Source organism: Barbus barbus (assembly GCF_936440315.1).
Source record: "Barbus barbus genome assembly, chromosome: 42".
Classification (NCBI taxonomy): Eukaryota; Metazoa; Chordata; class Actinopteri; order Cypriniformes; family Cyprinidae; genus Barbus; species Barbus barbus.
In genome coordinates this window covers 23,806,427-24,378,926 of record NC_136720.1, presented here as the reverse complement: position 1 = coordinate 24,378,926, position 572,500 = coordinate 23,806,427, and the positions used below count along the sequence as shown (strand labels likewise).

At 36.7% G+C, this 572,500-nt stretch overlaps 17 protein-coding genes across 24 annotated transcripts in view; 12 read left to right on the top strand and 5 right to left on the bottom strand.

The window, feature by feature from the left end:
• Positions 1-11,206: 11,206 nt before the first annotated feature.
• LOC306861201 (protein bicaudal D homolog 1-like) lies at positions 11,207-30,127 on the top strand (the record flags this gene model as incomplete). The annotated part of the gene is made up of 7 exons (XM_079403340.1): positions 11,207-11,731; positions 21,417-21,629; positions 21,761-21,913; positions 22,947-23,420; positions 24,586-25,707; positions 28,021-28,172; positions 29,419-30,127. Exons 1-7 carry the CDS (start codon positions 11,507-11,509, stop codon positions 30,125-30,127), a joined length of 3,048 nt encoding a protein of 1,015 aa, XP_079259466.1. The 5' UTR covers positions 11,207-11,506.
• A 13,657-nt stretch (positions 30,128-43,784) lies between these two features.
• Positions 43,785-61,199, top strand: LOC306861812 (FYVE, RhoGEF and PH domain-containing protein 4-like). 2 transcript variants are annotated; one of them, XR_013783510.1, is made up of 17 exons: positions 43,785-43,918; positions 46,268-46,374; positions 47,521-47,656; positions 49,082-49,376; positions 50,629-50,721; positions 51,834-51,979; positions 52,050-52,206; positions 53,694-53,832; positions 54,049-54,107; positions 54,874-55,020; positions 55,262-55,434; positions 55,515-55,545; positions 56,048-56,131; positions 56,226-56,351; positions 56,465-56,934; positions 58,576-58,719; positions 59,925-60,586. XR_013783510.1 is itself a non-coding variant. In XM_079404300.1 (17 exons), the coding sequence occupies exons 2-17, from the start codon at positions 46,359-46,361 to the stop codon at positions 60,183-60,185; spliced, it is 2,157 nt and encodes a 718-aa protein (XP_079260426.1). In that variant the 5' UTR covers positions 43,785-43,918; positions 46,268-46,358; the 3' UTR covers positions 60,186-61,199. The 2 variants fall into 2 exon arrangements, 1 of the variants encoding a protein (XP_079260426.1); XM_079404300.1 differs by having other exon boundaries at positions 56,465-56,614; positions 59,925-61,199.
• Positions 61,200-61,592: 393 nt separating this feature from the next.
• On the bottom strand, positions 61,593-69,451 carry LOC306861560 (phosphatidylinositol 4,5-bisphosphate 3-kinase catalytic subunit gamma isoform-like). Its single transcript, XM_079403908.1, has 11 exons — positions 69,220-69,451; positions 66,409-68,402; positions 65,963-66,028; positions 65,654-65,879; positions 65,467-65,570; positions 65,029-65,175; positions 64,856-64,946; positions 64,615-64,745; positions 64,201-64,312; positions 62,902-63,059; positions 61,593-62,825 (listed from the first exon to the last, which is right to left on the bottom strand). The coding sequence occupies exons 2-11, from the start codon at positions 68,392-68,394 to the stop codon at positions 62,544-62,546; spliced, it is 3,303 nt and encodes a 1,100-aa protein (XP_079260034.1). The 5' UTR covers positions 68,395-68,402; positions 69,220-69,451; the 3' UTR covers positions 61,593-62,543.
• A 4,791-nt stretch (positions 69,452-74,242) lies between these two features.
• On the top strand, positions 74,243-94,470 carry LOC306861760 (nicotinamide phosphoribosyltransferase-like). The gene is made up of 11 exons (XM_079404224.1): positions 74,243-74,368; positions 80,146-80,302; positions 82,745-82,848; positions 82,946-83,074; positions 88,578-88,736; positions 89,025-89,161; positions 90,219-90,444; positions 90,578-90,697; positions 90,788-90,928; positions 91,051-91,185; positions 92,467-94,470. Exons 1-11 carry the CDS (start codon positions 74,309-74,311, stop codon positions 92,578-92,580), a joined length of 1,482 nt encoding a protein of 493 aa, XP_079260350.1. The 5' UTR covers positions 74,243-74,308; the 3' UTR covers positions 92,581-94,470.
• Positions 94,471-99,167: 4,697 nt separating this feature from the next.
• LOC306861761 (synaptophysin-like protein 1) lies at positions 99,168-103,639 on the top strand. Its single transcript, XM_079404225.1, has 5 exons — positions 99,168-99,676; positions 100,632-100,750; positions 101,711-101,915; positions 102,034-102,225; positions 102,807-103,639. The coding sequence occupies exons 1-5, from the start codon at positions 99,605-99,607 to the stop codon at positions 102,936-102,938; spliced, it is 720 nt and encodes a 239-aa protein (XP_079260351.1). The 5' UTR covers positions 99,168-99,604; the 3' UTR covers positions 102,939-103,639.
• Positions 103,640-105,853: 2,214 nt separating this feature from the next.
• LOC306861759 (ataxin-7-like protein 1) lies at positions 105,854-130,800 on the top strand. 3 transcript variants are annotated; one of them, XM_079404221.1, is made up of 13 exons: positions 105,857-105,947; positions 106,368-106,436; positions 108,500-108,669; positions 108,959-109,063; positions 116,605-116,684; positions 117,747-117,930; positions 119,099-119,538; positions 120,505-120,587; positions 120,681-120,925; positions 123,799-123,985; positions 124,103-124,224; positions 125,259-125,904; positions 128,234-130,800. In XM_079404221.1, the coding sequence occupies exons 5-13, from the start codon at positions 116,669-116,671 to the stop codon at positions 128,249-128,251; spliced, it is 1,941 nt and encodes a 646-aa protein (XP_079260347.1). In that variant the 5' UTR covers positions 105,857-105,947; positions 106,368-106,436; positions 108,500-108,669; positions 108,959-109,063; positions 116,605-116,668; the 3' UTR covers positions 128,252-130,800. The 3 variants fall into 3 exon arrangements, with proteins under 3 accessions (XP_079260348.1, XP_079260347.1, XP_079260349.1); XM_079404222.1 differs by lacking the exon at positions 108,500-108,669 and having other exon boundaries at positions 105,854-105,947; XM_079404223.1 differs by lacking the exons at positions 105,857-105,947; positions 106,368-106,436; positions 108,500-108,669 and having other exon boundaries at positions 108,968-109,063; positions 116,609-116,684.
• A 2,339-nt stretch (positions 130,801-133,139) lies between these two features.
• Positions 133,140-149,164, top strand: LOC306861758 (zinc finger protein 800-like). Of its 2 annotated transcripts, none has more exons than XM_079404220.1 (6): positions 133,140-133,267; positions 136,363-136,438; positions 142,554-142,649; positions 142,816-142,959; positions 144,232-145,492; positions 148,177-149,164. In XM_079404220.1, coding segments are annotated over exons 2-6 (1,554 nt in total). In that variant the 5' UTR covers positions 133,140-133,267; positions 136,363-136,386; the 3' UTR covers positions 148,178-149,164. The 2 variants fall into 2 exon arrangements, with proteins under 2 accessions (XP_079260346.1, XP_079260345.1); XM_079404219.1 differs by having other exon boundaries at positions 133,145-133,267; positions 136,363-136,483.
• A 3,425-nt stretch (positions 149,165-152,589) lies between these two features.
• Positions 152,590-345,577, top strand: LOC306861319 (metabotropic glutamate receptor 8-like; the record flags this gene model as incomplete). Of its 2 annotated transcripts, none has more annotated exons than XM_079403522.1 (10): positions 152,590-153,096; positions 231,207-231,423; positions 284,950-285,085; positions 288,197-288,351; positions 289,326-289,463; positions 303,941-304,141; positions 322,395-322,534; positions 326,234-327,169; positions 343,456-343,702; positions 345,528-345,577. In XM_079403522.1, 10 exons carry the CDS (start codon positions 152,590-152,592, stop codon positions 345,575-345,577), a joined length of 2,727 nt encoding a protein of 908 aa, XP_079259648.1. The 2 variants fall into 2 exon arrangements, with proteins under 2 accessions (XP_079259648.1, XP_079259649.1); XM_079403523.1 differs by having other exon boundaries at positions 152,695-153,096; positions 303,941-304,145; positions 322,330-322,534.
• Positions 345,578-362,950: 17,373 nt separating this feature from the next.
• Positions 362,951-365,056, bottom strand: LOC306861387 (macrophage mannose receptor 1-like). The gene is made up of 4 exons (XM_079403612.1): positions 365,031-365,056; positions 364,599-364,688; positions 363,692-364,339; positions 362,951-363,593 (listed from the first exon to the last, which is right to left on the bottom strand). The coding sequence occupies exons 2-4, from the start codon at positions 364,630-364,632 to the stop codon at positions 363,238-363,240; spliced, it is 1,038 nt and encodes a 345-aa protein (XP_079259738.1). The 5' UTR covers positions 364,633-364,688; positions 365,031-365,056; the 3' UTR covers positions 362,951-363,237.
• A 116,475-nt stretch (positions 365,057-481,531) lies between these two features.
• On the top strand, positions 481,532-490,197 carry LOC306861349 (prosaposin receptor GPR37-like; the record flags this gene model as incomplete). Its single annotated transcript, XM_079403564.1, has 2 exons — positions 481,532-482,545; positions 489,367-490,197. 2 exons carry the CDS (start codon positions 481,532-481,534, stop codon positions 490,195-490,197), a joined length of 1,845 nt encoding a protein of 614 aa, XP_079259690.1.
• An 11,329-nt stretch (positions 490,198-501,526) lies between these two features.
• Positions 501,527-503,903, top strand: LOC306861386 (uncharacterized protein). The gene is made up of 3 exons (XM_079403611.1): positions 501,527-501,569; positions 502,112-502,204; positions 502,631-503,903. The coding sequence occupies exons 1-3, from the start codon at positions 501,552-501,554 to the stop codon at positions 502,925-502,927; spliced, it is 408 nt and encodes a 135-aa protein (XP_079259737.1). The 5' UTR covers positions 501,527-501,551; the 3' UTR covers positions 502,928-503,903.
• Positions 503,904-523,731: 19,828 nt separating this feature from the next.
• Positions 523,732-524,739, top strand: LOC306861892 (transmembrane protein 229A-like; the record flags this gene model as incomplete). The annotated part of the gene is made up of 1 exon (XM_079404375.1): positions 523,732-524,739. The coding sequence occupies one exon, from the start codon at positions 523,732-523,734 to the stop codon at positions 524,737-524,739; it is 1,008 nt and encodes a 335-aa protein (XP_079260501.1).
• A 10,495-nt stretch (positions 524,740-535,234) lies between these two features.
• LOC306861530 (actin nucleation-promoting factor WASL-like) lies at positions 535,235-552,668 on the top strand. 3 transcript variants are annotated; one of them, XM_079403834.1, is made up of 11 exons: positions 535,235-535,665; positions 541,183-541,317; positions 542,026-542,112; positions 542,569-542,665; positions 543,161-543,184; positions 545,039-545,243; positions 545,617-545,659; positions 546,906-547,059; positions 549,246-549,766; positions 550,730-550,838; positions 551,350-552,668. In XM_079403834.1, the coding sequence occupies exons 1-11, from the start codon at positions 535,558-535,560 to the stop codon at positions 551,409-551,411; spliced, it is 1,545 nt and encodes a 514-aa protein (XP_079259960.1). In that variant the 5' UTR covers positions 535,235-535,557; the 3' UTR covers positions 551,412-552,668. The 3 variants fall into 3 exon arrangements, with proteins under 3 accessions (XP_079259960.1, XP_079259961.1, XP_079259962.1); XM_079403835.1 differs by lacking the exon at positions 543,161-543,184 and having other exon boundaries at positions 535,254-535,665; XM_079403836.1 differs by lacking the exons at positions 535,235-535,665; positions 541,183-541,317; positions 542,026-542,112; positions 542,569-542,665; positions 543,161-543,184 and adding an exon at positions 543,960-544,355.
• On the bottom strand, positions 552,615-559,100 carry LOC306861529 (leiomodin-2-like). Its single transcript, XM_079403833.1, has 3 exons — positions 558,492-559,100; positions 556,586-558,004; positions 552,615-555,142 (listed from the first exon to the last, which is right to left on the bottom strand). Exons 1-3 carry the CDS (start codon positions 558,768-558,770, stop codon positions 555,116-555,118), a joined length of 1,725 nt encoding a protein of 574 aa, XP_079259959.1. The 5' UTR covers positions 558,771-559,100; the 3' UTR covers positions 552,615-555,115.
• A 995-nt stretch (positions 559,101-560,095) lies between these two features.
• LOC306861528 (ankyrin repeat and SOCS box protein 15-like) lies at positions 560,096-565,441 on the bottom strand. The gene is made up of 9 exons (XM_079403832.1): positions 565,173-565,441; positions 565,044-565,099; positions 564,824-564,955; positions 564,561-564,719; positions 563,456-563,701; positions 562,314-562,485; positions 561,671-562,232; positions 560,708-560,861; positions 560,096-560,621 (listed from the first exon to the last, which is right to left on the bottom strand). Exons 1-9 carry the CDS (start codon positions 565,265-565,267, stop codon positions 560,452-560,454), a joined length of 1,746 nt encoding a protein of 581 aa, XP_079259958.1. The 5' UTR covers positions 565,268-565,441; the 3' UTR covers positions 560,096-560,451.
• Positions 565,442-568,225: 2,784 nt separating this feature from the next.
• LOC306861904 (NADH dehydrogenase [ubiquinone] 1 alpha subcomplex subunit 5-like) lies at positions 568,226-571,085 on the top strand. The gene is made up of 5 exons (XM_079404386.1): positions 568,226-568,286; positions 569,074-569,118; positions 569,260-569,376; positions 569,494-569,559; positions 569,663-571,085. Exons 1-5 carry the CDS (start codon positions 568,266-568,268, stop codon positions 569,762-569,764), a joined length of 351 nt encoding a protein of 116 aa, XP_079260512.1. The 5' UTR covers positions 568,226-568,265; the 3' UTR covers positions 569,765-571,085.
• LOC306861903 (receptor-type tyrosine-protein phosphatase gamma-like) overlaps positions 570,986-572,500 on the bottom strand; it is a 41,203-nt gene continuing 39,688 nt past the window's right edge. The window contains exon 29 of the mRNA XM_079404385.1: positions 570,986-571,892. Coding sequence (XP_079260511.1) covers positions 571,758-571,892 — 135 coding nt within the window. The 3' untranslated portion in view covers positions 570,986-571,757. The remainder of the gene's footprint in view (positions 571,893-572,500) is intronic.

Sequence of the window (572,500 nt, the reverse complement as noted above, 5' to 3'; positions counted from 1 at the left end):
TTTAAATGGTTCCTGAGATTGATTTACATAAAATACACTCTTCTTTTAATGTCTTAGGATGCCATCTAGTGTCTGTGGGGGTAAAAGACTTTCAAGTGCTTCCAGTAACGTGAAACGGATAAACAGAGGCACAGATTCAGCCAGAGACACGTCAGTCACGGACATGATAAAATATAGATGAATGTTTCTTTCTCTGCATATGTGGCCTTGCTCCTGTGTTTCCACGGAAGGACTTTTAGAAGTGTGTGGATAAATAGTTTGTGGTAGTGAATTATTCAGCTCAGGCTCGATGAGGATTTATGACTTTCACTCTACTGTACTCTGCTCTTGCAACGTCTGCTAGAGAGGGTGGTATATACACCACACACACACACACACACACACACACACACACACACACAGAGAGAGAGAGAGAGAGAGAGAGAGAGAGACTAAAGCAACAATCTTCTACTATATGAGCACTTTTAACTATCATCACCAGCTTTCAGTATTATATAAATTCCTGTTTATAGTCATATCTGCAGGAAATAAAGTGACTGTCAAATGGCATGACGTATGATGAGTTAAAAAGGTCATATCACAGAAAACAGCGTTTATATTTATGTATTATTTACTGTGTTATTGTATTAGTGTTATTGAGATACTATTATAGTTTTTATTATATATTATATATTTTTTTTCCATTTCCATTTCGGTTGTAGTTAAAATTTGAATAGTTTTTGTTAGTTTTAGTAGCTTATATATATATATTTTGCTTCAGTTTTATATAAATGAGAAATGGTTCCTTAGCAACTAGCTGAGACAAACAAATATATATTTATTTTATTTCAGTTAATATTTTTTTTTTTTTTTTCTATGGCTTTAGTTGTAATTAACTATAATAATCCTAATGTAGATATCCAATACTAAATTATACAATATTTAATTTACTATACAGTTTTTTTGTATTTGTCCAATAATGCAATTTAACTATATGCCTGTTATATATTTAATGGATGTATTTAAATATGTATTCTTTATACTAGCAATATAGCTGACCTGAAAGCTAACATGCATGGACTAAAAGTCATGCGATTTCTATTTTCATCATAACATACAGCAACTTTAATAAAAGTGTAATTCTAGAGCTGACCACATGATGTCACCGTCGTCTAAAGAAGCGTCACTAGGTGCAGCATAAACAGCTACTGTTCTCACACACATCTGTGCACTACAATCTATTAATGCAGCTTTGCCACACTTCTTAATTAAAACTGTTGTCATAATTGACATAAAATGGTCTTTTAATAAACTTAACAAGAAGTTATAATGATTGCTATGCTTGTGTTTAGTAACCAATCCCACTAGTGTCAATAGTGCAAACCTTGTTACATTGCTACAAGTGTCAATAGATGCTAGACAATCTATAAACCGAAATCTCAAGTCTTTGGTGATTTGGCTAGAGATGTAAAATGTGCACCAGTTCATGATGAGGTAGAGCATTTATGACTGAGGTTTGTTACACAGTAAACCTGCTGCTCCTCCTATGAATGCTTCAGTCATATCAACACACACAGACTCGCTGCGTACTATTACAAACAGCTGGAGAGCTTCAAGACATTCAGGGATAGTATCCTGAACTTTTGACACATTGAAGAAGATTCAAAGACAATGCAATTAGTTGATGCAGAGTTAGAGAAACACGTGGAGACGTCATCCCGTGAGAGCAGGACGGCCACAAACAGCCCAAAACTTCTGTCACACTCTATAGAAAAAATACTGAAAAAACCTTTGGGTGTCCGACCGGACAGAACAGACAAGAAACTTAAAACATCTGGATGTACACAGGCCAAGATACAGACGGACACTCCAAAAATCAGTCCATACACAGGTGTGTTCTTTTTAGTTTTCTCTCTCATTGTATTTCTGAATAGGTTTTACAGCGTAAAAATAGACTATTTCTTATCTTTTGAACCTATTTGAATGTATTTACAGAAGTATATATATTGAATGTATCTCTGACAGTAGCTCGCCGGTCCGGTCGCAGGCGGGTACGGACCACGTTCACCGTGAGCCAGCTGGAGGAGCTGGAAAGAGTTTTTCAGGAAACACACTATCCTGACATTCACACCAGAGACCAGCTCGCCTGTCGAACGCAGCTGTCTGAGGGAAGAGTTCAGGTACTATACACTGTCTGCTGAAAACACACGACTTCAAATATATGAACTGGCACTGGATAATCTTGTTTTCGATGACCAGGGTATCATTTCATAAAATATGGGTAGTTGAAATTTTATTATGCAGGCATGTAAGGAAAAAGTGTATAATTAATGAGTTGAAACTGAAAAGGATTATTCTTGATTTTAATATCTTTTAACTTTTTGGATTTGTTTAAATATTTCTGAATTTAATAATGAATTTACATGAAGGTACAAATTTTGACAAAATATAATATATGAAAATATTTATAATATTATTAATTAATATTATATATATATATATATATATATATATATACACACAGTATATATATATATCAACTTTTTTTTTTTTTAGTTTTAAGAAACTTTATGAAATGTTTTCTTCACAAAGTATGCCTCAATATTTGGGCTATTTAAGCAAAAAGGTAATAATAAAAGGTGCGAAAAAGAAAAGAAATAGATAAAAGACAGAAAAACATAAATGATCTATCTATTGTATACATAATGAAAGTTTACGAAACTTTTGTGTGCTTTATAAAGTTTGCCTACAAGTCCAGTTGTGTATCACATTTGTTTAGATCTGGTTCCAGAACCGGCGGGCGAAGTGGAGGCGCAGTGAAGCTAAAGCAGCACACAGACCGCTAACATTACTGAGAGACGCCAAACACACTCACCTCCTGACTCCTGTCCTCTGTGTCCCGGTAAATACTTTCATTCACCTCCATCACAATCACTGCATCCTCTGCTGAGATCTTGAGCCCAGTGACTTGGACTAATCTTCCCAAAAACACTGTGATGAAAAAAGACAAAGAAAATATGATAGCATATATATATATATACAGTGGGGATCGAAAGTTTGGGAACCCCTTGCAGAATCTGTGAAAATGTGGATAATTTTACCAAAATAAGAGAGATCATACAAAATGCATGTTATTTTTTATTTAGTACTGTCCTGAGTAAGATATTTTTCATAAAAGATGTTTACATATAGTCCACAAGACAAAAAAATAGCTGAAATTATTAAAATAACCACATTCAAAAGTTTGGGAACCCTTGGTTCTTAATACTGTGTGTGGTTACCTGGATGATCTACGGCTGTTTTTTTGTTTTTTGATGGTTGTTCATGAGTCCCTTGTTTGTTCTGAACAGTTCAACTGAGCACTGTTCTTCAGAAAAATCCTCCAGGTCCTGCAGAATCTTCAGTATTAAGAACCAAGGGTTCTTAATACTGTGTGTTAACTTTGGGTTGTGTGCAGAACCAAGGGTTCTGCACACAGTATTAAGAACCAAGGGTTCCCAAACTTTTGAATGTGGTTATTTTAATAATTTCAGCTATTTTTTTGTCTTGTGGACTATATGTAAACATCTTTTATGAAAAATATCTTACTCAGGACAGTACTAAATAAAAAATAACATGCATTTTGTATGATCTCTCTTATTTTGGTAAAATTATCCACATTTTCACAGATTCTGCAAGGGGTTCCCAAACTTTCGCATGCCACTGTATATTTTGCATTTAGATATTTTTTTTTTAAACCAGATACAAACTAAACACAAATTACTCTTTATTTGAATCACATTTCAGTTTTTTGGAATGGTTTAAATAGTTCTGTGGTGTGATAAATGAATTTATAAAGACACACATTGACAAGTTAATATAATATAATATAATATATAACACTTAAAAAGACTTGCTAATATAATATAATATAAAAAAGACTTGCTAAATCATTCATGCTGTGTATTAATAAAGCCGGTATAAAATGAAGATTTTATTTTATTTTATTTTTATTTTGTAAATGCATGCTATGGATCTTATTGGCAACAATTCAGTTTTCTTCATTTTATTTTGTTATTTTTTTAATGACCTCATAATGTTTAATCAGACAACTGGATCTTCTGGTGAAAACATCAGATGTATAAACTGTAAAAAATTATATGACCAATAAATTATGACATTTCATATTTTTTACATTACTTTATCTCATCAAAATAAGTTAAGCAATTTTCAACTTTAATTTGCATGTACATGGTTCGACTCATTTTTCTAAGCCAGTTACAGAAATGACTTAAACAGCTAAGTTGACTGTACTTAAAAATTCTCCAATCATTTAGTGTGCTTAAACCCATGCAAGCCATGCCTACATCTCAACGCCCAATCAGCAACCACTTCATAGAACCAAGTCCCACCCTCCAATTCTTCTTTTCCGCTAATCTTTTACACTCAAATGTATATCACAATACGGAAGAAAAGATTTCTATTGCATCACGAAAAATGAATTTAAAAGTGTCTGAATTTAAACAACCTGTTTCTGATTGGCTGTTTTCAATTCCAGTACCTGAGTTTCCACCAGAAGCTCTGGCTGCCGGAGTCAACCTGTCCTCCCATTGGTTCTCCTGAATGCACCACACTTCAACACCGTTCATACTTCTGACCTCAGCGCTTTCATGGGCCGCTGCAAAAGACACATTTTCAGCTTCAGTCTAATGAAGCTCAAGGATCTATTCTAAGAATAAAAGGACATATCATGTATTGTATTATATTGATTGCTAACAGCTTTTCCACACTGGTGTACATGAGCATCACTCTATCATGTGTTTTGTATTTACAGTTTTTCTCGATTGCTTAAACACATTCATTTGAAACTATGCCTCGTATTCTCAAAACAGTAAACACGAATCCATAACTTCTAACTCCATTCCCCAAACGTCCTATATTCAGGTCAAAATGAAGCTCTCCACTCAAAACAACTCAAGCTTGCTGAAAAACCAAACTTTGCTCTCAGACATGACACACAAACCCTCAAAAACACACACACACTACAGAACAGTTTTACACACCGATGAGATAAATTCAAAGCAATACTACAAAAAACGGTAATAAGTGTTGCTTGTGGTACTCCCCAAATGTTTTATTCCTCAATTTAATGTACTGTAGAGTACAGTACAATACAGCAAACAACAAAAATAATTATTCTGCCCCAGCATCCCGTCTTTGGTCTGGGACGGGCCAAAGAACCTCTTCACAGGCTATACTGGCCCTGGCCTGGCAGCGGGGGTAAAATCCTCTCGCATGCCTGATCTCCTTGTGTCATTGTTCACAAACAAGATAGGGAAAATGCTTAGTCATGTTGTCAATATAACAGTGCACTCTGTTAGTATTTGAATTTATGTGTAGAGGTTTGCTGTAACAGTTCACCAAATGTGACTCATGTGTTAAAAAGCAGGGAATAGTGTTTATAGTTCAGCAAAATAGGGGTGCTTTTTGAAAAATGGCGTTATGTTTTTGAAATTTTAGTTCAAAAGCCTGGTTATAGTGTTTTAGCAGTCGAGAAAAACTGTAAGAACTGCCTTCTTTTTATTTTAAAACAGAAATACGTGACGTGATGAATGTGTGGCAAGTTGTAAATCAATTTCCTTATCTCATCACAATAAAACCCTGATAAAACCAGTAAGTGAATACAGTCATTTGTGACACAGCACTCACCGACTGAACTGATGGATTCCCAGAATCATACAAGACAAATGATGAAATACCATTTACAGTCCTTTGAAGATGATATTTTCATCTTAAAAAAAGAAGAGAAAAATAGTAAATGCAGGATCATATATGACAAATATGATATCTATAATTCAATTTCACATCCAGTGGCATGAAATTGTAGATTATATATGTGTGCATGTGTCTGTGGTTAATTAAGCAACCTAAATATATATTTAACTAATTGTTTAGAACAAGTGTTCTATTAAGAGGCATCATGATGTTATCCAAGAGATGAACTTGTAAACTTGAATGGATATGGTGCCATAAATGAATTTTGTTGTCGAAATTTCTAATTATCACTGAATTAGTTTATTGGCTCTTAAGCCATAAAGTTCGGTCTTATCTTAATTTGGCTGAGTTCACAGGCAGGTCAGGACGGGTGGAGAGGGCAAACGCAAGGGTGACTGCATGGTGAATACTGAAGGAAAACAGACGACAGATAACAGCAAAAATCAAACTCTAATCTCGAGTTATCTGAGGGCAATGGGGCCGATTCATGAAATAAATCCACGTGTTTTCAGGATAGAAATCACAAAATGTTTTGCTTGAAACCAACATAGAAAACCGCTCCTAGTGAAAACAAGCTTTTGTGAATAAGATTTTTTAAAACTGTTCTGACTTGGTTCCATGTAAAGTTCATTTGTATTATGTATATCAGCTCATTTTTTGACACATAAATCCAAAATGTGATGAAACAGTGAACTTGGGCACACGCATGCCTCATAAAATGATCGAATAAACAGTGGTAAATGAGATGGATGTAATGTGTGTCATCATGACATGTTGATTCAAAGTGATTTTGCACTAAACGGTGAACACGAAAATCTGTCTGAGCTAAACACATGTATTTTTATACATTACTTGAATTTTGTGGGAGTCTGACGGTAAAGATGACATTTATCCCAGTAAATCAACAAAGCTGTCAGAACTAGCATACTACTCTTACTATATATGCCACAGAAAGATAGTGGCAATTATCTGCACCTCAGTATTGTAGTACATTATAAAACAGTACACAATAATATCGTATTGAGTGTAAATTATAATTTTACTTCAAATTATTAAATGGATGCCATCTTATTGGGACAATAATACTTTTATTTTAAACTTTTTGATTATTTCCTTCATTTTTATTGTAAATAAATGCCTTTCTGATGCGATATGAGATTTAAAAAGGGAGAAAAAAAGGTCGGCAAAAGGCGGATTCGAACTCGGGACAATCGTGTCAAATAGCACGTGCCTTACCATCGCCATCACTGAAAGTGTGATACAAAACTGATACAAAACGAGTGTCTTTTCTTAAGTGTTGAATAACCCAATCACGTGTTGGTGGGTGGAGTTAGTGTAAATAGTCTTTGCCAACAAGTTGGGTTTTTTTTTCTGCACCTTCACACACTTGTGTTTATTTTACTGCTGTGGCCTTACCTTGACATCCTCTTCCAAATGTTCAACTTTTCACCTTCGTGTTTATCTGTGTTTACAGCCTCTAAGCAATGAAGCGAAATCCTACTATCTTGGTGTTATCAGGGCACCCTTCTGACTATGGCAGAAAATCCGGTATTTAATTGGTCAATAGATGAGGATTAATCAATATTTGCTGAGTGATACGCAAATGTTGGATCAGGGATTTCTGTGGAGTAAAACACGTTCACATGCTGAACTTACATAAGACAAGCATGTACGTGAATGCATATAATCAAAGTTCCTTTCAAGGATTTGTATATAGGCTATAGTCTTATAATTAGCGTGCAGTCTTATTGACATTATCATCAATATTCGGTAGAATCACTCCTCAAACAGACTGCAATACGCATCGTTTACATCTGTCACGGTGCACACACGAGGAGGACACAGGAACACGCAGACGAGGATGTAAACTCAAATATATGTCTTTAATGAAGACATCAAGACATGGCAAGGCTGACACAGACAGGAACACCGGGGAGTAACGAGTAGACCAGACGAAATCAAACTGAACAGACAGGACTATAAATACACATAGATAACGAGACAAACACAGCTGGACAAGAATTAACTAATGATCACACTAACAAGGACAGGAAACGAACCAAATATGGACACAAGAGGCAGGAACATATGACACACGACAGAGGACTGACAACATCAAACCAAATGACCTATTGATGATTATAACCAGTTTTGGGAAGTAGTTACATGTAATCAGCTACAGTTACTGAGAAAAAAATGTGTAACCTAATTAAATTACAGTTATTTCTGAAAATGTTAACGATTACAGTTTTTCTCGATTGCTAAAACACCATAACCAGGCTTTTGAACTAAAATTTCAAAACCATAACGTAATTTTTAATAAAGCACACCCATTTCCCTAAACTATAAACACTATTCCCCTGCTTTGACACAGATTTGGTGAACCGTTACTGCAAAACTCTACACACAAATCCCTACATTTCTCAGTGCTTACACCATGTGGTCTTTTAGAAAGCATAGCATTCAATATTGTTCACTCAAGTCTGCACAGTTTGAGCTCAATAAGCACACAATTACCAAAGTGGAAACACTAGGAGTCAAAATTTATCACACGCCAATCAGAACCTTCGACTGACAGATAAAAGCGCCAAAGTCAGCTTACAGTTTTTCTCAGTCGCTTTGGTGCATTTCTCAGATCAGAAATTAAATTCTCAAAACCACTTTTTCAACCTCCACATCATAAGAAGTTTCTCATTCTTTTGAAGAAGTTGCGATTGCTTTGGTACATTCATGCAATTGATTATGTACGTTTGTCTGTGGTTTCCTACATCATCAGTTACTATTGCCATGTTGCTGAAAATGGGTTATATAGTTCTCTGTGCTATAGTCTTACCCCTCAAAACATCTAGTCATTAGTTCATCGTAGAAGTCATTACGGTAAATGCAGTTTATCTAAAATTGATCTAGTTGTCATAAACTGTGAAGCATATTTTCTACATATTTCTCCACTTTTATAAATTTGCCATGAATTGTTCAAGTGAATCTTGACTTTCATTACAGTTTTTCTCAATAGCTTTGGTGCATTTCTCGAATCGTACTTAATATTTGCAAAGAAGTATGCGCATTTCTCAAAGCAATTCATACAAACAGCACCACACAATGGATTTCCTGCAAAAGCCTGTAACTTACTCAAAATCTTTAGTTCATCTCTCAAAAGAAAGTATTTATGCTAATGAACATATCAGTGCCATCAGAATGAAAAGTCCTTGTGTCATTGTTCACTTACAAGATAGTCAAAATGCTTAGTCATGTTGTCAATATAACAGTGCTCTCTGTTTAGTATAACCTGATGTAAACTATGGCAACAGTTTGGATGAGAGTTACTGTACTAAAATGCAGAAGGCTGCACTTCTTATGTATGCATATATCCATTTCAAAAGAACAAACTTACACATTACTGTATGTGAGATATTGATTGAAAGACACTGTTTCGAAACTTTTGAATTATTGAGGATATGGTCGATCTCCCAATATTTAGCTGCACCCTTCAGTCATTGTAAGGCCATGATTGACAACATGGTCCACAATAGTGGCTCTTATTTGATATGAGCCTCTGTCCTTGGCCTCTTCCTCCTCTTCCTCTGTTTTGCTTCTGTTCCCTTCCATCATGCATCCTTACTCCTCTTCTTCCTCTCGGCTGTTGACCCTGATGGTTTTCTGGATGTTCATGCATCGTCAGAATTTGTAGCTCTTGTGTTGTTCTCTGTCTATATATGCTTTCCAATTGAAGGTTCAAGGGATGCACCTTTGAGCTATTTCAGAGAACTGGTTTATAATTGCTTGATCTATATTCTTATCATTAGTGAGAGTCAAGATTCACTTGCACAATTCATGGCAAATTTACAAAAAATCTAATAGAAATATGCTTGACAGTTTATGACAACTAGATCAACCAATTTGCATTTAATTGCTTATACGATGAACTAATGACTAGATGTTTTGAGGGGTAAGAATATTGCACAGAGAACTATACAATAGATTTTGAGCAACATGGTAATAGCAACTGATAATGTTGGAAACCGTGGACGAATGTACATAATCAGTTGCATGAATGTACCAAAGCAATCGCAATTTGTTCAAAAGAATGATAAACTGCTTTTATGATGTGCACAAGTGACTATGATATGGAGGTTGAACAAGTAGTTTTGAAAATGTCATTTCTGATCTGAGAAATGCACCAAAGCAACTGAGAAAAACTGTAATGAAGAGACTATAGATCAACCAATGACAAACCAGTTCTCTGAAATAGCTCAAAGGTACATCTCATGAACCCTCATTTGGAAAGCAATTCTGACAAATTCTGACTTTCTCATTTTTATTTTCGCCTTTGTGCGCATATTTCTTATTCTTTTCTATGTCACAATGACATTGTAATTTTTTTTTTTTTTTTGTCAGACCACTAGTAAAAGTGTAACAGTGAATCATATCCAGTATTTTTCAATCAATATCCCACATAGAGTAATGTGAAAATTTGTACTTTTGAAATGGATATATGCCATAGATAAGAAGTGCAGCCTTCTGCATTTCAGTACAGTGACTGTCATCCAAACTGTTGCCAGTTTATAGCAGGTAATACTAACAGAGTGCACTGTTATATTGATAACATGACTAAGCGTTTTGACTATCTTGTTTGTGAACAATGACACAATGACTTTTCATTCTAATGGCACTGATATGTTCATTGACAAATACGTTTGAGAGATGAGCTAAAGATTTTGAGTAAGTTACAGGCTTTTGCAGGAAATACATTGTGTGGTGCTGTTTGTACAAATTGTTTTGAGAAATGCACATACTTCTTTGCAAATATTTTATTAAGGATGATTTGAGAAATGCACCAAAGCGACAGAGAAAAACTGTATTCAGGTTTGAAACAATGGATCCAGAGAGATGTGAAGGAAGAGGCCAAAGACACCACAGAGGAGGGGGAGAAGGAGTAGCGAGTAGAGAAAGATATAGCATGTGATGTTGACGAGGTTCTTTGGCCTGTCCCAGACCAAAGACGGGATGCTGGGGCAGAATAATTGTTTTTGTTGTTGTTTGCTGTATTGTCTTGTACCCTACAGTGCATTAAATAAAGGAATAAAACACATGGGGAGTACCACAAGTGACACGTATTACTGGTTTTTGTAGTATTGTTTTGAATTTATCTCATCAGTGTGTAAGACAGTGTGTTGTAGTGTGTGTGTTATGTTTGTAGTGTGTGTAGTGTGTGTTATGTTTTATTTTGATAAAAAAGAAGATATGGATAAAACATTATTATTTATTTTTTCCTTTTTCTTTCATAAAATGTGATTGTCCTGTTTGCAATATTTAATTATGGCTTGAATGTTAATTGTTCAGCATATGTATGCAGGCGCGGGTGATATCACTATTGAGGAAGTGATATTATGAATATTAATTAAGTCACGTGACTGGGCGCGCCTTGATTCATATGCATGAGCTCAGGGCTGCAGCAAGATGCGCTGACGTCACAGCTGGAGGAGAGCCGAAGTGAGTCGGGCCACCTCTCTCCATCCTAGCGATGATGGCGTCCCGACACCAATGAGCAAGCAGAAAAAGAATAGGAAGAAAGAAAGAAAGAAAGAAAGTGAGGCCCCTTTCAGGATCGCGATGATTAATTTTTGCTTCGGACTTCAATTCGTTCGTCTTTTGTTGTTGATATGTCTGGATCATCATTGACTTTGTATTGGAGGTTGGGGTAAGGCGCAGGTGCCTCCATCCATCCGTTCATCTATCCGTCCATCCAGCGCAGTGGAGGGGCCGGGCCGGCCCGATGGCTGCTGGGGGAGGTGGAGGAGGATGCGGGGAGTCGGTGGATCATTACCGGGCGGAGGTGGAGCGGCTGACCCGCGAGCTCGCGGAGGCGAACCGGGAGAAGGTCCGGGCGGCGGAGTGCGGGCTGGCGGTGCTGGAGGAGAACCAGAGCCTCAAACAGCAGTATGCGGAGCTCGAGGCCGAGCAGGAGACCCTCAGACAGGAGCTGGAGCAGCTGCACGAGGTACAGCTCATTCTCCTCTTGTAATCACCAAAGATGCTATTCAAACAAAAGGCCTGTTGTGCTTTTATGTTATAGAACAGAACAGAATTAAATGGAAAACAACAAAGTAGAATAGAGTGTTGCCAAAAATCTGGTCATGTCATGTTATGGAATTGAATATTGGCGAGAAATAATGTTATGTTATGTTGTGGAAAAGAATAGAAAACAATAAAACAGATTATTGGCAAAAATCAGTTCATGTCATGGAATAGAACATTGCCAACAAATGTTATGTTATATTATGTTATGTTATGTGAAATAATAGAAAACAATAGAATATGCTTATGTTAATATCAAAAAGAGTATAGAATAGGCTATTGCAAAAATCTGATTATGTCATGTTTTGTTTGGAATAGAATATTTACTACATATGTTATGTTGTGCTATGCTACTGAAAAGAATAATAATAAAAAGAGTATAGAATATTGTCAAAAATCTTATGTTATTATTGAGTAGAGTAGAATCAAATAGACTTTTGCAAAGGCTGTTCATGTCATGTTTTGGATAGAATATTGACAATATATATGTTACATTATTTTGTGTTATGTTATTAAAAGAATATAAATCAATAGAATAGAATATTGCCAGAAATCCGGCAATCTTATTATTGAAAAGAGTAGAATAAATGAGACTATTGCAAATTATTAAATGAATGCATAAAAATTAATGAATAAATCTGTTCGTGCTATGTTATGTTTTGGAAAATAATACTAACAACATATATTTTATATTGTGTTTTTGAAAAGGAAAGAATAGAATGTTAGAGTGGAATGAACAATAGAATAGAATTTTGCCAAAAATCTCAAAGATAGTTTGACATGCAATGTGTGTAGAACAGAAAACAGTAGAAATAACTGTAGAACAGAACAGATTATAGTAGGAAACAATTTTTTTTCCATGTCCACTATTTTTAACTACATGAATCTTAAAAAAGCAAAGCAAGTGTAATTCATGTGGTGTAACTCATACACACTAGAGACTATACTGTGCTATACTGAAACGGCAGTTGTGGTGAACCAGAGACTATAACAGCAGAAATAAAGCAGCCAGTGCTAGAACAAGAAATATCATACACAAAAGACAATCCTCCGTGTTCAATGGAGTCTGTTCTCTGAGCTGAATAATGTTGTTTTGTGCCTGTCTAGTGTGCTCAGAGATTGTGTGTCTGCTCATTTATTTACAAAGTTGCAACATTATTTAGTTCTAATTATCTAGTTTTAAATTCTGAGCAGCTATCTCAAAAGGTCTAAGTAAGCAATAATAGTTTTGCAGCATGTTAACGTTACAGATTCGCAGAGTAAATGATGTTCTTGACTGATGCATTTCATTGTTCCTCGTCTATATTCCCACAGTTTGAGTTTATTCATAGCTTCATTAGTAGAGGTAGTGTACTCTTGCTGACTGCAGTGGACTGCGCTGAAGGCTGCCAGCAAACACGCTCTCGGATAATAAGATTAACAGTCACATAGAAACGCGTCTGCTTCAGGAGTCCTTCATATGCACTTGAGTACAAAGACTGTCACTGAAACCACCTAAAAATCCAAATCGAAACGAAAGGAAACTCCAGAGTGGATTGATTTACAGTGATATGTCTGGCTTGATTTATAACTGTTTTAAAGAATCATATTATAATCTTATGTGGTGATTAAGGTTATAATAAGAATATGTGATTAAAAATGAGAACTGCACACAGTACATCTTTAATTGGCTGCTTCGGTTCTTCATTAAATCTCATTGAACTCTATAGATCGTTGACTAACAGATCAGAGCTCTGCGCTAGAAATTGGTCACAAATTTGGCATTGAGCGATATTCTTCAGTGCCTTCAGATAATAAGAGGCCTGGGATGAAAGCCATCAATATTGCATGTCATAATCACAAAAATACACAACTATTGGGTAAAATATTTCATTTTTATTCAGGTCGAACTGCATTTTATTGGTTATTTTTTAGCATCGAATGAATTATAAGTAAATTGTAAGCATATTTTGAAATTTATAGTCAGTATTTCTATCTTTATCCATTGTATAAGATGGATTGTTTTTGTTGCAAGTGTATAGGAAGGTATCTTAGAAGGTAGTGCAAGTCAGTCTGTGATGCCTTAAAATAAAATTGATTTTTTTTTTACTGTCATTCATGAATATTGCTCATATAATTTCTTGTAATATGCATTTTATTGGTAATTATCTGTATTTCCCGGTGTATGCAATAGTAATGGTAATCTGAGACATACCAGATGATGAAGGCATCTGCTTATTTATTATTCATAAATGTCTATTTCTGACATTCCAGACTCCCCATTGGCTGCTACTATAACCTGAAACTGGAAAAGAGCAATAATATGCTTAAATATGTAAAATAAGAAATATATATCATATTATATTGCCAATGTTTTTTTGTGTGTAATTTATTTTATTTATTTTTTAATTAATTAATACAAATGTTATTGTTGTTACAAAAGCATGTTTCCCAGAGTTCTTTGTGTTTCCTTGGCAAAACCACATCCCCGTGAGCTCAGATGCCTCCAGGAGCCTCATGTGTCCTTCCCAAGAATTCTCATTACAAACGGCCATTCATACTGCTGTTAGTGCACAATTGAGTATTTCCCTTCATTCAAAAGCTGCTTTATAGTTGTTTACTTGGATTCCACCTAGCACATGCATCATTCAGAGCGAATCTCCCAATCACGTTTCCCACAGTCTTTCATAATGAACAAGAAGAGCTGACAGTTTATTGGCTGATGCCGGTTTACCTCCATTTGCAATATTGGCAGAATATAGCAGTGCCTGTTGTGGCTTGTAAGCTACCAATCAAACACAACGTCAACAGTTGTTCCTTTAATATCACAAATACAAGCAAAACACACTCAGATGTCATCTTACGTCTCTGATATACAGCCAATCCTCAGTATGGCTTGTGAGACCGTTTTTACTCTGCCTGAGAGTCTTCTGAAGGCTTTGAGGATTGAATCTGTCTCAGAACAATAACGCCTAGGGATATTTTGAGACTGTGCCTTATTCTAGTGGAAAAAAAGGAGAGCTTTTCAACAAATCTAGATCTGAGAAATATTGGGTTCTTGTGATCCTCTTGTGCATTTCTATGTTTTCGGAGCATTATATAATTAATTTGATAGCTGTAATAGCTTATTATTAGGGCCATTTACACATTAACTGTAAAATGTTTACTTATTCACTGTTGATGAGATGTTTAGACTCATAGGACTGCGTTTGCTAATTGCTGATCGGTGGTAATATGCTTTAAGAGCATGCTGAACTGGTTTCCAGATGAGAAAATCACTCCTGGGTTGGTGTTTCTGGCGGTGCATCATGTGTGCATCACCCTGGTAACCGTCTATTCACTTTGCTTCCATCTGGTAAGCGCTTCCGTAGCCTGATGGCAAAAACTGAGAGACTTAGGAGGAGCTTCTTCCCCCAGGCCATCTCTTATATTACTATTTAAGTCAACAACATACTGACCTGCACATTTATATATTTTTTTATTTTATTCTTTTATTTTTTCTACTTTTCTTTTTCTTAATATTTGTATTCTATATAATTGCACTGTCCTTGGAGCGGACTTGACTTACATTTCACTGCTGGTTATACTCTGTATAATTGTGTATGTGACGAATAAAAAATCTTGAATCTTGTGGCTGGTAATGTACGTCAGATGAAAAATGCAGAGGTGCATTAGTTGCTGCAGCTCAGAGCTAAAAGCATGTCTCATATGCAGAGATGCTTTAATGCAGCTCAAGTATGAATGTGTGCAGATTTCAGAATATGTATCCAAAATAACCTGGGCAAACCATGATGGACATGTGGGTTTGAGGTGATGAAACAATAGATATAGTGTTGAGAATGAAGACAAAAAAGCACTTTGTGACCTTTAAAACAAAGGCTTGTGCTTTATCTTTTTGAAATAATTCAGTGAAGGATTTCTTCAGAGTTCATGCCGAGTTCCTGATGTGCTCGGGCCGAAGCTTGGAGACATTGAGTTATGAATTATGGATGGGACAGATCCAGGCACTTAGGTGGAGACATGTGAACGTCAGGTTGTATAATACACACAGAGAAAACATTCACTGCATAATTCATGTGATGAGTGATGTCATGCACTTGACTTCATTAAAACACCCAGGTCAGATGTAGGCAAAAAATCATAAGGGGGAAAAATGTCTAATTAATTTGCATAAAGAAAATGAATGACCTATTTTAGGTACATTATTTTTTTTTTTATTGCAGTATTTAAATTTGACATTATTTTCAAGAGACTTAATCACATTTAAACTCTCCATTTTGTATTTTATGTTTTGTATATTTTTGTATTATCTTTATGCGTCTCATTACTGTAATACAATGCTAAAATCTTTAACAATATATTTAAATAATATATCTTTATTGTATTTTAAAATATATGAAATTGATATTTTGTATACATTTTTTATAATTTTATTAAATTTTTTAATATTTGTCAAATATGCTTATGCTTCATGAATAGCATACTGTATAAAAATATGCTTCATTTTCTTGCATCAATACATTTTTTTTTGTTTTTTTAGATGAATTGTAGCCTAACTTGGCATGTTTTTGTCACGCATAACTTCTTATTTTATTGGTTCGATCAGATTCAGAGTTATGTTGATATATACCAGTAAATATATACAGTATATATCTCTCAAGCACACCTTTACAAACTCAGGCAAGGGCAAAGCTGTCAGTAGCTGATTAATGATGAATATTTAGTATTATGCAACAAGAAACTCCATGTCAGACATGGAAGTGTCGTTTTCACCAGCGCTGTCTCTCACAAACACTGTGCAACATGCATCTAACAGACACGCATCTCATCATGTTTCTGTTGCAGCACCATCTGATCTGATTCCTGTACAGAAATAAACTGACTTTGAGCTGCTTTGGAGCTCTGCTGCTGCTGCAGAACGGGTCACATTTAAAGGTTCACTGCGGCCCACGGGCCTTCACATCGATCCGTGTGTCTGTGTGGAGCTCTCTCCAAAAATTATAAGGCTCAGCTTACCGCCTGTGGCTCTCACAGCACCAGCAGACATCAAAAACACACTGACACTGTAGATAGATAGATAGATAGATAGATAGATAGATAGATAGATAGATAGATAGATAGGATCATGGGAAATATGTTGTGGGAGTGAGATCGTCTGAGGGGTGTGAATGTGGAGAGAGAGAGAGACAGACGGAGGGCTGCTGTGCTTCAGCTTGTCTTTGTGAAGAAATAGAATCTCCTGGGTGATTTTCACAGTCTGTGTGTGTGTGTGTGTGTGTGTGTGTGTTTTGGGCGTGTTTGGGTCTTATGCAGTCAGTCGGAGAGATCTGTGGAAGTTTCACTTCACTTGAAACAATTTGTTCTTTTGGAATGTTTCGAAACGTCATCAAACAAAGTTGACATGTCGATGGATAATAGCTCTGATTTAAATATATATATAAAATATTTATTTATATTATACATTTAAATTCATTTAAATATAACTATAATTCATCGTGCAGTAGATACATTTGAATTCTAGATCTGTCGAAGTTCACTTGACACAATGAACTCGTTTAGAATGTCTGGCCACATCAAACAAAGACGATGACATCATACTCATGAAAACAAATACAAATATGATTGTATTTAAATATAATTAATATATAAATAAGACGTATTTATATAACTATTATGCATTAAATTAACTTAAATATAATTAAGTCAAAATGCTTGAAACGCACACATTTAGTGATAAATAACTATTGTGATGTTTTATATGAAAATAAATATGATCATTTATATTATTATGTATGTGTTTTTTTAAACTGGTTTATAAGCCATTGCCACATATCTGCCTCAAACTTGTCTAATAAACACTACTGAGGTAAACCATGTATATTTTATCCTAAATTTGTGTGAATCACAATGACTCAGGGCTAAATCTCTCCAGTCTGCTTCCTGTCATGTGATACATGAATGCACAACTGTTCCGCATGCCGTTTACATCTAATACTCCCTATAATTGATCGCATACTGCGCAGTGTTATGTTAGTATTATTTATAGAATTAATATTTTTAGTATTTTTATGTGCTTTTGCCATTTACATTATCTGTTTAGCTTATATTTGTTTTATCATTATTTCAATTAACTGTTTCAATTTAATGAATAGTTTCACATTGTTAACACTGGTAAAGCGTGCCCTCACTTTCAGTTAATAATAACTTAAAAACATAATACATTTAAAAGTTTTTTTTTTAAATCCAGTCAAAAGAGCTCAGATTGTGACTGTGATGATATTGACGCATCAGTATATCATTAAGAAATATTATCGACAGAATGTTGTTGGAATATGTAAAGAATAACTGGATGATTAATTTCTTCTAAGACAAAAGAACATGATATTGTGATTAGACATGCTGGTTGTGATATCATGTATGTTATTATGTAACAAATGCTTTTGGCAAGAGCCAAAACTGGTCTCGGATCAGCTGAAACATTTAACCTTTCAGCAGACTACTGACCCGCTGCCATGCTTTTATAATACATCTATTTAATTTGTGTTTATTCCACATCACAAGGTCTCAATCAAGTCACAATCAAGTTACTGATTTGTGGGATATTAAGTGTGATAAGAGTCCTGTGATAAAGGCCCAGTGCGTCACTCATTATATCTCATGAGGGAAGAGTCACACCATATTACTGAACTGACTAAATATAGTCTCAGGACGTCTTGAGGCACGTCACAGAAATGCCCGCTCAGCACAGTCTATATTTTGTCTTCTGTGTCCTTGTCCCAATCGCATATGGTGGTGAGCCTTCCCAAAATAGTTTGTCTGTATAAAACAGGCTGCCATGATGCAATGGTTGCCATGGTGTTGTTATTTGGTTGCTAAGGTGTTCTGGATGGTTGCTAGGGTGTTAAATGTGGTTGCTAGGTGGTTACGTTCTAGCCCAAGTCAAAAAGCTCTCTACCTCCTCAAATATGATTTTCTGGTAACACTTTAAAAAAAGGTTTCCTTTGTTAACATTATTTAACTACATTAGTTAACATGAGCTTACAATAAATAATATTTTCCTAATCCTAATGTAAATGTCCAAAAGTAATAATACATTTAAAAAATAGTTTCAGTTACAGTGTTCTTTTGAACTAACAATAAATAATATTTTCCTAATTCTAATATACATTTAAAAATTTAATAATACATTTAAAATATAGTTTCAGTGTTATTTTGAACTAATAATAAATCTAATGTAAATTAAAAAATGTACTAATACATTTACATTTTTCAGTTTAGTATCATTGATATACTATTATAGTTTTTGTTAATATTAGGAATTTTATTTTATTGTTACATTTTATAATATTGTGAATTATATTTCTAATTTTCATTGTAAAGTTTTAGCAGTTTTCTTGTGTTTTTGTCATTTTTTTATTATTTCATTGATTTTATTTTATTTCAATGCATTACATTTTATTTAATGTATTTTTGTATTTTGTATTTTATGTTAGTAATTTTTTATTTTTTTTATTTATATATATTTTTCGAAGTAATGAGATTTCTTTATGGTTTTAGTTTTCATTTTAACTAATGATAATATCCCTGATCTGTTGACATTAATTAATGCATTGTGAACTACCACGAACACACAATTAACAGTTCTATTTTTTATTTAATTTGAAAAAATATATATTTTATTATTATTAAATAATAAAGCTGTAGTCCGTTCGTTTTGCCTCTTTGTCGCCATCTCTGTTGAAAACCTGGTATTGCAGCCAGGTGCGGAATTATCTTTACTCGGATGAGATCAGAGTTGTGGTTGAACTCTTTAAGTATTTTGTAGGGTTTGTTAAATCAAGACTCACTATTACTATTGCTCAAATCATTTTAACAAACATCTAATTCTGTTTAACTTTGGGTTCAAATTTAAAGCTAGTTATTTCAAGAGTTCAACCACATCTCTGATCTCATCCGAGTTCTCCCTGCAGCACAGCAGGACTGACTGATGTGAGGGAGAGTTTGATTAAATTTCCAGCTAATGGAAAACCCCAGTGGCGTCTGCTTGAAAGGCTCCATCGCTCTCCATCCATGCAGGGAGAACATGCTTCCTCTGAGCGCATATAAGACTCATTGGGCTTTCTTTCCATTACAGTGACGCTCTCTCACACAGTAAAACGGGCATTCAGCAAATACTACGGTCATGCTATTGAATACTGTTATCAGTTCTGTCCCATGATGCACTGTTCCATAAGTCTATTATTTCTCATGTCATTCCTCATACCTGGAGCATTGAGCTCCTCTACACCTCCTAATTGATTTTTCACACTATGAGCTTCTGCTTCTCTTGGCTGAGCGCTGCATTGATTTTCTCAGTGTCTTATGCGAGACCACCGTTTTAATCTATTCCCCTCACGTCTTCCAGATTATGGACAATATTGCCTGAACTTCACCTCGCATTGTGAGGTCACCGAAAAAAATAGTTTACAGCTTTGCTGTTTTAGGATCTTTGTCTTAATTGTCTGTTTTTCTGATATTAAATCCATGGTTATTATCATTAAATAGAACTAAAAAATAAAATAAAAGCAGAAATAAATTTAAAAATAAAGGCTAAGATAAATAATAAAATAAAATATTAGATGGAAAAACTCAAATTAAATGAAAATTCGAAATGTTGCAATGGAAACAACCTGAAATAAGTTTAAACTGAAGCAATAAAATTATTAACTGGGAATAAATAACAACTATAACTGAGCTAAAGCTAAAATTAAAAATATATATTAAACATATATAGTAATATTTATATAAACAAATTCTAACTAAATTAAATACTAAAAACTATATAAATTATATAAATAATACTAAAATGACATTGATTAAACTGTGTGTAAATTGATTAATCTGTTTTAACTCTAGTATTTTTACTCTCAGATCACACTAATGTACTTTTTAAGTGAGGAAACTTTTATATTTGACTTTGTCTACTACCTCAAGTACAGACTTGCAAAAACTTTTGGTAAAAATGGCAAAATAATTTATTTCCCTTTCAAACCTGGGTTTCAAGCACTTACATGCATGTATTACAATTAAAAGTATGTGCTTCACTATTGATTAAAAAGTACTACTTCGTAAATACTTTAGATTGTGATAGTATACAATACTATTTCATAAAACTACAATGGCCTTGCTTACCATGAGGAATTATAGGGAATACAAAGCATACTTGGATGCACACTTCAAAAATCCACTTTTTATAATAGTATTTTCCAGGCACTTTTGTTGTACTATAAGCACAAATCTAAATCACAGATCGCTTTGTCAGATACTGTTTGTGTTTACATGAAAAGTGTTGGCATCTAGCTAAATTCATTGCCTTAAATTAATTCATATTTCACTTCTAGATTAAAAACTGTTGGCATTGCATTCCTCCCCAATATGTTACAACTGAGTAACTTAGCCCGAAATAACATGCACAGATGCAAACTTTTTATATGCATTCTATTTTAAATGTACTGCTATTTGGGAAGCACTAATCTTAATATTGCACCCTATTTACTATGTTTAAGTTACAAATTGTGATGCATCCAAAAATGTTTGTTGCATGCATTTTTATGCATGAATGTATTCCTTAATTTTTTTCTCTTCCTCAGGCCTTCAGCCAGGCGTACACCACCCAAAGGAAGGTGGCTGAAGACGGGGAGACCAACGAGGAGACGCTGCTGCAGGAGTCGGCCACTAAGGAAGCATACTACATGGGCCGCCTACTCGAGCAGCAGGCCGAGCTGAAGAGCAGCAGATCACAGGCGTCCTGCACGCAGGCCGAGAACGAGAGACTAAGCACCATCCTACAGGAGCTGAGAGAGGTCAGAAACTCTCTTCTAATAAACAGCATAAATCCATTATTGGTTTAACATCGTAAATGTATCCCTGTATTCACGGTTTGGACAGGTCTGGTGTTTAAATCTTTCTCTGTTTCTCCCTCTGTGTCTCTCAGAGTAATGAGATGTTGGAGTTGCAGAGAAGCCGGATGAGAGAGGAGATCAGGGAGTATAAATTTAGAGAGGCCAGATTACTGCAAGACTACACCGAACTGGAGGATGAGAACATCTCGCTGCAGAAACTGGTGTCCATGCTCAAGCAGAACCAGGTACCCACACACTCACAGTTACTCCCTTTACACCGACACAGTTCTGATGAGCAATCTAGAACCATCCACACATTTCCACTAAAGAAAAGAAGGTTCTAGGCCAGATAAAAATGTCTTTGCACTGGCCTTTCTGGAATTATTATTATTTTTTTAAATAACATAAATTGATAATGTTGTCACCAAATACATTTTTCAAAACAACAACAGAAAACTAGCTGAAACAAAACTAGATCGCTTCCATAATATGCAACATGCATTCAGTAGACAGATAAAAAGTTACTATTTTTGACTTAATTTTTCACATCCATCTGTAATTCTGTTATAAGTATTAATATTAAAATGATAAATATTACGTGTGATTTGATTACCTAATACTGTATTTCTTTTTATATAAATTTATTAACCTATAAATATAAGTATTAGTATTTTTGACTTTAGTAAAAGTATTTTTTATATTAGTATTAATATTACATTACATATTTTTATATTATATTTTACATATATTAAATTGATATATAAATAGTTAATATATACATTGATGAACTATTTATGAAATTATTTATATATATATTTGTTACATTATATTATACTTATTTTTTAATTTATATTTAAATAACTTCTGACAAATTGATTACTCTACATTTTAATTTTAAATAAATGTATGAACTTATAATTATAAGTATTTATTTACATATATTTTAAATTATACTTATATTTAAGTTGATATTAAAATATCTTGTGACTAATTAATTATTATAAAATTTAATTTATTTTTATACATATTTATAAACCTTATATGTATTTAGATTTTTATTTTACATTACACATTTTTAAATTGATATTAAAAAACTTTAAATATCATTAAGTCACAGATGGCATACATACACTAAATTATATTTCTTTAAATGTTAAAAGAAATTCTCAAAACTAGGCGTAAAACCTTTATGCATCATATTTGTTTGTGGCAGGTTACGTAGAAACAGTCTCGGATATTTCCAGATTTAAAACAAATGGCTATTCTCTGCTCTATCAGGTGGAGTATGAGGGCTTGAAGCATGAAATCAAAGTTCTGGAGGAGGAAACAGCCCTGCTTAACAGCCAATTAGAAGATGCACTGCGCCTGAAGGACATCTCTGAGACCCAACTGGAGGAGGCTTTGGATTCTCTGAAAAGCGAGCGAGAACAGAAGTATGCTTTGCGCAAGGAATTAGCACATCATCTAACCGTGTGTGACGGGGGTTTCAGCTCAGGCTGTGCCCATCTGATCGCTCTGACCTCAGCGCCACCTAGTGGTAGTGCCACCCCGACAGCCGCCACATCGCCCAGCAGCGAGGACGGTGGCAAGTGCAACGGGCATCTGCTTCAAGGCGCGGCGGGATCAGTTTTGAGCCGACTGAACGGAGACTTCAGGCCGTCGAGTTTGAGGAAAACTGAAATTCTGACCCCTGACCTCTTTAGTGAGCTCAATGGCCCTGAAATCCTGAAACTAAGACAACAGCTTCAGCAGGTCAGTATGAAGGGGTGGGGCCTATGTTAGCCACACCCATATAATGAACATATAAACAGCATCAACCTATATAAACATTTCTATCAGCATGCATTCATTTTTATACAGCAAAGCTTTATGTTGCCAGCTAAGAGGTATAATAAATTGACCTCTTCAATATTTCTTTCATATATCCTTTGGTTGTATTTTGAAGCTTTTTAAACTCATCTTTCATGCTCAAGATCCTAAATAGTGACAAACGACTGCTGCATTGGTTTAGGCGTTGTTCTGTTTACAACGGGATGCTGCAGTGTCGTGGGATGAAATATGAGACCATCATACACACTAATGGGCCATGCTACTGGTTTATTTATATCCTTCCTGTCAAAAGAGATCACTGTTCCTACAGTGCAAGTTCATTTGAGTCATATACATATGAATCTATGTATTATATCTGTGTGTTAACATTGATCATGCATTAACTGTGCAAAATGCCCCGACAATGTCTGACCTACTTGTAAATTCATTCAGAAGAAACATATGAGACAGAGTTGACTAAATTAAGCATAACTCCATTAAGTCTCCTGAGCAATAAGATGCTCCTTTACATGCATTAGATTCAAGTCAGGACACTACAGGCAAAACCATTCAGCTATTTTGTCTTCTTTTTCAGATTAGTGCAAGAAAACATCCAAAATACACATTTAAGTGTTTGTTTTATTGCACTTTATCTATTTGCATCTGTAGATTTCTCAATTACAGTATATATCTTTAAAAGGCATTGTCTGTGAGAAAAGAGAATTCCGATGTAAAAACCATTAACTGTAATATGTCAACAAAATGAAACAAGAATTTTGAATCTGGCTTCATCCAATGTTCAGATTTCTATTCTGAAAGGTATGCAAATTAGTGCATATTTAATTGCATAATGCTTAATTTGCATATTTAGACAACATTTAAGAAAACATGTAATACAAAACAGTTGTCTTAATGTACTGTGATTAATCAACTGAGGAAAGTATGGGGATATCTATTAGTTAAATAAGACCTTGTTGGTTGACCTGCCTCACCAGCTAGATTTCATTCATGTTTTTCATGGCTATGATGGTTCATCATCTAGACCAGCATCAGGACTAACCAGTATGCACCATATAAAGTCATTAGTTGACTTGTTTATTTGCCGCAGGTGGAACGTGAAAAAGCATCTTTGCTCAACAGCTTACAGGAATCACAAGCTTTGCTCCGTCACACACAGGGGGCGCTGACGGAGCAGCACGAGAAGGCCAGTCGCTTGGGCGAGCGTTTCCGAAAACTCCGCCGCCAGCGCAGCAGCAAGGAAACCAAGGGGGAAGAGGAGGAAGAAGAAAAGGAGACAACATGCGTCCTTAGCGGCCAGGAAGGGCCGAATCTGGAATTGCTGCAATGTAAATACAGGGTGGCTGTGACGGAGGTGGTTGGACTGAAGGCAGAGCTTAAGGAGGTGAAGGATAGATATAATGAGTGTGTGGAGGCAAGAGCACGGGTGGAGGAGCAGGGCAAGGCGCAGCTGCAAGCTTTGGAGACACAAGTGGTGCAGCTGGAGCGCAGCTGCAGGGAAAGCCAGGAGAAGGCGGTAAATCTGGAACGCGAGCTGCGGGGAGCCAATAACACGACCTTGGAGACGCAGGGAATCCTGGGAACTGCCCAAGAAGAGCTGGCGACATTTAGCGAGGAGTTAGCGCAACTTTACCACCACGTCTGCCTGTGCAACAATGAGACACCCAACCGCGTTACGCTGGACTACTACCGGCAGGGCCGAATGCTAACACGCATTTCAACCCCTGGCCACAAGGGGCAGGATGATCACCGTGTGCTGTTGACCCCGCGTCTCGCACGTCGTTTGGCAGCGATTAACGCCGCAATGTCCGCTGAGTATCGTAGCCCGTCGGACTCACCATCCAAAGAACCTCTCACTGCTGAGCAGAGCCCAGTCCGTACACCACTGGGTTCACCCATCGTTAGTGCCTCTTCCTCGTCTTCATCATCATCCCCAGCAACCGAGTCAGCCACGGGGTCCGACCTCCGCCGCGAACCCACCAACATCCACCACCTCAACGCCATCATCCGCGACCAGATCAAGCACTTGCAGAAGGCGGTGGACCGCTCGCTCCAGCTGTCCCGCCAGAGAGCGGCTGCTAGCGAACTCGCCCCACTGATGGACAAGGACAAGGAGGCCTGCATGGAGGAGATTCTCAAGCTCAAGTCCCTCCTGAGCACAAAGAGGGAGCAGATCGCAACCTTGCGCCTTGTGCTCAAAGCCAACAAGCAGGTAGACTAATCAGCTCTATTTATTACCCAGCAGCCTATTGATTGCCATGAGGCCTGAGAGTATTGAACCATGGGAGTGCTTACATTGACTGAGACTCTCTGACTTCTCATTAATGTTAAAAAATAACTCTGTAGCTTCTACATTTCTTGGTAGAACTGTTACGTTTCCACATTTTGCGCCTATAGTAGTTTTGAGTACCAAGACTATTAACCATTGGCATTAAATCTTTGTCCACTTTGCCACTTACTCTGACATCTCATTTCTTGGTAAAATTTAAATTTTCACATGAGTTGCCATCTTTCGCCTACAATAGTCTTGAGTTCCAATATTTTGAACTTTTGTCATCATGTCTGGTCCACTTTGCAACTTATTCTGACGTCTCATTAACGCTGCTCTATAACTTCTATGTTTTCTTTTTAAAACTGTTAAGTTTCCATATACTGTAAGTTGCTATCTTTCGCCTACAGCAGTCTTGCGTACCAAGATTTTATACTATCGGCTTAAAATTTAGTCCACTTTGCAGCTAATTCCAGTCAACTTATTCTGACGTCTCATTAACATTGATTTATAGATTCGTAGCTTGGTAAAAAGGTTATCACTATGTTTTGCTTACAGTAGTCTTGCGTATCAAGATTTTTCATTAACATTGCTCTGTAACTTTTACATTTCTTGGTAAAACTGTTACGTTTCCACATGGGTTGCTATCTTTCGCTCACAGTAGTTTTGAGTACCAAGATTATTAATCATCGACATTAAGCTTGGTCCACTTTTAAATTTATTCTTACATCTCATTTCTTGGTAAAACTGTTATGTTTCCACATGAATTGCTATCTTTCGCCTACAATAGCCTTGTGTATTAAGATTAGTCCACAGCCTAAAGTTTAGTCCACTTTGCAGCTAATTAAAGCCAACTTATTCTGACATCTCATTAACATTGATTTGTAACTTGGTAAAACCGTTACCTTTCCATATGAGTTGGTATATTTTGCATACAGTAGTCTTGCAAACCAAGATTTTCAACTATTGGCATTAAGTCTGGTCCACTTTACAACTTATTCCTAACTTATTCTAATGTCTCATTAATGTTGCATTAATTAAAGTTACGTTTTCGCATGAGTTGCTATCTTTTGCCTACAGTAGTCTTGCATACACTTATTTTTTTATACTATCAGTATATAGTCTAATCTAACCATAATTTGTTTTTAAGGGTGTTTTTATACCCCTTTTTGTTGGCTCAAAACATGAAGAGGTGTAAAAAAGGGGTCTAAAACACCCTTAAAACAATAGGTTTAGTCATTTAACAGTCTGATCAGACGGTCTATTCTTGTCTGTGGACATTTCTTGGCTAGAATAAATAGTAAAGTGGATTAGACTATATATCAATAGTATTAAAAAAATAATTGTATGCAAGACTACGGTAGGCGAAAGATAGCAACTCATGTGAACACCCCAAATGATCTCAGTCTACCCTAAAAGGACCCACAAATGAACCAGACTCAATATTTGTGGTTTGATTAATTCATGCAATGCTCCCTTTTAAGTCCACTTACTTTAAGTGCCTTAAACGAAACAGAGTAAAAGTCAAAGATCTGATGTCGCTAATCTGGCAAACATTGGCAAATCTAGCATTTAGTTCTTTTTAAAAGCTCCAGTACCTTGTAAACATGGCATTTCAGGCAGAGCAGTGCACCCCAACAGAGGCGTTTGATCTATAGCCAGTAAAAAGAAATGTTGATGAAAAGGGACCATTATATCCGGCACATCATTTCTTTCTCTTTGTTGGCCACCATGTGATATAAAGCATGTTGCATGACCCTTCCAGGCCAGAGATGATTAATGGACATTACGATTTATAGATCCCACACCAGAGAGAAAGTGTTGTGCTCTATGGGCCACAAAGTAATTACTACATCCATTAATACGTGCAAACACACACAAAAGGAGTTCTTAGTTACTGCTACGACAAGCATTCAGTTGAATGAACAGTTCACTGAATGAAATTAGATTATGAATTCAATAAGGTATTCTGAAAGTAGGCCTATAAACCAGAGCAATTATTTGGTAAATATTTCCCATATATCAAAACAAACATGATATTGAGCAGGGCTGCTATTATAATCCATGTGAAACCATCTTAACAGTGGTTTTTGATTTAGAAAAATCAAACTGCATTCTTTTCAGAAAACACCTTGAGTGGTCATAATGAATCAGTGCTTTCTTATGTGGTCTATATTCTATCAGCTGTGCTTAATTAACTTATTGTTGGCAGAACTAGTTGTTTATTTGAGACAATGTTGGTTGTAATTCTCACAGACGGCTGAGGTGGCTCTGGCCAACCTGAAGAGTAAATACGAGAATGAGAAGACAATGGTGACGGAGACCATGATGAAACTGAGGAACGAGCTAAAAGCATTGAAAGAGGACGCGGCTACCTTCTCTTCTCTCAGAGCCATGTTCGCCACACGGTGAGAAATACACAACGTAAAGCCCCGTTCACACCTATAAAGATAACTATAAAGATAACTATATTAGCGTCCACACCAGCGAACAATATCGTCTGTTTATTCTAAGCGCACGCTTTAAATTCTCAAGCTCGTTATATTAGGATTGATTCTGATTGTGTGTCAATGTTTTTATCGTTCATCAGGTGGAAAAAAAATCGTTCTGAAAGTGATTCCAATAATATCGTTTCTCTGGGCCTTTATCCTTATAGCTGTGGTGTGGACACTGCTATTCTTTAATATTGAGAGCAATTTTTAGAACTAAATCTTTATCGTTATCTTTATAGTTATCGTCCTTGGTGTGAACGGGCCTTAACACTATACTCAAATTTAATTTGTTTGCAGATCATTTCAGTGAACCATACAAATTAACCAATACTCCAGAATAAATCATTATTTATATAGAAGCACATATTAGGAGAGAGTGTACAATCCAAAGTGAGAAAAATAGCATTTTGTTGCACTACACAAGTACTCGTTGGGAAAAGTAGCTTGTTACTGGAAAAGCTGTAGTATTTTCCAGTTCTCATACTGCTAAGATTCTGTTTAAGTTAGTTCCTTCTCCAACATTGCTTTGCAACGTCCACTGGTGCAGGATGCTGACAGCATCGTATACGAGCTTAGAGACTGCAGCCGAAGCAATATCTGACAAGATGAGCATTTTTTTCCATCTGTGATTTAGATTATGTTTGCTGCCGAGGGCAAAATCAGATGGACAGATGACTGAATAATGAGCCAACCAGAGCTCTCACAGCACATCAGAGTGGATGTGTACTAATTAGGGATGTATGATGCAGAAAAATGTAATTGCTATTTTTAGATTTTCTTGGGGGGGGGGGGGGGGGGGGGGTAATTATTATTATTACTACTACTACTACTACTACTACTATAAAAAAAATAAAAAAAAGCAAGAAATATTCCTATTGTAATATTTCACTGTAAAATAAACACTATTTAATTAAAAAAATATTATTATTATTTTATGTTGAACTATCAACTCTTTACATGCAGGCAGTTTATAAGCGCTTCTAATTACAACTTTGGAAAGATGGTTGTCACATATTGCATTCCCAAATGCACATTATATGCAACATTTACTGTCAACTGAGACACTGAAAACACCAGATTATAATTATTTATTTAAATAATCAGTTTTGTTTTCGATTAATTGTGCAGCCCAAATACTAATTTCTCCTTTCTCTCTGATCAGGTGTGATGAATACATGTCTCAGCTGGACGAGATGCAGAGGCAACTCGCAGCGGCGGAGGACGAGAAAAAGACGCTCAACTCTCTCCTCCGCATGGCCATCCAGCAAAAACTCGCCCTCACGCAGAAACTGGAAGACCTGGAGTTCGATGAAGAGCAAACGCACCGGACCCGCGTGGGAAAAACGTCCCGGCTGAGGACCAGCACACCTAAAGTAAGTCGAATGCCAGTCCCGCCCCTTCCCGACACACCTTTGACAATTACCGAGATCCTTACGGCAGCAGCCGCCATCACCTCGCCCACCACACCCACCCAACCGTCCGCCCCCAACAGCCCACCCTCCCTGGAGGCCCCTTCGTCTCCCGCATTGTCTTCTTCATCCTCCTGGATGTCCCCAACCACGCAGTACCGCCATTGGACGACGGCCGTCCGGGCGTACGTCGTCGAACCGCACATTTACACCAACCTGCCTACTCATACCTCCATCCTGGCCCGTCGCTATGCAACTGAGTCGCACTATTCCCCAGGCTCCGCCCCTTCCTCGCCCTACCGCTCGCCCCTATTGGCCAGTCGCCGCTCCATGTGGAGCTCGTCCCAATCCCGCCCCCTTCCCAGCCACTTCCAGCGTTCTACGTCCCGCTACACGCCCCCTTCGTCCAGCTACACCCCTTTGTATCCCAGAAACTACAGCTCCCAGCATCCCCGCTACTGACGGGTGCCGCAGAGAGGAAGACACACACTGGTTTCTGTGTTTGAATATTTCGGGGAGGGTTTTGGTTTTTTTTAACTCAGGGATTTAATGGAGCACAAGTGGCCCGGCCTTCTTCAAAAGAGACTGTTGATCAGTTCTCAGGACACTGTGTTCTCTGTCCCGATCTGAGCGCATGTGGACTGTTCAATTACACAAATGAGGGACTTTAAGACAGATTCAACAGGATGTAACATTAGCAGAATCGGATTGGTCATGGGTTGTTGGTGTATATGAAGGTGAATGTGTGATTGTCATGATCTGAAGACTAAGAGTCAATTAAGTGATTGATTTGTAACAACAAAATTTTATATGAAATGGCGATTGCAGTATCAGTCTCTGAGAATGTTGGCTATGTTTGGAATAGAATACTAGTGTAGTATAATTCACATTGCATACCGTTTTCAAATAATACACTGAAATTGCAGACAGTTTATTCAGTATACCCTTAGGCCATCCAAGATGTAGATGAGTTTGTTTCTTAATCAGATTTGGAGAAATGTAGCATTATATATCTTGCTCACCAATGGATGCTCTGCATTGAATGGGTGCCGTCAGAATGAGAGTCCAAACGGCTGATAAAAACATCACAATAATCCACACCACTCCAGTCCACCAGTTAAAAGACTTGTGAAGCAAAAGGCTGCATGTTTGTAAGAAACAAATCCATCATTAAGGCATTAAAGACTCTAAACTATCACTTACGGCCAAAATACAAGTCCATAATCCATAATACTATACCCAGTTTTCATTTTTGGTTGAACTATTCCTTTAAAATCTTATGAAATAAGTAAAAAAGTTGCACTAGGACATCAACGTTTTTGTGTTACATACTGTGTACTGCATGCATACTGCAGTATGCTATTCCAAACATAGCCATAGTCACAGTGCCATCCAGTGGATAAACAGCATAAAAGTGGCACACCCCATGTAATGGTGAGTGTGCAAAAATTGTTGAAAAACGTTTATAAGACACCATTTTAATTTGCAGTTAAGATCAGACTGGGTCAGATGTGAACTCATTAATGTTGTGAATGCTTACAGGAACGCGATAGTGACGCTGCATTGAATGTATGTTAATGATAAAGTGATGCAATTGTCTAGTTGACTAAATTCTCAGGGAGTATCATTCATTGTCAGCTGTCGAAAGGTGGCCAATAACATTGCAACTTTTTTTTTTACAGCACATATTATCTGCAGTAGTGATATTTACAATATAACAGATGCAGTGTTCATGTCCTGTCTAGTCAGTGTTCTTCCGTTTGTTGCCATTTTATCAGTTGCATTGATGTTTTTGTTGTTGTTTTTCCGCTTACACATTCACATTTTGGCAAGACACCATACTCCAAAACTCACAGCCAAGTAACAAGCTGCCAAATAGCGCAGAAAGTGTCACTTAGAAAGGGATGTGCATGGGCCCTAACATCTGTTTTAAACGTCTTTTCTGTCCAAAAATTGCTGTATTTCATGAGAGGTGCCTGTGTCCTCCCATTAAACGTCTTGTGTGACACTGACGGGCTGCACACTGGCCTTCTAGAGCCATATCAGACCCACACCAACCTACACCTCATCACACAGCACTTGAAGCATTTGACAGGTATCAAACCCTCAACCCGAGCCTGCCATGATTTCCCTGCATGCGTTTTTTAAAACTGCTGTTTTTTGCTAAATACCAAATATTTATTTTTAAATAAATGGGTCCTTCTGCAATTGCTGTGATTTTTCCTATATAAAATAATATTTAATTGAAGTATAAAATATAAATAATAAATAAAAATATAATATATATACAGTATATATATATATATACATACATATAGTTATACATATATGAAATACATTCTAATTATATACAGTATAATTACAATTTATTTCATATTTTAACAATTAGCTATTTTACTATCGGATTTGTTTTTTGAGTTTCAGTAAATCACGAGTTTAAAAAAAAAGAGAAAAAATAATAATTTTAATGGAAACGTCACTGCTATTGTAGAAAGACTTGATTCTGATCCCAATTCATTATTGCTCACACAGGCCTCAGTATTGCATGAAATTGAAGTGTACATTTTAGTTTAGCGCTCTGTTTGTGACTTGTAGATCTAATATTACAACTATAAGTAGGTGGTGATCTTTAAAAAGTATTAAAGAGGTTCTTTTCTCTTGCTGTTTTCTGCTGGTTTTCTGCACTCAAGTCAAATCTGGGACTGATAAACGGGTGAAACTGATCGTTTGTTTTGGTTCATACAGAGGGCTTTATGTAATTATCTGTGATCAGATGAAGCAGTTTTAGGGGTGTTGTTTTCAAATCAGGACAGAAGCCATGTGAGACCTCCTCTCTGTCGCACCCGTGCACCTGAGGCCTGAAACACACAAACAAGCACGTTTGAACATGATCACATGATCATGACATCCCAGTGTGTCGCCATCTCATTCAGACAGACGTCCAGTTTGAGGGAACCTGTCAAATGCTTCTTGCTTCCCGCATCACTTTCTCTTAGATTTTCTCTCATTCATGTCGCGCTGCGACGTCTGCACTAGCTGGAGTCGTAGATGAATGTGTTTTCTACTGTGTCTTACTGTAAAAAGCCACTTTGTGCAAATGCAAAACACTTTTTGAGGGCAGACTGTTATTCATGTCCCTGTCTGCTGTCATATGCATGTGTATACAGTACACGGCCTACAGCAAAACACTATATGTCTGTTGTGAACTGCAATGTTGTATATTCTTCATATATACTGTAAATAACAGGTATAAATGCATTGATTGAGTCTGCGTCCTTACTGTTTTTATCAATAGTCAAAGCATCAAGCAACATTAAATCTTAATGTTTTAAAAGAATCTACTGGGAAATGCACCTGTTTAAGTTGTGTTTTGGAACAAGGTAGCTAGTTTCTAGCTGTTCCAAACTGGTTTAAATGGTTGACAAGGAAGAATACCAGCTCATTGGGACCTGACTGGGCTAGTAGACCATTTTGGATCAGCAATAAACCTCAAATAAATCTCAGAAACCGGTTTGACATTGATGCTAAAGCTGTAATGTCACAATAGTGAGGTAAGTAAAAGCTGTGTCCCAATCTCTTGAATTATAATACTGGGATTAAAACATTTCTATTTCAAATAAATGCTGTTATTTTGAACTCTATATTCATCAAGGAATGCTGTAAATAAGATTTATGATGGTATCCACAAAAACTATTAAGCAGCACAGTTGTTGACTGGAGTAATGATGCTGAAAATTCAGTTCTGAATTAATTACAATAAATTAAATTCACAGAAAATATATTCACATTGAAAACAGTTATTTTAAACTGTAATAATATTTCACTATATTATTGTTTCTACTGTATTTTTAATTAAATAAATGCAGCCTTGGAGAGCAGAAAAGACTTCTTTCATAACTCTTTTGAGCAGTCAACTCATGGATATTATTTTCAATAATAAATAGAATCATTGTAGGTTTTAATTATAAATAGATCATAGTATGATAAAAAAATTGTATTCCAAAGGTGGCTGGATGTTATTTTTTTTGTGTGTGTATTATTTTGTGTGTAATACACAATATTATACACAAAATAATAATCGTCACCACCTTTCACCCCACTAGCGACGGCCCTGACTGTAAAAGTATACACAGATAGGGACTCAGCCTATGTTTAATGCCTGTGCTGCTCTTGTCTCAATGCTCTATTCTGCCCCCTAGCTGTGTGAGAACTAATCTGTCAGTCTCTTCTAGATAGTCAGCAGCCTCCTCCTGCCTCAGTGCCACAGTGCTACCAAGAACTGAACACATCGGACCCTGTTAACCTACAGGTAACCAAGTATGGAGTTGCTTTTTATTAAGTATAACCTATTTTTTTATACACTACTGTTCCAAAGTTTAGAGTCAGTATTTTTTTTTTATTCATTTTTTTAAAGAAAATTAATTAAATGAATATGTTTCTTCAGCAAGGATGCATTAAATTGATCAAAAGATTTTTAAAAATCTATTTTATTGAGCAGCAAATGAGCATATTGTATTAGAATGATTGACTGGAGTAAATGAAAACTTTGATCACAACAATAAATTACATTTTAAAATATATATTCGAATAGAAAATTGCAGTTGTAAAAATATTTCACAATTTTACAGTTTTTACTGTACACTGTAAAAAATGTCTGTGATTTTAACGGTAAAAAACTGTGAAAATGCTACGGTAAAAACCTGTTACATGGTTAACGGAAAGTTCCTGTAAAATGTACAGGGAAAAACCGTAAACTGACGTTCCCAGAATTCCCTGCATTCCATTTCAAATTCTGTTTGAATTTGACGTTTTTTTCTTTGAAATAACTGTTTCTTCTTAGTTTTTTCTTATCGGTTATGTTTATTAGGGTTGTATGTTACATCTAATGTTGTTAAATTAATGTTTATTGCATATTTCAGTTTAATGAGTCTCACCATGATGGTGTTTAGTGCTTCTGTGAATGACACTGTGCACCTTCTGTATATGCTATTGTTTAAAAGTTGCTTGTGATGGGCTTTGGCTTATCATGTGACTTTCTCATCATCACCTGCATTTGGTGGATATCAGTGTATTTCAAAGGAACAAAACAGATTTCAGTACTTTAATAGGTTGGTATATTAAGATTATATCATTTAAAGAAATTACGGTTCTTAATTGTAAATTTAAGTTAAAACCGTAAAATCTAAATCGTTGCTACCGTATTTTTTATGGTAGAATTCTGGTAACTACAGCTGCCAGTTTTTTACCGTAAATTTTACGGAATTTTTTTTTACAGTGTATTTTTGATTAGATATATGCAGCCTTGGTGACCAGAATTATTATTCTTTCTAAAACATCTTTTGAACTGTGCATATTGTACTTATTTAGAACGACATTTTAAATTATTGATTAAATTCATTATGAATTATATTTTATAATGTAGGCTTTTACTAGCTGTACATATATATTTTCTCTTAAAAAATTTTTTTTTTCTCCAATCTGTTTTTATCTCAGTTTGTTTTTCAGTAGGTTACATCAGTTATGATCTGGGTCCGGCAGCAGATGGACTGTAACGGCGATTCTCCTGGATTCAACAACATCAGAAGGAGTCTGATTATTCTTCCCTCCTAACTGCCCAGGTCTCTGGACCCTGAAGCTTTTCCCCTGCATTCCTGCCTCCCCTAGCGTAGATCTAAGGCACTGCTTGGAGCTTAAACACCACAGGAGTGCCTCACGCCCGTGACCTTACCGCACCATGAGCCGAGTTCACTGGCCCATGTGAGATAAAGACACACTACGGTGATGGCAGAGAGACACAAACCAAAGTAAAACACAGGCCCTGAATGCCTAGCTGATCACATGATGCTCTGACATCATGGTCATGTGATCTCTTTGGTCTTTGGATCATTTGTATCCTTGTCCAGCAGCTTTTTGCCTATGATACTTTTTTACACGCTGATGCTGAGTTCACACTGCACAATTTTAGCCCTGATTTTCACTCGCTGACAGGTTTAGCGAAATCTCCGACAAATGCCCGAAATCAGAGGCAAATCGGTGCTTGTTCATGCGAGTGACAATCACGCAGTGTGAATTATCAAAGACGCCATCTGAGAGAATCGCCGTGAAATATTTGGCATGCTAAATATCTGATTACTTATTATTATCATCTGATTAACTTGATTTGAAATGAGTTCTGACTGAAAAATACATCGGCAATGACCTACAGCCAATGAGAGAGCAAGATGCAGGGCAGCAGGAAGTTTGGGGAGGACTTTTTATAATTATTATTATTAAGCAATTAGACATGTACAAACAACATGGCAATATCAATGCATTTTTACATTAGAATATACAGAACAGGTGCATGAAGAAATATATATATAGTATATCTAGATAGATGTAGATATAGATAGATATACGTATATATATACATACAATAAAAATAAAAGGAGGCTGTTTTTTTTTTTTTCCTGTAAATCATATTCTTCTATAAAGGACAAAAGATTAATTGCATTTTTCTTTTTCATCACTTTGAGGGCTTTTGTAGACAAGCTCATTATAAAATGCACAAAACGTTGGTTTCACTTTCAAGTACTTAGATATGTGTATATAACATTTTCCCAGCAGAATTAGGCTGTTACGAAGTCATCTTTGTTATTGTTTGTTCAGGGAGGACTTATTATAGACCACAATATCAGCGTGATCTTCTCGCGTGCGTTTGGTTATGAAATGTAGTTTGCGGACCAGACAGAGTTGTCGGCGATTCTTCTTTTGTAAAGTCATGCAGTGTTTAACCTCCTGTCAACAATGTATCATGCAATGTGAACACAGCAGCAACTGAACGCTACCCCAGATAATCGTGCAGTGTGAACTCGGCATAACTTGAAAGTGATCATGGTTCACAGTTTTGTCAGCTGAATGTGATGATGTACAATCACTGATGGATGCTACAGAATGTGACCTCTTGAATATTGAGGGAGAAGTTTAAAAATATATATTAAACCTTATGAATACTTATACTAGCACTGTTATGATGGAATAATCACTGGAATGGTAGAGTAGTTAACAGTAAGTTACAAAGTTAAATGAATCCCTTACAGACCAAACATGAATGTTCAAGGTTAAAAACAAGTTAAGATCTAAAAACAACATCATGCTGCCACTTACTTAGAGAATAATTTCAACTATGTATGTATGTGTGTGTGTGTGTGTGTGTGTGTGTGTATATATATATATATATATATATATACGTGTGTGTGTGTATACACACACACACACACACACACACAGATCTTGATAAACATTTTAAAGTAAACGCTGTTCTATAAAATTTACATAAAATATGAACTAATCTAATACAATTTTACTTTAATATTCAATTAATACAATTTTAGTTTAGAATATATAATTTTGTAATATTTTTAAATTATTATAATTATTCTCTCTAATTTAAAGCTAAATATAAATATTTAAAAAATATTAATTTTAAACAAATTAAAATTTTTAAATTAGTTTTAAATAAAACTTATTTCAAATTAATCATTGTTATTTTTCATATTTCTATTTAGCTTTAAATTTACATTTATTATTTTTTTTTTAACTTTAATTTGAATTTGGTTTATTAGTATAAAAAGTGAGCTTCCAAGGAAACATTTCTATTTTTTTTTTTTATCTATTACCATTTTTTTTTTTTTATTTAACCTTATATTATGTAGAAATTTAGATCACCTTATTTCATATCTGTTAGTGCATTACTCTAAATGCAATTTTTGGTTGTTTTTAACTAGTATTAACTAGTATTTAAGCTAAAACATTCAGGCTAAACTTACCAAAGCCTTTAAAATCCCCTGAAACTAAGGGAACAACATTACTGAAGACTGGACTTTGGAAGACGCAGTAAGCTTATGAATCCTATTTTAAACCTATACTCTTCAAAAACATAGTCATTCAACGCCATCAATGCCTACCTCTCTGTACATTTGTTTCAGATTATCACAGTCCATCCGATGAGAATGCTGCATGCGTGATTTTGTTCATGAGATATCATCACTGTTTAATCGTCTCTGTCTATTTGCACTGCTATTGAAGTGTGTGTAACCATAGTCTTCTGCAACTCAGCAGCCATTTGAGCTGCAAGCACAAACACACACACACACACACACACACACACACAGACACACACACACACACACACACAAAACCAGAACATTCCAGCACTGTCAGTTTTCAGTATGACTGTTAACCAAGACTAATGCTGCAGATGGATCACTAAAATGTCTTAACCTGCTGTTTCACTCACACTGGATCTCCTGACAAATGGTCCAAAGGTCTGGACAATCCCATCATGCACATTCGGAGACTCAAACTTACAACTTGAAGCCATCTAAAGTATTAACCATGTGGTGTAATGTTTTTAAAATAATTTATATGCATTTTTGACCATTTATGTATGGCTCAGTAGTCTCAATCTCATGTATTTAACTAATTAACTAATAATAATAAATAAAAGACAAAATACAATAAAAAAAATTATGATTAATAAGTAGCTGATTAGTGTCTTCCTGGCAAACAGCAATACAGCTTTACTGCATTTATCTATTACTAGATGCTATTATATGGTGTAACATTTTCCTGTTTACTGAATATAAAAATAAATTGATTTAATAAAACACTAGAAAAGTCTCTAGAAGGTGCTGTCTAACAAATCATGTTCATGTAGCCTAAATAAATAGCAAAAAAGGCCAAATATATGTTGTAAGATTTCCTCTTAATTTTAGGGAGGAATCATAATGTTGAATGATGCTTAAATGAAAAGCTATTCACAGGGACATAACCTCTTCTGCGAATCGGCTCTTTCAGATGGTTCGTACTGCAATTCTGAAATCGCGTCTATAATTGCATACACGGTTTAAGTTCTTTCAAATTTTGATTTTTGTAAAAAGTTGAGAGAACTTAAACGTTTAAGGCAACCAGCTTCAGCAGATTTTTGAGTTTTTTTAAGAAAACTCAAAAATCCGCTGAAGCTGGTTGCCTTAAACTTTTAAAGGGATCCCCAGGTATTAAGACATGTATAGCTTAAACACTATTTGAATAAAATAACAATAAGAAGAAATTTGCAACAACTGTTGGAGCGCTGAATGCTGCACGCACGCGCAGCGTTGTCAAGGTAACATTTTGCCTTTCCCTTCACCAAACGCTTATACGTGACAGTAATGCCCTACACCCTTCAAAGAACACAAGGGAGTAGGCCATAGGGATGCTCACTTCTGTTTGGAATTCGACCCAATAGCGCCCCCATACTCCAAAAACAATGTCCATTTTTTTTTAAATAACATACATTTTCATGGGTTTTCTACTTCATATTTAAATAAGAGACATAATTTACGTTATATTAATTGTGTTTTATTTACTATTAAACTTTTTCAAATTAAACTTGCTTACAGTAGTCTTAAATCATATTTCTTTCACTGACGAAAATATTTTGTATTACATGAAAATAAAGACAAATTTAATTAGCTTATTCGACTTCCGTTTGTATGTAAAGTCAAAATAAACCCCAACTTTGCTTTAAAATGCATCGCAAGATCTCCTAAGTGAAGATCACATGATCACAAACGGAAATCATGTTCGCATCGCATGTTCCCTTCGCTAACGGACTTCTGGAAGGGTCCTTCGTGAAGGGATTAACTTGTTCACTTTCGTTTGGAACGTCCCAAAAAATGGCGCCATCTTGGAACGGTCTACTTGATGTCATTCACCATACTGTAGGTTCACACAGAGCCATTGGGTTCGCAGACCGTCGGCTGTGCAGGATTGTGGCATCTTTCGAATATTCAGTGATTGACGACAAGTGGACCGCTACAATATGGCGGACTGCTTACGTATAGCGGCCCATAGAAAAAGTCGCTAATGAGGCATCTACGTATATATATCTACGGTAGGCCTGCTCTCTGAGTTGGTACTTCTTTTTTAATAAGTAATTAGCAACTGTTAAAAAAGTATGTTTAATATAGTATGTACTACATTCTTCATGTTGCCATAGTCATGTGACCTGCCTGCGTCAGTTGTGTTGCTTCAATGCCATTTGCTGCATCCGAAATAGCATACTCTCTGAGTATGTACTAGTATAGAGTATGTTTTATATAGGCTAGTATGAAGATAATCCAAACATACTGTACTACATTCATCATGTTATCATTGTAAGGTGACTTACCTGCATCAGTTGTGTTGCTTCACTGCCTTTCATAAATCCTCCTCTGTGGCCTCATGGGATAGTAAAGTGTCAAGACTTTTTGCCTTTTTTGTGATTTCACTCGGTGGCCATCTTTGAAACACCCTATATCTTTTGAATGGGGAAGCATCAAATTAACTCTCCTCAAATACCTTAAAAACCTTTATTTTTTAATCTAGCACCAGTGACGCAATGACTTTGCCATTTAGCCATTAGCTGTTTATTTGAGAAGGCGGGAGACATATCAGTGGACGGGACTGTTTTTTTTTTACTATATATATATTTTTTTATTATATTATATATATATATATATATATATATAATTTTATATAATCAGGTATTTATTTTTTTATTTTATTTTTTACTTATATATATATATATATATATATATATACATACAGACATAATTTTATATAATCGGGTATTTATTTTTTATTTAATTTTTTACATATATATATATATATATATATATATATATATATATACATAATTTTATATAATTGGGTATTTATTTTTTATTTTATTTTTTACTTATATATATATATATATATATATACACATAATTTTATATAATCGGGTATTTATTTTTTATTTAATTTTTTACATATATATATATATATATATATATATATAATTTTATATAATCGGGTATTTATTTTTTATTTTATTTTTTACTTATATATATATATATATATATATATAATTGGGTATTTATTTTTTATTTTATTTTTTACTTATATATATATATATATATATATATATATCATTTTATATAATCGGGTATTTATTTTTTATTGCAAATTGGAAAGTAATAACTAAAAGTAATTAAATGTGACGTTTGTGTCCAGGTACGTTATTTTCTATGAAATATTTTTAGTTGTTTGTTGTTTGTTGTATTCAGTGGGCTAATTATGGTAAGTATATTAAATAGCAATTCAATTAATCTATATTGTCATTTTACTCATACTTAAGTGTGCATATTCACTGTCTTGAGCCGCATTCATTCTACAGATTTTGAAGGGTGGAGTTGTGTAGTGATTGTTGAACTCTTTCTGGTGAAGGTTGGTTAAAGTGTGCTGCAATACAACACGAGAACTTTACAGCTTTACTGAGGATTAAAGGTGATTGTTTGTCTGACGCCTGAGGATCTGAGATGTTTGAGAAGGTGCGGAGGAGCGCGTATGATCTGAAGGAGTTCAGGAGAAGATCTGCACCCAATAGAGAGAAGAAGGTCAGACTGGGACCAGTTCCTGGTGAGACATCTTTACCGTCTTTCACACGGTCTGTGGTTTGACATTTCCTTCAGTTTGGAAACAGCATGAGAGTTTGCATTGTCCATGAAGACGACTCAGTGATTAAATATCATGTTTCCTGTTTTTTTTTTTCTTTACTTTTGCATCAGCAAATCTGTTTATCTGCAATTTTTATTAACACATTTAGCTATTTTTAAATATCTATTATGTTATATAAATGAGGAAAATATGTTGTATTATTTTTATATGTATTATTGTATACATAATTACAAAGGTTTCTAATTTATATTTTATGTAGGCTAAGTAATGCAGGGATATTATAGTTAACTAAAAAATTAAAACTATAAACAAAACACGTTTTTGTTACCTGAAGTACCTATTAAATATAACATATAATATAATAAAAATAAACTTATTTTATTTCAGTTAGTTTCCAAGGAAACGTTTATCATTTTCATTTAGTTGAACTAAAATAACTAAAACTACAACAGCTGTATAGACACACAAAATATAATAATAAAAATGACAAAAACACAACAAAATTTCTAAAACTAACAAAACTTAAAACAGAAAATATAATAATAAAAACTAATTCAAACTATAAATAATAACTTTATTAGTATCTCAATGATAATGGCACTGATGTAATCGTGTTTTCTTAGTTACTGAGAATTGCACTATTAATATTACAATTTGTGTAAATTTTGTAGTACACTTGTGCCATAAAAGTCCAGGCTAAAGGCAAGATAGACCTATTACTAGTTTATTTGGTTTCTGCAATCACTTTTGCACAACGTTCTGCCAGCAGAGGACAGTATAAACGTATAAAAACTTGTACATATATATACAGGTGCATCTCAATAAATTAGAATATCGTGGAAAAGTTCATTTATTTCAGTAATTCAACTCAAATTGTGAAATTAAATAAATTCAATGCACACAGACTGAAGTAGTTTAAGTCTTTGGTTCTTTTAATTGTGATGATTTAGGCTCACATTTAACAAAAACCCACCAATTCATCTCAACAAATTAGAATACTTCATAAGACCAATAAAAAAAACATTTTTAGTGAATTGTTGGCCTTCTGGAAAGTATGTTCATTTACTGTATATGTACTCAATACTTGGTAGGGGCTCCTTTTGCTTTAATTGCTGCATCAATGTGGCGTGGCATGGATTTGATCAGCCTGTGGCACTGCTCAGGTGGTATGGAAGCCTAGGTTGCTTTTATAGCGGCCTTCAGGTCATCTGCATTGTTGGGTCTGGTGTCTCTCATCTTCCTCATGACAATATCCCATAGATTCTCAATGGGGTTCAGATCAGGCGAGTTTGCTGGCCAATCAAGCACAGTAACACCATGGTCATTGAACCAGCTTTTGGTACCTTTGGCAGTGTGGGCAGGTGCCAAGTCCTGCTGGAAAATGAAATCAGCATCTCCATAAAGCTTGTCAGCAGAAGGAAGCATGAAGTGCTCTAAAATTTCTTGGTAGATGGCTGCGTTGACTGTGGACTTCAGAAAACACAGTGGACCAACACCAGCAGATGACATGGCAGCCCAAATCATCACTGACTGTAGAAACTTCACACTGGACTTCAAGCAACATGGATTCTGTGCCTCTCCACTCTTCCTCCAGACTCTGGGACCTTGATTTCCAAATGAAATGCAAATTTTACTTTCATCTGAAAAGAGGACTTTGAGCAACAGTCCAGTTCTTTTTCTCCACAGCCCAGGTAAGATGCTTCTGACGTTGTCTCTGGTTCAGAAGTGGCTTGATAGCCCTTTTCCTGAAGACGTCTGAGCGTGGAGACTCTTGATGCACTGACTCCAGCTTCAGTCCACTCCTTGTGAAGCTCTCCCAAGTGTTTGAATCAGCTTTGCTTGACAGTATTCTCAAGCTTGCGGTCATTCCTGTTGCTTGTGCACTTTTTCCTACCCAAATTCTTCCTTCCAGTCAACTTTGTATTTAATATGCTTTGATACAGCACTCTGTAAACAGCCACCCCTTTCAGTAATGACCCTCTGTGACTTACCCTCTTTATGGAGGGCGTCAATGTTCATCTTCTGGATCATTGCCAAGTCAGCAGTCTTCTCCATTATTGTGGTTTCAAAGAACAAGAGATACCTGGAATGTATACTGTAGGGATGGTCATTAATTGAAACTCAAATGTAAATATTCTAATATTTTGAGATACCATTTTTGACTTTCATGAGCTGTAAGCTCTAATCATCAAAATCAAAACAAAAAAACTTTTGAAATGTTTTACTTTACATGCAATGAATCTAAAATATATGACATTTTCACTTTTTGAAATAAGTTACAAGAAAAAATGAACTTTTTAACGACATTCTAATTTGAGATGCACCTATATATTTGACTTGTACTTAATCAAAACAACAGCTCATGTAGTCCTGAAACATGCTTTATTATTTGACACGGAATCTCATAAAACACGTGATTTCAAAAGATAATTAAAAGGGGAATTCATATACAGTAGAATCTCAAATGACATATCAATACGAGGAACTAACTCATTCGCTCTAATCTTCACTAATGATATTTGATCCGAGTAAAAACAGGTGTGTGGGGAATTACAATGTTTATTTTCCAGTTGAAACAAGTTAGTGAACTTAATCAAACTAACTGGATGAGGCTTGACACTCAATGTCAGCAGTTTCTTGTAAATGTCACACACATGGATTCATGCAGAAAAAAGGGAAATGCAGTGAAGAGGCGTCATGTGCACTGTCAACATACGTGATTTAGGAGAGCAGTGTGTGACTGGAGATCAGGTCAGTGTGTGTGCTTTCGTTTATTTGTTTTTCATATGTCATGTTTAGGCTTTGCAGTTTATGAATTCCATCTGCAAAACACACACACACACACACACATATATATATATATATATATATATATATATATATATATATATATATATATTCTTTGCAGATGAAATTCATAAACTGAAATTTATATCATAATCTTTTTTTATTATTTATTTAAAATGAAATAATATAATTAAAATATAATCAAGTAATTCATTTCATTTGCATTTTTGATATTGGGTTAGGGCTACATTTGATTTTTATAGATTTCTTATATCGTATAAAATTTTATTTCTTTATTTAAAATATAATTTATATTAAATTTGTATTTTTTATAATTAAGGTTATATTTTATATTTATATTTTATTTAATATTTATATATATTATTACATTTATATTTATTTATATAATTAAAATTTAATTATTTTTTATGTATATTTATATAGGATTAGGGTTATATATATTTTTATTTAGATCATTTTTGTTTATTTATTCTTTTAAAATATGACATTTAGTGTGTGATTTAAAAATCTTAGTCATGAAAATTTGTCAAGTGATTTTTGTGCAAACCGTTCACGTTGTTTAGGTTTTTCTTTGTTCTCATGACACTGAGAGCTCGTGGATGCAGCACTTCTCCTTATGAGGGTCTGTCGTTGAAAGCATCGCAGTGAGTGAGTCTTTGTCATGGACTCAGAGCGTGAGGAACTGAGATAGCAGACTGAGGAAGCACAGGCCTCCACAAACTCCCATTTCTTGAGAGAGATTGTCAACCCCAGTCAAATGTGCTGCCTTTATTTCAGCATAATTAGTCTTTTATTTATTAAGGGGGAAAAGGAATACAGTGGCAACGATAAAACAGCAAATAGACATATTTTTAAAGTTAGGAGAAACTAGAAGTTGGCAAAGTTTAGACTGTTAAAAAGTCTTAACTTTAAAAAAAAAAACAATATATCTGATTTAATGCACACTGATCTTATAGCGGGGCATGTTGTCAGTCAACAATAACGGCAATGAATCCAGATACTATTATAATGATTGAATAAAAAATTAATCAAATATTAGATGGAAAAACATCAACTTAAACTGACATAAATAATATAAAGCTAAATAGAAATATAAAAATAAATAAAACCCTAGTAAAAATGTAAAAAATCAAATGAAAATATAAAAATGAAAGGTAATTAAAAATATGATCTTGGATTCTGCTGTTTATTGCAGTGTTGTTAACTAAAACTAAAAATATTAAAAAAATATTTCTAGTAAAAAAAAAAAAAAAAAATTGTACTTTTTGTAACACGATAAATCAATGATTTCGCTATTAAAATCTAATAAAAATTTACTAAATTACAAATCACAGGAGAGAATTAAATTAAAACAAACTAAAATTAAAGTCAAAACTGAAAATATAAAAATAAAAGCAACAGTGTAATGCCAAATATGATCTTATAGCAGGGCATGTTGGGCAACTAAAAATATAACTTGTTTGTTTTTTTGCTGGTTTTTATTGTATTTGTTATGCTTGTATTTTTTTAATTGTTTTTGCCATGAACAGCCTACGATGCTGACATGGCATTAAATAAATATATGCTACGACTACTACTACTGGTAACTAAAACTATAAAAAAATATGTTAGATAATTAAAATAAAATATTAATATAAATATTACACGGAAAAAAACTTGAACTGAATAAAAAAGAAAGCTGACTAAAAGAATAACTAATAAAAATGACAAAAAGCACATAACCTAATTATGTCATATTTCATAAATGATATGTATTTTGTTGTATTTGATGCTATACTGTACGTAAAACAGTAAAACACAACTTTTTGTGACACAATAAATCTATGATTTGGCTGACAAATATTGTAACAAATATAAAACGATTGTGACAACCTGCCTCTACCCAAAAAGCACACAAATCCGCATTTAATGAATTTTAAGTTAAATATATGCCACCATACCACCACAAAAAATGCAGCAGTGTGTTTTCATAAATCTATAATCACAGAATGGTGTTCAAGAGGATGTGTGTTCAAGTGCACAGGAAGCGGCGCGTTTCACTAAATGCATCCTTCAGATGGCGCTTTCAGTTAAACTCTCATTCAAATGAGTAAATGGTGACACTTTTAAAACAAGTTCAAAATTTAAAAACATAATCCATACATTTTACTGCATAAAATGAAACCTAACAGTCTGTGCTGGCAAAAAAATGTGCTCAAAAACATCTCAAATCACTTCAGGTCAAGTTAATTGGTTTGCCTGGCTTTGCAGAAGTGTGTGTTGTGTGAACTTCTGTTCTGTGTGTGTGGACAGGAGATGTTGGATGCGGCGGCCAGTGTGACGTTACGGACGAGAGTTTGCTGAATAACCCGAGCTCAGTGTTGAGAAGGTCTACACCGTCTCAATGCCTCCTCCGCCAGGTACAGCAGCATCAGACCAGTTACTAACCACATATCTGAAACACCTCACCTTTTCTCATTACAATGTGTAAGACTCCTTTTAATAACTGGAATTCAGAGGTTTTCTCTGTAGTGCTGTTTGACTGTAAAGCAGCTAGGAGCACAGGAAGTGATGTTGGAGATAATGTAGGTTGTTTAACATGAGCTCGGCACTGTGGGCTTTACCCACAAACTCAACCTCCTGTAATAAAAATGAAAAAAATACTAGTATTCATGTATGTAGTTATAAGTGAAATGGCAAATACTTAAAGCAGAGTGTCATGCTTTACATCTAGAACTGTTTTCCCACATTTATTTTTGTGTAAATATAATAAATATGGTTTTATTAGCTCATTTTCATTGAGACAACATTTGTACTTTTAAGACTTAGAAATGAAAATGAAAAAAGTGTAAATATAAGAGTAAATTAAAATGTATGTATAAGAGGTTTTATGTAGGTTTCTCATAATTTATCCTTAGATCTTAAATATTGAGGTAGAAATCATTTTTTTAAAATGATTTATATAAAATGATTTAATTTTTAATTATTAATTTAAAAAAATATATGAAATTATTTAAATGCTCAATTTAAAAAAATGTTTATTAAAAACATCAATAATGTTTATTAATTAATATTAATAAATATTTAAATTAAATATTTTAAATTATTCAAATTAATTATTAATTAATTATTATTTATTCCTTTTGTAAGACAATAAAATGGGTGAAAATTCTATTTAAAATTTTATTTTATATTATAATGTTTTATTTTTTAATAATATAAATTACATTGTTGTAAAAAGTATTATTAAAAATAACACATTATTTAAAATGATTAACAATTATTTATTTTACAATGATTGAACTTATTAATTATCACATGTGTGGGTTTGATTACTGACCCATACTTGAGTTTGATTATTGCAAAAAGCATAATGAAAAATAAAAATACATTATTTAAAAGATTACTTTTAAAATTATTAAAATGGTTGTATCGTTAATTTAGAAATGAGAAATATCACATGGGTTTAATTACACTGACCTCTGCTGTTTGTTTTGGAAAAAAATACTTCCTAGTCACAGATGATCACAAAATACCTGTTATAAAGCGTCTATTTTCCACTATAGTTCTTCCGAAAGCAAAATTTCAGTGTCCAGTGAAGGTTTCAGCTGGAAACATCATGGACGAGGAGGAGATGATGACAAACATAACCCGAGGAAGAACCACAGTGATCTCAAAATACCACAGAAACATTGACAAGAGGTGTGGAGGGTTTTATTTGTGTGTGCATAAGAAACTATACGCTTTTATGTATTAGCACTAATAAAAATTTAAATTTAATCATTTAAATTATTCATTTGAAATGCAAACATTTTTACATGGGGATTTTCACCAAAAAAAAAATTAAAAATAAAATAAAAAAAATAGTCAAGCAAACAACTTATAACTTACAATTTTTTTAACTACTTGTAATGTAATGACCCTAAACCAGCTTCATGAGGTGCATCCTGGGTTGGGTTTTTTATTTTTATTTTTTTCAAGTAAATAAGAAAAAATAAATACATTTATTTTAATAAAAATATATATTTTTTGTCATTTTTTTAACCTTTTAAGTTGTAAATAAAACAAAGATTATTGGAATTTGTTTTAAAACAAAATAATATTACAGTCTTTACTATTACAATCCTTAAAAATGTCATGTTTTAATTTTTAGTTTAGTTTGTTTGCACAAGAATAAATATAGACAATAAAAACAAAACAGTACAATCTCTATGTTGTGCAGATAGAGGCAGAAAACCCAAAAGGGATTATTTAAAGCCTCAACCTAAACAATAAAGAAAACAAAAACAACTTATGAAATTAAGGAAAGAGCTAAATTATAATAACAAATATGTAATTGTAAATGACTGCAAATTAATTACAACATATGTGACCCTGGAGCACAAAAGCAGTCTTAAGGCGCTGGGGTATATTTGTAGAAATAGCCAAAAAACATATGTATGGATATGCATACACATATGCATATAACGTGTGTATGGGTCACAATGATAGATTTTTCTTTTATGCCAAAAATCAGTAGGATATTAAGTAAAGATCACGTTCCATGAAGATATGTTGTAAATTGAATACCCTAAATATATAAAAACTTCATTTTAGATTAGTAATATGCATTACTAAGAACTTCATTTGGACAACTTTAAAGGCGATTTTCTCAATATTTCGATTTTTTTGCACCCTCAGATTCCAGATTTTCAAATATTTGTATCTTAACCAAACATGGTCCTATCATAACAAACCTACATCAATGGAAAGCTAATTTATTCAATCTCAATTTAAAAAAATGGACCCTTATGACTGCTTTTGTGGTCCAGGGTCACATATGTCAAAAACCCAGAAATATTGTACTCCAAAAACAAACCTTACATGGTCCATAAAATGCATAAAGAACAAAAAACAAAAAGTAATGAAATGTGAAAACTGTTTCTGTTGATCCTACACCTGATGTATCGGTGTTTAAGATGACGAGAAACATTGTTGACTAGTATCATACGTTCACACTTCATAAATAGGACAGTGAAGGGAAACTCACCCCCTCATTTTCTCTCTGTAACCCTCTGCTCTGCCTTTGAGACTTTCACTTCCTGTTGAAATGACACGCTATTTGTCACCTAATACTCTCTCTTCCAGCGTCACCAAAGCTTCATCAGACAGTTCTCCACCGGAGCGCCTCGTCGAAGCCCCCGTCTGCACTCAGTCGTCCTCGCAGGACTCCGGCTGGCACGTCTGGTCCGGCTGGTGGTCAGAAGAGGTCAAAGGCCACACTGAGTTTGGAGAGCAAGAGACGGACACCAAACATCTCCCGGCTCCCTCAGTAGGCAGCATCAGCAGGAGTAAAAGAGCTCTACAGGACCACGAGGACGAGACTCAGGAGAACGTCCTAAATGAAGAGACGCAGGACATGGAGAAATATGAAGACAAACAAGTGAGACGTCACCAGCATCACTATCACTAGTGCTTACACTTTGTATTAGTGATTTGAATAAAGGCTGAAGCCTAATTATTAAGCATTGGTACGACCTGTGGTACAAACATAAATGGTAAGCGATTAGATCTGCATTTTTGGACTGTATATAATAATATGAGTGAATATTATTATCATTAAGATAATATAAATAGCATTTATCTGAATTATTGCAAAATGTGTTTAGTAAAAAAAAGAGAATACATTGTTTAAATAATTACTTTTAAAATGATTATAGTTATTAAATTATATTTGTAACTCATTAAAATTATTAAAATTATTTTTTAATTATTAAAATGTACATTATTTGTTTTTAACATTATTAAATTGTTTGTTTTAAAATGACTGAAAATGCATAAATTATTAAACATTTACCTGTGAGATGAAAATTCATAGATTATTTTATTAAACATGCTATCTGAGATGATAAAATGGGTGAAAATGTATATGTATTATTATTGTTTTTAAATAATATAAATTGTATTTGTCCTAATTTTTAAAAAATATATATTTTTATTAATTCCTTATTTAAATTATTACTATCGGGCAATAAAATTGGTGAAAATGTATTATTATTATTAATTATGTAACATAATTAGCATTGTATTAATGTATACATTATTTAATTTATTACTTTTAAAATGATTGCAACGATTAATTTAATTAAAAAAATATATAAAAAAATTATAAATTATTATAATTATTAAAAATGTAAAATTATTCAAAGTAATTTGTCGTAAAGGCTTTAGATAAAAGCGTCTGCTAAATTAATGGACGTAAATGTAATGTGCACTGTGCAGTCCCTTGAAAAAGGGATGCAAGCCGTATCTAGAGACCAAAATATCCCAGAGATTTGGGATGTGGACTCTTTTGACCAAAAACTGTATCTTGGGAAGCACAAAACAGCATCCTGACAGCCAATTACATTACCCTAGCATCTTTGAGAAATGTGAAAATCTTATTAAATGCTAGCAAAAATGTTCATTATATTGCACATCATAATGTCAGACTAAAGCAGTCTTTGTGTGACTGGTATCAGATATTTTTATCAGAAGTGGCCCACATGACCCTGTTTTTTCCACTCAGATAGTGTCGTTTTACTCTGAATGTTAGTGGCTTTCCAGCAGCAGACATTACCTAAGTTACATTACCACAGAGACGTGTCATGCTTTCAGATTTAATAACAGAGGAAATAACAGGCTGTTTTCAACAGGAGCAGATCAAAGAGCTCAAGCTCTATAAGATAGCCAATGAGCTCCTGCAGACGGAGAGAGCGTACGTGACCCGGCTGCATTTGCTCGACCAGGTCAGTCCATGCTCTTCACTCACTTTCAGCTCTTTAAAATCTGTCTTCTCTGCTTAAACTCTTAAAAAAGTTTTTTTTTTTTTTTATTGGCATCGATGGAATCCATGGAACCTTTGTAGAATTATTTAAAATGATTACATTATTTAGATTATTAATTTGAAAATTATAAAATTACTCTCATTATTAATTTTACAGTTATTAAAATATTTAATTGGTTAAATTATTATTTTAAAAATGACCATCTATGGTTCCATGAAGAACTTAAAACTTTAACATCCATTTTTAAAGTTATTAAAATGATTGAATTAGTGATTTTAAAATGATCAAATGACTTGCATTATTAATTTTACAATTATTTCAAAAAGAATTATTACTTAAATTATAATTTAAAAAAAATATAATCTATGGTTCCATTAAGAATTATAAATTATATAATTATTTAAATTAAGTTACCTAAATTATAAAATTTAAAATGAGCATTTAAATGATTAATAAATGTTTAATTGTTTGTTATTAATTTTAAATACATTTTAAATTCATGATTATGATTTAAAAAATTTAATAAAAAAATTAAATGATTAATTTAACATTATTAAATCACTTGCATGATTAATTTTAAAATGATCATGTATGGCTCCATGAACATTTAACATCGCTGAAGCCTTTTTAAAATTATTACAAATCATTACATGAATTAAATTATTAATTTTAAAATGTATTTATTTAAATGGTTAATTTTGATCATAAATGGTTCCATGAAGAACCTTTAATATCCATGAAACCCTTTTAAAAATTTAATTGCTAAATTGTTATTTGCTTATTCAAATTATTAATTTGAAAATGATTAAATTAAAATATTAAATTTAAATGCAATTTAATTGTTTTTAAAATAAATTATAATTTTTTTTACTTTGTATTGTATACAAGTTCTTTATAATGGAATGTTTTTTTACATTAATAAAATGTTCTTCACACTAATAAAAATGGTTCTTTTTAAGAAATGATCACTGAAAGGCTCTTTGGAGAACCAAAAATGCATTGCTACAAAAAGCCATTTAGAAAAGCTTTATTTTTAAGAGTGTGCATGTGAAGTGTGTACTGCGTTTCTGCAGGTGTTCTGCGCTAAACTCACAGAGGAAGCTGGGAAGGGGACGTTTCCTGTTGAGGTGGTGAAGGGCATCTTCTCTAATGTGGGATCCATCTACACCTTCCACAGCCAGTTCCTCCTGCCGGATCTGGAGACGCGGATGAGCCAGTGGTGAGCGCCGATTCATCTTCACGCTTCTCAGATCTCACACTCACTCGCTCACATCTGCGTCCTCCTGCAGGGACTCCACGCCCCGCATCGGGGACATCTTAGCACAGCTCGCACCCTTTCTCAGGATGTACGCCGAGTACGTGAAGAACTTCGACAGCGCTATGGACCTGCTCAAACAGTGGACGGAGCGATCGGCGCAGTTTAACACCATCATTCAGGACATACAGGTCTGTGCGTGCATGTTTATGTGGTTTATGAGGACACAAATTTGTATAATGACATGGGTATGACAGAGGTATTACAATATGAAGGTGGTTTATGAGGACACTGCCTATGTCCCCGTAATTCAAAAGGCTTAAAAAACATACTAAATGGTGTTTTTTTGAAAATCTAAAAGTGCACAAAGTCTCCTGTGAGGGCTAAGTTTAGGTGTAGGGTTGGTGTAGGGCAATAGCACACACAGTTTGTTCAGTATAAAAACCATTACGCCTATGGAGAGTCCCCATAAACCACAAAAACCAACATGTGTGTGTGTGTGCTTTTACCTGAAAATAACAAAATAAATAAACTTCTACAACCAAGTACTCATCACTGCCTGAACTCTTATTCTACCACTTTTAAAAGCATTTTAGTCTGATTTTCCAGTTAAATAGCTAATATATCAAATAATTTAATTTCAGATTTTTCCAGTTCTATATCTATCAAAATAATATAAATTAATTTGGAGATTTTCCAGTTAAATAGCTAAAAATCTATACAAATATAAAAATAATTTGGTGTGATTTTTCATTTAAATAGCTGCAAATATATACAAATATTATAAAATAATTAGGTCTGACTGGCTAGTTAAATGGCAAAAAAATAAAAAAAATAAAAATATATATATATAAATCTAAAGGACTAATTTTCCAGTTAAATAGCTAAAAATCTATACCAATATCAAAATTATTTGGTGTGATATTTCATTTAAATAGCTGCAAATATATACAAATATTATAAAATAATTAGGTCTGACTGGCTTGTTAAATGGCAAAAAAATAAATAAAAATAATATATATATATATATATATAAATCTAAGACTGATTTTCCAGTTAAATAGCAAAAAATATATACAAATATCAAAATAATTTGGTATGATTTTTTTTATTAAATAGCTAGAAATATATAAAAATAATTTTAAATAATTTGGTTTGGTTTTCCAGTTAAATACCTCAAAATATATAAAATAATATAAAAGTACTCATCACTACCCAAACTTGTATACATTTTTTTTTTAATCTGATTTTCCAATTAAATAACTAAAAATATAGAAAAATTATCTAAAATAATTTGTCAGTATTTTCCAATTAAATCGCTGAAAATATATAAAATAAAATAATATAGAAGTGGTTATCACTACCTAAACTCGTGTGTGTATATATATATATATATATATATATACTGTATATATATAGAGAGAGAGAGAGAGAGAAAAGTATAGCTATACATTTATCATAATATTTAAATTTATCATAATATTTCAAATTAATTTAAGCTTAATAAAAAGTTTATTTTTTTCCCCCCAATAATTTTCTGTATGAAAATCCAAGATGGCATTCCACATTTTTCAAAATGGCATGACCTTCAAAAACTAGATTGAATATTACAATATCGAGAGACGTTTCATTGTTTCATAGTTTGAGATGCTGCTAACGATGAGCTGTTTTTGTGTAGAGTCAGGAGGTGTGTGGGAATCTGACTCTGCAGCATCACATGCTGGAGCCGGTGCAGCGGGTTCCTCGCTACGAGATGCTACTCAAAGACTATCTGAAGAAACTCCCGGAGGACGACCCCGACCGCAGCCAGGCCGAGAGTGAGAGATACACGCGTTTGGTTTTGCTTTTCTCACAATTCAAGCAACTGATATGTTTACAAGGACGTTTTTTATGTTTCAAGCACAGTAAACGTATTTTGCACTGTTCTGTGAGCAATTGAACGTGATCGTTTGAGTGTTGTTTAGTTCCCAACTGCTTTCAGTTCCATAACTGGATGAGTCAGCTGAGATATCACTTCTCCTTCTCGTTTCCAGAGTCTCTGAACATCATCTCAATGGCTGCCACACACTCCAACATGGCCATCCGCAAGATGGTGAGAGACACTTTCACTTGACCTCCTAGATTAGTCAGACCAAGATGGCCTGTTTCCTGACTCCGTTTATGATTTTCATATCGTGGTTGTAAATGTGATTCGATTGCCACTTTCTCTATTCAAACTATTTTTTACATACATTTTTTAAGAGTCAGTCCTGAATTCATTTGAAAGTTTTTATCCTTATATGTGACCCTGGACCACAAAACCATAATAAGGGTCAATTTTCCGAAGTTGAGATTTATACATGATCTGAAAGCTGAATAAATTGGGATTGGACAGTATTTGGCCGAGATACAACTATTTGAAAATCTGGAATCTGAGGGTGCAAAAAAATCTAAATATTGAGAAACTTGCCTTTAAAGTTGTTCAAATGAAGTTCTTAGCAATGCATATTACTAATCAAAAATGAAGTTTTGATATATTTACTAGGAAATTTACAAAATATCTTCATGCAACATGATCATTACTTAATGTCGTAATGATTTTTATAAAAGAAAAATCAATCATTTTGACCCATACAATGTATTTTTGGCTATTACAAACATACCCCAGCGACTTAAGACTGCTTTTGTGCTCCAGGGTCACATATAGGCTTTTAAATTGCTTTTATATAGTATTTCAACTTGTTATTCACCCTGAAAATGCATTGCATTGCATTGAAATACCAACCAACCAACAATCTGACCCTACAAGTAATTAGTGTTTTGCTCTCTATAAAGTCTTCATTGGTTTTACATGCAAAATCTCTCTGCGTGTTTTCCAGGAGAACCTGAAGAAGCTCATGGAGATCTATGAGATGCTGGGAGGTGAGGAGGACATCGTTAACCCATCCAACGAGCTCATTAAAGAAGGACAAATCCTAAAGCTGGCCGCCAGAAACACCTCGTCCATGGAGAGATACCTTTTCCTGGTTAGATGCTTCTTACTCCGTATTTTTGGCTTGTTTTCCATCTAAACATTGTTAAATCAAAATACATTTACTTGCAGCAAAACAAAGCAGAAATCACTTAATTTAGATGTTTTGTCATTATGCTTCTCAAGTAAATGTATCGTGATTTAAGAATGTTTAGCTGAAAAACATGACAAATTTTTATTTTTTTGGCAGTGTGTGCCGTCATTTGGGAGTTTAAACCATCCTTTTCTTTTTACAGTTTAACAACATGTTGCTGTACTGTGTGCCCAAGTTCAGTCTGGTGGGCCAGCGGTTCACTGTGCGCACGCGGGTCGGCGTTGAGGGCATGAAGGTGCTTGAGACCTCCAATGAAGACTATCCTCACACTTTTCAGGTGTCGGGTAAGGAGCGAACGCTGGAGCTGCAGGCCAGGTGAGGGCAGATCCATGCAGATATAGAGAGCAACATGTCTGTTTTAGCTCATAATGACTGTAGCTTTCCATTGTTCACAGCTCAGAGCAAGACAAAGAGGACTGGATCAAGGTATCAGTGTCGTTCAGTTGCTCAAAGCTGCTTTAAATCTGAATTATATGAATGTAAGAATCAGGAGAGACTGGTTTCCGCCACAGAATATAAAAATAAAAAAGGTAATTGGGGCTTTTTATCTTACAATTCAGTCTCCTTTTCTTGCAATTCTGAGAACAAGAAGTCTGAATTGTGAGATTAAAATTCGCAATTACCTTTATTTTATTATTTTGTGGCAGAAATTTGTGACTTTCTGTCTCACAATTCTGACTTTTTTCTCAGAATTGCAAATTGATATCTCATATTTCTGTTTTTATCTTGTATTTTGAGCTTTTATCAGAACTGTTAGGGGAAAAAAGTCCAGAGCTGTGAGGAAATGTCCAAATTGTGAGAGAAAAAGTTGAAATTACCTTTTTATTTTTATTAAATGGCAGAAATAAACTTGTGACTTTTCAGACAGAATTGTGAGAACAGAATTGTGATATTTAAAAATTTTCAATGTAGGCTGTTTGCTTTCTAGGCATTCCAGGAGACCATTGAAATCTTTCAGCAGAAGAACGAAACATTCAAATCAGCCTCTAAAGAAGTGGCGGATGAGGTTTCTGTAAGTAGAAAGAGCAGACTGGTCATGCATAAAGACGACTGTGGTGGGGGTCGAGGGGGAAATCTTCCCTTATCTGTGCTCATGTGTTTTCCAGAAAGAGGAGTTGGGGAAGAGAGCCCCGCGCTGGATTCGGGACAATGAAGTGACCATGTGCATGAAGTGCAAGGAGCCCTTCAACCCTCTGACCCGCAGGAGACACCACTGCAGGGCATGTGGATACGTGAGTTTGCATGTACACGTTTATCAGGAAATCTAAACGAGCACTTCCTGTTCGAAACTCAGACCGTTTTATTGCGCTCCAAAGATGAGGTAATGTTTTGAAATGTGTCTTAGGTTGTGTGTTATAAATGTTCAGACTACAAGGCATCGCTGAGGTACGACGGCAACAAATTAAACAAGGTTTGTAAAGACTGTTACTTCATTCTGACTGGAAGAGCAGATGCTGAGGAACCAGTCAGCGGGAAGAAAAGAGGAATTCTTGAGGTATGTCTTATTGATGTTTTTTTTTTTTTTTCTGTTTGCATGAACCATTTTTGAAATAATCTTGATTTCAGAGGTGCAATGAGTACCTGAAAACCATATTTGAGTCAAAGTACTTTACAGTGAAAATTACTCCACTACAAGTTACAAGCCACTAATTCCAAAACAACTTGAGTAAAAGTCTGATTTTAACAGTACTTAAGTATTTTACTTATACTAAATATAGGCTTGAAGAAGCTCTAATCAAAGAGACAAGGCAGTGAAAAACTGTAATGTTGTGGAGAAGCTGGGGAAAACAGGCAGAGGCAAAGATCTATGTGCAGGTATTTAATGGAAAAACTAGAACAAACAATAAACCAAAAACCAAAGGGAGCATAGAACAGAATGAGAGGCAAACAGACAACCATTACATTCAACAACTCACAAGTAACTAAAGAAACACTAGAGCTGTATATACACAAGGGGCTAACAAGCTTAACAAATCAACAAGACACACCTGGGGGCTTCATAAAACAAGTTTACCAAACAAGCCAGGCTTATTTCAGTTAAGGTCATTGCACACTGAGTCCGAAATTTTTACACGTTACACACTGCCTTCTAAACTTTCGTCCGTCATAAAAAATTCGGATCGGGTTCGATTTTCTGCGTTTTTCGCATCCGTAGCAAGCAATTTGAGGTGTTTTGACAATTCAGAGCCACCGTACAAGCGAAGGCCAAAATCCAGAATGGCGATTGTCAAGTTCATCCACTTCGTCTCTCAGGACAAATCACTGTAAAGAACCTTGCACACCGAGTTCACTTTAGCACTAGCAACGCATCAAACTGAGCCCCTGACATCCTGAAGCAAATTTGGAATCATCCGTGATAATCCCCCTGCTCCTTAATAAGGGGGGGGGGGGGGGGGGGGGGGGGGGGGGGAATCTCAGGATTGGATGGACCCAATATTTCCTTTCTTTTTCTCTTTTTAAGAAGCGAGAGGACAACAAAATCATCCTCACTGCTTTGAAGACTCCATTTAGTACTGTTTTGCGAATTTTTTCGCAACGGATTAATACGCATCGGACTCAGTGTGCAAGGTTTCTGTCCATGACGAATTTTTAGGATAACAAATATGAAAAAACGCATATGAAAATTTCGGACTCAGAGTGCAATGACCTTCAGTCTGACTTATTTTGAACCAAATAAACTGACAATAAGTCAGACTAACTGAAATAAACCTGGCTTATTTGGTAAACCTGTTTTATGAAACAGGCCCCTGGGGAGACTAATCAAGGGGAACCAATGACCAAACTGGCTACAAAAACCGTGGGAGACAGGAAGTGACATAAAAGTCCAAGAGAAGGCACAGAGAACATGTAACAAAAACAAGAAAGAGTTGATTTATGAAGAGAGCAATCACATTTATTTTCTAAACCCACAAAAAAAACCTATATCCCTCAAAAAGGTCTCTTCAGTATAATGAATACATAAAATAATGTTAAGTACAATTAAAAAGTGAAAGCCTTCTTGCACTGGATGTGCTGGTTTGGGCCTCGTTGCCAGCTGCAGTCATGTCCTCATCTCATTTATAAAACACCTATAAATCACAAATACTTGCTAAGGAACTCACATTCACATAAAGTAGCCTTTTTGACAAGTTAATGGCAAAATGCACGATATAGTACTTTCAGTGCGCTGCAATTGGTAATATCACTTCTTTTGTATCAGAAAAAAAAACAGCTACAGAAAAAGGTAGGTGCCATGAAAAATGTAATGTGTAACTGCAACACTCATTGCTAATGTAGTGGAGTAAAGAGTACAGTGCTTATTCAAAAATGTAGTGAAATAGAGAGTAAAACTAGCTAATATCTTTGATACTCAGTAAAACTACAGTATCCAAGAAGATACTCAGTAATTAATTACATTTACTCAAATACTTTACACCTCTGCTTGATTTTTCGTTTTCTCCTCTTGACCTTTACCAGATTGAAGCAGCTCAGGTCTCAGGAAACAGTTTCCTTTGTGGCTTCCTGCAGTACAGTACAGACCGCACTAAACCGTGTCAGAGGGTCTGGTGTGTGATTCCGCAGCACGACGCGCTTGTGCTTTACCTATATGGCGCTCCACAGGTGAGAGATGCAGTCGATGTAGTCGAGCTCACATGCATCAGCCTTCAATGAAATGGAAATGACTACAAAGTAATAATAATAAATGCTTCTAAAAAACACATTTTGTGTAGCTTGCTTCACATTATGTTAGCTTGATAAAGCAATGCCCTAGCAAACACTCAGATCACCTTAGTAACCACTTAGCAACACCCTAGCAACCACTTAGAAATCACTTAACAACATCCTAGCCACCATCTGAAACATTAGCAGTCATTTAGAACACCTTAGCAACACCCTAGCTTTATTAACTTATCTAGTCTACTTTTAAATATTAAAGGGGTAGTTCACCCAAAAATTAAAATTACCCCATGATTTACTCACCCTCAAGGCATCCTAGGTGTATATGACTTTCTTCTTTCAAATGAATACAATTGGAGTTATATTAAAAAAATAAAAAACTTTATAATGGCAGTGAATGGGTGTTGAGATTTTGAAGCCCAAAAAAGTACATCCATCCATCATAAAAATTACTCCACACGGTTCCGGGGGGTTAATAAAGGCCTTCTGAAGTGCGTTTGTGTAAGAAAAATATCCATATTTAAGACTTTAGAAACCATAATCTATAGCTTCTGCTAACTGTTGCACACGCGTTCACGAGTGAGTGGCGTTCCAGCAGATGCTGTAGGACATAGTTGTGTAAGCTCCGGTGAGAAGTGACAAATGCAGAAGTCAAGAGGAGAGAGCAAAACAAAACACTGGTCATGAATTATAAGTACAGAATGAGGATTTGTAGAGACAAATGTCAGAGGATTTCAAAATGAGCCAAGAGGAAACTTTGCTGTTAAACAAAACGTGGTTCTCGTGAGACTATAGCATATTCACACCGGAGCTTACACTAAATCTACGTCCTACATCATCCGCTGGAAAACCACTCTCTTGTGAACATGCATACGATAGTTAACATTAAGAAATTTTTTTACACAAATGCAGAAGGGCTTTATTAACCCATGGTGCCGTGTGGTACACTTTTTTTGAGCTTCAAACTCTCAACCCACATTCACTGCCATTATAAAGCTTGGAAGAGCTAGGACATTTTTAATATAACTCTGATTGTATTTGTCTGAAAGAAGAAAGTAATATACACCTTGGATGCCTTGAGGGTGGGTAAATCATGGGGTAATTTTTGGCCTTAAATTATTCCGGTTTCTCTTGGACTTTGTTCTCAGGATGTCAAAGCCCAGTGTACCATCCCGCTCCTGGGTTACCAGGTTGAGGACGTCCAAAGGTCTGTGGATCATCCTCCCACCAGCTTCCGTCTGTGCCAGTCCAAATCTGTCCACTGCTTCACTGCCGACACGGAGGAAGTGAAACTGCGCTGGCTAAAAGTGATACGCAAAGCTGTGGTCGGGGAGATGCCAGAATGCCAAACACCAGTCGATGACGACCTTGCCAACGGTTGCCATGAAGGCGTGCCTGATGGCACCTGAAAAGACAATTTTCCAGCTTTTGCACTGTTACATGTGTAACTCAGCAGAATAGAATGTATGGATTATATTACTATATGCAGTCAGTTGAATAATATCAGATATTTTAATGCATTATAATGTCGATCTCAATCAGACTGGCAAAAACATTCAGTGTGTGATTATTTAAATCATTATATTGTCTTAGTTTACAAAAGTTTGTTTGCAGACCAATCTCGGCAAAGTCCAAATTATGCTTTGAGATGTATTAGTCTTTCTGTGACATCATATTTTATGTATATTTTAAATTTGTAATGTTAATATGCTGTTTGTCATTGTCACTGTCCCTAAGATTTAAGCACTTTATTGCTTTTTGTAAACTAGGACATTAAAATTAATTAATAAAGGTTAAGCTCCATCGCCTTAATCCTTAGCCCTCTCTGTATAGCTACCATCTGAAACCCTAGAGACCAATTTCAACACCTAAACAACACCCTAGCAACCAGTAAAAATATTGTAGCAACAACCTAGGTAATATTTGAAACCTTAGAAACCATTTGAACACTTGAAGCAACAATTTAGCAACCACTCAGTACTTCCATAGCAACACAACAACCATTTGAAACACTTGAAACCACCTTAATGCAACCAATTAGAACACCCTAGCAACCACTTAGAGCAACATCCTAGCTACCATCTGAAATCCTACAAACCAATTTGAATAAAGCAAACACGCTAGCAACCACTCCAAGCCTAGCAACATCCTAGCTACCATCTGAAACTGTAGAAACCATGGTGACCAACTAAGCAACAACCTGGCAACCATTCTGAACACCTTAGCAACCACTCAAAACACCTTTGCAAATCCAGCAACCAGTCTTCAGTTTCCACGCGTAAAATAGAGCAACTCACAAGAAATTACACCATCAGAAACCCAAGAAAAGCCATAACAACATAAATGGTCCTTTTCAACGGTCTTCATGTCAGTATGACGTTGTAAAAATATGAATATACAATAAAGCACACAGAGAAAATGTTAATGTGAATCCTTCTGTTTGAATACTGTGTCAAAATTTAAGTCTAACCAACCAGTCTTCAAGCATTTCACATTTCTCCCGACATAAACTGAGGCAACGGGAGGAATACGGCTGCTTTCCAACACTACTGTCCTGGAGCAGATTAAACATTTACCTCTCTCTGGTAGGTAATACATTGAAGCGGAAAGGAAATTCCTATTAGCAATGAATGGCTTTAAGCTGTCCTCATTTACTACATTGCTGCTTTCCTGGAATTACTACATTGAACAAAGACTTAACTCAACTCTGCTAACTGTTATTCTCACTTCCATGTTCAGTGATGTAGAAGTAACCAAGTAATCGGCAAAATCTCTGAAAACCTCAAAATCGCCAAAAATGACCATTATGCCATTTATACTCGTCTTAATTGCAAACCTGCATGACTTTCTTTATTATCTTTGGAAGACAAAAATAATAGTTTTTGATAATGAAAGTCGATAGGATAGAAAAACATTTGGACCCCATTGACTTTGTTCCACAGCAGAAAGAATACATTGAATGCATGCAAAAAAAAAATTATTAAATGAAAATAATTGCAAATTGAGATTAATAACTTATACTGACACATTGACAGTTAACTTACAAAGAATTTTAATATAAAGTAATTACATATTTTTTAAAAATCATTTCATGTTGACGTGGGACATAGGTAATGTAAAATAATTAATCTACCTGATGAAATATAAAACTAAAGACTTCAGTTAATAATTATTGTATTCAATATTTCCATATTCTTAAAAATAAAAATCTAGAAAAGGGGGTTTCATTGTACAACCCAGGTGGTCCCCATGTTTACATCACATGACCATGTTAGAAACTCACCTTATTATCATTATTAGACACTTGCAATTACAGAATAAATTAATAAAGGGTGACAAATAAATGTGAATAGGGCATTTCAACCAAGACATCTGTAAATAAATTTTTTTGCATGATGCTGCATCCATGCTAATAGGTCCAAGTCATATCAGAGACAGAAATAAAATGACTTGGTAATCCATCTCGAAATGTACACAGATGATCTATGCAAAACTAATCAAATACAAGCTCTTCTCCTGACTTTTGCTATTTGTAGCTTTATTATGGGCATTTAAAATGACCCAATTCTTAAAACTTGTAAAAATATATTTCATTACAGTGCATACTGAAAGTATTAAAAACAACACAATGCATGATATACATGCATTAAATAATAGAATTTAGGTCTATAAAAAGCTTTTTGGTAAAATTAAAACACTTGAAAAAGCTTAACTTTTTTCAAATGAAAACACTAACGTACTTCATTGAGGAAATGTAATGTTTGTCTTCAAGCTGAACGTTTCTCCACACCCTGTTTAATGCCCAGTACCAAGTGTAGGAACCAGTTGAACTGCACCGTCCAACCCTTGTCCCGGCAGATCTCGATTTGGTCCAAGAAGTGTTGTTTGGCCTCATCCTCCGAGCGTCCGACCGTCAGAGCTTCCCTTATGTACTCGATGTCCTCCTTGCTGGTCAGCTGAGGCATGCCGGTCATCAGCATCATGGAGAACAGGATGATCAGCAGGTTGGTGTGGTGCCTCAGAGCCAGGTAGGCCTTCAGGCAAACGTTCTGCGATTATGAGGTAGATTACGTTTAGTCACAGCACATGAGTCTGTTGCAAACAGGTGAAATTGTAAGAACGTACCTGAAACTGGAGGAAATAAGGGCTGCTTTTTTTCCCCGTTGTGCTCATCACATAGAGAAAATCAGGAGTGAGCACAAAAGGAACTCGCTCCTTGCTGATCCCCATGAAACTCTTGTAGTTTCCAAGTATGTGACCGAAATCAATGTGGAATAGGTTACCTAGTTGAAAACATATACATTTTGTTATTGTTCCTTGAACTGGTTAACTAATGAAAGATTCAGGTTTTAATACAAGTTGAGCTCAAACATTAACAGTTTTAATGAGAATAATTTTTTTATTTTATTTTATGAAGCGGATATCAAGGGTGCACAATAGGGCCAAATTATGAGTTTCTAAATTATATAAAAGCACTTAATTCATCTGTTAAAACTTGTATTATTTGAGCTGTAACGCTTTTTAAAATCAGCATTTTTACAGTTGTTTGGGAATTTTAGGGTTTATAGCGTTGAAAGGCTTTAGACTGGTTATAAGAAAAAAAGTTTATAAAATTTAAAGTTAGTAAATTATTTTCTTTCCACACCAAAGCCATATTAACACATCTTGTGGCTATATATTTATATATATTAGTGCTGTCAATCGATAAAAAAAAAAACGAATTAATCGCACATTTTCTCTGAAATTAATCGCGATTAATCCCACCTAACATTAAAGCTTTTAAATATTATTTTATATTGCAATAATACCACATTCAATCTTCAAATTAAAGTACAAACAACATTTTGAAATATTTGTTTAATGCCATCTTTTTTATGACTGAAGGCCAGTATCACTGATACCAATTAATACTGATTTCCCTATAAACAAATGTTCCCCGAATATGTAACCATTGACTATAGCCAATAAACATTACATTATAATTAAAAGCTATCAATTTCAACATTTATTAGACTTTAAAAATAACTTCTAATTTAAGTGAACTTAAAACAATCTTCACATAAACCCATTATAATAAATGTTATATTTAGCTAGGCTACCTGAGCCCCTCAGCAGAAATATACAGAAATTGAATAAAGTTATCAAACACTAAATTCTAAACTAAATACAGATAAATACTTACAACTATATAAAAGTTATTGATTTCCTCTTTTTTCTTTTGTTCTTTGATGAACAGACATCACAGCAGCTGGTTATTAGGTTGTTTGGCTGCTATATATATATATTTTTTTTTTTTTTTTTTTGTAATTTACATTATGCCCCAAATGCTGTCGACTGAGCTTAACTTGAACATAACCTGGAATCTGGAATATTCCTTTAACAGCCATTTTCTAGCAGAGAGGTTCCTGTAATAACAATAATTACCTGTCTCTGTAATCATTATGTTGTCATTGTGACGATCACCGATGCCCAAGACATAAGTTGCCACGCAATACCCTCCACAGGAGAACACGAAGCGTTCAACAGCCTGCTGGTGCTGAAGAGGTGGTGTGGGATGGAAAAATGCACAAACATATCACAAATGCATGACCTTTTTCACATTTGCATCACAGACATGCAAACAAGCAAACATCTGACGTATGACCTAACCCCTTATCAGAAGCTGAACTTGACCAAACCCGCCAACGATGGTACGCAAGTGTTTAAAAATAGTACCTACACACATACAGTGTACTGTGTTTGGTCTCCACTCCCTCAAACAAAGACTCTAATGCACCAGGAAGTGAGAGGTTTCCTTCCTCTTTAGCACATACAACAGTAATAATGGAAATAACATACCTTGTCCTCATTCACACACTTTTCACAAAGCCACTGGCTGAGGATCTCATCTTTAAAAGCTCCGGTGTTCCCGACAGTACTTTGCTGAATGTTAGCAATAGTAGTGGCATCCTTCACTATTTCAATCATTCCTAGCAGAGGAACATGAGGAATTCACCATGTTATTTGACTCAAAGCAGTGTGCTATTCATTTACTTTTTTATTGCTTAATAACTTTAAGAAACACATCAACCACCATTACCAATTTTATTTCCAGTGGAAATACAGCCGTATGGTAACAAGGAAAGATCCAAGGACTCCAGTTCCCAGATAGACTCCATTATCAGTAAAATCTGAGAGAAACAATGGTCTTCTTGAGAGACAGCACTGATAATGTTGGTAATGACTGCTAGCTTGCATTTAAATGATGTCTACCTGTAATATCAGCATGTCCTGACGAAGGTCATCCCCATCTTTAAAGATGATCCCAATTGTGTCACTCGACAAGGTGGTGGGGTCGGCTCGTTTGAACTCCAGCCACAAGGGTTTCTTCTTGGATGCCATCACTTTGCATTGTTCAATCTACAATTAATAATATGTTGCAATAAATAATGGATGCATTGTTTATTAATTTTAAAAAGTGTCTTAGAGGATTCTTTTAGAGGATATTCAAGGAATATTCATGGTTATGCTCAACTGACAACACTAGTGTTGATTACCACAATTATTAATTTCCCCTCATCCCAGTAAGACACAGTGAAAGTCAATGGGGCCAATTAGTACACATAGAACTTAGTGAATTATTATTAGAAATTATAAGCACTGCAGCTCAGCAGCAACTGAAATGGAAGAGATCCATATGGTTTTACGTACCACAAGCGCCCCTGCCCGTAGGCCTGGGTCGTAAGGCACTCTAAAGCTGTCTGGTAACCCTGACGTCTGCAGACCTTCCAGTTTCTGCCGCAGCTGAAAAACAACTACATTGTTCCCACAACATTAGATATGTATTGCATTTGCCTATTGCAATAGGCTAGGGACAAACACTGGCTGTAGTTATCACCTTGTGCTGACACGTCATACTTTTCAGCAGACATTTGCTTAATCTCACGAGTGACTTTTTGCAAGGCCTCTGTCATCTCCACCTGCTTCCTGAAGTCCTGCAGCATTGCTTCACCACAGCCACGGAGGTAAGCTTCAAGTATTACAGCATACCTCTGCTGATAGTGCATGGATTGAGCAATTTCGCTACGCAGGAACCAGAACAAGAAATGGCCGATCCGCTTGCTCTGTGAAGGAGTCACAGGAGTTAAACCCGAAAACTCTTTAAAAATATAAAAACTGATTGTAGACGGATGAGGTTCTGACTTACTCTAAGCGCACGTTTGAGAAGAAATCTGGCGAGTGCGCTGTCATGGTACGGTTCAAATTTTACAGCCTGCAAAACAAATAAGCAGCAACAAAGATTAAGATTCTTTGGCTGATGATACACGGGGCAACTTTTTTTATCAATATTTCTTGTGCACTTTTCCATTGAGAATGGGTAACAAATTTCTTTCTGGATATTTTAGATCAGTCGTGGGCCTTGTGTCTCACCTGGCCTGCCTGGCAGCATTATACCTCAAAAACTTGCCCCGAGTATCATCAGCCAAATTGAGTTGCACAGGAATGTCACATTACATGGTTCATTTTATGTAAATGTTTACTTTGCATGCTGATTTTAATAGCCAGCTGAAGTCTCTTTGTTAGTGTTGAGTTGTTATGTCTGATCAGTTATGCAAAAGCAACCACAGTGTGTTGTAAATTCCCAAGCCTCACCTGAACAAGCTGAAGGAGGTACCGCAGGACATCGTCATCTTCCAGAGTCTCCAACTTCCGGACGGCCATAGTGCGCACATTTTCATCAGAGAAGTGGCAGTCCAGTAACTGTAAAGCCAAACCCACATCTAGCGAGCTTCGGTCCCATATGGTGCTCCTTTCAAGAAGATGGTGCGTTATCATTACAGCCTCTTGTTTGCCCCACTTAACCGAGGAAAGAAACTTTGGATAGGCTTTGGGATCCTTCATGCACTCTTGCCGGAAGTGCCAAAGCAATTCTTTATCTTCGGAGCTGAGCGGATGCAAAGGGTCGGTAGCAATTATCTGCTCGAACTGTTTGCGCAGATGGTTGGGCATCTCTCTTTGCCCTCGCTCCCCTTCCATTTCCGAATCTGGAGAATCCTTGCTTTTGGGAAGAGCCACAGGGTAGCAGTACTTGTCCAGGAGAATGGCAACAGCCATGGAGCTGTTCTTGTCCGGGTTGGTTGCGGACGTGAGTTTGTCTGCGTTAACGCTGCTGTGGTCTTCACTCTTCTCAGGCATCTTCCACATGTGCAAGATGAACTCTCCTTGTCTGAGCAGGGAGCGGTGGTTCACCAGTAAAAGGTTGACATAATACAGCAAGCGGCTCTTGTTTTTGCATTCGTTTTCCTTGGACGTTTGAGTCTGGGCTTTTCCACATGACACCTGCAGGCTAAGTCGGGCACCTTTGGGTAAGTCCTTGATCTTTATGTTGAACTCCAACCAGGTGTTCCAGAGCACCTCCTCTGTGAAGGGTTTGGAGGTTGTCCTTTCTTGGGCCAGCAGCTGTTGTCCGTGGAAAATACTGGCTTCTACAAACACAATCAACTCGGAATTGCGTGGCAGCACTGGTATGTCAATCCCCAAGATCTTCACCCTGAATTTACGATTGCAGTCCCAAAGGGAGATGGTAAACACCTTCTCATGGTCTTTCTCAGAGATGGTCAGTTGTTCATGAGTACCAGCGACACCGGTGCAGTCATCGACCTGACACCATTCCTCTTTTTGGACCACATCTTGCTCTGGGTCTGGAGGATGCTCTAAAACCAGATGGATCTCTTCACCATTTTTAAGACACTGTCTGATCCAGTGGAAATCTTTGATGGCGCAGTTGCCATATAGGTATTCCTCTCTTCCACAAACCCTCAAGACAAAATCGGATTCGCTTACGTCTTCCGAAATGCCTAAAATTGCTCGCTTTTTTGTTATCTTGGTAAAGAAGCTCTGAAGAACCTGGACAGGTGTGTCATCTATAGACACCTTAATAGTCTGGCTTGTTGTGTCCTTGTGTATCACTACCAGGATGTGATTGTTGCTTATTTTGCTCAGCAGGTATTCAGGGAGAGACTTTGTGGTTATCAATGGATCCATTGAGTAGAGTTTGGGATCTCGATCAGACAGCTCAATTTTCCGAGGGGTAAGTAGCTTTCTTCGCGTGAACTCCAGTTCGTCGTCATGGACGTTGCTGACATCTGTAACATCATATCCGATTAGGTGGTTCAGGAACCGTTGGTATTGAAGCGAATCCTCATTAGGCTGCGTTCTAACAACCAGGTGAATCTTCCCGACCTCTTTTCTCAGTGCTTTCCAATATTTAATACAGTCAAGGGTTTGGAATACCTGCTGCTTGTCGTAGATCTCATACCAGTTGCCTTTCTTCTGGTAGAGCAGCATGCAGTGGTCCGGAGAGTATTTTTGGTAAAATTCAGGGCACAACCTAGTGGTTACCGCTCTGTGCCAAATCTGAACTTTTACCTGCTCTACCGTCCAATTGCCAGTCACGTCTATTTGCAATGTGTCTGGGTTCCTGCTGTTTTTGTTGGTGGTGGGAAGTACAAACTCTACAGCTATTTGATCCGTCGATACAGCTGAGGCAGATGTAAATGCTTTCATCTTTCTTCTTCTCCTCTTGTTTTCTTCTATACGAACTACTGGTGGTTCATCATCACTGGCTTGGTGTTCCATAACCAATGCTAAATTTGCAAAAAAAAAAGGACTAGGGCTGGTTATTTTCATGCACATATATGAAAAACCCCCACAGAACACCATCACTATATTTTGACAAATTATTTTTATTTCAATTATTAACCCCGCCCCCATCCTGAATATTTGGAAATGAATGAGCTAATAAATAATTTAAAAAAATCTATAAATATTACAATTCAATGATTAGACCTGAAGTCTCTTCCTAAAAAAAAATAAAAAATAAAAATCCATAATTGCACGGGACTCTATCAACACTTTTAAAATAGCTGTATAGGAGGTGAACATGTGAAAAAATATGCTTCTGAAGAAATAGATGCACACCAAATATTACTTTTTATTTACTGAGACATTTCCAGATAGTTTATAGAGACATTTCTAGATATATTCTAGTTGCTAAGGGGTTACATTATGCACGAGTTCACTTCATGCAAAGGAAGTCACCAAAGCAGGAAGCAAAAAAACTGCTAAGCCCTTCAAACAACAACAATATTTTAAAAAAGCAGAAAAGTTCGCAAATAACTCAAACCGAATGTCACTGCAATCAATTTGTTTCCTAAACTGACCAGTTTACTCTGAAAGGAACATTTCCATGTTGTAGAAACACACATCAAATGCGGAAGTTTCTTAAAATAATAACACTGATAAGTGTGATATTTACAGTAAAAACACAAGTTATTTATCTATGGTGCAACGTCACTGTTGCACAAATTAATAAAACAAACTGATTATAACACTAACAGATCAGAAGTAACGGGTTTGCCGGAAGATTGCCGTAAAAAAAGCAGAAAAAATAATAAAACTCACCGTTCAACAAACGCAGAGCCAATCACCCTGAAGGCGGTCGGGTAAATACTTATACATGGATGCAGTGAAACTCAGTACAGACCACATGAAAGCAAAACTCTCTTATTCCAGCAGTTATTACTCCAAAATAAAGGCGATCAGTCACAGAAGCACGTTTCTCCTCCTCTCATCTGATCACACGCTGCTGCTCCCATTGGCCTGACACACTGGGTCACTCTCTACACTGAACAATACCTTGTAGGATATATATATATATATATATATATATTAAATAATATGCAAATATGTTTTGCATAGACAATAGTCTACTCCAGCAAGCTACTGTTATAAACATGAGCCCCCGTCAGACTGGTCGTGGTAACAATATATAGTGATATTCTCAATGTTACTCAGAAAACAGGATACAGGAGGTTTAACTCATTCGAAATACTTCTGCTTAATGTTACACTGTTAGATATGCAAAAGAAATCTCTCCTGTCTCTTGCTCTGGCTACTGTGTATAGACCGCCAGGGCCATACAGATTACCTAAAAGAATTTGTAGATTTACTCTCAGATCTGTTGGTTAATGTTGATAAAGTGATAATTGTTGGAGATTTTAACATTCACGTTGATAATACAAATGATGCGTTAGGACTTGTGTTTACTGACCTAATAAACTCTCTTTTTGAGTCAAGCAAAACATCACCGGGCCCACTCATCGTTTTAGTCATACGCTAGATTAAATTATATCGCATGGAATTGATCTTACCGATATAGATATGGTACCTCAAAGTGATGATGTTACTGATCATTTCCTTGTATCGTGCATGAGTGCGTATTACTGATATTAATTATATGGCTCCGCGTTATCGACCGGGCAGAACTATTGTTCCAGCCACCAAAGACAGATTCACAAATAACCTGCCTGATTTATCTCAACTGCTCTGTGTACCCATAAATACACATGAACTAGACGAAATGACTAGCAACATGGGCGCCATCTTCTCTAATACGTCCCAAAACCATTGAGGCTGGCGGTTATTAAGCCTCTTAGTAAGAAACCACAACTAGATTCTAATGAACTGGCAAATTACAGACCCATTTCAAATCTTCCGTTTATGTATAACATTTTTGAGAAAGTTGTGTCTGCTCAGTTGTGCTCCTTCTTGCAAAACAATTATCTCAGGATTCAGTCAGGTTTCAGGCCTCACCATAGTACAGAAACTTCACTTGTTAAAATTACAAATGACTTGCTTCTTGCTTCTTCAGACCAAGGCTGCATCTCATTGCTAGTATTACTTGATCTTAGTGCTGCGTTCGACACTATAGACCATGACATACTCATAGATCAATTACAAAACTATACTGGTATTCAAGGGTAGGCTTTAAGATGGTTTACATCCTACCGGTCCGATCGCTACCACTTTGTTCATTTAAATGGGGAGTCATCTCAGTTATCACCAGTAAAGTATGGAGTACCACAAGGATCTGTCCTAGGTCCTCTGCTATTTTCAATGTACATGTTGCCTCTTGGTAATATTATTAGAAAATACAGGATTAGTTTTCATTGTTATGCTGATGATACTCAACTATATATCTCAACAAGACCAGATGAAACTTCTAAACTATCTAAGCTAATAGATTGTGTAAAAAATTTAAAAGATTGTATGACCACTAATTTCCTCCTATTCAATTCAGATAAGACAGAGATATTACTTATTGGACCAAAAAAACGTACACAGAATCTCGTGGATTATGATTTGCAACTAGACAGATGTACTGTTATGTCCTCTAAAGTAAAAAAATCTGGGTGTTATATTAGACAGCAACTTGTCCTTTGAAAATCATATTTCCCATGTTACAAAAACAGCATTCTTCCATCTTAGAAACATTGCCAAGCTTCGAAACATGCTACCCGTTTCTGATGCAGAAAAGCTAGTTCATGCATTCATGACCTCTAGACTGGACTATTGTAATGCACTGCTAGGTGGTTGTCCTGCATCTTCAATAAACAAGCTACAGATAGTCCAAAATGCAGCGGCTAGAGTTCTTACCAGGTCAAGAAAATATGATCATATTACCCCAATTTTACAGTCTCTGCACTGGCTACCTATTAAGTTCTGTATAATTTACAAAATATTATTACTTGTCTATAAGGCCCTAAATGGTTTAGCTCCTGCGTACCTAACTTGTCTTCTACCACGCTACAATCCAACCCGCTCCCTAAGGTCGCAAAACTCTGGACTTTTTGTAGTACCTAGGATAGCAAAGTCCACTAAAGGAGGTAGTGCTTTTTCACATTTGGCTCCCAAACTCTTGAATAGCCTTCCTGATAACGTTCAGGGTTCAGACACACTTTCTCTGTTTAAATCTAGATTAAAGATACATCTCTTTAGCCAAGCATTCACATAATGCATCTTATAATCTTGTACTGCAGTTATATCTGATCAAATGTACATTATTATTATTCTTTAGCTTGGGTTGAACCAATCATTTTCGCTTAGATGGTACAGCAGCTATGCTAATTATGTCTCTATTTGTTTCTCTGTTGATTAACATCCCGTGGTAAATACAGAAGCTTCAGTCTGGATCCAACCCTTAAATGATCTGAGATGACCGAACACCTGAGAAAAGATAATGCCAACCCCTCAGAGGACCTCAGAGGATGCCAACCCTCAGACAACATACAGAATTACCTAATTTTGCCACAAGTTAAATATATTAAGGTTCTGCAATATATAAATATATTGTGGAAACTTAAATTCCTGTAGAGCTGCTTTGCAACGATTTGTATCGTAAAAAGCGCTATACAAATAAACTTGAACTTGAACAATACGGGTTTTATATTGTATAATGATACGGATTTAAAATGCAAAGTTTATTATGAATTTTAAATCAGGTATTTTCCAGTTCACGCACTCAAGAATCGAGGCACTGTTCTTTGCCCTGACCTTTTTCTAATGCACTGACTCATTATTTGGACTGGATTTGCAATAACAACCCCATACATTTTATAATATATTCTTATTAGTCAAATTGCAAAAGGATATATATATATATATATATATATATATATATATATATATATATATATATATATATATATATATATATAAATATATATATAAGGGATAATATTTAGTTGTTTACTTGTCAACAACGCAAAGACTGATGCAAGCAAAGTTTTGAGATCTAATTAAAGTTTTAAAATCCATGTTTTTCGCCCAGTATGTCAAACTTTCACTATGTTACTTGTGCAATGGTGTCCTCTAGTGGTGTGTTAGAGGCACGCATTAACAATCTAATAATTTAGATTTATTCACTTTAATTTTAACATCTCATCTACATTTTTAAACCCTCCATTGGTTATATATATATATATATATATATATATATATATATATATATATATATATATATATGTATATATATATATATATATATATATATATATATGTGTGTGTGTGTGTGTGTGTGTGTGTGTGTGTGTGTGTATAATAAATTAATTATAAATATATATAATTTCTATCTTAATTTAATATTATTTATTTATTTATTTATATAATGTAAATAAAGGTTATTTAAAATAAAGTTGCTTTAAAGCCTCTGACCGTCCAATCGGCTGTAAATATCAGCTCAGCAACTGTTTAGTAAGCATGACATTGTAAGATTTCAAAATCATTGCATAACACTCCATATGCATTTCCTTGCTATTACCTCGCATGACAGAAGTTCCTAAACGTATTACTTTATGTAACCAACAAAAACAGCAGACTGTTAATGGCTAATGGGTTAATGGCCCCTTCTGGCTCCTGCTCTGTCCATTATAAGTAACTGCACTCACTGATCTGTAGAACAGACGTCACTTACAGTGCCTTTCTCACAGCCAATCAGAGGGCGACTTCAACAGCCCTGTGATTGGCTGAGTTTTAGGCGGTGGGCCTTGCCTTGACGTCATTGTCAGCTCAGCCAGAGATTGGTCAGACCTTCCCATTAAAGAATTACACAGTCATGCATATATAATAAACCTTGACAAATCATTTTATTTACGAAATTTAAAGTTTTGAAAAAAAAAAAAAACTTCTAAGAACTTAATTTGGACAACTTAAAAAGGCGATTTTCTCAATATTTAGATTTTTTTGCATCCTCAGATTCCAGATATTCAAATAGTTGTATCTCAGACAAATATTATCCTATCATAACAAACCATACATCAGTGGAAAGCTTATTTATTCAGCTTTTCAGATTATGTATATATCAATAATAATAAAAAAGACCCTTATGACCGGATTGTGGTCCATGGTCACATATGTCTATAGGTTTAGCTTTATAGATAAACCAAGACTATCCCACTGAAACGACAGTCACTAAAACAAACTTAAAATTAAATTGCATTGGGTGAGCAACAGTCCAGAGAATGTTTTATTGTATTTGACCATCTATATTTATTAATGTAATATTTATTAAATATTAAATAAGTAAAAATTATAAAATCATAAAATGACATACTCTTGAAAGAGGATTATTGTCATAAAATTATAAATTTAATCTTCTCCTACCTTACTACCTCAACAATGGTAGTGTCCTGAAAAGAAATTCTCAAATAAAACATAAAAAAAAAAAAAAAAAAAGTTAAAATACAATCAAAAATAAAAACATCATAAACTGCATTACAGGATAAATACAATTAAGAATTTATATGGCACCCCTTTTTAAATAAAATGCAAACTAAAGGGCTTAAATAAGAAAAAAAAACACTATCCATTCATAATGATATAATATACAATTATATTCTTTAAAAAATAGTAAAGCAAAACATAAAATTAAGAACTTTCTAATAAAAACAAATGATTAGTATAATTTAATACATTTCTCTTATAATACTTTCGGTTTCATCCATTCACTTTCCCGTAAGCGCCACACCTCGCCCCCTGCAATGACGCCTAAGTCACCTTATCCCCTGATTGGCCAGTCACTGCGTTCGGTCCCGCCCATTCTGATTCCGTCACGCACCCTCCTCAGCGACGGGGGTTGGTTGAGAGTCCGCGCGGCGGAGAGGGAACAACAGAGCTGACAGCAGCGCGCGACTCCAGTCACGTCAAGGAGAAGATGGAGCAGCACACAGGCGCCGCGGAGTTCAACTTCTTGTTAGCTACTGACTCCTACAAGGTGAGCAGAGAGCCACAGCCCGGGCCCGGTGTGCTGTTATATACCGGCGAACCTGTGAGTGAGAGGAAAATGAGCGAAAGAGAACGAGAAATGAAGGTGGTTTCATCCTTCAGGCCGTTAACGGTTGAGTCAGAGTCAGTCAGGTCGGTAGGCCGAGTGTGTGTGAGGAGAAACGACAGCTACATCTTCATCTGTGTTCCTCTTTAGTAGATTATGTGTGTTTATGTCGGAAATAACGGATTACGAGCAGATACGAGTGTGAATTACACCTAAAGGGCAAGAGGCGCGGGTCCTGAGGGGGATTTCTCTTCAGAATCAAAACTGAAAGCACTTGCTTACTCAGGAACTGAATGTAATGCTCAACGGAATCGGATAAAGTTAATCAGCATTATTTAAGCGATGTAATATAACGGTGAGATATGATTTTGACCGATAACGCTGCTACTAACCTACAGCTAGACCTAGCCTATAGGTTGTTTGCAGTCACGTGGTTCTGAGGGTGCAAAAAAAATCAAAATATTGAGAAAATCGCCTTTAAATCTGTTCTTAACACTGCATATTACTAATCAAAAATAAAGTTTTGATATTTAAAGTAGAAAATTTACAAAATATCTTCATGGAACATAATCTTTACTTAATATCCTAATGATTTTTGGCATAAAAGAAAAATCTACCCATACAGTGTATTGTTGGCTATTGCTACAAATATACCCCAGTGACTTAAGACTGGTTTTGTGCTCCAGGGTCACATATAATATGTTCTCAGTGTAGTGCATACATAGGTCTTTGTTATTATAAGCCAAAATTAATCATTAGAAAAACTGAAATACAGCTACGATAGAATTGGTTGTAAAAGGATTTTATATCTCACATTCTGTAAGCTGCCTGGAGACTGATGTTGTAAAACATTTAAATGACATCAGTTTAAACATTAACTTTGCAAGCCCTAAAATACTAAAACTGAAATCGAAACGGAATATACTGTTAAAAAAAGATTAAGCATTAAACTGGAAGATAAGTCATTTAGTGAAACTAAAATACTAAATTGAAATTTAAAAACTAATAATTCTATAGTGCAGCTGTCTAAATAAATTTTACAAAAGAATATTACACAGTAAAATCTCAAGCGATCTCTTTTAGTCTTCCCTGAAATGAAGTGAGAGAGTCCACTAGCATTCATATCTTTAAAAAGCGTCTTAAGACATACCTTTTTAAAGTTGCTTATGAGCATAATAATGTGCTTTATATGACGTCTTTTTAATGTACTTCCTTATTTGCTTATACTTTTTTTTGTGTGTGTATTTTTTTTTATTATCTTATGTTGACCCTGTTTTTAATATTTGTTTTATGCTTGTGAAGCACTTTGAGTTGCATTTTATGTATGAAAAGTGCTATACAATAAATTATTATATTATTATAAAAGTAAAACAGAAATTAAAGGTTAAATTCAGGTTAACAAAATGACTCGCACTTAGTATTTTACAATGTAAGTGGTGCTGCTGACGTTCATGCATGCAGCATATCTGCCGAGTCTTGCCAACATGTGAGGCAACCAACATTTTTGATCTTTCCCTTTAAGAAATTATCAAAAGCAAGTATGTTATAACCTTTGTATCTGTATTAATCTTAAAATATCCGTTGTAGGCAGGTTTTACTTTGCTGTCCTGAAGTTGTTGCTCACTTTTCACCTCAACTCTGCTCTCTGTCCTTGGGTCCAGAGTGGCGACATTGACTGCAGTTGTGTCTGTTATGTTGTGGATATGGTCTCATCTATGTTTAATCAGTGTTTTCTTTCGTTAGTATTGGTAGAGGACGGGAGTGGATGCCTTTGTCTTTTATCCTCCCACCATGGATGTAATGGGATTCTCGTGTTTCGCGTTGAGGCTGATGATACGTTCATTTAGCCTTTTAAAGGGACGCTTCATTACTTAAGGATCCTGCAGAGGTCATTGCAGGGTCAGAGATCACGTGTGGAAAATAGCTGGTTGTTCCTTATTTATTCAGTCAACACTACAGTCTGCTTTCTGGTTTGTTGTTTTTCCTACTCTTTTGTTTCAGGAGTCAGTTCATTAGCTTTGACCTTATGATGCTTCTCTTGATGTTTAACGTTCAGTGTTTACTCTCCATTCAAGGTTTTGGCTCTGATGGAAACAGGGCGAAACTGTAGAAGCAAGTGACATTTAGAATAAGAGACGATGAGAAGGAAGTAAAGATGACACCAGGAATGAGAAAGGGGTGTGGTTAAGATTTTATGGTCGAATATATATGGAGTAATATACAGTACTGAGCAATAGAGAGCATGAGATCGTTCAGTGATCATGTAGAAACCTGAAGAATGTGTTCAGATTTCAACAGCAACCATCCACTCCCATGAAGCATTGCAAATGACAGAATGAATGGGTGACACTTTCAAACTAATTTGGGTAACACTTGATTTTGCGGTGTCGTTGTTACACAAGTTACATGTACTTACTATTATAAGCAAATTATGCATAATTACATGCAAGTAACCCTAAGCAAAACCCTAATCCTAAACCTAACCATATAGTAAGTACATGTCATGTACTTAATTAATATTACTCCGTAATTAAATATATAATTTCACTGTAACAAGGACACCTTAAAATAAAGTGTAACCCTATTTTGTAAATAAAATAAACATAATTCAAGAAAAAATACTATTTCAATTTCTCTACTTAAAAATTTCAGGTTTAATTCAATACGTTGCTTTACATTTATTTGTAATTGCAGGGTAAAAATTCAGCTCAAACTGAAACAAAGTTAAAATAGAAGCCCAAACTTACCTGTTTTCTATAAATATATAAAATATAAAGATGAGTGTTGAATAGTTTTTGATGCACAGTATTGTGAAGGATTCAGATTTTGTACTGTACTCTGCATTAATTAAAGCATAAAAATGTCACCAGTCAGCAGTAAAACATACTTAATATTAGTTTGCTTTACGGAAACTTTTTTCAGTTTACTCAGTTATTTGCACAGTTACTTTTCAGTTACATTTCAGTTACTTTACCGAAAGTAGAAAAAATACAATGGCCCATTAGTAAAAACAAAAACTAAATTGAAATTTCACACTGTGCAGTGTGCACTACTTGGTATAATTTTCTATAAAGTCATAGTTTTTGATTCGACTGCATCATTTGTAATTCTTGTTAAACTTGTACCCTCAAATAGTTTTGTTGCACATCACAGTTTGTAATGTGATTCATCTCAGAGCTTGATGGTTCATGGCTTGAACTCTTTATTGAGGAATTGTTTGAAATCCCTGTGGAGAAAATGAATCTGTAAAGTCCTTGACTGCATATGCACGCTCTGTTGTATGTGTAATGTTGATTGATCAATTGATGAGCACATGAACTGTGGCATCGTAAATGGCATTCACTGGGTTTGTGTTAACAATTCCATCTGGTGTTGCATCTTTCCCCTTTTATCCTCAGTTGTCTACATCACAATCACATGTTTGTGTAGTCCAGGAGATTTCAGGCCTTTATTGACTAATTGCTCAGCTTGGGAACATCAGATCAGGTCAACGTACCTGCACGTACCTGGATTGCTCAGTTTTACAACTTGTTTACAGTGTTTCACTTTCATTTGAGTTTGCCACACCTTAACATAGCTTCTTATACAACCTCCGTGGCTGTTTGCCTTGATCTGAAGCCTATTCTGTGGCATTGCCGTATCCTCCATGCACACAGCCAGTTGTAGCGCATGCCTGGACCGCATGCAGCTGTTCACATGAATGGGCTATTCCAGAAGGGAGAGTGCCTCCAGACCCTAGCAGGACCTCCTCGGCTGCTGATCCACAAGGACTTCTGCCCTTTGGGAACGCTGGAGGGGAAAAAGCTGCATGAAATTTGCTCTTGGAGTGCAGGGAGCAACCACAGTAGCTGTCAGGCATAACCATGAGGGTGTAACCTTTCCCAGGCTGGGCCGTACACAAGAGAGCAGCCAAAAAGTGCCAGGGAAAGGTCAGCATGCACAAAATATCAGAAGGGAGCTTAGTAGGTTGCCTGTTTGATATCTAGTGTAACTGTAGTTACATTCTCAGCATATAATGTATTTATATCACAAGTCTTTGAAGAGCAAGAGGGCAAACAGGATTTTGTTTTTCTTTTTTTAAGAAAATGTTGCTTGTGCAAGAACAAGTAAATAATCTAAATAACTAGAACCTTTTGTTGCACAAAACTAGTTATTGTGTTAGAAAGGCTAAAAAAAAGAGCATTTACGCACATCCCAGACATCCCAGAATGATGTGCTTCAGTAGTGTAATCTGAGTGCACTCCCCATTCACAAGTTCATAAGTGTTTGATTAGAAATAGTGCAGGGTCTTTTTACTTTTGCAACTTTTAAAGGTGAGGTATGTAGTTTCTGTGCTTCTGGTGAGAACTAGTGGAAAAATAAAACAAACAACCATTGCAAATGCTCCTTACACTTTTACGATTGTTCTTATCCTTACAATATCTTACCATTTTATCTGGGGCTTGACAGTACAGAGCTAACATGCATGGCAAAAAAAAAATTTAGTTTACCTTACCTGTCGAGGAGAAATCTTGATTGAAACCCAAACCCAAATTCCATCAGTTGTCCATCTTGTAAAAGCGTTGTACAATACGCAATATTTCTGACTAAAATATATATTTTGCTGGAATTTTAAACCTACAAGTAAGTGCATTTTTTATGATAAAACTACAGTAAATGTAAAGTGACTGTAATGGGGTAAACAAAATAGCCTAATACAAGTCTGTGCTTTTGTTCTTATTTTCATTTTTAGTTTATTGAATTTAACTTCTGCTTTAAAAGCATTATTTTTGTTTTTAGGTTGTAATATTACAATGTTAGAATGAAATGTGGTATTGACCCTTTGTCGCACATAATAATATAGGCTTTGTTTTATTAGTTTTCCTAGTCTTTAATATGTATTGTTTTGTTGGAATACATTGGGCAATATGTAAGATATATATTAAATACAGATAAAAAAAATAAAAATAAAACAAATTCCAGATTCAAAAATTAAAATACCGAGATATAGACCGTGTATCGCAAATCAGCCAAAAAAACAGAGATAAGAATTGTGTCTGGAATGCTCAATGTTTCCTCTTTTGGCAGAGATAAACTAACGATTGGCAATACTTATAATAGTCAGTGCACAATAAACTGGGTTAAGAGATTTTATTTTGACAAAAAAAGAAATTACAAACTTAAACTTTAAAACATATGGTGCATTAAAAAATAATGAATTGAGAGATAAAACTTCCTGGAGAGACACTAACCAGCTAAAACGCTCTTTGAGCTGCACCTCCGCCACCCAAGTGATCATTTTAAAGGCACCACCACTTAAAAAAAAAACATTGTATAAGCAATTTTCACTCAGACATTGCTAGTAAATTTCACAAATAAATGGCTAATAGCTTTTTTGAGGTGCATGATTTGATGTATCATTCTTTTGCCATATCAATAATGGTGCAGTACGAGCTATGTGTCAATGCGTAATACTTAGCGTCAGTTAGAATAATAGTAGTAGTAATGTCCACCAAAAAATGTGTGTAATATGTTGCTGGTGGTCTTGAATTGCTGGCAGACGAGCTAGAATCAAACCCAACAGCTGTCTAAATTACAGGAAACTGTGGGGATACAGACGCACCCAGGCTTGTTGACATCCGTTACTATATTTGCAATTTTAACACAGCCGTGTTATTTTTTATGTATGGTTCTTTGAGTTTATGATTTGTATGTAACATGTTGTAATTTCTTTCTTGCAGGTCACACATTACAAACAGTATCCACCCAACACCAGCAAGGTGTACTCTTACTTTGAGTGCCGCGAGAAGAAGACAGACCCTACCAAGCTCAGAAAAGTCAAATATGACAAAACGGTCTTCTATGGGCTTCAGTACATTCTCCAAAGATATTTAAAAGGTACGTTTGACACGGCTGTCAGAACTACTTTAAGTTGCAAATGGAAAAAGCAGCCTTGCTGATAATTTTGGGTTGTGTTCACGGCACGCTCAAGAATGCAGCCTGCCCTTCAAACTTAGATAATAAAAATAATAACATTGTTTTTTCCAACGGGAAAAAAATGACTTTCTTGTGATGGAGCCAGTGTTAAATGACCAAACTGGATGGTAGAGTTATGGGCTAAGAATATAGCGGTTTGAGTTTAAGATGTGTGACTAGCAGTTAGGGGTGGGCGATATGGAAAAAATATCATGTCACGATTTTTGTTAGAAATATCACGATTTTATCACGATTCTTTGTCATGTTGGTTTTACTATTTTGGTTTTACAAGTTATCTGAGCATTACAGTCAAACTAGAAAGACAAAGCCTTTCAAGGTAACAAAACAAGACATGGCGGATATTTAGGTCAAAGTGGGCGAAGATAAAAATCTTTGTCATTATTTTATCTTTCTTATTAAAAAATAAGAACAAAGATACACATTACAAATACACATAATATACAAATAAAACAAACAGTGCTCTATTTTCAGGTGCAATAGATGTATTTAGCAGGAGCATTCAATGAAATTGAATGAACAAATATAAAAATTAACAATACATACAATAACAATACAAGTCAATGTGGACCAGCAGCTGTTTGGTTACCCTCATTCTTCAAAATATCTTATTTTGGGTTCAGCACAAGAAATTAATAGAGGTTTGGGACAACATGTGAGTGAGTAAATAATGACAGAAATTACATTTTATGGTGAACTATCCCTTTAATGACAGTCGACAGCATGTTTAGTGTCCTGTCCCTTTAAGACCTGCACGCATCTAATATACAGGCACGCATCCGTTTCTCTCTTAACTATTTACTTTCAGTTTAGAGATAACCAACTGAGTCTGTATGTAAACCTTGTGTGTTTTGACAGTATTAGCGCAAAAGATAACTTAGTTGAGTAATCAGGCGCTGTTAGACAGGCTTTTTAGTGCGCGTGCTTCAGGTGTATGCGCTCAGAAAAAGCGCACGTCAGATCAGCGCGCGAATGAAACAATTAACCAGCTTGTATGTGAATAATGTACTTTTGCGATCGCGAATAAGTGCAGTGTCCTGTCAGAATAACTCTACTGCTGTTTGTCGTGTTGTACAGTATATAGAGACGGAGTCGCCAGAACTGTATTTGACATAATGTGTGCTGTAGCACGATACTACGATATTTCTTCAAAAGCAGATCGTGGAGACATTTTAATCGTCCACGATCAAAAATCGTCATATCGCACACCTCTACTAGCAGTCTGTTTTGAGGTTGTTGTATTCGCATGCCGCTCAAATGTGGTAAATTTATAAAGGAATTTTGTCTATTTTTACATTGAAAAGGATTTCATGGTTCGCTGGGGTGAAGGCTTTAGAAATTATGTGATAGAATGAAACAAGACAATTGAACATCTGCTCTTTCACCCAAAAGACAAAAGACACCTGCCCGACGCAGCCCTGGTCACAGTTTCAGTCTGGATTCTGCATAAATACTCAAGTTGCATTACTTCTGTTTCTGTTGTTGTCTTGCTTTGATCCATTTCAATCAGCGATTGTCATCATAGTATTTCCATACTTCAATTATGTGAAGTAATTTTTAAACCAGTGTTATTTTAGCATTATTGAGATGCTTTTATAGTTATTATTAATATTTTGTATCAATCAATTTTTATATTTTAAAAATTATCAGTTTTAATTTTAAATTTGGTTGAAGTTTTGGTAATTTTGTTGTGTGATTTTTGTCATTTTTAGTATGTTTTTTTTATTTTATGCATTTTGTACTTTTTGGTTATTTTACTTTTAATTTTAGTTATTTTAGTACATCAAGTTACCAAATCAAAACTAAATTTCTCATTGATAAAACGGCAAAATGTTGCTTTGGCAACTAGCTGAAATAATTTTTTATGATCATCATTTTATTTTATTTCAATTAATGTTTATTTTGCTTCAATAATATGTAACGAAAATGTATTTTTAATGGTTTTAGTTTCATTTACATTTACATTTACATGTAAATGTAATGTTTTAGTTTCACTGTTAGTTAACTATAATAACCCTATTTACACAAAAAATGTTTTAAAGTCTCAGTATCTGCTTTAATAATACATTAAAATGTATTAAAACACAAGTAGAGCTGCAGTTTTATTTTTGAGGATACTGTGCCTTTAAGACAGTACTGGTGGGACAAAGCTACACTGTGAGCAAGGAAGAGTCCCTTAATGCAATAAAGCAAGGATGTAGGAAAATGTGCAATTAAACACACACACAGGGACACACCAACCTCTCTATTGAGCAGTGTCTTTTTATTCCTGTATTGTTTAGCCACTACCTTGAAGTGTGTGATACTATCGTCTCACTGTTGTCCCGTCTCTTTTTGCGCTCACAGGACAGGTCGTCACACGAGAGAAGATTCAGGAAGCAAAAGAGGTGTACCGGGAACACTTTCAGGATGATGTGTTCAATGAAAAAGGATGGAATTACATTTTGGAGGTATGGAGAAGCTCACCTCTGTGACATTTCTGTCTGTGCTGAATGTTTTGTCCCATCAGGGATGTTCAGTCATGTCTTTTATGTTACATCACTGCAGAAATACAAGGGTCACCTGCCCATCGAGATCAAGGCTGTGCCGGAGGGAAGCGTTATCCCACGTGGGAATGTGCTGTTTACCGTAGAAAGCACAGATCCGGAGTGCTACTGGCTCACTAACTGGGTAGAGGTGAGGCACGACCCTGAACTGATCCCTACAGTGTATTTATATTCATTTAACACTAATCTAAAGTGACTTACTTTTCTTTCTAGGTTTACATTTTTTCTGTATATGAGTTTGATTTTCATAGGAATACATATCTATGGCTTCACTTCCCATTCTCTACCAGTTAGTATGGATCGGGCCAATATAAAGGAGTTTAGGTCCATTTGACTGATCTTTTTGATTACACGACCACGACTTTCGCACTGTAACTTTCAGACCCTTTTAGTGGCTTTTTCCCATAGAATATACATACTGACAAACCTAGTGACTTTTTGGATAAACCTTAGCTATCGTTCAGTTGGAAGATGTCGCAGTGCTGACTTTTTGGTTATACCGCCCAGCACTAGGTATAATTACATTTTAATGATAAAAAATCATGTCTAGTCAAACAAATTTATAAAATGAATTATTAGATTATTATTCCTGAATCCTTGAAATTGCATTACCATTTTAACTATTTTATGTTTTTATATAGAATACACACTTATGAACTAATCATCTGTTTTGCATTGACCCAAAAATATAAATCCGAAATATAATTCATGCAGATCCAAACAGGAATGATTCAGTCACGATACTCTAAATTCATTAGGCACTGTATATTAGCCACAGAACACACAGATTTCATGATTCACTAGTGGAGAAAACCGTAAGGTGCCTGTTTTGGCAGCAGGATCCTCCTTTGGTTCATAATTCAGAGGAATTATATATAATTAGGCTTGCAGTTTACATTTCTCACTGTAATGACTACAGTGTTTTCCAAACTTTCCATATGACAGATCGGACGATTTGTCAAACTTGCTGTAACAGACTGTGCAAAACGAGACAGGTCATACCACACGACTTTCTTATTAGGATTTAGTGTTAAACCTGCTGAGTCATGCTGACAGTGTGACATCCAGCCACACCTGTACAGTCGTCACGAAATACTACACTTGTCACCAAGGGAACAATCGCTTGGTTTCTTTTACTCTTGGCATTTTGAGTCATTTGTGTAGTTAAATCAGCTTTTTTTTTAATTCTTTTACAGATGACTCAGAAGGTTTTGAATGTATGGCAAATATGTTGTCATGCTTAGCTGGTAAATTAAGTCTCTCTCTGTTTGTGTGTGTATGCCCTTGGCTCTCAGTACACACTGTCACCACCTATCTATTCTCCAGTGATTGCAAACAAGCGTCTACTTCCTTTATGATGACCATGAGAAGGCACTGATGCTTACGAATAACTGAATTGTTTGGAGATTTTTCAGACTCACAAAGTGACATTTAACTGATAATTAAAATATTTAGTGTAAGCTTCTCTTAAACCTTCATCCTTTGTGTTGTGAGGGTGGAGAGAGTCACATGCTGGCACATTTGGCTTTACAGTCATTTTTTATTTTTATTTTTTTTCTTCAAAAAACATGTTTTTATTGTGTTTTATTGTGTTAGTTAGCTTTTTTTTTTAGTTATTTTTTAAACTAGTCAAAATAACCCAACTGCAGTTTGATTGAGATTAATTGAAATGCACAATGAAAAAACATGATTTCTGAGAATTGTTAAAAACGGAGTTATGTTTTTGCAAATTAACTCTTCAATGATAAAATCAAAAAGGCTGTTTTAATTATATGAATATGTAGTCTGACTAGCTGCTGTGATTTTGGGTCACTTGTAAACGCAACATGTACCACTTTTCCAAATTTGTAATGAGAATCGTTTATAAATATGTTGCCAACCAAAGAAAAACTTTAAGGGCTCCATGTGGTTTTCTGCCAAAATAAAAGCTCCTTTCGTTTAATGTTTGAAAACAAAGAAATTAAGGCACCATAAATATTGTATGTCATTTAAATAATATATTGTCATTTAAATAATATATATGTAAATTATGTAATTTTACTATATTTTCTAAAGTTATTTACATATATTTATTATTAGTAATGTAATAGTTATTACTCTTTATTATAATTAATAATAGTTATTGTTTTATTAATAATTTATTAAGTACTCGTTCAAGTAATGAAAAAAAATTATTGTAATTTATATATGTAAATTAGATATCATTTTACTGTATTTTCTTAAATATATATATATACATTTCCATTTGTAAGTCGCTTTGGATAAAAGCATCTGCTAAATGATTAAATGTAAGTGTGTGTGTGTATATATATATATATATATATATATATATTTGAGGTGTCAAAATTAGCGCGTTAACACAGGCGATTACTTTTTTCAGATTAACGCGTTAAAAATATTTAATGCAATTAATGCAGGATTGGCTCGTCAACTCGTCAGTTCATTAGTAGAGACTTTAAGACCTGAAGTGGGTCAGAAAAGGTAAAGAGAGTTGTGAAAAAATAAGATGCATGTCAGATCAAATAGGCTAATAACCAGCTGCTGTGATGTCTATTAATCCAAGAACAAAAGATAAAAAGAGGAAGTCAATAACTTTTATCGTTTTAAGGGGTTCATCTACAGTGCCCTCCAAAAGTATTGGAACAGTAAAGACAAAATTGCTCTGTTGGCTGTGGAGTCAAGGCATTTACAAATATGATTAAAAGATGAATATGAGACAAAACTACAGAATTGCATTCGATGATGACACACACAAACCAGGATGAAGATGAGGGAGCTGACTTTGAGAGAAAAGCAAGCAATTTGGATGCTAAAAGAAAAGAGGAAGTCGGTTAGAGGTCTAGCAAAAACAAAGGGCATGGAGAAATCAAGAGTTTGGAAACCACCAGCGACACCAGCAGCCAACAACGACCTGATCGGCTGAGAAAACAACAGTAGTTGATGACAGACAAATCATAAAAGCTGTGAAAATGAACCCTAAAAGACGTGTCTGTAAAATCACCAACAACTTCCAGAAAGCTGGGGTGATGCTCTGACAATCTACTGTCCTCAGGAGACTTTGACACAGAATTACAGATGCTACACAGCAAGATGCAAACCTCTGACCAGCACCAAAAATAGAAAGACAAGATTAGAGTTTGCAAAAAAGTTTTGGAACTGTGTTTATGGACCGATGAGACAAAGATGAACCTTTATCTAAGTGATGGGAAAGCAAAAATGTGAAGGAAAAAAAGGGAACTACAATGATCCCAAGCATATAGCCTCATCTGTAAAGCATGGTGGAGGTGGTGTCATGGCATGGGCATGCATGGCTGCCTCTGGAACAGGCCCTCTCAACTTTACTGATGACTTAATGTATGATGACAGTAGCAGAATGAATTTGGAAGGGTACAAAACCATCTTGCCAATATTCAAGAAAATGCCACCAGATTCATTGGGAAGTGCTTCATATTGCATCAGGACAATGACCCAAAACACCCTGCCAGTTCAGTCAAGGAATTTATAAGAGCAAAGAAATAGAAAGTCTTAGATTGCCCAAGTCAGTCTCCAGATTTAAATCTGATTGAACATGAATTTCACCAGCTGGAGAGGAGAGTAAAGGCAGAAACTCCCCAAAACAAGCAACAATTGAAGTTGGCTGCATTAAAGGCTGGGAAAAGTATTTCAAAGGATGAGACTAAGAGTCTGGTGATGTCTATGGGTCCCAGACTCACTGCTGTGATTGTGTGCAAGGGATCTGCAACTAAATAATAGCTTTTAATCTTTTATATCTGCCTTATGTTCAACTGTCCCAATACTTATGCTCACATCAATGAGTGGGATGAACTCTAAAAGTGTTGTTCTTTTTATTTGGTAAAACATGTATGTGTTGAAACGGCTAAAAATAAAATATGACATTCTGTAGTTTTGTCTCATATTCATCTTTGATATTTGCAATATTCATCTTTTAATCATATTTGCAAATGTCTTGACTCCACAGCCAACAGAGCAATTTTGTCTTTACTGTTCCAATACTTATGGAGGGCACTGTATATTTAATTTAGAATTTAGTTTTTGGTAACTATTCATTTTATGTATATTTCTGCTGAAGGGCACAGGTAGATAAATATGTAATTTATTATAATGGGTTCATGTGAAGATTGTTTTAAGTTCACTTAAATTAGAAGTTAAGTCTAATAATTGTTCAGATTGATAGCTCTCAATCGTACTGTAATGCTGAATGGCTACAGTCAATGGTTAAATATTAAGGGGAAAAAACTATTTCATAGAGACATATTGATTTCAGTGATGCTGGCCTTCAATCATAAAAAATATGCCATTAAAAAAATATTAAAAATATACTGTCTTTTAGGGATGCACGATATTGGATTTTTGACGATATCCGATATGCCGATATTTTTCGTCTAATTTTGGCCGATACGATGCGGCATATATATATATATATATATATATATATATATATATATATATATATATATATATATATATATATATATATATATAAACATTTATTATTATTACATATATTATTACATTTATATATATATATATATATATATATAAATGTAATAATTATTACTATGTATTATAATATTTTTTTAATAGTTACTGTTATTACTAATTTGTTAAATACTCATTATTTTATAATAATAATAATGATAATAATAAGGGGTGGTTCAGGTTTTCCTTCCTTGTTGTCCTTAGCTGTTTACATGCCTGATGTTCCTGATCTTATTTATTTTATTTTTTTAAATCTTATGTTTCATTAGGGCATTTTTTTATTTGAAAAGACTTTAATTTTTGTTTGACATAATTTTATTAGGTTAGAAAGCTGTTGATTAATGTTAACCAGTAGCCAAACAGCTATTTAAGCATAAGCATGTTTTAAGAAATTAGAGACGTAATGCCCACTTTTCATGATCCATTCAGTTCCTGATGGATAAAATCAAATCCCATCCAACATTTTTCTCACTGAATATCCTGTTTCAGGATAAGGTTATTGAAGTAAAATGGGTTGCGACTTAGATTTTTTGAGACTACAATGAGAAATGAATGACATCATTATGAAATGAGGATTGTGTGGGTTTAGCCATGGTTTGGGGCAAAAAAATCATCCAAAAGTGACCAAACTACCACAGTGATTGCATTACAAATCACTGTCCTAGAATCTCAGATGTTTAGATGAGTTGAATCGGGTTCATGTGATTGGGACACCAAGATGTTTTTGTGCCCAAAAGCTTGTGTCCATGGCTTATCAGGGTATGTGTGCAGTATATTGACTTGACTGGCTGGTCTTTAACAAAGCATTTCTGCCTGGCGTCCCCTTGTATGTGTCCAGCAAACCCTCTGTGCAGTCGCTGTGTTGACTCTGTGACACATTCCCAAGCATTTGGGTCGCATCAAGCTTTAGGTTGTTTTTGGATTCAGGTTCCAGCTGACTTCACGTTTGTTTTCGCGTTTCAAGAAATTCGCAACTTTCAGATGTGACGATACATGATATATAAGGTGCATTAATTGGGAGGAAACTCACATGACGTGTTTATTAATTGTGCAGAAATGCTAACAAAACAACACGTTTCTGATAGTTTAATGTAATGAACTGTTACAGTGATGCAAAATTGTCTCCTCAACAGACTATCCTGGTTCAGACCTGGTATCCCATCACCGTTGCGACGAACTCACGAGAACAGAAGAAGATTTTGGCCAAATATCTCATGGAAACGTCAGGAAGCCTGGAAAGACTTGAATATAAACTGCATGACTTTGGCTACAGAGGGGTTTCATCTCAAGAGGTGATGTTTATGTGTTGCTACACTTCATTTGAAGTGCTAAAAGCTTGGAGAGACTGTTTACTGTTACCCAAACCCAACAACTCTGATTTAAGTACATGCATGAAATGTCTAAGATGAGACTCTATCCAAGTCAGAAGTGTCTTCTTACTCATATTCATAACATTCAACTGTAAATGCCAAGCATTTTATTCATACAGTAGTACATATCAAACATCCTCCACCCTGTAATTTTCTCTTGATGGTTTAGTTTCTGGACTAGCTGTGTTTATACTTATGTTTTGGTTTCAGACGGCTGGTATCGGCGCATCTGCACACTTGGTGAACTTCAAAGGAACAGACACCGTGGCCGGGATCGGTGTTATCAAGAAGTACTACGGCACCAAGGACCCGGTTCCTGGCTTCTCAGTTCCAGCTGCAGAACACAGGTGGAACAAGTTGAAGCTAAGAGCTTGATGATAGTAAATTGCATTGCAAAGCAATGTGAATTTGCCTGAAGAGTTTCCTCTTACTGTGTCGTAAGCGAGGTATAAGATAATGTGGCCCAATGCATTCTGGTTAGTTAGTGCTGCATCGTTACACTTCTCATTTTCTGCCCTGTACCAGGAGCTGACAGCGCCCTGTTACATAATTACCAAAGACCAGTGTTTCTTCACACTCCAGCGATTTGTAGTGCAATTTTTTTATGTCGTAAACGGAAAATGAATTTTGCACCAGTTTCAGTAGTGCTTTTGAAATTTAGTCTCGTTTTGACACACAACATGTTCTGTACAGTGCTGCTTCCTAGTGGTAGATATCATAACTTGAGTACAATCAGTACAGTGGTTTAGGAGTGATGTTTTTGCAATTTTACAATATTTATAATATATAGTTTTATAGTTTGTATAATTTTAGTTAAAATTCAAGTGAAAAGTAAAAAAAAAATTTATCCATAATGCTAGAAAATTGCAGAAAATCACATAATATTAAGAATGTTATTTAATAATCATAGTAATAGTAATAATAATATAACATTATAATAATAATAAAACAATTCTGAAATAATTTAGCAATTTTACACAAACACACAAAATATATATGTGTCTATGCTTGGATGTTTTATAGTGTAGTTGTAAAAAGTATAATTAATATAAAAATAAATAAAGCCTATAATGCTAACACACACTATGCATATGCAAGTATTACAGACTTGACAGATGAAAAAAATAAAACTTTGAATTAATATTGTTTAAAAGTATAAAACTTATATGCACTGTATACAATTTTAATTAAAAAGTTGTATTTTTTCGTCTTTAAAGTCTGTAATGCTAACAAATAAGTGAATTGCTGGGAAAAAGGTATAATTTTAAGGATAGGTAATAGCATTAGTAGTAATAATAATAAAAGAACAGAGTAGTAGTAGTAATAAACTTAGTTGTTCTTAAATAATTTAGCTTCTCTGTCTTGATGTTGCCTGGTCTCACTGACTGTGTCTTTGTATTGCAGCACAATCACTGCCTGGGGAAAGGACCATGAGAAGGATGCTTTTGAACACATCATCAAGCAGTTCCCTTCTGTCCCGGTGTCAATCGTCAGCGACAGCTACGACATCTACAACGCCTGCGAGAAGATCTGGGGGGAGGACCTGAGGAGTCTGGTCGAGATGAGGAGCGCAGACGCCCCGCTGGTGGTCCGACCGGATTCAGGAAACCCTCTAGACACGGTGCTAAAGGTAGACATTATCACATCAAAAATCATCTTAACTATGGCTGGCAACTGATGAATTATTCTATAATTTGTAAATTTCATGTTTTTATTTTTTATGCATAGCATGTCCATTAAGTCAATTAAATCTTATTTTCCAGGTCCTAGAAATTTTAGGAAGGAAATTTCCTCTGATTGAGAACTCTAAAGGCTATAAGGTGCTTCCGCCCTACATCCGAGTCATTCAGGGTGACGGTGTGGACATCAATACTTTACAGGAGGTGTGTATGTTGTCCAGCTCACGTCAGAACCATGACTGTATGCTATATGTATTTAAACTCATTCTGTGCCTGATTTGTTATGTTACACAGATTGTGGAGGGCATGAAAGAGCACAGATGGAGCATCGAGAACATCTCGTTTGGCTCAGGAGGAGCACTGCTGCAGAAACTGACCCGAGATCTGCTCAACTGCTCTTTTAAGTGCAGTTATGTGGTGACGAACGGACTGGGTGTAAGTGTCGAGCGATGGCAGATTTAGCTGTTCCATTCGCTGACTTCAGTCTACAATGTATTATTCAAATCAATAATATTAAGAAAATAAATTATTCATTAATAAGATGTTGTTAATTACAGGTCAACGTCTTCAAAGACCCTGTTGCAGACCCCAACAAAAGGTCAAAGAAGGGTCGGCTTTCTCTTCACAGGACGCCAAATGGAGATTTTGTTACTCTGGAAGAGGGGAAGGGTGATCTGGAGGAATACGGAGAGGTACGTGACTAAAAATGAATCAATAAAATCAACTACAGTAATTAAACGCATTTGACTTAATACTAATGAAGAAGAATGTTTATTCACTCCCAAGTCCTTAAACAGTATTAAATCAAGTTTAAGGCTATAAAAGTTTTGGTAACACTTTACAATAAGGTTCATTAGTTAATATTTGTAAACATGAACAATACTTCTACAGCATTTATTAATCTGAGTGTTAATATCAGCTTTTACTAATGCACTGTTAAAATCTCAAGTTGTGTTTGTTAACATTAGTTAATGCACTGTGAACTAACATGAATAAGCAATGAACAACTGTATTTTCATGAACTAATAGTAACAAAGATTAATAAATAGTGTAATAAATGCATTGTTCATGTTAATTAATACATTAATGTTAACAAATTACATCTTATTGTAGTGTTACTAAAGTTTTAAATATCTTAAATGGTATAACAAAAGTCTTCATTATCATTTTAAGAGGTCTTAAATTTGGAGAAAGAATTGGGATACGGCCTAATGTGATTAATAAATGTGAAAAGGCTATGATTTAATTACATTTTCAAACATTCTGCAGCTTCAGAGCAGTTCGCAATCAATGAATTATATGCATTTATGCCAAACAATTGCTCATGATTTACTCTTGATCATTTATTGAAGTGTTTGCTTTATGGTGTTTTTATTGTGTAATATGTTACAGATGGTTGTAAGATTGTATATTTTTATCGCCCTAATTTCAGCTGGAAGTAGTAAAGCATTGACATTTCAAAATAAAAGTCCCAGAGTAGTTTGAGCTTGTTCATAATTAAAAGTCCTGCATTAATGCATAAAACCTTTTGTTGTTGTTGTTGTTGTTTCCTTTTCTAATTACTACTGATATTCAGGTTATATAATAAACTGTATCTGATTTAAGATTAATGCAAATTCTTGAATCTCTGAAATAACATTATTTAACACATTTCATATTTAGATGTTACTTATTGCTTTTCATTTATATAATTTGCACGTATGGATATATAAGTGCATAAACCAGTTTAAATACACATGCATGTATTGAATAAAACATGTCTTGAGTATTTTAAACTTGCATTTACCCTGTTTTGCAATTGAATGCATACCTGATTAATGAATTAAATCATATATTTTGACATTGTGAGACATACCCGTATTAATTTTGTTGTAGTCAAATATTACATTTGATTTTAAAAACTCCCTAAAACCCTGATAATTGCATACGTCATCTTGTCAGTTCATTTTGACCGTTTCCTCGCCTCCTCGCAGGATTTGCTGCACACTGTGTTCAGGAACGGGAAGATTGTAAAGACGTACACCTTCGATGACGTCAGAGACAATGCCAAGCTGAAGGAGAGCGAATTGGAGGAACTGCTGCTCTGAGAGCGTCTCCCATCAGCCCTCCTCCCACCCGAGAGAACCTGCGTCCCGACAGACGTGAGGACACACAGTTACCCCACGCTCAGTGTACAGAGCTGTTCTATGTTTCTGTCTACTGACTCTGCTATGCTTCAGTGTCTCTTTAACACGGCGGATGAGAGCAGTTCATGCTATTCATGCTATTTAAATCATTTAACTGTGTATTTGACCAAGCGTGCTATTGATCACACGTCTTTGCAGGAATGGAGACGTTTATGTGTACGTATACCGCGAGAAGATTTCGCTTTGCTTGACTGTAGGACTGAAAGATAATCGTTCCGTGTTTGTTAAATGTGAATGTTGTGTGTAGGGTTTATCACTTTATCCAAGGATTGATCTATTCCTTTATGCAAAGGAGTCGGCTGAACTAGAGGAATACTTTCATTCTCTTTTGTTGGCCTTGTTTATTTGCTGTCATTTCTGGTTTTATTTGAAAGATGAAACCTAAAAGAGCATGTTTAGGTTGCATTTCACCGTAAAATCAAGAGGAAGAAATTAGAAACTTAATTTTGCATAAAGAAATGAGCATTTTTGCATTATTTCCATGACATTTAAGCATATTTTATCACAAATTCCCACTATACTGTGTCCAGATGTTTTACTTTCATTTTTACTGTAATTCTTGACATTCTCATTGGTGATTCTCAGTAATCATTCTTTGAAAATGTTAAATGTTGTTACTGTTATGCAGTATTTTTTTTTTTATTTCAATAAAAGGATTTATTTATTTATTTTAATTAGCATAAATTAAAGCACACATGCTGTATAAATTCTGTATATTTAAGTATGTGTGTGTATATATATATTCTTTATGCAAAATATAATATCTTAATACTTTCTTTTGATTTTTGGGGTGAAATATGATCTGGACTTGTTCTTGACAGGATTCATCCAAATATAATACACCCTTTCCTTTTTGCAGAGTACATTATCCTGATTTTGCCAACATGTTAAATGCTACATTAAGATCATATCTGACATATTTAAGTCAATGAAAAAAAAAAGTTTTTTTTTTTTTAAATATTACTCACTACGTTTTATTATAGAGCGGCAATCACTTTAGAAAAGCTTGGTTTTACTATTTTCTATACTTACTGTTTCAAACTCCAGAATCATCATTTTTTATGACAGACGTAAATACCGCCAGAGTTAAATATCCCTAGTCCGAATAATGTGGCCAAACTGCCTCCTCTCTTGTATATATCGGCGTGTGTGTTTGTTTTGAGAGAGCTGGCTTCTTATTAGTGCAAACAGAGATCTGTTCTTATTTTTGTCTAATGCCCATTTTGTACCAAAAGAAAATTCACGTATCTGTTAAGTTCTGTAGGACTGATGTCGCTCAGTCAGTCTCTGGCACGTGTGTTGATATGCATATGTGTGTGGTGCGAGTGTGTGTGTACATACTTGTTTAATTGACAACACTTGCTAATTATAATTTCATTGATGTTTTTATGTATATGTTGGGTCTCCCTTTTTATTTCAACCGTTGGGATATTTTAAAACTAACATGACCGATGCCATTTTGACAGCATATTAAAACAACAATGACAACAGTCCATCATTTTTGCTAAAATGTTATTATTTCTTTTCCTTTTTTATGGAATAGTGAAAAAGATGAAAGCATTCCCTTTTATAGTTGCTGTAAGGACAGTAAACTTTCTCAATGCACTAGCCTTCAATCTAATTATGAAATCACTTCATTTTGATGACGAGTTTAAAACTGTGTTAAGGAAAATTAGTGTGAAAGTTTAAATAAAAAGCAATATCATACCAATTCGGGTTTGAGTTGTATATCTCTGGATGCAACACATGGTCATTTGATTTAAAAAATACAAATAAAATCTTTTACTGGTCTATTTGGCAGCAGCCATTCATTGCACAATGTACATACAGTATACTTTGCTATTTTCTATTTTCAACTACAAGCATTACAAACTGATCATTATTAGACTTATTCATTCATAATTTTGTTCAGTTGCGGTGTCTGCAGATACCCAAATGATACTTTTCTGCCCCAGAACAGTTAGCTAAAAGTTAAAAAAATGTTTTCAACAAAACACCAACATCCTTTTATTATTTACATGTAATTAATCTATAATATATACTCTGAAAATATTTTAAAATAATTATTAAAGTATAATGAATATGAAATATATAATAACTGCAAATACATATAATAAACATAAGTGGTTAAAAATATTTATACAGTACTTGTTTTGTCATGTAGTGTCCGATAACAATACTAAAATCGCTCCAGCAGCAAGCTGTTGCTATAGTAACTTTTCACATTGTTATCTAACTTTCTAACTTTTGCAGTCATTTTGTGGAACTAAAAATACCGTTAAATATATATATATATATACACACACACACACACACACACACTTAAATGTGAAAAGAATACTTATTTTTAGACCATAATACTTTATATGTAAAATAATCACTACATTTGAAAGACAAATATTGTACTTTTCACGCCACTACATTTCTATCAAGGTCTTTAAAGCATATATATATATATATATATATATATATATATATACGTACACTAGGGATGTGCATCTCCATAACTGAGGCCGATGCGATATGCATCTCGATGCATAGCCAACGATACGATACATTTAGGATCCATATGAAGCAGCTATCGATGCGATGCGATACGATTCATCCCTATTATGATGCAGTGCGATTCGACTTTGATTCTATTCAACTTCGATGCAATACGATGCAAAGGAAAAAATATGATCGCTTTTATTTCTTTAAGACATCATAAATTAACTTGTGTCTTCTGACTTCTAACGCCTCGAGGCCTGTTTCATAAAACAAGTTTACCAAATAGGCCAGGCTTATTTCAGTTAGTCTGACTCACAAATGATTTGGTTCCATAAAGCAAATTTAACAAAGATCAACCTCAGTCACATTGGCTACTTATGCTGGAAAGCTAACCTGGTTCAGGGCAGGCTAACTGTCAGGCTAAGCTGAGCTCCTCTAACACTGACCAACAGGAATGCAATGATATTTAATGCATTTAAGGCGCATTAAATATCCACTAGTATATATATATATATATTTCGATGTTGCACCTGAAAGTGGAAGTCCTGGAGTGCGAGGAATCACTGAGTCACCCGACGTTCGTGTCCTTTGCCTTGGATATCCATTGGAGTGGCGCATGATCCGTGACGAGGGTGAAACAGTGGCCCCAGAGGTAGTATTTCAACTCCAGGACTGCCCACTTTATGGCCAGGGCCTCTTTCTCCAGTGCCGCGTACCTGGTTTCCGCAGGGGAGAGTTTCCTGCTTATATAGACCACGGGGTGTTCCTCTCCATCCTGCTCCTGCTCCTAAGACGGTGCCAGAGGCATCGGTATACAACGTGAAGGGGCAGCTGAAGTCTGGTGCATGCAGGACCGGGGAGGACGTGAGGGCTGTCTTGAGGGCCTGGAAGGCGGCTTCCGTTTCCAGAGTCCAGACTATCTTCTCTGGCTGCCCCTTAGTTGTAAGGTCTGACAGGGGGCAGGCTATAGAGGAGAAGTTAGGGATGAAGCATCTGTAGTAGCCCGCCAACCCCAAAAATGCTTGTGCCTGCATCTTATTGGCGGGACGTGGGAACTTCTTCACCGCTTCGACCTTCCTTTCCTGGGGCATGATGAGCCCTCTTCCGATCTTGTATCAACACTCTCCGTAGACGCTCTAGGTGAGTCTCCCAGCACTCCGAGTGTATGATGACATCATCCAGGTAAGCCGCGACGTAGGCTTAGTGTGGCCGGAGCAATATGTCCATCAACTGGTGGAACGTGGCAGGTGCCCCGTGCAGGCCGACGGGTAGCACCCGGTAATGCCAGTGGCCGTTGGGGGTGCTAAAGGCTGTCTTCTCCCGGGAGCTCTGGGACAGGGGCACCTGCCAATACCCTTTGGTGAGGTCTAAGGTACTGATTTATCGAGCTTTGCCCAGCCGGTCCAAGAGCTCATCCACCCGCGGCATGAGATATCCATCGAAGGCGGAGACTTCGTTGAGCTTCCTGAAGTCGTTACAAAACCTGAGGGTGTTGTCCGGCTTTGGTACCATCACTATTGGGCTGGCCCAGGGGCTACGGGAGGGCTCAATGACTCCCAGATGGAGCATCATCTTTATTTTATCCTCTATAGCCAGCCGGCGAGCTTCTGGTACCCGGTAGGGCCGCTAACGTACTACGACTCGTGGTGGTGTGCGGATTTCGTGCTCGATGACTGTGGTTAAGGTCTCACTGAACACATCCTTAAACTGACTGACCAGGGCCTAGAGTTCCGTCTTCTGGGTCACCGACAGCTGCGGATCCATGTCTACTATTGAATCAGAATGAGCTTTATTGGCCAAGTATGTTTACACATACAAGGAATTTGTTGTAGTGACAGAAGCTCCACAGTGCAACAGAAAGACAGTAACAGGACAGGACACAGGTAATAAACACTAAATAACAAGAAATAGCCAATAACCAATGTACAAAGCAGCAAAAAAGAAAAAAAAAACACAATATATAATATAAACAACTATGTATATACAGGTCAAGTATGTGCAAATTAGAAATGCTAAAAATAAAATGAATGGGCTGTTTGGGCGAGCGCGGCGAGTTGCTCGGGCCGGGGAACCCACTTCTTGAGCAAGTTAACTTGATAAATTTGTTCCGTTCGCCGTCGGCCGGGTTGCCGCACTCGGTACATGACCGGACCCACTCGTTCTAGCACTGTGTAGGGCCCTTGCCAGGTCGCCAGGAACTTACAGGCAGCTGTCGGGACCAGAACCACCACACAATCTCCCGGCTGGAACAGAAACAGCTCTGTTCTTTGCGTTTGCTGCATGAAGAGGAACGGCTTCTGGGTAGTCCAGGATGTGCTCATGACCCCGGGCAGACTTCGGCAGTGGTCCCACCAGATCCATCCCGATCCGCTCGAAGGGCACATCGATAACGGGTAGCGGAATGAGAGGGCAGGGGGAAGGACGACGAGGAGACATCTGCTGGCAGATGGGGCAACTACGGCAGAACTGTTTCACTTCTGCATCCAGTCCTGGCCAGTGGAAATGGTCCCGGATGCTTGAATGGTGTTTTCAATCCCGAGGTGCCCCGCCATCGGATGGGCATGTGCCAGCTCCATGACTGTCTCCGTCTTGGTTTTAGGCACGACCAAGAGGAACTTTTCCTCCCCCAGCCTATGGGCGACACAGTACAGCAGACCGTTTTTTATTTCAAAATGAGGAAGGGGGTGTGGGCCCGGGAGCCTGTCTACCTCATCGACTCGGCGCACTTGTTCCCAACAGTTGCGCAGGCGGTCGTCCTCTCGTTGTTCCCTGCCGAACCCCCAGCCGTGACCTAGTGAAACACATCGAGGTAGACAGACGGAATGTTAACTGGTTGACACTCACCCTCCCTCTCGCTATCTGTTGCCAGGCAGGCCGGTCTCTTGCTGGGCGGTCCCCGGCGTTTTCTCCGTGGTCGGTCCCAGGCGGAAGCGGCAGGTTTTCTGGGGGTGAGGAGGAGCTTCTCGAACCCCGGCCAGTCACGTCCCAGGAGCAAAGGTATAGGTAGGTCTCGCACAATGCCCACATTGACGGCCCAGGTCCCGGGCTTTGCTGAAATCTGAACCGTAAGGGCCTTAATGTAGCGGGTGTCTCCGTGCACACACGTAAGTGGTAGCTCTGACTTCTGTTCGGGCCTCGGCTTTACCAGTGTAGGTTGCTACACATTAACAAGGGTGACTGAACTGCCGGAATCTAACAAGGCCTGGACTGGTTTCCCATCCAGCTTCACCATCCTGCTGGGGCCAGGAGATGGTCCTGCTTTATGCAGAAAGCACCCAGCCATCCAGGCTCGGGCCGTCGGCGCTGGAGGTTCGGTGGGCATTGGCTCATCGATGAGGATGGGGTTCCATCACCCTACGGGGCACCAGGCCCGCTCTCTCTCCGGCGTTGCGGGCGATCGTTGCCTCAGCCAGCTCGACAGCTTCAACGAGACTGGACATGTCACATGGATTCTTCATACTGACTGGGCGTCTCAGCGGACGGGGCAGCGCCGCAACAGTCGATCGACGACTTTATCGGTTTTCGCATATGAACTCTTCATATACTCTTAAAATAATAATTATAAAATAGAATACTTATTTTTTTAGACAGCCATATTTTGCAATACTGAACTTGCGAATTGTTGCTATAGTAACAATGTTCTTTAGGGAAGTTTTAACACTTTGTAATATAACTTTTGTGGGTAATGCAGTGATTGAAAATGCTGCTTGTACCCTTTAATAAAAAAAAAGAATACTTATTTTTTAGATATTTACCATATCTATACCATATTTCGCTATACTGAACTGAAATGGCTCCAGCAGAACTGTTGTTACCATAACTTCCTTATGGACTTACCGCACTTTGTAATAAAACTCGTGGTTACTGAAGTGTTTACAAATGCTGCTTAAATGTGTATGTGTACACTAAATTATAAAAAGAATACTTATTTTTAGACCACCATAATTCGAAAGTCATTCAAATGACAAGCTTAATTTTCGGGTGAACTGTTCCTTTAAGAGACTTGAGTTTATAACGGAGCACAGGAATGTTGAGGATCCATCTCTAGAGTCTCTCTGAATCATATGACTGAAATATTGTTCAGCTGGACTCCTGAACGCGCTTCATTCAATTATTAGAGAAGAAACTTTCGAAACTATCGCCTTGTGATGATGACATATACTGGACACACGCGCCAGATGCATATAAATCAAATCTATTACGAAATACCCTTTATTGTCGGATAGGATCAAATCAAATCTCCCGTGCAAATCATAAACTCCGTTTCTATCCTCATCTGGTTTTACTCTGGTTTCCTTGCGGGGGAGGAGCAGCATCATTTACCACAGAACCACGTCACTCTGTCAAAGTTGCAGTTTTCTATGAAAACTTGAGCCAGCGAGACTCAAGCCCCTTCCGTTTTCTTCCTGGAGGATATCTGGGTCGGTGGGGAGAGATGCAGACGGGATTTAGATTAAATTTGACCCCCGTTAAAGAGCCTCTGGGTTTTGTGAAAGTCGTGGAGTGGGTAAGTAAGAAAATCCAAATCTGTTGAGCACGTTTTCAAGCTTTACTTCATAAGGAGGGCAAAGGCCTGGTTGAAAACGCATTTACAACAATGCTTTATTCCATGAACGTATAGAAAAATCCATCTAGATTAAACATTTTTAGTCCCAAATATTAGTAGGTTTACTACTTAATGCAAAACACCGAGTATATTTACTGAGTAATGCAGGCTGCATATTTATAACATATTTTTCAGTAATTTATTAGATTTTTTTCTTTTAAACATTAGTATTCCTCATGCATGCTCGAGTGCATACTAAGAAATATTGAAATGTGTGTTCATTTTACAATTTAAATTGTTAACCTGATAATATATAATGATAAAGTCTTAAATGCAATAATGACAAAATATGCAAAAAGAAGCATTCACTTGCATGTATTTATTTTTTCTGCATAAAATGCACATTCCCTTCACTAGCAACTCAGCATGCCTTAAGTTTTCTTTAGCCACCTACTTACATGAAGTTCCTCCCTTCTTTATTTCCTCAAAGGAATTTGTTATTGGCTGGGAAAATGGAGTTACTGACTCAGCTGTTGTTGTCTATAAAGCATAAATCCAAAAGTGGACAGATGAGAAGTTTCTGTGTTTTGTTTAAATTGCTTCTTGAGAATGAGTTGGCAAACAGGATGTATCATGCAGTGAAACTAAACATCTGGTTTTGGAAAATGAGCTTGATGTTGGCCGTGAACAGCAGGTCTTCATTTAGCTTCCCTAAACACAAACCATGAAGGAATCAAGGTTAAAACTGAGCACAAGATCAGATTAGTATGTCAGATGATTCATGAACGCGGGTGGTGAAGAAAGCTTGTTTCGTGGTGCATCTTCAGGTTTGTGCATGTAGGAAACTGAAGACGTGTCTGCATGCTTCTGTTGTTTGCATGGAGCGTTTCATACATAACGCTCTGGTTTTCTCCAGCTCACGGCTGTGCTTGCATTCGGGACCTGTGGAGGATATACTGGCAGAAATGTGGTTTCCATCTTTTGCGGCGGAAGCAACAATGAAACCCTCAGTGCCACTTTCACCTACCCATTCAGGTTTGGCCCAGTTACACTCTGAAATTGACGAGTAAAACACTGAATGAAATGTGAAATTGTGGAGTAGAAAGACTAGGTAACATACTCCAATACTCTTTTTGTTTACAACTATTTACAATGAAATATAAACTCTTTCCAGGGTTATTTTTATTTACTAAAACTATCAAAAATGTTGGATGATTGAAATAAAGCTGAATTATCAAGTAAATAAGTGAATTGTCAGGTTCACTTAACTTATTTTTTAAAATTATTATTTACTTGATCATTTTAAGGCAACGGGTTTCCTCAATTTTTTTAAGTTAAGTCAACTTATCACTTTTTACAGTGCAATGGATCCTCTGCAGTGAATGGGTGCCGTCAGAATGACAGCCCAAACATCTGATAAAAACATCACAATAATCCACACCACTTCAGTCCACCAATTAATGTCTTGTGAAGTGAAACGCTGTGTTTTTGTAAGAAACAAACCCATCATTAAGACGATTTTAACTTCAATCCATTGCTTCCAGCTAAAATATGAGTCCTCTATTGATAAAATTGCCTTTTCCAGTGAAAAAAAATGTTTAATCTGAATCAGGAGAGAAATCTGCACAGATCAAGCGAAAAACAGTCCAAAACTGTTCTAAACAAATATGTGGGTGGATTTTGATGTTGGAGGAAAATAGGAGATGGATTTTTTCACTGGAGGAGCATTATGATGAATTATGGACTTTGGCCGGAAGCAACGGTTTGAAGTTAAAACGTCTTAATGATGGATTTGTTTCTTACAAACATTCAGCTTTTTTGCTTCTCAAAATGTTAATTGATGAACTGGAGGGGTGTGGATTATTGTGCTGTTTTTATCAGCTGTTTGGACTCTCATTCTGACGGCACCCATTCACTGCAATGCATCCATTGGTGAGCAAGTGATGGAATGCTACATTTCTCCAAATCTCTGTGTTTTTATACGTTCATTTGCAGGTTAAACCAGGAGCTGCTGGTGGAGAACAACACCGCTCTTTGCAACCGCACAGTTCCTGCAACCCATCTCGTAGGAGACTCCTCGTCCTCGGTGGAGTTTTTCGTGGCTGTGGCCGTCTTGGCTTTCCTCTATTCAATGGTGGCTCTGCTGGTCTATCTGGGCTACATGCATGTGTACAGAGACTCAGACTTCGGCCCTATGTTTGTGAGTATGCAACTGGCAGATGAGCTTGAAGATTGCATGCAATATGCATTTGAATATCATGACGCAGATGGTTTTAAGGGAAAATTCTGTTTCTAATATTTGTGTCTTTTTCTGGTAGGATTTTGTGCTGACAGCAGTCTTTGCGTTCCTGTGGCTGGTGTGCTCGTCTGCGTGGGCTCGAGGTCTGCAGACGGTGAAGGACGCCACCAGTACGGCTGGCATTGAATCCACTCTGGCGCTCTGTACGGACAGCGATGTCAAATGTGAAGTCACTGATTACGCCAGCATGCGCTCGCTCAATATATCTGTGGTAAGAAGTTACACTAACCAGTCAACTGTATTTTTTTCACTATTTATTATCATGCTGATTATCAATTTCCTAACATCCCCAAAAAAGGTACATAGCCCTAACATAGCGATGCAATCTTAAAGACAATGTTAAACTGAATTTGCAATGTATTTAACTTCCTTAATGTCTAATTAAAATGAAAAGGAACTTTATTCCCTGGTATTTGATGGTTTTTAAGTATGTACTGAACACTGGACCAACAGTTTGGAATAATAAAGATTTCTCTTCTGCTCAACAAGGCTGCATTTATTTGATCAAAAATACAGTAAAAATATGAAATATTATTACAATTTAAAACAACTGTTTTCAGTTTGAATATATTGTATTCAGCTTTGCATCACAGGAAACAATTGCATTTTAAAACATATTCAAATTGAAAACAGGTATTTTTAGATTGTAATTTTATTTCACAATTTTACTGTTTCACTGTATTTTTTCATCATTTAGATGCAGCCTTGGTGAGCAAAAGAGATTTTCCAATTATTCCAAACTTTTGACCCTGAGTGTATATTATAAATAACTGACTCCAGACTTCATTTCAGATATTTGGTTTCTTGAATCTCATCATATGGGTTGGGAATGCCTGGTTTGTGTATAAGGAGACGCGCTGGCACTCTCAGAAGGTCAATGCTCAACAAGTGGCGGGACGGGGTCCAAATCCAGTACCCATCTAAACAATTACCCCACAGCATAACAATGCCCACCGTAGCCTTTATGAAAACACACAGTAACAGTTTATGCTTTATGCAGTTTGTCTGTAAGAACAATAATCATTTGACTGTTAATTTGTGACATTTCTCTCTTCTCCTTTTCTGTTTTATATCTTTTGATTTCTTGTGTTCTTAAAGAAAATAACTTTTTTTTACCCTTGGTTATATTTTATCAGCATGCTTTTTTGAACTTTTAATGGAAATGCAACACGTTTTGAATGTACTATTACAGTATATTTTACTTTTATCTATTTTTTGTCAAATCAAGTATAAAAATCTTAAACTATTTTGTCAACCTCTATACGTTTAAGTGTGACACGGCATAATTTCTCTGTATTTTTGCATTTAAAAATAGCAGTTTATTCTTTCTTACCAAATTCCTTGTTGCGTTTATATTGTTATCTATGCCATTTTTATGCAGTATTAAGCTTCAGTCGCATTTTTAATGGTGCTGGAGTTTTGTTTAGGAAGGTGTTCTCTGTTTTCTTGTTCGTTCTTCTGTTTCTTTAGGGAAGCATTGTTCTCCTGCCACTGAAATGTCATTTTTTGATGAATAAATCTGACTGTGAAGTGCACTTGGTAGTGTTTGTATACATGCAGGACTTAATGCTTCTGGGGAGAAAGTGTGATTTCTTACCCAAATAAATCCTGGCTTTCTTCTGGTATAATGGTGCTTTTGTTTGCCGGCTCATCCTGTGACTTCACTGATCAGCATTTGTCAAAAGAACAAACAAAACATTATCTGGAGCGAAAGCCTCGATCTGGTAGTTGACAGCATTAGGCTGAACGCATTCAAATGTTGTGTGTTTTTTTTTTAAATGTCCTACAGGTGATCAGACACTCAGTGCATTGATATTTAGTATCATCTAACTTTTCTGTCTTGAGTCTCCTGGCTGTAGTGTGCATGTATTTATTGTTATAGCGCCACCTGCTGGCGATGATGAGACGATGACTTTCTCATGATAGCTGCTCCTGTAACGAAACGTGAAATTAAATTATTAGGGGCCAAGCCCCAAAGGAGCTGTAGCCTCTATTGTAATTGTATGTCTTCTTATTAGGGGCCAAGCCCGAAGGGCTGTAGCCCCTATTGTATCTGTATGTTTTATTATTATTATTATTCTTCTCGTCCAACGGGAGTCTATGGCAGCCCTATGAAGGGAACATTGGAAAATGATGAAAATTGGCACACTTGTAGTGATGGCCATGAATAGGGATCTGACCAACTTTGGGATCTCTAGGACCAACTCTATAGCGCCACCGCCAGTTCAAAAATTCAACATTGAAATGGTAATAACTCCTGAAGATTCAAGATTTTTATTTGTCACATACACAATTATACAGAGTATAACCAGCAATGAAATGTAGGTCAGGTCCGCTCCAAGGACAGTGCAATTGAATACAAATATTAAGAAAATGAAAAGTAGAAAAAAATATAAATGTGCAGGTCAGTATGTTGTTGACTTAAATAGTAATATAACAGGAATGTGCAAAAAAGTTGTACAGGGTATTTAAATAGCAGCAATATGAGGTAGAGAAAAATTATGAATATCTTATTGATATAGTGATATTTACATGGAGTCAAGTGATGTTATGACAATAATTGAAGCCCTAATTCTAGAAAAATAAAACCGATTACTCTCTTCACACTGATCACATTCAATAGCTTACATTAAGACTCCACCCGTTTTGGAAAGTACAGCATTCTGTCTTTTCGCTCCTGGGCCATTCCACCGAATGGATGGCATTCACTTCTAAAACTCTTCCACAAAAAAGTCATTTTCTATCTTTTTTAAAGATTGAATCTAGTAATATACACATTTAACTATTCAAAATATGTACTGGTCCATTTCAGGTAACTTTATTTATTTTTTTACACAATTTTTCTCCTGTTACCAAAACTCTAATGTCTTTTAAAAAGCATGTGTAAAAATATGTCAACAAATTCCTTCATTTCTCCCTCAGGCAGGTGTTTATTTTAAAGAAATTGTTGGTTTCATGGTCAAAAAATATTATTTTTATCATAAAAAATCCCTAATTATCTAAACAAGGTGTACACAAACCAATTTTTTCATTTTAAAAGCGACTCAAACCTCAAGTTGATCAATTTTCTATGATGAAATGTATTAAACAATGGGATGAATTATGAACCAAACTTAATAAAAAAAAAAATGGTTTAACTTTATTATTTAAAGAAAAAACTATTCAGGAACAGGAATGAAATGAGTAACAGGAAGGAGTATCCATTATATTAGTATACAGGTTTGACTACACATGAGGTAGCCTACGGAGACACTACTCACTCCTCACATTTAATGACTTCTACGATGAACTAATGACTAGATGTTTTGAGGGGTAAGAATATTGCACAGAGAACTATACAATAGATTTTGAGCAACATGGCAATAGCAACTGATAATGTAGGAAACCGTGGACGAATGTTCATAATCAGTTGCATGAATGTACCAAAGCAATCGCAATTTGTTCAAAAGAATGATAAACTGCTTTTATGATGTGCACAAGTGACTATTATGTGGCGGTTGAACAAGTAGTTTTGAAAATTTAATTTCTGATCTGAGAAATGCACCAAAGCAACTGAGAAAAACTGTAATTTTGAAGTTAACAAACAAACAGTTATATAAACAAAAATATGTAATTAATGCATAATTATTATGTAATTAAATTGTAGAAATGAAAGTAAACTATCATTACTACCACTACTACTACTAATAAGAATAGTAAAATAGCGTACGGACGATTAGAAAACAAGAATAATTGAGTACTAGAAGAATGCACGATGCGTTCAACCTTTCACCTTTCCGTCTCTGAAGCCGAGCGCAGCCGAACTTTGGCGAAGGTTGCGTCATATGTTTCTCTCGCTCGCTCCTCTCGCTGTTTGTGAAGGAAGAAGGAAGACCAATGGCGACGCTGTACCGCCGCGCGCTCACACTGCACACTGGAGCCACAACACACACTGTAAGTTACATTAACGCCCTCAGGCACTCGCGCGACTGCAGTACGACACTCGATTATGTCAGGGTTTAGCGGGAGATCGCGCGTGCATCAGCGCTGCTGCATAAACAACGCTCTGTAAACGCGCGTGCATTCATTTCGTCATCTGTCATGAGTGATTGACAGGTGTCGCGCACTTCTGTACTTTACGCGTGAACGCGTCAATGTTAGTGGCTCAGGAGAAGGAGTGTGTATAAGTTTAGACACTGTGTGCGTATTTGTGTGCGTGCATGCGTGTGTGTGTGTGTGTGTGTGTGCGTGCGCGCGCGTTGCTTTGCTGGATCAAGACAGCCATCTAGCTACCAGTATCTGTAACTGTGCATGCTCGTTAACTGTTTGTTACAGTATCAGTCTAATGCATGCGGCGATATTGAATATTTTCAGATCTTTACTCTGATACTGCTGGGAAGAAGCTCTTGAAGGGTTCAGAGGTGATCAAACTCAGTAAAGCAGGTGAGTGTGTGTGTGTGTGTGTGTGTCTGATGGTGGGCGTTTCTTCTCGTGTCATCATGTTGTTATTGCTGTCAGAGCTCATATAGGCTTAGGGTAATACTGTACATTCACAGCATGCATTATCACTGTTTGCACCTTCAATAGTTTTCAATTGTTGTCACCATACCAGAATTTCATAAGTTCATACAACATGCTAATAAAACAATCTATAATAATAATGACTATCTCATGCTACCAGGAAACTATTTATTTTTTTGTGCCTGCTTGAACAATTCCTTTGAGTATTTACAGGAATAAAAATAGCATTTTAATGTTTTGTATTTATCAGTTTTATATTAATAATAATATTAATGTTATTGGTATTATATTAAAATAAATATCTAAATTATATTTAACATATTTTATATTTCACATTTCAATTCTAATAATGTCTTTACTGTATTTTATTGAAATATTTTAATAAATAATATTAATATATTATATTATTGTAACTATATTAAAATAAAAAACAATTTAAATGGTTTTAATATTGCATATTTTTATTTTATTTAAATTGTTTTTATTTTATTACAATATACATTTAAATTAATATTTTATAGTTTTATCTTAATTAATAATATTTAATGTAATTGTATTAAAATGTATATTTTAATATTTTAGATGATCAAATAAATTTTTTATTAACATGTAAAAGAACCATTACTTCCGTACCTCGTTGTGCTAAAATAAAAAGTAACAACAACAACAACAAATAATTTTATTTTAGTATCAACTTGGTACAAAAATACTAGTTCTTTTGCATTTAAAATAATCATAAAAAAATGATGTTGTGTAAAAATCATTAACAAACATTGTATTATATAAGCTAAATTAGGACGGGATCTGTTTCACATACTAATTTAAAAATAAAACAGTCGGTGGTATTTAGTACTTCACAGTAGTCATAACAGTACCAGTTGTACTACATTCTGAACGTAACCATAATGTACCATTTAAGTGTCTGACTACGACACACAAGCAGCTGGTGTTAATGAAGTTCGGCTCTGTTTTTCTCATTTTTAAGATCAGCACTAGCTCTCTTTGTGAGCGTGTGTGTGTTCTCAGTGTGTACTAGCGGAAGTGCGCAGTGATTCTGCATGGACGGTGAAAGAAAGCTCAGCGGATCTGACTAGCTCCTCTGAACGCTTACGTCACTGTTCTCCACTGATCATCAGCTTTAGCCGCGAGTGATTAAATACTTCACTAAACGTGAAGTATAATGGGTCACTAGTCCGTCCTGCTTTAAAACACGAGCTGAGTGACATAAAACCGTGGTTTAAACATGTTCAAATTAAATACATACTGAATGTGAAATAATTAGTCATAATCAAATTTTTAAATATGGTTCCCATCTCAAAATGTTACTTTTGGTGGGTTATACATGTTATCAAGTCAGCTCTCATTGGCAACCTTGGTTAATAATTTAATGGGTCAGATGTGGAAAAAACTCACATGCACCCAGAATAATTTTCATGTCTCTCACTGCTGTAAAATGTTTTACATTAATGGAATAGTTCACCCAAAAATTTAGATTTGCTGACAATTTACTCACTCTCAGGCCATCCAAGATGTAGATGAGGTTGTTTCTTAATCAGATTTGGAGAAATGTAGCATTCCATCACTTGTTCACCAATGGATCCTCTGCAGTGAATGGGTGCCGTCAGAATGAGAGTCCAAACAGCTGATAAAAACATCACAATAATCCACACCACTCCTGTCCATCAGTTAACATCTTATGAAGTGAAAAGCTGTGTGTTAGTAAGAAACAAATCCATCATTAAGGCATTTTTAACTTAAAACCGTTGCAACTGATCTGCACAGATCAAGCACCGTTTACAAGTGGAAATGGTTCAAAACAGCTCTAAACAAATATGTGGTTGGATTTTGATGTGAGAGACAGCAGGAGATGGACTTCTTCACTGGAGGAAGCGTTATTATGGATTACGGACTCATATTTCAGCTGGAAGCAACTGTTTGAAGTTAAAAATGCCTTAATCATTCATTTGTGTCTTACAAACTTGCAGCTTTTTCACTTCACAAGATGGACTGGAGTGGTGTGGATTACTTGTGGATTATTGCGATGTTTCTATCAGCTGTTTGGATAGAGGATCCATTGGTGAGCAAGTGACGTGATGCTAAATTTCTCCAAATTTGATAAAGAAGCAAACTCATCTACATCTTGGATGACCTGAGGGTGAGTGAGTTTTCAGCAAGTTTTCATTTTTGGGTGAACTGTTCCTTTAAGAGAGTGTTTTCAGAAAGCTGTGATAAGCAACACTTTTCTCAAGTTTGCATTGGAAGAAAAAGAGGACAATGTTTGTTACACCACAGGGCCATTTTGAAAAAAAAATATATATATATTTTCTTCCAGTCAAGCTTTTAATCATTTTGTCAAAAACCTAGACCACACTATTGCCAGATGATATTCATGCTAATATGTGAAGTTGTCATATTTACTCACTGTCTTTCTCTCTCGGCTGTAGATATGCTTTTGTATGGTCACGTCCCAACCCATCAGGATTTCAGACCAGTCATTTGCGATGCCTGCGACAAAGTCGTTAAGCCTCAGGACGTCCTGACTCATTACGGTAAGTGAGTGTTGGCCAGACCGTGACTCGCTGACAGTCATCGCTTGTAATGATACCGATTTATGAGCAGGATTTTATTTGAACTTAATGGTCTCGTTGAGTTCTCATTTTCTTGACATTAGTGCACTGAAGTGTGTCTTAAAGGCTGATATTTCCGATATTCAGTTCAGAAACTCATTATGTGCTTTTGATTAATATTTTGGGTCTGTTTTGGGTTTATTGTGCAGTTTTCAATACATTTATCTCATCATTTTCATTTTGAGAGAAATAAATGGGATGAATGAGTTTTAGATCTGATCTTAATGATCTAGAAAATTTGAATTCAGAAAAGTCTGATTGCTTCATTCACGTCTGTAGTGTTGTGAACGTCTGTTCAGATCACTAACCTTAAGTATGAGCAGTAATAATAGTTATGCTTGCATTAGTAGACGATTCTAATCAAATCAAAACCTTAATTATATGGCTAGAGCTTAATATGTAGATATGCAAAAGTAACCTGTGTAAGATAATAATAGAGGTTTTTACTGCTGTAAAGCAAGAATCATAGAGTCATTTGCTGTTTACATTATTATACGTGTTGCAGACCACAGTCTTAGACCTGAGGTGTGTTAAAACTGTTTAATTTAACACACGTCATCAACATAACCTTCTATTAGATCTGGGCACTGAGTGATAAAAACTGACTGGTTTAACAGTATTCAGATTGTTTGGCTAAGTTGTTGTAAAGTTGAAAGAAGTCTCTTTATGCTCACCAAGACTGCATGTATTTGACCATATAATACAGTCAAAAAACAAAACGTTAAATCAAATAAAAGACAATTGTTCAATATAAAACTATTCACTTTGTAGTTAATTATAAAATGTTCAGAGATACACCACCATTCCAAAGTTTAAAGTCAGTAGGATTGAAGAGTTTTAATTCACAAGGATGCATGAAATTGATTGAAAGTGACATTAAAGACATTTATGAAAAGACAAAATATTCATATAAAAATGCTTTCTATTTACAGTCATGGCCAAAAATACCGGCACGCTTGGTAAATATGATCAGAGAAGGCTGTGAAAATTAATCTGCAATGTTAATCCCTTTGATCTTTTATTTAAAAAATTCACAAAAATCTAACCTTTCATTGGATATTAAGAATTTAAAATGGGGGGGGGGATAGCATTATGAAATATATGTTTTTCTCTAATACATGTTGGACACAATTATTGGCACCCCTAGAAATTCTCTGAAGTATATTCCCATTCATAGTCACAATTTTGAGGTGATTATGAACATGAAATTATCCAGCCATGGCTTCCTGTTTCACAGAAATATAAATAGGAGGGAAAACAAAGCCCAAATTCCCTTAATCATCCATCACGGTGGGGAAGTCGTGGCCTAATGGTTAGAGAGTCGGACTTGTAATCCAAAGGTTGCGGGTTCGAGTCCCCGGCCGGCAGGGATTGTAGGTGGGGGGAGTGAATGTCCAGCGCGCTCTCCACCCTCAATACCACGACTGAGGTGCCCTTGAGCAAGGCACCGAACCCCCAACTGCTCCCCGGGCGCCGCAGCATAAATGGCTGCCCACTGCTCCGGGTGTGTGTTCACGGTGTGTGTGTTCACTGCTGTATGTGTGCACGTTGGATGGGTTAAATGCAGATTCCGAGTATGGGTCACCATACTTGGCAGTATGTCACTTCACTTCAAAATGAGAAAAAACAAAGAATATATTTCTGATGTGCAGCAAAAGATAATTGAGCTCCATAAATTAGTGATCTAGCTTAAGAAAAGAGCTAGAGCAGTGAAAATTTCCAATCAATATAAAATGTTACGGAATGTGTCTATATTGTCCTAATGCACGGTGAGAAGGAGAGTTTGAGTGGCTAAAGACTCTCCAAGGACCACAGCTGGAGAATTACAGAAAATAGTTGAGTCTCGGGGTCAGAAAACCTTTAAAAAATGGTCAAACAGCACCTACATCACCATATGTTGCTTGGGAGGGTGTCAAGAAAAATTCTCCTCACTCATCCAAAAACAATCTCCAACATACGACTGGAGCTTCAAATGAGACTGGCTTCTATGGTCAGATGAAACTAAAAAATGTTTTTTTAGCAGCAAACACTCAAGATGGGTTTGGTGAACACAGGGTTAAAAAGTACCCCATGTGTACAATGAAATATACTGCTGTATTTGTGATGTTGTGGGCCTATATTTCTGCTGGAGGTCCTGGACATCTTGTTTAGACACATGGCATCATGGATTCAAAATACCAGCAGATAAAAAAGTGACTGATTCTGTTAGAAATCTTATAATGGGCCATGTTTGGATCTTCTAACCGTACAATAATCCAAACACAAACCTCAAAAACAACACAAAAATGGGTCACTGAGCACAAAACCAAGCTTCTGCTGGCCATTCCAGTCCTCTGACCTGAACCCTGTAGAAAATGAGTGAGGTGAACTGAAGAGAAGAAGCACCGTCATGGAGCTGGGAATCTAAAGGATCTGGAGAGATTCTGGATGAAGCAATGGTCTCTGATCTCTTGTCAGGTGTTCTCTAACCTCATCAGGCATTATAGGAGAAAATGTTGAGCTGTTAAACTGACAAATGGAGGTTTCAAAAAGTATTGAATAAAAGGATGCCAGTAATTGTGGCCAGTGTGTATTAGAGGAAAACATTTATTTCATAATGATATTTCCTCCCATTTTAAATTATTATTATCAAATGAAAGATTCGATTTTTGTGAATTTTTTAAATAAAAGATCAAAAGAATTAACAATGCAGATTAATTTTCACAGCCTTCTTTGACCATATTTACAAAGGGTGCCGATATTTTTGGCCATGACTGTATAAAAAAAATTAATTATGGTTTTCACAAAAATATGAAGCACAGCTATTTCAATAATGATAATAATAATAAATGGTTCTTGAGCAGCAAATCAGCATATTAAATGATTACAGGAATAAATTACATTTGAACATATATTCAAATAGAAAATAGTTATTTTAAAATTGTAATAACATTTTACAACATTACTGTTTTTACTGCATTTTTATCTTAGTGTTTGTGGCTTTAAAGGTACAGTTCACCCAAAAATAAAAAATTATAATTTACTCACCCTCAAGTTGCTCCAAACCTCCGAGTTTCTTTCTTCTGTTGAACAAAAGAAAGAAACTCATTCAACTTAAGGGTGAGTAAAGGATGACAGAATTTTAATTTTTGGGTGAACTATCCCTTTAAAAATGAGTTTGTATTGCATTGTTGTGCTGAACACCATTGTGGCGAATGTTAAAAACCAAAAGAGGTCTCTTTGAAAAAGCATCCTGTCCCGGGGCAGAATGGCTCCACCAGTCCATCATCACTGGTTTTCCAGCTTGTCTTGTTTACTTTCATTTAAGCCTCACCGCACTCGTCTCGTCTCGTCTGCTCGGCTCACATCTGTCTTTGGTCTTGTGCCCAGAACACGTGCGATTGTGGAACAGAGAGGTGTCTCGTGCGGCGGGAGGCGGCGGTAATGCACGGAAGGCCCATTGGCAGCTCGCCCTCGTCCCCTTCCGACAGCGATTTCACATAGCTGCCTTTCTCTCTCGTCCCCTGCCGCCCCCCTTTGAGAGCGGAGAGCTGCGCGGCAGCTGCAGGGGTTCAGCGCAGGGGTCAACGACTTGCAGCTATTCAACTCAATACACCGCGGCCCAGAAAGAGAAGGCGGGATGCCTTCAGCCACACAGGAGGCATGCTATTCTCTCGTCTCTTTCTCTTTCGCTTTCTGTTTTTTTCTTCCATCCTCTCAACCGCCGCTGAGCAGACAGGCTGGGTAAGTGTGTCTCCTCGACCAACGTGTGAGTGTTATTCACAGCGGACGTTTTTGGACGCTCATGTGTTTGCTTAGCTTTCAGTTGGCACGGTTTTGGGCTCTGTTTGTGAGCTCGCTAGTGGTCATCTTCCTGCAGTCACGGACCGGATGTAAACAAACGTAGCTCAGCTGGTGCCTGTGTCTTCCTGTGGCCTGTCAGATAGAGAGACGCTAATAGCAGACCACACACACACTGAGTGATGTCAATACTACACAAGTCGTACCTTATTTATTTGTTTTGAAATGTTGGGACAATGTTACGAAACTGTGAAGTTTTATCCTGGGTGTTTTTCGTAAGGTAATTATCACTGTTGCTTAGATTTGTTACAACTTGTCGGGGAGAGGTGCGCTAACGCTTTTCTGAGCATTCTGACTTGAGATTTATAAAACTGATGAAGAAATCCCACAGAATCGTATTGGAGGAGGGACCTGAGTCATATCTAGAGATCAGAATATCACAGAGACTTGAAGCTGCAGGACTCTTTTCACTTGGGCCAGTAAAAAAAAACACCTAGCAACCGCATAGCAACACACTGAAAACCCTCAGAACACTTTAGAAACTGCACAGCAACAACGCTACAGCAAATGGATAGAAACTAGGGGTGTAACGGTACACAAACATGACAGTTCGGTACATACCTTTTTTGACGGCACGGTTAGGTATGTTTTCGGTACAGCAGGGGGAAAAGCTAAACATAAAATTGCTTTTTTTATTAACGAATGGCCCTTTCTTTAAATTCAATTATAATTTTGATTTTCTTAGGAAAAACAGCTTATGCTCTAAACTATAGGGAGCCCGTTTACATTAGTATAAGGTTACATTTAACAACAGAGCCTAAACCTAAATTTAATTACTATTATTTGTAAAAAATAATAATCAACACTCAATTAAAAAAAAAATTGTATGCAAACATGTAAATTGCACATAATGCTGTTTTTAAATTAACTTCTAGATTATAAAATTTATTTGTTGTTGAAATATATTCATTTACACAGTGGCTGTCATAACTTGTTTCATAACAGATTTATTAAACATACATTAAATGATTAAGACATCACTAACAGGCAAAGTAAAATATAATGCGTATATCGTCAAATTATTTGGGAAATGCTCTTCTTTAGACTTCACTTCTCTAGCGAACTAACAAGCTGTGACGTGTCTGAGGTAAATGAAATGCTTTGTGACATTTTGTTTACAAGCTGTTTTATTGACGACTTTCCGTCAATTTATTATATTTTTTTTTTTCACGGGGCAGTCATGGCCTAATGGTTAGCGAGTTGGACTTGTAACCTGAAGGTCGTGGGTTTGAGTCTCAGGTCCGGCAGGGATTGTAGGTGGGGGAGTGAATAATCAACACTCTCTCCACCCTCAATACCACGACTGAGGTGAGACCCTTGAGCAAGGCACCGAACCCCCATCTGCTCCCCGGGCGCCGCAGCATTGGCTGCCCACTGCTCCGGGTGTATGTTCACTACTGAGTGTACACTTGGATGGGTTAAATGCAGAGCACAAATTCCGAGTATGGGTCACCATACTTCCCTTTCCCTTTTATTTTTCCCTTTCTTTCCAATGGTTGAAACACTGATGGAGCGATTACATGAGGTATGAGATGTTCATTCATGTTCATTTTGCGTTAAAACTAGTAGTAAAAAGGAAGGGATAATAGTGCTCACTCACACTCCGTACAGCTGTTTGAACTGAGCCGTTTATACAGCGATCTGTCATGCCACATCAGAGAGCGCCAAAACAGCATTTATTGCTTGAATTTCTTGAAAAAAATTGACATAATTTGAAAGATGAGACTTTGTTTCTTATTAAAAGTAACATGCGTACCGAACCGAAAGACATTTTACGTGTACTGTTACACCCCTAATAGAAACGCACTTAAAACATTTAGAACTCTCTAGAAACCTCATAGCAATGCAATAAAAACAATCAGAACACCATAGCAACTGCGTAGCAACACATTTAAAACATTTAGAACACTCTGTCGACCACATAGCAACAAACTAAAACACTCAGAACACCATAGCAACTGCATAGCAACACACTTAAAACATTTAGAACTCTCTAGAAACCTCACAGCAACACACTAAAAACAATCAGAACACCATAGCAACTGCGTAGCAACACACTTAAAACATTTAGAACTCTCTAGAAACCTCACAGCAACACACTAAAAACAATCAGAACACCATAGCAACTGCATAGCAATGCAATTAAAACCATTTATAACTCTCTAGAAACCTCATAGCAATGCACTAACAACAATCCGAACACCATAGCAACTGCGTAGCAACACACTTAAAACATTTAGAACTCTCTAGAAACCTCATAGCAACACACTAAAAACAATCAGAACACCATAGCAACTGCGTTGCAACACACTTAAAACATTTAGAACACTATCGACCACATAGCAACAAACTAAAACACTCAGAACACCATAGCAACTGCATAGCAACCATTTAGAACTCTATAAATCTCGTAGCAATGCACTGAAAACAACTGCATTGCAAACACACACATAAAACTCTGAAATGCCTAGCGACCACGTAGATGCGCACTTATTTAAGGTAACTATGACTTTTTATCTCACAAATCTGACTTTTGTTCTCGTAATTGTGAAGTTTAAATGTTGCTATTCTGACTTTTATCCTCAGAATTGTGTGATTATAAACTCGCAACTGAGAGTTATAAAGTTAGTCTTTCTTTACTCAGAATTAGGCTTTATAACTCGCAGTTACATGTTTACATCTCACAGTTCTGAGGAAAGTAGTCAGAATTGTGAGGTATAAACTTACAATTGTGAGAAATAAGTCAGAATTGCAAGATATTAACTGGCAATTGCAAGTTGCACAATTCTGACTTGATTTCTTGCAATTACAGGATATATACTTGCAATTCTGAGGAAAAAAGTAACATTGCGAAATTGTGAGGAAAAAAGTCCGAATTGTGATATAAAAAGTCATAATTACTGCCATCACATCAGTTGAGCTGAAGGAGAAAACCAACCACAGAAGAAGACCGTTTACGCTAATGTCTGCTGTAGTAACAACACGCTTCTGAACACATCAAATCAAACTAAAAGTGTTAGTGTTCACTTCTTTTTTGTATTTTGTGCATCTCAACATCCTTTTAAAGACACACCGACTGTAACTGATTGTCTTCAGATGATTTTAGCAGCATCAGAACGTCAGCATACCTGTGAACACGATGGACTTTGGCTTTTTTTTTTTTTTTTGTCTCAGTGCAGCTGCTCAGGATATACACCTACAGGCGTATTTACACACCTGCCTCGTATTCAGACCAACCCGTTGCTGAATTTCCCCCTGTGGTCAGGCTATTGTTTCTCTCTTTTGGTCGGCGGTCAGACTTTGTTATGAGCGAGGGGTTCTCCCCGTCCAAACAGAGCCTCTGAAATCAGCTCTTTTGAGTCCTCACGAACGGTGTTGTGGCTCTTGGCTGAGATTCGCTGGCAGACGAGACACGATGCGAAGGCCAAGGCCGGTTAGTGAGCTGCCAGATCGAGCCAGGAGCTTTATTATTATTCACTTTGAAAATAAACAAGGGCTTTTTTTGTTTTTTAGTACAGTATTCTGGCCCAGTGTAGTGTTTTGAAACCCCATACATCAATTATATGTTGTAGGCCCCTAATTCGTGTTGTGTCGTGTGTGATAATGAGTGTTTGTAATTGCAGATAGTTGGGGAATAGTTGAACAGTGAGTAGAGAGGACCGCGTCCACCTCGAGCCCTCCAGAGCCATGCATAGCAAGAACCGTAAGTGTATTAAAGATTGTTTAATAGTATTTCTTGTTTAAACAGCAGCAAAAATAGTGTTAGTGTTTGATTCATTTCTGTGAATTAGTTCAAAACTCTTTATGTGGGTAAATAGTGCATAATAATAATAATAATAATAATAATAATAATTTAATGAAAATGTAACTAAATATTAATATTTTTTATTATTTTATTTATGACTTATGTATTGTTTATTGGTGCATAGAAATGCAATTATTTATTTGAAAACCAATATTAAATTAAACTAGTGTGGGCAAAATTTTACTGTAGTACACTTTTTTTCTATTTAAGTATATAGTATATTAATAATAATAATAATAATAATTTATTTTACTACACACATGTAAGCATGACTTTGTAGCTTATAAATAATATGATTATTTAAATGAAATAACATATGTTATTTTTTCATTACATTATGATTTATGTACTGTTATATTGGTGCAAATAAATAAGGATTTATATGCCCCAATATAAGAATGAAAATATTATATTGCAATAGTGAAAACAGTGTGGAAAACATGTATTGATTATTTTTAAGTTTTTGTATTTTTCCTATTGATTTTTTTTAAAAATAAATAACTAAATACAAGAAGAAAAATAATTGTTTTATTATTATTATATATTTTACATATTAGTTTATTTGTGCTACACCCCTTAATCACATACTGTTTTCATTTACTTGTAAGCATGACTTAATATTGGTTAACTTTTAGTTTCATAATTTTAAAACTGCAGTTTTGTTTTCAGCCCCAGATTCCTCAACATATGTCTTACTAAAACTGAAAAAGTCAATCGAAAACCTCTCAAACTCTTGAATGTTGTAAGTGGGTTGTGTGGAATATTTACAGCTCAGCATAAGTGTGCACAATCTGCACATATTATTTTAAATGCATTATGATTTGGGACGCACTTACGTTAATCTTTCATGTTGTATAGGATAGATAGTATATTAACTGGGACTCAGTCCAGTAGTTTATCTGCCTCAGCACTTCCTGTACAGAGTCTTATGATATTCTGACGGCTGTATTCGTTTGTCAGAGAGGAGACACTGCTCGCCCAGCAGCTCCAGGACCCCTCTGGTTCCTGTCAAGGCCAAGATGTCGGTGGGCCAGAGCGAGGTGGAGCCCCTTCCCTTCCGGGTTCCTCGTGATTACCCACACTCACGCTTCAGCAAGGCTCCGCTGGCCGTCTATCCGCCCAAAGGAGCCCGAGCCAAGGCCTGGTGGGTAACCCTTTCTCCATCAACTCATAAATGCTTCCTCAGACAAACACTGGATAATGGGTTAAATTAACTGTAAGAGTAAGAAAGCAAAGTGTCTGTAAACATCATCTAATGCTTCAATGTGACTGTCATATTTGAATCAATGTTAGAGTTTCCTGACATATTTCAAATTAAACACAATTTATATTTTTAATAATTTATTTTCCTGCACAAGTTACCCATAAAGATGTCACCATGTAACTTACAAAATTATTTCCATAAATGCTAGATGATATTAATAATTAGTGTTAGAAATGCCACCTATACATATAATAGATTAGAACAGAAATTTCATTATTATTACTTATACCTATTATTATTATTGACCATGAAAGAAGAACACTTAACTTCCCAGAAAGCTCTTGATTTACCCCAAATTTTTATGTAAATATTTTTTGTAATAAAGTAAGCATTCGTGAACATTTAAATGTCAACATTAATATTTGTTTGGCTGTGTTCATTATGTGCAGGTATTGAATTTTAGAGAAATATGTGCAATATGAAAACATTTATTGTGCAATCTGAAATATGTATTGTTAGTCATCATAATTATATTTTTAGGCATAATTGATCAAAATGAATGATGTAATATATAAATTAATGGTGATAATATTTACACTACTGTTCAAATGTTTGGGGTCAGTAAGAGTTTAATGTTTTTGAAAGAAGTCAGTTCTGCTCACCAATGTTGCATTTATTTGATAAAAAAACAACAATAAAAGCAAAGTAAAAATGTGAAATATTATTACAATTGAAAATAACTGTTTTCTATGTGAATATATTGTAAAATATAATTTATTCTTGTGATGCGCAGCTGAATTTTCAGCATCATTACTGCAGTCTTCAGTGTCACATGATCCTTCAGAAATCAGTCTAATATGCAGATTTGCTGCTCCAGAAACATTTTTGATTATTATCTCATTATTTGTGGAAAGCATGATGCATTTTCTCAGGATTCTTTGATGAATAGAAAACGTTTTATGTCAATTCAAATTACAATTCGACTTCCTGTGGTTGTGACCAATTTTTTTAAATTCAAATTCTCATAAATTAAAAGAGAGTTGAATTTATGTTTGGAAATTGTACTCTGTGCAAGTTCAAGTTCAAATATGCAATCTCTTTTCTCTAGCGTGTCTTTACCTGTGGTGAGTCTGGAGAAGATGCCGTGTTTCAACCGATCGGAGGGAGCGCACATCAAAGTCAACTCCACGTCTCCCACGCCGGGTTCTTCTCTTTCTTTCTCCTCCACGTCTTCCTCTCCATCTTCTGCTCCTCTCATGTCCTCCTTGACGTCACCAGCATCTCACAAGAACCAGGAGAAGTTCCTGAACGGTCGCGCTCCTGTGACGCCTCGCTCCACCACGCCCCCCTCGCTGATTGACAGGCGGCCCAGCCCGTCACGGTCGCCCTTGGAGAAACGGCACGCCTCCTCGCCCTCCCCACAGGACAGGAGACCCGCGGCCTCCACGTCTCCATCCCTAATGGACCGGAGACCGATAGTCCCTCCTTCTCCACCAGACAAGAAGCATCAGAACGGAGCCAAAGGCGGGCGGCACCGAAGAGTGTCGGGTGAGTAGCAAATGCTTGTTTAATATACAGTCAAACCAAAAATTATTCAGACACCAGATATCATTTTTGAGATTTTTTTTTACTAGTGGGTGCAGGATACTGTAGTTCATTTATGTAAGTGAGGTAAACCGTGACATATCATACCCCAAAATTCTTCATACAGTGAACTACCAGTTAAATTGATACAAAATTTGGAACCAAAAATTATTCCAACACTTTGACCTGATCATGTTTTGCTTAAGTGTTTTTTTCCTTACTTGCTAATGCGACCTTTTTCCACCACAGACTGAACAAAATTAAGCATCGGTTCGTAATCGGTTGACCTAAATTGGTATATTCAACCGAATTCATTACATATTTTCTGTCAAAGATAAGTTATATCACATTATCAAGATGAATTTGTTCTGACACAGTTTAACTCTGAGTTCTTGTCATATTTTATTACCAGTTTCTAAACTATAGCGAATGAGTATAATGTGAGAAATGTTGAAGGTGTCTGAATAAATTTTGGTTTGGCTGTAACGCTTGCTCTGAGGTTTGTTTTGAAACCAGAAGAAATGCATTTGCAGCACATTTAACTTCTGTTTTTTAGCAAAACTAACTGCCCACTGCTCCGGGTGTATGTTCACTACTGTGTGTGTACACTTGGATGGGTTAAATACAGAGCACAAATTCTGAGTATGGGTCACCATACTTGGCCACACACCACTTCCTCCCCCTTCCCCCTTCACACACATTTTAATTGACTAAAAGCACATAATAAATGTTTTTTTATATATGTAGCATTTTAATAAACATGATATAGTAATAAAACATTATATGCTATGTATATAAATCTATTAAATCTATTTTCTTACACACACACAAGTACATACTAATAAGATTAGTAATATATACATACATTATAATACATAATTAATTAATAAATAAATAAATAATATTGTTATTTTGTTATTTGCTGTACAGGGAGAGTGTTTGATCCTAATAAACACTGTGGGGTTTTGGACCCAGAGACAAAGCGGCCTTGCACTCGATCTTTAACCTGCAAGGTTGGTATCGTCACTCATTAGTGTGTAATTTAATCATCTCTGTCCACTGAGGATTGTGGTGGAGTTTAAAGTGTTTGTTTGTGTATGTTGTAGACTCACTCTCTAACCCATCGGCGAGCCGTCCCGGGGCGGAGGAAAGACTTCGACATCCTTCTAGCGGAGCATAAGGGACGGGCGAAGGAGAAGGAGACGGGGCAAAAAAAGGAAGTTCAAGCAGGCAGCCAATCAGTGCAGGTCACACAGTCACATGACTCAGCAACCAGCCTATCCACAAGCTGTACCAATGCCAAAACCACGCCCACTCTCAAACTGCAGCTGGCCAGTTCACACTTACACAGGTATATACTGCTGACTACAAGACTGTGCAATTATTTTAATGTCTAGGTATCTTATCATCTATTTTTTTTTAAGTAAGTCTTCTTTACGTGCATTATTTAGGATAATACATATCAATAAACAGTAATATTTTCCTACATAATTTTCCTACAACATTTTATATTAAATATTAGATATTTAACATAAATATTTCTCATATTAAATAATATTAATATTTAAAAAATATGACATTTTTAAGTGATGGTGCACTTTGAATTGTTGAATCAGTTCTGAATTAATTTATTGAACTGAACTGTATAAACTGATTCACAGATTTTAGTTAGTTAAAATAATGCTGAAATAAAATAAAATATAAATATTATCACTATCATGTATTAAATATTGTCATATTATCACTATTGTAGTATGATGGTGAACAATTATTAGAAGGACAACTTTAAATAAAAATGAGAAATGTTGCCTTGGCAACTAACTGAAATAAAATTAGTTTAAAGCCTCGTTCAGACTGTCAGCCCAAACCCGATTTTGTGCATATCCGGGTGGAATAAGATTTGAATATTCGAATTTGAATATACTGACTGCTCATATCCGATTTGTGGGTCCATAAGTGCTCTTTTGTTTTTTACTGAATGTGCATTGGTTTCTATGGTAATGCCGTTGCGTTGTTATGCCTACGCTAAAAAAACAGTAACAGCATTACAGTTTGCAATACAGATGTCTTAACGTCGCGGTTGCGCTGTAGTATTATATTTTGTCTTGTGAGGCAGCGGCAGAAATGCAGGAAGCTGTGCGGCTTTATTCCGTGCTGCTGTCTTCGCTATTTTCCCTTTTTTTTTTTTTTTTGTCTCCGCTACTTTCAAAACACAAAGAGGTGCGTGTACTAGCGGTATATGTTTTTCCCGCTTGACTTGCACTTCGCAACGACACAAGCTTGTTTCTCCAAAGATGTTCAGCATGTTTTCTGCAAAAACGTCTGATGTGTTTATGTTTTACGTGGCGTGAGGACGTGAAAAAGCTATGCTAAATCCGATCTGACCGGTCAGACTGAAACAGATTTCCAGAAATGCGATTTGAATAGGATTCCAAACCACATACGAATGTAGGATTTGCACAAATCGGATTTGGGCTGACTGTCTGAACGAGGCTTAAGTAGAAGTACTACAATTACTGAAACTGAAAAATATAAATAATATAGCTGCAAGCAGCAATTACGGGGCCAAGCACTCCAGCGGCAAAATGTGGAGCTAAGCATAGCATGGAGCATCAGACCAAATGCAACAATGAGTACTAAAAGCAATTTTAGGAGGATTTCAATTGAAATGGCTGAAAAATCATAAAAATAACCTCTAATAATATGATTAAATGGCTTATCATTAACAGGTGGCGCTGCAATCAAATCATTTTGGTGTACATACAAAGTTTCATAGTAGTACACCAGTGCATTCGTAAAATATACTCTATTATAGTCAATGGCAATAAACACAAACTCTAGTAATATAATTAAATGGTTTATCACTTTTGACCACCAGGTAGCGCTGTAATCAAATCATATGAGTGTGTTCTGTGTGAGGTGACAATGGCACACACAAAGTTTGTTGTCATTATGTCAAAGCTTTGCAGAGATGTAGCCTCAGAGTCATTTTGGCACCATGCCTAAAATTTGTAGTGGCGCTGTACGAAAACGGTTTTGTCTATCGACACGAAATCCATAACGTTTTGTCAGCACGGTCTGAAGATGATCTGACTCAATTTTAGTTAAAATCGGACAAACGATTGAGGAGGAGTTCGAAAAAGTAGGTTTTCAACATAAATCCAAATGGTGAACAGGAAGTTTGTCTATGGTATCACAACATTGGTATCACTGTTCTCAGCATGACCCAAGGAATCTATTAATACCAGTCTCATTACAATAGGCAAATTTCACAGAAAGCTGTTAGCATTTTATTTTATTTATTTTGTTTTATAACCTTTGACCACAAGGTGGCACTCTCTCTAAACGTTTTCAGTACTTTCAGGTCATGGCCTCAATGGTACATACAAAGTTTCGTAATGGTACACTGATGCATTTGAAAAATATAGCATTTTATATCATAATACTCTATTGTAGTCAATGGCAATTTCGTATTTTGTTCAATTATAGCTCATTCATCTCAATTCATCTCGTAAAGACATAAATACCTGAGACCAGCAATATTAACTTCTCTATTGTTTAGTCATAGGACAAGCAGGATGTGACAGTTGTTCGGTATTAGTCCTGCCCCTCCTCCAGTGTGATTGGTTAGCTCACTAGAAAGTGACAGTGATGAGCGCAGCATTTTGCCCAAAGTTGAACAGTCTTCAATTCTCGTCGCCGAGGAAAAAACGCCCGAACGCTCAGCTCTCAGCACGAAAAAGACACTCAGCGCTCGGCACGCTCCTGGCGTTTTAAAAAACGCGACACTCCCATTGAGAACTATTGAAAAAGTATGCCAGACTTGGGAAAAAACACTTTGGTGGACACGCGGCCTTAGAATCAAACTACATTTATTTCTGTATATTCAAAATATAATTTTTTTTCTGCCAAAGTTTAAAATGGGATAAGAAAAGATTGTGTAACTAGCATATAATGACATGTTTTATAGGAAACTTAATGGGCAAATAAAAAGCGCATTTAAAATCATTGCAATATTCACATCTTACCCGATTTTTTAATTGGCAGAAAAAATGTTGAACAGCTAAACAGAATAATAAAAAAAATGACAAACAATTACCAAAACAAATACAAATTTAAATAAATAAATAGCATAATAGTACAGTATATAATAAAACTAAAATATAGCTTAAATGATTTTTAAAAAATGTTCTTCCTCGAGTTTCATCAGTCTTTTATTTGCAGAGCGTCTAGCGGCGGCGGTGCAGTCGTGTTCAGCTCTGCACCCGTTCCTCCTCCTGAACCTGTGCTCGGCTGGCAGCAGTGCAGCGGAGACGCACGTCTGTCCAGTGATGAAGGAGAAACTGACCTCCTCGAGGAGTCTGAGAAGCCACTGTGCCACTATTCTCCACAGCACCCGCGACCCATGAGCGTGAGCTGCACCAAACCACTACATTACAACATTTGGGACCCTGTATATTGCTGTATATGCGTAAAGCATTTAAAAATGGAGTAATATAACGTGAAAACTCATTCTCTCCTGTCTTAGAGCTGTGCGTTCAGCAGTCGGTTGATGGGACGGGGGCACTACGTGTTCGACCGGCGGTGGGACCGGGTGCGGCTGGCGCTCCACTGCATGGTGGAAAAACACGTCAACTCTCTCATGTGGAGGTGAGCGTCCTGCATGACCCACAGTTACACGCTTGTCCATCCGCTCGCAAAATTATTGCTTATGAATTATGTATTTATGGGTGCATACATTGTTCACTTTTCCCATGATAGGGTGAATCTATATATAATAGGGGTTGTATTTCACCCCAAAATCACAAGAAAAAATTATTTTGCACCCAGAAAATAAGGACTTGTCTGTTAATTATTTTCATTAACAGTTATTCTATTATTATTATTAATATAATATAACAATTTATATTTTCTAATGTCATAAAAATATAGCCAGCTTAAAATGTTGCAATGCAAAAATCTTACTGATCTTCAAAATAGGCTTCATTTTCTACATTCATTTTCTAGGCTTCATCTGCTAAATATTATTTTCACCCAAATATCATAAGAAATTGTATATATATATATAAAAATTATATGTTTTATATTTTGAATACCTGATCAAGATTTTTTTTCTGCATTCTGACATTTATTGTCATGTTGTTTTTAAACATCATTAAACTGAATAATGTCATTAAATATGATTGTTGAATGATAGTAAATAATAATTATTTTGTAAACATGTTTATGGCAGTGAAGTATATTTACAAATAACTTTTTATTTATTTAATATTAATTAAATTAATATTTTTTCCAGGCTACAAAAATTATAATTTGATTTATTATTCTGTAATATCTGACACGATTCCTGTTTAATAATGTATATTAAATAATAATACAGATATAAATAATAAATATAAATATATAAAAAAATTACCTCATTAAAATAAAATTGCAATGAAAAAAATACTTAATTTTCTTTCTGCAAAATATAATTTTTCTTTTTTATTTAGGGGTGAAACATGACCCAGATGTTTTTTGATGAATTAAATGTGTTAACTGCTTCAGTTCAGCTGTGTAGTTGTACTCGAATGACTTAAAGGCTCAAATCGTCTTCTTTCACACAGTGAACACACGATATTGAGGTTAACGTGCCATATGGCTTCCTACCACGCACTGGTGATGTCATATCCTGTTTGTCATAGGAAAGTCCCCCTAGCGGTGGAGAGCATGACGAGCCCGACTGAAGTTTCTCCCCTCGGCTCTCCGTTCGTTCCCAACCACGCGCTGGCAGCTCCTCTGGACGGCGTCTCCATGGTCTCGTACTCCACCTCTTTCTCTCATAACGGCGCCGGGGTTTTCTGCATCCGGGACCCTGGACCCGGACCCAGACCACAGCGGAATAAACAGGCCAAGCCGCCCAAAGCCTCAGGGGACGGAACGGGACCTAAAAAGAGGAAAGCGCCTCCAGCTTCTGAGTCACGAAAGAGCGGGAACAGCTACCATCTGCCACTGGGTGCGGCGCACATCAGTAACGGGACGGCGGCCCTCAGCGTGCGGGCCAAGCCGCGGCCGGGGGCCCCGGGGCCGAGAGAGCAGGACAGGTACGGGAGCGTGGAGCTGTCCCTCCCGCAGGCGCTCACTGGGGATCACGGGGGCGTCTCATCCCACAGCCCGCTGCCCTACGGATCCTCCGATGGGAGGAAGAGGAAGAGCTCTGGATCGAGCACCAGCAGCGACAAACCCAGCAAAAGCACCAAATCCACAGCACTGGACGGGATTTTCAGGAAGAGCAGCAGCGGTTTGCTGTCGTCTGTCGCCGATTTGCCCCACAGCGCCCTCCCCAGACAGGTAAGACATGTTACAAAGCAGTAATGTTTCTTTATAGACATAAGCCGATTTTTGTGTGTGTGTGTTGATTTCAATTTATTAACACTCAGTATGACATAAGATATATTAAAGAATAAATTATTATAAAAATAAATAAGAAAAAACATAAAATGTTAAGGAATTTCAATATTGTGATTTGCAGGCCTGGAAAAGATTTATAATTTTTTAATAGTATTTAATTTTTTATAATATATTTTTTTGAAAATAAATTAATATAAAAATGTTTTAAAGTAGAAAATGTGTATATATATGTGTGTATATATATATATGTGTGTGTGTGTGTGTATATATATATATATATATATATACATATTTTTTTAAAGTAACAGTATTATATAATTATTCTATTTATATTTGTTATATTTTTATATTAATATTATATAAATAATAAGTCGTTTAAAATCATGCAATTTTTCTAGTGTCTGTATTTTTTTCTCATGTACTTTATTATACATTTTTTTCTAGCCCATAAAAGATAGTATTTAAAAAAAAACAGATTGTAATATTTAAAACAATATTTTTTATTGTTTTTTAAAGTTTAGAAGATTTTTTTTCTAGTATGAATATATATTTTTATTATTATTTTTTTTTTAAAAGTTATTTAAATTCAAGGAGTTTTAGTAGTGTGTATATATATGCAGTCGTGGTCAGAATTATTGGCACCCTTGGTAAATAAGAAATTCTTATGCGTAAAATATCTCTGAAGTATATTCCCATTCATATTTACAATTTTGAGCACTCCATGGTGATTATGAACATGAAATTATCCAGCCATGGCTTCCTGTTTCACAGAAATATAAATAGGAGGGAAAACAAAGCCCAAATTCCCTTAATCATCCATCACAATGAGAAAAAACAAAGAATATATTTCTGATGTGCAGCAAAAGATAAGATAAAGCTTCACAAATTAGTGAAGTGGCTTTAAGAAAAGAGCTAGAGCAGTGAAAATTCCCATTTCCGCCATCAGGGCAATAATTAAGAATTTCCAATCATCATAAAATGTTATGAATCTGCCTGGAAGAGGATGTGTGTCTATATCGTCCTAATGCACGGTGAGGAGAGTTTGAGAGGATAAAGACTCTCCAAGGACCACAGCTGGAGAACTGCAGAAAATAGTTGAGTCCCGGGGTCAGAAAACCTAAACAAATTTGTCAAACAGCACCTACATCACCACATGTTGCTTGGGAGGGTGTCAAGAAAAATGATCCTAGCTCATCCAAAAACAATCTCCAGCATATTCAGTTATCAGACACGACTGGAGCTTCAAATGGGACTGGCTTCTATGGTCAGATGAAACTAAAAAATGTTTTTTTAGCAGCAAACACTCAAGATGGGTTTGGTGAACACAGGGATAAAAAGTACCCCATGTGTACAATGAAATATACTGCTGTATTTTTGATGTTGTGGCCCTATATTTCTGCTGGAGGTCCTGGACATCTTGTTTAGACACATGGCATCATGGATTCTATCAAATACCAACAGATAAAAAAATTAGCAAGTGACTGAAATCTTATAATGGACCATGTTTGGATCTTCTAACCGTACAATAATCCAAACACAAACCTTAAAAACAACACAAAAATGGGTCACTGAGCACAAAACCAAGCTTCTGCTGGCCATTCCAGTCCTCTGACCTGAACCCTGTAGAAAATGAGTGAGGTGAACTGAAGAGAAGAAGCACCAACATGGAGCTGTGAATCTAAAGGATCTGGAGAGATTCTGGAAATTTAAAGCTGTTAAACTGACAAATGGAGGTTTCAAAAAGTATTGAATAAAAGGGTGCCGTTAATTGTGGCCAATGTGTATTAGAGAAAAAAAATATTTCATAATGATATTTCCCCCCATTTTAAATTCCTATTATCCAATGAAAGGTTAGACGTTTGTGAATTTTTAAAATAAAAGATCAAAAGGATTACTTATTATTTACCAAGGGTGCCAATAATTCTGACCACGACTGTGTGTATAATTTATTTATTTATTTTTACTAGTGTTTTCTTATTTTTTTTATAATTTTTATAATCTATTTAAAATAAAACATATACATTTTTTGTTCAGAATCCTAAATTACTAGAACACATATGAAAATTCATAGTTCCACAGGAACCTTGGATACTATGGTGTATTCCTAAATTATTTTCATACCATTTTTGCATTTTACTTCCATCTCATGAATGACACTGAGGTTTTTGCTGGCAATTCTCTTTGTTTTTTGTTGTTGTTATTTTTTTTTAAACTGTACATTCAGATTTCTTGCATATGCAAACATACTAACCACCGACATATTTTGTAGCCCAAGGTCCCTCACTGATGCAGTGTGAGTTTGAGAAGAGCTCGGGACGTCCCGTGAGCGCTGTAGACGCGGGATGCCAGCACTGTGTCCGTTCTGCCTTGATCCCACCGCTGCCTGTTATCCCGCTACGGTTGAGTCGCATCCTTCGCGTCCTCCTTTCCTACAGGGCTTCTTCCGTTCTGTTCCCATTAGGAATAAACGCTTCATCTGCCAGTTTATCGAAGAATGATTTCTCACATTTCCTTCAGTATCATGCAGATTCAGATTTTGATTTGACCAGTACACAACACGTTTCAGACATTCAGCGATATGGAGTTTTATTTTTATTTTCACATAGATGGGGACAACATGAAGGAAAACCCTTCGGACTCAACCGTGTCGATCTAAAGTGCACTTAATTTCAAGTCTGAACTACGTAAAAAGGAGAGGAAAAATGTTTCAAACAAGGGAATATTTTACAGACGCTTTTTTTGGCAAGTTGTATTTTTCTAAATTGGATGAATTCAGGTTTTTGAGTATTTGTTTTTGACACACGATTTAAAAACAAAACAAAAAGAAGCCAGGACTCACACCCCTGTGGTAAAGGAACTTTAACCGGTGATGAATTTTGTATGATAATTTATCCTTTATTAATTTTCTAACTGACCTGATTAGTGCTTCACACGTTGAGCAGAAGTATATTTGTATGCCATTTTAAAGGTTCAAAGTATTATAGAGACCCTATTGTTGGAAATGTGTGTACATATCTTTTATTATAATTGTTTTGTTTTGTATTTATTGTTAGTATCTCTCAGAGGTTCAAGGATTTAGTGGTTTCTTTCTTCCTCAGTCATATGTATCTTCATAGACCTAGAGATGGTTGGTTATGAAAGAGCCTTGCATCATTCGCATTTTCCATTTATACTCTGATTATGTTTTTAAGGAATACTAACTGAAATGATAATGTAATGATCCCAGTCTTTCAAGACTTTTCTAGAGCAAAGGTACATTGCTGTGAGCCTGTATTGGCAGTCGGCTGAGGTCTGTTGCCAATTTAGTTTTTTTAAAGATGTTGTTAGGTCATATGTGCACCTTTTAGTGTTTGACCATCAGAAATGAAGACCTTCTCAAAGAGTTAACGGAGAAATGTTTGCTGTTTACTCTCTATTTACACTAACGTTTTATTTTTAATTCTTTAAATTGATCAAAAGCTACATTTTTATGTGACAAAAATAAACTTAATATTCCTCAAAGAATCTCAGTTTGCACAAACATATGAAGCAACACAACTGTTTTCAACATTGATAATAATCAGAAATTTTCAGCATATTAGAATGATATTTGAAGGATCATGTGACACTGAAGACTGGAGTAATGATGCTGAAAATTCAACTTTGATCACAGAAATAAATTAGATTTTAAAATATATTCAAATAGAATTTTTTTTTTTAAGTTGCAATAATATTTCACAATTTTTCTGTTTTAACTGTTTTTTTTTAGTAAATAAATGCAGCCTTGCTGAACAGAAGAGACACAGGTCAGAGATATTACATATCCCAAATTTTTGAACGGCAGTGTAAGTGTACCTGGCCTAATTTTGCAAGCATTATAATAAATTATATGGCAATAATGTGTCACCATGATAACTTTTAAACAAGAAAGTCCCACTGAATCTCACTAAATATTAAATTTTACGCTGATATTGCAACAGTAAAATGGATTGTAAATGGAATTTCATGTTGAATCAAAGGTGAAGTGCAAAGAATTACACAGAATTGCAAAATGATTGTTTCCAAACAGGTTTTCAGATCATTGTGGTTTTGCATTGAGACATGTTTCAGAATTTACAATTCAGCTCCATTTCCCCTCTGAGAAGCTCTTCATCATTCAAGCATAAGAATCTTAATATTTAAAGGAACAGTTCACCCAAAAATGAACATTTTCTGAAAATGTACTCACCCTCAGGCCATCCAAGATGTACATGAAGTTGTTTCTTCATCAGATTTGGAGAAATTACATCGCATTACATCACTTGCTCAGCAATGGATGCTCTGCAGTGAATGGGTGCCGTCAGAATGAGAGTCGAAACAGCTGATAAAAACATCTCAGTAATCCATGATGGATTATGGACTTGTATTTCCATCGAAGCAATGGTTGCAAGTTAAACATTTCTTGGATTTGTTTCTTACAAACATGCAGCTTTTCACAAGATGTTAACTGATGGACAGGAGTGGTCTGGATTACTCGTGGATTATTGTGATGTTTTTATCAGCTCTTAGGACTCATTCTGACGGCACCCATTCACTGCAGAGGATCCATTGGTGAACAAGTGATGGAATGCTACATTTCTCCAAATCAGATGATGATGAAACTCATCTACATCTCAGATGGCCTGAGGGTTTTCAGCAAAGTTTTGTCTGAACTATTCCTTTGAGGAGCCACAACTCCTGTAAAGGTCACTTTGTGTTTTGTTTTTTTGGATTTAAGTACCACTTTATTTATAAAAAGTATTGATATATGAATTTCTAAGGAGAAATAATCATGTATAGTTGTTCTGACTGTGCAAAGGCAATACACTCTGTGAACCCAGCTTGTGTTTGCTGTGATGGCTCTTTACCCCTGATTATTACCGTGTTGCCTTGCTGCCAATGCGAAACTGTCCATAGGTCAGCTACCAGAGCTAGAAACCAACCCCGGATCCCTTCCACACCATCTTTTATGCGTGAAGTGCTTCCATATGGATTTGGCGCTGTAATGTTTTGAGGTCAAGCGGCGGTGAAGGTCCCTAATCCACACCGTGTCTTTATCATCACAAAGAAGAAAACTTCCTGGATGAGGATGTTCGGTTACATGTTTTGCCTTTTCCCTATGGAATTATTGACATAATAATAGTATATATATATATATATATTTTTTAATAGCGTAAAGGACCACTTAAGTAAACCGAATGAATCAGAATGAAATTGTAATGCGGTCAAGATCAGATCATGGTACCCCTTTTGACCTTATGGCTCTTTCTTTTGGTCCAATAGTGCCACAAATCTCTGTGTACTACAGTTCATCGACAGGAAATGTTGAACTGTAACTAAGCTATGAAGTATTATTATTATACAGTAGGTCCTAAACACATCCCTCTTATAGAAATGAATGAATGTCACCATGGCATAGCAGTGCAATTTTATTTATATATTTTTATTTCTTTTTATTTTCTTTCTTAATTTAAATTTTTTACATTTTTTTATTATGATGGAAGCCCATTTCCTTCACGGAATTAAAAAAAAGAAAGAAAGGCGATTGTGTGTTTTTTTTTTTTTTTTTGCATTTTATTTTATATATATTATTATTCTAACTTTTTTTCAGTAGTTTAATGGCCGATTTCACAAAGAATGGCGTGAGATTCTAATCCTCATTGGTTTGAATAGTTGTATATTGTAAGCTACATTTTCGGTTACACATTGAACTCAAAATCACATGCAGAGATTTCTGCGAAAGACACACGGCTTGCTTCCACGTCAAGGAAAATGCCTGAAGCAATATGAATTAATTCAGCAATGTTCTCTATTCTGTTCAGTTCGTCTACTGATATGTATTGTTGCATGTGTGCATACTACTACTTTGCCATTATTAGTGAATGTCATTGCTAACTAGATGGTTTGTCATAACACTGCTTATTCCCAACCACATCACCTCTCCACCTTTCCTCTCACAGATGCTTAGATGTATTATAGCCACACCTTCAGTGCTTCGACGTGACCCAGCCATAAAGACTTCGAAGGCCTTATTTTTATACCTGGACTCTTAGAATCTCTAAATCTGACTTAAGAGGTGTTAATAGGCATTTCTCTCATTCCTAAGACGAGCTCCTGTGTCCTTTATACAGTTTGTGTCCAGTTGGCCCATGTGTTCTCAATGATATAGATGTGTATTTTCAGGCTTGATGATATTTTGCATTTCAGCAGAAATACATTTTTCTTACCTGCTTACTTGTGTTTGTGATTTGTTTTCAAGTGTTTATTCTTACAGATGAATAGAACTCCATCCATCTACATATTGGTCACTGATATCCGTTTTATCTGTAAGAAGTTCGTTTCATTAAATAGCCTAACATTAATATTATAAATATTACTACAGTACCTTAATTAGCTTATATGTTATAGCAGTCATATAATCTTACCGAAATCATTTATAGCTTCAAATTTCGGAGGATATAGCCTACAGAAAAATCTTAATGTAAACAACATAAATTTACATCCATATGCTTTAAAACTTACAACCATTAAAACTAAACAATTTTAAAAAATATAATGTAATACAATGAGCCCTGCGTGTGCTAATAATAATAATCACTGTTGTCAGAAATGTACTTTTTTTATTCTTTCAAACTAATTTAGCCTAAAGTAAATTTATTTGCACTGGCATTTGCGTGATAGTGATTAATTGTAGGTATATTGATTAGGCTATATAGTAGGTAATGATACATTGTTATTATATCGATACTTATTAATGAGTTTAGATCATATCATCTTATTGAAATAGTTTCTGGAAGAAATACATTTTTTTAAATGTATTTACATACATAAACACTATAGTATGCACTTTAATTAGCCTAAATTATATTTTTATAGGAATTAACTATTATAATCATTAGAATTACAAATTTAATAAAATTGTAATTTTTTAAAACATGGAAAGAACGTACTTTTTTTTGTTAATAAATATTTAACTACTGTCAAAAATGTCCTTTTTTTAGAAACTTTGACGTTTTAAGTGCATTTATTTGCATGATGATAGTCAAAGCTATTTACTGTACACGTAGATTTTAGTCCCCTGGATGGACTTGAGGTTAAACGTGTTCTTTGGCGACAGTTCGCGACTCGAACGCGTAACCTCTCAGACCGGCTCGGATCTCGAAGCACTAGGTCACGGCACCCTGATAGATCTCCAGTGTTTGCTCAGTAGGACACGTGCATGTGGTGGAGGCGTCACGCACCTTCCAAGAGCTCTTAAAGTCAAAGTCGAAGTAGCCAATCTTCCGGGAATCCGCGGATTATATCGGTAAGAACAACCAGAAGCTTCGTTTAAGACGCACAACCTTTGATGAAGCGAATTGCAAGCGTTTTAAACACGCAAAAGCGTCGCGTTTCCTCCCAGAACGCGGTCGTTTTACAGAAAATGGCGTCATGGTTTTGTTGTTGAGTCTGGATGGCGAAGAGACGGCTCGGTTTTGATTCCGCGCATCATTAGGCAGGCTTTGGATAGCTTATTAGATGCAGATGACTGTTGTTAACTACATTATGTGTGTTTTGTGGTCATTTTCAGTATGTGTGAGGCAGGAGAGAGCGCGCAATGGCGCAAGGCTCTCCAGCGCTGCGCGCAACGACGAGCGAAGCGCAGCAGTTCGTAACTCGCGCAGGTTCGGGTTTGGTTTGGCTTGTTTGTTGGTCGATGGGCTGTAAAGTTTGTTTTGCGTGTTTGATGACGTATTTAAAGCTTTTCCTTATGCGTCATCATCGCCCTTTGTGGTTTTAAAACGCATTGCGAGCGGTTCTTCCTTGTCTGGTTCGTTCGCGCTAACTTTGGTAGTTTCAAACGCGTTTGTGGACGAAGTGGAAAAAATCAGGCTCAAGTGAAGGGTTGGACATCGTGACAACATTGTAATCATTCAAAGGTCAGAGTATCGAGCGAGAACATACTTGAGTGGAAGTAATAAAAAGTTTCCACGTGAAATGACGGGTTTAGTAAGTTTACTGCTTTGTAAAGTCACAATTTCTCTGTCATCACTATGTAGAGTTCTAGGACAAACCGGATGCCAAACTGAAATTGGAAAATGAAACCATCAGCAGCTGATATGATGGGTGTTTGGCATTTGAATACAGTTGTTTATAGACTGATTGTCAGCTGTGTTCACTTAAGATCTTCAGCAATGTGTCCTCAAGTGTTGTCATTTAAATATTCTACAAAATAATACTTAAGTACAGTAATGAAGAACAACTTTTATTAATTTACACTTATGAATTGTGGGACTGACAGTATGTACGTTTTCAGGAGATTTTGGTTTGTTTACAAGTTAGTAAAGTGATGTAATGACTCTTCATGTGCTCTGTGTGATGTCATAATCATGTAACTCGTATGATATTATAGTAAAATATGTCAAAATGGGTTTTGCAAATCTATCAAGTTGGACTTGATGAGGTAGCTGCCAATGAAGTTTTTAACTAATTATATTGACTTTTTATAACAAAATTATTTCATCCAAGTTATGAGCAGAATTCTCTGACAGTGTTTTTGATAGATGCTGTTGGGATGTTCAGAGCTCTTGATTATGATGATAATTTCAGTTCAGACTCTAAAGGCTCATGAAGTGGATTGTTCTACTTCTGATAGTTTATATACCATAACCACCAGAACACACCAAAGTATTCAGATTACTGTTTTTTTTTTCAGTGACGGATGATTGACATTTTATTATTGATTCTTCCCAATATTTAAATCTTTATTACATTTTTGCCTCTAGAAAGTAAGCAATGACACCACCTGAGAATCACTGTTTGGAAAAAGACCGTGAAAATGTGAGGCGAACCATCACCTATTTTCTATGATAAAGCATAATGCATACATCATATTTAGAGGCTGTTGTTAACAAGAAGCAAACACATCCTCTTTCTTATTTTATGTCATGAAAAATTATTTAGGGTTGGGTTGTAAGTAAAAACAAAAAATGCATGCATTTTGGATTATGTCAAGAGAGTGCGAGAGATATATATATATATAGACAGACTGATCTTCAATTAATTTTTCAAAGGGCTTGTCATGTAGAAACCTTCAGTGATTGTCAAGATTAAGAGCATATGTTGTTGTTTTTCAACCAAACTCCAGCAGAGGGCGACTCTAAGAGATCTCGCTTAAAGAGAAAATGAATTTTCTGTCATCATTTACTCACCCTCATGTCATTTCAAACCTGTGTGACGTTTGTTCTTATGTAGATCACGAAAGCAGATGTTTAGCAGAATGTTCATGCTGCTCTTTTGCATTCAGGAAAGGTTGATGGTGACCAGAGCTTAGACATGATTTGTCCTTTTGTTTTCAGAAGAAAAAATAAATATGTTGCATTTAGTTGGTTTAATTAGGCCAGCAGTTTATCAGAAAGCTGCTAGCCATGAAAAAGCACTCATCTTATTGCATAACAGTGTCACTTGCTGCTGCATTTGAATAGCATTGTGTCAGTGAGTGGCGTTTCATGGCTCTCTTTACATGTGTGCTTTAGTGTGAGTGTTGAGTGTGTAGGGTCTTTTACATTTACTGGGTGAAAGACATCTGAAGTATGATCTTAAACAACCAGTATGTTTCTATTCAAGGGCAAAGGAAGGACAAGGATGGAGAGAAAGAGACCGACACATACGCATACAGCAGATGCATTTTCAATGCATTAAAAGCAAAGTTATAATGGACAAACAAACTGACAGATACAACCAAAAGCTACAGTAACTGCATTTCAAGTACAAAATTACATGCATCATATTTTCCGGAAAATAAGCCTCACTGGGTCAAAATTGCATTGTTAAGAGAAAAAAACACACAAATTTGCATCAGTCACATTTCATTATTACATTCAGAAGAGAGTAAAATACCAGCGAAAATGAAATGTTTTTTAACACTATAAATGTATTGTATTTTCCTGTCACTCCACAAGTTCTTTAAATTGAATGGTATTCACAATCGAAAAAAATAATAAAAAAATGTATATAGCAAACATAAATGATACAATTTTATTTAAATGCACCATACAATTAACCTTGCTTTGCACATTTTTTTGTGTGTGTGTTTTGATGTTAATTGCAGTATTATAACTCTGGGGTAAAAGCGGCTTCATGTTTTAGATATAAAAATAAACAATCTGACAATCTGGAAAATTTGGGGGAATAAAGTGTAGTTTAAAAGACATGATGTCTGACACTGCATCTACACTGATAAACAATTACATTTAATAATCACACATATTATACATTTCTAAATTCAGTTTAGTAATTTAATAATTATAGTACCATAAAATAAGCTAGATTTAAAGGGTTTTGTCAATATATCATGCTATAAAAGCTCTCCACAGTACCTTTTAGGGTTTGATGTCACTGTTGTTCTCTTTTTCTCCACAGAGACACATTTGAGGTGGTTTAGAGATGGAGGAAACCCCAGCCAATGAGAAGTCTTGTCAGACGGATGAGATCACAGGTGAGGCCGCTGTGCCCGGGCCTGACCATGCGAGCAAGACGCTAGGTGAACTTCCGCTTTCTGCCTGTTTATTGAATCTTAAATGAGTACTACATGCAATACATACTACACGCTGCTGACCATAGGGATCCGTTCTGACCGGTCCACATGAATGGATATAATCCGAACAAGAGTAAATGCATTTTAAAAGCGGCCCATCGGCTCTGATCCTTCCCTATTAGAGGATTACAGCAAATTCCCCCATGGCCTGCTATTGTCCCTCACTCAGTAGGGGTCACTAGAGTTTGTGACCCTTGCAGAGGAGAGGTCATGCCCCTCCCCCTCAGCCTATTCCTATAATGGAAGATACATTTACACACACATACATAAACTAGTGTGAACTTACACTTCAGGTAACTGAATCAAGCAAAGTGCAATTGTCAAAGGTTTTTTTTTATCAAGTAATGATCAGCTCCTTATAATTAGGGCCCAAGCCAGTAAGGCGCAGGGCCCTATTGTTCTTCTAAGGATTATTATTTTTTTTTTTTTTTATTTTTTTTTTTTTTTTTTTTATTTCAATCATCCGGGCACTTTTGGGGGCCTTAACGTGCCCGAAAACTCTCGAAAATTGGCACGCACATTGGAACCTGCGGCCATTAGGACGCCGCTGAGGCTGGGACCCGGGCGTGGCACAGGGGCTCTACGGCGCCCCCTGGAAAATTGTCAGAAAACTTGATGTATAGCTCACACATACTTGCACGTATTCATATGAAACTCGGTACACATATAGAACTCATTGAGCTGAACAACTTCCGCGCAGCATGTCATAGGCTCCGCCCAACAGGAAGTCGGCTATTCAGGGCTGTTTAAAAAGCGCATGCTCTGGAATTTGATATACTCCTCTGAGGATTTCCATACGATTGCCACCAAACTCGGTGAACATGATCTCAAGACATTGGGGACGCTAAATTGCGAAGATATTTTTGATATGTCGAACGGTTTGCCCGTGGCGAGGCGATGAAGTTATGGCGAAAAATGAGACCCAGGAAATGCCTAATAACGTCCACATACATTGTATGATGTAGATCAAACTTCAGTGATTTGTTCTTTGTATGATGCCGATCGGATAGATGTGACTATTATGACTGAAAGTTATAGCGCCACCAACTGGCTGCAGGAAGTGTGTCGTTTTCAAAATGCTTTGAATTCAGCATCTTCTTTTTACTCGATTTGCTTCAAACTTCACCAGAATAATGTCAAAACACGGCCGATGTAAAACTGTGAAGGGAAGATTGATATCTAAAATTATGTTGCCATGGCAACGTGTCAAAGTTGAAAATTCGTTTCTGGTGATTTTGAGGCAGATAACATGTTTAGAATGTCATGAAACTCAACACACATATGAGTATTAATGATAGTTAGACACTGGAAAAAGCTCATATACGGGCGTGGAAGAGGCACTCTATAGCGCCACCTTTTGTCAAAAATGAGGGGGTTAGTTTTAGCTACAGACCCCAAACTCGGTACATAAATTGTTCTAATTAATCCGGACAACTTTCTAATTTACAGTCATTAGCTACGACCAACAGGAAGTCGGCTATATTTATTTTAATGTGGGTTTTTTTTAAAAACGGGCTGTAAACAAATTAATACTCCTCCAAGCAGAAACACGGAAATCACACCAAACATTTTTTATCATGATGCCAAAATACTGAAGATGCTAAATTGCGGACAGATTTAGGATATCTTGAACGATGATTTAATGGCAATTTATTAAAGTTACAGTAAAAAAGATCATTTCTTTTTTTTTTTTATCTTTTAAGAGCAGCTTCCAAACACTTCATAAAAAATTACATACACAGAACAATACAGTCTGAGGATATGTGATTAATTTTATGAATTTACAATACACTATGCAGAGGAGAAAATTTGAAAACTATCAGAGAGTTAGACTTAGACTGCTTCTGAGTGAGAGGTCCTGTCAGCCTGCAGCTGAGTGAGGGGTGGGGGTGGGGTGGGGTGTGAGTGACTGTGTGAGTGACTGTGTGGATTGAGCCAGTGGGTGAGAGAGAGAAAGAGAGAGAGAGGGTCTGTTTTTTTAAATCTTTAAAAAATGCTTATAAATCATTAAAGATTTTGATAACACTTTATAATAAGGTCTCAATTCTTAACATTAGGAAATGCATTAATTAACGTGAACTAACAATGAAAAATATATTTTTACAGCATGTTAATTCTTCCATGATAGTATGAACTAACAAAGAACAATTTTTTTAAAGCATTTATTAATCTTTTTAATGTTAGAAAATTAGTCATGTTCAAAAGATAAACTTTAAAATGTAATAATATATAAACACATTTTGGAATTAATATTGATCAACATTAAATGGTATATAATTATTAATGATTATATATATATATATATATATATATATATATATATATATATATATATATAATGATAGCTACAGACACCAAACTCGGTACATAAATTGTTCTTATTAATCCGGACAACTTTCTAATTTACAGTCATTAGCTACGACCAACAGGAAATCGGCTATTTTTTTTTTTTATGTGTTTTTTTTTTTTTTAAACGGGCTGTAAACAAATTCATACTCCTTCAAGCAGAAACCAAAAATTCACACCAAACATTTTTTCACATGCTTCCAAGATACTGAAGATGCTACATTGCGGACTGATTTAGGATATCTTGAACGGTGATTTAATGGCAATTTATTAAAGTTACAGTAAAAAAGAACACTTTTTTTTTTTATCTTTAAAGAGCAGCTTCCAAACACTTCATAAAAAATTACATACACAGAACAAGACAGTCTGAGATATGTGATTAATTTCATGAATTTACAATACACTATGGAGAGCAGAAAATTAAAACTATCAGAGTTCTCCTGTCTCTGTGCTTCTAATGTGTGCGGTGGGTGACTGGGTGGGTGACTGACTGTGTGAGTTCAGTGAGTGTGGAGGGGGAGAGAGAGAGAGAGAGAGAGAGAGGGTCTGTTTAAACTTCTCAATAAAATCCTTAAAAAATGCTTATAAAGCATTAAAGGTTTTGATAACACTTTATAATTAAGTCTCTTTTGTTAACAGTAGGGAATGCATTAATTAACATGAACTAACAATGAAAAATATATTTTTTACAGCATGTTAATTCTTCATTGATAGTATGAACTTACAATGAACAAAATATTTTTAATATTAGAAAAATAGTCATGTTCAAAAGATAAAACTTTAAAATGTAATAATATATTAACACATTTTGGAATTGATTTTGATAAACATTAAATGGTATATATTTATTAATGATGTAAATTAACAACAGTTAAATAATGTTGTTTTTAACATTGGTTAATTCACAAATAACATTAAATATTAACAATATATGTTTTACTTTATTCATTTGTGTTAGAATAAATTATTCATGTTAGTTAATGGAAAAATAAATCATTAAAAAATGCTTATAAATCATTAAAACCTTTGGTAACTATAATAATTTCTCATTTGTTAGCATTAGTAAATGCATTAACTAACATCAACTACCAATGAAAAATATATTTTCACAGAATTTAAAGTTTTATATGTTGTTCTGTGTGTGTGTGTTTCACAGAGTTGATGGTTTGGAATAACCCTTTAATTGCCGTATCCCTTAAAACCAAACTGCCAGAGGGTTACTGTAATGTGTGTGCTCGCTGGGCACCGTTTTATCGATGCCACCGGGATGGCGTATGCTGACGGCTTGGGCCCGTCATCGCTGCTCGCAGCTATATTTTAGTTTGTCCTTTATAATATTTCTATCATGTTTATAATTGTAGTATGATGCTGAAATGAAAGTGTTTGTGTGGGGATTGTGAATGAAGAATTGATTAAGCTGCTCTTTGCCCCGTTGTACTGGGAAGTCAATAGGCCACGCCCCCTGTGATGAGGGGTGGGTTCAGGGGAGGGGCTTGAGGCTTGTGTGAAAGTGATAGGATGATAAGAAATTTCCATATTATAATGAAATGAATATAAACGTGTTTTCCCCTTTTTCCTATTCTATTTGCATATTTTTCCTTTCATATTTGCAGATTTTCCTTGTATGATCTCAGCAGTGTTATTTTAGTATTATTTAGATTCTATTATTGTGTTTATAAATATTTTAATAAGTTTTTATTTTTACATTTGCAGTTTTATTTTAGTAAATTTCATGTGCTTTTGACTTTTTTAAAAAAACATTTCATTTTAGTTTTAGTAATTTAGTATGTACTTTTGTCATGTTTATTATCTTTTGATTTTTTGAATATTTTGAATTGGATTTTATATTTTAATTTTTAATTTAAATTTTCGTTTGTTTTAGTCAATTGTTAGTTTTTTAATATTTTGAATTAACTTTGGTTTTATAGTTTGTTTTCATTTCAGTTTTAGTCATTTTTATGTGATTTTGTCATTTTTATTAGACTTAATTGTTCTGAATTCTGATTTTTATTTTATTTCTAATATTAATTTTAGCCTAGGTTTTAGTCTTTTTTGTGTGGAATATTTTGAATTAGCCTTTGTTTTTATAATTTCAGTTTTCATTTTAATAATGTGTGTGTAATAGGTTTTTAAAAATTATTTTTAGTATTTTAAACTAGATTTTATTAAGCTTAATTTGAGATTTGGTAGTTTTTCTTATTTGCTTTTGTCATTTTTATTAGTTTTATTCATATATCTATATAGCTTTTTTATTCCAGCTTTGGTTTTTATTTATTTTATTTTTAAGTTCAAGTTCATCAGCTTTTAAATGTATATTATTTCTGATAAATTTACCATGAACTTACCAAATAATTAAAATAATTGTTAGCGCTTTTATGTAATATTATCTGCAAACTAGTGAGTAAATCAAGCTTTATTTACCAGAAAAAAAATTCTCTCATCTGGCACTTGGCTCTTGTGTACAGACAGAACTGTTACGTGGAAACTGACACATAGATCATCACACCGACCCTTTATAGCACAAACATCAGTCAGCTGTGTTCAACCGCAGAGCCCTAGATTGATTCTGAGTGTGTGTAGGTGTGTGTTGACTGCCACCTCCTCACCTATCCGTCCTGACATTGGCAAATTTCCGGCCGTTCCTCAAGGAAATTCCCTCAAACAGTCATAAAACACCTCCAATATAAGGCGAGTCTCTGAGGGCCGCTGTAAACACACCGCTGGGCTCTGCTGGCTGGTCCAGCCATAAATTCACCAACATCCCCATCATCAATCTCCGACTGATTTGGTCGCTTTATCCACAGCTGTGTTCATGCCCTGTATCTTCACACACGATTGATTTTTCACCTCCTCACGTAGTGAAGAGTTATTGTCTCCCACTGTGTATCTGTTCCCACGTAGCTCTGGTGATGGAAAATGTTTTTTTAGAGTCGTTTAAGATAATCTGTTCTTTAACATCTCTAGATTTGAAAGAAAATGTGCTTGTGCAAACTCGCCAGCATGATGCTATAGTGATTGTTCAGATCCATAACCTTGAGCAATAATAATATTAGTAATATTTGCTATTGCAAACTTTCTGTAATAGTCTTCACAAACTAGAGCTTCATTAATCACCACCTTGAAGTATTGGCATACGTAACCCAAACAGAAGAGATATCCGATTTATCCAGTGGAAAAATGGATATGTGTGTTAAATCAAAGCTTTTGTTTCAGAGCCAGACGTTTTCGCAAATACTCATTTAGACAGTCGCAGGCAGCGGCCATCAATAATGCAAACTTTAATAAAGTCTCATTTAGAAAGCACAAGCTGAACCTCTGAATGGATATGACTCATATCGGCGAGATCTGCCATCCAAAACATACTGGCATGAGCTCAGCAAACTAGACTTCAGATCATCATTTCTGTATAATGAGTTTGTCTGGAGAGGATTATTCAAAGACCTTCAGCCTGATGGACTGTCATGGGTGTTAATAAGAGAGATAAGCAGCATTATAACTGAGGTGCATGATTAATTGGATGAGTTTTCTGTGATGCAAAGGAAAAACCTTCACTATGAGACTGATGGTTTATGCCTTTTCTGTGTTTACAGCAGCAAATCTATGAAGACGACAAACGTCTAGTGTGCATATTGGAAATAATTAATGGATATACACTGTTTTTCTATTGCAGTCTATTCCACAGAACCTGGAGATCCTCCTCTGCTACAAACACCGCTGCTAACCTCCAAATCTGGCATCCAGCAGATCATTGAATGTTTCCGCACAGGTGCTGTTTCTGTTCACAATGTGTTGCCTAACCTCTGTTTCCTCTCTTTATGATCATAGTAGACCAAACAGTTAGAATGAAATGGAAACTATGTGGAGAATTTAAGCCCAGCGCCAACACAGAATCCCATTAAGTCTAATCACTGCCCTCTTGCGCTTACTTGCAGGTACTGCACAGCTGAAACACATTCTCCTCAAAGAGGTGGACACAATCTTTGAATGTAAACTCTGCCGCAGTCTCTTCCGTGGCCTTCCCAATTTGATCAAACACAAGGAAATTTATTGTTTCACTCGAATGCCTGAACCTGATGGTTAGTATAGCACTGCATTTCTACTTTTCATTCTCTCCTAAAAGACCAGTTTTGAGTTAACCCTGAGTATTTTTCATTGACATGGCAATAAAGCACAATTGATGATTGGTGATTGCAGTTCTGCCTGTTCATAGAGTTGTTCATTCCACAAGCTGTCGTTGTGGCAGATTTGCTTCAATATAAGCTGTTTTTAGACTAGCGAGAAAGTTTTGAGTTCTGAAACTTACAGAATGTTTTATAGCACAATGACCTCTTTTATATCAAAAGATCAAGGGAATTTTGATTTCTCAGTTCATGACCCCTTTAATAAACACAGAGCATTTATGCTACTGTACCTTTAAAAGCCGCGTCTGTCCAATAGCATCGTCTGGCTAGTCTGTTTGGTGTGTTCCACACATCGGCTCTCGTCAGGCTCGGCATCGGGACCGTTCGGGCCGTCGGGGAAAGTGAGAACTCTGATTGGATGCCTAGTTTCGCGCACGAGTCAGCGCCGGAGAATTAAAGTGAAAGTGATGAAAACGAGCAAGTAAATGAAGGTGGCACAAACAGAAGGCTGTTCTCGTGTTACGTGATCTTACCCAAGCATTCCAATATGTGAATATTATCATAACAAAATGAGCCGCTTAAAATGAAGAAACTTATCAACATAACTGATATTCAAAATGGTATGCAAGAGCTGCTTTGTTTACGTTTCGTATATGCATGCGTTTATCTCGTATATCCTTGTTTCGATTTCTCCTTTTGAATGATGAATATATACTATTAAAATCTGCTGATATAGACAGGTAAATGTTCTCACGCAGGCGCAGAACGCACGTGTTAGTTTGCAGTCGGATGTAGTCTGTGCGGTGTGTTAAAGCACAGCTTTTTGTCCAGACGCTGCTGACGCGAGGCGACAACACCATCGGCTTTCGTCGCCGTTAGTTTTTTGAAAGTCGACTTGGTGTGTCCCCATCCCGGCCTTGAGACTTCTATATGTAAATTTGATTGGTTAAACTTTGCATGCTAACATATTTCACACTGCCATTAATCAGGGTTTGTCAACTTGTTGAATACTGTATGCCGATGACCTGCAAACATTGATAATTAGATTATGGTTGGGATGTCATAGCTGATTTATCAATGGCCCATTGTTTCATCAAATAGTCTGAGTGAAGTAGATGTAATAAATGTTATAGTGTATCTACATAGTACTCTTTAATATCCCCAAAAAAAGGAATACAATTTTTCTATAATATGGCCCCTTTAACTAAGGTCTACTTCTGGTTTCAGACCTTTCTGGAGATGGCAAGAAGAGCTTAAAAGAACTTCTTGAAGCTATTTATCCCCGATCTGATAAAGAGGAATATATACTGAAACTGGAGTCCATTGCTGGCAACCAGAATGCTGTGTACCAGTACCTGTCCAAAGAAGATAACCTGCCACCATCATCTCTGAGCCCAAACCACTCGACCACAGACAGCTGGAGACACTACCACTCCAACAGCCAGGAACCGTACACAGAGGAGGTCCAGTTGGAAGAAGAGGAGAACAATTTTATTGATGCGGAAGATGAGAGTGAGAACATAGAGAAGGGAGAGGAAGATGCAGAAAAGGGGCATCAGGATAGTGAAGAACCTGAGGAGCCAGCAGAAGAAGCATGTGACAAAGACCTGGCCCCCTGCAAATGCCTCATTTGCAACAGGACGTACAGGGTTCGAGGCCACCTTAGAAGACACCTATGGACTGTACACAAGATTGTATCTTCTGGCTCCACAACCAACTCCAGTGATTCCACATCAAGCTCCAAGAAAATGCCCAACAGTAAAGTTGTAGACAATCCTAACACTAGTCCCAGCTCTTCCTCTGACATCCAGAGCCAGAAGAGCCCCAAGGAGGACAAGGCCTCATCCAAGGCTCAATTCTCCATAGGCTTTGACTTTAAGGCACGCTTCTGCAAGCTCTGCAGGCGGACCTTCAGCTCCATGCAGAACCTGGAGAAACACATTGAGTTGCACACGGATAATGGAACGGACTTCTTTGTCAAGTTTTACTGCTGTCCGCTCTGCCGCTACAAGACACGCCGCAAGAGGGACGTATTACGCCATCTCTCAGAGTTCCACAAGAAGAAGTCCTCCTACCTGAGCAGGATCTCTGAGTCGCTGGAGAGCTATGCCGTCAAGAAGCCAGCAGAGGTCGTGTTGAACAAAAAAGAGGAGAAAGTTCAAGATCGACAAGAAGAAGTGAATGTCCACCACTACCACACTTCACCATATCCGACACGTAGGAACTTGCCTCCAAAAGCTTCTGGCATAGTGGGCAAAAAGACCTTGAAGACCAACAAAAAGAAGCGCCATAATGAGGAAGTGACCCATAACAAAAAATTAAAGCCTAGTAGCCCAAAAGGGAGTGCTACCAAGAAATCTCTGCACGTGTGCAACATCTGTGGGCAGAGCTTTAAAAAGACAAGATATCTAGGGTTGCACAAGAGAAGCCACCTGAAAACCTCAACCAGGAGCGCAGGTATCAGAACAAGATCCAAGGTCATGCTTTGGTGAGTGCCTCTGAATCAATGCGCTACACAAACTGTTCCAAACCTTTGTGAGCTACCTTGCTGTCTACTTCCTCCATAGGTACTGTAGTTCCTTATAGGGCAGGATACTAATTGGAACGAAGCCTCGTAAGTAAATAATATGGAATGCTCTACCTAGGGACCTGGCTAACAGGGAACATTCTCAGAACTTTTTGGCAAGGTTCTCCTAGGGTGACCATACGGGCCATTTTTACTGGATGTGTCCTTGCCAGGATTTCTATATGGCCTAAAATATCCAGGTTTTGGCTGTTTGCACTGTGCAGGTAGATCGTTGTGTGACATTCATGAGAGCTATAGAGAGCAGAGCAGATAGCTCCTTATGCTTTCGAATCGCTCTCGCGCCTACTTTGGTGTCTTTTTTTGATCGGTGCGCAGCGACGTTTTAAGTCAAATGAACGAACAAACACGTGCGCATATTTGCATCGCTTTGATTGTTCTCTGTAGATCTCACCTTCTAACGCGCAGCACCACGATTGGTCGATTAGGTTCAGTACCTGCATGTTATTGGTCAAACTACTTTGGATGTTTTAGGCAATATTATAATCCTGGCCAGGGCGTGTCCCGTATAAATGGCACATATTGCCACCCTAGGTTCTCCCCAAGTTATGAAAAAACGTTCTTGCAGTATCGTTAATGGAACATTCAAAGTTATCTGGCCTTTAATAATGTTCTCAAAATGTGTTCTCATCATAGAATGTTTTTTTTTAGATTTGTCTAACAGTCTTTAAATGTTATTACTTTCAGAGTTCAGAACATTCAGAGAACATTCAAAAGTAACATCCCCATAATGTTTGCTAAATAAAGTTGAATGTTTCCTTTACATTCCCAAAACCAAGAAAAAAACGTAAAAAAAAATGGATGATTTGAACATTCAGAGAGCATTAGAAGTAATGTTTTTATAACTCAATAGGAACGTTAACTCCTTGACTTAAAGTTGATCAAAGTAGAGTTGGACATTAGCAACTTGCTAAGCTAACAACTACGTTTTGGAGCAGTACATAGCATACACAAAGTATTATTCTCAACACTTTAAGGTATTGAATAAAATACTAGTATTTATTGTTGACATTTCTCCTGAATTGTTCACCAACTTTCCCTTTTCAGTTAGCTCATTGCAATGCATTCTGCAGTTGCTTTCTTAGCTAAAGATACATGTTCTGCCTTTGAATTTGATCAAAACATCTTAGAAGCCAGATTACATCATCACGGTGCATTCTGCAATTGCCGCCTTTGCAAAAACTGCATGCAATTCTGCCTGTTTATCTGGCCAAATCATTTTAGAAGTCAGCAGTGTGTAATGCTACCTACCTTTAGTTTAAATCCTGATGCTTAATTAGGAGTGAGCTTAATGCTTAATTAGGATGCCTTAAAAGACTGTCTAGGTAGGCAGCTCACTAGGTTGTGTGCAGCTGTTTCCTGTTCTCTGAACTTTGATGGTACAGCAGATGGTGTGTTGTAGCGGGAGAAAGGAATTGTGCTTTGGCTGGCGGATTGCTACCACAGCCTTGCTGTTAATGAATGAGAGAAATCCCCGGGTGGACTTCCTGCACGGAAGAATGAAGCATGGATGCCACAGCAAGGCCCCGGAAATTAGGCTGCCCTGGTCTCACCTCAAGGTTTAAAGAGCCCTTGGGGTGCCAGTTGAGTAGTGAGGGGGGCTTCTTTAAGAAGCAATTAAGATAACTCACCCGTGTCCTTGGAAACAGCGCTCGACTCAGCCGGGCCGTATTAATCACGCCGCTCTGTCACAGGACCGGAGAGACAAGAGAAGCTCTCTGATCTTCAAATAAGGGTGACAGAGTTGCCTTGGGTATACATGTCCATTTGACTTGCTTTTTTCCCCATTAATGCCGCATTTTCTCCCTGTGGATAGAAGTCGATATGTCAGTCTGACAGTTATCATTTCACTTGTTCCTCTGGGTCTGTCCTTGTGTTTGTCTCTGGGTTGCAGTAAAATATATGTAACATGAAAACACATGAAGGCTGGATTACCACCAACTCCCAGTCGACATGTGGCAGAGAGTTGCTTAAGTGATAATGTACTGGAGTCCATTCAGTGGAAACCATTCAGCTGCTCAGTTTCTTGCATTTTATTGTAGGGATGCACAATATATCGGTACCATATCGGACGGTTATTGACCGATATTATTTAATTATATATTTTTAAATGTTGAATTTTTACATTTAGATAAACTTAAAGTGAGATAAGGGGAAAGAAAACATTTAAAAATAATTGAAAAACACTATTAAATATCATCTTTAGCAAACCTCAAAATGAATATCGGTTTTTCATATTAATGTTGTAGTACCTAAATTTACTTGTAGAATTTAAAATGTTTAATTTTACTCTATAATGTTGGATTTTTTTATTCTTTCAGACAAAATAGCATAACATGAAAGTAATTACTGGCTTACTGGTATCAGCTAGAATTGTAACTTTGGTGCATCCTTACTATAAAATGGCTGATTTCACGGCTGAAGGGGTTGCAGGCATATGAACTTACTCTCCAAGACACTTGAAAGAATATCACGGTATATGGCACATAATATGGTATTACCGTATCTGAGACATCATGATAACTGTCTACAAATCCTTGATAATGTTATGATAGTGTTTTGTGTCTCCTTCTGTCTCTCTTTATTAGATATCTTCTGACAGCAAACTGGACTTGCAGCAACTGGGGAAAGACATGCTGGACAGTGAGAGTCACGAAGAAAATCAGAACCACTAAAAAAGTTAAAGTAACCGTGCTGTACTACAAGAAGTTAACAAAAAACTTTAAACAATAAGTGGGGTATAAGAAACCCTCAGAAATGTGTGTGGGCTTTTAGGAGCTTTTCCATCATGCATACAGGAACATGTATGTCAATGTAACGGTACAGTATTTTCAGCTGCACTCTGTTAACCATTTATGAGGGCTTTTGACCACTCTCAGATATGAGAGGAAATACATATGCTTTCCATTCCTCCGCTGCCATCAATAATATTTGACATTTCCATCCAAAACCAAGTAGACGATTGTTCCAGGATCCCGTGGTAGCAGGTTTAGCCTCAGGTGGAGCTTCAAGGCACACATGCTCTTGGTGAGAGGGCATTGAACTCCTGCAGACAGCAGCTGAACGTCCGCTATTGACACCTATCAGGCTCATTGGTATTCAGTGCAGTCGTATGGAGTATAATCTGGATGTCTTTCTTTTATTTTGCTGAGGAAATGGTGGACACTGAAGACCACTGGAATGTCATGAACTCAGTTATATTAAAGGAAAGGGATCTTTTATGTTTGAACAAGCTAATGCTCTGGGGAAGACAACCAGTTGTCCTTTTATAAACTGCAGGCCAATTAAGTGCTTTCTATGAAATCTTTTTAGTTGCCTTTCCGCTGCTGTTCTGCGATTAATTCTTATCCTATCAGTTTTAGATGCTTCTTTCATTATATTTTTCTCCTCATTTGTCTGTTAACATTTTACAGAAAGGTTAACAGGTCTTCTCAAAGCATTCACTGTGCAAATCTGTAGATCCAAGTTTCTTTTTTTAGCCTTCAGGAGGCTTGACGGATAAAAGTTGGTAGAAGTTTTATTTCTCATTGTTAAAATGAATGTATTGACTAACAATAAACAGAGAAATCGACTATGTGCATTTTATTTTTATTTTAAGTGACATATAAATGCATCTCGTGTTATCATATAACAGGATTTCCAAACCAGGAGTTTGTGATGGAACTAAAAGAGGTTTGTGAGTTTTCTTTTCCAGCAAAATATGGTGTTACACATCAAATTAGTCTGATTCCATATATGATATGAGACTTTACATGTATTATTGATTTTATATGTATAGAAAGGCTAAAGATGATTAAATCCCAAAGAGTGTAGTAAATAATTTGGGTTGTGCCGAGTAAGTTGGGAACTCGTGTCATAATTTGGTGAGTGATCGAGTATTTTTATGCCACTAGAGGGCAATAGTGCACTATTTATAAACCAGCTGTCCAAGTGGATTCCAGCCAAATCTGACATTCCCCAAAATCTGTTTTACTGTTTGGAATTACAAGTTCAATTTATTCAGATGTGACTTTGGTTAGTAGCAGATGGTGGATCTGAAATGGCTTAAATAATGACTGAATATATAAATAGTATTTACCATTACGCGCTGAAAATTGATAGGAACTATTAGTAAATGTTTGCATTCAGACTCGTTGAATTAAGAAATAGAATTGGATTTTGTCCATTGAGGTTTAGGATAATTTACAGTTCATCAAAAAAATTGTATGTAAAATGACAAGATATCATAATTCGGTAATATTTTACTGAATTAGCATTCAAAACCGTTAATGAGTTTTAATGCAGTTTCTAGAGGTATATAGTCTTTTTATTTTAATGCAAAATCCTAAATAATGATAGAATCTTCACATTTCTGCGTTTACCCTCTCATTTATTCCTGCATTTTTGTGCACAAGAAGGGGGTGTTCCCTTAATCATTCTGAGCAAACGTTCCTGAAAATTTTCCTTCTGAAATGAGAGCATGTTTCATTTAAGATTGCATGTGATGCACGGGAGGGAGAGAGAGTGTGTGTGTGAGTGAGTGTGTGTGTGAGAGAGAGCAATCACATTCACAGGGAGGATTTTGGTGATGCGCTGTTCATTTCAGCACCACAAACCTGCTTCAGAGCAGAAAGAAGGTAAGATCTCACATCTACTGCACTTTCATGTTAGTGTGCTTTAAAATGGTATTCTTATGCTGCAAGTATTATACTATCAAAGAACATACGGTTTAAAAAGCTGCTCATGAATCTCTTGAGTACGAAAAGAGATAAATTATTTTATTGTGAAACGCAAAGGAATGTCACGGTTGTTTCTTTAGAGCTTGTTTGTGTTTTATATGACAATAGTCACTTAAAAGCACTTTATTGCTTCAGAAACAATAGTTGCGCTTTTAATGAGAATTCTTGCGCATTCGTGATGAATATAAAGAATTGAAGGCGAATGCAGAGGCTGTGTTGATTAGACTGTGTGAATCATTGCAATGCATTGCATCAAAGGAATGTGCGTAAATGCACACGCATGCATGCATGCTGATTCATACACATGGACTTGGGTTCGTACAGTTTATTTCTCTCATAAATTGAGAATTATCAACCAGAAATGTACGTGATTAATGTATAGGCTGTGATTTTTTAAAGTCTCATGTCTTTCTCACGAGTTGCATTTACAGACTATAAACTCCACATTGCACGCGACTGTGTGTTTTTGGAGAAGCATACGCTTGTTTTTTTCCAACTACAGTTGTAAGAGAGATAGAAAGAGCTCTGGATTCCTATGAGACAGGTTCTCCTGGTGGAGATATAATGGGATCTCCAGTAGAAGATGGTTCTGCTTGACACATACTGATTCGTGTAAATCAAAAAGAGAGATGGGACACACTGCGTCTGCCAGGGTAATAACTCCATCTGTCTCTGATATAACGACAGAGGAGAGGGAAGACCCGAGCTCTCATATAAAGATTAATTCGTGCAAACGAGTAGAATATTAGGCTGAAACAAATCCAATTATGCATATGCACATATACTATTATATATTCAAATGCATTAGATTTAAACAAGCAGTCTCTGCACTCGAGAAACCAATGCGCACTGGTCTTCCCCGAAGATGTATGGAGTAGAAAAACGGAATAGTTATTAGAATAGATCCGTATAGAATATAACAGAACATAACGGAGTCATTTAGAATACCAAAGAGCAATATAGAATCATTAGGATAGAACAGAGCCGTTAGAATAGAAGGGAGTCATTGTTATAGAGCGGTGTTTTTAAGGTAGTATAAAGTTCACAGTTAGAGCCAGGGGAAATTTTTCCTGCGTAATCTATAGTGTCTGGGTTAGTGTGGGAATTTCAGTGGCATTTGTGGCTCACCAGGAGTGCAGAATCACACTCGGAAGTGTGCAATGGACTTCCTTTACGTTGTAGAGTGATTCTCTTGGCGCACGGAGGCGGCAGATTGCGCAGCATGTGTCTCTCGGAAGCGCAAGGCTGTGCGTAACTGCGCTCGTTGCGCGTAACGTAACGATGGCTCTCCAGTGGAGAGTGGGGATGTGGAGGTGTTTCACGAGAGGTTCTCTCTCTGTCTCGACTCTCTGAAATGTTTCAGGTGTTTGATGTGTGCCAACAACAGTGTAAATGAACAGTCTTCATTTTGGAGCTTAGTGTGGTTTGGCTAAAATTAAAGAAATGTGAATTGTTATAGGATAGCCCACAGGGAAAGACAGAGTGTTCATTTGAAAACCAGTTAATTTCAAATGATTTTGAATGGGAAAAAAAATGTTTTAGTGTATAATATCACCAAATATTAAAATAATTACTCTCTATTGTCCCAAATTTCCATACCTGTTCATCCTGACAAAAAACAAACAAAAAAACTGCTGAAAATCAATATGCCATAACTCCCCTTGATTACCTTCTGTCCCACTCCATTCCACAAAGCTGAACTGTAAAAATCAACCCGACAACTCTATTGTCCACAAATAGGCACATTTCCTCTCACTGTGAAATGTCTTTGATTGACTATGCAAATGTGAGAGAAGACGGCCTTGATTTTATATTTTTTCAGCGAAGCAGAAATGAAAGACCACACTGAGCTCCAAATGACTGTGATGTAATTTCCTCCCTGTCAAGATGTCCGTATGTTTGATGAATTTGCTTTGTTGCTTGCATATATTGTGCCTGATTCATGTTTGATTTTCTCTTTATGCAGCTACTCATAAAATGTTTTCTTTTCTATAGATGCTTCTGAAGATGTGAGAGTTTTGGAGTTTGATTTGGAAAGGCACTTGTTTGACATTTTTGCCTCTCCTCATATCACCTGTTACCAGTTACATGACATGTACGCCAGACGTTTTTGCCCTATGAGAAATTCCTGTGGCCACACTCTAAATGTTCAGAAGACACAACTTCAGCTTTGAAATGGACATGGATGTTACCGTCCGTCTGCTGCCCCATTAGTCCTCAATCCCACCACCCGGAATTTTTGGACCTACATTTCCTCACATTGTCCCCAACGTCCCTGTGGATATGGATCTTGCACGCGTAAGTCGGACTCAATACCAGCTCCTCCTCTTTCTTTGCTACTGGTTGCCAGTCTCCCTCCAGCGGGTTGAGACACCACCTGTTGAGTACGCCCACTCTATCCGTCTGGATGGTGACATCATCCTGGGTGGCCTGTTTCCAGTTCACGCCCGGGGTGAACGTGGAGTTCCCTGCGGGGAGTTAAAGAAGGAGAAGGGTATTCACAGACTGGAGGCAATGCTATTTGCCATCGACCTCATCAACAAAGACCCAGAGCTGCTGCCCAACGTGACGCTGGGGGCCCGTATCCTGGACACCTGCTCGCGGGACACCTATGCCCTGGAGCAGTCGCTTACCTTTGTACAAGCCCTCATTGAGCGTGACGGTTCGGATGTACGCTGTGCCAATGGAGACCAGCCCATATTTGCCAAGCCAGATAAAATCATTGGAGTCATTGGTGCAGCTGCAAGCTCTGTCTCCATCATGGTTGCCAACATCTTGAGGCTTTTTAAGGTAAGAAGGCTCAACTTGTCCTTCTTGGAGTGGGGTTCATAATCTGCTTCTTGTCAACAATGGATGTTGCGTAGTGTAGAGGACAATAGTCAGGGCTTGGTGTAGAAGGGTGCGGCCTGATTCCTAAAACCAAGACCAGCCCATAACTGCCAAGGATGTAACCTTCTGAGATGTGAGAGTGGGGAGTAGCCTGTTACTGTTGGTCAATTGAGACCAGCCCATATTTGCCAAGTTCAACAAAATTGCTGGGATCTTTTTGGCAAATGTGTCTCCATCATGTTTGCCAGCATTATGGGGCTGTTTGTGGTAAGCAAAGTTACAAAAGAGGTCTAGCAATGCCCTTCTGGGGACTGGAAATGGGGTAAAGTCTGCAGCCTTTGTGAATGGGGTTACAGTGTAGTGTAGTGCTTAACAATCTGGACTGGGCATTGAAAAGATGTAGAAACCAACAATCAAGACCAGCCCAAATTTGCCAAGTTTGTCGTGTAGTGATTGAATAGGATCCAAAAGATTGCAGGTAAAAATGGCACAAAAAGCAATTGATTGATTGGATCCTATCAATCCCCCCCCCCCCCCCCCCCCCCAAAAAAAAAAACAGTTAAGATAACTTCAGCGATGTCTGTTGTTGAGATATGTAATGGCTGAAGGAATCAGGCTTCTTCCAAAGTGGGCCCTCCTACACCTCATAGCCCTATACCCGCGCCCTGAGGGCAGTGGGACTAAATACTCATTAAGTGGGTGTGTGGAGTCCTGTTCTATTGACATTTCTATGTGTGTAGTAGCTCTGTTATTGAGTTCTGTGAGGTTGGGTGTTGAAAGACCGATAACTTTTGCAGCAATATTGGACACCTTTGTAAGTTTGGTCCGGTTTTTATCAGAAAGCAAGAAGAACAATACAACAGAATTGGCAGAATAATGCTTTGATAAAGTAGCAATAATAATCGTGGAGCAATATTAAGTCCTTCATGGATATTGTATCCATGACCAAAGAACTCTAGGTTGCCTGAGGATATTGTCCTCTTGTGCAAAGCAAGTCTCTTTGGATAAGTTTCTGCTAGCTTACTTTCTAAGTCTTTTCCAGTTGCTCCTTGAAGTAGACATCCACGGGTGACCTCACATAACTCAAACTACCGTTGTTTGAAATATGTTGTGACATGTTGGCCTGGAAGAATCTCAAGGCAGGATGATTTCGTAGAATGATGCCACCCAAAGTATATTAGAGTCTAAATGTACGTCTCCCAACCAGCAGGAAGATCACTGTTTCTGGGCAAATACGACATTGAAATGAACTCCGGTATTTTGCTATGCTTGTCAGGGGAAATTAAGGGAACCAGGGGGCTCTTTTTCTGCCGTTGTTTATGGATGTAAGTTCAGCAGTTGCAACCTGTTACAATGTAGTCTTTGCTAGAAGAACACCGCCTCCAGGAGATTCTAGGAATCCGATAGGAATGGGTTGCATACAGTATGTCCCATAAGGAGTTAAATCTATATCTGTAGACTGAAGTGGCCTCGTGACAACAATAGATTTTTACTCGTTTATGTTTAATAATAGCATTCTAAATAACACTTCTGGCCGACTGCTCATTGTAGTTGTTATAGGAATAACTCACAGCCGCCCTGTGCCAATTAACCACACAATGTTAATTAAACTCTCTGCTGTTTATACCACACTCATTAGCTGACCGCAATTTGACTGATTAATGTAGACACATTGCCGGGCGATCCATCCGCAGTAAATGACGCATGTCCCATACTGCAAGCACAGATTTTTTTCTGTAACACCATGTCAGCTGTCAGACTTTGATATCAGGAAGCAATCACGCTAAACATAATTAGAAGAGACATTGTCTTGGGTGTTGAGCAAGTAAATGTGCATGTGGCTGTGTATGTGCTTGGTCTCAACAGGAATGCCACTTAAAGGCCTATGAAATGCTATGGTACTAGAAACAAAAAGAGCACTAGAGTGAACGCTATTGAATGTGAAATGGCTGGCTGCTATAGTATTCCTATACATCAACAGTCCTTCATTATTATTTATGAGAATCTGTGGCTTTATCCCTTTGGCGTTTTTCAAATGTTCAGAAACTCTGGCTGCAAATGTATTTGCTAGACTAGAGAGTTTCTAAAGTTATGGACTGTGGCTCATTTGAAACTAGCTGCAGTCTGACACTTGGCATCGCAAACGGCATTCATTTCCTACTGTGAGTGTGTCAAAAGATCAGACCAATTATCTAAGGATCAATGCTCTATATTTGAAACGGTTCAAATGAAAATGGAGTTTTTTAGCACATTAAATTACAGATAAAAATGACCTTTTGCTTATTTGTGTATTGTTGCCGATTGAAATGTTGCGTTTTTTCTTCATTAGCAAGTCGATTTAGATAAAACAGTTTGCTAAATTGTTAACTGTAAATAAAAGCCAAACCAAAGAGCCTACTTTCCATGCCTATGCTCCAGAATTGTGTGGTGAAAACTGACTTGTGTTGAAATGGGGGTTTCATGACACTTAAAAAGGCACTTTTAAAACATGTTTCTCTTGATAAGCTTGCCTACAGTATGTTTAGCCGCTGTCATTCGTTTAGCCACTGAAAACACTTGTATGTATGTGAATGGCAGTGTATCTCGTCTACAGAGAGTGCCTGCATCACTGTGAACAGGGGCTCATGCCAACGCATAGTGATACTGAATGGGACAGATGGAGTTCCCCGGCAGAACTCCGGTTTAGGTAATCGCTACAGCATTAGCATGCCTAGCAAGAGGAGGGCCACAGGCTGTTAGTCCCCTGATTTCCATTCCTCTGACGGTCCCAGCACACTGCAGGTGCAATTCAGATGAAATTCATTGGGGAGGTGATTTATCAGGGTAACCCTGCAGGTGGGGTCTTACCACATGAGATTTCTGAGGGCTATGAAGTGCCTCCATTTGGTGTTTGGCAGAGTGAAAGAGGAAGGGCTCATACTAGCACACACATAATGCAGTTGTGTATTATATCGGCTGTAAAATGTAGTAAGCTCTACTGCCTGGCTGCCTTCGAAGGCAGCAACCTTGCACAGGCATCTGATCTGAAGTGCATTGGCACACAAATAGCTCTACTTTCTAGGATGCTAAACTAATAATGTGGTAACAAGCAAAATGGCTTATGCGTTAAATGCACAACACATGAAAATTGAGTAAAATTGTTGCATTTTGGGATTGCTTTATCAGCAAGTACTTATAAAGCTGCTTTTTAAATGAGCAAAAACAAGGTACATGAGAAGACTTACAATGCCTATAAGGGCGTTTCTTCAACTAGGGGCACTTTTAGGCTTGTGAAGTTGAATAAAAAAAACTTGTTCAAAAATCACGTAATACAATCTCATAAGTTTAAATAATTTGTCTAGTTTTAAGGTCTGTAAGAGGACAAACTTAGATTACAAGAGAAATTGTTAATATTTTACATTTTTTCCGACCTGCAATGAACAAATGTCATTTCCACCACATCTCAATATACAGCTGTTATTTAAAAACATAATAACTTATGCCACTCAAGAATTGTCTAAGATCATTTTTGTAACTAGTTTTTTTCAGTTTTTCCACAATGTACAATAATTATACATTTGTCAATGAGATAAATTAACTGCCCTAAGGACCAAATGCTGAACTGTACACCTGTCACACTCTGAAATTTAATATTGGTTTGGGCAAGAGCTTATTAGAAAATAAATAACTTGAATTTTTATATTAAGTAGAGCATGATCTCGTAAATTGTGGATACATTTTTAATGTGTGATGAGAACTTTTTAAATATTTTTAAAAAATGTGTGTGGTGATGGAAATGACAGGGTGGTGGTGGAAATGACAGGGTGGTGGTGGAAATGACAATGAATTAACGTGAATGTAGAGAAACAGTGATATTTATTAGAAAAACTCTTAAATCATTACACTCAGAAAAATCAATTCACAAAGTCATTAAACATAATCACAACTGTTTTTAGTGTAGTGCTGAGTTTGATGTATACAACTGATTTGTCTCACAGATGAACGGTTACAGTGCATACTGTAAATAACTGACACAACTGATGGCAAGGCAAAAATATAATGATGCAACAAAAAAATTAACACTCATCTTCTGTAAAGAGCAACTGTAAAGAACACCCGAGCATTTGGTAGGTCCTTCCCTCTAGCTATGATGTCATCAGCTCTTTTTTCACTGCTGCTCCTATCCCATCAGCAGGGCCTTTTCCGTGGCCAGCCTCCAGAAAGTTCCAAGTCCCGCTTTGACAGATCTGCAATTGCTTTTACTACTCCTTTTTCTTTTTTTCTCAGGTATCTCTCCCTGTCTCTTTTAAGTCTTTCTTCATATTTTATAGGGTCAGCTTTTATGTTGTCCCTATAGGCCTGTGACCTTTCTTTTGTTGTCTTAGGTGGCATCTAAATGAAATAAATTAATCTAAAAGTATAATTTAGAAAAAAATAATATCATAATACAAACCAGATTCCAAAAAAGTTGGGACACTGTACAAATTACGAATAAAAAAGGAATGCAATAATTTACAAATCTCATAAACTTATATTTTATTCACAATAGAATATAGATAACATATCAAATGTTGAAAGTGAGACATTTTGAAATGTCATGACAAATATTGGCTCATTTTGGATTTCATGAGAGCTACACATTCCAAAAAAGTTGGGACAGGTAGCAATAAGAGGTCAGAAAAGTTAAATGTACATATAAGGAACAGCTGGAGGACCAATTTGCAACTTATTAGGTCAATTGGCAACATGATTGGGTATAAAAAGAGCCTCTCAGAGTGGCAGTGTCTCTCAGAAGTCAAGATGGTAAGAGGATCACCAATTCCCCCAATGCTGCGGCGAAAAATAGTGGAGCAATATCAGAAAGGAGTTTCTCAGAGAAAAATTGCAAAGAGTTTGAAGTTATCATCATCTACAGTGCATAATATCATCCAAAGATTCAGAGAATCTGGAACAATCTCTGTGCGTAAAGGTCAAGGCCGGAAAACCATACTGGATGCCCGTGATCTTCGGGTCCTTAGACGGCACTGCATCACATACAGGAATGCTACTGTAATGGAAATCACAACATGGGCTCAGGAATACTTCCAGAAAACATTGTCGGTGAACACAATCCACCGTGCCATTCGCCGTTGCCGGCTAAAACTCTATAGGTCAAAAAAGAAGCCATATCTAAACATGATCCAGAAGCGCAGGCGTTTTCTCTGGGCCAAGGCTTATTTAAAATGGACTGTGACAAAGTGGAAAACTGTTCTGTGGTCAGACGAATCAAAATTTGAAGTTCTTTTTGGAAAATTGGGATGCCATGTCATCCGGACTAAAGAGGACTAGGACCCAAGTTGTTATCAGCGCTCAGTTCAGAAGCCTGCATCTCTGATGGTATGGGGTTGCATGAGTGCGTGTGGCATGGGCAGCTTACACATCTGGAAAGGCACCATCAATGCTGAAAGGTATATCCAAGTTCTAGAACAACATATGCTCCCATCCAGACGTTGTCTCTTTCAGGGAAGACCTTGCATTTTCCAACATGACAATGCCAGACCACATACTGCATCAATTACAACATCATGGCTGCGTAGAAGGAGGATCCGGGTACTGAAATGGCCAGCCTGCAGTCCAGATCTTTCACCCATAGAAAACATTTGGTGCATCATAAAGAGGAAGATGCGACAAAGAAGACCTAAGACAGTTGAGCAACTAGAACCCTGTATTAGACAAGAATGGGACAACATTCCTGTTCCTAAACTTGAGCAACTTGTCTCCTCAGTCCCCAGACGTTTGCAGACTGTTATAAAAAGAAGAGGGGATTCCACACAGTGGTAAACATGGCCTTGTCCCAACTTTTTTGAGATGTGTTGATGCCATGAAATTTAAAATAAACTTATTTTTCCCTTAAAATTATACATTTGCTCAGTTTAAACATTTGATATGTCATCTATGTTGTATTCTGAATAAAATATTGCAATTTGAAACTTCCACATCATTGCATTCTGTTTTTATTCACAATTTGTACAGTGTCCCAACTTTTTTGGAATCGGGTTTGTATAAATATAAAAATAAAAAGTATTGTAATTTATTATAATATAAAAAGTATTACACAAATCTACTCTTGCAATCTATATCAATTGTACTTTGTAACCATAAATGTCATTTCCACCACATGCTGTCATTTCCACCACAGAGGGCAGTGTGGTGGAAATGACTGTGGTGGAAATGACATTTCTGTAGTTTTTCATGACAAGATGGAAGATAGCTTCACTGATTAGCTTTGAATTAATACTTAGCATTTAATGTATGCAAAATACTCTTATTTAACTTAAAATTTTTAACTTTTTAAAAACACCCTTGAAGGTACAGCATGTTTGGAAATGACGTAGAATAAATATATTAACTGATCAAGCAATATTTACCTTGATTTTTCTTCTTTTGTTCTTGATGAAAATTTAAAATTGCCTCCCTGTCCAACATGTGCTCTGATGTCTCTGAACATTTCCATAGAAACCACCTAAACAATCTCTCACCCAAACTTTTTAAAGGGACATTACAGTGTTGTGGTGGAAATGACACCAATACTGTGCGACAGCTATATTTTGTATAAAAAGTAATATTGATAGTGGTTTCACATTAAATACTATAATGTATTTTAATTATTTTACTAGTGCTTAATTTAGGTATATTAATAGTTACCAGATAAGTCATATTTTTTAACTGTATTTTCATTGTTGAAGTTAAAAAGCCTGGGTGTGCGACAAGGAGAAAAGAGTGATTTTGATACCTATAAGGAGGTTGAAAAGTATGAAAAAATCATAATAGAGAGGTAGTAAAAAGTTTTTAAGGAGGTTTTATTGTTAGTTTGAAAAAGAAAGAGGAATTTGTCCAAAATTATATGTATTTTTAAAAATATGACCAAAGTACATAAAAGTGCCCATAGTCTAAGAATCACCCATAAATTCACTAGGTTCACTATGTTCTGGAACAGATCCCAACACTTCCATCAGTGCTGGTGGGACGGTGAGTTTGGTTGCTAATTAAGATGCTTGTTATGGCTTCGATGAACCTCAGGTGTGAGACAGTGTTTCGCTGCAGCCTGTTCTTATTTATTTAACAATTTTTAGCAATATTACATTCACTGCCAAACAATCGGCATGCATATTCATGAAGTCGGGCCCCAACACTCTGCATTCATTGTGCATTCAGATTGAACTCTTTCAAGATAGAATAAAATAATAATGATTTTGTTCTGACTGTAGCAATCATTTATTTGTAATACAAAAAGCTGCTGAGAATATGATTTGTGTTGTATGTGTTGTGTCTAATGTAAGTTCATGTAAACATTGAGGGAATTTAAATTTTATGAACTTATTTAATGTGCAACATGGCTGGTTTTTGTGTGGATTTTGAGAGAAAGAGGGAAAAACTTTATTGTTGGTTTATTCATTTACTTGCCAAGTACATTAATAAACCTCAAAAACCTAAAAAATTCCATTGTTCAGATTTTTGCAAATAGCACACTACTAGGACTCTATTATGACAGATGGATGACTTTTATGGCGGCTTTTAGCCAGACTCATTTCAGTGTTTTATCTTAGGTGTGAGTAAAAGGGGTCTGGATGGTTTTTGACGGTGATGTGCAAAATACGGCTGGATCAATAGAGCATCAGTCATAATTGTGTTGAAACACACCAACCTTTGCGCTTCTGAAAGCTTGATTCAATTACAAGCCACAGGCATTGAGATTACTTGTTTATCCAGTAGCAACATGTCGTCCTGTCCATTCAGCCACAGCGGCTTTTACTTGAGCTTTTGCCCAGATGTAAGAGAACAAAGGTAAAACCTCACCAGAGTCATGCTGAGAGCTAATTTAGCGAGTGTAAATGTTTTTTTATAAATTCGCTCTGCATCTCAGTTTGAAGTTAAAGAGAAATACTAATGCGTCACATTTCAACGAGAACAGCCTGTGAATTATGAATCGATTTTGTGCTTCATTACTCTAGAAAGACAACAATTAGATTAAAATGTAATTAACCAACAGATGCACATTATGTTGGGTTGAGTCAGCGAGACCGTTATCGTTAGTCTCTGTGTGTTTATACAAAGGTCAGAATGAACTGCGCTCTTCCGTGGCTTATTTAGACCACGAAATGCACCTTGGCATAAATCACTCGCCTGGCACTGCGCTATAATGGATTGTGTAATGAAGTTGGCATTTTCATAAAGTTTTTTTTTCTTCTCTTATTGAACCAGTGCTCTTAAGTTAATTTCAGCAGATGGGTTTTCTTGCAAGCTGAAAATCATTGGCATCGACGCATGAGGCCAATAAACCTTTGCACCTTCCTAAATCTATTAAATGGCATCTTCTTGGCTTGAACCATCTGTGCACGGCTGAATGCATGTTTTACACTATACATAGTGCTGGAAATTAAATGTGAAAATGCATTCATAAGCATGTGGTAATGCCTATTTTTGAATAATCCAGTGAACTTCAAAAATGAAATTTACTTTGTAGCATTATTTTCTCTCTATTTAAAACTATACACTCTTAAATATAAAGGTTTCTTATTGGCATCTATGGTTCCATGAAAAACCTTTAACATTCATGGATTAATTCCATAAAAGGTTCTTTGTAAATGGTTCTTAACTCTTAAAATAAAGGTCCAAAGATTGGAACTGAAGAACTTTTAACATGCATTGAAACTTTTCTTTGCACAAAAAGGTCTTCATAGTAAAAAAAAAAAAATGTCTTTAGATTATTAAAAAAGTGTTTTTGCAGTGATATCTGAAGTTTTTTAGTGTGAAGATCATTGTAATAATCTAAAGAACTTTTTTTTTCCATTATAAGAAACTTTTGTGGAATGGAGAGGTTCCATGGATGTTGAAGGTTCTTCATGGACCCATAAACGCAAATAAAGAGCCATTATGTTTAAAAGGTTCTTTATACTGGAAAATAGTTTATATTGTTAAATTATTCTTTGCACTAAGAAAAAAAAAAGGGATTCTTTTAAGAACTGTTCACTGAAATGTTTTTAGGGAACCCAAAATGGTTCTTCTATGTCATCTCGCTTTTGAAACTTCATTTTTAATGGTGTAAGAGCTGATATTTCTATTGTTGTGCAGCATTTAATGCCCTACTGCCTCGGTCTTATGGATAAACGTACTTGTGGGACCTCAGGGACTTATTCTCAGACGCAGCCTGCGGCACATGGGTTCAGGTTGAAGAGCGTCGGTTCTCAGATGCTGTGTTGGGGTGGAAACCTCGTGAGGATGAGAGCGAGGATGAGTGGGCGAGAGGCCACGGGTGCCACTTAGCGATTCCGCCCGATGATTTCCTCCATGAGGAGAATTAAGAGTTTGATAATGGAATCGAGCACAAAACCGACAGCGAGCTGGAGAGATCTCATTAGACACAACCACACACACAAATACGGGGTATAACACAGGTTTATTCAGCTAAAGTTCAGGCCCAGTCTCTAAATTTCCTTCCTAGTAAAGTTCAGAACAATAAAAGGTCCAGAAACAGCCGTTTCAAGAGTATGTTGTTTTTGGCTAAGGAATTAAATAATAAAACAAAAAGTGCATTTCAGGACAGCTCATTATATATATTTTTCAATCTGGCAGCTATAATACTTTGTAAAAGTAAGACATGAATAATGAAGAGTTCAAATAGTTTCTCCAAGACTGCAGATTTAATTGCAGATTATTTTTTAAACATTTTTTTAATGTAATATACTGTCAATTTAGGGTTTTGTATAGTATACAGTCTTTAAAAACGTGAAGTTTTTTGCTCATTTTTGTAAATGAGATTATATATATTTACATTTCTTTTGAATTATTTTTTGTACTTATAAAATAGGTTTTAAACATGAATGCATTTTGAAAATATTTATTTATTTTTATACATTTGAATGTTTTATTTTACTTTGTAGGAGTTAAACATGAATGTACATGAAAAAAAACTTTATCTTATTTGCATTTTTTATTTCATTTTGTATAAAATGGAGCCAAGCAATTATATAAAAAGTAGGCTTTTGGTCTGTTTGGTGGCCTCTTTCTTGGTGTGTCATGTGATTGGTCGATATCATATAATCCAATTTGTTAATACTCTGTGATTGGTTGATTGCAAGTTTGGATCTATTTTAAATTCATTTTCTCAATTGAACATAATATTTTTACAGTGAGAATCACAAAATACTGTTTCAATTCAATGCATATTTTGTAATAATTTTAACAACACAAATGTTGCCAAAGCAGTTTTTCCATTTCATAGCTTTTACAATCCTCCATTTCTTTCTCAGAGTGGACAAAATATTACTATTCCTTTAAAAAAAAACAAAAAACATTACAACATTGAGCAACAGATACAAGAATAAAATGGATGCACACAAACACACAAGTATTGAAGAAAGGGCTCCTATATTAGTTGGCATTTTTTGTACTTGGATGTCCATTTGGAGCAGTGAATCTGGAGCACTCTGGAGTCTGTTGTGACTGCTAGCGTAGCGTCTTAGCTGCCCACAGTAAAGCCCATTGGGACGAAGCAGATGAGTGTGAAATCTGGTGCCTGGCTGAAAATGATTCTGTGATGGAGAGTGCAGGAAGCTTCTTCTTCATGTCCTCAAGAGACTGCTGGTAAACAACACCTCTCCCATTGACAGAGTGGCGATTGGTAGACGGAGCAGGCTGGATCGCGCTCTCATTTCTGCTTTATGGGTCAGGCTAGACATCACGGCGTGCGAGATTGAAATCCGTGCACATCCTTTAGAAGGTTTAGAACTTTTTCCCTGTAAATTTTTTATTGCTTTTCTTGCTGTTGTGGGATTTCGGGTGATTTACAGCAGCGCTCATATCGAGTCGTGTGGCCGAGCGATTACAGATTTGGGCTGGGGTGCGATCCTCAAATCAACTTGCTTTTTTCCTTATAAATGTTTGCTTGGATTGCATACTTTTGCTGGCCAAAACCCTGAAAGGAGCATTTTAGCACTTCTTGTTCCTTCATCTTGAGGTAATGTTTTTTTTTTTTCAAATGGAATAAGGTCTGTGCGGAACACAAGCTCAATACATTTTCACATTTTGTCCAACAACCTAAAATACATCAGTAATACCTCCTTGTGTTTTTTAAGCTTTTACTTGTCTTGAAAAGGGTTGTCATGGACATTAAACGTCATCATGATGAACAGGTAAACTCATATACTCAAGCTTTCGTGTTTATAATTGCACTCTTGGTAACTATCCGAACTCAAGCTTTCAGTGAAAATGTTTTTAAATAAAGACTGAAAGAGTCGTTTAAGCTTAATGGTGGTGACGCTGAAGTCATGCCGTGTGTGATTCATTTGTAGCCTACGCATAGATTTGAATTTTAGCCCTTATACAGCAAAAAATACTTTCATACTCAGGTTTTTTTTTGTTTACTTGTTATACAGTTCAAGTAAACGTTCTTAAATCAAGATATATTTACTTGACAATCAAAATGATTTAAGATATCAAGTCTTTTGATTAAATGAACAAATTTGCCAGTTTATGCAAGGAACAAGAACAAAAATGTCATTGGGGTAAGAAAAATCAACTTAATTCAAAGGAAAATGACTTATGTATTTATTTTTTACTTCAATGGCAGATATTTGTTATTGTCTTATGCATAAAGTCACTTAACTATCATGATGTTTTGAGAAAACCAGACTTTTTACTTCAAGTAAATATATCTTGATTTAAGAATGCTTCGATTTTACTAAATAATTGTGTTATTTGAGTATAATTGTTTTTTATTAATATTTTGAATCAGTTTTTATTTTTATGTTTTTTTTTTCATTTTAGTTAAAGTTTTAGTGATTTTTATTTTTGTGTTTTTGTAATTTTTTGAATTTTTTCTGTCTTTATATTTTTTATTTCAGGTTTAGTTGTTTTAGTAGGTATGCCAAGTTAAACTAAATTAAAATAAGAAATGTTGCCTATATAGCTTCTTTTAGTTAGAGTTCATTTTATTTCAAGTAATGAAATGTTTTTAGTTTCAGTTTTATTTAACGATAATAACCCTGGGTTAGTTCATAAAATTTCAGGTTTATAAAAGTTGACCTCATTTGTGAAGATTATCATGATGAACAAAACGTGTAAGCATCATAAACTTTTGTCGGTCCCAGAGCTTATTTTCTGCAATAATCCAAAACCCAATGGAAAATCCTCTCTGGTTTTCATCAAGGGAACCGGGTGATGCAAACTTCCAAAAATACGTAATCACTGCAGTACTATTTTTTTTTTTACTTCCTCTCTGCCTCACCTGAATGCTAATGTGTGTTTCCCGCTCATTCTCTTTCCTCCTCCGTCTCTCTGTCAGCATCATTCGGGCTGGTAGGTGACAGCGACAGGCGTTTATGTGACCTGACAGTCGTGCAGTCTCTCTCTCTGATCAGCATGGGAGGAGGTGTCAGTCACCGATGGCTTGAACTCACACGGCCCTCCTTCCCGCCTCACAGGAAAGCCTCGCACGCTTTATCAGGCCGGTGACATTATTGATAAAAGACACAGAAAAAAAAAAACACATTAGCACGGAGGAGCGAGTCGACCACCTCCTTGGAGATGTGAGAATAGTTGATTTTCAGTTGTAGATTCAGTGCTGGGGTCCCTCGGGAGGCTTTTGGTGTCTAATTAAAGCATGAAATGTACACCAGAAGTGTCAATGCGCATTACAGATCTATAGACGTCAATGACAACCCACAGGCTAAAAGTTCTACTGCTTTCTGTCTGTCACATGAGTGAGTTGAGCTCGTCAGAAGCCATCTCTTGATTTTACAGTTCAAGTGCAGGTCTATTTGGTTATTTCGTGAATGTGAGGTATACATCTTTGTTTTATGAATTGTTTACGGTTCATTCTCAGGAAATGAAGCCATTTGTGTCACAATGGGTTTTACACGATTATACTGAATTTAGCAGTGTTAGGCCTGCTTTAGTAATAGCCTATTTATACACTATTGTCATAATTGTGAATATTTTGAATTATAAGGTCGACTTTATCTTTTTGCATACGAAAAAAAGAGAAAGCAGTATGTCAAAGAGATATGTAGTCGATCACTCTAAGAAAGAGGGCGAGAGCAGCTCACGTTTCAGATCATGTGTTCCTCCCTGCAGACGCTACATGGTCCCAGGTTATACACATGATCTGTGCGTGGTCTGCTTGTGCATTGCGAGCGTCTTCCGATGCATTTGCTCCACTCCCGGAAGGCTCTTTTTGACGAAAAAGGTTTTCACCAGCGTTTCCCGTGGTGCTGGTCCCGCTGCTGCCGAGGCGGAGCAGCGTCAGCACTCATGGGGATTGCAAGTGGATCTGTTGGAGGGAATGGAGACAGGCGAGTCCCTATCTCCTTCCCCACCCATCAGATTCGGCGGCCGTTCTCCGGGATCGGAAGCCTGCTCGTTGGTTACTTCTTCCCTGGGAACGGACACGGCGCTTCTCTTATCTTCCTCTGAGGAGGGTGAGTGCGAGAGCACCGAGGCTCCGCCCCCTGTGTCATCCCAGTATGAGGAGCTGTTGGAGGTGATGACTCCATGGTGGCAGTGGAGAGGCATCTCTGGTTGACCCTGTCTGACATTAAAGATAAAGACAGGTTCTTCCTATTGGAGGCCTCGCTTGCGCCTCTGGGTCTGTTCGGCGACGCCGTCGAGTCCTTCGTTGATAGACACTGGGAGGCTCGTAGACAATTGGGGGCGTTCCGGCGGTTCTTGCCTCGTCACCCTCCAGCTCAGGCGGCTGCTGGACGGGAGCAGCCCCAACCGCGTGCCAGCTCCTCGTACAGGGAGGCACAGAGACAGAGTCAGGTCCGAGGAGGCAAGCGGTGTTCTGCCCCGTGGCCTTCTAAGACGAAGACGGACCTACGGGCTGTGCTTCAGGCCAAGAAGGCTTCGAATACTGTAGAGAGAGGCTACAGAATCCAGTTCGGTTCTCCACCGCTTCGATTCAACAGGGTTATTCCCACTCTGGTGGGCCCCGAGCAGGCTCTGGTAATGGAACAAGAAGAAGACACTCTCTTGAGGAAGGAGGCCATCGAGGTGGTCCTTCTCCACGAAAGGGAGCCCGGGTTCTACAGCTGGTACTTCATAGTTCCAAAGAAGGATGTGTCCGATTTTAGATCTGTGTCAGCTGAACCGCTCAGTGATGCGAGTGGAGTTCAAGATGCTGACACTCAAACAGGTCGTGTCTCAGATCAGGTCCGAGGACGGGTTTGTCACGATCGATCTAAAGGACGCATATTTCCATGTCTCCATCCTTCCCACTCACAGGAAGTTCCTGAGGTTTGCTTTTGGGGGCGAAGCTTACCAGTATCTGGTTCTTCCGTTTGGCCTAGCACTCTCACCCCGCACTTTCACGAAGTGTGTGGATGCTGCGTTAGCTCTGTTGCGGCTACAGGGCATCCGCATGCTCAATTACATCGACGATTGGTTGATTCTCGCTCAATCAGAGCAGATGGCGGTTCGGCATCAAGATGTCGTTCTTGCCCACATGAAAGTGCTGGGGTTAAGACTGAACGCCAGGAAAAGTGTGCTTTCTCTGGCTCAGAGAACCACTTATCTTGGTGTGGTGTGGGATTCGCTCACAATGCAGGCTCGTATAACACCTGCTCGGATCGAGTCGATCCTCACCGCGGTCGCGAGGGTGAAAGAAGGCCGGTCACTCACTGTGAAGCAGTTTCAGAGACTGCTGAGTCTGATGGCAGCTGCGTCCAACATGATACCTATTAGCCTGCTGTACATGAGACCCCTACAGTGGTGGCTCAAGACCAGATCGCATGATCAAGGTCACGCAGCGATGCCTACGCGCCTTAGACATGTGGAGGAAGCCTTGGTTCTTGTATCAGGGCCCGGTGTTGGGAGCTCCTTGTCGCTGCGTAACGCTAGCGACGGATGCGTCCCTCACCGGTTGAGGAGCAGTCATGAGTGGCCACCCTGCCTGTGGTCTGTGGAGTGGTCACCATCTCACGTGGCATATCAGTCGCCTAGAGATGCTGGCCGTGCTGTGTGCACTGAAGTATTTCCTCCCAGACCTGAGATGTGTTGTCGGTGCTCACCGACAACACATCGGCGGTCGCTTATATCAACCACCAAGGAGGCCTGTGCTCGCGCCCCCTGTACAGGCTGGCGCGCTAGATCCTTGTGTGGGCCCAAGGGAGACTCTGCTCATTGAGAGCGGTATATATCCCTGGGCATCTCAATATGGGAGCAGATGTCCTGTCGAGACAGGGGCCGATGCCCGGGGAATGGATGCTTTACCCAGATGTGGTGAAGCAAATCTGGAGAGTGTTTGGCCAGGCTCAGGTGGACCTCTTCACTACTCAGGAGACAGCGCAATGTCCCCTCTGGTACTCTCTAGTTCATCCAGCTTCGTCTGTATGCCTTTCCCTGGCGAGAGTGCACCGGGACGAGGTCAGTCTACTTCTGGTAGAGTATGGTTCTCTGACCTGATTTCTCTCCTCAACGGCTCTGGGAGATTCCCGTCAGGAGGGAATCTTTCACCCCTGCCCGGAGTTATGGAAGCTGTGGGTGTGGCCTCTGAGGGGGCGCAGCTCATAGATTCCGGTCTCTCAACCAAGGTTGTTGAGACCATACTCCAGTCCAGAGCTCCCTCAACGAGGAAACTGTACGCCCTGAAGTGGAGACTCTTAAGTCGTGACGTATTGTCAAGTATGGTGACCCATACTCGAAATTGGTGCTCTGCGTTTAACCCATCCAAGTGCACACACACAGCAGTGAGTAGTGAACAAATGCACACACACACACACCCGGAGCAGTGTGCAGCCATGCTGCGGCGCCCGGGGAGCAATTGGGGGTTCGGTGCCTTGCTCAAGGGCACCTCAGTCGTGGTATTGAGGGTGGAGAGAGCGCTGTACATTCACTCCCCCCACCTACAATCCCTGCCGGCCGGGGACTCGAACCCGCAACCTTTCGATTACGAGTCCGACTCTCTAACCATTAGGCCACGAATTCCCCGACTCTTCACTTCATGGTGCGGAGACCGCCAGCTCAATCTAGTCAACTGCCCGATTGGAACAATGCTGGAGTTCCTGCAGGCCTGACTCTCCGCAGGGTTGACCCACTCCACCTTGAAGGTTTATGTGGCGGCAATATTGGCCTACCATGCCTCTCTTGGTGCACAGTCAGTGGGCAGAAACCCCCTGGTTACACGTTTCCTCCACCTTGGGACCTGGCTGTGGTGCTCGAGGCTCTCTGTAGTCCTCCCTTCGAGCCTATCGAGGAGATTTCTGATCGCCATCTCACTCTAAAGACTACATTTCTGTTGGCGATATCTTCTCTAAAGAGAGTGGGGGATCTTCAGGCCCTCTCAGTGGCCCCTACTCATTTGGACTTTGCGCCCGGCATGGCCAAAGCCTTTCTATACCCTAGAACAGGGTATGTTCCGAAGGTCCCCTCCTCAGCACCACAGCCTATAGTACTGCAGGCTTTCTGTCCTCCTCCCTTTCCCCTCGCCGATGGGAGTCAGAGCTCATTCAACTCAGAGTGTGGCGGCCTCCAAGGCCTTTCTTGCAGGTGTCCCAATTCAGGACATCTGCAACGCTGCGGGTTGATCCACGCCCCTGACCTTCGTCAGGTTTTATGGCCTCGATATGCGGGCCACTCCAGGCTCTTCCGTTCTCTCGCCCTCGTCGTGCTCCTGAGGGATACACTTGGAAGTCTTAGACTTGGAAGTCTGGCAGCGTGGGCATCTCGTTCCCCAAAGCATCTTACCGGATGCAGCTCGAGTTCCTGAAGAGGAACGCCTCAGGTTACGTATGTAACCCTAGTTCCCTAACCCTGGACTATTTAACTTACTTTGTTTCAAGACAACATTTATATTTATATTTTTTTCATTTAAGTTTTTAGAGTTTGTTTTTCTTCTAATATTACATTTTAATTAACACAAACATTTTTTTCTAGTTTTTCTGGTTAAATTAAATCAACACCTGAACTTAGTCACACCTTTTCAAAACATCCCACTCCCATGAACACCACCTGCCTCTGATTAGCAAAACATGCTTCTGCGACTAAAGACTATTGATCCTTCCACAAGTGTCCAGACACATCTTGTTTTCCTTTTATGGAGCCTTGAGGATATTTGACCTGTTTTTTCATCACTCAGAAATATTATAATGAGAACATTTTCCAATATGCAGAGAGACGACATCATGTCGTTTGCTAATGTGTAGAAGGGGTGAAGAAAACTCAAACAGACTGCTTTAATCGTGCAACTCAGAGCTACAGTACAGCGGGAAGAAAGGAAAGGTAGGAATATTTTATCTGCTTCTCCCCGTCCCCATGTAATTTTAATAGCTCTTCCTTTTGGAGTATCAGAGTGAATTATTCATGCGCAGGGACGAGATGAGAGTTTGTCACAGGAGGAGGAAGAAGTGTGCGGGTGTGTTTTATTTGCAGTTTGATGGAGGCACATAATCTCCATTCACTTGACCACTTGCGTCACCCCTTGACTTTAATTTCCACATTTCCCAAGGCTGCCCAGTGCCCACCGCAGCAGTGAAACCTTTCCGCTCCTCTTGAACACATGCACAATCCCGAAGTAAAAAAAAATAAATAAAAAAAATTCAGAAAGAGAGACTGAAAGAGTGTTGCGGGACTGGAATGTATTTTGTTTGTGCTGTTGCCATATAAGGCATATAAATTCACTTAATTTTGATGAATTTTTCAGAAAACAAGACTTTTGTCTTTTTCTGTCATTTTGCATCTCAAGTAAATGTATTTTGATTTTATGCATGACTAGATGTTTTCCTCAAAAACAAGGTAACTACTGTAGTTTTTTTTTTCACTGCATGAAGTAGGTTGCATATTCATTTGTATATTCAAATGAACATAAACTACTTAATGCATTGAAAAAAATAATACATACATTTTTGTTGGTCACAAAGATTTTTTATTTAAAGGCCAATGGAAAAATGCTATGTTATGCAAATTTCATCCCCACTGCATCACTGTATAATTTGGAAATAAAAAGAAATGTCATTTTTAGGGCAGTAGCCGGATAGAGAGTGTTGTGGCTGTTTAATCAATACTCCTTTCCCATCAGACAGTAGAAGCCTCATATTTGGCCCTATAATTAGAGCTCAGATGGCTGTGAAAGACTCTCGTCTACTAGTTTTAATTAGAGTTTGCCTTCACATGGGTCAGGAGGTTGTTTGAGGTGCTGCTGACAGCTAATGAGAGATGGAGGGTGGTTGTGGTGAATGGGTGAAGCACACTGCCTTTGCGTGTAATTAGCGGCATTGGAAATATGTCCTAATATCATCTAGATTTTATGTTTATTAAGCTAAAAGAGCTAGTGGATGCGTGTTTGGGAATAGCTTTTGGGAGTAGCTAGCTAAAATTAGACATGCTGCTTTGTTTAGTAGTGTAGCTGTTTTCCAAGTACTGTAGCTTTCCAGTAATAGGTCTCTTTTTTCCTTAACAAGTAAAGGTGTGGACATTGCTTTTTTGTATTGTAGTTTGTATTATATTTTTCAAATTGTATTAAGTTAGTTTTATAACTAAACATGCTGAGGCTGTAATCACATGCTAGCTTTGGAAAGTCATTTTAGCAAATCATTTTGTTCAAACAGTTAGTTTCAGTGACTGTAAAAATCAGAAGTAATATTTAGCTAGCTGTTTATCTTGCTAAGGCAACCAATGCTATTCGATTTGCTCATACAGTAGAAAAATACTTGCTGTTGGATTAACTTATGAAACAATTTTCACTCACCTACAAATAACTATAAAGCATAACGGGAAGTAAAACACGGAATTAAATGTGAAATTTTGAAGTAAAATAGTGCTGTCAAACAACTAATCGCATCCAAAAGAAAACTTTTTGTTTACATAATGTGTGTGTGTGTACTGTATATATTTATTAACTATAAGTACACATACAGTATATATTTTGAAAATATTTACGTGTACATGTGTGTATGTATATATATATATATATATATATATATATATATATATATATATATATATATATATATATATATATATATATATATATATATATATGTGTATATATATATATATATATATATATATATATATGTGTATATATATATATATATATATATATATATATTCATATAATTTATATTATGTATAAATATATTTAATATACAAGCATAACATATTTTTCTTAAATATACACATGCATGTGGGTGTATTTATGTATAGATAATAAATATATTACACACATTTATTATGTAAACAAAAACGTTTATTTTGGATGCGATTAATCGCGATTAATCATTTGACAGCACTAAAGAAGAAAGACTAATTTTTATTTTATTTTTTTAAATAAATGTAATCCAATAATCTTGAAAAATTCAAATTTAATTAAAAATCTTTATAAAGTTTAAAATTTAATTTTTGGAGTATTAGTTTAAAAAAATAACCACTGAAAAAAATATTAAAAAATTATGTAGAAAAATATTTTGCTGATTAAAAAAAACAAAAAAAAACAGAAAACAAAATTTTACAAACAATTACAAATAAACAGCAAGTAACACACTGAATTAAAAATGAAATGTTGAAGTAGAAAAACCAAAATGGTATTTTCTTGTAAAATATCTATTGCAGTCGCAATAGAAATTGCTAGTAAATTTCACAAATAAGTACAAATATGGAAAGTAACACTTGAATTAAATGTGAAATTTTGAAGTAGAACGTAAGAGAGATTTTTCAAAGTTATAAAACAATACAATAAAACAAAAATGCTGTTTTAGTCGTTCTGCTTCAAAATTTTTATGTTTAATTCAATTAAAAATCGCAAGTTAAATAGTTTTTTTGGGGGGGTATTGTCTTGTAAAATCTACTCCAGTAATCATTATTTTGTTTACAATATAATTATTCTGACCATTAAATGACTTTATCTTCATCTGTATTTCACGTCTGTGTTATGAAATTCAAGATTAGACACCACATATGAGACGATATTGTTTTATCGCTGCTGCAGTGAATATCGTAACTAATAATGTATGCATGGAAATCTCCCTTTCGCTCCCAAAGAATCAAAATTTTCTCATCTCAAGTCTTGCTGTGAAGAACACAGTGACGCTTCATGATAAAATTCCCTTTAATAAGAGACCTCTCCCTGTCATACGTAATTAACTGCAGGCCATTTTTCACCAGTCGCCGCTCTATTAGCAATTTGCTTAACCGAGAAATCAAGTGTCCATAAATCAAACCTGTGCCACGCTGAGAAGTAAACAGACACCTGTGATTGTTCTCAGCCTCTGCTGTTGGCTCTAGATGACTTTGTGTGTTTGTTAATTGACCTTATTAATTCGGTATGATGACCAGCAGCTCCTTACCAGGCGTAATATACAATCCCATCAGAGCCGCTAATACGGTCAGTACAGAAGTTCACATGACAGGATTTCACAAATGTACTTTCTGAACAGTATTCTTTTGAATTCTGGACATGCTTGGAGCAGAATACGTGGGAATTGTCTTGTGTGAAAAATGGCCCAAGCACAGATTTTGAAGATGGAGTCTTTGAAGAGAGCTGGAAAAAAGGCTTTGGTAATCTCTCTTTTAGGATGTTGCAACTTCCTCTCAGCAGGGACGTGAGCTCAGACCAGAAATGCGCACGATAATTCGCTGTGGGTTGGATCTTCTTCAAGAGAATTTAGAGGAACTTCCAAGAAAGGGAAAGTTTGAAATCCCTGGCCATCTTTTAGAGTGGGAATTGTGAAGAAAGCGGCAAGTGAATGAATGTTTTATATGTAAAAATGGTCATGTAACACATTGCTTCTGTAGTGTGTCCTGTTTCTGAGTAAAATGTGGTATGTACCAAGAAAATAATGTAGGGCAAGGTTTGAGTTTATCAATAGGGAATTTATATTTTGCATCAAGAAAAGCATTTAAGCAATAACATCTACTGAAAATGCGTTTCAGAGGTGGAGTGAGTTAAAAAAAAATTTTTTATTAAACATTAAAAACATAAAAGTAAACAACAGTTAAAAAATTGGATCTTTTTCATATTAAGATGGTAATAATGTTGTTTTTTTGAAAGACTTTTATGTTCACATTTATTTGAATAAATATACAGTAACGACAGCAATAATAGTGAAATACTTGAAAATGTGAAATAACTGTTTTCTGTGTGAATATATTGTAAAATGTAATTTATTCCTGTAATGCAAAGCTGAATTTTTAGCATCATTACTTCAGTGTCTTCAGTGTCACATGATCCTTTAGAAATCATTATGCTGATTTGCTGCTCAATCGACAATTCTGATTATTATCAGTGTTGATTATCAACAGTTGTTGCTTCATATTTTTTGTGAAAATTGTGATGAATATTTTTTCAGAATTCTTTGATAAATAGAAAGTTCAAGAGAACAGCATTTATTTGAATTAATCAAAAGATCATTAATTTAATGCATCCTTAATTAAAAAATAATCCTATAGTAGTACTGTGTAATCATATTTTTAAAAAAAATAAATTAAGGATGCATTCATGTAATGAGAAGATGTCTGAATTTTATAAATGTATATCTAGCTATTGTGCATGCATATTAAGCTTTTTCAAATTTTGATTTCATATAGGCTATATATTTTAATTATCTGCACTCTAATGTATAAAATCAAGCTGTAACGCCTTCTGCAAATTAAGAAAGCTGTACGAGTTGAACACAAATGTCATGGAGTATCAAGATGGCGATATCGTAAATCGAATCATATAAAATCGCTCTGTGTCGCACATTAGCCTGCTGGGGGTTGCATAGACACAGACAGTTACATCCATTCATCAATCTTTTTTACGAGGCAGGTCAGTAATAAAATGTAAAATCTACACAGGGACACAGATGGAAATAAAAAGTTTTACCAGCAAAGGGACCTGAGTGTTCATGATGCCCTCTGTCCCGTATATAGGCTCTGAAGGTCAGGCCTGAGTCTGGAGGGGGTCATTTTGAGCAGAACAGCCCTTGAGACAGTGGACAGGAGCACTGGTGGAGAAAGTCCATTAACACTGATGCAGAAACCATTGATGAGTGCATATAAATGGTCAGAGGCTGTTAGAAAATGGCATATAGCTTGTGAATGAGATGACCTGACCTATTGACATTTCACAGGCCTCTAGGGGATACATGTATGAATGTTGCTCACTGCTGTCAATGGTGCATGAAAACACTGTTTCTCTTTAAGGGAGAAGTCTAATTAAAAACAATAAATCTAAATTGATCATGTGCTTGTGCGTCATTCACCGCTGTATTGAGAATGCCCATAAAGATTCAGACTTCTGAGTTTATCTTGCAATTCTGAATTTATATCTCATGATGCTGAGTTTATATCTCACAATTCTGAGATACATATAAAATTTGGGTAACACTTTAGAATAGGGAACACTTATCCACTATTAACTACGGCTTTTCCCTCAATAAATTCCTAATTTGCTGCTTATTAATAGTTAGTAAGGTAGTTGTTAAGTTTAGGTATTGTGTAGGATTAGGGATGTAGAATAAGGCATTAATATGTGCTTAATTACTACTAATAAAAGGCTAATATTCTAGTAATATGCATGCTAATAAGCAACTAGTTAATTGCTTAAATAAAGTGTTACCAAAAAATGTATATTGAGATACAAACTCAGAATTGTGAGATATCAACTCCAAAGTATGAGATATAAACTCCAAGTATGAGATGATATAAACTCAGAATTGCGAGATGTAAACTCTTAATTATGAGATATAAACTCAGAATTATGAGATATAAACTCCAAGTATGAGATATAAACTCAGAATTGCGAGATGCAAACTCTTAATTATGAGATATAAACTCCAAGTATGAGATATAAACTCAGAATTGTGAGATGTAAACTCTGAATTTTTTTATGTATACTCTGAAGTATGCGATATAAACTATGCAATGTTATGAAAATGCGTAATGTAATCTCTGAATATAAACTAAATATATTCATTTGAGATATAAAATTGCAAAATGTACAATCTAGAGTTCTGAGTTTATATCTTGCAATTCTGAATTTATATTTCATAATGCTGTTTATGTCTCATAATTTTGAGATTTGTATAAAAAATTATATATAAAAAGTCTGAATTGTGAGAAATTCTCACAAACTTAGAATTGTGAGACATATATTCAGAACTGTGAGATATCAACTCTGAAGTATGAGATATATACTCTGAAGTATGAGATATATGTCAGAATTATGCAATCTAAACTTTTAATTATAAAATATTATGTCAGATCCGTGAGATATTAACTCAGATATAAAGATATAAAGTCACATTTGCATGAAAAAAATCTGAATTCAGAGTTTGTCTTTCTGAAATAGATTTTTTTTTTCTCTTAGAATTGTGAGAAACAAAGTCAGAATTGTAAGACTGTGTTACATCCCCTGATGTTATCAAGGGGTATGGGGAATAACAATAACTGTTGAGGTCTGGCTTCGGTCCGATAACAGTGCAAGCAATGAAAACCAAAGCGCTAAAGTCAACTAACAAGTGTTTATTTACAGTGTTACGGTGGGAAAAACTCTTATACCAACAGTTCACAGTTCTATTTACATAAACAACTAAGGAAATTAGGAGAAAAGGAAGAAGAGAATTTGGGCGGCAATCAAATAAAAGAAATAATCAAAACATAACCCTCTAACTCAATCAATTCTAAACTAATTAAAGAAAAATAAAAGAAAATCTTCAGTACCCGAAGATACCCTAAGCTGACTAATTTATAACAAAAATACAGCAGGTGATGCTCGCCCCTTACCTAGTGTATTTAACAATAATTCACTGCGAAGTGACGTCATCGCCTCCAATGATGATTGGCAGGAACAGAACCAATGGAGCAGCGCTAAGAAAGTGAAAGTAAAGGCGAACAAGAAATAAAAGAGAGGGAAAAAACAACAACAACAACACGAAACGGCACCAGCCGTAACACTCTCCCCCTTAAGAGTAAACATATTATAAAAACATACAAAATATGTTTACATTTCTAACCTTTCCTAGACATGCGACAAGGCATCTGCTACCACGTTCTCCTGTCCTCTTTTGTGACGAATCTCCAAATCATCACCGCATAAGCCGTTGATTCTGATTATACATATGGGACAAAAAAGTGAGAGGATTATGATCAGTAAAAACAACAATGGGTAGATTAGTACAGCCAACGTAAACCTCGAAGTGCTGCAATACAAGGAGAAGTGATAGAGCCTCCTTCTCAATAGTGGAATAATTAAGTTAATGTTTGTTAAATTTCAGAGAAAAATAACAAACTGGATGGTCAACCCCAGTTACATCCTACCGCACTGGCATCAACTTCCAATTTGAAAGGGCGTAATCGATCTGGGGCAGCCAAGACGGGTACACTGCACAAAAGCACCTTCACGCTATCAAAAGCATGTTTGGTCCATACAAATGGATTTGGTGTGCATCTTGAGACAAGACATGGCACTGACACATTTTAAGATATGTCATTACAAGGTATTTTCAGTTAAGACAGCATGCATTTTAGTCTAGGACTAGCTTTAAGCCTAGGGGGGATAATGTTAAAATAGCTGTGCTCTCTTTTAACAGTTATGAGGGCCATACTTACACTTCCAAAGCATCGCTTCCATTTCTTCTTCCTTCCAAAACAAGATAGTCGTTCAGATGGCTCTGAACCTAGACAGAACAGAAGTATATTCATCCGTTTTTGTATTTATACCGTTAATTAACTTAAACTTACTCTTTCAAACAAAAGCCATGTCTAAAAATAAACGTGGTAAATTATTGCACTCACCATATTAGCACATTGTCTCTCCTGTTAGACTAAAACTAAATTTACACTCCTCACAAACAACAGCTCCTCGAGTGAAAAAGAAATCATAGAAAGGAAAAGGCAAAAAATGTCAGTTGAACTCGCTGGTCCGGGGTTCAAGCGCGGTTATGTCCTGCAGGCGAGTGAGAAAGCAAACGTTAGCTAGCTAACGGATGAGAAATGTCCCGTCGTTTAGACAAACAACAATTCTCGCCGATCACAAACAGTTTCTCGAGTGAAAGAAAGACGATAAAAGGAAAATAGCGGAAAAGAACGTCCATAGAACTATCTAAAACAAAATTTCCACCTCCTCATCCGCAACTCCTCGAATTCACACACAATGTCACTGAAAACGGCGTCGTTAATGGACTCGCAGTTTGGGGGAGGCATGGTCAGGAGATAAACTTTATAATATGAGTTAATTTAACTTAAATTTATTCATAGGTTCAAATATCTCTACAAATTAATAGAATATACTTATATCTTATAAGTAATGCAGTAAAACTTAAACATTTAGATATATTGTAATATTGGGGGAAGTCGTGGCCTAATGGTTAGAGAGTCGGACTCGTAATCGAAAGGTTGCGGGTTCGAGTCCCCAGCCGGCAGGGATTGTAGGTGGGGGGAGTGAATGTACAGCGCTGTCTCCACCCTCAATACCACGACTGAGGTGCCCTTGAGCAAGGCACCGAACCCCCAATTGCTCCCCGGGCGCCGCAGCATGGCTGCCCACTGCTCCGGGTGTGTGTTCACGGTGTGTGTGTGTGTGTGTGTGTGTGTGTGCATTTGTTCACTACTCACTGCTGTGTGTGTGCACTTGGATGGGTTAAACGCAGAGCACCAATTTCGAGTATGGGTCACCATACTTGACAATACGTCACGACTTTTTTTTTTAATTAAATTGTTTAATTAGATACAAAATCCGGGCTTACAATGCAGAAACAGGATCCATAGCAAATGGAGTTCCGATTTGAATTCATAGAAATGTAAACTGTAATTTTTAACTTAGCAGACTGTCAAGGCAAAATTTATGCTGATGGATGAAAAGATAGATAGAACAACAACAGTAGATACCTAAGACTGACAGAGTTTCTGATGACCTTTCCTCATGAGTTACACACTACTGAACGAGTCTGTGCCAGACAGAGTGAGAACTGCAGCGTGACGGTATGAAACCGTTTAGTGTTTTTTCTGCATGCACACAGACTAAGCAGCCTCTACTACTCTATCTCCATCTCTCACTTCACTCAATCTCTTGTTAGTGGTGTTGTAAACAGCGTGCACTGGCTGGCGGTTGGCTGCCTGCCACGACGGCTGCGCTTATATCAGTTATCAGCGTAAATGCTTTGCCTTCAGTGTGATAAACTTGAAATCCCACTCAATTCCATTCACGGCATCAGCTTCACATACTGAAATGTACTAGACCGAGCTAGGTTGTTTCAGTATAAAACATCAAATTTCAGCTTTGGTGTCTTTTACACATCCTATCACTCTCTTACTACGAATTGGTACTATATATATATATATATATAGTGGATTTTTCACATTTCTTTTGAATTTCTTTCAGATGTTTTTCTTTTGAATTTCTTCAGTCATGTTACATATTTTTATTTGTTCGATTCTTTAAATATATTTTTTTTCATTTAATAATTTCATGTTTTTTGCACTAATAGCTGCAAATTCAACTATAGGTCTGTGAAAGATATTAATTCATGCACAGTTTTGTTGCCTTAAAATGGATATAAAAAAGCAACAACAACAAAAAAGCTTTACATAAAATGTTTCTTCGAATGCAGCAAATGATAATGAGCCATTTAATGAACCATAAAGGCCATCAGATACTTTTTGACACAGTAATAGTTGCTACTGTAGCTGAAAGACTATATTTATTAATAAATCACCTATTTTAATATAAGATTCAACTAGATTTAAAAACATGAGTTGAAATGTCATGCACAGCCAATTGGATTATCCTTAATTTAATGCAGAAAATTTTAGGTGGAATTGTTTGTAATACTTTATAGGTGAATTACCTTTATTTCTGACATATATCTCTTGTTGTTTGTCTGGATGAGTCTTGATCTTGTCATGCCGTTGACTGCGGCGCTCTCGACTGCAACCCTGTTGAATAGGTGCATCAGAAAGGGAGATTGTTTTCCCAGCGTGCTCCTCTGTTGACTACGGCGAGGGTAATGGACAGGGGCATTATTCTGAGTGCATAGTAATAGTTTTAAGCACATAGTAATTGGGTGTGTATTGAGGTCCTGGTGGGAGGCGTGCTGTGAGTATTGCCCCCAGGAACTATGGCCGTTCGGCAGAAGTCATGGCGCGCCGCTGCGGCTCTATAAATCCCATTTCCATTTCTGTAATGACACATCGTGACGGCGCACTGCCGCCTGCGCCCCATTCTCCTGTACTCACACCGTAAATTTCCTCACCTCACCGCCCTCGCGCTGTACACAAGTGAGAGAGCGGAGAGCATTTTTCTTTTAATGTTTTTTAATGTTTCCCCCATTTAACCCACTGACATGCTTTCCTGCGCTGTGCCATGTCGAGGTTTGTCGAATTTGTAGTTCACTAAATGACCCACATTGTGCTCGTGTATCACAGGAGGCTTCTCTTTCTGCTTCACATGTGGGCACCATGCTCGCTCATTTACAGCATCCTCTAGCATATTAGTTTGAGTCTGTAAAAATGTCAATTCTGTCATCATTTACTCACCCTCATGTCTCTCCAGTCCAAACCTACCTGACGTTTCTACCCATGCAACATTTGGAAAAAAATGTAGCGACGCTGCTCATTTCCATGCATTAGAAAAGTAAATGAGAGGGCTGTCAAGCTCAATAATTTAATTCACAACATTCAGAAAGAACTGAAAGATGCATAAAAACCAATGATGTTTGACATCAAACCTGGTGTGATGCATCTTGGGAGGCCAATTTTTCAGTGTGTGCAAATGACATTTGAGAGATTTATTTCAGTCAAATATTTATTTTACATATTGTTTGTATTTTTAATTTGTAATTTTTAGCACTTTTTTAATTTTTAATTTTTAATCGCTTCAAAACATACAAATGTGTTTAAAGATGCACAAAAACCTATGATAATTGAGGGTTTCTTCAGCTATAAACATCTCATTTTGTGGTTTGAAGGATGAGAACGTAATTTTCATTTCTGAGAGTAGTACAGTTGTATAAAAAAGCATTTAAAAAACTACTTGTGTGAAATTTTGATATCCATTGTGTCACTTAGATTTTTTTTTTTGAATTTCCTCTGTTTAGCATGCAGGCAGGCCTTCAGTATGAGTTTAAAAACATGAAATAGTGCATCAGTCAAGCAGACAGTCAAGTTATCGCCGCTGTGAGGAGACGAAGGAGATTCCAACAATTACAGTCTTTATTGATCCATACAGAAAACATATCAAGCGGGATGAAGACATAAGACCGGACACTACACTAAGGGAAACACAGGACTTATAAACACATGGAAACGACGAAGAACTGAAACAGGTGAGGAGTAATTAAACACAGACGGAGACAAATGAACTAATGATAAGGATCACAGGAGAAACCAATTATGGGCAGACAGGAACTAAGACATGTGACACAGACATCTATTACGGTGCTTTTATGTTGTTTGTTTTAGAGCTCGATAGCATCCGTTCCTCATTTGCTTTATTTGTATGGGAAAGGGCAGCATTAACATTATACAAAACATCTCCTTTTGTGATCCACAAATGAAAGAGTCAGGTTTGAAGGGTGATAACACATTTTTAATTTATAAAAGAACTTCAGCTGTGTGAAAATGCATTATAGCAAGTGAAAATTAAACTACTGTCCTTGACTACTGTTCTTGGACTGCAACTTCTAAAAGTGTGAAATACATTTGATATCTTTTGTGCCGCTTATAAAAAAATGATCAAGTCCCTCCATTTAGCATGCAGACTATGGCAAGCCTTCAGTATGAGTTTAAAGACTCGAGGTTGCCGGCCATCTGCCTCGGTTCCTCTGCTGCCCGACTCTCTCTCGTTACATGCCATCCGACGGCCCTCACATCAAGCAGGGTTCCCGTGGCAGGGTGCTATCAGCGTGCAGGACTAATTGTGCCCCCAGGATCCCTCTCCAGCCTGCACTTCACACGGAGTTACTAATGATTCGCTCTTGTTTGTGACCAGATAAGTGCACTATTAGAAGAAAGTATTAATCTTGCAACTGGGGAGCGGATAAGATCTCCTCCGCCTCCCAGGGGAGAAGTCTCAGTGCGAGCATGTGCGATTTTTCTCGAGCATGTGTGGGAAGGAGCGAGTGGGTGGCGGATGAGCCCCCAACCGGCTTCCGTGTAGTGGAGGTGACAGCTTTTTTTCCCCCATGTATAAAACCTGAAATTACCCATCTGCTGTTTGCCCAAGTGCACCCAAGACTCACGCACTCCTCTGTCAGAGCACCTGCTAATCAAAATCTGCAGTCGCAGCGAAAAGATAAATACCTGCTTGGCGCCCACTCCTGTAACTGTCTCTCTTTCCATTGTCCGTGAGCTTGCAGCTGCGTGCCTTTATGCAATAATGAAATGTTGTGATGGAGATTTTGGCGATGCATGCATTTTCGCAGTGTAGGTGTTGTGCATTAAATCTCATCTTTAGATGCCTGACATATGTGAGTTGTTTGGCGCCCTAGAGCGAGGCGATTAACCTTGCATCTCTTCTAATGTTATCTCTGCAGGAGCGCGTGCGGCACACAGAAAAGAGCGTGCATTTAAAGTTCACCTGACCACATCAAAACCTGCATGTAGGCATCAAAATAAAAAGTGGTTTGATTGGCTGTAGTTGTGTATTGAGGTTTGCAATTGAAAAAAATATAAATAATAATTTTAACCAGTTTACAACACATAGAAAACATATTTGCACTTGAACACCGCAGAGTGTTCCTTAAAGGGATAGTTCACCCAAAAATGAAAATGTTATGTTTATCTGCTTACCCCCAGGGCATCCAAGATGTAGGTGACTTTGTTTTTTTCAGTAGAACACAAACTAATATTTTTAACTCAAACCGTTGCAGTCTGTCAATCATATAATGAAAATCAATGGGCACCAAATCTTTGAGAGTAAAATTCATATCCTGAGAATGAATAAAAGTCAAAACGGCTTGCCATAGTCAATGGTCCATTTGAAAGATAAGATATAAGTCTGCGATCCGCCGTAAAGCATGAAGAAGAAGACGTGCAGGCTGTTGTGTGTACGAGCTCAGGACAGTTGGACATTGTGGTGTATCAGAGGTAAAAAAAAAATTATATAAATACTGTTCAGTTCCTCGCACAAACCGATCGTTTCATGTCTTTGGACATCAATGTATCGTCACGAGCTGCAGGGTTTAATTTGGATTTGTCTGTGCATGTTTTTTTACTCTCAAAGATTTGGTGCCCATTGACTGTCATTATATGACTGACAGACTGCAACGGTTTGAGTTAAAACTCTTCGTACTGAAGAAACAAAGTCACCTACATCTTGGATGCCCTGGGGGTAAGCAGATAAACATCAAATTTAAATTTTTGGGTGAACTATCCCTTTAAAGGTATAGTTCACCCAAAATGAAAATTGGCTTGAAATGTACTCATCCTCAGGCAATCTAGATGATTTAGATGAGTTTGTTTCTTCATCAGAACAGATTTGGAGAAATGTAGCATTACATCACTTGCTCAATGGATGCTCTGCAGTGAATGGGTGCCGTCAGAATAAGAGTCCAAACATCTGATAAAAACATCACAGTAATCCACACCACTCCAGTCCATCAATTAACATCTTGAAAAGCGAAAAACTACATGTTTGTAAAGACCAAATCCATCAAGACGTTTTAACTTTAAACCGTCGCTTCTGGTCAAAATACAAGTCCATAATCTGTAATAAATCCATAATAAATCCATAATAACGCTTCCGCCAGTGAATAAGTCATCTCGTCTGAATCAAATCACAGATCAAGTATCTTTTACAAGTGACAAAATGCCCAAAACTGTTCTAAATTAACATGATGGTGCATTATGATGTGAGAGGACAACGGGGGATGGATTTTTCATAGTTGAAATCATTATTATGGATTCACATTTTGGCCAGAGGCAATGGTTTAAAGTTAAAAACATCTTAATGATGGGTTTGTTTCTTACAAACACGCAGCTTTTCACTTCACAAGACATTAACTGATGGACAGGAGTGGTGTGGATTATTGTGATGTTTTTATCAGCTGTTTGGACTCTCATTCTGACGGCACCCATTCACTGCAGAGGATCCATTGGTGAACAAGTGATGGAATGCTACATTTCTCCAAATATGTTTCTCCAAACTCTTCTGACTTTCCTTATTAGCTGATGTTATTATTCCTTCTTATTTTTTTAACCACCTTACACTTTTCACCATCCAATCAGTTCCCAGTGGATAAAATCAAGTTTTTTTTTTTTCTTGTTGAATATCCCATTATTCTTGAAAACGCATTTCCCACTGCCGGCGTTTTCCTCAGCGGGTGTTTCTGAGCAGCTATATGACATGGCTTTGAGAGGCTGATATACATTAAAAAAGCTGTTTACAGGATGGATTACATAATTTTTTGTGTAATCAGAAACAGTTTAAGGAGTTTAAGTAGGAAAATGAATTGGAGAAATCCTGATGCTCAAAATTGCAGTTGTAGAAAAAGAATGATGCCTTCAAGTCATGTGAAAAAGCTCATATGTGTAGGGATTTACTTTCTAAGTTAGTTGTGTGTGAATTTAAGAATTATGATGTAAGCTAACTGGTGTTGGTCATAACTCTGTAATTGTGAATGACTCTACAGTCAGTCTGAATGCATTCCATCTACTGTTGATGGAAAATTGCCATCTATAAATGCTTTCCTAGAAGAAGAGCTTCAGAAAGTACTAATTTAGCTGGTTTATGATTTACAGTAGGTGACAGGCTAGCACTACCAAACTGCATTTCCCATTTTTCTCTATGGCAGCCCAGGAATCACAAAATACATAGATCACAGAACATCGCCTAATGTACTTTGTGCTTCATTTTGTTCCATTAGCATTAAAAAGCTTGTCAATAAGTGAATAAGAGAAAAATTGTCACGTCCATTTTCTTCCAATGCAAATCACTAAAATTCACATAACAACATGCAAACTCATAAACAAGATCTTCCCAGGAATACTTGAAGGGGCCAGATGTCCCACCAATCACCTTATTGGCCAAGCATCACCACTAATTTTTCAACCAGAAAAGTTAAGCTAAAGGTGAAAATTTGTTGTCAGATTTTATTGTCGATTTGAAATATGTTATAGCTTGACTAATAGTTTTGGAGATTTTGGTCTTTTCTCTTTTAAGTAGAGATAATAGCTAGGATTCCAGTAGAATTAACTGACTTCCTCCAATAAGAATTATTTATTTGTTGACACTTTTATTTGACTTTATTTTAGATTTAAGATGCACATGCATGGCTAGAAATTAAACTCTCCATGGCTAAGATGGTCACCAAGTGAATTGACTTGCTCCAGCAGGACTTTAATATTGTCTATCAAAGAAGTTTAAAAACACAACAAACTTGCACTATAGCAATTAACCGTTTTTGTAGTTTCTCATGAGAATTTACAGTGAAGATATAAAGACCCATTCTGTCTCAGGTGAACATAGACTCTGTGCAATGGGATCCTGGTGACTGGGAAAATCTAAATATCATGTTAAAGCAGTGTCAAACTTTTAATATACTTGGTACAGAGACAGGAAGGCAGCACATGGCACTTGGCAGTATGTCACTTCACTTCACATGCTCATTTCATCCCAACAGACTGAAGTGCCACTGGACTGTTTTTCAGGTTACTTCCAATTAATACTCATCTGAGTGAACTGTAGAAGACATTTTCATGTTGCGACACGCCCCTTGGTACCTAATGTCACAATCCATTGCCGCAATCCCAGGATGCAACAGAGCTATTAAATGTAGCAAAAAGGTGGTTTGCTTCGTCTCTGTTCAGCAGAGTGTTACAAAATACTTATTTTTGAATAACAGATGACTTCTCTCTCATATATTCCATCGCCCTGGTTTAATTATCGTAAAAGCATTACATAGAGGTTTTTCATTTGAAACAATAATAATGAATTACTAAACCAACAACAACAACAACAACAACAAAAAGGGGAAGTCGTGGCCTAATGGTTAGAGAGTCGGACTCGTAATCCAAAGGTTGTGGGTTCGAGTCTAGGGCCGGCAGGAATTGTAGGTGGGGGGAGTGAATGTCCAGCGCTCTCTCCACCCTCAATACCACGACTGAGGTGCCCTTGAGCAAGGCACCGAACCCCCAACTGCTCCCCGGGCGCCTCAGCATAAATGGCTGCCCACTGCTCCAGGTGTGTGTTCACGGTGTGTGTGTGTTCACTGCTGTGTGTGTGCACTATGGATGGGTTAAATGCAGAGCACGAATTCCGAGTATGGGTCACCATACTTGGCAGTATGTCACTTCACTTCACTTCACTTCACTTCAAAAAGATATGAGAGAAATGTGGCCTAAACTTTTATGAGTGGCTCGAGTGATTGTGTTTGTTGTGGACAGTCAGCTATCAAAGGTGACTTCTTATATAACTTAAGAAGTCAAATAAATTTTCATTAAGAATGAATTGTCTGGAATCCAATGAGCAGTAAATGCTTCAGGTGTTAAATTGAGAGAAATATTTATGACAGACGTTGCGCTTGTATGTCAGTGCAGATGTGACATCTCATCTGTTCTTTTAACACATCACGCTTGTGACCGTACATTGATAAATAATTTTGTGATAAGAGGAAGGGAGTGTGAGAGAGAATGAGATGAATCATTGAAGGAAGTCTTTCAACATATGCCTGTATGAAAGTGTGAAAGTGTGTGTGAATGAAATGTGCTGTAACCGCACTGTATCCACAAGGAAATGTCACTTATGCTCTTTCAGAGCTCAGGAGACTTAGTTTGCTTTCATTTAAGAATCTGTTTTGCCAATATTTCAGAGGAATTTAAATAGACACGTATGAGTCCATTGTTGACTGTAGCATAGTTTTGACATGTTCTTGGAGTAATTTGAGATGTCTGCCTTTTCATCTTGGCAAGCTGAGCACAGTTTGAGAGTGTTGAAAGTTCGTTTGAAATCCTCAATGAGACACATTTAAAGAGGCGAAACAAAGAATAATTATATTTTCTCGCAACATGACTAAACATTTTTGAGTTCATATGGAGATTGCAGAGTCTGGTATCTTGGCAAATCCAGTCTTGTCACATATTAAATCATAATTTATTATTAAATAAACTCAAAATTATGAGGTTGTCACGTGTCAGTTTCCGTTTAGTTCCTATTTGCCCTTATTTGGTTTTTCCTGTTCTAGTTTAGTTAATCATCGTTTATTCTATTCACCTGTTTTGTATTAATCATCTTGTTTCCTCTTTTGTTCCTGTCCCTTTATAAGTCCTCAGTTCTCCCCTTGTCTTTGTCTCAGTTTCATGTTGTTTAATAAAAGGTAAAAGTGAGTTGATGCTACTCCGTTCTCCTGAACCTTTATTTATTTACTACAACCACTAAAAATCGTAACAGAGGTATGAAATCATATTTTGAGATAAAACATTTGATATTAAGATACTAAGTCATAATTATCATTTGAAAGGCATACTTACGAGATACTAGGTCATAATTATGCAATAAAAAGTTGAAATTGGGATACTGTCAAAAATATGAGATAAGACTCAAAATTAAGAGACATTTAAGCCGTAATAATGAGACGCTAAGTAGAAATTAAGATACAAACTCATTAAAAGTCAAAATGATGAGATGCTATGATATAAAATGCATAATTATGAGATACTAGGTCATAATCATGCAATAAAAAGTTGAAATTGGGAGACTGTTATAAATATGAGATAAAACTCAAAATTATGAGACATTTAAGTTGTAATTATGAAACACTAAGTAGAAATTAAGATAGTATATCATTAAAAGATACTAAATGATGAGATGCTATGTCTTAATTGTGAGATACAAAGGTGCCTTGTTTTTCAGTAAAAAAAAATTTCGCATGTGAGAGTGTGCAGACTTTTCAAGTAATCTACTTTTGGGAAACTTTTTTGGTCTACGCACTTCGTTTGGATTGTTTTGAAGGTGCAGTGAGTTTCTGGCTGTTTTTCGTGATTATGAGACATAGAGTCCAAATGATGAGATCCTAGGTCATAATTATGAGATAAAAAGTCGAAATTGGGATACTGTTAAAATTATGAGATAAAATTGAAATGATGAGATACTACATAGAAAGTAACATGCTAAGTCAAAATGATGTGATATAAAGTCAAAATTATAAGGTACTAAGTCATAATTATGAGATAATACGTTCAAATAGTAAGTTGTAAACGTTGAGGTAGAAAGTTATAAAATCACAATCATAAAAATTTGCAAAGTTGAAATGACAACTCAAAATGATGGTACAATTATGACATGTTTTCCTTTTAATCTCATAATTGTAACCGCGTTATTTAGATTTTTAATTTCATAATTTCATGATTTACCAAAACACACTTTTTTTTCTTGTGTGGCAGCATTGGGTTTCCACACATTTTTTATTTTTCTTTGGAGGTTTGTTTTAACCTCTAAACACCAAGCTAATAGTCATTTAAGATTTTGAGAATGGATGAAACTATAACACAATTACAAGTTGCAAATGAGAATTTATAGTCCTGAGATCATCATAAATGTAATCATTATCACGAGTGCCATAACCTTAATTTAATGATCTCATCCAGCATAACATCTGCTTGGTGCTGATGGCTAAAGTCGAACCAAAGATGTGAGTGGGCGCTTGATTCCTTCTACCTTCGGTGGCTGGTGAAATGATGGAAATCAAACCAAATGGAGTATGAAAGAAGTGTGTGGGTCGGTTGTCATAACCATCGGTCTGTCAAAGTAACTCGTTCACCTCAGACGAGGCCACCTTCATAAGCAAAGCAAACCAGATGGGGAGAGATCATACGTTTAGCCAATTTAGTTTTGATTTATCCATTTTTTCAGGTCATAGTACTCATTTCACAGGTGCTGGTTTCAGAGTCAAGTGGGTTAACTAAGATCTCTACCAGTGAGGTTGTTCACTAGCTGGTCGAGCGCAGATGCGTGTGTTTGTGTATCCCAGAATCACAGTGGCGTCTCGGTCCGTCTGCACCTCTGCACCCCGGCAGACGTGACTCATTTGAAGTATTTTTGTGAGGTCGGCAAGGTGAGAGCCGCAGAACTGGAGACACTAATGCTTGAAATTCATTTTCTGAGAGCAAGAAAAGTGGCTCTCACCCGCCCCGCAACTCCTCAAATGATGCCTTTGCTCTTGCGACCATGAAATTTTCTGACAATAGCAATTTTTGGCCAAACTTCTTGTGCCGCTCGCCTAATAAAACGGTTGCGTGTTCAGCACAGAAGAATGGGTGTCTCTTGTTTGTCTTCAGGAATTCATTCTCATTATTTGGTTATTGTACTCTTTGTATATTTTCTTCTGTGTTGCATTTATAGACTGAATGTGTCTGCAGGTTGTTTTTATATTCTGCCCTTAGGTTTGGTTGACCTGGAGATATGCAGCATCTGCTCAAAGTTTTAAGATGTTGTAGCTAATAATAAGAATAAGTAATAATAATGTTGTTGCTAATAATAAAAATTCATCAAAAAGCCCTGAAAAAAGTATCATGGTTCATGACTTTGCATCAAAGGATAAATTACATTTTAAAACAATATGCAAAGAGAAAGAGCTATTTTAAATGATAATAATATTTCGCAGTATTGTTGTTTTACTGCATTTTTGCTGAAATAAATTCAGCTGTAGTAAGCATAAGAGACTTCTTTTAAAAACATTAAAAGTTATTAGACAAAAACCTAACCTGTCACTATGACAAGCAAAATACATTTTGTAATTTGCAAATGTTTATTTACTCATAATAATAATAATAATAATAAAAGTAATAATGATAATAAATGCCTCATTATGATTATTATTATATAATTAATTGTTCGATTCAATTATTGTTATAAATTTTTTTTTGTAATTATTGTACAGCAACAATGTTAATAATATTCATTTATTTCCATTTATTTTTACTATATTTTATATAGATAAAAATTAAAGATTGATAAGTTCATAGATTGATAAAATGTGTGACCATACTGGTTTTAGTTCCAGTAATACATACAAATTGTCCTACTAAAAATAGTTCAACATTACTGTAGAATAATTCCATTATTTCATCAGAGGATCCGTTGTAGACTTTTTGTGGTAAACTTGACATGTCACACCTGCTTACAGTACGTTGAGTTTTAGTTTTTCACCAGATGGCTCACTGCGCAGACAGTTACAACAAAGACACTGTCCTTTCTGATGGTGAAGTCAGTGTAGATATTAATAAGACTCTCACTCTGATGTTTATCATGTGTGTGTGATCGTGCGTGTTTGAGCGCAGTGACGCATGCTAACAGCGTGAGGAAGCGTAGCATGTGTTTGTGTGGGAAGGTGGCAGAAGAACTGTGTTTCTCCACTGTTTGTTGTGTGTCTGTGAAAGTGCATACTGGACCGGTGTGTTAGCGTGTACATGTAAAGGCGAATGACACTGCTAGATAACTGTGAAAATGTTCTGCGTGACGCATCGGCTAATTTCTCTCTGCAGCAGTCGCTTAATTACGGATAATTACAGGGCGCCTGTCATAAGAAAAGTGGAGACTGTGCTTTCGTGCATTAGGAATACCAAGGTCAAAGAGTAGTGCTTATTATTAATCTAGTTTTCAACGATTATGGTCACAGAATTATGGTCACATAGGCTGTGTCCAAATTCAGGGTCTGCATCCTTCGGAGTACTCATTTGAAGGATGTTACGTCACAGCGCCGCGACGAAGGCTGTCCAAATTCGTAGGATCCTTCAAATGCGGCCCACAAATACGTCCTCCTTTTCCCCGAATTGGAAGGATGGGTGTGGTGGATCCTTTCCCGTCCTACCTATCCCATAATTCTTTTCGGCAGAGCGTAATGGCGGACGAAGCGAGCGGTAGCGGAGTGGGAGAGGAGTTTCTCTGACAAAACAAGCTAAAGTTTATGCTTCGGCTCAATGAATTTGTAGGAGAAATTAGTAGAATACTTAAAAACAAATAAAAATAGGCTATAATGGCTTACCTGGATGTGACTGTCTTGTAGTCTGATATAAAAAACTATCCGACAACGAGCAAAGAAAGTATTTAATTTATTTAATTGCTTTATTTCTTCCAAAATAATTAAAATGAGGAGAATAACTCTTTGTTTGTCCATTTTCCCGCTTCTTGCTTGGCGCTGTCACGGTTGCTAGGCGACAGGATATGAGCAACGGGTAAGGGAGGGAACTGAAAGAAGGGTAGGCTGTCCAAATTCACAAACACCGACTTCCGGGTTTTGCGGACGTCGGAGGATCCCTCCTCCTTCAACCGGGTAGGAAGGATCCTAAGGAGGATGCAGACCCTGAATTTGGACACAGCCATTGACTGCTTTTTCTGGATAAGAACCGCCCACTTGCACCTGACTGACATGCAAAGCGACCAATCACAGGTCATTGTGTTTTTGCATGAGCTTTAGGGTCTCAAAAGTCCTAACTGTAGCTGGCTGGGATTGACTATATAGCTGTTTTAAGAAATCCTTGTATGCAATATGCATCCAGCAGATGGGATGGGTCATGATGGTGTACTTCTCTTGCTAAAAATCTTGTTTTTGTGAATAAAAGTGGACTTGATTTTAGTAAACAGCAGCTGAGAGATTCTGACCTCAGCGGGTGATGAATGTTTAATTAAGTAAATAATAAATGCGATCAAGTAAATCACTTTACGCTGCACTCCGACTGTTTTACCAGGTACTATGTGTCGTATTGTCACAGTTGATTCATTAAATTTTATCTGCGGGAATGCTATAGCGCATTGATCAATTTAACAATCAATATGAAATTATGTATATTGATCTTAAATTGCCTTTAATACCAAATAAATATCAGGCAATACCATAAATTATGAGGCAAACGTACCCATCAGACTCAATTAAGTTTTATGTGCGTTTTACCTGTATTTAGATCTGCAGAATAAGGTCTGTCGCAGACACATTTAGATGTGTGAATCCCCAGGCGTCTCACATTCCCACTGAATGACTTATTCACAGTAGCCTTCTTATAGCTGCTTTCTGTTTGTTAGTAGAAAAAAGATGAAGAAAAGAAAAATACTTTAGGATTAAAAAAAGTGTTTTTTTATTATTTAAGTGTGTATACATACACACACACACACACACACACACACACACACACACACAAACACACATACACACATACACACACGTTTGTTTTTGTGAATTGTGGGGACATTCCACATGCGTAATGATTTTTATACTGTAGAAACCGTATTTTCTATCGCCCTACACCTAAACCTACCCCTTACAGCAAAATCTGTTTCATGTTATTTCAGTTAAAGTTATATTACATTACATTATATTATATTATATTTCTTTCTAAACTACATCCTCAGTATATAGTATTTTTAGCCACTATTATTTATAACCTAAACCTGTGGAAGGAAGGGAAACACTCAAACTTGCATTTAGGCCATTGGTTTCCTCTCAGAGCATTTCCTGTCAAAAAAAATACAAAAGCGTATCAGTCCTCTGTGATTAGGCAGCTTCCCGTGTATCTAGCGGTTCGTTCTGCGTTCACATGCTCTGACCTTCAAAGGTAACGGAGATACTGGGATCTCACAGTGCCACGGGCAAAGATCAGCCACAAAAGAGGAAGAATGTGAGGAAGAGAGGGAGAAGAGAGTTTAAAGAGCAGTGCTATCAGGGGTACTTGAGAAATGATTAACCCCGGAGGGGGCAGGAGCACAATCCTTCTCCATCGGCTGACAACATTAATTGCCTGCTCCCATTAAATACAGGGGCTGATGGGAAAAGCTGCCTGTCGGCATTTGGGAATATGTATTAAGAATCCATACAGTTTGTGTGCATGGAAAAATCCCTATAGTAACTTCAAGTGCATTTCTGGTGAGGAATAGTGGCAATGCAGCAGAAGGAATTGTTTTTAAGTAACTTTTAAGCTTTGCTTCTGCTTGCATGATTCAGTTTAGTGTTTGTATAGTGCTTTTTACCACATATATCACTCCAGAGCAGCTTTACAAAGCGTATTCCCTCATCCTCAGGCTGACACAATATTGAAACTCATTTATGCATGCATATATAAAAGTTAATTGAATCCAGACGCACAGTATAAGTGGTAATATTGACTAATTTGTTGCTTAATTTTACTGATTAACATGACTAGATAATGTAATGAAATGTTGTTATGATGAATCATGCTTTCTTTTGGTTGCGCATGAGAAAGACATTGTATATCTGTATTTTATAAATGTTACAATACAATATGCAAATATTATAACGATGTCAAAACATTATTTCAACATAATGGGAGTTTTTATTTTAATTTAACCCTCATGTCCAGTCATTATTTTTGTTTTTTACTGAAAATGCTAGTTGGACTGACATTGAATATTAATTGTGTTCACACAGGGTATAACCACTTGCCAAATATTTTTGGGTAATTTTTATACTTGTATTTTCCCCCTACCTTGTTACATTTGTGGTAATCCCAGTCAAAAATATCCAGCCTACCAAAAAAATAAAAAATGCATCTGTATATATTTTTGGAGCTGATTGATCATAGGTCATGGATAGATCATAATACAAAATTATTCACAAATAATGCTTTTTTCACTCTAAAATGAGATGTATAATCTCAGAGCAGTGAGGCCTATGATCAATTAATTCCAAAAAGAAATACAAAACCTGTGTTAATAGATAACAAAGGGGTTATGCAAATAGGGTTATATGAATACTAAGCGAACATTCCATTTTAGAATTTTGCAGATATTATGGGAATGTTACTTTGAAAGTTCTCTAAAAGTTCTCAAAGAGGTAATATAACATTTAAAAACCGTTAGATGAATGTCCGACTAAATTGTTTCAGAAATAAAATGTTCCATTAGCGGTGTATAATTAATGGTTTTGTACTAACGCTTGGAGAACATTAATAAATAATAGCAGATAACTTCCCTTCTAAAAATATCTAAGAAAGTATCCTAGCAAACAAAATATGTTCTAAGAATGTTCTCATTAAGTTATGAAAATGTTATTTCAGAATTTTCTGGGTTTTCATTGTCTGGGAACATTCAGACAAGGTGGCAATGTTATCTTTTTAATGTTCTCTGAATGTTCTGAAACAAGTTTCAGAAATAAAATGTTCCATGATTGGTGTATAAATAATGTTTTTGTGCTAATGTTTTAAGAACATCAATAAAGACCAGACAACTCGAAACAAATGCTTGTTTATAACTATGAGAGAACCTTGCCAAAATGTTAGCCAAGTTCTGGGATGAATGCAGTCTGTAAAGCGCTCCAGGCTGCATTAATTACATATGTTGATCAGGCTGAGGAATATCAGTTTTGTGAGCTCTGTGTAAATCCTGTGTTTGTGAGTGTGCTGGTGAAATGAGATGTCTGATGTGCTGTATACATCAGCATAGGAGTGTGTGTGTTTACGTATGGCAGGCTGTTGAACCCAGTGTGAAAAAAGATCAAAATATCAAGCGCTCATATCAAATGCGACAGCGCTGGCTGAAGATGATATGCATCCTTTTACACTTCAAACAAGCTCTTTGAAGTATTTCCCACATATTTTTCTGTTTGTGCAAATTTGTCTGTGTGCATAACTAGTTTTGTGTGTTGGATGTATGGAATGTGAGGATATCCGTATAGAGTTGATGCTTCTCCGAATCTTGCTGAGATGTTTACTGGGGAAAATGGTAGTAGGAATGTGAAGAGTTTCAAGAGATGTGATAAAAATGAAGTCCAGTAGGCCTGTAGGCACAGAACCAGTCTGATCTCTAATAGAATCAGATCTGATGATATTACCATGAAGTATTGCTTATATTTTTAACGGTCTTTCCTTCAAATTGGAATCCTGGTTATTTTTTTCATTCCAGTCCCTCTGTGCTTCTAATCTGGTTACACCGTGAACATCAGCTTTCTTGTACTGTCACCAGATCATCTCATCTCTGCCGCACAGCATCTAATATCTGCCTCTGGACAGAACTGAAAAAGTCTGAAGAGGTTTGTTTTGTGGAAGATTTTTATATTTTCATATATTCTCTCTCACACACACACACACACACACACACACACACACATGTTGGTTTTTGTGGTTTATGGGGACTCTCCATAGGCGTAATGGTTTTTATACTGAACAAACTGTGTGTGCTATTGCCCTACACCAACCCTACACCTAAACTTAGCCCTCACAGCAGACTTTGTGCATTTTTAGATTTTCAAAAAAACACCATTTAGTATGTTTTTTAAGCCTTTTGAATTACGGGGACATAGGCAGTGTCCTCATAAACCACCTTCATATTGTAATACCTCTGTCATACCCATGTCATTATACAAATTTGTGTTCTCATGAACCACATAAACATGCACACACACACACACACACACACACACAGTGCCGTCCAAAAGTATTGGAACAGTAAGGCCAATTCCTTTATTTGGAATTGGCCTTACTGCAAATGCCACATCACTATTAAACATCAAACTCTCTGTAGAGTGAATACATGCATGCATATGTGCTTCAACCAATTAAAAAATAGTGCAGCATTGACACAGATTGCAATGATTTTGATGTTTGCTGTTAAATTTCAAGAAGTGCATCGTGTGCAGCTACTTATATTCAGAAATAGATGCTGCAGCCTGCGCTAACGGTGGATTTGTTCAGACCAAGAACACTGTTGAAGAGGCTATGCGTGGGTTTTTTAGAGGACTGCTAGTCTGTTGAAGGTGAGAGTGGATGATGGGGACTAGCTGTCCAGAACTCTGTGACTCACAGCGGTTCCCCATCAGCCTGCGGCCTTCTGATTTATGAGTTTGGAGAACCACAAATAATCTCCCTGACACCCAGAAACCCTTCTGTCATATAATGCATCTCTTGCTCATCTTTCATCACTTTTCCAGCCTTTCCTTTCTGTTATTGGTGGAAAGCAGATATTTATGACTTAAACAAATGCTGCCATCGCTAATCTGTGACGTTGCGTCAAAAAAAGCAGCAGTATCCTGTCAAATTGTTTCTGAGAGTTGCTTATTTGTGCAATCATATTTTGATCATACTTATTTTTACTTATAAAAAAGATAATGGAATTATGAGCTGAATGTAATGTTTTCAGCAGTGTTGGGTAAGTTATCGAGGAAAGATTGAATTACTTGTTACTAACATCTTCAACAGTGTAATTAGATTACTGTATTAATTACTCTCTCTAAAAAGTATTTCATTACTTATTACTAATTATTTCAAGTCACACATCAACCTTGACCAGTTTAACAATACATGGATAGACATGAAACTGATTTTATTTTAATTCTTCAAATAAAAGGGAGAAGGTTCTATTAAAAACATATAGGCCTACCTTTTACCATTAGATGTTAAATGTTTTGTTGTTAAAGCAAAATAATAAATAATTATGTTTTGATGTTAATTCCACTAAATTGAATTGTTGAGTAATGCCTTACTTTACTTTTTATAGGGAAAATCAATTAAATTACAGTAATGCATTCATTTCAGACACTTGATTTTCATGTTGATTACATTTATCATGCCTTAAATTGGTATTAAATGCAATTATTTAACTTATGAGTGCTTTTCAACCCATTTAAGTAGGGCTTAAGTACATCTATATATGTAATTTCATAACTTTTTATTGTCTTTGAAATATGGTTTAAATGTGCTGGTTTCTGGTGAACTAAAATTCACGTTATTGTCATTTCAATTGAAATTTGTATGTCATGTATTTAAATATATAATTATTTACACATTTGTAATGATGACGTTGCAATTTAGTACATTTAAAATAAATAACACTACGGTTAAAATTATAATCAAGTGCTTTATGTGTGCTTTAGTATGTTAGTCAACACATCAAAAATAATCATCACAAAAGATTATTAAGCATACATATTTAAAATGTACTTTAAAACCTTTAATTTGTCATTATTCCAAAGTTCATTTTTAAAAGTGTACTTAAGGGGCAGTTGTGGCCTAATGGATAGAGAGTTGGACTTGTAACCTGAAGGTCGTGGGTTCGAGTCTCAGGTCCGGCAGGGATTGTAGGTGGGGGGAGTGAATAACCAACACGCTCTCCACCCTCAATACCAGGCAAGAAGGCACCAAAACCCCCAACTGCTCCCCGGGCGCCGCAGCATCGGCTGCCCACTGCTCCGGGTGTATGTTCACTACTGTGTGTACACTTGGATGGGTTAAATGCAGAGATAAAAAAAACGAGCTTGAGTCTTTTTGGTTTAGTTTTGTCATGGCCACGAGATATTAATGGGTAAACAAACCATACTCAGAATTTGTGCTTTGCATTTTTTTAAATGTATCATTTCTTAATTCAAAATAAAATATTAATAAATACATCTCTGATAATTTTATGAAGTTAACTGCATTCTTCTACCTTAAAACTAGCAGTAACTCTGAACTAATGTAAACAAAGAACGCTGTGCGCTGGCATCCTCCCACAGGTTAAGAGATTTTAAACAAGCACTGTTAATACACATTTAGTTAACCAAATGAAACTACACATTTTAATGCTATAAAAGTGTGCACACTGAGAGCAATAAACAGCAGATGTTCATATTAACAACTTCTTTAACTTGAGCAAACGCTGCACATATATAGTGTTGTGAAAAAGTGTTGGCCCCCTTCCTGATTTTTTATTTTATTGCATGTTTATCACACTTTAATGTTTCAGATCATCAAACAAATTTAAATATTAATCAAAGATAACACAGGTAAACACAACATGCAGTTTTTGAATGAAGTTTTTTTATTATGAAGGGAAAACAAAATCCAAACCCACATGGCCCTGTGTGAAAAAGTGTTTGCCCCCCTGTGCATACCTGTGGTTTATCACACCTGAGTTCAGTTTCTCTAGCCACACCCAGGCCTGATTAATGCCACACCTGTTCGCAATCAAGAAATCACTTAAATAGGACCTGCCTGACAAAGTGAAGTAGACCAAAAGATCCTCAAAAGCTACACATCATGTTGAGATCCAAAGAAATTCAGGAACAAATGAGAAAGAAAGTAATTGAGCTCTATCAGTCTGGAAAAGGTTATAAAGCCATTTCTAAAGCTTTGGGACTCCAGCGAACCAGAGTGAGAGCCATTATCCACAAATGGAGAAAACATGGAACAGTGGTGAACCTTCCCAGGAGTGGCCGGCCGACCAAAATTACCCCAAGAGCGCAGCGACGACTCATCCTAGAGGTCACAAAAGACCCCACAACAACATCTAAAGAACTGCAGGCCACACTTGCCTCAGTTAAGGTCAGTGTTCATGACTCCACCATAAGAAAGAGACTGGGCAAAAATGGCCTGAATGGCAGAGTTCCAAGACGAAAACCACTGCTGAGCAAAAAGAACATAAAGGCTCGTCTCAGTTTTGCCAGAAAAAATCTTGATGATCCCCAAGACTTTTGGGAAAATACTCTGTGGACTGACGAGACAAAAGTTGAACTTTTTGGAAGGTGTGTGGCCCATTACATCTGGCGTTAAAGTAACACAGCATTTCAGAAAAAGAACATCATACCAGCAGTAAAATATGGTGGTGGTAGTGTGATGGTCTGGGGCTGTTTTGCTGCTTCAGGACCTGGAAGACTTGTTGTGATAAATGGAACCATGAATTCAGCTGTCTACCAAAAAATCCTGAAGGACAATGTCTGGCCATCTGTTCGTGTCCTCAAGCTGAAGCGAACTTGGGTTCTGCAGCAGAACAATGATCCAAAACATACCAGTAAATCCACCTCTGAATGGCTGAAGAAAAACAAAATGAAGACTTTGGAGTGGCCTAGTCAAAGTCCTGACCTGAATCCTATTGAGATGCTGTGGCATGACCTTAAAAAGGCGGTTCATGCTCAAAAACCCTCCAATGTGGCTGAATTACAACAATTCTGCCAAGATGAGTGGACCATTCCTCCACAGCGCTGTAACAGACTCATTGCATGTTATCGCAAACGCTTGATTGCAGTTGTTGCTGCTAAGGGTGACCCAACCAGTTATTAGGTTTAGGGGGCAAGCACTTTTTCACTCAGGGCCATGTGGGTTTGGATTTTGTTTTCCCTTCATAATAAAAAACTTAATTCAAAAACTGCATGTTGTGTTTACTTATGCCATCTTTGATTAATATTTAAATTAGTTTGATGATCTGAAACATTAAAGTGTGTCAAACATGCAAAATAAAAAAAATCAGGAAGGGGGCCAACACTTTTTCACACCACTGTACATTTGTTAATAAAGTTAATAAAATGAAAAATGCATGTTTTAAAGCTAGTGAATGAAAGGAAACGATCCACCAGCATTCCTCTGCTCAATGACTGGATCAGTTGTGATCTGTGTCTCGGGCCGATGACGTCACTTCCAGGGAGGCATGCCCAGGCCTGTTGTACACGCCCCCGTCCCTTGACTCCACCCCCATGTCAAAACAGTGCCACAAACTGAAACGCGCAGAAACGTGAAACGCAAAGGGAAAAACAGTTTCGCAAGCTAAAACTTGACTGAAAAGTAAAATAAAAGCAGCGTTGCAAATAAATGAGTAGATATGGCCATGGAAAATATGTATTGCAAAATCATTGCTTTTGCTCCATTTCATGTATATTTAGCAATTCTTTATTTTTGGTTGCAAAACTTATTTTTCTTGCAATAATTAATTTTATTTTGCAATTCATTATTTTTGTTTGCAAAACTTATTTTCTTCTCGCAATGCTTAATTTTCTTTTGCAATTCTTTATTTTTGTTTACAAAAAGCATATTTATTTTTCTCAATACTTTCATTTTCGTTTGCAAACCTTTATTTTCTTTTGCAATGCTTCAGTTCTCTTGCAAATACAGTATATATGGCATTAAATTGATTCCATACGACTGCCCTAAGTGTTAAGTATTAAGTGTTACGAAATATATACGTAGTTATGAAAGTGTCTCTAAGTACACTTAAGTGGCATTTTATTTCATTATTATATTAACTGCAAGTACAGTTCATTTAAAATATTCTTTTTGATTTACACTATAGTATATTTAAAATATATTAACTGTAATTGTTATGTCATATAACACACTAGAGTTTGATTTAAAATGTGTATTAATTGGACATTATTAGAAAGTGCACTTTTTAAAAACATTTAAAGTGTACAATAATACTTTTAATTTGGCACTCTTAAAAAGTGTACTTAAGTGTGTTAGGAAACATCATGAATGTGTACTAATTTTAAGTACACTTAAGTGGCCTTTTATTTAATTAATATGTTTTCCGCAAGTAGTTTTTTTTTTAAAATATACTTTTAAGATTTGAAATATAGTACTAGTGCACATTCAGTACAATTAAGCACACTTTTTTCACAAGGGATTAATGGTGTAAAATGGCAGATGTGTCTCTTTTATTGGGCTTTTCCTGTCCACACATGAATTCAGGAATCAGGAAATGACAATGTGAACAAATGTGTTTCTAAATGTGGCGGTGTAATAGTTTGGTCTCATGGGCCCGTCCCGCAGTGGACAGGCCGCTGACACCTTAGGCGCTTCCCCTTGGCTGCGGCCCAGACAAACCCGGCTGGCTCCGCTCCGCTCGACTGAGCGCTCCGTTCCAATGCACTGATTCCTGGGCAGGATGTGCCTGGGCTTCCCTCCGGCGGGGCAGAAGGTTGGAGCGGGCCTGTCGAGGGCTGTGTTCCCTCACGCCTCCACCAGCAGAACGGCTGCCAACCTGAGCGCCATGGCCAGGACCAGAGCCGCCCCATCCCCCAGAATCCTCTCTGCTCGCACCGCAACAGATGGAGGAGTCTCACTGTCAGCTCAGGCCTGATACCAGCTTTATATCCCACTGCATCAACTCTAACTCTAAGAAAGAAATACATTACAAATATAGTTCGTTTTTCATAACTTTTCTTACATAACCGATATAAAAATATTATTTTGTATAAAAATCAATCTATCTATCTATCTATCTATCTGTCTGTCTGTCTGTCTGTCTGTCTGTCGTTCTAACATTCTATTCTAGCTTTCTATCATTTTATCTATTATTCTTTCTATTGTTCTGCCATTGTGTCTCACTATTTGTTGATTTCTATAATTTCATTAGCATTAATAATTAATAATTTCTAATGCTCTTTCTATCATTTTCATCACTATTATTCTTTGAATGCTCCAACTTTCGATCTATTCTATCATTCTGTCATTCTGCCTTTCTGTCTATACCTTTTTCTATCGCTCTGTCTATTATTCTATCATTCTCTCTCTCTCTGTCTGTCTGTCTGTTTGTCTACCATCCATCCATCCATCCATCCATCCATCCATCCATCCATCCATCCATCCATCCATCCATCCATCCAATCCCATCCCATCCCATCCCATCCCATCCCATTATTGTGTCTGTCTGTTGTTCTGTTTTTTAGTGTTTGTGTTGGCACGTCTTGTCTCTCGGCTGTAGCTGTGAGCTTTTCCTGTCTTGAATTTTTAATAAGTGACACAAAACAGGAAGTCTCGCTGCTTAATCAGTGTGTGACACATGAGAAAGTGATGAAAAGAGAATGATGAAGAGCAGAGATGAAAGACGGGCGGGCTGTAGTTATAATTCATTTTTTCTGACATTTCCTCTCATTTATAAACTGAACTTGAGACCAAAGGATGTCTTTGATCCCCGCGGCACTCGCATTACGCTATGCTTTAGTATCCCCATGGACAGATGGAGGGAGAGCAGTGGAATTGACATGCTAAAAGAAAAGGTCTGTCTCAAACCGTTTCATTTCACAGGAAATGATGCACCTGTAGTAGCTCTGTCAGTGTGGCCTGATATTATTTTCATTTGTCAGGAACCTGGTCGGGGAATCCAACCAAAATACGCCAGCTCATATTTCACCCCCAAATCAAAAGCAAAAATATTTTGCCTATATATTCTACGTCTACTTCTAAGTTTTCTAAAGCACTGTGACATTTTCATAGCAATGAAAGCTATATATATATATATATATATATATATATATATATATATATATATATACACATTATTATACTTTTTACTTCAATTAATTATTATTTAAAATACAATAATGAAATATTAATATAAAATATATATTATATAAATATTATATTTTATTAAATCAACATAAATGGTGTGTAACACAACAAATACCATGATAATGGACATGTATATATATATTTTTTTTGTTAGTACATATTATTACTTGTAATAATAATTATGTATTTGCATTACAGGAATACAGATTGTTGGAAATTGTACTTAATTTCCATTAAAATAACTTAAGAAATAATTATAATAATGAAAAAAATGCCATGATGAAGGACATTATGTATATTTGTTAATTTTTATTTGAAATAATTTAGCATTTTATTTTTGCATTACAGTAATAAAAATGGTGGGAAAATGCATGCGATTAACATGAAAATAATGCACTAAGAAAAAAATTATGATACTAGTGCAAATTTGTTTTTATAAATACCTTGATGGTAGTGGACATTATGTGTGTGTGTGTATATACGTATATATATATATATATATATATATATATATATATATATATATTGAAACATCATTCTATTTTTGCATTGCAGTTATAAAAATGGTTGGAAAATATACTTACTATGAAAATAATGGAATAAGAAATAATGATAAACGTAAAAAAAAAGAGGGAAAGAATTCAAATAAATAAAAAGATACTATGATGATGGACATATATGTATATGTAACTTTTAATATATCATTATATTTTTGTATTACAGTAAAAAAAGTGTGGGGAAATACACTTTATTTCCATGAAAATAATGCAATAAAAATAACACAATGTGTGATGTATAAATATATTTTTGTGTATACCGTAGTCAAAATTTGAAGTGAATCAAAAAAGTTAATCAAAGTTGTCCTAAGACAAGAATGCATTTTGGTTTTAGGTTATAGGACAACTTTGATGAAAGGTTTTGATCCACTTCAAATGTTGACTAGTCAGTGTATATTTAGGCAAGCTCTAGTTCCTGTCGGTTTTGTGGTGAAAAATGAGCCAGACGTCCTGACAAGCTTCACAAGCTTCACCTGTGTTAACAGCAGACTCTTGAGCAAAAGTCTTTTTCCGGTGTGCTGACAGTCATGACAGCCCGAGTTCAGATGTGTTTTGGCTCGGCTGGTCAGCGTATAGATTTAAAGCTCCATCTAAATGTCTCACAGATTCCCAGTCGATGCGCTGGCTTCCGTCTGCTGTAGAGGAATGACACCGACTGCCATCTTAATTGTGCTCTTGAAAAGCCTTCTCTTGTGCCACTTTGACAAACTACAGGCCGGATACAATGGACTAATTAACTTAGCTTGTCCGTAGCGGAGGAGGATGTGACTTAGAGGAGAATTCTCCTGTTTAATGTGGAGAGAATGAATCATTGCCACAATGCAAGTCAACTTTAAATCCGGCTTTTGATCATTGTGTTCAATCACTACTGTTTTGCAACAAAGTCATTTTTACCTTTTGATTCGGAATCCTTTTAAAACAGAAATCGCTTTTTGACTGGATTTTAATTAATGATAAATGCCACAGAGAGGCAAAAGGGGAAGAAGTCCTCAGTTTCTTCAGTAAAATCAGCAGGTTTACAACCCATTTGACTTCTGTATTAGAACAAATTTTGAGTGAAACAAGATAATTAGTCAAACAAAGCTGTAGGACAGCACTAAACTTTATTTGTCGTGAATTGATTGGATGGTGAAAGGTTGTCTCTGTGTTGGCAGGTGGTTGTCAACTGAGAAGGAAAGTTGTTATAGAAGTAGAGCATGTTATTATAGTTTGATGAACGATTCCAGATATTCATTTGAAATAACATGCACTGATGAATCATTCATAAGACCAAGAGTGTAAATCTGCTTGGTTAGATTTCCTGTTGACCTATGCATGCTCTCTCTTGACACTGAACGCAGGGTTGAGAGCTCTGTTTACTACCGTCACACTCTGATATAATCACGGATAAAACCCATTCTGATAAACAGCATTAATGCTGAAGCTGTCCGCCGTGACCTTTCTCATCTTGTTCTGTCGAGCCGTCTGTTATCTTTTACATCGCTCAGATAACAGCAGGGGCTCTGCTTCTCTTCTAGCAGTCAGGAGACTCGTGTCAGCAGCACCATGAGTCTCCACTTGTGTTACTCGTGCCCTTCTACAACCTCAAAAATAAGTCATTTTATTTAATTATTTTATAAAAAAAAAAAAATTATATACATATATTAAACCAATTAATCAATCCATTTATTATTATTGTTGATGTTATATTGGGATTGGTTAATTGGTTAATTATTCTTCATTATGATGATGATGATGATAATTATTATTATTATTATGAATAATTATTATTATTATTTAATAAAACAATAACAATAAACAACAACAACAACAACATCCATATGTGACCCTGGAGCACAAAACCAGTCTTAAGTCGCTGGGGTATATTTGTAGCAATAGCCAAAAATACATTGTATGGGTCTAAACTATAGATTTTTCTTTTATTCCAAAAATCATTAGGATATTAAGTAAAGATCATGTTTCATGAAGATATTTAGCAAATTTCTTACTGTAAATATATCCATTTCATTTTTGATTAGTAATATGCAGTGTTAATAACTTCATTTGGACAACTTTAAAGGCAATTTTCTCAATATTTAGATTTTTTTGCACCCTCGATTTCCAGATTTTCAATAGTTGTATCTCAGCCAAATATTGTCCAATCCTAACAAACCATACATCAATGGAAAGCTTCTTTATTCAGCTTTCAGATGATGTATAAATGTCAATTTTGAAAAATTTACACTTAAGACTGGTTTTGTGGTCCAGGGTCACATATATATTTATAAAAGTCAAAATGCAAAAGTGTTTGGAACCAATTTTCCTTGTTTAATATCCTGTTTTATGTCACATTACACAAGATAAAAAGAACTTAATTTTATCCATCAGAATCGATTGGATAGTGAAACGTGTTCTCTGTATAACAGGAGCACAGGTTATTACATTTCAATGAAAGATTACCATGACACATTTTCATTGTAGAATAATGTGCACTGAAGAATCGTTCACAGTAAGACCAATAAAAGATATCAAGTTTGATTTCAATCTGAATTGGAACGTTTCTCTCTAGTCAAATTAATAAATGTAAAATGTCATACTTTTTATTGTACAAATGTCTCCAGTAAGACAACAAGCATCTTGAGATTTGAATGCTGCTTTCTGAACCTTCACGTACCCTGTTGGCTCCCACAGGAAGCAGTTATTAGCAAGCAACATTTGCGGCTCAGTGTCGGAGCCCTGCTTTAGTGTTTAGCATGTAGACGGCCTGTCCCGGGGAGCGAGCACTCCACAGGTGAGTCCAGATCCGAGCAGACACCAGCTGGACGTCTTCCTGCTCCGCTTGCACGCACACAGCATGAAAGCATCCTGCGTTTCTGCCTCGATTCACTCACCGCAGTAAACGTCTGTGAGTGACTCAGCCATAAAGAAACAAACTCACTTAAAGCACCATTCAGATGCAGATGACTCCTCCTGACTTCATTGTGCTTTAAACCCGCTACCAGGTCCATTAAAGAAGAAACATCATGCTAGGCTGAGCAAAACAAAACCAATAAAACCTGAAATGAGACCTGAAATGTATAAAACACACACTGAACGCAAATCACAGCGCGCTTGCAAGTGATGAGTCACTGCCCATCAAAGCCTTCATAAAAACCTTCTGATTTATACATGTTAGCCTGATGCAACTACTTCTTTTCTTTCTTTTAAACTATTTTTTGTACTTTACGTATAGCATCTTATATCCTTGTGAGGACAGATAATTTAGCTTTTTTTATTTTTTTATTTTTTTTCATTTTAGGGAAATTGTGGAAAAGACATTTGTTTATGTAGGTCTATAAAACATCTTGTATAGTTCCCCATATGAAATACGTAACCTCCTTCTCATGCATTTGATCATTTTGGTTGAAATTGTGGAATTTGCATTTTTTCGTGTAAATAAAACATTTTGGTCTCTATGAGAAATCGGTTTCTTTTTTTTTCATAGTTTCTGCTGAATCTGAAGAGAAAATCTGTGGTATTAGCATGCAAGTAGAGTATTTCTATATAGTCACAAATAAAATCTACTTAAATAAAATTGCACCAAATTTGGGAGAAACTGGCATTTAATTATGAAAATACATAAACTTACACTACATTTAATAATAATTATTATTATTATTATTATCATAAAATTTATTTTAATTTAAACATTTTACTTTTAAAAAATAAACACAAACCAATGTGTTTGCAAATTTTTTTTTTGCATTGAGTTTTAAGTTTAATTATCATTAAGTTAATCAATACGTTTTATAAATTAATTATTTTTTTTACAAAGTTTTTGACCACTTTTACTTTACAAAAAAATTCAATAAATCTAACTTTTCAAAATGTATTAATGCAATTTATTAATTTGTAATAATATGACATAATATCCGTTTTTACCACATTTTTTGATCAATTAAATGGAGCTGTGAGCATGATCAATCAATCAATCAATAAAACACAGCCCAAGCATCTGCTGATTTATAACACTGATTTTAATTAAAAATATCTGTGGAATTCTATTAAATGGGTTTAAACGTGGTAAAAATGCACTTGCTATTGAATGTATTTGTGTGAATGACATATATTTTGTGTGGCCCATCTTATATACAAAAACCTTGACATACTGTGTGAAACATGAGTAACATGAAACCACAAATATCAACTTGTGATTCAAAGCCAGTCTTTGCAGGCATGTCAGAAATCCTCCTCACATATCACTTGACTTCAGATTGCGTCTGCTCACGATTTCATCACCTATTCATAATCCCAGACTTCACATAATGATAGAAGTGTGGCGGAATATATAGATCTGAAACCAAACCCCAGGGCTTTTACAACCACTAGCAGGTCTGAGGTTTCGCTTTGAAAGCAACGTATCCATTTAGCAGCACATCTGTAATGTATCGCAAGAAATCAAGCGCACAAACAGTGGAGTGTGTTATGGATCTGCTCAGGTTGTTTTGTATTCTAAAAGGTGTTTTAGTTGCTCCCCGGAGAGCCGCGTGCGTCTGTGTTCTTGTGTTAGAGAGGCAGCGTTGTGGATTCTCCTCACGAGCTGAATTAATCGACTCTGACAGCTTTGTGCTTCAGACCTAAATACGGTTTTTAGTACCTTCAGGCTACTGCCTTTCTTGAGCTCAAAGTTTTCCGTCGGCGACGCCTTCCTCCTCCATCCACACCCACTCCATTCATCTGGTTTGCACCCGTGGACTTTCTGTTTTGATTCACATTATGTGTCAGATTGGCTGGGCATACAGTAACTTTGTTCTGCCGTGACTCCAGGGCTCTTCATCCAGGGTTTTCCATTCCTCCAGCATCCGCGGCGTTGTAATCCAGCCGATTAAAGCTCGTCGCTTGTGACGTGCTGACTGTGAATTGGCCTGAAAAATCTGGGGTCGAATGGAAGTCAAGAGTGTCCTGGAGGTGCCCTCTTTACACTTCACTTCTCAATAACACCCCAGAGATTCATCACACACCGATCTGTTAGCCACTCGTTCTTAAAAGGGATAATGTGAATAATTTTAAAACACACACTGCTGTTCGAAAGTTTGGGGTCAGTAAGATTTTTAAGAAAATATTAATACATTTATTCAGCAAGGATGTTGATAAAAAAAACTGATTTCTCAGAGACTAAAATGTTTTATTTACACAAAAAAATGCAAAGTTGATCAAAAGATTTTTGATATAGTAAATTCAGCATTGGATGGATGGATGGACGGATGGATGGATGGACAGATGGGATGATGGATACATAATAAATGCATAGATGGAGAGATATAGAAATGGATACATGGATGGATAATAAATGGATGGCAGGCAGACAGACAGACAGACAGACAGACAGGGCTTTGTTTCCTCCTTGTAAATCAAAGAGATTTTTCCACTTATTTCAGCGTCCATCAAGTGAAAATTATGAGTCTGATCTCTTTGAAAAACAGTTCTCTGAAGTTATACGCTGTGCTTGAATGCTTCGAGTTTGTTTAAATCACTGAAGCTCAGTTTGAGCACTGGTGGTGTTTGTTGTTGAGTAAGAGTTGATTTCATATGTAATCCTGCGGTCGGAAAGCTTTCTCCGCACATATTAGTTTTTGAGAGACAAGTGCATCTCACAAACAGACACTGAACAACACGGCACCAGCGTGGGCTCATTCTGTCCAAATGAGCAAACTCAGAGGCACGTGTTCCTGCCGTCTGTGGGTCACTGGTGTTTCACCGCTCTGACACTCACTGCCAGGTGTCTGCGGCGGCTGCTGCCTACTGCCTTTACCGCTCATTTACCGCGGTTCAGGAGTGGCAGGCTTGTGGGAAGATGTTTTGCCATGGAATATCTCCAGGATCCGAGTCTAATGGATTAACAGGAGTCTGAAACCTCAGTGGTTTTACTGCATGTTCGGCCTACACAGTCTCACAGGGAAAGGTCAGGCTAACAGTGTTTATTGGTTCTCCTAATGGACATTTTAATGTCAAAGAATTCAATGCCTTTGACACATGTATTTTTTAGAACACCACCTTTTCTGTATATAGATATATTAAAAAAACAGTAGAATGAATGAATAATTAAATAAATTAATAAATAGAGAATTGCAAAATTTATTTATATTATATAAATATATTATTTTATATATATATATATATATATATATATATATATATATATATATATATATATATATATATATATATATATATATATATATATATATATATATATATATATAACTTTATTATTTATATTATAATCATCTTAAAATAATGAACCTAAAATAAAATTAATACATTTTTATTTACATATTTATATACCCATTAATATTATATTATATGTAAGAAAGATTCTCTTAATGTATATTATAATACTAATCATATGGTTACAAAACAATATATGTGACCCTGGACCACAAAACCAGTCATTTTTTAAGTGTCATTTTTTTCAAAATTGAGATTTATACATCATCTGAATAAATAAGCTTTACATTGATGTAGGTTTGTTAGGATCGTACAATATTTGATCGAGATGCAACTATTTGAAAATCTGGAATCTGAGGGTGCATGCAAAAACAATCGAAATATTGAGAAAATCACCTATTAAGTTGTCCAAATTAAGTTCTTAGCAAAGAATATTACTAATAAAAAATTAAGTTAATATATTTATGGTAGGAAATTTACAAACTATCTTCATGGAACATGATCTTTACTTAATATCCTAATGATTTTTGGCATAAAAGAAAAATCGATGATTTAGACCCATACAATGTATTTTTGGCTATTGCTACAAATATACCCCATCGCCTTAAGACTGGTTTTGTGGTCCAGGGTCACATATTATCTTGCTTGAGTCAGTGTTAAATAAATAAATAAATAAAGTTGCTGTTTCTCAAATTCCTATTCCGCATATCTATCACTGTCACTGTCCCGTATATGGGACACCTAACTTTACTTCAATATATTACCATTAAATCCTAATCTAATCATGACAAACTATATATCATTGGAAAGGTCCAAGACGCCTAAATAGATATTTCACCACTGTTTGTTATAAAAAATTATGTAGGAGCAGTAATAGATTAATTTATGACAAGAGCGCACCTCAAAACATATACACCATAATAGGAGCTCTGACCTTTGACACAAAAATTCTATTCGTTTCCTTTTTTTCCTATCACATGTTTTAGTAATCATCATATATATCATTTGAAAGCTTAAAATCTCAAAATTCATCCTGTGAAAACCGTTTTGAAATCGGATATTACGTCACCATAGAAATGGTACTTTAAAATCTTTTAGCGGGCTCCTCCCCCTTAGTGGGAGGTGTCATATTTCAAATGTATTACGGTCTTATAGAATCAAAACTTTTTATAATCTTGACAAAATACATATCATCGGAAAGGTCTGAGTCTCAAGATTCCATATTTGGTGGTTATTTTGTGATAGGAGTAAGAGTGAGAGAGAAATTGATCCATTTGTTACAGAAAAGTGCATAAAAAAAAAACTTCAATGGGGTTTGAATGGCACCCGATGGCTGTTTGTGGTATAACGCCTAAACAAAATTGCATAGTAACCTCAATTTTTTTTTTATATCAACTTCAAATCTTCAAGACAGACATCAGTGTGTTAAAGTTGGTCAGGATAAGTCAGCATTCTTACGCATTCAAAGGGGCATACCACAGGGCTCTATACTGGGACCTTTGATGTTTAGTCTTTTTATAAATGATTTGCCACAAATCTGTCCAGATGTAAATTGCCAACTTTATGCGGATGATGCTGTTTTTTATGCACCCGCTAAGTCACCGGAACAGTCAGCGGAGGTTTTGACCACTTGTATGGCTGAGATCTCATTCAAAATCAGTTGGTGCTAAATTCAATTAAAACTGTAGCAATGTGTTTTTCTACTAAAAGACAAATTGTGGAACAAAATTTTCAGATTACTCTGCAAGACACAACTATAAAATTGGTAACAGATTTTAAATACCTTGGATTGATCCTTGACCCCCAATTAAAATTTGACAAACATCTTAAGAAAATCTCAAAAACTATACAAAGCAACCTAAACTGTTTCAAACTAATTAGACAGTACATTCCAAACCAGGCCGCCCTCCTGTACATGCATGCTATGATATTTTCTCATATATCATACTGCATGACAGCATGGGCACAGGCCACGCTCTCAGTAACTAAAAACATCAGGTCATTATACAATCAAACTATAAAGATTATGGACAAAAAGCCAATCCGCTACCATCATTGCAATATTCTCCAGAAGTATAAATTGTTAAGCTTTGAAAGCTTTAGCGATTTATGTTTTCTCAAACTAACTTTCAAATGTCTCAATAATATAGCACCTGAGCCATTCAGTTCATTTATGCAGAGACAAAGCATTAACAGAGTCACCAGAGGCTCCATCAATAACAACTGTATAGTTCCGTACCGTAAGACTTCATTTGGTCAGTCTGCTTTCTCATATAAAGGTGCAAAGTTGTGGAACTCATTACCCACTGAACATAAAACCATGACTGAGCTTAAAATGTTCACTTCTCGAGTTAAGTCTTGGATGAAATCGAAACAGGAATGTACCCATTTGTAAATAGCTCGTTTGTGTATGTAAGTGATTTATATGGTGTGTTTATAGATACGTTTTTATGAGGAAATAGAAAATGTTGTAGTGTAAAGGCCCAACCAGGGACTGGAGTTGAAAATTAGCTCTAGCTATAAACTATTTTTGCATAGCATTAGTTACTAACTTGTTTTGTACTATGTTTAATTGCAATGTCCCTGTCAAATAAAAGAGAAATAAATTTTTTTTTGGAACACAACATATTTAGACATATGGCTTTAATTTTATGCCAAATTTGGATTAAAATATATTTTGTAAAATATTTATTTTATATAATATATAATAATAGTATCGTACATGTTATTTACAGTAAATTTAAACTTTTATAACTTTTTTTTACTTTCGTTTTTTGAAATTATTTCACTTCTGCAATAATCTGCTGATTGTCTTCTTTAAAAGGAGAAATACAGACCTAAGGAGAAATCTTAGGTCTGTATTCAAAAGCATTCATGAATTATTACAATTTAACTTTAAATAGTGCACTTTCAAAAAGTTTTCAAAAGGGGGGGGGGGGGTGACAGTTAAGGGGTTAAGTATTAGATTGATGCTAGTGTCTATTTCTGACTTTCATTGCATTTTATCATGTATATGCAGCATAATGTGTGTGAATACTAAATTGAGCGTGTGAGTAAACAACAATCAAACAAATGAATGTATTTTATACAAGACTATCATTAAAAACAACTGTTGTTCTTCTGTATTCCTAGCCTTTCAAAAACCCTTTCTTGAATGAGTTTACAAACAACCACTGAAAGCTTTCGTACATGGCAAACAACACTGGAATGACATTTCCATTGTGAGTCTGGATAGCTTTGGGAGTTTTATGCTGTCTAGTTTTTCACTGTTAAAACATCCGACACGAGCAGACTGAAACCAAACAGCTGCTTCACACTCTACGGGTCTTTTACACCCTTTAATATTGTTCTCTCGCTCCGTTTCTTGCTAATGGTCTTGGGGGTAAAAGGGCTTTATTGTGCTAACGGCCCGTCATCACTTCATCAAACTCTCAAACAAAAGTGAGAGCGGTGTGACGGATCATCTAAAGTGCAGAACAAGCAAGACACTAGCTCACACGAAACGTATCAGTTAATCCATCACCACCATTAATTATTAAAAGCAAACATCATAATTAACAGATCCAGAACGAGGAGAGTGGAAATATGAACACAGTCTCTTGGCTTCCGCTGTCATCCGCAGGTATTTGCATGCTTATCGCTTCTGTTTGAAGTTTAGAAATGAAGCCGGTTAATTACTAAATTAGCAGGACATGCTCCCGATCCCTTCAGGCTGCACTGCTAAATGTCATCCAAATGCCACTGTGATCCGCGCAGAAGGGGAGAAACATTGAGTCGTGTTCATTTTCTCCATTAATAGTTCTTGTCTCTTTGGCTGTGTCCCATTTCACTCTATACGCTATTCTGTTGTATAAATAGTACTTGCTGATGTGTTCACACGTTAGCGTAGTGCATTATGTGAGCCGGATGATGTACTTGTTCGACTGTAAACGTGAAGTGTGAAATGTAGCAGTTGAGCGAAAAGGGGCTAAACGTGCTAAAACTTGCGTCAACACCTGTGTTTGCTTGCGACTAACAAGTAGAATAGAGTTTATTTTCTTAAAACAATGCCGCCTAAACAATGTAGACAGCCATTAGCATTGCAAAAAGAGTCCAAGTAGCCGATCTCCTGAGCAAGGAAGAACATTTAATACGGAAGGTGACATTTGGAGGTCTTGAACTCCAGAACGCAGCGAAGCCAGACAGGCATTTGAGTCCCTGAACATTTCGCTGAGTAACACTTTGTACTGTTCTGAGAGAAAAAGATCTCATATCAAATTAAATGGATGAAATTCTGCACAAAGGCTGGAGTTTAGGGCTTAGGTGAGCTAAGATGTGTGTTTTCTTTTAATGAGAGTCTAAGGTCACAGGTTATGTTCGGAATTAAATAGTACTGCACTTGCACACTGCCTACTTGTGTACATTTTTTTTTTTGGTAATGTAAAAGATTAATTTGTACATTAAACCAAAATTTGATTGAAACATTTTCATATCAATACATACAGTGGTGTGAAAAACTATTTGCCCCTACCTGTTTTTTGCATATTTGTCACACTTGAATGATTCAGATCAGACACATTTTAATATTACATGAAGATAACCTGAGTAAATACAAAATGCAGTTTTGAAATAATAATTTAATTTATTAAGGAAAAAAAGCAGCCCAAACCGGCCTGGCACCATGTGAAAAAGTAATTGCCCCTAAATCTAATAACTGGTTGTGCCACCCTTTGCAACAACAACTGCAATCAAGCGTTTGCGATAACTGGCAATGAGTCTTTCACGTCACTTTGGAGGAATTTTAGCCCACTCTTCTTTGCAGAATTGTTTTAATTCAGCCACATTGGAGGGTTTTCGAGCATGAAAGGACTGTTTAGGGTCATGCCACAGTACCTCAAAGTCCGGACTTTGACTTGGCCACTCCAAAACCTTAATTTTGTTTTTCTTGAACTATTCAGAGGTGGACTTGCTGGTGTGTTTGGGATCATTGTCCTTCTGCATAACCTAAGTGCGCGTGAGCTTGAGGTGGCCGGACATTCTCCTTCTGGATTTTCTGATAGAGTGCAGAATTCATGGTTCCATCAATTATGACAAGTCATCCAGGTCCTGAAGCTGCAAAGCAGCCCCAGACCATCACACTATCACCACCATGTTTGACTGTTGGTACTATATTCTTTTTATTAAATGCTATGTTGGTTTTACGCCAGATGTAACAGGACACACACCTTCCAAAAAGTTCAACTTTTGTCTCATCAGTCCACAGAATATTTGCCCAAAAGTCTTGGGGATATTTTTGTGGCAAATGTGAGACGAGCCTTTGTGTTCTTTTTGGTCAGCAGTGGCTTTTCCCTTTGAACTCACCCATGGATGCCATTTTTTCCCAATATCTTTCTTATTTACATTTACATTTACATTTATGCATTTAGCAGATGCTTTTATCCAAAGCTACTTACATTGAATTCAAGTTACAGTTTTTACATTTTATCAGTTCTTGCTCTTATTGTTGAATCATGAACACTGACCTTAACTGAGGCAAGTGAGGCCTACAGTTCTTTAGATGCCATTCTGGGTTCTTTTATGACCTCCTGGATGAGTCGTCGTTGCGCTCTTGGAGTAATTTTGGTAGGCCAGACACTCCTGGGAAGGTTCATCACTTTTTCCAAGTTTTCTCCATTTGTGGATAATGGCTCTGACCGTGGTTCGCTGGAGTCCCAAAACCTTAGAAATGGCTTTATAACCCTTTCTGGACTGATACATGTCAACCTTTTTTTTTTTCTCATCTATTCTTGAATTTCGTTAGATCGTGGCATGATGTGTTGCTCTTTAAACATGCTTCACTTTGTCAGACATGTTCTATTTAAGTGATTTCTTGATTCAACAGGTCTGGCAGTAATCAGGTCTGGGTGTGGCTAGAGAAATTTAACTCAGCTTTCTAAAATAATGTGGTTAATCACGTTTCTTTCATGATTTAACAGGAGGGGGCAATTGATTTCTCACGTAGGGCCAGGTAGGTTTGAACAGCTTTTTTCCTTTAATAAATGAAATCATAATTTAAAAACTGCATTTTGTATTTACTTGCATTATCTTTATGTAATATTAAAATGTGTTTGATGATCTGAATCTTTTAAGTGTGATAAATATGAAAAAAAAAAAAAATACAGGAAGGGGGCAAAACCCTTTTCACTGCACTGTATGTATAATTAAAATGAACGATTAAAATTAAATAAAAATATAAAATATAAAAATAAAATTTCTGTTAGTGTAATAAAATGAGTTGAAAAGCAGTGTTGTTAGTGTTAACTGTAACTATTAAATGCTAAAAATATGAATAAATACTAATAGCACTGATACCCAGCCATTGTCAAAAGACACACTTGACACAGTATTGTTTTACAGTCCAGCATAGGGAAAGCATTCCTGATGAAGATCGACCACAAGCTCTTTGAATGTAGACCATGGGGGCTTCCTGTAAACATAAATACTTAATACTTGACCAAAGCATTATTGTCTATAACATTTATTATTAATTTCAGCTTCAAAACAGCCGCGAAAGGTCACCCTGTGTTTCCCTGAGCAGCTTATTGGCAGTCATGGAGGTGTGAGAATTCAGTGTCAGAGAGACTCGCACTGAGTGCTTGAGTGTTTGACATGACATGTTAAGCAGTTACAGCAACATTAGATGTCATGCATTTTAATTGTGCATGCTGTTTTTATCTCATATTACTGGAGGAACATCATGCATACATCACGCTGTCACACAGCGAAGCTATTGAAGTGAATATATGATTACAATGGTGCATAAACACTTCCTATACATTTTAATCTGAAATCCTGCTGCTGAAAAACGTCTGTATGTTATGTCAGCTACCCTTATACTCATGATTAATGTCAGCTGCTTGGCTTAACTCAGCATTCAAGTCATGAAACATCAAGTCATGCAACGTCAAGAAGATTCACGCTTCCTATAGTAAGTATGCACACAGTAAATAGTGACTCTGACCTCTGACAACATTGTTGAGATCTCTTCCGAAACTCTAGATGGTCTTTTTCATAATTTTGATTAACACAAAAATTAATCCACTCATATCTCCTTTTCAAACAAGTTACAGTTACGGTGCAGTGGATGCGAACTGGACCAATCCTTAAATGTTAAAAGACTCACAGTTTCAATAGTACAGCCATGAACTTCATTTTAATATGGTAATAATTAAAAAAAAGCTTATTAACTAAATTTATAAAAAAGATTGTAAAAGTGATAATTTCAACAGCTTTACTCTCAAATAAATGCACATCTTAAAGCGGTCATCGGATGCTACATGCACTTTTACAAGTAGTTTGAACTGAAATGTGTGTTGGCAGTGTGTGTACACAACCAACCTAAATAAAAAGTGTGAGAAAGTCATTGTGATATTCAAAGTTGTTATTGTAAATATAAATGTTTCCTTATTATTTATTTACTTTGAGGTGAAAGAATTAATGTAAATGTGCTTTTATAAAATAAAATAAATACTACACATTACATTTCTTCTTTTAAATACTCAAAAAATTGGCCCCATTCGCTTCCATTGTTAGTGCTGAGCATAAACTCATTTTTTTTTTAATGTATTTATTTATTTAAAGGATAAACCAACATATGCCATAATTGCTAGACGTTAACTTGTTCTGAACCCAGAATATTCCTTTAAATTGTATTTAGGGTACATTTACACAAATGATGTAGAAGTTTTTAAAAAGTTTTGCGTGTAGATGACAATGTTGTCAAACCAATCACCCTTCACACAGATCCATGAACATGACTGCAAACACTGTATTATGGATGCCAGACTATTGACATCGCCAACCTGGTATGCAAAATACAGCATTTTAGTTGTTTTCATGGATCCGTGTGAACGGGATTGTTTTGACAACATTAACGTTTGTATGCAAAACTTTTAAGAAACATTTTCAGTTTTTAGTACATTGTTGATGAGTAAATGTATGTTTATTAGACACTATTTTCAATATTAAAAATACTAAATTTGGCCTTTCATTTACACAACAATGGCGTTTTGGGGGCCTGAAAATGCAAACTTTTAAAACGGGTTTCAAAGTGCAAGTTTTTGAAAACGATGTCATTCTCGTCTCTGAATTACAAAAATACAATTTTGTTAAATCGGAGCGCATTATGTGTTCAGTCTATCGGTGCGTAGTGTTTCTTTACAAAGTAACATCGCCAACTACTGGCCTGGCATTGTATTTATTTCACATATTCAAAATAATGTCTCAAAGTAATAATACAGCATTCTAGTCATGTCCCCGTGTGAATAGGGATATTTTTGCATATGCTCAATTATTTTTATTATTTTTCAAAGTTTCAGTTTAAAGTATATTGTTGATGTGTAAATGCCCCCTAAGTCTTCACTCTTTTCCAGTCGCTCGTGTATTATCAAAGCTCAGGTCTACTTGTTACTCAAGTCTTTGTTTTGGCAGGGATGGCTTTTTGATTGCCTAATTTTCTTCGGCTCAGTGCCCAGTAGAGCACTTTCACAGGCCACTGCTGCACCTCCTCCCATCAGCTCCCTGTCAGCCGTCTGATGGAGTCACCCGGAGCCGTGGCTGGTGGTTGTAATGCGTTGAGTTCCGATCGTCAGCTTTTCCAAACCAGTCATGCTCAGGGAGATGTGATGTTCACATGTAAAGCAGCATGCCTGCGGCTACGCTTTCATATCACAGACTTCTACGTTCGCCTTTCAGATATGAATGCGTCTGCCGCAACAAAAAGATCAGCTTACAATCAGAGATGATATGCGAGCAATTAGGTGGCATCTCAGCGTGCTGCCAATTGTGATTTTAATGAAAAATACATGAGCGCGTCAGGCTGATGCGCCAAAATGTCTGCGTGCAAGCGGAGCCGGAAATGAAGTCACCTTGATATTATCTCAGTATTTATGAGAAACTGACATAATGCTACAGGCTTGATCTTCTCGCCACGCTTTGCTTAAATTATTGCGTGTTTGGTGGTGTTAAAAACACTGCAGCACTCGAGTATTGACCCACTCCACCGCAGGTGGGATTCACAGCAGGAACCGGCCCACACTTGACAGCAGAAAGCCGATGTTGCAGAAGTACAGGATCCCTGATATCCCTCCTCGACTGAAGTACTAGAGAAACTGAATTGTTGTTTTCTTTTTGGGTGCAGACTGTTTATTTGGAGTGCTATTATTTTTGAGGGCAGACTGGCGTCCATGAACCTCTCCTTGTGTTCTTAGACTTGGCATCGAGGATTGATGTGAAGAGACTTTCAAAACCTTCATAATGTACTTCTGATCTGAATCCTGTTTGAGACTTGGTAATCCATTGGCTGTCTGCAAGCTTTAGTAGAAAACTAGATTTCAGAAGAAAAATGAGAGCGGTTTTGTGTGGGTGCTTAATAGTATAATCTTTTTCTAATAGTTTTTTTTTTATTGGACCTGTAATAATTTGTAACACTTCGTATTAAGAAAAATCAGGAAGTTTTCTTTAAATTTTTGAAGTAGGACAAGTTCATTGTGTTACTTGCCGTTTCTTAGAAATTGCTAGTAAATTTCAGAAATAACTACAGAGAGAACATTCTTTCACAGCCATTTTTTTATACATCCTGTAAATATTCCATCAAGCTCAGCTTGAATGCAGCAGTAACATCCTAGCATTTTCATAAATGTCACGTGCATTTTGAATTAATTGCAATTCTTCCTTAGTGCTTTGATTTATAAAATCCATTCCACCCCTAATGTAGCATGTTAAGTGTAATTTTCCATATTCTGCTGAAAGTGGCACCAGCACGGACACTCAATGCAAATCAAATGCCCCCTGATAACTTAAAAATTCAATCAAGCTTGTGCTCTGTGCGCGGCACCACCGCTGAACTCCAGTATGTTACTTAATCTTTTCAATTACAGCCGCTGGAATGAATCTCTTAAGGCTTTTTCCTATAGGAGATAAGAGAGGTTGAATTCAGTCTCATGTTTTTACTGTGAATGAGAGACTACAATGAGGAATGTCATGGTGTCACTGAATATAATAAAATCATAACATCATTGCTCAGTTTTATGGCCAATTTGTGGTGCGTACGACATGTTATATTCACCTGTGGTTGCTTTATATATATATGGGTCATTCTACAGAAGTGGTGCAGAATGCTGTCCCCCATATATGTTTTTTTTTTTTACATATTAACACAAATCAAGTACATTACTATAAGAGGTATTCATTTAGATATAGTGGTTTATAGGTTCTCCCTTTACTTCAGCCTCGCTTGAGGCTCTGGATTACGGGTAATAATGTTGCAAATAATGTTCAGTTTCTTGTACAGACCAATTGTTTTGCTTCATAAAAACCAGCTTCAGCACACCAATAAATTCTGGACAATACTATGCTGCCAATTTTGACATGGTTGAATGAGTGTGGTGTGGAAGAACTTGACCAGCCTGAACAAACTCCTGACATCAACACCATCTTAGGGATGAATTGGAAATGAAATTGCACCAGACCTTCTCGTCCATCATCAGTGGATAAATGGGCAAAAGCCTCCCAGAACAGTAGAAGATCTTAATAGCTGCAAAGGGGGACCAACTCCACATTAATGTCTATGCAGGTTAGAGATCTGACCTTTCAGAGTTAGACCACCATTACAGAGAGAAATTATAGAAATTAGCAAGGTATCAACAGAGTGACATGTTCTACCAGAAAAGGCATCTTTTCGAGAAGGTCTGGATCAAGAGGTTTTGAAAGTCAGAGAGCAGATTTAAGGACTTTATCAATATTATTTAAATTAGCAGCGTAATAAGTGCACCGTCATCACTTATTTCTGAAGTTGAGTCAAGGCTGAAGGTAAATGATACTCTTCAAACCAGAGACCCTGAGCTCTCAGCCTTTAGCGCTAATCAACCCTTCAACGCCAAGCGTCGAGCTGCATAGCAATTCAGCTAGTGCATTAGCGCTCGCTCTCTCCCTCTCATTTTCAGTCAACAATGTGATGGAGGCCTGCCAGGCGCATTGATATTCAGAGAGAGCCATCAAACTCCTCAGTGGCTCTGACTCAGTCACCAAATCCTCCCGCCATCAAAAGCACGCCTGATGTTTGTCAAATTTGCCCTCATTGCGGCAACCAGGAAGAAATTAGCATGGAGGCTAATGCCGAAGGAGCGTTCTGGAAAGTAATGGAAGTGCAGGGGTGATCAAAGAGGCATTAGACCGATGGTTTTGATTGGAGCAGCTGTGGGAGAGTCACATCACTTACATTACAGCTGGGGATTATGATGCGTTTGGACCTCGGCGTACTACTAGTAATAGTTATAAGTGATGCCGCCTAAGGGTTTACATGAAAAGGATGACAAGGGGGTCTGAATTTGCCAGATAGTGGCAGCTTTAAAGGGAAAGCTGCTAAAAATAAAAAAATATACACTTCCCATGAGGCCACTAATGATGCACATGTGTTTGACAGAGATAAATGGAGGGCCGGTTATGTGTTTAAAGCAAGAAAGTGGGCAAACACACATTTACTACTGCATGAATATGCTGAGTTTTATATCTTATTAAATCTTAATGCATCTATATATGACTTTGTCCTACTTATGTACAGAAAAAGTGTAAAATAAGTCACATTTCTTTCTATACTGTTGTTCTAAAAGAGCACAATAATTAAATAATTTTCATTATACAGAAAATGCACCTATAATTCATTAGCAGTTTATATTTATATATAGTTTAAATTGCAGTTTATATATGCATTTTCTTACTTTTTCATGTCCCCTTTATATACAGCTTAATATATTAGATATAATATTAAACCCTAAACCTATAATTTGAATAGAAAGAAATTATTTATATATCTGTATAATTTCCTAGATACATAAATATAAGTATATTTATTTAATAGTATAATGTTATATTAAAATAGTTTACATTAATATTCTATTTAGGTTTTAATTTGGAATTTTTATTTAATCCAATTATTATTTTGTAAAATCTCTAAAGAAAAACCAATGTAGATATTATGTACACACACACACACACACACACACACACATACACATACATGCATGCATGAACAACCAAGCATCATCTTTTTGTAGCTTCAAGACAATCAGTTTGGAAACCTATTTCTCGCCATTTTTGTGTGCTGTATGCATCAGACGGTCAGTGAATGGAGTATGGATGGTCCACAGCCATGCATTCAGATGTTCAGACGTTCAGACGACTTTAATGTTCTCCATCCAGACACACAATGGCTGTATGAAGTGTTGTGAGAACGGGAGGTGTGATATGCGGCTCTCTTGTGTGAGTGGGAACGGAGCGAGCTGTGAGCTCATCCAATTCTCAGTTCGTCCCAGACGGGGTGAGTGAGATGCTGCAGAGACATTGTGATCCCAGAGGCTTAGTATGCTAATCGCCCTCACCTACTGAGATAGTCCAAGTGTATATTCCTACTATGTAGCACATTTTCAGGTTCCCTTCATATACTCCTTCATATATTAAACCTACCATTCTGAATGCTTTTTCAGTTATTTTGGTACTTTTGGTACAAGTCAAAACTTGGCAATGTAGTAAAAAATACTAAAATTAATATTAATATTTTAAATAATGTTTTTTTATTTTATTCTAATCAAAATAATAATATTTATTAGAACATAAAAAATAAGTATAAAATGTAAAACAGTTGTTAATTGGATTTTTAATTTGTAATGTTGATTTAATCCTGTTAGTCTTTTGTAAAATCCCTTTAACTAACCAATGCCGCTTCCTTAATGACATCATCTTCCAGGAAGTGACATCATTGTGGAAGGAAAACAACAGCATAAACAGGTCAAACAATTAGCAATGGATTTGAATGTGGTGATTGTTTTAGTTGCTTTCTTACTCTAAACTTTTCATTTCTAGTGCTAAAACGACAGAATTCAGTATGATATTATCATTGTTTCTAAATATAATATGGTTAAATACTCAAATTAACTTGGAGTTATCTTTATGTGCAAATTGTCAACTATTTTAAAGGCTTCATTATGCGTTGTTTGCAGTAAGTTGAGGTTTGCCTGAGGTTTGCTCTGTTGATAAAAATACAAAAATCTGTATATTATCAGTGTTTCTAAATAAGATATGGTTGAATATTCAAATTAACTTCAAATGATTGTCATCCTGTGCAAATAATTAAGTCATAACTATTTTAAATATTTCTTTATGCATTGTATGCATATCAGTTGAGCTTTGCCTTGTGCTACCTAAAAATTTGCTTAATTTCTTTTATTTTTATTTATTTGTTTCACACTAATATTAATGTATTCTTTTTTCTTTTTTTTGCTTTGTCCCACTCTACTGATACAAATACAGAATTCAGTATGATATTATCAATATTTCTAAATATGATATAGTTAAATATACCAATAAAGAAGTTGTCAATTTCATGCAAACTAACTCGGTCCATCACAAATAATTAAGCCATAACTACTTAAAGGTTTGTTTGTGGATTATTGAGCGTTAGCGATTGAGGTTTAAATATTAAAATACAATTTTATTTTATTTTATTTTTCTAGGCTTATCTCCCTCTACTATTTTCAGTTCTTCTGACAAAATTATACAATTTAGTATGATATTATCAATATTTCTCTCACTGAGGAAAGACTTTGAGTCTTTATTTGAATCCTGTTCCTTTTCTTGTGCAAATAATCAAGCCATAAGAACATTTAAGTGTCTGAATTAGAGAATTCAGTAGGACCCACCAGAGTCATTCAGGTCAGAGGTTACCTGTTCCTGTATGATAGCAGTACTGTATCAGTCTTGAGCCTAAAGCAAATATCTCTTCATAAGTGAAGCGGTAATGTAAGGTGATGGAGCCGGCTGTCTTGAGCGATCTCAACAGGCAGTTAAACCCGTCAGCTAATCTGTCTCCTCCGCTACCCGCAGCTCTGTCAGTCCAGCCGTCCAATCCGACAGGCCGTCCAGATGACGGATGAAACCGTCCGCCGCTGTGAAGCTGGAAGCCACTGCGCAGCCACCTGCCAATGCAGCACGTCCCCTCAAAGCCCCTGTTGAGCAGAGAGGGCACCGTGCCCTGCAATTACACCCCGCTGCTGCCATTATCACTAGTGCACAATGTAAGCGATCCGCCTCATTGCGGGTGAAATGGCCAGTTGCTGGTTGACATTCAGGGTTTGGGTTGTCTGGGTCCTTTTTGCTTTGTTGTGGTCACTGTGTGACATCGATGGCATTTTCTGGACTCTTTTGGCAGTCGTTTTAGCTGTGGTTCTCGGCGAGCATCCCGTCCTTTGTGTCGTCGCTTTGCTTCTGTCAACAAATGTGAGATAACGTGTTTGTAATGTTGCAGTGCTGAGCAGTTGATCCAAAGTGTTGTTTTAGCACAACGACGGATGCTTAACAGTTAAATGTGCTGTGCCCGCAGATGATGCCTTTGTTTGGACTGAGAGGGACTCATAACCTGGTTCCCCACAATTGTTTGGCCTAAAAAACACATGAAACCTTTTTGTTGGTTGGAACTGCTGTGCAAATAATACAGTGTCTTTTTATTTTATTTTATTTTGCCTACAAACTCGTTTGAACCTTGAGCAAATTATACAGTACTTTTTGGGATTCTTTATGGATCATTTTGGTCTATTATTGGTTGATGTTTGTCTTCTGCTACCCAACAATTGTCTTTGTGTAATTTTTGTTATAGAAATGATATTTAAATCTATCATAGATTGATGATGACAGTAGGCCCTGATGTTTTGTTGATGTAGTGTTCAATATTATCTTAATCATCGGATCTGATCTTAATCAGCCTGCTGTTGCTATGGTTACATCCTCAGGTAATTGTGACTTTTATACAATGCCTATTTTGTGGGAAAGGAAAATACATGGCCCAACTCAACTACCATAAACTTTTCAAAACCCAAGTTTAAATATGCTATTTTCTCAAATGAACTATTCAAAGGCTCAGTCCATTCACCTCTTTGAGTCTGAACAGTGTTGCTGATAGTAAAGCAGTGCAAGGTCTTTAGGTTGAGGATGAGTGTATAAAACGCCTCCAGACATCTGTGATGCCCATCGAGTTTGACATCCACTTTCTCACCCTTCAATCTACCATCACCCTTAATTTGAACGCTGAACTCAGAGAAATAGCTCATACGGCATCATCCTGAAATCCCATAATGCATTTCATCTGAACGACTGCATGCATCTCTAGCCTGTATATGACAGATTCAGAAGAGGATACAAGGGAATAAATGAAGAGTGGTTCTTGATTGTGTTGCATTGAGTGGATCTGTGTGTTTCTGGTCTACTGTGACTGACGCAGTGGCATTATTAGAGCGGCAGCACATATCCTCACCAGTCGATACTTCATTGAGTTTTTTATTGTGAACAGATCAAGGGTCAGTTGTCTTAGAATGCATTAAAATCTTACGCTTTCGGAAATCATTAGATAATAACAAAACTAAACACCCTGTTCTTAATCGTTGTACATTCACAGGTTTCTAATCTTTTGGCGTTTCCAACCAGAGTGAAAGTTGTAGAAATATCTAAATGTCTATAACAATAAATTTACACACAATTTTGTATATTAGGCTGTTGAAATTAGTTTTCAGAGAATTTGTCACGAATATCGTATCTTACTGTTTTTAGAGGTACTGTGTTTTTTTAAGCAGTAACTTGATTCGTTAACATTAAGACGAACAAAAAACATTCACGGACAAAGATATTTGTGTAAAATTGGAAATTTTGGAAGCATGAAATTATATATACTGGAAATTATAAACTTTATTATAAACTTATAATATTACACACGTGTGTGTGTATGTATGTGTTATATACTAAAAGCATAATTCTGCTATTTGCATTCTTTAAATGGATTAAAAATGCATTGAAATTAATAATAGTATGTCCATACATTTGAGTATAATTATATTTGCAAATAATAATTCTTGATATCTTCATATATATTTTAGTTTAGTTTAGCTTTGCATTGCAATTTTTTGTATTTTATTTATTAAAAATCTTTAATTCTATGTGCCAGGACATTCAATAATAATAAATATTTGGAAAAATAATGTTTTAATATCTTAATCTTTATTTTATTGCATTTTGTTGATTGCTTGATTGATTGATTGATTGATTGACTGATTTTACTGCATTGAAAATCTTAGTTTAATGCACCACTGCTTAGGGATTGTTCGGACTTGTAATAAAAATAATCTTTCCTGCATTTAAAATATGCATTTTGAGGTTTGAGATTTGGTAGCAGTGAGGTTTTGGTCTATTGTTTTTGTGCTACTGCATGCATATGTGGACACACACGTTCATAATACGTCCCCTCTACTCATACAGCACAAACTTGCCTGGGAATCAGTGTGTGTCGTCAGATCAGTGTAATCTCAACATACAAGAAGCATTAATCAGTGCAGCTGTAATTATGTGAGGCTGCTCGATGTGTTTGTGTGTGTGTATGATGAGGCCACGCTTGCATTTGCACCCTTTGTTAAGGTCCATGTCTGCCTTATGTCAGACAATAAAGGTCTGAGCAAGGGTTAATTAGCAGTGCTGGAGAACCATCTATCAGCTGCTCTGCCAGGCAGCTCCATTATCCTCAAACACACACACACACACACACACACACACATGCGCATGCTGTTCAAATGCATGCACATATATTTGTGTTTGTGGGATGTGTATGCTTAGATATTATACCTATTACATCAAATACTGCATATTTGATTGACCTCTCTATACGACACAGAATATGCAAATGATTTGGAGAGTTGTTTGTGGAGGCATTGATTAATAATAGGAAAACTATTACATTGTATATTTATATATGCTGCTTTGTTGTTTCTGTTTTAAAGGAATGTTCTGGGTTCAATACAAGTAATAAACTAAAGCACTGATGTCAGTTATCGTAAAAAAATATTGCTGCACTTAAAAGTAGACAGGGTGACGTCTAGCCACAAGATTATAAAAATATATATCCGCATGAGACTATTAGCATTATAAAATCAGTTATTAACCTTGCTGTTATAGCCATGACCAGATAAAACCTGCAAACTTAAAAAGGACCATTTAATAAGTGCTATAATACGTGCTATAAGTGTAAATACAGATTTCTGCTTAATTTAAGTGCATTATTGTAGCCAGTGGGTTTTAGATAAAGATTTAAATCAATGTATAATGAAAAGTGTATATCCTGTTATTGGCACACAGGTTTTTCTTTTTAAATATTTTTCTTTCAGATTTATTTAATTTTATTTTACAAATGCTCCTCAAATTCCCTCAGTTACAGCGCTGTTTTAGTATCGAGATGCTATTATAGTTTTTGTAAATATTTTGAATTTAATTGCAATTGTAGTAAAAGTTTTAGTAACTTTTGTTGTTTTGTTTTTAATATATCTGTTTGTTTATTAATTTTTCATTTTAGTTTGAGTTATTTTATACATCAACTTAAACTAAGTGAAAATAAGAAATGTTGCAACTATAGCTGAAATAAAATATTTTCTTTAAATTATTATCATTATTATAACTTTGCTCAGTTAATATGGTCATCAATGCCAGGGATATTATAGTTGAACATGAAGCTAAAATTAAAACCAAAATAAGAACAAACAAACAAACATGAAGTAAAAAGAAGAAGAAAAGAAACTTGGCTAGTTACCAAAGAATAATTTCTCATTTTAATTTAGATTTGGTTTGACTTGTGGTGCTAAATAACTAAAGCTAAAAAAATCTCTATAGACCTGAAAAAGACAAAAACTCAAAATTACTAAAATGAAAAAATAAAAACAGATTCAAAATAGCAATAAAACCTATAATAGTATTTCATTAATACTAAAATAACACTGACTAAATGCATAAAAATAATAAAAGAATGCTGTTCAAAAAGGTTTACGTGACATCTAGTATGTCAATTGCTATCATGGTTTTTGCTTTTATTTATTTATTTTAACTGAGGGATGAGTCGACATTGTAATCTGTGGTAATTGACATTATGTCACAAATGCTGTCAGCAGCTTATGCTGTTCTTTTTATCCATTAAGGAGGTCTCGGGTTGGCGATTCTCTGAGGATTATTAGGTCTTAAATGCTCAAGGATCTCTTCATCACGTCCTGTTTTGTAAAAGCACAGATCTGTCACAAACATCCCATTTTTTCATTCTTATCTTCCAGCCTGTCGTCCATGGCCTCGGGTTTGTTGCTTCCCTCCATTTGCACGTCTTCAATGGCCTGCTCTTTTAATGCAAATGCATTTGTGTGATGGCATGCAGCTGTGTTTTCATGCATCATTCGGAGATCTCTGTTGTTCTTTTAAAGCGCCTGGCCAGAACATCTCATGCTGTCTTCTTTATAGTTTTTATCGGCTGGTATCATAAACTATACCTGCTCAATACTGAAGTCCTCATTCAGCAAGCTTTAAAGCTGTGTTCATGAAATGCACTGGAGACTTGAGTTTACAGGTAAACTTTTTACTTTTATATTTTAAGTGTTTGCTAAATTATACAGCGATAGCTTGAGGAAATGTTGAAAAAGGGGATTACTTAGGATTGAGAGTTTATATTGACTGTAAAAAGCAAGCTTTTAAGGTTTTTTTGCTCTCAGAGGATGAATTCAAATCCTTTGCCCTCTGATATTATTATATTAGATGTGTAATTATGGGAATTTATGACACAAAATGCCAGAGAGCAGAAGGTCAGATGGGTCTTTTTTGGGTTAAATGGATGTATTGCCTTATTTTGACGGTAGTGATCAAATTGACCAGTGTTTTATGGTGGCATCTCCATAAAACATGCAAGTGTCTCTTCCTATTTAATAATTAGTGGTCCAGTGGTGTGACTCTAGCAGAATCTTTAAAAAAAGTATTTTATTTTATGAGGAGCATTTGTCTGCATTTAATTTTGTAATCTAACTTATTGGTTAATGAGTCTTCAAAAAACAGACTTTTTTTAAATTTTATTTTGTTTTGTTGTTTTGTTGTTTTATTTCTGAGGCACATTTGGTTGCAGTTTCTTTTGTTATATGACTTGACCAGTGTTGGTATTCCAATTCATTCTTCTTCAAATAAAGCACTCAACATCCATTGTGTTCTTTGTGCAATAAACCAAGATGCTTTGATATGAGATCATAACTTCATATTCACACCAGAAAGCAATATTTGTTTATTTTTGAAGTGTTATGCAATAAAAATGGAGTTATCTTTCCCCTTTTATGCATCTTGGCCTCTTGGGTGTTGTCTTATTTGTGTAGCCTTTTTTCATGAAATATTCATAAGTCGCTACTGGTACACTTAATGAAAGTTTGCAATGCATTATGGTTAACCTTTTCCATGAGTGAACTTTGCAAAAGTTCGCTTGGCATCTTATTAGCAACATAGTTTATGCGTAAGATGCTGAGAGCATTGAAGCTGGGTTTTATGCATGCTTTCGAAGTCATCACGTTTATCAAAAACTCTTGATTATCAGTCTTACAGTGTCAGATTTCAATTTTTACTCCTCACTGCTGGAGACGGAGTAAATTTGATGTATTTTTCAACGTCAGAGTTTTGTTCGGCATCATTACTCATGAATCTACTCGACGCAGCTATCCGCACGCATGCGGTGATGTTCCTCAGGTGCTTTGTGGCTAAATGTTTTCTTATTTACAGCTTCAAGCGGTGAAAGCACAGTCTAGGTGATTGTGTACCACCGCACCTTCCGGGATGTTTGGATTTAACACCGTTTGTGTAGCTGGACGTGAGCTGCATTTCAAAACAGTTTTGTAACAGAATCCTTCAGAATAATTCAGCCGTGAGCTTCTTTAACCTCCTCCTGTCCTCTTTCTCTAGACAATGAATCTGTCAGTCAGACTTCCCACAGACTCCATTACCCATGATTACCCGACTATTTACCTTTTTTCTTTTCATTTTGACTTCAATTTTAGTTATTGCTTTAGTGTATATAAATTGTGGCCATGAATGAACAATTTATTCCCTCTTTTTAGAAAATTGTGGCCTCATTGTATTCATTTTCCCTCTCATTTGAATTAAATCAAAATGAGGGAATGAGCAAAACCACAATTTACTATGAAAAGGAAAAAATTAATAGTGAATTCTTAATTTGTGTCCATGATTTAACTAAAACGATGAAACAAATGAATGAGATGAGGGAAACAGCTTCTAAATTCATGGGAATTAATTAATAATCGTGGCCACAACAAATATATTTTTGTCCATGTCATGTGTTGGGCTTTGTAAAATATGTCTATATAGTATTATTATTTTTAATTTTTTTATTTTAGTACTTTAACTAAACAAAAACAAAAAGTGTTGCATTGGCAACTAGCTGAAATAGCTGTGACCCTTGACGACGGATATATTTGTAGTAATAGTCAAAAATACATTGTGTGGGTCAAAATTATAAATTTTTCTTTTATGCCAAAAATCATTAGGCTCATGTTCCATGAAGATATTTTGTAAATTTCAAAACTTTAAAGGCGATTTTCTCAAAATTTGGATTTTTTTGCACCCTCAGATTCCAGATTTTCAAATAGTTGTATCTCGGCCAAATATTGTCCTTTATCCTAACAAACCTACATCAATGGAAAGCTTATTTATTCGGCTTTCAGATGGTGTATATATAAAATTTACACTTAAGGTCCAGGCTCACAAATAAGTTTAAAGGGGTCATATGATGCGATTTCTTGTTTTCCTTTTCTTTAGTGTGTTATGTAGCTGTTTGGGAATGTATATATACGATCTGCAGAGTTACAAAGCTCAAAGTCTCTCACAAAAGGATTTATTCCATCTAAAAGAGAAGGCTGATCCAGACCGGGCTAAAAAGCCTCATTCGAACACGCCCCCACATGTCTATGTCACGATGTGGAAATATTTGCTTAATGCCGCCCAAATGTTCCCTTCAAAGAAAGAAACCGCAGTAGTGTTGATGCAGCCATGTCAAGGAGACGCTGTGTGTTTCTATGTGAAATCAAAAGCATTTTATTTCGCTTTATTTACTTTCGGAAGAAAGTAGATGCAATTAGGAATCATTAGTTAAGATTTGTTTACAACAGAACAGCACAACCCAAATGCTCGAATTTGTGCAACACATTTTATGGACGACAGTTTAGTGAACCTAGTAGAGTACAAGGCTGGCTGTGCACGAGGGCTATTTAAAAAAACAAACGGTCAATTCTGACTTTGCTATGACAATCTGGTGCTTCTGAATCAGTGATTGTAAGTTTTGTTATTAGTTTAAGTATTTGCTATTGACTGTTCAAATGCGGAATTATGCGCAGTGTAGAGTAACGCATCGTGTGTGTGTGTGTGTGAGAGAGAGAGAGAGAGAGAGAGACAGGGTCACATCACAGTGGAGTCAACTGTCTTAATCGTGGCTTGTGTGCAAATACATACGCGCATCATCACTGTGTCTGTCACGTGACTCTGTTCCCCTCTAGGGCTTGAACTGATGGTAAAACTAAGGACATTATTAATTGTCTTTATATTTACTTTGAAAGCTGAAGCTTGCGAGTATGGTAAGGGGCGTTACATTTCCGACGCGTGCTTGTGGTGTTCGGCCAATCACAATGCACTGGGTCAGCTGGCCAATCAGAGCAGACTGCGCTTGTTGGAAGGAGGGGCTTGGTAGAAAACAACACGTTTGTGAGAGGCGGGGCATAGAGAAACTACAATAATGTGCAGTATTTGAAAAATAATGTGTTTTTTGAACATTAAATAATGTCAACATATTCTGTTACACCAAACACACAAAATAATGATCTTTAAAAAAGCATCATATGACCCCTTTAAATTTATATTTTATTTAATTTAGGTTAATGTTTTTTTCAAGTAATGATTTTTTCTGGTTTTAGTATTATTTTTTGTTTTAGTTAACGATAATAACCCTGGTTGGCACTTGTTGCTAAGCTAATGCAATACTTATTATGCACAAACAAAATCCCCAACTCACAAGAAAACGTAACAAGTGGTGATTTCGTATGAATCTGTATGACGCGCATCTTATGAAAACATAAGATTTTTAGGAAAAAGCGTATGCGTGAAGGCCCATCTATAATCCCACCCCTAAACATAACAGAAGATCATATGACTTGTGGATTGTGAACACCAATTCATCAAAATGTAAAATGGTTATGAATTGCCAAGCTATCGTGTTGGAATAGCGTATATTGGCTGAACTGCATATATCATCAAAACTTTTCAAGATCAACTGAAATAAGTGTTTTATAATATGTATCCGTTGACTAATCCACCATGTTGGATTTCACTGAGCTTGTTGCAATACATTCTAGGATTAGCTTTTGTATAAAGGAGAAATGCAATGGTATCTTAGAAGACAGAATACAATTGCTGTCTAGGCAAGCAGGTCACTGGATCTGGAAATGCATCCCTCTTTCTTCCACTGTGATACAAGAGAACCCTTTCTCTAAACTTTCGCTGTCTTTCTTCTTTTCTCTGCAGATTCCTCAGATCAGCTATGCATCCACAGCTCCGGAGCTGAGCGATAACACCCGCTATGACTTTTTTTCCCGCGTCGTTCCACCGGATTCCTACCAGGCGCAGGCCATGCTGGATATTGTCACGGCGATGGGCTGGAACTACGTCTCTACACTGGCTTCTGAAGGGAACTACGGGGAAAGCGGCGTGGAAGCGTTCGTGCAGATCTCCAGAGAGATAGGTAAGATGGCTTTTCCAAGATTTGCTTGATGCATTGATGAACTTGAACCAAATGCATGCTTCAAGAAACAAGCTTCTTACCTCTTTATATTTTTAGTCCCAGATACTAACCAACAGATTATTATGTAGTGTGGGCACCGACTTGACTGAAGACAAGAAACTGAGTGTTTTATTTTGCACAGGTCTTGCAGTGTATGCTTGGCCTTTCACCAAAAAAATTTTAATTAGCAAAAAATGTATTCACCCTCAGGCCATCCAAGATATAGATGAGTTTGTTTCTTCATGCAGTTTGGAGAAATGTAGCATTCCATCACTCGCTCACCAATGGATGCTCTGCAGTGAATGGGTGCCGTCAGAACGAGAGTCCAAACAGCTGATAAAAACATCACAATAATCCACACCACTCCAGTCCAGCAATTAATGTCTTGTGAAGCCAAAAGCTGTGTGTTTATAAGAAACTAATCCATCATTAAGATGTTTTTAACTTCAAACTTTTCAAGAGAGAAAAATCAGGAGAGAAATCTGCACAGATCAAACGTTTACAAGTGAAAAAATTCAGAAACAGATCAAAACAAATATGTGACCCTGGACCACAAAAGCAGTCTTAAGTCACTGGGTTATATTTGTAGCAATAGACAAAAATACATTGTATCGGTCAAAATTATAGATTTTTTTTTATGCCAAAAGTCATTAGGATATTAAGTAAAGATAATTTTTCATGAAGATATTTTGTAAATTTCCTACTGTAAATATATCAAAACTTAATTTTTGATTAGTAATATGCATTGTTAAGAACTTCATTTGGGCAACTTTAAAGGCGATTTTCTCAATTGTATTTTTTTGCATAAATAATATAAATATATTATGGACTCAATTTGGAGTCTATAGCAGCTGGTGACAATTGCTGAAGGTAAGAACAAGTCTGCTGGGTTTCGGTAGTTAGAGTTTCTGTGAAAATCATGTAGTGTGCGATGGGCACTTCAGACTATGAATCCATCCAGTCGGGGGATATTAGGATATTAATAATAAGATATTATTTGATATTTTAAGTCGATTTTAGAACATTGTTTTAATTTGTCATGTATTTCTTAGCATCAATGTCCATGTTTCTCTGTGAGTTTGTTGTATTTGGAACAACTTGAAAGTCTGGTATTGTGTAAATGATCCTTATTCGTTCAGTATACGATGCCTGTATATGTTTTTTCTCTGTAACCATTTACAATGTGGACGATTGTTTAACGCCTAGTGTTTTAAATCTGTATTCCACTCTTGACTAAGCATATTATTATTCTTATCTTGCACATCCTTATCTGCTCAAGGTGTACAGAAGTTGAATCCATTTAATTAATTCTCAGTTGTTAAACTAAGGATAAATGGGGATTATGTCTGTTATGTACTGTAGTGTTTCTGAACATACTGGGTACCCTGGTGACTCTCTGCTCTTTCACGTATTGACTGAAATGTCATGGATGGTCTTGATTTTGTAGGAGTTTGGGAGCCAAAGTGCTCTCAGTTGAGTGTTCAGCTGTTTTCTGTCCGTTCAGTGGATGTTGACATTGCTCACAAAGGGCAAAGGCGATGTAGACCGACCGGCGGGACCAAGTGTTTGTTGTCCACGCAGCAATGAGAGACTTAAGCAAGTCTTACAGAAAGTAGACAGGGTGAAGTCAAATCTTGACGTTAGCCATTGCACTACTTTAGCAGTGGTATTTCAGCACAACATGTGCATCTTATTCACCAACCACTTCATTTCACAGGTTTGCTATTTGAAGAATTTGGTGCAAAACCAGGAAAATACTACATTATGGATATTGCCGTAATATTTAAAGAAAGTTGCAGTTTTTGAAAAATCTGAACTCACACAAAATCTCAAATTTCACAAAGAAATCACAAGTAACACACAGAATTAAAGATGAAATTTTACACTAGAAAGTTTTTAAATATTTTCTTGTAAAACATACTCCAATAATCTTACAAGATTTTTGCAATGTGATTTAGCACTGCTCCAGCTGTATTTAGTGTATTGTCATTCTTGTCCATGCAAACACATCCTGTTTCTATGCGAATGAGGCTTGTTATACACTTACTTTATGCATTTAATTTATGAAATGTATGTTATAATGGAGAAGAGTGTTATGACTGGGCATATTTCCAGACACACCATGTGGTCAAGCGTACACGCTGCACTTTAAATCTCTATTCAGGTGTTTAGGACCATAGTAGTGCATTTAAGTATGCCAGATAGGAGCAGTCTGCTTCTAGGTGGCATTCAGTGCATTTTATTGCACGTTTACCCCATAAAGACAAACTTGGGTCAGGAAGCTGCTTAAGCAGCCATGCAAACTGAATGGGAGGGTGTAAAACAGACTCTGTCTAGTCTGCTAACCACTTCCTCTAAAGGAATGATGGTTCTCTCCGCTATCAAGTGCCCTGGAGTATCAATAAATACCCACGGCTGAAGAGAAGCAGGGAATATGGGTGAGAGGAGGACACGGATGGACAGGAAGTATAATGATGTGCTTTAACACACAGTTCCTCCTCCGCTAAAACCCCTCTACGCTACAATCCTCCCCCCTTTTTCACCCTACGTGATAGAATTATAGCTATTACCAGAGACCCCGCTGCTCCACAAATGCAAATATCACACAGCTGTACTAATCGCACTGTTTAATTGTGCATTAAAAATTCATGAGCGATGGCACACATCTGTGTAATAGCATCCACTTTAGCATCCTCCGGACTCCAGTGTTTACCATCACACGTAGTGTTTCACAGCTACTTAGAAACTGTAACTACTCAAGATACTCGCTGCTCCTCATTTAAAGTAGTTAAACACAGTCTAGCCAGAAGCTACACATTTGAATATGCCGACAGCTGAAAGGTGAAGTGTGTGGGGATTCTTTTTCCGTCATGTATGGAGATTGTCAAGTGTCTATATCCAAATAAGTGGATGATTTTTACACAATGAAAAACAGTAAAATTAATCATGGTTTCACTACATAAACCACATTTCTTTTGTTGTAAAACAATAGTAATTACAAAATTAACAATGGTTTTACTAATCTTGGTTTAACCATGATTTTAGTGAATACAAAAATAACCATGGTTTTTGTTGTAAAACTGTGGTAAATGCAAAACTAACCCAAGATTGTAAGATCTGTGATTTTAGCAGTAAAACCATGATTTTACCACATCATTTGCAGTAAGACCATTGTAACTACAAAATCATGGTTTTACTATATAGTATATGTACTGACTCGTTTGTACTGTGGGGGAAATAATTAGGCATGATTTTATAAAGTAAAAGTAAAAGATTGGCTTTTATTGTCGCTGTACTGAATTCAAACAAAAGAAGGTAAAACATGGATGGAGACAGTCTAAGCATAGACGTGAGCATGCCTATATGAGTTCTCCTGGCTTTTGTTTGCAGTTGTTCTGTTGACTTTGTGGAGGATTCTTTATTTTTAATTTCCAAAACTGCAGGTTCAATTCTCCCAGCTGTAACGCGAGAGGTGGATTAAAACGGAGAGAAAAGAATTGAACAAGCATGCAATTAGCCACTAAATGAATGTCATACAACAAGCGAATGAAAAGTCAATAGCTTTGCAACAAAGATGCCCTCATTGTAGTTTCCGCTAATGGCCAAGACAATTGAGATCTTCCTCTTTTCTTGTCACTACTTCAGCAAATCACCGTGTATCAGATAGCAGTTGGCCTTTTGGGGCTATAAACATTAACCCCAGTTTATTCTACGAAACTTTGAGTTTAATTAAGGGCCATTTTTTACTTTTGTGCTATCAGCACTACATCTCAATGCATCAAAGCATGCACGCTAACCGCTAGGTCATGACATCTATTCACTTTCAGACAGCGAATACAGTCATGACCTAGCGGTTAGCGTGCATGCTTTGATGCATTGAGATGTAGTGCTGATAAAACAGCGGTTTGCTCATCAAAGCTGGTCAGATTCTTCAAGTTAAATGGTTTCATAGGGGTTTTGAATCTTGCCTAAACCAGGTAGATTAGCTAAAATACACAGTCTTAAAGTTTCCAGGAGAACTGTATTAAAAGTATATTGTGAGTCGCGTAGTCATGTGTAAAGCACAGATTGCACAGAAGTATCTTGCTCTTGCATGCAAATACCCTAATGAACCTTCAAACTAGATGGATTATGGCAGTGTTGTGGTTGTAACTTGTAACATTGTTTTATATTAGTCATGACATAGTTGGGTGAGAAATATGCTGGATTAACCTGCATTATGTGTGGCAGTTGTGAGTTATCTATAATTGGGTATTCCATATATAGTCTCATTGCATTCATTCTTGTGCAGATGACTCTTGCTATACTTACTTACTAATGATCTCTGACAACATGATGTATATGGCTTCTAGTCATACCAAGACTGTCTTATTTTCCCAGAGGGGAAAATAAAAACTGCATCGCTCACAGTTTTAAAAACTTTGTTTAAATGGAGTTTTCATGTGTTCCAATAATGTATCAGCTTGTTCCTCCTAAAATTCCTTTGGAACTCCAATACAGGTTAATTTTAAAACTCCAAAAACATACTGATGTGTACAATTCACTGCAGTTTCTTACTTTAATTTCACACAAATTATTTTTATAAAACAGATTATTGATTAATTAAGACTTATTTTTGCATGGTTGCATGCACAATACGTTATGACCTCAAAACACTTTTACCATCGTGCATGATTTGTGAAATAATGAGTTTTGATGTTTGCATCACATATGCATTGCTTTTCAGATGTGGTAAACTTGCTCGGTAGCACACCTGGTACAAGATTGCACTTGCGATTTGGAGTGCCATAAAACATGAGTATCGATTAAAGATCACAAAGTCTTGTAGAAGCAAGCTAAAATGGCATTGTAAATGCATTTTTATTTCATGTTTGTTTAGGTTTAAGGGAGGGTTTAGTGTAGGTGATACTTTATTTTCAAATTATTCTTTTAGCGCCACTCACTGGACATTTCTGAACTGTTGCGATACATACAACAACCAGTGTAATAGAACGTTGCAACTTTTAAATTCATCTGTTTCTGAAAAAAAAAAAAAATATTACACCTTTAGAAATTGCAAATAACGCATTTGAATTAAACAAGAAATTTAGAAAGACTGAAACTGTGTACTGAAATACTTCAATAATTGTTTATAACATTTATTTTAATATTGTACAACTGCTAGTGTGTGACTGACTGCTTATTCATAAAAGTTGCCTAATTTTGTCTACATGCTAGTGGCTTCATATTGTGTTTCTTTGTCCAGGTAGGCAACAGTTTGTCATTTCAGCCTTTTAGGTTTCTTACTAGTCTCTTACCTGTGTAGATTCAAATTAATAAGCATCGAGACAGCTGCCAGGATGAGGTTAGTGAGCACAGTTCTCTGAGGAGCAAGTAGCAATAGATGCTAATAGACATTAGCCTTAATTACCATGCCAATGGGCCATAGATAATTGCATTTACATCCATCATGGGCTTTCCCAATAGTTTTGGAAAAACTGTGCCAAATGGCCATTTCAACAGCTGGGCTTTTGTTCTTCAGGTCCTGTAGTATAGATAGAGACTATACACTTCATATCCGCAGAATGAGCTCTGTTATTCTCGAATGGACTGAGTTTTCACAAAATACTTTGACTGGACTAAATGATGAGCTGGAGACATTGAGACTGACACATTTATTCCATCTTTCTGCTCTTTTTTCTTTGTCCAACGTGTTCGTCCATAGTTTGTCCTCACTCACATCTAAACTAGCCATCCTCGGTAACCACCTCAGCTGTATGCGTCTAGGCTAGCGCTAATGAGCCCGCTGCTGAACACATTACGCTACCAAAACTCAGAGGTCCAGGGCAGGACAGTGGTTTCAGAGCTGCCGTTCCCACAGGAATTCAAGAGAGAAACATGCGTCTGCTAGGTTTGAAGGGCCTAATGAAGCCATTACATTCCAAGGAAGCCAAACTCTGTCTATAGATTAAACACAGGGTTATGTTATTTCAGGGTTGTGACCTGCACAGACGACTGCCAAGTGATGTCTAGTGAATGCCACAGGGGAACAGATGGTGCAAACCGCAAAGCACAACCCATATATTGTTTCTAACGTCATAGATGGTGACATTTCGATGCAGTCATATCTATAGAAAGTAGAATTAATTTCTTAAAGGGTGAAAATACATTTTCCAAGTCCCCGAGAGTGAAACAGTTGAGTTTTACTGTTTTCAAATCCATTCAGCCGATCGCCGGGTGACGGAAAATGAAAAGTTGCGATTTTCTAGGCCGATATGTCTAGGAACTATGCTCTCATTCCGGCGTAATAATCAAGGAACTTTGCTGCCGTACCATGGATGCAGCAGGCGCAATGATATTACGCAGCACCTGAAAGTAGTCCCCAGCTAGATATGTCAGTCTTAGTACACGATGTAACTACAGAAGAGTCAAGTTTTAAATAGGAAAAATATCAAAACTCTTTAGTTATCTTTGAGCGAGATGCTAATGGTCTAATCCGATTCAATGATCTATGCTAAGCTAAGCTAAAAGTGCTACCGACAGACCCGGAAATCAGCTGAATGGATTCGAAAACGGTAAAACTCAACTGTTTAACTTTTGGGGACTTGGAAAATGAGCCTATTTCCAAAAAAAAGTGGAGTGTTCCTTTAAATGCCAAAGACAAGATTCGAACTTGGAGTCAACCAATCAGGGCATTAGTACAAATCACATGACACGCTTGACACAATTTGGTTTATGCACTGCAAGAAAGTTTCTTATTTAGTATTTTTGACTTATTTTACAGTATAAATGTTTAAACATTTTTAAATTAAGATACATTTACTTGAGAAGCAAAAGTAAGTGGTTTTATGCTTAAAACCATATAAGGTCTGAAAAATAAGCTTAATATAAAGGGAAAACAAGTTTATTTTTCTTTACCAATAGACAGATTTTTTTTTTAAGCAAAAAGTCATAAAATATTTATAAGACTTAGCTTGAGGAATCTTGCTTCTCAAGTGTAAATGCATTTTGATTTAACAGTGTTTATATATTTGTACTGAAAAACAATACACACCGAAAAATACCTTTGAGCCGAAACGTTTGTGCCCTTGTCCTATTGGTGATAAATGTCAAATAAAATGAATAGAAAAGACTTTTTCATGTGAGTGCAGATCATGGTTTTGTATAATAAGTACTGAAAAACAATACAAAAATACTGAGGAAAAAAATATTTTGCAGTGTACATAAGGTATGTACTACTAAACTTGTTATTAAAGCACAGTTACGTAACGTATTGCTGGAGCATTATAACTGTCCCTCGGGTGACTTTAGCTATCAAGATTTTTGACAGCGTGTTAACTCATCATCATTATCAGCTTTCAATAGTGAGAGATTCAACCACAGGACATGAAACGCAACATATGTTGCCAATTAACAGGAATTTCACTCATTTTATTTCTATAGAATTATTTCATCTCTACAGACAAAAGTTCATAGATGAGGTGACAAGCATCATAATATGGACAATTTACAAAACCTACAAAGTATTCAGGATGCAGTTTTGTATAAAGATGTTTTAATGTACTTCCTAAACTCTCCTACTCTCGAGTAAAAGAGTATTAAACCATTTTAATGGTGTCTCTGATTTAAAATGTGGTTCTGTTCAATCTGTTTCAATGAATTTCAAAACTCAGGGATTTGTTTGTAACATCACTCCTACTGTTCATGGAAGCCTTTGTTTGAATTTTTCATTTATTATTAATTTATATTATTTTTTAATGTACATACTTTAATAAATAGAAAATGTACTAGAAACTTTATGGCAGGAAATGATCTGTTTTTCTACTTTAAATTATGTAAAAGAATTAAAAAAAAATTCTGATTCATTTAAGTAACCAGTTTAAAAGAATCAATTCACATAAACCAGAAAACCCTGTACTTAAAGCTATTATGTATAATGCATTATAAAGGTATTTAATATGTACGTCATAATGCGTTATATATTTTCATAAATAATTGTAACAAAAGTCAAAATGCATTATAATATTTGCAGAATCTTGTTCAAATCTGAAATTAGTTGTTTGTATGCATTTTAAGTTCTAAAAGTTAATGAATTATAACCGTGGTTACAATTATTCATGCATTATAATGAGTATAATTAATGCATTAAAATACTTTTAGAATCCATTAAATTTAAAGGCTTCAAGTAAAGTGTTACCAGATTAGTTTTTACACTTTATGATTATGATATGCATATAAAAATGATTAAATATCACTCTTAGTTGTGCTCATTTGCTTGAAAACAATGTGGAAACTTAATTTTATCTTATTTTATTTTTACTGCATTTGACTGATTGCATTAAAGGGTTTCTGATCAAATGCATAAGTTATATTAAAATATACTTTTCTAGCTGTATCACTCAGCCCTTCAGTATATCATGTTTAAACTTATCCATTAAACTTTTCTGCTTTCAGGAACATGAAGATAAATCTTTCTCAAGCGGTTTTAATTCCACAATCCACCTTATTGACAACAGAGCGGAATATGTTTGGGTACATCTGCCTCGACTTCCTAAAAGTGCTTTTACCATCTGCAAAGTTCCGCTTCGCTTGCTTTTATTTTTACTTTAAGCCTTGCAGAACACATCTTTAGAGGGAGGTCAGGAGTGTCACGCCTGAAATAAATTGCAAAACCAATACTGGCGTTATTATGTGCAGAAACACAAGAGCGTAGAAGTGCTTCTAAATGGAAAAGCCTCAAACTCATATAAAGATGAAGACTTCAAGGGAAGCTCTAGAATGAAGAATGGTGTGATAACACTTTTTATTTGAAGAGAGGTACAGCTTTGAGAGCTCAACATACTTTTGGTGTGAAAAAGAAATAGGTGGTTAGTTAGGAAGTTTTAGCTGGTTTCAGACGGTGTTTTGGACACTCATTAACTGGGAACTGTCATTTCAGTCAGGTTACGCATTCTCAAAGTGACCCTGTCCGACTGAAAAGCTGTCAATGCGCATTGGCTAGTGGATAAACGATTAGGCCGAGGCAGCAGAACATCCATACTTTCTTGCCTTCATTGATGTCTGCAGATTTACTACAGCCATTGATCCCACTGCAAGTGGACTTTGTTCTCCTTAACAAGCTCGGACAACTTTACTGTTTAGGAAAGACAAATGCCACAGAAGCTTCCCACCTGCCAGGCCGGATGAGCCGAGCCCAGATCTACTCCAAAATGGCAGCTGGCGGCTGGTAATGAATCAAGGCCTGGCCAGCTGCGTGATAGATGTAACTGTCGGCCAGTGCTGATTAGCTGAGTCTGAACGCCAGAGAAATACAGCTGTGTGTGTGTTACAGAGCGGCCGCGACACGAGGGGATTTAGGCTGCTTGTCCTTTGTGTTTCCTCTCACCTTCTACTTTTAACATTTCTTTGTTTTTGCTAATATAGATGTTTACTGACAATTTAAAGTCAACACAAAATGAGTTTGCAACCCATTTTACTTACATAATGTGACATCTTTATAAGTAAAATAGAACATTCAATGAGAAAAAGGGGGTGGGGCTTAATGTAATATGATTGGATGGTGAAATGCGAGGGCTTGATGATGTCAGCAGAAAATAAAATATGTTTCAGAGGCGGAACAAGTTATTTTAATGAAAGCGTGTGAAAAATTGAATGGAATTATGACAGAATTAAATGTGACAAAAATGCACCACAAAATGACTATAACTAAAATGAAACGGGAATATATAAAAATAATATATTCATTATTAATATATTATTAATATTCAAAATATAGATATTGTCTCATTGATACTAAAATATCAGCTACAGTTTATAGCATATCACAACTGTTTGATTACTTGTATTATCACTGCTCTAATCTGGTAAATATTAACATCATAATTGACCAAGCTGCTTTGAAAAAAATGTGTATTGTAAATAAGCAATATCACTTATTTATTTTTGAGTTTTGATTCTTAGTTTTAGGATTTGGAGTCAAAATTTCAAGAATTAAAATATCACAAACGTATAATTTTCAGATTAAATTTTGAAAACATCTTAAGTGGAAATGCATCCACCCCCGCTGCTAAAGTGCACAGTTCCCGTCTCTGGAGAGTTTCTCTGCTCGGGGGTTAAGAGCCGGCGTTCCGCAGGGAAAGACGCTGTCCCGTGCTTCCCGTCTATTGACTTTGATGGAAACCTTTGACCGAACCTCTCGCTCTTTAAGACTTCAGAGACGTCCTGACATGACAAGAGCTGTCCTGACATCTGACAAAAGTTGAGCCGTTTCAAAGAAACTGCCCTCGCAAGGGGTCGATGAATTAGTAATGTAAAAAGTAATTTTATTAATGACTTTAGATTTACATATGAATGTTTTATGATCCTGATATGATGCATTGAAGTTGACTTAATAATGCATTAAAAACCCAGATGATTTCTAATAGGAACAAGATATTTAGTGCAATTATATGAATAAATGTAGGAATAAAGCAAATAGGGTCAATTTTGATTTCAAGTTGACTTTAAGGAAGACTGGGACTCTCATGAAGAATTTAAAGTGTGTGTGCAAACACTAATGTGGTTGTGCTTTTTTTCTCCCTTTCTTTCTCAATTTTTCAAATGAAGCCATTTTGGCCCAGTCCGTGCTTGACAAGTAATTTATTCACCCACCACAAAACAGCATAAAACCATGGATTTAAAAGTTTCATCATCCCCCAGCCCCTCATTTCTCACATGGATATATTTTATTATTCAGCCTGGGGATGTGAATTTATGCAGGGTTTAGGCATGCCTTTATATTCTGCGCCTCGTCTTTCTCTGTCTCTGTCTCTCTTTTAATGGCCTGTATCAATCGACAGAGATGGATAACTTATAATGCTGATTTACTGTATATAATAACATTTATAGTAAATAAGATGAACAAATTTCTTGAATTTAAACCAGTTATTAATACATATTTAATTTATAGTGTATTATTTACACAGTAAATAACTGAAAAAGAGTTATTCATTTATTTGGTATATTAGTTATTTAAATGTAATATTTGCATTTTATACAATGTAATCTATAAATTTGGTAAGATTCTTTATACATATAAAAAATGTAGTCATTCATATAAAATATAAATACATTTTTAATTAAATAATATTAAAATATCTTTATTAAATTATCTATTTTATACAGTGGGAATCTACAAATTTAGTGAAATTCTATAGATTTTTAGACAAAGTATATATGGCTGCCATTTTTTCAATTATTTAATCAATTCTAGCTGATTTTATTATTTGAATATACAATTTCCGGTTGCATACAGTGTAATTTATACATTTGGTTATTAATTTAGGTATTTATATAAATACTTTTATAATCAAATCATATTAGAAAATATTAAAATATTTATTGCATATATTTCAGTATTATACAATGGAATCTACATGTAGTGAAATTCCATAGATTTACAGATGTAAATATATAAGTTATTAGTTTAGTAATTTATATAATATATATAATGTATATCTTGGACCAATTCTCTTTTCTGTCTACATGGCATCACTAGGTTCTGTCATTCAGAAGCATGGCTTTTCATATCACTGCTATGCTGATGACACTCAACTCTACCTCTCATTCCATCCTGATGATCTAACGATAGCTGCTCACATCTCAGCGTGTCTAACAGACGTTTCTTGCTGGATGATGGACCATCACCTTCAACTCAACCTAGCTAAGACAGAACTGCTTGTAGTTTCAGCTAACCCATCGCTTCATCACAATTTCACCTTCCAGTTAGGCTCATCTACCATAACTCCTTCAAAAACAGCCAGAAACCTTGGAGTTGTGATTGGAGTTGTGATTGACAATTCAATTGACCTGAATTGATCAGATTTGCATTATACAATATTAGGAAGATCAGGCCCTTTCTCTCGGAACATGCAACACAACTCCTTGTTCAGGCTCATGTTCTGTCCAGACTTGACTATTGCAATGCTCTCTTGGCAAGTCTTCCAGCCAATTCTATTAAACCTCTACAATTAATCCAAAATGCCGCTGCAAGATTAATCTTTAATGAGCCGAAAAGAATGCACATCACACCTCTGTTCATCAATTTGCACTGGCTACCAATAGTTGCTCGCATCAAATTCAAGGCATTAGTGTTGCATTAGTGTTAGATTGTGTACTATATAGTATGTTTTGCAATAAGCAGTGTGCTTGTATTCCACTCCCAATAGGCTTCATATTTTCCTGTCCTCCCTTTTCCGGCCTAAAGGAAAAATTGTCAGTTGTATGATGTTTTTAATAATGTGTCTCAGGTAGCCTCATGCACGCCTCCGAGGCTGCAGTAGAAAGCAGGGTATGTATCTTTTAAAGAGTGCAGGTCGTGTTTGGGTCTGAGGGGATCGCACACTATACCGTCGAGCAGTCAGAAGGGTGAATCCTGTCAGATTAACTTCAGTCGTGTCCCTGGGTGGGTTTTTCTGGGAGACGCAATTAGCCTTGGATCAAGGTCTCAAATTGACATGGTGGTCCAATCACCCCTCTCAGATGCGTAATTTCATGAAGGAAATTGGCTAATTAGGCCCTCCAATTTCCACATGTTCCACGTTCCCGTAAGAGCGAGGCTGATTGAGTCAGTTTACCGTGGTTTCACCCAGACATCTGCCATGGCTCGCTCTAACTGTTCCTCTGTGTGCGCAGGAAAGCAAATCCATCTTATCTCAGTGAGTGAGCAGCAACGTCTTACCATATGTGAAAATACAGCAGAATGGATTTAAAGATCGCTGTGTAAAGCTCTTATCTTACACGCGGTATATTCTTCACAATTGGCCACATTTACACAGCATGTACTGTACGAAACAATCTTTTTCCTTTGCGGAATATGCAAACAAATCTGTCCCAAGTGACAGCCGTTTTTCATAAAATGTAAATACAAAATGTAATTAGATCAAGCTTTGACAGTCCACGCATTATAGTGACTTTACCACAACTTCAGGTGGGCAGTCTACTGTGCAGTGTTTTTGGTTACTTTTCAGCGATCAGTTCTTAAAAGAACCATTTTTAAAATGTAAAGAAAATGTAAAAAATATAAAGAACCTTTTTCCACTCTAAAAAAAAATTAAATATTTTATGAAATTGGAGCCATGAATGCCACTAAAGAGCATTTACATTTAAGAATGAATAGTAAATTTAATAATTTATACACAGAAATTCCTTTATAGATTTAATTTCAGTTTAATCATTTATATGAATACATTTTTGAACAAATACTATTAAAATATCACTATTAAATGTTAACAATTTTATATAATCCATAAATGTATTAAAAATCTATCTATTTATGAAAATATAGATTATTAATATATACATATATGTAATAAATAATATTGAAGTATTACATTTAAACTGTTTTATAATGTAATCTATATATTTGGAGACTTTATATATATATATATAGATTATTAATTAAATGATTTCTATAAATAAATGAGAATGTACAATTTTATATATATAATTAATTAATGTAGTCTTTAAAAAACTATAATAAACTGATATTTAAATATGATGAAATTTTAACTACATTATGCAATGCAATCTATGTAAAGTGAAATTATACAGATTTGTCCAGTAGAGAGAGATTATTATTGTAATCATGAAAATAAAAAAAAATATTCAGTTTCAACTAAATTATAAAATTCAATCGGTAAATTCAATTATTTTCTTTTTTTCAATTATTTGCTATGTATTTACTAAAGTTGTTCTGAGTGATTTTAAGCTTGCTAGTATGCATAGTTCTGGGTTGCTAGGTGGTTTCTTAAGTAAGTCTATCCTCAATTCTCAAAGTATGGCTCAATGTACGTCTAAGGGATTTTTGGCTTATTTTATCATCAGCCAGGCAAAAAGCATATAACATCATGACTTTCCTAAACAATTTAAGTCTAAAGCACAACACATTTTGATGTTTAATGTTTAGCAAAAAGCACTAATAGCAATTTCCCCAAATGCTGTCTCGACTCTCAGTTTCTGGATGATTGTGTGTTTGCTGTGGCTGAAATGACCTCCCTGTCGCCAGTATTTTAGATTCATATCTCGCTTGTTGTCTATCTTATTGAAGAGTCACCCGGAGACCCTCTAAACGACAGGGTTCAGCTTTCAGCGGTGGCGGAGGCAATATCAAATTGACACACGAATCGAGACCCTCTCAAAGCACACAGTGGAAGCGAGTAAGTGGTGGTTGTAGTGTCAGACCTCTCAGCCGGTTGCTATTGTTAACAACAAAAGCTCTGTGACAGTTTGTTCTCCGCCAGCCGATGGCTCATTTGTCTGTGATTGGCAGTCGAACACCTGGTTGGATGCGCATGTGCTGTAAAATTGCTCATCGTGTTGCTGTATTCTGACGGGCTACGGTATCTTCTACCGTAATACTGGCATTCCACCAGCTGAATTACAATCGACTGAAGGTTTCTCCTCAGTGCCGGCTTTCCCGAGGGGCCTTGCTTTCATTGATTCTTGTTAGTCAGACAGAGCTAGAAGCGAGTCTGGCTGCTGTAGGGACACAATCAGTCTGGAGACCTTGTGTTTGGGAGACCTGCAATCGCTCTGATTGTCAAGCCTGGTTAAAGCCCTGGTGTTGGACCAGTGGATGATGAGACAACCTGTTTGCATGATCAGAACCAGCAGTGCCATGTTGCATTGATATTGCATTAAGAAAAGTTTGCAGATTGATTTGAACTATCAATTTGGAGGGATCATGAACTGAGAAATCAAAATTCGCTTGATCTTTTAACATAAGAGGTTATTGTGCTATAAAAACATCCTGTAAGTTTCAGAACTCAAAACTTTCTGGTTAGTCTAAAAACAGCTTATATTGAAGCCAATCTGCCAAAACAACAGCTTGTGGAATGTGCCACTTTATGATGTAATAGTGTGGATAAGCACCGCCTCTGCAGAAGATGATCAACGCCTGCTTCTACAGCGCTGCCTGTTTAGCCCCGCTCACCGATTCATGTATGTAGTGTAAATAACGAGAGAGGCGAACACTCAGGTCTACACAGAAACCAAATGATAACGATGGCTCCGATAAAGCCATGGAGTTGTAGAAACACAGTCTTTGCATTGCGTTTCTCTGATCCCAACGTTAGGAAAAAATGGGTGGATGTGTCACTCTGATTGGTGGAATTTTCTGTAAAGCATTATGGGTAACGTAGTTGTTCACCATAAATTCCTTTACTAAACATGATTATTCTAAAAATCAGTTGAATTAACATGTACAGATGGGTTCAGCGAAAGCATAAACCATTAGTTAACAACCTCTGTGCTCACAACAGGTCTGTCTTTAAAAGTTTATCAGTTACTGTTGAAAATGTTTGGAGTTTTTACAGCTTCAGGAGACTCTGAATAAGTCACTTGGACGACTATTATAGTGCTTATTACAGCTTTAAATCTGTAGTTATTCATGTTTGTTGTGTAGAAAAGAGCAGCATGAACATTCTGCCGGGTAACTACTTTTGTGTGCCACAGAAAAAATAAAACAACAGTGCGAAGCCGACTTTCATTTTTGGGGTGACGTCCGTTTTAAACTATGCATGTTCTTGTCCTTTTAAATAAAGTGAAATTAAATGGCCAAATCACTGTTTCCTTTCATGTTAAATCAATATTTCAGGCCTTTTCTATTTATGGTAATGAAGTGCCAACACTTCTCTGACAGGCACCAGACTGCAAAGCTCCTCTTGTTCCCACAAACCCTTTCAGCTAATTTTCACAGCACAGAGAAGACAGCATGCCTGGAGAATCTCATTTGCGCTAATACAGTCATGTTGGAGTCGCGGCAGAAAAATTATAGAAAGGGCATCAGCTGTTTTTCAAAACCGACATCTTTATCTAGATGAGTGCCGCCCCTCCCAGCAGGCTTCCCCTTCCCATTCATCCTGTGTTTCCTGAGAGCACACTTGACTGATGCCCTGCCAGCGCTGGTTTGTAATTACCCCACATCTACAAGAGCTACTTCATTCCACAAACTGAATGGACTCAATAGGTGAGTCGATGCTAATGAACAAGTGAGAATATTTTGTCATATGCACATCCAGGCTTGCATATTCAAACAGATGACATGTGTGACAGCAAATGCAGTCTGGCACTTTCATATCACACGCTTTATCCTGAAGTCCTCTTATAATGTTAGTCATGGTGTCTTGCACCAAAAAATTTAGTTTTGAATGATCATTTCCATCCTCTATTGACCTTTGGAAATTAAACAGGTCCTTTTGTTATTATATCTTTAAGACTAACACTCAGCGCACAGTACATCACGTCATATTTGACTTTAATGACATTTAATAAAGTCACTGATGTGGTGGCGAATTTAAATGTAAAAAATTCAGAGCTATTTGAGACTTCTGCAGTTTTTTGCAGGCTAGTAATTTTTGCAAGGGAACACCACAAGTGTAACAATGTGGGAAATAAATCCCCAAAAAGTATATAAATTATCAATGTTTGGGGGAGAAATTTGTTCTACCCTGTGTGAGCAAAGTCAGTATGTTTCAGTCCAGTGCGATAACATGAACTAGAATTTTTGGGGAAAAAGAAAATCCTCTCTGGGTCAAAATGACCTGAACACAAAATGACGCTAGACCACTTTTTTGAAGTGCTAGTACTTTTACTTCCATTATATGGATAATAGCAAGCAAAATAACTCACTTGTGTTACATGAAAAATAAAAAAATCAAATGTATTATCAGGGCAACAAAGAGTACCAATTAAATATTTTCCTTTTTTGCTTTAATGAGGTAACTGATTGATTGATTGATTGCATTAGGCTCTTGAGAATTGATGAAAGTGGATGTAAATGTGTTGAATTATAATGAAAACAATGTTTTATGGTGCTAAAATAGGACATGTTTTGTGTAATTTACACTTTCTTTAATGCTGTTTGTCTTTCTATTTATATCCTTTACATGGCTGTTCCTTTTTATATAAGAAAGTGATATGAGTAAATAATAAAATGTTTTATTAAAATACAATGCAAAAGTATTTTTGAGTAGTTTTCCAGGACAAATATTTAAACACTCTTAAATCAAGATACATTTACTTGAGAAGCAAAATGACTTAACATATTAAATCTTATATTCTTAAATCAATAGATAAATAAATATGTGAGATTATATTTAAAACGAGAAAATATATATATCAATGGGGTCAGAAAAATACTCCCCTAATGGGAGATATTTGTTATTCCTTTTAGCAAACTGTCATTTAATTTTAAATTTTTAGTTTTGTTTGTTTTTAAATCTAAGAAATCAACACTTTATATCTTATGTAATTATGCTTCTTGATTTAAGAATGTTTAGTTAAAAAACAAAAGCCCAAAATCCTTGTTTAGAAAATCTTTTGTTTGTATCCGTGCTTCAAGTACGAGTCAATTTTTGTTTGCAAAACAAGTAGCAACTTGTGTAACCTAGTTTGGTTGAACAGAAGCAGTGGAGGGAGAATGAAAGCTTACAAACACAGCTCAAGCGTGAACACTGGCATCAATCGGATATCAGATTGGGCTTCTTAATTATGAGTATTTTTAGATCTGATTCACAGAGTATGTTTGGATCCCCGGAGGCACTGCCATCTCGTGTCTGCTCTGACTCAATCATCCCGCGATATGAGCACGAGTGGATGCAGGACACGACAGAAGCCCAAAGAAAAGCAGTCTGTTATTTATTCTGTGGTGGAGTCCCTCAGAATGAGCTTCCTGATGAAACCTGGTGATGTTAATAATGTATTCCTACAGTGTGAAACTGTCTCTGTATTCCCACCCACGCTGGTATTCATTCCTGGCATGGAGCGTTTCTGCGGAACACCATGTCCAGAAGGACCCTGCCCTTCCTGATGGCCGTGGCTGGATTTTAAATTAAGAGAGATTGAGTCAAAGAAAAGTCTTGATGTTCTTTTGTAGTTCAGCTGACATTTGCTTAATTTAAGTATCAGCCTCGTCTCATATGTTTCTCCTAAAATTCCTTTGCAGAAATGAAAACTATTGTCAAGATGTGAAAGAAGAGCTATGAAATGAATGATAGCAGCTCAGATTTGGTTTTGGGAGATTGAGAATGAGACTTTATCTCCATTTGTTCTCTACTTAAGCTCATTGTTAAACTGATGCATCATTTTTAGATCTTAGAGGAAAAAAATTCTAATTCATTCATTCATTCATTCATGCATTTATTTATTTGATCTTAAACTTGTGAGAATGGGAGGATGTGTTTAAATCGATGTTATTTTAGAATAACTGAGATACTATAGTTACATATACTATAGTATATAGTTACTATATACTATTTATGTTTTATTTTATTTTCTATTTTAAATTTTAATTTTTTTTATTGTTAGTAGTTTGTGTATTTATATATCTATTAATTAAGTTTATTGATTTTTATTTCATATATATACAGTATATACACAGTGCCCTCCATAAGTATTGGAACACTAAAGACAAAATTGCTCTGTTGGCTGTGGAGTCAAGGCATTTTATTATTAGCCGTTTCAACACATACATGTTTTACCAAATAAAAAGAACAGCACTTTTAGAGTTCATCCCACTCATTGATGTGAGCATAAGTATTGGGACAGTTGAACATAAGGCAGATATAAAAGATTAAAAGCTATTATTTAGTTGCAGATCCCTTGCGCACAATCGCAGCAGTGAGTCTGTGACCCATAGACATCACCAGACTCTTGGTCTCATTCTTTCAAATACTTTTCCCAGCCTTTAATGCAGCCAATTCCAATTGTTGCTTGTTTGCCTTTACTCTCCTCTTCAGCTGGTGAAATTCATGTTCATTTGCATTTAAATCTGGAGACTGACTTGGGCAATCTAAGACTTTCCATTTCTTTGCTCTTATAAATTCCTTGACTGAACTGGCAGGGTGTTTTGGGTCATTGTCCTGATGCAATATGAAGCACTTCCCAATGAATCTGGTGGCATTATCTTGAATATTGGTAGGCAAGATGGTTTTGTACCCTTCCTAATTCATTCTGCTACTGTCATCATACATTAAGTCATCAGTAAAGTTGAGAGGGCCTGTTCCAGAGACAGCCGTGCATGCCCATGCCATGACACCACCTCCACCATGCTTTACAGATGAGGCTGAATGCTTGGGATCATTTGCAGTTCCTTTTTGTTCTCCACATTTTTGCTTTCCCATCACTTAGATAAAGGTTCATCTTTGTCTCATCGGTCCATAAACACAGTTACAAAACTCTTCTGGCTCACCTTTGTGCTTTTTTGCAAACTCTAATCTTGTCTTTCTATTTTTGGTGCTGGTCAGAGGTCAGAGGTCATCTTGCTGTGTAGCATCTGTAATTCTGTGTCAAAGTCTCCTGAGGACAGTAAATTGTCAGAGCATCACCCCAGCTTTCTGGAAGTTGTTGGTGATTTTACAGACATGTCTTTTAGGGTTCATTTTCACAGCTTTTATGATTTGTCTGTTATCAACTACTGTTGTTTCTCAGCCGATCAGGTAGTTGTTGGTTGCTGGTGTCGCTGGTGGTTACCAAACTCTTGATTTCTCCATGCCCTTTGTTTTTGCTAGAGCTCTAACTGACTTCCTCTTTTCTTTTAGCATCCAAATTGCTTGCTTTTCTCTCAAAGTCAGCTCCCTCATCTTCATCCTGGTTTGTGTGTGTCATCATCGAATGCAAGATTCAGAATACAGAAGTAATGGATATAACCGATACGACACATTCCCTGCTTATAATATCTGAAGAATTAATGCAACAGGACACAGCTGATCACTTAGAAAGACCTGTGAGGAAACTGCTCCAATACTTATGCTCACATCAGATAGAGGGATGAAACTCTAAAAGTGCTGAACTTCTTAGCTGGTAAAACATCTATGTGTTGAATCAACTAATAATAAAATGTGACATTCTGTAGTTTTGTCTCGTATTCATTTTTTAATCATATTTGTAAATGTCTTGACTCCACAGCCAACAGAGCAATTTTGTCTTTACTGTTGCATTTAGTCATTTGGCAGACAATTTTATCCAAAGCAATTTGCAATACTTTTCGAGGGCACTGCATGTATGTGTGTTTATCTTCAAGAATTTTTTTAATGGTTTTAATTTTAGTTTGTTTCAGGTTTAGTTAGTTATAATAACCCTGGTTTAAATGTGCTTAATTATTAAAATAATGTCATGATGAAAGACTTCTTAATTGAATATGCTTCATTTTCTTTATGCAAAACATATTTTGTTGTGGTTTTTTTTTTTTTTTTTTTTTGCAAATTTTGAACTAGACCTGTTGCAGTTTTCATAAGATTCAGTAATGTTGTACAAACTTTTTGTCTCTATTAATAAGAAATACATTTCCGTTTTTAGTGCTGCATCTTCCTTTCAGTAATATTTGTATCTTTATCCACAAAAAAACCATCTACCTTCCCTCCATCTCTTTTGGAGGAGAGGATTTGGTGTTGTTGTAACCACATTACAGCATCTGTGTCCATGTTTCTGTTCCACCTCCACTCCTCCTTCATGTTTAATAGAGACATTTAAGGAAAACCATCTGTGACTTGCAAAGCTGAGTGTGTTTGCTTGAGCTCTCTTACACCCAGCTGCGAGGAAGCGCTTTTCCCCTTCGTTGCGTCGCTTTTAATGTATTTCCTCCGCACCTCTGAGGGTAATGTTATTCCCTCGTTGAAGTCAGCAGCTCAGTGGTGCTTAAAATAGAATGCTTGGACTATTGGAATATTAAGAATGGCGCGAAAAGTCAGTGGATGCAGGAATAATCATGTTTTTGCCAAAGCTGACTCGCTTGTCAGTTCTGCTTTGTCAACGATCTTCACTGACCCTGATGAGCATCTGTAGCGCCAGACACCAGCATCCTCAGGCCAGAAGACTTGTAGTGAAATCAGATGGGTTGCCAGATCTTCAAATTCAGTGATACAAGCAGAAATGGAGACTCTATTGCACTTTTTTCCTTCTATGGACATTTTCAGGCTTCACAAATGTTCCATAAAAGGTCCAATATGACTTTAGAACAGTTTAAATATAGTGCTGGATGACTTTTATAGTACTTTAATAATGCATTGTCTTTTTTGAGTCTAAAAGAGTGTGTTTATTCATTATTATTGTATGAGAAAGAGCATCTGGGATGTTCTGCATGTTTTCATATTTCTAGGACGTCCGATTGGTTGAATCTTCCATGTTGAGCTCAAATAAAGGTGCAAGCTCAATAATCCATATGTAGCCCATCATTTTTGGGGCGAGACCAAAAACCGAAGGACTTTGTCATTGGTTGCAAAATCAGATGGGATGCCAGATCTTCATGTTCACTGATTTAGAATTGGAAAATCATGACGCCCTTAAAGGGATAGTTGATGCTTTTTTGCTAATGTTGTACTTTCTACACATTTTCAAGCTTTAAAATGGACCAAAAACATCATAAAAGTGTACCAAATGACTTGAAGACTTTCAGTAGTGCTCAAGTCATGTGCACACCTTTAATAGTGCATTTTGTCCTTTTTGTAGCACAACATTTTCATCCTCATTCATTATTATTGTATGGGGGGAAAAAAGCATCTAGAGCATTCTGGTAAATGTCTTCATATTTCTTTAAAGTCTGAAAGGCTGAGTCTTGCCTAATGGGCTCAAATGATGCCTTAATAGGCAGTTTGCTAGGTTTTGGACCAGATATGTTTGACTGCGTAAAGGTTTTTGAAGAGACAGCTTTTGGATGTTTAGCTGATTAAGACACCACTAAAAGGTCAAACAACCAAAAAAAAGCAACATTTCACTTTCCTGACCCTTAAAATGGCCAAGTTGTCATCATGTAATGAGCTCATTGTAACATTCCGACATGTATTAGAAAGAAATTTACCGATTCCCTAACCAGCACGCTCATACATCACACTTACCTTGCAGGTGCCATCAATCTGAACGATACATCACCTCAGTCGCTGCTTCAATGACAGCTGACACATGAGTAAATCAACAGAGAAGAGAACAGTAAACAATGGTCGGACAGACGTGTGTATCTCTAACCCGTAAAGAGGGGAGCGTTGTAGTCTTTTAAAAAATAATTGCTGCTACTTGCAATGAGAGAGGAAAGTTTCTAAAGGGTGAAAGAGCAAAGCTGATGGAGACAATGGTCTGACTCACACATCAAGGCATGAGACGAGGAGAAAATCAGGCAATAAGGTCTTGTCATTTCTCTGGCTGTGCTCAGCTCATGTCTAGTGCCCCAGGCATGACAGAGATGAAACACATGAAACCGGTGGCACAGTCCTACGCTTTTTGGTCTCATCCCAAACAAGAGGGTCTTCAAACCTGATTATTCAGCTTGCATCTTCATTTGAGTCTATTAGGGAATACCCAAAGAAATATGAAGACACATCAGAATGTCCCAGATGCTCTTTTCCATCCAATAATAACGAATTAACACTTTTGGGCTCCAAAAAGTACAAAATGCACCATTAAAATACTATAAATGTCTTCCACATTACTTGAACACTATACTGGAAGAAAGGAAGATGGATGGATGGATGGATGCTCCCTAAAAAGGCTGTGTAGATATACAGCAAGGCATCACACTAGGTTTTGGGACATTGACTTGTTATTGACACATTACCACTCTAAAACTGCCTGATTTCAGATCAGTGAGTGATCCATCATAAGACTGGCTTCTGTTGGACTCGAGTGTCTTACATAGCCTGTCATCAATTAAACATATTTCAATAGTCCATTGGTTCATTGTCAAATTGGAGTCACTTTTAACACGTTCCCTTTGATTAACTGTCCAGTGTGAGTTCCATCTTCTAGTCATTTCAAGAAGTCCAGTAATTGTCTGGTAAAATATGTGGTCCACTGCTCTGATTGGCTTCCGTACTCTCAGTTCTTCAGCTCGAGATGTTGGAGCTTTGCAGTCATATTCGTGTCGTAATGAGCTCATCGTGGAGGGCGAGGAAAGGACTGGTGATTATAATTAATCATCCTGCTGAGAGCCTTTTGAGAAGAACCCTGGAGCCGTAATTGGGGTGGGGGCATCTCGCCGCTACATACTGCACTGGCCTCATTAATAACTGGGCCGATGGTGTTGTCAATTAAAGAAAACATCTCTGTAACCTTTGCCACCTTGCAAATCAACAAGGCCTTGTGTCTCTCCCAAGAATGCTAAAAACTCACAGTGATCTTTAAATAAATTTGTCTGTCCTCTTGGAAATATGCATGATTGGGACTACAAAAATCAGCCTTCAAGGTTAACAAGAAAACAAACCACTTGGATCCGTCCTTCTATGCAGATCATTATGTGCCTGTCTTGCATGTGTTCTTTGGGGCTTTTAAAGGCCACCTATTATGCAAAATTCACTTTTGCATGTTGTTTGAACAGAAATATGTGTTGGCAGTGTGTGTACACAACCACCCTATAATGATAAATATCCACCAGATCCTTTTATCCCCATAAATAATAAGCAGTGTCTCAGAGCAAGCTGTTTGCAGAATCTGTAAAATATGATGTCACTTTGCACAGGCCCCACCCACGACTGTTGACAGACACTGCCATATTAGCAGAAACCCCGCCCTGAGTGAGCCGCACACAATCCGCCAAGTTTATAGTCAAGCTAGAGCATTTATTAGAGCTACAGAAATAATTCATTCAAGAGCAGTGAGTGATTTTTTTAGTTTTTATTTTATGGTTTGTAAATATTATATATATATTACACTGTTGTACACATCTAATGTAAACATGGAATTTTTTTCCCAGCTGTTTGTGTATACAGACATAACGGACTGCGTTCTTATAACTTGTGTGTTTTTAACATAAATGTGTGTGTATTAGACAGTTTAGGTGCAATAAGACATGAAAGAGAGCTTAGTTTATTAGGTACTCACATGCCATGTGACAGCTTTCTGTGCACGTGCTGCAGATGTGTGCGCTTAGAAAACTATATATCAGAAGTTTTCACTCATATGAAAAGCATGATTTCAATGCAATAAATGTGATAATGATGTTTTTTGGCGTATCTGAAGTACAAGATGTAAAGGCACAGCCCTATTTTTGAAAAGGGGGCGGGGAGCAGCGGCTCAGTTGCATTTAAAGAGACATGCACAAATGCCTCACCTCAAAATAGGAATATTCAAAATTATATAATAAATTATGTGTTGAACTGAAACATTACAGACACATTCAGGGGACAAAGGTGATTTTCCAGGGTCACACACACACACACACACACACACACACATATATATATATAATATACACAAATATACTATACACATACACTATCACAAATTAAGTGAACTGAATGAATGTTTTTTATTTCATCAACCAGCCAATCAATCTATCAATCAATCAAAAATGTAATTTAATTGTCAGTTCCATTGTCCTTTAAGTAGAGTATGAGCTTGACTTAGCGGATTTATGAAAAGCCATTTTTACAGAAAAAAAAAAAAAGCTTGCTTAAATTACAGCACCAACATATTCATTCAGAGTTCAAGAGGTTCTGCATAACAGGAATGACCCATTAAACATTTGGAAGAAAGTCTGGTACACAGGTCACAGGGGCATCTAACAGCATCATTCTGTATCCCATTACAGAGCAGCGTGTCAGATACGGTCATATGAGAGAGGAGTAAATAAAAGAGCACGTATGAGTCACTGACCAGAGCCACTATTAGAGTCTGCAATCAAATTGATGGAGGTGATTACAGCCACATTAAATGATATTCATTTAGCACATTAATGTCAAACAGAGATGGAGAACTGAGAGGGCGTTGACTATACGAGCAGACACAAAAGAAATATAAAAATGGACACTGCTAATGCTGAACACTGAATGCAGTTAGAGTGTTTTTGGTGGTTGCTATTGTGTTGTTGTAGTGTGCGGTTCCTAGGGTGTTCTGGGTGGTTGCTAGAATGTTGCTAGGCAGTTAATTGGGAGTTTTTGGTGGTTGCTAGGGTGGTTCTACAGTATGCAGTTGCTAGGGGGTTCTGGGTGGTTGCTAGAGTGTTCTGGGTGTTTGGAGGTTACTAGATTGTCCTGGTTGTTTGCTAGAAGGTTGTTATGTAGTTAATAGGGTGTTCTTGGTGGTTGCTAGGGTGTTGCTGCAGTGTGCTGTTCCTAGGGTGTTTGGGTCATTACTAGGGTTGCTAGTAGACTGCTAGGCAGTTAATAGGGTGTTCTTGGTGGTTGCTAGGGTGTTGCTGCAGTGTGCTGTTCCTAGGGTGTTTGGGTCATTACTAGGGTGTTCTGGATGGTTGCTAGAATGTTCTGGCGGTTGCTAGTAGACTGCTAGGCAGTTAATAGGGTGTTTTTGGTGGTTGCTAGGGTGTTTCTGCAGTGTGCTGTTCCTAGGGTGTTTGGGTCATTACTAGGGTGTTCTGGATGGTTGCTAGGAGGTTTCTAGGGTGTTCTGGGATGGTGTTGCTATGTGGTTGCTATGTTATTTTGGCTGGTTGCTAAAAGGTTGCTTGTCAGTTCAAAGGGTGTTCTTGGTGGTTGCTAGGGTGTTGCTATGTGGTTGATAGTGTGTTCTGGGTGGTTGCTAGACAGTTAATAGAGTGTACTTAGTGTTTTTGGTTGTTCTGGATGTTTGCTATGGTAACTTGGCAGTTAATGGGGTGTTCTTTGTGGTTACTAGGCTGTTGCTATGTGACTGTTAGGGTGTTTTGAGTGGTTGGAAGTTGCTAGAGTGTTCTGGTAGGTTGCTAGAAGGTTGTTAAGCAGTTAATTGGGTGTTCTTGTGGTTGCTCTGGTGTTCTGGGAGGGCATTGCTATGTGGTTGCTATGTTATTTTGGCTGGCTGCTAGAAGGTTGCTTGCTAGGTTATAGGGTGTTCTTGATGGTTGCTAGGGTGTTGCTATGCGGTTGAAAGTGTGTTTTGGCTGGTTGCTAGAAAGTTGCTAGGCAGTTAACTGGGTGTTTTTATGGTTGCTACGGTGTTCTGGGAGGGTTTTGCTATGTGGTTGCTGTGTTATTTTGGCTGGTTTCTAGAGGTTGCTTGCCAGTTCATAGGGGGTTTTTGGTGGTTGATAGGGTGTTGCTATGCAGTTGTTAGGGTGTTCTGGGGTGAGTCATTGAATGTAAGAAAAATAAGGCATCTATCTTCAACTGGGGTGAGATGAATAAACTTAACTCACTATATATTGCTGAAAACAAGTCTTAACATCAAGTACATTTAAGGATATTTTACTGGTAATAAGACAAAAATAATAGTTAAAAACGGTTTGTTTTTGTGCATTAAAGCCCCAGATATGGACTTTGCTGATATGTGTTTTGCCAGCGGACACCCTTAGCTCTGTCACTCATTGGCAGTCTTATCCATGACAGAGCATACCATCCGTCTCCCCGGTGTGTGTTTTTCAGATGGACAGTCTCAAATAAACAAGCACATAAAGTCACATTCTGACCTGCTGACATTTCAGATTTATAAAGTGTGTGTGTAAGAATTCCATTCATGATGTCATCAATTCCAAATGTCACTGATTAAAATTTAATTTCCGATCTTGCTAAAAAGCGACGGAGAGGATGGAGCATGCATCTGTAGCCTGCAGAGAGCCGGTGGTAGTGGTTGCGGTTTTGCAGGCTCGGGTTAACTCTGCTATTTCAGGGCCAGTCCACATTTCTGATGCCAAAGCCACTGGATCATATGCGCTCGCTCTCAGCTTGCTAAAGAGGAAGAGGTTACACTGAGTTTTGGGCGAATGTCATAAAGAAAGGTTTTCGTGCAAAAAGAAAGGTGTCATAAAGAAAGGTTTTCGTGCAAAAATTATAGTTTTCCAGACACAAAGGAACTCTTTTATTTAATATCTGGAAAAAAAGACGTTTTTATGGACAATACCAACCCATGTGCTTACTTGAGTACTGTATGCATATTTTTCCTATGCACTTTTAAATTTTAATACATCTTTTATAGTAGTTTTATAGAGTTAACCAAACATTGCTTTGTGAATACTAAGGGTGCGTGATATTGTTATAGAAATGATCATGACAATTTAGATTAGATATAAATGCATAGTTCATATGTATTAAGAAAAATAAATACTGAATACTGAAAATGGTTATTTTGCTAAACAAATCTTATTCCTAACGATAGGGTTCATTTTTGCTAGGTGTTGCTAGGGAGGTTACTAGGCAGCTAATATGGTGTTCTTGGTGGCTGCTTGGGTATTGATGTGATGTTGCTAGGGTGTTCTGTGTGGTTGCTATGCTATTTGAGGTGGTTGGTGGTTGCTAGGATGTTGCTAGGTTGTTGCTATTCAGTAAGCAGTAAAATGGGTGTACGTTATGGTTACTAGGGTGTTGCTATGTATTTGCAAGGGTGTTCTGGGTGCTTGCTAAGAGGTAACTAGGGTATTCTAAATGGTTGATAGGGTGTTTATTCATTTAAAAAATTTTTTTTGTTTGTTAGTTTTAATTAATTTAATAATGGTTGCTATGCGTTTGCTAAGGTGTTGCTAGGATGTTGCTATGCAATTCTTAGTTCTTTTTCGTCTTATTTCTTCATTCTTTTCTTGTAATGAATGTAGAAAACAGGGAATTGTCTAGTTTGAGATTCTAAAGGACTGACTGAGATTCAGAAAATGAGAAAGAGAGGCCGCGAGAGTTTGAGAGGAAGTGATTTAAGCGCACACTTGAAAGGAAGCATGTCTTTAATTCGCGCTACAGTACACATAGGCATTCTTGATCCACTGGAGCTGAAGTGCATTGCTGAAGGACTCCTGACGCGTGATCAAGAGGGTGAGCGGCATGAGAGGACGTGTCGTATTCAGACGGTCTGTTTGTCCGTCAGGTTAAAAGAAAGAATTTATTCAAACGAGGTCTCGTAGGTGTCGTCATACATATTCATGAGAAGAGCAGCATTTGCATTCTGCCAATGCGAGAAATCTTTTTCCTTCAGCTTCTTGTGGAGAAAGATAAAGCAGCTTATTGGAAAGTGCAAGAACATGATGTTGTGTTTTCCTTTCTGCAAGGTTTTGTCGAATGAGAGATTAAACCCTTTATGAAAATTGGTTATTGGTTTCCAAAGGTAAGCTGTATTCCCGGGTTGTGTGTTGAAGTGTTGTTGAGCTTTGAGAATCACATCCAGATAGAGTTCAATGCGGTAAAAGTCCAGAAATGGTCTGAAGTAGGTGGCTGTTTTGATTTGCAAACAAGAGATGATGACGGCCGGTAAAATGATGTTGGTATTCTGCTTCACCTGAAAACGAAATTCTGTGTTTATTATCCTCATTTCAAGCCATCGTGACTTTCTTTCATGAGGGGAACACAAAGGAGATAAAAAGCAGTGGGGATAGACACTGTCAAGCTGTGAAAAACACAAAAAAAGCACAAAGAAAGTGTAATAAAAATAGTAAGTCGGTTGTTACACATCTTAGTTTGAATATCGGCAATAGAAAAAGAGAAGCTATGGTCATCCTTTTCACTTTCATGCTATGGAAAAGACAAAAGAAAATCATACACATATAAAATCATGTCATTTAATTTACTAAACATATGCTTTATATACAATTTATATATTTAGATTATCTAATTAACATTTATTATTTTTTGTTTATAGTTTAGTGCATATAGTTTTATTTATGTAATTTAACACTATATAATAATAATTATTCTTATAAAATATAATATAGTTTAATTAATAATAAATATATTAATAATTTAATAATTGTTTTGTTAACATTTGATTGTATATTATAGTTTATTTGTGTTTTATGTATGCCATTTAATATTATATATTTTTTGTTTTTGGTCATTTTGTTTTTGTGCATATTTAAGGTTTTATTGTATTATTTAATTTAATATAATTATGTAATATAGTTTATTATAATTTATATACACAATAAATGTATAATTTATTATAATTAAATTAATATGAAATTTAATAATATTATTTAATTAATTTTGTTCATGTTTTACTTTTAGTGTATGTTTATAGCTTAATTTTGTTTTTATTTTAGTTAATATTAACTATATTGTTAGTGAATAGTTGAATAATAATGAATAGTTTTCATTAAAGATGATAATCGTTTAGTATTTTATGTTGAGTAAATTATGACATTATTTTCATTCTTCAGAGAACTATATCTATATAAGTTGAACTTGCGTTTTCAAAGTGAGGCATATTTATGCCAGTCATTTGAAATATTCATCGACTCTGACTGCTGCTTTAAAGATTATGATTGGTTGACCTCGGCTCGGTTGGTTTTGCTCGGCTCTCGATGCAAGAGGTTATTCGAGTTCTCGCTCAGAAAGTCCTCCCGAAGGACACGGCCGTCCGTTTGAAGAACCTTTCTGTTCTCAGAATCAGGCATTCTGCTGCGTCTCTCTCCCAGGACCTCGGAGGTCATTTTCATCGATGACTTTGAGAAATTTATGAAAGGATCTCTTATTATTCTGCACATTTTCCATTCATCTCGGCTTTCCCAAACGTAGCAGCACATCTGAATGAATAGCTGCCTTCCAGGAAATTTAATTAGTGTAATCATCAGGGCCGTAAGAGTCCGGGCATCCCAGCATGCCGCTGAACACTGGCACTGATGTAAATGAAGATTGTGCTTCTGCATGGGCCGTTGTGAGATAACTAACCCACTTCTTCAAAGCCTGACTTGTACATATGCGGTTTTGCACCATCTTATCGCCAAAGTAAGACTTTTAAGTGATCACTTTATGAAGTAAACTTTATCCTAATGGCCTCAGGACATCTGTTTGCTTGAAGCAGAATGGAAACAGTTAATCAATCTCAGAGAGATAATCAGAGGAATGGCATCGATCTTGAAAAGACCAGCATATTTTGTGGTTTAGGTGCTGATTTACTGGAAAAAATCACCAGGGTCAGCTGCTTTAGCAACAAGGTTTGCAGTTGAATTGCATGACTGGTCAAATAGCTAGACCAGCACAACACTAAACTATCAAACCAGCCTGGACAAGCATGACAAGTCTGGGTTAAATTGGTCTGTTCTGCAGGGGTTGTAATGGGAAGTTCAGTAGCTGACATGATTTTCTGAGAATAACACAACAAAATGAAGAGCAAAAATGCACATTGTGTCTTATTAATCCTATATCTGTCATTTATCATGACGTCTTAATCAGTATTTCCAGTCATTTTACAGTAAAAATATACTGAATTTACTGAAATGCAAGCTTGCTTAAGACATTTAATAACATAAATCGTACAGTATAATGTTTATAATTAAATTAAAAATATATTGAGAGAATTAATCTTTAATTAAATATTTTTTCCTATTTTTTCTAGTTTGGTAGTTCGATTTATGAGAATAAAATGGGGGAATATTTCACTCTTCTGTCAAAGCAACAGTATTTTTTTCCAGTAAAATTTTTTTTTTTTTCTGAAAAACTAAATTTATTTATTTATTTATTTTTGATTTCCAGTATAAAAAAGGTTTAATTCAAAAGCATTCATTATTAAGGCATTTATTGACATACATTTTTACTGTGTAATGCTTTTATATAAAGGAAGTTATTTAATTAGTTATGAAGGAATGAATAAATGTGTTTACCTCTATCGCTTAGTCTGTCTCTGTCTCAAACGTAAACAGAAATGAAGGCCTCACCATTTGTTTGTAGGAATTATACAGCTCAGGACAGCGGCATCATTTGCTGTTCATTTACGGAGGTGACTTACGGGGCTCTTGATCGTCGTGTTAGGGGTCACTCTGTGTTACTCGCAGCCCAGAGGTTTTACAAGCTAGAGGAGCACAGATTACTCTGAGGACTCGGCTTTACAAGGGGACTTGAAATGATTTTTTCAGCACTCTCACCCACTGAAAACTGGCTTTCTGTGCATGCAATCACAACGTGCCGTATAAACAGCAAGGTCCACTAATAAAAGCCGCAGCTGTCTGGCCTTCACAAAACATCACAACTACTTTCGTTCAGCTCGGGAATGCCTAATGAAGCAAGCTATTTTATTATCATGTCCAGGGAATAATCATGCTGTTTTATAGCGAAGCATGAGAAGATGGATTGTGTGAGTGTTTATTTCTCTGCTGGTTTTTCTTTGTGAATTTGAGTGTCTTCATTTTCATGTCCTTTTCTCCCCGCTGCGAGTGCTTTGCTTCACACCTGTTCTGTGGAAGAGAGATAAATTGTACATTGATTGATTGTTGCTGGAGCGTATATGCCGCCTCTCTCGGTCAAACACAATGTTATCTTCATATCTCTTTGCCAGGGCCAAATGTGGCTCTGAACATTGTGGACACCCCTATAAAAGCGCTCTTTGCATGCAATTTTCCTAAGCTATAAAGGTGAAGTAGATGAGATAGATAAAGTGTAACTATGATGCAGACATCAAACCGGTATCGTGACAGGTCAGATCAACATCAGAATATGGTTAGCTAAATGTTCAGATTTAGCTCAATTTTTTGAAAACAAGCACATCTTTATGATTGTACACAATTATATCAATGCATACACAGCAAAATATCATTTTCATAATATGTATTTTTGTCCTGGTTTTTGGTATATAAATTTACTGAAAAGCAAAACTGCATAATATATTAAGACATTTAATTACACATATTTTTGTGTTGTCTTTATATAATTAGATTTAGTTCAAGACAGTAAAAGAATGTTTTAAATTAAATATGATTTTTCTTACCACATTGGCATTCATTCATTCATTTGTGCATTTATGTATTTTATTAATTCATATTTATTTTAATTCATGTTATTAATTTATGCATATTCACATTTATTCACTTATGCATGTATTTATTCATGCATTTATTTATGCATGAATCTGGCAAAATTAATCTAGTTAGGTTACACTAATTCGAATTGGTAACTTTTTGTTCATTATTCATTAAGAGATCCATTTCATAACAGAGACTCTTTCGTGGATCAGGTTACGCTGGTCTGTTTTGTTTGCAGCCAGCAAAGACAAAACAAAGATGTTTAGTCTATTGTGTTTTTATCTCACCATATTAAATTCAGACAATTCGGGTACAATATAATTTAATCAATTCAGTGATGGCTTAGCAACCCCTGGCACTGTGATGAGCAGTTTTGCATGAACAAATACCACTCTTATTTACTTCAGAGTCTTCTAAGTATCTTATATTCTTTGCACAAACTTTAATGTGAATGAAAATACTGTAAATTATCATTTCAAATATAGTTTCCTTTGCTGTGATGCTGTAGGTTGAGCAGTAACGCTAGCATGGCTAATAAAGAAAATATGTTTTTGTTGGATTCAAGGTTCTTTTCTTTCTTTTAGTGTGTACAGCAGCGCTGTTAAAGCCCATAAAGTAATTAAACTCTGCTTAGTCATGACACCCTGTGGGTGTGAATTAAAGCTGTTTGTGTTTAGTACCTTTAATATAGCAGTAATGTTTTCCTGGAAGGTAACTAAACCGCTGATTTAGTTACCATATTTCTAATAAGTTACAAAAGCTCTGGGACATTATTTAGTGTTTTTGTCTAATCGCCTTGGGGTCAGAACTGTGGTGTATTAGGCATTTGATTAAATCCCATGTTTTCATACCTTTTCTTTTCATAAAACATTCTGTCAAATGCATTTTTGTTTTAAATATTGGTCCAAATGAGCATAAAGCAGGCCAATAACCATCTTCAGCAAATTTTTAAAGATGTTTTAGTCAGAAAGAGGCATTTGTGTCTTTTTCTTCACCCAACTGAGAAGCCTTAATAGAGCCGGTCTGCAAAGCCTCACTGTCTGCAGCTAGTCCAGGTGTGTCATGGTGAGCGTCCCGATTTGATCCATCATCGCTTTGTTTAGAAACTCGCCGCTGCAGCGGGTGGTGGAAAAAACTGCCAGGTTCATCCGCAAACTGTCAGGCTAGTCGACAACTCCATCTGACAGCCTGCCCATGCTGTCCAATCGAACTCTTCTGGAGAACTTTCCTTCTGTCTAGTAAGTAACCATTCACCCAAAAATTCATATTTGCTGAAAATGTACTCACCCTCAGGCCATTCAAGATGTAGATGAGTTTGTTTCTTCACCAGGTTTGGAGAAATGTAGCATTCCATCACTTGCTCACCAATGGATGCTCTGCAGTGAATGGGTGCCGTCAGAATGAGAGTCCAAACAGCTGATAAAAACATTACAATAATCCACAAGTAATCCTCACCGTTCCAGTCCATCAGTTAAAGGTGGGGTAAATAATCTATAATAATGCAAGTCATCTCCTGTTGACCTCTCACATCAAAGTCCACACACACATTTTTTGTACTGTTTTCGCTTGTGAAAGGTGCTTGATCTGTGCATACAGTATTTCTCTCCCAATATAGACAAGACGACTTTTTAGCTGGAGAAAGCAATACAGATAGAGGATTTCAGCCAGACACAACGGTTTGAAGTTAGAAACTGAAGTCTTAATGATGGATTTGTTTCTTACAAACAAGCATGAAGCATTCTTCACAAGATGTTAATTGCTGGATGGGTGTGTGGACTACTTGTGGATCAGCTGTTTGGACTCTCATTCTGATGGCACCCATTCACTGCAGAGGATCCATTGGTGAGCAATAATGGAAAAATGTCTCCAAATCTCCTCATATAGAAAATTGTATATTTTTTCAAATCTGATGAAGAAACAAATTCATCTGCATCTTGGGTCGCCTGAGGGTGAATACATTTTCAGAAAATTTTCATTTTTGGGTGAACTATTACTTTAAATATTTGACCACAAGACAAACATCACCTTAGGTATGACTTCAGCTCCATTGCTGTTTTGTAAAGGAGACCATGTGGAATGTTATAAATTACTGTCGCTGGTGATATTGCCCTTGTAATAATGCAATTAAAGGAAGGGTGATTCGTATAAAGGTGGACGTTTCATCCTTCAAATGCCAAACTTGTAATGCAATTTTAATGGAAAGTCACACGTAAGAAACATTAGATGATGCCGCCCCAGCTTTCTGATTGTTTCTATAATTTAGAGAATCATTTGAATTATTGATTAGCGTTCAGAACATGTAGTTTGCATAATGTGGACGTGTGTCTGTATTTCACGAGCATGTGTTGCCAGCAGCAATGCTTCACGCTCAGTTTAGGCAGTTTGGCCGGCAGCTGCAGAACAGCGTGTTCACTTTAGTGAATGGCAAACACACACTTAGGCAGAACAAACACTTGGCATGTTGACAACATAGAAATTGTGTCGTGTCACTCTGCGTACATGGTTCTTGACATTTATTTTCTATTACAACCCAGGTGCTAACCTAGGTGTGAAAGGAAATAAACAAAGTAACAACAACAACAAAGCTTTTTTCCTCAGAATTGCAAGATATAAACTCCAAACTGTGAGATAAAAAGTCAAAATGGCCTTTTAAAAAAAAATGTATTGGCAGAAAAAAAAGAATTGCGACATATAAACTCTGAATTTTAAGAACAAAAAGTCAGAAATGCAAATAGTAAACTCTCAGAATTGTCAGAATTGCAAAGCAAACTCAAAATTCCGATAAAAAATATAATTGTGAGACATACATTTTTTTTCTTGCCATTCGAAGTGACATTTTTTTTCTCAGAATTGTGAGGAATAAAGTCAGAATTATGAGATAAAGTTGCAATTACCTTTATTATTGTTTTATTCTGTGGAGGAAATGGCTATTACTGTTTTCTCATACTGAATTTTCATTGTCAAAATGGCACTTTGTATCGCTAAACATGAACTTTTTCCATTTCACATCACATTGCCGAACTACACTGAATCTCACAGTCTCCAGATGCCAGGACTCTCAGACGTTTACTATCGTACCACAGTAGTTTTGAAGTGCGGGTATACCTGATGTGACAGTATTGTGGCTGTTAAGGCTACACTACTGTCACATCACGATCACAGTTTGCCTGAAGCGTCTGAACTATAAGTGAATTAGTGCATACGGTCTCTGCCCAGAGCTCTTTTCCAGTAGCCATGAGACCATTGACACCACTGTGCAGAGCTGTCATTTCGGCTGCCTCGTGTCTGCCTGGGTTTTTTCATTTTCTCAGGAGAGCAAAAGCAATCAGAATAGTGCATCGATCTCCCTTGTTCAAGTTTGCTTGAGGGATTTTACAGAATCTACACTTGGGTGCATCTCAGACGGCTGAGAGCTGCCATATTTCGCTCTAGATATCAGCGGGAGGAAGGGAATAATTCACAACGGGGACGGAAGGAAGTCAGAGCGTCTGCTGCTATCACGCCGTTCACCGTTTGACCTTATTAAACCAAAGCAAATGCCAGCGCAGCTATCGTGGGTTGCTTTTTCTTGTTCTCGGTCACACTATGTTGTCTTCACAAATAACCATAGCTTAAGTAAGAATGGCATTTGTTCAAATAAGTCCTGGCAAACAGGGATCAGTGCTTTGGGATCGAAGTAAACGCCGCGTGTGTCCTGTGGAGGTAATGTCTGCTAGTTTTCAGCGTAGCGGTGTTGGGTTCAGGGTTCACACAAGTAGATTAACGGAAGCTTGAGGACTTTATAATGTTACCAAGATCTGGTGGAAGAGACGTTCTCTTGGTAAAGCAAGCTTAGCATAATGCATTAAAGGGATTGTTTACACAAAAATTGAGAAATTAATCAAAAATCGTTAACTTGGCTTTGTGTTTTTCCAAATTTGTATTCTGATCTTATTGTCTTTCTTCTGCTGAACACAAAAGCTGTTTATTTGAAGACTGTTTGAGCACTACAATGAAAGTGGACTGTGATTTGTTCTGCCAAGCGATGAAAACTGAAAAAAGCACTATAAAAGTAATTCAGAAAGTGTTTTGAGTGACTTCAAACTTCTTTTATGGTGCTTTTATGATGTTTTTTTTTTTTTTTTGAAGGGAGATTGGCAGTAAAAGTCAAACGTGACAAACTCATTGTCAAATCTCTTTGTGTTTTTATATAATTTATATATAAATATATTGCTAATACAATATTTTCCCCCTTTCCTTTATATACCCTACCATTCAAATATTTACAGTAACTTTCCATCGAATACATCTTAACTTGACCGGAAGTAATATTTATAATGTTAGAAACGATTAATGAACATATAAACCTATAAACCTGAAAAAAAGTAGCACAGCTGTTTTCAGTATTAATAATAATACAAAAAAAAAAAAAAAATGTTTGAGCATCAGATCAGCATATTGGAATGATTTCTGAATGATCATGAGTAATGATGCTCATTATTTTTTATCACAGGAATAAATTACATTTAAAATATATTCAAACAGAAAATAGTTATTTAAAATTATAATGATATTGCAAAAAAAAAAAATTCTTTACTATATTTTAATGAAATAAATGCCACCTAAGACACTTTCAAAATCATTAAAAAATCCACTGTCATTGTAATGAACACAGCAGCTTGGATCCTGCATTTTTTTATTCTCAAAAGAAGAAAGAAAATCATATGGATTTGTGACAATATAAGGTTCAATAGATTCATTTTTATTTTTTTGAGTGAACTATTCCTTTAAAAGAAAAAGGATCTTGTGGTGTTTGTGTTGCAGGGTTCATCTTGTGAGAAACAGGCAGAGGTTAAACAAAAGAAGTAGTGAAGCATGTCTTCTGTTCTGTCTGAGCTTCATATATGCTGCTGTGAAACACATTGGTGTTTTTTACATGAGGGTCGTGGAGGTGGACAGGAAAGACGAGCTGGAATAGAACGTGTGGCCTGTATGCTACACATCATCAATGAGAGCGATGGGTATTTTGCAGGAAGGAAAACTGCAAAAATTCAAGAGCGAAAAATTTAAGTGGACTCTAAAGCAGTGGAGAAGAAAAGAAGCCCATTGTCCATGAAAACAAAGCAGTGAAAATCTCAGAGCTTTCTTTGTAATAGTACTTTATCACACATGCCATGGAAACAGCGCATCTGATACATGCATAAGGTACATATAAAGCCTGGCTGTAACAGAGGAGTTTCATAACGTCTCAGATGGTAGTTTTAAGTTAAATGAAATGCAAGCCTGAAGATGTGCAGCATATGTGATCTAGTTTCCAGGATCGTGACCTCTGAGCCCAACTCTGCTTTGCCATAGGGATTCGATGTCACATCAATTACCAAACCCACTCTTGGGAAATGTCACACGGAAGTGTCACTTCTGGGACAATCAGCCTTATTTCCCTGCGTAGCCATTGACTGTTCATGCTGTTATCATGCTATTAACTCTTCTGCAGTACATATAATATGTATTCTGTGTATAATATCCTCATTTTCTGTATGCATACGTGGCTGAACTGCTACTACTCTGCATCTAATGCTGCATCTAAAATGAAATGAGCTTGACTTGACTCCATTTGCAGTGTGATGATAAGCAATTATCTCGTTCAAAAGCAGTTTTTCATAGTGATGCCATAGAAGAACCATTTCCCCCAAATAACTTTTAAGTGCTCAGTTCTTAAAAGAACCATTGTTTCTTAGTGTGAAGAACATTTTAACAATCCAAAAGAACCTTTTTTGGTTCTTCTAAGATTCCATGGATGTTAATGGGGAAGTCGTGGCCTAATGGTTAGAGAGTCGGACTTGTAATCCGAAGGTTGCGGGTTCGAGTCTCCGGCCGGCAGGAATTGTAGGTGGGGGGAGTGAATGTCCAGCGCTCTCTCCACCCTCAATACCACGACTGAGGTGCCCTTGAGCAAGGCACCGAACCCCCAACTGCTCCCCGGGCGCTGCAGCATAAAAAAATGGCTGCCCACTGCTCCGGGTGTGTGTTCACTGCTGTGTGTGTGTGTGTGTGTGTGTGTGTGCACGTTGGATGGGTTAAATGCAGAGCACGAATTCCGAGTATGGGTCACCATACTTGGCTGAATGTCACTTCACTTCACTAAAGGTTTTTTATTTATTTATTTAATTTATTTATTTATTTTTACCAGTGAAAAACCTTTAAATGATCAGTTCTTTAAAAAAAAAGTTTTTTGTTGTGAAGAATATTTTAAGAATCTGAAATCTAATAAAGAACCTTTTACCACAATAAAGAAGCTTTTGTGAAATGGAAATTTGTATGTAACCATTGATGCCAATAAAAACCTTTATTTTTTAAGAATGTAGTGATTTTTTTTTTTTACCGTCATTACTTAATTTGATTGCCAAAATTTACCTTATTTACTTTCTTAATACATGCACCTCGACTTATTTTGACAATTACATTTAATCTTTAGCTAAAATATAATAATTTGCTCAACAACCTCTGAAATGACTTCTCTTTTCTGCTGCAGTCATTAAGGATAGACAATTTAACCAATACCCTAGTAGCTATTTAATCCTTGTTTCAGAAATCAGCATTTAGCCAGGGCTCCAGTCTGGTTACAAACAAGCCAATAAATTAGCGACTGATAAAGAGAGTTATTTTCTTCAGTTTTTCCTCACTGACAATCCTGTTCCACTACAATATACACTCACCTAAAGGATTATTAGGAACACCTGTTCAATTTCTCATTAATGCAATTATCTAATCAACCAATCACATGGCAGTTGCTTCAATGCATTTAGGGGTGTGGTCCTGGTCAAGACAATCTCCTGAACTTCAAACTGAATGTCAGAATGGGAAAGAAAGGTGATTTAAGCAATTTTGAGCGTGGCATGGTTGTTGGTGCCAGACAGGCCGGTCTGAGTATTTCACAATCTGCTCAGTTACTGGGATTTTCACGCACAACCATTTCTAGGGTTTACAAAGAATGGTGTGAACAGGGAAAAACATCCAGTATGCGGCAGTCCTGTGGGCGAAAATGCCTTGTTGATGCTAGAGGTCAGAGGAGAATGGGCCGACTGATTCAAGCTGATAGAAGAGCAACTTTGACTGAAATAACCACTCATTACAACCGAGGTATGTAGCAAAGCATTTGTGAAGCCACAACACGCACAACCTTGAGGCGGATGGGCTACAACAGCAGAAGACCCCACCGGGTACCACTTATCTCCACTACAAATAGGAAAAAGAGGCTACAATTTGCACGAGCTCACCAAAATTGGACGGTTGAAGACTGGAAAAATGTTGCCTGGTCTGATGAGTCTCGATTTCTGTTGAGACATTCAGATGGTAGAGTCAGAATTTGGAGTAAACAGAATGAGAACATGGATCCATCATGCCTTGTTACCACTGTGCAGGCTGGTGGTGGTGGTGTAATGGTGTGGGGGATGTTTTCTTGGCACACTTTAGGCCCCTTAGTGCCAATTGGGCATCGTTTAAAGGCCACGGCCTACCTGAGCATTGTTTCTGACCATGTCCATCCCTTTATGACCACCATGTACCCACCCTCTGATGGCTACTTCCAGCAGGATAATGCACCATGTCACAAAGCTCGAATCATTTCAAATTGGTTTCTTGAACATGACAATGAGTTCACTGTACTAAAATGGCCCCCACAGTCACCAGATCTCAACCCAATAGAGCATCTTTGGGATGTGGTGGAACGGGAGCTTCGTGCCCTGGATGTGCATCCCACAAATCTCCATCAACTGCAAGATGCTATCCTATCAATATGGGCCAACATTTCTAAAGAATGCTTTCAGCACCTTGTTGAATCAATGCCACGTAGAATTAAGGCAGTTCTGAAGGCAAAAGGGGGTCAAACACAGTATTAGTATGGTGTTCCTAATAATCCTTTAGGTGAGTGTATGTCATAGACAACTGTATTAATAAAATAATAGCCATAGGAAACTGTTTAGAGCTAAAACTGTAATTTGTAAATAATACAATTTAATTACAATTTATTTATTTATTTACTTTGCACAACAATATAATTCTGCTTAGGGCACCCATCTGGCCAGCAGTGGCCTAGTCACAAGCCTCTCGGTTTTCATCTAAAATATCTTAAATTGTGTTCCGAAGATGAAATAAGCTTTTTTGGAATGACATGGGGGTAAGTGATTAATGACAACATTTTCATTTTGGGGTGGAGTATCCCTTTAACAGATAATGTCCTGGCAAAAAAAAAAAAAAAACAGTTCCCTTTTTTCAGTTTTCAGATTTGTTTTCTTAGTGTATTTTCAAGATTAATTGGATGCCCCTCACTGAATTAAACATGCATTGAAATCATAACATTATAATGTCAAATGACAAAAAGCAGCATGCAACTACAATTATGTACATCATGTTTCTCTAAGAATTAAATGCATGACTTCAGTGTTACTAGCATGCTGTACAAGTTGAATTACATTAGCAGGTTTTAAAATATTTGTTGTTACATATTGCATATTATTTTGCATACTATTTTAAGGTAGTATTTAGCAAGCAGTATGCTTATATTGCATTCTGAAAGCTTCTTTGCTCTACACAGTGATATAGCACATGGCGGCTCTATTATGTCTCTGTTTCTATCCTTTCAACAATCAAACCCCTAATGGTCTCCAGTGTTTCAGTCTCTTCAGATGTGACGCTCTTTTTACTTGATACAGTCCACATTCGTAAGATCCCTCAGAGTAATTGGGCTACGGATCTAAAGGCGCATGAAGGCCGCCTGTTAATGCGTCGCTCACTTTTTATGTTATAACAGACTCTCAGAGTCTCAGTAGTGTGAAGAGCCAAAGGGTTCCTGCTTTGATTTGCTCTTGTGAGTGAATTGTGATTTTGTGTTGCAGACAAATCAGGCGGGGTAGTGCTGAAGCTCGTGTTTTTGCCTGTTTGGTTGTCCGTCAGGCAGAAATCAGATCGCTAGAAGGAGTAGACCGAGACGATGGATGATTTAGGTGTCACTAATGACTGTAGCGCAGGGCTGTCCAAACTCGGTCCTGGAGGGCCGGTGTCCTGCAGAGTTTAGCTCTAACTTGCCTCAACACACCTGCATGGAAGCTTCTAGTATGCCTAGTAAGAGCTTGATTAGCTGCTTCAGGTGTGTTTAATTAGGGTTGGAGCTAAACTCTGCAGGACACTGGCCCTCCAGGACCGAGTTTGGACACCCCTGCTGTAGCGCATAGGATGAGTAATTTGGGATGAAATAAAGGCCAGACTAAAGATCATTGCACACTGAGTCAAAAATCTTCGCATGCGTTTTTCCGTTTTTCGTATTCCCCATCCTTTCCTATCAAAATGCATGCTACGGATGCGAAAACGCAGAAAATCGAACCTAATCCGATTTTTTTTTGACGGATGAAAGTTTCGGAGTCAGTGTGCAAACGTGATTGACACAAAGTGAGGTCGTATAGCACGGGGATTGATGACATATATATTATTCAGATTTAATTGATATTTTAGCACTATGGGTTTTTTTATTAGTGATTAGTGTTCCTCTTGTTGAAGTATACAACTTATTTTTAACATTATCTGAAAGAAAAAAAAAGAAGTTGTGAATAAAATAAAGATTAATGGAGTATGTTTTACAAGAAAAAAATAATTGCTGCTTAAAAATTGAATGTATTATTCAATGCATTGTGCTATTTCTTTGTTGTAAATTCATTTTAATTAGCCATTTTTTAAGTGAACATTGTTTCTACAACATTTTTTCCCCAGTGTGTTTGCTAAACAAACTGAAACACAAGTTGAAATGAAGATGAGAATGATGAAAATTCTACATAATTATGATGTAAAATTATACTCAACATAATTTAAAATGCAAACTTATTGAACGTGGATTCACAAGTGTAAGAATTTATTTTTGCTGAAAGTACAGACCAACTTTAGTTGTTCAGTTGATGCAACATTTTTTTGTACATAAATTGAGTAAACTCAAGAGTCCTAAAGCTGTTTTTTTCTCAACTTGTGATTTTTTTGACAGCATTCTTTGCATATTAAATGTATAATGAAGCGTTTCATTCTGTTGAGTCACTTATTTTGTCAGAGCACTTAAAACAATTGTGAAAAAACTATGCATACTTAAAGAATAAACCTTAATGGTTTTTCTTGCCTTCTTTAAATTGTTCCTTTAGCAAAAAAAACAAAAAACAAAAACTCCCACTTTTGTCAAGCATTGTGCCTGCTAGTTATACATATTTAAAGAACTGACATTATTACCCAGTGCTAACAGTAATGTAGGGCTCGTAATGAATCACGACCCATCGCACCGCAGTTTTCTGTATTATAAGTCACTTAGTGAATGCATCTGCTAAATGATATGTAACATCATTTCCCACTTTCCTATTCTCTTCATTAATCAGTCTCATCAGAGCTCATCCTGCAAGCCTGGCAGAATACTGCATGCTTTAAAAATGTCAATATTTAAATTGCATAGTGAGACTAACAGACCAGCAAAATCTACACCCCAAAAATCTGCATATGGTAGACAGCGTTGTAGATGGAGGAAGAACTTAGTTTCTCGATATTCTTTCCTTTCTGTCACGGCACATTCACACATGCACTGAAAAGGAAATATTCTCACTTTATATTCAATTATATTCAGTTGTGCACCAGCAGGAGTTATGCATGGTTATTCTGTCATAATGGAGATTAATTTTCATATCTTGTAAGAGAAGTCATTCAGTTTTGTGAGTGAAATCATACAAATGTGGATTTGATGCATGTGTTCTGGACTTATATTCATTCAGACCAGAATGAGATGCATGTTAATGATTTTCATCTGGACTAGATTCGCAACTAACTGCATTTCATGTGTTTTCTAGTGAATTTAAATGGATTAATCTTATAAGTGATTTGTTTTGGTGTTTAAAGCAATGGTTCATTTGGTTTATTCACCTCTGCCATTCAAAAGGAAACCTTTTGAACACTGGTCATTTTCTTTGTGCATGGGACTAAAGCTTTCAGCTTTCAAAAATGATGCAAAGGCAACATAAAATATTCTAAAAGTCTTCAGAAGCCATGCAATAGCTTTGTGTGAGGAACAAAACAAAATTTTTGGTCACTATTCACCTATAAACTTTCTCTTCAGTGAACCGTTCTTTGAGTTGACCTTGACAACCAGATCAGTCCGATTTATATTATTTTTTCGAACTGATTCAAATGGATAATTGAAAAGTTAAGGTTCAAGAGCTAGAGTCAATGTCAAGACTGTTTTTTGGTCTTGTACCGTTGCTAAACTGCTGTATGGCTTCAGATAAGTCATTTGGACCACTTTTTTGATACTTTTTTCTGCCTTTTTTGATGCTTGAACACCCCAGTTGTCAAAAAATGAAACCGTATTGAAGAAAATTGCCAGAATTTCTTTTTTTTTTTATGTGAACTATACCTTTAAAAGACAAATGGTGATTATCTGTGTGTTGCAAAATCTGAAGTTGGACACTTATGAAAGGCAATCAGACATCCTATTTATCAGCATTTCTGAGGAATTATTTCCGATAATCTAAGGATCCAATTCTCTTCCAGTGACACGGCTTCAGTGTGGAAAGATCTGGAAGACATCACCAATTACAAGACACCATCCTCCAGCACTGTTGAGAATCAACAATACACATCCAGCACCGGTACGATCACCACTGGAGCTCCTCAGGGCTGTGTTCTCTCCCCACTGCTCTTCTCCCTCTACACCAATGACTGCACATCTAAAGACCCCTCTGTCAAGCTCCTGAAGTTTGCAGATGACACTACACTGATCGGCCTCATCCAGGACACTGACGAGTCTGCTTACAGACAGGAGGTTAAGGAGCTGGCTGTCTGGTGCAGTCTTAACAACCTGGAGCTCAACACGCTCAAAACAGTGGAGATGATCGTGGACTTCAGGAGAAACCCCCCTGCTCTCCCCCACTCACCATCATGAACAGCACTGTAACAACTGTGGTGATGGCGCAGTGGATAAGACACATGCCTTTGGTGTGAGAGACCCGGGTTCGAATCCACTGTGAGACACCAATGTGTCCCTGAGCAAGACACTTAACCCCTAGTTGCTCCAGAGGCGTGCGACCTCTGACATATATAGCAATTGTAAGTCGCTTTGGATAAAAGCGTCAGCTAAATATGTAAATGTAAATTCAACAACAGTGGAGTCATTCAGATTCCTGGGCAGCACCATCTCTCAGGACCTGAAGTGGGACAATCACATAGACTCTATTGTGAAAAAGGCCCAGCAGAGGTTGTACTTCCTTCGCCAGCTGAGGAAGTTCAACCTGCCACAGGAACTGCTGAAACAGTTCTACTCTGCCATCATTGAATCCATCCTCTGCACTTCAATAACTGTCTGGTTCAGCTCAGCTACCAAATCTAACCTCAGAAGACTACAGAAGGTAGTCCGGACTGCTGAGCGAATTCATTGGCACTCCCCACTCTCCAAGAACTGTCCTTATCCAGAGTGAGCAAAAGGGCTGGTAAAATCACTCTGGACCCTTCACATCCAGCACACTCCCTCTTTGAACTGTTACCGTCTGGTCGACGCTACAGAGCTCTGAGCACCAGAACGACCAGACATAGGAACAGTTTCTTCCCTCAGGCAATCCATCTCATGAACATTTGAACTCCTAACAATAAACATGAAACACACAACACTATCATACTTTTTATTTTTTATTTAACACGCATACTTATTACATTTCAAATTTGCACCTAACATACCTGTACATACTGAATTATCTATTTTGTATATTGTGTTTGTGCTATTTTGCATATTGTCCATTTAGTATATTTGTACATTATTTTTTATTATCTGTGTCCTGTGCTGTCGCTGTCATTCTGTTGCACTGTGGAGCTACTGTCACTAAAACAAATTCCTCGTATGTGCAAACATACCTGGCAATAAAGCTCATTCTGATTCTGATTCTTGTGTTGTCTGGTGGTATTGAATGGGTTAATCTTAGCACCTCATTGGTGGAAGTAACAAGCTGATTTATTTTTTGTGCTTAAAGCAATAGTTCGCATGATGGTTCATCACCTTCTTGTTCAAAAGGAGACATTTTGAAGAACACATGTTCATTCCAAGCAAAGGCACCATGAAATATCCTAAAAGTCTTCATAAGCCATGCAATAGCTTTGTGTGTGGAACAAAACTAAATTATAAGTCAATATTAATCTGTCCAGCGAGTTGGTGAGTTGACCTTGAGAACCAGTTCAGTATGATTCCTGTTGTTATTGTGCACTGATTCAAAAGATATGGTTCAAGAGCTAAAGTCAATGTCAAGACTTTTTTTCTTTTCTTTTTTTTGTCTCATACTCAAAATACTTTTAGAATTTTTTTTTAATTTATTTTTTATTCATTTTTGAAGCGTGAACACTTCAATCCACATTTAATTTGATTACATGGGAAAAATGACCAGAGTTTTTTGTGAAGTATGTCTTTAAATGAAATGATTTCTATTGACAAATGTTGAGTATTTGTGTGTTTGAAAATCTCTAGTTGGACACTTATATTGTCTTTCTGTCTGTTTGTTTCCTATTTGTTTCTGCAGGCAAGTCTAAGCCTGCTTTAATACTAGTTGGACACTTGATTAGGATTCACACAAGGAAATGAGATTTGTCTTTAAGAGCAGCACATCTTCACAGGTTTGCTTTCGTACAGCGAGTCAGAAAGAGTCTGTCGAACTCCTCAGAAAAAACAAATCCCTCGGACACACTGATAAGTGAACACAACACTTGAGAGAAAAGGATGGTGTCTGGAACCAAGCGAATGGGACAAAAGGATTTATTACTGGGATTTAGAGTAGATATCTGACCTTGAGGCTGTTATGACCGGGAACCCACTGTCGGCCACTTCTCTCGCTTCAGATTCCAGTGTAACTCCCTAAAAGCCTGAAGACAATTGATCCGTGCTATAGACGAAATCTCTGGCGAGTGTATCAGTTACCGGTCCGACTCAGTAAGAATGACCTCAGAATTACCTCAATGCTTCTCCCTTCAAAACAAGACAAAGTATCACTGTTCAGTTGAGTCGTTAAGGCAGCATGTTAGGAGAGAAGTTACTGTACTAAATCACCAAAATCCTGTTCTCAGAATCCAATTAGACATGGTCCACCAAGCCCTAGTGAGGAGCTATATGTCCTTTTCTGTTGTCTAAGGCTCATTTCCACCAGATGCCCTACTTCAAAGTCTTCCGCGGCACCATTTCCAATGCTCCTCTGGGCTGCAAAACACAAACTTGTTTTTTTTTTTTTAAAGCCACGATGGAGTGTTGAAAGAAGCACTAACAGTATTTTTAGGACAAAGGGAATGGCACTCTAAACTCATGCTGATGCAAAGACTTATGGTGCTTTCACAGCTCCGGATCAAGTGTGTTTGATGTCAATTTTTTTTTTCATGCACACCAGCATGAAATGGGGCAGTTCTTGTTGAAAATTTACTTTATATCTCACAATTCCAAGTTTATTTTTCATAATAATGATTTTATATGTCATTATTCTGATTTTATTTTTCATATCTTCACATCTTCATATCTCAAAATTATATCTCTTTATTTCTCATTATTCTCATTAAATCTCATAATTGTATTTATTTTTTATAATTATGACTTTACATATAAGTCTGACTTTGTCTCTATAATTTTCATGATTAACTTTATATCTCATAATTCCCCATTTATGTCTTGTCTTATAATAATTACTTCATATCTTATTTCAACTTCACCGTCATTTTCTTTACATTTCAATTAAATGCATTTATTATAATTATAATTTTTCATATACTTTTGACTTTATTTTTAATATCTCAATTTATTTCTCATTATTCTCTTTAAATCTCATAATTCCCTATTTATTTCTTATAATTATGACTTTATCATAATTCTGACTTCATATCTCATAATTCTAATTTAAATTTTCATTATTAGCTTTGTATCTCATAATTCCACATTGATGTCTTATAATAATTACTTCATGGCAGCGACTATTTTCACTAAGTGCAAATAGCAATAGATGCTATTTACACTAAATATTAATAGCAATTAGATTCTATTTACACTAAGCGCAAATAGCAGTATTTTTTTGACTTTATAACTTTGACTTTTTTGAGATTATATTTACACTGTTAAAATAGCTATAAAATAACTAATTGCAAAACGTGGCAATTATATGCACCTCAGTATTGTAGTACATTATAAAACAGTATTGAGTGTAAATTATAGTTTTAATTCAAATTATTAAATGGATGCCACCTTATTGGGACAATGAAACCCTCCCTACACCTACCCTAACCCTACCCGATACTTTATTTTCAACTTTTTGATTATTTCCTTCGTTTTTATTGAAAATAAATGCATTTCCGATGCGATATGAGATTTGAAAAGGGAGAAAAAAAACGTTTGGCAAAAGGCGGATTCAAACTCGGGTTGATTGTGTCAAAAAGAACACACCATGCCATCTACACCACTGAAATTGGTGTTGAATATGCAACTTTTTTATTGTTGACTATTCCAATCACATGTTGGTGGGTGGAGTTAATGTAAATAGCCTTTGCCAACAAGACGGGCTATTTGTACTTGGTGTAAATAGACACTCGGTTACGTTATATCTCATAATTCCAACTTTATCCAAATTTTCTTTAAATCTCAATTCAAAAATGTATTTATTATAATTATAACTTTTCATATCACAAATCTGACTTTATTTTTTGTCATTGACTTTTATATCTCATAATGCCAACCTTATTCTCAAAATGATCTCATAATTCTAAACTAGTTTCTTACACTTGTCTTTATATCTTATAAATAAAAATTTGTTCTCATTACAGTGTTCAAAATATATTTTAATTCCAAAGTTCTAAATGTTTTTTTCTTATAAATGACTATATCTCAACTTACAACTTAATTTTTTTCATAACTTGTTTCATATCTCATAATTTTGACTTTTTCTTACTATTCTGACTTTATTTTGTAATATTTATGACTTCATATCTCACAATGTGATTATTTTATTTCTACTTTTTTTTTTTTTTTTACTGTATCTCACAGTTACAGTTTTTTTTTTTCTACTTTCATGCATAAATGGCATTCCACACAATTCAGACTATGTCTGGTTCAGTCCAAACAACTGAGGTCTTTACTCAACCCATTTTAGTCCTGCATTAGTGCACAGAAATGTTCTGCATCAAAATGATTGTCGTGTTCTTCATGCATTTTACATTCTTCAGCACCGGGTCGTGTGGAACGGCAGCGTATTGCAGTGAATATGTGGTGTGAAACACATGGCGTCAGGCACGCGCGTGTGGGTGGATGCGGGTTGTATCGAACACCTTTGTGATGCGCGTGTGGGTGGAGATGTTGAATAAACACGTTCCCGAAGCTTCTGTGCTGCTTTCATGAGCGAGAAACGCTCTCACATTTGATGTTTGGATGAACTGACAACCGAATCACCTCATGCAGAGAGCGGAGGAGGTCAGCGCCATGGGGAAACAATACTACACATGAGATATAAAGCATTAAATTTGGGCATTTTAAAACACAGCCATTCTGACACTTGAGTTTTATTGAGTGTTATTGGCTTTCCCCGATATCTGGTCCTTCAGGAAGGGTGAAAAACCTCTCGGGACAAATTCAGGTGAGGTTTCACCACCTCAGTGGTCCTAAATGTTTTTCAACACAAGGAGGTACGGCACATTTTTGTTGCTTAATGGATGGTGTAATAAGCCACAGTAATAAGGATTGTGCTGCTGAGTTATTTGCCATTACCGCCCTGAAACATGCTTTGTCACACAGGCACTAATGTGGAATGAATCAAATCCCCATTAAGCATATGTGTCATGGCTCGAGCCCAAATTAATGTTTGTGATTTTCCTGTTTGCATTTTGCTTAAAAGGCTCAATATGCATCCCCACCAGAGTGACTGACAATAAATCCACTTCATTAACAGTTTTAGTGACTCTACCTGTCCTGGTTTTTGAGCTTTGTCTGTTTTATAATAACTTCACTGTTTTGGGAATTTGAGTATTTAATTCATTGAATTTTCCAAAAAGTACATTAAAAATGTCTTTAAAACTGTCTTCACTCAGAAATCGGTAGTAAAATTCACAAATAATGGCAAAGAAATTACAAGAAGTAATATTTATGACTATATCTCATAATTGCAACCTTATTTCTCATAATTATGTCTTCCTCATGTTTTCTCTCTGGAGACGCGTTCAGTCTTTGCGCCTTACAATTCTGCCATTTAAATAGCGAATCCGCCATGGCACGAGTGTAACTTGCTCTTAAAGGGAATGGGAGATGAGACTCTCATTATGATCTGACTCTGAAAAACATACACATTGCTCATTAAGAGAATAGGGACAACCCTTTTAGACCATGCGCCAGGTGCGCCGACCATTTTTCCTGTCGTTAAACTAAGCAAAAGTGGATTTGGACACACCCTAAGTGCACCTGCGCCATGCGCTTTAGATCGTTAAAATAGGGCCCATTGTATTAAATGTGAAAGTTTGAAGTAGAATTTGTATGAATTCCTAATTAATTTTTTCATAAATCTGTTATTATACATCATAATTCTGACTTTTTTCATAATAGACTTTATATCTCATAATTCAAACCTTATTTCTAATAATTGCAATTTTATCTCATAATTCTGAATATATTTCTCATAATTATGATTTTATCTCATAATTACGACTTTATCTCATAATGGACATTGCATCTCAAAGTTCAATTTTATCGTAAATCTGCCTTCATCTCATAATTCAAATACATTTTTAAAAAGACTGATAGTATATTATTGTAAGACTTACTGAGTTAATCTTTTTTTTTACAATTTAGAAATGCTGATTTACATGTAAATCGTTTTAGGGGTTGAAAATCTGGCAAAAATGCTTTCAAAAGATGGATTGGTATAAAATTGATATAAAAAGTCATTTTGTATAGAATGAATGCTTAATAGTGTGCCAGACAGTAAATAGTTGCCTTCGGTCAGTCACAAAACCAAACGGCTATCACACTGAAAGTTAATTACCCACGTGAATCGCTTCACTTAGGAAAATGTTCAGTTTCCCAGCAATGGAAATAAATGACCGCATTATCCAGCCCATGTGTGTGTTTGAGGGCCGACATGCGAGGCTGGATACAATTAGAGAATTCATGATTCATAAAGCAGTGAAAATCCAATCATTAAAGATTAGCAGAGACGCTGTATCTTGTTGTGTCCCTGATATAGGAGGGATCATTTTATTATCAGACGAGCTGCTTAAATGACTTCAAACTGCTGCTTTAAACAATTAGAGAAGTCGCTGTGCACTTCGAGTATCATTGCAATGAATTGTTTTGAAGGTTTTGAGTGAGTGCATGATGACATCACAGTTATTATTTCTGTTCTTTCAGAACTCAAACTAAACTGGGCATATTTTAATACAATCCTTCATGCATATTAATTGTGTAGTGACTCATTTCTTGAGTTTGACATTAAGGGTACATGCGTTAGTCACCGGTAGGCGGAGCTGCTTATCTCAGTGCTCAAGCCCAAAAACATGCTGCAATGCTGATGTCTGCTCATGCAATCAATTCATGAGCTTTAGTAAAGCCAGTGTTTCTCTTCCTCGCCGTTTAGCTGAATATGTGTTACTGCGCAACACAAAGACTGCTGTATCTGCTATTGAACGCCGAATAAATGGAAAGGCACAAAATGCACAAGAATTTTGGTGTGTTGAAAAGCCACCAAGCTCTGGAATGCTAATTCATTGGCCTTTTGATGTTCTTCCATTTATGGCGCATAAAAGCCTCATTCTGTATTTGGAAAGAGATTTGGAGAGACATCAGTGAGTTAGAAAGGGATGCTCTGTACCCCGTGTTGTCGCTACATTGGTTCGGTAGCGTGACAGTAGCTTAGCTGTTTTCAGAACAGTGTAGCTTTTCTTGTAGCAAGCTACTTTTTCCAACATACAGCGTTTTAGTGTGACGAAAGGGTTTTGATGATGTTGCAGTGAGCTAACTATGTAAATATCATTCAATAGGTGTGTAGTTTACAAATATTATCATGTTAGATACACTACAGTTCAAGAGTTTGCGGTTTAATTTTTTTTTCTGTTATGCTTACCAAAGCTGCATTTATTTGATCAAAAACTCGCAATTGCAAGAAAAATGTCAGAATTGCAAGAGATAAACTCCGAATTGTGACTTTTTTTCTTGTAATTCCAAGTTTACATTATGTACATCTCAACAATTCTGACTTTTTTCTCAGCGTTTATATCTAGTTGATATTAATTTTCCTTATCTTGTAATTCCAACTTTTTTTTTCTTTCTCAGAATTGCACGAAACAAAGTCTGAATTGCATACTATAATCTAGGAAATGGGCTTGCAAATAATAATCATCATTAATAAAAAAAACAGAAAAACTGTAACATTGTGAAATATTGTTCCAATGTAAAATGAGTGTTTTCTATGGAAGCGTATTGCATTCACTTGAGGAAAAAAAATCTACTCTGTTTTTCTGAATTAACGAGTTAATTATCTCAGAATTACGAGATAATTTTTCATAAAAAAAGTTTTTGCTCTGTTTTTCTGAATTAACGAGTTAATTATCTCAGAATTACGAGATAATTTTTCATGAAAAAAAGTTTTTGCTCTGTTTTTCTGAATTAACGAGTTAATTATCTCAGAATTACGAGATAATTTTTCATAAAAAAAGTTTTTGCTCTGTTTTTCAGAATTAACGAGTTAATTATCTCAGAATTACGAGAATTTTTCATGAAAAAAAGTTTTTGCTCTGTTTTTCTGAATTAACGAGTTAATTATCTCAGAATTAAGAGAGAATTTTTCATAAAAAAAAGTTTTTGCTCTGTTTTTCTGAATTAACGTGTTAATTATCTCAGAATTACGAGAATTTTTTCATAAAAAAAGTTTTTGCTCTGTTTTTCTGAATTAGCGAGTTAATTATCTCAGAATTACGAGATAATTTTTAATGAAAAAAAAAAACGTTTTTGCTCTGTTTTTCTGAATTAATGACTGAATTGTCTCGTAATTCTGAGATAATTAACTCGTTAATTCAGAAAAACAGAGCAAAAACGTTTTTTTTTATTTTTTTCATTAAAAATTATCTCGTAATTCTGAGATAATTAACTCGTTAATTCAGAAAAACAAAGTAGATTTTTTTTCCTCAAGTGAATGCAATACGCTTCCGTAGTTTTCTATATGAACATATTATAAATAGTCATTTATTCCTGTGATGAAAAGCTGAATTTTCAGCATCATTACTCCAGTCTCCAGTGTCACGTGGTCTTTCAGAAATCATTCTAATAATGTCTTTAGTCTCACTTTTAAACAATTTAATGCATCTTTGATCACATTTCTTTCAAAAAGCCTAGCTTCAAAGCTACATTTTGTTCATAGCGTCACAGTCTGGCTTTAATGTAGCATAAATATTAACAAATACCATTTGTGGACAAAAAAGTCTCAGAAACAGTTCTTCTACTTGTTTGGAAATGGCAGCTAATGGGCTAAATTTCCTCCATAGTGTAGCCCCAAGCAAATATCGCACTCCAAAAACTTACAATCATCATAAATTGGAGGAGGGCATGAATGCAACAGATTGGTGATTACCATTGTCAGAGGCATTAATTAAGGCTAATTAGTATTTGTCATTGTGACAGAACGTATAAGGAGCTGCATTGGTTTGCATACAGCGACACGGCTCGCTGAGGAAAACACCGGCGCTCATTAAATGGACTGTAACAGGAGGAAGTCCATCATTCATCCCCGTTCGGGACGTTAATGGTATAATCTCGAAGGGACGGAGGCTTAGATATTACAGCTTACATTAAATATGAAATATGACTCTGTCCACCTCAATATGGCCTGTCAAGACCTGATTTTTGTAAGTCTGTCGTGTTAAGTTTGAATAAATGATGTCAAGCACCTGGAGACAAGATCTGAATGATGGAGCTTGATGGAAAGTGCTTGCTTTATGTCCCCAACAGCACTCGGTTGTAAATGTTCAAGTCAATTTGATAGACTAACTACAAGACCTTCAGACAGGCAGCAGAAATGCCATTGCTTGTGTATTTTATTTTTTTTCTTAATTCGACTACATGAAATCTAGTACTGATATTGGTACTCTCACTTTGGCTTGTTTTCTGATTAGTGAACTTTTTAAATGTTGGATTTTATTGGTTTCGGGCTGAAAAGAGGCCTCTTCTGCTAACCAAGGCTGCATTTATTTGATTAAAAAATGTATAAAATTGTGAAATATTATTCAAATTTAAAATAACTGTTTTCAATTTGAATATGTTCTGAAATGTAATTTATTCCTGTGATGCAAAGCTGAATTTTCAGCAGCGATTACTGTGCTGTCACTTTGAACAGTTTAATGGATGCTTGCTGAATATAAATAAATACGTGCATACATGCATACACAGGATTATTAAAATATATTATGAAAAAATATATTTTATAATTTTTATAAAATTGTAATTTATAATAATGTTGAAAGTTTTGATGTATAATAACATCAATAATAATATTTAAATATGCTGATTTGTATTTATTATGATGATGTTGAAAACCGTTCTTACAGTAATACTTTTTCAGGACACTTCGATAGTTAGAAATTTAAAAAGAACAGAATTTACAGAAATATAAATCTTTTGTAACATTAAAAATGTTTTTTTTTTACCCCAAAAGTGAATGAACATGTTGAATTATAATGAATAAAATTCTCTTGTCTTTATTCTGGCAAACAATGTAGCTATGCATGTTTTTGACTACACCGTCTGAATAAACGGACCTGACTGCATCACTTGCAAATGGCTGGATTTGGCAAACAAATGGGATTTTGTATGCAGATTGAACAAAGCCTAATTCTCAGTCTCCATCTCTGTCTCTGTCTAGGTGGCGTGTGTATCGCACAGTCTCTGAAGATCCCTCGGGAGCCGAGGCCTGGGGAATTCGACAAGATCATCCGCCGCCTCCTGGAGACCCCCAACGCCCGGGCCATCATCATGTTTGCAAACGAGGACGATATCAGGTGTCGTCTTTATTCTTGAAAGACATTTCCTGTCTAACCGTTCACTGCTCTTTTAAAGATCTCCAGCTGAGAGAAACCTCTTATCAGTGCCTTGAGGAAGAAAGGAAAGAAGAAGAAGAAAGGAAGCTGGCTGTGTTCGGAATATAATACTTGCATAATGAATACTGTGTAGTATACAGTATAGTTCATACATAACCAACATAACAGTTAAAGCAGCTGAATCAGAAAAAATATCTAAATATTACTGTGTATTGTGTGTGTGTGTGTGTGTGCGCGCGCGTTTTAATCTTAATTTTTGATAGTGTGATCAAATAATGAGTCAACTCATAATTGCCAACTATCAGTTTTATTTTAGTATCACTGAGATAGGTACATATTGTAGCTATGCTTTTTTTGTAGATATTGAAGATATGTTTTATTTAATTTTAAATTTGGTTATTTTTGTGCTTTTTAATAGTTTTTTATTTTTAATGTCTATATAATTAATTATTTTTTCTGTTTGAGTTCTTTTAGGAAATTTTTTCAATATAATTTTATTATATATCACAAAAAAAAAAAAACTATTTTTTTTTTTTTCTTTTTTGAGTGGGTAAGTAAATTGCAACGACACAAATCAATAAAAAAAAAACAAAAAAAAAAACATTTTATATGCTTGCCAAAAATGGAAAAAGGCAACTCAAATCAGTGTAATTTTAGTATAATTTTAATATAATTATTTTTTTATAGTTTGAATTAGTTGGTACTTTTAGTTAAGTTCTAAATGTAACTAAATGTAAATGAGTAATATTTGACTTTGTCTCTGTCAATAACAGAAATAAAAAAATACAGTCTACACACACACACACACACACACACACACACACACAGACACACATATACATATATATATATATATATCGGGCAAAATTTCTATTTTTATTTTAGTTAACTCTGACTCACTTGCATTGCATTGTGGAATGCAGAAAGTTTACTTTCAAAAAACAACGAGAAAAAAGCAGACATATCAATATAGCAGCATGCTATTCTGAACACAGCCAGTGATATAGAGCGAGGAAGAGGGGAGGAACAGCACAACAGACTCATTAACGAATTTCTCCTGAAGTACCGTCCCCCCCAGCAGCCTTTGCTCAGCTCCCACCTTTATCTCTGTTGCCACCTGTCCAACTTTACTGAACCTTCATACAGATGGAAAGCAATTAAAAATGCTGGTGAGGATGTAAAGCGAGGCTCTCTGAGCTTGGAGGGAGCGACGCTCTAATTTCCTCCGCGTCTTCAGATTGCGCCGGTCTTTCCTGAGCGAGTCCCCGAGGAGCTGCTCTGTGTGCTGAGATTTGGCTCTGAACGGACTCAAAAATATTGGCTTTCCTGCCATCTATACATATGTTTGTTGATATAACAGCTGCTGAGCAGTACACTATTTATTTATAGGCCCTGGAGGCAAATGCTAAACTGACCTCACACTCAAGTTATGTAGACTTTTATAGTTAAGAAGAAAATTAATGTTAAATGTTGGGCTATGCAGACTAATTATTTCCCACTGTGAAAATATGCAGAGACCATAAAAAACTTAAAGAGTGAAAGTGGTTAGTTAATTTTCTCTTAGTTTGATCCTGCTGCACAACTGATTCAAAAACTACTGGAAAAATAAGGTGTATGAAAGATATTTCTTTCATAAATAAGGACATTGTTATTAATCTTATTTATATGACTTGAATTATTTATAAACTTAACTTAAAGTTAAAATACTAAAAGAAAATACTATAATATTACAGGAATACTAAAATAACATGGATTTGAGTTGTCAAATGTTTTTTCCAAGCTTATGAAATATTATTTTAATTTGTTTTTAATCAATATTTTTAATTGCAATGCACATAAATATAGGGCCAATTTAAATTTATTTGTTATTTGTAATAAAAAACCTTTGAAAAAAAAAAAAAAACCTGACAACAATGTACTAAAATAACTAAAACTAAATGGAAAATTAATTAAATATATATTAAATATATATATTACATATATTAATTAATATAAAGACATACTTACAGAAAATCATATAAAAATGACAGCTACAAAAATACTAAAACTTTAACTAAAAATTAAAATAAAAACTGAAAATGCTAATTAAATCAATTATATTTTAAACTATTTAATTACTTCTTAATTAAACTAATAAAATGTATATGTATATACAATAGTATTTCAATTATTTGATCCAACTGATTAAATAATTGATCAAATATTCTATAATAATATAACCTGAATTAAAAAATTAATAAAAATTACAAAACACAAAAGAATTACTTTAACTACAATTAAAATAAAAATAAAAATTAATTATCTGTCTCTTTCTCTCTATGAAACATAAAAAATATTAGAAAAACTACAATAAAAAAATCATTAACAAATTATAAGTTGAATGTCTGTCTTGAATAATTGTTTGATCCGACTACAAAAAAATGACCTTTGGGTTAAAAAAAAAAAAATCTGTATACAGTCAATTTAATTTACAGTAATTTTACCCTAAAAATTTCACTCTTTTTTGCAACTTAAAAAAATGACCTTTGGGTCATATATTTTTATTTGATAGATGATAAACATTTACTTTGAAGCTGAATCAGACCTTTCCATTACACATTGGTTTCCACAATTTCATGTTTTGGATGTGGCCTTCAGGAACAAAATGGTTGGACATAATCCTCAGTTAATTCGCTCTTTCCAGTCGCTTCTCTAGTCATTTTTGACAGTGACAGAATGTGCTAGCAGCTTGACAGCGCTCCTGTCCTCTCTCTCAAATCCCTCTCAATGAAATATATACACAATACTTGAGTGAGAAGCGGACAGCTGGACAGGACCTTCTCAAGGCTGACCATTGAAATCCCAGCTTTAGATCTCCAGGGCTCATCTGAGTCTCTGCCATGAGTGAGGATGGAGAACGTGTCTTTATTTGAATATCAGTCAGTGAGTTACAGCAAACAGATGCCAGCAGCTCTTGACGTACATTTATCTGAACCGCAGATAAGATACGGTGCCGCGTCAGGCATGAGAAATGGATGTGCTGGCACTGTGTTCTGTTGTTTGAAGCCGATGTATCATTGTTTATGTCTGCAGACGAGTGCTGGATGCTGCCAAGAAGAGCAACCAGACGGGTCATTTCCTGTGGGTGGGGTCTGACAGCTGGGGCTCCAAGATCTCACCGGTCATTCAGCAGGAGAGAGTGGCAGAGGGAGCCATTACCATCCTGCCCAAACGCGCCACGGTGGACGGTACGTACATGTGAAAACATGTAACTGATGAAAGCACTCCCGTTCAAAAATCTAGGGTTGGTAAGATTGTCTTTAAAGACTTTTTTGGTCACCAAGGCTGCATTAATTTGTTCAAAAATACAGTAAAAACAGGAACCTTTTGAAATGTTTCCTATTTGAATATGTTTAAAAATGTAATTAATTCCTGTGACACAAAGATGAATTTTTGCATCATTACTCCAGTCTTCAGTGTCACATGATCCTTTAGAAATCATCTGGAAATTTTAATGATCACCAAATTGTATGAAAGTTATGGTAAGTCATAAAAATGCCAATATTTCATATTTCTTTCTGAAAAATTATGAAACATATTTTATTTTATTCCTTTGTAAGTTCATGTATACTGGGCAAATATCAATATCAAAAAGTGGCTCAGTATATATAAATTCATGCTATTAGTCCGCTATTACATGAAGTTCATTTAGCTTCCTGTTTAGAAGTCAACAATCATAGAGAACTGATTCACCAGATTCTCAGAGTTGCATTGCAGTTTAGGAAATCAGTTAGTGTGCTTCTCATCTTCTCTACATTGCATTGCTCAGACTTAGTGGATATATTTATTCCTGCTCTCCAATGGTGTCACTCCAGCATTGCGAAGAATTAGCATCATGGTCTGGCACTTAATACCATATCCATATAGCGCCAAACGCATCCGAGCCTTCTTCTGGTCGTTGTCTGCACTCAAGTAATCATAGCGCTGTCCCTCAAGCGCCGGCTCTCAGGCCTGCAGGCACCAGCTTGGGAATAGACCCACCAATTAGAGCACTTTTGTCAGAACACATTGTATAATTGTGTCTGTGGGGACAGGGATTAGACGCAGACATCAAGACAGGAATACCGCCGAGGATTTGCGCATGCTCTGCCACTTTCCTGACACAAATGTGTGTCATTTCTTTCAGATGCTTATCTTCTTTTCTTCACCTCTATCTCCTCAGCATTCGATCGCTACTTCCGGAGCCGCTCGCTCTCCAACAACAGAAGAAACGTGTGGTTTGCTGAGTTCTGGGAGGAGAACTTTGGATGCAAGCTGGGGATGCATGGAAAGCGGCCAGGAAGCCTTAAAAAATGCACTGGTAAGATTTGCTTGGGTTCAATCTATTGTTCCGTCCATTTTGCTCAATTCATATTTAAAAGGGTTCTTGGTTTTATTTCACCCAGAAATGAAAATTGCTGAAAATGTACTCACCAGTCTAAGATGTAGATGAGTTTGTTTCTTCACCAGATTTGGAGAAATGTAGCATTCCATCACTTGCTCACCAATGGATGCTCTGCAGTGAATGGGTGCCGTCAGAATGAGAGTCCAAACAGCTGATAAAAACATCACAATAATCCAAAAGTAATCAACACCTCTCCATTCCAGCAATTAATGTCTTGTGAAGTGAAAAGCTGTGTGTTTGTAAGAACCAAATCCATCATTAAGACATGTTTTAACTTTAAATCGTTGCTTCTGGAGTCCTCCATCCATAATATTGCTTTCTGCAGTGAAAAAAGTTGTCTGCACAGATCAAGCAGTGAAAACAGTCCAAACCAGTTCTAAACATATGTTAGTTGATTTTGATATGACAGAATATGAGAGAGGATGGACTTTTTCATTGGTGGAAGCGTTATTATTTACTATTATTTTAACAAGAAATGGTTTGTTTCTTACATGCATGCAGCTTTTCATGTTACAAGATGTTAATTAATGCACTGGAGTTGAGTGGAATACTTGAGGTGGATTACTTGATGTTTTTATCAGCTTTTATGACTCTCATTCTGACGGCACCCATTCACTGCAGAGGATCCGTCGGTGAGCAAGTTATTGTATTTTAAACTTTTCCAAATCTGTTCCCATGAAGAAACAAACTCATCTACTGTACATCTTGGATGGCCTGAGGGTGAGTACATTATCTGCAAATGTTCATTTTAGTGTGAACTATTCCTTTAAAAGGAAAATGCAACAAAAGCTAAATGGTTTGAAGCAAGGCCTAATTGCACTGCTTTGTATGGACAGGCAGTGACACGTCAGTGTGAGGCTGTCAGGTGCCACGGCTTGAGAAGTCATTGCAAACAAAGTGTGTTACCGCCGTAAGCCTTCAGACAGACGGCTGGGTGACATTTGGACCGTTTCCAGTGTCTGACTTCATTGCACCCTTCTTTCCTCTCTCCTGTCTTATAAGAGGCCACATGTGACAGTCTAGGGGGCCGTTCACACAGAACACACTCTTGCGTTAAAAACTGCTAGACAGAGCACAACGCAATTTAACAGAAGGCATGTTCATGGGTACATTAACTCTCGTTCCACACAGTTGGGTTAGTTAGTCTGACATAGATATAACTTCTTTGGTAAAGTTGCAAAATTAAACATTTGATAGACTCAAGATATCTGACCCTCTTCCAGATTAATCTGATTGGTCCATTGATTTACAACTTGCTTTTTTTTTTATAGAGCTGTTTTTAATCATGTCCTTTTGCTTCATGTTTACATCATAATATAATATTAATATCAGATTAAAACTGTAGAATAATGTTCTATACAATAACATTAGTTATAATGCAATAGCTATCATATGCAAACAATACTTTTACAGCATTTATTAATCTTAGTTAATGCTCATTTATTTACTTTTTTGTGTAACTCAGTATAACTTCATATATTATGAATGAAGATGAATTAACAACAGCATATTTTCTAAACTAAATTAATGTAGATTAACAAATGCTATAAAAAAAGTTGTTTATTTTTATAATAATAATATATATATATATAATGATACATTAACATAAATTTTAATGAATTATCCCTTATTGAAAAAGTGTTACCAAAATAATTTCTGTATTAGTTGTCAAATCCTAAATAAAAATAAAAATAACTAGAATTAGTGTTTAAAAAATAATATGGGCTGATCTCTACATTTGTTATGATACAGTATGCCGGGGGGAATGTTGTAACAATAATAGGGAACCAATCTGTTGTCAGCCTGGAGCTGCCTGTCGACACACACACACACACACACACACACACACACACACACACACTGGTCAGATGGAGAGGAAGCTCAGTGTGTGTCGTGAGTCACTGCGCTAATTTGAGGGCAGCACAGGGCGCGTGACACAGAGAAGATCTCGTCTACCTGAATGCGTCACTGCGCATAAGAGACTGCTACAGTCCTACAACCTCACCCAACAAACTGAGCCCAGACAAACCAGGGTCAGACTAACAAAGTGACCATGACTGTGTCGGTCAGCAGAGCCTGAATATCCACCTTGAGCTGCAGCATTAGAATTCAGATAACACAGCCGTCTGCTGAGGTGCATGACAGCAGATTTTAAAAGAATAATTCACCAAATATCAAAATTTGCTGAAAATTTACTCACTTTGACACCATCCAGATTTGGAGAAATGTTGCATTCTATCACTTGCTCACCAATGGATGCTTTGCAGTGAATGGGTGCCGTCAGAATGAGAGTCCAAACAGCTGATAAAAACATCACAATAATCCACACCACTCCAGTCCATCAGTTAGCATCTTGTGAAAAGCGGTGTGTTTGTAAGAAACAAATCCATTAAGACGTTTTTAACTTCAAACTGTTGCTTCCTGTTCAAATACAAGACCTCTACCCATATTGCTTTCTCCAAAGAAACACTCTCCGAATCAGGAGAGAGATATGCACAGATCAAGCATCGTTTACAAGCAAAAAATAGTTCTAAAAAATTTGGGATTTTGACATAAGAGGACAAAAGGGGATTAATTTTTTCACTGGAGGAAGTGTTATTATGGATTATGGATGCATATTCTAGCTGATGAATTGTTTATATAACTAATATCTATTTCAAGGTTTACATCCTTAACCTTTTTATGTTCATGGCTGAATACTGCATAGGCAATAATATGTAAATGTGAGTGTTAATATGATAATAAACTGATGTTTGTGCAGCTTAGTTGTAGATGGACCTGCAAAGCTAACGTTAGATTAAATCTACACTGCACATCAAACTTTTATTGTTTCAAATAAGCAGGAAAATCCACAATACGACTGACTATATAATACAAAAAGAAATAAGACACTCAGAGCAGAGCTGCTATTAAATCTACAATATAGAGGAGAATGAAAATTGCTGTTGAGCAGTAAGAAAGCCATTGTGAGTGACACAGGATTTGAATGTCTCTCTGAATGCGCACTTAGAAAAGTGCACTAGGGGGAATGAACACAACCCTCTGCTTTTATATTAGGAAACTTCCGCCACTTCTGATAGAATGTGCTTGACATAATGAACATAATTATACATTACACACACCGCCACCACTCACATTTTGTGACGTCTCAGTCATTCGCAGTATGAGTTGTTTTTCACACCCGAAACACAACAACGGCACCATCAGGAAAGCGGAACACTTCATCACACTGTTTCTTCAAACACACGAACAAATCATCACACCCAGAATCCTCATGCAAGCAGCACACTCTTTTAGCAACTTGTAGCAGATAAATATGGAAGCTTGTTTCCTTCACAAGATAAAAAATAAAGGTGACTGCATGCGATTTTTCTGTTTTCATTTTACAAATCTGACTTGTTTTTCTCAAAATTGTGTTTATATCTTGCAATTACGAATCAATTCAGCATTTTTTTCTTAGAATTGTGTTTACATCTCACAATTCTGACTTTCTTCTCTTTAGAGTTTTAACTTTTTTTATATAATTCTGAGTTTCTTGTAACTTTGACTTCCACTCACAGTTCTTACCCCCTCCCCCCCAAATTCTGAGTGTAAATCTCACAATAGCTTTTTACACAATTCAGATTTTTTTCCCCAGAATTCTGTTGAGAAAAAGTCAATGGAAAGATAAGTCACAATTCTCTGAATTTTTAGTTAAACTCTGGCAATTTTGACTTTTTTTCTTATAATTCTGACTTTACATCTTACAATTTTTGACTTTATCACAATTATTCCTTTTTTCAGAATTTAAATCTCACAATTGTTATTTTTTTTTCTCTGATTTATGAGTTAACTCTCGCAATTCAGATTTTTCTCAGAATTCTGTTTACATCTCACAATTCTGAGAAATAAAAAGTTATAATAGTGGAAAAAGTCAGAAGATAAAAGTCACAATTCATTTTTGTTGTATTGTATTATAGTACTGTATGTGTTGAGTATTATTACAGCTTTGGGTCCAAGCTGAAAAATAAAAGTATTTAAATAATGTAGGAATCTTTACTCTTTGATATGTTTTTATTTGTTTAATGTTTACTCGGTATGCAGTAGCATGTTTGTGAAGGATCTCACCTGCTTGTTTTGCAGTGTGTTTTAGTGGATGAAGAATCGATGTCAGTGTGGCGGTCACAATAGATTTTGATGTCAGCCAGTGATGGAGTTTGTAGTGGCACAAAATGCCAGGTGCATTTTATGTCGCATTACATGCTTTAATGCAAAATTATTTTTTAATTAAAGCTACATGCTTTAATGCCTTAATATAAAGCATTAATCACATCACTGTGTGTGTTGGTTTGCATATATGCATCTGTACACAATGTGAAATGTTATCGACAGGCTGCCACAGCTGGTGCAAACCTCTCTGTGTGCAACACACTCTCATTTTAATGCGGTAGCTCAAACCACAAGGCCAGTGTCACATAGCAAAAGAAATGAAGCACAGGACACATAATGCTGGTCATGTGTGTAGAATCAGGGGACACTGAGCCCAGGGCTGTGTTTTTACAACTATGTTTATGCATAATGGAAACAGGAGATGTGGGTTATGAAAAGTAATCAAAATAGAGCGCTTTCAGTGTTTGCTAAAGTAAACATAACTGGGATTTGACAAGTCCTCTAACCTTAAATATTAAACCTCATGCCGGTTTCACACTGTATTTTTTTCAGCGCCCATGTTAACAGATTAGAGCATTCACACCGCATGCAGAGGCGGCGCAGGAGCGGCAGTGCCGCTTACGCTGAATTAAAGTCACAGTGCATTGTTCTTGATCAAAATTGACCAGATTAACATGAAAAATTTCACCATAAAATCATGTAAGTGATGTTTCGTATTTCACAATCACCATATGAAAAAATAAAATGCACGAAAACACATCACTTCCACAAGTTTTTGCCCAAATTTCAAAGGTCTGTTAAATTAATAAAACGAGAGGCATTTGTTAGCTTTAAGATTACTTTTTGAATTCAATTATTCAATCCAATTACACTTTATTGTTGGAAATCTTTCCAAAAATTTGTTTTGGATCTCACAGCATGTACTGTCTCACATCAATTCACATCGATAATTACTAAACAAACAATAGATGCACATTAATACAAAAATCAACAGTATATACATAAACACGCGGCTACAGTGCATTAGAATAGTGAGTCCTTTCTATTTTCCAGAGCCCAGAGGCCTATTTGAACCCCCAATTCTGATTTATTAATTTTACAGGCTGATACACAAAAGATTTACGTAATATAGCCTATTCAATCTAGCGTATGCTACTCTAAGCCTTCTGATAGATGGCAAAAATTAATATTCCTCATACAAAATGTGAGAAGGGGCAGATAATTTTTCCTGACTGGGTCGGCAATTTTTTTGTATACACATCTTGAAAACTCAAGTTTATCGTGTAAACTAGCTATATATAATATAGCATGTTATTTACATATGTGTGTGGGACAGAGGGAGGGGGACACGCTCGATCATGATTAAACATTTTAATTGTTGCCCAGCACTAATATATAAATATATATGTATGTATATATATATATATATATATATATATATATATATATATATATATATATATATATATATATATATATATATATATATATACATATACATTTAAAACAATAAGTTAGAGAAAAATAAAAATTAATAATAATATTAATAAAAACAGTTATTTTACATCGTAATAATAATATTTTACTGCTTTTACTGTATTTTTAACAAGTACTTGCAGCCTTGGCGACCATAAGAGGCTTTCATAAACATTAAAAAAATATATATTATTGTGCAGTACAATGCACTTATACGATGAAATCAATAAAAACGGTTGGATTAATATTGGGTTAAAAATACCCAATATTTGTGTGTGCTGTGAGGTTTTTAATTAAAATTATGTGGGGTTTTCATTTTTTTGAAGTGCCAGTTCAGTTAGTTTGTAGTAGAGTTTATATGCGGTTGGATATTACAACTGTGCATCTCGTCCAGTATATGAATATATTTCCCAGGTGTCCACTCGTCTCCATCTACTCTACAGAGTGTCGCTCTTTACAAGCAATCAGACCCCTATAATTACACCGCTGCTGTGATCCGTGTCGCTACGACATGCGGCCTCATGATTGATTCCATGCCGGCAGATTGTTTTCCATGTTGATGATGCAAAGGTCACGATTCCGCCCACTTCTCATTAATAAAATCGTCAGAGAGCGCGCGCAGAGCTCAAACACTCTTGATACTCTAGTTTGTGGGTTTCTGCACCTGTGGAGGAAGTTATTGTGCAGCTAACAGCCCTTGTTTACTCACTCATTGACCTAATGAGACACCATCCGCAACTTCATTACAGACGAGCCTAGCGTTTCAGCTCCACTTCACTGTCTTCAGCCATTAGACATATCGATGCTGGCAATCGATGTTTTAATTTAGAAAACAGCGGAATGGTAGGCCTGCCGTGTGTTGCATTTAATGTCTGGGCCGTGTAGGATCACCGGAGCGCTGATAGCATAACGGCAGCACAGCCATCGCTGTCTGCAAGAATGAGTCTATAAATATTTGAAACGACACTTCTACCTGGCTGAAGCATCTTTGGATGTAAATAAATAACTTACTGATTCCAAACTTTTACATTTGTTCAACAAATATATTATTATTAATATTAATGTGTTAAAATGGTATACATATTAATTAATTTTTATTCCAAAAAGTCAGCGTGATGTTTTTAAAAGTGTATTTTGGTTAACAAATGTATTAATTTATAAATAAAACTATAGAAGAATTTGACTAAAAGTATACATTTTTAATTTCTTAAAAAAAGCTAATTATGAGTAAACAAATAAATAAATAATTAAATTAAATTTCCCTACCTTGAACTTCTGAATGATTGTTTATATTATAATATATATTCTTAATACATAAGTAATAGTCAGTGACTGAATGAGGGTCTGATTTGGAACACATGCATGTTACTGGTCTGATTTAAGGATAAAATATTAACCCTTGAGGTGCTGTTTACAACTATTTTGTAGTTTGAGACCCTTCACAGACAAATGCTGCTTGTGAACTCTTTCTATCTCGTCGTCTTGGTTGTAAAGTTCTTGTTCTCACTCCATCTCGGTCACACAGACAGCAATTTGCAGCGACAAAGCAACTGGAATTCATTCATGTTCAATGAGAGCTGGTCATTTGAGGAGACGTGAGCTGCAGCGGCCGCTACTGATGTGACAAGTTTATTTTATGCAAAAATGATGCAATGATTAGTTGAGTAGGAATGCTATCTTTAACTTTACAACATATAAGGATGAGGTGCTATTGCTGTGCCGTGCAAAAGTACTTTATTTCCGTTTCATCTGAAACTCTAGATCAGAATGCAAAAGTGAACAAACTCCCATGATGTGCATCTGATAAAAAGACAAAGAAATGTTTCTTCATCTCCTTAAATAACAGCACTATTAGCTCTCGCTGGGTAACAGGCATGGCATTATTAGCGGAACGATGGAAGTCTGATGTTCTCGGCTGTACTGAGAGTTTTGTGGTTCATCATCGCACTTGTGAAGATCACGCACTCTCTTCTGACTCAAACATAAGAGTGCTAGTCTTCTCAGACAGGAGACATGATGGAGTAAAGGGGTTTTTGAAGATGGCAGGCGGTGTTTGGAGTGCCATGCTGTGAATGCTAAAGGAGCTGCATTTTTCCCATCATGCCCTCAAAAACCCGGTGTCAAGCTGGAATTCACATGCTCGGCTTTTATTATAACATCTTCTGGCCTTGTGACAAGCAGTTTTAACCCTGCGACAGGCAGGTACAGATGTGTCTCTTTTTTCTGTGAGACCAAATTCTGTGCAGTTCTGGACTTGCTTTAACGTGCTTTAACTTTTAATCTATCTTGATGAGCAATGAAAATTCAGATCTACATCTGCTTTCCTGGAATCATTTGTTTTTAAGGGGAGCACAAATGTAGAAGTTTACTATCATGAAACATCTTTTGCTCATATTTTGCCTAAAAATCTGTAAAAAAAGAAAGAAAAAAAGTAGCCTACTTTTGATACATTAACATTCTTCAATGTTTTTAAAAGTTATTTTCATCATAATAAGCACACCAGAAATTCCAACTAATGTGATGCATTAAGCTATTTTCTTTTATTTACTGTAGTTTGTTAGTTACTGTAGTTCTTGTAATTCACATTACTTTTAGTAGTATATGAGATGGACATGTTTCATGAGGTTCCTCCCCATTTGTGCTTTGCTTATATTTTTCTTTTATATTTCTCCATATCGCCTGGTGCACTGAAAGCAATGAATCCACTCTCTCTATGTGAGAGACTCCTCTGCTGCGCTGTGTAATTTATTACCCTGACTGAGTCGTAATTAAAGCCTAGCGTCCTCAGTTGGGACTCGCACCTTGCCGTGGCTCTGCTGAAACAGAAAGTCTAAGTAAGTGCACAAGCCTGACTTCCTGTGCAGACGCCACACCTGGCTGCTCCGGCTGACGAGACGAATCCGACTGTTGTTAGATTGGTGTCAAGAGCTCAGCTGGTCTCGCCTTCCCAGCAAACCATATCCCAGCAAGCCCTGGAGAGCACAAGGTGGCAGAACTCAGCCACAACTCTTAATGCGATTTCATGCTCCGTCTTATTGCCAACAATAAGACTAGTCTCTAGCGCCACACGTGCTTTGACTCGTTCTTCCACGAGCCGAGCACTTACACAAAGACTAACCTGATGAAAATTATAGAGGGGAGAAAGGTTCCAAATAAAATAACTGATGTCAGGATGTGTTTATCCTTTCCTCAGATAAATCAGAGCTGCTTAAAAACACGTATTGGAGCGGTGACAGCAAACAGGGCTGCTGCGTGAGCCGTAATGACTCGAGGAAAGAGGGCATGGGGTCTCGGACAGCATGAGTGTCAGTCTCATTTTGAAGTTCAGCAATCCCATCAGCTTGGAAAAATTGCAGTGATGGGTTCAGAAATTTGCTCTCCAATGGCAAACAGGATTGGCTTTCTGGAACCCGGTCAGACACATTGGCTGCCTTTTCGGTTAGATTTTTAAATACTTTCAGACATGTAATGTATTAATAAAAATTGCAATGTTGCTATTTCAAGATAAATGAATGCATTTATATATATCTTGGGATATTATTATGCCTTGAGAAAGATGATGTTTGTGAGGTTGTGAAACTGGACCTATAAGAAAGAGAATGAATGCATCACTTAACTTAATGTTTTTACATTAGAATTGGATGACTTATTTCATTTCGTGGTTGACTAATTTAGTTTTTAAATAACATTTGATCTAAAATATTAAAATTGTAATAGAGAGAGATCTTGCTAATACCTTGGGAACTAATTAACTAATGAGAATATGAAATGAGGACAGGGACGGGAAGACCAAATATGGGCATGGAAACATGTGTCTTACAGGGAAACAAAGTCTGAAAAAAAAAAAAAAAAAAAAAAAAATATATAAACAATTAACACTAGCTTCTCTAATCTTCTTTGTATTCTATCGATTTTTCTTTTATTTATTATGTAATTAACAAAAAGCAAAAAGGCCTCTAACACTAGCCTGCTCTATTCTTTTTCTATTCTCTGTTTTCTTTTTATTTATTATATAATTAAAATAAAACCTTGCTACGTGTACTCTGTTAAAATAACTGAGACTTGTTATAGCACTTGCATATCATTGCTCTTTTGTTGATTTTGATTGCTTGCGTTGTCCTCATTTGTAAGTCACTTTGGAGAAAAGCATCTGCTAAATGACGTAATATAATGTAATATTAATATGCATATACTGATATGTCAATGTGTTTATGCATATTAAAATCGTTTATACATAAATATTTACATTTCATCTAAATGACTACATTTATTTATACAGTAAGTAGAAGCCAGGAGCATTAGGAAAAATCATATATAATAATAAATTATTATTAAAAATTATTAAATTTAATAATTATATTAAATATATAAAACAAACACACACAAATGAAGTAACGTGTCTGGAATTTTGAGGTGTTTATATATTTTTACAGATACATGTGCACACATGAGATACACCTGTTTTGCAGAATGACAGAATTCTGTGTCATTTGTTTGCAAATTTTAGCTTTAAAAACAACCCTGAATGCTTCAGTTCAAGTGCTGATGTTGACAGACAGGTACTGAAGTTTTAAGTCAGATGTGCATATATTATGTAGCTGGAGTGTCCTCATTAGCATAAGATAGCATATAGAATGGTGACTCAGAGTGAGAGAAAGAAAAAAAATTGGAAAACTGACAAGTTGTGCATATTCATGACACTGCCAGTCATTACGGTCTGCTCTGAATTCAAGCCAGATATCGTTCTTTTTCTATGATAAATAGGAAACTATTTAGTCTTTTTAACAGTAGTTCTCCAGAGATGGAAGGGAAATGTGAGCAGGTCTTCGATGAAAGGGAGGGAATTTAATTTGCGCCGCTAATTGACATTTAATTTCGACTCTTGTTGGTCTCATTAAGCTGTCCGTCACCCGTGCCGCCATCAATCACTCAATAAGCATCAGTTTGTTTCCTTTCCTGCTCAACAGAGACGCACACAAGCCTGCACACATATAATAAGCATAAAAACAGGACATTGCTGTATGATTATTGTAGTATAACTCAAAGCCCCTCAGCTCTAGCTCTGAATCGAGGCAGCACCTGAACTTGTGTATTGTGGCACTGCTGGTATTGGCTGCTTGTGAATAATTGCACATGTTTGTATGTTTCCTCATTTGTAAGTCGCTTTGGATGAAAGCATCTGCTGAATGAATAAATTTGCAACAAACAAAAGCCAAATGCTGTTGTATTCATGGTTGATAGAATACTAGCTCTCTACTGAATACAGAAATATTATATTAAATTGTATTATACTATAGATTACATTATATTGTATTATATTATATTAATGTTTTATGTATACTTGCAGATGTGTGTGTAACTTTTGTAATGTAAAATGTAAAAAAAATATCACATTTATTGTTTGTATAATTTATTATGTTATTTATTTTAAATATTCAAATATAGTATTTGAATCATTAGTCTAGTTTTGTGTCTTAAAGGGGTCATATGATGTGATTTCAAGTTTTCCTTTCTCTTTGGAGTGTTACAAGCTGTTTGTGCATAGATAAGATCCCTGAACTTGCAAAGACTAAAGTCTCAAACCCAAAGAGATATTCTTTATAAAAGTTAAGACCCTGCCACGCCCCCTTAAACGGCTAATTTAAAGGTGCCATAGAACGCATTGATACAATATTTAAAATTGTTCTCTGATATCTACATAGAAGGTATGTGGCTTAGGTAAGGACAAAAACAATCTCCAGAAACGGTTTTACATGTGCATTTACAACCCTAGGATTTCTCCCTAGAATTAAAAGGTTTGTTATTGGCTTATTTGGAAGGGTCATGAATAATAATGTTGAGCTCTGCTCTGATTGGCTGTTTCACAGGAAGGAAACAAGACTTTCTCTCGCAGTTATATTGTCGGGTAATTATACTGTATATAAAATGTGGGCATCAGGGAGCCGCTATTAATATGCGGGGTACTGAAACTTGCTCGATCGCTTTTACTTTCACTTGCACTTTCGAGATTCGCGATCGCACGAACTGTGTTTATACTATGGAGCGGTAGTACTTACCAACCATTTTACAAGATCAGATGCTTGTCAGGATCTGTAAATCATTCGCCATCATCCTCAGTCATCTCTCTTTACTCTGTTGATGTGGTAAGTGAAATCTTATGTACTGCAATGTAACAGGCTACCGCTAGCAGCTAACCATGTCCCTTAGTGGCTCGCGTTATTTTATTAGAACGTGTTATTTGCTTTCCGTGCCTTTCTGAATACAGACACCAACCCACCCATCCCGGCACTTCACATCCCCTGCACAGCCTGGAACATAACATTTATTTCCATGATCTGCCATTTTCGCTGTTGTCCTCGCTTGCTTCCTCACAATACCTGCAGAGCTTCTGATGGTTCGGCTGGCGACTGGCATAGAACATGGGAGGGTATACGCAAATGTTTGGGGCGTAACTATTGGTGATCCCGACTTTTATGTAACAGTTTTTGATTCACCTATTTTTTAGTGGTATTTTTTATTCATGAGATTTAAATGAGGAGGAGGAAACAATGGTGTTTGAGGCTCAAGATATGTAATTTCCATGTACAGAACGCTTATTATTCAACTATGCTAAGGTAAATACAGTTTTCCATTCTATGGCACCTTTAAACACGCCCCCAGATATCTAAGTCAAGGTGTGGGAAGTTTTTCAAAACACTGCCCAAACGTATACGCAAAGAAAGAAGGCCTAACTTTTATTCTCGCTGTAGTATTGCCGTAGTATTGCCGCTGCCGCCATGTCCTGGAGACGCTGTGTTTCGTTGGGAAAGTGAAAGTACATTGTTTGGGCTTCCAAAAGAGGACACAACTAGAAATCAGTGGTTAAGTTGTATTTACAACACTGTTCCAGAACAGTTCAACCCAAATATTAGAGTGTGTGCACTGTGCAGCACATTTTTTCCTGAACCTGGAAGAGTAGCCTACAATACTGGCTTGCACAAAGGCTGTTTCTATAAAGTGGGGCAATTCCAACTTTGCAAGGACAGTCTGACAATTCTGACTCACAGCCTGTAAGTATGTTTCTGCTACTGACGATTCAAACGAGAGTTTTGAGCAGTGTAGAGTAAGTGCTTTTTGTTTGTAATTTCTCCGATCACAAATGCAGACATGGTACTGTTTAAGCGGCGCGATGCAATGCAATGACCGTATGAGTCATTATAATCAGTAATTATGTCCCCACTGGGTGCAACAAATGCCTCGTTTATAATGGGTTTTATTGTTTTTGTGGCGTCGCGCCGGGACATGGCATCACAATACGGTAAGGGGGTGTAACATTTCCGTCTCACGCTTGAGGTATTCAGCCAATCACAACACACTGTATAGCTGGCCAATCAGAGCAAGCCTCACTTCTCAGAACGATGAGCTTTGTAAAATTCGATGCGTTTCAGAAAGGCGGGGCATAGAAGAGCAAAAATAATTTACAGGATGTGGAAAATAATGTGTTTTTTAACCTTAAATCGCATAAACACATTGCATTACACCAAATACATGAAATAATGTTCTTTTTATCAGCATCATATAACCCCTTTAACCTGGTATGTAGAATGTTGAACATTTTAAATATATTTTATTTATATTAGATGTATTTATAATATATGTAGGTTTGTATTATTTTATACATTTATTATTTTTATTATATATAGAATATTTATATATATATATTTATTTACATATTTATTGTTATATATTTAAATTACTTCATGATATATTTATATTATACTCAGGTTTATATAATTTGATGTATATTTATTATTTTATAACATTATTTATAACAATTATATTTATAATACATTCAGGATTATATTAATTTTCTATTATTATTTTAATTATTTTATGACATTATTAATATGATTTATTATGATTTATTATGTTTTTTGTTTTAAATATTGACCAATATGTTTCACCAGTCAGCTACAGGCTAGTATTGCTTTCCGAACATAGTTCATGATTGTGAATGGTCTGTCATTGTGGAGGTGTGACCACAAATAAACCTGATGTTCACCTTGTTTTGACACTGGGAGTAAGTTTTCTCTGGCCTGTTGTTCTGTGTGTCGTATTATTCACACTGTTCAGGTCGGGTAATCCATCTAGTTTTTGGAAGACCAAATGCATCATTTTCCCATTGCTCTGAAAGCGCTATAAAAGTGGATTGGATTTAATTTGCAGGAGCCTATTAATTCCTCTCTGACAGCAGAAACGATGGAGGACTCCAGGTCTTGCTAATTCACCTTGCCCACGTTTTATTTATCCTTCATTGTGTCAAAAACCGTGGCAGGAGAAGAAAGATCTTCCCGGAGGCATCCGGTGCTAAAATACACCAAGTTGGAAAGCGCTCTGATGATTATGAGAGAAATAATCATAGATGCCCGAGCCAAATTCAATTTTCGCACAACAACAGCTGGAATATTTGTTCCGAACGGCAGGCGTGATATTACTTTTCCCGCCTCGAGAGATATGGAAGAAAATATTTGTTTGGAAAGAACACATTTTTGCTGCTTTAATGGGCAAAACGTGTGCATCAGATGGCCGGCGCACACGCCTCCTTGAGGATTTGATTAGCTAATTACTCTAATGAGTGTATACATTTGAGAAGCATTAAATAGCAATTTATTAAGAAGAGAATTAGTGCATCTACAACATGCAGTGAATTCTCCAAATTATATATCTTATGCTGAGCTCTTAAAAGACCGTGTTTGTTCAGGATGTGTGTTTTGTATGTGTTTGTGCAGGTCTGGAGAAGGTGGGCCGCGACTCCAGTTACGAGCAGGAAGGCAAGGTGCAGTTCGTGATGGATGCGGTTTATGCCATGGCACACGCGCTTCACCGCATGCACAGGGACTATTGCTTTGGATACCCTGGCCTCTGCCCCCGCATGAGCAATATCAACGGAAAGGAGCTGCTGGGATACATCCGGAACGTTAATTTCAACGGTGAGTGCTTGGATCTTCAGCTGAACAACAATCAGACATGTTCCCAAGCCTCAGGTCTAAATCAGTCTAAATCTAGTCTAAATCAAGTTTCAAGAGTGCTGTTCACTGATTTAAGTTGGTAAAGTCAACTTTCGGTTTCTGCCTATAATGATTAACAGATACTTAGTTGTAAATACCGTTAAAAAGTTTGGAATGGGTCAGAAAAGATAGAGTTGAGAGAAAATACGATGCGTGTCAGATCTGCGTCATGTTCAGCAGTGGCAGCTCTTGAACAAATAGAAGCCAAAACAACCTAATAACCAGCTGCTGTGATGTCTGTTCATCAAGAACAAAAGAAAAAAGAGGAAATCAATAACTTCATAGTTTTAAGTATTCACTGTATTTAGTTTAGAATTTAGTGTTTGATAACTTTATTCAATTTCTGTATATTTCTGCTGAGGGACACAGGTAGATAAATATGACATTTATTATAATGAGTTTATGTGAAGATTGTTTTAAGTTCACTTAAATTAGAAGTTATTTTTAAAGTCTAATAAATGTTGAAATTGATATCTCTTAATTATTGTGTAAATATTAGGGGGGAAACATTTTTATAATTTTTATTATTATTTAACATTTTTATTAATTGGTATCAGTGATACTGGCCTTCAGTCATAAAATAAAGATGCCATTAAACAAATATAGAAAATATACTGTCTTTATGTTGTTTGTACATTAATTTGAAGATTGAATGTGAAATTATTGCAATATAAAAGTATATTTAAAACCTTTAATGTTAGGTGGGATTAATTTCAGAAAATTGTGTGATTAATTTTTTTTTTTTTTGATTGACAGCACTAATAATAATAATAATATATATATATATATATATATATATATATATATATATATATATATATGGAGTCCAAGTCAAGTCTCGAGCCTTTGGTCACGAGTCCGAGTCGAGTCTCAAGTCATTTAATGGCTCGCTAAAAAAAAACATTCATAATCCTCATGTATTGAAATCTTCCTATTTACAAAATATATGATCAAATATAGACAAAATATATGATCTTTGATCTGCTTTTTTTTTTTTTTTTAAGAGGTGTTAAGATGTAAGGTTAATGTACATCCAGCCTGTTACTTATGTTTTAATCCATACCCATGTTCAAAACTGTTTTTCTGTAATCAAATTCTAAATAAGAGTCCTATCTACCATGACACATAAGGAAATATGTGACACAGATATTACAATACATACAAATCAAGTATTTATTTTTGATAAAAGTCAGGGATATTCAATTAAAGTTCCAAGAAGCACGGACTGTATATTTTCTTCCAAGTAGAGGTCCGGAAAAAAAAAAAAAAAAAAAAAAAAAATATATATATATATATATATATATATATATATATATAATAATACTTTTTTTACATGTATTGTACTTTTACATTTAGATACATGCGAGGCCATGTTACAGAAAACACTGTTTCTGTTCAGGGTTTTCCTCCTGAAATCTATACTATTTAAATATATTATAAGCATTGTCTACTAAAACTGTCTACAATAATCAAAATGTTCTTATCTTGAGCAGAAAATAAAGAGAACCAGCAGCTTCAAAGTTTAAGTTCTATCCTAGCCACCTAACAACAATTTTCCCAATTATAATTAGATGATTCTTTTGAAATGATTTTAGCCTACAGATTAATAATGCTAAATGTAGATCAGAAACGTCACATCTGATTTGAACAGTCAGAGTCATAGGTTATTGAGAGATAATTAGATAGTAAGAAAAATAAGCATATTTGCAGCATATTTTCTGTTGTTGTTAAAATAACCGCGTCATCCACAGCTCTTCAACTTGGTGCCGTCAAGAGAGAGAAAGCGCACGGAGCTGAAAGGGCTTCAATTAACCGCGTTTGGCTTTAGATAAAAATACTAGAGTATATAGCGCTGAAAGATATTTGCCATAAACGACGCTTATGTGATCCTCGCCGAGTGCCCATCTCTGATATATATATATATATATATATATACACTGTATATTTTTTTATTTATTAAATTTCTGCGATATATTTACCACACATACTATAATTATATTACTTAATTATAGATTTATATTTGGCTCACAGAAAAGTCTAATTAAAGTTATTTTCTGCTAAAAATGTGCACATGCAAGTCTGCAATGTTGTGAAACGGGCAAGAACCAATGACATTAGAATGGGAACAAAATGTAATTTTGTGTTCCATGAAAGAATGTGAATAAATGAAAGAATTCTAATTTTTTCAACAATTCCTTGAAGCCTTATACAGTATAATATGCATTAAAGACATATTAGTGGAAGTTATTATAAAGTGATGTGCCATATTTTACTGTGCAGTGCCGTGGGCATGTCTATTACCAATACAGCTTCTCATGTTAGCCACCAAGCACTTGTCTATGTACATATTCAAGTGTTTTCACTCATTTTTCATATTTCTTACGTCAAGCTTAATTCATTAATTCTCACAATCGTCGTTCTTCCCTCTCGTCGTGTTTGCCAAGTCTCGCTCACGACACCCCTCAGTGACCCTTAACATCATCACACATGCATCAAAGCAGAGACCGGAAAATGTGAGTTAAGCGCATGCAGGGGTGCTCATATTTCTTCTTAATGTTCCGCGTGCGTTTTAATAAGAGAGCATTATATCTTGTGAGGCAAGAGCTGCATGTGATTGACTGTTTTTGTTTCCCTTGTGTGCCTTGAATCATGTTGAAACAAAAGAAGTTAAGCATTCTCTTTGAAACCATATCAAACGATTCATTTAAATATTAGTTTTGCTCTGTGTGTCTTCGCTACTCTTTCATTTTTCTATCCCCCAACTCCGGCGGTTTGTTATCATCTGCTTATGTTTGCCTTCAAGTTGTGTCATTTGCATAACTGCAGTTGAGCGATTAAGGTGGCGGGGCTGCGTGGGACCATTAAAACCTCATTAATTCGCTTTCTTGCGGGCAATGCAACCTGGGTTATTTGTTCCACCACCTTGCGTTCCTCATCGACTGTGTTTGAAGTGAAAGACAGATAAGGAAAATTTACTGACAGCATGTGCATTCATGAATGTGACCAGAAATGTCATTAGAGAAAGAAACCTGGTTGTAGTTATTCTGCTGTGTAGTATGATGTATATTGATTGCACATTTCGATGAAGTAATCATTTTAGACTTAAATGATTGTGATGTGCTGCCAGTAATTGGAGGGAAACTGTTTTAATTTGTCTTCCAGTGTCGTGAGCAGCGAATCAGCATTTTAGAATGATTTCTGAAGAGTCTTGTAACACTGAAGACTGGCTTAATGATGCTAAAAATTCAGCTCTGCATCACAGGAATGAATTATGTTTTAAAACAACGAAAGCCCATTTCCAATAATGGATTATAAAAAAATAAAAAATCTCACAGTTTTGTTTTGTTTTGAGAAAATTCTCAGAACTGAAAGATATAAACTTTGAGAAAACTCAAAAATCTGCTGAAGCTGTTTGCCTAAAATTTTAAATTGGCTCAACTTTTTTTTTTTTTTTTTTTTTATAGTGTAGGCAACATTTTTCATCAGATTTATCCTTCGGGCCATAGATGTAGGTGACTTTTTTTTTCAGTAGAAGAGTAAAGAAGATTGTTAGCTGAAACCACAGCCCTTGGTGATTTATGAAATACACATAAATGCTACCGTCACTTTGAGAGTCAAAAAAAGTACAAAATGAATATCCGTGGCTCCAGGCGATACATTGACATCTTATGAAGTGAAACAATTTGTCTGTGCAAGAAACTGAACATTATTTACTACATTATTACCTTTAATCCATTGCCTCAGTCAAATGGGAAATATTGTTCTCTGCCAACTAGTTCTTTGAGTTCATTTAAAAAACTGGTTCAAATTAGTTTCACCAGTTTTTCACCAGGTTACTCTTAATGAGATTTTTCTTAGACATCAGTGAGATCAATAGTGAATAAATGGATACTTTTGATTTTCTCCTCATATGAAGAACCAAGAAACGTTGAGTTTCAAAATAGATACTGTATATCTCTTATATATCTTATAAAATCAATATGAAACGTAACGGAGAACTCTTATTTTGTCTCCTGAGCAACCTCTCAGCAATACAATTTACCACTAGGAATAGAAAATAAAATAATAAAAATGGCTCTGACTCTGCCCTTGAGCATTCTGGGAAAAGGCTGTAGCTGCCAAAAGGGGCTGTTTAACGATCCCGTGCCTCTTTTTTTGAGCTGTAGTAACCTTTCTCAGCAGCATGAGATGGACCGCGTGCGTGATCCCACAGTCCACTGCAGACACTGCTGTTATTGACACCCTCCTGGAGAGAATCAGAAACTCCCGCAGATAAGAGTTCCTCAGAGTCCTGACACAAGAGCCTCAAATAACATCATGATGCTGCTGTAGTGAAGCAAATATGGACGAAAACAATGAGAGAACGAGAGCCAAGAATGAATGCAAACTGATAGCAACCAAAAACTGTTTAAAATTGGCATTTTTAAGACCTTAAAGTCTGTTTTACTCACCAAGGCTGCATTTATTTGTTAAAAAATGAATTAAAAACAGTAATATTGTGAAATACTTATGATTTAAAATGACTGATTTCTATTTGAAAATATCTTAAAATATACTTTATTGATGCATTACTTTTTAAAACTTTTTTCACTTAAAGTTTATTATTATGAAAAGTTCACAAAAATGCTACTTTTAAGATGTATATCAAATTTATATTTCCCAAAACTTGTTTTAATCTTAAATGGCGAGAAAATCAAAGCAATGAATCTACACAAGTTGTGTTCCAAATGCGGGCAAAGCTTTTTTTCCGTATGTGTGTGTGTGTGTGTGTGAGAGTGTGTGTGGGTGGGTGTTCACATACAATACCTAAACCTTTACCTAGTTTTGTACCATTCCGATAAAGTAAAAAATTCTTTAAAAAACAAAACGTAACATTTTTCGATCAAAAATGACAGAGGAACACCACAGGGTTAATGTATGCATTTTTATGCTTATTAAACTTTGCAACATGCTCACATCCGGCTCTATTTGGATTACTGTGGTCCATCAATGTGGTCCAATATCAGTAGTGATTCAGCTCAATGGTTTTGGTGCAGTTAGAGTGCAACAATCTGCTCTACATTATTATTATTATTATTATTTAGTCATTTAGCAGACGCTTTTATCCAAAGCGACTTACAAATGAGGGCAACAGAAGCAGTCAAGTGTAGTATTACAACAATTAAAAACAGATCCAAAACTAAAAGCTAAAACTTTATAAATACTATACACATTTTAAAAATAAAGAAATTAAATAAAAATGACAAATGCATACAACAACATTTAAAAACTTAACATTTAAAGGGGACCTAACACACACAGTTGCACCCAATCTCAAGTTAATCTTGAGTACCTATAGAGTAGTACTGCATCCTTCATATCTCCAAAAAGTCTTTAGTTTTATCATATTAATAAAAGAAAGATACAGATTTATGATTCTCTCCAGAAAAAGCCGAGCTCCTGGAGGCGTGCCGTGTGGGCGGAGCTAAAGAGTGACGAGCACTTGTGCCGATCGCCAACAAAACAGAGACTTCACTTACCGTCTGCAGTTCTGAATCATGACTGGGATCTTTTATAGCTAGGACTGCTCCATCTTTCAGTATCAAATGATGTGCAAATCCAGCGTCGAACTGGGCCTTGTTTATAAAACGTTCGTCAACAAACACACTTGAGACGTAAAAACAAAAAACAAACCGTATCCACTGTTCACGTAAGGGTGGGTTCTATTGGAAAGCTGAACAAGGTTATCTTTCCCTCACAACCAAAAACACACTTCTTTAGAGACATTCTTCCCGAGCGAGTCCCGTGCAGGGCTGCCGAATGAAACGAATTGATGAGAGCGCTCTCACTCTCGCTCTGGTCGATGCGTGCACGGGTTTGTTAGACGGGTATTTGTTATACCCGTCTAACAAATTACTAATTGAATTTAGCTGGACACACTTTCCTTATTTTTTTCACAACAAATGGCCAAGCAAGCTAGCCTGACTACGTCAGACTTCGTACTTCCGCTCAATTTCAGTTCACTTCTGTACTCAGTCTGATATAGCAAACCAGCTACCATATTATCTCCGGCTCGGCACCAGCCATCCAACCAACGAACAGAGGGCGGGCTGAGAGCCGCGACGTAGACGCTAAGCGCCAAATTTAAGATTGTAGTTTAGGTTAGGTAAATCTAAAACGACAATGTACATGGAGACACGGGTTGCTATTCGCTCTGTTGTGGAGAATATTCCTGGCATTTGCCAGGTCAGTGTCTCCTTTCTTTTCCAGTCCTTGAATATTGCCATGTCATGCTGTAATCTTGCAATTAAGTTGCAGCATTTCCGTCAGACTCGAAATGAACGTAGAGCTGTGTTTAACAGAACTAATCCTAACTTTGACAGCTGGCTGCAAATATTTTCTTGTTTGTCTCTACTGTCAAATATTAGTTTAGATCAGGGCTGTCCAAACTCGGTCCTGCAGAGTTTAACTTGTCTCAACACACCTGCATGGAAGCTTCTAGTATGCCTAGTAAGAGCTTGATTAGCTGCTTCAGGTGTGTTTAATTGGGGTTGGAGCTAAACTCTGCAGGACACCGGCCCTCCAGGACCGAGTTTGGACACCCCTTGTTTAGATGCACTAATTGTACCGTGGATGTGTAGATTTACTTCACATAATCTGCAAAAGTCGTTCACAGCCATCTTCACTCCGGTTTTTCGCTCGATAGTTTTGTTTTCGCCGCATCCCTGTGTTTACAGCGGAAGTTCCAGGTGCATAACATGCGTCATAACCAAACATTATGTGATTGGCTTACGGGTACACCAATGATTTTAAACTTCAGACAAGCCCAACGAGAAAGTAAACGCTTGTCAATTATGCCCTTCCAGACTCTGTCTACGAAGCAAAGCAAAGTAGCAGAGTTTGGTATTACCAGGCTACAAGTAAGCGCAGACACTGACAAGATACGCGAGACAGAATGAGACCAAACGCGATATCAGCACATCTCCACACAGTAAACAAAACAAGCGTTTCCTAGCAATGACAACTGCGCTAAACACTAATGAGACAACTACATACACTAACGAGCTGCTTTTAACTTCCGCTGATAAAGACTGCGTCTCTCAAAGAGTATTTCTTTAACGTTACACTGTTTTCTTCCGGCGCTTGAACACACTTTCCTTATTTTTTTCACAACAAATGGCCAAGCAAGCACCAACACTGACAAGATAGGCCTACTGTAGATATCAGCACGTCTACATGGGCTGCATTTCAAGAAATCAGAAACAGAAAAACATTTACGGTCCGATCCAAGTGGCAAATCCTGCTGAATGTGTGAATGAATGCTGATTTACATTGCAGTAGATCAGCATTATGCCTATTTAGAGATTGCATTGCCTCTCAATGCTGGACTCCTGCCATTTGTTATGATGACACTTTTATGGTCTGTTGTTAATGGCACATTCCCAGAGCCATGCCTCCCAGACTGAAGTCTTCGTATGCACCGCTTTATTCACCATTGTGTAGCCTGTCCTATTTTATATTTTATTTGCAGGATCCAGACAAAATGATCCCTACTGTGAGAAACAGCATTGTAAACTAACCCCGTTAAGTGCCTTCCGAGCACGTGCCCCAGAAATGTGCCAGCTGTTCTCAGGCTGAGTGTAGACTACAAAAAAGACTAGATATTTATGGACAGACAAAACTTCCTGGCATGATTTTGAAGTGTTGCTGGTGATTGCTAGGATGTTGCCATGTGGTTGCTAAGGTGTTTTGGGTGGTTGACTGATGTAATACACTGGGTTAATATTTAGGGTTAGGGGTTGTTCAAATCATTAAATATGCAATAATAAAAAAAATAGTAATGACTTAGGAAGCACCATTAGAAGGATGAAAAATAGTCTGATGTCATAGAATCTGAATATTATTATAATTGTGATGTTTTGTATTGTGGCATTATTGTTGTAAAACACATTTCCCCCTCCAAGTTATCATAATGCAAAAATTTTAAATTTGATTACAAATATTTTGTATACTGTATTACCATGCTGACAATTAAAAATAAGGTCAATGAAAAATAAAATAACAATAATAATATAAATAATAATATTGAAAGTAATAATAAAATTACTTTTTACATTGTATAAACAGTATATATATTTTTGGTGTAACCATGACCATGATAGAACATCTGGATGCATTATGATAATGAAAATTCAGTTTTAAGGGGTTTAATTTATTTGTCATTAAAATAATGTCACCATGAAAAAACTTCATCTTATTTGAGTAAAATAACAGAGAAAAATTAGCAATTATAAATTTGTGGGGGAATGTGACCTGGAGATGTTTTTGTGAGATTCACCTTTTTGCACCTATAAAATAACACATTCACACAGAGTCTTGTGCTATTGAGCGGTAATGGTTGACGGATATCTCGTACGTCTTGGCGTTTGGCCATGGCCGATATCACAGGGAAAGTGAAAGGTTCCTCATTAAAGTGTCTGAGTCTGCTGATACTGTGAAACAATTACATCTGAGCGCCGGTTGATGAGTTAAGTCACCCGAACTGGAGCTCTCTCATTACTGTCCGTCACTGCACTTCCTCTGTCCCTTCACAGACCACACAATGCATTAACCACTAGCCAGTGTGTGATAATGAACACAGTGCTGGCCGATTATGACAGTGCGAATGGGAAGAAATGTATGAGTGAGTGTAGAGGTCCAGAAGAAGCCTTTTAGAAGTGTGAAGTAATATGCACATTTGTGTTTGTGTGAGATGGAATGAATGGAGTTTATGAGTGCATTAAAATGAATTTGGAATGTGCACTGCCTAATGCATACTAATATTTAAAATAGTAGGTGAAATGGTGCACAGAATGCTTCAGTGAGTAGGATGTTTCATTGCTCTTACATGATTTGACAAAACTGTATGTGGGAGTGTCCAAAAACCTTTTTTTTTTTTTGTCACACCTGCTAATTGAATTTGAAATACACATACTAATAAATATTTCTTACAGGCCATAAACTTTTTCCCATTATTTTACATTTACATTTATTCATTTAGCAGATGCTTTTATCCAAAGCGACTTACAAATGAGAACAACAGAAGCAATCAAAACCAACAAAAGAGCAACAACATGCAAGTGTTATGACTCAGTTAGCCTAACGCAGTACAAGTAGCTAAAAATTTTTTTTTTTTTTTAAGAAACAAGTAGATAGAATAGAAAAAGATAAAGCTAGTGTTAGTTTTTCAAGAAAAGCTAGCAGTTAGAGAATAAATATGCAATTGATAGAGGGTCAAGTGTGTGTTTTTTTTTTTTTATATAAAAAAGAAGACAGATTAGATAAAACAGAATTAGAATCGAGAGTGATAGGGTTATAGGGTCAAATAAAGATGGAAGAGATGTGTTTTAGCCGTTTCTTGAATATGGCTAAGGATTTAGCCGCTCGGATTGAGTTGGGCAGGTCATTCTACCAGATGGGAACAGTTAATGAAAAAGTCTGTGAAAGTGATTTTGTGCCTCTTTGGGATGGCACACTAATGCGATGTTCAGTGCAGAACGCAAGCTTCTAGAGGGCACAAAGGTCTGAAGAACTGAATTTAGGTAAAGGGGTGCAGAGCCAGAGGTGGTTTTGTAGGCAAACATTAACCTGTTAACCCGCACCAGGACGCCGGCACACTGAACTCTCTTTGTTTGCACGTGTCAGTGTTTACGAATAGATTAAATGAAACGCGATAAAGTTAATCTTGACAAACTATATATCATTCTGAAGGTCTAAGCCTCAAGCATTGATGATAGATCGCTGTCTTTCGATTGAAAGCTTATAAGGAATGTATTTGCTAAATTTGTGTAAGCAGTACACATCAAAACATGCAGAATAAAAAGCAGTAAAAAAGCAGGGTCCACAGAACAGCATCCCATAGAGCACTTTTAGTCCAACAAAACAATAATGTTGTAATATGGATGGTAATTCCTTTGTTTACATTTCATTTCTTTGGGAGAGTTATTGTTTGTGTCCGTTATGGAATAAATTACGCCCCAAAAACAGCGTCTTGGTGGTAAAAAAACAACACTGTTTTGTAGCATACAGTGTCACAAACAGAGTGTGATGTGCGTTCTTTTTCGGCTCATTAAAGATTAATCTTGCAGCGGCATTTTGGATTAATTGCAGAGTTTTGATGGAATTGGCTGGAAGACCTGCCAAGAGAGCATTGCAATAGTCAAGTTTGGACAGAACAAGAGCCTGAACAAGGAGTTGTGTTGCATGTTCTGAAAGAAAGGGCTTGATCTTCCTAATATTGTATAAAGGAAATCTGCAGGACCGGGCAGTTTTAGCAATGTGGTCTGAGAAATTCAGCTTATCATCAATCACAACTCCAAGGTTTCTGGCTGTTTTTGAAGGAGATATGGTTGATGAGCCTAACTGGAAGGTGAAATTGTGATGAAGTGATGGATTTGCTGAAACTACAAGCAGTTCTGTCTTAGATTTATTTATTTATTATTTATTATTATTTCTGTCTTACATTTATTATTATTGTTATAATTATTATTATAATAATTTTTATTACATAATAATAATAATAATAATACTTAATTTTATTTTATTCTGCATAGTTGCTAGCTCATTTATTGGATGTTAATGGTAGTTAGGGTATTCTAGGTTGTTTCCAGGGTGTTTGTGGTGGTTGCGTAAGTGTTTTGTGTGGTTGCTAAGGCATTCTGCATAGTTGCTAGGTCATTTTTTGGATGTTCAGGGTAGTTATGGTATTTTAGGTTGTTTCCACAGTATTTTGGTGGTTACTAGAGTGTTCTGTATGGTTGCTAAGGCATTCTGCATAGTTGCTAGGACATTTCTTCAAAGTTCAGGGCAGTTGGGGTGTTCTAGGTTGTTTCTTGAGTTTTCTGGCTGGTTGCTAGGTTGTTTCTTGAATGTTCAGGGTAGTTAGGGTGTTTTAGGTTATTTCCAGTGTATTTTTGATGGTTGCTTAAGTGTTCTGGGTGGTTGCTTAGGCAGTCTGTATAGTGGCTAGATCATTTCTTGGATGTTCAGGGTAGTTAGGGTGTTTTAGGTTATTTCCAGGGTATTTTTGGTGGTTGCTAAAGTGTTCTGGGTGGTTGCTTAGGCAGTCCGTATAGTGGCTAGATCCTTTCCTGGATGTTCAGGGTAGTTAGGGTGTTCTAAGTTGTTTTCACGGTATTTTGATGGTTGATTGAGTGTTCTGCGTGGTTGCTAAGGTTTCTTCATAGTTGCTAGGTCATTTCTTGGATGTTCAGGGTAGTTATGGTGTTTTAGGTTGTTTCGCAGTATTTTGGTGGTTGATTGAGTGTTCTGTGTGGTTTCTAATGTATTCTGCATAGTTGCTAGGTAATTTATTGGATGTTCAGGGTAGTTAAGGTGTTCTAGGTTGTTTCCAGGGTGTTTTGATGGTTGCTTGAGTGTTCTGGCTGGTTGCTATGTTGTTTCTTTGATATTCAAGGTAGTTAGGGGTTTTAGGTTATTTCCAGGGTATTTTAGGTGGTTGCTTGAGTGATTTGGGTGGTTGTTAAGGCATTCTGCATAGCTTCTAGGGAATTTCTTTAAAGTTCAGGGTAGTTAGGGCGTTCTTGTTTGTTTCCAGGGTCTTTTGGTGGTTGCTTGAGGATTCTGGGGCATTCTACATAGTCGCTAGGTAATTTTTTGGATGTTGTGAGTGAAGTGAAGTGACATTCAGCCAAGTATGGTGACCCATACTCGGAATTCGTGCTCTGCATTTAACCCATCCAACGTGCACACACACAGCAGTGAACACACACACACCGTGAACACACACCCGGAGCAGTGGGCAGCCATTTTATGCTGCAGCGCCCGGGGAGCAGTTGGGGGTTCGGTGTCTTGCTCAAGGGCACCTCAGTCGTGGTATTGAGGGTGGAGAGAGCGCTGGACATTCACTCCCCCCACCTACAATCCCTGCCGGCCCGAGACTCGAACCCGCAACCTTTGGATTACAAGTCCAACTCTCTAACCATTAGGCCACGACTTCCCAGAATAGTTACCAGAATAGTTCAGAATAGTTAGGGTGTTCTAGGTTTCTTCCAGGATATTTTGGTGGTTGCTTCAGTGTTCTGGGTGATTAAGGCATTCTGTATAGTTGCTAAGTAGTTTTTTTGGAAGTTTAGGGTAGTTAGGGTGTTCTTGTTAAGTTGTTTCCAGGTTGTCCAGTGTTTTGGTGGTTGCTAGAGTGTTCTGGGTGGTTGTTAGGGCATTATGGGTGGTTGCTAAGGCATTCTGAGTAGTTGCTAGGTAATTTATTGGTTGTTCAGGATAATTAGGTCATTGCGAGGGTATTTTTGCAGGTTAGTAGAGTGGTTTGGGTGGTTGCTGGGGCATTCTGGGTGGTTCCTAGAGTATTCTAGGCTGTTTCTATGGTGTTCTGGGTGGTTGCTAGGATGTTCTAGTTCAGTTGAATATTCAGTATGTGCTGAATCATCGCTAGTATACATGCTAGTATGCCATTTCAAACATACCCATAGTTCACACAGTATGTATGCACACGCAGAAGCTTTTGAAGAGCAAAGAGGCCACAGAATCAGTAAATGGAAGTTGATACAAAGGCAGACGTCCAACTTGGAGCATCACTGCCTGCCGACGAGGGGTAATCGGCAGCTCAGCCACAATTACACCCGCTCCAGTGGCTCCCTACATACGTTTATTTTTAGATTAGTGTTGTGAGATGGATGGAGCGGGAGGAGAGATTGTGGAAGTGTGCATTCAGACGAGCTGGGGTAAAAAGTGATGATAATTGTGTTGTGTAAAACAAATCCCCTTGTAAGTTGAAGCGGCGTGACGGTGAATCTTAAAATGGAGTGCAGCGGCAAACGTTTAACTCCGTAACAGAGCTCTATCCTCTTCTGGATGATTCTGTGCTGAAATAATAAAGGAATGGCCTTAGGAGATGTATTATATCATGTTCACAGAAAGAAATTCTCTGAGACAGGCTGAACTAAGAGTGAAGTAGTGTGTTTGACTTGCTTTGTAGTTCCAGGATGATGGAAAACTTTAAAACTTTTTATGTATATATTTATATATATTTTTCATTATCTGAAGAAAATGTGAGTGTCTGAAGAACTCAGTTTGCTAGGTTGCTAGGCTGTTCTAGGAAGTTGCCAGGGTATTTTGGGTGGTTCCTAGGGCATTCTTGTCCATTTCTGTGGTGCTCTGGGTGGTTGCTAGGGTGTTCCTGCTAGCCGATTGTTACTAGCGTGTTCTGGGTGGTTGCAAGGACAATCTGAGGAGTTGCTAGGCTGTCCTAGAACATTTGTGGAATGTTCAGGGTTGTTGTTAGGGTGCTGAAGTTTATTGCAATGGTATATTTGGTGGTTGCTAGCATGTTCTAAGTGATTACCTGGGCATTCTGGGTGGTTCCTAGGGTATTATAGAGTGTTTTTATAGTGTTTTGAATGGTTGCTAAGGTGCTCTAGGTCTTTGCAATAGTTTTCTGGTTGGCTGATTATGTATTCATGGTGATTACTAACATGTTCTAGGTTATAACTAAGGCATCCTGAGTGGTTGCTATGTGTTCTAGGTAGTTGTTAGGGTATTCTGGATGGCTGCTAGTATGTTCTGGGTTGTAATGTATTCTGGTGGTTACTAGAGTGTCCTGGTTAGTTACTAGGTAACTGCTAAGGTTTTCTGAGTGGTTCATAGGGTGTTCTAAGTAGTTGCTAGAGCATTTTGATCCATTGCTGTGGTGTTCTAAATAGTCGCTAGAGTACTCTAGGCTGTTTCTATGGTGTTCTATGTATTTTCCAAGGTATTCTGGGTGGTTAATAAGACATTTTGGGTGGTTGCTAGATATTTATTTATTGGTCCACTTCAAAACAGCCCAACAGCATTATACTGTGCATAGTAAGTATTAGCGTCTTCATTAGCATATTTATGTGAAGTATTTCTGGGGTTTGTTCAAATCACTAACCCTAAATATGTGCAAAAGTAACAGTGATTTTGGCCGACAGAAGCAGCAGGTAAGGCTTGGCAGAAAGGTTGATCCCACTGAGTGCTCTATTGTTACGTCTGTCCAGTCTCCTGTAATCCTCAATTTCCCACTGCCCCCTTCCACCTGGAACGCCAAGCTTTGATCAATATCGCTGGATAAATTCAGTAAGCTGCTCCATCTTCTGTGCCACTATCCTCGCCAATCACGGCGACAGCATGAGAGTTTTCTTATGCAGGGAAGGATCAGGTTTGCTGTTGCTAGATTAATAACAGAAAGATCTACCATCTCTGATTGCACACTGCCTTATTTACTTGTATTATGCTGATCTGCAGTGACAACAAGCTCGCGGTGCTCCTCCAAGAGCTGTAACTACCTTTGCCGTACAGGAAATGATGTTTGTACCCTGGAGCAGAGATTTGAAGACGATGGATGTCGTATCTTACGGGCAGCTCTCTCACACACAGCAAACACAAAACACTCAGCGTCTTGGGTTTGCAGAAAGAAGTGGTATTTTCCTTCACTTGATGTCTCCTTAAATAAAAGAACAGAGCTGTCTGGATGCTCGCTGCACAAGCTGTTGCCGAATCTGGCTCATTATATTCTCTGAAAATATTGCTTCTGGAGGCTTTGCCCTCCTCTGCTCTCACTTTCCTTCATGGTGGGCAAATCAAAGGCTTTTATTTTTGTGTGCATAGAAACAGGATGTGGCAACTGAGGTCCGTGAATGGTGCACTTGTGTCTGACCTCTACACAAACGATCCCCTCATCAGCCGCAAGAGCGGATCACTTGCTGTAATGAAGGGCGGTGATGAGGAAGACGATGGCGAAGTTGTAGAAAAGAAGTTTGGCTAATAAATGGCTGGAATTTAAGCTCCAAATGAAAGGTTAAATGTGCAGATCCCAAGCAAACAAAAATAGAAATATCTTATTAGTGATGGTTGCAAAATTTATATGAGCTCAAAGTATCAGGGGAATAACAGCTTTTGGGAGAGAATCTTTGTGTTTTAAGAGTTCTGTTTCACTTGGCTGCAGTGGAAAGGAAATAATTGTAGCCAGCAGTGTAAGACAACAATTTCAAGTAGAATTGGCTGTGAACTAAATTAACTATGCTGGTTTTTTTTTGTTTTTGTTTTTTTTAGCCTTTCACCAATCAGTTGAGTCATGCATGTAATTAATATTTACAAGCAAAGCTGATAACACTGTTTATTGTGTCCCTCTCAGTTTTCAGATTCAGTGATTAAACAGAATTTGCAATACAGATGAATGATACCTGGAATCTTGTTTTTCACAACCCGATCTCATTGATACTCAAAAATGGACTTTGGAGTGTATATGCTACGCAATGGGTAAGATTAGGGTTCTGGGGTAGATGCATATGCATATGACATAAAACTGCATATCATATGCACGCCAACAAATTTCTTATCATATGCACGCGAAAACTGCATATTGTATGCACACCACACACGTGAGTATCATGAATGCCAAAGTCCATTTTTGCATATCATTATCACGGGTTTTCATTTTTATTCGGCGTACTATTTATATGCATTTTCATGAGACTGGGCCCGTTTTTCACTTGGACAGTAAGCAACCACCTGCTCAGAACGTAAGCTAATATTCTATCAAAATTCTCTCAATATTATGAACAAATGTTCTATCAGTAATATTAATACAACATGTTCAAAGCCATCTGGTCTCAAAATGTAAGTACTTTATTTAAACATATTCTTTTATTCTGAAACATCTTATTTGAATTTTTTTTAAAGATGAATGATGAGTGTTTACTGAAATGCTGGTTGGATTTAAAACGTAATCGGTTCACAAACAAGTCAATATTTGTATCCTCTTTAATTTATGAGACTTCATAACTGGTTTGTACATTTTGGCTTGTACATGTTTGTTTTTGGGTGGCTGAACTTTGCATGAAGTATGCATTAAGACATTAGACTTTTAGATTAGCCTAGTGTTCATTTTTAGACTGTTATATATTTGAGTTGTGAGATGTACTTGGTTCGTTGTGTTTCAGGACCCCAGGACAGAGTTCCTGAGCCATTTATCTGTTTAAGCCTACTGCTTTTCTTAAGCAATTAAATCACCACATTATTTTTTCTCCCATACATATCTTTAAGCACAGGTTTGTGTGATTTTATTATCATAATGAAACATCAAGTCTGTTTTGCAGTTCTCAGCTCCAATGTCTATTTACAGCATTCTAGGTTGTTTATCAGGTTTGAGGTTTTTAAAGATTGTAGTTTTAGGCTCATATGTGATCAGTCTGATAAGAAAATAGATTTATTGATGGGAATCATTTTTCTCTCACCTCAGGTTCAAATTGTGATTCATGTTTCCAAGAATGAGAATAAAAAGCAAATAAGTTCTTGAGACAGCAAATATCCTGTGACAAAGCAATTCATCTAAAACCTACATGTCCTTGCATGTTTTTCTGAAGCCAGGGCATCTGTAATTTAAGATGATGGGACGAAAGTGTCCTTATCGATTTCTGAAACTACTAATAAGACACTTTCCAAAGATTAAGGGTGTGTAAAAATGTTAAAACGTCACTTTTTGAAATGCTTGAAAGTACGAATGTATTTAAAGGGATAATTCACCACAAAATTCGAAATAACTGAGTTTTCAATTTTGGGAGAACTAAATGTTAGGTGCTGACATTTCTGTTCTTCATTGAGCATTTAAATGAAACTCATTAAGCTGATCCAAGCATGTCTATTAGGTTGTGAGATTTTATCAGTTCACCTGAACTGTAGTGATTTGATTCCAGGGATTTTGCTGACAAATAATTGTTAACTGTATATAACTGTATCTACAGCTGTTAGCAATATGATGCAAGAACATGTTGAATTTCAGCTTTATTTGGTAAAATGTGATTTAAAAAGTGCATTGTAATGCTGGAATACTCTTTAGGGTGAGCTGTGCTGTTATTCATTCTGTGCAACAAGAGGGACATAAGGACACTGTTTTGTTTTTTTAAGTTCAGCGTGGTTTTCAGAAGCAAAGTGTCACCCCAGATCTCCATGAGTTACTTTGAGTCTCTTCGTGAGAGCCTATGAGTTTACTTCTATGAGTCCAGAAGCTTTGGTGCAAAATATAGCCAGATTTTCTTCTAAAATAATAATGAAACTTTAGAAGAAATAGCTACAGTGGGGCCAGTAGTACAAACTGACAATCTGGGGTTTAAAATATTTAACATTCTAACCTGGAAATAAACAGATAAAATGTAACACAGATATATAGAGAATGTTTTTGGATTGTGAAAAATTTACGCAAGATGCGTTTTGAATCATAATTGATTTATGCTGGATAAAGGATCATCAGGTTTTATAATCGAACTATTTGTGTTAAGTTAGGGAAATGTCAGACTTTTCAACCCTATTCTATATATTCAATAACTTCCCTCAATTTTAGATGTACAAGGTTGGTTATTGCACTCATAAAACGTTTAACAGAGATGAAGGCCTCAGGGTTTTCAGTAAAAGTGTTTTTGCACTCAAATTTTTAATGTGAATCTGAGTTCATTTGACATTTTTGGTTCATTAAGTTGATCTGAAATTGTTTTTCTAGACGCAATGTGCATTTTTAGCATATTATGCGGTTGCTAGGTGGTTGCAGTTTTTGGGGCAGTTTTAGCATGTTGCAATGTGGTTGCTAGGGTGTTGTGTGGATTTTGCTGTTATGAAAGATAGTAAGAATGTTACTAGGATGTTCTGGATGTTTTAGCATTGCTAAGTAGTTATTATAGTTTTTTTTTTATGTGAATCTGAGTTCAGTTGACATTTTTGCTTCATAAATTTGATCAGAAGGCAGGTCCAAATTCAAATTTGAGCCAGGCTATCAAATCACTATCATTGGGAAAGATAAAAGGATGGAGAGGTGTGGAGGTATTTTTTAAGATGCTCCATTCATTGAAAGTCGATGAATTTTACTTTCTCACAAGGTTGCCATGATCTTTGGGTGTACAGAGAGAAGCTGCATGTATTATGTACACCTATGTGACACCTGATGCTGAATGCTATCGCTTGTGTGGAGCTGTGAGAAATTCACGTGTAGATACCAGACACCTCGCCTTTTTAATTCACCTGTTGGAAATTCGAACTTTGAATTTTGCACCATCTTAATCTCTAGATACGGATTGGCTCCATCCTTCCATTTGAATGTGAAGAAAAATGTGTAACAATGACAATTTTGTTGCTATTTTACTGAACACTGTCATATCATGTTTTCCAGGAAGTGCAGGCACTCCGGTGGTCTTCAATCAGAACGGAGATGCGCCAGGGCGATACGACATCTTCCAGTATCAGATCACCAACAAATCGACAGCTGAGTACAAAGTGATCGGCCAGTGGACAAACAAACTCCATCTTAATGTGAGTGGAAAGCATTTTCTGGTCTTCATGACGAAATCCATCCATACATTCATGCATCCATCCAGAGTATAACAAAGTATGCATGCTCGAATCAGATACATTCAAGCATAAATGTTTGTAGGAAATCTTATCTTTGCTGATGATGCATGTGACATGAGTACTCTCGGGGCTTCATTAGTCAACGGCATGGAAGATAAGCTTGTAATGTTTTATGCTTGGCTGCGAAACAAAATTAATGGAGCCAGAAACAAGCCGTGTTTTCATGGCTCTCTCAGCAGTGTGGAGATTGAAGCTGCAGTTTTCTGATACGTGACGGAGAATCACAGCTCCTCTGGGCTTTGTGTCTGTGCAGGTGAGTGGAAGGGGAAGTGGTCACTTAGCAGAACTGTGATCCAGCCCCCTGTAGTTCTTTAAATCTCGCTTCTTAACTCAGGTATCAAACCCTTCCCTTAAGCTCTTAAACAGATCAGCTCTGGATGTGTTACGGAGTGCTGGTGATTTGCATGCAGCTCATTAAGGGCGGCTCACTCCGGAAAAAAGACTTTGTTAGCCTGAAAGGATTACGGCTCCGAACAAGGTTAACATTACGTTGTCGGAAAATCATTTTCACAATCAATACACACTGTTTTGCAATTTTGCTGTTTACTGAAAGATGCATGCAGGTCACTTTAAAGGGCTCTGTTTACTTACTGAAACTACTAATAAAACATTCAATATGTAAATTGCTGAAGCAGTTATATTATTTCCACTCAGATGTAAAAGATTGAGGGTGTGTAAAATTAAATGCAATTTTGCAAAGCAAATAAGAGTGATGTGTCTTGGCAATTTCTAGATGTTATGGGTGTCTTAAGCATGTCGCAGCCCGGTTGCTAGGGTGTCCTGGGTCTTTTTAACATGTTGCAGTGCGGTTGCTAGGGTGTTATATTGTTATGCAGTTGCTAGATGTTTTGAGCATGTTGCTGGGGGCTTGCGAGAGTGGTCTTGGTGTTTTTTTTAGTCTGTTGCTATGTTGTTACTAGGGTGTTCTGGGCATTTTGACATGTTGCTATGGAGTTTCTAGTTTCTCTGGGCAGTTTTAGGTGTTGTGTGCTAGGTGATATTTTGGGATGTTCGGAGTGATTTTTTTAGCATGTTGCTAGGTAGTAACTAGGGTGTTCTAGGTGTTTTAGCAGGTTGCTATGGTGTTCTGGGTGTTTTTAGAATAATGCTATGTATTTGCTAAAGTGTTCTGGGCATTTTGGCATGTTGCTATGCAGCTGTTAAGTGGTTGCTAAAATTCTCTGGATAGTTTTAACATGTAATGCATTGCTAGTTAGGGCTGCCACCTGTCCCTTAAAATATGGAATTGTCCCGTATTTAAAGGTAAAATAATGCGTCCCATATTGATTTGATCAATATGGGACGCGATTTGTCCAGTAGGCCTATTTTACAAATCGTGAATGGGTGTGATTTCTGTAGCACAAATTATGTGGAACAAGCTGTGCTGCAACATTTAGTACTTTAGGTTAGAGATTATTTAAATACCCTAAACCTAACTATACATAATACTGATGTACGTACATGGTTAGCGTTCTACCAGTGTTTGAACCTGAAAACCCTTCTCACTCCCCATTACTGTGTCTTCAGAATGAATAAAACCAAATTAAACAGCTTAATTGTGAATGGTCAGTGTGGCTTTTGCTTCAGACAGAATGGGAAGAATCAAATGAAGGGATTTGGTCTTTCAATTATTCTTAAATACCCTTCATACCCTTTTATGTGATAAGTCAAATTAAACTTCTGTTCATTTTGTCTTTTTTTCATTTTAATATGTCCCTTCTTTTTTTGCTCTAATTAAAGCCAATCTGTTTTTGCCAGGCATAATTTGTCTCAAGCATGAATAATTCATTCACGGTCATCTCTTTGCAGCAGGCGACAGTGAGAACCATATTTGGCCTGTGGATTGGTCTGGCTAAATCATTTTTTACGTGCAATTACATTTCTTGAATAATACATTGCAGTCACTTCTTAAACTCGGGTTCGTCATGTTATTTGTTTCATCTCAAACGCCTCTGGCACAAGTTTGTCCCAAAATATATCTGTCATCAAAGTTGCACCCGGGAGCCAAACTGAAGCTGCACTTAAAAGAGCAGCGTTGGCTTCTTATTTTCTGCAGCTTTCAGGTGCTACGGGGTAATAAAGTGATTTATTCTGCAAATATGACACAACCTACATCTATGTGGGTAATGAGACTTACTTTGAATGCATAGTTTCTAATATAACAGTACGCCTCTGGTCTTCATCTCTGACAGGGCTTTTTTCGTAATGCTTTGCAAGTGGACGCCATACGCTGGTGGACAGGCAACCTTTTTAGAGTGTTGCTAAGTGGTTGCTAGGGTGTTCTGGGTGGTTGCAAATAAAGAGAGCTTACTCCCGAATCTCTAAAACTTTGTTGCCTGTTTAACTGGTGAAAATCATAAGTAAGATCGTTTGGAAAAGTAAATGTACATCTCTCCTCGACAAGTCACTCAGTTTCAGGTATTTGATATACAGTATGTAGCACAAATTATGCAAGAATTGTTCTGCAGATTAGTTTAAGTCCCTAACCCTATGAATAATATTGATGTGTGTAAATTGTTAGCACTGATTCTGACAGCATTTGAACCTCAAAAATTTGAGCAAAAATACTCAAAAGTATATCAACGCCCCTGCCTCTACTATTCGCGCATGTAGTGTTAATAAAGAGAGAACGAGAGAGAGAGGCAAACACAGGTCTACGCAGAAACCAAATGATAAAGATGCTACAAGTGCAACAAGATGCTGTGCAGTCCCAAGTTGTGAAAACACTGTCTTTGAGATTATTTAACTTTATTTTAATGAAGATCCAGACCGAGTCAGTAAGAACTTGGTCCTTTGTTCACTTAATTTGACTGCGGATTCATTTACAAACAAGGCACAATTCAACGCGGGCTTTTCAGAAATATTGAAATTAAAAGACTATGCTGTGCTGACTATTTTGGATCCGACAGTCATGTCGCACCACACAAGTGAGAGTAACAGTTTTCATTACGTAGTCACTATTGCTGAGTATTTATGCGTTTTCTTTACCGAAATCACATCTGTGTCCATCTATGAGGAATGTACGCTGTCAAACATACACAACTATTAGCCAATCATAGCAGTGGGCATTTATTACCGAGTCTACAATCCGCCAAGTACATACTTCTTGGCATGTTCACACCACAATGTAAATAGAGTTTACATATACTTACCCCACAAACTAATTCCGCAAACATGGAAAACAGCGATAGATAGATGCAGAAGTCCAGGCTTCTCCATCCCCCAGTTGTTAAATTATGTCATTGTCGCTTAGCTTACATTACTTCAGAGTTCCTAGTGGCAGTGCGAATCCAACCGGGAAAATGGTCCTAGGGGAAAATTAAGTTCTCGGCAGGCCACCCTTGGAGTTCCTATAACTACCCAGTACGTAAAACCCTAAGGCAATAGTGGCAAGGAACCCAAACTCCATCGGGTGACAGAAAAGGAAGTTAAAAAAAAAAAACACCTTGGGAGAAAGCGTGCTCAGTTGGGGGACCAGCTCTCCATTGGTCTAAGTGTACAATCATTGTGTGATATTGACATGGGTCCCAGTTGGCCCCGATAATATAACAGTACACCCCTGGTCTCCGTATTTGACAGGACTTTTGTTATCCTTTGCAGGTGAATGCCATGCACTGGCGGACAGGGGACCCCGCGCTTCCAGTCTCAGTGTGTAGTGTGCCTTGCCAGATGGGTGAAAGGAAGAAGATCGTGAAGGGTGTACCTTGCTGCTGGCATTGTGAGCGATGTGAAGGCTACCACTTCCAAGCCAGTGAATTCAGTTGTGAGTTGTGTCCCTACGAGCAGCACCCAGACCGTAATCGCACCGGTTGCATGCCCATTCCAATCATCAAACTCGAATGGCACTCTGCTTGGGCAGCCATACCAGTGTTTGTTGCAGTTCTTGGAATCCTGGCTACAAGTTTTGTGGTGGTCACTTTCGTCCGCTACAATGATACACCAATTGTCCGTGCGTCCGGCCGAGAGATGAGCTACGTGCTTCTGACTGGGATTTTTTTGTGCTACGCCATCACCTTCTTGATGATCGCCACACCAAGTTTGGCCGTCTGCTCTTTCCGAAGGGTGTTCTTGGGTTTGGGCATGTGCTTCAGCTATGCTGCTCTCCTAACAAAGACCAACCGTATCCACCGCATCTTTGAGCAAGGCAAGAAGTCAGTGGCCGCACCACGCTTCATCAGCCCTGCTTCCCAGCTGGCCATCACCTTCAGCCTGATCTCGGTGCAGCTGCTTGGTGTGTTCGTGTGGTTTGCCGTCGATCCGCCGCACACAGTGGTGGACTACGGCGAACAGCGTACATCCGACCCAGAGAAGGCTCGTGGGGTTCTCAAGTGTGACATCTCAGACCTGTCGCTCATCTGTTCGCTTGGCTACAGCATCCTTTTGATGGTAACATGCACTGTTTACGCCATCAAGACCCGCGGCGTGCCAGAGACCTTCAACGAGGCCAAGCCAATTGGATTTACTATGTACACTACCTGCATCATTTGGTTAGCTTTTATACCTATCTTCTTTGGCACCGCACAATCGGCAGAAAGGGTAAGTAAGATTTACAAAATCTGTAGCTAAATGCACTGGTATTCTCAATGTCATTGCAAGTAATTGCTTTTCATATTGAATACAGCAAGTTTATCTTAGCTCCTCTTTAGCTTCTGATAGGAATAGGCATTAGTGACAGCAGTTCACTTATTGAATTGTATTATTTATTTTTTTATGTACATACAGGTTAGGGAGTGTGATTTTTTTTTTTTTTTTTTTTAAACAATCATATTTTTTGCACTAAATTAACATGTTAAACTGAAAAAAACCACAAACAGAAAAAGTCTGCTGCAAAGAATTGGAGCATATACAAGTATAATATATATGAGTATAACTTTTCTTTACAGCTTGGTCATTGGCTAGTTACCATGCATTCCTGTTGGCATTATGAAGAGGATGTGGTGCGGCACTGTGCATGTTTGTTTATGTGCATGTGAGCTATAGGTGGCAGAATATTGCTGTGGGCTACAGATAATAACATGACCTGCTGGTTACCCTTTCACTTGACCCAGCAGGCGACAACCTCCAGAACATTTCTCATGTTAAAAGGCTCACCTAAAGAAGCCCAAACCAGGGTTTCACATACTCTGTGAAACTGACTGATGGATATTAGCTTCAGGTGCACTGTAGGATACAGACAAATGGGTCAGAGGCGATCAGGTGGGTGGCAATATTGATCAGATGGTGTGTAGCTCAGGAAGCATCACTGATATCTCTGAAGCTTGAGTGAGCAGGACTTGCATGAGTCTGGACAGTTAGATATGAAAGAAAATCCAGTCATTATTTACTCACCCTCATGTCGTTCCAAACCTGTATGCTGTTATTCCACAGAAAAAAAATAATTGCATATAAGTTTGGAACAACATGGTCGTGTAACAACAATGACACAGTATTAATCTGTGGATGAATTAATTATTTAAAATAGAGGCAAATGTGTTTCTGAAGCCCTAGAAGTATAAAATCTATGCAAACAAGTTGTTCAGTAGTCTTTTGAATGCTAAAACTCTAGTGTTTGATTTCCTTTCACATTGGTTCACGATAAAAGCTCATTACCACATTGCTCTTTAGTCACATTAGCCTCTCACTGTGACTGCTACGCATTGCGCTAGCCAAGAGAGACAATTATGGATATACCAATTATTCCCTACACTAACAAGCTTATTTATATTCTTATTTAACACTAGAGCCGTGGGATAGATGGCGTTCTGTTAACACAGACCCCCAACCCATCACATTACTCAAGAAAGCAATGACATGAATCATTTGATAAGAAAAAAGGCATCTTATTGAAAAGAATGAGCAGTTCTCATTGTCACAAATAATAAAACATGGCCTTAACTCTGTATTTATTGAACTATTGTCTGATTGGCAACCACACCAAGTGAAAGGACTTCATAATTGGTTTGTAATGAAAAAATGGCTAGCCCTGAATTAATATCATTAAAAAGATTCAATGTTGTATCGGCTCCAGCATTTGTAAAATGAACCACAGTAGAAGTAGATAAAATCCCACCGCCTGTAAAATATGCTTCTATTATCAAGAATGTGCTTTGGCTAATGCTTCAAAAATCAATTTGTGTGGATTTTCATTGCAGCGTCTATTACCTCTCCATTTTACACTAGCATAAAGATATCAAGGCTGATATGATCTACCCTCCTGCATTTGAGAATGGTATCACCCCAAAAACCAATGCGTGCACTTTGACATTTCCAATGCAGAGACTCTGCAGAATCATAAAGAGTCAATAAAGTGCTGCATGAACGGCGGGCAATGTGCTCACAGCTCTTCAGAAAAAATCAATGCCTTCCAAAGGTGACTGGTTAAGATAATCACTCCACATATCTGTGGAATCAAATTACGGGCCTCGCATAAATCACTGGCAGATCATTTTATTGGGTTTTGTTACGTTCACTGTGTGACCTGATCTCCTTTCGGGAACCCCATGTGTTCCTCATATAATTGTAATGCCTGCTTATTTAGATTTTTCCAAGGTCAAGTTTATTGTATTAATTGAAGTGAGTGAGTCTCTGTAGAACAAAATTTACATTATTAACAGTCATGGAGATGCCCCCCCCCCATACAGTGCTGCTTTTTGTAATTGTAAAGGATTTGTTTGAGGTTGGCTCTGCATGCTGCCACAGCGTGAAAATACACATTTCAAGCGGATCAGTGGGTGAAATACATTGATATGCACAGTAATATTACAACATTATCTGAAACGTGGCAAAGTTCTTAGTAACCGCACTTCTGCTATGGTAATCCTCTCGTGGGTGTAAGCAAATTCTCACTGGAGCGTGAAATATTCTACTATTTTTCTGTTATGAATGACGTTAGGAAGATTTAAGTTTGCATAAGGAAAATTTTGCCTGAAATAACACAAGCAACTTGCACCTCCCGCGCAGTAAATTCAATTACTCTATCCCAGACACCGTACCTAAACTGGATCTTTATGTGACATTTCAATGTTTTTGTTTCACTTTAGTGTCTTTAATTCCTTAAAGGCCAGCTTTGTTTTTAATTAGTTCTGCCACCTTTGCTCTTCAAGCTTCTGTGAGTCAAAGACGAAGTGTTTGGTGGAGTTTTATTCATAAAACTATTTAATTTACTATCTATTGTCCATATTTAATGTCATATTTGTCATTTCGGTGACCTAGGAAATAATATTCTTCTTTTGAAGTGCTGTAAAAAGAAAATCCACCTTATTTGAACCCTTGAAATATGCTAGCTAAGGCTGTAGCTTCTTATTTTTTGTAATATATCTTATCTGTTCAGGACACACACACACCTCAATCATGCTGTTTCTCCTTCTGTGTAGGATCATGCTGTTCAGAGTGGAATTCGTATTACCTCTGATTAGATAAGCTTTAGTTACATTTGCCCTGCTAATATCATCATACATGAAGGCGAACCTGCCACAAAAGGCACTGGTCATAATTCATCCTCCCCGGCAGCTTCTCAGTAGATGATATTCCTGCCGGTCAAGAGAGTGACCGCCCAAGTCCTTAGTGTGCCACGCACTGTGCTATTAATCATGGGAAATCTGTGTGCAAGGAAAAACCGCTTCTGCTGCCATGACTTAACGTGCTAAAACTAATGCAGCAAAGAGAAGACACCATCCAGAAGAGCAATAGAAGCTTAGCTCAAGGTAGAGTCACAACAGCAAACAATAAGCCGAGGATGAGGTCAGCTGCAGTCATACAAACAACACATTAGTTTGGAAAGCGATTGGCTCTGCTTGTATGAATGGTTTCTTTATTGCATTCGCTTGCTTTTTCTTTCACAGCCCAGCCTCACACTGAGGAACAAGTCACTAGAAATATTCTACAGTGCACCTCTAAAATGTCTCTCAGTGGCCATTTTTGCGATGTACAATATGGAAGTAGTTATGCACAATATATATATATATATTATAATGCATAAAAACATATATATTGGTAACACTTTACAAGAAGGCTACATTTATTTATTTATTATTTATTACTCATTATCAAATACTCATTACACATATTTCACTGTTTGTATATTATGTACAAATAATATTTCTGGATTGATTTCCAAGTGAAACTTTTAGTTAATTTAGTTAATTTATTAGATCATGAAAAGTGTGTGTTGCATACCCGACTAGCACCAGGTGTTTGCAGGGTTTGAAAAATATTAATAACGTTGATGTCAGCTGAAAGTCGTTACAGCAGCATAGCAGGTTATACCATTTTGATAAAAGTTTATAAACACATTTTATTTTTTGAATCTATGAATCATTCGCAGGTTTCCATAGTTTTCTCTTTAAAACACAACCAAATCACATGAAAAGCTGTCAAAGGCATCCAGAAATAACTGAAGCTTTAAGAAGCGAGGTTTAAAAACAGCAACTGAAATGTGTTGGCAGCACACAGGAAATCATTGCTAAAGTGAAAGTTTCCATAGAACTCTCTCATTCGCACTCAATCACACACACACACACACAGTTTCCACATCACACATTAAAACACATAGATTTTTTTTATTGCGGTCAATTAGCCAAATGAATGTTTATTGAACAGGAAAAATGACACTAAGCCATTGAGCCATTACAGCAGTGATTCTGATCATGGCAGGATGTCAGGCCTATAACAGCATTAAAGACACTGTCTGTGTTAAAGAACTTTGTCTGACAGCATTCAGCAGTTCGACAGCTGTCATAAATATCAGGACGCTGAAGTGATATTGTATCACTCAGAAGAGTCATGAACATTCAGACATGCCCTCATATTTTTGAAAATATTTGTATTGCCAATTTAGTATATATATATATATATATATATATATATATATATATATATATATATATATAATTTTTGTGATTCAAAGCTGAATTTGCAGCATCATTACACCAGTCTTCAGAAACCATTCTAATATGCTGATTTAAGAAACATTTCATATTATCAATGTTGAAAACAGTTGTGCTTGATTAATGTTTTGGTGAAAACTGATACATTTTTTATTTTATAGCCTTTTAACAGTATGTGTGTGTGTGTGTGTGTGTGTGTGTTCAGTATAACTGCAGAAATAGAGACAATTGTCAAAATGTCCCATTGCTTGCCATGCTTGTATCTGGTAAGGAGCCAGAGATTTTAGGATTAATTTACATACATTTACATATAAGATGTTATCACTTGTCACTTTACTGCTTTATTGCATTGTGCTTGTTCATGGCGCAGTCTTACACTAATGTAGAAAACTACTAAATTGTTAAAAAGTGTTTTCCCCATTCTAATCTAATCTCTAAATCTTTGGGTTGAGAATTTTGTGATCAAAGTCCAATAAATTCACTGTTGGGTTTTCACATATTTCCTCTTTCGCACATTTTGTGACAACCACTTATGATTTAATGAATAACACGTTCAAGTTGTTTCTTTAGAGTATGTTCTCATATTTCACGGGGTAAATGTGCATAGACCGACAGCAATATCTCTGACCTTTACCTGAGTGGTCAGCATTTAGGTTTAGCGTCTGTTGAGTGTGTTGCGTTAGGTAGTTAGCACACTGGCACTGGCATATGTGTGGCTAATCCTGCTTGATTATTGTCGTTTAACTTCATGCTGTGTGATTGGGTGAACAGATGGATGTCAGCCTCACTTCCATCACTCTGATAACACACCTGAACAGGAGTGTCAGCTGCTTATCGCTACTGTGAGCCTGTGCATAACCCTAGTGAGTGTCCGCTGCCGTCTACAACTAACTGAAGATGCATTGATACTCGATGACATTAAATCACTGAAGATTGAGTCACTGTAATGTTTGGTTACTCGACTAACAGTTCACAGTTAAAGGAATAGTTCAAATTAAAATATTTACCCCAAGGCCATCCAAGATGTAGATGAGATTGTTTCTTCATCATATTTGGAGAAATGTAGCATTCCATCTCTTTCTCACCAACGGATCCTCTGCAGTGAATGGGTGCCGTCAGAATGAGAGTCCAAACAGCTGATAAAAACATCACAATAATCCACAAGTTATCCACACCACACCACTCCAGTCCATCAATTAACGTTCACATAATAGTCACATAAAAGTCTATAGCTGATTTTTTATGGATATTTTTACTTGCATAATATTCTCTTCCACTAAAAAAAAAAAAAACAAGTAGATGTTAAATGGGTCATGAATGCAATTTCATGTTGATTTAAAAGTTTTAAGTGGTGGTTGAACTTTCCTGTGAAGTTAACTTCTTCTGACAAAGATTCACAAACAGTTTAGAGAGCTTTTCCACTCTGATGCAAATCTGTTATGAACATTATTTCCACATCATGCCAGACCTTTCTCTGAAATTTGATATAATTGTGCGCTGTGTTTTCCAGAGTTGGTCTCTAGTTTGACTTTAGTGACATAACAACTGAGCAAGAAAAAAGTTGGTGGTTTTAGTTTATGAATGACTGCCGGAAATCTCACACACCTGTTTATGGTGACCAGAAGTTGTCAAGGTGCCGGTGTTTTTTTTGTTTGTTTTTTTTTTTTCATGCTGGTGTTAAAGTATGAATCCACTACAGCTACCAAGAAAACATTCAGCTGAAAAAAAAAAAGAGAAAATATTTTTGTGCATGCCGTGAGCAGCTCACACAAAGTTAACTTGGTTGCCCTCGGACAGCTGTGCCACACAATGTTTGTGTTTCAAATAAAAAGCATGAATTTGTTACACATATGTGAACAGGTGCAGTTAAAATAAAGGTTCTACTGCGTTGAGATACATGGGTTTATCAGTTATGCAGATTTAATGCACTACGGTTTTAACAATATGGGATTTTCACGGTATGATAACCTCTCAGAAAACAACACAATTTCACAGTACATGTTATCACACAGGGTGATTTGATATTAATTTATAAATATTTTTCAGCAAAATATTATAATATATTTATTATTTTTTATAAATTTCAGGTAAAAAAAAATCTCTCAGTGGAAAAAAAAATGGAGGAAAACAAATAAAATAATGCAGTAAACTAGCCTATACAGGGAGCCCTCTCATTTGGTTCATTAATATAATATTATACTTACAATTATGAATATAATACCCCAAACTTAATAAACTAATTTTGTACTTACTGTATTTAACTTCTAACTTATTATCTATAGCCTATAATATTCACACTCAAATAAAAATGCTGAATGACCTATTTAAAAGGGTCTTTCCATAAAAAACGTAATGGATTGTGACATTAATAAATAATTAACAGGTTAAGTAAATAGGCTCCTCTCTATTTTTTTTTCTCTAGCTAATTAACAAACTATGTTGGACAACTTTCCTGAGGTAAATGTAAGACGTGACTGAAACACTAGTTTGAGATAACATGAGATACATATATGTATTGTAAGAGGTATTACATATGTATAAATATGAAATACAGTAAGATGCACTGCATCCTTCAACATAACCTCTGATGAAAATTCTTGTAAATTTCGTGCCAAAACGGCATTTACTGTTTGGGTTTCGTGACAAAAATGAACAAAATTCAAAAGCTGATACTTTGTTTCTTGTCAGAAGTAACAAAGCACAAAGTGTATTGCTTACTGGATGGAAGGCGTGCTACTAATATGTTTAGGGTTAGTTCACCCAAAAATGAAAATTCTGTCATTAATTACTCACCCTCATGTCGTTCATCTTCGGAACACAAATTAAGATTGTTGATTTTTGATGGAATCTGAGAGATCTCAGACCCTCCCATAGACAGCAAGGGTCCTTACATGATCAAGGCCCCGAAAAGTACCAAGATGACTGACAAAGTAGTCCATATGACGCAAACGCGTGGTGGCGCAAGCGCTGATCCAGATCCAGCGTGATGATGTTGAACACATGCCTTGTGTTCAACGTTATCACGCCGTGTTTTCAGGTCTTGCGGGTTTGGAACGACATGAGGGTGAGTAATTAATGACAGAATTAAAATTTTTGTGAGAACTATCCCTTTAATATTCACGCATTGCCCAAAAGCAGCATAGACTGAAAGATTGATCTTACGGTTAAAGAATGGACATAGAGATAAAGTTAAAAGAAACAACTGAATGTCTTGGGATATCATTCTAAAGGTATCTCACATATGCCTTATTTCTCATTCTCTCCGCTGCATAAGACTCTTCTGGCGGACGAGAGGGAAATACATACACAATTGCACATGCACAGATATTCTACGCTCACCTGCACTTTTTTCAGTACCGTAAAATGTTTATTTTTAAAATGTTATTATGGTTTTTGTTCATATTTAGGATTAGATTTTATATTTTCTGTTTTCACTTTAATTTTAGTTAAAGTTTTAGTATTAGTGTTTTGACATTTTATTTTGTGTATATAGTTTTTATTCATTTTTATTCGTTTTTTTTTATCGTTTTTCAATTTATTTTTTTATGGTTAATTTTTAGTATAAGTTGCATTACACTCAGGTAGGTTGCATGGGATGTTTCCTCTTGAGTGAAATATAATTTTGGGCAGAAAGTGAGGAATACTGTTCTGTATCTGTAACTTTACATTTCCTATCCCAAACTCCCCGTTTGCCCACCCTCCAACACGTTCACATGTGGTTGTGCTCTCTGGCCCAGAAAATAACATGTGCCGTCACCTGAGAAATAGCCTTTACAAACCTGTTCAAATGAGTTCTGTGAGCCGCAGGCTTTGGAAATGGAGAACTATTAGAAGTCCAGGCTGATAGTCTGCTGGCTGCTTCTGAACGAGGATTCTTCAAAACTAATTAAGAGTGACACGGGGGCATTGAGAGGCTTCATGAAACACCAGGGGAATTGGCAGGCAGAGGAATGACTGACACCGTGCAGTTCGTTTCAGGTGACAGAGCAAAACGTGAGCTTTGTGTGTGCGTGTGGTTCGCTATCGGATCATGCAGCAACAGTAATTCAGATTTTATTGCGATCCGTTTTTTCTATTTGGGTGGGCGGAAAGGAAACAGATCAGCAATAAGGCAATAAGACCTTTTCACCAATAACCGTAAAACACAAGCTCTGATTCAAAAGCTAGAGAGATGCCTATCTTGATGTCATTTTTAAGAAAATTTAACGTTTTCAATACACATTCATGTTCATGTTATTGATGAATGAATGTAAGTGTAAATCAGAGAAAAAGGCATTTTTATCTTCCTAATCTTTAATCAAAGTATAATAATTGTACAGTGTCCTTCTTACACATTACATGTACATACTGTAGTAATAACTGTAGCGTACTGTACTATAATAATGTACTGTAGTAATCATGTAATCAACCCTAAACCAAACCCAAACCCTGTAGTATGTACATGTTGTTTATAAATATTAAATATATATAGAAACATGAAATCCTTTAAATAAAAGTGTAACCTTTGTTTATATACTTTTATTATTATTTGACTCATTTCATAGCCTGTTTCACATTGAAATCCTTGGATTTTGGACGTACATGAGGCATGCGCATTTTTTAAAAATCTCTAATATAAAAATAAATAAAAATCTTTATTTTTGCATATTTTGTTGCAAATTTGGTGAACATGGATGGATGCCAGTGGCAAATTATAATATATTATACAAGTAATATCTACAGTATATGTGTGTATATGAATATATGAAATACACCTGCGTGTGTGTGTAGAGCATGTATATATAATCACAAAAAATAACTCCCACTCCCCAAAAAACTAAACAAAAAAAAACACTATTTTAAAGTGTAATTGTGTTAAGTATTGGGACAGTTGAACATAAGGCAGATATAAAAGATTAAAAGCTATTATTTAGTTGCAGATCCCTTGCGCACAATCCCAGCAGTGAGTCTGTGACCCATAGACATCACCAGACTCTTGCTCTCAATTTTCCCAGCCTTTAATGCAGCCAATTCCAATTGTTGCTTGTTTGCCTTTACTCTCCTCTTCAGCTGGTGAAATTCATGTTCAATCAGATTTAAATCTGGAGATTGACTTGGGCAATCTAAGACTTTCCATTTCTTTGCCCTTATAAATTCCTTGACTGAACTGGCAGGGTGTTTTGGGTCATTGTCCTGATGCAATATGAAGCACTTCCCAATGAATCTGGTGGCATTTTCTTGAATATTGGTAGGCAAGATGGTTTTGTACCCTTCCAAATTCATTCTGCTACTGTCATCATACATTAAGTCATCAGTAAAGTTGAGAGGGCCTGTTCCAGAGACAGCCATGCATGCCCATGCCATGACACCACCTCCACCATGCTTTACAGATGAGGCTGTATGCTTGGGATCATTCCCTGTTTTTCTCCACATTTTTGCTTTCTCATCACTTAGATAAAGGTTCATGTTTGTCTCATCGGTCCATAAACACAGTTCCAGGTGATTTTACAGACATGTCTTTTAGGGTTTATTTTCACAGCTTTTATGATTTGTCTGTCATCAACTACTATTGTTTTCTCAGCCGATCAGGTCGTTGTTGGTTGCTGGTGTCGCTGGTGGTTTCCAAACTCTTGATTTCTCCATGCCCATTGTTTTTGCTAGACCTCTAACTGACTTCCTCTTTTCTTTTTGCATCCAAATTGCCTGCTTTTCTCTCAAAGTCAGCTCCCTCGTCTTCATCCTGGTTTGTGTGTGTCATCATCGAATGCAAGGTTCAGAATACAGATACGGCACATTCCCTGCTTATAATATCTGAAGAATTAATGCAACAGGACACTTAGAAAGACCTGTGAGGCAACTGTTCTAATACTTATGCTCACATCAGATAGAGGGATGAAACTCTAAAAGTGCTGAACTTCTTATGTGACATTCTGTAGTTTTGTCTCATATTCATCTTTTAATCATATTTGTAAGTTCAAGTTGAGCTTTATTGTCATTCCGCTACATGTGGGGACATACAGTGGAACGAAATGTCGTGCCTCGCAGGACCACGGTGCTACATAAATACAGACATACAACAATGAAGTAAAAAACACTATAAACCTATACACAACTAACCTACTGACAGATTTTAACTATAAGTATACTATATATAAGTATTTACCCTATACAAACTAAAAAAATAAAAGATAAAAAATACAAACTATGCAAATGCTAAATGTCTTGACTCCACAGCCAACAGAGCAATTTAGTCTGTACTGTTCCAATACTTTTGGAGGGAACTGTGGATACTTGAGGATACTTGCAGGTTAATTGAATTTACACCATTTTATTTAGCTCTGTTTTTGAAATGCATCAAGGAGACGTGTAATTTAGACTTTAAATACAGCTCTATATGCTACAATCCTCCGTTTAACTTCAGACCTCAAGAGTTCCTGAGGAATTTCTGTGTAATCGACATGTGATGAAATGCTCAGCGTGACGGTGTTCATTCATTCAGTCATATGCGCTTATATGCACTGCAGTACTTCAGAAACTCAAGTCCTGGTGTGGTTTTTGTTTTAATTATTCCTCTGGCTTATATATGGCTGATTCTACTAAACCCACTGGAAAAAACCTTTTGAGATTTGATTTCACCTCTATTTTGCAGAGATTTTCCATTATTATTCTAACCTTTAGAGCTTAAGGGGGTCATATCATCAAATGGAATAAAATGTACATTGATTGAAAGAGTTTGATTTATTTTACTGTAACTTTTAGAGCTCTAAACCTCCTGCCCAGGAGTTAACACACATACGTTTGAGTTTTTCTTAAAGGTACAGAACAGAAAAGGTCAGAAACAGTCATGTGTCACGGTGCTTCTGTGGGGAGTCGAGGAACACGGAGATGAAGGAGAGTAACGAAGAACAGTCTTTATTCATCCAAACCAGGGGTAACACAGGGTAGGCAGGAGACACACACGTAGCACGTAGTACTGACATTTAACACCGGACAAAGGAATCCTAGAACAGGCAACACTTTAAAAACTAAACTAAATGAGTGTAATAGACAAGACGTACCTGAATCAAATGAACACAAACAAGGGAGAAACTGGGTCACGGGGAGCACATGGGGACAGAAACACACAACAAAACCAGAATACCATTCTGACATTACCTGCCCCTCCAGGAAGGCGCGTCCTTGCGCCGCTTAACTTCCAGGGCAGTACCGGTTCAGGGTGCCATGGCGGAGCAGGCAGTTCAGGGTTCCATGGCTTGATGGCCTCCGTGGCTTTGGCCTTGGCACTCGGCCTGGCCATTTTGAAAACATGATCAAAAATTTCAATAAATAAACTATTTAAAAAGTTCATTTTGAACACTACATCTATTGTTTAATTTAAAACATATATTTTTAAGAAATCAGAAACTAAATTTTGCCTTGTAAATTATACATTTTAGTACAGTACTTCTATTTAAAGTAAGAAAAAAAATATGGTTTTAATCTTAGTTTAGTTGCAGCTGACTATAACCCCTATAGTTTCTGTTATAATCAGCTGCAACTAAACTAAGATTAAAACCATATTTTTTTTCTTACTTTAAATAGAAGTACTGTACTAAAATGTATAATTTACAAGGCAGAATTTAGTTTCTGATATGCTAAAATAAACTAAAACAGAAATGGAAATTACTGAAAACTATATAGATATAAAAAAAAGAAAAGAAAAAATGACAAAAAAAATTTTCAAATAAAATAAAAAAAGAAGATAAGAAATACAACTTCTATTGTGCTTTAAAGTCTCTCTGGTTCATTGACTATGTGTTTTTAAAGTTCTGACTAGATCCTGAGGGTTTTTGGGAGTATTAAGTTCTAACAGCATAAGCCACTGATATGTGGCGTTTCTGCCAGAGCCCCTGGTCATAATACAGCACAATCACACAGATCGATACTTTATATTCCCACGGAGTGGAAGATGATGGCAAATAGCATCAGTCATGTATTCTAGAGCTGTTCCCAGAAAAGCTGAAGTTGGTGAGAACTCAGAAGTTTGGTGATTTATATATAATGAGCAGTGTTTCCTCAGAATGGTATTAACGGAGAGGTTGTTAGTCTGAAGTGATTTCTTTGATCTAGAAGCAAATTAACGCTGAGCTTATATGTAGCTTTTAGTGGAAAATCTCCAATCTGTGTCAGACCGCTTTGGATCGATATCCGCAGAGCCAGTCTCAGGTGATTACCTGCAATTTCTGACCATATAAACCGATCCAGTGTTTGAGTTGTTCTCTCTCTCTCTCTCTCTCTCTCTCTCTGTGTGTGTGTCAGGATGATAAGCACATTTACTTAGCTTTAAAGAAAATTTGAAATTATATATGTTGGAGAGTCACGTGACGTGCTCATGAACCTAGTCGCACTTGAGTAGAGCTCCGTACGTTTGGCCCTTTTTGCTTTTTTTTCATTTTATTTTAAGCGTTATTCATTAATAATACTTTCACTGATGGCATACAATCGGAAACAGCAGGAATTGTTTCCATCGGCTTCTCCGATTAAGAAGAAATCCAAGTTACCGGCCGCGAGCGATATGATGGACAAGATGGCGAACACTGTTAAACACTTTGAGGACATTCTAAGAACCGAGTTGACGGCTGAACGAGTTCACTTCTCACGTCAGTTGTTCAGTCGCTATGCTCTAAACTGGATTTTCTTACAGGGGAGATGAGAGAACAAAAGAAAGTTATCGCAGATCACGATAAGCGCGTTGCCGCGCTCGAGCAACAGGTTGTGGACTTACAGGATCGCAATAGGCGCAGCAATCTGCATCTGGTTGGATTGTCTGAAGGTTCCGAAAAGGACGACCCCTATGGGCTTTTTGAAAAGATCGCTACCGACGTGGCTCCCGTCTCTGGCGGGCAAAGAGATTGAAGTGGAGCGAGCGCATCGCGTGTACACAAGGCTCTCCTCAGATCACGCTAAACCACGGGTTTTCATCTTTAAACTGCTGCGGTACACAGACAGGGAGCTCATTCTGTGGGCCACCAGACTTCATGCCCCGGTGAAAACATCCGACGGAGCAATGCTGTCTTTCTTTCCAGATTTTTCTCCAATCAGGGCAAAAAGAAGTAGTACATTTGCGCCAATTAGGAAGGAAATGAGAGAAGCTGGCATCCAGAATTTTCTTCTTTATCCTGCAACGCTGAAGGTCATTCTCAATCAAGGTGAACCTAAAATGCTACACTCCCCAGAAGAAGCAAGAGTTTTTCTAAGATCCCATTCATCCACCAACTCTTAGTGAGCTTCAGCTGGACATTTGTTGTCTAATCGGAGAAATGGTTGGGTGACTGTCTCTTTCATTGTTCACTTTAATGTTCACTTCTTAATTCATAGTTACTAGAAGCTTTCATTGTGCATACAGTATCACTTACTGATTATGATGTTATTTAATTTATGTTTCTAGTTGTATTCCTCCTCTCTCTCTCCCTTTTTCTATTTATATATGTATTTATTTTATTATATATATTTTTTTTAAATAGAGATACTACCTAGTCAATATGTGACTATGGGGCCAACTGTTGGTGCTACAGTAATGTGCAGGTTTTTGTTGACGCTATGGACCATATTAAGGGGTACTGGCAGATCAAGGTTTGTTTTTGGTTTGATCTGCCATAGTTCATGGGAATGTATTTATATATTTTTTGAATAGTGATGGGAAGGGTGGGGGGTGGTTTAATGGTAGACTTAACTGGTTTTATTCTCAAACTTGTATTTTGTCTTATTATGCAGTAATTATGTTCGATACCTATGACTGACCTTGATATTCTGAGTTATAATAGGCCTAAATGGTCCTCGCAAACGTACAGGTTTTCTGGATCTTTTGCAAAGAAGAAATATTGATATAGTTTTAGTTCAAGAATCCCCTTTGAAAGAGGTGGATATACACAGGTGTAATAATACGTTTTATGAAGTGGTATCTCACTCATCTTCAGATACTAAAACCAAGGGTATCCTAATATTGGTGCGGAAGACTTTAAATATTACTATTTTAGAGAAAGGTTGTGATACAGACAGAGAATACAGAGAATAACACATATAAAAACAATAGTGGAGAATAGGAATATTGTATTTCTTACAGTTTATGCCCCTTGTACTCAAGTTTTCAGATTTTGAAATTGTATTGGGTGCAGATACAAATTCTGTAATGTCGCATATCCTAGATAGATATGGACCAAAGGAATCACACTCTCAAATTATTATTTAATTTTTTTCTGAATATGAATCTGTCATCTTCTCTTAAGTGTAATCTCTGTTCGCAAGGATCTTTAGGCACGTTTTCGCATTGTTTTTTTTTTTTTGGGAGTGCCCCTCTCTCTCACCTTTTTGGTCTCAGCTCTCACAGGACCTGTTATATTTGTTGGGTACTGAGATATGTTTGACTCCGCGCCATTTTTTCATGAATGACTTTTGGGACTTCACCTTGTCCGTCCAACAAAGATCTTTACTCTTAGCTGCTCTCACAGCAGCAAAAAATTGCTAGTCAACCGTTGGAGTCCTCCTCATACAATGGACGGATGAACCTGGACTGTGTGTTTGTTGGACATTGTCTCGATGGAACACTTCTCGAGTGCATGGATCTAGTATGGAAACTGTAAGTTTGTGTCATTCAGTGGTTGATGTTGTGTCATCTTTTCTGGAATCCATGTGAAAAATAATTTTATTGTGGGTTCTGAATTTGCACACTTGTTTTTAGTTTGTTACTGCTGTTTCAGGAAGAAAATGTAATAAAATTTGTTAACAAAAAAAAAAAAAGAGTGATGATATATGTTTATCCAAAATGTTATTTATTTTTTGATTATTATCATTTATTTTATTTTATTTGGGGGGGGGTGAAATGTGACTTTTATGCTCATCAAGGATATATTTATTTGATCAAAAACACAGTGGCCTTATCTAGTGTGGACTGAACACTTAGCATGTCTGCTTCCCGCTTGGCAGCTCATATTTTAGGATCTCGCTCCTCCAGCCTGTTTCTGTTCGCTCTGTAAATGTCACTAAGCATATACCCCAGTGGATTGTCTTTAGAACCGCATTGATCTCCGCTCTGAACACGTTAGTACACCCACCAATGCATCCAGTCCAGTCCCGTTACGGATCAGCGGGTGGCTGGAGCCGCTCTCTGACCGATTCTTTTCATTACACTTCCACATTAGCACACTTGCTATTATCTGTCTCTGGTTTCACTGTGCGTTTGGACTCAAGCGTGTCTCGCCATCTGCTAGCAGTCGTTCGCTGTGATTTTTACCCCCTGCTGGAGACAAAGATACACATGAGTGCTTAGCCTTTGACGGTTCTTCTTCTGTTTGCCTGTGTGTGTGTTCACAGGACAGAGTGTGTGGTGTGTGCTCATGTCTGTTAATTGAGTAAGAGCTTTCATTTTTAAATTCTAATTAAGGAAAGTTGTAAATCTGTCTCTGAGTGTGAGCATGTGTTCTTATCAGCCGCTAATTATGCTTCTAGCATCTAAGAAGTCTTGGTGTGTGTGTGTGTGTGTGGAGGTCTCAGGGTTTCTGTGAAACCTTTTCAATCTCAAGATGCCTGTGAATAGCAAATACACACGTACTGTAAAAATGATTTTTCAAAGTTAAAAGTTTTTCAAAATGTCATACTTAAATGTTACTTGCCATTTCTTTGTAATTATTTGTTAAATTTACTAGCATTTTTTGAGTCAAAATTGATTCTGTGCTACATTTTTTTTTTTTTTGAACATCAAATGTTGTTGGTCTCTGTGTGTGTGATGGCTTAACTTATTCATTAGCTAGGCCGAGCTGCTGTTACAGTTCTGAAGGTTTTAAAATTGTGTAAAAAGATCCAGAAACTGTTTAAAACAGTAGATTATTATGGCTAGAGAGATTTCAAACTCTGAAGAAGGAACTGCATAGAGATGTGGTTCTTCTCTGACTTACTTTGACTTTCCCTCTCTCTCTGTTCCCGTCTGATGTGTTTTGTTTCCAGATGTACATCCAGACCACCACCCTCACCATCTCTCTCAGCCTCAGCGCGTCTGTGTCTCTGGGGATGCTCTACATGCCCAAAGTCTACATCATCATCTTCCACCCGGAGCAGAACGTGCCCAAACGCAAGCGCAGCTTCAAAGCAATCGTCACTGCCGCCACCATGTCAGGAAAAATTATACAGAAGGGAAGCGACCGGCCCAACGGGGAAGTGAAGACCGAGCTTTGTGAGAGCATGGAGACCAACAGTGAGTATTTCAGCCATGTCGACCAAAATAGTGCAAATCCCTTTGGTGACTTTTAGCACTTTTCATATATAAACCTTTGAAGACAAACTTAACCTTGACCACTTAATATGTAAATAAGTACTTGTATTGGAAAGACACAAAAAACAGGCTGATTTTATTCATTCCCACTGCTTTACGGGATTATGAAAAGATGTTAATTTGTCTTTTTTTTCTAATTTTCAAATAATTTTTGGCTTTGAATGGCTTTTTGGCCATGATTCAGCACACATTCATTTTTAATGAATGAATTAATTGATTTTTTATGTGGAAAATTAATAGGAAATATGCTTTGGTAATCCAAGGCTGCTGCGGTCACTGTTGCACTCTATTTCTGCTCTGTTAGCATCATTTTTTCCTCCAGATGTTTAGTAGATGTTCCTGCTGTATGTAGAACATCTGTTTACTAAAAAATGGTAGACTTAACCAAACACAAGTCTTGTTGTAAGACCTAAAGTTTCCCACTGAGATGTTTACCGGAGGTAGACAGGCAAAGTAAAATGTGACATCAATGTTCGCGGTTTGATTAGCATATTCGACTAGCTGCGTTCTTTGCCTGTTTGATCAATGTCTTGCTTTTTTTTGTTCTCCAAAGTGCAGGATTATGGAGTGTTGAATATTTAATCACTCAGAAGCGATCCAAAGCTTTGAGGGGAAATAAGCCCATTTTAAGTCATCAAGCCAATTACTTTGTTCTGTGCTGCGGGTGATGCTTTGCCTTATGAAACATTAAAGTGCAACTCATGTATCAGTAGCAAGACCACCCAAAACTTTTGCTGACTAAATTAGACAAGTTTTTATTTCATTCTTGGCTTTTATGATACTTTTATGTAAAGATAAAAGAAGAAAGGATTTGGAAGAGGGAACTAAAATGCCCTCAACCAGTAGTGGTGGAGATTTTGAATCATTTCAGTGACTCTTATGAACCTGTTCACCAAAAAGATTATGCAGGTTTCATTGCTAAGTCAATGAATAAACAGCCATCTACTAAAAATATGTATAAGAATGTGATGCTAATGTTGGTATAAGGTATACAAATTAAATTGAAAGTAATGAACGCCTAAACTTTAGCTATCATTTTTTTTTTATATTTTATATACAGCAGCTTCGAAAAAGCTATTTTACTTTTTTCTGTGGTATTAAACTTCTCATATGCCGCTGTTATTAGTAATATACTAATGCCAACTGCCAAATATGACACTTACAAAGTAATATAATTTATGAACGAATATAGAAACGAGAGAAAGTTGGGATTTTTTTCTTTTTTCAAGTTAATCAAGTTTTTTATTTTTTTTAATTCATAAAACTATTTCCACCCGGCCACACATTGTGGGTGATAACCTCCCCGTCCTGATTTGCATGGTATCATGTGTCGATGATAGCCAGAGATAAGCATCAAAAATTGGCAATATTAAGAAGATTTAGCATTTCCAATTAATGTAGGCCTGTTACATTCTTATTATTATTAGGTCTATTATTATTATTAGATTACTTTTATTCATAAATTACATGAAATTATTGCCCCACAATAATTTCATATATAGCGCGATTTTCTATGCTAAGACAAAAAAAGTGTTTTTTTTCCCCCACCCCCTTTAAGAACTGTTTACTGAAAGATTATTTGGGGAACCAAAAATGCTTCTTCTATAGAATCACTGCAAAAAGCCCTTTTGGAAGATTGAGCAGTGACCATAAAATGATGCTCGACTAAGACACTTGACTTGCGCAGGTACTGCACATGCAGTCGAGTGAGAGCGAATGTGATTCTAATGTGTTTCCCCTCCTGCAGCATCTTCCACCAAGACGACATATGTCAGCTACAGCAATCATGCCATCTGAAGAGGGACACTCTCTGTGGGCGGAGCCAAGGGCGGGGCCCTGTCTGAAGCAGGACGTTTGTCATGTGACATGTGCTGACAGGCAAATGGACCTGGAACGGGCATCTGAGCATGAGATTTTTATATCGTTCTGCATCAATCTAAAACCTGCAGCATCCTGGGAGCCAAACAGACTTATGGGACCTTCCAGCGAGACTGCTATCCTGCGTTCAAGAGCTACCGATCCTGCCATGAACACACGTGAATATGCACACACTCACAAAACTGAAGGTGCAGGCTTGCAGTCATACAAAAAATAACTTTCCACAAATAATCGTATAAACATTCTGCAGATGGAGACGTTCATAGTAAACTTTGGAAATGTGGATGTAAAAAAAAAAGAGAAAATGTATGAAGACTACCAGAGTCAAACTATGTTTGTTGTTATCGTATTTTTGTGGTTGTGCAGATTTTTTCATTCTTGTCCCACTTTGTCAGAAACCTGCATTCTGAGATGACGTGTCTTGTATTGGCTGACTGAACCGTAACTGCGGGATTGTGAAGCTGTAAAATGCCATGGTTGAAGCATGCTAGTTTTTATACCAAAAAAATGAAGATTTATTTATAATAAAGGAATGTTTTGCAAATGTGTAGCGTTGTTAGATGTGTTTTTGACAGTGAGATTTGTTTTTCCCTTACAAAGATCCCTTACTTTATAAACGCTATACTGCACTTGTTTAATAATATAGCCTTAAGACTTAAACGTTATAGGCTACATGTAATAAGACTAGTGTGATAAAAATCATTTAGTAATTCCATTAACCTTTGAGGAGGAAAAAGCATCTTAATTTGGCCCAAACTGAGCAAAAATATGAAATTTGGTGCAGTTGCTTTTATTTATATGGCCAAGAATAAGAAATTCTGATAGCTTGTAATGTAAATCAATGAGATTTTTATAACAATGTAACAAACTATATCTCCTCAGTTTTATGATCTTAACTTATGTGTACTTTATAAAAAATTTATAGATTTCACAGCAAAAAGACACGTGAACAATGACCTGAAGGTGGACATGACATCATCAGAATGATACTAAAAGACATTTTACTTGCTAAAAAAGTACTGTATCAATCAGACAACAAAAGGCATTGTGTGCAACAGGTTTTTCAACAGGTTTGGACCTTGGTTTATCATTTAGAGGCCTTTTAAATATGATACAGCAGATAAAATTGTTTGTGCATTGTTATATCCTTCAACTCCATGCAAAGTTGATAAATTAGTAACTTTTGCATAATACACTCAAACATGCATTTGCATTGAGGCATTACATTGGAGGTACATCTATAATATTGATTAATACTTTTGTAATAGAAGAATTGATTCAAGTGCTTTATGATTTAAAAGCCTCCGATTTATTCTGTTAAACGTTCAAAGGCAATTGCCAATCAAATATGGCCTGATTATGAAATAATAATCTTCAAAAGAGGTTGTTGTTTTAACTTTACTGTCTTTACAGAGCTTTAATGAGTACTAAGATTGTTTTTCCAGGTACGCCGGTCTGTGTCTGCATAAATCCAATGTTCTGGGTGAACCGACGTTGAATTCTGACTGACAGCATAGCACCTCGAGTGGCTCGAGCGCCTCCCGCTACAGAGGCAGTGTCTCAGGTAACAACCAGAAACAACAAACTCGTCTCTTTGGAAGGATCTGCGGTTGCCATGGCAGGCAAACAGCTGACCTTGATCTCCTCTGGTTTCTCTCCAAGGCTGTTTTCACGCTTGATTTGACAGCTTGATCTAAACCAGAGTTATTATCGTAAAATAAAACCATAAATAAAAACTTTTTTTTTTTTTTGCTATCAAAATAAAACAACATTTAGCAGACGCTTTTATCCAAAGCGGCTTACGAAAGTTAAAATAAAATGTTTAAAAACATATTTTATTTTAGTTGCCAAGACAACATTTCTCGTTTTCAATTACTTTAACTTTATGTAGCCTACTAAAATAACTACAACTATAAAACTAGGTGAGTATGTTTGTAAACAAACTTTGATGTTGGTTTGGGAAAACGATTTAAAGTTTGAAGTAGTTTAAGAAGAAAGAAGTTTACATTTTAAAAGCTTGAAGTTTGGATAGATGGATAGATAGATATAGATAGATATAGATAGATAGATAGATAGATAGATATAGATAGATATAGATAGATAGATAGATAGATAGATAGATAGATAGATAGATAGATAGATAGATAGATAGATAGATAGATAGATAGATAGATAGATTAACATTTAAAAAAAAAAAAAAAATTACAAAATTACTAAAAGTTTACCAAAATGAAACCGAAAACCAAAAAACTGTAATTGTATCTCAATAACAGTAAAACAACACTGATCTGAACCAAATGTTGATTGCATCCACTTTTGTTATTTAAGTAGGCTAGTTGTCTTTTTGGAAAACTTTGCTTAAACAGCACTTGCATTTTTTATTGTTGCCGCATTGCAAGAGATACAAAACAATGCATTAATGAGCATCATGCTTCTTTATCCCAAAACTCATGTGCACTAAAACCAGACCATTGTGATACCCTAAATACATTCATGATTCCAAACTATTCCAGTAGAACTGTTTTCCCAAGCAGAGAACTGTGCATTCAGATGTTTATCTTTTCCTCTCTGTGTTTTTCTCCCAACCCATGGAAAGCTATTTGTGTGTGTGTTAGTTTTGCCTAATAAGATTTAGCAGCAGTGAAAACCAGAATAATTTTGAGTAGAAGTGCCGTATTATTGTTTGCGGGACCCAGAATGGCCGTCCCCAAAGGAGGATGAGGCGGGAAATAAGTTTAATCTCCAGACTTCCAGCTGCCAGATAGCAACACAATTGCATCTGAATATGAACGTAAAATATATTTTGTCAGTTGTTTTATGAGACGTAATCTCTCCGGGGAACCTGCATGAAAGAGGCACTTATGAGTGAGACAAGCTGCAAAAGCTCATGCAAAACACTGTCTTTTGTGGATCAAAAATATTCAGGAATGAATTAATGTGGAATGTTGGTATCTTTAGTTATTTATAGATTTTTTTTTATTTAAGAACATTTACATCCTTCTAATATTTGCATAGTGAATTCTAATTGACCTACATGTTTTATTTATTTGCATATTCAATTCTGATTGGTCTTTTTTGCTTGCATTTATTTAACCATCTACAACAGCATTTATACTGCACTGAATGTTTATTCTCATGTGCAGATCATTTTTGCCATTTCTTTTACATAGAACCAAACCATTTACAAAATGTCAGTCTAGTGTGTTAACAGTATTTAAATGTACTAATGTTGCTCAGTCTTGTTGTTTTGTTATTTTTTTCACAGCTTTATGATTTCTCTTCCTTGGCTTCGGTACAAGACTGTGAACATATGAATGGCTCCAAAGTGTTTAGAAAAACACCACACTTGGGATGAGCGAGCTGTCAGAAATGTCATAGCTGTCAATCATTTTGTCTCTCTGAATACCGTCGAGACGGAAGCGTTACTGGTGCTTCATCTGTTTAATTATGATCGGAGCACTTGGGATTTAACGGCATATGAACACACACGGTATCTGCAGAATCATACCACTGAAAACCATCAGTGACTCTTATTATAAATGCTTGTGTCTTAAAAATAACATGACATTTTTCACCATGTCTTTGAACCTTTAGACTATTTTTATGCTACTGTGCCTTTAAGACTTTGCATGTGAGCTGCTGTGCATGGTCTGCTTTCACAGGGGCTACAGGTTTGCTGTTTGGGTCCAGAGAAGTTCACACTATCTCATCTTCATTTCTTATATGATAAATGTATAAGGATCTGCAGAGCTGTAGGTGCTACACCACCAAGAGCAGCATAAGGTTTGCTGAACTTTCCATGTTTTACTCCTATCACGGTATCTATCCTTTAACTCATATGACTATAAGAACCAAGCTCAACAAGAAGAGTTGATGTGTAAATATGGGTGGTCATGTGTTAATGTTTTGAGATGAGGTCGTTTTTTTTGCTGCTTGCTTTCAGTAGATGGTCTCTTTGAGCTGTGGATGAAGTTTACAGTATATTTTCATAGTACATTTCAATGGTTTATCCCAAAACATCAAAGAAATTTTGATTCTAAATTCTCCATTGGAGAAATCTAGCATTACATGACTTGTAAGTGAATGGGTGTCATCAGAAAGAGAGTCCAAACATCTGATAAAAACATCACAATAATCCACAAATAATCCACACCACTCTTGTCCATCAATTAATGTTTTGTAAGTGAAAAACTATGCGCTTGTAAGAATCCATCATTAAAGTGTTTTTTAATTTCAAACTGTCACTTCCGGCTAAAATATAGAGTTCATAATCCATAAAATTGCTTTCTCCGGTGAAAAAGTAATCTGGTCTGAATCAGGAGAGGAATATGCACAGATCGAGCACCATTTACAAGCAAAAACAGTCCAAACCAGTTCTAAACAAAGCTCTAAGTTGTGAAATTATGTCTAATTTATGAAATTTGTGGAAAAATGTGAAAAATGTATACAAATCCTGCCAGTTTTGTCTCGTTTGATGAATTCTACCAATATTTGTTAATTCTTTGAGAATAAGTCAGTAGACGGTCTTTTTGTGCTGTGGACAGTGCAATTGCATGGTGCATTTATTTTTTTTATCCCAATACATCAAGGTAAATTTGATTACAAGTGGCATAGTCTTTTATATGAAGTATTGCATGTATATCTCAACAAACTTGTCAATCACGCTCTTAAAATATCAGCATGAAACCCTCTCGTCATGTCTTCTCAATCTGTTCTCGTAGCAGTACAACACGGCAGCCACAGGCACGCTGTATGTGGGCTTGCAGGCGCAGGAGCAGCTCACAGACAGAATCTCACATCTTGACAGCATCAGTGAGAAATGGCCGCACGCTACAAAAATCCCAAAGCTGGCAGAGAGCTGTTGCTCTTGTTTGTCATGCTCGACTGCGGTCGTGTTCCCTCCATGCAAGCGAAACTATGAAGAATGTACATGGTTATGATTGAGGGTTTTTTTTTCTGCAAAATTGGGAACATTTTTGTAGAGCGCTTCTGATTTATGAGTTTAGAAATATCAAGAAGATATTGAAAAGTTTCTTTTGAGGTCATTTTCTGAGCCTATGCAGAAATTCTGATTTTTTTTAGATAAAAGTTATTATAAATTTGCTATTTTTTGTTAAACCACTTACACTAATTATTTTATATAAAAAAGTTCATTATTTAACCTGTAAATCATAATTTTAGGTGAGGTGGAAAACAGAAAAAAAATATATATATATATATATATATATATTACATTTTAAGACAGTACAACAATTACTATTAAATTATTTATAAATACTTTACATTTTAATATTTAATTCTTAATTGAATACATCTTTAACATAAATTTGCATTACAGTTATGAGAACTGAGAGTAATGTCTAAAAGGAATAGTACACCCTGGGTGGATTTTGATGAGAGACAACAAGTCCAACAAGTTTTTTTTGTGTTTTTTTTTTACTGGAGGAGGCGTTATTATGGATTATGGACTCATATTTTGGCCAGAAGTGACTAGTTCAAAGTTAAAACCATAATTATGGATGTGGTGTGGATTACTGTGATGTTTTTATCAGCAGTTTGGACTCTCATTCTGACGGCACCCATTCACTGCAGAGGATCCATTGGTGAGCAAGTGATGGAATGCTACATTTCTCCAAATCTGTTTCCAAACTCATCTACATCTTGGATGACCTGAGGGTGAGTAAATGTTCAGGAAATTTTCATATTTGATTCATATTTGATTCCTTTAATGGTCTGAAAATAGTTTGTTTGCATGGATTCATTGTGGGTGTTCAAGACACTAGAACTAAGATTCAGACTTAAGGCCCTTGAGGAGAAAGTAAATTATAAAGACAAAACCACCTTTTGTTCTTGGGGAGTCATTGACCTTTTACCATAAAATGTGCAAAATTTATGAAAATCCCTTCGGTTTCGTCTCCTGTTGCTTGATGAATTCTACCTCCCTCTGTATTTTCTGACCTTCGGGCTGGTTATTGATTTAAGTTCAGTGCTTTGGACTGTGACACTTTCAAGCTGCAGACCAAAGGATGCAGAAGCATCTCAGTAGAAAGTCAGAACATCCCTTTGAGATACCTGCTGATCAATTGGCAAAGTGGACAACGTCAACACACTTCCCAGAAAATGCATGAAAATCCTTGTTCAGACTGCATGTTTGGAGGCTCTGCAGTTCTTTTCTAAGCAATTTGCTTATTAATGTCAATTATGGATGTAGAATATTCATCTGTGTGTATTTTACATCTGTGCACACTAATACTTGAAAATTTAGTTAAATGTGATGTACTAAAATAACTAAAAATGAAATAAAAATGAATAAAGTAAAATAAAATAATTATAATTATAAAAACAAATAAAAACTTACACAAACACACAACAAAATTAGTTTAACTTGATGTACTAAAATTAACCTAAAACTAAAATCAAATTAATCAAAAACAAACAAAAAACCTAAACAATAAAAAATGGCCAAAAAAATCACTAAAATAAATAAAACAATTTATTAATGCACAAAATAACTATAACTGTAATATAAATTGGAAAAAAATAAAAAAATAATACAAATGAGAAAACACACAACAAAATTACTAAAATAACTGAAACTGTGTATATTAATATACTAAAATAAATAAAACTGAAATAATATAAAAAACTAAGAAAAAATGACAAAAAACACAACAAAATTACTTAAATGGAAAAAAACTATAAATGACAAAAGTGCTAAATTAATATTTAAATTAAAATGGAAAATATAAATATTAAAAGTAATCCATAATAGCAATAAAAACTATTATAGTATCTCAATGATATTAAAGTAACTGATAAAAAAAAAAAAAAAAAATATATATATATATACATGTACATATATATTTTAATGCTGCTGTGAATGTTTGAGTGCATCTCAGCAGGCGTGTTCAAACCTCCCGTCCTTTTCGGGATTACGATCAGCTACTTTCATCTTTTTAAAAGCTAGTTTTGCTTTAAAAGCAGTGGCCTGTTATCGTAATGACTCCAGACCTGGTCAAATGTGATCCTCAGAGTACCCACGGCTATTTTCCACACATAAAACTTTTCAGGCCTAACGGGATTTTTCCTCTAATGGCAGACACGAGGGACAGCTATGCGGTTCGGCTCCATTTACAAAGCGCCGAGAGCCTTTTCACTGCGAGTGCTGACACTTGGGCTGAGCGTTTTGAACGCGGAGGGCATGTCGTCAGTCACGCACTTCGGTGAAGTTTTAATGAAGGTGCCACTTTTGGTCTCCAAGTCCACGGGGCTGTTAGAACCCGTGTTTCTGGCCTCTCTATTGATGATCCTGCCAAATGGGTATCTTTGAGCCGAACGGTTCGACCTGTTTCGCCGTGTTCCATTGTGTGATATTTCATTCATCTCGGTGTTGAGAGATAGAGAAAGGTGGGGATGATTGAAAAACGAGATGTGGATGACTTTGCTCGGTAACAAGGCCAGATCTGGTCGGAGTCGTCTGGGTTGAGTGGGTAGATATTCTCAGCACATTCATAAAGCATAAGGCTGGGAGAGGAACGAAATGTACGCTGCAATAACCAGCCGTGAACGGGGAAACATGTCACTGATGTACGACCCTTTTTAAAGTGCGTCCTGTCAGCTTGTGTCAGATGGTTTTTTAGTTTTAGCAGCGCTGCCGAAGCTGCTTTGAAACTGTTACTACAAGCTGCACATGGTTTTAAGTAAGTTCAATTACAGTCAAGCCATTTTAGCATTAGAAAATTGTACACTAAATATCATCAGAGAACACCATATTTTGCATCTGTTTGTTGGAGCAAAGAAATTCAGTGATTAAAATGTTTTTTTGTTTTGTTTTGTTTTTTTATCAACAAAAATGGAAATGGACTGTTGATGAAAATAGAATGCAAATAACACCATATTAACAATGCAAAATATTTTTTAGTTTGTTTTTGTTTTTTTAAGAAACATCTAAACAGAATGTATAATTTTGGTTTTTGCCATTATTTGTTTTTTAATTTTTATTTCAGCTTTAGTTTTTTTTTTCATGCATTAGTTTGTTATTTTAGCAATTTTGTTGTTTGTTTTTGTCACTTTTTCATTTATTTATTTATTTGTTTTTTATTTCAGTTTAACAAAAGTTAAACAAAATGAAAAGGATAAATGTTCCCCTTTGGCAATTAGCTGGAATAAAATATGAAGCAACTGTTTTTAAGATCTTAAAAGAATGTAATTGTTGTATTGAATATTTGGTTTAATTTAGCATTTTCTCATCAACCAAAAAGGTATTTTTGTTGACTAAATTAAGATGCTATATTGTAGAAGTCTGTCCCATAAAGGACCAATTGTATAGTATTTTTTGTGTGTGTGTCATTATATGCTGTTATTTTATGGAAAAGAGCAGCGTGACCATTCTTCATTATTTCTTCTTTTGTGTTTCACGGAAGAAATTCATATATGGTTATAACAATATAATTGTAAATTAATGTCAGATTTTTTTTCTTTCTTTATATGCACTACCATTCAAATGTTTGTGGTCAATATTTTTTTTTTTACACATTTATGATTTTACATTAGAAAACTATATCAGGATTTCCACAAAAATATTAACAGTATTATAAAAATAAGAAATGTTTCTTGAGCAGCAAATCAGCATATTAGAATGATTTCTGAATGATCTTGTAATACTGAAGACTGGAGTAATGATGCTGAAAATTCAGCTTTGACCACAGCAATAAATTTCATTTTAAAATACATTGCAATATAAAACAGCCATTTTGAATTATAATAATATTTCACAATTCTATATGCAAGCTTGGTGAGCAATGATATTTTATCGTTTCCATAAGACACTAATGGTTAACAGGAATGCTGTAAATGGTGTTTTATCATTTCTGGTCCTTGTAAAGAAAATACAGCCTACTCAGATGCAACCATGCGACTTTCTCCATGTCTGAGAAATTCAGGGAAACGTAGCAGTGTGAAAAATGAAGTAATGCAGTTTGCTTCCTCTCCTGGAGTATGCGGCAAATGCATTAATGTCAACAGAACTCTAATTAATGCCACACACTGAGTAAGTTCAGCGAGGGTCAGTGAGGGTCTGCGCTGGTGATGGTCAACCAGAGGTTGGCATGGTAACAGATCTCCTACAGGTTGATAATGAAGTTCCCACTAGTTCTGCTGACCTCTGTGGCTCATATTCGATGCTGCCCGCGGGTCAGAAAGGTCACCTACTGAGTGTGGACAAGGACCCGGAATGCTTACTTTCCCCCCTTTTTCCTTAAGTCTCATCTGAAATGTCATTAGTCATGCAGATATTGTGAAATTAGCAATTAAGGCGAAGAAAAAAATATCATTGCTAGCTGGAGCGGCACTTATTCGAAACGTAATTAGAACCTTTCTCTAGTTTTTCTTGTTTTGCAAGAAAACGGTGTGTGATTTTAAATGGCGTCAGTGATTTGTGTTCAAAATAAAACCCTTTATGAGACAAAAGACAAAAGTATTTCAGAACAAAAACCTTCTTACTTATTCGCTAACCAGTCCAGTCCAGTTTAACTAGCTGGTCCTTGCACTGCAATAGTGCCATTCGTATTCAAATTAAATTATTTCAAGCCATATGCATCTTATTATGTATGTGCATTATTTACAAAAGTGTTATTTTACTAATGTGAAAAGGTTTAAAATTCCACAAGCATAAATATTTCTTTAGCCCTGTATTTATTACATTTGAATGGGAATTGTTTTTAAATCTTTTTCTTTAAGTACATGATTTTCTTTCTGAGTTCTGAGAAATTAGCAGCAAGCAAACTAGACTTTCACAAGCAGATCAGTATATATGTTTCTATCGGTGATATCATCTCTACTTCTTACTTTTTGAATGAGAATAATATCTGATCACAAAATGCATCGCATTTTAGAGTTTTATGCCAGTTTACTGCACTATTCTGTCCTTGATTTTGCATTTATTTGTGCTAAACTTGAAAGAAAATTGTTATGGATATTTTATTGGTGTTTATTGATGATTTTGGATTTGTTTACTGTCATATAACACTTGCAGAGTTCTTGCATAAGGATATAAGAGTGTACGGCAAATGGATTGGGAAACAGTGTTTATTGAATTATTCGACAAACTGAAGCAACAGTAATGAATTATTCACAAATAAATTCAAAACTAGTTACGCTGAATAAGTGCTTTATATTAAAATACATACATTTTATCACTTATTTTTTAAAAGAAATTACAGCCAGTAACTACAAAAGAGAATATAGCATAAACTAAAGCATGTAGCAGTGCTTTAAGATGGTTTGTAAGATGAATGATAGTAGAGAGGTATGTTATTCCCCCTCACATAAAACTTTAAATTTAGTTCGGCAGTCTTTATCACACCATTTATATTGACCGTTCACCTTCTTTATGGCACCGCAGTGCTGGGATATCAGATGTTCTGGTGCACTTCCGTCTTTCCAGTTGGTCCAGGGTCCCACATGGAGCCCGTTGGACCAAATCCAGAATCCAAAAAGTCGACTCTGTCTAAGCCCCACCCACACTGGCTCTGAGATCTTCTGTCTTTTTAGCTCTCGCTCCATTTCTATCTGATCATCCTTAGACTCGATGCGCAGAAGCCCGGCTGTATTCCGTTGAGTGTTGCAGTAATCCAGAGCGTCCTCCCAGGACAATTCAACCTTACTGACATGAATGAAGCTCTCTGACAAAAAAAGCATGCAAAGAAAAAAACATTAAAATCTATTCTAATACAATGAATTGCAAAATTATTTAATGCTAAAACAGGAATGATTTGAATTTCAGAGCATGTGATGTATTATCTTACTGTAGCATAAAGGGTAGTATTCCCCTCCCTCAATTTTCAACCACTGCACAGTCGGATATGATGTCATGTAAACCCCAGCGCCGTTTTGCTTTGTTTGAGTGTCAGATTTCCAGTTTCTGTAAGCAGACTGTCCTCCATCATTCCATTCCACACTGTCCTTCAGCAGGCCGATCCAGCAAGGAGGCCTATCCTTGCCTTGTGCTTCCTTCACTTGTTCATTTTCCTCCCCATTTCTGATACTGGCTAAATCAGCGTGATTCTCTCTGCAGTACAGCTGAGCCTCAAACCAGCTTTTTTCTTCAGAGATTAACTTGTAGTTGTATGATGCTCGCCCAACATCTGTATGAATGCAAGAAAGTGATATTGTTTTGGTTGAATTCAATATAAAATTATATAGTTATAAGATAATATTGTATTACCTTGATCATAACACATGAATTGTCTTTTCTGATCGCATCGGAGAGAGTCCCAATTTCCATCAGCTTTCATAGTAGCGCAGCATGGTTCCCCACAGTTCATTTGAAAATCATTATTATATGTGACCTCATCACCATTTGACCATTTCTTACTGGGTTTTCCTATATGTGCACCAATCCAGCCACTAGGGTCAGTATCTGAGAGCAGTGTACTCAGTTCCATATTCTCTTTTTGGTCATAAACTGTGACGAGGTCAGTGTAGTTTGTTCTGCATTCATTTACAGCATCCGTTCTAATAACATCCTTCAGTCCTCTGTAGAACTGTCTCAGTCGGCCTTTACCAGTTGAATGAGGAAAAGCTGAAGAGAAATGTTCCGTTTTTAGCACCAAAACCCATTTGTGTTGTATGAGGAAAATAAACAAGCAAACTATGATCCAGACGATTGAATACTCACCACAGAGGAGGAGCAGCACACGAAGCAACATCATAGTGATGTTCAATGCGTTTAAACCAGTATCTGCTGTTCAATTTTTTTTTTGTTTCAACAAACCACACACACAAAAAAGATTGTTGAAAACTTTTAATAATAATAATAATAATAAAAATATTATTTGCAATAATTTTCACTTTGTTCAATTTGCTTGTTTAATGAACAGAAAATGTCTCATTAAGCAAAACATTCTTACAAGTTCCAAGTTACCATGTGAATTTCCATGAATTATCTTTTTTAAATGTTTATTTTAATTGGGTGTACAATCATATACCAAAAACAAACAAATAAATCAATGTACATATAGTTATCAATGCAATCATAAAGTGTATTAACAATATAAGGACCAGAACAATTGCCTAATGTGTTTTAGATGTAAATTACTTCAAAAGCACACCTATCAGGTATTTATCTATAGATACTAGCCTATATACATAAACAACCAAACTAAATTCATTTACTTTCTAGAATAACTGTAAGTCTCTTCTAAAAATATACAAACCCGATTCCAAAAAAGTTGGGACACTGTACAAATTGTGAATAAAAACAGAATGCAATGATGTGGAAGTTTCAATTTTCAATATTTTATTCAGAATACAACATAGATGACATATCAAATGTTTAAACTGAGAAAATGTATCATTTTAAGGGAAAAATAAGTTTATTTTAAATTTCATGGCATCAACACATCTCAAAAAAGTTGGGACAAGGCCATGTTTACCACTGTGTGGCATCCCCTCTTCTTTTTATAACAGTCTGCAAACGTCTGGGGACTGAGGAGACAAGTTGCTCAAGTTTAGGAATAGGAATGTTGTCCCATTCTTGTCTAATACAGGCTTCTAGTTGCTCATCTGTCTTAGGTCTTCTTTGTCGCATCTTCCTCTTTATGATGTGCTAAATGTTTTCTATGGGTGAAAGATCTGGACTGCAGGCTGGCCATTTCAGTACCCGGATCCTCCTTCTACGCAGCCATGATGTTGTAATTGATGCAGTATGTAGTCTGGCATTGTCATGTTGGAAAATGCAAGGTCTTCCCAGAAAGAGACAACGTCTGGATGGGAGCATATGTTGTTCTAGAACTTGGATATACCTTTCAGCATTGATGGTGCCTTTCCAGATGTGTAAGCTGCCCATGCCACACGCACTCATGCAACCCCATACCATCAGAGATGCAGGCTTCTGAACTGAGCGCTGATAACAACTTGGGTTGTCTTGTCCTCTTTAGTCCGGATGACATGATGTCCCAATTTTCCAAAAAGAACTTCAAATTTTGATTCGTCTGACCACAGAACAGTTTTCCACTTTGCCACAGTCCATTTTAAATAAGCCTTGGCCCAGAGAAAATGCCTGTGCTTCTGGATCATGTGGCTTCTTTTTTGATCTATAGAGTTTTAGCCGGCAACGGCGAATGGCACAGTGGATTGTGTTCACCCGACAATGTTTTCTGGAAGTATTCCTGAGCCCATGTTGTGATTTCCATTACAGTAGCATTCCTGTATGTGATGCAGTGCCGTCTAATGGCCCGAAGATCACGGGCATCCAGTATGGTTTTCCGGCCTTGACCCTTACGCACAGAGATTGTTCCAGATTCTCTGAATCTTTGGATGATATTATGCACTGTAGATGATGATAACTTCAAACTCTTTGCAATTTTTCTCTGAGAAACTCCTTTCTGATATTGCTCCACTATTTTTCGCCGCAGCATTGGGGGAATTGGTGATCCTCTTGCCATCTTGACTTCTGAGAGACACTGCCACGCTGAGAGGCTCTTTTTATACCCAATCATGTTGCCAATTGACCCAATAAGTTGCAAATTGGTCCTCCAGCTGTTCCTTATATGTACATTTAACTTTTCCGGCCTCTTATTGCTACCTGTCCCAACTTTTTTGGAATGTGTAGCTCTCATGAAATCCAAAATGAGCCAATATTTGGCATGACATTTCAAAATGTCTCACTTTCAACATTTGATATGTTATCTATATTCTATTGTGAATAAAATATAAGTTTATGAGATTTGTAAATTATTGCATTCCTTTTTTATTCGTAATTTGTACAGTCCCAACTTTTTTGGAATCGGGTTTGTATTTAAGGGCCTCTAGTATTTCTTTCCAATATTCTTGAATATGTAGACATTCCCAAAATATATGATTATGGTTTGATTCATGACATCCACAGTTTCGCCAACATTTTGGAGAGTTGTTACTATCTGGCTGTTTGTGTTGGTTATATAAAATATCTATAATTATCTTTTTTCCAACATAATTTCTTCCAATTTAGTGAAGTAGTCAGTTTGACCACTCTTCATCAGTAAAGATTATTTCGCTTCTGTCATCCATTTCTCTTTGATATAAATTGTAGAGTGAGTGAACTTCACATGATATGCATGACGATATGTGTGTAATATATGGCAAATAAAGCAAAACAGCTTTAACTATTCTGTTTATAATGTTAACTCAAACTCTCTTGCTAAAGAATCCCTTTAAAGTTTGTCATAGGCCTATTTCATATTTTTTTATATATTTTGTATAAAATGTTATAGATCTATACATGCTGTATTGAAACTGTTAACGTGAAATATTCAAATAGTACAGTTTTAAATCTGTATTAATAATGATTGTAATTCAGGTTTGCATCAATAGACAAAGCATGCAATTCTTTTCACAAAACACTATCTTTCACTGATTTTCTCAGCTAGAAATGTACAAAAAAAAAACCGCATCATTAGATCAGAGATAGCAAATTGACTTCATTCTTACCTGATGAGAAGATATTTCATTTGATAATGTACTGAAGGAAACTAAAGACTTTTGTATGCGACTCTATAGAGGGCAGGGGTAGCAGGCAAATTGATTCTGGATAATGTAAGTTAATGAGTAACTTCCTTTAGCTGTTCATTCAAACAGGAGTTTTTTCCAGGTCATAACAGTAATAATGATTAAGCCCAGTCAAATTTATAGTGCTTATTGCAGTAAAAATTCTGCATAACCAAAACTGAGCTAAATTGTAAAGCAAACAGTGTTGTTTATTTTAAAAAAGGGCAGTGTTGCTCATACGATCCAATTCAAATGAAATTTATTACAGAAGTTTTGGTGCAAAAAGTTGTTTGTGATGTGCATTAATTTTCTTAATATGGTGTTGTTGTGCATGTCTGTGAATATTATATTCTCAGAACAAATACTTTGAAAAGTAAAAGTTATACTGTCCGTGTACCGATGTGTAAATAAACACTTGACATGTACATACACACTCCATAGATTATAGAGCTGAGAAGTGCAGCCGCTGCTTTTTGCTTTTTCCATAAACCAATAAATTCAAATCTGCTGTTTTGAATTAAGTAATGAACTTCCTTCTTCGTGGCTGTGGTAGCCTAGTTTCATTCATTCGGTGTTTGCATAAACATATACTGCCTTAGTCAAACATCAATATCATCTATAATGTGTCCATATTTAAATGCACTGCATGGGCCCTACAAGGTCCTGTTCTGATGTGCCTCAACTAAATTTGTGTTTGAGGAACAAGTTATGATCATTTAACATTTAACTACTGTACAAAGATATCGCAATACTTCGTAGCTGATTGATTACAATATAGGAATTGCAAACATTTTTTTAATTAATTTTCTGAAATGTTGTTTAAATAAGACATCATCTATTTAAAGATGCACTAGTTCGCAGAACAAAAAAAAATGAACACTGGATAAAGCCAGGTTCACACACACACACACACACACACACACACACACACACACACACACACACCTTTAAAAAGTGTTTCCTAAAAAAGCAAACAAACACACACACAAATAGATAAAGTGCAATAAAATAAACACTTAAATGTATTTTGGATGTTTTCTTCTCCGTTAACAACATGATATCAAAAGACAAACAGATCTCAAAATTGACCAGTGCCTGAAAAAAAACATGTCTTGCCTTAAATTGTAAATTAAGAGCTTTCTGTATTCTCTGATTTAATAATTCATATTTAATACTTCTCTCTCAAAGTGATCTTCCTCAGAATCAATACACAGCACTGATTTCAGTTCTTCAGATTATTATGACATGTTATGTACATGTTATATTCTGCTAAATGACTAAATATACACAAACTTACACTACTTACGCATGGAGTCACTGCGCTAAGTGTTAGTGCAGTTTCTTTGCTCTGTTTTGTGATTTAGAGAAGAAAAAAAAGCAAAGCCCACGAAATGTTCTGGATGAAGGTTCAGAGTTGTGATGGATCACAGACGCTGGCCGAGTTTGTTCTCTACATGACTGATGCTTCTGTATTTGCTCACACAGGAAACTTAGGCTGGGTGTAAAATGTGTTGCTCGTGTTATTTAATCACGGTGATCAAAGCACATCTTTTCTACAGCCTCAGCGCTATATTGGTTTGTCAATAGTGCAGTGCTGAGTCTGCAGTATGTGATTTAGGGTCTCTGTCACACAGACCAGCATCACCCATGCTCAGCCTTTCTCCCCAGAGCTTTAAGTTAGTTTTATTAAGCATCTGAAAGTGTGCCTTTGATGTAAAATGACCCTTTTGTGCTGCAGCATGGCGTAATGCAACATGTTGCATTTTAATCAAATTGAAAGAGAAAGATATTTTTAATGGGACGTTTATCATCAAAGCTCAACAAGTATGAAAAATGTAATGTTTAAAAATCACACATAATGGAATAAAACTGTTGTGTAAAATATGAACATTTGTTAGCCTGGTAATAATAATCGTATTTGTTAGAAAGACAATCAAAATAAAAAATGATTTGTTCATACATACATTCGTTAGCGTTTCAGTTGCTGCCTATATGTTCATAATTCAGTGTCTGTCCATCCATAGAAAAAAATAGTATTTAAATACACAAGCCTATAAATACAAACAGGTTTCTCGTAATATTTTCAAAAGAAAAAAAGAAAGAAAAAAAACTGTCCAAACCAAACCCTTAACAGTTTGCAATGCATTTTATGATGTGCTGAGTCTTAAATAGTAAATGTGTTTAATTACATACAGTTCTCTAATATTGTCACACAACAAGAGTTATAGTTAGCAAAAAATTTAAACATATAAATAAAAATTAGGGACAAGCTTTATAAATAACAGATTAAGATATTCAATAATGTTGTTTATACAGTTTATGATTAAAGAACCTGCAGATATGTTTTTTTTTTTACTTTTCTGAATTTTCTTTACTATCATTTGATTACCATTTTTTGCTACTTTTTCTATAATAAAATAATACATTCTCCAATATTGATTTAATGTACAATATAAACTTTATTATTTTATAAATGTACTCTTTTTGTTGTTGCTATTTTTCTATATTAAAATACTTTCTCTGATATCACTTTAATGTAAAATAGTGTGAAAGACTTTTAACAACCATTTTATAGCTGTTATTAAGGGAAATTTAAGTCGATGAAGTACCCAGAATTCCTTTTTTTTGGCAGAAATGTTGAGCTTAAAACAGGTCTACTGACCCGCAGATCACACACTTGTGATACTAATCAACTGGCTGCATGTCTTGGTTTATTTACCGATTCACCAAATACAAATGCTATTCGCAATAAAAAGACTCGATGTTATGTGCATTCATGAACAACTTTTAATATAAATTTTTAGTTTGAGGCATAAAGGTGTACAACAGTAAAATAGTCAAATGAATGAATGAATGAGATAAACATGAAAAAGGCAATAGAAGCACTAATCACCAACTAGCTCCTGCTACCTAAGAGCTTTATTATATGAGACATGAATGATACAGGACCACTGTTTACTATTGAACGCATAAGCTCTTTTCCCTCATTCTAGGGAGGCGGAGCACTGAAAACAGAGCATACAACAAACCAAAGACCATACGAGAGAGGTTTGTTACTTTACCTCACATAAAACTCTAAATTTAGATCTGCAGACTTTATCTCTCCAATTGAATGCACCGTTCACATTCTCTAAGGCGCCGCAGTGCTGGGACGATTGATGGCCTGGTGCATCTCCTTTCCAGTAGGTCCAGGGTCCTACATAGTGGCCATTGGACCAAATCCAGAATCCAAAAAGTCGACTCTGTCTAAGCCCCACCCACACTGGCCCCGAGATATTCTGTCTTTTTAGCTCTCGCTCCGTTTCTCTCTGATCATCCTCAGACTCTATGCGCAGAAGCCCAGATGTATTGCAGTAATCCAGAGCGTCCTCCCAGGACATTTCTTCCTTACTGACATGAATGAACCTTTCTGAAGAGAAGAAAAGAAAAAAAGAAAAATAGTTGCATGCTTAAAATAGTAGATATGAGATGTTGAATGTGGGAGCGTAAAATATCATCTTAACCTACTGTAGCAAAGAGGAGCACAGGTACTCAGACTACTTGTGTTGCAAGGTTTCGTTGGACGATTTGTGAGAAATGTAAAGCATTCTCCTTTAGGATCTTGTTTGTAATCAGAATGTCCACCATCAAACCATGCAACCTTGTAATTATACTGAAGGCCAATCCAGACAGAGTTACTCCCATTTACTGCTTCCTTGGCTTGTTCGTTTTCCATCTCATTTCTGATACTGACTAAATTACTGTCATTCTTTTTGCAGTACAGCTGAGCCTCGAACCAGGTTTTGTTTTCAGGGATTAAAATAGGTTTACCTTGATTATAACACATGAAGTACATTTTTGTTGAACTACAGTTGAAACACTCCCATGTTCCAGCAATGGTCAACGCACCACAGCATTTTTCCTCAGTAAAATTTCTGGTGAGTTTGATAAACGTGACATTATCGCCGTTTGACCATGTACAGGTGTTGGCTCTAATCCAGTGACAATCAGATCCATTCACTTTAGCTCGCATCATATTCTCTTCTTGATCATAGATTGTGACGAGGTCGGTGTAGTTCTGTCTACAAGCAGTCACTGCATCAGTTATCTGCATTTGTGGTTCATGTAAGTAGAATTTTGTTCTTAGTCGATCCGTACAGCTTGAAAGGGGAACAACTGAGAAGAAATGGTCAGTTTTTAGTGAAATAGTACTGACACCTTGACTGGAGGAAAATTAATAGCTTTCAAAAACATTGACTTCAACAATTAATTTGAATATACACTAGAATAGTCCTCATCTAGGACTTTTTGACTTAAACATTAAATACATGTGCAATGTCTTAATAAAATAAAAAAAGCATGTGGTGTGTAAGGAATAAATAAGATGATGATTTGTTATGCAAAGCTTCTCAAACAGGTAGAATTAAATACTCACCCCAGAGAAGAAGCAGGGCAGGTAGAAGTACCATGGTAATGCTCAGCTTATATCAATATCAATCTTATTCATGTGGTGCGATGATTCAATCTAAAGAAGAAACATTTGTTTTATCTGTTAATTCTAATAGGAGTTGCACTTATCAGTGGATTGGAGAATATAAAAAATAGCCACAGTAATTGTGAAATGAAATCATTCTAAATTCCTTATGATCCTCTGTTATTAATACAAAGGCTAAACACTTCTGGTGCGACATATCCAAACAGTACAATACATTTTTAAATATCTAAATGTGTGTAAGAATCTGCTCCCAGAGGAGCGCATCAATAAACAAACAATGACAGATCGGATACTTTACTTAGACAAAACAGTATGTTACTATCATTGTATTTCATCTTGATATGGAATAAGGTTAATAAAGTTCCTTCTTACCTGGTGAGCAGGTAATTTGGTTGTGTACTGAACTGAAGGAAATAGCAGACTTATTCAAATCATGGCATCATTTTAGGGCAGGGTCAGACAGACAGGCAGGCTGGGTCTGACAACACACCACAGCTTCCCTGAAAGTATAGAGACGTCATTCCTGTTGACTGGCAACGATTCTTGTATACTTCATAATCAGTGATATTCTGCTGTATCCCTGCATACAAAAGAGATGGTACATATAACACAAATAAACAAGTTTACATTTCAAATCACAAAATTGTTTTAATGTAGCTCATACTATATTTGTGATGTATGCTCTTTTTGTTGTTAAAAACCTACAGTTACTGGTATATAATGTTACATAAAGCAAAATACACTGCAAACATAATGATTTGATAAGTGATGAATGAAGAGTTCACCAAAATAATTATTACAAATTCTCTGTGCTTAGTAAAAGTAAAAAAACATTTACTTTACTTTACTTTTACTTTTGTCATTTAGCAGACGCTTTTGTCCAAAGCGACTTACAAATAAGAAAAAGTAACTAAAACTAAAAAGTTACAACTCTATAAATACTATCTACCCACATATTTAAGAAAATAAAGAAATTAAATAAAATTAACACATGCATATAACAACAACATTTCAATAATAAACATATCAATGAAAAAATTAAATAAAAAGCTACTACTATCCCTTGGCGGTGTCCCTGCCCGGTGGAGTCGCACGGTAGAGTCGATGGTCTTTACACTCTTTGGTCTTCACACTAAGAGGGCTTCACACGACGACTGCCGCGACCGCTGCCGCGGTATAATAACCTTTATTATACCAATCTAACAAATGATCATTTCAATTCAGCTGGACCCACTTTCCTGTTTATCAACTACAAATGGCCAAGCAAGTGCACACACTGACAAGATACACGATACAGTACGAGACCAAACGCGATTTCAGCAACTCTCATCCTAGTAAACAAAATAAGCGTTTCTAACAATATTTTAATATAATTTTTATTTATAGCTTACTATAAAAAAGCTTACTTTGATTCGATTTTAGTTTATCAGAGAGGTTCAAGAGAATGTGAATTAAATGCCACTAGTGCTAATTAAACCAGTGAATGTGAAACCATACTAAATGTGCTATTTGTTTTATACACAAATGATATACTATCGAATCATGTAATTTTTATTATTTTTGTTTTAAAATTGATGGCATTGTTGTATATGGACAGCTAACAGAGCTAGAGCTAGAACTTTCGTCCTGATACTCAGAGCCTGCTGGTGTCTATTTTGGAAAAATTTGCATGAACAGGTTGCCTTAGTCAAATATTAATAACACCCATAATGTGTCCTTATTCAAGCCCTGCAATTCTGCTGCGTTACAGTCTGCACTTATTTTACGCTTTTGTAAAGTACACAGATGTTATGTGGTACTGCATATGATGCTTTGTAGTTTTTTTGTATTTATTTACCTGTTATACAAGTGAAGATCATTGTAGAGTTAAAAGTCGTTAATAAGGCTTATGTCACAAAAGCTGTGTTTCTGAACTTCAATACTTTGTCACTTCCCCTCATTGAGTCTCTTCCAGATCATTTTTCCTTTGAAATTCATCAAGTTTGGAATATGCTTCATTTGGCCAGGCTAGAGTTTGTCTCCCTGAAGAATAAACCCCAAAATTCTGTTTTATGGAAACCAACCAAATCATTAATCCATGTATACATAAGATAATAAGGCAATCGATTTAGTGGAAAAAGCACGCTTTTGCAATTATGGGGAAACATTGGGAAATTGTACTTGACAGTCAAGTTGAGGATAAATATATTGTTACTTTACTTTGTGATAAAAACTTATTTTCAGTTGGTGGATAATAAAACACAGGAAGCACCTCTCAGATGTTCTTTAGATTGTGAACATCTACGTAGTTGCAGTCTAAAGTGTGTTGTCCCAAGTGCACTTGTCTGTTATCACAGAAACCCAAGGAAGATGGGCATTCAAGAAGTCGATAGAGAGATATCAGTCAACCCCTATGAGAAAACCTTTGATTGCTATTCGCTCACCCCATCCCTAGATCTAGAATGTAGAGGAAATCTCAAGAAGATTCATCCCAAGGAAATCTCAGATGCTGCCTGCCTTTCTCTGTGCAGGTGAGAACATCCTGTTTTGTTGAAATCTTCTGAACAGATATTCATCAGACTATTTTGTTCTCCTCATGTAAGAGAATCAGACACTAATGTGAGTCTTTAAGGTATTTTGTCTCTGCTTGTGTTTCAGGGAGTTTTCTGGGGGATTTTTTTTTCTGGAGGAGCTCAGGCATATGTGCAAGTTTTCAACTGGAGCCCAACCTCACAAAGATCCGTCGTTACCCACAACCCACCTAATCTCCAAGTACTTTGTCTGTTTTTCTAATTTAATTTCTTCAACATTTCAGCTAATCAGTCCAGACGCTTATCCAAAGATCTTCTCTGGAGCTGATATTCTTACACACGCACCAAGATTTTATATTCCGTGAGTGTAAGATAAATACGATGAAAGAAATTATAGCATCTAAAGAGAGAGTTCAGTTTGAAACTAGGCTTATCTTTGTGTTCAGATCTTTGAATGGTACATTAAATATGCAGTTCATACAGTCAAGGGACCTCTTTTATTATAACATTTGCCATTTCATGCATGAAGATGCATCTCTCTGCTGGCCATCCTGATGAACCTGGTAATTGTGAGAAGCTTTGGTTGAGTGTAATGTCCTCAGCGGTCTAAAAAATACACAAAACTCTTTTTCTTTCAGTGTTACAGGAGTTGTTTCTGTCCAATACTTGCTAAGGAAAAAGCTTTTGACCTCTGAACTGTGCTGAAAGGAGGACAGAGAATAAGAGGTTTGGATGCTCAGTAGGAGCATTTTCTGTTCAGATTTACAGCATTTGAGCTCTTAAAATCAAACTCTCACACAGACCGAAAAGCCTCCAGAGTTTAAGTCTTGAAGTTGATGTTACTCGTCAGTATAGTAAAAATTTACATCAGAGCCTAAGTATCTGTGATGTCTCACTGTTCTGTTTCAGTGTGACTGCATGAGATTATCAAATCTGATACTTTAAAATGCAACCTGGTCTCATAAAAATATGTAGGCTACCTCTGTGTACTTTTTGTGCAACATCGTTTTTACGTAGCTTACAGCACGTTTCGCCGCAGTAAAAAAAAAAAATGTCCACTGAGTGGCGCTCAAACACGGGATCAATACGTAAACCCTGGCACATTTTTATTATGTTGATATAGGTACGTATTGCTGTATTTTTATTACGTTGCTTCAAGAATGTATTGCAGTGGTTCAGAATTCAAATATCCGGGGACCTTGAGCCGAAAACTCATCACCAAACACCAATGATTTGTATATGGGTACAGTAATTTTAGACACTTTCAAAACTGTTGCAACAGAGATGGAAATACAGTTTTTAAATACGTGAATTGTGCTTCCATCTTTGTTGCCACAGTTTTGGAAGTGCCTTCTTCTGTTCTAAAGAAGGGGGTGTTTTGCCCATATAGTGTATGTACAAATCATTGGTGTTTGGTGATGAGTTTTCGGCTCAAGGTCCCCGGATATTTGAATTCTGAACCACTGCAATACATTCCTGAAGCAACGTAATAAAAATACAGCAATACGTACCTATATCAACATAATAAAAATGTGCCAGGGTTTGAGCGCCACTCAGTGGACATTTTTTTTTTTACTGCGGCGAAATAATACTTTACCATGCAGTGTATTACATTTTTTTGCATGGAATTAATTTTTATTCTGTTTCCGTTTATATTTTCATATGTTTCTTGAAAAATTACATTCATTTTAATTGGCACAAAGTTAATCCCATACTTTTTGGGCTTCTGATGTTGCTGCCCCGATATGAAAGGAGTGGTTGGGGAAATTTCCTGCTGGGAAGCCTGACGATAGCAAAACGGATCAGAGATGATTTTTGGAACCAGAAACGACTGACAGGTTTTTTGGCGTCATCTATAAATAGAGGTTCAAAGGGGGATTTGGCCTGAGAAATTCTAAGGCGGAGGTACTCAAGGACAGATTAGGGCAGTCGTGGCCTAGTGGATAGAGATTTGGACTTGTAACCCGAAGGTTGTGGGTTCGAGTCTCAGGTCCGGCAGGGATTGTAGGTGGGGGAGTGAATAACCAACACTCTCTCCACCCTCAATACCACGACTGAGGTGAGACCCTTGAGCAAGGCACCAAACCCCCAACTGCTCCCCGGGCGCCGCAGCGTTGGCTGCCCACTGCTCCGAGTGTATGTTCACTACTGAGTGTACACTTGGATGGGTTAAATGCAGAGCACACATTTCACTGCTGGTTATACTCTGTATAATTGTGTATGTGACAAATAAAAACAAATTATTAATTAATTTAATTATTGGTAAAGTTGGAATGAAGAAGAGTTTGAAAATGTAAATGAAATGACCTCTCATATCTTGGTCTGTCTTACTTTGTTTGATCAAAAATTAAATGGTTTCGCTATCGAGAACTGTTAGGTCTGAGATGGTGGGGTTGGTGTCCGGATCGAATTTAGAGGAGATGGTGAGGTCTGAGCATCTCAGAAACCCGAAAAAGGCTAAAATGAACATGGCGTCCGATGGGAGATCAATACTCATGGCATCGGACGGGCAAACCTCGCCGAACGTAGGATGGAAAAGGTAAGGGATGGGAAGACCATAGGACATGAAGGTAAGATTGCTGGGCTGGAAGGCTTTGCGGCGTCTGACAGGAGTTTGATACTCACAGCATCAGACGGGTAAGCATCGTCGGTAGTTGAAAGGAAACATATTCACTCAACCGGGAAGGCTCACGCAGCATCTGATGGGGGTTCTGCACTTGCGGCATCAGATGTGTAAGTTTTACCAATAGTCGGACAGAAAAGCAAGGTTTGCTTAACTGGGAAGCTCTCGCGCATCCGACGTGAGTTCACAACCCACAGCGTCGGATGAGTGAGCCTCGCCGGTAGTCGACAGGGAAACGTATTTGCTCTTGCAGCATCTGACAGGGAGTTCAATACTCAGAATAATTGAGTCGTCTAATAGGGTAGATGCTATGAGGATTACTTGCCTGACAAAACTTTTGTGAGACAAAACCAATAGCGGTTTCTGATAATGCTTCCGAAAATCTTGGTGCTGCTTGCGTCCAAAAGTTAAGCATACAACGAAATAGAATTTTCTGTGCTAGCGTACCCCAAATAAGTGCCATGGATCTGGATGGATAGACATGGCTTGGAAGCTGAGGTGATGTCGACTTTTGTGCTAAGACCCATGATTTTATCATATGGATTGCATGGTCAATGTCCTACTATAGGGAGAGAATTCGTCGAGGGGAATCTAGGTGTTTATGCTTGAAACAGGGAGTTATGCGAAGCTGACAAATCGATTAGAAGGCGTTTCTTACCCCAGAATTTTCCTAGCAGCCACTCCAATGGGCTAATGCTGAGATGGCGGTCAATGAGAGATCTGATCATGAACCCTCGTTTAATTTGTGCCGCCTATAGGGGAAAGCTGAACAGATTATTTCAGTGGAACAGCTGAACGCAATGAAGAATTTGGAAAAATGGCAACTTTTGACGGCCATATTCAATAATTTACGATTGTTGCTGCGTTTCTGTCGTAAAGAAATGGCCAAATGTTAAAGATTAAGTGGACATTTGAATTGGATGTTTAGCCGAACAAGGATTAGATCGCACAATGACATATAGACGATTGTCGGGCCATTGGAGCCCTCTGTAGGCTTTGATGTAATGCGTATGTACATGATGTTGTATAATACATTATATTAAGTTTTCAACAGAACCATGTGTTACTTACTCTTGGTACTTTATTCAAAACGATTATGGCCCATGTGGCCTGCAATGCATCTGTTACCCAATTATTCGTTGGTGATGGCCTTGGATGAGGGGTCTATGTCTGCATCTGCCAGGATCCGCGCTCGGATGTTTTAAGCCACTAGCGGTGGCACCGAGGCAACAGCATTTGGTGGGACGAGCAGTGATGTTGCTGTAAAAGAAGATATTGTGACTTTAAATGGAGTAGAGATCTGTGAGGGAGAGGAGCAGGGGCCGCGATTTCCAGCGGAGGCAGCCTCAGGCTGAATATCGGCCTCTGGGGCTTGAGGTGGGAAACTGATAGAAGCGTAAGAGGAAAAAGCAGTAAAAGAAAGAGATGTGTGGTCTGTGTTGTAAGCGGGGGGAGCCTCATGCTTGCTTCACCTGCTGTAGCAGTAGGCCACAGTAAGGGAGTCCTGAAGAACTATCGTAGCCTGCTCCGCTAACGGAGGTAGCCTCACGCTAGTGTCTGCTTCGGGAGCTGGAGGTGACTGTAGAGGAAAAAAGGGATTTATTAGTAGCGGGAGGAAAAAGACTGAGATGTGTGGGCCTGTGTTGCAAGCGGAGGCAGCTTCGTGCTTGCTCCTGCTGCTGTAGGCCACGGAAGAAATGGTTTGTGAAATTTAGCAGGACATGCTGGAATGTCCAGGTAGCCTGCAGTGTTGCCGATTTAGCTATTTATTGCTAGATTAGCCATTCTCTCACTAGCCTAGCAACTTTCAGCAACTAGCAACAAATTGCGGGGTGACGAAAGATCGTGCAAATCCGCTTTGTTTACCCTCCGCGAAGACGGTGTGTTGAAATTAATCAGCATTTGCCTCAGGCTTAAATACGATCCACTCTCCGATCGGAGGAATTGTTGGTACGGATGAAATCCGTGCATCCGATTGATAAGAGGATGGAAGTGACGCCGGTGGAGGAGAGCGTGTGGCTGGTTGAGCAGAGAGCAGTGGCTGCAACAAAGCCTGGAGCTCGGCGGCCGTCTCTGGCAGAGAAAGACCGATCCTGGGGCCGGCAGATTGGCCGGAGGATCTGAAAAGATCCCCAGCATAGGTCTCGTTGTTTGGATGGGAAAAGTTAAGTCTGTGATGTAATGGCAAAAGGTGCAGACCGAATGCTGATTAACCATCAAATGAATAGAGGTATGTCAGCTGTATGTTTATACCCGTGCATTGATTGACTTGAGTGCATACCACTTGTGTTTAATTAGGCTAAGTATCTGACGTGCTCCTCCTGAACTTTGTTAATAAAACATCATTTAGTTTCACCAGTCTTAAAAAAAAAAAGAAAAAAGAAAAATTATAAAAAAAAAACTAGTTCTCCTCAAAAGAGCTGGTGCCTCAGTGTCCTGAACATCAGTTCTTGATGGGAGTTCCTTGTTCAAATCTCTCTTTGAGTGAAACAATAGTTTAGTCAACTGGTTTATGAAGACAAAAAAAAGCAGCATCAACATGGAAGAGCCAGTGGCTCAGTCTCTGGATGACAGACTTTGATGTGGACAGTCCTGTTTTGTGTCTCACTGTTGCAGTGAAAGAATAGTTTAGTTTGACCGGTTTCTGACTGAATGAAAAAGACCCAAAAAAAGAAGGTCCATGTGGAAAAGCAAGTGGCTTAGTGGTGTGAGCATCAGCTCTTGACATGGGATATCCAGGTTCCAATCATCTATAGAGGTGAAGAAATAGTTTAGCTTCACTGGTCTTTCAATAAATAAAGACAAAACTCCAAAAGAAAAATAAGCTATACATTGAAGAGCTGGTGGCTCAGTGGACTGAGTGTCAGTTCTCGACACAGGTTTGAACCCCTCTATTGAGGTAAAAAATAAATAAAAAAAAGTTTAGTTTCACTAGTTTTTCAGTTATTAAAAGGACAAATTTCCAAACAAAGTGGAAGTGCCAGTAGCTCAGTGGACTGAGCGCATCCTCCCTGAATGGGACGGATCCTGGGTTTGAGCCCCAGCCTGGTCACTGAAGCACGGTTGTATGACAACCGAGATGAGAGGAGGCTAGACACAAAGGGGGGAGCGAAGATCCAGATGCTCCCCCTGGGATTTCTGAGACAATATCCAGATGTGGTTATGCAGCAAGAATCAAAGTTCTTATGTTAAACTTTGAAAATTTATCCAGAAACAGGCTAAGTTTACTTTTTTTTCATTATTATTAATAGCCAGACCACCCACTTTAGTCTCCACCCACAAAGCAGCAGATTTTTAACTGCAAAATGCTCCAGGGATCCAGGACTCTTCTGTCTCAAGTCCCTCAGCTGTGCAAACAGAGACCTGCACATGGAGAAGGGTGTGTTTGGCCCATTTATAGAGAAGATTATTGTAGGCCTGTAAATGAAATGGTTTTTCTCACACGGAGATAAACATCAGTTTGAAACTCTTTGATCCGTGCCAGAATCACTGACGGCTGAACAATTCAGACTACAACTGCATTACATGAAAGGCATTCAGATGTAAACGTTGCTGATAAAGTGGAACTTATTTTAAGACATGAGGTTCTGTTAAGGAGAGCTAAAATGGATCATTTTAACTTCAAATTACAACTCAATCTCATATCTTAGCTGAAGATGAATCTTCTGAATTTGTCAGAAGATGCACCCAAACCTCATTCAAAAGATTAAACTATTGATTAAAAGTAACAGCAAATGTGCAGAGAACTGAGATAAGATATCTGGAAATCATGAACAGTACACAAATCTCACATTTATCCTTTTATCGTACACACACCTTATATATACACACAAACTGCATTGATCATTCTCTAATGGAAGCCATATCTTTAAACAAATGGCCCAAAATATTTACCCACAGAATGGGTCCAAGCTGATATAATCAGATAGGTCCAAGAGAAGGTGCATTACGGCAGCAAACTTCACTGCGTCCAGAAAAAGGTCAAAAGGTGCAGCAGGTGCTCCCCTCATCGAAGGACACCTCATGACCCCCAGCAGCTCTGAACCAGAAATCAGCTCACATTTCATGAACAAGTTCTTCCTTTAAGAAGCCACAATCTCAGACAGACATACAAGATTAATGTTAAACAGATTGATGTGGTGAAACGATCACTTCTCAAAACTTAAAAATAATAAGTCCCAGGTTAAATTGTGATGTCTGGAAAATGTCAATTTCCAAAATTTTTGTGGAGTTTAACTCACAAGTTCATCTCAAATAAATGTACACAGCCATGATATAGGTTACAGACAAATATTCTAAAATACAAATCAGTCATTTCACTAGAACCATAATCTGTGAGGACACATGCTGAAATTAATCCGTTTCAGGTGTCCGGGGTGCTGATTAAAGACATCCTCATTTTGCTACACAGAAGAAGGACTACGCCATTTTCTGTAGATGCACAAGACCTCAAATTTATTAGCAGCTATAGATAGTGAACAACTAGATGTAGAAGGAAAATTAGCTGTTTTTATTATAAAAGTTATAATTATGACAATGTATTAAAACTAGGGCCGGGACTCGATTAAAAAAATTAATCTAATTAATTAGAGGCTTTGTAATTAATTAATCGCATTTTAATCGCATATAAATATTTGACCTGAGAATAGTGAGAAGTAAGTTTTTTTATATGGATTTTTAAATTTCCCATCCACAGGGCCAACCAAAGCGGTCTCATCAGCTTCTTTGTCCATGTTCACTGTGGTTTGTTTTTGGCTGTTTCTCAATATGTGTTCTTCAGCGATCTTGCCTCCCAATGTGTTCTCGTTCTACGTCATCATTAACCGTCGAAGTTCAGTTCCAATTCTCAAGAACGCAAGTACAGAGGATGCATGAAAGTGCCCGGATATGTTCTTGAAACTGAGGATGCATCGAGTGCAGACTTGAGAGAATCGAGCCGTTAGAAATCCCAGAAAACGCTGTGGGTGGCCGGTGTACGGAAACCTGTAAGCTTTAAAGTCGCTCTCACAAATACTTAACGGCTCTTCAAGTTGAAAGTAAACATTTATCGTTTTGTTTTGGTTAATTTTAATAAAGTTATAAGAGCCGGAGAAAGTCTGCATTTTTATTGGCATATTAAAATTAATCTTAACATTAAAACATATAACGCTGTAAAATAAAACAATACAATTATATGAAAGTAATATCTATAATAGTATGAAATGTTTTAATAAGTTATGACATTTTGTAATATTGATTGTTCATTGGCCGTTTCTTATGCTGAGACTATGCGGTCAGTTAAGCAGGAACGCAGTAATTCAATTCTCATAAGTGTGCGTTCTGTGTTCTCGTGTCCTTCCGAGTTCGTTCTTCCAAGGAAGCTCTCTCTCGCGCACTCTCCCCGTGTTCGCTTGACTTTTGTCAAGCCCGGCGCCTCATAGGCAAGACCGGTCTCCACGAGAACGCAAGTCCGTTCTTTGCGTCTTTGTCTGAACGCTAGTAGGTGCTCCAGTATAATCGGTCCGCCGAAACTCATCCAGTGAGAAACGTTCCGCGGTGCAAAAATAAGTGCGATTAAAATGCGTTAAAAAAATTTAACGCGTTATTTTTGTGTAATTAATTAATCTAAATTAACGCGTTAAAGTCCCGGCCCTAATTAAAACATTATTTAGAAATATCAGTTCGCAATATCAAACAGCGTAACCGGACTAACGAGACACAAAATTAAGAACACGCTAGAAGTCACATAAAATACTAATGCTTAGTTTACAATATTTTAAAAGATGTTAAGTTACCGCATTAAAAGATAACTTCTCTCTGTGCTCAGATGTTCGTGCAGCTTCTTGTTTGTTATGCTAATCTCTGACAGGTGTCGGGTTATTAATTACATGGTAAACCAATGGGATTACTGCTTATAAATTAGTCCTGCCTACTAGCGAAGGAACTATCCGCGATTAAGCAAAATAAACGTTTAAAAATCATCATCAGTCATAATATTCAAAGAGAGAAAATGACAATTTATAATGTGCTGTATGAAAGAACTATCAACTATCAAAGCAAAAATTTTAATCATCAGTCTCTAATCACACCAGGGGGCTATTTCATAAAACAAGTTTACCAAATTAGCCAGGTTTATTTCAGTTAGTCTGACTTTGTCACTTGATTTGGTTCAAAATAAGACAGACTAACTGAAATAAGCCTGGCTTATTTGGTAATCTTGTTTTATGAAACAGCCCCCAGATCTTATAACTAAACTTTAAAGAGAATGTCTCACTAATGAACTGAATTACCTTATAAGAGGAACGTCATTTAGATGTGAATTATCTTCTTACAGACACCAAACACTACAGAAAAACCAAATGCACATATGCTAGAGCTAAACATGAGACTTGATTCACGATCTAATTCCAATATCCCAAACGATTATATGTGATTTTATTTCAAATGAATTTATGTATTTACGCAGAATCGGAGTTCCTGACAGAATGTTGACTGGTTATTTTCTTGTTGTTGTCAAATAAATCTTCAGGTTTTTTTTTTGGTTTACTGTTGAACTTTTCTTAAAGCTCCTGAATATGTTTGTTTTTTGTGTAAATGCAACATTTCATGATAAATGCCACTGCAGACGTGTCTTCTGTGTGGGTTTGCAGTGCTGCTTACCATAAAATATATCTGTGATATCTAGAGTATGCTTTATCAATAAATGTGATCCTGTCTACCATGAGAGATTTAATTGTGATGCCAAAAGTATCCAAAGCCATTTACAGTTTAGATTTTCCAATAATCAACAATTTTGCATGTGCAATTACAAAAATATTGGCGATCATTGGGGTCCAAACACCTAGTGTAGAGGATGTAACAATGGCCATGTTTTTTCAAACGTAATATGAGCATTTAAGTGTCTTTCTATGCTACAATTATTTTATGTTATACTACATTAGACAAATAATATTGTCTCTTCGGTTTTATAAATTGCTGTAAGCACCCAGGGCATCAGAAATTCATAAAGGTTGGCATGTTTACTGTTACGGAGCCGACGAGACGCGAGCAGATCCATTTGCAAGGCTTTTATTCAGGGACGTGGTCACAAAACAAGCAAGGTTCATGCAATGGCAAACAGGTACAACACAGGAAAGACAAAGAGTAATCCTAGGGCAAGCATGGGACTACGATCAGCGAACAATATCCAACAGGGCAAGGCAGAGAGATGATCCAGGTACACAAGCAATAGTCCAAGTGAGGTGCAAACAGAGTCCGAACGGCTAGGCAAAGGGTTAATCCAGGAAACACGGGCAAGAATCAAAACACTAGAAAACAGGCAAGGCAAGACTATGACAACTAAGGGGGCTCCGTAGAGTAGCTATCGCTAGGATAGTAATATACGCTATACAATACTCGGCGATCTGACTGAGGAAGTCCATGGCTTAAGTAAGGCGTGTTATGGGAATCAGCTGTGTGATCAGTGCAATCAGCTGTGTAAGGTCATATGCAATTTAAAGGGAAACAGGTCAATTTAGCTCCAAGGGAATCATTTATGATTTTATAGGGAATTTGAACAGAATCACTGTTTCACGGCTGATCACTGAGTCGGCCAGTGATTCACTGAACGAACCGTATAACATCAACTCTGCACTGGATATTAAAATCCAAAATATTGTGAAAACACTATTAAATAGCACAGTAACAAGATCAGCAGTTTAAGACATTAACTTGTAAGCACAAAACACAAGATACTTCTCTTTTCAATATAAATAAGACTTTATTAATATAAACCTAAGACATAAACTAATCTAACACATGAACACACGCATTCACACATTCACGTTGCAGAAAGAGAGAGAGTGAGGAAAGGATGAGTTTAAGAGAATGAAAATGTGAAATCCCAATTTTATAGCAATATGTGCAATTGCATAGACCTGCACAACCATCAATCACTTATTTAACCCTCACACTGAGTTTCTCAATGAGGCTAAAATTTATATTAAATGCACCAGCTTAGTTAGAATCTGGAGGTTACTTGCGTTGCATTGCCTTTTTGTTATTCCCTTTTGTTGTCTTCTTTGAAGAAAGGGGGTTTCCCAAGGTTGCTGATTGGTTGGAAGTTCAGTAGTCGTTGAAGTGATGTCTTGGGAAGCCAATGGTTGGGCGTTGGCTGAAGATGCGGAGTTGGTCTGGTTGAAGTTTGAGGCGGGTGCAGTCGGAGCTAGGCTTCGTGGCAAACTTAACTTAACGAAACTCTCAACGGAAAGAAAATAAACTAAAGTAAAAGAATAAAATGATTTAACGAGACTAGGTGGTTTTTCTTTCTCATCGTGGTAGCAGCTGGCATGCAGGCCGAAGCACACTGGAATGGCGCTCAAAGAACACCGAAAGTAATGACAAAAAGCATGGCTAAAAGTTAGAAGAGCAGAGAGGGAAAGAGAAGAAGGGATCCTGAGTTTTTAAACTCTGCTTTTTGACACCTCACAATGGTTGTCATGACCAATTAGATCCTATCCTGGCTCGGGGTCAGGGCCGGCGCTCCGCACACGCACATCACGCACTGCGCGTAGGGCACCAAGTGCTTGGGGGGGGCACCAAAAAATCTGGGTCGTGAAAATATCATCACAATATAGGCTACTAGTATAAATAACAAATAAAATATTTCTAGCATGATAATATACAAAAGCAATACAAAAGTAATATAGGCCTAGACCAAATTAGTCGAGAAAAAGGTGAATCTCTGTGCCAGTCTCCCTCTGGTGCCCCCCCTTCCCCACCTCCCAGTGGTCTGTTCAATTATGCTTCAATCAATTTCAAATTTGGCCGACACCGACCTCAGACATGGCCTCGAAAAGGCACCAAGAGTCGGGGGCGGAAAAAAGAAAAAAGAAGAGACAGCGGGATGATGCTCGCGCGTCGCTTGCAGGTAAGACAATGTTTTAAATAAAAATGTTAGTTTTGTGCGTGTAGTATGCATGTCCAGGGGCGTCGGCGCGTCCGCGTCGCTAGTAGTGCAAAAGATCCGGGGCTTTAGCCCTGCATGTTGAGTCTTTTATTTTAACGGGGTCCGGGGGTTTCTCCCCCGGGAAATTTTGAAACTTGGGCTGTTAAAGATGCAGTTTGTTTGAGAAGGAAAGGAAGGCCAATCGTTGGGGTCCTCGTCGTCATATTTGAATGACAAATAAAGCTAATTTTCCCCCTAGGTAGGCTATACGTTACAGATGTGTGTGCATATAGCTATTAGTGCAGAACGTTCCCTATTGTAATTTCTTCGCTTCAATATAATGCCTATCTGCCTCTTGGTAAGGTGAACTTTAGAAAAACCCTGCAACTGAACGTGATGTGATTTTGCCAAATTAGACCGCTTAGATAAAGTTTTTTCGTTGTTGTTCTATGCGGTCATTTTCAAGAGGTTCGGCCAAGGGCGACATCTTTTGGTGAAACTGAAATTATAAAAAAAAAAACCACAATCTCAGTGTTTGTATATTTTCATATTCACAGAGTTGTCAAATTATTAGGGCTGGGAAAAGATTAATCTCGATTAATCGCATCCAAAATAAAAGTTTGTGTCTACATGATATATGTGCGTGTACTGTGTATAATTATTTTGTATATAGAAATTATATATACAAAATAATTATACAAAATTATATATACAAAATAATTATACAAATTTTTTTTTTCAAAGCTGAAACTCATCAAAACGTACCTGCGTTCATCAATGGGGCAGGAACGTTTAAGTGGTCTGGCTGTCATCAGCATCAATGGGGACGTGGCTCAGAAACTGTCATATGATGACCTGATAGCTGATTTTGCAGCTAGGAAATGTAGGCGTGTGCCTCTGTAGGGCCTCTGACAACTGATGGTAGTGAAAATGTTTAATATAGTTCTATAGAATAGCAGAATGGTCTCTTTATAGAGATGTAGTCCCTCTGTTGAGTAAATTCTACTGTGCAGTTATGTATGGTTATTTGCAGTTTAAAATGTGCACTTTAAAATTCTCATATGGAAAAGTTTCTGTGAAGTTCTGTGTAGGACATAGGGACATGTTCTGTGAACAAAGGAATTTCAGTCTGGTCTGTGTCTTCTATGTGGGGGAAAAGTCAATCTAAGGAAGCTCGTGATTTCAGCACAGACTGGACTGGTGTCTTACCTTAGACCCGCCCTGAGTGAGCTTTCATCAGTCTGACATTATTTCACTGGCAGAGCAGATGTACAACCCGAATTCTGGAAATGTTGGGACTTTTTTTTTTAAATTTGAATAAAATTAAAGCTAAAAGAATTTCAAATCACATGAGCCAATATTTTATTCACAATAGAACATAGATAACACTTTAGTTTAAAGTGAGACATTTTACAATTTTTATGCACAAAATGAGCTCCTTTGATGCCAGCTATAGGTCTCAAAATATTTGGGACGGGGGCATGTTTATCATGGTGTAGCATCTCCTCTTCTTTTCAAAACAGTTTGAAGACGTCTGGGCATCGAGGTTTGGAGTTTTGGTCCCATTCTTGCCTGATATAGGCTTCCAACTGCTGAAGAGTTTGTGCTCGTCTTTGACGTATTTTTCGTTTAATGATGCACCAAATGTTCTCTATATGTGAAAGATCTGGACTGCAGGCAGGTCAATTCAGCACCCGGCCTCTTCTACTACGAAGCCATGCTGTTGTAATAGCTGTGGTATGTGGATTTGCATTGTCCTGCTGAAATACCTTGAAATTGAAATTGAGGCCATTTACCCATTGTTTAATGCAGCTCTGAGGGACATGGGATGCTTTAACCTGCAGTTAAATGAATAAATAATGTTTTGATACATTGAATACTGATATTTGAAATTATTTTATAAATAAATTAAAAAATACTGTAAATGTGAAATTAAAACCGCCAGTAGGTAGCATCAAGTCACTGTTAATAAGTGAGTCCTTGCGACTAAACTAAATCATTTAAACAGTTGATTCGTTCAGGAACGAAACACCATGGTGTTGCTCAGAGAAGCAAAACAGTGCTGTGTTTGGAATTATTTCTGTTGGCGAAATAGAGCAAAAACAGGCAATATGGTGTCTAAAACATAAGTCTCGTAATATTAACTTCTTGTTTATTGAACTGTTATATAAAATCACATTTGTAATCACGCTGATTTTTGGAGCCAAAAAATATATCAAAACTCTCGATCTTCATGTGATTGTTTAACTATATGAAATTATATAAATATAGACATTTTCTGCCCCCATATGCTGAATTTTCTGATCATTCTTCATGCATTTTAATACTGAATCATGCAGTGAAAGAATGCACTCGCACGTGCGCTAGTCTAACCTGCATTACTAGTTAATGTCGAGTCCTGTACAAGGCACACAAGAATTTTAAATAATTAGCAACCCAATGGAAATAAGACAATAGTTTATTATTATTATTATTAAAAGAAAATATCACTCAATATAGTTTTTTTATGCAATATGCCTTTTCATTTTAGTTCATTTGGTCATGTGATATTTGTTCACAACACTGAAAATTACAGTGTTACACAAAACGACTCTTTTGAATGATACTCCTAAATATTTAATAAATAAATAGTCAAACTTTTTTTAGAGAATCTGGCATACTGCCTGAGCTGCTATCATTGTCCCTGGTGTATGTAGCAGTCTGTTCAATCTACAGTAATCCAAGTGACAAATTGAAATGGCCACTGTCCAAATCTGACCTGTGGCTCCAGTCCTTCCTCTGCGCTGTCTATGTGCTGACAGAATGTTCTTCCAGCAGCTCAAGTCAAACGTGAGTGAATCTGCAGTCTTGAATCTTAACTTTTTTGTCTTATTTCTTCTAAATAGTTTTGCTAAGCAAACTTTCAGTCTGCTGAGACACTATCAGGCAAGCAGAAGTATGTAACTAATGGTGCTGCAATAATTGAGGTAGCTTTTTGAAAAAGGTGGCTAAGCATAGGGAGATTTTCCATCTTGGATTGTAGAACTATTGTGCATATGCACAATAGGTCTGAAGAGCGCTTTTCAAATTTTATAAAATGAATAGTTATCTAAATTCAGACTGTAAGAATCTAAATTCAGAATTCACTGAAATGCTTTCCTTATGAGAAATGAAGTGTGATGTATTTAAAGAGTAGCTCTTTCTGTTGGCAGCAGTGAAATGGTCACACCTTGGCATGACAAAAAGACCAGTTTGTTGCAATATTTGGCAAATATTTTGTTGCCATATCATTTTGACCATGTTGTGCGGTCTTGCCTTTATGATAGACTATCATGATGTAGCCAGAATAATGGTGAGGGAGAAAGAGAAGAGCACAGAGAGATAAAGGAACATATACAAACCATGGTAAACTCGTGGATACCTCACCTAGAGTGTATGAATGGGTTATTAATTCCATTTCACCCAAATTGTTACATTTGGTTAGGGCAAATTGTTGCAGATCTTTAAAATGTGAAATGCCAAAATAATTTATTGGAGGTCTGGAGCTTTGTAATATTAAATGTAACAATTTCTGGATTAGAAAAACCCTTATTAAGAAGTTTATTTGTCATCCTAAAGCATTTTATAACTGGAAACTAAATTACCCTTTTCTTTCTACTATTAAAATTTGGCAACCTGGTCTCATAAAAATACGTACCTCTGTGCACTGTACCATACAGCACGTTTCGCCACAGTTTCAAAGAGAAATGTCCACTGAGTGGCGCTAAAACACACGTTAAATACGTGAACCCTGGCACATTTTTATTATGTTGATATAGGTACTTATTGCTGTGTTTTTATTATGTTGATATAGTCACGTATTGCTGTGTTTTTATTACGTTGATATAGGCACGTATTGCTGTGTTTGTATTACGTTGCTACAGGTACGTACTGTGGCGGTTCAGAATTCAAATATCCGGGGTCTGTCCCTAAAAGTTAATCTCTATCGTGTTGGAAATATGCCCTACACCAAACCCAACCCTAAACCTACCCGATACTGTTGACAAATGCAAAACTGGTATAAAAAGCGTATGTGTTGATGCCAACCGTGCCATTTCAACTTCCTTTTATGCAGATTTGAACTGTTTTGTTGAACCGTAGTTACACAGGATTCGAACCAGAGCTCCTCGTCTTCGTACTCCGTGAGCTACCGAACAAACTTTCCGTCTATGAAAACCTGTAGATACGAGGCTGGATATGTGCGATGCTAACATTCAAAAGCATCAGTTTTCAAATCTCCCAGCATATTAATGTTGTTTTGAAGTCGTAGCATGATATTCTTAAAGTAATTGTGTGAAAAATACGCTTTATTAATCAAAACTCTGTAAATTTGTGTGAAAACGAGTAAAAGGTGTCGGAGTTTTACTGCCTCTAGTGTTTGTTTCTTTAGGAAACTGAAACTGCAGTAATATGTAGTTATTGGTACGTATTTCGTGTCGCACTAAAAAGTGCACCCAGGTACGTAAATGCCATGAGACTAGGTTGAAATTTGGGGCGGTATTAACAAGTTTCCTAACAAGATGAAAGAACTTCAATATAAAATTCTTCATATGTACTTTCCCTGTAATTCTTTACTCTCAAAATTTAAGTTGGGCATCTCTTCACAATGCATATTCTGTAATTCTAACTTAGAAACAAAAACACACTTATTTTTTGAATGTGAGTATACAAAGGATTTATGGAAAGAAATGTCTTGGCTTTTTATCTCAGCTTGCAACAAAATTTTTAGTTTTGAAATACTGTTTTTGATTTGGGAATCAGGATCAAAGGAGCTGGATGATATATTAAAACAACCCGGTCTCATCCCAAGTCGTCACATATTGACGCTTTGGATTTGGCGTCGCTTTTTGACGCTCAAGGTACCCCTTTAGCGTCATTTTTCGACGTGAAGGGAAGCGTAATTTTTCGGCGTCGATATGCTAACGCGCTATTGGGAATTTTATCTTCACAATAAGGTTGCCATTATTGCATATATGTAGAGGTGTGATTTTTGAATGTAAACAGTCAAAATAGTGACTTACCCAACCCTGCCCCTAAACCTACCATCTGTGAAGAAAACGCAAGATATAGGAGGCAGATGCAAGTACTGGCATAATTTTTTTAAAAATGATTAATATACGCTAAGTGTTTCCTATTTAAAAAAATTACCTTCCCTTCACGTCGAAAAGTGACGCGAAAGGGGTACCTTGAGCGTCAAAAAGTGACGCAAAAACCAAGCGTCAATATGTGACGAGTTGGGATGAGACTATGTTAATTAAAACTGTTAACTCTTTGTGGCCTATTTCATCTTCACAAATGTAAAGTTACTGATTGTATGCCCAATTTGAGATTTTTTTGTATTGATTTGAAATTATTTTATGAATCTCTCTGCTCATCACTTAATAAGAAAGCTGCTAAAACAACTGTATTGATGGAAAAAATAATGACTTTGTTGTAAGGGTTACCTCCTGAATATTCTTTGAAGTTGACGTTTTATGTGTAATTTTTCATTTTAGTTATAGTTTATTTTAATTTATTTATTATTTATTTATTTTAAAAGATGTTTATGGTAACTATTATTTGTTTGTTTTTCTCTTTATTTATTTTTTATTATTACTATTGTTTAGGTATTTACTGTTTTGTATTCTGGTTGTGCATGTATTTTTTATTTTTTATTTTTTTGCTTTGACTGTATCCCTGCGAATGTTATATGTTTAATAAAATAACAAAAAACATGGTAAACTCGTTTGGCCTTCATTGCCCCCTTCTGGTTTCCAGGGTTATTACGGCTACCTTCTCATTTTTTTTTTTCAGTGCCTAAGGGACAAGTTTCCCAATCAGCTCTTTCAACCAAAGGCTGACCTCATCTCTGCTTAGACAACCTCATCGTTCATTAGTGCTACTTGGCGGCTGCTATAATGGATAAAGTGCCCCAGTGTCCTGTCAGGCACTAAACCATCAAATCTAAGAGGAAAGATTCTGCTTATAATTTAGCTATTTCATACACTAACAGTATGTGGGGTGTTTCCAAAGGACCTGGGTATCGCTTCTCATCTTGTGTATGCAGTAGTTGGATTGTTTTTGTTTTTTTAAGAAAAGTCAGCCATTCATGACAAATAGGGCTAGTTCCTAACATTGCTCTTAGTCTTCTCTTTCAAGCTTATTTTACAGATAAATATTTATAATTAACTATATTATCACTAGTTGAATTTTTATTTAAGGGTGCATTGTTAAGTGCACTAGTTGTTCCCCTGTGTGCGGCAAGGTCACATGGCATTTAATGGCTGGAATGTGTTGCAACTGAGCTTTCTTTAGATATTTACAACAAAGAAATATCAAACATTTGTCTGGCCACAACTTTAGGCACCAGTTCACTTCTACCTTCAGTATGTTCATTAAAACTTTTTGCAGACTTTTCTATTTGTATCCTAGTTTGTCCTAATTGAACCATGTCCCATCAAATTCGTAATTAAATGCCAAACAAAGCGAGTCGGCTATCTCTTGTCACCCTAAGGCTATTTCATGCCTTTAAATGTCAGTGCAAGAGAACTCCTTTAAAAATTGAAAAAGTCCATTACCAGTGACATTTCAACATGTGTGTGCAACACATTCAAAATAGATGAGACTAACTATATTCAAACCTCGCCACATCGCTTCTTATTTGGGCCAGTATCATCTTATGTGTAATTGGAGGTTTTGGAATAGGCTAGTTTTTTGTTTCTAACATTACTGTAACCCGTATGCCTGATGTCACAATTCTGTCTGGTGTGTGGGCACCAGGATGATTCATGAAAGGTTAGAATGTCCTAATTTTTTTTTAGTTTTATGTGTAAATGTCATTGTGGACTGGGTGAAAATGGTCATCTACCATTATGTCAAATGTGAATCCTCCTTCGTATAGTTACAATTCTTTTTCAGCCAATCTTATTTCTTGGATGAAAGTGGTACAGTCAAATACAACTTCAGCACTTTTTTTTTAATTAGCGCAGAGATTGGTGATGTTTATCTCCATGTCAAGGATATAGAGTATTTTTTTTATGTTAAAGTTTGATGTAAAGTGCTTTTGATACAGCAACCGTTCTATAATGCTGCTAATTGGCCCTCTGTCTTATCTTACCGCCTGAGCAATTAGCAAATATCTTTCTTTATACCTTATAGTCCTCATGCATTGGACCAAGAATGGCATCTCTGTAATAACTTCAGAAACTAGGATCTGAAATCTTTGTCAGTTTCAGGGTCTTGATCTACTCCATTAAAATAGTTGTCTGATTCAGAGGACTGACATCCAATTACTGAAAAATGTAGAATCTATATGTTTGCAGTAGATATGACAAAGTACAATTTACATGTTATAAAAGGAAAGCCAAACGCAGCCATTTATTCAATGCTACCTCTATTTCCTGTCATGCTGACATGACTTTTTCATTTACCCCAGTATCTGATCCTGAAGGTTATTACAAGAATTTTAAACACATAAATGATTGTGTATCATTCAGCCTTGTTCAGTGACAGACTCAGTCAAGATTATCTCCAGGGACACTTGAGATGAGATACAAACACAAGTGACAAGCCTGAGCTTAGCAACTGTAGCAGTGTTTGATAAATGGATAAAACAAGCACATCTGAAATCACTCACACAAGATCCTCCAAGGAATATCACAAATCTGTTAATTCTAGTTTTGGTAAAATTATCCCACATCTTGATACTTTGCAGGAAGGCAGCAGTGTCTTATGAGGAAGGCGCAAATGTTACAGGTCAAATCTTTGCAACAACAACATGAGTAATGTTTTGTATAAGTCATGCATGTTTCCAATCTCTTCTTCTTTGACTGATGGATCTCATTCATGTTCTGGATTTCCTTATTCCCCACATGTAAACAACACAACAGCCTCAAATATCAAAAAGCACCATTCGTGTTTAACATCATGGCACAGTGGGCTGTATCTGAGAGAGTTTGCACAAACACTCTTTCTATTATATGCTGTTATGAGGGGTCTCTTTGAAGCCTACCCTTGTGTGACCATACTACCACAAATTGATTTCCAGTGAATCCTACAGACGGATCGCGGACCTCTTCCCGCTTCACCTTCCTAACCTTTTGCAGTCATACTTTTGAGACAAGCTTTCACTATTGTGCTCATTTCTACAATGATTGCAAGGCAGTGTTGTGCGGAAACTTTGCAGTTAACTCTATTCCATCTGCTTAACATGAAGACTATTCAAACTTTGTATGTAATTATTACTTGTATATGAAAATGTAATTTGATATATTCTTTCTAGTATGTATATTCACATGCATAAGCCTAGAAACCACTTAGAACACTTTACCAACTTCACACTTGCCATTGTAGTGGTCAAATCTAGAAGGGATAAATAATGTTCTTGTAGCTCATCTGACAAGTTTGTGGGTCCAATTCTCAGGAGCACACGTTTGCACAAGCTTCAGCAAAATGCACGTATTTAAATGTAAAAATGTAGTTTGAAATAATTTGGTCAAAAGGATAGCAGGGCATTAAAGTAATCACCTAAACCAGAAACTCTGTTGAATGAGGTTCATATTTTAGTGTGCCTGCATATCTCCTCTTGCCATAGTTACACTATATTGCCAAAGTATTGGGTCACCCCCTTATAATGAACAGGTTTGACTACTTAATCATTTCAATAAGTACAATGTTTAATGTTTAAGCATATAATGATATTCTAGGGAATTGTGTGCTTCTAATTTTATTGCAACAGTTTGGACAGGACCCTTTTTAGTCTAACATGACAGTGCCTCTGTGTATAAAGCAAGGTTAAAAAAGACATGATTGATTCAGTCAGTGTGGAAGAACTTGACTGGTCTGCAGAAAGCAAAGTCCTGATTCCAGCTGAGCACCTCTGGTGTGACTTTAAGTCGTAAAGTCGTGACGTATTGTCAAGTATGGTGACCCATACTCGAAATTGGTGCTCTGCGTTTAACCCATCCAAGTGCACACACACAGCAGTGAGTAGTGAACAAATGCACACACACCGTGAACACACACCCGGAGCAGTGGGCAGCCATGCTGCAGCGCCCGGGGAGCAATTGGGGGTTCGGTGCCTTGCTCAAGGGCACCTCAGTCGTGGTATTGAGGGTGGAGAGAGCGCTGGACATTCACTCCCCCCACCTACAATCCCTGCCGGCCGGGGACTCGAACCTGCAACCTTTGGATTACGAGTCCGACTCTCTAACCATTAGGCCATGACTTCCCTTTAGGCCATGACGACTTTAAATGCAGACCTTGAGCCAAAAACGCATCACCAAACACCAATACTTTTGGCAATTTAGTGTATTTCTAACCAGGCTATAACATGTTTTTGTCCAGCTAGGTGTGAATGTGCTGGAGACAGAAGCAGAATTTTAAAGAAGCACATTTGAGAAGCTTTCCCTCATTAGAGGATGCACCGCATGGTGAAAAGAGGCCTGTAGCAGCGCCACTGGTGTTCCTCTTGTTTATTCTTTTACCCAGCACTCTGACAGAGAGCTTGGCATGCCCTGTTTGTATGTGGAAAAAAGATTAGGTCCCTTTCTTGCCTTTTCCTCAGCGCCTGTGGTTACTTTCAGAATGTAGTGGAGAATTTAGAGCACAAATTGCATCTCCTCTTGAATATAAATTGCTATTCTCTGAATTTTTAAAGGAGGGAGAAAGAGATAAATAAATCTAATTTTCTGTCCCAGCAGAGTTCCCTCTGCTCAACTTTGTTTGTACTTTCCCCCCTGGCCTAACCATGGCACAGAGGAGATAGAGCTCTCCTTGATACATTAGTTCATCCTAAAATGAAAATTGTCATTATTTACACATCCTTCTTCATTTGTTTCCAAATCTGAAAGGCTTACTTTTTTCTCTTGAACAGATAAAAATTATCCATACGGTGTTGTTTGGGAACCCACTGACTTTCATTATGTGGGCCGACAGGTGAAACCAGATTCTTTACATTTTTAAATAATATTTATTTATTTTTATTTATTTTTTGGTGGTGAACTCTTCTTTAATTTTGTAGTCATATGCTCTTATTCTGTAAATAAGTGTCTAATTGAAATATTTATTTAGGATAAACATCTTCAAACATTGACAAAGTTGATTGCTAAATGAAACAACTCTGGAGACTTAATGCTATTTTTAGTTTTCTTCTGTGTAACACTACTGGAAATTCAGTGGTGGAAGACAGCAAGTAAGAGGGGAAAAGGAGAAAGAGAGAGTATGCCTCTTCAACAATTAAAGTGTTTTAAAACTAACAAAGGCCCCATTAATTTTACGTTTCTACATTCATTACTGCACCTATAATCTCCATTACTGCAGCCTGACTGCTCACGTCTCTCTTAACGCATAATAGCACTCTTTCCCTGGAGAGAGTCACTGGTTTTCAATACATCATGCCTCTTAGGGCTGTTTCTAAAAGCAGAGTTATATAAATTCTCTGACGTGCTTTTTTTAACCAAAGGGTGAAACAGGCCAGTATTTGAAAACATGAAGTCTTCTCTATGAGTGACTTCACTATGAATGAAGTACATTTGCAAAGCACAGATATTGGTCATTCAGGAATCTTTAAACTTAATTATGGCACAAAGGCATTACAGTATATTGAATTTCTCAGACTTAAGCTATGCCTTTTTGGCACCCCACGCAATGGCGAATGTTGAAAATGTTGATTATTGATTCAAAAAGATTGAACCAGAATTATGAAGTTATTCATATTGAAATGGACATTTTAAAATTCATCAGCTTAAATGCCATTTTATTTTATAGCAAGTTATTTGATAAACACCCAGCCCCAGATGATACTTATTGAATGCCATAAACCAGGTAGTTGTTTCATGGAGATTAAAAATAAGTGCAGCCAGTTCAGTGAACAAACGTGTGGGAGTGTCTAATAAATATCAGGAATGTGTGTTTGTGGGTGGGTGCATATGTATTATTCCGTAACTGCACTGGCATACATTATACTGTAACTGAGCCTAGCATACTCCTGTTTTGATAGGCTGTTTTCGTTCTTCTTAGAATGATATCTGGCTCTGATAAAAGCCCAGTCGGTGTTTTTTTTTTTTTTTTTTACTTCACAGCTCCATGAGAAGTGTTAAAAGCAGTGTTTATGCCAGAGTGAGCAGCATTTTTCTCCTCCACAACTGTCAAGGCTGGACTTTTAATTGCTCCAGTGATGATTTTTCCCACACTTCCTGAAGACAGGATTTATACTTCAGCTAAATATGTATTTTCTTAAGCTTTACCCTTCAGTACGTATACCTCTGACTCTTCTCTTATTCACTGTAAAAAATAAAATAAAATAAAATAAAATAACATAAATAGTTAAGAAAACGTAAAATAAAATAAGGCAACAATTTTTTTTTTTGTTAACAACTGTTTATTATGCTTTATTTTGTGGAACGGTAGTACAAAAAAAGCAGCTGTACAAATTTGAAACCCACCCCTTGGTAGACTCAAAAAATAAATAAATAAATAAAATAAAATAAAATAAATAATAAAGACATTAATTAATATTAATAAATAAACAAATAACAATAAAATAATTTAAGGCTTTAAAGTAATGGCAAAGTCCCAGTCTTTGGTAATGGCAGGAAGAAATTGCGATGATAGTGTCCAAATCCTTTTGTGCTGCGCCATGACTGCGTTTGTTATGCTTCCATCTTCTGTCAGCTCGCTTTCTGATTGGATATTGTTTCGTTTCACGTGATAATCTCAACATCATATGCACGTTTGTCCTCGGGGTTCCCCCCACACATCAGGATTTCTGATCGTGAATATTTACGATTCGCGATCGGGGCGCCTCCGACGGTCTTCCAAGCAGATTCAGTCACTCTTAACACACCTCACACCACAGGAAAATCTGATAAGATAATCTTTATATCCACCAAGATAATCGGGACATTACCTAGGATTGGCGGAAGGGGAGAAATCTGCCCAAAATCAGCTGATTATCTTGGAGTGTACCCAGCATTAGTCTAATATGTAGACAACATTGTCGCTTGCAAAACAACTTACAAGACTAAGATATCCAGGAAATGGATATCAGGCTGAACATTCTCACAGCCTAAAAACTACAACCCTCAAGAGCTCTTTGCATCTCAGTACAACAAGTAACTAACAATAATGACAAAACAGTCAGCAAAACCATCTTTTAACATTAACTGCATAATTTATTAATGCTGCAATGTATGCTGGGAACTTACAAAGCCTTAATTTCAACAATATGGAATTCTTTGTTCAGATATTTTTCTACAAATCACCAAAATCACCATTTATTTAGTTGGTCTGCCAAGGGTTTTTATGTAGTTTCAAGAAAATAGCATTTTTTAGTATTTGAAACTCAAAAGGTTTCATAAAATGGAAAATGTGGTTGCATTTTTTTTTACATTGTTTTCATAGTACCCAACCTTTGCTTAGGTGAAGTCAAGAGGTAAATTAAACCTCCATCATCTTCATAAACCCCAGTCACTGACCAACAGTGCCCATACATCTTAACGTTAGTAAGACATCATCAGTTCTCACAACAGAGAATGAACCACTCCTCAATAAGGGAAGATAACTGAAGGATAAATAGTTTTAATTTTCCTCTCCACACCTTCACTGAAAGCTAAAATATGATTTTTTTCAGGCAGATGGGTGATCTAGATGAACTAGATTGATTCCCCTGGGTAATCTTAAGGTTAGTGAGATTTGTATGTCATATTGCGATTCTTGTGCTGCATTACTGCTAGTACATAAGCTGAATGTATTACATTTCATATTGCCGGTATTAAAATTCATCAGGTCATCCTGTAACATTTTCTCTGAATGATACCTCAAATAATGTTTGCTTGTTAAAGAAAGGCAATGCTATTATTTTTTTTTTCTTTTAGATGATCTCATTTAAGATTTTCACCTGCCAGGCAATACAACATCACAAAATACCGTAAAGACTTAAACTGAGAGACTCCAAAATATCTTGGTGGTGGTATTTTTTGCATTTTGGTCCTACAAACCATTTAGAACACCCTTGCATTGTGCTGACAGGTTTTGCATGGGCAAGCATTTTTTCCCACTTATTTTTATTTATTGATTTTTGTAGCAATTTTGAAGGAATGATGCAGTTTGGTAAATGCTTGAAGAGAAGTGCTGGGTGGAAGAAAATGGGAAATGTACTCGACAGATTTAGTCTATGCATGGCATGTATATGTGGCATATATATCTGTTATGTGTTGAGTAGGCACATAGCATCACTGTAACTGTATTTTTTTTATACAAATGCAACAGAAGGAAGCAAGATGTAGAGGGGGATGGTTTAATGATTCAGAGGCTGTAGTCAGGGCATTTTTGTCTGGCACTTTACTCTTCTGTTCAGACCCTCCAGACTTCCTCAAGGGCCCAAACGCTGTCCTTGACTGCCCTGAGTGCTTACTTTTGTCTTCCTGTTGTGACGCAGACCAACTGGCTGCCCCCCACCTGGCACTCCTCTCCAGGGATTACCAACTGCATCATCCCTATGCAATTTGTGTCTTCACAATACACACCATTCCTGTCAACATGCATTTAGCATTCCTTACATGTTCCCTCGGCCATTACAGAATCTGTCCTTTGTCCAACCGTGTGTTCCATTTTTGGCAAGAAACACGGAATCCCCAAAGTCTCCAGGAAGCCTCCGTAATGCGTAACATTTACAAATAATCCCACGCTTCGGCAGAAATGCTGTTGTGTGAACAGCATCTGTAATAGAGCTACATAAATATTCTCCAGAAGCAAAACACTGCTTCTCTCTGGTACTGATAAATAATGGATCCTGTAGGCACGAATCTGTCAGGGTTTCCACTTTTATGGCACAGGGATTGGGATGGACAGGTGTAGGGGTGTTTGTGTGTGCGTTTAAGTAATTGTAATAAATATGGACTGGAAACCACACAGATCTGAACCCAGCAGAAAAGCAATATATGCACATGGTTGTGCTGAAGAAATTAAGAGCCCTCTGTAATATAGTGTGTATTATAATTCAGTGATGACAGACTCATTTTCAATTACATAAATTGGTCAGGCTGAGTTATCCTTTCTTATTGTTGTTGTAAGCTGTAACGGCCCTTGTTGTGCTTCTCCTAATAGGCTCATGAAGTAAACTAACGTATTTCCTTCAGTGCTGTACAGCTTGCATAAATCATTGTTATTATCCTTGGCCGAAAGCCCTAAGAAGTCATGCTGTAGCTCAGTTGAGTGGCAAATTCATCTGCATAAAGGCTCATCAGCCCTCAATTTTTCGATCATTGTTTACTCTATGGATCCTTCATTGTTATCTGTAATAGCCCATAATGAGAACAATGCACAGGTTTGAAGAAGCCATTTTATCATTCATGACAGGACTTCGTCTCTACTGGAAATAACAAGCTTTCTGGGATTTAGGTCTGTATTCTAAGCCAAGTACTAAATTTGGTTGAGTTTGCACTCGCTTGCTTTGGGAAAAAGGAAGAAATTATCAAGTTTGTAATTTTCTCAGTGCTAGTATCACCAAATGTAATTATTAAAAAAATGACTATTTTCAAACTGGTTTACACTTCTGCCATTGATCAGACAGACTGATAATCAGGGTAGTTTGAATGCTTAACTTTTATTAAAACCCTGCAAACTAAGACTTGGAATTTCCTCACAAGTAGTCGAAGGTCGATGGATGCATTGATCTTATGTCAAATATCAACCAAAAGACTATATATCAGATGGTTAGACTAGTCGAATACCATGGCTCTTGCTAAACTAGGCCTATACAGCATCTTACAAGAGAACTTGTGGAGCATATATGAGAGCACTTCAACATTTGTGTTATGCTTATATATTGACTCTGCAATCTTTTGAGGTCGAAGGCTTATTTGATGGTGCAAACTGGAGGGGTGACAATCAATAACGCAATTTTCAGTAAGATGCGTAAAGCAAGAAATCTGTGGCATAGCCTCCTGCAGCAAAAAATTTTTGAAAATGTGCATGAATCTGCAACAGGACGAAGGCAGAGATCCTGCATTAAATGGCAGCCTGTCAGATTTACACATCCCTATCCACATACTCCTCGCAGCACATAGCGCTTATTAATAACGCAGTTTTAAAAGTATTAAATGGAGACCCCTAAATATACACGAACATTCTGGACACATTAATTAAGAGATGCATACCAAAAATGGTGGAAGAATTACTTAACACTTTTGGGATTTCAGTTAGAAGCAGCTGAGTGAAAATTAATGGCTAAAAAAGGAGGAGAAAAATGAAGTGCTGAAAACCGCAGTACCAGGCTTCTCCCTGCTGTGTGCACACACCCTTCTGAAGGGCTCCTGTTGCCATGGCGATGTTCGGAACCGGTAAAGATTCTGTTTCTCTAGAGCTCTTCCCTAGAGTCTGCCTGATTCCGTCAAACTTGTAGTCCAAGTGTCGACCAATTCATTGTGTTCCGTTGTTTCTTGCTTGACTTTTGTAAGTGTGAGATGCTCATCTGCATGCAAATGCATTGCAGGCATTTCTGCTGTCCAATAAATGAGTTTTCCTCTTAGTTAGTACTTTTTTTGCAGTGGAAAATTGTAACTGCAACCTTTTGCTTTTGCATGATTTTGTAATAGCATTTGCAAGAATGGTACATTTGGATTCAAATGTTTATTCAGATGTGCCTGCAAGGCTATTAGGGAGCAGAATGTTTTGTATATTCTGTTTGTACAGTAAACTTGAAGTGAACTTCTCTGACAGACTGGCTCGATGCCGTCATGTTCTTGTCTCAAACACTACACTGGTGAAAAGGTTACGCTTATTGTCATTTTCTGAGTGACTCATACCTCTAAATTTCTTTAGGGACTCTCCTAACTGTCCCTTTCTCAGTCTCATTCTCTTTGCTCCCTGGTGTTACATTCTGGGCCTGTGGTTCTCTGTCTAGCAGGGTGACATTTAATAGATGTCTCTCATCAGAATGTTAAAGGAGTCCTGCAGCCTCACCATGCCTGACACATCCAGTGTGTGCATGTGTATGTGTGTAAGATTAAGAATGTGGATAGGGTAGAGATGTGGCAGCCCTTCATTTAGCCTGAATCGTTTTCTTGATTTCCAAAAAGTCCTAAATGGGTAAATGATAAGGATAAGACTGAGAAGTGTTTATATAGACAGAGCGGTGTTCATTAATGTTGAAGATGATACAATGCAATCACATAAAATTGTACTTGCAGGCAATTTCCGATACAGTAGTTTGTCAAGAACAAACATGACTGAGATATTTAAATTCATAATCAAGCATACAATTGTATGACCGCGATAGCAGAAAACATTGGGATGTTTAGCCAATCTGATTTCTTGTCATTTGAATATTTGTCATCTTCATTTTTTTAAGCCTTTATCAGGAGTTCTGTCATAACCGGTTTTATATAAGCTCTCTGTTCGCAATCTGTATTAGCTAAATTAAAGTAATACCACTGCTGGCTAGATTTTGGTAAGTGTAGATGCATTTTTCAGAATAACAACAAATAAGTCTGGTTAGTAGGGGTTTGCGATTACATATAGTATAAACTATATGTGATTTGACATTATCGAGTATATTGAAAAACCAAACAGTCGGATTTACAATCTGACTTACATTTTAGACACAACAAAGCCACAGCAGAACTGTTGTGTGTCTCTGAGCAACACAGAACAGTGTTTCGTTACTGAATCAATCAGCCTTTTGAAAGAATCGGTCGACTGAATGACTCAATAACACACTCATGCAGTGATTTGCCGCCACCACAGGCGATTTTAGGTTTATTCTTTAAGATTTTCCCTTTTTCCCCAAAAGTTTTGTGAGTCAGCTGTCCACGGCAGTCCTAAACCTTCCAAGGTCTAATTATCCTTATCGACAACTCCTATCTGCACTGACCAATTAACTAGCACCCGATCCAATATTTGCAAAGCAACTCCAGCCACTTTATTTTCCCCATCCACTTGATATCATTTTATTTACAAATATCATGAATTCACTGTATGTAGTTTCATTTGTTGTGTAACTTCAGTTATCATAAGCTGCATTTGATGTAATGATCTGGAATGTGCTGATGTTTATATATGCTCTCAAAACTAAGAGAGAGCATATTTGTTTGTGGACAGACTATGTAATTCAGAAATGTTGTACAGCTCTCAAGTCAATAGAAACTGACTCTGGGAATCTGGTAGAATTACATACGTTGTCCTTCTACAGGGGTGCGTTTCCCAAAAGCATCGTTAGCCAACTATGTTCGCAAAGTTCCGTCGTTACCAGCATAGTTCAATGATTCGGTGTTTCCCGAAACCATAGTTCAAACGAACGTTCGCAATCAGCGTCACAAACTTTGGTCACGTGGTTTGGACTACAGTTCTCTACCTGTGGTTAGAAGCATAGTTTCTTGTTAGTAAGATATATATATATATATATATATATATGCTCTTGGGCACAACAAGGAAGCTAACATGCAGTACTATCTGTATGTTCCATTCTATTCCATTCTAATTAATTATGTATTTTTGCGCGTCCATTGCAAGCGCTGTTTTTGAAGAGAACAAAACAAAAATATTAAATTAGTCAGTAGGTGCCATACAATACAGTAGCATTTTAGAGACCTCTAATCAGTTAAATAGCATAAGTTATTCCTCCACAACACACGTGGGACGTCATTAACAATGGCCCTATGTTGTTGAACTAACGTGGTTCAAACGACAGAGATGCGACCGTGTTCGGGAAACAGTCGTGACCTAGATAGTTCGTTTCCAAAACGATGCATCGTACTATGGTGGTTAATCAGCAAGTTACGTCATTGTTCGGGAAACACACCCCAGATAGATAGGCTTGTTCAGGGCATTGAGTTGTCCCACAAGAAGAGGGTGAAAATCTATTAACCCAGCTTGGCTGTTGAGTCAGTCTTCTACTCTGTGCTGTAACAAAACCTGATGATTCAGCCCTAGTCTTCCTTTACGAACCTGCTTATTCTATGGCGCATTTATTTATTCTGTGATAAATCCACTGTTTGCTGTGTTTATGGTAGTTTGTCAGCTTTGACCTACCATGGATATGAATATTGATTACACTGAGTCTACAAGCATTCTATTATTTGCTCTTTGATTGACAAAGTCTTCTCTTTAAAACTTACCAAATGTTTAGAATATTGTTTAAGGTCTGGTAACTCCGTAGTTAAAACTAACATTTCTGCAGCTCATATCATACAAGTATATAATGCAGAGATATTTTCATACACTTAATAAGAGACTAATAGATTTTGTGTATGACAAACAGCATCAGTATCAGCATCAGATATGTGAGCGATGTATAATCATATTTGATCATTTGAGATTTGTTAAACAGGAAATATGTGGACTTTTCTCAAAAAAGGGCTGAGTTTTAGATATTGATTCAATTTGTCATTTATTCACTCTGGCAGAGAAGACATTGACTGCAGCAATTTTCATTCTTAATTCATCAAGCCTCTGGATGCCATCTGAAAGCTTGAGAGTTTGTAGCTACAGGAATTGAACTTTACACCTTCTGTATACAAAGTACTTTTGGAATGAATTTTGGATGCTTTGTGCATTGCATCTTATACATACATACATACATATATACATATATTGTCAGTTAAAAAAATTATGCAAAATCCCTGAATTAACAAATGGCACTATATAACTTACTTTACACTAAAATATAGAGTTTTTTTTAATGCATTGAAAGCTCTTCAACTGCATGCTTAAAAACAACTAAGGGGACTGACCTGCAATATGCTAATGAGATACAACTTGAAGGTTCTGGTACTGCTGTGTTATGACTATTCAAATATGCTTTAAGTCCAACCCATTTTAATTGTTCACAATTTACATGATTACTCTGAACCCACTGATTATGTATTTCAGACTGTGAACCACAATTTGCACTAAATACAATAATTAGCATAATTGTAGGGGAATAATTGGGCATATTCTTAATGCTTGCTTGCAATAATGTTATCATAATAATATCCCTTCTACTTCAGTGGTTTTTTTTTAGAAAAGGTATTCTTGTTTTTGTCTCTTTTGTCCTTTCAAACACAGAAAGGGAACATGGATATTTACTGGAAATCCCAATCTCCAAAGAGGCCAAAAACATCCAAACATAAGTCTGTACAACTCCAATTCCAAGTGTCCGAAGTCACACAATATCTTTTTGTGAGGATTCAATTAACATCCTGCCTTCTTACAAAGTTTGAGCAACTTCGTCAGTAGATGACATAATTTGGGTGAACTTTCCTTCAAAATTATGACCTTCTACAACTATTAGCAATGAAATATTCTTTTCCCAACTTACAGAGTTCTTAAAATAAGTGTTCTGAGCTGTGTAGATATGGTTAATCACCTCCACAGAGCTATCAGAGAGCCCAGAGTCTTTGTAAGTTTCTACAATGACTTGATAACAAATGACTTGATAGTCTTAGAGAAAGAATGGATTTTTTTTTTTCAGTATTCATGACATTTTTTTGACAAAACCTCACCTTCAGCTCCTTCTTATTCTAGTGCATGAATAGTCACCATAGCCATGCATTTAGGAACTTTGGTTAAGTTGTGTTTATACCATTGCTCATGCAAAACTGTATGGAGGAATTTAAAAGGAGCCCCTTCATCAATACTTTACATAACAGTCTCTCTTCTAACCTGAGAAATCAAGAAACGGAGACAAACTCCATAAATAATGTTTATTAACAAATTCATACTTCTTACAACTAATTAGGCACTTCAAACCATGCATTTGCATGTTTATATATTAATATGGAAATAGGCCAGCCACATCACTCACTAAGCAAATGTCACGTTGTCTTGTTTTCATCTCTTTCATTAGTGATTTTCTTTCACTTGAATGGCTAGGCAACTCGGTGCATGCACAAGTTCTTCTGCAGGCTTGAGAAATTTAATTGGAATATGTGGGTGGAAGCTTTCAGACCACCAGAGGTTGAAAACCTTGCTCTATTGTGATATTAGTCACGTTGTACATTCGCTAATATTGGACAATAACACTAGACGTAATTACATTGTGACAAAACGTAAATTAAAGTGTTTGATCTAATTTCACTGAATCCATGAGATTTCCACCAAAAGGCAATTACACAAAATAAAATTGATGTGCAAACATTATCGTGCAATTTAAATGCGTGCATGTGCTTCCTAGGGTTGTGCTGCTGTTGATTGTGAATTGGTTTTTAAATACAAATTCTCAAGATCTCTGCTCAGGCACTGCAAGGCACTGCCACCTTTAACAAAAATTTTGTAAATCTGATTTAGAAAGGGCAAGGTTGCCACTGGCAAACAACTGTGATTCCCAAACCTGACCTAGAGGTACCCACAACTGCACAGTTTACATGTCTACCTTATTGAACACATCCAATTCAGATGTTGAAGTCTCTGCTACTGAGCTGATGAGGTGTGTTTTATGTATAGTGGTAGGGGGCCTTCAGGACAGGTTTGGGAAACACTTTGTGTTAAAATTATGGTTAAACCAGCCCACTGATATTACTTGATTATTACGCGCAATAGTCCATACATAGTCCATATATTATATATAGCTATCTAAGTAACACGTTTGGCTTAAAGGCACAGTTGAAGTTAATTCTGTTAATTTAAGCCAAATGTCTTACATTCCAACTAGCAGGACATTAGATATTTCACACTTGGTGTGCCGTCATGATATTTTTTCCAAAGAAGTTTGTCCATGCATTGCAGAAGAGTGAAGGGCAGGGAGTCTAGTGAGAGTGTCCATGCCTCAGTTAACACGCTGCTGTGGTGGGAGGGACCGGGGGCTTTGAGAGGCTTGGGATTTGGGGGCCAGTTTGACTGACAGCACTGAGCTTGATGTTTGTCCACTGGTAAAAGTGGAGCGTCTCTCAGGAGTAGGCCGTAACTCAGTGTGTAAACACTCTCAGTGCCTCTGCGCGAGCTGTCTGCTCATAAATGGAAACTCAGTCTCGGAGCTGACCAGCTGTGCTTCTTATTTTTCAGAGAGTTGGGATTTCGTTACAGTGGCAAGCCATGAATATTAGTGTTTAATGTGGTTAATTGAATGGAATGAGCTTTGATGCTGCTTTTTTACACGTGGGACTTTATTATTAGTGGTGCTTGCTAAGACAAGTTTCACTAGTATTATTGTCCATACTTAAGGTTGGAGCTTTGAACAAGCTTTACTTTGATGCAGTCATCCCACAATTTGTCCTGCAGACTGTGAGCACACTTGCACATGAAAACATACTTCAGAGTAGGGCTGTCACGATATCAGATTTTTCATTACATTATTATCATGGCCTCAAAAACTCACGATAATGATATATCGTGATATCTATAGAAATCTTGAAAAAAATAGTGGTGTGATTTATTGAATGTCTAATAAATCACACCACTGCATACAAAAGGAACAATTACACTAAACGGAAGAGACGTTTTTATTTCAGCACAGTGTCAAAGTAAGACAATTTATGAGAATAGCTACATATTTTTATTCTAAACTATTTGAAATAACTTCGTTCTTTGAACTGATTCTTAATTTATAGGCTAGTATTCTCTACAGTGATAAAGATGATGTCGATTAGCATTGCAACATATAGTAAATATGCGTTATCCATATGAAAATACCTGTGCTGGTTAAATGAGTCACAATAAGCAAATTTTCACATTTTCCATTAAAGGATCTTCAAAATGATGTAAAAATGACTAGGCTACACCCGTTTGAAGTTGAAGTCAGCAAAGTTGGTTTTGAGAAAAATTGAGTTTTGCGAAGGTTCCAAAGCAAAATCATCAAGCAATGTTGCATTGTTTCCTCCAACTCCTTTCTTAATATTAATTACTATTATTAATAATCACAATATAGCCATTTTTTATTTTTTCTTTGTTATTAAAAATAAGAACAGATACAACAAAAAGCAACAACAGTAAAACAAATACAAATAGGAAACAAATAGTGCATTACTTTTTCCATTTTACATCTAAACAAAAGCATTCAAGTAAACCTAATTAATACGATAACAATATTTCATTATTTATCACGATTATCATCAATATCTTGACACCCCTACTTCAGAGGTGTGTTAAAAGAAAGCAACCAAGCCTTATCTAGATCGTTTTGTTTCATGACAGTGTGAACCGGACAAACCAAATGGAATCTGATCTTTTCCATTCTCATTTGGGCCACTTTCATATGTCGTCCTAAATCTGCTTCAGGTCAGATGTTTTGCAGTGCAGCTTCAGTCTAAACGGCTATTTTGGGTCACTTTTACGTATGTCACTCTAGATTGGAATTCGTCATACGCTGACAGGAGAGAAATATGAAAATATATATGACTAAGAAATATGACTATTTAATTTTTTATTGCAACCTAGTTTTTGAAATGGATATATTTAAACGTCCTTTCCTTTTACTGTAGCTTTCTCTGCTCCACCTCCACCCATCCAGTGCCATCTTTCTAAGAGAAAGCAAATTGTGTGTAGGAGCATGCCGCTGTCCTTCACATTTAACCAATATGTCTTTTCATACATTTATATTTGACTGGAACAGCGGTTGCCATGGAAATGACGATGACCCTGAGGCTTTTTAGTCAGTCTTTTATTTTGCTGCCTGCTTGTGTTTGCGGGATGTTGGCGGGACTGGGCCTGCAAGATAAGACGCAGTATCAATAGCAGGAGTCGTGACTGCACTGTGATGCACCATTGGGAGAGCTCAACACAGTTATCATGAGAACGCCATTGAACAAAATGCATATACTGTCTCTGTGACACACACAAAGACAACAACTTGGCCATAATAACAAAGAATGAATTGCAAGTGACACATTTATTGGATGTAGGTGCCATTCCTGGTTCAGCCTCAACAAATTCAATGAATTGCACTCTTATCAGGAAAAAGGGCAGTTAATTTGAGTTCTGAATATGTTTTGTCTGTAATTATGCAAAATCGACACTGGTCTCATAGCTCATTAGGTTCTTCTGCGGAGGGGGATTTACTGTAGTGCTTATTGCGGTCATTGTCCATTATTGGGATTTTCACATCTGATAGCTTCCTGTAATTAAAGTGAAATATGAAAAAAACGTATTGTTTATTGTCTGCCCTTTAATGAAGACTCCACTCATTTAAATGTGTATTTCCTTATTGCTTTACTAATGAATTAATTCAGTTCCAGCAACAGTAAACCTCTCCAGATCTATTTTAATCAGGAAAGGCTAACTCCCTGGAGTGGTCAGATGATATTAATGGACTCTGTATTTTTTATTTTTTTTTCTTGTTTTGTGAAACGCAGAAAGTCATGCCTGGCATTGTGCAACTGTGGGTCTCTGCACATTGTTTTGGAGCACAAAAGAAAATAAATGAATGCTGTTTCCTCCGTACCACCTGTTGGTTTGGTGTTGTGCCGGCGGCAATATGGAGCTCCGCCATATTGGTGGAGTTAATGACATACTGCTACCTTTTGTGTCTGGTTCAACATCTAGTACTTCATCTCAAAGCTGTGCTTGGGCTCAGAATGGCAACATATCACTGTCTATTTTACTAGCCCCATGGGCTGGGACAAAAACTAGCCACTTTTCCCTTCACTGGAGTCATTTGAATGCTTATACTTCTGTTCTGTGTTCCTGGCTATTGGTTTTCTAGTATGATTCCCATGCCTCATATTACTGCTACACATTCATAAATTACAGTCATATACTTTCTTCAGGCAATACCTGAAACTAGAATATTCTTTTTTTCTATATTTTGTAATGGCCTTATGTTACATATGGCATTTAGTACCAATAGGTCTCATTTTAAAAGGTAGGCTGCCAATCCAAAGGCTGTTTCTAAAGGCATGCTGCTTTAAGAAAAGTGGATTCTGAAGTTTAATTGCATGTATCTGTCATCATTAAGGCAAGCCCAGAATGCTTTGCAACAAACTGAGTGATACAATTATCCAAGATTATACAAGCTAAAAATTATTATGTTATGTGTATTTAATGTAGTATTGATAAAATCTGTAGCCTGTTGTTTTGCTTAACGTATTGTATACTTAATAAATGTGTTAATTCTATTAGAATCAGCTGAGAGTTGAGTTTCTCATGCATGACTTAAGTGCTGAGCATTTCAAATGCGTCTTTAATGAAATTCCAGGACAGTTTGACGATGCCTTAGAACCTATGTAGGCAGTAGACAGCGAGGAAAGTCGTGAGGTCTGGAACAGCTATTAAGTATATGTCAGAGTTATAGCTGCAAGCTTTGGACATTTGATATGGACCAAATCCTCTTCCAGCATGGAAGCAGGAATTTGGCTTCTCTGCATTTAGGCTGCCACACAGTTAAACAGATCAAATTCACACATGCTGCTGTAAACAACCTTTTCATTACACTGTGGCAGCCAGGCTGAACCATGGGATTGATCTGACTTCTTTGCTCTCTTAGGTGGGTGGCAGACACTATTTTCATGTCTTTTGAGTAAATGAATACATTGATTGAATTCAGTATGGAAAATGAGATTCGTTTAACCCTTCGATTGGTGTGCAAACATCTGTGCTGCCAAAGACTTAAAATTGTAAGATTTACAACATACATGTTCTGTATTGATTGTTTTTGTTTGCTTTATCACTGCAGAGTGAGATCTGAATTGAAAAGGGGGAAAAAAGTCAGACCTCATGGAAAATCAATATCCTACGGTTTCAGCCATAATGACCATAGCTTTTAACGGTGTGATTAGGATTAACAACTTGCCTTGGCAAGCACCACTAAAGTTTTTCACTGCATCTGATGACCTAATAGAATATTTCAATCATGTACCATGTTATCTACCTCAATTATCCAACTAATGCATAAGGCTCGCAATTCTGAGCAGGAATTAGAAATGGTCCATGGAATAAAAAAATGAAAATTAACCTTTTGGTTTTGTACAGGATTATTATATGCAGTTTTATTATTAATTTTGTTGTGGTAAAATTATTTTTGAAATTATGGAATACTTTTAACATAAAATACTGTTTCTGCTCTAGATGAACCAAAATGAAAAAAACATTTTGTTTCTTATCCCTGGCTCTGAATGTTGTCTGCCTCTTTTCTGCCATCTCTTAGATTTGATTTGAATGCCATCCTATACTTTTGTGAGTCGTTAATTTTCTCAGTGTTTCATAGAATCATTTTACTATAGATGTCCAAGTAATTCCTCAGTCTGCTAGCAATTCAGTGCCTGTCTACCTACATTTATTCCACTTGATGTGTAACTCTGGCTCAATACATTCAACGCAATCAAATGTCACTCATTGGAATCAATTGCCTATTTCAAAAAGTCTTTACTACTACACCCTTTTGCTTCACATTACAAATAACCTGTTTGTTTTTCACTCATTTTTTATTTATTTAGAATCAGTGAATTATATGGATAACTTTTTTCTGCAACACTGCTCATTTTTTCTTGGAGACTACATGGGCTCTGTCCATTTGCAAATATGTAAATAAGGAGATGAGCCAAAGGATCTTCTTTAATTCTAAAATACTCAAGAGATAACAGTAGGAAAGTTATCCTCCTGGAATACGTAATCCAATACCAGCTGTGAGGTGGAGGCAGAAGTGGGACTCTTTGACACTTCTATCCCACTCTTTGCTTTTAAGCTTCAAGTCTTGCTCATCGCTAAATGTAAATGAAACCCAATGCAGAGCTCCCTGAAACCTTTCAGAAGCACACTGCTCAGACTCCAAAAAATTGAATCTGTCTGAACAGTGCTACAAAAGAGCAATGGCTTCCTTCCTGACAGGAAATGACTCATGAAGTGTCTTAGCCTTCTTTAATTGGCATTGACAGAAGAGAAAATATGACAGGAGTAGCAGGGTCTCATGAGAAGCCGCCCTCTCTAGCAGGCATGCCACCCTCAGGCTGTCAATCCCACAATCCTCAGGAGGCATCTCATGGGCGGCAGTTGAACGATGTTACCCTACTGAGCTGCACCTGCCTGTCTTTCTGCCAGAAAAGCTTACTAATGCACACATGTGCAAAGCATACAAATTCATACGCAGATGCACACCTTTGGGAATTACTGGCTTCAATTTGGTCCTGTATTTCAATAATCACTACACCCTCCGCGTGTGCTTTTTTCAAAGTGTGCACTTGTTAGGAAGTTGGGAAGCCCATTCCCTGAGCTCAGACCACTAGTAGTAAATGACTGACAAGAAGGAAATCAATATCTTGGTCAAGGATCTCGAATCAAATTGTCGTTTCTCCATTCCCAATTCCTTTAGATTTTTTTAAGCTACAAGGACAAAAACAGAAAGGAAAAAACTCATGTTGGTTTCACAATATCCAGGTCAGAATTGTGACGGCGAGGAGCAAGTGCCTGGAGCTACTGCGCAGTAGAACTTCTCTCAGATGTTTGCTGAGAGATTATTGGCTATGACAATGTTATATGTGAGAAATATTTTTTTATATAGCTGACATATCAACCCTTGACATGTCACACACTTGTATTTAAGCAGAGTTTTGTATATACTAGTAAGTAGGTCTGTTCCCTTGATACTATGCAAATCTGCTTTCCTAGTCCCGTTTTATAGGCTGTTCATGGACCACTTGATGAGTTCATTGAGTATTTAGTTTTTCCCCTTCTTAAAACTCTAATCCAATTGACTATCCTTACTCAGTTTCTGGATTAAAGTGAACAGGTTTTTATTAGTCTGCAGGTAAAGTCATATTTATAATGTGTTTGCTGCTACACAAATTGTTTCCAAGGATGAACTAATTGCTGGATTAATCAAAGTTTGCAAGGTTTGTTAGATGGATACGTTGAAAGTTGTTCAAGAGTTAGCACACACATTCAGATTCCTTAACTCTAGCAGCCAATCGACTTGTAGCAAGCAAAACTTTTCATTCCCCAACATTATTTTATGACTTAATTGCACATTCATGAGAAGGGACTGAATATTGAGTGTTAGCCCTTCCAGATAGATTGCTATTCATGGTGACCCACATGTTACAGCCAAAGATGGCACAAAAAGGGTCTGTCAGTCTTTTTAATGGGCCTCTCAAGGCTCTTGACAAATTTGAGGATGAGTTGATGACGCTTTATCCTTTATCTTCCTTTAGCATTAAATAATTTCAGCTTGTCTTATGTGTCTTTCACATATTCAGCGCGCTGATGGACAGCTTTTAGCATCAGTTGGTTGGTTTCTGAGCTTAAAGGGGTAGTTCACCCACAATTAAAATTACCCTTTTTACTTAGAAAAGCTTGGAAGAGCCAGAACATTTTTAATATAACTCCGATTGTATTTGTCTGAAAGAAGAATGTCATATACACCTGGGATGGATGGCTAAATCATGGGGTAATTTTCATTTTTGGGTGAACTATCCTTTGAAGTGTTGGTGTTTTCCTTTTTAAAAGTTATTTTACTTACACCAGCAAAAGTGTAAAAGAAAGCTTATTAGATCATAGTGTGGTGATTACGAGTAATCGTGAGAAATTAGGAGAAATATTAATTATCTATTTGTTTCAAGCACACCAGTGTTATCAGGCAAATATTAATTACTCTGTTAGAACAGGTTTGTTGAATAATTGTGCAGATGAAAATTTCAATTCCTTTCTCAAGAGTCGTAATCTTCAGTATTTATCCAGTAATAGAAGAAAATCCATCACATCACTGATGTAGTTCTGAACCAAGGGGCACAGCAGGATCGGGCATGTTTCTTAATTAGCTGTTATCTCGTACATGCCCTAAAACAAAGACTTTTGTTTCCGTTGATCAGTTACGTTTTGCTGCAGACATTCTGAATGAACCCTGACACGGGAGATTCTCACAAGACAGTGTAATTCAAAAGGAAATAAAAGAACGACACACTTCAGTTTCAGTAATTAAGCCCATACTATCTACTGGCAGTTTACGGAATTGCACAGTGCCAGTTGTCTGGGTTCAGAGCCTGTGTTTAGTTGAATGACCACACAATGCAACTGATTGCATTGCTGTATGGGTTGCACATGTTGCATCTGCTTTGTTGAGCTTTAACAATCTTTAATCGATTGTTAAAAAGTGGGGAAAAAGTGTGGGTAAGCTATGATTTAAAATATACCCCTCAGTGTTTCAGCTTAACCAGTCTCCAATAAAGAGAGACTTGACAGGGGCCATGAATCATATTTAACTGGGTTTTGTGCTGGTGGTGGAAAAAAGGATTGTCATTTGGAACTATGGGCATCTGGATGAGGTGAAAGGTGACATATTTCACTGCCATTTTTACTCACAAGTCTTCTTAGGTGATTGTTTTTTTCAGCCTTCTTGGCCACAGTGGCTGCCATCTCAATGCAGAGCAGGGGCCAGGGGTGATGAATGGTCAATGGAATGAAGCCGGACGTTCAGGATTGCCGCAATCTGTTCCGCTCTGCCACGATAGCATCTTCTTTAGGAAATCATCTTGTAATTCAATATTCATTAGTTTTCAGAACCAGCTGTCTTCATTTGCCTTTGCATATTCCCCAATATTATTAAAAATGAGTAGTAATGAAAGATAGGCTGTGATTTTTATCTAAGGTCTGACAGAATTGTTAATAGAAGAGCATCATTTTGATCTTTTTGAATCTGTTTTTCTCATTTTATTTACTTCATTTGCACCCTCTTCCACCTCCCTGCACTGGTGCCTTTCCACATTGTACTATTTGGATCTAAACCTTTATATTCACAGAATGACACTTAGCACACCAATGCTACTTTTACTTCAATCAAAGAACCAAAGTGCGAAAGCTCCCTGAGAATATAGTTTCATAGTAATGCAGTATTTATGCCTTTCTGTGCCATATCATTATAGTCCATTAATTGCTCTTACTAATGCAGAAAAATGACTTCGTCAGTTATTTATGAGGAAAATAAAGCATCTCCCACACTCTTAACCGAGAGTAAATGAAAAAATAAATTAAATGATTTCAGTATTTCCCAATGAGAAACTTTGCTGTGCATTGAACTTATAAAAAGTAATGGCTTTAACATTTGTAGCATTTGTTTTTCAAGTTTTTATGAATAATAGGATTAACGATTCACTAAACTTCAGTTTTATATTGAACTATAAATTAGCACTGTCAAATTCAGAATGCTTACATATTTCCAGCTTACTGGCTGAGCTGACTGTTTACATTTGTAAATGAAACACTTGAATTCTTCCTTTTTGTTGAAGTAATAAAAATGGCAATCTCTCAACACAAAAGGCACAAAAAACATAGCTCTCAGAAGGTGAAAGAATTGTATTGTGATGGCAAGCGATTAATTTTCTTTTCAGGTCAAATCCTTGATTACTTCAAGATCTTTTGTAATCTTAATAGCGCTCTTTTGTTTTAAAGGTCCTCTGTACACTGCTTTCAATGGGTATTAATGTGGTTTCCACAAGAGAAACAACACTCACCGAAGCATTGATGCCTGCTTAAAGCTTACCAGATTAAACTCTCTGAAAGATTGTTTCATGTATCTACTAAATTGTTTTAACGTAAAATGAAACAAGTTATTAAGGTCATTCTTTATGCATTAAAACACTGTCAGTAAGCAATTTTATGCCTTTTTTCTCTGAACAGAGATAACGAGCTTGGCATGGCCCTCATTTCTTTGAACACTTGAAAGTGTGCTTGTAGCAAAGAGACAGGGTTTGTGGAACCCCTTGGATTTGTTGACAATTTGTCCTTGTGCTGTTTTCAGAAGCAGTAGGGGTGCTTCTGATGAAGAGATGAGATTTTAGAAGGAGTGGAGGTCAATTTGTCCTTTCCTTCTGACATCCAAAACTGGTGGGTCTTGTTGTAAATGAGTTCCTGAGTGAATAGCATTTAAGGAAACATACTACAGTATATGCAACTTATTGGCATACAGTTTTAAAGCATCTTTTTCACTCGTCATAGCTAGATTTTAGACAATCGGCATAAAGTCCGGGAGGGCAGATCTTCCAGCCAAGATCTGTCCATTTAGTCAGATTAATCAGTAAAACTAGAATTGCTGATTTCAGACAGTATTTTGTCTGCAGTATGTGTAAGATGTTCAGTAAACATACTGTGGGCCGTCCACTAGTGTCGTGCCTGAGGGCCTTTTGAAGTACTCCGGTATGATCTGAAAATATTAAAAAGAAGTGTGTTAATAATACATGCCAAATTGAAACACACCTGTGCCAAATGTTGGCCTTCTCTCATATGGTCACTCTCTGGCAAAAAAAATAAAAATGCTTCTTTGAGTGGGTGAAAAATTAGAAAATAATATTTTATTGCCCATAAAGTGATACTTATAAAACCAGTGGAGATTGTCTCTATTATGAGCCTAATAGAGTGCTGACTCTCTTTAAACTGCTATTCTGATGGAGCCCGAGCTTGGGAGTAATTTAATGACAGCCGAGCTGCCAAAATAACAAATGATAGTGCCACAGTAGGCTAATGTGCCGGAAGCATGGTGGACCACTAAAGAACCTGGATTCCACACAAACCCTTCAAGAACAAAAATGTGTTCTTCTGGCATATTTCATCTTCATTCGAAATGTTAACTCTTCCGCAATATGGAAATTGTCAGCCCTAATTTATCTTTGACACATTCAGAGTCCTTTAAAAGCTGTTGATTCATTTGTTCTTTGCTGTTGAGGTTGCCGGAATGATTATAAGTTACCTCTGGAGTTGGCGGGTTTGTTCACGGTTGGCATTTCCAGTTTTGCCGCTGATGCAAATTGTCTGTTTTTCTTGGAAGCACCTGAGGGAACATTGTGCAGGTGGGTCTTTATATGTGCCGTGTTTCGTATTGTGCAGCAATCAGGCTTGGCCAATGCTAATGATGACTGAAAAAAACTTAATAATACCTGAATAAGCTGCACAATAGCCCTGAAAGTGTATTGTATACTGCAAATTAAAATTACTGGAAAAAACAACCCCATAAAAGCTCATTAGGACTTGCTAATGAATATTGCGCCTGTGGCGTATTGGGAAGATGAGGCCTATACAAAGAAATCAGACCAGTGTAGGTGCATGTGAATGTTTAGCTTTTTGTGAATCACACAATGAACTTTGTGTATCTAGTTAAGAATAGTATTTATAATGGAAGTAAACATATGTCTGCTGCGTGCATAGTGCTTTATCAGGCAATGACAAATTTAAAATCAGTGATGGCAAAAATTGCCTAATGAGATTTTAATGAGTCAGGGTTATCTGCCTTCTGTATGACAGCAAAAACATAATGATAAAGATGTTTTAAAGAGCTATTATTCAAATACATGCTTGAGTATACACATTTATGTTAACATGGTTTTTGAGAAATAGGATGAAGTGTAATGTGACAAGATTTTACAGGATTTTCATGTGTCCCTGAAAAGACAAGGACATAAACAAAAATTGTGTAGAGGATATTTCGGCCCTAACAAGTGGGCTCAAGAAAAACACACACACACACACACAGTCTGTACTTGTGTAATGTGAAGACACCCATCCCACCTGCATGTGACCCTCTCCCTGAATGCAGTGCTGATTATTTCAATACAAGAAACAGTAATTTAAGAGCAGCTATATTCATCAGCTGTTACAGCTTGGCAGTCTAATTGACTCCCTCCACTAACAGCTTCCATCAGAAAGTAAATCACAGCTACAGGTATCATTGTGACACATGAAGCAGTGTGATAAGCTGTAACTAACTGCACTTTAATTAATGCACATATGACAGAAATGCAGCAGTCAGGAGATGCTTGACATAAGAACGCTAAAGTTTTAATGTACACAACAAGCTTCGACAGTGCTCCATTCTTGCAGTCAGTTTTCTAGGTACGATACAAACATTACTTGTCAAACAAAATGGGTGAAGCTCATGAAAATAATTCACATTTCATCCTAAAAATCAAAAGAGAATAAACTGTGTTTTGCATAAGCAAAGTGGATCCAGATGTTTTGCTTTTGATGAATTTTGGAAATCGGTTAATTGTACAATGTTTTTCTTTGAATTGTCATTAGTGTATTACAGCTTTTTAAAATGCATTAAATAAAATATAATATAATAATTTTAATAAATACGCTACAAAAAATTCTAAAGCATTGCATGTTCTTTTGGGAGTGAAATTTCATAAAAATTCCAAAAGTTTATTACATATACTTAAGAAAAACCTTATGGAGATGAACTGGGTTGTATTTGCAGTATGTGAATGTTGAGTCAGAATCACAGTGACAGCTTGGCCTGCTCAGCTCTCCTCTTTATATTACATGAACGCACACCCTGCACTCGACACAAAGTTTTACCCCCTCTGAGACCATGCTAAGGTTAGTAACAAATTTTAAAAGCTGCCAAAATGTTTCTCTTGGCCTTAAAACTCTATTTTATTGTGCAGTGTGTTGAATGAAATCTGATAACTGCCAGGCTCTCTGAAGACCTGATTCATATAAATAAACCGGAACCCCTTCCTTCCTTTCATGTCGTACTCTGCACACAAGCAGAATTAAAAACAGGAGCGAGATGTGCCAGTGTTTACTGTTAATCGTGTCCAATTGATGTCCATATTACAAATAATTAAGTTGTGCTTATAATTGCATGTTAATTCACCACCATTCTTATCCTAGTCAGCTTAAAGTTTTGATGAAGGTGAAGAGTGTAGTTTTCCCACTTAGTGGCACCAAGTGGATTTTTTTGTTTGTGGCTCAAGTAATGCATGAATATAGGACAAACACAAATGGTAAAGTGTTCAAAATCTGACATGTTTGCAGTTCTAAATAGTGTTGCTAGTGGTGTATGAATAACACATTTCACCTGCTTCTGAGTATTGCTGAGTAATGTGCTTTTAGTTGCACATATGCAAAAGTGTACTTTTTTTTGTCTTGTCTTGTAATATAGGCTGCATTATGTCAACATTATGTTATACATTACCAAGATGTGCTAAAAGTATTTTTCCCCCAATCGTGTTTTGTCCCTGACTTCTACGAACTCTGTAAAGTAATTCAGCCAAGGTTGTGAAAACCGTAATGAGATATCCAGCACTGGCAACGAAGCCATCACACATGTTTTCATGTTCATAAGATGCTATTACCACTCTGAATTACACAATTAGAAAGGGTGTTGAAAGGGAAATTAATAATTTCAGTGCTTTTGAAAAGGACCGTGGAATGTGGTTCCGTCATCATCAGAGGGAAATTAAGACTTTGCAATCTTCTGAAGATTTAAAGGATAGTTCACCCAAAAGAGTCAATTCCAAACTTGTATAACCTACAGTCCTTTTTTCTGTGGAATACACAAAAAAACATATTTGAAGTCAAATTAAAATGTTTGGAAAGACAGAGGGCCAGTCCGTGATGATAGAATTCTCATTTTTTGAGAGAAGTATTCTTTGCATTTTGATTATTTGTTCCCTCCCTTCTTTAGGTTTTCTCCGCTCTTATCTTTATCAAAATGTTTTCAAGGCTAATTTCAAGGCGATTTTAGTATTTATTTGGCACTCTTTGGGTCTTTTGAAGAGTGTTTCATTGTTGCAACTACCATCTTTTTATAAAAAGTGCAGCCAATTTGAATAAATCTATCCACCTTATTTTTCCCGCAAGAGCAGTTGCGACCATTTGCAAATTTAATGTGTCTGGATTCCAGTGTCATTCGCGTCCAGTTATATTTAACTGTTCAAAACAGCTCGTTTTGCTGCTTGATATTGCAAACTGGTGTGTCTTACCATGTTATTTTAATATATAATCTTAATTATGAACACACTGGTTTGTATAGTTCAAACAGTTTTACAGTTTACTGCACGTTCTCATTATTTAGCAGCTAATGAACCGGAAGTCTCACACATTCACAGAAAACGGCTTACTTCCTCCTTGAAAAATAAGGTGGATACCAAGTTATTTGAAGCTGCTTACCAGTCAAAAGGTCATCTTCTGTGTCTTGACTGCAAACATAGCTGTGATGTAGCATTCAACTGAGCCTGTGAAATTACACCGCGAGACCCAGTATTCCACCTTTCTTGGAAGCCAGCTACTGTAATTAGAGCTGAGTAATTACTTGAGCTCAAACCTCCTTATTTTCTTGCTGATTACATGACCTTCACAGTCACATCAAGTTAGCCCAAACAAACCCAGTCTCTGGTTCCCTGTGTAAAAGGAACACATGAACTGCGGACTTCAAAGAGTTTTCAAAGTCAAACCACCACCTGAATTTCGATGCACCTTGGGTCCAGTCTGAAGTCATAATAAGCACTAGGATAGCATGATAATTGCTACAGCTAATTAGCCTCTTGTGGCCACCAGCAGGTTTTCCAAACAGGGGGAAAATCTATGTAAGTCTTGTTTTGTGTCTTTCTAATTATAGAATAATCAACAGGAATTATGTACCCTTCTAAATGGGACTTATTGTATTAATAATTCATAATATGCGTTTATATGACCTTTCTATTTAACAGCTTTTTAGTAATGCAGTAACCTGGTACAGTCCAAGACGGCATGGAATATTCAAAACAAATGTTCTTGTATAGTTACATTCTTGTAAATAAAACAGTGTAAATGTAATTTGTACTCGTCGCTGGGATTCTAGGATGTTGTGGATGGTTGCTAGAGTTTTCTGGATTTGGTAAGAGGTTATTTACTGTCCAAAGTCAAAAGAATATTTGGTATAGGGACCAATTCTCACTATTGACTAGTTGCTTATAAACATGCCTATTATTAACTTAATTAATTAACTGGCTGTTTATTAGTACTTATAAAGCACATATTCTGCATGACTATATTCTACATCCCTAATCCAAACCAATACCTAAACTTAACAACTACCTTACTAATTATTAATAAGCAGCAAATTAGGAGTTTATTGAGGGAAAAGTCATAGTTAATGGTTTGTTAATAGCGAGAATTGAACCTTAAAATAAAGTGTGACCAAATATGGATGATATTCTGGTGCCGATCTCTCTTTTTTCATTGTAAATTTGTTGCTTGATTTTTTTTTTACCAGTTCTATTGTCTGTCAAAAATCATGAGTCTCATCATTTGGGGGGAAAAAAAATAGCATGCCTGAACAAGCTACACAGTTTGAGGTGTCATTATGTGAAGTAAGCTAGTCAAAAGGACAAAGGGAATTTATTCTATGCACTAAACCATCTGAATGAAACATGAAACATTTTGTCAATTCAGATGTTTGTGGTTTGCTGTGCTCTAAGATGTGTTCAAGGTAGACGCAGGTGATATATACCGGTAGACACAATTAACCGGTAGAAATTCGTCAGCCAGTAGAGATTTTGGACTACAGAATATTGGATCATGGCAGCTCTTAAAATGACAGCGTGTAGCATTTCTTATTTATTTGTTCCTATTGCTTGTAATAAGTTTCTTATTCTTATTTAATCGCTGACTGGTTACACGTCTTCAGTGAGCTTGGTTTTTTTTTTTTTTTTTTTTTTAGGCTAGTATTAAGTTTTTGTGATATTGACACTGGTGACAAGAATTATTCATTTCTATGGTATCAAAAATTTTGATATCATAAAGAGCTTCTTTAAAACAAAAATAACTCTATCTTGATGCATATCGTTACAGTGAAATAAAATTACTCATATCGTGATATGAGATTTTAGTCATATTGCCCACCCCTACTTCAAGATGTTCGCTTTGATTTAGAGAATTGGGATTGTGTTTTGGGGGATATTTTGTGTGGTGGTGGTATTATAAATATAAACCAGTCAATAAATAAACAATTCAAGAAGTTTGCTATAGAAAGACCTTGAGCCATGAACTCCATATGTACTGCAGGCCATCTCCCTTGTGAGGTGCATCGGTGATATCAGTCCTGTGAATTTCTCATTTGAGGTTATCATATTATTAAAGCTGACCTTGCATTCTTGCTCCAGACCTCTCAGGAGAGGCAGAGGCGATTGTTTCACTATCATCATAGGTCAGGGAGGTGACGTACAGCCAGCTCTCAGGATTGTTCTTGCAAGTTTCCTATCGTGTCTTCTCATCACTCTGATATGTGTGTTGCTTCAAACTCAATAAGAGAGTGTGGCGTGTAAGGTCTGCCTGAAATCTCTTTTCATTTTCAGCTGACAGAAAGCAACTCAAACCCCCCTACCACCGAACAGCCTTAAATGCGCAACCTGACGATGAACTCACAGATCCCATCAAAATCCAATGTGGATGCAAAGCAACTGCTGATACTTTGATAAGGCTGAAGGTTTTATTTATTAACTCTTAAATATTTTTTCCTGACCTGTGATAGCCTGAAATGTTCATTACCAATTACCCAGTAGGCGTATTCTTTTTGTCAACATTGGATGGTGTGGTCTAATTCCACTTTACATATGAAATGAAATGCCTTCACTCAGGTAGTTATTGTGTCTGAAACGGCACAAGTGATGAAGACTCACCTTGTCTCTGATGGCGTTCTCCAGCGGCCCGTAGTGCAGAACGGATGTACAGACAGGAAAACTCATTCATGGTTTTCATTTTGTCATATCTTTCCAACAAACAACGTCTCAGACATAATTTGGCATGATTGCAGACAGTTGCAGAACATGATAATGGAGATGTCTCATCTTTTTGAGACTGTAGACTCCTGAGAGTTTCCAACTAATTTTAACTTTACAACACAATGTAATGATTGCTATAATTATATAGCTGTTAATCCTATGAGATAAATAGACTTCATGCTGTAAAGTCTGACACGCTCATTATATATTGTGACTGGTGTCAGTGCCACGTCGTCACTTCAGATGTCGCTCTACATCCAGGCTCGTCACTGAGAGAGATTGTATTGCAGGCATCTACAAGGGTTCCCATTAATCATGAAGTATTGTTAGCATTTAGTATTTTTATATTTTTAGCCAAGTTCACTCAAAAGCATTTGTTTTTGTAGAGCGCATGTGCGCTAGCTTTACACTGTACTCTGCCAAGTCCCTTTGCCAGATAAGTCATCCATGATTGGTAGATTGGGGATAGAATGTTTAGTTGGATTGCTGCAGAAAGGAGGTACAATTATGCTGTCAGTCTCAGACAGCAATTTTGGCATTTTTCACCCACCAGTCACTCACATGCCTTGCACTATATTGGCACATTTGGCTTTGCCTTTTTTTTAAATTTGAGAATGTAGTAGCATGGACATGTCCAAGATGACCAAGATGATCACGGCTGAGTCTCCTGCGGTCTTCTGCAGCCATACTGATAACTCTCCAGACTAGAAGAAAACTGAGTAATCATATTCTGCTGATGGGTAATTGGACTTTCGAGCAGTCATCAAGGATGAGTAGAGGATTGTAATTTTAAAATCAGACACCCTTGTTCTCTTCGACCCCCACACGTTTGGCTTGCCACTGTAGTTGTGCTTCACTGAAGAATCTTGTGACGGAAGATTGTGAACGTTGAAGGTCTTGCTGGCTCTGAATATAAAAGAAAATTAGCTCGACAATGCTCCTCAGTGCCACTGATGCTGCATTTGTTTGATGCATTCTTTGAGCAAGACATTCGTAGATTTCAGAAATCCACCCCTACGTTGCTGTTTTACACACACCTTTCAACCACAGAGATTCACAGGACTGTAAGTACAGGACAAGTTGGCCCAGAGTCCATTTTTTTTTAAATAGCTATAATATTAAAGAATTTAAAAAATATATATATAATTCCCCATGTAAATTCCTTCATGACATAGCACAAAGCAGCAAATGATCAAAAGCATCTTTTCTTTTTTACATGTCTTTATCCTAACCTAGCCACAATGAGCATCACTATATTTTCTTTGCTTATTCATTTCTGTTCCTGTGCTGCACTGGGTACCCCTGTGCACAATAACATCTCAATGGATTCCTGGAATAATAAACCTCAAACTTGATCACTGACTGATTGTGAAAGTTGAGAAACGTTAGAAGATGTTGTATGTGTCACAAATCTGTGGACTTCCGTTTACTCACCACCAGAGGTCACTCCTCCATCACATTGACTCTTGCACCACACTACTGTTGCTCTTCACCCACGGACTACAATTGCCATCATCCATTGCACTGACAACACACAGCTGTCACCAATCTCACATTGCTCTGATCACACAGCTGATTGCACTGATTACACACGCTTTATAAGCCTTGAACTTCCTCAATGTCTTTGCCGAGTATTGTTCTGCGTATAACACTCTCCTAGTGTTAGCTGCCTTACCGAGCCTTCTGTGTGTATGTTTAGCTCTGAGTCTGGTTCTGCGTATAACACTCTCCTAGTGTTAGCTACCTTACTGAGCCATTCTGTGTTCTCTAAGTCTAAGTTTATTTTTTTTATTTTTTTATAGTCTCATTTCCTGTTTCCCACCCTTGTATCCTGGATACGTGTGTCTCACCGTTTCGGACTCTGTGTTTAACTCGTTTGGATTATTGCTCAGGTTATTGGACTACCCCTCTTCTCAAGCCCTCTGGATATTGTTCGCCGATCGAGGTCCCACGCATGCCCTTGGATTACTCTTGTGTCTTGCCCGTGCCATACCCGTTTGCTGGTGATTTGACCCTGCCTGTTATTTTTCTATGTTTATTAATAAAAGCTTGCAAATGGATCCGCACGTCTCGCGTCTCGTTCACCCCATTACAGAATGACAGAACCTTCAAGCTCTACAAGGAAAACCATAAATGGATGAAGCCTTGCATATACAAGATATGTGACATTTTATGTTTAATTATGTAATATATTTTTTATTATTATTTTATGATGACTATGATCTTCCTGGCACTGGAATGGGTCACTGTTACATAAACGGCTCAGATGCAAGGCTGCAGATCACATTCTCCAATGTTATATTTTTCCCATGTTCTTCAACTCTATAGACCACTAAGACCTCCACTAGGCTCTGGTTCCAGCCTGTGACTCTTTCATTGCCTATTTTTGGGAAGCTTTTGTCACTCTTGACAGAGATTATGCAGATGAGGCAGCCACACGCATCCTGGAATGGTTTAAACGGGTCGGTGTAAACAAAGAGTGGAGACGGCTTACATGCTGACAGGATGTGCCTCTCCATCGCCACTTTCCCTCAGGGTTGCCGATGAAGGGGCTGCATCTCCTCAATTCAGAGCTTGTTTCGCAGCCAACGCAGCGTTGTAAGCTTTTCTCCACACCCACACACCTTTTTCAGCAGAAGAAGGGATGGTTTTTATAAGCGATTATATATGTACTCACTATGTAATGCTTTTAAAAACCTCCACATGGCTACTGTGAAATCACTCAAAGGTTTGAATAGGCTGAAGGCCTCAGCTGCATTCATTTCATGCTGGTTTTGTTTAAAGATCATTCACTTTGTTTTTCTGAGAATTCTGAGACCAGGACAGATCACCATTGCGCACAATCACTGTGTTACTCTGCCTGTAACTCAGATTTGAGAGTGGTAAAGCCCTCTTTTGTCTAAATAGGATCTTGAAATATTTACCAGTGGATGAAGGCAATATCTAAACAAAATCAAAGAAATTCAAGGTTCTGTTGTTTATTGGCATGCATGAGACATCACATTAGATTTGAATATGTACTAAACTTGGTTCTGATTCAGGGCCCATTGAGCATCACGTGATGGCACTGTACCTAGAACTGTATAAAAAAAATGTTTAATCAAAAAAGCATATACTTACAATCAAACATCATAGTTTAATATTTTCATGTGGGGTCAAGGTTTGGCCAGTTAGCATGGTTCCATTAGCTTCTGCACCACCTGGTTCTAAAAAGCACCGGCCTTCATCGATGGCCGTTCAAAAGTATTTGAATATTCTGACAAAATGTATTCCTTTTTGTTAACATAGAGCAGTTCTTTTTAATATGGTATAGATCATTTAGGATAGTTAGGATAGTAGGGCTTGTAACTGTTCTTGTGGAGCTGTCAATTTCTTTCTTTTAACTTTTTTTATTTTAAAAGCTGATAAGCCTATATGTTGTCGAACTATATTTGAGTGTGTAGTTTGTTGCGTTTTATTATTTGAATTTAGATTTTTTTTTTTCTGCGACCCTAGAAGAGTAGGGTACTGGAAGCTCCTAACACCAAGACAAATTCCTTGTGTGTGCAAACACACTTGGCAATAAAGCTCTTTCTGATTCTGATTCTGATTCTGATTCTAAATTAAAAAATATATATACTTACACTTACTAATACAGAATTACAACTTCTAAAATATGTGTATTAAAGACTCCTTCCAGTTTTTACATAAAACCAGAGCTTTGAATAATTAGTTTTTCCACAAAATTACATTGTTACCTTAAAATCCTTAAGATGGCATCTACTTCCAACTAAAATAAAATATATTTTTTACAATGTCCTTGTTAAGCCTACATGCACTTATGCATGTCAACTAAATATGTCACCTTTTCAAAGATTAACGGTTTAACCCTTACCCCATGAATTACCCCATAACATCCATATGTGCCCCCCCCCCGCTCCCCGGGCGCCGCAGCATAAATGGCTGCCCACTGCTCCGGGTGTGTGTTCACTGCTGTGTGTGTGCACTTTGGATGGGTTAAATGCAGAGCACGAATTCCGAGTATGGGTCACCATACTTGGCCGTATGTCACTTTCACTTTTACTTTCACATTACATACTATTTACCACATTGTAAACGGAGACCCACCCCCAGCACTCAACCTAAACTGGTCCGGGTATGCATGCCCATATCTCAGCCAAAATCTGACCGGCGCTTATGGTCCGTAATCAGGCCGAATGTGGCTAAATGTATCATGTCTCAGCGCAAATCGGGCCAAATCTGGCAAACATTACTGGGCCAGAGCTGGCTCACTTTCTGTGAGCCGCTGCCAGAAGACAGCCGAGTGAGCCGACACTCGGCCCAGTAATTAGACTACAGCTAAGTGTAGCCTAAGGCATGCTTAGTTCAATATTCATCAAAGCTAGAGGTTATCTTTTATTACCTCTTCCTTGTAGTTTTGTAAACCGACTAAAATTGACAACTCTCATTGGTATTGTTTATGTGTTCAAACAATTGCTTTCTCATTCTGGCTGCTTAGGAGGAAACCAGATCTAAACAGAAGACAGCATTTCAATGCACAGTAACTATTTTAATGTGCAAAATCTCTCTACCATTGAAATATATTTGGATGTAAATTCTTCTGCCTTAATTATCCGTTATATGAACCTGAACGTGTTTAAACCTGCTACATAAATTTCAAGAATATAAAATAGAAAAAAAAAATCAGCCTTAACTGCAATGTTGCACAATGAGTATTGTGGTTCATATTTTAGAGGATTTCGACATTTGGGATATGTGTAATTAATTGTTTTTCATTTTTTTTTTACAAATATAATATTATATCATTGCAATTATCTGAATAATTATGCTTAAAATCTAGTGCATCTTAAGACCTCTGTTAGATTGTTTATAGCAGAAATCTCAAACTCTGATCTATGAACAGGCCTTTTTACGGAGGTGAGTGATTCATCATCTGATGCCTGAGATTATATTCCTTGAGAATTACAGTTCATTCAGATCAGGCAGGTAGCAGTCCCATTAAGAGACCAGAAACATCGCAGTTTGGCTTTGAACCACCAGTCAGGACAAAAAACCCCCAAAACAAATAAAAAACATAGAAATCTATTTAAATACAGTACATGCAGTTTGTAATTAAAACATGTGCCATTCCTCCACTTTGTTTATTGTGTTTCGGTGCAATACACTTATCATTAGTTCACACTTCACATAAACATTTATTACTGCTTTTCTGAAGGTTAATTTTTCTAGTTTCTCTTTCCTAAAAGTTTAATTTTTTGGACATTGGAACCTTGGTAGGAACATACACATCAGCGGCATCTGTGATGCTGTTGTATAATTCATAATCATCCACTATGCTTCCATCTCTCAAAGGAAATATGTAGCAACTCTAGAAGACAGATGTATGCATACATGATTGCAGATGTAATGTTTGCTCTGTTGAGTCTTTACCCCAAAGCATTTTGTTTTTTTCCACACTGTTGTCACCCCACAGGCTTACATTTATTCAGAAAGTCAAATGTTTAACTGAGAAAATCAATGAAGTTTAGCTTAGCACCAGATTGACTAGTTTGGGGAACCATCTAAGATCAACATACAAGCTTAGGCTAGTATAGGTTTCAGCAGGACACTTAATTATGGTATCACCACCACAGTATTTTTTGTAAGGGTAGTTGTGCAGCAATCGTTTTATTCAATTCAAACTGTAATCAAAATTGTCCCTATTTGCTGTTTGTGTACTCATTCCTGATCTTATTGTGCATGCACAGTGCAAATTACCTCAAAGTAAAATGAATAATTCCTCAATATGACAACATGCTCAGCCTTGTAAATGACAGCTTGTCAACCAGTGGTGCTCTTGGTGTTTCAGGGAGAAAGTAGAAATTCACAGTCGACTTTGAAATCAGGTATGGACCACCCACATTTCATGATCTAATCAGTTCCTGATATTTTTTTCCCTAGTTGGCTATCCTGGATATGCAATTCTACATTACAGAAGTAAACAGTTAGCAAAATCTCCCCTCTAGTCCCAGGTTCCCACTTCACGATTTGATTTTGCTCTTCTCACACTGCATGACTGTCTGGGGTACTATCTAGTTGCTGTTGTGTGCACTACGCAACGGATCAGGTCACACATTACACACAGCTTTTCAATAGAAAGAATCACCAACAGCTCTGCCTTGTCTACAAACTGTTTCACAACCAAACGCATGCAAGAATTGAGGATTTATTCCTGTCAAAAACAGTAGCCTGCAAAAAGCATGCAATCCAAGTTGTCTATACACTGGTTTGCAGAGAAAAAAATAAAAATAAACAAAGAAGAATATGAAGGAGAGAATGATTGCTTGCTGATATTGTGTCGCAGATCTATCATGACTCCACCCCTGAAATTTCCCTTCCCTGTATTGTCCTCTCATTGGCTATAGGTTGTCACTGATGTAATTTCCAGTCAAAACACATTTCACACCGCAGGACACAGAGTCGCCAACAGGTCCTGTTCTTTAGCATGCCAGATATCTTGCGTGCTTTGGCGATGCTTAGGCGCTTCTCTCAGATAACGCACACTACGCAATTGTCACACACGTGCACCGGTTTGCCTTTGATTTCGTCCATCTGTTGGAAATTTCCACAAAACTGGAAGTGAGTGAACATCAGGGCTAAAATCATGTGGTGTCAACCCAGCGTAAAATTCCCTTCTAATATTTCTCCTGTGCAGATGGAGTCTCAAGTGAAGTCCATCTGCATTTGCATTTATGCTCAGTATAAAGCAGAAGCTGTCTTATGAGATGTTGTCTTGTTTACAATATCTTTTAATATTGTAAAGAATGGTACACTGCACAGATTTGTGTGCCTAATGGAAGATAGATTCTGTCTAGATTTTGGAAATAGACAGAAAGAATAACAAATAGAATATTGGTTTCAAATGCCATTTCATGTTGACTTGTAACAGACACTGTAGCCTTTCAGTTATTCAAACAGATTATTCAGTTGCTGTTTAGACTGAAGTCACAGTGGATGGACAGGGTTTTGAACACAGAGCCGCGGTCAGCAAGTCATCTTTAAGCAGAGAGCTGAGTGCTGGTGAAGTAGTCGGGCCAGCCTTTGATGAGCAGATAAAAAGAAGTGCTGGAACTCTGGCTTTTACTCTCCCCCTTTCCAGCCTTTGAATCAGGAAGGGACTTTTCAGATGATGCCTGTTTGTTTGTCTTTTTTTGACAAACAAATCCAGCTCTCTGCAAGCCCACTCTTCTGTTTGATGAGGAAATGAAAGCCCAAGAGGGTGCATTATTCCTTCCAATATTTCTGCCACTATCGGCTTTGTTTGTCTGTTTTATCTTTGTGTGGCTTTATAATTCAACCAAACCCTCGTCCTCTATTCAGCAGGAGAATTTGGCAGCGTGACTCTTTTCATAACCTCTCCACGTTGCCTCCAGCATGTCATCTCTCACCCCGAGAGAGCAGAACCCTCTCACAGCTGTCAGACATGACTGAGAACTTCTGGACTTAGGTTGTGTATGGCTCTTGCCACAAGGTGATAAGTTATCCATACTGTGCCTTGGAGCCTCTCATACAATTGCCTTATAAAAGTAATCGGCCCCCAGATGATTCAAGAGTTCAGGATCTTTCCCAGCTCTCCCTACACATTAGGCAAGGTTAATATACTGTATCTGGAGACTGATTCCAGCGTGCCTTCCAGTCACATAACACTGCAATCTTATTAAATATGAGCAATTATATTCACGTAAAAAGACCCAAGGGCTAAACCATTGGGTGAGACAACACTGTTGATTTGTTGTGATGTAATGCGTGCTAAGTTAAGCAACGCTTTTACTGTTGCTTATACGTTGAGTTTAAACCCTGAGTATTACACTTTAGCACATTCAAGAAAGACAAATTCCCCCTATTAAAGAGTTTAAACAGTATTCACTATTTTTAAAGGTTCCCCCGTGAACCTGTGTTCGGTTGCATTTATGTTTTTTTTTTTATTATTTATTCTGAAGCCCACAATGCAGACTCTGGTTTCTTAAGATCTTTGCTTTCTTCATTTCCCTACAGACATCCCTTTACCATCATGTTTTATTCCCTTAGTCTTGCTGGCAATGTCAGCAGCACATTTTATTGCATAGATAGGTTTTGGCGCACCTCCAGGATGGTATACTTCCACTCCCAAGACTCTCCCAGGAGTCTGTCTGATCACAATAAGTAAATCTGAATCCATCACACACAGGACTAAACTTGTCTTGTCCATTACATTCGGGTGAATTTCCCCTGGAAAACTCTTGTATAATTTATTCAGCAGTTATGTTGGATCAGATAAAGGTGGGGCTCTTTAATCTTTAATTTCTAGGTGACTTTTAACAGACATTTAATGGCTAATGGAAAATACATTAAATTGGACTTCCTGTATTCTGCTTTCTTTCTCCTTGTCTGTGTTTTGTCTCCAGTTATCAGTGTCTCTCTATACAGTGTGTTACAATTGAGAAGGCAAAGTATTCTACCTTAATTTCTCATTGTTTCACACACACTGACAAGTGTTGTCCTCTATTGCATCAACACAATATCAGGTCACAGTGACAATGCAGCATTAAAGGAAATGTAAGCCATTTTATGGAAATGAGCAGCTCGGACATTCATCAACTCCTTTTGTGTTTAAGCGGTGGTTGAGTAAATTATGACAAACATTTTATTTTGGGTGACCTTTTAACAAATGAAGCTGAGTCACGTTTATATTGCATTCACGTCAAAGGAAATTCTCTCTGCAATAACCATCACAGGTGATGTCTTATTTTCCGTTGGGGCACAGTGAGGCATGTATTTTCTTCAGTGCAATGATCATGACACTTTGCTACAGTGAGATATGTCTTTGCAAAGGTAATGAACCATCTTCAAATGCTAATAACAACTCAATGGACCAGCCCTGGGTTTGACAGCCTGTATACATTAGAAACTATAAAGCACATGTTGCCGCACAATCCAAACTCACTCAAGTGCGCTATTTTGCTTTTTTTATATTTAGTGTTTTTGTTTTTTAATTCACTGCAGCAGCTAGTTTAAATGAAGCCCATCTGATGTATACAGACACAGAAAGTAATATCACTCTTTATTTGTCAAAGTCAAATAAATCTTGTCGTGAAAGTCTCTGCATACAGTAGATAAAGAAACATGATTTTCACAAATAAGAAGAAATTCGTAAAAGGATAGAAGGGCTCCTTTGTCACTCTTTAATGTTTTAATGTCATCCAGGACACCCTAGGCCGAAGATGTTTATTCACCCAGATTACAACAGAATTATTGTATTTCCAACCCCTGAGCATCTTCACTTGCTTGGATATATTTAATCTTTGACATTAACTTCCTCTGATATTGGTCTGTTGAAACTAAGCTCTCCTGAATGCTGTCGCCTATCTGTGGTTTTTCTTTCCTTCTCAGTTAATGCACAAGCAAGTTTATGCTCAGTTGCTTTAAGACTCCTTGTTTACCCCCCTCCCTGTGGTCAGCCATAGGAATTGCCCCTGCTTTGAAACCTGTTATCCATAAAATACAGCTCATCTGCCAAATTTTGTTCATTCCCATGTTGTGGTTGTTATATCTATTCAGAAATGACTGTGCGGCACCCTGGGATGTCTTTGAGCTAGTGTGTACTCTATATCTCGTACAGGAAAAAAAAACTGTAGTGGAGAACGCAGTCTGTCTCCCTTGTCATCTAAATAATGAGTTTCATTTAGTCTGACACCATACTGGGAAAGTTTCAGTATCGGCATCCAAAAATTTACTTCATTTGCCTGTCCCTTGCTCTCTCAGACAAGACTAAATTAATTAGCGGCAGATTGATATTGCACTTCTCTCATGATGTGGTCCATGGAGAAAACATGACCCACCGCTTACACCTTGCCTGAGGACTAATAAACGATCTGGGAGGGGAGGAAAAAAATCTAGGTCCAGGTTTTCCCTGCTGCAGTTTGCATTTGCAGGAAGATAGAACAGTTTTTAAATCCGAGAGCCATCTGCTTTGATGCAGACCGCCTGTTGTATTTGAACATTTAATTTTGTTGGAAGTGAAACAGAGATAATGACCCTCTCTAGTTGTCTTCACTGAGGAAAGCTTCCGTAGCCAGTGCAATTGTGTGTGTGTGTGTGTGTTGAGCACCAACATTTCTCCCCAGGATTAATTAGTTTGATTCACACTGTGTCAGCCATGCCAACATCATTCCCTGGGGTAACTGGCAAACACACAGCAAAAAAGATAAACTAGATACCTTTTGTGTGTGCGCATGTTAGTTGGGCTTGGATATATGTGTGTTTCTGTGCTCAGCTTTGGCGAGAGTTTGTCAGATGTGATACTCTGCATGCATTTACCCCCCTGAATTCTTTAATTAGCGTACGGTAAATACTTTGACGACAGCAGAATGCTTGGGAGTTGGAGAAGGGAGAAACTCAAGACTGCTTTGTAAAAAAAAGAAAAGTGCCATCCAGTCTGACAGCTTGCCTGGCTCCTGAAAGGTAGCCATCGATGCACCTCAACGATCTTGTCGCAAAGTGGGACACTGAAATGCAGCGGTGCGTATGCTCACGAAAGCTAGCCTTTTGCAGCGTGACACTCTGTGGAATGAGAATTTAATTAGTCTTAATCCAACAGAACAAATCTGAGCCCGACCATTATTAGCACGCCTGGTTTGCATCATCTCTGGGAGAAATGCTCCAAGGCCGTTTGCATGACATGGCTGTCCTGAAAGTATATGTTTTGGGATTCATAATAAGCCTCTTATCAGCATTGGAAGTGGCTACTTGTTGGAGGCTGTAAGTAATTGTTAATATGGAAACCTGATGAAAGCGCCACTGTCGCCGAGGCCCGGAGGCTGCGCTGTGATATATGTGTCCTGGAAGACAATGTAATCGACTCCATAAAGCTAAGGCTCTCAGTTAATGGTGGTGATTGCTGAAGGAGGGAGGGGTAGGATTCATTCCTCCATTGAACAACCACCAGGGAGCCATCTTTAGTCCCTATGTAAAGTGTCACTTCCCCATAATGTAATAATGGTAGAATCCATTCCAGTATTTATTTTCTCTCTCTCTCTCTCTCTCTCTCGGTAGAACTAACAATTTCTCCATGCACTTTTTCTGCCCCGGTGAAAACGTTGAGCAACGCTGTCTTTCTTTCCAGATTTTTCTTCAATCACCGCAAAAAGAAGTAGTACATTTGCGCCAATTAGGAAGGAGATGAGAGATGCTGGCATCCAGAGTTTTATCCTGCAACGCTGAAGGTCATTCTCAATCAAGGTGAACCTAAAATGCTACACTCCCCAGAAGAAGCAAGAGATTTTCTCAGATCCCATTCATCCATTCGTCTAATCAGAGAAGAGATGCTCTAAATGGTTAGGTGACTGTCTCTTTCACTGTTCACTTTAATGTTCACTTCTTAATTCATAGTTCACTGTGCATACAGTATCGCTTACTGATTATGATACTTTATTTGTTTTAGTTGTATTCTTTATCTCTCTTCTCTTCTCTCTTTTTTTTTTTTTTTTATAGAAATACTACCTAGTCAATATGTGACTATGGGGCCAACTGTTGGTGCTACAGTAATGTGCAGGTTTTTGTTGACGTCACGGACCATATTAAGGGGTGCTGGCAGATCAAGGTTTGTTCTTGGTTTGATCTGCCATAGTTCATTGGAATGTGTTTATGTTTTTTGAATGGTAACGGGGAGGGTGGGGGGTGGTTTAATGGTAGACTCAACTGGTTTTATTTTCAAACTTGTATTTTGTCTTATTATGCAGTAATTCTGTTTGATACCTATGACTGACCTTAATATTCTGAGTTGTAATATTAATCACAAACGTACAGGTTTTCTGGATTTTTTACGAAGAAGAAATATTGATATAGTGTTAGTTCAAGAATCCCATTCGAAAGAGGAGGATATACACAGGTGTAATAATACGTTTTATGAAGTGATATCTCACTCATCTTCAGATACTAAAACCAAGGGTGTCCTAATATTGATGCGGAAGACTTTAAATATGACTATTTTAGAGAAAGGTTGTGATACAAATGGTAGAATAACACATAGTGGAGAATAGGAATATTGTATTTCCCTCAGTTTATGCCCCTTGTGCTCCTGTCCCTACTTTTTTCTCTGTTTTGTCAACCTATCTCTTGAAGTTTTCAGATTTTGAAATTGTATTGGGTGCAGATACGAATTCTGTAATGTCACATATCCTAGATAGATCTGGACCAAAGCAATCACACTCTCAAGCTTTGTGTTCTGACAAACTTTGGCAATGTGTAACCTCATCCTCGTTGGTGGATAGTTGGTGTTTATTAAACCCTTCTGCTAAGTCTTTCACTTTCTTTTCTGCTACTCATAAATCCCATTCGCGAATTGACTATATTTTCATTTTTACTTCTTTATCTTCAGCTGTTCCTGATGCCAATATCTGTTCCTTATCTCTGTCAGATCATGATGGAAATTTGTGCAGATTATCTTTGATCCCTCGGCCATCTCGTGCCACTAGATGGCGATTTAACCCTAAATTGTTGCAGGATGAAAAGTTTTGCAGTCAATTCAGAAATAAATTTGCTAAGTTTATTGAAATTAACCAAGGCTGAGTGGATGATCCTCGAATACTTTGGAATGCAGTTAAAGGATTTCTAAGGAATAACTCAATTTCATATGCCTCTTTCCTTCAGACAAACCGATACAAAAAGATAGTTGAACTGGAATCACAGCTCCAGAATCTGACTAGAGATAATCAGCGCTGTTTCTCAGATAATACACTCAGTAAAATCATGACGGTTAGGTTCGAACTCAATTCATTACTGAGATCCAGGGCAGCATTCCTGATCCAAAGATCCAGGCAGAATTACTATTTTCAAGGGAGTTGACCAAGCCACCTTTTAGCCCTAAGATTACACCACAATGAAAAGTTTGCTAATATTTCAGCAGTGAAATCCCAATCTGGGCTCATTATGACAGACCCAAAAGACATTAATATCGCCTTTCACTATTTTTACTCAAACCTCTATACTTCTTCTGCTGATGGTGATCCTGACTCTTTTGTGTCTTTTCTGTCCAACCTTGATTTACCTAGGCTGTCCGATTCAGATTCGGAATACCTGGCTGAACCGATCTCTTCAGGAGCTGGAGTCAGCAATTAGATGAACAAGGGGAAATCCCCAGGCATAGATGGCATTCCAATCGAATTGTATACTACTTTTTGTTCGGATTTAGGCCCCCTCATGTTAGATATGATCAATTTTTCAGTTACTCAAGGCTCATTTCACCCATCCATTAATATAGCTGTTATTTCTCTCTTGTTAAAAAACGATAAAGATCCGACTTCCTGTTCTAGCTACCGGACACTTTCTTAAATAGGGACTGATGTTAAATTATGTGCTAAAGTACTCGTCATCTAGAGAAATTTATGAATAGGCTAGTTCATCCTGACCAAACAGGATTCATTAAATCTCGTTCAGCTTTGGATAACTTACGCAGGTTATATCATATTATTAATTCAAATAATAGTTTGTCCTCCCCTTGCGCAGTATTATCTCTAGATGCGATGAAAGCTTTTGACCAGCTAGAATGGAACTATTTATGGGCGGTTCTACAGCATCTGGGGTCTAGGATCGAGTTTCATAAATATGATAAAAGTTCTGTATGCCAATCCAGCTGCCACTGTACTCACAGGTGCTGTTCGCTCTAACCCATTCTTTATACATCGAGGTACTCGTCAGGGTTGCCCGCTGTCTCCTCTGTAATTTGCCCTATCCTTGGAACCCTTAGCTCAAGCTGTCCGACAATCTGAAATTATTTCTCCCATAAATATATGGAATACTCATCATCATATTTCTTTGTTTGCTGATGATATCTTATTGTTTTTGGAGAAGCTGTCACATTCTATTCCTCATGTGTTGAATTTATTTGACCATTTTGGATCTCTCTCAGGGTTTAAAATTAATTGGAGTAAGTCATGTTTGCTTCCCCTCAATTCTAAAACTGATTCCATGTCCCTTTCAATATCTATTCCATTGGTTTAAAACTTTAAGTACTTGGGGATAGATGTTTTTCCTTCCCTGCAGGAAATCGTCTCAAAAAACTATAATGGTATTCTAGCCAAAGTATCCTCAGGTTTGGAAAATTGGTCTCGTCTTCCTACTTCTTTTCAGGCCCATATATCGGTGATTAAAATGAATATTCTACCACGTATCAATATCTTTTCTTCCATGATTCCTCTCGCTCCACTGGTTGGCTACTGGAACAAACTATATGCATGTGTTTCACGGTATATATGGGATGGGAATCGTCCTCGTATTAAACTGACTACCTTACAACGATGTAGATTACATGGAGGTCTTTCTTTCCCTAATTTTAGACCGTATGCTCAAGCCTTTTCCCGCCGCCCTTTAGTAGTTCGGTTTGATCCTGACGCTTCTGTGTCTTGGAGACCAATTGAGGAATCTATTGTTTATCCGTATAAATTAATGCATCTTGTTTTTTCGGGAGTTCCGCTTAGGCTGTAAATCTCGGTTTGGTCCCATTGTTACCCACTTCCTCTCCACATGGAGGGATGTTGAAAGACGTTCACAACTAGCTTCAAAATGGCATAGGCATTCGCCTATTTTCCACAATAATAACCTTTTGTCAGGCAGTACTCCCATTTCTTTGTCCACAATGGACTCATAGTAAAGTAAACACTCTGGGAGATATCTATGATGATAGTGGTTTAAAATCCTTCCAGAATCTTAAAACTCAATATAATCTGTCAGGCACCTCCTTTTTTATGTATTTGCGTATTAGATCGGCCCTAAAGTCATATGGGGTGCCTTGGAACTCTCAACTGCCTGTTTGCACAAACTAATCCTTCCTTCTGAGGAATCTCCCTCCTCTGCTTCAGTCATCTATCTCTTTCTTCTTGAGCATTCATACAAACCTTTATCTATTACTACTGTTTGGGTTAAGGATCTTAATGAGGATGTGCATGTTTTATTTTCCAATCAGGTATGGGCTATGTTTAAATTGTCTTCTAAAAACCCTAATCACTAAATTATTCTTTGGAAATTGCTGCATAGGGTTTACTTGACTCCAATGAAACGTTTTTATATGACTCTGTCGTCTTCTCTTAAGTGTAATCTCTGTTCCCAAGGAGTTTTAGGCACGTTTTTGCTTTTTTTTTTGGGAGTGCCCCTCTCTCTCACCTTTTTGGACTCAGCTCTCACTGGACCTATCATATTTGTTGGGTACTGAGATATGTTTGACTCCGCGCCATTTTTTCATGAATGACTTTTGGGACTTCACCTTGTCCGTCCAACAAAGATCTTTACTGTTAGCTGCTCTCACAGCAACAAAATAATTGCTGGTCAACCGTTGGAATCCTCCTCACACAATGGACAGACGAACCTGGACGGTGTATTTGTTGGATATTATCTCGATTTGTTGGACAAACTCTCTACTTCTCGTATACATGGATCTAACGTGAAAACTGTTCATTCATGGCATTCAGCTTTTAATGTTGTGTCTTCTTTTCTAAAATATTTTAAAAATATATATATATTTTTTGTTATTTGTTTATCTATTAATATTAATGAATACATTTTTATTATTATTTATTTTATTTATTTATTTTAAGTCTACCAAGGGGTGGGATGGGTTCTAAATTTGTACAGCTGCTTTTTGTTTTTACTACTGTTCCACAGAATAAAATTTCAATAAACAGTTGTTAACAAAAAAAAAAAAAAGCTAATTATGCTAAAAATGTTCAGTTGTTCATGACTAAAACAAATCTTATTAAACTTTAAAATCTTATACTAAGAGATTGCTAGGCTTGATTTTTATAAGGCTATGGAGAAAAGGCAACAATAATAGGACAAATAAAGGGATTATGAGTTTTATTAAAATTATTTTAATTGTGTGGTTATTGTGTGGTTTAATTTAATTGTTATCACCCTATAAAAAGTAGTATATTCAAAATACATATCTTATATTTCAAATCTATTAACATATTTACTAACATATCGCTTGAGACTTACTGAAATAATTATAATTAAACTTTATTTGGCGTACTACTTGTGCACAATGCACATTTCTTAATGTTAAGTCTAAAATATGTTTTAATGTCTTGATGAGGATTGTGTGGTCTTTGAATAATATCGGCATTTAAATGCAAGATATTTAAAGTGTACCTAAAGTATACTTGCAATAGTTCAACTTTAGCACAATCAAATATACACTAGTCAACATCTGAAGTGGATCAAAACCTTTCATCAAAGTTGTCCTAAAACCTAAATCCAAAATGCGTTCTTGTCTTAGAACAACTTTGATTAACTTTTTTGAGACCTCACTATATCTTTAGTTGGACTTCAGCACTACTTCCGCACAATTAAAGTGCATTAAAGTACAAAATTAGTTGTTCCAATTTAGCAAACTTTATAAGTAATACCAGGTTAGTATACTAAATGTGTCTTGATTTTGACTTGTTAAACAAGATAAAAGAATGGCATGATCCCCTTTATTCTGTCACTGTTTATCCTCATACATGATAGATATGCTTTAAGTTTGTTCGTGAACAGCATGTCTCGTTCATTTACAAATAACATTTTGTTCCCATTTTATTCAGTGCCGTTTCAGGTAGTTTAGTCTCAAAACATGAACATGAGGTCCAACCATTAATGCTGCTCTGCAACCAGCACTGTTTGTTGGAGCAATAATCAGTTTTTGAAGGCAGGAAAGCATTCAAATGCTTTAAGAACAAAAAATATGAGTCAGTGCATAAAGATGTACAAGAATGATTTGTTCACTTAAAGGATTCGTTTAAAAACACACAATCGCTGAAGATTGAAACACAGCTATTGTTAATGCATTTGTTAACTCTGCATCTCTGAACTTACGGTCCAGAAGAATATGAGTCAACTGCTAATAGTGTGTAGAAACCAGAGAATACAAATTATCTACAACACTGAGCTTGACATTTTGTGTTGACCATTCATCTTGCAAATGTCTATTATGAAATAATGGCTTTTAAGGCACCGTGACAGTTACTCGGAGAGCACGGCTGCCTGCAGAAGTTTGTGTTAGAGTTTACTTTTCTGATTTAATCATACCACCGCATCATTAATCTTCATCTGCCGGACACTTTGGCATACACATCAAGAGATAATGAGGAATAAGAAATTGAGGGAAGGGAGAGTTCGGGGTTCTAGTTTCATTTTATGCTGACTCAATGGTCACCCGAAGGACTCTAGCTGTGCCCAGCATGACTCAGAGTGTCTCTCGGTAATGAGAAACTGTTGGAAGCACGGTAAAGCTGCAATTCGTCGTCACACTTGGTTCCTACATGTGTAGAGCTTAAAAGTGCATTCTCAACCGCACGTTTCAAGGTTCAGAGAACTTGCATATTTAATGAAGACTAGGAAGGTTTAATGTTGATGTCTTGACTGCATTGCACAATTCAATTGTCATGCAGGTTCGTAAGTCTGAGACCACAATGGAATATTAAAAAAAATATATATATCCTTAAAACTAAATAAATAAAAGTTTATATTAAATAAATGAGAAATATGACATTTAGGTCTAATCAAATAAGCAAATTGGTGTTCATTTGTTTTTTATGACATGCTTAATGTGATGGTAATTTTGATTTTTTTTTTTTTTTTTTACTATTTTTGATATTGAAATGCAACACTTAGATTTTCAGCATTCTAATATACAATGAGACATAACACAATGTAAATTTTAAAGCCTCTTTTTTTTTTTGTCATTTTACATCCAAATTCCTGATTTGGTGCTGCAGTATGTAGGCTATGGAGTGTGGGCCATTATTTCACTACCCACAGGCTTGTCTTTTCTTTGTCTCTACAGCTGTTTGTGAGTGGGGAGCTAAATAGGATTTTAAAGAGCTATTGTACCATGTTTGTCACACACCGTGTTAAACAAATCTCTCATCAAAGCCTCCGCTGCAATTAAACCCACGGAACATGGAGCTCATTCACAGTCAGTTACAATTTACTCAACCACAAACATGATAGCCAGTCTACAAGTCCATGAGCCCCAAATCCTTACAAGCTTAATGTTGTGACCATGCATGCATTGTAAAAAGTTGTCAGTGGTCATTTGAGAAAAAAGAAAAAGATGTGACCCACAATTTTCTTAAAATCAACTTTATTCTCAATTAATATTTGTGTTTACTATAAAGGAATGTTCCAGGATCAATTAAAAAGTCAAATTTTACTGACAGCATCTGTGACATGACAAATTTAATGGAATAAATAATGGAATAATAACTTTAACATAAAATATGAGCTTTAGATCTGGAAAAGACAGCATGCCACAAATGCTGTTTATAAAACTTTTACTTAACCTGTACTGTATATGGCCAGAAAAAGTCTTGACCTAGATGGAGCGATAATGGCTGACATAAGGCTGTCAATGCTCTGATTAGACTTCCCTAGGAAGGCCTTGAGAGTTTTGAAGGTGTGCTGATTGCAGTATCTTTCAGAAGTCCTTTGAGAAGTAAATTGCCATAACCTTGGAGTTTGGTAATTACCCCAGATTGCTATCATTCTGGTAGTAAAAGAAAGGCCTTTCTAAACTCATGCACAGCGTCGTCTTTAATAGGATATTCAGCCGGAGGCTACGCAGAGGGTAATGGCAAACGTCTGCTGTGACTTCTAGACACTTTAGTGCTGGACGACTGCTTCTCAGTGGGCTTTCAATGCTAAGTGATGATGGCTTTATGAGGCTTGCATCTTGCATTCCATCTGTCAGGAGTCACCCTCACCCTTATACTTGGGTGGAAGTCATAAACTCTGACCGTTGGCACTTCATTATCCAACTTTGTTGCATAAAGTTTTCTTAGCAGTTCCATAATGCACACTTTTTTTGTAATGAACCACTTATTGGTAACAGCGTCTACACCAGTGAAGGTGTCTTTCAAAAACATCAGTTTAAGCAATTTGATTGAACAATAGTCCAATATTACATTTAAACTTGCATTTATATCTGTGTTGTGCTGTGGTGTTCAGAAATGAGGAGGCAAAGTCCTCAAAGTAAATTCAAATGTAAATTCATGTCCCAGTCCCATTTTCTTGGTTATATAAGCACTACTTACACTAATATAAAATAGAAGTTTTTTTCTCACATTAATAATGTAATCAATATTCTGTTTGTTCAAGTATGCATCTCATAAAGTTAGTGTTTTTAAGCATTTTACATTTATTCCAAAATAATAACTCTAGGCATATAACAATTTAAATAATATATTTTATTTGTGAACTTATGTTCAGCTGTTCTTTTTGGTCAACTTTTTTTTGCTTACATTTTAAAATTAGTCTACCCATTAATGCCATTATATTGTTCATTCAGACCAATTTGCGAATGCGGAACGTGCACTCAAGAGGCAATCACAGACAAACATGACCGGTCATATCCAATCATATTGCGATGGAGGCATTGCTTCCTCTCACATGACTTTCCCCCATTCATTCTCTGTTAAAACTTAATGGGCTCAGGGGAGGCGAGGGAGACGCGGACTCCTGCTGTAATTTTACCTGCTGTTGTCACTGTTGGACAATGTTTCTTTAGAAAAAAATTTTTAAAAACATTTTTAATGTTAGATTTTGTAATATTGGCATTTTCTTTTTGTACCAAGAATTTTTTTCTCATCCGATATTTTTGCCTCCTTTGAGGAAATGCCCATGATTTAAATCTAGGTAACAGAGGTGCATTTTTTTGTGGTTCTGCCTTTAGGGCTAAAGTGAAGTGAAGTGAAGTGACATTCAGCCAAGTATGGTGACCCATACTCGGAATTCGTGCTCTGCATTTAACCCATCCAACGTGCACACACACAGCAATGAACACACACACACCCGGAGCAGTGGGCAGCCATTTTTTTTATGCTGCAGCGCCCGGGGAGCAGTTGGGGGTTCGGTGCCTTGCTCAAGGGCACCTCAGTCGTGGTATTGAGGGTGGAGAGAGCGCTGGACATTCACTCCCCCCACCTACAATTCCTGCCGGCCGGAGACTCGAACCCGCAACCTTTGGATCACGAGTCCAACTCTCTAACCATTAGGCCACGACTTCCCCTAAAATGGGTCGGCCTGAAAAAGCCGGGACTTTTTCGTCTTTAAAAGAGTTTTTAATTTCTGGCCAAATTCTAACTCCTGCCCCAAAATCAAATCGAATCGAACTATGCAAGTGTAACATAAAACTGTCTGTCTCTCCATAACCGGATATGATAAAGCATTGAAAAAACTTCAAAATAACTGCACACCTTATCTTTGTTTTCTTACTTTGTATCTAAAGTTGGATGGCAAAGTTGGACTGCTCTCTATAACCAGTCCAACTCAGGGTGTGAATGACAGTGGCATACTTGATTTTTGTCGTTACCAATTCTAACATATTGGCAGAGTCCCTGACCAACCGAATTTCTACTTTCAGACTGCAAATGCGTCCCCAAAAGCACAGCTTAGCATATAGTTTGACAGCACCTCTGAATATACATGTCTTTTCCCTCTGCTATCCAGGGCACCGCTTGCCACAAATGATTAAGACTACCTGTATTTCTGTTGTTCTGGATTTTTTAAAGAAGTTAAATTACTGGCTTGTCAGCATGTAAGAGCAAAACCCTAGTTTATTTGACAAAGAACAGGTAATTGCTTTTTGGGCAACAGCAACAGGAGAGTGAAAGCTAATGTTTCTATTCTTAGTGCCCTGGCAGTTATGTTGAGTTCTTTACTTTTCAAAACACTCACAGGTGCTTATCTGAACCCCAGATAAACCAGGAAACTCATGACAGAGACTTCCATTGCCTAAACCTTGAAAGACAGAGCCGCCCTTTGCCTTAAGGGAGAGTAATGTTGAGCTCTACTGTGGCGGCCGGTAATGAAAGCCAGTGGCTCAGTGACGTGAGAGTGTCTCTCAGGCTGGTGCAATGGATGTGGTTGTCTGTGGTGACACAAACAAACATGTCAGTCCTGTCAGATAAACCGGGTGATGTGCTGGAAGCCATTCTCCTTTTACAACACGCTACCACCTTTTTCCACCCTGGCAACTGCTCTTATACGCGTCGTCTTGAAGGTAAGACAAAGGACGGCTCTGCGAAAACCATGTAAATAAAATAAATCATCTTAGAAGAATTTCTGTTTCTGAAACCTAATGTTCCACACGTAGTCAAGCTGATGAATTGCCCAGTTTTGTAATGAAACAAAAGAGTCTGAGCATATAAAGAGACTTTCCCTGCATGAGATGGTAATCTGCAGGCGTTTAGAAAACCCTCTCGCTGGGGAATCTGCCTCGGTTTGTGCTAATATGGTTGTCTACAACGTTTTGGTGCACTGCACTTAGGCCTAAATCAGCAGCGGATAATGGCCACCGCTGTCTAAGTTTTATTACAATGCTTTATATCCTCACACTATGCATACTTATTGGCAAATGGATTTAAGATTTTGGCTCAGTTGAAGATTGGTTTGTGATCTCAGCTGTATTATTCTTATGGTTATGTTATTTAATTTTTTATTTGTAATAACTAACTTGCTTTATATAGTTCATTTTTGAGAAACACATTTTTGGCTTAGTGGCCATTTCCTTAAAACGATGTATTATCAGCTTAAAATAGGTTAATAAAATTGTTCACATTTTTTTTTTATTAATTAATTAGTTGATGAATTTGCAGAATCTGCAGATCTTTACCTTTTGTTATTTGTCACATTACCTATAGTATATGCCATGTTTAAACTATGTTTAACATTATAATATGCAGAATTGCATTTTTGTGCATAGCTATAAATAGTCATTTTTCTTTTCTGACAGGTGGTAAAATATTTTTCCAGTGGTGCATTTGCTATAAAGAGGACTTTAAAAAAAAACTCAGTGAATGTGTGTAGTTGGGTGTTGTGCATTTACTGTCAAAAGAAAAGGAAAAATATCATGAATTGAAAACTGTTGACTGGTAGGTATAAACAGTGAAAACAATTACTTATTTGACTCAGTTTTGACCGGCTGTTTTTGTAATTTTAACCCTAAAGGCAACTGTTTATTTTGATGTGGGCTTAAAAGCTTTTTTGGCAGGGACAGACAGACAGACAGCGTAATTTACCCAGCTTACCTGCAGCAATGCTGTCCCCGTCCTCTCTGACAGGAAGTAATGGAAGTTGATTCAAGATGGCGCCTGTGTCTTTGGCATGCCGTCTGCTGCTCATTTTTATGTGTTTGTGGACGTCTGTCTGGTTTTCAAAATGCGGCTCACTTTTTACTTATGATCGACAATCACTACTGGATATTCATGCCTCATTTATGGACAGTTTTAAGCAGGACATGGAACGCGTTTTTAATCAAACGCACGGGAGCCTCTTAATGGATATTCCGGTGTGTATCCGCTGGGGGCCTCTCAGCACTTTGCGGAGAAAGCGGAGGAGGAAACGTGGGTGTCGGGGGGGACTTATCGTGAAACTGAAAGCACACCTTTGGGCTGGCTTTTGGCCTGGCCTTTCCCGCAAGTCATCGTGCCGTGGTCCTGTTGCCTGGCGGCCGCTGGATTTGCCTTGTAGATGGCTTCGACCTATTCTCCCCCTGTCTCCGTGCCCGGTCTCCTTGGATGGCCTTCCTCGGATCGGCCTCTGTCGCTGGCGCAACGGACTGACTCCCGGTAACCTGCGCTCGCTGAGCAGAGCATTGCTTTCTCTGGAGGTGATTCTCCCGCCAAAAATGGCTCTAGCCAACGCTCGATCTCTGGTGAATAAGACCTTTCTGCTGAACGATTTCTCCACTACACATTATATGGATTTTATGTTCATCACTGAATCCTGGACCAAGGTTGGTGATTTAACTCCCTTCTCCGAATTGGTTCCGGCTGATTGCACCTTTTTTAATTCTCTCCGCCCGAATAGGAAAGGGGGTGGACTAGTAACAATTTTAAAAGACTCCTTTCTTGAACGCTGTCGGTCTGTTTCAGTGGATGTGGTTACCAGTTTTGAAGTTCAACTTCTCCATCTTGACTGGAACGGTCCTGTTTTATTAGGGGTGTTTTACCGTCCCCCTCATTCAGCAAAGGGCTTCATACAGCAGTTTACTGAATTTATAGGCAATATTGCCATAAAGTATGACCGCATTTTATTAGTGGGCGATTTTAATCATAACTGTATTACTGAAATTTTTCAATCTGGTTTTAAATCTGCTCACAGTACGGAAACGGCCTTTCTCAGAGTACTAAATGATATTCTTTTAGCTAACTATTTAGCAGCGTTTGATACTGTGGACCACTCTATTATGATATCCAGATTAGAGTTAGACATGGGCCTAAAAGGTACGGTTCTTAAGTGGTTTCAGTAATTTTTATCCGACAGAAATCTTTTTTGTCAAAGTAGGTAACTTCTCTTCCTCCATTGCTCATCTCACCTGTGGCCTCCCTCAAGGCTCGATATTGGCGCCCTCCCTTTTTTCCCTGTACATGCTTCCTTTGGGTTCCATTCTAAGAAAGCATGGGATGTCTTTTCATTTCTACGCTGATGACACCCAGATATATTTACCTTATAAGAAAAATTATCCTTCAGCACTTTGTACTTTTAATAAGGTGCTTAGAATCTGGCTTGCTCAAAATTTTTTTAACATTAAATGAAGATAAAACTGAGGTGATTGTTTTTAGTCCTACTGATCATTCTCAGGCTATCAGCCTAGATCTGGGCAGCTTATCGGCCTCCAGATCTTCCCGTGTGCGAAATCTGGGTGTCCATCTCGATAAACACATCTCTTCTGTAATTGGTTCCAATATTTATCAACTACGCTTGCTGTCTAAAATCAAACCCCAAGATCAAACCACAATGTTAGAGACTGTTGCCCACGCCTTTATTACCTCACGTTTAGATTACTGCAACTCACTATATTACGGTATTTCAAAATCACAAATCACTCGCCTACAATTGGTTCAAAACGCTGCTGCTAGATTTATTCAAAATAGTCGCAAATATGATCACATCACCCCTACTGAGGGCCCTCCACTGGCTGTCTATTCAATTTAGAATCGATTTTAAAATAATTTTATTGGTGTACAAACCTTTACATAACCAAGCCCCTAGCTATCTTTCAGAGCTGTTGCATTTTTATACTCCCACTAGAAGTCTAAGATACAATGATCAGAATCTCCTTTTAGTCCCTCTGTCCAGACTTAAACGTAGAGGGGATCGAGCTTTCTCTGTGGTCGGGCCTCGGTTATGGAACAATCTGCCACCTGAGATTAGAGTGGCATCTTCCCTATCCGTTTTCAAGTCACTTTTAAAAACACATTTGTTTGATCTGGCCTACTAATATCTCTTTCTTATTAAACTGTATTATGGTCTGGATTATTACTCTGTTTTAAGAATTCTATTTGACAAAAAGAATTAGTCTATTTGTCATTCCTTTTTGGTTTTTAATTTATATGTTGTATCATCTCTGTTTTATGTGTTTATGGTTTGATTTTAATGTACAGCACTTAGGTCAGTCCTGTGGCTGTTTTTAAATGTGCTTGATTAATAAATGAACTTGAACTTGAACTTAATGGCAGGATATGACATAACAGACAGCTAAGCCTTGAGCAGATGAAAAAAATAAATTCTATGATCCCTGGTTTTCCATTCCCAGCACTTTCTATTTCCTTTCTCTTACTTCCTCATTTTCTACCCACACAGCTTTAACTTTAACTAAGAATATGTGCCTAAATTGAAAGCCTGGAATGTAGAGATATGTCTTCATTCCATTATAGGAATGTTCTTTTGCTATTTTGAGCCAATGAGTAATGTATTGATCTGACTTCTTTACAATAACTCGTTCTCTACTAAATATGTTAATATACAGTCTTCTCGATATTAAAGAAAAAATAAAATGCACTATTGGATTGATCAAGATTTCCATGAACAGCAAGTATTCAGGCTACACAAGACCTGTATAACCTGTAAACTGTTGTTGCACACCAATATTCAAACTTTTCTTTGCAGTTCTTTCTCCTCTGTTTTCATTTGCTCTGCAGGTTTGCTGCTCTCTGCTCTCGTCTCCTCCTCCCCACCTGTGCTCTTCTCTCCCCTCTCATCTCAATTCTCGGTATCGCTTAGTCCCCAAGGGGGAATGCTTATTTGTGTGTAATTGCATGCAGGATTATATACTTTTTTTCCAACAGAATAGGTATACGTGGTTTTTATAATTTAGAAAATGTCTAGTTGAGTAAAGAAGGATTGATATTCTGCTAAAGCTACCTGTCCGTTGTTTGTCCAACTCGTTTCAGCAATTTAACAGGAAGTTAATATAGCGCTGAATAGATACACTCTTGGAAAAAAATTGTTGTTTTACGACCATGCTGTTAAAGTAGGCAAACATATGGAACTTTAGTGTTATTGAATCACAACGCCATATGGCCAGAATCCATTAACTACAGTCCAGAAATTTCCCATCGTATAAAACAGCAATTCAGGGTGACTGTATTTGAATCAGCACTAACTGCACTACCTCTTCACTCCAGGGGTCGTTCCCATTCTGCAGTAACGTTTTGAACACAGTAAATTCAAAATAATTAATATACTTGTGTTGTGTTTTTTAATTTAAGTATTTCTTTAAAAAGGTCTTGGTAATTTGATGGTACCTTTTGTCAAATAGGAACAAAAATTAACAGAAAAATGTTACTGACTACATATATACAATATTTAAACGGGTTACATTAATATGCAGCAATGCATTTGTGTCAATTTTCTAGGAGAATTGGTCCCCAAACTAATTTGTTCCCACACATTAAGACATTTTTTAAAATGTTATCTTTTTTTTGTTTCACAGAAGAAAAAAAGTTTGGAACAACATGATGGTAAGTTATGACAGACTTGTACTTTTGGGGGGTGAACGGCATTGTTTATGTCACTGAATTTTGCTGGACAGAATGCACAGTGATATTGAAGCTGTTGTTAGTATTCCCATGAAAACATGTTTTGTTTGATACATTTCAGTTAGAGGAAATTAAAAAATTATGAAACGCCTTTCTTCCATAAACTGACAGTTTTTCATGTTAGGTGTTCATACAGCTTCCGCTCAATACGTTAAATAAAATATTAAACTCACTGGGTGAATTATAAATTATTTTACTTTGGTTTAGGATGTACACTCACCTAAAGGATTATTAGGAACACCTGTTCAATTTCTCATTAATGCAATTATCTAATCAACCAATCACATGGCAGTTGCTTCAATGCATTTAGGGGTGTGGTCCTGGTCAAGACAATCTCCTGAACTCCAAACTGAATGTCAGAATGGGAAAGAAAGGTGATTTAAGCAATTTTGAGCGTGGCATGGTTGTTGGTGCCAGACGGGCCGGTCTGAGTATTTCACAATCTGCTCAGTTACTGGGATTTTCACGCACAACCATTTCTAGGGTTTACAAAGAATGGTGTGAAAAGGGAAAAACATCCAGTATGCGGCAGTCCTGTGGGCGAAAATGCCTTGTTGATGGGCCGACTGATTCAAGCTGATAGAAGAGCAACTTTGACTGAAATAACCACTCGTTACAACCGAGGTATGCAGCAAAGCATTTGTGAAGCCACAACACGCACAACCTTGAGGCGGATGGGCTACAACAGCAGAAGACCCCACCGGGTACCACTCATCTCCACTACAAATAGGAAAAAGAGGCTACAATTTGCACGAGCTCACCAAAATTGGACAGTTGAAGACTGGAAAAATGTTGCCTGGTCTGATGAGTCTCGATTTCTGTTGAGACATTCAGATGATATGTCAGAATTTGGCGTAAACAGAATGAGAACATGGATCCATCATGCCTTGTTACCACTGTGCAGGCTGGTGGTGGTGGTGTAATGGTGTGGGGGATGTTTTCTTGGCACACTTTAGGCCCTTTAGTGCCAATTGGGCATCGTTTAAATACCACGGCCTACCTGAGCATTTTTTCTGACCATGTCCATCCCTTTATGACCACCATGTACCCATCCTCTGATGGCTACTTCCAGCAGGATAATGCACCATATCACAAAGCTCGAATCATTTCAAATTGGTTTCTTGAACATGACAATGAGTTCACTGTACTAAAATGGCCCCCACAGTCACCAGAGCTCAACCCAATAGAGCATCTTTGGGATGTGGTGGAACGGGAGCTTCGTGCCCTGGATGTGCATCCCACAAATCTCCATCAACTGCAAGATGCTATCCTATCAATATGGGCCAACATTTCTAAAGAATGCTTTCAGCACCTTGTTGAATCAATGCCACGTAGAATTAAGGCAGTTCTGAAGGCGAAAGGGGGTCAAACACCGTATTAGTATGATGTTCCTAATAATCCTTTAGGTGAGTGTATATGATGAAGACATGAAAATTTTATGCATAATGACCCCCCATACTCTCTAGACATCACCCTGCATTAGATAGCAAAAATCAAATGCTCAGCGTTCAGCGAAGAAATTTGACAAATGAGTCCGCATAGCATTGTGTCACCTTGTCGATTAATCTGTCAATGGATACCATGCACAGGATGAGCATGTGTGACTACGTTGCTCACTAAGGGTAACTGGCGAGTATTGAGTGTGACAGGCCTATTAACTTGCGGTGTACTGTGCATAATGCAACTGACATCGTCTTGTTTCCATGGCTCAGAGTTGGGGTCTGAAACGCTCCGTTTCTACCACTCCTTGCTGCTCTCTACCTGTGGATGAAGGATGACAGTTGGGCAGCTCTTGCTTCCCCTTAATAATGACAGATGGGACTCGGTCGACAAACACATGGCTTCACATGAGCAAAGTAGAACAGAAGTTTGTTACATGATTGAGTTTTGGATCAGAGTGAATCTCACAAAACCTGTCAGGAACATACATGCATTTTATTTCCCCTGAAAATCAATAGAAAGAAAAAAGACCTGTATGTAGTATTTTGCTTAAAGATAATTTCACATTCTTATTTTCATATTGCAAAACAATCTAATAGTCAGCAACGTAATTAGAAAATCTGAGAAGAATTTATACATCATTGCAGTACTTTTACTACCTTTAATTTATGCTGATTTAATAGAAAAAAATTATTACAGCAATTTTTATTATTTTACTGTAAAGTAAAACAGTATTAATGAGAAGCATCATTGAGAATAATGAAAAAAAAGTATATATAAAAAAAATGCCAGGATGCGTTACAGTAATGACAATTTGATTAGCTGTTATTAAAATTCACTGTAAAAAGTTTTAGTTTTTATTTTATTATTTTTTACAAAGAATGCATTATAGGTTGGTTTAAATAAAACATGCCCTGCATTTTTTATGTGCTTTGTTAAATAAATGATTTGAGAGTATTACACACCTCAACCAATAGGTTGCCCTTGCCCTTTCATATACTGAATGCATTAGTGAAACCATGTTTTCCTCTTTAAGAACAGGACAAGACATGTTTCTTAAGTCTACTCTCCTGTTAGGTCACCGATTCAAAGAGCTTTTAAACAATTGATAAAGACTGTATTCACGCAGAGCCTCAAAAACTTCTTAAATAGACCAATTTTATACAGAGTCACGATGGTCTAATGAGTCTTGTCTCTTTCCTCGAAGAATCTGTCCATCTAGAGGTGCATTTGCTGCTTTTGAAAGGAGGACGTTTCACTTGAATTCGATCTGGTTGAGCAGGTAGTTTCGAGTTTGTATGGAGTACTTTTAGGCTTGCCATCACTCCAGGTTTACAGGGGAAAGCACTCATGCTGTCTGACTGCTGTTTCTACTTTCAATTTAACAGATCTGTCCGCTGCACTTACTTGCTCCCTGCCCACCAGGTGCATGCTGGGTAGGGGCACCACTGCTCTTCATGGGCCAAAAAGCAGCACTAATGGTTGACAAGAGAACTTTGCCGTCACCCACGGGGCCACAAGGAACTTTTGATACCACCATCACCCCTTCTTTTATTCTTTCAGTCCCATCTGTACCCTCGTCATAGTGTTGGCTTGAGGGTTTTCTGCATTATTGGACACAGAGGTTCACAGAAAGCCTGTAAGTAACATGCTGAATGGAGCTGTTGTGTTTTCTGCAGTTCTGTAGAAAAGAAAAATCACAAATAGGATCTAAGTCATTTCATCTAGACAGTAATGAGGTTGAATAGCCAAGGTCAACATGAAATCAAAATTGACCCAATTTACTTTTTAAATGCTTGGTTTTGTAATATTTAATCAAAATATGGGACCCTGGAAAGCTTATTTATTTAGCTTTCAGATGATGTATAATTCTTAATTTCAGAAAATTTACCCTTATTTGTCCCGGGTCACATATAATAACCTAAGACTATTTTTAGCTGACAAACCCATCACCTTCTTCATAGTGGGGTTGTACCTGATGTATGGAATCTTCCCAACTTATTTTTTTCTCAGCGAATATCCTGTTTCATTCAGAAATGTCAAAATTCTCAAAATGCAATCAAAACTGGCTCCAAAAATGGACCATTGAAATGTCACTTGTGTTTCAACACAAGCTTTCACTTGTGCCTCAGGGCTCACTTCTTGGACCACTTCTCTTCTCTGTCTACATGGCATCACTAGGTTCTGTCACTCAGAAGCATGGCTTTTCATATCACTGCTATGCTGATGACACTCAACTCTACCTCTCATTCCATCCTGATGATCCGACGATAGCTGCTCACATCTCAGCATGTCTAACAGACGTTTCTTGCTGGATGAACCACCTTCAACTCAACCTAGCTTAGACAGCATTGCTTGTAGTTTCTGCAAACCCATCACTTCATCAAAATTTCACCTTCCAGTTAGGCTCATCAACCATATCTCCTTCAAAAACAGACAGAAACTTTGGAGTTGTGATTGATGATAAGCTGAATTTCTCAGACCACATTGCTAAAACTGTCCGGTCCTGCAGATTTGCTTTATCCAATATTAGGAAGATTAGGCCCTTTCTTTCGGAACATGCAACACAAATCCTTGTGTATGGTCTTGTTCTGTCCAGATTTGACTATTGCAATGCTCTCTTGGCAGGTCTTCCAGCCAATTCCATCAAACCTCTGCAATTAATCCAAAATGCTGCTGCAAAATTAATCTTTAATGAGCCGAAAAGAATGCACATCACACCTCTGTTCATCAATTTACACTGGCTACCAATAGCTGCTCGCATAACATTCAAGGCATTAATGTTTGCCTACAAAACCAACTCTGGCTCTGCACCCCTTTCAGTACTTCCTATTTGCCCTCTAGAAGCTTGCATTCTGCAAGTGAACGTCGCATTATTGTGCCATACCAAAGAGGCACACAGTCACTTTCACAGACTTTTTCATTAACTGTTCTCATCTGCTGGAATGACCTGCCCAACTGAATCCGAGCGGCTGAATCCTTAGCCATATTCAAGAAACGGCTAAAAACACATCTCTTCCATCTTTATTTGACCCTATAACTCTATCACTCTCTATTCTAATTCTGTTTTATCTATCTGTCTTCTTTTTATTAAAAACACACACACACACACACACACACTTGACCAATTGCATATTTATTCTCTAACTGCTAGCTTTTCTTGAAAAACTAACACTAGCTTTCTTTTTACTATTCGATCTACTTGTTTATTTTTAAAAAAATAATAATTTTTTTCTATATTCTATGTACTTGTTTTCTTAAAAAATGTTTTTAAAAACTTGCTACGTGTACTGCGTTAGGCTAATCGAGACTTGTCATAGCACTTGCATGCTGTTGCTATTTTGTTGGTTTTGATTGCTTCTATTATCCTCATCTGTAAGTCGCTTTGGATAAAACTGTCTGCTAAATGACTAAATGTAAATGTAATGTAATGTTTCCTTTAGATATCTCTACAGTGCCTCAAATTGTGCTCAGATTTGCCAAGAAACCTTAGTTTGCAATCAAATCTCAGTATGAACACCTTTCTCATCAAATTCTTCCTAGACCATGTCATTTCAGGTATATCTGTGTTCATTTTATAGCTCTATAATATTGTACAGTGAGGAAAAAACAGGGCATTGAAAATAGGTCGTGGATGGGTATTCCAGCATGACAATGACCCAAAACACACGGCAAAGGCAACAAAGGAGTGGCTCAAGAAGAAGCATATTAAGGTCCTGGAGTGGCCTAGCCAATCTCCAGACCTTCATCCCATAGAAAATCTGTGGAGGGGGCTGAACGTTCGAGTTGCCAAACGTCAGCCTCGAAACCTTAATGACTTGGAGAGGATCTGCAAAGAGGAGTGGGACAAAATCCTTCCTGAGATGTGTGCAAACCTGGTGGCCAACTACAAGAAATGACTGATCTCTGTGATTGCCAACAAGGGTCAAATACTTATTTGACTCATTAAAATGCAAATCAATTTATAACTTTTTTAACATGCGTTTTTCTGGATTTTTTTGGTTGTTATTCTGTCTCTCACTGTTCAAATAAACTTACCATTAAAATCATAGACTGGTCATTTCTTTGTCAGTGGGCAAACGTACAAAATCAAATAATCAAATCAAATATTTTTTTCCCCACTGTATGTTAGCAATTTTCTCATTTGTGTCCATTTTCTTCTTTTTCCAGAGCAATTTTAGAAGTGTTTGAGACAAAATTATGCTGAAATGAAGTTTGAGAACTCTCTGGAGCTACAAAAAGAGCAGCATCTGAGCATTAAAATCTTATTATGGGTGTACCTGATGTTTTCCATGCACTCTTAAAAATAAAGGTTCGGTAACACTTACTTAAAGCCTTCATGTATAATGCATTATAGAAGTAGTTTTAATGCATTCATTATGCCTTATAATGCACCTCATGCCTTGTGCAATCTCATTGTTACACTATGCATTTTTAAATTGGGTTATAATTATTTACAGCAAGATATTACAATGCACATTATGAATAATTATAATGTATTATTTAATAGCCCTTTATAATGCAATATGCATAAAGGCTTTAAGTAAAATGTTATCAAAGGTTCTTTATTGGAATTTGTGGTTCCTTTCCATTTCACAAAAGGTTCTTTAAGAAGTAAAAATGTTCTTTTTAAAATGTTCTTCACACTCAGAACTGTTCAGTGAAAGGTTCTTTGGAAAACCAAAATGGTTCTTCTGTGAAAACCCCACTTTTAGAACCTGTACAAGGAGAGACAGCGAAGTTGAAGTTCACCCGGTCGACCTTGTGTACTGCATGTGCTCGGTACGCCCTCTCACCTCACTCGACGGTACAAGAACACGATGATGCTTTAGGAAAGACATTTCAGCGTAATGAGAGCTGATACTCTTTTATTTACTGCTCTCTTTTACACATTGTGCACTAATCTGTTTGAAGTCTGTTAGTAGCACACACACACACAGACAGCAGCACTCAAATATAATGAGCTCTTTGTCTGGGTGTTTGTAGGGTTTCCACCCTTGAGCCAGAGGAGGTGATGTCAGCAGCATTCTACCTCCCTGATTCATCCGCGTGCCGTGATGTCTGTGCATCAGAGCTGCATGTTGCTGACCTCTGACCTGAAAGTGCTGGACCCAGCTTTCTGCACAGCTGCCCTGCCTGTGTGTGCACATCTGTGTGCTTAATCAAACTAATAGCAGCTCCGCATGACAACATCAGTGCTTTGTGGAGAGCCAGTGACACTCGTGAGGTTGACTGGAGCGTGTTTGCGTTGTAAAGGCGAAGTGACAAATCTTAACGGGATGTGATGTTGAGACTGTCCTGCTCTCCCACAAAATATAAACAGCTTACAGCTAAGCTAATAAATTATATTACTTGATGGAAGAATGGTTTATTTTGGTTAGTTCCAGATGGACACCCCTTACCAGTGGTAAGATCCCAGGTTTCCCGTTGCTTATTTTATAATATTGTGGTGCTGCAGATTTTAATATAGAATATTGGTTGCTCAAGCCTGTCGCTTCAGTATTTAGTGTGTTATGTCTGGCAAGCTTTGTAGCTGTTCTTTATTAGCAGTAATCAAAATGTGCACAAACTGAACTGTAATATCAACATTGACCATTGCAGTTTATTATGATTAATAAGAAGTAGCTTTGCTATGATTCTCTAATTGACACCACCACTTGGGAAAGTCAAGGACGCAAAGACATTTTCCACTGGTTTTATGACATTGTGGTGGTGTTTATGTGCACTCATTTCATAAATCATAATTCCAACATGGTTGTAGGAGAGTATAATACATAATGAGCTCATGTATTAAACAACACTCACAAAAGCACAACTACAATTACTTTTATATTGAGTAGGAGCTGGATCTGGTGTCCTTGCTTCCTTTTAAAAATCAACCATCACAGGTCACAAAATCTGACAACCCCACTCTACTCTTGCCCTTTATGCAAACCTTGCTGTGATCTCCATGGGACCCCTTTATGCTCTAGTTCAGCTCCATGCATTATGTAATGCCACGTTTTATCGTCGCATCAACAGGCACATTCACAAAAGAGGAAGCAGGTGCTTAAGTGTAGTTGTGCTGATGATGTGCTGCAACAGGAAAATAAGTGTTTAGTCATTCAGTGTACATCTGCATGTCTTTCTTGGAGTGCACTATAAAGTGCCTCTAACGTTAGACAGACGTTTTCCCAAAGAAACTAAATAAATATTAGGAATTCATCCTGAAGTGCCCCTATTATGCTATTTAGGTTCATAATTTGGTTTTGGGAGTCCCCAAAGTTTACCCTATTTCTCAGTGATTTCTCAAACAGTTCTTTCGAAGATTCATCTTTCCAAATCCCTCCTTTGCGTGAGGCAACTCTGCTCTAATTAGTCTGATGACCCAGTCTATTTTGATTGGCCTACTGCGTACAGTGCATGTCGGAAACAGTATGTTGTAAAGACCCAAACATATGCATTAGCTGAACACAGACATGGAGTACTGATAAATCACTGCAGATTGTAAACCATCGTATTGCTCCAAGTAATAAGAACAACAGACAGTCTATATTAATCAACACGTTTCTAGACAATAGCAGGCCCACAGCTGAATGTTATGTTACAGCAGAACTATAACATGAGTTAGCCGGAGACCTACAGAACACAACACCACACAAAACTACATATTTTGCACACTCGACAGAACATTAAAGCAACAATTAATATTTTTACTTGCAGGCTGTGATTCGGAGGAGCAAGCTGGTCCAAATAAACTGGCCACTGACCTATCTTTCAAGGACAACTGGTTTACGCAGATCGTAGGTGGGAATTATTGTTAACTTGACGTGTGAACTTCACGGAAATGGAATCGTTAAAGCGATTCAGAGTAAACTCTTTCTTTTGAGAGACAATAACTTTATTCATGATGCACTTTCAACTTTGCAGACTGTTTACATTCACATACAGCTACATTACACACCGTATGAAAGGTGATTTTCAAAAATCTATAATAGGGCACTTTAAAAAGACCAACTTGCTGTTAATTGCATGCCATCCAATTTAACACTCACAATCCGTTGGATGTCCCTAACTTGCAGAATATCTACACAATCCTGAGTGCAAATAACATCTTAGACTTACACGTATATCAAACAGTGTGCTGATTTGTAGATGTTAGCCAATCATAACAGAAGTCATTAACAATAGCAAAAATAGTGGAGTTGAGGTGGAAAATAGTCATGAAAAATGGAATTACAACTTTTTGGTCCAAGAAACTTTACCATTATAAGTGCACTCCAGCGGGGGAAAATATTATAATGCTACAAAAGTGTAAAATATGGCCACTTTAAGGTTTAAGTTTGCTTCTGTTTGATAAGGCTTAGCTGCAGTCTGCCGCCTCAGACAGAGCTAAATTTGACTTCATTTTTAACTTTCTCTGCAGGCCTCTAATGCTAGCAACCCTTGGAAATGCAATGAAATTTGGTGTTCAGCAGAGATTGTTTGCTCAAGTGCGGTGGGAAGTTTCCAGTCGCCCTCAGCAGACACGACTTCCATCGCAATATTTCGAGGTATTCATTTCCTCCAGACGTTCTCTCCTAGATGCTGCTGATGTGAAAACAGAGGGAATTAGCTGCAAACGCCCGCAGAACAAGGACAAGATGACCATGGCAAATCCACGTTGGATCTCCACACGGTAAGTGTAAGAGGAAGGAAAACGTTCACAGCGGCTCGTGAGGGAACAGGGTTTAACTGTGACGGAGGAAGTGTGGCACTGATACGACACGCTGAAGAGACGATCTCTCGAGGATCTTGCTCATGTCCTCTGTTACCAGTCTGCTACAGGTACTAAAGTGTTTATGGATGTGTAAATACGAATGTTTTGGTATTTTGTAGGTTATGTAAAAGTGAAGTGGAAATCTGCAAAGAGAGCCATTCTTCTTCCTCTCATCTTACTCTGTAATCTCGTTTATCGGTGATAAGATCAGCCACCTCCTCTTCTTCATGTGTTCTCCATATGAGCCACGTGTCATAAATATAGATACCACAGCACCATCTGTTGAAAAATATATGCAATGGCAAATAAGCAAATTAATGTTTTTTTCTACTTGGTAATGAGGTACTGGTGTAAACTATTTACCTGCTCGAATAAATTTTCCAAAATATTTTAAGGCTCCCTTCACACTGAAAAAAAATATTACTTTTAAATAAGTGGTATTCTGCAGTCAGGCAATAATTATTGCAAAACAAACCCTGTGGACTTCGCCTTAAAATGATTTATTTTGCAATAAAGACAACCTGACTGCGTTATTCTGCTTAATACATGGCTACTTACCAAATAAATAAATAAACGGTCTTGAAATATTGATTTGAGTTGAATTGTTTTATTGTGTGAAAAGAGGGAGACAGAAGTGAGATATAAAAGTCACATATGTAGAATATGATTTATTTATTGTTTCGATTTAAGAACAATAATTTGACAATCTTTTTTTCAGAATTCAGTGGTGACACATGAGGAATATATGAATGTAACTAAAACAAATGTATGATTTTTTCCCCCAATTATTAGGTTTCATGGCTGGTAAGAAATATTTCTGCTGGTAGCTTGATTCATTTTCCAGTGGCAGGCATGACAAAGGTAAATTTTTGGCCCTGATCTCAAACGTCTCACCGTCCCACTGTGCTCATAAGTTGTGGTGTGTTTGTCATTTGCCATGAAATGCATCACCAGCATCTCTTAAATCCTGTTGGTCAATCCCTGTAGTAAATTGGGGGTTAGCGAAACAGAACCGTTCAATCCAATCAAGGCTCGTCCACACCAGAGTCCTTCGCCAAAAGGCACATGCGATTATCTGCACCTTAGCACATTTAAATCATTGATCTGTACTTGGCCACGGTCACAGTGTCAGTACAATAGTGACGGGCAGATCAATTTTTATTCCACCCACTGGATGTTTGACCGGGTTTTATTGCTAGACACTTCGGCTCCTCTCATCCAGTTTTAATCAGGAGCTTTTGTGTGCTGATTCAAAGGATAAATAGAAAGCCACACAGGAACTGATGACAGTTCAAATGGAGGCTGATTTTTGTCATAGGTACTTTCCGAAGCCTGGTTTTGATTTGCGAGACTTTCTTTGAGTCAGGGTCCCTCTTCCTGAAGAATCTCTTCATGCAGCAGTGAGTTTTCTGACAGATGATAATCAACACTGAGCCTCTAAGATACACAGAGAAGAAGCCATATAAATCATTTGCCTTGAAGGGATCTGCCTCACATTCATAGGACCCTCAAGGTGCTGTAAATATTGCCTGCCTCAAAAAAAAAAAAAAGGAAGAGAATTGAGAGCAATATAATGAACGTTACTTATGTATCATGGAAAGCACAGACCTCTTAAATATTAACCAGCCCTACAGTAAACCTCAGACATCACCATCCTTAAGTACCTCACCTCAAGTAAAAACATCATGGAGAAATATGGAATCCCATTAAACAAATCAGTGCATTTTATCTGCATTTCAACAGGGAATTTCTGTTTACTTCAGTGTACAATTGTCAAACAGTTTTCAACTGGTTTCGCTTCAGGACCTTGATTTTACATTGGACAATAAGTTGAGACCCAATGCAATACCAAGTTTTTTTTTTTTTTTGTTAGTTTCTTTTTGTCCAAAAAAGGGTTTCAAATGTTTTCTGAATTGCTCTCGGCAGTCAAAAATTTACAGCATGAAACTTACTGTTGGCACAAACCTTTTTTTTTTTTCAGCTTGCAAATGAACCTTTGTAGTTTGGGCTGTATTTTCTTGTATAGTTTTCTTCTTGGTTTTTGTTACAAAACCTGCCAACGTTAGCATTGGCCTAATGTGATTCTACCAAGTGACAGATGAATTTGATTGGACATCCAACCTTTGATGTTGACAACACAGGATATGGTAAGTTATGTCTCTATGCTAGTTATGTACTTATATGGTTAATTGTATCATTTGTAATTTATTTGATTTAGATCTGCAACCAGTTTTAGGGTTGCAGACCTCTGTTTTAGTGTGCAGGAGTGAGGGTTGTGTTTCATAGGCAGTTTGGACATGGTTGATGTGGCGCATACATTAGACAGGCTGCCTGAGATATAGGCAAGCGTGTCCATCAGTAAGGCCCCCTGTTGGGCGTCCTGCTAAGTGCCTGTAGTGGTGAGCACATTGAATGGCGTGTTGAATCCCTGGATGGCCAACACACTGCAGCAAGGCTTAATGCCTCGATGTCAGTCTTGCACTAAAAGGAGCTCTATTCTTAGCATGTCTTTCCATCAGCGTAAGAAAGGGAAGGCCTGTTTAAAAGGGTAGATAAAAGTTTTAAACGTTGGTCCAGGTGTCTCCAGAGGTTATCACTCAATGTTAAGTTGGAATTCCATGGATAGGGCACAGTTATATACAGCCACATAGTTTTTCATGATGCATAAGTTCAAGCATGCAAAAATGTCCATGTTGTCAGCACTTTCGCTCTGGTATTTTTAAATTTAATCTTAAACAGAAAGAAATTGGGACTTGTACTTGCCACTTCTTTAAGGTGTTGTACAGGGTTGCCAGGTCTGCAAAATAAAACCAGCCCAATTATCTTTTTGTTGTTGTTGGGGTTTTTTTGCATTCTGGGGGAGACTGTTTTAACCTGCATGCTAAAAAACAACCTACAGCAACAATGTAGGCCAATTCCACAGGAAAATCTCAGACTTGGCAACACTGTGCACACAATGCATTGTTTCTAAAATATTTGCATTATTAAAAACCCGATTTATTATATATAATTATCAGTAGATGCACTACACTTTTATTATTTAGAAAGTGAGCAATAATTTGTCACCAATATTTTATATGTAGATTGATTTCTCCTCTCTAAACTGTTTCTCAAACGCGTTCTCTCATCACCACTGCTGCTACGTGAATATGACGCATCACAAAACTATGGAGACTGAGGCGTTCTGACCGAGAAGTCTTGAAGGCACTTAAGTTAATTTCTGATGTGGTGTCTGTCTGAACCAAAGAAATAAAAGTAGCATTTTGAATTGCATAGCATCATATTTTCTCCATTGTATTCTATTGCATTGAATCGCATTGTGTTGAATCGAATTGAAATCGGATCACACTCATCATAATAGGGGTGAATCGTATCACATCACACCAGTAGATGCTTCATATGTATCTTTAATGTATCATGTCTTTGGCTGTGCATCGAGATGTATATCACATCGGCTTCCATTATAGAGATGCACATCCCTAGTATAGGTTAAGATGGGGTAAGGGTTGCAAATGATTGTATAATCCATCACAACACATAAAGAAAATACTTAAAAGATCAAACGTGTTGTGCAACCACTCAAAATATGACCTAAATATAAGTCTTCACATAAAGTTATCGTATAACTTGACTCACTGCAGTAAGCAGTATGCTAGTGAACAGGGAAAAAAAACTGATCAAGGAAAATTGAGATGTTCTCCACTAATTGACTGAGAAAGGTCAAAGCTTCATTCAAATTGTCTTGCGCTGTGCATATTCATATTGATTTTTTATTTTCTAGAGTGGAGTGCAGTAAAAATGTTATTTTTAAGTCTAGAAGGTCATTGCTTAAACATATTTTAACTAAAGGCTGAGCTTTTTTCTTGTGTGCTATCTTCACTTCGTTTAGTTTCAATTTTAAAAACATGTAATACGTTTTTTTATTGATTTTCTCTATGTACAAGCTCATTTCTGAAGGCTGTAAACACAAACAAACGCACAAATCACATTCACTCAATATCCCTGTTTCCCCTTTCATCTGAGGGCACAAAACAGACAGATGCAGAGTCGCTCTGCATGCTGAGATAAATTATCCTTTGAACATGAAGGTCTTGATTGAAAGGAAACGGAAAGCTCTGAAAAAGGCTCCCTCCGGGAATAGGTCTTATAATTGACAAGGGGCCGTGAAAAAAGGGGGTTTTGTTATCTGTACAATATTGAGCAGGGCAATCCTCTACCTTATTAAGGAATGGATTGACATTAAGATGGAGTGCTGGGAATGACTTTTTGTGGGATGGGAGAAAACCCTTTGATTGTCTGATCCACTGAAGTTAAATTTGTTGCCGCTGAAGCCAGGCGAAATGAGATCACGCGTAAGTAGATGAACAGAGAAACAGTGATGGAGCACTAGCGACTCAATTAGCTTATCGATCTACCAGCCAGCTGCTAAAATGATGCATGTTGTCTTAACAGGTCTTTTTTTCTCAGTGATGAGAATTCAAAACAATAGTCTCCATCTTTCTAATTGAATTCAGCTGTGGAGAACTTAAGAAAAATCTCTTAGCGTTTATCACTCGAAGATGACTAAAACTATCTAAATGCACTCTTGCATTATAATACAGCTGTAGAATGGGATAAATTGAAATCTCTTAAATCTGAAATGTGAGCATAGATGGATATATGATTCATATTTAGCATTGGTCTGTCATTAGAAGCACAATAAGTCTTCATTGCATGTGGCATTTAGCTTGCCCTTTACAGGCACTTATGTTACATTCACAGTGCTTTAACGCAACAACAAATAAAAGGGCATCTAGTTGTTTAATAATTTGCCTCTTTACAGACCAGTTATGATGACATCGTTGAGCTCCGATGGATCTAATGTGACCTCTTTTTCTTATTTTAGTAGTGTGCTTTTGTATATGATTTACCACAAATGCATGATTAGGTTAATAACATCTTGCATAAGACACAGAAAACAGCCACGCTTGGCCCTTGGTGTCTCATATTTGTGGTGATGTGGCATTTCAGACAGGGAAATATTAACAGTGTCTGCCAGGTAATTGCTATTCCTCTGTCCAGCCATTCTGCATTAAAGACCTGAATTTAGACATGTTGAAGATGTAAAATGCTTTAAAATAGTTGATATTATGAAACTTAGATAATCTAAGGATTATGATTTTATAGTTTTGGTAGTTGTAAATAAGGATTTTTGTAGTATGTTTTACAAGAAATACTGTTATAGTCTGTTACTTTTTTTTGTGGTATTTGCTAGTGGGTTTTTTTTCTCCAGTTTAGGAGTTTCTCAGTATTGAGAGTTTTGATTGGTCTTATGTTCTTTGTGATATGTAACAAAACCATGGCTTTTTTTCTTTTTTCATAATTTCAGCAAATATCATTAAATGCCAATACAGAGTTTCAGTATATCAATTTAATGTCACTTCGAAAATGTATTAACACGATTTTCCTTTATTACTTTGTGGTTTTGTCAGTATTTTACAAACCCACTTGACTTACGACATCAGTGTTTGTCCTAGTTCACTGTACTTGTCTACTTGAAACCTCGAACATTAACACTCACAATGGGATTTAATTTTCTCAGTCTCATCCATCCAGTGTGGGTTTATCACTGTTGAAAGTTTTCCAGAATGGCAATGTCCCTGTTCATCTTATTAACAGACAATTTGCTATTTTCCCTGCCTCTACTTTTCCCTTTTTCATTTCTCCAGCATTCCTCAAAGCGTCCCTCAGCACGACCGATGGTGATGAATTGTTGTTTGCTTGCCTAGTGGAAGTGCTAATTCATCTGTGTGGTCAGGGTTTGATGTCTTATGATGCAATGCTTAAGACGCTTCATCAATTCAGTCTCTAATACGCTCAAACGCCTCCACGTGGCCCTTCCAGTGTATGCACAATACCCGCAAGAACAACAGGTAGGCCACACAGCAAACAAAAGCTATCCTCCTCCATTTTAAGCCATCTTTAGTCTGTTGTGTTGTCTTCCCAGCTGCCTTTTCTATATCAAAGAGCTGATAGGCATTTTCTATTCTCAATTGCACAGACATTTGAAGATAACAGGGTCTCCCTTTCATTGTAACAAACCGTCCCACTCTCTTAAAAATAAATTTGTTGTTTATTGGCATTAATGGTTTCATGAAGAACTTTTAGCATCTATTGAACCTATTCATTAACACCCCAGAGCCATGTGGAGCACTTTTTATGATGGATGGATGCACTTTTTTTGGGCTTCAAATGGAAGAGTAATGTAATATAACTCTGATTGTATTCATCTGAAAGAAGAAAGTCATATACAGCTTTTCATTTTTGGGTGAACTGGCCCTTTAAAGGGGGGGGGGGGGGGTATTTATTGGCATTGATGGTTCCATGCAGAACATTTAGCATCCATGGAACATTTCCATTCCACGAAAGTGTATTTTAAAGTAGAGGGAGATTTTTAGAATGTTTATTATTCGATTTTTTCTTTAAACCAACCTTTATAAGTACGACACACTGATACAATCAGACAACAGCAAAAAAAACATTGCAAAGTGTATCATTTGGTCACATTAAGACTCCACCCATTACAGGAGCGGCCATTTTGAAAAGTACAGTATTCTGTCTTTTCACTACTACTCCTTCAAAATGTATCCAATTCTTCCCAAAATTGGCTCAAATGATCTTTGGACTGAGCTGAACAGAAATGTCTAAGCTGATTTTTTTAAGTTCTAATGAAAAAAAAAAAGTTGTGAACATAACGAGGTTGACCCAAAATTGGTTCAGAGGCTGTATCTCGGCCAAACTTTGATCAATCAAAACGAAACATGGTACACTTCGTCAACACCATGATCTGAGGGTCCATGCCAAAGTTGGGAATAGCACCACCTATGGGTCGTGAGATACCAAAAATTCAAATTCGCTTATAACTTTTGAACAGTCAGTCAGAAAATTATAATCTTCGTGTCTATGGATTCCTTGGGTCATGCCAAATCAGAGGATGTCAGTAAATGAAAAACAGTTTTGTTGCTAGTCTTCCTACAAATTTTGTTCAATTTTGTCCAAAATCTGATCATATAATCTTTGGACCAAGCCGCACATAAATGACTGAACAGATTTTTGATATTCAGTATCTTTCCTGAGAACTACTTCGGCAAACTAGAACGTGTCTGTGTTTGTTGATTTATGCTAGTTAGCTTAGCATGCTAATGGGTTAGCATGCTAACCGATTGCCATTCGTTCTGTGGCTTCTCAGCTATCAGGTTAACCTTAAGCTACGTTAGTATTAAGTTATCTTAGCATACTAATCTATCTAAAATGCTAAGTCACGCTTTTGTGAGCTCATTCTCACACTGAAACCTCTCTTCAGTAATCTTGTGAACAAGCATGAGCGACTAGCTCAATGTGTTACACCACAGATCCCGCATGCTACATGTCGTGGGTTCGCCACTCAGTGTGACACATGCCCAGACCGCAAGAGGTACTGTGGCAAGAAATGATGCAGAAGTTGTGTCTGTTGTAGGCTTTGTGCTTTCCAAGGATGATCTCATGTCAATTTTTTAAAAATATGAAAGTGCATTTAAGTACAAATTCATTCCTTTTAATTGATTCTCAGGTCAACTTCTGAACTTCTGCATCTGTGTAAATGCAGAGGGCAAATTCGGAGTATGGGTCACCATACTTGGCCACACGTCACTTCACTACCCATTGACCTCGGTGCGCAAGTCTGGTCTCAAGTTGAGCCACCTTTGAAGACAAGAAGTTTGTTTGCCATTAACACTGAATGGCAAACTCATGAATCTATAATTAAACTGGGGAGTTTGTCACCCCTTGTGTACTTAAATCACATTCACACAGTCACATTGGTTCACAGTCAAAAGGGTTCACATTCACATGGCTTCACTTTCACAGGTTCACAGTTGCAAAGGTTCACAGTTGCGCACGTTTCCTGTTCATTTTGCTCAATTGGTAGAGTGTTTTGTTAGCAATGCAACAGTCATGGGTTTGATCCCAGGAAACATATGTACAGACAAATAAAAGTGGATAACTTGGATATTCTCTAAACTGATTTGAGTAAAAACATCTGCCAAATGCAGAAATGTTAAATAATTATTTGTAAGTTGGTGTATTGTTATCACTAGGGGTCAAGCAACAAAAGCTGCAGTAGAGACATTGTTGTATTTAAGCTACTTATAGAAGTCACGGAACCCTTAGACAGGCTTGGCCCCGCATCACTGCTTGCAGTTATATTTTTAGTTCTCCACCACTGGAAGGAAGTTATCATGAAGAACAGTTATAGAGTTTTGTTCTCCATGTGTTGTCATTGTTTATCTTTTTCTCTGGTGTTTCACAGGATGTAGCCTATGAAAACGACGCTAGCAGCAGATGTATCTAACAGTTTTCTTTTCTTTTTTTTCCTTTTCCACTCCACTTTCTCGTCTTATTGAGGCCAGGAGGCTGGCGATGTTCCTCATATTTCTAGCTGACACGGGGAGTTGAGTGCATCCCCAAAGAGAGTCTGAGAAGACTTGTTTAGAAATTGTCTTATACTTTAGTGCTTTCCTCCAGTTGTCTAGCACGCAAATCCATCCGTGATACCACCCCCCCCACCCAGTTTCTCTCAGCTCTGTAAATATTTGAAGAGAAAGTTTGTACTTCCAGAGCAATATGGAGAATCCCCATGTGCCCTTATGCATGAAATGATTTTATGTTCTCAGAGGAAAAGTCACAATGGCTGGGCAGGGTTGATTTCTAAAGTGTGATACAGTTTATGCTGGATAAGAAAGGATGATTACCTGGTTTATGAAAACAAATATCCCTGTGAATCTGTGTGCTCTGTACCTTTTTCCAGAGTTCACTGTGTCACTGTGTGTCAGTCTCTGAGTGGCAGGTCATTCATCATTGTCTTAAAAGCTTTCTACCACCCACATGAGATGGAATACTGTGGCAGTGCAGGTATGTTGTTTTATGAATGCACATGCATATTTCATCATGCCATAAAACACACAAACCAAATTGGATTCATATTAGATGGTATTCAGATCTGCCTTGCAGTTTACACTTCACAGATTGAAAGGTCTCACCATGTTTATTTTTCCCAAGGGTATTTCTTGCTGTTACTAACTTAGTACTTTGTTCTTTTTGCACAGTGAGAGAGAATTCCTGTATAATCAGAATTTTAACTTAACGTTTTTGACCATATTGGATTGATATGGTCACCCCCCCCCCCCCCCCCCCCCCCCCCCCCAATGAAGTACCCAATGCATTCTGGGATTGACTTCTCTGCAAATCATGTAAGTAACGTAATTTAGAATCGGCCCACCATGCTGCGTAATTATAATGCCTAGCTTTTGGAACAAGATTTGCATCAGAAATGCTTGTGATGCCTAAAAATGTTTTCTAGGTCATGTTTTGAGCTAAACAAAATGTTCTTCCTGGATTTGTCACATCAACATTTGTTTTATTTATTTATATATTTATAATGTGTGTGTGTGTATTTTTATTTGTATATATATTATTTTATTTATTTATTTTGTAGTAGTATTAGTTTGTCTAAAGATGTAGTCAAGCTTTCAGTGTCATACGGCTATGGCTAAATTGCCAACAAACTGTAGTTTAAGTTTGGTTTAGTTGAAGAATTGAAAATGTTCAAAACATTTATATTAGACAAACTGTCATCAGAATACTTTAATTAAAATTGTTTAATTAGTTTCATGATGCACATATTGTTAATAAAATCACGAAACACTACATTAACACTTTCCTCAGTCATTTTATTTTAAAAGATCAACATGTTTTATAAAATCAAGAAACCCTACATTAACATTTTCGTCAGTATTTTTGCTGAAAAGATTAACACATTTTATGTTATACATAAAACAAATAAGCTGTCATCTTATAAAAAGAAATGACACCATCAAAATTATCATAAAAAATGGCCCTTTTCTCTCCAAAAAATGATAAAGCCATAACACTGTTATTAACAAACACTCAAAAATGTGCTGATGAAACGTTTAGACTGCTGAACCATTTGTCACAATTATGAATATGCCATTTTGGAGAGCATTAGTAATCAGATGGCATAATTCAATCAAGGAGATATTGAATTACGACCAGCAATACAAACATAAATGCATGTGTGAATATTAATGAATGCAAACTCCACTGCAGTGTACTCGATATTGTCTTAAAGTGCCTAATAAAACTCCTGAATCAGCTCCGTGTACCCAAGTCTTCACCATCTGTCCTCTCTGTAGCCCTCCTCTCATTTTCAGTCTCCCCTCCCTGCGGAGTGTCAGATATTGAAGCAGAATGCAACACTATCCACCTGAAGCACTGCTGAGACAGCAGCCACCTCCACCAAACGCTCCAGCACCTGCGGGAAGGGAGATTCTCCCACTCCCTTTCTCTGACGCCTCCATCAATATCTGCACAGAAACAGAGTTCAGGAAACTCTCCCCACAGAGAGGGAGCCACCTGTGATCATTAACCTTTTTTTACACATGTTAATAGTTTAGCATAATGCGGAGAAACATTGGATCTAACTCTGTGGTCTGCGGTATAAAGCACAATCTGAAGATGGACCCGAATCAATGCATAAGTGGCATTAAGACTGAATTTGTGCAGGTGGATTGGCTTGAAGGAACCGCTCACCCAAAGAAATTAAAATTTGCTAGATTTCCGAGATAGGTGAATTTTTTTTTTTTCCTGCATTAGAACAGTAATGAATATATCTTTAGCCAATATATCACATATGCATCAATATACGGTGTAAATGATCCTATGATGCTGTTTTTTGCTAACTCATTCAGCGCTCAATTTCCTCCAACAATCACTGAACTGAGGAAACCATTGAGACTCAGACCGAAGACTGATATGTGCATGCGTGAACCCAGCACTTGAATGAAGGTTTGAATGATTTCTCAATGTAAAAAGGTGAGTTGACTAAGATTATTTTCTTCATATTATATGCTTTAGACATTAAAAACATCTGTCTTTCACATATTTATTGGGTGCTTTATTAATACATTTGCATATACATGACGTCACCATGTGATCACGTAAACAAACTGGTGAATAGGTTATTTAAACATTTTGTTGAAAAAAAAAGCAGATTTCAGATTCCCCATTTGCCTGAGGCTCCGAGACTACAAGTTATGTTGTTAAAAATGTTTCCACAGACTGTCACACATAATGTCATAATTTATTAAGTCTTGGTTTTAGAGAAATATAAAACATTTTAATCATGTTTATGCTTAAAAGGAAAAAGTGCCAGTGGGCTAAGAAAAATAAACTTTCTTTCACTTATAATTGAATTAAACTTATGAAAATAGTTTAATTTTCTCTTGCCGCTGCTTTTCCTCCGCTTTTTCATCCTTCACTCTTCACCCACGGCATACCTATTCCTTCAGTCAAAAGCACGAGTCTGCTTTTCATTTAATTTCTGTTGTTTTTGTAGTTTGGAGCGAAGAGCACTGCAGAGATAAGTATGGACTTGTGTCGCACTTTGGCCCGATCGTTCCCCTCCCCCTTCGATATCCCATAATGCACAGTTGGTCACATCAGTTCTGGAGCAGCGGTGCTTCAGCGCCTGTGTGTGAAGGGCTCTCTGTGCTGGGAATGTTTTTGTGCATGCACTGGGTAAGATGATTGCAGGCGAGCACAAGTGTTTGTATGTCAGTCTCTGTTACAAGGAGATGATGGGAAAGAGTTGAGACTGAGTCACTTTCGGTTAATGCACTGGGCCACATGTGGGAGTCTCATAAAAACATGTCCAGGTCACATTTCACCACATAACCAGAATAAAAAAAATAAGGAATTACAAGAAATTGATAATATTTTGCATGAAATTTTGGGGGGAAATGTGCCTAATTGTCTTAATTACATTTTAAGTTGCAGTGTATTTAAAATATAATTATTTATGGCCCACTTTACGTTAAGTGGCATTTAAATAACTCATTTGGGTAACACTTTATTTTAAGGTGTCATAATACAGAGTAATTACCTAATTAAGTACTTAGTAGTAGCCGTTGTACTTTCATGAAACAAAATGTACTTACCATGTAACTAAGTTATGGAACAGCCTGTACTTACGGTTTGTAATTATGTAGATGTAATAGGCAGCTACTGTTACACATATGTAACAGGCTGAGTCTGTTACACAGCTACTTGTACACTTAAGTACAATCTTGATACACTTAATTTTAAGTAGCGTATGCCTGTGTAATATTCTGTCATTTTAATGTAATTAGAAAGGTATTACACGTATTTAAGCTGTGTACTGGTGGGGTAAATCAAACTAAGGTGCAGCTGGATAAGGTGTACAGTATAGATACACATGAAGTACACTTAAGTACAATCTTGATACACTTAACTTTAAGTAGCGTATGCCTGTGTAATATTCTGTAACTGTAATGTAATTAGAAATGTATTACATGTATTTAGCTGTGTACTGGTGGGGTAAATCAAACTAAGGTGCAGCTGGATAAGGTGTACAGTATAGATACACATGAAATACACTTAAGTACAATCTTGATCAACTTTATTTTAAGTAGCTTATGTCTGTGTACTTACATTTATAATTGTGTTGTATAAAGTCTGCAACATATATGAAACAATCTTTTGGTTACATAAGTAGCTGTGTAACAGACTCAGCCTGTTACATATGTGTAACAGTAGCTGCCTATTACAGCTACATAATTACAAACTGTAAGTACAGGCTGTTCCATAACTTAGTTACATGGTAAGTACATTTTTTTTCCTCATGTAAGTACAACAGCTACTACTAAGTACTTAACTAGGTAATTACTCTGTATCATGGACATCTTAAAATTAATTGCTACCATCATTTGATACAATTCAGTTATTGTGTACATACATGTTTTTACATTGTACTTATACTTAAAAAATGCCTGCATGTATTTACAGCTGTAATTAATTTTTTTAGTTACATTTATAATTACACTGTTGACCCATCCCTTACACCTTAATCCATCTTTAAACCTACCCATACTACCAAACCTGCCCCTAACCTTACCCGTATCCCACCTCAATAGCAGCAAGAGTGTTTTGCAATATAACATGAACACAAAAAGTACATAGTAGTTAAGGCCTAATATGAAGTGGGATCCTATTTATATATTTATGTATTTATTTATTTTAGAGTGAAATATGACCAGGTATATATGTATGTGTATGTATTAGTCAGTATTAGTATAAATATATAACTCATTTGCACACTTGTACACGTGTACATGCATTGCTGCATATTTGCCGCATTATTCCAACCCTAATCTCTTAGTGTCGTAAATGCACAATGTATTGAACTCAGTGCACTGAACACAAATAGATTTGTTACAGCGGTGCTCGGTGACTGCGAGCTTTAATGTTCCCTTTTCAGAGCGACTTTTTACAAATAATTATAAACAGGAATTGCAGGGATATGGCAGAAGTAACTGCAGCGTTTAATCATTCTATGGGCTGCACTTATTGGCCATCGTTTCTGCTCATTTTTCTCATCCTGTGCAAACACCCTGTGTTGATCTAATGTGTAGGTCTGCTGTTTTTTTTTTTCTCCACAGCTGAAACAAATGCTGAAAGACTTTCTTACAAGTCAACCTTAGGGCTTTGCACAAAGTGTGATGGTTTGGAAGGTGTCTCGAAGATAGAAACAGGTCAAAGAGAAGGTCAGAACAAATTGACCTGGCTGTCTTTAGTAAACCGCACATGTGAACTCCTGACCACAGGTAACTGGAAACCACTGATGCTAACTAGATTGATTGAGACCGTGTCTCCTTTTACCTTCTTTTTTCCCCATTGGAATCTAGCCATGTTACACAACTAGCTCAAGAAACAAACCCTGTTTATTGTTGATCGACAGAATAGTATAAATTATGAAATGGTTGATGAATTTGTGAGTAGCACTGTGCGCATGCAGTAAAGTGCAGGGGGTTTCACAATATGAGATTAATGATACGGTAAAGAGGCACACACACCACTGCGGTCTCTGTCATAGTGCACTGTTAGCCATACACACTAACAATCAGACAGACTCTCTCAGTGTGGCGACTTCAGCCCACACACACCCACAACATTATCATTCTCTCGCTGTCACACGCTCTCATATGCTTGCACGTCGCATTTACACATTTGGACGTTTGTTGGTTTAAGCATCACTGTTACTGTTGCTCATACTTTGGGTTCAGGGCTTGTTAAAATCACTAACCTTAGTATTAAATTTAAGCATCTCACAAAGTTTTTGAGGCAAGCCATCCTGAACAACCTAACAACCAATTACAAAACTACTAAGAACACCCTAGCAACCACATATCAATACCGTGATACCACTAACTAGGACATCCTAACAACTGCATGGTAATATGTTAATCACCTTGAACATCTTTGCAACTGCATAAGAATTCTTTCACAACCGTCTTAAAACAAGGCAAGGCAAGTTTATTTATATAGCACATTTCATACACAGTGGTAGTTCAAAGTGCTTTACATAAAAGGAAGTGAAATAGTCATTAAAAATAATAATAATCACAACAATAAAAACAAGGAATTAAAAAAATAATAATAATAATCACAACAATAAAAGCGATATAAAAATTGATTTGAAACGAATTTAAAACAGTTAAGAATAGAAGATGATTATACTTAGTGCAATCAGTTCGGACGTAGCTGTTACAGAGGAGGCTCCCGTACCACCACCTCCGGTCCACCAGAGGGAACCGTCACCTGAATATTAGTCAGTTGCCATTCGGACTCCATTTCCCATCTTCCCTCATACCTGGGACTGATCACGCCCACCACACCTGCACCTCATTTACACACACACATATAAACCACACACTCACTCAGACTCTTTGTGAAGTCTTGATTTGCCCTGGCCATCATTTCTGAGCGTTCTACCTGTGTTTGTTTTCTTGGTTTGATCTTGGACTGTTCTTTGTTACTCTGATTGTTTTGCTGCCTGCCCCGACCCGGATTCTTTCTACTGGACTGTGTTTGTTTGCCGCCTGCCCTGATCTCCCGCCTGTTACTCGACTCAGTCTCTGTTTTGCCTCTGCTGTTCTGCCTGCTGGTGTTTGACCCTGTACTGCATGACTATTCTCAATAAAGCTGCAAATGGATCCAAATCTCTCTGATGTATCGCAACAGTAGACCAGTGCTCATTCAGCAAATGCACAGCTAAACAGATGAGTTTTGAGTCTGGATTTAAATGTGGCTAATGTTTTAGACATCTGATCTCTTCTGGAAGCTGGTTCCAACTGCGGGTGGCATAATAGCTAAAAGCGGACTCCCCTTGTTTTGTGTGAACCCTTGGTATTTCTAACTGACTCGATCCTAATAATCTGAGTGGTCTGTTAGGTTTATATTCAGTGAGCATATCTGCAATGTATTTAGGTCCTAGGCCATTGAGTGATTTATAAACGAGTAAAAGTACTTTAAAATCAATCCTAAATGTAACTGGATGCCAGTGTAAGGACCTGAGGACTGGTGTGATATGCTCAGATTTTCTGGTTCTAGTCAGAATCCTGGTAGCAGCGTTCTGGATGAGCTGCAGTTGTCTAATGGTCTTCTTTGGAAGGCCGGTGAGGAGACCATTACAATAATCCACCCTGCTGATAATAAAGACATGAACAAGTTTCTCCTAGTCTTGACTGGAAACAGAACATAATTCTTTAAATGTTTTTGAGATGATAGTATGCTGATTTAGTTACTGCTTTGACATGACTACTAAAACTAAGGTCAGTTTCCAGAATCACCCCAAGATTTTTGACTTGATTTTTAGTTGTTTGATCCCTAGAGTCAAGGTATGCATTCTCCTTGAGAATTTCATCTTTGTTTCCAAATGCATTGACTTCAGTTTTCTCCTTGTTTAAGTGAAGAAAGTTCTGGCATATCCAACTGTTAATTTCATCAATGCATTGGCAGAGGGAGTCAATGGGGCCATGGTCATTTGGAGATAAGGCTAGGTAAATCTGGGTATCATCAGCATAGCTCTGATAGGCAATTTGGTTATTTCTCATTATTTGACTTAGTGGTAGCATATACAGGCAAAACAGGAGTGGTGCAAGAATTGAGCCTTGTGGGACTCTGCATTTCATGGACGTCCACTTAGACTTATGTTCTCCTATACTCACATAACCTCTCCCTTATAAGTACGACCTGAACCATTTGAGTACCATCCCAGAATGCCCGACCCAGTTTTCCAATCTCTCCAGAAGTATGTGATGATCGACAGTGTCAAACGCAGCACTAAGATCTAGTAGTACCAGCACTGATATTTTGCCAGAATCAGAATTGAAGCGAATATCATTTATTATCTTAATGAGTGCTGTCTCTGTGCTGTGATGCGGTCGGAAACCAGATTGAAAATTGTCCAGGTATCCATTTGAGTTTAACTAGTTGTTCAGCTGATTAACCTTTTCAATAATCTTACCTATGAAAGGAAGATTTGATATTGGTCTATAGTTGCTCAATATGGTGTATCAAGATTGCGCTCTTTCAGAAGGGGCTTAACAACTGCAGTTTTCAGGGAGTTTGGAAAAGTCCCAGAAAGAAGTGAGGCATTCACCACTTCTAAGAGATCTGCTTCTAAACAGTTAAGCATACTTTTGAAAAAAAGATGTGGGAAGTGTGTCAAGATAGCAGGTTGACGATTTAAAGTGCTGTACTATTTCTTCCAAAATTTTGCTATCAATTACTTCAAAATAGACATAGTCACTTCTTTTTGAAATTGCGGTCGAATCTGTGTGACCTCTGCTTAACTAAAAGATGTGCCAATCTCCTTTCTGATATTATTGATCTTCTCAGAAAAGAAAGAAGCAAACTCATTGCATTTGCTGTCGGAGAGCATTTCACTGGGAATCTGACTTGGTGGGTTTGTTAGTCTCTTAACAGTAGCAAAAAGACTGTGAGTGTTGTTTAAGTTACTGTTTATGAGGTTTGAGAAGAAAGTCTGTCTAGCTGTGGCTAGTTCCACATTGAAAGCATGAAGGCTGTCTTTATAGATGCTATAGTGAATTTCAAGTTTCGTCTTCCGCCACATCCACTCAGCTTTTCTGCATTGTCTTTTCATTCTCTGAACTGCTGTTGATTTTCTCCAAGATGATTTTTGTCTGCAAGTCTCCTTGCTAACCCTTGCCGGAGCAATATCATCAATAACATTCTTATCTTCTGAGTTAAATGAATCCAGGAGAAGATTAACAGAGTCTGCAGAAATGCTTGGTGTTAAAGATATAGCCTTCATAAATAGAGCACTAGTGTTCTCGTTAATGCATCTCTTTCTGACAGAGACAGATCTAGATTCAGTGGTAACAGAGATCAATATATCAAAGAAAATACAGAAGTGATTAGATAGTGCTACATCCTTAATAACAATGGATGAAATGTTTAGACCTCTACTGATGAGTAAATCTAGAGTGTGTCCTCGATTGTGTCTGGGTCCATGCACGTGCTGGATCAGGTCAAAAGTGTTTAAAATAGTTATAATTTATTTTGCAGTTTTGATTTCTGCATTATCTATGTGAATTTTAAAATCCCCTGCAATAGTTGTCAGGGTCTTGCCCTGATAGCTGTGTCAGCCTTGTCTGTCTTGTCTATGTTTAATGTCTCTTTGTTTGTCTTGTGCCTTAGCACATGGTTGTATCTTTGTTTGTGTTGGCCATGTGCTCCCTTTGTCCTGCCTCCTTGTTTCCAGTTACCCTGCCACCTTGTTTAGTCCTAGTCTAGTCCTGGTTTACTTTATATGGTGCTCATTTTCCCTCTTGTCTTTGTTGGTTTGTTTTGTGTACGTTGAATGTTTTTGCTCCTAGCTAGTATCATTAGTCTTGTTAGAGCGTTCTATTCAGTATTTTTGCATCCTATCTAGTTTTTTCCCCCTCTTGTTATATTCTAATTTTTATTTGTTCTTGTTTAGTCTATAGTCCAGTTCCAGTCTTGTTTTGGTTCTTTTTGTTTGTAGTTCTAGCCATTTTATTCCTAGCCTTTTCCTTTTGTTATGCCTTTGGTTTCATAAGTTCCAGTTTATAATTTCTAGTATTTATTTTATTAGTTTTATTTTTCTTGTTCTTCCCCCCCTAGTCATAATTGCAAGTTTTTACTTTTGATTGGTGTCTATCTCGTCCATCCTGTTGTCTTGTCTTTGTGTGTGTCTGTCGTGTTGGTTCCTGCCTGGTCGCTGATTCTTCTGACCTGATTGACATTTGGGGCTTCAAGAGTTATCATTCTCAGGGCCAAGCCTGTTCCTTGAGCTGCTACCTAGTCCCTGTTGTTAGTCCTGCAGACACCTATAAAATTTAAGTTAGGAGGGGCTGTTTCATTGAGGACTGTTGCACTGCAGCTGTCTTCAAGCCATGTTTCATTTAGAAACATAAAATCCAGGTTGTTTGTGATTATTAAATCATTGATCAGAAATGATTTATTTTTTAGTGAGCGAATGTTTAAAAATGCTAACTTGATGGAATTACATTTTGTCTCTACAGCAATCTTAGATTGATGCATTATAGACCGCAGATTAGATGGGTCAGCTGTATGGATTGAGAAGGCCTTAGACTTTCTATCACGTGATAAAACAGAAAGAGAAGGCTACAGGCAACACTGGGTTCCCGCTTGTTCTGTAAACATTTCTGAATGGTGCTGCTAATATAGCGGGGACCCGACACACAAAGTAATATCTTAAAAAAAAAAAAAAAAAGAAAACTCAGCATAACAACCACATAGTAACAAGTTAATACTACTTTTAATACCCTAGCAACCACTTAGCAATACTTTAACAGCCACACAGGACACCATAAGAACCACTCATAACTCCTAACTGTACAAGAACCAATCAGAAAACCTTAGCAACCACATAGCAACAATTTAAAACATTAAATTAGAACAACTAAAAATTTGAACACCTTAGCAATCGTTTAGTGATGTCTAGGTTTAAGCACCCTTAACCACTTAACCAATCCCTTTACAACCACCCAGGACACCCTAGCAACAAATTAACCACTCATAGCACCCAACAGTATAGTAACACCTTTACAACCACATAGCAACAAACTAAAAAAACACATAGAACATCTTACAGACTGCCTAACAATGCCATAGCAACTATTAAGAACACCATAGCATCCACTTAGCAATACCTTGACAACCTATCATGACACTTCCTGAGCAACTGCATGACAACAATATAATGACTACTCAGAGCACCTTGGCAACCACATAGCAACAATTTAAAACACTTAGAACTCCTTAGAAACCACATAGTAATTCCCTAGCAACTATTAAGAACAACATACCAACCACATAGCAACAAGCTTAAAATTCTTAGAAACTCTTACAGACTGTAAGCAATGCCCTTGCAACTACCAAAAACACCACTTAATACTTATCAACCACAAGTTTAAAACCACTCAGAACACCTTTGCAAGTGTATAGCAACAAATCAAAACACTTAGAACACCTAAGAAATGCTATGCCCTAGCAACTACTAAGAACACCATAGCAACCACAAGTTACAAACGCTTTAAACACTGTAACAACTGTTGAGCAAATTTCTTGACAACCACCCAGAACACCTTTAAAACTATATAGGAACATCTTGACAACCACACAGCAACAAGTTCAAACTCTTAGAACACCTATGTCCTAGCAACTACCAAGAACACCATAGCAACCACAAGTTAAAAATATTTTGAACACACTCTAGCAATCGTTTATCAATATCCAGGCAACCGTCAAGTAACAAGTTAACAACCACTCAGAACACCTTGGCAACTACATAGCAACAAATTAAAACACTTAGAACACCTATGCCCTAGCAACTACCAAGAACACCATAGCAACCTCAAGTTAAAAATACTTTGAATGCTCTAGCAACCGTTTAGCAACATCCAGGCAAGTAACAAATTTATAACCACTCAGAACACCTTTGCAACTGTATAGGAACACCTTGACAATTGCACAGCAACAGGTTAAAACACTTAGTTGCCACTTATTTTCACCGATTGAACATCTTGAACCTGTGCTTGTTGGATCTTGGAATGTCTGAGAATTGATGTACTATGATCTGGTGACCGTCGGTGTGGTGTGAATTTGCCTCAAGAAATGCTATGCCCTAGCAACTACCAAAAACACCATACCACCATACACTGCAACAATGACAAAACTGTATAGGAAGAGTAGAGGTCTGTTAGCAACTGTGTAAGAACATGCCAAATCACCAATGGATAGCAATGTCCTCTAGCATTATAACAGTGACTTTTGCATGGGCAAACACCGCTCAGATTCTCTTAAAGGAAAATCTTGTTTATATTGTTCTTATTCTCCTACAGTTTTATACACTCATGCACATTCCCTCACAGTGCTGCTATCAAACACCACCCCACTGAAGCATGCTGCAGCCTATTAGTGGCTAGCACAGCAGTGCTGCCAGAGGGTCTCTCTCTTTCTCTCTGTCTCTGCCTCTTCCTCACCATCGCCTGCGGGCACTAAAGCTGAGAAGCACAGAAGTGGGCTCTCTCCCCGACTGCAGCGGTGTAGAGAGCTCTACCTCTACCACTTAATTGTTTCCCCCAGTGGTTGTAATTGCATTCTCTCGCACACTTGTAATGACTGTGCATCTGGCACTGGGCCACAGTGCCATCTGCTGACAGCTTGAGTCATGAGCCTTTCCACGAAAAAAAAAACTATTTGTAATAAAAGTCAAGACACCGCCACAGTGATCGGCGTGACAAATGGCTCTTTTTTTCGGGCCAAAGATAACAAAGCCGTAACTCTGTTATTTACAAACACTCGAAAATGTGCTGATCAAATGTTTGGAGTCTTGAACCATTTGTCAGAATTATGATGTTTTGGGGACGTTAGATTACATAATTGAATCTATCAGAGAGATATTGAATTACACGCAGCGATCTTCTGTCAGAGCTCTGGATCAGAGGTTGAATTGTACAGACGCACTGTGGGCTCAGCAGGGCTTTGGGTCATCACCCGTCCAATCCGTATCCAATAATCCTCACTGAGAAGCCCCTCCGGAAGGGCTTTGTGGCTGATTGGCACATAGGCCTAAGATTACAAGTTATCCAGTTGATCAAATCTAGTAGTTAGTGGCACTTTGGAAGGCAAGATATTGCTTATATTTAGTTCTATGTACTAATATTTGTGCTACCAAAAAAGATGTCCAGACAATAAACCTGTATAGAAAATCCCACAGGAACAAGGGGCCGGATTCACAAACATTCTTAAAGGGGACATCGGATGCCCATTTTCTACAAGTTGGTATGATTCTTTAGGGTCTTCATGAAATGTCTGCCACATACTTCGGTTAAAATTACTCAAAAGCAGCTCTGTTCACAATTACCTTTTTCAGTGCATGTCACTTTAAATTAGGGATGCACGATATTAGATTTTTGCAGATATCTGATATGCAGATATTTTTTAAATCATTTTGCCCGATTGCCGATACCGATATATATTATATATTATAAATATATATATATATATATATATATATATATATATATATATATATATATATATATTGAAACAACACCAAGTCTCTCCTGTGCAGAATTTTTCAATTTGAGCAATAATGTATTAGAAGTGATAAACTTTATTAAAGTTCTTTTTTTAATGAGAGTACATTGAATGACTTGAAAATAAGTGTAATATAATCTATCTCTGCTGTTTTTTGTCTTTTTTTTTTTCTCTTAGACAGATGCAGTTGAAACCTTAACATTTTATTTGTGGATTTACCATTAATAGATGGTCTAAAGCAAAAGAGCTGTAAAAATTCAAAAAATATTTTAAAGCTCCTTATATTTAAGTTTTTAAACTCCATTTGAAAAAAATATATATATTACATATTACTGAATAAATCTGTCAATATTAAATTATTTAATTTACAAGTGTCATGTTTGTGATTTTTATTAATGTAAGCTATTTTATTCATGTAAGGCCCGATTGACGGCTTGTCGCAAACAATTTTTTGTCCAAAAATCCTCTATTGTGTGGTGTCATTACAATTATTTGTCTGTTCCCGATCGAGATGGAGCGTCGCTGAACTCAAATTGTAAATATCAAACATGTTTGATCTTTACGACTCTTGATCGGGCTGCTTCTGACTTGATACCCACGATAGCCAATGAGAGCGAGCAAGCGTCACTCACGGGATGTTGCATGCTTCTATAGCTGAAACCTGACAGCCACAAACATGCCGTGAAAACAGAGAGCATCACCCATTTTCTTTTGTATACTTTGTTTTTCACTGTGAAACAGAACGTGCACCAGGAGAGCCAGCTGACATCATTGATTGTCCTCTATTTGTTTTACTTCTCTAGTCACGTTTGATCTTCTCTGGTGACGTCTTATCGGCAAAGCATATCGGGATTTTTTTTTAAATCGGCCAATGTCTGCATCTTAAGCTATTATCGGCCGATTCTGATAACGTTCCGATAATAGTGTGCATCTCTACTTTAAATGATAATGAGCTACTACTCACCCCACCATCTCTTCCATTTTTTGTGTGTTCGGTGCTAGCATGAAAACAAAACTAATTGTTCATGAACTTTTACATCTAACTACGCAACATCTGCATTGCTTACGACTATGAGACATTGTTGTAGCTACAGCTGCTCGAGCGCAGAGAAAATGTCAGACAGCACAACTGGCTGAGGGCGGAAATATGCTAATATGGGTTATATATGCTAATACAGTCCATCAGCAGTTGTGGGCGGGGCTGATAGACTGTCATACTGCTGAAAGGCCGGTGTCGGCCCGCCAGGACAGAGTTTGGGCACCCCTGGCTCAGAAAATCAAAGCGGCTTGACTGAATTTAAACTGTATAGGTTTTTGGGGGGGGATTAAAAATGAAGGAAATTGATTTTTATCACTGTAGGGTGATTGTGTCCACACACTGCTAAGACATTTTTAGCCTATATGCCAACACCGTGTAAAAGTTAATTTTGCATCTAATGTCCCCTTTTTCTTTTGGTTTAGGAATACATTTAAGAATATTTTGTATCTCCAAAAACTTACCTTAAAAATGTTATGTTGGTTTATTTTTTCTTTATGCTAAAGACTATTCTAAAGACAAAACCTGAAAAATTTGAATCCTTTAAAAGAATGTTTATCAAAAAATAATCTTAAAAGACTTAAGGATAACCTCCATCTCGTCTGAAATCACCAAAGGTACTGTAAGATGTTTAATGTATTTAATGGGATGTTTCAAATATGAAGCATTACAAAACACTAGCTACAAAAAATAGATATTACTATATTACTATGGGTGTGCACGAGTAATCTGAAGTGGTTCTATGGAGCGATAATGTATTGGTAGTAGCCCTACAAAAACGACTCTAAGGTGCATTGTTTTTAACCTTATAATTGGAATTATATTTATTTAATTATATTTTTATTCATGATTTTATTCATGATCAAGTCTTTGGTAAAAACTACCATGATAACTTCTTTAAAGATTTTTCCTAGAATTGCATGTGCTTACAAATGTTTTTCTTTTTATTTAGCTTTCTTTTATGACTCTGGCCCCTGAACCATATCTACAGGCTTGAAGCTGGATTTCTTTTTGACTTGGGCCAGTCAGCAACCCCCTATAGCAACTCCCAGGCAACCATCCCAGCATTGTGGAGCTGGTATTGCATGGGTAAGTACAATGCATTTTCTTGAATAATTATAAAGCGTTTACGTCTTATCACAAGAAGTCAGTATACAGTATATGAAGCATGAGCACACAAAACTTCAGCCAGACTCATTTGTTAAAAGCAACAGTGCTTTGGTTCAGATGAGACCTTTAGGGGTAAAATAAATCCAAACAGAGCCTTAAGAATATGCTTAAATATTTATGTCATTCTCTTGTCTTGCACTGGATCAGGATCCTAATCCATTGTCTTAGAGGTGTGGCGACAGGAGACTTTTTAATGAGGGAGTTTTTGATCTCACACTTTCATTTGGAGCAGCGGTGCAAAAGCTGCCGTCACGTCGTGTTTGATGGTCTCTATCTCGAGGGCCATACATGCCATGGAACTGAGAAACTTAATTTATTTAATTGGCCATTAAAATTAGCTGTTGAGAAAGTTAAGGCCAAACTTTACTGACATCACACCCTACTGAAGATGATACAGGTGTCACTGCAAATCTCCCTTCATCTCGTCTTCCTTATTCTCTGCGACTTCCTCTCTCTCTGACATTCTTTTTCTCTCCAATCAGCAGTTTCACCCCACACTGAATCAGAATGAACCGTACTAAGGTGACAAAGACGTGTTTTAGTCGCTAGCACCACTTTTATGAAATATGACAGGGAGGCTTACTGCAAAAAGAGTTATGATTTATATAACCATTCGCCTGGTGTCTGGATTTCATATAGGCTATTGTAATATGCCACAGTTTTCATTTAGAATTGTTTTTGTTTTCTTTTTATTATTTTTCTGAATTTTTCCTTCTGTGATGATTAATTGTTTGCTGTTTGCGGCTTCTGAGGAGCGTATGGATATGAATTATTCCTTGAAGAGAGAATATTTCAGCAGTTTGGTGTGCATTTGTTGCAGTCTCATTAGTATAGGACCGTTCAATAATCCTCAGTAAATATCTTGTTTTGATCCCACTTGGTCTTTCTTCCTATCTACTTTGTCATCGTAGTTTGATGCTGCTAAGACAAGCATCACTATATTTCTTGTACTTATGGTAAGGGATTTGATTAATCCCATAATTATTCCATTTCGTTGCGTAACTCGTCCCACACTGTTTGTGCTACTGACATGACTGATACTTCAAATGCATTGCTATTACTTTTCTAAGCAATTTACAGCCTTTGGATAATAAAATTTCAAGAGACCCAAATATCAGACAGTTTTTTTTTTTCAGGATTTGACTTGGTCATAAGTAACCACCTAGCAACCATGTAGAACACCCTAGCAACCACCGAAGCGCCTAAGACACCTTATACCTTCATTCAGGAGCACTGGGGGTTCCAATTTATTCCAGTTTGGAAAATGAATGCTAATCAATGTTTGGTCTGGGGGTTAGTCATAATCATACAAAAGGATGAAATGATCTACGGCAGCTGAAAACGCTGATATGTTTTGGTCTGTGAGGGAGACTAAAATGGCTCCAATCGTCCTCTAGGCTCATCTCAGTATCAGTGTGTATATCATCCTTCAGCGCTGTCTGAGTCGAGCCTGCAAACCTGGTGATAGCAGGCTTCCTGTACAGCTGTCAACACACTCTCGCTCCCTGGCTTGGCTTCAGGCCGCGATTTTAGTCCTGTAATAGAGACGATGTAAGGGTAATGCTGTTTTTTTCTCCTTTTATAAGGGTCCTACAGTCAGCCAAGATGATAAGATTAGAAGACAAAATTGCAGTCTTTTAAGAGAGTGTCAAATCTCTTCAGGTATGAAACTTGAAGATTGACCAATGAGCTCCATCATGTGGTCAAGTTAAAAAATGCATGCTCTCTTGTGGAAGGGGCTGTAAAAATGATGCAGTAACTTACCTTTTCATATATAAAAAGTATAGTATTTGAAAAATTTTAATATTAAAATATTGTTAATATATAGGCCTACAGTATATATATGAGGACTTCAGATGCAAAAACCTCTAAGCCCATCTGAGATATTCTTTTAAAAGACCATTTTTATGAATGTTTTATGAAACACTTTTTCACACAGGGCCATGTGGGTTTGGATTTTGTTTTCCCTTCATAAAAAAAAACCCTTCATTTAAAAACTGCATGTTGTGTTTACTTGAGTTATCTTTGATTAATATTTAAATTTGTTTGATGATCTGAAACATTAAAGTGTGACAAACATGCAATAAAATAAAAAATCAGGAAGGGGGCCAACACTTTTTCACACCATTGTGTATGTATCTTAAATTAAACTAAAAAAGGCAATTTATGTACATGCCTAACACTATATTGTTTTGTACAAGTATGAAAGGCATTACCATAGTATTAGCTAACATACTGTATATGTATATAAAGTTATGTTTCTTCTTATTTTTGGTTACATGCATGTGTGTGTGTTTTATATTGCACTTCATATTGTCGAGTTAATATGTATTGCATTTTTAGAGTAATGTGTGCTAACTGATTACGTTTTCTTTCTGAAGTTGCAGAAAAGGCCACTTTCGATAAACATTAAGTTATCACGTCTTCCATGGTGGTTCTGGCATGTCTGCACTTATGTTTTACTGTAAATGATTTTCTTTTACAGTGCACTGAAGCAGCTCTATTACGAGACCATAAGCAAGCCTGGTTTTACGTGAGTCATGTGGCATAACCTCTGTCAGAGCTGTAAAATAGTTGGACTCGGAGGCTTGTCCACCTGTGACTACTATAATTTAGCACACGGGTTGCAGACTGTGAATTTTGGCTGTAGTTGATGAAAGGGTACAGTAATTTATTGAAATGTCTCTGTGCAGAGATATATCTTTCTCCATCTGTCCGTCTCTGACTCTCACAACTTCAGTCCTTTCAGCCTGTCTTAGCCTGTGGTGTCATGCACATTTAGAGTGACTGCAAAGATCGTCACAAGGATTGGTAACCAGTATTTGTCTTCATGTAAAAGCATATTGGCAGCCAATCAGTTTATATAGTACCAGGCTCAATATATGTGAAAATTCAGTCATCATTTACTTCTTCATTACAGACCGACATGACTTACTTTCTTCCTTGTTAGACAAAATGAGACATTATGAAGAATGTTCTCGTTGCTCTTTTCCAAAGAAGTGAATGGTGGTGAATCCATACTGACGAATCTGATGCAGGTTGTGGGATGTTTAGCATGAGTTGTGGTTGCTTAGAGGAGATTTCAGATTTGTTTTAGCAATCAGTGTTTGAATGAAGAACAATAGCTCTTTTTTTCCTGTCATCCGGTACCGAGTTCTCGGCTGCGCTCCAAATGGCTTGGGAACAAGGTTGTGTTCGAATGTGAATAAAGGGAAGTGTGTTTCTCTTTCCTTTCGTCAGTTGTCAATATGTGCAAGTGTGTCAGATGCGAAAGGAATTGCCCTTGAGGAAGCAGTGGAGAACAGACAGCTGGGTTAAACACAGAAGTGTGTGCATGTCAGAAAGCGAAGGGTTTGCAATGATGGGTTAGTCTCTGACATTGATTGAGTTTTTGCCACTGCTGCACTGTGACAAACCTCAGATGTATTTTTCTGCAGTCTAAGAGGTCTGTTATTAGTCTGCTATATAAATCATTTTCAAAGCTCATCTGAAAGTCACTATTTTACTAGTTAGTGGTTATTGCATAATATACAATTACTTTCATACCCCCAAAAAGCACTACGCTATTGAACATACAGGTTTCAAAAAAGGATTTTCATGATGCCATTAATTTTTTTATTTTATTTTATTATTATTATTATTGTGAAGAACAATTTAAAAATCTAAAGAACCTTTTTCTGACATGAAAAACCTTTCACTTTTAAAATAAAGGGGTCCCACTTTATATTAGGTGGCCTTAACTACTATGTACTTACATTTAAATAAATAATTTGGTACAATGCACTTATTGTGTACATGTTTTTACATTATACTTATATTTTTTTAAATACCTATATGTAATTACATTTATAATTACACTGTTGACCCATCCCTTACACCTTAACCCACCCTTAAACCTACCCATACCACCAAACCTGTTCTTAACCTTACCCGTATCCCACCTCAATAGCAGCAAGAGTGTTTTGCAATACAATATGAACACAATAAGTACATTGTACTTATTTTTTGATGTAAGTATGGTTTTTAGATAATAAAAAAGGGTTTATGTTTCATAGATAGAAGAACCATTTTTGGTTCCTAAAAAAACTTGTGTTTAATGGAAGGTTTCCATGTGTGTTAAAGGCTCTTCAACCATCAATGCCAATAAAGAGCCTTTATTTTTAGGAGCGTAACTGATCAGATAGACAATTATAGCCTGTTGGATCCCATAGACTTCTCGCGGGTTTTACTTAACCTAGTAAGCAACCATCTAGAGCACCCTAGCAACTACTTTAGCAATACCTTATAAACTGCTTAGCAATGCTTTAAAACATCCACAATACCCTAGCATTTTGACAGCACATCTATAGTAGCATTTTTTTCATTTCATTTATTGTTATTTTATTATGATTTTTTGGTACTTAAAGATTGCATTATTGTTTTCTAATATTTTTTTGCTTTCAGAGACACATTTGTCGCTCGGTTCAGTCAGTGCATTCGTGGAAAGGAGGATCTGAGTGTGTCTGAGTCATCCAGAGCAATCCGAGAGACCATTACTGACAGTCCTCTTCCATTCGCTCCCCGCTGCACTCACCACTAACTGCTGTCATCACGCCACTTTTCTAAGTGATACGATGTTTCTGTCCTATTGTGTGGAGAATTGAATGGCTTTTACTCAGACCTCTACTGACCCAGTATGAGTGGTCATGTGGCATAGGCTAATAGTGTTGTGATGTTGTTATGAGTATGAGGCCTCGCTGAGGAACTTATTTCATCCAAAAACGATTTGATTTTCACCATATGGAAAAACAGAAACCTGGATGGTTTGCTTGACTTCTGTGTTCCAAAGAAAGGAAAAGTCGTAAAGGTTTAGAGCGACATGAGGGAGCTTCATTTTCAGATAACTGTTACTGCATGATTGATTAATTGATTGATTGATTAACGCCAACTCTTATCAGTGATATTGTGCATGTACAGTAGCAGTGAGATATTGCTGGTGCTTGTTCAGAAATATGAGTCATTCATCATCTGGTGCACATGTGGACAGGTGATTGATCACAGTAATGCACTGCCGCTGGGTTATTCGAGCATCATTCCCTCAGAGATTCACACTTCAGTACCGCTCTATAAGTGCGTTTTTAGGGTGAGTATGTGTCTTGTCTGTTCTCAAACTGCATTTTTTTCGTGTTTATGCAATACCACTTTCCACCTCCAGGTAGCGCTTTGGATTGCCGCAATATCTATCCCACTCTAATTGCCCACCCAGTTGCTTAGTGATATGAACATCTGTGTTTATAATGCTTTTTGAGTCTGTAATATCCTTAGATTTGGATAGTTAAATCACCCTCGTAAAAACAAGCATCCTTAACATATACGGTATAACCAAAAATCATTCAAAATCAGTCTTGTTTTCTCATAATAATCCAAACATGCAGCCCAAACACAATTGCATAACATAAGAGCTTATTTAAAAAAATGTATCTTGAAAGTAAGTAGCTATATTTTGTTTAGTTTTAATCTAAATTTGGTAAAAATGTATGCTTGAAACAACATTAAAAATATTGCATTTGGACGTGGCCTAACATGTTTATATTCAAGATTTTTTTTAAACATTTTTACAATGCAATTTTGCTTTGCATAATGTGTATCTTTTTTGAAAATCTTTTTTTCTAGCAGTTCTGATTAGCAAACAAAAAATTAATTGCAGCTGTTTCATTAACGTATTAAATGAAAAGGGTGCAAATAAATGGAGAAAATATTTTAATCAGTAGAGATGAAGTGTGAAGAAACATTCACGAATGAAATAATGTTGCATAAATCATATTGTTGATTCCATTCACAAAAACATTTCAGTCAGCTTTCGGTCTTTGTCAAGTAACCCTAACCCTAACACTGTTATTTAGTGTTTAGAACCACATGCTTAGATGTTCTGCACCTGGCCTCCCTGTTTTACACTTCAATATTCAGCCAAGCTTTCATTGACCAGCAGGACTTAGAGGTGAAACTTTGGACCTGGTGGAACAAAGAAACTAAAGCATGTCTGATGCTAAATAAGGAGCATTTCCACATAATCACTTATGTTTTGCAAGGCAATGAAAGGCTGTTGGTTGTTTGCGAATTTACGCCTCTAAACCCAAGTTTCTGTCCAGAAGGAAACAAACCTTAAGCAAGTCAGATCTTGCCCTTCCACTCTGAGTACTTTGCTCTGTTGTGACATTGCCACAGGCTGAGAAACCTGTTTGACATACCAATGCATTAAAGAGCTTTCAGAACTGAAAGTAACAGATGCAGTGCCCCCTAAAAGCATTTGGACTTTTTAGTTGCACACATAGATGTCTGAATGTCATTGCACTACATTATAAAGATCACAACTTTTTTCTATTTACTACAGTTATTTTTACTATATATGTTGTGTATAATATGCATGTATGTACAGTGCATACTGTAAATATCATTATTCACGTTTTTTATTGTTATTACTGTTTGCATGTTCATAGCATGTGTAGAATCTGCAAATATAATGTATAGACTCATATAGAAAAAAAGAGTGACTCGTAATGAATATATTAATGATCACTGGTTTTATGCATTTATTTACAGGGATTGTTATTGTTGCATGTGCAATGCATGTGTAGAATGTAAAAAGTGATAAGTTGAAATCACTTTTTACAGTGTATGCAAATATAACGTATAGACTATGAAAATGGAGTGACTCGTAGTTAATATATTAATAATCACTTGTTTTATTCATTTATTTACAAGAATTGTTAATGTTTGCATGTACAATTCATGTGCAGAATCTGCAAATATTACGTATAAACTATAGCCTATAAATGATAACTAGTAGGCTATTCACGGTTGTTTATAGTAGCTTGTCTCGTAATTTATTTTAATAATTGATACACTTATTTACGAGGATTTTTGTTGCGTGCATGTACCATAATCTGCAAATATAACGTATAGACTATGAAAACCATTAATGTCCTATTTCCCGCTGATTTATTGCCGTAGCTTGTGTTCCGTGATAACAGTGCATTGTGAATTATTTTGCAGTTGCACTTTTCCTACATGTTACTGTGACACACAGCTGTAATTGGACTCGTATAAACCCGTGTTTCTCTCAAGACTGATCGGATTATGATTCTGTTGACATGCGTAATTACGCATGGTAATGAATATACTACGCACGGGCGGGGCGGGGTCGCCTCCAGCTGCGGTGGTCCAAGGGGCTGATGCTGATGGATCCGGCTTGACAGAACAAGGTTATCCGCCAGGAGAGAGTCCGTCCATTTTCTTCATCCGCTCCTCACTCACAGCAGCAGCAGCGCCACCGGACTCCGCTTCTCCACGCACAGCAGAGGCGCAGGACGAGTCCAGGTTGCCGCGCCCTACAGAACACGAGATGCGACCGACTCCTGCAGCTGGCTGGGATGCACAAGCAGAAACGCAAATGATGTCGTTTGGAGGCAATCTGTTTTTTCTGGCACTTTAAGAAGAGGAATGCAAAGAATCTAGTGGAGGAGGTTTTTATTTGCCGCACGACACCGGAGTGTATGTAGCAGGAAAAGTCATTTGCATGGATCTAATTAGTCTTTACTGATCGTTCGTGTGTGAACTTTTCCTTCTAACAATGTGAATCGGGGAAAACAGCGTGTTCTTTGCGATGCACCACTCGAGAGTGTTTTTCTAACATATTCAGCACACTGACTCGGTGAAGATGCAGATGCTGCTGCTTTTAAGAACGATCTTTTTCATTGCAGGTTGTCCACATGTTTTGTTGCACGGAGAAAACCGTAATGCACACACCAAAGAACCAGTCACTCTTAGGAGCCTTCGCGATGCCAAACCCAGTGCCACACACCCTGCGAGGCATCGAGCCGCAGGTACACCTGCCTTTGACATCAAACAGACTTCAGAAGACAACAGTAACTTGTCTTCGCATCTCTGGCTGCTTTTGGGGAGCCGAGGTAAGCTGTATGGATACAGACATCTCTTGTCGAACAGAACACATGTGGTCACGGAGAGTGCCACAAACCTGCATAAGCGCTCTCGGCGACATAAAAAGAAAAAGTTGAATGGTGAGATGCCTGCTACCATGGGAACAGTAGGTGGACACAATAACTCTAAGCTGTATTCAACAAGCAAGCGAGAAAGAAACCAGAGACGCAAAAGAGGCACAAAGGAACACCACAAGAAATCATTTAAGAGCTTGAAAAGGGGCCAGAATAAAAGCACTGCCCCATTGACGCCAGTCGAAACTTATTATAATGCCCTGACATCCTCTTTATCCATGTGGGAACCGATGCCCAAGCCTCTAGCTCTCACCTCCACAGATTTCCCATTCGATCTCACCAGATATGCTGAGTTCCACACCAAACAGATAGACGACCCGTGGGACGCCACTCCAATGACCCCTCCGTACGCCGAGGATGAGGAGAGCGAATTCTTCCCCAATCCTTTCTACCCCGTCACTAGTGAGACGTACGGGGCGTATGCAATCGCCATCGTTTCCATCCTCATTTTCGCTGTGGGAATAACGGGGAACATAGCAATAATGTGTGTGGTGTGCCATAACTACTACATGAGGAGCATCTCAAATGCTCTTCTGGCTAACCTGGCCATTTGGGACTTTGCACTGCTCTTGTTTTGCCTACCACTCGTGGTGTTTCATGAACTCACAAAGACCTGGCTGCTGGGCCAGTTCACCTGTAAAGTCGTACCGTATATTGAGGTAATGGATTCCATGTTCATTCATAACAGGTTTTAAATGTTTGTGTGTATATTATACGGGATGGGTAAAAATCATTGCTTTTAATAATGGCATTTGAGCTTAAACAGAGTAAACCACTAACAGCTTTATATTCTGGCACTTTTTCTCCCCAAAAATTAAAATTCTGTCAATTCATCGCCCTCATATTGTCGCCCAAATCAGAATTTCTTTCTTTTGTGGGACAGAGGACGAGAAATTTAGAAAAATGTCTATATATATATATATATATATATATATATATATATATATATATATATATATATATATATATATATATATATATATATATATATATATATATATATATATATTTAGGCCCAATTTAAATGTCTAAATCTTATACAATTCAAAAAATTCAAATCTCATATAAAAATTTGGATTACACAGGTTGGTTTATTATTAACAGTCTGCATCTATTTGATTTGATTTAAATAATCATATTTTCAAAATGCATTTATGCAGATTGCTTGAAATCAGTGTGAATCTGTTTATTGTGGTGAAAATTCCTTTTTTTGCAGTTAAAAAATCATAAATTCGGCCTAAATATATATATTTTTGACTTTACAATGAAAGCCAATGTTGTTTGAAACCCAACCTTCTTTAAGATATCATCTTTTGTGTTCTTTTACATTGCAGTGATCTAGTTTTTCATGCACAAGTAAGTTTAGCAGTGTTAAGGTTTGCTTTTCTTGAGGGTGAGGTATTGAAACCATGGCATCGTGGGTAATTCAGTCTCATTTCGAGAGACGTCAGTGCTCCTTGCATGCAAAAGATCATCCACCCTGCCCTCAGGACACCTGCACTGACAGTCTGCTCTGACCTCTGCCCCACTCCCGTCACATACAGTATGGCGCAACCATAAGCACTTATTTGAGGTGAAATCTGCAGCAGCCTGCTGCCATCCTGATCTCCTCACCACACCCAGTTTCAGCAGAACTCACTCTACACCATCCAAACACCACGCTTCTTCAGTGTCAAATAATTGTGGACTCATTTTATGGCTGGAAGCCTGTCCTGGTGAACCTCACAAAAACATATCCACGATTTTATATTTCACTATAAAATCAAATAGGGGAGAAAATATTCTATTCTGCATGAAGTAAAATGCTTGAAGCCAGTTTTTAAGTGTTTTTTTATTTATTGAATTTCATTGCATTACAAAAACATTTTTTCATGAAAATTAAGCATTTCTCCAGATTTTTTTGGTAATTCCTATTCTTGTTTATTCTCATTATATATTTTGTTACTGTAATACAGTCATTTGTACAGTAATGCATTTTTTCATTTATTCAGTTATAAATGCATTAAATTAATGCATTGATTTAATGTAAAGGCAGTACTGCCTTTACTGTCATTTAATATCACATTACAGTAATGAGAAGATTTCCTTATATAATATGTGCTGAATTGTCATGCAAACAATAATAATGCAAAACATATTAAAGGGATAGTTCACCCAAAAATGAAAATTTTCATGATTAACTTGTACAACATGAGTGTAAGTTTCTTCTGTTGAGCACAAAAGAAGATATTTTGAAGAATGTGGGTAACCAAACGGTACCCATTGACTTTGAATAGTATGGAAAAAATACTATGGAAACCAATGGCTACCATCAAGTGTTTGGTTACCTATATTCTTCAAAATATCTTCTTTTGTGTTCTCCCTTCAATGATCCTTAAAACAGGCTTCATTTACTTTTTTTATCATTTTTAAAGTATCACTCCAACCACTTGTAGAACAACAAATGAAATTTTAAAGCACAATATGGCATCAGTCTTAGCACAATTTATAAAACCAAATGTATTGCAACGTATTTCTGCCCTTGCTATAATGCAAACTTGACAAATAGTTTCATGCAATCTCAGACAAATAGGTACAAAAGCTGGGTTGGTACCTTTTAAATAGGTGAACCTTTACACTTTATTTACCACTAAAAGGTGCATGTAAGTACCTATTAGTATCCTAATGGTATATTAGTACTTTTTCCAAGGGGCACAGGCCCAGTGGCAGCTTTTGTACCTCTTGAGTCTAGACTTCAGCCTTCCTCCATTCAAGCAGATATGAGCTGTGCTTGTATACACAGAAAATAGCTGCCCAGGGGCGTTACCAAGATGGCCACCGATTGAACCGCTTTGCCTTGAAGAGGCTTTGGTGTGATTCACCCATCCGTTTGCCTTAGAAGTAGACAGTGATTGTTTTTGTGAGTGTGAAGGGTGTGAGGGGGTGTTAAGACTGGGTTTTGGAGGGAGAGCCGTGCAAATGCAGTGTCCTGGTGGCACACAGCGTGCCTGCTGTGATTGTATGGGACAGGCAGAGAGGGCCAGGAGGCTCAGCCTGACAATGGCAAAGCTGAATGAAAACGAGCCACTGTGCATGCATGCATGTGCTCGTCCCTCCGGCTGCAGCGCAGCTATGAATGCTGATCGCCAGTGACTGCATGCAAGCTAAGTGATGAGTAAAGCCAGTCCTGAGGGCAAAGTGCTCCACAGGGAGAAAATGCCTCCGGCTCCTTCACTGCTGGTGCGTGATAGTTCATGTGAGCTGGGAATCTGAATTCTGGGAGAGGGTCTCGTTGCTGCTTTTGTTCAGACCTGACACTTTTCACATTTGACGTCCCTTCACTGGTTGTCTCCTGCAGAGAGCTGCTGCTCAAGGGTGCAGAAATGTATTTTTGAGTTTTGCTCCACTGCAGGAAAGTTCAGCGAACGCAAGTTGAACTTGTCTGATCATTGGGTTTGTTTTATCAGAGGTCTGACATTTCTTGCTGCGCTAGGTCAAGCGAATCTGAGGGCGGCGTGTGAGCAAACATGCCGCAGAGGCGTATCTGACAGCTGTTGGCTTTCGGCTTCCTACCATTGTCATAGCAACATTAAAACATGCAGAACATTTTAGGAACTGGATAGCAACCTTAGCATGATAGTGGTGAGTTTTGATCTAGCAAAAACCAATTAAAATATTTACAGAGTATGATATTTTTTATTTGTATTTATTTTTTTCCATTCTCCAAACTGCTTTTATTCATTTATTTTATTTATTTATTTTATTTTGTTTATTTTTTAAAACAGCTTGTACTTATTTTATTTTATTTTATTTTATTTAAAGGTATTGCATTTTCTTTCATTTTATTGTTTGAATTCTTTACATGTTTTTGTTGGCTTTATATTCTATTAGTAACTCACTTTGTGATTTTATTTTATATTATATTTTACTTTATTTTATTTGATCCATTCTCCAAACTGCTTGTGTTATGGTCATACAAGTTATTTTGTTTTGTTTCAAGTTGTTTTGTTTTGCTTCGAGTTGTCTTATTTCTTTATTTGTTTGTTTGTTTTTCTTCTTCTTTGGTTTAGGTATGGTTTGTTTGTTTGTTTGTGTTTGATTTGGTTTTGTATGCATTCATTCTTCTAACCGCTTGTCCTTTGTAGGGTCGTGAGTATTTATTATATTTTTTTACCAAATATTAACCAAAATCAAACCACTTGTAGGCTCAGAGGCATTTAATTTTATTTAACATTATTGTTTGGAATCATTACAGGTTTTTGTTGGCTTTCTCTTCTATTATTAATCCACTTTGTGTTTGTGTTTTTGATCCAGGCTGTTAACTCCCCTTCTAATGCTCTGAATTTATGTAGCTGAATATGTATTTGTTTTATTCTGTGGTCATCATAACAACATTCCTGTAATAGCTTTTGCTTCTAGCTCTCTCATGCCTCAGTGCATCTCATTTGTCAATAAGTATTGCAGTCCCTGCTGGCCGGTAGCCCAACAATGGCCTGCAGTCACCCTGTCTAAAAGCAACCGTTAAACCAGATTAATAACCAGCACCTCCATCGTTCTGGAGAGCCTCTTAATCAGCGAATTAATGAGTCGTTAGAAAAGACCATTGCAGCCAACGTTATCATCACCTGCTGCTAGGAAACCTGTAAGCTAGAAAATGCCTCCAAACGCATGTGAATGTCAGATCAGACCGAGAGAGAGAGTCGTGGACTGTGTGCCAGAACGTGAGGTGTGTGGAGACCAGAGAGACCTTAGATTTGATTACTGTGAAAGGAAGGCAGAAAGTGAGCTTCAAACCACATGATCACATGAATCACAGCCTGTGGTCTTGACTCCAAGTACATTGTTTGCAGTCTTGCTCTCCCTTTGTCTTTCTTTGTCATTCAGGAGATAATTCTTCTTCTTCTTTTTTTTTCTAAAGATACAGCCTGTAAAAAGCCAATATTTTTCCACATTTTGAAGATATTTAATGTATTTCTCAATATATATGCATTTTATTTATTTATTTATAATCTTAAAGAATAATAATAATGATTACAACTTGATTTTGTCATATGCTGAGGAAAAAGCCTGTAAAAAGCCAATCATTTCCACTTTCTAAAATGAGCATTTTTCTCAGGCTCCTGTTTATGTTCAGTTATTTCACTTTAATGGCAATGAAAAGAACCTATTAAGTGCCATTAAAGTGAAATTACTGAACCTACACATAGGATTCTGAGAAAAATGCTTAAGAACAAAATTTCAAACAGCACTTAGAGGCGTTTGCATCTGAAATACTATTATTAATTCATTTTTAATGCTATATATATATATATATATATATATATATATATATTCATTATTGACTATACAGATATTAATTATTTGCTCATATTTTCTTCAGAAAATGTACATATCAAAAAGTACATATCCTTTTTTCTGTCAGAAACCAACCAAAAAGCCATTCTAGATTGTTTCTTTTTTTTATGCGAGAAGCAAAATACAGTAAACAATCTACTGAAAATAAGTTTGTAAAGTTAAATGTTAAATCTAGGTATTTATTTTTTTCTTGTTATTGTTTCTGTTTCTTTTCTTCTTTTTTGATGTTGTGAACAAATTCCTAATTCAGAGTTTTGAATTGATTCATTGAATCAGACAGTTGATGAACTGATTCACAGAAATGAATCAAACTTACAAGCTAATGCCATTTCGTGGCATTAATGCTCTCGCAAGGTTTACGGAGAGAGGATCAAAACTAGTTTAATGACAGTCTTTCTGAAACTTTACAGGCCCGTAGAACGCATAGGGAAGGCCAGCAGTAGTTTACAGTCCGGAAGCATCACTTTCCTGTCCTGCGAGAATATTCCCATCCTACAAACCCACGCAGTAAACCGAAGATCATTCAACGTGCCGAGCGTCTAATGGGGCAGGATGGATGCATTTCACACCTATGGAAGTAATATAGCACCATTACAGCATCTTAATGGACACAATGGTCCATAATGGATTCTGAACAGTCTGCTTTTGTGAAAATGATGAAGGATCTCAGCGATCTGCTTTTGGAGATGAAAGAGGCGGACTAGTTTTCATTTAGTCAGCGATGCACAACCGTCGTTCCGCTAATTGTCTCCTCCTTGACGCTGATGTGCCTGATTGCTCTGTAATTATGATAATGAAGACAAACACTTAGTTGGCTCTTTCATTTGGGTTTGTATCATCCACTGGGACGCAGCGGCTCGAACGCAGCCAAGAAGCTCTCCAGTTGTCTCCCATTCATTGTAGTTGTTTCTTTTGTGTCGCCTCTGTAAATACTCTTTCATTTCACCCAATTTATTGTGGCAATAGTCACGCAAAATGTCCCGTTTCGCAGTGGGAAGGGTGCGTTGGGAGAGTTTTGGGGCCTGCTCTGTTCAGGCTGAATTAATTGCCAGGCCTGCAGGAGGTTGACTGTCTGTCACAATAACGCAGCAGATACAGTCTGTAAAAACCAGAGCTGTTTGTTGAACCTGCTGCTATGTGCTGAATGATTATTAGGAGAGGGTTTTCAGCTGTATTATTGGGTTCAGCGAGATGCCAGATATAATTCAGACTTTCCTTTCAAGCAGTTTGTTTACGCCACTGGCCTTACACCATTTACACTAGACACCTACTGACAAATAACACAGCTCTCAAAGATATCGCAAACAGGGTTGTCATGATACCAACGTTTTGACATCTGATAAAAAGTACCAGAGAAATGTCATGGTTTTCAATGCCATTTCATATACAGAAAACCAAATATTGAAGATTTCGGGTTTTTTGCAGTATGAATGTATTCTATATATATATATATATATATATATATATAATACATTGCAACAAAATCCATAGATTGTAAAATACTATTTCTATTTTTTGTCAAAAAATAATAAATTGGTCAACATTTTTTCCATTATTTTTCTAATTAAATTCCAAAATATAAATTTTGTAAAAAAAAAAATTTGTCAAATAAAAGTAGTCTTTTATATCATTGGATTTTTGATGATTTATATGAATAACAAATTGAATGTAAAATACTGCTTAGATTTTTTACAAAGGTCCATTGGTAAACATTTTCTTTTTTTTTTATTTATTTTTTTTATTCTTCTTTAGTTATTTATTATTTATATATTTTTTAGTTTATAAAAAAAAATGCAATAATTGTTCAATTAATGTTTGCTAGTTTTTTACTTTAGTTTTTTTTTTTACTTCACTTTTATTATAAGTATCTGCCAGGCAGAAGTGGAAAAAACAGGGTTCCTTTTGACGAATTCATTTTTTTATGTTTCCAGCACTTGGAAAAAGTTGTGCATAACTAGAAATATTATATATTATAAATTAGAAAAATTTAGAAGATTTTGCATTAATTTTCAGGTTTTCATAAATTTCCATGACTTCTGCTGGCTTGAAAATCACAATTTTTTTTCATATTTTTAATAAAAAAAACTTATTTCATCCTTTTTTTTTTTTTTATAACCAAACAGTGTTTGTGTTTGTATTTTTCCAGGTGGCGTCTCTCGGCGTGACCACCTTCACCCTCTGCGCGCTCTGCATCGACCGTTTCCGCGCGGCAACCAACGTGCAGATGTACTACGAGATGATCGAGAACTGCACCTCCACCGCTGCCAAGCTGGCCGTCATCTGGATCGGCGCCTTGCTCCTTGCCCTCCCTGAGCTCCTGATCCGCCAGCTGGTGTCAGAAAACGGCGACGGCACGGTGGACGAGCCAGCGTCCGAACGCTGCCTGATACGCATCTCCACGTCCCTCCCTGACACACTGTACGTCCTGGGCCTAACCTACGAAGGCGCGCGTCTCTGGTGGTGCTTCGGCTGCTATTTCTGCCTGCCGACGCTCTTCACCATCGGCAGCTCGGTGGCGACTGCCCGGCGAATCCGTCGCGCAGAACGTGGCTGCGCCAGAGGCAACAAGAAGCAAATCCGACTGGAAAGCCAAATGAACTGCACAGTGGTGGCGCTGGCGATCGTCTATGGCGCGTGCGTGGTTCCCGAGAACGTGTGCAACATGGTTTCGGCGTACATGGCGGCCGGGGTCCCGCAGAGCACCATGGCGCTGTTGCATCTGCTCAGTCAGCTGCTGCTCTTTCTGCGTGCCGCTGTCACGCCGGTGCTGCTGCTGTGCCTCTGCAGACCCTTCGGTCGTGCCTTTCTGGAGTGCTGCTGCTGCTGCTGCGCAGACGCCTGCGGGATCGCCTCTCACTCCTCGGCCACGGCCAGCGACGACAACGAGCACGAGTGCACTACGGAACTGGAGCTGTCGCCGTTCAGCACTATACGCCGGGAAATGTCCAACTACACGGCGACTGGATCCCACTGCTGAGTGATTGTGTGGGGATTCCAGTGCCTACTGTACTGTACTGTACTGTACTGTACTGTACTGTACAAGCACATGCTTTTTGTCTTATGTGTAAATACTTTGACCACAACCGGTGTGTTGCTCTTTTAAAGAAGGTAATGTAGACTGAAATTATGTAAGTACTTTTTTTTGTATAATTGTCCTTAATATATATATATATATATATATTATAACCAGTGACTGCTTTAATTTTGCAGTTTTTTTGCACTGCCAAACACTTTAGCTTTCTCTTCACTCTGTTTCCGCACTTGCATCGCGTCTACACTGTAGGCGATCGAAACGGATTCACTCCGCTTCAAATTGAGTCTGTCTGCGCTGGAAGTGTTGATCGAATTAAGATGCTCACTAATCACAAACTCAGCAAACATCAGCAAAAATCCAATTGTAAAATAAAAAAAAAATATTATTTAATTTAAATTTAATTTTAAATATTTAACTGCTTTTAATTTACTAACTTTTTACTTTAACTTTTACTTTGAGCAAATAATTGACTTTACATATGGTTTTATTTTATTTTTATTTCCAGTAACTGCCAAAACTTATTTAAATATAAAATGAATGAATGAAATTCATAGTAAAAATAAAAGCATATTTGATATTGTTTATAAAATCATTGTAGTGAAGACAGAAATGGAAAATACAGGCTTCCCACATCGTTTGACAGAATGAATTGCAACAATTTTTCCATGATATTTCCAGGAATTTGTAATCATTTTAAAAATTCATTTAAAATTTTTATTCCATCCAAATTTTTCTTAATTTGTAATAATTTTTTTCATAATTTATATGTATTTTTTCATAATTTTAATTTAATTTGTTTTTCATTTAATTGTATATTACTTTTTAATTTAATGCGATTTAGCTGTCATTTAATAAAATTGTTACTATCATAACTTTTTTCAAGAAAAATAAAAGTTATGAACTGTATATGTTATTTTTACATATAATTTTTATTTTAATATTATTTTCATAGGGTTTATGTCAAGTAACTGCCAAAAAATCTGCAATGACTGAATAACATATTCAATATTTTTAATAAAAACATTTATTTATTTATGTATTTTGGCAGCCAATGGATTTATTTATTAATTTCCCAGACTTTTCCTGGCTTGAAAATCACTTTTACAGATTTCCATGATCGTGATAACACTGAAAATAAAGAACAGCTGAACTAAAGTTATATCATATCGCTTGATGTGCAGGAATCTGTATCGTGTCGATCGCATCCGGTGTAGACGCGGTGTTACTGTCGCACGGTGTGTTTCTGCATTTCTTGAAAGTAACATTTCTCTAATGTTTCTAAATGGCTGTGTGTTGCGTGCCGTGACCTTTCTCTTGATGAAGGTGATTCTTGTGAATCGTTCTTGAAGTCTGTAGAGCATCTGTATGTGTCTTATACCTGTCAACACCCACACGATGCTCCTTCTAGTTAACGGTTTCTAAACGTTTTTATATAACCGAAACGAAATGTCTCTTTAATAAACACAACACGTTTGCTAGAAGAACAGCAAACTGATATATAAAAGTGGTTGCGTGCATTTCTTTTGTGGCGTGTGCTAATCATAAACCGGCTTTTGTGCGTTCAGAAAGATAAATCTGAAGACAAACAGAGGGTTTTGCTCGACTAAAGTCTCCAACAAAGATTTCCAATGTTTTTCTAAGCTGTCACACTCTTTTCCCCCTGCATTATTCAAGGCCAGCGGCTCACATCCGTCCTAGGCATGTGTCTGAGGAATTGTTTATCCACATAAAAGCATTAGCTGTCAGGCTTCACACTGAACAGGCCCAGGTGAGATCTTACTCCAAACATGGCTGGAGGAGGTGCTCTTTTGTGTTTCAAATGCATCTGCCGTATTTGACGTGTCAGAAATGGAGCAATCTGCTATTTTTGGGACACTTTGTGGGAAGATAGTGACCGACAAGAGCGTTTGTGTTTGGACGATTTACATATGAAAATGTTTCAGCAGAAACGCCACGCTTTGATTTGTTGCAGAGTAATCAGACTCCCAAAATGTGTCACCTACTCTTGTTTTATCTCAATCGTGCATGTGGGGAAAAAAATCATTCTGGAAAGCTTTGAAGATTTGCAAATCTTGCTGAAATTGACAGATCTCACAAAAACAAACAAAATAGCATCGCAACTGGCCCCAAAACAAGATCAAAAAAGATATTTTGCATAAAAAGTAAGGCATATTTTAGGAACATTAAGATGTTTTGCATTGTGGCAATGATGGCCGTTATGCACATTTTCAACTGGCTTAAAAATAAGTTTAATCTCATATAATATAAAATAAATAAATACATTTCTCAAATTGTTTTGATTACTTAAAGGAACACTCCACTTTTTTTGAAAATAGGCTCATTTTACAACAGGAACTTTGCTGCCGTACCATGGGTGCAGCAGGCGCAATGATATTACGCAGCGCCTGAAAGTAGTCCCCAGCTAGGTAACTAGTTATGATATAGCTGGGGACTGCGCTGCGTAATATTATTGCGCCTGCTGCACCCATGGTACAGCCGCAAAGTTCCTTGATTAATTAATGAGAGTATAGTTCCTAGACATATCGGCCTAGATTATCGCAACATTTCCTTTACCGTCAGTTTTAGTACGCGATGTAACTACAAAAGAGTCAAGTTTTAAATAGGAAAAATATCGAAACTCTTTGGTCATTTTTGGGTCATCGGCTGAATGGATTGGAAAACAGTAAAACTCAACTGTTTAACTCTAGGGGAGTTGTAAAATGAGCCTATTTTCCAAAAAAGTGGCGCGTTCCTTTAAGTATTATAAAACCAAAAGTTGTCATGACTGATTATATCATTTTTTTTTTACAGTGAAAAATTGGTTTATTAAACTAAAAAATAATTTAAAATTAAAAGGAATCTTTTTACCAAATTTGTAGAAAATAACTAGAAATAATGATAAAATATGACTAAAATGACATGTTCCTGACAGGATTTGTAGGATTCAGACTCTTTTCAAAGATGTCCTTTGTTCTGTGACAGATTTCTGTCCTCATGTCTTCTCGTCAGATGAATCGCTGCCGTTTTGTCACGTTTCGTCCGCAGCGGAGAGACTGATCTGCCATATCTGGCTGGTAATTGTGGAGGAGCAGCATGACGTCTGTCATTACAGTGTCTCAGTCAAACCCTCCTGCGGCCGATGGCTATTGTTTCACCCCATTATCCTGAAGCCCTGCTCTCCTCTCAGATGCTCCAGTAGTAACAGCAGAGCCCAAGCCAGTTATGAAGCTCTACAGCTGTGGAGCTGATGCCATTTTCTTCCAGGGCTCCTTATGGCTTTATCCCAGCCCTGTCCAAGAGGAACAGGTGTTTTGTCTCCTTTAATGAGGTTAGTTTTTGAGAAACTGCCAGGAATAACTTGCCCCCAGACCTTGTTAGGTTGCAGTGGATGTCTGCAGTCTTCATGGTAATGCGTTGGGTCCGTAGCGCAGAGTTTGACGGGCCTGAGAGCACAGGAGACTTACTCAGGCAGAAACACAGCTATTCTCTTCCCATCACTGTCAGAATCACTTCTCTTAAAGTGAAAGCAGAACGTTAGTATTCCGTGTGCGCCAGAACACTTCAGTTTCAGAAGACTGTTGTTTATAACTTAAATATTTAAAGGAATATAAAGGCATGTTTTCATTTACATTTGGCAGATGTATTCCTGTGTGTGTTCAGGATGTGTGTTCCAGGGAATCGAGCTGCTGCTGGCGGAGAGATACACAAAACAAGTTAAGTTTTATCATCAGCATCGTTGGCATGTTATTCATTACTACAGACAATACATTTGATATATTTCAATGAACAAATGCATTGATTTGGCATTTAATACAAAAAAATGTTTAATCGTACTTAAAATAAACAAAAAGTGGGGAAAAACCTAAATATAGCCACAATATTCAAACACTCTGTGTATAACATGAGACTAATATGAGTTAATCATTTACTAACCTTGTTTGTGCAATATTTTAACTCCTGTCATGAGCAGCTGGTAAAGAAAGTAAATGATAGTAGTAAAGAGATCAGAAAGTGATTATTGGAGAAATATCAATTCAAATAGAGTTATGCTGCCTAGAAAGTATTATTTTAGTATTATTTATGTATCAGTATTTATTATTTTGAATTGGCTTAATTTTAGATTTTCAGTTTTAATTATGTATTTATTTATTTACTTACTTTATAACTTTCAGTTAGCTGCCAAGGCACCATTTCTAATTTCCATTAAAGTTTTTTCTTGTAAGATTTTATTTCAGCTTTAACATTTTTTTTTCAAACATTGTTTGTGGTTTTAGTTAACAACAATACAGAGCTTATAGCAGTAGTCCGACCGCTAAAAGAACATTTTATATTTAAAATAAACTTCTATATCTCAAATGTCTTGCATAATATTATATGTATACTATTATTTATACTAGTAGTTATTAATATTTTGAATTAGCTTTTATTTTACATAAAAAAAATTCATTTTAATCTTAGTTTAAGTAGTTTTATGTGCTTTTGGTGCGTTGTAACATGCTTCATGATATTTATTTTCAAACCATAGAATTTAACTTGTATTAAATATTGCTTTAATCATGGAAATCAAGTTGTGTTATAGGTCATCTTTCATTGGACATAAAGTTCTCCACCATTGATCAGGATTCATTCATATATTTTTTTAGACATGTTCAAAGCCAGATTTAAAGAACAGAAACACCAGTGTCCAACTTCGCAGTGAGAAAATGCATAATTCAACAGCACAAAGGAATAATTGTTGACGTGAAAGAAATAGCGGGATGAATATTTCACCGATTGCTCGGCTGTGTGGGTTCTGGCATGTGGAGCTGTGTGGAGGAGGAAGCAGTTCTGCCATGTTTATTTATAAGGGCTCAAACAGGATCTGATCCAGTGAATCGAAACCTCCACAAAATCTGTGAATGTACTGAAGATACTTGGTGCTATGGTATCACTTGGTGATACTTTCTCGATGGCTTAAAAAGATATGCATGCATGCCAAGTGTTATGAAAGACGTTTTTCTCTCTCTTTATTTGCTTTGATAAGACACAATGTGTACTATAAATAAAATATATTTACTACAAAAGGTAAACCTTAATATATAATTTTTGCTTTCTTTAATTGTTTTAAGAAAAATCATGATTATTTAATAATATTTCAGATATATTTATTTACTATAAAAGGTAAATCGATGATCAAAAACTTTCAAGACTTTTCTGGAACATATTTTACCCCAATATAACAACAATAATAATAATAACAGTACATATTTATGATTTTATTTATGATTTTATGAATTCAAAGTATTAAATAAGGTTATTAAATAAAGTTGTATTAAATATTTGTATGTATGTATATGTATATATATATATATATATATATATATATATATATATATATATATATATGCTATATAAATGTTTATTATATTTCACCCAGAAATAAATGTTTCAAATTTTTCTCTTTTAATTGCTTTGATAAGACAAAACAAATATATTTAGTTACTATGAAAGGTAAATCAATTACTAAAAACATTAAAGACATTATTATTATCATCATTATTATAGTTATTATTAGTAGTATCACTATTAATGCTATATATAAAACATCAAATAAACATTATTATTAAATTATTAAATATTGATTAAAATTATTTTTTATTAAACATAAAAAAATGAAATATTTTTATACATGTGCTGTATAACTTTGGTTCTGACAGGCGGTGTACTGTGAAAAGCCCTAGCGCTTCTTATCCACTGCAGAACTGAAATGTGCTTGATTCTTGTTCGGTGTGTGTCATAGTGACCCTCTGTAAGTCCTCCTGGGGGAACGAGTGGCTCTTCTTTTATGATTGTCTTCATTTCTGGGTCAGCGCTGGAACTGAATGCTTGAATGGCTGCAGAGCAGTTCCAGTTTAAGAGCATCGCGGTTTCCACTGGAATAGGTGGAATAAAAAATGCAGTAGCTGTGCTTCAAGAGCCACTTTTCTCCTTCATGGCTCATGTAGGTTAATGAGAATGTAGGTTGATGGTTGGTCTAGTTTATGGCATTCCCTCCCTCTTCATCTTGCAGGATGAATTTACTGCATTGGTGTTTTTTATCATCAGTTCTTTCTGATTAGTGTTTTTTTTATTATTATTATTGTAAGAATGGCTCATTGCCATTGACCACTAGCCATGGTTTTTGGCACAGTTCAGCTGACACCTTTCTCTCGTGGCTGGAGATACGGATGAAAGAGATAGTAGAGGACACGATGCTTGTTCCTTTGCCAAGTTCACCAAAAGACGGAAAAAAAACAGTCTTAATATGAAACCAATTTTCTGAGAGACAAGCAAATAGTTTTGTCATATGCAAGCATAATTAAAAATGCACATGAAACTATGTAAATGCAAACATGAAATATTAGGCCTATATGTGATAAGGATATGAAAATGTACTGTAAAGTGGGAACAATCAATCATCAGTTTTATTAAAGGAATTGTTTACCCAAAAATGGTTTGCTGAAAATGTACTCACCTTGATGTAGATGAGTTTATTTCTTCATCACATTTGAAGAAATGTAGCATTCCATCACTTGCTCACCAATGGATGCTCTGCAGTGAATGGGTGCCGTCAGAATGAGAGTCCAAACAGCTGATAAAAACATCACAATAATCCACACCACTCCAGCCCATCAGTTAACATCTTGTGAATTGAAAAGCTGCATGTTTGTAAGAAACAAATCCGCCATTGATTTTAACTTCAAACTGCCGCTTCCTGCAAAAATATCCATAAAATCGTTTTGTAAGTGAAGAAGTTGTCTCGTCTGAATCAGGAGAGAAATCTGCACAGATCAAGCACTGTTTACAAGACAAACAGCTCTAAATAAATATGTGTGTGGATTTTGATATGAAACGGCAACAAGGGATGGACTTTTTCACTTGAGGAAGCGTTATTATCTATGATGGACTTGTATTTTGGCCAGAAGCACTGGCCAATGGACTGGAGTGGTGTAGGTTACTTGTGGATTATTAATATGTTTTTATCAGCTGTTTGGACTGTCATTCTGACGGCACCCATTCACTGCATTTGTGAGCAAGTGATGTAATGTTACATTTCTCCAAATCTGATGAAGAAACAAACTCATCATCATTTTGAATGGTCTGAGGGTGAGCATATTTTCAGCAAATCTTCATTTTTAGGCGAACTGTTCCTTTAAAGGACTAAAGCAATTGAAAGTTTTTTTAAACCAACTGCATCCTGTAGATTAGTCAGACATCTGTGGCTTGACTATGTGACGTTCATAATGCCCTGATGGCTATTCTTGTCTTTGGCTCTTAGGTCTGTTGTTTGTGAAGTAGGTGCCAGTTTATCTTGTGATCTTCCAGGCTTCTGTGTTCCCGTGGAGTGTGTGAGGATTAGGGCGTGTGTTGTGTCGTTCCTCTCTGTCGGATACGGCTCCATCTCCACAAGCCCTCCCTCCTCACGTCTTTCTGCCGGGAAAGGTTGGGATAATCAGACTCAGGATGGCTCTTGAGGAAACACCTGCTGCTCTCTCTTTAATTGAGAAGCCCTAATGAGCAGTGGGGATCGCCATGGCGACTACAGAAGACGTGGGCGGGGTTTAACACGATTGACAGACTCCCTGCCCTGGAGGTCACGGTGTTTGGTATCAGCCTCGGGGGATCGTTTTGTGCTGTCTGTTTAAATTAATATTTATGACATTGTATTTTTACTTGATTTAAAATGCTGATCACAATAACTTGATTTTAATCAAGATGTGGGTTGTGTTTGCCCATGCAAAAGTCGCCCGTATGATTCTGTGGGTGATTTTGGTGCTTTGCTGATGTTATAAAGGATTTTGTGCCCATTATTAATTTAAGCAAAGCATTAGCACATCGCTCAGCAACAAACTGTACGATTTGAGGCATCATTCACGTCTGGAGCACAAATTTTGCAAGATAAATTATGCATCAAAGTGTATACTGCAAAAAAAAAAAAAAAAAAAAAAGATTTTCTTCCTCAGTATTTTGTCTTGTTTTTCAGTAAAACATCCAAACATTCTTGAGTCAAGATACATTTACTTGAAGCAAAATTACATAAGATATTAAGTCTTGTTTACTAAAAAAATTATCAAATTTAAATGAGTTTTTGCTTAAAATTTGAAAAATATCTGCCAATAGGGTAAGAAAACTAATCTTTGAATTAAGTTTATTTTTCATACCTGACTGGCAGATTTTTTTTTTTTTAGAAAGCAAGACTCATACTCCTAAGTCATTTTGCTTCTTAAGTGAATGTATCTTGAATGTTTAGATATGTGTAAACTGTAAAAAAAAATCATAAGTTGTAAATAAAACTGATTATCATAGTACATTTAAGAAAATACAATTTCTTTCTACTTTAAAATTTCACATTTGATTCAATGTCTTATTTGCGTTTTCATTGTACTGTAATTTACTAGCAATTTTTGAATGATGATTATTTCATTATTCAGTATTTTTAGTGTATAGAAAACAAGTCAAAAAATGCTAATTAGGACAATTACTTCTTGCATTGTAATAAGTTTATTAGTTTCTTGTGATTTGCATTGCATTTATGCATTAGGCAGACATTCTTATCCAAAGTCACATTAATCGCGCATATTAGTTCATGCATTTCCTGGGAATCAAACCCATGACGTCAGAGCACAGCCTACTGTTTGAGCTACAGAAATGCTCAACTTGATGCTCGCCTTGGCAAACAACACTATTGCACCCTGATTGCATTAAAGAGCTAAATTTACATTTGAAATAATTTGATGGCTTTGAATCAGACATATTCAGTGCGTTTTTCACACCGTGCTGCTAATTGCATCAGGCAGCCTACACTAATCATTCATCGCAATTACCCGCCACTGACTGCGACGGGCAGCCACTCTCGTTCTCCATCGCTGTTGCAACACTAAATGCAGTTGCTGTTGTAATGGCATAAAACCGATCTAATACTTGCCATCCAGGGCTGTGGCAGCCAAAGTTTGTTTCATCTGCATCTGAAGAACATTAATTCAAGCTCACGGCAGACTGGCTCAAATCCAGACCTGATGCTCGGCCTTAATTCAGTAATCTGTAATACAGCTGGAAGGCTTGCTTTACACACGCGGCCATGCCACATTAAGCTCCCAAACAATGAGATATTGATTGAGTTTGATAGCGAGCACTAGACATGAGGAGTTTTTGGCCCTCATCTATTGGCTAAGGCTCATCGGTGTGGTTTTGTGAGTAACGCAGGTATTGTAATCCTCCTCTTCGAATGGCATGGATGTTTGGCAATTTCTCAGCCCACTGCAGCAGAAAATACCTCCAGATATGGGAGCTGATGGAAAACTAATGGCCTTGTCACGGTGGTCCCGAAGCCTTCGGAGCAGCAACGGATACGGGAGTCGCTATCAGTGACGAAGACGACACCCTCATCGCCCTGAGCCTGAGAAAGAGGAATGCGATGTGAAAACGCATCCCATCCACTGGAGTAAATGACAGAGGGCCACCTTGACAGCTTGTTGCTTCGCTTTACTGTGTGGTTTTAAAGACAGTCTATTTAAAGTTCCCACTCCCTGCAGACGCATCCCACCAGCCTGGGTTGACAGCCGCAGTTTGTTCAACCCGCAGTCCACACACACACTGATGTTTGGGGAGTAACTAACTAAAATTAGCAAGGCTACTAAATACATTTTTCAATTGCATGACAGTAGTGCAGCCGTTTTAAAAATAGTGTCCCTTTTCCAGTAGCAAGCTAATTTGTCTAACAAATAACCAGTGGATATTGCTGTTTTTATTTATTATTTAAAGCCAATAATCAAATACTCTCTCTTAGAATGTGTTAGTAATAAATCAGTTCTTTACTAAGTGAAATATTAAAATTGTCCAATAATTGAGACAAATAAAATACATACGTATGTTATAGGGATCAACTGCAAAACAGCAGAATAGGAAGCAATACAATAACTAAAAATTCATTAAAAAAAATCAGGATACCAGGTGAAAATATCAGTAAACCCCTTTAAATGTTTGTATGGTCACCCTTATTCAAAAAACTAGCATGTCAAACTGAATAATAGCATGATTAATGAGACAGAAATAAAAAAAGAGTCTAATAAATAAATATTATATATATATATATATATATATATATATATATATATATATATATATATATATATATATATAGGTAGAAAAGCACAAATGACTTTAAAAGCAAAGACAATGCAGCTAGATTAAAACCTACCTTGAATAAAGGAAGAGGTGGAGTCGACACAGGAAATGATTAGAGGCACATACTGTAGGGGTCAGGTAATTAAAGAAGCAGACATATTATGTACATATTAAAGTACATTCAGATATATTTTGTGTGATTCTACCCAAAAGAAAAACGACAAGCTACATATAATTTACAGTCCTTAAACTACAATATCAACAAAAAGTAATTCACATCGTTGAAGCTATGTTAAGAGACTGTGTATTTGAGATAATTACCAGATTATATCATTTTAAATATTTATAAAATTTGACCACCTGAATTTACACTTATTAAAAATATTTAAAACATTGTGCTATACCTTAATATTTATTGAGCTTCTGGTAAAGAACTCATAAACTGATGCACAGGATCTTTTGTGAACAGTCATTACTGACTGATGATTATTGACATTATTGAATATGAATTGGTAAATCAATCTGGATGAACTATAGTTTATATCTCCGTCTCATTAATGATAATGATTTTGATATGTTCACCATTATTTGGATTTGGATTTTACAGATGTATGAAGGGTGACCATACAATCTTTTAAAGAAGTGTACTTCATCAGGTATGTTGATTTTTTTTTCTTTTTAGAGCAGCTTTTCACCTCACAAGACATTAATTGCTGGACTGGAGGGGTGTGGATTACTTGTGGATTATTGTGATGTTTTTATCAATTGTTTGGACTCTCGTTCTGACGGCACCCATTCACTGCAGAGGAGCCATTGGTGAACAAGTGCACTGAAAATAATGACTTTGAGGTATGGTAAAATCTATTACATTAATTCATGTAATTTATACATGGTAAAATCAAGTTTAAGTTGGAACTATAATATCTTAAGTAAAATTTACACAATTTATTCATGTAACGACTTAACTGAGAAGAAAGAGTAAATTTTATCATATATTTACAAATACTATTTAATGTTTTATAGTCACAGCACATTCACCTAAAAATACTAAGTAAATTTTAATCTGAAAAGCAAAATGCGTTTGAATCCGCGCGCGGTTGAGATCCAGCTTGTTCAGTTGTGGCAGAGACGGTCGCTTGGGATGTCGCTTTTACATGGCTGACTTATTTTCGGTAAGTTTTGACTTTTCTATTTTAGATTTGTGATAACTATGTGTTCATTTTGATGGTTTGATTATTGCCTAGACGTTACGGTTTAAAATTAAATGAACGTGAGTTTTAATCACGTTAGCTAAAGCGCCGCCATTATCCACTTCTATAAAGTTGAGACTGGTGGTTAGTCAAAAATAGAGGGGATTAAATGTAGTTAGCCGCGTTCTTGTAGAAAAAGTCACCCAGTCTGGTTAACTTCAGAGTAATTTAATGTTAGCTGGCCGTGATTAAGCTCAAACGGTCATGTTATGGTCTGTAAGGAAATCGATGTAACGTTAACGTGCTGGCTGCCTGTGTGTGTATCCGAATGTTAGCCTTATTTAAAAGCGTCTAGTCATTTTTATATCCACTGAAAATTTCGCAGCAAGTAATTTATCAAAGCTAGTCTGCACCAAAGAAGGAAAGTTTGGAAAAATGCAGTATCAGATGGCAGGTGAACTTGGATACCAACTCCTACTGCTTGTAATGCACACAGTACTGACACATTATCAATCTGTTCACAGAACCAAAGCATTGAGATGAGACATGAAACTGTCATCCGCAGCCTTATCCTGTACCTCGGCGAGAAAGAAGAAGAGCTATTTGAACATTGTCCGGTAAAGCATGATTTTCTTTTTGTGTCATAAAAATCATTTTTAAGTGCAAGTGAAAGACACAAACATGAAGATTTTCCACTCAGCAATGGTCCAAATTATGTGCAGTCACAACTTAAACGTAGTCTGGATATTACAAAGTCATAGGGTTTCCTGGCACTGTAAAGGTGCAGAGGCACACAATGTATGGTTTCGAACAACATTCATTTTATGGGTACAATCTGTGAATTGCAGCTGTCTTGTGCAATGTTCTACTCATTTTCTTACTAACGTTGACTCACTGTAAAACACATTATACTGAATTTAACATAATGTGAGTTATGTTTAGTCATTTTTAGCAAGCATGTTCGTTCTGCACTGATAATGAATCTCTTTTGTATTTGTTTCTCAATAGAATTGTGTTCTTTCTTTTTTATAAACTGTATGCAGGAGGACACTCGCAGTGATGCCGCCGAACATATCCTTAAGATACTGGTTGTCCATGGTGCTGATCGAGAGGATCCAGTCGATGTGTCCATCCTTTTGGAAGGCAGGGAAATGTTTCCAGGATGTGGCAGTACTGCTAAAGCTTGCACACTGCTGATGGGGCTTATTTATGCCCTCAACCTGGCATACCCCCCAACACTGCGCTACACCTTTGAGGTGTTCCAGAAACTTTTCCTGGACCTGGATGGTGTTAAGATGACCCCAAAAGTGCAATCTTTAAAGTTGAAGTTGCTCTCCTAAATGCTGTCGACATGGCACGTGCTGTACAATCGAGGCTGTTGGTAACTTGCATCCAACTTACATCTCCATCTCAACGATTGTAACAACAAAATTGAAAAGATAGATTCGGTTCTATTGGACCCAACGTTCATGTGCAGGAGAGCTTGTCTTTATGGATATTTCACTGTCAAACACAGACTTGGACCTGCCTTAAGTTTTGTTTCCCCAAAAGACTGTTTAATGTGGTTAAATTTGGTCACGACTACTTGTTAGATATATTGTTGCATTTGTTGTTGACTATGTATTTTGCTGGTGTAAGATATAAAAAAAGGGCACTGTGGAATAAAGATTGTGTCAGTATGAATATAAATATCCATTTCAGAACACTTGACCACATTAATATGCAAGTCACTAGATAAAAAAGTAGTTGACTTTAGTGATGTTGTCTTGCTCACACTCCTGTCGAGAAATGCCAAGAATTAACACCTGATCTTTCTGTTAATGTTTATTAGAGGCAAAGGCCAAAGGAAGAACTATCCAGAACTGTTGACTTAACTTTTGAAATGTTTTAATGTGTTACGGTTTTAAGAGCACTTAGTGTCGGTTTGAATGCTGTTATTGCATTGTTTCAGTGAATTGTAAGATTCCAATTGGGTATTTGAAAAATATAATTCCATATCTGTGTTGGATGGAGTAGAATGGATTTTCCTTTTCTTTAGGGGAAATTGTTTTTTTGTTTTGATTTTACAGAACAGCAGATGCACATTAAGGAAAAGTGACCATTCGGTTTCAACTGGACTATGCATGTGCTCGTCATTAAATGTTAGTTATGCCACTGTTGGCTGCTGAGGTTTAGTCGAACCGTACAAGGTAATTCTACAGTTATTGCAAATTATCAGAGAGGTTACTGAATGTACCTTAACTACTAATCAGTCGATGTGAAGATTACTGATTTAATGGTTCATTATGAATGTTGACATAATAAACTGTTCAACTTTATTGTATTTAATTGTGATTTGTGATAAAAGTATTTGATGCAGAGAAAATTATTACATTTATTTGGTAACATTTAAAAAAAGCAACATTTACATAATAATAGTGAGTAATATAAATTCATTAAACTAAGTAATTCAAAATGTGAAATAGACAGACATTATAAAATCTACTTAATTACTTCATAACAGTAAATATTACAGATTTATAACATTTACTTGATATTTTCACAACAGTGATGTTCCTTTTAAAATTCAATTTACTTAATTACTTTTAATAAATACAACCTGCTAAGTTAAATATAATTAAGTAACATTTACTTAATGTCTTCACAAATGTTACATTTAGAGTTAAGTACATTTTACTTGATACTGGCAAGTAAGTTGTACTTGATATCCCAGCAGTAAAATTTACTTAGAAAAATTGAGTGCAAATTGTTACAATGATTTTATCAAGTAAATCCTACAAGTTGTTTTTATCAGTGTGATGTAATGCTACATTTCTCCAAATCTGATAAAGAAACAAATTCCTTAACATTGTGGATGACCTGAGGGTGAGTCAATTTTTATTTTTGGGGTAAAATTATTCCTTTAAGGACAGATTTTTCTTCATAAAAATAATGATAAAACCATGTAGAGACAAGAACATTATAAATTCTTGAGGTGGGCTCTTGTGGCTTGGGCCAAAGCATCCACCCACAGCACCACATAGCAGTCTATTACAATGACTCAGAGCACCTTAGATACGGCTCTGCATCACCATGGCAACCTCCCACAACTCCCTAGCATCATGACAGCGAGTTTTGCACAAGCAAACGGCACGCGCAAAAAATTACCAACATGTGAACTGTGCCTGACATGACATTGGATGCTACTTCATTCGCTCGAAGTCGTTAAGATAAGTGGTTTCTAATCCATTAATCCTTCAGCATCACGACCTGAGCCTGTGTTCATTACTTACAGCCTGTGAAAGTTGGTCCTGAGTGTTTCCAGAGCAGGATATTTTCGACACTGACTGACAGTGTTTGTCTGAACCGAAATGTCACAGAATGTCTCAGATTCTGGCAAATGTCAGCACAATGAACCGCTTTGGCCCGGAGTACAGTATGCCTGACATTTCTTGCACCAAAGAAACTGCTGCGCAGCTAAAAGTGCTAAAATTACACCCAACTTTTCCTTGATGGCGAAGTTATCTGTCTTATTCATGCAGCAGTTTCCAAGACAACCTTTGAAAGCGGAGGACGATATGCATTACTGGTTTATCAAGGACTCTAAATATAGTTCCTATTGTGTTTCATATCTCTTTTAAAATCAAGACTCTTAGTTTCGCAGTCTTTCATGTTCTTTGTGATATCTGGTTGTTCATTATATCAGTGTGCACTCATTGTCTTGCGACGAGAAGCTCTTGAATAAGTTTCAGCTCAGCACCTGTACGTTTGCAATCTCTTAGGTCTCTTATCTACAGAAAGCCGCCCTCATTTTCACCCTCTTTTTGTTTTCTCCCTTCTCGTGGATTATTCTAATTGTTGAGATTTCAGCATACCTGAGATTGAGATAAATTTGGTGCTGTTTCAGATTCTAATGCCGAGCTGGAGAAAAATCCTGCTGATCCATTTTTAATGAGGATTCTCCTCGTAGACGCTCTGACCCAGTATCTGTTGTGCAGAGCAGGAGAGAGTCAGTCTGGAGGATAGCAGGTGGTAATGGAGAGTCCATTTAAAGCCCCCTGTGATGAATTAGCCTGCTGACACTAACTCACAACACACACATGTTCGTGCAAACACTCTCCGACATGCACACACAGTCACACACACTTCCTCTACCAGCCTCTCTAGCCTTAAGCCGCTTCCAAGAAAACCGCCCCAGGGGTGACATTGGTTTGATGCAGTAAACACATCTGAGAGAGAGTGTGTGTGTGTGGGTGTTCAGGTTAGCTGTGAAACCTTATGTTGAGCTTTCTTTGAGATTATTATAACATGCTCTGGTGTTAAAATGGATGAGTATTTTTAAATGATACATTCAAGCGAATGGTTCAGTGACTCACTCAGAAAGAATACTACCATACTATTTTTACTGTTTCTGCCACATTTTTATATGACACAAAGAGTAAGTGTAAGAGAAGCTGCTCTTCCGAATTCAAACAAATCAGTTGGGTTAATGACTCATTCATAAAGACAAACGCTTGTTTCTTTCCTTAAAGGTGCAATATTGGTTGAAAATCTCTTCACATCCCTATAGCAATCATTAGGTTAATATATATATATATATATTTGGAAGAGTGTAGGATCAAGAAATGTTTGTCCAATCAAAACGCTAGGTCCAAGCGTTTGAATTGTCTTTCCTATCTGCCTGTCAACATATGTATTAGCATATCTCTGCGCACCCTGTTCGTGCAAACAGGATACATCATCAGCACGTTCACGCTCGCTGTGCAGACAGAGCGAGAATGGCAGACAAACATCAACAAGCCCATCTTCCTTCCTGATATTGTAGTACTTTTACTAACTGTACTATAAAGTATTACCTGCACCTTTGGCTCAGAATGCATTCTGAAATTCTCACTGCATTTTGCTACAATTATCACGCGGTATTATGATGAAAAGGCAATCCCAAGTGTCCTTGCCTTAAGCCTAAATGCATTTAGAAAAACAGCATTGAAATTATATTTTGCAACAGTTTTTGCTTGGACATGCTAAGCATATCAAATCAATTTGGGTAATACATTTAAATTTTAATTTGCAACTTATAAAACCCTAAAATATGTTTTTAATTTGCATATTAAAACTAGTATAGGAAATGGCAAATGTAAATATAATAGAATTTTCATTTTGCGCATCTGGATGTATGGAAAGATGTATGGAGAGAAAAACAACAGTATTAAACAGCATAAAATAACTGATAATGCTAGCATTTTTTTTTAATACATTACTTTTGGAAGTCAAATCTGGCACTTTCTCCCCTTTCAGTATTGCCTCATAATTAAAATGAAATATATCAGAAACAACACAAAATGTTAAAATCAAACACTTTTTTTTATTCAGTGGTGGGAATGGGCTTACACGTACAAACTCGACATTTTCATAAGTATTCATAACACGTTTCTAATTACTGAAGCATTATTAGCGATTCAGAAAATCTGTTTAAATGTTCCTTTTTTGACCACAAACGCAATCAACGAGTAGGCCTAAAAAGACAAACGTTTTACCATCAATGACAAAGTCATTGATGGTAAAACGTCAAAATCTAATATTACACTTAGTTTACAAAAAGTTAAAAAAGTCTTCACATGTGCTTTACAAAATGGCTCGTTGGCTGGAAACAGCATTTGCATATCACGTGGCTCACAAGTTTTATGCTAGATTTACTTAATTTTAACGTTATTGTAATATTAGTTGACGTGATTTGTTTTTTCATTTTATTTATGCATATCCTTGTAACTTATATTTTTGCGTTACACACACTATATATGTTAAGTAGACAATGAAAAGTTATGAATACTACGTTTTTAGTGTTTAATATGTTTACTTTTATAAGTAATGGTTGTTCAGACAAAGACTCGTTTTTTTCAGTGTAGCCTATTGGAGTAATTTAATGTGGCCTCTGGTATTCTGCTCTTTGAGCGTGTGTGCGTTCAGGGGGCGTGGCTTTGGACGGCGATTGCAGGGAGGGTGGGACGTTCGCTTTCAGGCTAAAGTTAGCATTTTACGAGATCTCCTACTGCACCTTTAATGAATCGCTATTTTCGAATGAATCTTTTGTGAATGCGCAATGACTCACTCAGAAATGGTACTCAGTTACTTGTTTTGTTGATGAACGAGTTGAATGAATGCTTCAATGACTCACTCATAAACAAAGGCACTGATTTTGTTCTTTAATGAATCAGTGTGTTTGAATAAATCATAAAGACAGGCTGGATAAGGAGTATCCTGCTCCCATATTTATATTATTTCTGCTGTATCTTTATATGGCACAAGCAGTGTTTTTGAACGACTCATTTAAACGATTCGAGGATTTAATTGATTCACTCATAATGACAAGCATATGTTTCATTTCATAACGAATCAGTGTTTCAAATAAATCAGTTGTGAATGAACAATGATTCCCTCATATAGACAGTTACTTGTATTGTTGATGAATGACTTGATACTTTTGAATGAATGAGTTAGAGGAGTAATTCAATGACTCACTCATAAACATCAGCACTTGTTTAGTTGCTTAACAAATCAGTCAATGAATCTGTTGTGATTAAATCAATAATTCAATAATTGATTCATTAATTCTTAAAAGAATTAGAGACTTGCAAAAAGTCATATCAAGACTATATAGTCTATATAAACTATTAGTGAACTGTATAAACAAGGGGTGTCCAAACTCGGTCCTGGAGGGCCGGTGTCCTGCAGAGTTTAGCTCCAACCCTAATTAAACACACCTGAAGCACCTAATCAAGCTCTTACTAGGCATACTAGAAACTGCCATGCAGGTGTGTTGAGGCAAGTTGGAGCTAACCTCTGCAGGACACCGGCCCTCCAGGACCGAGTTTGGACAGCCCTGATCTAAACTATATTTAAAATCACTTTTTAAAAGAAAATAATTTTATTGCAGGATAGAATGGTGTGGTTCTTCAATAATCTCCTGACGGAAATTTAGGCTGTAGAGCAACAAACATAAATCACAGAATAGGAAATAGCAATAAATGCAGTTCAATACTGTGCCATAACAACAGATACACTAAAGATGAGAAAGAATATATATGTAAATAAATAATACTCTGTATAGATTGGCTTGTATAGAACTATTTTGATGCGATAAAGTAATAGAAAAACATATATTGCTGTAGACGTACTGACCATATAATTTTTTACAGAGTACTTTCAAATGTATATGTGTTACATTACATGTAAACACGCAGCCTCCTGTGGGATTTTGTTAGTTTTGTTTTGTTAGTTCGGACCTAAATTCTGATTATGTGAAGCCGTTTCATTGCACTGTTTTGGAATTATGTTTCTGGATGAAGCAGCACTCATCTCCCGCAAGGTCGATGTTGAACCAGCTCATCAAATCAGTCAGCCTTACACTTCTCTCTCAAATAACCGCTCCTGCTGGGTATCAGAGGCGATCAGAGGCCGTTCGCTTGGGTGATATCCAAGCAGTTCAGTCAAACAGAATTGAGAAGTCACATGCTTATCAAGCCTCAGATCGGAGGCCCTGGAGATCATCTGAGAGCCGGACCTCCTCCTCCTCCCAGAAGCGTGAAGCCTGCTGAGACGGGGAAACACGAGAGAGATGGAACACAATGCACCGGCCGAGAGCCCTCCACAGAGCGCTCATTGTTCCCACTGTATAAGCATTTGTGCCACAGAGACCCTTCTGAAGCTCTGGCCATGCCACGCCACTGCTTCGCGGGGGCGGTGTGTTCGTTTCTCTCTTTCTCTGTTGCTTTGTGATTTCCCCATCTCAGCTTTCACTAGCTTTCACAGAGAATCTAGGCTGCAGGGATGTCAGCTGGTGATCTGTGCACATATATCTCATACTCTGCAAAAATAAAATGTTCTTTATTGCCGTTGGTGGCTCTATGAAGAACCTTAAAAATCCATGGAATCTTTCAAAGTTCTTTATAGTGGAAAAAAGTTCTTTAGATTTTTAAATGTATAAAAAGTGGTTCTTTTTAGAACTGTTCACTGAAATATTCTTTGAGAAACCAAAATGTTTTTTTTAATGGCATTGTTGGAAAAAAAAACCTTTGGTGGCATTTTCAGAGGCAATCTGCTCAATGGGTGGATAAACAGAGGTGGCAAACATGCATCACTGTCGAAATCACATGCCAGGCGTGAAACAATACCCGCTCTGTGGCTCTTCGCACGAGTGGGATGTGCAAGACCACATCACCTCTTTCTCGAGACACACGGCACGTTTGGCAGCTGTATGAGCAAATACACAACAGCAGAAGAATGAGTATAGTTTACAATGTATAACTATATAACCTCTTTATAACATCCATAACTATAACTATATTTATCTATTAATTAATTAGTATAGTGTAATCCAAATTACATAATTAGATTCCAGAAGTACTTGTATTTAGGTTATATTACATTTTAAACTGTGCATGATCAGATCACATGATGGATTAAATGATGGCAGTAAATTATTCAGAATTTATTGATTCTCCCAAATTCTTCTTTTTTCTCTGCCCTAATCTGGGAAATAATGTTCTGTGATATTTAATGCACTTCATGTTGTCGAGAACAAAGAATGGAATATATTTTCTTTCTCTCTTTTTTTATAAATCAATATGATATACAGTAATCCCATCCATCTCATTTTTTTTTTTCCATGTATGATATTGTTTTGTGTAATCAAATGCAACAATAAAAAAAAAAAAATCCTTATGTTGTGAATCAGATTATCGTAAACACAAAACCGTGCACTTTTAACAGGTAGAAGCAGTAGGTCTGCACATCAGAAGAAAACAGACTGACATTGGGATGGTATTGAAGCGTGATCGCACGACCCCCAAACCTCCCATCAGTGGTGATTTTCTGCTCAGTTTGAAATGAGGAAGGAGGTTTCTGCGTTTACGTTAACGTGTTAAAGTGCTTTCTCCTGGAGTGAGGTTACAGGCCTCTCCTGGGCGTGTTCCAGCCATCGCTGTAATTGCTCACGAATGGAAATTTCCTGCTCGCCTCTCTGTTCTTCAGAAGGAGACAATCCATTCATTTTCTGCCATTGCCATAGTAACCGAAACATCTCCCCTTGACTTTGCCATCCCAGAGTTCCTTTCAAGTTGAAATGAAAGCCCTGTGTGCGCTCATCACATATATATAAAAGGCTACTTAGGTAAAGCCGGGGTGCCGCAATGCTGAAGTCGTCTTAGTGGTTAATAAGCTGAGTCTGGGTGCAGAGATGCTTGTTGCCGGGTGAACCAGAGAGAATATACGGTTGTCGCGGCGTGACAATATGACCAGTTCAGACAAGGACAGAGAAAATAAGTGAAAAGTAAACAAAAAAATGGGAAGTACAGCTAGAATGAAGATAAATAAACACAGAAAACAAGGGCTGCTGCTGAGGGAGGATGGGCTTGGTCGCCCACTGTGATGATTCATCAGGGCTTACAGAGAGTTGCTACTGGAAACACTGTGTGTGTGTAAGTGTGTGTGTGTGTGTGTGTAAGTGTGTGTGTGCGAGAGAGAGTCATTGTTTTGTTGCAAGGCATCAGACCCAAGTTATATTGACTGTAAAATATCTGAGTCATATTTCACCCTGAAGTCAAAAGAAAGACTGAAATGTTGTTTTGATTGGGGTAAATGAAGCCTGTAAAGATTTGTTTTTGTACTGTGACATTTTTGTGACTATTAAGCACATTTTTCCTGCAAAATCTCATTACAATATAATGCTCACAAAAAAAAGAAATCTCATTACTATAATGAAATCATTTAAATTGCAAAGTATATTTACATATCATATAATATCAGTATTTGTTGTAATGCCTCTCGTTATATATTACAGTATTTTTAATCAGAATTAAAATACTGCGATTAACCACTGAATTACAAAGGGATTTGCTTTCATCAGTCTGTAAAATGTCCAGATGAATTATTGTAATTTAATTTTAATAGTACTTTAATGGTCATGAAAATGTAATATTATTAATATTATATTGACATTTGAGTATATATTTTTTGTTTTTATATATTTAAACTATTATTTTTTTATGTATTATAATACATATTATTATTATTGTTGTTGTATTTCACTGTAGCGCTTGGGTTTAGAAAAGCACATTACAAATCAAATGCATTATTATTATTATTACAATGCAAAAACATTACTGTAATGCAAATAAAATAATTAAATAATTTAAACTGTTCAGTATTTACATAACATTGAAGTATTCATTGTACTGCTTTTAGTTTATGCATTACGGTATTTTTAATAAAAAGAATCACTATTGAATTGCAAAGAAATTCAGTTAAGTCATGTAAATATATTAGTTTCATTAATTAGTTGAAAATATATTAATAATTTTATGTTTTAACTTTTAACTATTATATTATTTAACTGTTTTAACTTTATTATTGATGCATGCATAGTATATATATATTTTTTTTTTCCTTTTGATTTTGAGTTGACATATGAATTGTGCATATTTTCACAAGATTCAGCCAAGATGAAATAACCCAGGAAGGTTTAGAGGGATGATCTCTCAAGTAAATACGGCTTTGAAAACCTTTTATTCTGTGGGAAATATCTCTCATGTCACCTCAATTCAGCTTTAAAAATCTATTTTCCTTTTCCATCGCTGTCGTTATGTGGAGAGAGAGGCCGTCTGAATTTGAAAGTCATAGAGAGCAGGAGAACATATGAGTCGAGTGAGTGTCTACATGCATATAAATCATCATACATCATCTGGCATAAAGCCTGTTTCTTTTATTAGTCTGATCCTATATGATCATCTCCATGCTCATCTCTGACACCTGCTACTCAGAAAGCGACGCTCAGCCACATTACAGTCAAAGTGCTGGGTTTATTATACTCCTGGAGATGTAATTTTGCGATAATATGAATCTGTGTCAGTGATCGAGTCGGTCTGGAGAAGCGGGTCAGTGACTGATGGTGTTTTGGCAGCTGGATTTATGACGTTAAACTCACATTGACTGACAGCACATTATCTCAGATTAGTGCTGCTCATTAATCAATTAGTTCCAATCAATTCTCTCCACAGCCACACATTTACATAATTTATGCATTGGTAGCTGCATATTCATAGTCTGTGATAATCTAAGATAATGAGAGCAGATTCGGTTGATAATGAAAGCAGATTTGGTTCATAATTAGCTTGAGTATTTCAGCAAGCAGTGGCATAATTATAGGAATTTTGGGATGAAAATTAAAAGAAAATTAGGTTGTTTTACCAATGAAAATAGTGAGGAATCTGATAAATGAGCATTGGTCAATGTTCGTGAGATATTATCCGTGTTTAAGGGATCCTTGCAGTGAATGGGTGCCGTCAGAATGGGAGTTCAAACGGTCAGTAATCCACACCACTCCAGTCCATCAATTAATGTCTTATAAAGCTAAAAACTATGTTTGTAAAAAACAAATCCATCTTTAAGATGTTTTTAACTTCAAACCTTTGCTTTGTGGTAATACTTTGCCTTCTATCCATATTGTTTTTTTCCAGTAAAAAAGTAATCTTGTCTGAATCAGGAGAGAAATATGCACAGATCAAGCTCTGTTTACAAGTTTTAAAAAAAAGTCTAAAACAGCTCTAAACAAAGATGTGCGTGGATTTTGATTTGAGAGACAACCGGAGATGGACTTTATCACTGGAGCAAAAGTTATTTATGGATTATGGTCTCGTATTTTGTCTAGAAGAGACAGATTAAAGTTAAAACTGGATTTTATTCTTACAAACATGAATTATTCACTTCACAAGATGTTAATTGATGGACTGGAGTGGTGTGGCTTATTGTGATGTTTTTATCAGCTGTTTGGACTCTCATTCTGATGGCACCCATTCACTGCAGAGGAGCCATTGGTGAGCAAGTAATGTACTGATACATTTCTCCAAATCTTATGAAAAAACAAACTCATCTACATCTTGGATGGTCTCGGGGTGAAGTTTTAATTTTTGGGTGAACGCTCTAAAACTTGCATCAAAACATATAATTTAGTGTTTGATTGACCACTGTCCACCTTCTGTCTGACCCTCCGGCTTTTTTGGTACTGTACCTTTAAGACATCTTTATGTAAATAATGAGTATCTCTGCATAGTACATCAAACTTAATAAAAAAGCAAGAAATCCTGTTTTTCATTGCATGACCCATTTAGAGATGTACACGTGCACATTGCAGTGGAGAGAACACTAGTGAACTAGTCAGAACTAGTATATGAGAGAGCAAGATGTTTTCATTTCCATCTGAATCTTTGCAGCTCCTGCTGTGTGACACTGGGGAACAGTGACAATATGGAAGCAGACAGTGTGTGTGTGAGGCTGAATAATTGATATAGCCTGGCTGGGACAGAGAGAGTAAATATTAAGCTAGTTGAGCGATGCATCCTCATGCACACACACACACACACACACACTTTCTCCTGTGATTTAGAGGAGCTGACACTGTGGCATTAGTGTCTCCAGCGGAGTCTCAAAAGTAGATGGAGGTTCAGAGGGTGTAAGATGTGTGTCAGTGGGTCAGAGACTACCCAGCATCCTCTGGAGCCTTTTGTATTTTAGACATAATATTGATTTAAATATAATTATTTAATAAATATATTATTCTATATATTATATTATATTATTATTATTCTTTAATATTATATTATATTTTTACATTCCATTCATTTATTCATTCATAAGTGATCACTCATTGCTGTGATTGATCAATCAGAATCAGTTAAATCTGATTTAAATCAGTTAAAGACTCTGGCATGATCATCATCTTGTGAGATTCATCTGTTATTTCACTTTCAGACACAAAGGCAGTGGTTTGAGCATTAGGATGATAATAATACACATGGACTGATGTGAAGACTGAACATGAACACTTTTTTCAGGATTTCGACATCATGCATGTATGTTGTGTATTATGCTGCTAAAGGCTGTCACCTGGGGAGATAGGCCTCCATTTGAGGCTGTTAATCTTTTATTATGCAAATCCTAATTGGACTGTTCAGATTCACTTCGGCCCAGTGACCTCGAAGCAGGGGAGACATCCCAAAGCTGTGACATTTCCCAGCATTCCCTGCGGACCGCATGCACACACTGTGACACGCCGCGGGAGCCGCGCACAACCTGAGCATCATGCTAATGCAGCTGTTAGAGCAGAACTTTTCATTGGCACTCATTTGATATCCAGCTAAGCCATCTATCGCTGAATACAATTTCAGATACAGTCACAATATCAGAAGAGCGCTTTTGATTCACTGCATGAATGTTTTGCGTTTGTATCAGCACAGGGCTTTAATAATTTAGTTTTTGAGGGGCTGACAGAATGATTCTGGCATTTTAATGGATTAACATGAAGCCAATTTTCATTCTGGATGGGTGATGAGTGATGTTTGTCCTTCCGCAGTCAATCAATCGGGACGGGAGGGCTGGGATTTGGAAATGGAAGAAGATGCCTCACACCTCAACACATTCATCTCCAGCCCTGTCCCTGGAGATCAGCAACAGAAACAGTTAAGAAACATCTCACAGATATCTTGCTTTGTCCTTCTTTTGTCTTTTTCTTCTAATATTAAGTTCTTTAGCTTAACTTAGAAACCCTATAGACTTAAAGAGGGACTCAAGCCATATATATAGCCTATATATATATATATATATATATATATATACTCTAAAAATCCTGGGTTAAATGCAACCCAGTGCTGGGTAAATATTGGACAGAACACATGCTGGGTTGTTTTCAACCAACAGTTGGGTTAAATATTTAACCCAGCCTTCTGGACAGTAACCCAACCGCTGTTTAAAAACAACCCAATCGCTGGGTTCGTCCATATTTTGCGCATATTTAAAATTTCCATATGTACCTTAAGTTTGAGATTTTAAATTAATATTTCAATAATTTAACAACACATTTGCATGTTCTCTGATGTTGGTTAATGGTCATGTATTTTATTTCTCCCTTTTTTATAACAATAAACCGATTTAAATCTATAAATATATAGTCAGAATAGATAAAATACCTCAAATAAGTCTCTAGATTACATTACTGACTACGATTTTTACTGTAATCAGTAACAGACTACAATTTGTAAGTAATCTACCAGCGCTGTCTATGAACATTCTAGCAACCATAAACTGTAACAACATTCTAAAAACATCTATGAACATCCAGCAACCACATAGCAACGTTCTAAAAACATTTATGAACCCCCTAGCAGCAACATAGCAATGCTCTAAAAACATCTATGAACATTCTAGAAACCATAACAACATTAAAAACCTCTATGAACATCCTAGCAACCGCATAACAATGTTCTAAAACCATTTATGAACACCCTAGCAACCACATAACAATGTTCTAAAGACATCTATGAACATCCAGCAACCATATACAGTATAAAAGCCTCTATGAATATCCTAGCAGCCATATAGCAATGTTCTGGAACATGCCTGATCTTAGCAACATTAAAAGCACCACTCATATTTTGTTAAGAAAATAAAAAAAGTGTATTTATAAATCTCCAGTTTTAAGTCAATGCTGGAAGGCCAGTGATTAAAAAAGAGAACTGATATGATTTGCTCTTTGCAGGTCTGTGTCCCTAGGAGCAGATATCTGTAATTAGATTTGAAGAGATGATGAGCGCTCAGTCCCTCTGTCACTGCTGCCTTATCTTCAAATACTAAGTTATGTCATTATCTCGCTAGAGAAATTAACAATAATTAATAAAGAGAAATGGTGGAGCAAACAAATACTCTGCCTTTCCTGACTTTTTAACAAGGCTAATGGCTTCTCCAAAACAGTTTTCTCTCGTTAGATGGATGTGGTAGTTGATGCAAATTGTGACTTCGCTCTAATTGCTGACATTAGTTTGACATTCTTCTGGCATTTTAACCAAACGTTTCTGAAAAGGGGATATGAACAAACAGCCCTTCAGATTTTTGCATTTATTACGAGTAACGCTGTGAATAATAATCAAGTTCTCCAGGAACGAACGCTCAATCCGGCAACAATGCATGACCTTCATTTAGCCAGAGCTCTGTCCATTCTGGTCAGTATATTTGAACTCAGGCCACTCCCTTCTGATTTGCATATTCATGCCTCTATTCTCTTTATTCAACCATTACATGGATACTGAAATGTCAGCAGTTTGATACCATGTCCATCTCTGATGTAGCAGCTCTTTGTTCCTTCCCTCAGCAATATTTTCCATTTTAATTAACAGGATTTCAGCCATCTTTGGTGTTTTACAGCAATTATGGCAGGAATATATCAGATAATATTTCCACATTTTAGGCAAGCCAATTTGTAAGACTGCAGACCTTGCACCACATAGTTTATTATTTCTTAAAGTTTCAACATCCCAATTTTACTGTTATAGTTTTATTAATAGTTTGAGTTGCGTTTTTATTTAACTTTTTGTTCAAATTCATTTTATTAATTTTTATTTAATAAAAATAGCTTTATTTATTGCCGAGTTAAACTAAATGACAATAAGAAATATTTCTTTGGTAAATAGCAGGAAAAAAGTTGGCAATTTTTGAAAATATTTTGAAGAATTGTTTTGGTTACCATTGATTTCCATATGAAAAAAAAAAAAAAAAAAACATCAAATTTTCTTCTTTTATGTTCCTCAGAATCACATGAGGGTGAATTATCCTTTTAATACCCGTTTAAAATAATCAATAATCTCATTGCATTATTTAATTGCATGTATTTTGCCGTGTAAATGCATTCATGCCACCTCTGAGCTGCAACAAACAATCTGTAAATATATATAAATACCAATTCAGGTGTAACTACTAAAAATAATAAATAAATAAATAAATAATGGCAGTTGTACCCTACAAATATTTGCTGAATCAAAATATTTCTTTCTAAAGCTGATTTTTGTAATGTCTATATATACTTACTTTATTTGTGATTAATTAGATTAATAATCACCACATTGTGTTATTAAGGAGATTTAAAAAATCATTTGACAGCCCTAGTTTTTAGTTTTATTAAATATAATAACCATGCGTATAAGGTTGTTGTCTGTGTAGACAGACAACAATGAGCTCACTAGGTTTTGGAACACAACTAATACCCTCTCAGTTATCACTAAGTGGCCATATCCTGCAGATAATCTAGTTGCTGACAACATCATATCCTGTCCCCATGACCTGTCAATGTAAACCAACACTAACCATTGATAGTAATGCCCATCTTCAGCTAGTTAAAATGTCTCTATGCCCTTATTGTATTACATATTCCCCTGGGTTACCAATCACTCAAGCGGAAACACCAGAAGTGCCAGACTGCTTGTAAGGTGTTTGCTAAGGCAAGCATCACTGTGGTTATTGCTCAAATCATGCTATTCATTTTTAAGCAAGCAGACATATGATTTTCTCTTGATGGACAATAAAACAAGCTGTAGAATCCAGTATATCAATAGAATTAATATTGATATTAATAGACTATCAATAAACTACGTTTACATTTAGTCATTTAGCAGATACTTTTATCCAAAGCGACTTACAAATGAGGACAATAGAAGCAATCAAACCAAACAAAGAGCAATAATATATGAGTGCTGTGTCATTTAAAGCAAGTAATCACTCAGAACACCTTAGCTTTGGGGTCAGTTTTTAATTGTTTTGAAAGAAGCCTCTTCTGTTCACAAAGGCTGCGTTTATTTGATCAGAAATACAGTAAAAACAGTTAAATTGTGAAATATTATTACAATTTAAAATAACTGTTTTCTATGTCAGCATATTTAAAAATGTAATTTATTTCTGTGATCAAAGCTGAATTTTCAGCATCATTACTCCATTCTTCAGTGTGACATGATCCTTCAAATATCATTCTGATTTTCTGCTCAAGAAACATTTATGATTATTATCAATGTTGAATACAGTTGTGCTGCTTCAGATTTTTGTGAAAATCATGATACTTTTTTATTTTATTTTTTTTGAATTCGTAAGTTTAATGGACAAAGTTAAAAAGAACTGCATTTATTTAAAAGAGAACTGACATTATAAAAGTCTTTACTGTCACTTTTGCTCAATTTAATGCATACTTCTTGAAAAGCATTCATTTCTGCCCCCAAACTTTTGAATGGCAACCCTGTCATCATGGTGATGAATACATACGCAGCCACTCACATCTTGCTCTGTTCCTAGTTCTATTCTACATATTTTGTCAGTTCGTTCTGTATTCCTCCTCTATTAGCAAGCATCATCTTTTTGCAAGTTTGGCTGCATGTTGTTCTCGCTCGGCAGCAGTCACATGAAACACGTCCTGTAGCCTTTCAACCTGACATGCATTGTTACCTCCAGTTCAAACATGAGAACATTCAGCCTAGTTTCCAGCTCATCCTCAGGCTGCCATGGGAGCTCATTAAAAAACAACTACGGCTGTGTCTTTATTCATTTCTTATACAGGGCTATCTCACTGTTTAACACAAGCAGATGTAAAATGCAAAGGTGTGTTTTGCCTGGTGATGACGCAGCTGGACACCGAGACGCAAGGACAAGCTGAGGACGCACAGCCCGCCAGCATCTGGCTTTCCTTCTGTCGAACACTGAGAAAACATCGCTTTCCTACCTTTCACCTCCTCCCTCGGATGCTTATCTGGCCTCAGCTGTAAACATGCTAACTGACTGAATGTGAAAATGTGAGGGGAGAGACTGCAGCTGAAGTCGTTGTCTCCATGGCGATGACCTTGTGCTGTTTTAACGGCCTTAGAATGTAACCTCAGAGATATGAATTACAGATGGGAGGTAAAGATAGTGTCAGGCAATTGCTCTGGTGTATGTGTAATGGAGATATATTGGCGGTTTCCATGCAGATTCATTCTGAGCTTCAATCTGCTCTGAACTAGCTGTCTAGACTAACACGGACGCTGTGGAAATCTCGACCGAGATCGTTTAAAACCTCATTACAGATGCGAGGCTCGGTACGGAGGACCCAGGGAGAGCAGGAAGTGAAGGGAATGCCTAATAAAGCAACAGTAAAAAAGAGTGAAAGCCCTCGTGGGACTTAGTTTTTTCCTCCCCCTCATGACCCGGCCGCGCCCCTCTGACACTAAACAGCCGCTCAAACCAATAAGAGACGCAAATTGGAGGAAATGGGATCTGAAATTACATTTTTAGATATCCATGTTCTGATTTCATCTTTTTCACAGGCCTGACGGCACTATATAGATGACACCATCAATCATGTAGAGCTGTTCATCATATCTATAAATAATAAAAACTTATTTTTGTGGATATGTGTATTAATGTATTGTCGTAATTATAAACAAACTGGTTTGTAGTGCAAATAGTTTTTACTGTCTACTGCACTTTATTCTTATAGCTAGTTGTTTACCAATAGCGGCTAACGAATCAATGTCTCGCACATTCACAGAAAATAGCTTACGGGTACATCTCAAAAACGTAGAATATCGTGAAAAAGGTCAATATTTTTTGTCACTCATTTCAGAAAGTGAAACCCATATATTATATAGATTCATTACACAGAGTGAAATATTTCAAGCCTTTATTTCTTGAAATTTTGATGATTATGGCTTACAGATAATGAAAACCCAAAATTCAGTGTCTCAGAAAATTTGAATATTACATAAGATCAATAAAAAAAATATATTTTAAACAGAAATGTCAGGCTTCTGAAAAGTATGTTCATTTCTATGCACTCAATACTTGGTTGGGGCTCCTTTTGCTTTAATTACTGCATCAATGCGGCGTGGCATGGAGGTGATCAGCCTGTGGCACTGCTCAGGTGTAATGGAAGCCCAGGTTGCTTTGATAGAGGCCTTCAGGTCATCTGCATTGTTGGGTCTGTTGTCTCTCATCTTCCTCTTGACAATACCCCATAGATACTCAATGGGGTTCAGATCAGGCAAGTTTGCTGGCCAATCAAGCACAGTAACACCATGGTCATTGAACCAGCTTTTGGTACCTTTGGCAGTGTGGGCAGTTGCCAAGTCCTGCTGGAAAATGAAATCAGCATCTCCATAAAGCTTGTCAGCAGAAGGAAGCATGAAGTGCTCTAAAATTTCCTGGTAGATGGCTGCGTTGACTGTGGACTTCAGAAAACACAATGGACCAACACCAGCAGATGACATGGCAGCCCAATGCTGGAATTATAAGGGCATTCTAACCGTATTCTAATTGGCTTTCATTGCGCAGTGAATGCTTTTGGACTCTCAAGACGTGGTTTTTTTGTTTGTTTGTTTGTTTTTTCTCTCTCTCAAAGTTGGATAATATCAGCTCTCCTATGGTCTCTCGGTCCCTCACAGTCACACATACATTATGTCAGGAGAATGTCTTTAAATTCTAATCAAGGAAAAATCATACCTTCTGTTGTCTTAAAAAACTTCAAAAGTTGCGCTTTAACCATTTTGCGCGAATTATCAGTGGGACCAATATGGGTCTTATGTGTGTTGCCCAGTTGGGCCCCACATTAGTCCCAGTCAGGCCCCATATGAGATTCATATGGGCTACTTCAAATGGGGCCCACATGGAACCCATGGACAAACCCATGTAGGGCCCATATTTACAGCCCATATGGGGCCCACACGGGACCCGTGATAGAATGTTGGCTGGGGAAAATGACGAAATTGCTTCTGCTTGTCCGCAGCATGTTACAGTACCAAGTTCTGATTGATCAATCGCCGTTATTCAGTTTGTAAATGATCATAAGTAGAGAATTTTAACATTTCATGTGCATGATAAATTTTATGTAATACACAAAATTAATAATCCAAAGGGGATGGGGGGGGGGGTTACAGAGAGGATGCTTTTTGTAATTTTTTTCGACCAGGGCCATCCCCCCTCAATTCAAGCTCTGGTTACTATACACTTTTATTACAATAAAAGCATGGTTAATTTTGGAACGTCATGACGGTAGTTAATTAATGACAACATTTTCCGTTTGGGGTCCCTTATCAGATTAGACGCCATATTGAATTTATACAAAGGCCTATTTCTAAAGTGATTATATCGTAAGTGAACAAACTATCCAAACACCCGCGATGTCCATATACAGTAGGGAAAAAACAAACAAACAACACATTGTCTGATAACATAACATGTTCGAGCCAGGCGTTCCAAGAGATTTCATAATGAAGATCATTTGATGCTACTCTGAATGCTGTGCCCACGCTGGCATAAATGAAAGCGATTCATTGCTGTAATGCTCTGAAAGACCCTGTCATGTACCAGCTTGCTAATAATTTGCCATTCACATTCTACCAGCTTGCTTATAATTTGCCATTCACATACAATTATGTTTTCTTTCCTGAGGGCAGCGGTGCAGCACCATAGGCTCAAGTTAAAATTTCACTTTGCTTCTATCTAGTGGCCGCTGGGAAGAATTGCAGTGTTGCTGCAGCTATTGTAAAAATGTCAAAAAAACAAACACAAAAGATGAGCATTACATTTTTTGCCATTATTATGTTGCACAGTGAAACACAAATGAAACTCGCTCAAAATTGTTTCCATTTTATAAGTAATTTGTTATTTTCTTCCATTATGTTTATATGAACTTAATATAGTTAGGTCATTGACAGTGCTAGCAGAATGATGGCCTTTTAATTAGCAGTCACTTTTATTCAAAGCAACTTAGAAATGAAGAATATAACAAGTGATTCACTATAATATTGTCATGGAGCCTGAACACGTCCTGTTCTCTGTTATCCTGCGGCTCTCACAGATAACGGTTTTCCTGGCTAGATGCTTAGAGCTAATCTGTCACCTCCAAAAACACCAGAGGACCACTGGAGCTCTGAGATAACAGTGTGTGATATTTTAGTAGATGCAGAAGTGTCTCTGAGCTCAAACCTCACAGTGCCTCATATTTACAAAAATACTGTAAATATGGAAGCTCAAACAACTCTTAAGTATTTTGTATGTACAATTATATTATAAGACAGTTTCTAAATTGTGTGTTGAAATGCACTACAACTTAACAATACCAAGGTGATCAATGAATCTGAGAGCATAGTGGGGTTTAAAATATGGATGAAAGACATTTTTAGCCCAGAGGAAAGTGTCTCTTGTGGAAAGATGAAGGAATTGAGACATTATTGACTAATGTCTAATCCCAGAGAGAGCTATTGCTCCAGCTCATAAGAGGAAAGCCCAAGTGAGGACTAGTGCTACAATATTATATATATATATATATATATATATATATATATATTTGTGCTGTCAAACAATTAATCGTGATTAATCGCATTCAAAATAAAGTTTTTGTTTACATAATATATGTATGTGTGACGTGTATATGTATTATGTGTATATATAAATACACACACATGCATGCATACAATTCAGAAAAAATATCTTATATTATTAAATATATTTATTTATAACATAAATTGTATGAATATAAATATAGACATGTAAATATGTACATATTTTCAAAATACATACTGAATAAATATACACAGAACACACATATATTATGTAAACAAAAACATTTATTTTGGATGCGATTAATCGCAATTTATCGTTTGACAGTACTAATCTATATACATACTAACATATATACATATTAAAGATAATGTGTGTATATATTATATATGATCAAGTTAATGTATTTATGAAGTATAAATAAATATATTTATGTAATATAGTATTTTTCTCAAATAAAAAATGAAAACGAATATAATTAAATGTAAAACGATCTAAAATAATATAAATGCAGCAATAGCAAAAATAAAATAAAAAATCATATATATATATATATAAATTTTGATATAATATATACTTTATATATGATAGAATAGTATACTATTTTATAAAATAACACAAAAATAAAATAAATAAAATACTATATAACAATAAAATGAAATTATTTAAATTTGAATATATAAAAATGATTAATATAATTTAGTGTTGATGTGCAGAACTGTATATAATGCCGTTTTGTTATTATAGCACTTTTGAGACGTTTTACTATGCATATAGGTTTAGATGAATAGGACAGCGCCGTCTAGTGGTGGGTTTTATTATGTCTGTGTCTTTTCTTCTCTGCCCATTTCTCTCCTTCCAATGATCGTGCAAGAAGACATGCGGTTAGTGAGGTTTTGGGCTTCGTGTCATCACCGGCGAGTTGTGGCGTAAAATGACCGGCAGACAAAGACGCGTCGACATCTGAGTGCGTTTGGGGACAGATACGATGATGATGATGATGATGATGAAGACGACGAGACGAGCGGACAGCCGGCGAGCGCAGCCTGCTTTACCGCAGTGGATGCGCATGTATTTCTACGGGATGCACGGAGTCACGCTGGACATCCTGCTGTCCTGCGCGCACCGGTTCCTGGATAACAACGACCTCAAACTGCTGGGGTTCTCCTCTCCGTATCTGTGCATCGTGCACTCTATTACGCATCTGATTTTGGAGAAGATCTACCTGCAAAAAAGATGCTTCCAAGAGCGACCTGTGGTCTTCCACCTCGTCTTCTACCCTTCCTTGTACATCTGCCTGCAGATCTTAATAGGGAATGTGGTGACCAGCACTGAGAACATCAGAGTGGTTTCTGTCACGCAGCTCATTGTGCATTACATCCTGGCTTTGTACTTCACAAATGTCTTTCATAAAGGCTTCCTGCGTCTGCAGTATCAGGACAAGCGGGTGTTATTGAGGTCATCCCGCCCGAATGGGTTACCCGGTGTCCTGCGCTTCGTGTTCTTCGGGATGCATGGCTTGCTGTACGAGGTGCTCTTCACCTCTGTGTTCAACTTGTTTGAGAAAGCTGACCGGACCTTGAGGGGCCACACGTCCCTGTGGTCCTTCCTCATGTATGGGAGCTGCAGCTTCGTGGTGGAGAAGCTCTACCTCCATCTGCACTTCAGGAGAGGATGGGGAACCTTGCAGCGGCTTCCCATCTACATCTGCTTCATCTACACGTGGGAGTTCAGCTGGGGCTTCGCTCTGAGGCAGTATGACGCCTGTTCCTGGGACTATTCCCACTATCCTCTCAATTTCATGGGACTGGTGACGTTGCTGTATCTTCCAGGATGGGTCTGTCTGAGTCTGTATCAAGACGTCTTGTCGAATGTTCTGCTGAGGGTTGTGTGCAATGATAGGAATGACGAGGAGATGCCAAACGCTGGCGCCAATGGACGCCTGCTGCCAAAAGGGAAGCTGGAGAAGGACAAACCGCATGTGGGCTTTTCCTAATATACCCTCCTGTGGCCAGCAGAAAGGCATTTGAATGTTTGATGCTTGAGAAAGAATTAAGAAGCTTTTTCAAAAGGGGAGGTCAGGGCTAGTTGTCACTCCAGGTTGAATTTTGAAAGTCAATTTCTGTATTGAGACGCAACGTAGAATTCAGAAAAATATACTGTCCTTTAAACACTATAAGTGGGGCAAGTTGTCACAATGAGAACCTGACTTCTGTTAGGGTGTCTTAGGCTGTTAAAAAGCTTTTTTTCTATATTTAAATGCTAAAATAATTGTGAAGTACAAAAAAAGCATAAAACCATAAAAATGTTAACATAAACATCGTTGTTTTAGCCAATAGTAGTTATATTATAGAATATATAGTATTTATAAAAAGTATATTAGTCATTAGTAGTTAAAAATGCTACAATATTAGTGTTATATACTTTGTAAGAATATTTCATATTATTTTATAATTTAAATGTTTTATATTAATTTAATTTATTATTAACATTAATCATAAAATTACAGTGTTTAATATACATGTGACTGCTTTCCCTGATAAAACTGACAACTTTATAAAAAAATATAATATTGACTTATTTTTGCTTGGAGAACAGAAAACAATAATATTTAGCTAAAAACAATTTTTCGAAGTAAATGAAACAGCTGGACTATATTTATACATCATCTGAAAGCTGAATAAATAATCTTTCAATTGATGTATGGTTTGTTATGATAAGACAATATTTGTCTGAGATAAAACTATTTGAAAATCTGGAATCTGAGGGTGCAAAAAAATCTAAATATTGTGAAAATCGCCTTTAAAGTTGTCCAAATTAAGTTCTTAGCAATGCATATTACTAATCAAAAATTAAGTTTTGATGTATTTACAGTAATAAATTTCCAAAATATCTTCATGGAACATGATCTTTACTTAATATCCTAATGATTTTGGCATAAAAGAAAAATCGATAATTTTGACCCATACAATGTATTTTTGGCTATTGCTACAAATATACCCCAGCGCCTTAAGACTGGTTTTGTGGTCCAGGGTCACATATTATAAGATAGAAATTGAAGTTACTCAGATGTGACTGTGTGGCACGTTTCATGTGCAACAACTAGCCCTGTTCTCTCCGACTTTATTTGAATGTGTTTATTGCATGAGGTGGCTTCGTAATAATTCACCTTACTGGCCAAAACCTCCAAGCATTTGGTATGACAGGAAAGCCCATGATGTGCTCACACATGTTCTCAGAGGTATAAACATAACAAAACCCATAAATTGCTGGTTCTCAGGGGGAATTGTGCACCAGCGTTACGCCCTCAGAGAAAAGTTTCCTCAGAGAAACAAGGGTAGCTGCATTAGCAGCCTTAATGTGCTTTTAAACCTAATGTGTTCGTGATAAACCTTATGAACTGCCATTGCACACACACAGCAGGATTTCTAACACAAATAACACTGCTGGGCTTTGATGGTTATTGAATATTGGGCGTCTGGATGATAGTTTTATTGCATGATGGGATTTATGAGGACGATCTCCCCTCGTAACTGCATGCGTCAGGATTTTGCATTCGTCCTGATATTGAGCCGCTCTGCTCACACCGTAGCAAAACTGATTGTGAGATAAACTTTGCGGAGCGATTCCTTTAGATTTATACAGGATGAGAGCAACTGAGTGCCTTCATTAACACTTCTAGGCAGCTGGACTTCAGTAATCGAAACACTTTAGAAGTATTACATCCGTACAGAAACGAGTTCAGGCGCATCTCAGTTCATCTACTATAAAAACGAGGCCTCGAGGTACAGAGTTTGAGGAATAAAGAAAACAGATTTCGAATTGATTTATTACTGATATATTTATTAAACATATGAGCACCGTGCACTGTGAATAACTGCTGTGATCCCTCAAAAGAGTGCTTGTTCTTGAACATATGAGTGAATTTATCTATATTCCTTGTCTTTGTGAAAAATTATTCCTTTTCCAAAAGATTTGTTGCAGAGAAACTGCCAAAGCTTAGAGTAATGAATTTTTAAAGGGATAGTTCACCCAAAAATGAAAATTTTGCTCAAATTTACTCCCCCTCAGGACAGTAGATGTAGATGAGTTTGTTTCTTCATCTGATTTGGAGAAAGTTCGCATTATATCACTTGCTTACTAGTGAATGGGTGCCGTCAGAATGAGAGTCCAAACAGCTGATAAAAACATCTCAATTAAGTAATCCACAATTAACCTGTCCATCAGTTAACATCTTCTGAAGTGAAAAGATGCATATATTTAAGAAACAGTTCATAAACGCTTCCTCCAGTGAAAAAGTCCCGTTGTCCTTGTTTTGGACTGTTTTCGCTTGCAAACGTTGCTTGATCTGTGCAGATTTCTCTCCTGTTTCAGACCAGACCAATTTTTCACTGAAGAAAGCAATATTATGGATAGAGGACTCGTATTTCAGTTGGAACCAACCAACTTTTCACTTCAGAAGATGTTAATTGATGCACTGGTGTGGATTATTGTGATGTTTTTATCAGCTGTTTGGACTCTCATTCTGACGGCACCCATTCACTGCAGAAGATCCATTGGTGAACAAGTGCACACAATGCTACATTTCTCCAAATCTGATGAAGAAACAAACTCATCTACATCTTGAATGGCCTGAGAGTGAGCACATATTAAGTAAATGTTAATTTCTGTGTGAACTATTCTATACATCAGCCTCAAAACTATGTGATTTTAGCATCTTTTTAGGAAAAAATAAGAATGAGAAGAATGGACAGCTTTCTATAATACATAAAAGTCACTGAAATCTTTTTCCTTCATGCATGTGGTCAGTTGTTGATGTAAGGACTCTCGGCAGCTGCTCAAATGTACTGTTTTGTCCCTCTGACTTTGAGGAAGAACGTTTTGTATAATTGGAGGAATGGGTTGGTGATGATTTTTAATGGGTTGGTCTGTTCTTGTAATTAGTCCTACAGCTAGATCATTTTATGGATGTTAGTCTGAGTCTAGAATGAGAGAAATCATTTGATGCACTTCTTTAATTTATTGCATTTTAAACTTGTAGCACATCTTTCTCTCAGTTCAGACTATATGCACTAATTACACTGATCAAATTAAAGAGATCAAACGTGACGTATTGTGTTTTTTGGGGTGTATTTCAGTGTTGCCGTGGTGACTGTGCTCTCAACACTCTTGTCAGGGCAAGAGAGAGTTGGCTGTTACTGAAGGGACCTGCATATTTTCCATATCTGACGTCAAGAAACAAAACAGCCACGGTCTCTGGTTTACGTGCACGTCCCGTGTGATTCTAGTCCCTTGAGACTCAACAGACTAGAAGAGGTGATCAGCTTAATGGCTCTGTACTGACAGAATGTCTTAAAGCATTCACTCACAGCTATATAAAATATGTTCTGAGAACATGTTGCCAATTTCTCCATTAGGTTATGAAAAAACGTTATTTCTGAACATTCAAAATGTCATATGAACGTTCTATTCCATTTTATCATTTTGCAAACATTATAAAACCTTACATTTGAATGTGAAGTCGTAAGACTTTTTAAATAGACATTTGAGGCATTTTTAAATATATGTTAGACTTTAAGTTAAGTAAATGTTATTTCGAAACCATCACAAATTCCATTTTTTTATGTTTTTTTTTTTCTAGGTTATAACCATATCGTATATCATTTTGCAAACATTATGAGATTGTTGACTTTGAATGCTCTCTAAACGTTCTGAAAGTAGTAGCATTTAAACAATGTTAAATATTTTTAGATAGACATTTGAGGTTTTTAAAAATTATGAAAATGTTATTTCTGAACCTTCAAATCTCAATTTTTAAAATGTTTTAAAAGCGAACATTATCATATAACCATTTGTGTGTCATTCGTATACCATATTCTATATAATTTTGCAAACATTACGAGAATGTTAACTTTGTTACCATTTGTTAAACAAGAAGAAATATTAATTATAATTTTTTTTATAATTTAAAATAGTTTTTTTTTTCATTGTGAAAATTTTATTTATGAATATTCAAAATGTCACATTTTTTACATTAAAAAAAAAGTTTTTTTTTTTTTTTTCTGGGTTATACAAATATTAAGGGAACATTCCATTTAATAGTTTTCATTTAATAAACAAGATGATAATTAACTTTGATGTTCTCTGGATGTTCTGAAACAAGTCGTAACATTTAAAAAACATTAGACAAACGTCCAAAGAAAAAAAGTTCCACAAATGATGTATAAAAAAACATATTTGTGCGAACATTATTAAAGACCACATAACTTTGAATGAACGTTCTATTAACACTCCTGGAAGAAAGTTTGTTCGTAACTTTGAGAGAACCTTCCCAGAACGTTCCCTGTTAGTTGGGCAATTTTTAGAGATGATTGCTCGTGGTACTTTTAAGGGTGCGTTGCAATGCATAGCATGTGACATTGTTCCCAAAACAAAGAATGCATGGCTGCTATTCAAGGTTGGTCTAATGACATTTTCTTGCCATAAGTAAAGGATAAAGCATCAGCTCTAATCTGCTTTAGTGTTTAACAGGGCTTTACTGAATGCCCTCGCCGCCCTCTTTCAGCCCGAGCTTTAAGTACTCAGAAGAACATCTGCCATTCATTAATGAGCAGTGCGCATGGATCTGTCTCTTCCCTTATGAATCATTAGTAATCTGTTTAGAAACTAAGTTTGTAATCATTGTGTACAGAATGCAATCTTTCAGGAAGTGTGTTTCTCAAAGGTGCCAATTGCAGCAAATGAGCAGTTCTCAGTCTCAACACCCAACCATAATATTTACACTTTATATTTAAATAGTCAAATGATATTCAAAGCGCCACACGCAGGGACAGCTGCAGCCTTTTGCTCTTAAGCAATTTTCTCCCAATTCTCATTTACCTTATAACCCACCCTTAAACCTATCCATACCACCAAACCTGTCCCCAACCCGTATCCCACCTCAATAGAAGCAAAAGTGTTTTGCAATAAAATCAATAATTGATTTAAGTTCATAAGTACTTAAGGCCGCCTAATATAAAGTGGGACCCAATTAGATTTTAATGAAAATAGTGCTGCAAAGTAAAAACCTTGATGATCCTTAAATAGTCTTTATTTTCTAATAGGCAAAATAAAATTTGATGTGTTAACCCTAATATTGCCATAATACTGATAAAACATATCAGGTAATATTAATGGCCATAGTAATTCTCGTATTGTATATCAGGCCATATTAATTGTCATATTGTAAATTAGGGAAGAGATGCCCTGCATACTCATGTGATCGTGAGAGTTTGTGGTTCACGGGCATTGGAAAAGCTCAGGTCATTACTTCCAGGTGAGCGGCGGTCGGACGTCCCGTCTGGCTCCTGGCAGCGCTGAGATGGAGGTATAGCTCTCAGAGCTGTTGTTGTTTCTCACGCAGTGCACAAGAATTTGCTGCAGAGTTTTGACGATGGAGAAGTTGATAGTGAGGTTGAGATGCACAGAGACAGACTCACAGGAATTCTGGTTGAGAAAGAGAAAGACTAGGTAGATCAGATCAGATAAACAATAGCAAGTGGATACCAGGGCAATTGCTAAGTGGTTGTTAGCACATTGCTATGCAGTTGCTAGGGCAGTTCTGATCTCGAAAGGCTGGAAAAGAGTCGGAACATATGTTAGAAAAATAGCCATATTATATTTACCAATATCAAACACACATTATACATGTTGAAACACACTGAAATAAAATATGTTGAAGTAAAAGGACTAAAATATCTAAAACCAAACTAAATGTAAATAAAAAATCAGAAAATATACAAATAAAAGCTCATTCAAAAATATTAATAAATACTATCACAGTATAGAAATGTAAATTAAAAATGTGTGTTCTAAAATCTGCTCAAATCATCAAACAAAATATTATGTATTCTCCGTCTGAATCTGAAGCTGAAAAAAAATCATCATACGAAATTTTGTGGGAAATCTGTCAGCTCAAATCTGCAGACTAGCTCTGACCGTATATATTACAATATAGGTTTTTAAAAAAGCCTATTCGTTATATATAAAGAGAGAGAGAGAAAGAGAGTTTTGGTCATAAAAAAAGATAAATTATGTTGAAACAATGATAGATAGATCAAATTTGGCACTGACTTGCATGAACTTAGACTGTAAATTGGGGCAAAAACTAAATAAAATTGTGTGATTTATTCCAACCTTATGTCTTAGCAAGCAACACAAATGATCTAAATGCACTTTCGGAGAGCAGTATAATTGTTGACTGATTAAGTTTCATTGCCTTGTCTCTGTAATCAGCACTGGCCCCCCACAGCACGGCTCCTGCGGCCCCCAGCGCCGTGCTCTCACCGACAGTGCCCTGCAGCTACTGAAGACCAGCACAGAGGTGAGGACAAAAGATACTAGTGTGATTTTACATCCTGAAACCAAATCCCCATCATGCTCACAATAATGGGGCTGTAACCCCAGCTCTTGACCCATATGCTCTTCTCAAACACCTACAGCGACGTCACACTGATCTGATACATCAGCTGCGCCCTCGAAGGATTGTTTTCAGCGTTTAGCACCCCTGACATGCATTATATAGTGTGCAAATTATCTAATAAATGTAGAAAATAAATAGATGCAGTAAACAGCATAACAAAACTTATGTATGAAATAATCATCGGCTACCTATGATAATGCAGTGAATTAAAATATAAACTTAATATAAATTAGTTTCTCTTTTTATTTAGAACTTGATGGACAAAAACTTGTCTTATCAAGTCATATTTATATATTGTATGTATGTCAAATCATATTTTTTTTAAATAATATTTAAATATTTCAGCTAGTTGCCAAGGCTACATTCATTTTTAATTTAGTTTAAGTTAATAAATAAAAATAATAACTCAAAATAAAAACTAAAACTTAAAAACTATATAGACATATTTTAAATAATAATAATAAATACAAAATTACTAAAACGTCGAACAATTAAAAGGAACATAAAATGTTTCAAATATTTTATAATATATTAAATAAAATATTTGATCATATTTGTAATTATATAACATTATAAGAAATAAATGAAAGTCTAAAAACAGTACAGAACTCTGACTAACACGTCTACTATTATAACTATCATACTACCCAGTCTACCTAGTTGCAATTCTGCAGAAAATAGGTAACAAAACCTCACTGAGAGTGAGTAGGCATCTCTTCTGCTTACTTGTTTTCTTCTGTTTTTGTCCGGGCAAAACTTGCCAAAAAAAAAAAAAAAAAGTATCATCAACAAGCCTATGCAGAGGTGGTGAGGAAGTGTGCACACATTTTTCGTAAGCATTTTTTTAAAGAACTTGCTGGTGTTGAATATTATGGTGTTAGTTCAAATAATAAGGTGTCCACTGCCACCCAGAGGTCAAGAAGAACATTGTTTCTGCTGCTAGAGGGAGAAATACATGTGCTTGCTGTGCAGTGCTGACATCTTTAGGTCAATATTTAGTTAGTGCTGATTCTGTCAGCTGTGCAGGATACGGTTCAGCTGCCAAATATTCCCGGCACGCTATGCTGGTTTTTAGGATGCGACATCAGTGTTAAAGTCATGTGCTTTGCTTCAACTTCTGAAATAGGATGCTAGACATCCTTACTGAGAGGACAGTCTGCTTTCGTGCTGATGTTTGACCAGGTCTGAATGACAGAATCACATTTCGGTGTTCAGATGCTGCTCTTCTATAAAGGAGTTCTTAATTCTCATGTAAGATGTTTCTCCCAAAAGGTTTCCCTCCGTCACATTTCATGTCTTCATATGGAAACCCATTTGCAAACAATGCTTATAATTAAATTAATTAATAATTAAATTATAAGTCAATTATGAGATAAAGTCATAATTATAACATATAGCATGTAAGTAGAAATTGACACAAAATATTGATTATGACATACTATGTTAAATTATGAGATAAAGTTATTATTATGACCTAAAATTTTCAACTAGTCAAAAATTTGACTTTTATCTCATAATTATGGCTTTTTATCTCATTTTAATTGTGTCAATTATTTTGACAAGTTATAATTATGACATAAAATTTTATATGATAATTTTGATTTTTTTTTTAATGCCAATTAACAAAAAGGTCATAATTAGAACATTAAAATTATAATTTTGGCTTGTCATAATTTGTCATTTTGACTTTTTATCTCATAATTAAGACTGAATATGTTATAATTTTGACTTTACATCATTATTTTGACATACAAAAAAAATCATAATTATGAATATACAATTATTACATCATATATAATATTAAATAATATATAATTATTAAATATTTAAACATTTTAACTTATCATTTTGACTTTATGTCAATTATTTGACAAAGAAATCATAATTATAATGTTAAACATGTCGACTTCATAATTTTGAGTTTTATGCCATGATTATGATTTCTATGTCATAGTTATGACTTACGTCATAATTATGATTTACCAAAGTTTTTTTTTTTTCTTGTGACAGAAATGGGCTTATGTACTTCTCACTAGTTTCTTTCTATGTTCTTCTTTCCATGTCACTGGTCTCTATCTTTCTCGCTATTATAATTTTTCTTTGTTACATAATCAATTAGTTTTGTTGTGTGGACACTGTGTGCTTGATGTGCATGCGCTGGACGGTAGCTAACAGCTGGTCTTCATAAGCATAATCTAATACTGCAGTGATTCAGACGAGCACATCCAGCTCTCTATGGCCAAGTCCATCGGTTGCCAGCATAACACTGTAGAGCAAATATTATGCTCGCCCACAATCAGTCCTCAGATAGGACGAGGAAACATGTAAAGGTGAGAACTCAAAGAGACAAAAATAGTCAAGCGGAAAGTTGCACTGGAAACCTGAATTAAAAAGTGAGAAGGTATGAGTGAAAGGTTAAGAGAGCTATGGATACATGCAACACTTATTTGATTTCTGATAAGGGTTTCTTATCAGACCTAAGGTAAATGTAATCACAAGCAGTTTGATTACAGAAAACATGACTCTCTGCCTGTGCATTAGATTACTTTGGAGCTTCTTTGGTTCTGTAAACTGTAAATTGGCACATTTATTTATACCACATTAAATAAACAATAGTAAATTCCAGTGATTCAAGGCTGAGTAGATGTGTTTGGTCACAGAACATGAGGTTATGAGTAGATGTATTATTTTGACCAGTAGGTGGTGCTGTCATCAATTAGAGCTGCTGGTGTCACTGTAGGGATTTTTTGTAGGCCAAATGTCATAATTTTACCAGATATAGATAGATAGATAGATAGATAGATAGATAGATAGATAGATAGATAGATAGATAGATAGATAGATAGATAGATAGATAGATAGATAGATAGATAGATAGATAGATAGATAGATAGATAGATAGATAGACTGGCATGTTCAGTTTTGTCTAATACTGACCCACTGACCCCCTCTCTCTCTCTCTCTCTCTCTCTCTCTCGCTCTCTCTCTCTCTCTCTCTCTCTCTTTCTCTCATCTAACTGGTTTTTCAGGTTGCTCTCTATTTACCTCACAGCTCAGCCATGTTTGGGAGTGACTAACTTCAAGCCGGGACTGGAAATACTCATAAGTGTTGTCAGCAGCAAATATTTCACCATCAACCCTTACACACAAACATCCACAACCCACATAGCTGAGGAGTTTCTGTAAATGATTGAATTCACTCCTCATACAGCCTACTGACGTCAACATATTACCTAAACTGAAAGCACAGACTCATTCATATGGCTTATGACCATGTCCATTTGCATACGGCTTCATTATTGTTTTAAATGTTTATTATGGTCCAAATCAGAAGACATATCCACCTTTTGTTGAATTTTGACATACTTAAACATAAACAATGCACTGTTGATTACGCCAACAGTGTTAAAGAGTCAAAGGGGCAAAAGAAGTTCAAGTGCTATTTTAATTATGATTGTTCATTTTGTTGGCAAACCAGCCTTATATAAATCTCATTCTTTATTGTTATGGGTCATTTCCTCTTCTTTTATTTAATTTTTTTCCTCGTTTTCTTTTGTACTGTTGTTGTTTGTATTGGAAGGCTTGCTTCAAAGCTTATTATTGTATTGCTAAAAATATTTGTAAAATTACTTACAATTAAAAAATCACCCACTTGACTCCACGTCACGACTCCGCCCACACTGCATTCCTTCGTGAAAATGTTTTTTTTTTTTTATCATTGTCAAATATTGCTATTTATAAGGCTGTCTAATAACCCATTGAAAAGCATTTACAAGACTCTTTTACGTTATAAGTAGACTAAACGCGACCTGTATCCTACTACCGCGAAGGCTTAGCTTATAGTTATTTCTTAGCTCATGCTAACGTTGCCTGGTAACCTTCCTGGAGCGTCTAGTCACGTAATCATTCAATATTCATAAGCCACGCCCCGCGACTCCCTGATTCGCCATATGACTAACGCTCGCTACCAAAACCCGCCCTGAGCCAATCAGCTACGGCTACTTATCGAACGCCACGGCGCGTAATTAATATTCATAAGCTACGCTTTCGCCGTAGTAGGGTTTGTAAATACGCCGCGTCTCACTGTCATGCGCAACGGTGGCACTGCCATGTTGGATCGAAAGCTCGGTGGTGCACAAGAGTTCAGATGAAAGTTTCGAGTCTCAAGACGACATTGGATAAGCAAACGAGGATCGCGTTTTATTTCTAGAACACAAGACCTCTCTCAACCCACCCCCGGCCGAAACACACAGGCTCGATTATGAGCCGAGCTGCGGTGATCAGAGATCAATGAGCGCATATATTCTGTTGAACACTTCCTGATCACAAGTTCACACCATCGGATTGTCAAAAATGAGCGGTCCACCTTTAAACAGGAGGCCTACGAGCAATGCTGGTTCCATTCTTCTCACCCACCAAGAAAACGAAGTGCTCTTCAACCATCTGGGCAGGAAATGCACCGTAAGTTCTCCAGCATTTGCTTGATTCCTTTGCCAGGTAGTGTTGTTCAGTCATGCTGTGGGATGTTATCGACTAATGATTCCACTGGAATGTAACAGAATACAGACATGCACTGTATCTAGTTCACAAGTTTAACACGTGCATCTATCTGTCTGACAATGTTAATGGTGTTTCTGTATAAAGAATGCGTTCAGAGTTTCAGGTGAGCTTGTGTGAGAGAGAGGGGGGTTTCACACTTTGCGAAGCAAATATGATGACCTCGTCCCTAAAATATAATGACAGCTATTAATTTTGATGTCCCAGACCAGATAAATGAGTCGTGCACCTTTGCATCAGTAGTTCATCTTGGTAGGTGAACTTGATTAGGAGTTTTAATCATATTGGCACATGCCTTTCTGTTCCTCTCACAGCTTGATTTATTGACCTGCGTTTATGACAGATGAATCCCGTCACCTGACAGCACCTCTTAACTCTTCCTCCTCCTCTGGCTGTAGCCCTGCTTTCCAATACAAGACACTGTATATTTATATTATATTTCCTATGTGTGCAGTGACCATAAACCAGGTTTTCATGACTGAGATTCATATGAGGAAACTGTTGTCATTGGTGTGTCTGCTTAAACTGTCAGCAATGTAACCAATTATTCAAGATTGGGAGGAGCAAATGGAAAAGACGAACATTGGCTGATATAGTGCAATTTTATGCACATTTATCTAATTTTACACAATATTTACTGTAGAATATTAGTACATAATTGACAGACAATCTCAAAATAACTATACACTAGGCAAAATAATCAGCCGTGGTGATTATGTGTTTATGGGTCAAAGATGAGGCATTGCATTTTGGTCTCTTTATCAATTAAAATTTACAAAAGTGATTTTATATACATAAAAGTATACTAAAGTGTCTACTTTAATGTTTCAAATAACATTTGTGAAAATAAAATGTGAAAATGTGTGAAATAATGTTCCACTGTCATTAATTTTAACAAATTTATGTAAAAATAAAACATAAATAAATGGGAAAAATATATAAAAATGAATCGTACAGATTCTGACAAGTATACTTATTAAATATATGAAAGTAAAATTGCAACAATACATTTTAAATGATTAAAAATAATCATAAAAATAAACAGGACACATATAAAAGTATGCTATGTTAAACTTTAAAAAATAAATGGTGCTTGAAAACCACATTTTTATCTTTGACCCTTATTCATCATAAGTTTTGCTTTAATATTATGCAGCGCTAGGTAATGTTATCTTTTGATGTCAAGTTTTTTAGTGCACTATGGACACGTTCCTTTATTGTTTTGTGTAATCAGATTTCCCTCGGGCTGTTACCCAAATTAGACTGGGGTTTTATTTGGGTAATGTTCAGTCCAGGTGTAGTCCAACGTCTCGTGCTGCTCTCGCTCACCTGTTCGTTTGTAGTTTTCTTTCTGTTTCCTCATTTCACTGCGTTACCTATTCTGTTCCTACACGAATGTTGTGTTCTTCAGGTAGCTTTCCTTTTCACATGAAGGCATACGGGTTTCCAAAGAGCCTCGTTCCTCTGTGCGAAACAGGAACTGGGTTTGAGTCGCCAGACTTGTCGCCCAAAATTCATAGTTTCTCTTGCATGACACGAGTCCTTGAATGCCTCACGTTCCAGGCGGAGTTGGATGGTGATGTTGCTTATCATATGTTTGCTATATCAGTGCATCCCAAAGGCTTAGTCACCTTTAAGTCTCTTTTATATTCAAACGGCGTGTTGTGGCATGATTTTTGAAGTGGGTGTGTTGTCCACATCTCTCTGAGGATTCAGTTCAAGTGCTGTGAATCACAGAACCATGAGTTTGTGACTTCAAACTTGTCCTTTTTTTGTTAGTATCCTGCCAGCGGGTTTGCTAGTTAGGGAGCTTTTGGAGTTCACACACTGACTGGAATCACAGCGTTTAGTTTTAAACAGGATCGCTTGGTCAGCCCACCGTGAGGATGTGGTCCGGTGGGCCTCTGTAATTTTTCTGCTGTTGCTGGCAGTATGTGGTTCAGAATGTGGGGGGTTGGAGAACCAGTCCATCCTCTCAGGTAGTTCCTGCTGGCTGAGTTTCTGTTGTTTTTGGTTGTTTGAACTGTGAGGAAAGCTGCAAATCTCCAGAAAGCCCTTTCTTGAGTGTGTTATGCATGATTATAGCAAGGTCATAGATTCTTCAGCTTTGACCCTTAATGTTATCCTCGCCTTGGTCAGCTGTGTGAGTTTTCAGATGTCCGGTGCTGATACATAAGAGTGAGTGGCTGATGGACAAAATAATGGCTTTACATGTTTGTAGAATTGTAAAATTCTCCCCATGAAGTTGACTTATAGTGCTAGTTACAAAGTAATAATTAGTTTTTTGCTGTTTATTTAATTCTTTTTAGCACTTATTATTTATTTGGCCTGGGGATGTTGAGTTTGAGTAATTTTAGATCAAGGTATCTCTCTCCCACTTCGCTTCCTGTCAGCTCTGATCTGTCCTGTCATCATAAAGGCGAAAATTCCAAAAATAAGTCTTTAAAAAAAATAAGATCAGGGCTTTTTGATGCAAAAATAATTAATCCCTTCCTAAAGTATAATGACAGCTATATAAAAATGCATGTATTTATTTATTTAGACTGAATTTATCTGTTTAGTCAGATACAATTTATTAATTTTTGTAGTACTATTCAAACGTTTTTTTGCATTTCAGAGTTATAGTAAAATGTAAAGCAATGTGTGGGAATTATGTAGTGATGTATGGAGTTGATGTATAATTATGTAGTTATATAATTTTATTTTAAAATATTATAATCTTGTTTCTTAATAATTTTTCATTAGTTTTATATTATTTTTCAATTTGAGATGTATGTTTGAAACACCACCAAGGCTGCATTTATTTGATCATAAATACTATAAAAACAGTAATATTATGAAAAAGTATTACAAATTTTAATATATTATAAAATGTAATTTATTCCTGTGATGCAAAGCATTTTCAGCATCATTACTTGTCACATGTTCCTTTAGAAACCATTTGCTGCTTAAGATAAATTTCAAGATTCTTTAATGAAAAGAGAGTTCAAAAGAACAGCATTTATCGGAAATTTGAAAAATGTGTAACATTTTATGTCTTCAATGTCGCTTTTGATCAGTTTAACACCTCCTTGCTGAATAAAAGTACTTGTTTCTTTCAAAAAATAGCAGCATTGGCAGCAAACAATGCCTCTTTTCTTTGATGTCATCAGCGTGCATGCATGAGTACATTTACATGACGTCACCAGATTTCGTCCAGAGGGTGAATTTCCGCTAGCTGCAGCTAATGAGCGATAAGTTGCAAGATAACTTATCGGGTTCAGATGGATGCGCCTGACTTTGAGTAATGACTGATATGAACTGATAATAGATGGCAGCTTCATTCAGCCAATGAGAGCGCAGAAGCCCCTCTCGCTGTGTGTGTGATTCTGCTCCTCTAGCTTTTATCCTGTTGTTAATGGAAGCTTTGAGTGTGTCTGTAACAGCTTCAGCAGGGTGTTCAGCGTGTGGCGTGGCTGCATTCCTGACCGGGATCCTGGCAGGCCGTCTGGCTTTGCTGGTCCGCTCTCTGCTTATGTAAATCATCTGGCCCGTCCTGAGAATGGATGCTGATCGTTAATTCCCGAAAGTGGCTGTTTGGCGAGGACGTCTCGTCTTCATGCATATTGCAGCTATTCACTTAAAAGTGCTGCTTGGAAGTTTGCGATTACATCACATGTCACGAACGCAGTTTTTAGGAGTAGCTTGACGGTCCTTTGTGTCTTTTTGCTCAATATTGACTAGCTCTTTTGTTCTGATTCCTCTCAGCTGGTTCATCTCAGGTCAGACGGTTGATTTGTAAACTCAGCCGTTTAATTAGATGCATGTGTTGTATCAACTCGGGTGTATCCTTGTTTTTCCTCAAAGGCGATATATTGTGGATTTTGACTGTCCAGACCTTTTAGTAAAACTAAACTGCAAAAACGAGGGCATTCTGTGGACGCTTATTTCTGACACAAAAAAAAGTTAGAAAGATCATTGCGACTTTTCTCACAATTTTGATTTTATTTTTCATAATTCTACGTTTGTTTCACAATTCTGAGAAGAAAATTCACAATTGTGAGAGAAAGCAATTACCTTAATCACTTTTATTTTATTCCGTAAGCAAAAATGAAAAAGGTAGTTACGACTTATCTCAATTTTTTATTTTTTTTACTTAGACATGCAAGTTGTTAGATTGGAATTGTGAAAGGTAAACTCACAATTCTGAGAAGAAAAGCCTGAAATGTGACAGTCAAAAAAAAATTTTTTTTTTTTTTTTTTTTCAGTTCAGTTTTTTTTCACAGTTGAATCTTAACATCAGACAATTCTGACTTTTCTTGCAATGCTGAGAAAAAAACGTAAAATTTTTTGCGAGATATAAACAATTATAACAATATAAACAAAGAGTCGATAATATGGTCGCAATTACCTTTTTATTTTCTATCATTTACATTTAGTCATTTGGCAGACGCTTTTATTCAAAGCGACTTACAATTAATCATATTTTATACCTTATTACATTAAAAAATTCAATATTGCAACTTTTTATTTAACAACTGACTTTTATTTCTTCCAATTCTGAGTCTATATTTCACAATAATTCTGCACTAGTTTTCTCAGAATTATTGTGAGATATAATATAATTTATTTTATTTCAGAAATAATTTGCATGTCATTCAGAAAATGTACAGTTATTAATGTCACAATCATAATATATAGTGAAAAATATCTTGTAGATGTTTTAGGTCCTTTTTGTTGCATGCTGGACTTAATTCTCTCATTCTGTGTAATGTAAAAATTATCTATGATTATACAGTCATGGCCAAAAATATCGGCACCCTTGGTAAATATGATTAAAGACGGCTGTGAAAATTAATCTGCATTGTTAATCCTTTTGATCTTTTATTTAAAAAATTCACAAAAGTCTAACCTTTCATTGGATAATAGGAATTTAAAATGGGGGAATATCATTATGAAATAAATGTTTTTCTCTTGATTTGTCTGAGAGAGTGTCTCATTCACTGGCATTGTGACCGGCAGCTTCGTGAGGAGACTGTCAAAGGTCCTGGGCCGCTTTCCATGAGCGCTGTCGTCCTCGCTCACATCTGTCATGAGGTGTTTGCTCTGTGAATGACACTGCGCTATTATAATGTCCTCTACAGAGTGACCGCCGTATGTCTGGAGCTGTTAAACGCTATAGTTTGTGGCATTCTTATGGCATTAAAGCTTTCTTTAAAATTGACCACTTTATGGCACATGCACTAATAAACCAAAAATTACCAGTGTTTATTTTTGGAAATGCATCATGACTTTTATTTTATTTTAGTGAAAATCTTTCTGAAAATCATACACGGGTGTCTGTTTTCACAGTAGGTTAACGTGACCTACATATAGCAGGTGCAAAATGGAGTTTCATTTACAGATTTGTTTTAATTCTTCCATTTTCTTTTGCGTCTGCAGAGTTTGTCTTCAGCAGTGGTGCAGGTCTATGGAGCCGACAGAAACTCATCCTGGGTGAAGAAGTGCTGTGGGGTGGCCTGTCTGGTGAAAGACAACCTTCAGAGATCTTACTTTATCAGGGTGATCGATGTGAAAGTAAGTCAACAGACGCTCCATGTGGGTCAGATGCTTTTTTTGAGACATCTGTGCACTTTTCATTGAACTTGGTTGTTTTAATTTGGAGCCAAACATATGGTTTAGCACAATAACATGAACTTTTCTTAAAATATATATCAGTTATATTCATGTATATTTTATATATATTCAAATGCATTTTATTTTGTTAAAAAATATAGAAATAAAATGTATCCTTTAATATTAAAATGTTTATTATTGTTTTATTTATTCCAATGTATTTTATTTGTTTATCTTATTTTATGAATATATTTAATATATAAATAAAAGATTCTTTGACATTAAAACAAATTACTTACATTCATTTATATGTTATTTATATATTGTTTAATTTGTTCATAAAATTAAGAAATAATATAAATAAACTATATTTGGTTATAGGTAAAATAATTGTATTTTTTTTATGAATAGCTTAATATATAAACGCATTCAAATTTTATTTTATGAATAAATTGAATAATATTTAAATAAAATATATCTTTATTAAACCTTATGATTTATTTTTATATTAATATATTATTTTTATAATATTTTATTAATTCTATGAATAAATTAAATGCTATATAAATACAATCTATATTCATATAAATAAAATAATATCAAATTTCACATATGGAAGTCATGTTTTTCTTAGTGTTGAGTAAAGGGCTTCTTTTTCTGCTTTGACAGGACGGAAGACAATTGTTTGATCAAGAGCTCTACAACAACTTTTCACTAAACTGCTCCAGGCCATACTTTATCACATTTGCTGGAGATGTAAGTACACTCTCCTACATTCCCTTTGTGTTTTTCAAGCAATCGTGCTATGCTTGCATTTCCCCTCAGCAGCCCGTAAGGTACGTGCCGTCATGGACCCAGACTGATAAAGCTAGAGTTAAAATCAACGTAAACATGAAACTGAATCCATTTGCTTCGGTCTTATAATGCATGCATTCATCCATATCCTCAAAAAAGTTTGTCTTCATGATACTTCATTAATGTAAATGTAAACTTTTTTCTTTTTTTTTCATTTAATATTGTTTTACTCTAATATGTGCTACATTTAAAAAAAGCAAATGTCATTTTTGTGTGTATTTTTTTTAAGATTTAAGTTTATAAGTGCAGGGGTTTTATCTGATTGAATGACTCTTCTGAATCATCTATGTTTTGATTTATGGTTAATGTCTGTCTGGAGTGTTATATAAAGCATGTTTAATGTGTGTTTATCCTCAGACATGCCAGATTGGACTCAATTTTGCCAATGAGGAGGAAGCCAGGCGATTCAAGACTGCAGCCAATGAAGTTCTGAATAGAAAAGGGAGGAAAACCGGTAAATACAGCAAATCAGCCTGTTTCTGTCCTTCACTTCACGACAGAGCTGTATCTCCATGTATTCTGCTGGAAAAACATCATCTGGTTTTCTTCTGACATGATTCAGTCGTTCCCTCTTGATCTACTTCTCTCACTCTTTCTTTAACATCCAGTGTTTTCTTCCTAACTAAGGCTCCTCATACAGTTTCTTCGGTCTGTTTGTGCCACGTCTTGCTCTTTGATGTCTCTGGGTCTGATTGTGTAGGTCTGCTTCTGATTAGCTCCGCTCTTTAACCACTTCCTCTCTTTGTGTCGACTGACTCAGCATCTTTTCCGGGGACAAAGAGAGGATTGTCTTTTCCCGTACGTTTCCGACTAATAATAAACGAACAACTTCTCTGATCTTTCCTACACCACTAGATCTCACCTTCTTACTCTTTCACTAATAAACCTCATAATTTATATTGCGCAGTGTTGAATTTAGTAGTAATGTCATCTTAATTTTGTCTTGCAGAAAAAAGACGTGACCCACCTAATGGTAGGTTGTTTACTAATGGAATTATATAAACGTTAATTCTGTCGAGAATAAACTTTAACAAGACTGAAAAAGTTAATCAGTTTTACTTGAGTCGATGATATGGGTTTCTTAATACAGAACAAATGTTAAATAATCAGGTAGATGATATACATGCATGCATACGCACGCACACAAATACACACATATAAATTCTGGTAATGCTTTACAATAAGGTTTGTTTGTTTACATGAACTAAGAATGAATAATACTTCTACAGCCTTTATTCATCTTAATGTTAATTTCAGCATTTACTAATGCATTATTCAAATTTTGAAGTAACATGAGGTTTCGCCAAATCATCCAGATAAAGGCAGATAAACCGGATTTATTTATTTTTTTGACTCTTTTGGGTGTGTGAAGGTGCTGTTAACACCCAAAAGTGGATCATCGAGTGACTGTAGGTGATTCATGTATATGTGACCTCGTGACCTGACATCCGTTTGCTGTCTGTGGATAAGCAACGCAACAAATTTTAGCCATGTAGTTAATCTGTTTGAGGGGATTTTTTCTGCTGGTTATATGAATTTACTAGTTTGTCAGCGATTTTGTGCCCCTTTAGTCGCCTAGTATTGACATCAGTCTCAGGTGATTAGCGCCCCCTGTCTGTGTGGAGGGTTTCTCATTGGTGTTGAATTGTAGTGTGTCCTTATCATACCGTGCTTAGAAGAACCCAAGGGATTTTCAGCAGCTTATTGCTGGCTTTAACGGTTATGTAAAATCCAGCGGTGGTGTATAATGTGCTGGGATTAAAAAGAGGCGGGACTTCATGGCTGGCTGCAGCCTTCAAATGCTGGCAGAGAAAAGCAAGAGCAGTCCTGCACCGTGGACATTCACATGTGTTCGGAGATGATGTTCTGCACCACCTTTTTGTCCGCGCCGACTGACGAGATACTAGATGGGGCTTCGGATTTGGGAGGCTGCCTGGCTCCCCTTCAGTGCCTGGTACTCCCGCAGGACGAGCTGTACGGTCCGTTCTCAGACCCCGCAGCTAACCTGCGGCACAGCGAGCGCAGCTGTGTGGTGATGGGTAAAATCCTCCTGAACGTGGGTTTAGGGGGTGGAGACATTGCCAGATGCTGTAGCCCGTTGTTTTTACTCGCGCCCGCTTACAGTGTCGAGCGAGAGAATGCAGGTAGGTTGTAACCTGAGATGTTTCATGAAGGTTCTCTGAAGACTTCTTTTTGGTTGGACGAGGTGCTTTATTGGCCAGTTTAGTCTTAAAGTTTATTGTGTTCAGTGCATTTAAGAAAAGTGAGCCCTTGATTATCGTAGCCAGTTTTTGCCATGGAAAAAAAAAAAAAAAATGTGATTGCAAAGTTTATAAGTTTCTGTGATTGCAAAGAGATATAAACTCAGAATTCTGACTTGTTTTTCTCAATTCAGTTTTTTTGTCTTGTAATTAATTTTTTTTTCTCAGAATTATGAGTTTACATCTCGCTATTGAATTTTTTGTTCTGGGAATTTTGAGTTTGCATCATTCAATTGGCTTTTTTTCTTCAAATTCTGAGTTTACATCTCGCAATTTTGACTTGTTTCCACCATGCTATCAAATTTTTATATAATTTTTTTTCTTGTAAATTAGTTTCTCAATTCAGACTTTTCTTCTCAAAATTGCAAGTATTCTGAAATATAAACTCAGAGAAAAAAAATTATAATTGCAAGATAAACAAAATTATGAGAATAAAACTCAGAATTGTGAGATTAAAAAGTCGTAATTTTTATTTTTTTTCCATACATGACAGAAATTAGCTTCTAAATTTTTATCACAATTATTAATGCATAATTTAAAAATGAATTTGATTGTGACTGTTTCAGGACCATCAGGACCTACAGGACCAACACTTCCAATGGCAACGGTGGATATAAAGAACCCCGAAATCAACATTCAGCGTTCTCAAAATAACACTCAAATGAACAACATCAACCTCCACAGCAACTTCAACAGAAAAGACAAAGGCAAAGGCAAGAGCAAGAAGAAGAAAATATCCAAAGCTGAAATCGGCACCCCAAGCAATTTCCGGTGAGTTTACTTTTATGTTCAGACCAACGTGGTTTCACATTTCCCTTTCTAGCATTGTTGGCTTTGACCAGGTACTGCATACATGTCCGTTATCAAATCAGAGTTCCTGTTAGATTCCTGGACGATCGCTTTGTACGTTGTAATGGAAAGTGTAATCGGATGGACACTTGTTTTTAATCTCATGTAATGTATCCCAGACGTGGATAATCTGGCCGTTGTATTCCAGGAGTCATGTTAAAGTCAGATGAGACTTCCTTAAACATGTTCACTGATGTACAAAAATCTCCGTCTTATCTTTATTTGCTTAATGCATTTACAGTTTCTGAGCTGTTTGGTTCATGTTTCTTTAATAAAATATTTTTGGTTTTTCCAGGCACGTTGGGCATGTCGGCTGGGACCCAAACACAGGCTTTGATGTGAGTTTTTTTTGCCACTACATGTTTACATTTAATGCATGTTTTCATAAAGCACATTTATTTACATGTTTTCATCATTTTCTGGGTCAGAGGTCACGTAAGGGTATGATTCACAATTGCAAGTCATCTCTTACACAATGTAATTGGAGGGGCTGTATCTTTATAATCCAAAACAATCATTCTCCCAAAAATCAAGGATCATATTTCAGGCGTTGCGCTGGGAGTGCGTATTAGATCTGTGTGGCTCCAGTTTTTCATTTCAACTCCCCTGAATGAGATTACATAAAGGGGATTTATTGGAGGTTACGGTGTGATTGCACTGGTGGACTGTCTGCAGGAGCAATTTTTCATTATCAGAGGAAAGAATTATTAAGCCCTATGCAGCACATTCATCTGTTTCTGCCTTTTAAGAATATTCTGAAATATTGTGGCCCCCAAAAATCTTAAGATATCTTAAATGTCATGTTTAAAAGATGTCTGAATCTCACTGTTACATAAGAAATGAGCAAACTGAGATATTTATTTATCATTCATGCAAAACATTTCACAAGAAGAAATTTATTAGGCTTTCAGTGATTTAAAAAAATAGATATACTGTTCAAAATGAAGACAAAAATGATCTGGTTATTTCTAGTTACTGGAATACACAATTGCTCAAAAGTTTGGGGTCAGTAGGAGTTTAAATATTTTTTAAAAGTCTTTTCTGCTCACCAAGGCTGCGTTTATTTGATAAAAAATACATTAAAAACAGTAATATTGTGAAATATTATTACAATTTAATAACTTTCTATTTGAATGTTTTAAAATGTATTATTTCTGTGATGCAAAGTCGAATTTTCAGCATCATTACTCCAGTCTTCAGTGTCACATGATTCTTCAGAAATCAATATAATATGCTGATTTGCTGCCTAAGAATTTTTTTATTTTTGTAACCCTTTTTTTTCAGGATTCTTTGAAAAATAGAAAGCTCAAAAGAACAGCATTAATTTGAAATAGTGAAGACATTTATAATATTATAAAATAATTCGGTCACTTTTGATCAGTTTAATGCATCCTTGCTGAATAGAAGTATTAATTTATTTTGAAAAATCTTACTGACCTCAAACTTTTGTATGTCCATAGTTAATATAGTGATCTACAATAAGGAATACTGCGCCGCAAGAAGCAGAAGTTCATTCTAATTTTAATTTGATCTGTGTTCAGATGATTTCCTCTCGTTTGTTAACTTGCGTGTGTCTTTTCTCAGGTGAATAATCTGGACCCAGACCTAAAGCACCTGTTTGACATGTGTGGCATCTCTGAGGCCCAGCTCAAAGACAAAGAGACGTCTAAAGACATCTACGAATTCATTGAGAAGATAGGAGGAGTAGAGGCTGTCAAAAATGAACTACGACGACAAGGTGAGTCCACTTATCAGGTGTTTGAAAAATCTGATATTATAATTACTCTAAGTAATGTTTAAATAATTTGTCCTTCAGGACCTTCGAGGTGTTGTGGTAGGTTACTTCCCCCTTTTGCGTGAGTCTGCAGTGATAAAAAAAGAACGGCCAATCAGTTTTGTGCCTCGAAAATAGGCTCACTGCAGTGGCCCAATCAGAAGGCTTGCATCTGAACTGCTGTTACTTAAAGACTGCTGTGGGCTGATGTTGTGTGTGTGTCTTTATAGAAAGTACTTGTAGTGCTTCAAGTCAGAACCAGAGTTGGAGTCAAGACCTTAAAACACACCAAAACTAGACCTCCAAATTCCCACATCCACACTGAAAACAAATGTAAGCCACTGTAATACAATCTTGACGCCTCAACCACAAGATCAACACTCCAGCTCTGATCAGATGTTTGAAGAACATCTTTTCTGTCTTACTCACTGCTCACATCTGTGACTTTCCCCAGTTCAACGTATTCTTCAGCGTCAGCATTTGTCTTAGCACTGGTTTACTGGAATAAGTTCAGCTGTGAGCAGCAGCTAGAAGGAACACATGTGAAGCTGCTACAGCTGCTTCCTCTGTCCTGTGATTAATTTAAGAACCCTAGAGTTAAACTTCTAAGTTGGGTTTGACCATACATACAGGTGACTGTAATACAAGTAAACGGATAAAAATTTGGAGTTAGTAATTTTTTTTTCTTAAGAAATTAATATTGTTGTTCAAGAATGCTTTAAATTGATCAATAGTGACAGTGAAGACATTTATAATTAATGCTGTTCTTTTTAACTTTCTATTCAGCAAACAGTTTTTTTGGGGGGGATAAAATAATATATAAATAATATATGAAGCAGCACAACTGCTTTCAACAGTGATGATAAAATGTTTCTTGAGCAGCGAATCAGCATATTAGAATGATTTCTGAAGGATAATGTGACTGAATAAATTAAGATTTAAAATATATATTAACAATAGTTGTAATTGTGAGCATAAAATGCTTCTTTCAAGAACAAATATTGAATATCACAACATATACATTTTTTGCTTTAAATATAACAGAATAATAATTTTTCTGTTCAATAGCCATGTATTATTTTTGTAAGGTGATTTTATTTTCTAATCTAATGTTTATTAGGAGCTTAAAGGACTCGAAACCAGAAGATAAAATTATTCATTAATTATAAATTTTCCTCTCATTCTTTCCTGATATTTTATTTTAAAAACCTTCAAAATAGTAAAACTTAAAATAAATCGGATCTGGTTCTGATTCGGAATTTGCTGTTGCTCAGCAACTGTGAACAACATAAACAGCAGCATGCATGTCTTAAAGCAACACTATGATATATACAATAAATAATGTCTCTAAACTTATTTCAGTGGTAGAACAACTCTTAGCCGGACGAATTCTACTGCTGCTGCAACCTGAGCAGCCTCCTATTGGCTAAAAGCACTCTCTGTAAGTTTGGCGTTCAGGTCGGTACACACAGCCCCACCCATTCCCTCCCAGCGAAGGAGTGCGACCTGCCTTACGGCATACGTTACATATTTCACTCGTAGCCTGGGTGGAGTTAGCCAACAGCTAACTATACGATGAAACGATCTGATATGCAAGTCTCAAAGCCAACACGATGGCAGAGCCAGCAAAGAAACCAGAGGGGGTTTTGTCGTAGGAAGCGAAGAAAAAGAGAGAGTGATCGGACACGAGCCCGAACACGAATCAATAGCGATCGATATTATTCAAAGAAAGAGGCTCTGTTACTTCACAGCCTTATAAACTTATGACAATGTCCGATGTATAGGCTATTATGGACATTATGGCTACATGATTGTGCGGACAACATTTTATTCTATTATAAAAAATTACATCCTTTGCAAACAGAGTTACATACGAACCATAGTGTTCAATTCTGGAGTAACAATAAATAAAACTATGTAATGATATTTGTGGAACATAGTGTAACACACACATTCTTTACGTGGATTGTGCTGCCCTCGGGGAAGCTTATACAATTGTGCTTACCGTGAGCAAATCTTCCATGGTGTTGCTTTAATAGCAACTTTATCCTCCTCTCCATGTTTTCAAACATGCCACGCTCAGGATTTTAACATTAATCTATTTTTAAGATATGATTACCGTAACGCAGCATTCTGTTGTCTTTCTGCAGCACCTCCACCTCCACCTCCACTATCCAGAGGAGGACCACCACCTCCTCCACCTCCCCACAACTCCGGTCCTCCTCCACCTCCTCCCTCCAGAGGCCGAGGAGCGCCACCTCCACCGCCGCCATCAAGAGTGCCCACCTCCGCTCCTCCTCCACCTCCTCCCTCCCGACCAGGTATAGCTGCACCTCCACCTCCTCCCCCCAGCAGAGGACCCGGGTCAGCTCCCCCGCCACCTCCTCCACCCCAACCTGCCTCCTTTTCTCCTCCGGCCCCTCCACCTCCTCCTCCATCTTCAATGAGCGCGGCACCACCGCCTCCTCCTCCAGGACCCCCTCCTCCCGCACCTCCTCCACTACCGGACGGGGATTCAGGGGAGGTGCAGGGGGGTAAATCTGCACTCCTGGACCAAATTCGAGAAGGGGCACAGCTGAAGAAAGTAGACCAAAACAACAGGCAGCCCGTGTCCGGTGGTGGCCGTAACGCACTCTTAGACCAAATACGACAGGGCATTCAGCTTAAAAACGTGAGTAGAGTGCTTTTCTTTTCTTTTCTTTTTTAACCATTGAGAAATGTCGGAAACAAATGTTTGCAAAATATTTGGGAGGAGAAAATTTGTGTGGTGCATAATCATCATATCATGAATACAAATGTGTGAATAAAACAGTACCTGACACACTTGTGCACTTTTTTTTTTTTTTACTTATAAATAAATAAATATATATATATTTAACAAAATATAAAAAAAAAATGTATTCAGCAAGGATGCATTTAATTGATCAAAAGTGACCGTTAAGACATTTAAAATGCTACAAAAGATTCTAATTTTGAATAAATGCAGTTTCATCAGTTTTCACAAACATATTGAGCAGCACAACTTGTTCAACTCTTTCAACATTGATGATAATAAATATCATTTTTCTTAAGAAATCATAAGAAATGTTTCTTGAGCGGCAAATCAGTATATTAGAATGATTCTGAAGGATCATGTGACACTGAAGACTGGAGTAATGATGCTGAAAATTCAGCTTTGGATCACCGCAATCGATTACATTTTAAAGTGTTTTCAAATATAAAAGTTATTTTAAATTGTAATAATATTTCACAATATTACAGTTTTTACTGTATTTTTAATCAAATAAATGCAGCCTTTGTGAGCAAAAGAGACTTTTAAAAAAATTCTACTGACCCTGAACTTTTGAACACTAGTCTATTACAGTAACCAGAAATAACTTTTTTTCTGTTTAGTGACAAGGCAAGTACCGGAGATTTTAAACTTAATTACAGTACTTGTCTTGTCGAGGAATCAGTGACATGTACTTGTTCAATTTAATTTATTTTTGTGTAGCAATTTTAAGTACAACATCTCTCACTACTTCAGTTCCATAGTGAAAATAATTCTTGATTCACTTTTTTCGGCCCCAGTCCATCATAAGAACTGTGGTGCATGCAGGTGAATAAAACCATTCTGATCATGTGACATTTTCAGGTACCGGACACTCCAGACTCTGCTCCACCCACTCCTGACCCCTCCTCTGGGATCGTGGGGGCGCTGATGGAGGTCATGCAGAAGAGGAGCAAAGCGATCCACTCTTCAGGTGTGTGCTGACCTGAGCTTTATGACAATTACAGTCAAACTCATTTAGGATTGTGTTACGAGTTCTTTCTTGATAAAGTGCCCCTATTTTGGTTTTGGGAGTCCCCAACAACATTGACATGTATCAAAAAACAGGTCAAAAAACACTTTCATTGTCTTTATAATATGCATTTATGTTTACCTTCCTTGCTCAACGACTCCCAAACGATTCGCTCAACGATTAATTTTTCCAAATCCGCCAAATTTTCCCAGGTCTGCGCGCGCAACAATATGCTAATGTTTCATGTTGACGTCAACATGAAACGGCTTGGAATTCGTTTTAAAAATTATTCAGAGTGGACTCTTTCTTTTGAGAGACGATGACTTTATACACGGTGCACTTTCAGATTTAAAACCTTGCAGGATGTTTTCATTCACTTAGAGCTGTGTTGCACACTGCATGAAAGGTCATTATCAAAAATCCATAATAGGGGCACTTTAAAAAATGTAACGTTCAATCTGTGCTTTTGTAGGTGAAGATGAGGATGATGATGACGATGTAGATTTTGAGGATGAAGATGAGTGGGAAGACTGATGACCAGGGCTGCCCAAAAGAATTAAGACACTACATTGCTCTTGTCTTTATAAAATTGTAATGTAAATGGATGACTAATTTGTTGTACATTTTTGTTGCCTTCATGCTTTTTTTTTTTTTTTTTTTTTTTTTTTATTAATCTGTGCAATACCTCATTTAATCTGTAAAGGTTTGTCATGCATCTCCTGTAAAGGTTTTATTTCCCTCTCCTGGATTCACGTGCAATTTTACATCAAGTTTTCTTGATTTGTAGAGATGAATGTTGTTGGGTCTTTTGTTTAGTTTTTTCTTTGTCATTCTTTAAACAAACATCGACTCTAAGGAACAAGATGAGCATGTCTATTAATATGGCGACTTAAAGCAAGAACACTATTTTCATACTTTTCTCTTACCTTTTCGTATTCAGAACATAGTTTAGCGCTGTTATTTTCTTAAAACCCATATTTAGCCCCATTGCTGATTTGTAAATTTGCTCCGAGTTTGAGTCGGTTTCTATTTTTGCACGAATCAAAAAGAAAAAAGTGGGGAAATGGCACATTACAGCGGTTATGTTTACACATCTTGTGCTATAGCTACTATGTCAAGAGGACTCTCCTTAACATTAGATGTGAGAAACACTACAGATATTAGAAATAAACCTGTTTGCATATGATAGTTACTGACATTACTACAAATTTCACGGGCACTTTTTTTGTTTTTTGTTTTTTCTGTTGGTCAGATATGGTTCATATCGAAATTTAATGTTCATGTATGCCATTGAAAAAAATATAATTCTCAAATATTTTACTAAAAATGCACTGTGATGCTGTACTAATTCAAAAAGAGTGGCTCCGGCTCGCCTGGCGGTCCGTAGTGGGTCGGATCATATACTTTCACTGTTTTCAACTGTTATAGAGAAATTCAAATATATTTTTCAGTTTTCATCCTTCGTTCAAACAGGGTTGCTTTGCATTGAGACTTGAAGCCTTTGAAATGAGGTTGAAAAAGAATTATTAAAATTGTACACTCAAATAAATGTTAATATTTACAGAACCTTTATGCATTTAGTTGTTTTAATTGATTTAATTTGTGAAACCATACTGTAATGTGACTAAAACCTTGGAATCCAGTTTTCCAAGTAAGTGATTCATAACATTTCCTTGAGTGAATAAATCAAAGTCTTAACTAGCCCTATACCACAAATTAAGGCCTTAAAACAGGTCATAAAACAGAGCAGAAAGTCTTTATTTTCTTGGCATAAAATGTTGCATGCACTGCAAAAAAATAAAAATAATAACAGTAATAGTATTTGTCATTTTTCAGTACAAATATCTAAACGTTTAAATCAAGATAAAATTTCTTGAGATACAAATGAAGTCTTGTTTTCTGGAAAATGTAACAAAATTAACCCTTTTGCGTCAACAAAAAAAAGTTGCACATAGGTGGACAAAAATGGCCGTGTCAAAAAAGGGAGCACAGAACTAAGTTTGGTCTCATTTTAAAGAGATTATTGTTGAAGTAAAAAAAAAAAAAAAAGTTGAATAAGTGAAACCAAAGAAAAGTTATACAGGTTTAAGTTAATGAAAATTATTTCTGAACAATATTTTAAAGTATATATTTTATGAAACATGTTGAACTACTAGAAAATCAAAGCCATAAATCTAAACATGTTGTGTTCCAAATTTGAGGTTGATATCTCAAAAAATGAGCTTTCAGTATAATTTAGTTTGGGCGCAGTACCAAATTTTCCCCATTAGATGCCAGCAAAACTCCGCTGTTGCACACAGTGGTTGGATTTGTTATTTGCAGTAGAGTTTTTCTCTCTCAAATATTACAAGAACACACAATTTATTAATTTTTTTTTATGACACATACAAACCACACTCTGACATCCACACCTACTCAATTATAGCTGCATTATTTATCCAATTGGCTCTATAATATGCAGAAGCAGAAAACAGGAATAAAGCGAGTATTTGCTTTATAGACCAAACCTGAAAAAATGGCACCATCTGGTAAAAACAATTGTAAATAAATTTGAAGTCTTGCCAACAGAATGAAAGCCTATTAACAAAAATTGCATTATTTTACAGTTAAACAGCACTGCGATTAAAAATAGCCGTTTCAATGAGGACATTTTTGACCAAAAGGTCCTGAGAGGAGCTATTTTTTGTACCTAGTGCAAAATAAATGTATTAAAGGAAATGGGGGTGAAATAGAAAAATTCCAATAAAAATACACATCTGTGCCAAAATGTATGCAGCTGCCAATAACACAAGCAAAATTATCAGAAAAAAAAAACTGAAAAGGACAAAAATGTCCAAAAGGTCACACAAGGGTTAAATGAGTTTGTTTAAAACGAGAACAATCTTGTTTGAGAAGGTAATTTCTGGCCCCATTGGCAGATACCTAATTATGATTAATTTATTTCTTGAATTTTATTGCATTTGTTTCTTTACTGGTGTAAAAAGGTTTGTAAAAGTCTTAAATTTACCTTCAGAAACCTTGCAAAGTAAACTTAACCATTGTTACTAATCATAAAATCATGCTAGATACAAAGTTAATACTGGATTATTCTTTTTAAAGCCTGCAGCCTGATATGGTATTACTTTGGTTTAGCTGGGCAGCTGATTGCATCTGACAGTTTTTGTTCTTTTTTTTAGAGCTCTAAAGTTATTTGGCCGACATTAAGCATGCAAATCAACGGATTGATTTCTCTGTCATACGAAATAATATTGTTTCAGAATGGACTGGATCATTGTCCTTTTTCTTTTTTTTTTTTAAGTGTGTGCAAATGTCAGTTCAGGTAAGTGCAATGCATTTTAAGGAAATGGTTTAAGGAAGTGTTTTAGTTTTTAATTTCTGTGCTTCCTTCGTAACCTGTTTAACAATTTACATTTTGTCCTTGTGTCCTCATGTCATCAGAAGTTTCATGCATCTGTTAGAAGTTGTTAATGTTCATATATGAGCCACTCTTTGCCTGAACTTGCTGCTGTTCCTGCCGCTGCTGCTAAAAACATGTCTCCTTTCACGGTGAACAGCTGCGGAGTGGATTTAGTCCCAGGGAACTTTTCCAAAATATACAAACATACAGGGTCCGGATTAAGAGACTGGGATATTCATACAACTAATACTCTCCAGTTCCAGGAAAGTCATTTTAGCCCTGCTTTTGCTTATAGGAAGCTTATCTTCTGATCTTTGCAACTGTTTTGGTAAGTAGTGCTAAACATACTGTATGGCAGAGATAATGGTGCACTCATTATTTCAACCGATTATTGAATTAATGACATTTAATAATTTTAAATCAAATCAAATATTTACATTTATACAGACATGAAGTAGTGTTAAAAATCATTAACAAGGCAAACTAGAGTTTTCATTTAAAAACAAGAAAGTACAATCACAACAACAGCAGAAACTACCACTATTACTAATATAATAATAAAAAAATGTATGCAGATATCAAATATCCAGGCCATTTCCAAAACAGAAAACCCTGTTGTTTTAAATGAAACATGCCCCTTTTGTGATCAAGTGCACATTTACAGAATTTGCATGTACTGTTGTCTTCAAACATTCTCTTCAAACTCCCCAAACACCTGCATTAACCAGAATTGTTCTGCAGGTTGGTGTGATTCTGAGAAAAGCACACAATATCTGTATTTACAGATGTTTATGCAGATGATGGTCTGGAGATGGGCTTCCTGTTCAGTCTTATAGCCTGGTTACCGAAGATACTTGGGAACCTCCACCTGCCAAGAATTAAAAGGTCAGATCCCCCATTTTCTCTAGTGTATTCACTGTTCAACTATTATGAATTAGATCATTGTGACCTTATTTATTGCGTATTAATAAAACATTATCTGTGATCAGAAATACAATCAAGACAAGCGTTCTGGTTTATCTTGTTTACCTATATTAGAGTCCTGTTTACTCAAACGGTTTTCCATTTTCCATCTGTCTTATCACCATCTGTCTTATCAAGACGTGCAAAATGGTCTCTATATATAGCAACATTAAGTGTGAGGAATTTGTGGGGTCAGGATGCCTCATCTGAGGGTAATGCTGAATTTTCCACTGCCGCAGTAAACAGAAACTCTGGATGAGTTTTGTTTTTTGTATAATTTTTTGCATTTCCCCACATCTATTCTTCTATCATAGTGACCACAGTATTTAAAGAACGCATCTACTATAGGTCGGATTGCGACACGTCGCATGTTACAAGCAGGTGTGGCAACAATGGGAGTTATTTCTGTTTAAAAAGAGGACAGACCTTTGTATATTGCATAACTCTCCAATGTCAAGATGCTTTTCACTGAATACCACATTGGTTTTGCTTACATTTTTTAACCTTATCATGTTAACAAAAAAAATTGATTGAAAAGTGGCTCTTTTCCAATACCTTGACAGCATAAGCTACATTTCCTTCCAAATTCTAAGCCAGCATTGCATTAATCTTTTATGAAGAAGGCAATTTGATGATGCATTGACAGGCTCAATGGAAAAAAAAATCCATCACAGAAATGTTTTTTTATCAACTTTGTCTTCCATTTTGTATGGAAGTTCTCGATCCAAGTTCTCTCAATACTGAAAAGTATTGTTAAAAATATTCAGTTTATTGAAAAATTTTATATTTTCTCTAATATGCATAAGCTTAGCAACATGCGAAACCTTTGAAATCAATCATGATTCTCTTGCGTGGATTGCGTAGGTCAGGGGAGTCCAAACCTGTTCCTGGAGGACCTAATGAGCTAATCAGACTCACTAGAAATTTCCAAGCAAATGTGTTGAAGCTGGTTAACTCTTAAGAATGTTGGCCCCTTTGAGAGCAGGATTGGACACCCCTTGCGGAAGTGCTATTTGTATGACACAAAAGGTTGCTGCCTTTGTGGAGTCTCACAAATCTGTCATTTGAGGTTCGCTTCAGGTGGCAAGCTGACTAAGAAGACAGCAAGAAAGCTTGCTAGGAGCTTGTTGGTCTTTACCAAGCTTCTCCAACCATGCTCCTGGAGAGCTACCGTCCTTCAGATTTCAGCTCCAACCCCAATCAAACACACCTGAACTAGCTAATCAAGGTGTTCAGGGTTACTTGATAATTACAGGCAGGAGTGTTGGAGCAGGACTGGAACTGGAGTCTGCAGGACGGTAGCTCTCCATAAGCAGGGTTGGAGATCCCTGGTGTCTACGATACTCACCCTTCTAAGATGTTTGAGGCTACTGCCTCTGATGGCGGCCATGAGTTCATCGTGAGCGCAGCATTGAGGTGTGGACGGTCTAGAGTTCTCTCTGTCATTGATGGGTCTCAAAGCGTTCTTCAGTTCCTTTAATATGCTGTCAGTCTCTGTTTGCTTTGCAGGCCCTTTTTTGCCCTTCTTAGGTTTAGATTTGGTGGAACTATGCTGCTGTTTCTTGGAAGTCCCCTCTTGCAGTTTGATGACTTCTGCAATCATTCTGGTTGGAGCCGCCTTCTCTGGGATGCAGGCCTTGGGTGGTGGAGGAAGAGGTGGTGGTGGGGGAGGTGGAGGTGGAGGAGCAGGGGGAGCATTCTTCTTTGCCATGTCAATGTGTGGTAACTTTGGAGATGACCATGGTGAACTCCGAGGGGAGCCGTAAGGAGAAGAGGCGGTCGTGCTTCTCTGAAGGGCGACTGTTCTTGGGTTTGTTGGCGTCGCTGCACCTCCTTGCTGTTGGCGCAGCTCCTGCATTCTCTTCTGTCTCTGGAAGTCTTGGTTGCGGGTGAGAATGGTCGTCATGCTTATACGAGGGCCTGGAAGGTCGAACTGGTAACCCAACTTTATCAGCGTTGTATTCTCCCTCAGTAACTTTACAATCTCCATTTCCACCTGACCTCCACAAATGTGCCTCTGATTGTGAAATCGCATTTCCGTAAGAGTACTGTTTCGCGTGAGGGCTTGCACCAGTGCCAGGATACCCTTTCCTGTAATAAAGTTGGACTCAATGTTAAGATTTGTGATGTTGCTGTTTTCTCTCAGCATCTTGGCAATGGCAAAAGCCACCTGGTCAACTGCATGTGTGTTGGCAAGGCTAACGAAACGTACGTGTGTGTTAGAACGCAAGGCTTCGGCAAATCGGATAAGTGTGTCTTGGGAGATGTTTTCAATGTTGTTGAGGTTGACCTCGGTGGTATCTGGATCATTGTTGAGGATCTTTTCCAGAACATCGTCCACCACAGTAGGGTTTCCTGACAAGCGACTGGGCTCCTGAGCTTGGACTTTTGGTTCATTCATCAGTGGAGAGTATCGTCTTACATGCTCTGCCTGTGTCTGATTGGACTGACCATTGGAAGACCAACACTGCTGAGGGTGAGTGGTGCAATCCAGTGTCGGTACCATTTTAGGACTGTTCTCTTCTTCATCTTCTTCCTCCTCCTCCTCCTCCTCCTCCTCATCTTCTTCCTCCTCCTCTTCTTCTTCCACATCCTCCTCTTCTGTTACCGGCTCCTCTGTTTCACTTTCCTCTTCTTGGTCTTCTTCAACTTCACAATATTTTTGTGTCTCTTTCTCACGTTCTTCAGCCTCATCTTTTTCATCCCCAGATACTTCAGTGTCACTCTCAGTCATGCATTCCTCCTCTTCCCTGCTGTCTTCATCTTTCTGGAATTGATAAAGTTATTGTTAAAACAACTTTGGTGCAATTGGTCCTCTTTCATGATGAGATATGGTTTTGACTTCTCATTGCTCTTTGAAAGACCCGTGGTGTCTCTCCACCTTCAAATCATTCCTTTACCCAGATTATAAAGGTTTGTAAACCATTTGTCTTTTTTTTTTTGCCAAAATTTACCAAATGGTAACTATTCTACAGTTCAAATCAAAATCTTAAAATATTGCAATTCTTGAGTTTAAATCATACACTCACAGCTTATCACTGGGGCAGCACCCTCAACAATTTGTCCCTATGATTACTTATCCCTAAAGTGTTCATAATACTACCATAAGAGTTATATTACTAAGGGTACATATTTCTTTTCTAAGGTACTAATATGCACTTATACTAATATGCTACACCTAAAAGCCTAAAAGTAAAATTTTTGCACTTTTTTCTGACAAGAGTAGGTAATGTTTGAGGTTGTCGATCACTGACCTGTCTAGGACTTGTGGATCCAGTCCTCTCCTCCTCCAACAGTTTTCGAGTCTCATTTTCCCAGTATTTCATCAGAGCTTCCCTGCTGAACGTTCCAGTGGGAGTTTTAGCTGTCTGATCTCTCTGTCGCAGTCCGATGGGAAGATTGTCATCTGGGTCAATATCAGCCAACTCCTTCTCTAGCTCCTGGAGCTCCTCGGCAGTCAGCGAGGCCAACAGCTCATCTTCATCTAAATCCTCGTACTTACTCAGTTCCCGCCGATAGCCGAATGTACTCATGGCCTCTCGGTAGTCTTCTCAGAGTCTTAAAGTCTTGGTTTTGTCTCAGAATTGGTGCATCAGATAGACGTCTGGGATCTTTCGAGTGGTGTAAGTGAGAGTGAGTGCTCATCTACTGCGGTGGGCAGCTGGAGGGGTCTTAAGAGCGGGATCAGAGAGACGTGGTACAAAGCCCCAGCCCATGATGCCGTTGCTTTTTTGGGAGGCAGGAGTCAATCAGACAGAGCTGCAAAAAGCATGTGAGCTCACGACATGGTCACAGCGAGGCCTGTCATTGAATGCTGACTGCATTCTTCATGTCCAAAATAAGCAGACAGACTCTGAGGAGATGGCTTAGAGAGAAATGGTAATGTCCTTATAATAGCAAGTTGTTTTTGCCAACAAGGTTGTAAATACTTACATTTTGAAGCACTTAAATAAGAAACACCTATTCTAAATGTCTGTGTATTTGTTTACTGGTGTCATACTGGTGCATTAAATGAAATCACAACTAGCTGCTGTCTTTAACGCTGCACATAACAGCTCGGTTTTGCTAAACTGTGCTAAATTGTAACATTAAAGGTACAATTTAGTGTTTGCTGACATAAATGGTATCCTCAATTCATTTTGTAGGTTAAGACTTGGACAACCCAGAATACTCTTAGGTGCTTTTAGTTTTTTCATATGTGCCAAAAATACCACATAGAGCTAAAGTAACACGTCACAGGCTAATAATGAGTGTCAGATTATCCCAAGAACTGTTATCAGCGTGGCATGAACCATAGTTAGGATTTTAAAAATGCTCTTCTCTCGTAGCCTTTTACTGGTTTTGTCTCGCTTTTGATGTCATCATCAGGATTAAAATTTGCTTTATTATTGTATTTATCAAAGCATACGTCATACCGTCAAATCCTCAGCTTGCCTAAAATTAGTGAATTTAAAGAGAGGCTAAAAGTTAATATGGTGTGGATATGAATGGATTTTGAAGTCCATAAACTCAAGTCAGGCCTGTGTGTGTAATGATCAGATTTGGATTTACTGTGAACGCTCAGATAAACTGTTTGTTGTCTCATAGGATCCAAACAACTGCATAAGGCTAGGATCTGTGTTTATGACAGGAACACAATGTCTGCTGCGTATCTGGAGCCACCGACTGGCGTTGACAGTGCAGGAATGTTGTTGCTCTGATAACAAGTGTCTCTAGCAACAACAGCTTCCACAAAACCTCATGGTTTTTGGATTAGAGCAAGGATCAATGTTGGTGAAGTTTGAAATTTGTCAAATTGTTATGGTTTGAAAAGTAATGCTATCCTTTAGCATGTGATAAAAATGTCAGTCAAACTGTTTCCAGAGTAAATCATGCATTTATGTAGCATATAAATTTACACAGCAAACTATTTAGAGTAAATTTTAGGAAACCTGTCAGGATCATGTTCAGGTCAAGTTTCACTCTAAAATTTCACTCTAATCTTCTTATTATTATTATTATTTTAGGGTGAAATGTGACCTGGACTTGCTGATTATGTGTTTTTTGAACATTAACATATGAAAATTCTATATATAATATTCATAATAATAGTGTTTAGAAACACATCTTTAACATTTTGTTAATAAAACATCTTTACATTATCACAAAATTACACTGTTAGTTTCACTCATATAAATAAATTGGAATAAAATACATATATATATATACATTTATCTACTGTTCATCCATTCGACCATAAATATCATATTCTTTGTAGATCAGGAAGTTCTTCAGTGCCGGGGGGAAAGGAACAGTGCTCATGAACTCTGGGTCATTCAGTCTTTTCGGTGTCATACGTCTCCTGATAACCAACCTGGCCTGGTGTTTCAGAGAGTGTGCGTTCCCTAATACCAAATAGACATAAAGAAATTTTTATTTTTTGTGTCTCATACAGGTTTGGAATGACATGAATGGCTAACAGGTGTCTTACTAAGGATATCACAGATATCGGGCCACTCCTCCTGTCTCTCCAGAATGTGTTGCAGTTTAGAGCAGATGTGCACATGTTTCACGTAATCCAGGAGTGTCAGCACCACCCTCCCAGCCAAGTGCACCATCCATGCCACGCTAATAAACTCGCAAAACTTAAAAACACAGAATAGAGTGCATAATTAGGCCACATATAACTAGATATTCACTAAGAATGAATTGTGATCACTTCTTGCATTATTTGTGGCATTGTTATAGTAATCACAATAAAATGCTAAAATGCACATCTCTTAAAAACTCCTTAAATGCATTCTATATTAAACCTGATTTACACAGATATGAGTTGGGTTCAAGGTGCAGTGCTATACCTACACAAGTAGCACCTGGTGCATGTTGTGCATGCAAAAGTGGCACACTCCACCCCATTGTTTTCTAGACCCCAAACGTGAGTCTCTTTGTTCGGATTGCTCGGTTTGACTTCACTAAGAATGAATTGCGACCTCTCATTGCATTTTTGCATTGGTACAGTGATCACAATAGAATGCACATAAATATATTTTTAAAATATAGTAACTGCGCAAAATTAATTGAAATAATGCATTCTATAATAAACTTAATTTATGCAGATGAGGTATGTTTTAAATGTTCAAGATACAGCGCTATACCAGCACAGGTAGCACCTGCTTAAACTGGCTTTCAGGGGGTTAGTAAATAAGACGTATATTTTTGCTCATGTACCCCCCCACCACCACCACCATTGTTTTATTGACCCCAAACATGACACTTTAGAGCCACTATGTTCAGATTGCTCTTGTTTTGACTGTACTATAAAGCCTCTGATTGCATTGTTTGTTGCACTTTCAGGTGGTTAGTGAATATTACAAATGCTTTTGCGCATGCAAAAGTGCTGCAATTGTTAGTGAATTCACCCCATTGTTTTCTAGACCCCAAACGAGATTCTTACGGTTACTTTATTCGTTGCATTCTTGATTTGGTGCGACTGGCTACGAGCCTCTGCCCACGTGTATGTTGTTACACAGTTGTCGTGGTAACACTCAAAGCAGCTTTCTGTATGGTAACCATTGTTAAGGAGCAGGCGCAGCATCATTTCATCTTTGAGGCAGTACTGCAGTGCCGTAGGAAATAAGGTGTCGCTGACAACGGAGAAGAAGCAGTTGACGTCCGCCCCGTAGGCGAGAAGCAGCCGCACCAGCTCGTACTTCCCAGCTCTGACCGCCACCAGGAAGCAGCACAGCGGGTCCAGGTCGGGCTTTGCACCTGCTTTCAGAAGCATCTCGGCGCAGGTGACGTCTCCATTGCAGACGGCGAAGTACAGCGGGGTCTTCCTCATGTCACCGTAGTTTTCGGAAATGTGGCTGCTCAGGATTGGATTGACGTCAAAGCCTTTCTCGATGAGCAGCTCGAGACAGTCAGCCTGGCCTCCGTCCGCCGCAGAATGAACCGGACTCATCCCAGACAGACGGATGGCCCTTTTAGTGGTGCTGAGAATGAACGTCTTCAGAGCCCTGTCAGGTTATACAGAGAATATATGTATTAGTGCAGAGATGTTTGGGAAGTGTGGTGAGATTGATGTGCTGTGCTCTCACAGGTAGTGCCCCTCGTAGGCTGCGCGATGAATTGGCAGTTGAGAGCAAAGACTGGCTACATTCGGACTGGCACCATGTTGTAAGAGTAGATCAATGCAGTCCAGGTTCCCACAGCCTGCGGCGTCATATAACACACTATCTCCATTTGCAGCTTGTGCTGTGACGTCACCCCCTAGAGGTCAGAGCAAGAAAGACATTCATTTTGGGGGAATGAACCTGCAAATGCATAGTTCTCTCTGCATATTTAATCAAATGAATAATTTTGTATAACTCTTAATAGAAGTAAATAGAATAAATTATTTTAAACATGGTGAAACATAATGCCTTCGACTTGCTTCATACATAAATCACTCCCTGTTTTCAATACAGTGCGCTGTATATCATGTTTTGACGTGTTAAGTGTGTGAATTTGTAGTGAATTTGTCTTTTTTAATACTCATAATGCACTGATTTATAGTATAGTGTACAACCAATGTAAATTTGCCTAAATTGGTCGTAATGACCTGTGCACACCGAAAACTATAATTATAAACAACTATATTAGTGTCCACACCAACAGACAATAACACTGTTTATTATAAGCATGTACTGCAGTTATGCTGTCTGCCACTTTAAATGCTTGAGCTCCCCATACAGCAAAAATAAAAAAGTATATATAATTGTTTTGGGGGTTTTTTTTTGTTGTTTTTTGTTTTTACATTTTTTGTATATTTTTGAAAATATAATTTATAAATATATATTTTTAAAGAATTTTTTATATATATATAATTCAGTGCAAAAAAATGCATTCCCAAATCTCACACTGGAACAAAAACTTTATTTGTTTCCTTTAACAAGTGTGAACATGTAACACATTTTAATTGAAATATATTTTGGGATATGAAGGTTGAAAGTAAATATATTTAATTGAGCTTCATTGTTTAAAACATATATATTTAGCATTTATTTAAAATATATTTTGACCAAAAAAAGTATATATATATATATATATATATATATTTCTGATTGGCTGTTTTTAAAAAAAATTATGAAAATGATTCCAATGATATCGTTCCTCTGTGTTCTAGTCAACTGAAATCAGTGTAAATTATTATTTACATTAGGGATCTAGAGTTATTTTGACTTGCATACACCTGACTTACCATGCTCGATAAGGATTGCCAGTATTTCCGGATGGCCGTACTCTGCGGCGATGCCCAGAGGTGTGACCCCATGACCGTCCCGTCCCATGACCTTCCCCCCGTGTCTCAGCAGCAGCATCAGGATGTCCTCGCAACCCACTTTAGCAGCCTCATGGGTGACCGTCCACTTCTTCAAACAAACCTGCTGCACGAAGGCGCCTCCCATTATCAGCGCATGAACCATATCATACGAGTTTGCCCTCACAGCTGCAAAAGGAAACGCAGGAATATGATCCTGAAACCTAGTATAAGAACTCATGAAACAGAAAACCAGAAACAGTGTTAAGTTATGCCACATTTTCATATACTTCATATAAAAAACCATGATGCACTTTTTTGCACACGCCAGTGTGACTAGTGTGATGGATTTAATGCTATTTATAAAGTTGTGCTTAAATTGGCATGTACGGTGTTACGTGAGGGGGTGAGTTTAATTTAAAAGTAAAAAATAAATTATATCTGGCAAAATAAATTATTTAATAATATTTTAGGACCATTTATATTTTTGGCTTAACAATATTTTTGTGCCAATTAAACACGTTTAGCCCAATTCTCAGTTGCCAACTAAGTGTAGAGAAAAAAAAAAGAAACTATTTAAATTATAAAGTGCAGTTTTTGTACGTTATTTTGTTGTGCTGACGTTTTTCATCACTGCATTTATGATAAGAATAACATTAAATTGGGTGGAAACTATGTTTAATTATCATGAAAATAATGCCACAATGCAAAAATAAAAAAATATATAAATAAAAAATAATGGTCTTAAAGATCTTATCAATTTGAAAAGAAGGTCCAAAAAAGTGTGTGTGTGTGTGTGTGTGTGTGTGTAAAGCTTTTTATTAATGCCTAATTTTATGCCATTAATTTCATTTATGATTATTGATTATGATTATTGATTTATTAATATTAAGACTAATAATAATTATTATTATTATTATTATTTTGGGGCAAAATATAAAGTTCATTAATTCATTACCTGGGGAAGTAATGAAATAAGTAATGTGAGTAACTCCAACAAAAGACAAGACTCATTTGATGGCTATTTGGTGTTGTTTTGTTGTAATACCCAGGAGAAGTGGAGTCTCATTCCTGCTGTTCGTGATGTGTGGAGATGCTCCGTGTTGGAGAAGAACCTTCACGTTCTCCACATGTCCTGCTTGACAAGCCAGAGTCAAAGCACTGTCTCCATCAGTCGTCATCTCCTCCATGCTCAGCTCATAGGATGCTATTCAGGAAAAAAAAGATGCAAATGCCTTATTAGCATATCTAATTAATTGTCACTCATTTGTTCGCACTGTAGTTTAACTTAGGCATGTTGTGTCTTCTCACCCAGGAGGATGCGGTCCAACACATGGACATCCGGCTGGACTGACGCTCTGTGCATCGGAAGCCAACCTTTGCTGTCTCTTTCCTTATAGGCATCACTGTACTTGTGCAATTGCCTCAGTGCAAACACATCACCTGGATAATGTTACACATGCATATGCAGAATATCAAGCCATTGGGAAACCAAAGCAGAGCATGATATTTAGGCACATGTATGAAGCACCTTGATCGATAGCTGATAAAATCTTGAGGTTTTCATCACTGGCTGTTTCTAAAGTGCTGCATGAGAGATTGATATATGTGTGAGATTAAACCATATCTTTGTTTTAAAATCAATAAATATTGTGCATACCTTAGCGGTTCATTCAAAACAGAGAGACTGTAAGCATCTTGGAGACTCGTTTGAATAACAAAGTCAATGAGCTGATCTTCATCCATTTGTTCCATGTAGTGTTTCAGAGCTCAAAAAGATGCACACATGAACAAAACTGCAATCTCGATGAAAACTTGATTATGAAACTGACACGAATTTCCAGTTTTCACTGTGAATCTGTCCTGAAAGTTTCTGATGAACTATAAGAAGAAATGTCATGCACCTCGCAGCGTTGCAAAACACAGACTGAGTTTGTTTTCACAGGTCTGGAGGATATATTTAGTACTGACTCGCTTTCTCCCGACACTCTGAGAATGCGGGGTCACTTTGACATGGAAAGGGTTTGAGTTCCCTCATGTGTAGGCTCACAAACACACATGGTGTTTAGTTTGCTTTCTTAAAACCTAGACAGAAGACATAATAAACTAGACTGATATAAACACACATTTTCATAATGTTCAGTATTTATATGTGTGTGTTCAGAGCCGCTGCTGGCCCTAAGCAGAATTGTATTGTTGTGCCCCCTCCCCCAAATATTATGGAAGTAAAAAAAAAAAATAGAACTTTAATAAAATGTAATTATGTAATATTATTTACACAATACAATTTTAGCTCTTGACAGTTACCTATGCTATTATTAATACAGTTGTCTGATTGATTTTATAATCTCAAGCATTCAGAAATCACTCAAAAGAAAATTGAGCACTTTTACTGTAACTTTTTGTAAGGGTTGTCCACATGTTTTGAAGATAGAGACTGTGGCATTTCTATCTAAAAAGGTGGGCAAAAATGAAAGATTAAGTGGATATTTGAATTAGCCTAAATGTTAAAGGACTTGATCGTTCTGTAAGTTATTACCAGGCCTTTGGCTCCCTTTACAGGCATCTGTAACTATATGTAGGCTAATGTAAATATCTAGATTGTTTATTTTGTATTACATTATGTAATCTGCCCATCGGCATCAACTCAAACATCACAAATTCTGTGGTTTAGTGGTTAATTGTTTGCCTTCTTGGTTCAAATAGTTTTCCATCATATAACACAAAGCTCTCAAGCAAAACACCCTTCGTCTTGTCAGATTCAGTGACTCAAGTGCTAAAACAATGCACTTTAGTCCTGAGTTCGAATCCTCTTATGTTAAATGAACTTTTTTTAAGTAATTCTGACGCTAAAATGAAGTCTGAACCAACTCAAACATCATATAATCCAATGTTGAGTTGTTAGTTCCAACCAAACAATTTCAGAAAGTTGTCCATCATATAATACAAAGCTCTCAAGAACAACCCATCCAAAACATCCATGGTCCTGATTCCAGATTCCTTCTTTTTCATCAGTAACAAAGGGAATACACTAGAAAAAACAGAGGCATAACATTCACATTTACATTTATTCATTTAGCTGACGCTTTTATCCAAAGCGACTTACAATTGCTATATATTTCAGAGGTCGCACGCCTCTGGAGCAACTAGGGGTTAAGTGTCTTGCTCAGGGACACATTGGTGTCTCACAGTGGATTCGAACCCGGGTCTCTCACACCAAATGCATGTGTCTTATCCACTGCGCCATCACCACCCCTAAGCATTACCTGTGCATGAGCAGATGTCCATCATTATCACAAATCTATGTCCACGTGCTTCTTTTAATGGTCCAAACAAATGCCTTTTTCTGTAGGGAACAGGGTCAAAAACAAAAAAAGAACAACGGAACATTATCACTCATATTTTGACTCATTATTATTTATTATTTTAAACATTAAACACTTTAATATTTTCTGTGTATATAATTTGAAACTTACATGGGACGTCCCATCTTTGACCCAAAGACATTAATAAACAAATGCATTGCTCCATATTGCATAATCAAACTTTTAATAGCAAAACACAACTAAGAATTTTGATTGACACATTTTAAGCATTTAACACATTTTTGTTTGTTTGTTTGTTAATAGAAATCCAATTACTTATGTAGAACTCAGATGCAGAAAATTGCATAAACAGAAAATTAAAAACACTGTCACCGGTGGAGGGTAATCACCTGTTTTTAGTAAATGCATGTCTTTTATCTTACTGGTTTGTAACAGTATTCGAAAACATGTGTTTAGACCCTACTGACAGGAACATTGGACTCATAGAGAAGCAGCATGAACATCAGCTTCCCACAATACCATCTAATTCTGTTAACAAATACAAATCCATTAGACTCATACTAAACAGCACACAGCCTCCTTAGGTTCACCTTTACGAAGGATTCACTTAACAATTGGTTCATTTGAGTCACCGAAATACAACCAAACGCTCTCCAGTGGTGAATTAACAATGCAAAATATTTAATAATACACAATTGTCCATTTAAAGGATTCAAACAAAATGAATCAGGACGGTTAATTTTAAAAATATATTAATTGATCTATTTTAGCTTTAGGATATCATTTTTCTCAGAATATCTGTATTTTTATTATTTTTTTTATTTTATTTTTTAGTGCTGCTGTAACCAGTCATTTATAAATAATTTAAAATCAATGCAAAATAATTTAATTCACACAGCAGGAACTTTCCTCTGATTCTAGTTTATGTGACAAAAACCTCTGAGATTTATAATTATATTATAAATTACTGATTACAGCAGCGCCGAAAAAAACTGAAATATATTTTCTGAGATCTGTAAACAGAAATGTTTTTTTTAAACATATACATTAATGTATTAATATAAATGAACATATATAGGCTATATACATATTCACCTAAAAATTTAAGTTATAATTTTCTCACCTTTATGTCGTTGTAATGCCATATGCCCTTCTTTATTTTTCAGACCACAAAAGGAGAACTTTTAAGAGACATCTATATAATGGCAAGTGAATAAAGTGATAAACTTAGAGAATAAAATTAAATTAATGCTTTATTAAGCATCTACGAAACAATGATTATAACAATAATTTAATATATAAAACTAAGATGATATAGAGAATTTGGCTAAAAGAAATAAAAATAATATTTAAACTTACATGAAGATAAGCGCGAGGCACTGACGTCACACTCAGGCGACGGAAGTTGCGTTCGTTGAATCGCAGAAATGGCTGGTGTGATCAAGAAGGTACGAGAAGGTCATGAAAATATATTTATGAAAACTATTGATATTCTTCCGTAAATCAAGCTTGTATCTAAATAAAGGGGCGTTTGAATATCTCCGCCTTTTTGTGCGTTTGTATGTATGTATATAAATGCACGAGTCGTGCTTTGTTTTGGTCGATTATGATGAAACCTTCCCGCAGAAAACGGTTTATAATGAAGCAAGTGAATAGTTTGATGGTTTAATGTCTTTCTGGAGACCAAGTTGTGTGTTTGACGCTTCAAAGTGAGATTTATTGGACTATGCATGATTTATGTAATTTCATAATTGCTTAAATGTGACCCTGGACCACAAACCAGTCTTAAGTGTCAATTTTTCAAAATTGAGATTTATACATCATCTGAAAGCTGAATACATAAGTTTTCCATTGATGTATGGTTTATCTGGAATCTGAGGGTGCAAAAAATCTACATATTGAGAAAATCTCCTTTAAAGTTGTCCAAATTAAGTTCTTAGCTATGCATATTACTAATCAAAAATGAAGTTTTAATACATTTATGGTAAGAAATATACAAAATATCTTCATGGAACATGATCTTTACTTAATATCCTAATGATTTTTGGCCAAAGAATTGAGCCATACAATGTATTTTTGGCTATTGCTGCAAATATATTTGTGCTCCAGGGTCACAAATGAATATGCACGTGTATTAATGGTTAAATGTCATATTGCATACATTGTTTTAACGGTTTCATTAAAGAATAACGTTCATAAATGGAAATATGCATCTCTTGATCGTCTTATTTTTAGACCACAGGCTTGGTTGGGCTTGCTGTCTCCCACAATCCACACGAGGTGAGTGTTTTGATTTTATTTTGATTAATTCTAATTTTAATCCAGATTTTTGCTTGCATATATTGTCTGTGTTTTGCTAATTTTAGAGGAATTGTGCATGTGTGATTGCCAGCTATTGAATCGTTGCTTTCTCTCCTGAAGCGTCTTCGGATTCTGTACACAAAGATCCTGGGCTCTCTACAAACTATGCCTCAGGATGCTGCCTACAGGAAATACACCGAGCAACTGATCACCGAGAGGTTCAACCACGTCAAATCTGTGAGATATTGAAAAAAATATACTTTACTGTGGTAAAAGAATGAGATTTAAGTATTATCTTTAACTGATAAAAGAAATTGTATTGATTTGTATGTATGTCGCTTTTGTGCTCTAAAGGAGCCAGATGTAGACAAGCTTGAAAATAAAATCAACTGTGGACAGATTGAGGAGGTTATTTCACAGGTGAGAAGATGCCATGTTTAAAGATCTCAAATCCTCATTTACAGTAAGTTTATAGAAAGTGAATCCAGTGTGCCGTACCTCAGTCCGTCTGGTGTGTCTGCAGGCCGAGGCTGAGCTGGCTTTGTCCAGGAAGATGACGGAATGGAAACCGTGGGAGCCTCTCGTAGAGGAAGCTCCGGCAAACCAGTGGAAATGGCCCATCTGAAGTCTCATGATGCTCATGTACATATTCACTTTATATTAAATAATAAATCAGTAAACATTGTCCATTTAAGTTGTGCATTTTTTTAACTTTTTTGTTGGAAATTATACCTAATACATGTAATAAAATATTATGAGCTCATGTGAGATATGAAAAATCTATTACACGATCACTATTTAAATTTTTACCAGTGACTTAAACAGGCAGCGAGAAAGAAATTTGCCTCAACGAGGGCCATTTAAACTAATTTATAGTAAATGGAGTTGTAGCCTTGTGGCCCAGCTCAAGGTCAATTAAAGGCTATAAATGACCAAAAATACAGATTAATAGCCAATCCATTTTAAGCTGAACAATAAACAAAAAATAATGCAATGAAAGGGTCGTTTAAACATTTTTGGCCCGGTTTCATAGACAGGGCTTAGCCTAAACCAGGATTAGGCCATAGTTCAATTAGGACATTTAAGTAATTTTTATAAACATGCCTTAGAAAAAAAAAGGCACATTACTGGTGTGCATCTTAAGACAAAACAAAGGCACTGACATGTTTTAAGATCAGTCAGTGCAAATTTCTTTCAGCTCAGATTTACATTTTAGTCTAGGACTAGGCTTAAGTCTTGTCTGTGAAACCGAGGGATTCAGTGTTTTGCATTTTTATGAATTTGTGCTATATAATTTGCCTAGGGACTTGAAAGGTCATGAAATCGTAATGTGTAATACACAAGAATTAGGAAACTTTTTAAAAAAATGTAACTCATTCAAATAGTAAAATTTAAGCTAAATTATATATCAATACCATAAAAATAGGGAAAACAATTATAGCAAAATATTAATGTTTTTTCATTTATATACTTTTGCTTCGTTGACGTGCCTACAGACTTATTAATAATGTTAATAATTATTACATGTCGTCTCTCAATATCTTGAAAATCTAAATGTATAACACTTAAAAATTTAGTTAAAATATTCAATTTTTAGATCAGTACCATAAAAGGCAGGAAAACATTAATAGATCAAAATATTAATGTTTTTACATTTTTATGCATTTGGTTTGACGTTTCTATATTTAGCCTCTCAATATCACTTTTATAAGAACTAGACAATTATTTAAAAAATAAAAAAGATTGTCACACTGCGACACTTCTGCACATTTTGTGGTTAAGCAGTTTAGAACCTCAGTGGATGAAAGTACAATGTTAAGAAATGACAAACACTACAAGAAATGATGTGCGTGTAAAATCCGGTTTGGTTTATTTTTAATGTGCTTTCTTTCTTGTATCCAAGTACATCCTGTTAACATTAACATGCTTGACAAAAGGCCTAAATAATTACACATTTGAAATAAAAGTTGATAAATAACTGAATGGTGGTTATGAAACGGCGCAGAGATGCACTGCTGATTTAAATCTAGAAGGATGCAGTAAGAGTTCTAATTATTACAAATTAGAATTGTACGTAAATATCAGTTACAACATATCAACTAAGTTAATAAAAAAAAATCTACAATTAAAAAAATGAAACATTCAATTGCTACAATAACAAACAGTAAAAAAAAAAAGAAGCACTAGTCATATAAATGTATTTTGGTCTGTGTGGCCAATGGTTTAATATATTCGAATCGCACCTCTCTCTTCTGTACTATGAGGCTACATTCAAGAATGCTTTTATATCCCCAAAATAGATACCGTATGAAATCATCTGCCCTGCTACTTATAAATATTTCTTCAACAGTTATGTCCGACTAAACCTAAGACATCACCAGCAATACAGCAGTCACTGCTTTTCCAAAGAGTAGAAATTTTGGCATTAGTTACAACAATAATATTATATCAAAGCATTTTAACGTACAAAGGTAACAAAAAGGCACAATAAAAGACCAAATGACAGTATATTCTGTGCCCACGTAGTCCGTGTAGAGACTTTGGGAGGGCTTCAAAAACTACTTTCTCTTGATTCAATGTACATTTCCTTGGGTGAAGGGTGACAATGCTCTGTATAGCTACATGAGAGACTCCAGGCTTTCCGACGGGTTGGCGGGAACCGTTCCGTTGTTTTCCGAGTAATGAAGAGCTCTCTCATCCTCCTTGGTGCTCACCAAACTTAGGATTGCTTTGTAGAGGAACTGATACTGATCCTGCAGGAAGACGTTAAAGGAAAAGTTCAACCAAAATGAAAATTTACTTAACATTCACTCACCCTCAGGCCATCCAAGATGTAGATGAGTTTGCTTCTTCGTCAGATTTGGAGAAATGTAGCATCACATCACTTGTTCACCAATGGATCCTCTGCAGTGAATGGGTGCCGTCAGAATGAGAGTCCAAACAGCTGATAAAAACATCACAATAATCCACACGTAATCCACACCGCTCCAGTCCAGCAATTAATGTCTTGTGAAGTGAAAAGCTGTGTGTTTGTAAGAAACAAATCCATCATTAAGATGTTTTTAACTACAAACCATTGCTTCGGCTTAAAATATGAGTCCATAACACTTCCACCAGTGAAAAAGTCCATCCCCTGTTGTCCTCTCACATCAAAATATATTTCTGTACAACTATTTTTGCTTGTAAACTGTACTTGATCGGTGCAGATTTCTCTCCTGATTCAGTCGAGTCGACTTTTTCACTGGAGAAAGCAATATTATGTATAGAGGACGCAATGGTTTGAAGTTAAAAACAACTTACTGATGGATTTGTTTCTTACAAACACGCAGCTTTTCATTTCACAAGACGTTATTTGGTGGAC

Excerpts from the sequence above, each read along its gene's own strand:
- LOC306861528 (XM_079403832.1), bottom strand. The coding sequence starts at position 565,267 with ATGGAACAAATGGATGAAGATCAGCTCATTGACTTTGTTATTCAAACG. Across the intron at positions 564,720-564,823 it reads GTTGGACCGCATCCTCCTGG|CATCCTATGAGCTGAGCATG; the intron begins GTGAGAAGACAC and ends TTTCCTGAATAG. Across the intron at positions 560,622-560,707 it reads CGATATCTGTGATATCCTTA|GGAACGCACACTCTCTGAAA; the intron begins GTAAGACACCTG and ends ATTTGGTATTAG.
- LOC306861386 (XM_079403611.1), top strand. Across the intron at positions 502,205-502,630 it reads AGCTATTTGAACATTGTCCG|GAGGACACTCGCAGTGATGC; the intron begins GTAAAGCATGAT and ends AACTGTATGCAG.
- LOC306861760 (XM_079404224.1), top strand. The coding sequence starts at position 74,309 with ATGGAGCAGCACACAGGCGCCGCGGAGTTCAACTTCTTGTTAGCTACT. Across the intron at positions 74,369-80,145 it reads TAGCTACTGACTCCTACAAG|GTCACACATTACAAACAGTA; the intron begins GTGAGCAGAGAG and ends TCTTTCTTGCAG. Across the intron at positions 91,186-92,466 it reads ATCTGGAGGAATACGGAGAG|GATTTGCTGCACACTGTGTT; the intron begins GTACGTGACTAA and ends GCCTCCTCGCAG.
- LOC306861761 (XM_079404225.1), top strand. The coding sequence starts at position 99,605 with ATGCAGACGGGATTTAGATTAAATTTGACCCCCGTTAAAGAGCCTCTG. Across the intron at positions 101,916-102,033 it reads CAGACTTCGGCCCTATGTTT|GATTTTGTGCTGACAGCAGT; the intron begins GTGAGTATGCAA and ends TTTTTCTGGTAG. Across the intron at positions 102,226-102,806 it reads GCTCGCTCAATATATCTGTG|ATATTTGGTTTCTTGAATCT; the intron begins GTAAGAAGTTAC and ends ACTTCATTTCAG.
- LOC306861904 (XM_079404386.1), top strand. The coding sequence starts at position 568,266 with ATGGCTGGTGTGATCAAGAAG. Across the intron at positions 569,119-569,259 it reads TCTCCCACAATCCACACGAG|CGTCTTCGGATTCTGTACAC; the intron begins GTGAGTGTTTTG and ends TCTCTCCTGAAG. Across the intron at positions 569,560-569,662 it reads TTGAGGAGGTTATTTCACAG|GCCGAGGCTGAGCTGGCTTT; the intron begins GTGAGAAGATGC and ends GTGTGTCTGCAG.
- LOC306861387 (XM_079403612.1), bottom strand. The coding sequence starts at position 364,632 with ATGGTACTTCTACCTGCCCTGCTTCTTCTCTGGG. Across the intron at positions 364,340-364,598 it reads TGCCCTGCTTCTTCTCTGGG|TTGTTCCCCTTTCAAGCTGT; the intron begins GTGAGTATTTAA and ends ATTTCTTCTCAG. Across the intron at positions 363,594-363,691 it reads CTGTGCTCCTCTTTGCTACA|AAAGGTTCATTCATGTCAGT; the intron begins GTAGGTTAAGAT and ends TCTTCTCTTCAG.
- LOC306861529 (XM_079403833.1), bottom strand. The coding sequence starts at position 558,770 with ATGAGTACATTCGGCTATCGGCGGGAACTGAGTAAGTACGAGGATTTA. Across the intron at positions 558,005-558,491 it reads GATCCACAAGTCCTAGACAG|AAAGATGAAGACAGCAGGGA; the intron begins GTCAGTGATCGA and ends TATCAATTCCAG. Across the intron at positions 555,143-556,585 it reads GCCTCAAACATCTTAGAAGG|GTGGAGGTTCCCAAGTATCT; the intron begins GTGAGTATCGTA and ends AATTCTTGGCAG.
- LOC306861812 (XM_079404300.1), top strand. Across the intron at positions 52,207-53,693 it reads CCATCATTCAGGACATACAG|AGTCAGGAGGTGTGTGGGAA; the intron begins GTCTGTGCGTGC and ends GTTTTTGTGTAG. Across the intron at positions 54,108-54,873 it reads ACATGGCCATCCGCAAGATG|GAGAACCTGAAGAAGCTCAT; the intron begins GTGAGAGACACT and ends CGTGTTTTCCAG.
- LOC306861560 (XM_079403908.1), bottom strand. The coding sequence starts at position 68,394 with ATGGAACACCAAGCCAGTGATGATGAACCACCAGTAGTTCGTATAGAA. Across the intron at positions 65,571-65,653 it reads GTATGACGTGTCAGCACAAG|TTGTTTTTCAGCTGCGGCAG; the intron begins GTGATAACTACA and ends GGAACAATGTAG. Across the intron at positions 63,060-64,200 it reads CATAATGATTACAGAGACAG|GTAACCTATTCCACATTGAT; the intron begins GTAATTATTGTT and ends GTTTTCAACTAG.
- LOC306861759 (XM_079404222.1), top strand. Across the intron at positions 119,539-120,504 it reads GCGGCACCGAAGAGTGTCGG|GGAGAGTGTTTGATCCTAAT; the intron begins GTGAGTAGCAAA and ends TTTGCTGTACAG. Across the intron at positions 123,986-124,102 it reads AGCACCCGCGACCCATGAGC|AGCTGTGCGTTCAGCAGTCG; the intron begins GTGAGCTGCACC and ends CTCCTGTCTTAG.
- LOC306861758 (XM_079404219.1), top strand. The coding sequence starts at position 136,387 with ATGGAGGAAACCCCAGCCAATGAGAAGTCTTGTCAGACGGATGAGATC. Across the intron at positions 136,484-142,553 it reads CCATGCGAGCAAGACGCTAG|TCTATTCCACAGAACCTGGA; the intron begins GTGAACTTCCGC and ends TTTCTATTGCAG. Across the intron at positions 142,650-142,815 it reads CATTGAATGTTTCCGCACAG|GTACTGCACAGCTGAAACAC; the intron begins GTGCTGTTTCTG and ends GCTTACTTGCAG.
- LOC306861530 (XM_079403834.1), top strand. The coding sequence starts at position 535,558 with ATGAGCGGTCCACCTTTAAACAGGAGGCCTACGAGCAATGCTGGTTCC. Across the intron at positions 547,060-549,245 it reads AAATGAACTACGACGACAAG|CACCTCCACCTCCACCTCCA; the intron begins GTGAGTCCACTT and ends GTCTTTCTGCAG. Across the intron at positions 549,767-550,729 it reads AGGGCATTCAGCTTAAAAAC|GTACCGGACACTCCAGACTC; the intron begins GTGAGTAGAGTG and ends TGACATTTTCAG.